General features: G+C 41.9%; 1 protein-coding gene across 2 annotated transcripts; it reads left to right on the top strand.

The window, feature by feature from the left end:
- The first annotated feature begins 185,543 nt into the window (after nucleotides 1-185,543).
- On the top strand, nucleotides 185,544-497,787 carry LOC115148587 (kin of IRRE-like protein 3). Of its 2 annotated transcripts, none has more exons than XM_029690610.1 (16): nucleotides 185,544-185,971; nucleotides 358,221-358,370; nucleotides 370,263-370,412; nucleotides 400,801-400,958; nucleotides 402,834-402,984; nucleotides 436,614-436,719; nucleotides 454,331-454,479; nucleotides 454,915-455,042; nucleotides 459,669-459,795; nucleotides 473,354-473,454; nucleotides 479,894-480,092; nucleotides 481,214-481,321; nucleotides 481,913-481,996; nucleotides 482,767-482,876; nucleotides 483,535-483,624; nucleotides 496,010-497,787. In XM_029690610.1, the coding sequence occupies exons 1-16, from the start codon at nucleotides 185,923-185,925 to the stop codon at nucleotides 496,493-496,495; spliced, it is 2,346 nt and encodes a 781-aa protein (XP_029546470.1). In that variant the 5' UTR covers nucleotides 185,544-185,922; the 3' UTR covers nucleotides 496,496-497,787. The 2 variants fall into 2 exon arrangements, with proteins under 2 accessions (XP_029546470.1, XP_029546471.1); XM_029690611.1 differs by lacking the exon at nucleotides 185,544-185,971 and adding an exon at nucleotides 351,793-351,884.
- The last annotated feature ends 78,929 nt before the right edge of the window (nucleotides 497,788-576,716 follow it).

The raw sequence follows: 576,716 nt of genomic DNA, 5'->3' as shown, positions 1-576,716 counted from the left end.
TAAATACTGTGGCGAATCAGCCAGGAGTCGAACCTAGGACCTTCTGATCCGTGTTCAGACGTGGTATCCTGTGAGGATCCGAATGGGTCAGATCAGCTTGGCAATGGATGACAGTAAGCAGACCATCTCTCACCCACAAAGGGGAGGAAGGAGCTACTGGCGGGTTGACAGCTCACACCCTGTCGTAAATTAACCAAGAAGAGAGAGAACATCCCTCTCCAAAATCCACACAGGAATGTTATTTTGTCTACACAGTCTTCCCGCCGAAACTCAAATAGTTTAAAAGCGAATAGTGGAACAATATTTCTAACATAAGAATGTGGGGAATGGTCAGAGATGATCTTTAGAAAACTAATGTCATATTGGTTTTAATTTTGTGATGTCATTAAAAGTGTTATAAAGGAAATACTGTAACTTCAAAAGTATAAACACTACATGCACGAAGTCTCCATCCTTAACGTTGTATATGAAATATGACAATTATGAAAGTATTTTTGTTAAGATAGGAATGTGATTTTAGGAGCCATAAGAGAATTTGTCTTCTATAAACTTTGCACAGTAAGTAGCCTCGCCCTGAGTGAGGTCAGAGAGCGTCTTAGCCTGACGGAACCGCCCATGTTGACCAGAGTGTATAAAAGGATTGGTCAAGAAATTAACCTCTCTCGAGTATGTGGGACGAAATCGTCCCACCTAGTCAACAGCCAGTGGAATCGAGTGGCGCGAAATACAAAAACCTTAAAAATGCTAGAACTTCAATTTCTCAAACATATGACTATTTTACACCATTTTAAAGACAAGACTCTCGTTAATCTAACCACATTGTCCGATTTCAAAAAGGCTTTACAGCGAAAGCAAAACATTAGATTATGTTAGGAGAGTACCCAGCCAGAAATAATCACATAGCCATTTTAAAAGCAAGCCTATATCTCACAAAAACCAAAACCACAGCTAAATGCAGCACTAACCTTTGATGATCTTCATCAGATGACACTCCTAGGACATTATGTTATACAATACATGCATGTTTTGTTCAATCAAGTTCATATTTATATCAAAAAACAGCTTTTTACATTAGCATGTTTTGTTCAGAACTAGCATACACACCGAAAACTTCCGGTGAATTTACTAAATTACTCTTGATAAACGTTTACAAAATACATAACAATTCTTTAAAGAATTATAGATAAAGAACTCCTTTATGCAATCACGGTGTCAGATTTGAAAATGGCTTTTCGGTGAAAGCACATTTTGCAATATTCTGAGTAGATAGCTCGGCCATCAAGGCTAGCTAAACAGACACTCGCCAACATTGAGGCTCAGTAAACTCAGAATTACTAGTAGAAAAATTGGATTACCTTTGCTGTTCTTCGTCAGAATGCACTCCCAGGACTTCTTCTTCAACCACAAATGTTGTTTTGGTTCAAAATAATCCATAGTTATGTTCAAATATCCTCCATTTTGTTCGTGCGTTCAGGTCCCTATCCGAAGGGTGACACGCGGACGCATGTCGTGACAAAAAAATTCTAAATATTCCATTACCGTACTTAGAAGCATGTCAAACACTGTTTAAAATCAATTTTTATGCTATAGCGATAATATTCCAACCGGGCGACGTTGTTTTCGTTCAAAGGCTGAAAGAAAAACATGGCTACTTCTCTGGGCCGCGCATCTCCTGTCTCTGAGCCACCAGCCTGACCACTCACAAACAGCGCTCCTGTACCTAGCCCAGAGACAGCAGAGATCTCATTCCACTTTCTGGCGCCTTCAGAGAGCCTATGGGAGCCTTAGAAATTGTCACGTTACAGCAGAGATGCTGTATTTTCGACAGAGATGCCACAGAAGCACAAGAAATGGTCAGAGAGGGCACTTCCTGTATGGAATCTTCTCAGGTTTTGGCCTGCCATATGAGTTCTGTTATACTCACAGACACCATTCAAACAGTTTTAGAAACTTTAGAGTGTTTTCTATCCAAATCTACTAATTATATGCATATTCTATCCGGCCGTGAAAATACTGCCCCCTATCCCAAACAGGTTAATCCAGCCGCTTTGTCAGATTTCAAGGCTTTACGGCGAAAGCATACCATGCAATTATCTGAGGACAGCGGCCCGCTTACAAGGCTTTACGGCGAAAGCATACCATGCAATTATCTGAGGACAGCGGCCCGCTTACAAAAGCATACAAACATTTAATAACCAAGTAAAGGAATTACAAAAGTCAGAAATAGCCAGGAGACCCATGATGCGGCACACAATTGGCCCAGCGTTGTCCAGGTTAGGGGAGGGATTGGCCGGCTGGGATGTCTTTGTCTCATCGTGCTCTAGCGACTCCTTGTGGTTGGCCGGGTGCCTGCAAGCCGACTTGGTCATCAGTTCAACAGTGTTTCCTCCGACACATTGGTGCAGCTGGCTTCTGTGTTAAGCGAGCAGTGTGTCAAGAATCAGTGCTGCTTGAATCTCGACCTTCGCCGAGTCCATAGGGGAGTTGTAGTGATGAGACAAGATCGTAACTACCAATTGGATATCACAAAAAAGGGAGTAACGCCATGGGCCAGAAAAGTTTGAATACATTGGTCATGCTGTCAATCCAACATGACTTCTGCCACTTTAAAAACAACTGGAAATTCGGAACTGGGAAATCAAAGGGGACAAAGCGCATGATAAGGTGGACAAGGGACAGCCAGCTGTTCTCAACCCCTACATTGCCCACTGAGTTTGAATGAAGACCTTTAGTGTGGTAATTACACACACACACACACACACACACACACACACACACACACACACACACACACACACACACACACACATGGGTGAGAAGAGCTGACAAATCAGAACTGAGGAGGATTGTTACGGAACCCCATGAGAAGCACCTGATGTTGCGCTGACTTATCTCTCCTAGATGCTCACCCGCCCAACTGTCCAATTGTGTGCTTCACCACCACTGAAACCCCTTACCCCCGAATAGTGTAGCCCCTGATCATAGATCTAGGATTGTACCCATTCCCAATTGTAACTCGATCTCCCTCTCTCTCTTTGTCTCCCTCTGCTCCACACCCCCCCCACATGCAACATGCAGGTATTTCAAAGATGTTACTGACTTACAGTTCATATAAGGAAATCAGTCAATTGAAATAAATTCATTCGGCTCTAATCTATGGATGATTTCACATGACTGGGAATACAAATATGCATCTCTTGGTCATAGATAACTTTTTTTAAAGGTAGGGGCAAGGATCAGAATACCATATCCTTTGCATGGAGTTGATCAGGCTATTGATTGTGGCCTATGGAATGTTGTTCCACACCACTTCAATGGCTGTGCGAAGCTGCTGGATATTGGCGGGAACTAGAACACTCTGTCGTACACGTCGATCCAGAGCATCCCAAACTTGCTCAGTGGGTGACATGTCTGGTGAGTATACAGCCCATGGAAGAACTGGGACATTTTCAGCTTCCAGGAATTGTGTACAGATCCTTGCAACATGGGGCCATGCATTATCATGCTGAAACATGAGGTTATGGCAGTAGATGAATGGCACAACAATGGGCCTCTCGATCTCATCACAGTATCTCTGTGCATTAAAATTTCCATTGATAAAATGCAATTGTGTTCATTGTCCGTAGCTAATGCCTGCCCATACCATAACCCCACCACCACCATGGGGCACTCAAAGTTGACATCACAAAGTTGACATCAGCAAACCGCTCGACCACACAACACCATACACACTGTCTGCCATCTGCCCGGTACCGGGATCTGCCCGGTACTGGGATTAATCCGCAAAGAGCACACTTCTCCAAAGTGCTAGAGGCCATCGAAGAGTGAGCATTTGCCCACTGATGTCGATTATGATGCCCGAACTGCAGTCAGGTCAAGACCTTGGTGAGGACGATGAGCACACAGATAAGCTTCCCTGAGATGGCTTCTGACAGTTTGTGCAGAAATTCTTCGGTTGTGCAAACCCACAGTTTCATCAGCTGTCCGGATGGCTGGTCTCAGACAATCCCGCAGGTGAAGAAGCCAGATGTGGAGCTCCTGGGCTGGCAAGGTTACGCATACTGCCAAATTCTCTTAAATGACGTTGGAGGCTTATGGTAGAGAAATTAACTTTCAATTCTTCAGCGACAATTCTTAGTGGACATTCCTTCAGTCAGCAATGCGAATTGCACGCTCCCTCAAAACTTGAGACATATGTTGCATTGTGTTGTGTGACAAAACTTCACATTTTAGAGTGGCCTTTCATTATCCCCAACAAAAGATGCACCTGTGTAATGATCATGCTGTTTTTTTTATTTTTATATATTTTATTTTTGCATTTTCCAATTAAGAACATTCAAAACAAAAGTGAAAATATGTTAGACAACAAAGGACAAAGTGACGGTAACAGACGAGCGTAATAAAAATTATATATACGGGCATACATAATACATAAAAAACATACATGATACATAAATCATAATAAAATAAATAAAAATAATAATAATGAGACATTGATTCATATGGTCACCTGCTGTAAGCTACATATTATACATTACGTGTGAAACATTATATAATAATTATATAGAGATTCAATCAATGTGATGTGAGGGGAGATTCTCCATATAGTCAATAAAAGGTTGCCAAATTCTGTAAAATGTCTTTAACTTATTCCTCAAGCAGTAAGTGATTTTCTCCAGTGGGATACAACTATTAACTTCCGATAGCCACATTGCAACTGGCAGGAGGGAATCCGATTTCCATTTCAAGGCAATACATTTCTTGGCAATCGCTAGCAATATTTCTGTTAGCTTTATAGTATGACTTTGCCTAAGATTGGTGCTAGTATAGTTACCCAGTAGGCAGACCTCCGGGTCTAAAGGGAATGCAACCCCGTGGATTGAGGATATGGTATCGCATACCCCCTGCCAGAAACCATGTAGTTTTGAACACTGCCAAGTGGAATGGAGGAATGTTCCTTCATCTGAGCCACATCTAAAACATAGGGAGGAGATATCAGGGTTGAACTTGTGCAGTCTAGATGGGGTGATATCGAGCTGATGGAGGAAATTAAACTGGATCAGTCTGTATCTGGAGTTCAATGTGGATGTAACACCATCCCTGCATAGGTCACTCCATAGGCCCTCATCAAGATCAATACCCAGATCTTTTTCCCATCTAAGTTGGGGTTTATCTAGCTCAGGCAGTGTTAGTACTGACATTAGAGCATCATAAACATGGGAAATGTTCTTGAGTAGTGGTTGGTCTGCATGGCAGAGTTGTTCAATAGGTGACATCTTAGGTAGGTTCCATTGTCCCTTGAGAGTCACCCTAATAAAGTCTCGTAGTTGTAGGTAGCTAAAGAAGTCCCTGTTAGACAAGTGGTATTTCTGTTTCAGCTGTTCAAAAGACATAAGAACTCCCTCCTCATAACAGTGTTCCAGAAGAGTGATCCCCTTATCAGACCATGGTCTAAAGTTACTATTCTGGAAAAACATAGGGATCAATCTATTGTTCCATAAAGGGGTTTTAGGGGAGAGAAATCCCCCTCCTCCGAACAGCTCATGCAGTTTACACCATGCCAGGACAGAATGTATGATTTAAGGGTTGTCTGTCCTGGTTTTTATAGATTTTCTGTCCCATTTGTAAAACAATTCTGCCCCCGTGTCATCATTCATCTCAAGCTTTTCAATGTTCAACCATGAGGGGGAGGGACCATTGTCAAACCTCTGAGCCAGAAACCTAGACTGTGCAGCCCAGTAGTACATTCTAAAATTGGGGAGGTTTAAGCCCCCTTGACCGTAATCCAGGGTCAGTTTGTCCAGGCTAACCCTCGGGGTTTTGCCATGCCAGATAAACCGTCTGGTCAGCTTGTCGAGAGAGGAAAAGAATGCTGCGGGCACAGGGATAGGGAGAGATTGAAACAAATAGAAATCTGGGCAGGATATTCATTTTAATCACATTGATTCTACCCAGTAGGGTGAGAGGCAAGTCCATCCACCTACACAGGTCACCCTCCACCTTTTGCAACAAGCCGGCCAGATTGAGTTTATAGAGGTTGTTCAGGTTACCATCCACCATTATGCCCAAATATGTGAAGCTCAGAGGCGACCATCGAAAAGGAAACTTGTGCTTGATGGTATGATGGTCAAAGACAGACAGCGGTAAGATTTCGCTTTTATCGAAGTTAACCTTATATCCAGAGAAAGAACTATAACACTGTAGTAGGATCTGCAAGTGAGCGAGGGAGTGTTCTGGGTTTGTTAGAAATAAGATAAGGTCGTCCGCAAAGAGTGATAGTTTATGGGTATGGGGGCCCACCTCAAAGCCATGTATGTCAGGGCACGATCTAATAGCCTCAGCCAACGATTCGATGGCGAGGGAAAAGAGGTGGGGGCTAATTGGGCAACCTTGTCTGTTCCCCCTATAGAGAGGGAAAGAGGAGGAAGTAATCCCATTGGTAGCAATCCTAGCTTTAGGAGATTTGTAGAGTGATTTTATCAAATTTACAAACACGGTACCTAAACCAAACTTTTCCAAGACGCGAAAGCGGTATGGCCATTCAACCCTATCAAAGGCCTTTTCAGCGTCGAGGAAGACTGTGACACTAGGTATTTTGTTTTTGTTAGCAAGGTGAATTATATCAAAGAACCTTCTGAGATTATTGGAGGACAGTCTATTAATTATGAAGCCAGTCTGATCTGGGTTGACCAGCAGGGGAAGACATGACTCCAGTCTCTTAGATAGCATCTTGGTGACCAGTTTACAATCTGTGTTAAGGAGAGAGATTGGTCTATAGGAGGCGCACTTCAGCGGGTTTTTCCCTTTCTTGTGGATTACAGTAATTACTGCTTGAGAGAAAGACTCTGGAAAGCAGTTGTCTTCCCCGGCTTTTTTAAGTACCTCCATGAGGTAGGGGACCAACAGCTCCCTAAATTCTTTATAGAACTCTGGAGGGAAGCCATCTTCCCCAGGAGATTTATTAGAAGGTAAGGATTTAATGGCTTCCACCAATTCAGGAACAGAGAAGTTTTCACTCAGGCGCTCTCTGTCTTCCTCTGACAGGCATGGGAGGTTGAGAGAGGAGAGAAAGGAGTCGATCTCTGATAGAGCATCGCTTGATTGGGAAGTGTAGAGGTTTTCATAGTATTTCTTAAAGTTATTATTAATTTCGGTAGGGTCGAAAGATATCTCATTAGTAAGGGTTTCTATAGCATTAATTGTCCTCTTACTTTCCTCTGCTTTCAGTTGCCATGCCAGTACTTTGTGAGCTTTCTCTCCAAGCTCGTAATAACGCTGTTTTGATTTAGTGATGGCCCTCTCATCTTGATATGTGTTCAGAATATTATATTTCAGTTTTTTATTTACCAAAAGCCTATATAGATCTTTAGTCGGGCCTCTTTGGTAGGTTTTCTCCAGCTCAGAGATTTCAGATTCAAGGACATTCAGTTCCGCACCGTGTTTTCTCTTCAACCCTTTAGTATAGGAAATGATCTGTCCCCTCAGATAGGCTTTCAATGTGTCCCAAAGAATGAAACTGTCAGGAGCGGAGGGTTTGTTTGTCAAAGTAAAAATATTGATCTGCTCTTTGATAAATGCACAAAATTCAGGTTGCTTTAGGAGTGTAGGATTTAGTCTCCATCTATATGCTCCATTTACCTTGTTAGGAATGGAGATTGATAATACCAGAGGAGAATGGTCGCTAAGCAATCTGGGGAGATACTCGATATCTAACACTCTATGAAACAGTTGGGTCGATAGTAAAAAGTTATCTATGCGTGTGTGTGTCTTGTGTGGGTGTGAATAAAAAGAGTAGTCCCTATCCTGTGGGTGCAACTGTCTCCAGATGTCTAGTAAATTAAGATCTTTCATGAATGACATGGTGAGCTTGGCGGCTTTGGTAAGAAGGGAGGGTTTATCAGAGGACCTATCAAGGACTGTATCTAAACAAAAATTTAGATCTCCTCCAACCAGTAGCCATCCTGGTGGTGCTTGAGCGATCTGAAGGAAGACATTCTGTATAAACATATGGTCATCGAAGTTAGGAGCATAAATATTCAACAGGGTCCAAGACTCTGAAAACATATGCCCCTGCACCAAAACAAACCTGCCCGAGGGATCAGAGATGGTGTTGTTGACGCAGAAGGGGATGTGTCTACTTATCAAAATTGCAGTGCCTCTTGCTTTGGAGTTAAGAGGACGCAAAAACTTGTCCTACCCATTCCCTCTTCAATTTCTTGTGTTCGCTGGCTGTAAGATGTGTTTCTTGTAGAAACACAATGTCAGCCTTTAATTTCTTAAGGTATGTATAGACTCTTTTCCTTTTAATCGGGCTGTTAAGGCCTTTTACGTTGAATGTGACATATTTTAGTGGATTAAGCATAGGTTGGGTTTGAAATATGTAACCGAATGGAAATCTCTCATACGTAAATAGTCAGGAAATGTTTCAACTTTGGTTTGAACACAGAAGTGACCTATGTGTCTCTTTAGGAAGGAAACAACAATAAACATGGAAAAAAAGGAAAAAAAATCCCACCCACCCCAATTGTCAGACTAAAACAACAATCCCAACAATCAAACATGAATACACTTGTAGAGATACGTTGCTGCTCGCTTTCCACCTTACTCTTACTAGCTAAACCTTGGCGTAAACTAAAACCTGCGAGCTCTCTAAATTGAAAACAAACGTTGTGAATAGACATTTATGGCTGAATAATTACTGCCCACGGTAAGGGCTGCTTGAGTCTCTTTTCGGGAGAGGAGAAACATAAATGGGGGGGAAGCGGTGGGCCTAAACCCACTTATTGCTTCGCCCAGTGGATATTGACTAAACCAAAATATAGTCTCCTGTAAATGTACTCACCCCAGGGAAAAACGGTTAGTTGAAAATATACAAATCAATTATAGCGACCGGATAGCGGGGTAAACGGATCCGATATCAGCAGTTCAGTCCAGATAAGAGAAAACAAACAGATTGGATCTTATCCCCCAGAGAGACCGTTTTTCAGTCGCGGTTCGGTTCTTTGAGAAAAGTGAACACTTCTCCCGGTGTGTTGAAGATATGGCATCGGCCTTTGTACTGAACTTTCATCCGCGCAGGGTGGATGAGGTAGCCGGTGATGTTCTTCTCCTTCAGTGCTTTGGCAGCAGGTCTGAACTGCTTGCGACGTCTGGCGAGATCGGCACTCATATCCGGGAAAAGGCTGACCCTCTTGCCATCGATGGTGATGTCCCCTTTGGCTCTTGCGAGTTGCAGTATCTTCTCTCTGTCTTGGAAACGGAGGAACCTGACCAGGATGGCACGTGGGGGCTCCTCTGGCCGGGGTTTCGGCGCTGATGTTCTGTGGGCGCGTTCGATTTCCAGCGGCTTGGTGAAGTTGATTATGCCTAGGACATCCGGGATCCATTGAGTGAAGAAGCGGACCGGGTCACGGCCCTCGCTGTCCTCTTTCAATCCCACCACACGGATATTACTGCGTCTGCTCTGGTTCTCCATCTGGTCTACTTTGTTTTTGAGGTAGGCATTATCCTTCTGCAGTTCTATCAGAACCTGGTCATGTCGAGCGACGGTGTCCTCAACTGTGCTAATGCGCATCTCGGCCTCAGTCGTTCTCAGAAGGAGATCATTCATGGAGGATTTCAGGTCGTCGATGGAAGAATGGAGTTCAGCCGATTTCTTGTCAATTTTCATAGAAAGACCTTTGTTACCATCCTGAATTTCCCAGAGGAGAGTAGCCAGCATGTCTTGCGAGGCTGCCGAGAGCAATAGTCTGGAACTGTCGTCTGAGATATGAGGGCTAATGCTAAACTTGCTAGCTGTGGCGTTATCGTTGTCTTGGGATTCAACAACGTTTTGGTCGTCCTTCTTGCCTCTCGGTCGGAGGTCCATGGCTCTTTGCGAAGGTAAGTATTTGACAATTTATCAGCCGAAGTTAGAATATTGTTTCAACGTTGTTATTTAGGTAATAATAGGATAAATTTGAAGAGCTCGGTTTGTCAACGTCTGTTCAGCTCCGCGGCATCACGTGTCTCCATGATCATGCTGTTTAATCAAGTTTTTGATATGCCATACCTATCAAGTAGATGGATTATCTTGGCTTAGGAGAAATGCTCACTAACAGGGATGTAAACATGTCATATTTTAGAGAAATAAGCTTTTTGTTCAAATGGAACATTTCTGGAAGCAACATTTTGCATGTTGCGTTTATATTTTTGTTCAGTATAGTTTGTAAATTAGTGTTGTATTGATGCTCTTATTTGCTTACATATGTGTTAACTGTTACTACTTCTATTGTCAATTTTGTTCTTCATTTGATGTTAATATTTGAATAAATGTATTTTATGTAGAAATTTATTGTTTTTCTTACATTTAGATTTCAGAGAGAATTTCCATGTACATTTACAGGGAAAAGTTTTAAATCAAATCAACCTTTATTTGTTACATGCGCCGAATACAACAAGTGTAACCTTTACCATGAAATGCTTACTTACAAGCCCTTAACCAACAGTGCAGTTCAAGAAGAAGAAAATATTTACCAAGTAGACTAAAATAAAAAGTAATAATAAAAGTAAAACAATAAGAATAATGAAGCTATATACAGGGGGCACTGGTACGGAGTCAGTGTGCGGGGTTACAGGCTAAATTAGGTAATCTGTACATGTAGGTGGTGGCGAAGTGATTATGCATAGGTAAAAAACAAACAGCGAGTAGCTGCAGTGTACAAAAGGGAAGGGGGTCAATATAAATTGTCCGGAGGCGATTTTATGAATTGTTCAGCAGTCTTATGGCTTGGGGGTAGAAGATGTTGACGAGCATTTCGGTCCTAGACTTGGCGCTCCGGTACTGCTTTCCGTGCGGTAGCAGAGAAAACAGTATATAACTTGGGTAACTGGAGTCTCTGACAATTTTATGGGATTTCCTCTTACACTTCCTATTATAAAGGTCCTGGACGGCAGGAAGCTTGGCCCCGGTGATGCACTGGGCTGTTCGCACTACCCTCTGTAGCGCCTTATAGTCAGATGCCGAGCTGTTGCCATACCAGGTGGAGATGCAACCGGTCAGGATGCTCTCAACGGTGCAGCTGTAGAACCTTTTGAGGATCTGGGGACCCAAGCCACATCTTTTCAGTCTCCTGAGGGGGAAAAGGTTTTGTAGTGCCCTCTTCACAACTGTCTTGGTATGTTTGGACCATGATAGTTTGTTGGTGATGTGGACACCAAGGAACTTGAAACTCTCGACCCGCTCCACTACAGCCCCTTTGATGTTAATGGGAGCCTGTTTGCCCACATTTTCCTGTAGTCCATGATCAGATCTTTTGTCTTGCTCACATTGAGGGAGAGGTTGTTGTCCTGGCACCACATTGCCAGTTCTCTGACCTCCTCCCTATAGGCCGTGTCATCGTTGTTGGTGATCAGGCCTATCAATGTTGTGTCGTCAGCAAACTTAATGATGGTGTTGGAGTCGTGTTTGGCCATGCAGTCGTGGGTGAACAGGGAATACAGGAGGGGACTAAGTACACACCCCTGAGGGGCCCCAGTGTTAAGGATTAGCATGGCAGACGTGTTGGACGTGACAGTGTGGCAGACGTGTTGCATTATGGTGTTGAACGCTGAGCTGTAGTCAATGAACAGCATTCTCACAAAGGTGTTCCTTTTGTCCAGGTGAGAAAGGGCAGTGTGGAGTGCGATTGAGATTGCATCCCTGGTGGATCTGTTGGGGCGGTATGCGAATTGGAGTGGGTCTAGGGTGTCCAGGAGGATGATGTTGACGTGAGCCATGACCAGCCTTTCAAAGCACTTCATGGCTACCGACGTGAGTGCCATGGGGCGGTAATCATTTAGGTAGGTTACCTTCGCTTCCTTGGGCACAAAGACTATGGCGGTCTGCTTGAAACATGTAGGTCAGGGAGACATTAAAAATGTCAGTGAAGACACTTGACAGTTGGTCTACGCATGCTTTGAGTAAATGTCCTGGTAATCCGTCTGGCCCAGCGGCTTTGTGAATGTTGACCTGTTTAAAGATTTTGTTCACATCGGCTACCGAGAGCGTTATCACACAGTCATCCAGATCAGCTGGTTCTCTCGTGCATGCTTCAGTGTTGCTTGCCTCAAAGCGAGCATAAAAGGCATTTATCTCGTCTGGTAGGCTTGCGTCACTGGGCAGCTCGCGTCTGGGTTTCCCTTTGTAGTCCGTAATAGTTTTCAAGCCCTGCCACATCCGACAAGCATCAGAGCCGGTGTAGTCGGATTCAATCTTAATCCTGTATTGACACTTTGCATCTTTGATGGTTCGTCTGAGGGTGTAACGGGATTTCTTACAAGCGTCCGGATTAGTCTCCCACTCTTTGAAAGCGCCAACTCTAGCCTTTACCTCGATGCGAATGTTGCCTGTAATCCATGGCTTCTGGTTGGGATATGTAGGTACAGTCACTGTGGGGACGACGTCATCGATGCACTTATTGATGAAGCCAATGATTGAGGTGGTATTCTCCTCAATGCCATTGGATGAATCCCGGAACATATTCCAATCTGTGCTAGCAAAACAGTCCTGTAGCGTAGCATCCACGTCATATGACCACTTCCGTATTGAGCGAGTCACTGGTACTCCTGCTTTAGTTTTTGCTTGTAAGCAGGAATCAGGAGGATAGAATTATGGTCAGATTTACCAAATGGAGGGCGGGGGAGAGCTTTGTATGCCTCTCTGTGTGCGGAGTAAAGGTGGTTCAGAGTTTTTTTCCCCTCTGGTTGCACATGTGACATGCTGGTTAAGATTTTGTAAAAATTGCTTTAAGTTTGCCTGCATTAAAGTCCCCTGTCACTAGTGGCGCCGCTTCTGGATGAGCATTTTCTTGTTTGCTTATGGCCTTATTGAGTTGGTTGAGTGTGGTCTTAGTGCCAGCATCGGTCTGTGGTGGTAAATAGACGGCTATGAATAATATAGATGAGAACTCTCTTGGTAGATAGTGTGGTCTACAGCTTATCATAAGGTACTCTACCTCATGCGAGCAATACAATAGTGAGGGGTGACAATAGCAATGACAATAGTGAGGGGTGTGTCATAATTGCTATGTTGATCAGAAGGAACTGAGCGAAACTGTTAAAATACAATAGCTATTAGCAATACATTAGTATAAACATACATTATTGTTTCATTTATTTTCACTTATACATTTAGATATCTCTAATTTAATTTCCACAAATTGTTACATGTAATCTTTTGGTTCAACCATACTGCATAATAAGCATCATCAAAAGGGGGAACATATTGGGTGTACGCTGATAAGTTGTAGAAAGACAACATTAATTCACAAGACCTGTTCATCGAATATATAATTGGTCATAAGAAGGGCCTGATATCTAAGTAAATATTCAGACCACATGTTTGAAATATACTGCATCTTGTTATGTTTAAAACCCACATCTGTCTTGGCCCATATAAATGTATCTCAGATCCTTTGAATGTATAACTACTAGTTGTTTTCAGACAACTAATGACAGCCATACTGCAAAGGCATACATTATCAATCTCTGACAAGCAAAGATGCACATACACAAGTCAACAGTTTTCTCAAGGCAATCATGATATGGGGCGGCAGGTAACCTAGTAATTAGCGCGTTGGGCCAGTAACCGAAGCAGACAAGGTAAAAATCTGTTGTTCTGCCCCCGAACAAGGCAGTTAACCCTATGTTCCTAGGCCATCATTGTAAATAAGAATTTGTTCTTAACTGACTTACTTGCCTAGTCAAATAAAGGTTTAAACAGTATGACTGGCACTCCCTTTCTCTCTCGGTACTGTAAGTTCATATTAATTCCAATCCATACTTCCAGCTAACACTGTGGGTGCAGTGCCTGTCCATCGGTCTCCTCCTCATGCACAATTTCTCCCTGGCGCCGAGTTTCTCCTTTGTCTCTCCTTCCCCTCTTCCAGAGGACCCTCCACTCTGCTCCCTACTGATCTCATTAGAAGGTGTCCTGCAGCCTCTGACACATATTGAGTGTGTGATGTCCACAGCTTTCTAATGCATTTCCTTCCCTCTCCTTGGGGTTCGCCAGGCAGTTCACCCTGACGGACTGAAAGATGGATGGACAGACTGACTAACTGAAATACAGACAGACTGACTAAGAGAGAAAGGATGTTCAGTATCTCCTACAAAAATGAATATTTGATTTGATTTATTTGTTTAGACAGACCGAGAGATAAAAACAAGCAAGATTCCAACCTTTCTCTCTCTTTCCATGGAAATCAGCAGTACATTCACTGAGTTTAATGTAATTTGAAGAATTACATGAAGCCTGGCGATTTTAGCATGTCAAATCTTGGTAAGGCAAAAAAAATAATGTTTTAGATTCATGCCAGCAAACCCACTACACAAAAAAAAACTAAATAAATAATACATTAATTGCACTAAAATGGTGGCAAATACATTTAATCTCAGTTTTTCACAATACCTGACATTTAATCCTTGTAAGAATTCCCTGTCTTAGGTCAGTTAGTATCACCACTTTATTTTAAGGATGTGAAATGTCAGAATAATATTAAATATAATTATTTATTTCAGCTTTAATTTCTTTCATCACATTCCCAATGGGTGAGACGTTTACATACACTCAATTAGTATTTGGTAGCATTGCCTTTAAATTGTTTAACTTGGGTCAAACATTTCAGGTAGCCTTCCACAAGCTTCCCACAATAAGTTGGGTGAATTTTGCCCATTCCTCCTGACATAGCTGGTGTAACTGAGTCAGGTTGTAGGCCTCCTTGCTCGCACACGCTTTCAGTTCTGCCCACAAATTTTCTATAGGATTGAGGTCAGGGCTTTGTGATGGCCACTCCAATACCTTGACTTTGTTGTGCTTAAGCCATTTTGCCACAACTTTGGAAGTATGCTTCGGGTCATTGTCCATTTGGACGACCCATTTGCGACCAGAAAGTTCCTGACTGATGTCTTGAGATGTTTCTTCAATATATCCACATAATTTTCCTACCTCATGATGCCATCTATTTTCTGAAGTGCACCAGTCCCTCCTGCAGCAAAGCACCCCCACAACATGATGCTGCCACCCCAGTGCTTCACGGTTGGGATGGTGTTCTTCGGCTTGCAAGCCTCCCACTTTTTCCTCCAACCATAACAATGGTCATTATGGCCAAACAGTTCTATTTTTGCTTCATCAGACCAGAGGACATTTCTCCAAAAATGACGATCTTTGTCCCCATGTGCAGTTGCAAACCGTTGTCTGGCTTTTTTATGCCGGTTTTGGAGCAGTGGCTTCTTCCTTGCTGAGTGGCCTTTCAGATTATGTCTATATAGGACTCGTTTTACTGTGGATATGGATACATTTGTACCTGTTTCCTACAGCATCTTCACAAGGTCCTTTGCTGTATTCTGGGACTGATTTGCACTTTTCGCATCAAAGTACGTTCATCTCTAGGAAACAGAACATGTCTCCTTCCTGAGCGTTATGATGGCTGCGTGGTCCCATGGTGTTTAACCTTGTGTACTATTGTTTTTACAGATGAATGTGGTACCTTCAGGCATTTGTAAATTGCTCCCAAGGTTGAACCAGACTTGTGGAGGTCTACAATTTTTTTTCTGAGGTCTTGGCTGATTTCTTTTGATTTTCCCATGATGTCAATCAAAGAGGCAAGGAGTTTGAAGGTAGGCCTTGAAATAAATCCACAGGTACACCTCCAATTGACTCAAATGATGTCAATTAGCCTATCAGAAGCTTCTAAAGCCATGACATTTTCTGGAATTTTCCAAGCTGTTTGAAGGCACAGTCAACTTGGTGTATGTAAACTTCTGACCCACTGGAATTGTGATAGAGTTAATTATAAGTAAAATAATCTGTCTGTAAACAATTGTTGGAAAAATGACTTGTGTCAGGTGTAACCGATGTGAAATGGCTAGTTAGTTAGCGGTGGTGCGCGCTAATAGCATTTCAATCAGTGACATCACTCGCTCTGAGACTTGAAGTAGGCTTTCCCCTTGCGTTGCAAGGGCCGTGGCTTTTGTGGCGCGGTAGGTAACGATGCTTCGTGGGGTGTCAGTTGTTGATGTGTGCAAGGGTCCCTGGTTCGAGCCCGGGTTGGGGCCAAGAGAGGGACGGAACCTACACTGTTACACAGGCACAAAGTAGATGTCCGAACCGACTTGCCAAAACTATAGTTTGTTAACAAGACATTTGTGGAGTGGTTAAAAAATTAGTTTTAATGACTCCAACTTAAGTGTATGTAAACATCCAACTTCAATTGTACATATAGTTGTCCCATCAGCAGAGTCCAAACAGCAGTCCCAACACTTTACCACTGCTACACCTGGCTATCAGCGGAGCCTTGTCTGGCAGCGAGACAGTTCATTCAGCCTCATTTACTGCCTTTTAAAAAGCCATAGCTGATGTGGCTGACTTGCTTAAGTAAATGTGGTTTATACTGACAATTGAGATGTACAAACTATGGCATAAGGGGAAGACGAGCAGATAAGAGACAATCCGTAATTTCAATTAAGACATTAATTAGTGAGCTAGGATGGATGTAGTCAATATGACTATTTGTTCAGCACTTTTGAAATGTACAGCGACAGAATTCAGAACATGTTCTTTCTTACAGTGTTCTCCCTGTACACCAAGTCAGAACCGTAGGATAAATAAAGGGGGCATATGTGACCGACTGGCTGAAATAGGTATTATGTAGCAACATTTTAAATTGTGTTTTTTACATTGGATGAAAGTAAAAACTCAAGAGGTACAAAATGGTATATCATACACTACAGTTGTGTCACGTCCTGACCAGCAGGTGGAGTAGGTGTATAAGTGTTGGTCAGGGCGTGGCAGAAGAAGTTGGGTTTTCTTTGTTCTGTCTAGGTTGGGTGTTTCTATGTAGAGGTAATTGGGGTGGACTTCCAATTGAAGGCAGCTGTGTGGTGTTGCCTTTGATTGGAAGTCCTATATTAGTTGGGTGTGTTTGTCTGTGTGTTTGTGGGGAAATGTGTTTTGCACTGCGTTTTTTTAAGCCTGCAAACTGTTGCTGCTGCTGTCGTGGGTTTTTGTTTTCCGGTGGATTCTTTACTCCTTTTGTTGGGGAAATAAAATATGAGTATCCACACTTCCGCTGCGCCTTGGTCCACCTTTACAGACGACAGTCGTGACAGAATTCCCCACCTTCACAGGACCAAGCAGCGGAAGAAGGCTGGCAAGGACTGGGAGACCGAGAGGCACCCCCAAGATTTTTTTAGGGGGGGGGCACAAGGGCTGTGTGACGGGGCAGGAGCTGCCCGCCAGTCAACAGTCGCCAGAGCTGCCCGCCAGTCAACAGTCGTCAGAGCTGCCCGCCAGTCAACAGTCGTCAGAGCTGCCCGCCAGTCAACAGTCGCCAGAGAGGTCAGACTGCGCTGAACTGCCGGAGTGGCCAGACTGCGCTGAACTGCCGGAGTGGCCAGACTGCCCTGAACTGCCGGAGTGGCCAGACTGCCCTGAACTGCCGGAGTGGCCAGACTGCCCTGAACTGCCGGAGTGGCCAGACTGCCCTGAATTGCCGGAGTGGCCAGACTGCCCTGAACTGCCGGAGTTGCCAGACTGCCCCGAGCTGCCAGACTGCCCCGAGCTGCCAGACTGGCCAGACTGCCCCGAGCTGCCAGACTGGCCAGACTGTCCCGAGCCGCCAGACTGCCCGGACAGTCCCGAGCCGCCGGACTGCCCCGAGCCGCCGGACTGCCCCGACTGCCTGGAACGGCCAGAACCTGAGCCTCCAACATAGGTGGGTTGGGGAGGGGGGGTGTAGCACAGTGCCGTCGTTGACGGCAGCCACCCTCCCTTCCCTCCCTGTACTTAGGGGGAAATTTTCGGGTTGTTTTGGGTGTTTTGTGTTTTTTCTTTTGAAGGTGCATTCGGGGTATGCACTTTTAGGGGGGAGTAATGTCACGTCCTGACCAGCAGGTGGAGTAGGTGTATAAGTGTTGGTCAGGGCGTGGCAGAAGAAGTTGGGTTTTCTTTGTTCTGTCTAGGTTGGGTGTTTCTATGTAGAGGTAATTGGGGTGGACTTCCAATTGAAGGCAGCTGTGTGGTGTTGCCTTTGATTGGAAGTCCTATATTAGTTGGGTGTGTTTGTCTGTGTGTTTGTGGGGAAATGTGTTTTGCACTGCGTTTTTTTAAGCCTGCAAACTGTTGCTGCTGCTGTCGTGGGTTTTTGTTTTCCGGTGGATGCTTTACTCCTTTTGTTGGGGAAATAAAATATGAGTATCCACACTTCCGCTGCGCCTTGGTCCACCTTTACAGACGACAGTCGTGACAAGTTGAGGAACAATCGGAAAGTAATTTTGCTTTGAGAGTTGATAAACTCACTTTTGAGAAAATGGCATTTGAATGTTTTGGTACTACTATTTGATAGCCTTTCTTTGTCAACACCATTTCAACATCATTCACACCCTCTTAAATCCAGACTTGGGACCACATACACATATTCAGATATAACAGACTGACCCTAGCCCCCCGACCCATCAATTATTGCAGCATAAATACTGGAGGCTGAGACAGGAGGGATTGGGAGACACTGTGGCCCCGTCCGACGATACCTCTGGACAGGACCAAACAGGAAGGATATAACCCCACCCACTTTGCCAAAGTGAAGCCCCCACACCACTAGATGGATATCTTCAAACACCAACTTACCTCCCTGAGACAAGGCCGAGTATAGCCCACGAAGATCTCCCCCACGGCACAACCCAAGGGGGGGGGGGGGGGGCGCCAACCCGGACAGGAAGATCACGGTAGTGACTCAACCCACTCAAGTGATGCACCCCTCCTAGGGATGGCGTGGAAGAGCACCAGTAAGCCAGTGACTCAGCCCCTGTAATAGGGTTTGAGGCAGAGAATCCCAGTGGAGAGAGGGGAACCGGCCAGGCAGAGACAGCAAGGGCGATTCGTTGCTCCAGTGCCTTTCCGTTCACCGAATGCACTGCATATCTTACATTTCCCATTGAATAGCTTAATGTAGCATAATTCTAGACTATAGAATCATGGTCAGTCAATTCAAATGCACGCCTGAGAGAAAAGAACACCTGAATGTTTTGAAAAGTATAGCGAGAAAGCAGGAGAGGAAAAGGGGGAGCTTTTTCTATTTAGGCTCCAAAAGACAGGAAGAGGAGGAGAGAGAGAAAGATGTAAAGGAAGTGAGTGAGGGAGATAGAGAGCGACAGGGATGAATAGTGAGCAAGCGAGAGAGAGGGAGTTTTTTTTCTATTCGAGCTCCATGGGACAGGGAGGGAAGGAGAGAGAAAGGCTTCGTTTACACAGGCAGACCAATTCTGATATTTTTTTCCACTAATTGGTCTTTTGACAAATCACATCAAATCTTTTCACATCAGATCTTTTTCAGAGCTGATCCAAAGAGAAGGAGGGAGATGGAGAGAGGCAGAGAGGAGGAGTGAGCAAGAGAGAGTGAGAGAGAGAGAGGGATATTTTTCTGTTCGGGCTCCATTCTCTCTCATTTTTAAAGGCAGTGGGCTAATTCCTTGGCTAAGCCGCACCTACCCCGAGGAACAACTGGATCATTCAATATGCATTCAACCCATTAGGAATGGAACTGCTTACGTTTGCGCCACCAGAGAGGAGATTCCATTTCTATGGAGCTGAGGAGGGAAAGGCTGAAGACTCCCAGTGAATACAATAACAACATTAATAATAAAGACAGAGAGGCCGAGGGGACTGCAAACAAAAGTCAATACAATGAATAAAAACTATAACCCTAGCTCTGTTCGAGAATGGAGCCCTCAGTGTAGTTTCCCCTTTACCCCCCAACACGCACGCACATACACAAACACACACACACACACAACCAATCTACCCCCTCCCCACCACAGAGAAAATATTTTTATTTATCCATTTTGTGGCGAGCGGCTGTTCTCTTTATTAAACTTTTATCATAAACCAGGTCAATATTGGCTGTTGTGTTGGTGGTTGGTTGGAGTGTATTCTGTTAGCATTTATTCAGATGTTATACAGATGTCAAGCCAGCCTGAAGTGGACTGAGCCTCAGATTTTTCAAATTAGATTTAAAGGAGCAACATGTAATATTTTAGCCATAAATTGTATTTCTTCATAGGTATTTGAAGGATAAAAACACCTAAAATGCATCAGTACTGCTTCCCTCTTATCGTAATCCCCAAAACATCTGTTGCAAGGATGTCTTGCTGATGTTTTTGCTATTGTTGTCAAACTAGCGAATGAGAACCATCATCATTCAGGAATATATAGTAAAATGATGGAAATTAGTGGTAAAGTTGCTAATTAGTACCGTTATGTGGTGTTTTACAAATTATGTTTTACTCATGTGGATTTAAATTCTGTTGCTATGTCAAATGTAATTGACATTTGGTGCTAGTTGCAGGTGGGAATGTTACATGCAACTGTTACATGCAACTCCTTTAAGAATTTTGTCATATGTGACCGACCGGCTCGATTCGGACTTATGTAGCAAAATTTGAAATTGTGTTTTTTACATTGGATAATGGTAGAGACTCGACATGGTATATCATACACTACAGTTGAGGAACAATGGGAAAGTAATTCTGCTTTGAAAGTTGTTAAACTTGTAACCTCACTTTTGAAAAAATGGCCTTTGAATATTTGTCTACACCCATTCAGCATTGTTCACACCCTCTTAAGCTTTAGCCCCACCCATCCCTTCAAGGGTTGATCAGAGCGTTCTGACCTAATAACAGCAGTCATGCACCCAACCTAACTGGCTAACGTTGGCTAGCTTGCTAGCTACTTCCAGGTACAAATGAGAGGACAGCTCACTCTCACCATTTTACTCGCCCTAGCAGAGCTGGTTAGGCTATTTTTATGTTATCCAGTGTTGTTGACTGCAACGGTGCTGCTGGAAACAATTTAATCACGCTTTTTTTGCCAACGTTTACTTATACCGGCCATATTCAACGGGTGTTTTTGTCAGTTATTCTCCGCTCTGGCACACTCAGACGAGCGTGCTCTGAAATCGGAGTAGATAGCCAGAGTGAATTTACCAGCTATGTCTATCAACAGCTGTCGCAGTGACATCATGAAGATTCTATTGAAATGGATACTTGCATTGTCTTTTGTCAAGACATGTAGCTAGCTAGCTAAACAATGAACCATAATCCAAACTCATGACGTTACTACCCTGCATGAATCTGCAGGTAGCTAACCAACCAGGTTCAATGTTAGCTAGCTAACATTAGGCAATAAATAGCAAAGCAAATGGCTCTGAAGTATGAATAATATTACTACACAGATCATACATGTAATGCTATCAAGCGAGCCAGCCAACTAATGTTAGCTAGCTAGCTAACATTAGAAACGTGTAATATCTGAAAATGTATCGAGCTAGACTATCTTACCCGTATACATGGATGGATGCTTCTCCCTCTGTCACGGATGCCATGGTTGCCCTTAGTTTGAAGATGTAATCTGGAGACAGGTGTTTTCTCCATCTCCTTAGCTATCATACTCTAACTCCACTGACTTCAAAATGTATGCAGTTCTTATACGAAATACATTTTTTTAAAGCCGAGTTAGCCAGGATTACCTACACATACTGACCAGCTCAAAAAGATAGAAGCGCGCTACATGGCAGGCCAATCTGAACTCATCTCTCGACATGTCCAGCCCACTCATTATCTTAGCCAATCATGGCTAGTGGGAAGGTTGCTCACTTTTTCTGTGGATAAACCAACTAGGCTCGTAATTTAACAATTTTATTCGTATTTACAGATAGCATACAAGTTTGTTTTTAAGGCACATGAAAGTTCACATGTTCCAGAAGGCATTTCTGACAAAAAACGCATTTTGATTTAAAAAGTTCAAATGCGTCTCATGTGAAGTAGTGACGCGCAACATATGCCTAGTTTCCTGAAACGAGGCATATATGTCAATCAACTGGTGGTGCTCAAAGAACTTCACAAAAAAATATGACATTAATACAGAGGCGATTGATGTTTGCTTCATTTTATCTCATTTATTTTTCTAGCATGAAATTTACACAATGCAATGAGCATGAACAGATTGATTGGGGAGAATTCTCAGGCCAGGAGAAGTATGCTAAAAGGATGTTTTCCTCAAATGGAACATAAAAGCAGAAGAACAATGCAGTAGCAATCCTGATACAAAGGCTTGTACTGTAGACTTGTGCTGCTCAGTTGTAGGGCCAAGCAACATAATCTGGCTGGCTCACCTAAAATGGGATTTACGTTGCCCAGACAATGAGAGAGAGACACACACACACCCTTTAAACCCCCTATGATCCTTTCAAAAAGACCCTAAGCATGATAGGATGCTAATTGCTTAATTAACTCGTGAATCACACCTCTGTGGAAGCACCTGCTTTCAATAAACTTTCAATCTCTCATTTAATCAAGTGTTTCTTACCAAAATTGTGAACCACTATAAAGAAATGGTGTAGAAATGTATTCTGTATTTTGAAAATACAAGTTACAGCTTTCGAAAGTATCTTGTTACAAAATACATTGGAGTGTAGTTCAGCCCAGTATAATACAAAATACTCAGAATAAATTATAATACGCATTTCAAATACATACTGCCCATGTCTGCACACACATACACACACACACACACACACACACGCACACACAGCTGAGGTATGAGATAGGCTGGGAGCAGAGCACCTGGTAGGAAGACGAGAAAGGGGATCGCTGGCGTGGGAAAACAGAGCCAATTAAAGTCAACAATAGAACAATAGAGGGGAAGGTGGGAACGGCTCCAGCCCAGCAATGAGGCTCAGCACCCACTACTAACCCCACAGGAGGCAGGGCATTGTCAAACACTTTGGCATTTACCTATACTCAGAGTTCCCGAGAGCTTCCTCAGCTATCTGGTTAGAGTAGAGCATTGGCACTGGTACAAAACCAAGATGCAGGGAGGCACAGTCCCTCCAACATCCTCGGCTGCTTGGCTCTCCCTCAATTTCCCTAATAGTCTTGAGATTCATTAGTAACTGTTTGCAATCAGGGAATGTCTGCTTGCTGGAAACGTAATTATACAAGTGTGGAAGGTTAAGTTTAGCAGCGGGGAGGAAATTAGCGCCCTATGGGTTGTAGTAGACTGCGATAGTAAGCAGAAATTGCATTGAAGCCGCCATATTTTTAGCAGCGGTGAGAATAACAACTCGGAGGCAGTGTGCACTCTACCAAAGGCGGCTCCCTAATCTGCTTATAAAACCTTGAGCCTGACCTGATACTGTTGACGCTTTGTCCCGGGAGGGGCTATCTCATGAGAAATTCCTCAAAGTGTGTCAGAGAGGGAATTAGAGGGGAGGAGATTTCGACGTTGATAAAAATTGGTATCTGGAGCTTTGAGAGCGCTCAAAAGGGGAGAAAGCAGGCCACAAACAGTAAAGCCCTATTTTCTATCTCTGTAAGCATCCAAAAAATCAGCGCCTCACGAAGCGTGCGGCGTGATGCTAGCCAGGCTACCTGTCTGAGTCATGGAATACAGGCTGTGTTTCCATTCCAGATTGCGTATCAAAATAAACAGGATTGCATGCTGTTTGCACCTGGCTGTCCCCATCAGAGGCCTGATGACTGGGGAGGATCGTGTTGAGGATGAGGATACTACTTCAGATCTCGACAATGATGAGCTGAGGGCTGGGCTGGACTCAAAGAGGAGCCTTGTCTGACACTACAGGACTGTGAGGACAAGTTCCTCCCTGCCTCAGCTTCCTGGCAAGGTTGTTTTGTGTGTGTACCCTACCCTTTTCACACTAACGCGCTGACCCGAACCATAGTGTGTTGGCCCAGATATTTTCTGTTCACATGGTCCTCAACAGCACTGTTCCAGCAACTATGGAGGACATGTAATGAGGCCAGGGCAGTACCAGTATAGCTAGTAGAACGGCTCAGCTCAGGAGTTTGGAAAGGCTATAGCGCACTAAAGTCAACAAACATCCGTCAAATAAGTTGTTGAAACTCATGCCCACCCAGTGTCAATCCAAAACCAAAGCCTGGTGGTGTTGTGAATTCAGCCCATATCCCTCTTTCCAACAACACAGTATCTTCAGCATCCGCAAGTGATGAAATAATAACACGACTGGAGCCAGAGAAATCTCCTGTCTTGACTTTATTGATGCCGGTGAAGAAACACGATCGTTTTGAAGTAAATACGAGGTGCATCCATATTTCATATGTCTACTGAGTCAGGTAAATTATGTAGATTAGGTTTTGAAAGGAAGGGAACACTTTCCTCACCTGGGTGCGTTTTGATGTAAACACTGAACAGGAGGAAATTATTTTAATGCAAGGATGAATGTTTCCATCACTGGTATTGCATTTCATTAGATTACTGATATCACTAGCCATTTTAAAGGGGAAAAGGTTGCATTAGTGTACAGATGGAGTGGTAGATGCAGAAGTTAGTATAAAATGTTATCTGTAATTCAAATGGGACCTCAGTGCCAGTGCAATTAATTGCATTTAGATTTAGGCAGGATTACAATCTCAAACAAAGACAGTTGAGTTATGGCTCAAATATGTTGTCACTTCAACTTGACCTCCGAAAAAGAAACACAGTGGAGGGAGTGAAACGTCAAAAAGGGAATAGGCCTACGTTTGGACATTTAGATTTATAGGCATCTTCACATTCAATATTTCTGTCATTAAAATATGCCTCTCGAGTGCTTAAGATTTTTTCTTTTGCAATGAATGTGTGTTCTTTTTTTCAGGAGTCATCAAGATTATGTCCTCTTTGCCAATGAATAATATCTCACTGTTACCCCAAGCCCATTTCTAATAAAATCATCAACATTCAAAAAAATCTTTGTTTTTTGTTTGATAATACAGAATACCTTGAAACAGGATACCTTGATTTCCTAATAATACTAACACCAGACCAGGTTCAAATACAATTTAAAAGTATTTAAAATAGATCCGACCCAAGTTTGCTATTTTGTGACACTTTTGGCATTAATCATTACTATATTTTCACAAAATGCATCATCTATCATTTCTTATAACCAACAACAACTTTTGAACATCAGATCGGCAGTTACTTAGCCCAGCTGCGGCTTCACTTCGACTTTGACTCATCTGCCATGGGCTCTTTTTGTAATTCCGACCCAATTTCCGAGATATCCAAGAGGAAACGGTAACGTTATAGAGGCAGGAGAAGGGGAGTCCTGGCGAGATTAAGGCAAAGGAAAAACCGGACACCTCTTCCCTCCATTCTACTGGCCAATGTACAGTCACATGGTAATAAAATGAATGATCTCCGATCGCAGATTTGCTACCAATGGGACTCTCCTAACTGCAAGATAACCCCCATGGCTATCCAACTCGATGGATTCTCCGTTCACCGAGTGGACAGGACAGTAGAGTCAGGGAAATTGAGAGGGTGCAGGGTTTGCCTCCTCATCAATAATAAATGGTGTGCTGACCCGAGCGCAGTGAAAGTCTTGACCCATTGCTCACCCATTTTGGAATATTTGATGGTCAAATGCAGACCTTTCTACCTCCCGAGGGAGTTTTCAGCTGTTGTCGTGACTGTTGTATGAGTTCTACCTCAGGAAAAAAGAATAACAAGCTGGCACTTAACGGACTATACAATACTATACACAAGCAGGAAAACTTAAATCTGGAGGCTGCCTTTCTTGTCGCTGGCAGTTTTAATTCTGTGTCATTATGACACGTGATGCCCAGCTTCCATTAACACGTCTCCTTTGCCGCTAGAGGTGATAAAGTTCTAGATCACCGTTACTCTACCCACAAGCAAGCATATAAGGCCCTCCCTCGTCCGCCATTCGGCAAATTAGATCATGACTCTGTACTCCTGCTTCCTGTTTACAAGCAGAAGCTCAAAAAGGCAGTACCCATGACTCATTCCATTGAGAAATGGCCATCTGAATCACAATCATCAAAAGCCCTGGATTAACACAGATGTTGGTGCTAAACTAAAGGACAAGGCTATCACAGACAACCCTGAGGCTACGGATGAGGACAGGAACGAGTACAAGAAGTCCCACTACGAACTGAAAAAGGAGGAATCATATTACACAGGCTCCGATGCCCGTCGCATGTGGCAAGGGTTACAGTCCATTACGGATTACAAAGGTAGACCCAGCCATGATCTGCCCAACGATGCCTCTCTTTCAGACGAACTCAATGCATTTTATGCACACTTCGACAATAACAACACTGTACCATGCGGGAGGGCCCCCACTAACCCAGAAGACTGGGGGTGATCTCGCTCTCCGATGCCGACATGAGTAAGGTCTTTAATCATGTCAACCCTTGCAAGACCGCTGGGGGCAGACGGTATTCCAAGGCGCATTTTCAGAACATGCTAATATCACCTCGAGGCATATTCAAGGCACATTTCAATCTCTCCTGGTCCCAGTCTGTAATCCCCACATTAAGATGACTACCATCATTCCTGATCCCAATAACTCTAAGGCTTCAAGCCACAATGAATACGAGAGCCACAGACGACGCCATCTCAATTGCACTCCACACTGCCCTCACTCACCTAGTGCTGTTGATTGCCTTCAGCTCCCTCAACGTCAGTAAGACCGAGGAGCTGATTGTGGACTACAGGAAACGGGGGGGGGGGGCAAGCACACCCCACCCCCATCCGTTCCAATGGAGCTGCAGTGGAGCGGGTCGGAAGCTTCAAGTTCCTCAGTGCCCAAATCACTAAGGACTTAAAGGGGACAATGATGTTGAACGCTGAGCTGTCGTCAATGAACAGCATTGTCACATAGGTTTTCCTCTTATCTAGGTGGGTGAGGGCAGTGTGAAGGGCAATTAAGATTGTGTCGTCTGTTGATCTGTTGGGGTGGGATGGAAGTTGGAGTGGGTCTAGGGTGTCTGGGATGATGGAGTTGTGTGCCATAACCAGACTTTCAAAGCACTTCATAATACAGATGTGAGTTCTACAGGGTGGTATTTATTGTGGCATGGGCACATGATGTGGCATCAGGAATGATGGTAGTCATAATGTGGGGTTTACAGAATGGTCTCTAAAACTAAAAGCATTGTATTTGGTACAAATCATTCCTTAAGCTCTAGACCTCAGCTGAATCTGGTAATGAATGGGTTGGCTGTTGAACAAGTTGAGGAGAATAAATTACTTGTAAACTGTCATGGTCAAAACATATAGATTGAATAGCTGTAAAGATGGGGAGAGATCTGTCCATAATAAAGTGATGCACTGCTTTCTTGACACCACGTTCCAAAAAGCTAGTCCTGCAGGCTCTAGTTTTGTCTTGATTATTGTCCAATCATGTGATCAAGTACTGCAAAGAAATACCTAGTATTTCTGCAGCTGGTCCAGAACAGAGCGGCGTGTCTTGTTCTTCATTTTAATCAGAGTGTTAACAAAAATATTATGCATGCCAGTCTCTCTTTGCTAAGAGTTGAGGAGAGACTGACTGCATAACTTCGTCTTTTATAAGAAACATGAATGTGTTGAAAAATCCAAATTGTTTGCATAGTAAATTTACACACTGCTTTGACACACACACAAATTCAAGAAAGAGTACAGTATTATGTAGAGCCATTATTGCATGGCACTTCCTTCCATCTCATATGACTCAAATGAACAGCAAACCTGGTAAAAAAAACAAACAGAAAGCAATACCTCACAGCACAGTGACTTTCTCCTATTTTACCTAGATATATTGATACATGTATTTGTCTGTATGTATTGATACTGTATGTAGGCTATGTGTGCCGTTTTGAAATGTATGTCGTAATGTCCTTGAGCTGTTTTTGACTATTAATGTTCAGTATTATGTAATGTTTCATGTTTTGTGTGGACCTCAGGAAGAGTAGCTGCTGCTTTCGCAACAGCTAATGGGATCCTAATAAAATATCAAAAACACCAAAATGGTCCACAAAAAGTTCTACAGCTGGACTATTGAGAGCATCTTGACTGGCTGCTTGGTTTGGCAACAAGCACCGCCCTCGATCGCATGGCGCTACAGAGGGTAGTGTGGACAGCCCAGTTCATCACTGGAGCCGAGCTCCCTGCCATCCAGGACCTCTATATCAGGCAGTTTGAAAGGAAAGCCCAGAAAAGTCGTAAAAGACTACAGCCATCCAAGCCATAGACTGTCCTCCCTGCTTCCGCAAGGTAAGCGGCAACAGTGCATCAAGTCGAACAGACACCGGCTCCTGAACACCTAACCCCAAGCCACAAGACTGCAAAATAGCTAACAGAATGGCTACACGGACTATCTGAGTTGACCCTTATTACATTTTTTGCCCTGCCTCTATGCACATTCACAGGACTCCCTCTACATACTCATGCACACTGACACTCCTACACACACATAACATGCACACACATTTACACTGACTCTACACACACACACCCACTCACATACTGTACATTCAGAATTTATACTGTTGCTACTCTGTTCATCATATATCCTGGTCACCTTACCCCTATACAGTTCCTTCAGAATGTATTCATACATCTTATTCCAGATTTAGGTGTGTAACAGCCTGAATTCAAAATGGATTAAATTTAGTTTGTTTCGCACCAATCTACAAAAAATACCCCATGACAAAGTGAAAACATGTTTTTAGAAATTATAGCACATTTTGGGAAGATGAAATACAGAATTACATTTACATAAGTATTCAATACATGTTACCATTACCTTTGGCAGAGATTACTGTAGTAAGTCTTTCTGAGTAAGTCTTTAAGAGCTTTGAACACCTGGATTGTACAATATTTGCACATTATTTATTTTTTAATTCTTCGAGCTGTGTTGATCATTGTTGACAGCCATTTTCAAGACTTGCCATAGATTTCCAAGCCGATTCAAGTCAATACTGTAACTAGGCCCCTCAGGAACATTCAATGTTATCTTGGTAAGCAACTCCAGTGTATTTTTGGGCTTGTGTTTTAGGTTATTGTACTACTGAAAGGTGAATTGGTCTCCCAGTGTCTGTTGGAAAGCAGACCGAACCAGGTTTTCCTCTAGGATTTTGCCTGTGCTTAGCTCTATTCTGTTTCTTTTTATCCTAAAATACTCCCTAGTCCTTGCTAATGACATACCCATAACACGATGAAGCCAGCACTATGCTTGAAAATATGAATCAAAATCAAATCAACTTTGTCACATACACATGGTTAGCAGATGTTGTGCAAGTGTAGCGAAATGCTTGTGCTTCTAGTTCTGACAGTGCAGTAATATCTAACAAGTAATCTAACAAATTCACAACAACTACCTTATACACACAAATGTAAAGGGATGGAATAACAATATATACATATAAATATATGGATGAGTGATGGCCGTGCGGCATAGGCAGGATACAATAGATGGTATGAAATACAGTATATACATATGAGGTGAGTAATGTAGGACATTACTAATGTAAACATTATTAAAGTGGCATTATTTAAAGTGACTACTGATACCTTTATTAAATCCATTTATTAAAGTGGCCTGTGATTTGGGTCTGTAGAGGCTGCTGCCAACATATGTTAGTGATGGCTGTTTAACACTCTGATGGCCTTGAGATAGAAGCTGTTTTTCAGTTTCTCGGTCCCAGCTTTGATGCACCTGTAAAGACCTCGCCTTCTGGATGATAGCGGGGTAAACACGCAGTGGCTCGGGTGGTTGTTGTCCTTGATGATCTTTTTGGCCTTCCTGTTACAATCTCGTGGTTGGCCTTCCCTGTAGCTCAGTTGGTAGAGCATGGTGTTTACAACACCAGGGTTGTGGGTTCGATTCCCACGGGGGGCCAGCACAGAAAAAAATAATAATAATAAGTATGAAATGTATGCATTCACTACTGTAAGTCGCTCTGGATAAGAGCGTCTGCTAAATGACTAAAATGTAAAATGTAAAAAAAAAATGTGTCCTGGAGGGCAGGTAGTTTGCCCCCGGTGATGCGTTATGCAAACCGCACTACCCTCTGGAGAGTCTTGAGGTTGATGGCGGTGCAGTTTCCGTACCAGGTAGTGATACAGCCCGACAGGATGCTCTTGATTGTGCATCTGTAAATTTCTTCAGCCTCCTGAGGTTGAAGAGGGGCTGTTGCGCCTTCTTCACCACACTGTCTATGTGGGAGGACCATTTCAGTTTGTCCGTGATGAGTATGCAGAGGAACTTAAAACTTTCCACCTTCTCCAATATTGTCCCGTCGATGTGGATAAGGGGGTGCCCCCTCTGCTGTTTCCTGAAGTACACGATCATCTCCTTTGTTTTGTTGACGTTGAGTGAGAGGTTGTTTTCCTGACACCACACTCCGAGGGCCCTCACCTCCTCCCTGTAGGCTGTCTCGTCGTTGTTGTTAATCAAGCCCACTACTTTTGTGTCGTCTGCATACTTGATGATTGAGTTGGAGGGGTGCATGGCCACACAGTCATGGGTGAACAGGGAGTACAAGAGCGGGCTGAACAGGTCCCAGTGTTGAGGATCAGCAAAGTAGAGATGTTGTTTCCTACCTTCACCACCTGGGGACGGCCTGTTAGATAGTCCAGGACCCAATTGCACAGGGCGGGGTTGAGACCCAGGGCTTTAAGCTTAATGATGAGCTTGGAGGGTACTATGGTGTTGAATGCTGAGCTGTAGTCAATGAACAGCATTCTTACATAGGTACTCCTCTTGTCCAGATGGGATAGGGCAGTGTGCAGTGTGATAGCAATTGCATCATCTTTGGACCTGTTGTGGCGGTATGCAAACTGAAGTGGGTCTAGGCTGGCAAGTAAGGTGGAGGTGATATGATCCTTCACTAGTCTCTCAAAGCACTTCATGATGACAGAAGTGAGTATTACGGGGGGATAGTCATTTAGTTCAGTTAACTTTGCCTTTTTCGGTATGGGAACAATGGTGGCCATCTTGAAGCATGTGGGGACAGCAGACTGGGAAAGGGATTGATTGAATATGTCCGTCAACACACCAACCAACTGGTCTGTGCATGCTCTGAGGATGTGGCTTGGGACACCGTCTGGGCCAGCAGCCTTGCAAGGGTTAACACGTTTAAATGTCTTACTCACTGCGGCCACAGAGAAGAAGAGGGGGTGCCGCAGTCCTTGGTAGCGAGCAGCATTGGTGGCACTGTATTATCCTCAAAGCTGGCAAAGAAGGTGTTTAGCTTGTCTGGAAGCAAGACGTCAGTGTCCGTGACATGGCTGGTTTTGTTTTTGTAGTCCGTAATTGCCTGTAGACCCTGCCACATATGTCTCGTGTCTGGGCCGTTGAATTGCAACTCCATTTTGTCCCTATACCGACATTTTGCTTGTTTGATTGCCTTGCGGAGGGAATAACTACATAGTTTATATTCTGCCATATTCCCCGACCTCTTTCCATGATTGAATGCGATGGTTCGCGCTTTCAGTATTGCGCGAATGCTGCTTTCTATCCACGGTTTCTGGTTGGGGTAGGTTTTAATAGTCACAGTGGGTACAACATCTCCAATGCACTTCCTAATAAACTCACTCACCAAGTCAGAATATAAATCTATGTTATTGTCTGAGGCTTCCCGGAACATTTCACAGTCCACGTGATCGAAACAATCTTGAAGCATGAATTCCGATTGGTCAGACCAGCGTTGAATGGTTCTAGTAACGGTGACATCCTGTTTGAGTTTCTACCTATAGGACGGTAAGAGCAAGATGGAGTCATGGTCGGATTTGCCGAAGGGAGGGAGGGGAGGGTCTTGTATGCATTGTGGAAGTTAGAGTTACAGTGGTACTCAGCGATGTGTTGGATTTGCCCCAAACATAAACACTTTGTATTCAGAACATAAAGTGAATTTCCTTGACAATTTTTTTGCAGTTTTACATTAGTGTCTTATTGCAATCAGGATGCATGTTTTGTAATATTTTTATTTTGTGCAGGCTTCTTTGTTTTCACTCTGTCATTTAGGTTAGTATTGTGGAGTAACTACAGTGTTGTTGATCCATCCTCAGTTTTCTCCTATCACAGCAATTAAACTCTGTAACTGTTTTAAAGTCTGCATTGGCCTCATTTTGAAATCCCTGAGCGGTTTCCTTCCTCTCCGGCGACTCAGTTAGAAAGGACGCCTGTATCTTTGTAGTGACTGGGTGAATTGATACACCATCCAAAGTGTAATTGTCACTGCTATCGGTGTAGCAGGAAGGGTCAGAGTCAAGGGCAGGAGACGGAGGTCCAAAAACACAGATGTTTATTAACACCGTATGGAAAAAATAGGCAGTCGTAATACTGGGTGTGCCTAAACACCCGACAGGAGCACAGCTCCAAAACAATAAAGTGAACGGGGCGCAACCCGGCAATGATAAATCGACAGCTCCACCAAAATGCTGAACTAACAAGCAGCGTAAATACAAACAGCCCTTCGTACAGCCACAAAACAATCCCGCACGAATACCTGAACAAAAAAAGCCGAAATAAATACCCCCACACTAATTACAAACATGGAACAGTTGAATCTGTGTTTGAAATTCACTGCTCGACTGAGGGACCTTACAGATAATTGTATATGTGGAGTATAAAGATGAGGTAGTCGTTAAAGAATTATGTTAAACCTCAGAAAACTGAACACATGAATGTTCTTGCAATGTTCCATAAAAAGTGTCTAGAACATGAATGTTGTATATTCTGAGAATATTGTAACCACATTCTAGATAAGCTCTGTTTGACAACACCAAAACATGGTAAAAAAGGTTCTCAGAAGGTTTTTGCTATCGTAGATAAATTGTTCCCGGAAAGCTGGATACTCAAATATTAGGGGAACATTACAGTTAACAACACAAAAGCAGTAACTCTCCCTACAATTGTTAGCTGGGGTATGGGTAGGCTTGATATTGGCAAAGACTGTTTTTCAGTAAAAAAGAAATGGGATGGAGCTAAGAAAAATCCTGGAAGAAAATCTACTTCAGTCTGCTTTACACCGGACACTGGAATTCAAATTTTAGTAGGACAATAACTTACAAAACCCAAGGGCAAATCTACACTTGAGTTGCTTACCATGAAGACAGTGAATGTTCATAAGTGGTCACATTAGAGTTTTGACTTAAAACCTGTTGGGGCTAGGGGGCAGTATTTGCACGGCCGGATAAAAAACGTACCCGATTTAAACTGGTTACTACTCTTGCCCAGAAACGAGAATATGCATATAATTAGTAGATTTGGATAGAAAACACTCTAAAGTTTCTAAAACTGTTTGAATGGTGTCTGTGAGTATAACAGAACTCATATGGCACGCCAAAACCTGAGAAGATTCCATACAGGAAGTGCCCTGTCTGAGAATTTGTTGTCCTTCAATTGCATCTCTATCGAAAATACAGCATCTCTGCTGTAACGTGACATTTTCTAAGGCTTCCATTGGCTCTCAGAATGCGTCAGAAAGTGTAATGGGGAGTCTGCAGTCTGGGCGAAGTACAGCAGCTCTGTTTGTGAGTGGTCAGCCTGGGAACAGTGAGACTGAGAAGCGCGTTCATGAGAATTCTCAATTTTTTTCTTTCAGCCTTTGAATGAATACAACGTCGCCCGGTTGGAATATTATCGCTATTTTATGAGAAAAATCGCATAAAAATGTATTTTAAACAGCGTTTGACATGCGTCGAAGTACGGTAATGGAATATTTTGAAATCTTTTGTCACAAAATGCGCTCGCGCGTCACCCTTCGGATAGTGTCCTGGACGCACTAACAAAACGGAGGTATTTGAATATAACTATGGATTATTTGGAACCAAAACAACATTTGTTGTTGAAGTAGAGGTCCTGGGAGTGCATTCTGACGAAGAACAGCAAAGGTAATCCAATTTTTCTTATAGTAAATCTGACTTTGGTGAGGGCCAAACTTGGTGGGTGTCAAATTAGCTAGCCGTGATGGCCGAGCTATCTACTCAGAATATTGCAAAATGTGCTTTCGCTGAAAAGCTATTTTAAAATCTGACACCGAGATTGCATAAAGGAGTTCTGTATCTATAATTTTTAAAATAATTGTTATGTATTTTGTGAACGTTAATCATGAGTAATTTAGTAAATTCACCGGAAGTTTGCGGTGGGTATGCCAGTTCTGAACATCCCATGCTAATGTAAAAAGCTGGTTTTGATATAAATATGAACTTGATTGAACAAAACATGCATGTATTGTATAACATAATGTCCTAGGAGTGTCATCTGATGAAGATCATCAAAGGTTAGTGCTGCATTTAGCTGTGGTTTTGGTTTTTGTGACATACATGCTTGCTTTGAAAATGGCTGTGTGATTATTTTTGGCAGGGTACTCTCCTGACATAATCTAATGTTTTGGTTAGATTAACGAGAGTGTTGTCTTTAAAATGGTGTAAAATAGTCAGATGTTTGAGAAATTTAAGTTATAGCATTTTTGAGGTATTTGTATTTCGCGCCACACGATTCCACTGGCTGTTAACTAGGACCTAGCCCAAGGAAGTTAAATCTGTTTGAAAAACTATGGCAAGACTTGAAAATTGCTGTCTAGACATAATCCCCAACACCTTGACAGAGCTTGAAGAATTTTGAAAATAATAATGGGCAAATATTGCACAATCCAGGTATGCAAAGCTTTTAGAGACTTAACCAAGAAAACTCATATCTGTAATAGCTGCCAAATGTGTTTCTAACATGTATTGACTCAGGAGGGGGAATACTTATCAAATCATATTATTATTTTACTTCAATTAATCAAAAAGAATATATAGAATTTTTCTTCTACTGACATAATTGTTTTGTGAAGATTGATTTTATTATAATTTTTGTCAACAATTTTAAATCCCCTTTGTAACACAATAAAATGTGATGATATCCACTGTAGCTGCGGGGATTGGGCTAGGAATGTAACCCCACTCAAATTCATAGACAGTGTTCTAGATGCAAGGACCGACAGTCCATGACATCCAAGAGTTTTTTTTACCATATTTTAAAGCTATTCATTGTTTACTTACGTTGTTGCTGTCTGTAAACATTGGGATAATAAAACGTTATATTTCAAGTTATTATTAGCTCATGAGGTATTTATAAGTTCTATTTTTCAAGAATATATTGGTAAAAAAATAGTATTTCCAGGGTTAAAGTTACGCTCTGGGATTTGGAAAGCTGTTTGATGGTCATTTCAATTCATGATACTTAATATCAAGAATTGAAATCACCATCAAACAGCTTTCCAAATCCAGAGTGTAACTTTAACCCTTGACATACTATTAAAATATATCCTACACTTTAATGTTAGAAATTAACTATTAGAAATTATGGAGCGTTTTTACAAGGCCATATTGACTTTGGATACATGGCCCATGGCCCTTTTGTAATGTTGTGTAATAAAGTCAAAAGACCAAAACAACCTCATGTTCATCTCTCATGAAGCTAAGCTAACCTAACCTTGGCGTAAATCATTTCTCAAAGCCACAATCGGTTTCTTAAAGTTTTAAGAGCAGGTGAAGGCAGAATATATTGTTTCAAAAGTTTTGAGCTTGAAATTAAATCAGTAAGACCCTTTGTTTCTGCTTGATATTCATGGGAACGCCTGGTCTGGCTATGTGTAAAGTGAAATCTATCAAATACGTTTAGCTTTTATTTTACTCTGCCTGGAGTGCCAGATGGGCAAAGTTTCATTGTGCCATGCAAGCTCAATCAAGCCCAACTAAGTTTTAAGTTTTAATGTCACGAGCAGAAGTACAGTGAAATGCCTTTCTTGCAAGCTCCAAACCCAACAATGCAGTAATCAATATCAGTGTAGCACTAAAAATAACAAAAGGTGAAACTAAAACACATGTGAAGAACACGAGAAAGTAAAACAACTACAGTATAAACAGAGTTAGTTCCAATATCATATTTACAATATGCAGGGGTACTTGAGTGATAGAGGCCTTCCCTGTGGCTCAGTTGGTCGAGCATGGTGTTTGCAACGCCAGCATGGTGTGTGCAACGCCAGGGTTGTGGGTTTGATTCCCACGGGAAGCCAGTACAAAAAAGAAAAAAAATGCATGAGTGTCTGCTAAATGACTAAAATGTAAATGTAATAGAGGTAGATATGAACAGTCCTTTCCGAAAGTATTCACTCCCCTTGACTCTTTCTACATTTTGCCGTTACAGCCTGAATTTATGTTACAGCCTGAAATGTCTTGAGTCAATAAGTATTCAATCCCTTTATTATGGCAAGCCTAAATAAGTTCAGGAGTAAAAATGTGCTAAACAAGTCACATAATAAGTTGAATGGACTTACTATGTGCAATAATAGTGTTTAGCCCTCTGGTCGATGTTTTCTCCGTTTTGCTCTACGACCCCCACAAACGTCTTGGGACTCGTCTTAAGTCGGTACAGCTGATATGCCAACATATGTCTGTCGCGTCAGAACAGTTTGGGCTACACACTAATTTGACCACTCTGTGGAAAGGTGAGACTCTCATGAACACGTACATGTCAATTGTTTTGCTTGTCTGGAGGTCCCTCAATACCAGTTGAAAAAAATGATTGGAAGTACAGTGTATATATAGAAACTGTTTAGTGCCAAAAATAAGGAGTTAAATGCATGTCCAAAAAAATAACACATTTTTCCAGATCATTCTTCTATCTCTCAGATATAGGATAGACATTTCTGAACAAACTTCCTTTAGGTTTTTTGGGGAGCTATATGTTGTTCTATGCATTTGCATGGGCGAATAGCAGTAAGGCCAAATACACATTTTCATCAAATCATTTTTTCATGTATTTTTTGTACATCTAGTAACAAGTAAAATACAATTTCAAAATGATCCTTTAATCTTGAGACAATTTAAACATGGATTGTGTATGTGTGCCATTCAGAGGGTGAATCAGGAAGACAAATGTACGTGCCTTTGAACGGGGTATGGTAGTAGGTGCTAGGCATGCCGGTTTGTGCCAAGAACTGCAGCGCTGCTGGGGTTCACGCTCAACAGTTTCCCGTGTGTCTCAATGGTCCACCACGCAAAAGGATATCCAGCCAACTTGAAATAACTGTGGGAAGCATTGTCAACATGGGCCAGCATCCCTGTGGAACTTTTTCGACACGTTGTAGAGTCCATGCCCCGACAAATTGAGGTTGTTCTGAGAGCAAAAGAGGGGCAACTCAATACTAGGAAGGTGTTCTGAACATTTTCTGAACATCACGAGCCAATGTAAAATGCTTTTTTTGGATATAAATATGAACTTTATCGAACAAAACATACATGTATTGCGTAACATGATGTCCTAGGAGTGTCATCTGATGAAGATCGTCAAAGGTTAGTGCTTCATTTAGCTGTGTTTTGGGTTTTTGTGACATATCTCCTTGCTTGGAAAATGGCTGTGTGGTTATTTTTGTCTATGTACTCTCCTAACATAATGTAATGTTTTGCTTTCGCTGTAAAGCCTTTTTGAAATCGGACAATGTTAAGGAGAAGTGTATCTTTAAAATGGTGTAAAATCGTCGTATGTTTGAGAAATTTAAATTATGATATTTTTGCTGTTTTGAATTTCACGTCATGCTATTTTGTCAAACGATCCTGTTAACGGGATCCTGTCTCGAAGGGGTCACTAAGAGGTTAAAAGTACACTAAAGAAAATATTTTATTGATCATAGTGTCATGACTCCTGTGAGGATCCGAAGGATCAGGTTACAGTGGGTCCGCTCTACAATGCCCTCTCTCCCCCAAAAACAGGGAGAGTGGTGAAGTTGGCCTTTTTATGACGGTGGTAAATACCTTACAGAAACGTTCTCTTCCTTGTCATCCGATATTGAGGGAGAGAACCTCTGTGGAACAAAGGGAGTCCTCCTGCCAAAACTCCAACATCAACAGATTGGGGAATGAAATATTATTTCCCTTTGTCCAAACAGTTGGAATGGTCCGTGGGAACTTAAAGAACAATTATATAAGATCAGTTGTGTTTTGGGATCCCATGAAGGGCAGTATAACAACAAAACTGTATCTCTGAATATGGATATTTCCAAGTGATCAGATTCACATCCAAATGTTGGGGAACTGATATGATTAAATATGAAACTATTTGTGAGAAGATGTAATGTGATGTTAGCTTTCTAAATGAGAGAATTGTTTTTCATGTGAAGTCTAAACCAAGTCAGTGGCCACACCCCCGTGAGCACAGACATTACGTCTGCGTCATGGAATGCCCCTTTTCCCAGAGTGCATAAAACCCACTCGTGACAAAATTTACATTAGACCAGAGAGCATGGAGCTGTAGCTCATGATGAAATTATTGGCAATTTAAATACAGACCACAGGACGTGAGGACGCAGTCCAGACTTCGCAAATTTTTAAGAAATCTACAAAGCTAAAGACTACACATTCACAGTCTGCAGCTTTATATGTAAAATAGTCTAGGAAACTCGATCGAAGACGAGAAAAGAACATTTCCCTATCGAACGACAGAATGGTTCGCTGAAAGATCCATTCTAAAGAACATTTCCCTATCCAACTACGTCTGGAGGGACTGTTCAAACAGACACAACCAGAGACTTTCTGTCGAATTACTCCCCAGACGGACCGGCGATTTCAACAGAGAGACAACAAATGCATACAATCGGAAAAATATACATTGCAATTATTTTCGAATGAGCTGCCATTCATGTGCAAAATATTAGCATTTCCACGATCATAGTCAATGGTGAATTTAGGTATAGGCGACATGGGCAGCTGCCCAGGGCGGCATCTTGCTGGGGGCAGCACGTGGCGCCCACACAAAAAACATTGGAGTTGTCACGAAATCCTTCGTGCTGTTGAAAGGAGGACCAAGGCGCAGCGGGAATATGGATGCTCATATTTTAATTTTAAAAAAAGGAGTAAAGCATCCACTGAAAAAACAATAAACACAACAGGGACAGTCTTATAGGCATACAAAAACGCAGTGCAAGAACAACCACCCACAACCCCAAAGAAAAACACACACACCTATATAGGACTTCCAATCAAAGGCAACTCAACACACCTGCCTTCAATTGGAAGTCCCAATCAACAACAAACATTCCCAACACAAACATGCCACGTCCTGACCCCAAAACTAAAACACTAGCTCCATCTGCTGGTCAGGACGTGACAGTACCCCCCCCTTCAAGGTGCAGACCCCGGAATGCACCTACCAACAGAAAAACACCAACAAAAAACCCATAAACAATAACCCCTAAACAATAAGGGAGGGTGGCTGCCGTCACCGACGGCACTGTGCTACACCCTCCCTCCCCAACCCACCTATCCTGGAGGTGGCTCAGGTGCAGGCCGTGGACCTCGCTCCACCTTCGGCGTCGCCCACTTTGATGGCGCCGATAGCTGCGCCGGGCAGACGGGCCACTTGGGCTGACCCTGGCAGACGGACCACTCGCGCTGGACCGGAGGACAGGAGGGCCCCTCGGGCTGGGCCGGGGGGCAGGAGGGCCACTCGGGCTGGGCCGGAGGGCAGGAGGGCCACTCGGGCTGGGCCGGAGGGCAGGAGGGCCACTCGGGCTGGGCCGGAGGGCAGGAGGGCCTCTCTGGCAGATCCTGACAGGCAGGGCACCCTGGCAGATCAGGGCAGGCGGGCACCTCTGGCAGAACTGGGCAGTCTGGCCACTCTGGCAGAACCGGGCAGTCTGGCCACTCTGGCAGAACCGGGCAGTCGGGCCACTCTGGCAGAACCGGGCAGTCGGGCCACTCTGGCAGAACCGGGCAGTCGGGCCACTCTGGCAGAACCGGGCAGTCGGGCCACTCTGGCAGTTCCGGGCAGTCGGGCCACTCTGGCGACTTCTGACTAGCGGGCCGCTCTGGCGGCTCCTGACTGGCGGGCGGCTCTGGCGACTCCTGACTGGCGGGCGGCTCTGGCGACTCCTGACTGGCGGGCGGCTCTGGCGACTCCTGACTGGCGGGCGGCTCTGGCGACTCCTGACTGGCGGGCGGCTCTGGCAACTCCTGACTGGCGGGCGGCTCTGGCGACTCCTGACTGGCGGGCGGCCCTGGCGACTCCTGACTGGCGGGCGGCTCTGGCGACTCCTGACTGGCGGGCGGCTCTGGCGACTCCTGACTGGCGGGCGGCTCTGGCGACTGTTGACTGGCGGGCGGCTCTGGTGACTGTTGACTGGCTGGCAGCTCTGGTGACTGTTGACTGGCGGGCAGCTCTGGTGACTGTTGACTGGCGAGGCTGGGCTGACGCACTAGCCTCCTGATGCGTGGGGCTGGTACCGGGCGGACTGGGCTGTGCGTCCGTATAGGCGAGATGGTGCGTACCTCAGCGTAACATGGCGCCCTCCAACTCATACGCACCTCCCTGTAGTCACGGGTAGCTGGCTTACGGCTCTTCCCTGGCCTGGCCAAGCGACCCGTGTGCCCCCCCCCAAAAAAATCTTGGGGCTGCCTCTCGGGTTTCCTACCCAACCGTGTTCCAGCATAACGTTCCCGATGGTTCCTCTGTCCAGCTGCCTCCACTCTCCTGAGTGCCTCCACCTGTTCCCATGGGAGGCGATCCCTTCTGGCCAGGATCTCCTCCCAGGTGTAGGCTCCCTTGCCGTCCAGGACGTCCTCCCATGTCCATTCCTCCCTTTTTCTCTCCTGTCGCTGCTCCTTCCTCTTCCGCTGCTTGGTCCTGGTTTGGTGGGTGGTTCTGTCACGAAATCCTTCGTGCTGTTGAAAGGAGGACCAAGGCGCAGCGGGAATATGGATGCTCATATTTTAATTTAAAAAAAAGGAGTAAAGCATCCACTGAAAAAACAATAAACACAACAGGGACAGTCTTACAGGCATACAAAAACGCAGTGCAAGAACAACCACCCACAACCCCAAAGAAAAACACACACACCTATATAGGACTTCCAATCAAAGGCAACTCAACCCACCTGCCTTCAATTGGAAGTCCCAATCAACAGCAAACATTCCCAACACAAACATGCCACGTCCTGACCCCAAAACTAAAACACTAGCTCCATCTGCTGGTCAGGACGTGACAGGAGTGGTGACATTTGCGCAATCGGTTTTCTATCGCTCATTTGTACGTCACATCAATGATATCATGTCACCGTGTGGGACTGTGGGTCAATTAACCTTGTCGGAGTGGGCGACAAGATTCTAGTTTGTGAGCTGGGCAGGCTACTGCCTGGGAAGGTCTCCCCCTCAGAAGTGGGTGGGGGGGTGCTGAAGCGGGGGTTTGTCCAGGGAGCCATACAAGCTAGAACTGCCACTGATCATAGTTATCAGCTGTGTGTATGATAGTGAAGTCCTTTATCTTTTCTCCCGCTCTTTCTTACATGCCCCTCCCTTTTAATTTTGTGTAACAAGCCGTCATGTCAGTTTAGTCTACCAGGGACTTTTCATTGCAGTATGTATGTGTAACCTATTCTGTTTATGTAATTCTGTGTGATTATTTAGTTAGTTAGTAAATAAATAATTAAGCCAATTTGTATATCGCTGATTCATCATTTATGCTAGGGTTCGTGCATATATCCAAGGATTTTGCGACATTCAGAATGATACTGATAGAAGGTAAATAACAATTAATTGATGACTGAAATGTAAGAGATATTTATATCTTTAAGAGTTCATTCGGAAAACGGTAACTCGTTAAATAAAATCTTTCTGTGGTGCCCCAAGATTGCTGATGAGTTAATTGTTACATGAGGAATTTAATCATCGTAATAATTAAACACAGTTAATCGATTTGATAAAACAATCGTCATCACATTAATGATAGATAAGACATGACTATAGTGATTCAGGGGTATCATTGTAACAAGTTAATATGCCACACCAACATTAGAAAACTATACAGAAAGCCCTTAAATTGCTGAAATAAGTAAATGAAATAAATTATGAGAAAATAGTCAGATTAACTGACACCTGATACAGACATGGTGGTGTTCCCAGAAGTAATATCACAGTACCGTGAAGGTTGTAATAATGACTGTATAAATGAACATGCGTGTAAAATATGTTAAAAGCACTGTGTGTGTGAGTAGCCCTTGCCCACAGACAAAGAGCTATGAATGTATCAGTGGTTCACCAATCAGGGCCTTGATTGGCTTTGTTACATGTAGTGATTTTTTGGGGGGACATATACATGTACTTGCAACGTTCCCATGGAACGTGTCTAAAACATTAATATCTTATGTAGTTTACAAAAGTTAAATTAGGAAGTCTGTTCTGAATGGCTGTCACTTTTATTTACATCTAGTCAGCATAACATATTTATATTGCTTCCTATCTCATGGGCATAGCAGGTATTCATATAGTAGTGTTTATGATGTTACCTCGTCAGCATAGCATCATGTCTCTCCCCCTCCTTTACTTTTAGCAAGTGTGAGGAATGTTATTCAGCTACACTAAGGCAATATCACCACGCTTGCTGATTAAACTGTGGGTTCACTCGTGCAATAAACCCTTGTGTCTCTCACTTGCCTTTTTACAGAAACAGCCTTCCAATGGCGGTCTTTTCCGTATTGGTAAGTTATGTGAGATGGCAATATCTGCCTTCAGGTAGAGGATACATCATTTGTTCAAGCAATCGATTTACACCCACGCCCAGGCAATCCCTCCATGATGAGGATTTCCCCAAGAAGAAATGGAAGAATCGCCATGAAGCAAGTGGGCCCCTTTTCCGACGCTCAACTTCTGGGAATTCTTGCTGAAAAGGGCATCAAAGTGGTTGCAGGCATGCCCAGCCACTGGCTACAAATATGCTTGACTCATCTCGGCAACTCCCAGATGACGACATCCCTTTCTCAGGAAGAAAAGGTTGTTTCGCCCAGAGGGAAGAAACGGCTGCATAAAGGCTTCAGAAATTGAGGGGATGATACCAAAATCTGAAGGCATGAGCAACTCCAACCAGGTTGGTCCTTCTTGCTTCGCTCCCTACACCGCCACTGCAGCCACCTCCACCTGGGACCCTCTAGCTGCGGCCGCAACCAATGACAGGTGCTGGCGGGTATCCAGATTTGAGGTCGACCGATTCATCGGAATGGCCAATTAATTAGGGCCGATTTCAAGTTTTCATAACAATCGATAATCGGAATTTTTGGCCACCATTTTGCCTATTTTTTTTTATTTAAAAAAAATATACTGCTCAAAAAAATAAAGGGAACACTTAAACAACACAATGTAACTCCAAGTCAATCACACTTCTGTGAAATCAAACTGTCCACTTAGGAAGCAACACTGATTGACAATAAATTTCACATGCTGTTGTGCAAATGGAATAGACAACAGGTGGAAATTATAGGCAATAAGCAAGACACCCCCAATAAAGGAGTGGTTCTGCAGGTGGAGACCACAGACCACTTCTCAGTTCCTATGCTTCCTGGCTGATGTTTTGGTCACTTTTGAATGCTGGTGGTGCTTTCACTCTAGTGGTAGCATGAGACGGAGTCTAGAAACCACACAAGTGGCTCAGGTAGTGCAGCTCATCCAGGATGGTACATCAATGCGAGCTGTGACAAGAAGGTTTGCTGTGTCTGTCAGCGTAGTGTCCAGAGCATGGAGGCGCTACCAGGAGACAGGCCAGTACATCAGGAGACGTGGAGGAGGCCGTAGGAGGGCAACAACCCAGCAGCAGGACCGCTACCTCCACCTTTGTGCAAGGAGGAGCAGGAGAAGCACTGCCAGAGCTCTGCAAAATGACCTCCAGCAGGCCACAAATGTGCATGTGTCTGCTCAAATGGTCAGAAACAGACTCCATGAGGGTGGTATGAGAGCCCGACGTAAACAGGTGGGGGTTGTGTTTACAGCCCAACACCGTGCAGGACGTTTGGCATTTGCCAGAGAACACCAAGATTGGCAAATTCGCCACTGGTGCCCTGTGCTCTTCACAGATGAAAGCAGGTTCACACTGAGCACGTGACAGAGTCTGGAGACGCCGTGGAGAACGTTCTGCTGCCTGCAACATCCTCCAGCATGACCGGTTTGGCGATGGGTCAGTCATGCTGTGGGTTGGCATTTCTTTGGGGGGCCGCACAGCCCTCCATGTGCTCGCCAGAGGTAGCCTGACTGCCATTAGGTACTGAGATGAGATCCTCAGACCACTTGTGAGACCATATGCTGGTGCGGTTGGCCCTGGGTTCCTCCTAATGCTAGACAATGCTAGACCTCATGTGGCTGGAGTGTGTCAGCAGTTCCTGCAAGAAGAAGGCATTGATGCTATGGACTGGCCCACACGTTCCCCAGACCTGAATCCAATTGAGCACATCTGGGATATCATGTCTCGCTCCATCCACCAACGCCACGTTGCACCACAGACTGTCCAGGAGTTGGCAGATGCTTTAGTCCAGGTCTGGGAGGAGATCCCTCAGGAGACCATCCGCCACCTCATCAGGAGCATGCCCAGGCATTGTAGGGTGGTCATACAGGCACGTGGAGGCCACACACACTACTGAGCCTCATTTTGACTTGTTTTAAGGACATTACATCAAAGTTGGATCAGCCTGTAGTGTGGTTTTCCACTTTCATTTTGAGTGTGACTCCAAATCCAGACCTCCATGGGTTGATAAATTGGATTTCCATTGATTATTTTTGTGTGATTTTGTTGTCACCACATTCAACTATGTAAAGAAAAAATTATTTAATAAGATTATTTATTTCATTCAGATCTAGGATGTATTGTTTAAGTGTTCCCTTTATTTTTTTGAGCAGTGTATATTTTTTAAATTCATGAGCAGTCAAAATCACTGCTTAAGCGGTTCTAGTGTTAAAATAAATTGCTAAGAATGTGAGATTAGGGTGACTTCCCGAGGTGGGTCTCAAACCCAGGCCACCAGCACCAATGACGACCACCCTAACCACTGTCAAATGAAGGGATATCTCTAGGGGATGTGCTTATTGGGCCAGTATATAGTATAGGCCAAAACCCTAAATCCTAACCCCCCCCTCCCTAGTTGGGTGACTACCCTAGCGGGTCTTGAACCCAGGCAACCTGCACCTAGGCACTTGTGTAGATCTGAAACAACTTGATAGGTGTAAGCAATAGGGTAAATGCCATTTGAAGTAAATCTCAGCTCTGTTAAAAGTACAATCAATAAAACATTTTTTATTGATCATAGTCATTCATAAGTATCATTAAAACAGGTTACATTTGCCCCACCAACATTAGATAACTTTACAGAAAGCTCTTAAATTTACATTTGTCACTTAGCAGACACTCTTATCCAGATCAACTTACAGTTGTGAGTGCATACATCCTCAGTCAAGTCTTTCCGGTGGCTTCTGGAGAACACCCTGTACTTCACCAAGCAGGTGAAACAGGAGGAGAAGACGGGGCAGTTCAACCCATTGGGCGACAAACATTTTTTGAACTGGATGATCCTGTCCTGGGTGATGCCATGATGACCAGAAAGGCTATAGTGGTAGAGGTCACATCTGGGAACTTGGCAAACAATTGTGCCTCACAGAGCAAGTTCAACAGGGACATCAATGTCAAACTGGACTTGTTCCAACGCATGCAACGGTTCACCAGGGAGGGTGTCTCGGAGCACCATCCACTATACAGCTCCTTCTGCAAGTTCCTGTAAACAGCCTTCACTGTGGAAGACCAGGCTGACCTAGAGAAGCTGAAAGAGGTCTACATCTGTGGGATTGTCCCTGCTAACCCCACCAAGCAAATCCAGACCTCCATGGGTTGATAAATTGGATTTCCATTTATTATTTTTGTGTGATTTTGTTGTCAGCACATTCAACTATGTAAAGAAAAAGTATTTAACAATATTATTTCTTTCATTCAGATCTAGGATGTGTTGTTTAAGTGTTCCCTTTATTTTTTTGAGCAGTGTATATATATATTTATTTTTTCATTTATTATTATTTCTTTTTTATGTATAAATATTTTTTAACTAGGCAAGTCAGTTAAGAACACATTCTTATTTTCAATGACGGCCTAGGAACGGTGGGTTAACTGCCTTGTTCAGGGGCAGAACGACAGATTTTTACCTTGTCAGCTTGGGGATGCAACCTTACGGTTAACTAGTCCAACGCTCTAACCACCTGCTTTACATTGCACACCACGAGGATTAAGTTAAAATAAGTGTTCATTCAGTATTGTTGTAATTGTCATTATTACAAAAAATAATTTAAAAAAATCGTCCGATTAATCGGCATCGGCTTTTTTGGTCATCCAATAATTGGTATCGGTATCGAAAAATCATAATCGGTCGACCATTAATCCAGACCATCCTTGGCACCATGGGTTCTATCAAGGCACGACTCCAAGTGATCGAAGGAGGCACCTCTGCTTCTGGTATCGTTTACAGCCTCGCTGCACTGACCTCAGTGGTAGTGGGGGATCGTGGAGCCAGTTCCGAGATGTCCGTCGCTGAAGTACCCAGGGAGGTAAGATAAGGGAGGTAAGGCAATAAATAGGCCATGATGGCGAAGTAATTACAATATAGTAATTAAACACTGGAATGGTAGATGTGCAGAAGATGAATGTGCAAGTTGATACTGGGGTACAAAGGAGCTAGATAAATAAATAAATACAGTATGGGGATGAGGTAGTTGGATGGGCTATTTACAGATGGGCTATGTACAGGTGCAGTGATCTGTGAGCTGCTATGACAGATGGTACTTAAAGCTAGTGAGGGAGATATGTGTCTCCAGCTTCAGTGATTTTTGCAGTTCATTCCAGTCATTGGCAGCAGAGAACTGGAAGGAAAGGCAGCCAAAGGAGGAATTGGCTTTGATCCAGGTGAAAAGGTTCAGAGCTTGCGGTGGGAGTCCGGGGATATGGAGAGAAAATAGGTCCGGTATGCTCTGGTTTGAATCACGTTGTGCAAACTGGCGAGAGTTTTCCGAGCTAAAGGTTAGCTGATGACCGCTAGCAATGGTTAGCTGACTACTAGCTAGTAGCTAGTCAGCTGGCTAGCTTCTGTTGGGGGTCCCGATTCCGAAGTAAAGAGAAATACTTAAGAAAAAAAGCAGATCCACACCACATTTGGTGAGGCGGGTTGCAGGAGAGTATTTTGAAGTTGAGGTTTAGAAAAATATAAAAAAAGATATGCGAAGAAAAAAAGATATATACATGACAAAGATGAGGACAAAGACGTCTGACTGCTACGCTTTCTTGGAATGAAAAACGTGTTTGAAACCATTCCATTCACTCCATTCTGTCCATTATTATGAGCCGTCCTCCCCTCAGCAGCCTCCACTGTCCCAATGGTGGCCCTATGTGTCTTCCTCAGCCAATGTGTCTCCCCAGCTAAGGACCACCATCCTCAAGGGAAAGACGTCAACTTCGTCAGATTCCTGCTGCACTCCCCCAAATGTAACAGCTGTCTTTAAAACCTCTGATCCCAAGCTACAGTGTAACGTTTCCATCTCAGAGTTTGTGATAGCATTTGCGGCAATGTTTTCTTGTCTATGTTTCCATCTCAGGTGAAGGATGCTAGATATTTACATATCTAAGATTTGTGACAGTATTAAAGGGGGGAGGTGGGACTCTAAGCTGACATATGGAAATGTTTTAAGAAGGTCTTTTTAGGACCCTTTTAGGTATTAAATATATTTTTAAATGATTTGATAAAATATTGAATTTGGCTTTTACTACTATATCCCATGAATAACAAATCAAATCAAATGTATTTATATAGCCCTTCGTACATCAGCTGATATCTCAAAGTGCTGTACAGAAACCCAGCCTACAACCCCAAACAGCAAGCAATGCATGTGAAAGAAGCACGGTGGCTAGGAAAAACTCCCTAGGAAAAACTCCCTAGAAAGGCCAAAACCTAGGAAGAAACCTAGAGAGGAACCAGGCTATGAGGGATGGCCAGTCCTCTTCTGGCTGTGCCGGGTGGATATTATAACAGAACATGGTCAAGATGTTAAAATGTTCATAAATGACCAGCATGGTCAAATAATAATAATCATAGTAGTTGTCGAGGGTGCAACAAGCACGTCCGGTGAACAGGTCAGGGTTCCATAGCCGCAGGCAGAACAGTTGAAACTGGAGCAGCAGCACGGACAGGTGGACTGGGGACAGCAAGGAGTCATCATGCCAGGTAGTCCTGAGGCATGGTCCTAGGGCTCAGGTCCTCCGAGAGAAAGAAAGAGAGAGAATTAGAGAGAGCATATTTAAATTCACAAAGGACACCGGATAAGATAAGAGAAATACTCCAGATGTAACAGACTGACCCTAGCCCCCCGACACATAAACTACTGCAGCATAAATACTGGAGGCTGAGACAGGAGGGATCAGAAGACACTGTGGCCCCATCCGATGATACCCCCGGACAGGGCCAAACAGGCAGGATATAACCCCACCCACTTTGCCAAAGCACAGCCCCCACACCACTAGAGGGATGTCTCCAACCACCAACTTACTAAGACAAGGCCGAGTATAGCCCACAAAGATGGCACAACATGGCACAACCCAGGGGGGGGGGGGCGCCAACCCAGACAGGAAGACCACGTCAGTGACTCAACCAACTCAAGTGATGCACTCCTCCCATGGACGGCATGGAAGAACACCAGTAAGCCAGTGACTCAGCCCCTGTAATAGGGTTAGAGGCAGAGAATCCCAGTGGAGAGAGGGGAACCGGCAAGGCAGAGACAGCAAGGGAGGTTCGTTGCTCCAGCCTTTCCGTTCACCTTCACACTCCTGGGCCAGACTATACTTAATCATAGGACCTACTGAAGAGATAAGTCTTCATTAAAGACTTAAAGGTTGAGACTGAGTCTACGTCTCTCACATAGGTAGGCAGACCATTCCATAAAAATTGAGCTCTATAGGAGAAAGCCCTACCTCCAGCCGTTTGCTTAGAAATTCTAGGGACAATTAGGAGGCCTGCGTCTTGTGACCATAGCGTATGTGTAGGTATGTACGGCAGGACCAAATCGGAAACATATGTAGGAGCAAGCCCATGTAATGCTTTGTAGGTTAGCAGTAAAACCTTGAAATCAGCCCTTGCCTTAACAGGAAGCCAGTGTAGGGAGGCTAGCACTGGAGTAATATGATAACATTTTTTGGTTCTAGTCAGGATTCTAGCAGCCGTATTTAGCACTAACTGAAGTTTGTTTACTGCTTTATAGCCGGAAAGTAGAGCATTGCAGTAGTCCAGCGTAGAAGTAACAAAAGCATGGATTAATTTTTCTGCATCATTTTTGGACAGAAAGTTTCTGATTTTTGCAATGTTACGTAGATGGAAAAAAGCTGTCCTTGAAACAGTCTTGATATGTTCGTCAAAAGAGAGATCAGGGTCCAGAGTAACGCCGAGGTCCTTCACAGTTTTATTTGAGACGACTGTACAACCATCCAGATTAATTGTCAGATTCAACAGAAGATCTCTTTGTTTCTTGGGACCTAGAACAAGCATCTCTGTTTTGTCCGAGTTTAAAAGTAGAACGTTTGCAGCCATCCACTTCTTTATGTCTGAAACACAGGCTTCTAGTGAGGGCAATTTTGGGGCTTCACCATGTTTCATTGAAATGTACAGCTGTGTGTCGTCCGCATAGCAGTGAAATTTAACATTATGTTTTCGAATTACATCCCCAAGAGGTAAAATATACAGTGAAAACAATAGTGGTCCTAAAACGGAACCTTGAGGAACACTGAAATTTACAATTGATTTGTCAGAGGACAAACCATTCACAGAGACAAACTGATATCTTTCCGACAGATAAGATCTAAACCAGGCCAGAACTTGTCCATGTAGACCTTGTAGACCATTCCTACATGGCAAAAAAAACTGGCAAAAAAAACCATAAGGAATAACGTTTTGAAGTGTCTGTCTTTCAAAACCTCAAATATATACAGTGCCTTCGGAAAGTATTCAGACCCCTTGACATTTTCCATATTTTGTTACATTACAGCCTTTTTCTAAAATGTATTAAATAAATACAAAATCTCATCAATCTACACACAATACCCCATAATGAAAGTGAAAAAGTTTTTTGTACATATTCACAAATGTATAATTTTTTAAAACAGAAATACCTTATTTACATAGGTATTCAGACCCTTTACTATGAGACTCAAAAATTTGCTCAGGTGAATCCTGTTTCCATTTATCATCCTTGAGATGTTTCTACAACTTGATGGGAGTCTGCCTGTGGTAAATTTAATTGAATGGACATGATTTGGAAATGCACATACCTGTCGATATGGTCCCACAGTTGACTGCATGTCAGAGCAAAAACCAAGCCATGAGGTTGAAGGAATTATCCGTAGAGCTCCGAGACAGGTTTGTGTTGAGGCACAGATCTGGGGAAGGGTACCAAAACATTTCTGCAGCAATGACGGTCCCCAAGAACACAGTGGCCTCCATCATTCTTTAATGAAAGAAGTTTAGAACCACCAACACTCTTCCCGGCCAAACTGAGCAACTGGGGGAGAAGGGACTTGGTCAGGTGGTGAGCAAGAACCCAATGGTCACTCTGAGAGAGATCCAGAGTTCCTCTGTGGAGATGGGAGAACCTTCCAGAATGACAACCATCTCTGCAGCACTCCACCAATCAGCCTTTACAGTAACGTGGCCAGACGGAAGCCATTCCTCAGTAAAAGGCACATGACAGCCCGCTTGGAGTTTGCCAAAAAGCACCTAATGACTCTCAAATTAATAATAATTCAAAACAAATGAATACTTATGTCCACCTACGGAAAAATAAACTACATTTATTTTCAGTACAGCAAAAAAATTAACTATTATTATGGTACACTGGCTTCTGTGGTATACTGATGTATGTTCAACAGGATTGTGGTACCTAAAGTAGAAATATGACTAGCTGGGACACAGTGTGGCTTGAGGAGATAGACGCCATGTCATGACATGACACAATCTTGCCTGTGCTCCTCTATAATACAGAGGGCATGCTTGGTGGTCAAAGTACTGCATGGCTGAAGCTGCTAAGACAGTCTGGTCTAAGTTTAGGAACTGGGAAATGACCTGTGTGTGATGGATTACACAGCTATAAGCAGATATTGGTTACTAACAAGGATAGGGAAGATTCCCTAGTGGGCTAAGCCGATATGATGGCTTGGTGGACAAAGGGAAGTGGATGTGGACTGAGAAAGAAGCGTGAAAGATTAAAGGGATCACTAAACACAGTTGATAATTATATTAATTGAAATGCTAATCCTTTGCACATGAACGCTAACTCATTCGGGAATAATTGCAATCAATATATATTGACGCCCATGTGTCGATGTGATCTTCTCTGTTGGAATTCCGTCCGTCTGCTGGAGAGTTCTGAGTCTCTCTCTCTCTTTCCGTTTCCCTGAAGATCAAAGTCGTGGTTAGAATGGGTACTTCAGAGTACCATTCAGAAATGTTCTCATAGGATAGATGTTTCAGCAGATTTCAGTATTCTCGTCCCAGGTTAACATAATTTCTAGCTGCAGACTAGTAATTAGTATCTAAGATTTACTCTTATTCTGTAGGGATCGATAGTCATGACACATGAAACCAAATGACAGAGCGGAGTGAAATTTGATCAAACTATGTCCTAGGCAGTGAAAATCATGATACATTGTGAAATAAAAAATGTTTTCTGGTTGTTTTTATCCGGAGTACTGCAAGAGACGACCCACAAGAAAATTGGAAATTCAATAAAAGTCTTCATTTGGAGCGGTTGTTGTTTTTAATTTGTCTTTATGCATTTATTTGCATAGGTCCTCTTTGCCCTTTTCTGAGTCAGAGACACAGCATACTTACAGTTGAAGAGAAGGATTGTTTAATAATATTTACCAATATCTGAAGGTGAAATATACTTTACTCTGTGCCAATTTCCAAGGCTTGGAGCTAGAATTCAAAGGGAACTCTTCATCACAACAAAGTGTCAGCCAATCTGTGGTGTGGCCCAGAGGGCAATGGCCAGTCGGGAGATTCAAACGTTTGTTTACTTTAGGGTGTCACCAGTGTAATGCATCAGAGAATAATAGGCTATTGGGGTCTCCAGTCAGTTACTTCAGCAAGGAAAGTCGGACATTGAGGTTCTCAATCGCAAAACAGACACATTGGTTGATTTGAGTCTCTTTGTTGTTATCAAACAAGGGATAAATGGCAGATTCCACTCCTAATAAATATATATATATATATATATATATACACACATTCACATAATTATTTAGACCCTTTTGTTGAAGCGCCTTTGGCAGGGATTACAGCCTCGTGTCTTCTTGGGACGTTACAAGCTTTGCACACCTGTATTTGGGGAGTTTTTTGTGTTTTTCTCTGCAGATCTTCTCAAGTCTGTCAGGTTGGATGGGGAGCGTTGCTGCAAAGGTATTTTCAGGTCTCTCGAGAAGTTCGATCTGGTTCAAGTCCGGGCTGTGGCTGGGCCACTCAAGGACATTGAGACTTGTCATGAAGCCACTCCTGCACTGTCTTGGCTGTGTGCTTAGGGTTGTTGTCCTGTTGGAAGGTGAACTTTTGCCCCAGTCTGAGGTCCTGAGCGTTGTGGAGCAGGATTTCATCAAGGATTCTCTGTACTTTGCTCCGTTCATCTTTCCCACAAACCTGACTAGTCTCCCAGTCCCTGCCGCTGAAAAACATCCCCCACAGCAAGATGCTGCCACCACAATGCTTTACCGTAGGGATGGTGCCAGGTTTCCTCCAGACGTGAGGCTTGGCATTCAGGCTAGAGTTTCATCAGACCAGAGAATCATGTTTCTCATGGTCTGAGAGTCATTAGGTGCCTTTTTGCAAACGCCAAGCCAGCTGTCATGTGCCTTTTACTGAGAAGTGGCTTCCGTCTGGCCAATCAACCATAAAGGTTTGATTGGTGGAGTGCTGCAGAGATGGCTGTTCTTCTGGAAGTTTCTCCCATCTCCTCAGAGGAACTCTGGAGCTCTGTCAGAGTGACCATTGGGCTCTTGGTCACCTCCCTGACCAAGGCCTTTCTCCCCCGATTGCTCAGTTTGGCCGGGCGGCCAGCTCTAGGAAGAGTCTTGGTGGTTGCAAACTTAATCCATTTAAAAATGATGGCGGCCACTGTGTTCTTGGGGACCTTCAATGTTTTTGGTACACTTCCCCAGATCTGTGCCTCGACACAATCCTGTTTCAGAGTTCTATGGACAATTCTTTCAACCTCATGGCTTGGTTTTTGCTCTGACATACACTACCGTTCAAAAGTTTGTGGTCACTTAGAAATGTCCTAGTTTTTGAAATAAAAGCAATTTTTTTTGTCCATTAAAATAACATCAACTTGATCAGAAATACAGTGTTGAAATTGTTAATGTTGTAAATGACTATTGTAGCTAGAAACGGCAGATTTCTTTATGGAACATCTACATGGGCATGCAGAGGCCCATTATCAGCAACCATCACTCCTGTGTTCCACGTTGTGTTAGCTAATCCAAGTTTATAATTTTAAAAGGCTAATTGATCATTAGAAAACCCTTTTGCAATTATGTTCGCACAGATGAAAACTGCGGTCCTGATTAAAGAAGCAATACATCTGGCCTTCTTTAGACAAGTTGAGTATCTGGAGCATCAGCATTTGTGGGTTCGATTACAGGCTCAAAATGGCCAGAAACAATGAATTTTCTTCTGAAACTCGTCAGTCTATTCTTGTTCTGAGAAATGAAGGCTATTCCATGCGAGAAATTGCCAAGAAACTGAAGCTCTCGTACAATGGTGTGTACTACTCCCTTCACAGAACAGAGCAAACTGGCTCTAACCAGAAAAGAAAGAGTAGTGGGAGGCCCCGGTGCACAACTGAGCAAAAGGAAAGTACATTAGAGTGTCTAGTTTGAGAAACAGACACCTCACAAGTCCTCAACTGGCAGCTTCATTAAATAGTATCCGCAAAACACCAGTCTCAACATCAACAGTGAAGAGGCAACTCTGGGATGCTGGCCTTCTAGGCAGAGTTCCTCTGTCCAGTGTCTGTGTTCTTTTGCCCATCTTAATCCTTTCTTTTTATTGGCCAGTCTGAGATTTTACTTTTTTTTGCACCTCAGCCTAGAAGGCCAGCATCCCGGAGTCGCCTCTTCACTGTTGACTTTGAGACTCGTGTTTTGCGGATACTATTTAATGACGCTGCCAGTTGAGGACTTTCCCAATTTAATCTTTCCCCCACGGGAACCACACTTGTTGGCATTCTCTCAAACAATCGCAACATTGTTTCAATAATATATAGAACTTTTCTCGCAGCTCTGGTATATGAATCTTTTATGAGGCCTTGCTCACATTTCATTCTGTGGCAGTACAATGACCAAACGATACACTGTATGTGAGGCTCTCGATCATATCTTTGATCATGACACTGGTGAGGAGGAGAGAGTCCTTGTTAAACTTTGAGACAAAGTAGTCTGTGATAAATAGCACAATATTTTCATCTGTGTATTTGTTATAGTTTAAATAATCCATACATAATTTTTTTACTCAACAACGAGTTGTATCAGCTCAGGTCAATAAGGCCTACAGGCCATAAATAGCAAATAGAAGTTCAAACCTTGTAATGTTCACAAGAACTTGAGTTGATAAAAAGATCTAACACAACATTAGGTGATAATATATGTATTATTATGGATTTATAATCAGCTATAATGGGGTGGTCATTTTGGACCGGGAACACAGAATGAATTAACATGAAACGGACACAACAGGAGGGTTAAACTTTAACCGCACTGAGTAAAGCATGGGTACAGTGACCGTAGTAGGACAACTTCAATCTTAGCAGTTGTCCTAATATGGACAGTTGGATGGTAGGCACACCTTCCACACACCTCCATTGTCTTTTCACAGATGGTAAGCATGTTTCAGTAACAAAGTTGGACTGTTCTCTGCTAGCCAAGAAATGTAGACTGTGGAAATATGCATATTTGCGGGGACACAATATAGGTTATAAATCTTAAATCCCATAATGGGAATGATGAGTTTTATCAGTTGAGGGCAATCAAATTTGAAAAATAGTTTTCTTTAAAAATTAAGGAAACCGATTGCCTAAGTTACAGTAAGTGGGCTTATCTGACTATTCTTAGTTGCCATTCTCAAGATGGGTTTGCCATTCAATGTATTAATACTGATCACATGTGCTTGTCTTATTGTCTTTTAAATACGATCTCAACAGGGAATAGGAGGGGCCCATAATTGGAGAGATTTTTAATAGTTTTGAGGCAAATTTCAAGACATAAAATGTAATGACCACATCTGAAATAATCGAGCATTCGTCAGGCTGGGGTGTGCTGAGCAGCAGCCTTAAGTACTGAGGCAGCCCCTCCAGCAGAGAGAGTTGGAACAGGATTCATTGAAAGGTGCATTGCAGAACTGCACACTACACTAACGACAATGCACATTATAATTTCCACGCTGTAGGTGGAGATCACATTCATTGTAATGACTAGGGTTTCCACAATGCCATGATGCTGCCTAGGTAGGTGAACGTGTTTTTCATCTCTATGTCCATTTTGTTTATCTGAAATGGTTCTGTTTTGTCTGTGTTGATATCCAACAGTTTGGTTTGTTTGTGCAGAGTCCAAATCTTCCTGAGATGTCAGAAACATTTCTGTCTCCCGGGAGTCGATTGAAGCACATCACACATGTCATTTTGATTTTTGAATAGCTCCTTGTGTGTTTATGCGAGAGGTTTATCATTCCCCTCAATCCCCTCTTTCCGCAGATATAAAGCTTGCCTATTCCATAGTATGTGGCTTGTGAAAGCGGGTGTTTTCTACATTTGAGCGGAACCGGAAAAGGAATTCATCACCAAATCGTCTGTAAAACGCAAAGCGTTTGATCTAGCAACTTATAGACCACATCATCAAAAGAGGAGACCCATACGAACACAACAAAATAGAGCTCTACACGGGCATGAATTTTAAGCCCAAGCCCTACCCATGCCCACGTTGTTCAGGCCCTACCTTAGCCAGGCCCGATTGCTTCTGTCAAAGTTAATGAAGCGAGTGACCGAAATCAGAAATAACTTACTTCTTAGTAAATCCATTAGATACTCCTCTCTGTCTGTCACTCACTTCCTGCACTCAGCTCACACCGCATGCACTTTGCTCATGGCGGCTCTGAGTTTGTGTATCCATAGCAATGGCTCTGCTTAGGCTGCTCTGCTCAATGAAGAGACATGAGAGAGCAGTTAGCTGCTAGCTACTTTTGATTATTCTATATTTGACGAGGTTGAAGCACTTCAGACACCATGTTATGATCTTTGTCAGATATGACTGTACTGCGCATCAGAGCACAAGCAAATGGCTCAGCTTCAAAATGTTAGTGATCAATTTAGTGATAACCAAGCCCTACCCATACCTTTGTTATTGATGAAAAAACAGGCCCTACCCAGCCTTAACCCAATGTATAATGTCAGGGCCTGTCTGGCTCGGGTGTTGTAGCAGAGCTATACGACATAAGCTTTACAGCAGTTGTTTGACTTCTGTCGCCGGCATCATAATTTCAAAGAGGTCTTCTCAGAAAACTGTCTGTCCCGTCTGACTGGTTTGAGCTACAAATGAATAATGAATGCCTATAGAAAGTCTTACACCCCCTTGAACTTTTCACATTTTGTGATGTTACAAACTGGCATTGAAATATATTGAATTGTATTTTTTGTCATTGATCTACATAAAATACTCCATAATGTCAAAGTGAAAAGACTACGAACTATGAAATAACTCAAATATAGTTGTTGCATAAGTATTCACCCCCTTTGTATAGGCAAGCCTAAATATTCAGAAGTAAAATTTGGCTTAACAAATCACATAAGTTATATGGACTCATTCTTTGTGAAATAATAGGGACTGACATTATTTTTGAATGACTATCCCTTCCTTTGTACCCCATACATACATCCTATGTAAGGTCCCTCAGTCAAGTATTCCATTTCAAGCACAGATTCAACTACAAAGACCAGTGAGCTTTTCAAAAGCCTCATATAGAAGGGCAGTGATTGGTATATAGGTAACAATAACAAATCAGACATTGAATATATCTTTAAGCATGGTCAAGTTAATAATTATGCTGTGGATGATGTATTAAACAACCCACACACATCAAAGATGCAGTCATCCTTCTGAACTGAGATGCAGGACAAGAAGGAAACTGCTTATGGATGTCACCATGAGGCCATTAGTGATTTATAACAGCTACAGAGTTATATGGCTGTGATGGGAGAAAACTGAGGATAGATAGAAAACATTGTAGTGACTCCACAATAATGACCTAAATGACAGTGAAACGAAGAATACAAATATGCAGAATAAAAATATTCCAAAACATGTCCACGTATGCAACAAGGCACTAAAGTAATAATGCAAAAAAAACATGGCAAAGGAATACACTTTTTGGACTAAATGCAAAGTCTTATGTTTGGGGCAAATCCAACACAAGATATCACTGAGTAACTGCCTCCATATTTTTCAAGCATGGTGGTGGCTGCATCATGGTATGGGTATGCTTGGAAATCGGCAAAAACTGGGGAGTTTTTCAGGATGAAAAGAAATGGGATGGAGTTAAGCACAGGCAAAATCCTAGAGGGAAACCTGCTTCAGTCTGCTTTAAACCAGACACTAGGAGAGGACTTCACCTTTCAGCAGGACAATAACCTACAACACAAAGCCAGATCTACACTGCAGATGCTTACTAAGAAGATAAGTTACAGTTTTGACTTAAAATCTATGGCTTGAAAATCTATGGCAAGACTTGAAAATTGCTGTCTAGCCATGATCCCCAACACCTTGACAGAGCTTGAAGAATTTTTATAGAATAATGGGCAAATATTGTACAATACAGGTGTGCAAAGCTCTTTGAGATTTACCCAAGAAGACTCACAGCTGTAATCGCTCCTTTACCGAAAAAAAACAGCCTTCTGACAAACAGTCTTTGGCTAATTTGCAGAAAAATTATGGTAAGCTCATATTAGTTTTGTGGCAAACTGTTGCAGTAAATGTGCGGCAACTTGTGAACTTCTGGCAAACAATTCTAGGAAACTTGTGGTGAAAATTCTGTTTGCTGCAAACTCAGTATGAATATACAAATTATATCAGGTGTTTGGTTACTGTGTGTTGAACAACATTGAAATGTATTTACATAAACCCAATCACATAACTTTAAATGAACTTACTTAAGAGAAAAAACTAAACATACTAAATGTTTAAATATACCAAACAACATGTATGCAATGTCTTTAATAGATACAAATAAATCCAATACAACTTGAAATCATAGGCATGGTAATAAAGAAAACAGCAATGACCGGATATTTTTCAAATAAATAGTTTCTTCAATATTTTTATGTAGCTACAACATTTACGCTAGAGAAATGTTAACACTATGGGGATGTGGACCTTAGGATGTTTAAAGGCACAACTACAGAATTATTTACATGAGCTAAGTGACAATTGAGCAATATATTAACCAATGGAAGTTTAAAAGACAATACAAACAATTATAATTAAAACAAAAACTAAATCAAACCCAGTTCAGAACTATTGCCTTTTTGAGTGAACTTTTGAGATGGCGGGCCTGTTGAAGTCCTTCATCGAAAGCTTGTTGAAAGCATGCACTAAAACGATTAAAAAATTACTTTACATTTTGGCATCTTAAGAGGTAGAAATTTAGTTATACCAAATATGGCAATTTATATTATTTTTCCAAAATGAATTATTGTTTCTCAAAAATGCTGGGTTAAAATTAATTTCAACAACCCAGTGCTTGGTCAATATTGGACAGCATTGGGTTAATTCAACCTGTGGTGGAAGAATCAGAATTAGTTGTGTAACATAGATAATTAAGATGTCTTATCTGCATAATATGCTTATGTGATATACTTATTATTAGAATGTATCCCTTTGGACTCTGGTGTTGGCAGTTGCACTTCTTCCCTCAGCTGGGGCTCAGTCACCTGGGGCCCAGAGAGGGGAGAGGTCAGGCTTGTCTTTCACATGTCCCTGGTGCTATGCAGAATATCAGAAAGGGAAGGGGACAGGAGGGAACATTGTCTTCATATGTGAATGTCTTTACCTATTCTTAAACCATGTGAAGGGATGGCGTGATTAATGGGGAACCAATTACTTGTCTCCACAATGTCTGTGCACCAGTCACTCCCTCCCTTAGCATTGGGGGATGTGTGTTGTAGTGTCTGGAACCATTGTATGTCATCTCTGATGTTGCACTTATCCTGGGATAGCGTATGACCTAGAGGCTCACTACCCTCAGTGAGCTTGTCCAGGAGTGGGGTCAAGAAGGGGTTTTACTTGAGATGGGAGTATCTGGAGTTGACAATTGATTTATGCCATTGGATGAGCTGGTGTTTTTGTGCTATGAAGTACCAGGAACGAGATTGGAACCTCGTTTTAGGGGCCAAACTGAATGATAATTTATAGCGAATGCTATCTGGCTATGGGATACTCCTTTCTCATTTAAAAAGTCTCACCTTGTGACCCATTCAAAACATCTGTGGTTTGTTATGTCAACAAGGGGGTGGATCTTTGCTATAAAAGATCTCAGTAGCCTTTGTGTTGCCCGCTTTCAACAAATCATCAAAGAGACGGTGATTCGTCGACAAGCCATTGCTATTGCAAAGCTCTCACTCTTAAAGATTTAGTTTAAGTATAACTCTGACTTGTGTGATAAGTTTGTCTCGCCTCATTTGATAGTAAAGAAATGAACCACCACAAACCTGACACAACTGCTGGGTAAATTAGACTATTTTGTTGGGTTAAAACAACCCAATGTGTTGGGGTGTGACATAAACCCAGCACATTGGGTTGGGGGATTGACCCAGCATCTGGGTAATTGATGTAATCCTTGAGTTAATTTCAGTGTCATCCTAATTTCAATGTTGCCTTCTCTACCATCCCATCCCCTTCCTTTTCGACACACACGATGAAGATACGATGTTGCATTTCAAATAATGTATTCTATTGCCTGCATTTCAGAACATAAATCACAGTCAGAATGTACAATAATACAGTATATACATTTTTCAAATAGCACATTGAAACAAAGCCCTATTGTCTAAATATGCACTATTTCACAAGATAAGCTTTCAGAAGATAGGACTGATTGTTAGAATTGATTTATATTATTTCATGAACCAAACAGTCCAAACATCAGACTAAAGCCTCCGCTGAACTTGATGTGCACACTCAGATTGCAATCTAAGAAAAACAAGGCATGCGTACGACACTGTCTGTCTTAAGTGGTATTAAAACAGATCTGACTATAAGACAGTGCCAGAGCTAATCAATAGATATTCACATTCACTGACACACTATGGCAATCTTAGGGGACAGCACACACACCATGCTGTTTTGCCATACAATAATGGTCTACATTTGGGTCGAGTTAAAACACTGTTACACAGAACAAGTGTAAAATATTACAATTGAAGGTCACTCTACTAAGGACATGGACTAATGACTCATTAATTAATAACTGTGTTTAATTCATCCATCACTTTTTACAATCCCTAAAATGTAACAATTGTATTTAAAATAAATTGTTGTGACAGTGTGTGGGTCTTCTTGTTCTTTATAAGTATTCTTTATTAGCCCAGCACCTACAGTTGAAGTCGGAAGTTTACATACACTTAGGTTGGAGTCATTAAAACTCGTTTTTCAACCACTCCACAAATTTCTTGCAAAAAACTATAGTTTTGGAAAGTTGGTTAGGACATCAACTTTGTGCATGGCACAAGTCATTTTTCCAACAATTGTTGACAGACAGATTATTTCACTTATAATTCGCTGTATCACAATTCCAGTGGGTCAGAAGCTTACATACACTAAGTTGACTGTGCCTTTAAACAGCTTGGAAAATTCCAGAAAATGATGTCAATGCTTTAGAAGCTTCTGATAAGCTAATTGACGGAATTTGAGTTAATTGGAGGTGTACCTGTGGATGTATTTCAAGGCCTATCTTCAAACTCCGTGCCTCTTTGCTTGACATCCTGGGAAAATCAAAATTGAAGACCTTCAAGTCAGGTTCATCCAATTTCCAAACGCCTGAAGGTACCACGTTCATCTGTACAAACAATAGTACGCAAGTATAAACACCATGGGACCATGCAGCCGTCATACCACTCAGGAAGGAGACGCTTTCTGTCTCCTAGAGATGAACGTACTTTGGTGCGAAAAGTGCAAATCAATCTCAGAACAACAGCAAAGGACCTTGTGAAGATGCTGGAGGAACCAGGTACAAAAGTATCTATGCCCACAGAAAAACTAGCACTATGTCAACATAACCTGAAAGGCCGCTCAGCAAGGAAGAAGCCACTTCTCCAAAACAGACTACGGTTTGCAACTGCACATGGCGACAAAGATCGTACTTTTTGGAGAAATGTCCTCTGGTCTGATGAAACAAAAATAGAACGCTTTGGCCATAATGACCATTGTTATGTTTGGAGGAAAAAGGGGGAGGCTTGCAAGCCGGAGAACACCATCCCAACCGTGAAGCACGGGGTTGGCAGCATCATGTTGTGGGGGTGCTTTGCTGCAGGAGGGGACTGGTGCACTTCACAAAATAGATGGCATCATCAGTGAGGAAAATTATGTGGATATATTGAAGCAACGTCTCAAGACATCAGTCAGGAAGTTAAAGCTTGGTCGCAAATGGGTCTTCCAAATGGACAATGACCCCTAGCATACATCCAAAGTTGTGGCAAAATGGCTTAAGGACAACAAAGTCAAGGTATTGGAGTGGCCATCACAAAGCCCTGACCTCATCCTAGAAAAAGTGAGTGCGAGCAAGGAGGCCTACAAACCTGACTCAGTTACACCAGGTCTGTCAGGAGGAATGGGACAAAATTCACCCAACTTATTGTGGGAAGCTTGTGGAAGGCTACCCAAAACGTTTGACCCAAGTTAAACAATTTAAAGGCAATGCTACCAAATACTAATTGAGTGTATGTAAACTTCTGACCCACTGGCAATGTGATGAAAGAAATAAAAGTTGAAATAAATCATTCTCTCTACTATTATTCTGACATTTCACATTCTTAAAATAAAGTGATCCTAACTGACCTAAGACAGGGTATTTTTACTTGGATTAAATGTCAGGAATGATGAAAAACTGAGTTTAAATGTATTGGGCTAAGGTGTATGTAAACTTCCGACTTCAACTGTAGGTTTTTAAGGATGTTCGTATGTCCACAAACCTTTCTATAGATGGTATTTCCTTATGGCACTCCAAACTGCAAGGCTCCTTCATGCACACCGAGGTAAAGTCAGTTTCAGGTTGGATTTTCAATGAATACTCGCCTGTAGTTTTCCTTACGTCCACCATTAGCAGTTAGGGACCGTCAACATAGTGACAAATATAATTTTTCAAATTTCAATAGCTCTTTAATAAGCATTACTCCTAATACTTTTAAAACTGGTTGTAGCTAACCCAATGGCATAGATACACATTGCACACACTTTTTTTGCACTATTTTAAAATATTTATTTATATTTTTGAATTTCAATAGCTCTTTGGTCATATGACCTACTGACTTAAAACAAGTTTCAGAATGTACAGTCACTGGGCCTACACATTGCACACCCTTTAGTTTGTTTATTTTCATCTCACACATTTTTACATTACTTTTTCAAACTTAAAAATGTCAATAGCTCCTTCGTCATGTGACCTACTGACTTCAAACAAGTTTCAGAATTTCCACTCAGTGAGCCTCCACATTGCACAACCTTTAGTTGGTCCATTTTCATTGGCTCATTGACTGAAAATATTTCTGCTTTTGTAGATTTCTTTCTAAAACCCAGTGTGGTGTCACTCCCTGCATATGTACGATATTCTATGGACATGAATGACACCCTCAAGACAATGCAAAATATGAATGGGGAGATGCTTATGGCTTGCTTTGATGTTGAATCCCTGTATACTAATATCACCCTTCAGGGATGCCTAGAAGCCATGGCACACTATCTTAGTCAATAACCCACTGGCACACTCCCTAGCAGTAACTGTATTGTTGAACTGGTTGAGATTGTTCTGACTAAGACATTTTTCATATTTGAAAATTACATGTTCATTCAACAGAAGGGAACTGCTATGGGTAGTAAAATGACACTGAATTATGCCAATCTGTATGTGGGGTTGTTTGATTATTATTTAAAAAAATTCCTAACAATCCATTCTTGCGCCATATCAGGCTCTGGAAACGCTTCATTGATGATGTATTCCTTCTATTCCAGGGCACAGCAGAGGAACTTTATCGATTCCAATCCTTCATCAATACAAGCAGTGAACATTTGAAATTCACCCTCACCTTTGATGCGCATGAATGTTTTCTTGACAGTTTTCTAAAAAAGAGCCTCCCCATCAGCCAATACAGTCGAATATGCAGGATTTGTAGTACACAGAGTGACTATGACAAAAAAGCTGACTATCTGGATGACTGTTTCAGGCAGCAGGGTTACCCAGAGGAATGGCTGCATGACGCAAGGGATCATTGTAAACATACAACCCAGGATGACAGTCTCACAACTAAACCACCTCACCCTCCTGACCAACGTGTTCAATGCTTCCTTCAGTACTCCCACTTGGTAAACAGTTCGACCACATCATTAAAAAACACTTGCACATCTTGAGCACTGATCCACAACTGGAAAATACGTTTAAAGAACCTCCACTGATAGTCTTCAGACTCACCCCCAACATCAGTCAAATGGTGGTGAGGTCTGATCTTCCACAAGTGCCATGTAGTACCTTCCTAGACAATGTGCCAGACTGTAATTATAGATGCATCTACCCGGCGCATCTATAATTACACAATGTTCAATCACCCTATTACGAGCAAGGGCATTAAGATTAAGAGCATCATTACAATAAATGTGATATACCTGATCAATATACCTGATCAAGTGTATTTGTCATCTATGTTATGTAGGAAAAATGAAATGAGCTCTGAAAACAAGGATAGCAGAACACAGGAGTAATATCAGGACTCTTGACCAGAGAAACCCTGTGGCTGCGCATTTCATGGAGGCCCATCACAACATTAGCTCTCTGAGATACATTGGTATTGAACATGTTTAGAATCCTAGGAGGGGGGGAAATATTGATAATCTATTATTGAGAAGATAATTGTATTGTATTGGATTCATCGTTTGTGTAGCATGTCTCTTAGAGTTCTGAACCAAGAGTTTGATATCAGACCATTTCTTACATAAATGTGTCACTTTGATTTGTCTTATGACCTCCTTGGTAATTTTATAAGTATATATTATTTTATGTAACTACTACATGTGCCCATCTCATTGATATTACATTATTAGAGATACACAATTGTTTTTGCACCCACCATGCGTCATGTCCGTAATGGTCATGTGAGGTGAAATGTGTATATTTTGGGATGTGAGCACTCAATTTGTCTGTTTGACTTGATGAAGATCCATTATGGATTGAAACATTGTCAACAAAGTTGCGAATTGCGAGCTTTAACAGTGTATCAGGCCTTCTTGTTCTTTACTATTATTCTTTGTTAGCCCAGCACCTGCACTACTGTTGAAAAGTTTGGGGTCACTTAGAAATGTCCTTGTTTTTGAAAGAAAAGCACATTTTTGGTTCATTAAAATAATACCAAATTGATCAGAAATACAGTGTAGACATTGTTAATGCTGTAAATGACTATTGTAGCTGGAAACAGCAGATTTTTTTAATGGAATATACATGGGCGTACAGAGGCCCATTATCAGCAAACATCACTCCTGTGTTCCAATGGCACTTTGTGTTAGTTAATCCAAGTTTATCATTTTAAAAGGCTAATTAATCATTAAAACCCTTTGCAATTATGTTAGCACAGCTGAAAACTGTTGTTCTGATTAAGGAAGCAATAAAATGTGCCTTCTTTAGACTAGTTGAGTATCTGGAGCATCAGCATTTGTGGGTTCGATTACATGCTCAAAATGGCCAGAAACACAGAACTTTCTTAGTCTATTCTTGTTCTGAGAAATGAAGGCTATTCCATGCGAGAAATTGCCAAGAAACTGAAGATCTCATACAACGCTGTGTACTACTCCCTTCACAGAACAGCGCAAGCTGGCCCTAACCAGAGTAGAAAGAGTGGGAGGCCCCGGTGCACAATTGAGCAAGAGGACAAGTACATTAGAGTGTCTAGTTTGAGAAACAGATGTCCTCAACTGGCAGCTTCATTAAATAGTACCCTCAAAACACCAGTCTCAACATCAACAGTGAAGTGGCGACTCCGGGATGCAAAGATAAAGCCATTTCTCAGACTGGCCAATAAAAATAAAGATTAAGATGGGCAAAATAACACAGACACTGGACAGAGGAAGATGGGAAACAAGTGTTATGGACAGACAAATCTAAGTTTGAGGTGTTCGGATCACAAAGAAGAACATTCGTGAGACGCAGAAAAAATGAAAAGATGCTTGAGGAGTGGTAGAAGCATAGTGATGGTCTGAGGGTTCTTTGGTTGTGGTAAAGTAGGACATTTGTACAGGGTAAAAGGGATCTTGAAGAAGGAAGGCTTTCACTCCATTTTGCAACGCAATGCCATACCCTTTGGACGGATGCTTAATTGGAGCCAAATTGGAGGATTCTTTGACCAAAGCAAAGTTTGAAGGACACAATTATTATTTATATTAAAAATCATTATTTATGACCTTGTCAACATCTTGACTATATTTCCTACTCATTTTGCAACTAACTTCATGTCTGTTTTCATAGAAAACAAGGACATTTCTATGTGACCCCAAACTTTTGAACGGTAGTGTATATGAAATGCCGGTACAATTTAATAAATGCCTAAAGACGATTTGTTCGTTCGACATGGTGGGATATTTTTGTGAAAAATATTGATATAATAACCATCATATCGAAGTAAACTTGGAGTCACGCGATCATGTGTTGTGTGGTCATCCCACTATGATGACTTGGGAAAGCATGCAGTTTATTGGGCTACAGATTCTACAGATAAATTATGATGAACTTCACAGGATGGTAAATGTGCAAGATGATGAGCTTGATGTTTCTTTCCAATAAATATTGAGGGTCTTACACTGGTGACATGATGATCGATGCTTGACTGCCGTTTGACAAATACAAATAATACCGCTCTTATCAATAATTATCTCATAATGTAGATAGTCTACCCCTACTGTATTTGCGAGCTGCAGATTTGAAAATGCAATGGAAACCCATTTAACTTTCATTTTTTAATTCAATACATGGGAATTTAACGGGCAACAGTTATTTTTATGTGCACTACGTCAACACGCACAGCCCTTTATTCGCTTAAAGTCGGTTTCTCATCTCCAGTGAGAAAATGTGCATGCAGATTTTAGAATATTCGCATGACAATCTGTCGCAAAATGGATGGAAACCTTAATATCTTGGAGTATGCAGTTATGTTTAACAGATTTTGGAATGCTATTCCTTTCATTCAAGGTTTACAAAATGCCATCATCTAATTTCCCCATGCCTGTCCACTATTTAAACTTACAGGCTTGCAAGTCAATAAATTACTTTCTGGTCTCATTGAAGCTGGGTCGGAATGTCTTCCTGCCTATCTTGTAGACTGGTGTTGGGAGGACCACTGGCAGAAGTCTTAGAACTATGTCAAAAGGTGTATCTGGAGATAAGAATGTTCAGTGAATAATTTGATCGTTTCATGCTAAAAATAAATGAGCATCTGAGGCACCACCAGCAGTGTCATGTCCAACTATACCTGCGCTTGGAAGAGAAGATAGTGGGCCTGCTTCTCTCTGGGCTGGCGAAGCAAAGTTGTGTGTCCTTGAAGACCACAATCTAGTTATCGGCGAGTTTCCCCGAGCAGTCCTGGTTTAAAACGTAGAAGTCCTTAGGTAATCTGTAGTAAAGCAGACAATTACTTTTTTGTAATAGTTTACTTAACTTTTAGCTTTTTTGACAAACAAAAACATACATTGACAAAAACAACAGACAATATTTACATACATACGCACAAATATTAATGACATGACACTTGCTCAGATCCACATGTTCCCACCATATTCACACCCAATGCTGTTTCTAATGCTTGTGAGACTCTGCCCCATATGACTTCAAATTGTGTTATGTTGTAGCCAGACAAACAATTACTTTTCCATTGCAGATGGACTAGTCTGGCTATTAGCTAACTCTGGAAGTCCTCCTGACTTCAGAGTCTGGAATGGCTCTTTGATGTTGTCGACACAATGCGTTGATAATGAAGGGGGCTATGTCTTTGCTGGTTGGCTCTCCTCTGTCTTTTTCACTCAAACACCCACAGCCACACACAGCCCCTTTGCGCCATCCCCTTCTATTACAATGGTTGAATTTTTAAATCAAACAATGAGAGGACTCAACCTCGAGGAACAAAACAACATTTGAGAGAACCAATTGAATTTTTTTGTGTAACTTATTTTTTAACTTATTGTGTAAACAATGTTGCTGCTTCTGTCTCTTATGACCGAAAATAGCTTCTGCACATCAGAAAAGCGATTACTCGCCATGGACTGGAAGAAACTTTTTCCTTTAACGAGTCCGGCGAGAAAGATGTCCTGTTTTTACTGGAACACGCCCAGATCCACGCCTTTTGCGTGATGAAAAGACAACGGAAAAGGGGACGGTGATCGGGGATCCTTCTGAGAATCCTGAGGCGAGCGAGTAAACTCCCAATGCCTTCCATTCTTCTTGCTAACGTGCAATCGTAAGAAAATAATATTGATGACCTAATATTAAGATTATCCTACCAACGGGACATTAAAAACAGTAACAACCTATGTTTCACTGAGACGTGGCTGAACGAAGAAAAAACAATATAGAGCTGGCGGGATTTTCCATGCACCGGCAGAACAGAGACGCTACCTCTGGTAAGACGATGGGTGAGGGTGTCTTTTTGTCAATAACAGCTGGTGCTTGATGTCTAATATTAAAGAAGTCTTGAGGTATTGCTCTCCTGAGGTAGAGTACCTTATGACACCACCTCAGTCATCGGCTTCATCAATAAGTGCATTGATGACGTCGTCCCCACAGTGACTGAACGTACATATCCCAACCAGAAGCCATGGATTACAGGCAACATCTGCATCGAGCTAAAGGGTAGAGCTGCCGCTTTCAAGGAGCGGGAGACTAATCCGGACGCTTATAAGAAATCCCGCCATGCCCTCAGACGAACCATCAAACAAGAAAGCGTCAATACAGGATTAAGATTGAATCCTACTACACCGGCTCTGATGCTCATCAGATGTGGCAGGGCTTGAAAACTATTATGGACTACAAAGGGAAACCCAGACACGAGCTGCCTAGTGACGCGAGCCTACCAGACGAGCTAAATGCCTTTTATGCTCGCTTCGAGGCAAGCAACACTGAAGCATGCACAAGAGCACCAGATGTTCTGGATGACTGTGTGATAACACTCTCGGTAGCCGATGTGAACAAAACCTTTAACTTCTTGGGGCTATGTGGGATGCTAGCGTGCCACCCGTGGCGCACCCTATCAACAGCAGGTGCATTTTAAGAGCGGCAAATTTGAAACCAAATAAATGTCAAAATTCAAATTTCTCAAACATACAACTAACTTACACCCTTGAAAGATAAACATCTCCTTAATCTAACCACGTTGTCCGATTTCAAAAAGGTTTTACGGCGAAAGCATAAAGTTAGGTTATGTTAGGAGAGTACATTGACAATAGCTGTGTGTAATGTATTGTCAATTCAAAGACAGGTGTCACCGAAACCATAAAATCAGCTAAAATTATGCACTAACCTTTTACAATCTCCATCAGATGACACTCCTAGGACATTATGTTAGACAATGCATGCATTTTTAGTTCTATCAAGTTCATATTTATATCCAGAAACAGCGTTTTACTATGGCGTTGATGTTCAGGTAATCGTTTCCCTCCAATAACCGGCAGTCAAGTCATCACAACAAAATAATTAATTAATATTAGAAAACATTGGTAAAATATTATATTGTCATTCAAAGAATTATAGATGTACATCTCTTGAACGCAATCGACTTGCCAGATTTAAAAATAACCTTACTGGGAAATCACACTTTGCAATAATCTGAGCACTGCGCCCAGAAAAATACGCTTTGCGATACAGACTAACCGCCATGTTGGAGAGATCTAAAATCGAAAATACTATGTAAATAATCCATTACCTTTTGATTGTCTTCATCAGATGTCACTTCCAGGAATCCCAGGTCCATAACGAATGTAGTTTTGTTCAAAAAAGCTCATCATTTATGTCCAAAAAGCTCCGTGTTGTTAGCACATGATCTAAGCCAGCCGGACTTCACTTCACTTCACTTCAAAAAATATATTTACGTTCGTTCAAACATGTCAAACGTTGTATCGCATAAATCATTAGTGCCTTTTTTAACCAGAACATGAATAAAATTCAAGGCGGACGATTGGGTTCTCTTTTAAAATGTATTGGAACGAGAGTACCCAACATGAACTCGCGCGCCAGGAGTCTAATGGGCCATCACCGTTCCAAGGCTCTTGTTCGGTCAGATCTCACAGTATAAGACTCAAAACACTTTGTAAAGGCTGGTGACATCTAGTGGAAGCAATAGGAAGTGCCAAAACATTCCTCAGTCCCTTTGTTTTTCAATGGCATAGGCTTAAAGTCAATTCAACACATCAGGTATCCACTTCCTGTCAGAATCTGTCTCAGGGTTTTGCCTGCCAAATGAGTTCTGTTATACTCACAGACACCATTCAAACAGTTTTAGAAACTTTAGGGTGTTTTCTATCCATATATAATAAGTATATGCATATTCTAGTTACTGGGTAGGATTAGTAACCAGATTAAATCGGGTACATTTTTTTATCCAGCCGTGAAAATACTGCCCCCTATACCATAACAGGTTAACATCTCCTGAATGCAACCGCATTGACAGATTTCAAAATAACTGTGAAAGCACATAGCATTAGAAATATTCACTTACCTTTAATAATCTTCATCAGAAGGCACTTCCAGGAATCCCAGGTCAACAACAAATGTTGTTTTGTTCGATAAAGTTCATAATTTATGTCCAAATAACTCCATGTTGTTTGCTCGTTCAGCAAGCTACTCAAAATGTAGGACGCGCGAGGAAAATGTCACGACGAAAAGTAAAAAAAAAGATCTATTTACGTTCATTCAAACATGTCAAACGTTGTATAGCATCAATCTTTAGGGCCTTTATAATGTGAAACTTCAGTGATATTCCAACCGGACTCATGCATTGTCTTGAAAAACGTTTTGGAACAGAGCTACCTCTCGTGTGAACGCGCGCCAATGAACAGACATCCTTCCCTGGATCACCAACTTCCCAGCCTTCTCATTCGGTCTCTGTTCATCATAGACGCCTCAAACAACTTTCTAAAGACTGTTGACATCTAGTGGAAGCCTTAGGAAGTGCAAAATGAATCCTTAGTCACTGTGTGTTCGATTGGCAATGACTTGAAAAACCTACAGGCACCAGATTTTTCATTTCCTGGTTGTATTTGTCTCGGGTTTTTGCCTGCCATATGAGTTCTGTTATACTCAGACACCATTCAAACAGTTTTAGAAACTTCAGAGTATTTTCTATCCAAATCTACTAATAATATGCATATTCTAGTTTCTGGGCTAGAGTAGTAACCTGTTTAAATTGGGTACGTTTTTCATCCGGCAGTGAAAATAATAGAAAGTTTATTAGGAAGTTTAATTAGTAAGATAGACACTCCCCGGACAACTTTGGTAGAGTAATTTGTGTAGATTGTTGTCAAAAAAATACAATTAAATCCATTTTAATCCCACTTTGTAACACAACTGTACATGTTTGTTTTCCTCTACGACACCCACAAGCTTCACGTAAGTCATCTGAAGGTAGCCCAGAAATCACACAAAGTGAATAAGGTGTAAAATGTGCCATAAGTAAAGTGAACAAAAATGGTTAAAAAAATATTGTGTCAAATTGTGTTTTCTTATTTCTTTTAGATATAGGACACTTCAAAACCTTATTACGTATATGATTTATTTTTTAATTGTATTTTCTGACATTCTGACAATGTGTTTCTGTGGGCTATAGCAGTAAAGCCAAATTCATTGTTTTATCAAACATTTTTTAATACCTAGAGGGGTTTTAAAAAAATCAAATAGCTAAGTCATCCATTCTATGACCATCTTAAAACAATTCCATATGTTAACTTAGTAGATAGCGCCAACTAAGGGCTTAGACCTACAGGGGTTTTAATTTGTTTGACAGTGCATGACTATAGTGATTCATTTTATTTCTAGAGGCATTCCCAAAGTATGTAGTGTAATGACTCACAAGGCATGGACGGTAGGTGGCAAAGATGAGGAATTGACATACCAGGCAGTGATGCAACCAGTCAGGATGCTCTCAATGGTGCAGCTGTAGAACTTTTTGAGGATCTGAGGACCCATGCCAAATCTTTTCAGCCTCCTGAGAGGGAATAGGCATTGCTGTGCCCTCTTCACGACTGTATTGGTGTGTTTGTACCATGATAGTTTTAGTGGTGTGGACACCAAGGAACTTGAAGCTCTCAACTTGCTCCACTTCAGCCCCTTCGATGAGAATGGGGGCGTGCTATGTCGTCCTTTTTCTGTAGTCCACAATCATCTCCTTTGTCTTGATCACATTGAGGGAGAGGTTGTTATCGGCACCACACTGCCATGTCTCTGACCTGCTCCCTATAGGCTACCTCATCGTTGTCAGTGATTAAAAACCTCTTGCGCATATCATCCCGTTAGCGGGATCATTTTCCAGCGAAAACTCCTAGCGACAATAGCATAACGAAATTCAATATTTTTTTTTTTTCAAATATAGGGCTGTCTCATATCGTTTTATAGATACACCTCTCTTGAATCGACCCTCGTTGTCCGATTTCAAAAAGGTTTTACAGGAAAAGCACAATATTAGATTATGTTAGAGGAGTACATGGTAAAAATTGCATCATATGAATTTTCCAACCAAGCACATGCATCACATATAACCAAAAAACAGCTAAATGCAGCACTAACCTTTTACAAACTTCATCAGATGACACACCTAGGACATCATGTTACACACAGCATGCAATCTTTTGTTCAATAAAGGTCATATTTCTATATAAAACAGCATTTTACATCGGCACCTGACGTTGACTAACTATTTTCCCATAAAATGCGTCCCGGGAAACAGTGCTACAATTTTATAAATTACTATTCGAAAACGATTTTTTTTTTTTATATTGTCAATCTTAGATTTATAGATGAATATCTCTTGAAAACACCTGTCATAACAGATTTTAAATTAACTTTACAGGGTAATCACACTTTGAGATCAAATGGGATGCGATACCCCAGAAAATGAGCTCGAAAGCCTAGCACGGCGCCATCTTTGAACAATTGCAAATCACATCTGATATTGTATAATATCGCCAATAATCCCTCACCTTTAGTTGTCTTCATCAGAAAGCACTTCCCGATATCCCAGGTCCATGACAAATGTATTTTCGGTCGAAAAAGTCCATGCTTTATGTTCCATTAGCTTCCTGTTGTTAGCGCGTCCTAAGGCTGTAATCAAATGTTGATCCGTGCGCGGCACCTGGCTAACGCAAAATGACTGTTTGCTATTAGTTAGGTTCGTTCAAACATGTCAAACGTTGTATAAAATAATCGTCAGGGCCTGTTTCAACAAGAGAGCCAATCAGATTCGAGTGGGACGATTTCATTGTGTTTCAAAAGGTTTCCAAAGGTGGGGGCAGACACGGCCGCCGACGTCACAATGCTGATGGCCCTACTACTGTGACCAATTGCCACATCGTCTCTTTCACTGAGTTTCGACCGCAGAACCCTCAAAACACTTTGTAAAGACTGGGGACATCTAGTGGAAGCACTGGAAAGTGCTCAATTATCATTTTTTCACGTTGTGAATTATAGGTAAGGCTGTGAAGTCGAGTCCACAATTCAGATTCCCACTTCCTGGTTCAATCGGTCTCGGGGTTTTGACTGCCATACGAGTTCTGTTATACTCACAGACACCATTCAAACAGTTTTAGAAAATTTAGGGTGTTTTCTATCCATATAAAATAAGTATATGCATGTCCTAGCTTCTGACTTTGATTAGTAGGCCGTTGAAAATGGGAACGATTTTTTTTCAAAATGCGCTGTGGCGCCCCCTATCCTAGGGTAACGTCAAGAGATTCAATAAATAGGATCTTCGTCCACAAATGTACCTGAAATTCTGTTATATGTAAATAGTTTAGAATTAGTGAATGCCATAATGCTTTCAAGCTAATTGTTCTGTCCAAATCTAGCATACACTGTATATATTAAAGTATGTGGACACCCATTCAAATAAGTGGATTTGGCTATTTCAGCCACACCCGTTGCTGACAGGTGTATAAAATTGGGCACCCAGCCATCCAATCTCCATAGACAAACATTGGGAGTAGAATGGCCTTGCTGAAGAGTTCCGTGACTTCAACGTGGCACCGTTTGGATGCCACCATTAGATGCCACGTTGGTCAAATTTATGCCCGTTTAGAGCTGCCCAGGTCAACTGTAAGTGCTGTTATTGTGAAGTGGAAACATCTAGGAGCAACAACGGCTCAGCCAAGAAGTGGTAGGCCACACAAGCTCACAGAATATGACTGCCAAGTGCTGAAGCGCGTAGCTCGTACAAATCGGCTGCAACAGTCACAACTGAGTTCCAAACAGCCTCTGGAAGCAACGTCAGCACAATAACTGTTTGTCAGGAGCTTCATGAAATGGGTTTCCATGGCCGAGCAGCTGCACACAAGCCTAAGATCACCATGAGCAATGCTAAGCATCGTCTGGAATGGTGTATAGCATGCCGCTATTAGACTCTGGAGCAGTGGAAATACGTTCTCTGGGGTGATGAATCATGCTGAATCCATTTAGCAATCTGACGGACGAATCTGGCTTTGGCGGATGCCAGGAGAACGCTACCTGCTCGAATGCATAGTGCCAACTGTATAGTTTGGTGGAGGAGGAATAATGGTCTGGGGCTGTTTTTCATGGTTCGGGCTCGGCCGCTTAGTTCCAGCGAAGGGAAATCTTAACGCTACAGCATACAATGACATTCTAGACGATTCTGTGCTTCCAACTTTGTGGCAACAGTTTGGGGAAGGTGCTTTCCTGTTTTAGCATGACAATGCCCTTGTGCACAAAGCGAGGTCCATACAGAAATGGTTTGTCGAGATCGGTGTGGAAGAACTTGACTAGCCTGCACAGTGCCCCGACCACAACCCCATTGAACACCTTTGTGATGAATTGGAACACCGACTGTGAGCCAGGCCTAATCGCCCAACATCAGTGCCCTCACTAATGCGTTTGTGGCTTAATGGAACCAAGTCCCCACATCAATGTTACAACATCTAGTGGAAATCCTTCCCAGAAGATTGGAGGCTGTTATAGCAGAAAAGGGAGGACAAACTACATATCAATGCCCATGAATTTGGAATGAGATGTTTAATGAGCAGGTGTCCACATAGTTTTGGTCATGTAGTGTAGCATCATGGGAATTTGTGAATTTGCGAGGCACGTATTGCTAGGCAACCCTCCTGGACTTGCCTGGACAGTCCTGCTCCCACTGTGGCTAAAGCCAGTGAGAGAAACTAGCTAGAAAACAGTAGCGTGTGAAACTAAATACATACTGCACCTCTAAACCACACAACTTATTTCCTGGATTCAATATAGTGTAGTTAGACAAATCAAGGAAAGTAAACTTCAAAACGTGATGTAGTTTTATTTAGATTTGTAGCGTTGTTGGTAAGTAATGCAATTTGCAAGCTCTGGTTAATTTCAAATGTCATGATATTTTGTGATATTGAATTGTGTTTGGTTCTCAACGCAACCAAATAGCAACATTTGAAGAAGATGTATTTTCTGCTTGGATAGGTTCATCTGTGCCACAGACAGATGAGCTCATTTTAACAACCAATTTTAAGTTAAATTAAACACATTCATTTTGTTTGGCATTTTATCATCTCAACCAATGCCATTTTGTAAAATGATCGAGTGGTTTTCATTATTGGAGTCCTGTATTTTAAACACACATTCAAAGATGGTTAAAAACCAGGAAGTGAACTTCATTAATCACACATTTTCAGTACTAATCGGGATATTACAGAGTGTAACATTTTGTTGGCCTCTAAAACATAATTTTGGAATGATGAAATTATTAAAATGTTTTATAATTTTAGGAACTCTTGAAAAAATCTGTTCCATCAGGTGGTTGATTTTCCCATTATAAGAATGCTATTTAGTCAATGCTAGCTATTATGGACAAAGGAAAAATATTGTTATGGTATTTTTTTGTCTGTGCAAAGAAAAAATATTCATATTCATATCTGTATTTACTATCTGCCTGTTATCTTCAATATGTTTCACAATAATATTCAGCAAATGTCTTTTTACAGGCATTATGAGCATATAAACAGTAAACACGTTGATTTACATATATTTGAATATTCATATTTTGACACACAAGTGTATCATATTTTATTAATATTTTATATCAGTCCTCATTTTACTAGGCCTGTCTTCTGTTATGAGTAATTTAGCAGACATAATGCTAATTAATGTATAATTTTATTAGATAATTTAAAAAATCTATGCAAATTCCAATATGAAATGAGTTTACCCTAATTGGGCAACTCACCCGGCTGGTTGAGATGTTTGCGGCGTGTTATATATCACATTTTAAGTAATGCAAATAAATATTACTCATTTATGGCCTATATTAAGGCTAAATACACAGTATTCTCAATAATTTTTTCAATATTTGTTTTTCTTAGTGTGCCAGTTAAGGATTAAAGAATAGGACTAAATCAAATCAAACTTTATTTAAAGTGCATTTCAACTTTGATTTGATTTAGTGCTATTCTTTAACTTAGATTTTTGTTTTAGATCGAGACATGAATCCACCATATCAATTATTAATTTGCATACAAACTGAAATTAAAGCCAGACAAAGGCACAGATGGAACTATCCAAGCAGAAAATGCATCTCCTTCAAATGTTGATATGTGGTTGTGTTGACAGTTCAAAATCACTTATGAAATAAAATCAATTTAGCCTATTAACTTGTCTACAAGTTAACAAATGATATGTTGGATTCAAAAATAAAAGTGAAAGAATGGGATTAGGCCAATGGGTCAGATGGTACTATCCAAGCAGTAGATCTGCTTGGACATCTTTTAAATGTTGATATCTGGTTGCTTTGTCAACCAAACACAATTCAATATTACTTTTGTAATACAGTAAATAGCCTAAAGTTAAGGCTATCTTACAAACTAATGTAACATTTAACCTAAAAATTAGTAACACATCCAAGGCCACATTTTGAAGTTAACTATAAATGTCTTCTTATGTAATCATATAAAGCGTGCATGTTCAAGATAGCATGCATAGATTGTTGCAGGTCTAAGGAGATCTTCACAACTGCTGTAATAATCTGTGTAACATCTCAAATGTCTTTGATCACTTGCACCATGTCTTTTTAATGTAATCTAAACTGCAATCCAGGTAATTTAATTCTGCTGTTAGATGCACAGTGACAACACATTAATCTAATGTATAAATAAACAATGAGACAATGGATTCCTATTTGAACTGTGCCATGCTTTTAAATGGTTGAAAGCATAGTGATAATACTTTGGAAATTCAACTTTTGTCTGTGTTTTGAGAGGGTGCATATACTGTACAGTCATGGCCAAACGTTTTGAGAATGACACAAATATACATTTTCTCAAAGTTTGCTGCTTCAGTGTCTTTAGATATTAGTGTCAGATACTATGTTACTATGGAATACTGAAGTATAATTACAAGCATTTCATAAGTATCAAAGGCTTTTATTGACAATTACATGAAGTTAATGCAAAGAGTCAATATTTGCAGTGTTGACCGTTCTTTTTCAAGACCTCTGCAATCCACCCTGGCATGCTGTCAATTAACTTCTGGGCCACATCCTGACTGATGGCAGCCCATTCTTGCATGATCAATGCTTGGAGTTTGTCAGAATTTGTGGGTTTTTGTTTGTCCACCCACCTCTTGAGGACTGACCACAAGTTCTGAATGGGATTAACCTGTTGGGGCTAGGGGGCAGTATTGCACGGCCGGGTAAAAAACGTACCCGATTTACACTGGTTACTACTCTTGCCCAGAAATGAGAATATGCATATAATTAGTGGATTTGGATAGAAAACACTCTAAAGTTTCTAAAACTGTTTGAATGGTGTCTGTGAGTATAACAGAACTCATATGGCAGGCCATAACCTGAGAAGATTCCATACAGGAAGTTCCCTGTCTGACAATTTGTTCTCCTTCTGTGGAATCTCTATCGAAAATACAGCATCTCTGCTGTAACGTGACATTTTCTTAGGCTTCCATTGGCTCTCAGAAGGCGCCAGAAAGTGTAATGGGGTGTCTGCAGTCTCTGGGCGAAGTTCAGGAGCTCTGTTTGTGAGTGGTCAGGCTGGGAACAGTGAGACTGGAGATGCGCGTTCATGAGAATTCTCCATTTTTTTCTTTCAGCCTTTGAATGAAATTTTTCAAGCTAGCATATAATGTCTCAAAAACCAAAACCACAAAAACCAAAAACCAAAACCACAGCTAAATGCAGCACTAACCTTTGATGATCTTCATCAGATGACACTCCTAGGACATTATGTTACACAATACATGCATGTTTTGTTCAATCAAGTTCATATTTATATCAAAAAGCAGCTTTTTACATTAGCATGTGACGTTCAGAACTAGCATACCCACCGAAACTTCCGGTGAATTTACTAAATTACTCACGATAAACGTTCACAAAAAACATAACAATTGTTTTAAGAATTATAGATACAGAACTCCTTTATGCAATCGCTATGTCAGATTTTAAAATAGCTTTTCGGTGAAAGCACATTTTGCAATATTCTGAGTAGATAGCCCGGCCATCATGGCTAGCTATTTTGACACCCACCAAGTTTGGCACTCACCAAACTCAGATTTACTATAAGAAAAATTGGATTACCTTTGCTGTTCTTCGTCAGAATGCACTCCCAGGACTTCTACTTTATACCCAATGTTGTTTTGGTTCCAAATAATCCATAGTTATATCCAAATAGCGGCGTTTTGTTCTTGCGTTCAAGACACTATCCTGAGGGTGACGCGCCGGCGCGTATCGTGACAAAACATTTCTAAATATTCCATTACCGTACTTCGAAGCATGTCAAACGCTGTTTAAAATCAATTTTTATGTGATTTTTCTCGTAAAATAGCGATAATATTCCGACCGGGAGACGTTGTTTTCGTTCAAAGACTGAAAATGTAAAATGGACTCTTCACGTGCACACGCGCACCCGTGTCATTGTTCTCAGATCGACCAATATCCAAATGCGCTACTGTTTTTCGCCCAGCGACTGCAGAGTCATCATTCCCCGTTCTGGCGCCTTCTGAGAGCCTATGGGAGCCTTAGAAAATGTCACATTACAGCAGAGATCCTCTGTTTTCGATAAAGAGGCTATAGAAGGCCAAGAAATGGTCAGAGAGGGCACTTCCTGTACAGAATCTTCTCAGGTTTTGGCCTGCCATATGAGTTCTGTTATACTCACAGACACCATTCAAACAGTTTTAGAAACTTTAGGGTATTTTCTATCCAAATCAAACAATTATATGCATATTGTAGTTTCTGGGCAGGAGTAATAACCAGATTTAATTGGGTACGTTTTTTATCCGGCCGTGAAAATACTGCCCCCTATCCTAAACATGTTAAGTGCAATCTTACTGGCAGCAATATCCTTGCCTATGAAGCCCTTTTTGTGCAAAGCAATGATGATGGCACATGTTTCCTTGCAGGTAACCATGATTGACAGAGGAAGAATAATGATTCCAATCCTCCTTTTGAAGCTTCCAGTCTGTTATTCAAACTCAGTCAGCATGACAGAGTGATCTCCAGCCTTGTCCTCGTCAACACTCACACCTGTGTTAACGCTAGAATCACTGACATGATGTCAGCTGGTCCTTTTGTAGCAGGGCTGAAATGCTCTGGAAATGTTTTTTTTGTGATTCAGTTCATTTGCATGGCAAAGAGGGACATTGCAGTTAATTGCAATTCATCTGATCACTCTTCATAACATTCTGAAGTATATGCAAATTACCATCATACAAACTGAGGCAGCAGACATTGTGAAATGTAATATTTGTTCATTCTCAAACCTTTGGGCCACGACTGTAGTCCCATTGAGCAATGTCTCAACCAAATATTACAAAATTATCCCAGTTGAAATGACTTTGTGTGCCAAGTGGGAATTTACAGTATAGGATTGGTTGGAAATAGTTACGAGATAGGAGGAGAAGAAAGTTAAGTCCCAAATGCCATATTACCTACATTGTGCACTACTTTTGACCAGAGTCTTATGGCCTTAATATAGTGAATAGGATGCCATTTGGGAAGGAGACAAAGTCAAAGGAACACAGTGAAACTATTGGAAAGCTACAGAGGGATTAATGTTGTCAACCGAGGGACCACAGTTCCATTCCCCAAACTACCTGAAGGCCTTAATTAGTTGAGGTTATTTATAACTGCTGTAATTGACTGCTGTTGTTTATCCCTGTTTCATCTATCATATTAGTGCCAGACTGGGCCCACCATGGAGATGAGACTTTTTAATACAATTTAGAAAGACGGTTAATTATCCAGGTTGGATCATTATCTGTCAATAGTTGTCCTGGCTAATTGGGAAGATAGAATAGATTAGGCTATATTACAGCAGATTTATCCTCATTTTGGCCTTCACTGGAGCATGTTGATAGTTTCACAAAAGCTTTGTAAATCATTCAAAGACTTCTGTAATGAAGAAATATTATTTAAGCCTATTAAAGAAATTAGCCTGCATGCTTACATTGCACTGAATCTCTCGTTGCCAAAGTGTGTTTTTTTTGTGAACAAAGGCCTTTCCATGTCTAGGACTCAATCCAGGGTTGATTTATTGTTTCATCTTGCGTTACTCAGATCTGGGTTGTGTTCAGTAGGGAACACGATAGCAAAATGCTTTGCAATGGAAAACTAATATCTGTGTTCTCATTGAACAAGTTAGTACCTCACGGTTTCACACCTTTAAAAAATGTTTTCTCCGGACTGAACACGACCCTGATGTCATATGGGGGAATTTGGGTTTGGTAGAGGTAGTTTTCCCACAGGATAGGATTCAAGGTTTAAGGCCTGGCCCTGCCCTACCCTGCCAGAAACCCAAAATCAGAAATAACTTACTCCATTAGTAGTCCATTAGCTTGTCCTCTCTGTCTGTCACTCGCTCCATGCTCGCAGCTTGCTCTGCATGTGCTCTGCTCATGCGGTCTCTGAGTCTGTGAGTATCCATAGTGTCGTGATGTGAATATCACAATGGGATGATTATTTTATCAAATCAATGAACTATGTTTAATTATTACAATGATTGAATGAATCATGTAACAATTAACTCATTAGCAATCTTGGGGCACCACGGAAATAGTTTGTTTAAAAACTTCTTCGGGATCAGTGTCCCCTCCACTGGACGGTTGAGCTAACATAGGTTAATGCGATTAGCATGAGGTTGTAAGTGACAAGAAAATTTCCCAGGACATGGACATATCTGATATTGGCAGAAAGCTTAAATTCTTGTTAATCTAACAGCACTGTCCACTCTATAGTAGCTATTACAGTCAAATAATACCATGCTACTGTTTGAGGAGAGTGCACAATTTTGGACATGAAAAGTTATTTATTAACAAATTAAGTACATTTGGGTAGTCTTGATACAACATTTTTAACCTGTCTGGGCTAGGGGGCAGTATTGAGAATTTTGGAAAAATATGTTCCCATTTTTAACTGCCTCCTACACCAACTCAGAAGCTAGAATATGCATATTATTGTTCAGGTTTGGATAGAAAACACTCTGAATTTTCTAAAACTGTTTGAATGGTGTCTGTGAGTATAACAGAACTCCTATGGCAGGCAAAAACCTGACAAGGTTTCAAGCAGGAAGTACCCTGTCTGACAAGGAGTCGTGCGTCTTGCATCTTTTTATTGAAAAGTAAGGATCTTAGCTGTAACGTGACAATTCCCAGGGCTCCAATAGGCTCTCAGAGCCCGCGAAATAACTGAAGGTTTACGAGGGAGCCTCAGGTTGAAACATATTATCGCCTTTTGTAAGTGGATGCTCCGAGGACCTTTGAATGATGCGCGTGCATGAGTCGCTTCTGAGGAGAAATTTTATTTGGCTGTTTAGGCTCAATGCATACTCCCGGTCGGAATATTATCACTTCTCTACGACATAAATGGCATAAAAATTGGTTTTAAACAGCGGTTGACATGCTTCGAAGTACGGTAATGGAATATTTAGACATTTTTGACACGCCAATGCGCCATGCGCGAAACCGGGAAGAAGCATTCTAGAACTCACGAACAAAACGTCGCTGTTTGGATATAACGATGGATTATTTGGGACCAAACCAACATTTGTTATTGAAGTAGAAGTCCTGGCAGTGTATTCTGATGAAGAACAAGCAAGGTAAGAACATTTTTCTTATAGGAAATGTGATTTTGGTGGAGGCTGACCTGGGTGGGTATCTAAATAGCTAGCCCTGTAATGCCGGGCTATGTACTTAGATTATTGCAAAATGTGCTTCATCCGAAAAGCTATTTTAAAATCGGACATATCGAGTGCATAGAGGAGTAATGTATCTATAATTCTTAAAATAATTGTTATGCTTTTTGTGAACGTTTATCGTGAGTAATTTAGCAAACTGTTAGTAAATTCAACGGAAGTTTGCCGGGGGTTATGCGTTTTCTGAACGTCACATGCTAATGCAAAAAGCTGTTTTTTGATATAAATATGAACTTGATTGAACAGACATGCATGTATTGTATAACACAATGTCCTAGGTGTGTCATCTGATGAAGATCATCAAAGGTTAGTGCTGCATTTAGCTGTGGTTTGGGTTTATGTGACATGATATGCTAGCTTGAAAAATGGCTGTCTGATTTTTTCTGGCTGGGCACTCTGCTGACATAATCTAATGTTTTGCTTTCGTTGTAAAGCCTTTTTGAAATCGGACAGTGGGGTTAGATTAACGAGATTCTTGTCTTTAAATAGCTGTAAAATAGTCATATGTTTGAGAAATTGAAGTAATAGTATTTCTAACGATTCAAAAATCGCGCCACTGGAATATCAGTAGCTGTTACGTAGGTGGGACGAAATCGTCCCACATACCCCAGACAGGTTAACAGAAATGGAATGGTTAATTGGATCAGTCTAAAACATTGCACATCCACTGATGCCATCTAGTGGCCAAAATCTAAATTTTCCGATTTCAAAAAGGTTTTACAACGAAAGCAAAACATTAGATTATGTCAGGAGAGTACCCTCCCAAAAATAATCACACAGCCATTTTCAATGCAATCATATATGTCACAAAAACCAAAACCACAGCTAAATGAGGCACTAACCTTTGATGATCTTCATCAGATGACACTCCTAGGACATTATGCTATACAATACATGCATGTTTTGTTCAATCAAGTTCATATTTATATCAAAAACCAGCTTTTTACATTAGCATGTTTTGTTCAGAACTAGCATACCTACCGCAAACTTCCGGTGAATTTATTAAATTACTCACGATAAACGTTCACAAGAAACATAAAAATTATTTTAAGAATTATAGATACAGCACTCCTTTACGCAATCGCGGTGTCAGATTTTAAAATAGCTTTTCGGCGAAAGCACATTTTGCAATATTCTGAGTAGATAGCCCGGCCATCACGGCTAGCTAATTTGACACCCACCAAGTTTGGCCCTCACCAAACTCAGAGTTACTATAAGAATAATTGGATTACCTTTGCTGTTCTTCATCAGAATGCACTCCCAGGACATCTACTTCAACAACAAATGTTGTTTTGGTTCGAAATAATTCCATAGTTATATCCAAATAGCTCCGTTTTGTTCGTGCGTTCAAGTCACTATCCGAAGGGTGACGCGCCGGCGCATTTCGTGACAAAAAATTTCAAAATTGTCTGGTCCTGGCCAGTATATAAGGTTAATTGTTTTGTAGTTTGGTCAGGGCGTGGCAGGGGGTATTTGTTTTATGTGGTTCAGGGTGGTGTGTTTGGTTAAAGGGTGTTTGATTTAGTATTTCCGGGGTTCTGGTTTATAGTCTATGTTTATGTATTTCTATGTCTAGTCTGGTGAGTGTGTTTCTATGTTGTGTTGATTGGGGTTGGGACTCTCAGTTGAAGGCAGGTGTTGTCTATCTGCCTTTGATTGAGAGTCCCATATATTAGGGTGTGTTTGTGGTTGTTATTTGTGGGTGATTGTTCTGTGTGTAAGCCGTATGCTTTACCATGCTGTTTGTAGTTGTTCGTTCGTTCGTTTCGTTTTGTTATTTTGTATGTTCCTTTTTGTAGTTAATAAAAATCAAGATGAGCATACACGTACCTGCTGCGTATTGGTCCTCCTTCACCGACGACAACCGTGACAAAAATATTCCATTACCGTACTTTGAAGCATGTCAAACGCTGTTTAAAATCAATTTTTATGCTATTTTTCTCGTAAAATAGCGATAATATTCCAACCAGGCGACGTTGTGTTCATTCAAACACTGAAAGAAAAAAATGGAGGTGTCTCGTGCACGCGCCCCTCAGTGTCATTGTTCTCAGAAGGACCACTCACAAAAACCCCTGTTGTTTTTCGCCCAGAGACTGGAGAGCTCTCATTCCACATTTTGGCGCCTTCCTAGAGCCAATGGAAGCCTTAGAAAATGTCACGTTACAGCAGAGATGCTGTAATTTTGATAGAGATGCCCTAGAAGGAGAACAATTGTCAGACAGTGCACTTCCCATATAAAATCTTCTCAGGTTTTGGCCTACCATATGAGTTCTGTTATACTCACAGACACCATTCAAACAGTTTGAGAAACTTTGGAGTGTTTTCTATTCAAATCTACTAATTATATGCATATTCTAGTTTCTGGTCAGGAGTAGTAGCCAGATTAAATCGGGTAAGTTTTTTATCCGGCCGTGAAAATACTGCCCCCTATCCCAAACAGGTTAACGAGAGTCTTGTCTTTAAAATGGTGTAAATAGTCATATGTTTGAGAATTGAAGTTATAGCATTTTGAGGTATTCAACTGGCTGTTGACTAGGGTGGGACAAGAAGTTAAGAGCTTTTAATGAGTTACCGTTTCCCGAATTAACGCAAGAATATATCGTTATCATTTTCATCATCCATTAACTTTTTATGGATAGGGGGCAGTATTTTCACAGTGTCTTGAATGCAAGAACAAAACGCCGCTATTTGGATATAACTATGGATTATTTGGAACCAAAACAACATTGGGTGTAAAGTAGAAGTCCTGGGAGTGCATTCTGACGAAGAACAGCAAAGGTCATCCAATTTTTCTTATAGTAAATCTGAGTTTGGTGATTGCCAAACTTGGTGGGTGTCAAAATAGCTAGCCTGTGATGGCCGGACTATCTACTCAGAATATTGCAAAATGTGCTTTCACCGAAAAGCTATTTTAAAATCGGACACCGCGATTGAATAAAGGAGTTCTGTATCTATAATTCTTAAAATAATTGTTGTGTTTTTTGTGAACGTTTATCGTGAGTAATTTAGTAAATTCACCAGAAGTTTTCGGTGGGTATGCTAGTTCTGAACAAAACATGCTAATGTAAAAAGCTGTTTTTTGATATAAATATGAACTTGATTGAACAAAACATGCATGTATTGTATAACATAATGTCCTAGGAGTGTCATCTGATGAAGATCATCAAAGGTTAGTGCTGCATTTAGCTGTGGTTTTGGTTTTTGTGACATATATGCTTGCTTTGAAAATGGCTGTGTGATTATTTCTGGCTGGGTACTCTCCTGACATAATCTAATGTTTTGCTTTCGTTGTAAAGCCTTTTTGAAATCGGACAATGTGGTTAGATAAAGGAGAGTCTTGTCTTTAAAATGGTGTAAATAGTCATATGTTTGAAAAATTGAAGTTTTTGGATTTTTGAGGAGTTTGTAATTCGCGCCACGCTCTATCATTGGATATTGGCGAGGCGTTCTGCTAGCGGAACATCTAGATGTAAGAGGTTAATCCCAGAGAAATGGCCTTAACTCAAAAAGCGTTGAGGCCTCGATGCCATCTTGTTCGGGACTAACTGCCCATCATGCCAAACCTATGCTCACCAAGTTTCGTCTTCGAAGTCTTTTCCATTTAGGAGAAATGGCCATGTCGTTATTGGTGATGTTTTGTACATTTGCAATAAGTTTCCATTCCACATCTACTGGAATTTACTGGGAGCGGAAAAAGGACCAAAATTTGAACATTTAATAAAACGGAAACTGAATGTCCGAGAGACTTCGTTCGATGACTTCCTGGAAGATCTGGCCCCGGTGCACAGCCCACCACCGATGGCGAATTTTACAAACATTCACGGACATCTAGTAAGGGACCGTACATTTGCAATATGGAGTTTCTCATCAATCATCCAGCAAATGCCAAAAAGTGCCCTTCATGTATGTCAAGGCTCAGGAGAAGACCCAGATGCAGACAGTTTTGAAGTAACAAACTTTTATTACTCAAACAGGGGGGCAGGCAAACGACAGGTCAAGGACAGGCAGAGGTCAGTAGTCCAGAGCAGAGTTTGAAAGGTACAGAACGGCAGGAAGGTTTAGGGTCAGGACAGGCAGAGGTCAGTAATCCAGGGTGGTATGGCAAGGTACAGAACGACAGGCAAGCTCAGGGTCAGGGCAGGCAGAATGGTCAAAACCGGGAAAGCTAGAAAACAGGAACTAGAGACAAACAGGAGCACGGGAAAAAAACACTGGTAGGCTTGACGAAAAAAAAAGAACTGGCAACAGACAAACAGAGAACACAGGTATAAGTACACTGGGGATAATGGGGAAGATGGGTGACACCTGGAGGGGCGTGGAGACAAGCACAAAGACAAGTGAAACAGATCAGGGTGTGACTGTACCCCCGATTAGAAGGGGAAGAGGGCTGGGCCTAGAAACAGGAGACAAATGGCTGTGAGACATACAGTGGCTTGCAAAAGTATTCAGCCCCCTTGGCATTTTTCCGATTTTATTGCCTTACAACCTGGAATTAAAATACATTTTTGGGGGGTTTGTATCATTTGACTTACACAACATGCCTACCACGTTGAAGATGCAAAATATTTATTATTGTAAAATAAACAAGAAAGACAAAAAAACTGAAAACTTGAGCATGCGTAACTATTCACCCCCCCAAAGTCAATACTTTGTAGAGCCACATTTTGCAGCAATTACAGCTGCAAGTCTCTTGGGGTATGTCTCTATAAGCTTGGCACATCTAGTCATGGGTTTTTGTCCATTCTTCAAAGCTCCTTCAAGTTGGATGGGTTCTGCTGGTGTACTGCAATCTTTAAGTCATACCGCATATTCTCAATTGGATTGAGGTCTGGGCTTTGACTAGGTCATTCCAAGACATTTAAATATTTCTCCTTAACCTGTCTGGGATAGGGGGCAGTATTTTCACGGCCGGATAAAAAACGTACCCGATTTAAACTGGTTACTACTCTTGCCCAGAAATGAGAATATGCATATTATTAGTAGATTTGGATAGAAAACACTTTGAAGTTTCTAAAACTGTTTGAATGGTGTCATAACAGATCTCATATGGCAGGATTTCAAAAAGGCTTTACAGCGAACGCAAAACATTAGATTATGTTAGGAGAGTACATTGACAAAAAATAATCACACAGCCATTTTCCAAGCAAGGACATGTCAATAAAACCCAAAACACAGCGAAATGAAGCACTAACCTTTGACAATCTTCATCAGATGACACTCCTAGGACATTATGTTCCACAATACATGTATGTTTTATTCGATAAAGTTTATATTTATATCCAAAAACAGCAATTTACATTGACGCGTGATGTTCAGAAAATATTTTGACTCCAATACTGCCGGTGAATCAGCACAACAATTTACAAAAATACTCATCATAAACGTTGATAAAATATTAAACTGTTATTCAAAGAATTATAGATGAACATCTCCTTTATGCAACCGCTGTGACAGATTTCAAAAAAGCTTCACAGGGAAAGCACACTTTGCAATAATCTGAGTACTGCGCTCAGAAAAATACACCAGGCAATACAGATACCCGCCATTTTGGAGTCATCTAAAATCATAAATAGCATTAGAAATATTCACTTACCTTTGATGATGTTCATCAGAAGGCACTTCCAGGAATCCCAGGTCCACAATAAATGTCGTTTTGTTCGATAAAGTCCATAATTTATGTCCAAATAACTCCTTGTTGTTTGCACGTTCAGTAAGCTACTCCAAATGTAGGAAGCACGCCGAAAATTCCACGACAAAAAGTTATATTTATGTTCACTGAAACATGTCAAATGTTGTAAAACATCAATCTTTAGGGCCTTTTTAACTTAGAACTTCAATAATATTCCAAACGGACGATTCCAGTGTCTTGAAAAACGTTTTGGAACACAGCTACCTCCTCACGTGAATGCATAATTGTGGCCTGTCATTCTCTCTGTCGTCAGACTCCAGGAGGTCTTGTTCGCTCTCTGTTGACTACAAAAGCCTGAAACACGTTCTAAAGACTGTTGACATTTAGTGGAAGCCTTAGGAAGTGCAAATTGAACCCTAAGTCACTGTATACTGAATAGGCCCAGTCTTGAAAAACTACAATCTACTTCCTGCTTGGATTTTTTCTCAGGTTTTTGCCTGCCATATGAGTTCTGTTATACTCACAGACACCATTCAAACAGTTTTAGAAACTTCAGAGTGTTTTCTATCCAAATCTACTAATAATATGCATATTCTAGTTTCTGAGCCAGAGTAGTAACCTGTTTAAATTGGGTACGTTTTTCATCCGGCTGTGAAAATACTGCCCCCTAGCCCAGACAGGTTAACTAATTATGTGACTTCTGAAGGTAATTGGTTGCACCAGATCTTATTTAGGGGCTTCATAGCAAAGGGGGTTAATGCATATGCACGCACCACTTTTACATTGAAATGTTTTATTTATTTTTTGAAACAAGTAATTTCTTTCATTTCCCTTCACCAATTTGGAATTGTTTTGTGTATGTCCATTACATGAAATCCAATAAAAGGTTGTAATGCAACAAAATAGGAAAAACACTAAGGGGGATGAATACTTTTTCAAGGCACTATAGGTTTAATCCTAGACACATGAAAAGTGGGATGTATACAGAGCGTACGGGGCAACAGAAGACAAACAGCAGAGGGGACAATAATCTTAGAGATGGGGAAAGGGACTATAAAGCAGGGGGAAAGTTTGTGGGCCTCGACTCGTTGGGGGAGGTCTCGAGTGGACAGTCATACCCTCTGCCTGAGACGATACCGGGGAGCTAGTGTCTGGTGGCGGTCTGCTTGTCGTCGATACCTGGAGGTGGTCTTGAGAAGAACCAACCGGGCTCTCTTCCAGGTACAGCAATAGTAGCGGACAAACATCTGGGCCGAGGGAATGCTCTGGGAAGAGTGGGGGCTGATAACCCAGGGAACACTGAAAAGGCTAGAGCCCAGTGGCAGAGCAGGGGAGGGTGTTGCGGGCGTATTCAACCCACACTAGTTGCTGGCTCCAGGTGGTGGGGTTGGCGGAGACAAGGCAGCAAAGAGTTGTCTCCAGGTGTTGATTGGCTCCCTCAGACTGGCCATTGGACTGAAGGTGGAACCTGGAGGACAGGCTGGCTGATGACCCAATAAGTGTTCAGAATGCCTTCCAGCAACTAGTGTGGGTTGAATACGCCCGCAACACCCTCCCCTGCTCTGCCACTGGGCTCTAGCCTTTTGAGTGTTCCCTGGGTTATCAGCCCCCACTCTTCCCAGAGCATTCCCTCGGCCCTGGTCAGAGACCATGTCCACCGGGAGTTCATGAATCCGGAAGACGTGCTGCACCATGAGCTGGGCTCTTTGGCAGAGGATAGCTTGGGGAGAGGAATGAAGTGGGCAGCTTTGAAAAACCGGTCCACTACTGTGAAGATGGCAGTGTTGCCATCAGATGAGGGAAGACCCATGACGGTCCGGGGATATGTGACGCCAGGGATGGTGAGGGACAGGCAGTGGTTGAAAGAGACCATCCGGACCTTGACAAAGAGTCCTGTTCTGCGCAAAGACAGTGAAGGCAGCGATGAATGCAGAGATGTCCAGGACCATGACAGGCCACCAAAAGCGTTGCCGCACAAAGGCCAGGGTCTGACGGGAGCCCGGGTGGCAGGCAAGCCTGGAGTAGTCGCCCCAATCCAGGACTGAGGAGTGGACAGCGTCAGGCACAACCATCCGGTTATCTGGGCCCCCCTGTGGTTCGGCTGGGAACACTGCGCCTCACAGACATGCTTCCCTATTCTCCAGCTGAGTGCCGTTGCGAGGTTGGAAGGATGGTTTTGGGGTCAGAGGGTGTAGCCTGCGGGGCTATAACGGCGTGACAGCGCATCCGGCTTGATATTCTTGGTTCCCGGTCAGTAGGAGAGGGAGAAGTTAATCCAGGGGAATAGTAGGGCCCACCTAGCTTGCCTGGAATTGAGACGCTTGATGGTGCGGAGATATTCCAGGTTCTTGTGATCCATCCACACAATTATGGATGTTCCGCCACCTCCAACCAGTGTCCCCACTCCTCCAACGCCATCGTCACCGTGAGGGGGTGAGCCAAGGTGCGGTAGCCTCGGATAAAGCGGCGATAAAAGTTGGCAAATCCCAGGAAACGTTGCAGCTGAACTCTGGATGTAGGCTGGGGCCAATCCACCAGCGCTTTCACCTTCCCGGGATCCATCTGTACATTTTGATGATTTTAATTAAATTTGGGGTGTTTTATTTAAGTTTTGTACATCTGTGGTGTTCCCGGTCAAAAATGACCAGTCATTAGAAATGAATGGGTGAGACAACAATGAGTGTATAAAATTGAGTTCAGGCACATGCTCATTCATCAGATGGACACACTTCCTCTCCCAGACCCCCACATGCATGTGTGTTTGAGCATACACACACACATACCTCACTCCCCTTTTTGGCTTCCATTGCAACCCCCACGGGAACCTTTCCCCAATAGAATCTTTTCCCCACGGGAACCACACCTGTTGGCATTCTCACAAACAATCGCAACATTGTTTCAATAATATATAGAAATTTTCTCGCAGCTCTGGTATATAAAGCTTTTTGAGGCCTTGCTCACAATTCATTCTGTGGCAGCACAATGACCAAACGATATACTGTATGTGAGGGTCTTGATCATATCTTTGATCATGACACTGGTGAGGAGGAGACAGTCCTTGTTAAACTTTGACACAAAGTAGCCTGTGATAAATAGCACTATATGCTTCATTTCAGATTTTGTTATAGTTTTTGTTATAGCTTTTTTTTACTCAAACGAGTTGTATGAGCTCAGGTCAATGAGAACTACAGGCCATAAATAGCAAATAGAAGTTCAAAACTTCTAATGTTCACAAGAACTTAAGTTGATAAAAAGATCAAACAGAACATTAGTGATAATATATTATTATTATGACTTTATAACCAGCTATAATGGGGCGGTCATTTTGGACCGGGAACACAGAATGAATATACATGAAACGAACACAACAGGAGGGTTAATAAGCATAATACCATTCAATGTTTTGTTTTGGTTTGCACCTAGCTAGCACAGATGTCAATGTCACAGTTAACAAAGACCACAAAGTAATCAATGATACAGAGGATTGTAAATGACATACTGCTATACGGATCATGGTTACTTTACTGTCAATATCATCACAGACAATAGCTTAATTAAATTGTCTTGTAACATATTAACCAGGCTAATGATAAGACTAACAGACTTGTCAGATCTCAAACATTACAGTGAACTTGTGGTCTTTCATTACTCTGGCAATAAAACCTTGTCAGCTCTAAATGTAATGAGTCATAACCACTGAACAATACAAATCAAGTTGAACATTGATGCATAAATCTATATCAAGGTGTGACACTAGCGGTCAGATTCCATCAATCCTTTATATTTTCACTATGGTGAAAACCAGTGGCGGTCAGTGCCGTTTAAGGATTATATATTTTTTTACAAGCATGGCCGTATTTCTATTCATATTCCATTCACCTAGCTCAATCTATGTTAGGTTACTACATGATACTCACATTTTTCCTGCAAAAATTAATTCCAGTGTGTTTATCCCCATTGCATTATTTTTGCTTCTATTTAAGAAATGTTTTTTTTACAGAATCTGCGGAATGAATACACCCGTGATCACACGCAAACACAGTTTACTTTCATTGTAGACGCATAAAAACAGCATGATCACTTTGCTCATTGCACCGTATATATAATTCCTTCTCGCAACTGTCTACACGCTCTCCTCCAATCACCTTTTCCCTTCGCTCATGGACTTCAGTGCACAACACATCAGCTGTCTGAGAACAGCTGAAAAACCTTTCCAAGCCAAACCTTCATATCATGACCTCTAACTGTACAGTCAGAAAGCAGTTTAGTAGTTACCCCAGCGGGCCCCGGTTGCAATAAATTAATAAAACCAAAAGCTTACCTTGACTTTGAACAATTCCAGTGTTGGATAGCCATAGCTAGCTAGCTAACATAGCATCCCTCTCTGTTTGAGCCGGGTGTTTATGTAGGCTAAACTAGCTCTGAAAGTGAAAGTGAAAGTTAAACAAAAATACAGCTGCATATTGCTAGCGTTCTCTCTCTCTCTCTCTCTCTCTTTCTTCTATTTAATTTTGGAATAAATGTATTTGTTCAAAACTTCAACTATTGTCTTTCTGTCTAGCTAGCTAGCTGTAGCTTATGTAGCTTATGCTTTCAGTACTAGATACATTTTCTGATCTTTTGATTGGGTGGACAACATCTCAGTTCATGCTGCAAGACCTCTGATAGGTTGGAGGACATCTTTCGGAAGTTGTCATAATTACTGTGTAAGTCTATGGAAGGGGGTGAGAACGATGGGTTTGGTTTTGAAGTCAATGTACACAGAGGAGGAAAGAAGCTAGCTGTCCTCCGGCTACACAATGGTGCTACACTACAGAATGTTGCTGAGGCTACTGTAGACCTTCATTGCGAAACAATATGTTTTAATTAATTATTTGGTGATGTGAATATATTTAGTATAGTTTTATCTAAAAAAAAGATTTTTCACTATTTTAATTTGTATAAAATTCACTGAGGAGGATGGTCCTCCCCTTCCTCCTCCGAGGAGCCGCCACTGGTTAAAACGGTATGCAATATTAAATATTTATCCATATTAAATACTACTCCAAAAATAAAGCAATCCTTAGTTTCAGAATAATTCCATCTCTAAAGTCTCCTTCCAACTTGTTTCTATTCGGTGTAAACAACATTTGATCTTATTTATTAGCCACAGAGCAACACTCAACAACAGACCCAACTTAACAACAGTACCATGAAACACCAGCCTTCTCCCCCAATGGTTAACCACTTTATTATTTCTTGTCACATCTTGTAGAAATCTGTATTTTCCGAGACCTTGTCAAAAATTTCTGTCACAAACAGTTTGCAGGACAAGATGGCTTTACAAACACATCAGTCAGTCTCTGATGATACTGTATACATGGGTCATGCCATGTTTTTTTCCTTCCCCCTTACACACAGTGTACTCCCACAGTTTTCCTAATTTGTGAACATGTCCTTATTATGTCACATTCAATTAGCAAAATGCCAAGCACCAAAAATAAGGAGCTACGACGGATAAGTGAGGGATGTCTTTAATAAGTGTCGGAGGCTGCATATGGTTCTTGACAGTGATGTGCAATGCTTCTCTTCTTTGTGTGTTCAAGGTAAAAACCGAGATAGAGAAAACAAAGGTTAGACGTTTGATAGAACAATAACTTCAATTATTATCCCTTTGCGCAGACGCTATTCTTATAGATGTGGGTGAAACGTTTCAAATATACAGCATCTGTCAATCACAAAGCAGTTGAACAAATGGTCCCCAGCTAACACATAACGTTCTGAGAACTATATATTTTTTTGGAGCTTGGAGAGAGCGTGGTTGTCCTATGGTTATGTTGCTTACAACCTTCCCACAACTTACTGGGAATGGTGCAGGATTGTTGCTTGACTTTGGAAAATTCTCAGCACATTTAAGGAACTTCGTTAAAAAAAAATATTGGTATTTTATTACTTTAACAGAATGTTTCCTAAAAGTTCCAACTTGGTTACACTGGAAACGTATTACTTCATTCCCACAATGTGAAACCAAAAACATATGTCTAAACAACTTCCAAGGAACCAAAAGTTGATTTTGGTTTCATATGGCATTGACTATACACCACTGGTTATTGTACTACGATTTATGAAGTCAAGAAGCTACTAGCTAGCAGAAACTAAGACTACTATGCCTTGCAAAAGTATTCATCCCCCTTGGCATTTTTCCTATTTTGTTGCATTACAACTTGTAATTTAAATGGATTTTTATTTGGATTTCATGTAATGGACATACATGAAGTAGTCCAAATTGGTGAAGGGAAATGAAAAAAATTACTTAATTAAAAAATGTAAAAAAAAATGTAAAACTGAAAAGTGATGCATGCATATGTATTCATCCCCTTGCTACCAAGCCCCCAAATAAGATCTGGTGCAACCAATTACATTCAGAAGTCACATAATTTGTTAAATAAAGTCCACCTGTGTGCAATCTAAGTGTCACATTATCTCAGTATACATACACCTGTTCTGAAAGGCCCAAGCAAGCGGCACCATGAAGACCAAGGAGCTCTCTAAACAGGTCAGGGACAAATTTGTGGAGAAGTACAGATCAGGATGGGGTTATAAAAAAATGTCAGAAACTTTGAACATCCCACGGAGCACCATTTAAATCCATTATAAAAAAATGAAAGAATATGGCACCACAACAAACCTGCCAAGAGAGAGCCGCCGACCGCCAAACTCATGGACCAGGCAAGGAGGGCATTAATCAGAGAGGCAACAAAGAGACCAAAGCTCCTCAGCAGAGATTGGAGTATCTGTCCATAGGACCACTTTATGCCATACACTCCAGAGAGCTGGGCTTATGGAATAGTGGCCAGAAAAAAAGCAATTACTTAAAGAAAAAAATAAGCATACATCATTTGGTGTTCACCAAAAGGCATGTGGAGGACTCCCCAAACATATGGAAGAAGGTACTCAGGTCAGATGAGACTAAAATTGAGCTTTTTGGCCATCAAGGAAAACGCTATGTCTGGCGCAAACCCAACACCTCTCATCACCCTTAGAACACCATCCTCACAGTGAAGCATGGTGGTGGCAGCATCATGCTGTGAGGATGTTTTCATTGGCAGGGACTGGGAAATTGGTCAGAATTGAAGGAATGACGGATGGTGCTAAATACAGGGAAATTCTTGAGGAAAACCTGGTTTTGGTCTTCCAGAGATTTGAGACTGGGACGGAGGTTCACCTTCCATGTCCATTACATGAAATTCAAATAAAAAATAAATTTAAATTACAGGTTGTAATGCAATAAAATAGGAAAAACACCAAGAGGGATGAATACTTTTGCAAAGCACTGTAGCTGGTTCATGGTAAGGGATACATGCAGTTCAGTTATCTACTGAGTCACCACTGGCCTGTCAGCTCCGTCTGATGTCAGTTACTATGGTGAAGGCAGGCCCCATCGCATGTTACAGTTGACAGAAGTCTTAAATGGAGGTGTCAGCAACTGTGTCTTCAGCTACTAATCTTCTCTCAACTGTTTTCCACTGAAGCACAACATTTTTACAACTCAAATTTTTCCCATCCAGTCCAACCTCCCCAGACAGAGACACACATCAAAATCTGCCAGTTCTTGTATTGTTGGCTCTGATAGGGCATTAAAACTCAAGATAATATGACAGTAAAATTGGTTATTTCAACCTTTCAGAGCTCAACACACCCTGTCTATCAATGTCTTACTCAGTATCATATGGCACAAGTACTGTAGCAGTCACTTTTCAATGTAAAAAATGTGCATGTGTAAATGACTGGCACAGCTTTAAGTTCATTTCTTGACACTCAAATATAAACACTGTGTTGTATGAACATTGTCTTGCATGCTTGTAGCTGCTAAAGGCCTAGAACAGTCTTAATATGGACACCCTAATATATCAAATTCCACTTAACTAAATAAAAAAAATAGTTTATTCATGACAAATACCACATGATAATTTTATTTAATACATCTGATCCAAATGGCATGTATTCAAGAGTTGCGACAGTTGTCCTTTGGTCGAAATAGAGATTTCCATGATCTCCATATTGCAGGGGTAGAAAGACGTTTTCAAAGTGAAATAATTTTCTGAAAGATAATGTGTATAAACATGCAGGCAAACTAGATCTCTCTAAGTCAAGGTTTGACACTATACTATTAACAGTCAAGTATTTGGTGTGCAGTGCTTCAAATTCAGATTTTGTTTTTGTTTTCTGACCTTACTCCAACCCATTAACCTTAACCAATAAAAATGTTTGCCTAAATTTAACCGAACCCCTAACCCTAAACTTAAAAAATTGGGATTATTTGCCTAAATTTAATCACAATCACATTTCTTGCCTATATTTACCTAATAAATACATTTCTGCCCTCAGAATAATATTGAATAAGGAAAACTCCAGTCTGCCCTGGATAGTGGACTTCCTGACGGGCCACCCGCAGGTGGTAAGGGTAGGTAACAACACATTTAATTTTTTATTTCATTTATTTTTTACACCTTTCTTTAACCAGGTAAGCCAGTTGAGAACAAGTTTTAATTTACAACTGCGACCTGGCCAAGATAAAGCAAAGCAGTGTGACAAAAACAACAACACAGAATTACACATAAACAAACGTACAGTTAATAACACAATAGAAAAATCTATGTACACTGTGTTCAAATGTAGAATATTACGGAGGTAAGGCAATAAATAGGCCATAGAGGCGAAATCATTACAATTTAGCAAAAGAGCAAGAAGATAAATAACAATATGGGGATGAGGTAGTTGGATGTGCTATTTACAGATTGGCTGAGTACAGGTACAGTAAGCTGCTCTGACAGCTGATGCTTAAATTTAGAGAGGGAGATATAAGTCTCAAGCTTCAGTGATTTTTGCAATTCGTTTCAGTCATTGGCAGCAGAGAACTGGAAGGAAAGACGGCCAAAGGAAGTGTTGGTTTTGGGGATGACCAGTGAAGCACGTGCTATGGGTGGGTGTTGCTATGGTGACCAGTGAGCTGAGAGAAGGTGGGGCTTTACCTAGCAAAGATTTATAGATGACCTGGAGCCAGTGGGTTTGGTGACGAATATGTAGCGAGGGCCAGCCAAGGAGAGCATACAGATCGCAGTGGTGGGTAGCATATGGGGCTTTGGTGACAAAACGGATGGCACTGTGATAGACTATATCCAGTTTTCTGAGTATAGTGTTGGAGGCTATTTTGTAAATGACATCGCCGAAGTCAAGCATCGGTAGGATGGTCAGTTTTACGAGGGTATGTTTGGCAGCATGAGTGAAGGAGCTTTGTTGTGAAATAGGAAGCCGATTCTAGATTTAATTTTGGATTGGAGATGCTTAATGTGAGTATGGAAGGAGAGTTTACAGTCTAACCAGACACCTAGGTATTTGTAGATGTCCACATATTCTAAGTCAGAACCGTCAAGAGTAGTGATGCTAGTCGGGCGGGCGGGTGCAGGCAGCAATCGGTTGAAGAGCATGTGTTTAGTTTTACTAGCATTTAAAAGCAGTTGGAGGCCACGGAAGGAGTGTTGAATGGCATTGAAGCTCATTTGGAGGTGTGTTAACCTGTCTGGGCTAGGGGGCAGTATTTTCACGGCCGGATGAAAAACGTACCCAATTTAAACAGGTTACTACTCTAGCCCAGAAACTAGAATATGCATATTATTAGTAGATTTTGATAGAAAACACTCAGAAGTTTCTAAAACTGTTTGAATGGTGTCTGTGAGTATAACAGAACTCATATGGCAGGCAAAAACCTGAGAAAATTACAACCAGGAAATGAAAAACCTGTAGGTTTTTCAAGTCATTGCCAATCGAACACACAGTGACTAAGGATTCATTTTGCACTTCCTAACGCTTCCACTAGATGTCAACAGTCTTTAGAAAGTTGTTTGAGGCGTCTATGATAAACAGAGACAGAATGAGAAGGCTGGGAAGTTGGTGACCCAGGGAAGGATGTCAGTTCATTGGCGCGCGTTCACACGAGAGGTAGCTCTGTTCCAAAAAATGTTTCAAGACAATGCATGAGTCAGGTTGGAATATTACTGAAGTTTCACGTTATAAAGGTCCTAAAGATTGATGCTATGCAACGTTTGACATGTTTGAACGAACGTATATAGGTTTTGTTTTTGACTTTTCATCGTGACATTTTCCTCGCGCGTCCTACATTTTGAGTAGCTTACTGAACGCGCAAACAACATGGAGTTATTTGGACATAAATTATGAACTTTATCGAACAAAACAACATTTGTTGTGGACCTGGGATTTCTGGAAGTGCCTTCTGATGAAGATTATTAAAGGTAAGTGAAATATTTCTAATGCTATTTATGCATTTAGATGACTCCAAAATGGTGGCTATCTGTATTGCGTAAGTATTTTTCTGAGCACAGTAATCAGATTATTGCAAAGTGTGCTTTCCCAGTTATTTTGAAATCTGTCAATGCGGTTGCATTCAGGAGATGTTAATCTATAATTCTTTGAATAACAGTTTAATATTTTATCAACGTTTATGACGAGTATTTTTGTAAATTGTAGTGCTGATTCACCGGGAGTTTTGGGGGAAATACATTTTCTGAATGTCACGCGCCAATGTCAAATGCTGTTTTTGGAAATAAATATGAACTTGATAGAACAGAAAATGCATTAGGAATATATATTGGTCTCCACTAGGCTACGACTGTCAAATCTATCCGAAATGCAGCTGTACAGTAGGTATACATCTAAGCCTATAGCCTACCGTACAGCTGCATTTTGGATAGATTTGACAGTCGTAGTCTAGTGGAGACCAATATACAGTTGAAGTCGGAAGTTCACATAGGCCTTAGCCAACTACATTTAAATTCAGTTTTTAACAATTCCTGACATTTAATCCCACTAACAATTCCCTGTCATAGGTCAGTAAGGATCACCACTTTATTTAAAGAATGTGAAATGTCAGAATAATAGTAGAGTGTGATTTATTTCAGCTTTAATTTCTTTCATCACATTCCCATTGGGTCAGAAGTTTATATACACTCAATTAGTATTTGGTAGTATTGCCTTTAAATTGTTTAACTTGGGTCAAACGTTTCAGGTAGCCTTCCACAAGCTTCCCACAATAAGTTGGGTGAATTTTGTCCCATTCCTCCTGACAGAGCTGGTGTAACTGAGTCAGATTTGTAGGCCTCCTTGCTCGCACACGCTTTTTCAGTTCTGCCCACAGCGTTTCTATAGGATTGAAGTCAGGGCTTTGTGATGGCCACTCCAATACCTTGACTTTGTTGTCCTTAAGCCATTTTACCGCAACTTTGGAAGTATGCTTGCGGTCATTGTCCATTTGGAAGACCCATTTGCGACCAAGCTTTAACTTCCTGACTGATGTATTGAGATGTTACTTCAATATATCCACATAATTTTCCTCCCTCATGATGCCATCTATTTTGTGAAGTGCACCAGTCCCCTCCTGCAGCAAAGCACCCCCACAACATGATGCTGTCACCCCCGTTCTTCACGGTTGGGATGGTATTCTTCGGCTTGCAAGCCTCCCCCTTTTTCCTCCAAAATAACGATGGTCATTATGGCCAAACAGTTCTTATTTTGTTTCATCAGACCAGAGGACATTTCTCCAAAAAGTGCGATCTTTGTCCCCATGTGCAGTTGCAAACCGCAGTCTCACTTTTTCATGGCGGTTTTGGAGCAGTGGCTTCTTCCTTGCTGAGCAGCCTTTCAGGTTATTTTGATATAGGACCTGTTTTACTGTGGATATAGATACTTTTGTATCAAACAACACAAACCAAGATTTACACACATGCAAGAGGCCGTTTATCACGTGTTGCAAAAAGTGCATTTTATATTTTTCTTATTATTCTCTGGTTTTTGTAGTTCCACCTGCAACTGAAAACAGAAGTTTACAGGACACCGGTACGTTCTGAATCGAGAACGAAGAAAAGTATTGCCAAGTAAAGGTTGGTCGAAAGTCAGGTCCAAAATTATTGTCACCCTTGATAAAGATAAGCAAAAAAGATTGTATAAAATAAATAATACAAATACTGAGCTATATTGGATGCTTTAAAAAATATCTACTTTACACTAATAAAATTGCTCAGAGAAAGAGATTTTGTTTAATACGTTTTTTTTTAAATCTCCAAAAGATAGGGGTCAAAATTATTGGCACCTCTTTTTTCAGTACTTCAGCACCCTCCCCTTGCGAGAGTAATGACCCTAAGCCTTTTTCTAAAATGTTTTCTAAGTAGGAGAACACATTGGGAGGGATCTTAGACAATTTCTCCATACATACATTTATCAACCGTTCGTAAATGTCTAATTTCTGGCGTATGTGGAGATTCTAGGATTTGTGTGCACCAAAAATGATTGGGATTTATCAAACAGTTGCACGCAATGTACATTTCATTGATAAATCAGAGCCATATTATATTTGTACAGTCGTGAACGGGCACTACAACCCCGCCTAGAAAAACCCTCTATTCATCTTTTATGGTATCAAAAACACCCTCATTTGCTGTATGATTTGGAACTAGAACTGGGCGATGATAGTTCTTAAAAGAAAATGTTGCAGTGACTTTTCCAAACTAAAATGCATGCCGCCTAGTGAGTGCCTAACACTGGCCTCGCATTCTGCAAGATTGAATGTCCTTTTGAACACTTTAAAAGTAAATGCTACAGCCCACACTTCTTTGCAATATACAAATTGTTGTTCACTATTTTCTTTAACAATACATGATTGTGTTTATATCTCTTGCCTTCTTATAGGTTCTGAAAAAAAATAGGCAAGGCTATGATGTCGCGCTCCTAATCATATCGCACAGCAATACTGTAGCCTACTCATACTGTCACATACTGTCAAGGTTACCGTCTATTTACTTTGGAGGATGCTTGGCTATTGAATGAGCCATTGCTAAATGGTAGCCTAATATTAATTGTGTAGTGGGAATAATTTAAACCAGTTATGTCAGAAAAGAAGAGAAGTCCTTCAATATGATTATGATTTCGGCCTATATAATAAAAATAAAATAAACATATTAGATGACATGCTGCTATGCGATCTCCTTATCGATGGCAAATGCATCTATTTTACCATTAGGCCTACATTTTAATGTTTTTATTAGCCTACCATTATAATAATTCCCGTGTATAAAACACCTATTTTCCCCTAAACTAACAATAAGCCTATTTGCTTGTAATACAGTTGATCAACCTTCTACAGGTTGTGCGCACGCATGGTTTGAGATTTGGGCGGAGTCTTGACATGTAGTAAGTATTTCTTAATGTGAACATAAATCTCTGCTCTCAAATTAATTTACTGAGTGCAGAAATGCAGTTCTACTCACTCAAAGTCACAGTCACAAGCTCTCATGTTTAATTTGCACCAGTCCACTGCACACTTGAACACAGCTCTTCTTTCTTGACTCAAATGTTTCGTCGCGCAATGATGTTTCATCTTGGTCGCGCACGCCCGTTTGACTTTTGAATCGGAATTGACACCATACACGATCAGCTCCTTTGTCTTGTTGAAGTCGAGGGAGAGGTTGTTGTCCTTGCACCACACTGGCAGGTCACTGACCTCCTCCATATAGGCTGTCTCAGCATCATCGGTGATCAGGCCAACCACCGTCGTGTTGTCAGCAAACTTAATGATGGTGTTGAAGTCGTACGCGGCCAAATAGTCGTGAGGGAACAGGGAGTACAGGAGGGTACTAAGCATGCATCCCTGAGGGGCCCCCGTGTGGAGGCTCAGCGTGGCGGCTGTGTTGTTGTCTACCATCACCACCTGAGGGCAGCCCATCAGGAAGTCCAAGATCCAGTTGCAAGGGAGCTGGGAGCTGTTCAGTCCCAGGGTCCTGAGCTTAGTGATGAGCTTGGTGGGCACTATGGTGTTGAACGCTGAGCTATAGTCAATGAACAGAATTCTCACATAGGTGTTCCTCTTGTCCATATGGGAGAGGGCAGTGTTGAGTGCAATAGAGATTCCTCCATCTGTGGATCTGTTGGGGCGGTATGCGAATTGGAGTGGGTCCAGAGTGTCTGGGATGATCATGTTAATGTGAGCCATGACCAGCCTTTCAAAGCATTTCATGGCTATAGATGTGAGTGCTATGGGGCGATAGTCATTTAGACAACCTTGGTGTTGTTGGGCACAGGGACTAATGTGGTCTGTTTGAAACATGTAGGTATTACAGACTGGTCAGGGAGAGGTTAAAATATAATTGAAGACACTTGCCAGCTGGTCAGCGCATGCTTTGAGTATGCGTCCTTGTAATCCGTCTGGCCCCACGGCCTTGTGAATGTTAACCTGTTTAAAGGTCTTGCTCACTACGGTTACTGTGGGGATAACGTCATTTATTGATGAAGCCGGTGACGGATGTGATAAACTCCTCAATGTTATCGGATGTATCCCGGAACATATTTCAGTCTCTGCTAGCGAAACAGTCCTGTAGCTTATCGTTCGCTTCATCGGATCACTTCATTATTGCTCACGTTACTGGTACTTCCGCTTTGAGTTTTTGCTTATAAGCAGGAATCAGTAGGATAGAGTTATGGTGACATTATATACACAAGTGTAAAGGAATGAATAAGAATATGTTCATATATTTTTATGTACATATTCTTATTCATTCCTTTACACTTGTGTGTATAAGGTAGTTGTTGTGAAATTGTTAGGTTAGATTACTTGTTAGATATTACTGCATGGTCAGAACTAGAAGCACAAGCATTTCGCTACTCGCATTAACATCTGCTAACCATGTGTATGTGACAAATACAATTAGATTTTATTTTATTTGCCAAATGGAAGGCAAGGTAGAGTAAAGTTCATGATGCCGCTGACCTGCAGTCAAAAACTAGATTTTTCTGTGTTTTATATATATTTACACACTTGGTAAAATACTTTGAAATTGTGAAAACTATGATAATGCCCTTTTAGTGTGAGCTGTTTGAAATGACCGCCTGAAATTTCAACCTGTTTTGGTGGGATGGAGTTTTGGCCTTCCATGGTAAATTAGTTAATAGACCAATAAGAAAGAAAGTTCCAAACCTCTCTACCAATAATGGTTCATTTTCCATTTTCCCCTCCCCACTCAGACAGTCCTACACTTTTAGAAAAAATGGTTATTTGGCTTTCCTCATAAGATAACTGTTTTTGGTTCCAGGTAGAACCATTTTAGGTTCCAGGTAGAGCCCTTTTGGTTCCAGGTAGAGCCCTTTGGAGAACCCAAAAAGGGTTCTCCAAAGGGTTCTTATGGGGAGAGCCGAATAACCCTTTTAGTGTAGCAATATTCTTGCTTGAGAAATTGCTCTTTGCTAAGAAGCTATTTTTGTTTATTTTTGACCATTTTATTTAAAAACAATCACAGTAAGGTACTTAGTTGTTACCCATAAATGATTTGATACTGCATTGGACCTTTAACAAGGGCCCCAGGACCAGTGGAAGGAAAATAACCCTATAACCATATTTTACAGTAGGTACTGTATGAGGTACTTTTCTGAATACGCTTCCGTTTTTTTTCCTTATTGGTGCTGCACAATATTTTTTTTGTCATGTATCTAACATCAAATAAGTATTAGACAATAATGCCCCTGTGTATTATGTATTTTTGATACATTGTATTTTTGTGCAGGCATTCTGTTTGGATGCCAGCAACCTCGGAGAAGCCACCACAGGAAGCAACAGCTGTTCGATTAAAAGTTTCCACATGAATTCCCCCTGTCTTTTTTCCCTCCTCCCACATAGGAAATTCTAATCGGAGGGTCTGAAATGTTTGTTAGATGGACAGTATGAGGCTGCAGTGCGGTGGCAGGTTCTAGATAGAGTGAGAATTTATGCAAGTCCAAGATTAGAAACTCATACCAGCTCTATCACTGTGTCCTCACAACATGGGTCACCACGATAGGAAAAGTAATCCTACAGTTAACAGATAGCCAAGGGGAGGCCGGACGGGTAAAATAAATCTATCTCCATTTCCACAACCTGTGTCTGGACATGTGGGCGACTTGGCCCGGAGACGAGCTCCTTGGTCCAGACTTTGGCAGCAGGTGAGCCATTGTTACGACAGCTAACGCTGGGCAGAAGAGAATGGGTTAGCAAGAATCAGAGGGAGCCAGCGCAACAGAACAGCTCAGTCTGCCCGTTGTGTGACTTAAAACTTGCATCATTTCATTCTGGTGTATCAGTAAACATAGCTGTCATGGCAATTTTCCTTTCCGAACAGAAAATCCAGCCCTGTGGTTAGTTTGTTACATCTAGAGAAATAGCCATCTGAAGAGGCTTGGAACTGTCTTTGGGTAGGTTTTTAATTATGCATCCAATTGGATGCCTGAATAGCTTAAATCTGTGGTGTTTTCATCATTAATAATAAAGAGGAGAAGTTGACAAAATCACAACCAAGCCAGCTCTGGGCAAGATTAGGAACTCACATTACACTTCTGAGACCCGTGTGTAAAAAATGATATTTCTAACATTTTAGGATGTTTACAATGTCCATATTAGGACAGCCTAAGTCTCAGCAAGACTTGTTTCAATCTCCTCATATAAATCATGTTAATTGTTAGAAATACCACAAATAACACAGTATACACATTCATTCTTGCTTCATACCATAACATTTTTTATTTCTTACCTACAGTACCTGGCTGGTAAACTGTTTTTTCAGGAGTCCAGGGTTTGAACTCCTTTGGATGATGCTATGCTGACTGCTATCTGTAGCCCTACTAGACCAATCGCCATTGGCTTGGCATTCGGTTCACTCCTTAGGTGGTTTATTGCTTGTAAGTGCTCCAAATTAAAATACACCAAACTGAAATATGTAACAGGCAGGGCGTAAAAGCTTAGTAACAAGTGGTCTGGTTCAGCATTTCATAGAAGGGTCCATCTGTTACACAAAATTCCCATTTGTGCTGTTTTTGAAACTAAACTGAGAGGAAAAAGGACTGCGTGCTAAAGCTATTTGATATGCCTCTGGTGGCGGGCCAAGTTAATTGATGAGGGCTGTCATCAGTGAGGGGAGACATGACTCCCTGAAAAGGAGCCTATAATACACCATAGATCAAAGCACACTTCATCCGGCCCTAGATCCAACCCTCCTAACATATTCTATCTCAGCATGACAGCCATTGTACTTGGCTTCGTGTTCACTGTGTTTTACAAGATCAAATTCCCCACGTTTTCTAATGGTTACATGAAGGTTAGTGAGATGGGTAAGCAAAGCACACAGAGGTCAAGTTTTATCCACAAACAGGGTCACATAGAGCAACCGGAAAGGGCCAGCATATGGGCAAATATTGAGCCTGAAACATGATAGCTTGTGCTTCCCATGAAAATGAATCTCCAATGGTCTCTCAAGTTTTTTTTAATGATTGTGAAGTCTTCTTTTCGCTCTGCCATTGGTCTTTGTGTGTCAACTTACATCATCAACACTGCTGTGGAATTGCTGAGGTCTACTTTCAGGCACAGCCGCCAGGGTAATTTCATAATGTATTTAGCATTGCAAAACACACACCCATGCAAAAAAAGAGAACAATAATTAATGCACACACGATTTAATGAAGCTGTTATTGTTATGAGGCGAGCTCAGCTCAGCATTCCAATCCCTCCATATATACATGAGATTATAGCCTTGGCACATATAGCCTTTTGATCATATTTCATATTATATGTTCAGTCCAAACCCAATTAGCATGTAATGCCTTGAAAGATGTACTGATCGTTCTGAAAAATTTCACAAACAGCTACACCTGTAATCATAAATTAATACACAAGCACGTAAATGATTACATTAAGAAATATAAACACATGCAAATTAATGTAGGCATGTGTGCACACAGGTGTGTATGTTTAGCAACACAAATTAATGTAATTGCCTATATAGGCACACATAATTACAGATATCCAGACAGTCCACATATGTCAACACACAAACAAACAGGTACACACAAAATAGTTAATTCATCATATGCACCATCATACAGAGGCCCATACTAACAGAGTACACTTACTTTGCTCCCCTATCGTTCTGGGCTACTGCGGTGGTGTCGGTCCCTTCTGTGTGGCTGAGATTAACTCGGTTTTGAAGAATGAGTACGGGGGTTGCACAGAGGAGAACAGAGGATCGTTTATCAGTGGTCTGAAACAACAGCTGTTGCCACGCAGCGTTGAAGAGGAGGCATTCATCTACTCCAGCTGACACACAATAACAGGGCACCTCTGCCCTGGAGAATACCACTCTGCCTACCCATCCTGACGTGAGCCCAAACCACAGCAGCGCTCTAACTCCCTGGGAGTCTAATTAGCCAGTGCTATTAGAGGGCCTATTGGGGAGACCCTCAAACAAGTGGATTAGGAACATTTCACATCGCAAAACTCTTCTTGGGCGTCTTCTTTGTTCCATCAGGAGCCCATACATATAATTTGTGCGTCGGCCAGATGTATTTGAGAGTATTAGATCAACAATGAACTCAAGAAGATTGGGCTCTGAACTAAAGAGGGTATTCACCCAACAGTTGCTTTGAACACATTTGTATTTACAGAATAGAATAGTATGCGCTGTCTAATTCATTTGATGAGATCCTATAATGTTACAGTTTCATGATAATCAAAACCTTGTGTCAAGTCACTAGTTTGTTTCTCTTCCTGGGCAGGATATAATTTGAATCACTGCAAATACAGTACCAGTCAAAGGTTTGGACACATCTACTCACTCAAAGGTTTTTCTTTATTTTTACTATTTTCTACATTGTAGAATAATAGTGAAGACATCAAAACTATGAAATAACACATGTGGAATCATGTAGTAACCAACAAAGTGTTAAACAAATCAAAACAGATCTTATATTTGAGATTCTTCAAAGTAGCCACCATTTGCCTTGCCTTGATGACAGCTTCGCATACTCTTGACATTCTCTCAACCAGCTTCATGAGGTAGTCACCTGGAATGCATTTCAATTAACAGGTGTGCCTTGTTAGAAGTTAATTTGTGGAATTTCTTTCCTTCTTAAAGTGTTTGAGCCAATCAGTTGTGTTGTGACAAGGTAGGGGTGGTTTTACAGAAGATAGCCCTATTTGGTAAAAGACCAAGTTCACATTTTTTTTAACTAGGCAGGTCAGTTAAGAACACATTCTTATTTTCAATCGGGCAGAACAACAGATTTTTACCTTGTCAACTCGGGGATTCGATCTTTTGGTTACTAATCCAACGCTCTAACCACTAGGCTACCTGCCACCACATATCTTGGCAAGAACAGCTCAAATAAGCAAAGAAAAACGACAGTCCATCATTATTTTAATCAAATCAAAAATCAAATCAAATCAAATCAAACTATCAAACGCTATGATGAAACTGGCTCTCATGAGGATCGCCACAGGAAAGGAAGACCCAGTTACCCCTGCTGCAGAGGATAAGTTCGTTTGAGTTAACTTCACCTCAGATTGCAGTCCAAATAAATGTTTCACAGAGATCAAGTAACAGACACATCTCAACATCAACTGTTCAGAGGAGACTGCGTGAATCAAGCCTTCATGGTCGAATTGCTGCAAAGAAACCACTACTAAAGGACACTAATAATAAGAAGAGACTTGCTTGGGCCAAGAAACACCAGCAATGGACATTAGACCGGTGGAAATATGTCCTTTTGGTCTGATGAGTCCAAATATGAGATTTTTGGTTCCAACCGCCGTGTCTTTGTGAGATGCAGAGTAGGTGAACGGATGACCTCCGCATGTGTGGTTTCCACCGTGAAGCATGGAGGAGGAGGTGTGATGGTGTGGGGGTGCTTTGCTGGTGACACTGTCTGTGATTTATTTCGAATTCAAGGCACACTTAACCAGCATGGCTACCACAAAATTCTGCAGCGATACACCATCCCATCTGGTTTGCGCATAGTGGGACTATAATTTGTTTTTCAACAGGACAATGACCCAAAACACACCTCCAGGCTGTGTAAGAGCTATTTCACCAAGAAGGAGAGTGATGGAGTGCTGCATCAGATGACCTGGCCTACATAATCACCCAAAATCAAACCAATTGTGATGGTTTGGGATGAGTTGGACCGCAGAGTGATGGAAAAACAGCCAACAAGCGCTCAGCATATGTGGGAACTCCTTCAAGACTGTTGGAAAAGCATTCCAGGTGCAGCTGGTTGAGAGAATGCCAAGAGTGTGCAAAGCTGTCATCAAGGCAAAGGGTGGCTACTTTGACAAATGTAAAATAGAAAATATATTTTGATATATTTAACACTTTTTTGGTTACTACATGATTCAAATGTGTTTTTTCATAGATTTGATGTCTTTACAATTATTCTACAAGGTAGAAAATAGTGAAAATTAAGAAAAACCTTTGAATGAGTAAGTGTTTCCAAACTTTTGACGTACTGTATGTCACTAGAAATTAACACCTTTTTGTATATAAATATTGGCTTCAAAAGAACAGTCATGCATTCTCATGTGTCAGTAATCTCAAATTGACATGGGGTCAATAACTGGATAGTTTTTGTAGTAGGTTGATGATGTCTATGTCCATGCATAATGTAGTGACCTTAACCCATCACCTAGCAACCTTGTCAAGAGGATCTCTTAGCGTACCGGCGGAGATGTTGGTTGAATATTTGCTGGACCCGGTTTCGAGTCTGGGCTACCCCCGAATTCGTTGCACTGGTGTCAAGTGGGATGGCGCCCGTGAGGCCATCGGAGAGGCATGTACGTGTGAGGGACATTCTCCCTAGGTAAGAGGGTAGTCTAGCAAACTCAACCCCACACCTTGCAACCTTGTCAAGAGGTTTGGATCTTTTGGCGTAACGACCCGAATTGGCTACAATACTGTATCTGTTATATAAACAGAGAGAGACACTAATAATAGTCTGGTTCACAAACACATCTTGATGCAATTCTGTTTTGAAAGTATACTCTGCACTTTTATAATTATTAAAATAATGTGTTGCCAAATACTGAACATTTAATTTATTTTCCAATAGAAAATGTCACTCAAGGTCTTGTCAAAAGTTAGATATGCCTTAGAATCTTATTAATTTTTTTTACTTAGAGTTCCTTATTGCTTGTTTCTATAAAATGAGCAGATGGCAATGATAAATTAGTTTAAGGATTTAGCGGTAAAGGCTCTTAGCCGCTGAATATACATTGAACATGGAGAAACACCAACCATGTTATTTTTAACTAATTAGTCATGTATTTTAATTATCTTCATAATGTTTGGAATTACATTAGTTCTTCTATCACTATTTGAACTATGGTGTATAATGAATGGAGTCTCTGTGACATGCAGTCTGTCTGAATCGATGTTGAAAGAAGTTTTTTCTCTATGAGAACTTCACAGAAAAAGAGAGCACAATACAGAAAGTGAAATAACTTCAGAAGTATTAGATCAACAATGAACTCAAGAAGATTGGGCTCTGAACTAAAGAGGGTATTCACCCAACAGTTGCTTAGAAAACAATTGTATTTACAGAATAGAATAAAATATTGTGCTCTATTGTCCATTTTGCTAAATAAATGTGTCTTTTGCTCGGCTACTGTGACACACACAAAATGCATGGTTACAGTTCTGTGTTCATTTTGTTTTATTTTATTTAAGAATATATGTCCTCCAGACGTTATGTTGGAAGTCATTTATTCCAGGTCTCACCACAAGGGGGAGACAGACATTTGTGAGCTCTGGTTGGTGATGTACTTTGACCTTGGCGCTACTTCCTCATTCTGAGCGAAGCTGTCCACGAACCAGTCTCATCATTTGTAATGTTTTTCAGGTCGGTATTATGTATAAATGTATGCACAATATACTACTAACAGTCAGTGGTTTTACTACTTTGGGATGGTGCTGAAATAGTTTGGTGCTGTGTGGCAAGCCATGCACCTTTGCTAGAGAAAAAAAAAGAGGAATTTACGGACTGTTTGGTTGCCGTTTTGCATGTATTTTGTAGCTCCTGTCACTTATTTCATATCTCTATGGCTCCATTTCATCATGTATAACTAGTATCTATATCTATCTAATATTTTTTTGGTACTGTTTGGATGTTAGAAATGTTTAAATTTCCAGCATTTGTTTCTGTAAATTCAGTAGCCTCATGGCGCTTCTTTTGAAGTGGAAGATGTCTGCTCATTGTTACTCAGGGAGGTTTAGTGAATGTTTCTAGCTATGTGTGCTAGTTAAATTAATAGTTTTAAGCTGTGAAAAGGCCAGTGTGCGCGTGTGTGTGTGTGTGTGTGTGTGTGTGTGTGTGTGTGTGTGTGTGTGTGTGTGTGTGTGTGTGTGTGTGTGTGTGTGAATGGTCTTCAACTGTGTAATGAATGAGTGAGTGTGTGAATGTGTTAGGATTTACTGTAGGTCCAAATGTATTTCCACATGTGTTTGTGATGAATGACGTTTATGTGAGTGATTTTATTTTTGTATGAAATTATTATTGTTGATACCAAAAGGAAAATACAAAAGAGATTTTTTGGAAATACATTTAATAAATTCTGAGCTACGCTGTCCAGTGTTAAAATTACAGGATACTTATCTGTTGACGTGGTCCTGTTACACTCCCCCCTGACACTATAGAAATCACACATACACATTTTTCGGGAGCAGCAAATGCAGGGTCAACCACAGTGCAACGCTCCAGGAGCGGTTGAGGGGTTAACACCAGTAAATCCATCTGTTTAAAAATGAATTTAGTATATGTCAATCTAGCAAACCAGGCAACTAAAATATACTTTCTAAAGAATGTTATGGTTAGTTTCTAGCTTGCTAGCTAGCTAGCTAACATTAAGTTAGCTTATTAGCCAGTTCAAATAATGACCACATCAAATAGCTGACAACGTCTTAACATTAGCTAATTTGTATTCATTATTACAGGAAAATAAACTCACAAGATCAGAATTTACAATTTAATGGCAAGCTAATTACAGAAAATAGCTTACGGTTGTGAGTGTGATAAAAAAAAACAGCAGGGCATTCTACCGGATATTTTTCAAACGTGGACACTGTCTCATTGGCCTAATGTTATATCCTAATTTGACTTTGGTGCAGGTCATGTTGTCCTTCACATTACTGTCTCTGGTAAACACACTTTATAAAATAAAATAAAAGGTTATTTGTCACATGCACAGGATACAGAAGGTGTAAACGGTACAGTGAAATGGTTACTTGCAAAGTGGAGTCTTTTGTTTAGACATGTAACTAGCTAGCTAAACAATGAAACACAATCCCAACTCATAACGTTACTAACCAGCATGAATCTGCAGGTAATTAACCAACAAGATGCAACGTTAATAACTAGCAATGCAAATGGCTCTGAGATACAAACAATATTACTACACAGATCATAAACGTAATGTTAGCTAGAGAGCCAGCCATCCAGCCAGCTAATGTTAGCAAGCTACAGTTGAAATCGTAAGTTTACATAAACTTGGGTTGGAGTCATTAAAACTCGTTTTTCAACCACTCCACAAATTTCTTGTTAACAAACTATAGTTTTGGCAAGTCGGTTAGGACATCTACTTTGTGCATGACAGAATTAATTTTTCCAACAATTGTTTACAGACAGATTATTTAACTTATAATTCAATCTATCACAATTCCAGTGGGTCAGAAGTTTACATACACTATGTTGACTGTGCCTTTAAGCTTGTAAAATTCCAGAAAATGATGTCATGGCTATAGAAGCTTCTGATAGGCTAATTAACATCATTTGAGTCAATTGGAGGTGTACCTGTGGATGTATTTCAAGGCCTACCTTCAAACTCAGTGCCTGTTTGCTTGACATTGTGGGAAAATCTAAAGAAATCAGCCAAAACCTCAGAAAAAAAATGTTGACCTCCACAAGTCTGGTTCATCCTTGGGAGCAATTTCCAAATGCCTGAAGGTACCACGTTCATCTGTACAAACAATAGTACGCAAGTATAAACACCATGGCACCATGCAGCCATGCAGCCATTGAAGATGTAATCCGGAGACAGGTGTTTAATACAACAGCCATCTGTGTGTTTTCTTTTCGACTCCCTCTGCATATTTGCAATCAAACACCAGAATGTTCTCCATCTCCTTATCTTTCATAGTCTGCTTACATCGGGCATTCCACTGATTTCAAAACTCTGTCCTCCAGAAAGTGGAGAGCAACACTTTTGCAGTTATTCGTGATATCTTTCAAAAAAGCTATAGAATGGATTAACTACACATACTGAGCAGCCCTTTGTTGTAGACAAAAGCGGGCTACATGGCAGACCAATCCGAACTCATCTCTTGGCATGTCCAGCCCATCCATTATCTTAGCCAATCATGGCTAGTGGGAAGGTTCCTAGATTTTTCTGTGGCTAAACCAACTTGGCTCGTAATTTAACAATTTTATTTCGTATTTACAGATGGCATGCAGATTTGTTATTCAGGCACATGAAAGTTCACAGTTGGCATATCTGCCAAAAAACACATTTTGATAAAACATTTATGTTCACGTTAAAATGCCTCTCCTGTGAAGTAGTGACAGGTGACATACGCCTAGTTTCCTGAAATGAGTCACAATTATTAGACAAAAGGATTCACATTTTCATATTATCTTTATGCATTGGAGGTCTCCTCTTGCTTTATCTTTACTGATATTTAGAGGGGTGGCTTGCCCCTCCACCCTTTTTTTTTTTTTTTTTTTTTAGGGTATCTTGTTGTCCAAGACTTATAATTGCATTATGAGAGTGTTATAATTTATTTATTGTATTAGTTTTTGTCAAAAACTTATAAGAGTTGCCAAGTGAAACATGGACCCATGCTGGGAGCAACACTATGGATCCAAGCTCCACTTGGGAGACAGATTGGGATAGGGATTATACTTTTTTTTTGAGTAATTGCATTTTGTAAATTGTTATTTTGTTGTTGTGAGAGGGGTATTGGAGGACAACTGGAGGTCTACTTAGAGTTAGTATGGATAAATATCTAGAAATTGTGGTAAGGACAGTGATAAGTATCTTAATTCACTAATTACCATGATGGGTTACATTTTCAGTATAGCTAGCTATAATTCCAATGGTATTGCTGATAATAAGAAAAGAACAGCAGTTTTTTTCATGGCAAGAGAATGATTCCCACATGTATTGTCTTCAGGAAACTCATTCAATATCTTCTGACGAAGTGACCTGGGAAGAGATTTTGTCAAATCTATTTCAGTCATGGAAATTCAAAAGGTGTTGTGATCCTACTCAAAACGACTTGAATCTTGAGGTACATTCAGAAGATGGATTGCATTGAACATACTACTTGATGATAAATAGTAATGGCTCATAAATCTGCATAGACCCAATCATGACGATCCAATTTTTTTGAAAATATTTACAATAATCGAATTAGTCTCCAAAATTCAAATAACTCTATTATAATGATAGGGGACTACAACACAGTATTATGTACAGTACCAGTCAAAAGTTTGGACACCTACTCATCCAATGGTTTTTCTTTATTTTTACTGTTTTCTACATTGTAGAATAATAGTGAAGACATCAAAACTATGAAATAACACCTATGGAATCATGTAATAACCAAAGAAGTGCTCAACAAATCAAAATGTATTTTATATTTGAGATTATTCAAAGTAGCCTCCCTTTGCCTTGATGACAGCTTTGCACACTTGGCATTCTCTTAACCAGCTTCATGAGGTACAGTGGTTATTCTTGTAAAAGTTGTGTCATACTGCAGAACACCTTGCAGGTTGCCACAGAATTCTATTGCAGGTTATTTAATTGTCGGACATTGTTTCCATGAATGCTAATTTGAACACCAGAGTGCATCTTTGAGAAGCATTTGATCGTCTTAAATATTGTCTGCACTAAAGAATATTAAACCATTTTTGTAAGAACTTAGTATATGTGATTCATTTTAAGAAATTTAGCTTAATTAAATTGTTTAATATTATGATGTTTCTATTCCAAGAAAAAATAAAAATGAAACCCTCAGGGTTTCCGTTAGGAAAATATGGCGCCGTACAACGTGATGGGTGGGAATAGGCTACAGTACTAAGAGCATAATATTTCCACACTAATTGTAGTCTAACCAATACCCAAACGGAGATTCAGTGAAATTAAAAATCAAATTGATATATCAAGACCAGTCCCCTTGTTTGTCTCAGAGCAGCTTGAAACGGTGCTGAAATAGTGGACAACACGCAGGTAGGCTATTGCTTCTAACTTCAATATGCTTTAAAAAAAAACTGTAATATCTTTTGTTTTACCGAGTCGTGGCAGAACGATGACATGATTAACATACAGCTGGTGGGTTTTAAGCTTTTACGGTAGGATAGAACAGTGGCCTCTGGTAAAACAAGGGGTGGCAGCCTATGCATATTTGTAAACAACAGCTAGTGCATGAAATCTAAGGAAGTCTCGAGGTTTTGCTCACCTGAGGTAGAGTATCTCACGATAAGCTGTAGACCGCACTATTTACCGAGAGAGTTTACATTAACATTTTTCATAGCTGTCTATATACCACCGCAGAGGGAAGTACAGCCACGAGCTGCCCAGTGACACAAACCTACCAGATGGGCTAAATTACCTCTATGCTCGCTTTGAGGAAAGTAACACTGAAACATGCATGAGAGCACCAGCTGTTCCGGATGACTGTGTGATCACGCTCTCCATAGCCGATGTGAGTAAGGCCTTTCAAACAGGTCAACATTCAGGACGGGCACTCCGAGCATATGCTGACCAACTGGCAAGTGTCTTCACTGACATTTTCAACCTGAGTCTGTAATAACAACATGTTTCAAGCAGACCACCATAGTCCCTGTGCCCAAGAACACTAAGGTAACCTGCCTAAATAACTACCGACCTGTAGCACTCACGTCTGTAGCCATGAAGTGCTTTGAAAGGCTGGTCATGGCTCACATCAACACCATTATCCCAGAAACCCTAGACCCACTCCAATTTGCATATCACCTCAACAAATCCACAGATGATGCAATATCTATTGCACTCCACACTGATGTTTGCCACCTGGACAAAAGGAACACCTATGTGAGAATGCTATTCATTGACTACAGCTTAGTGTTCAACACCACAGTGCCCACAAAGCTCATCACTAAGCTAAGGACCCTGGGACTAAATACTTCCCTCTGCAACTGGATCCTGGACTTCCTGATGGGCCGCCCCCGGGTGGTAAGGGCAGGGAACAACACATCCGCCACGCTCATCCTCAACACTGGGGCTCGTCAGGGGTGCGTGCTCAGACCCTTCCTGTACTCTTTCTTCACTCATAACTGCATGGCCACTCAAACACTATCATGAAGTTTTCTGAAGACACAACAGTGGTAGGCCTGATCACCGACAACAATGAGACAGCCTATAGGGAGGAGGTCAGAGACCTGGTCGTGTGGTGCCAGGACAACAACCTCTCCCTCACCGTGATCAAGACATAGGAGATGATTGTAGACTATAGGAAACGGAGGACCGAGCACGCCCCCATTCTCATCAACGGGGCTGTAGTGGAACAGGTTGAGAGCTTCAAGTTCCTTGGTGTCCACATCACCAACAAACTATCATGGTCTAAACAAACCAAGACAGTCGTGAAGAGGGCACAACACAGCCTATTCCCCCTCAGGAGACTGAAAAGATTTGGCATGGGTCCTCAGATCCTCGAAAGGTTCTACAGCTGCACCATCAATAGCATCCTGACTGGTTGCATCACTGCCTGGTAAGGCAACTGCTCGGCCTCCGACCGCAAGGCACTACAGAGGGTAGTACGTATGGTCCAGTACATCACTGGGGCCAAGCTTCCTGCCATCCAGGACCTCTATATCAGGCGGTGTCAGAGGAAAGGCCCTAAGAATTGTCAAAGATTCCAGCCACCGAAGTCATAGACTGTTCCCTCTGCAACCGCAAGTCAAGTGGTACCGGAGTGCCAAGTCGAGTTCCAAAAGGCTTCTTAACAGCTTCTACCCCCAAGACAATAGACTCCTGAACAACTAATCAAAGGGCTACCCAGACCCCTCCTTATACACTCTGTTAATAATCTATGCATAGTCACTTTAACTCTACCTGCAGTGTCCTGCAAAAGTATTCATCCCCTTTGGTGTTTTTACTGGGTTTTTTTTGCGTTACAACCTGTAATTTCAATGTATTTTTATTTGGATTTCAAGTAATCGACAAGTGAAGTGAAATTTAAAAAATGACTTGTTTCAAAAATGATTTTTATATTTTTTTAAATGGAAAAAGGGTGCGTGCATATGTATTCACCCCCTTTGCTATGAAGCCCCTAAATAAGATCTTGTGCAACTACTTACCTTTAGAAGTCATATAATTAGTTAGATTGCACACAGGTGGACTTTATTTAAGTGTCATATAATCTGTCACATGATCTCAGTATATATACACCTGTTCGAAAAGGCCCCAGAGTCTGCAACACCACTAAGCAAAGGGCACCATGAAGACCAAAGAGCTCTCCAAACAGGTCAGGGACAAAGTTGTGGAGAAGTACAGATCTCGGCTTGGGTTATAAAAAAATATACAAAATTTTGACCATCCCACGGAGCACCATTAAATCCATTATAAAAAAATTGAAAGAATATGGCACCACAACAAACCTATCTAGAAAAAAGAAACGCACACCTATAAAGGCGAGGTGCTGGCTAGCGGAGCAGAACACTAGAAAATAAAGGAAAGCCGCACACTCTAAGAGCTCAGATGCAAAAATGTAATAACCAACGTTTCGACAGCTAAGCTGTCTTCATCAGGGTATCATCACAAACACTGAGAGATGAGTCATTTATATAGTGTCAAGAGACACACAGGTGTTTGTAATCATGGCCAAGTATGGCCTAATATCATTGGCTAACTGAAATATAAAAAAAATGGTATACAAGAAACATACAAAAAGACAAACAAATGGATAACATATGATCATAGCATTTGTAGTCTAAAAAGTATCTAACAAACAATTACAATGGCAAAATCACAATAATCACAAGAATGGCTTCAGATCAAAGTCTATGTTGAGACCGAAGGGAGCAAGTGTCTTTAAATTAAAGATCCAGGCAGCCTCTCGTTTTAACAATAAATTATCAAGGTCACCCCCTCTCCTCGGGAGGGTGACATCTTTAATTTAAAGACACTTGCTCCCTTCGGTCTCAACATAGACTCTGATCTGAAGCCATTCTTGTGATTATTGTGATTTTGCCATTGTAATTGTTTGTTAGATACTTTTTAGACTACAAATGCTATGATCATATGTTATCCATTTGTTTGTCTTTTTGTATGTTTCTTGTATACCATTTTTTTAATATTTCAGTTAACCAATGATATTAGGCCATACTTGGCCATGATTACAAACACCTGTGTGTCTCTTGACACTATATAAATGACTCATCTCTCAGTGTTTGTGATGATACCCTGATGAAGACAGCTTAGCTGTCGAAACGTTGGTTATTAAATTTTTGCATCTGAGCTCTTAGAGTGTGCGGCTTTCCTTTATTTTCTAGTACCACAACAAACCTGCCAGGAGAGGGCCGCCCACCAAAACTCACGGACCAGGCAAGGAGGGCATTAATCAGAGAGGCAACAAAGAGACCAAAGATAACCCTGAAGGAGCTACAAAGCTCCACAACGGAGATTGTAGTATCTGTCCATAGGACCACTTTAAGCCTTACACTCCACAGAGCTGGGCTTTATGGAAGAGTCGCCAGAAAATATCCATTGCTTAAAACTTCTTATGGCTTGGGGGCAGTATTTCAACATCTGGATGAGAAGCGTGCCCAAAGTAAACTGCCTGTTACTCAGGCCCAGAATCTAGGATATGCATATTGGTAGATTTGGATAGAAAACACTCTAAAGTTTCCAAAACTGTTAAAATAATGTCTGTGAGTATAACAGAACTGATATGGCAGGCAAAAACCTGAGGAAAATCCATCCAGGATGTGGGATTTCTTTTTATGTGCGGATTTTCAATTGAATGCCTATACAGTATGTAATGGGTTTGGACCCAGATTGCAGTTCCTATGGCTTCCACTAGATGGCAACAGTCTTTAGACATTGTTTCAGGCTTGTTTTCTGAAAAATGAAGAAGAATGAGGCCTTACTGTCAGTAGACTGTAGAATCATGCAGTGCTGGTTTGAGCGCGTGACCGAGTGCCCTTCGTTGTTTTTCCTTTCTATTGAATAGGCCACCGTCCGGTTGAAATATTATCGATTATTTAGACAATTGACAACCTGAGGATTAATTATAAACATCGTTTGACTTGTTTCGACAAACTTTTACCGGTACTATAAGGATGTATTCGTCTGCATGTTTTGACCGCCTTTGAGCCAGTGGATTACTGAACAAAATGCGCCAACAACAGTTTTTGGGATATAAAGAGGGACTTTATCGAACAAAACAAACATTTATTGTGTAGCTGGGACTCTTGTGACTGCAACCACATGAAGATCTTCAAAGTTAAAACCTCTTACATCTAGATGTTCCGCTAGCGGAACACCGCTCCAATATCCAATGATAGGGCGTGGCGCGAATTACAAACTCCTCAAAAATCCCAAAACTTTCATTTTTCAAACATATGACTATTTTAAACCATTTTAAAGACAAGACTCTCCTTTATCTAACCACATTGTCCAATTTCAAAAAGGCTTTACAACGAAAGCAAAACATTAGATTATGTCAGGAGAGTACCCAGCCAGAAATAATCACACACCCATTTTTCATGCTAACATATAATGTCACAAAAACCAAAACCACAGCTAAATGCAGCACTAACCTTTGATGATCTTCATCAGATGACACTCCTAGGACATTATGTTATACAATACATGCATGTTTTGTTCAATCAAGTTCATATTTATATCAAAAACCAGCTTTTTACATTAGCATGTTTTGTTCAGAACTAGCATACCCACCGAAAACTTCTGGTGAATTTACTAAATTACTCATGATAAACGTTCACAAAAAACACAACAATTATTTTAAGAATTATAGATACAGAACTCCTTTATGCAAACACGGTGTCAGATTTTAAAATAGCTTTTCGGTGAAAGCACATTTTGCAATACTCTGAGTAGATAGCCCGGCCATCATGGCTAGCTATTTTGACACCCACCAAGTTTGGCACTCACCAAACTCAGATTTACTGTAAGAAAAATTGGATTACCTTTGCTGTTCTTCGTCAGAATGCACTCCCAGGACTTCTAGTTTACACCCAATGTTGTTTTGGTTCCAAATAATCCATAGTTATATCCAAATAGCGGCGTTTTGTTCTTGCGTTCAAGACACTATGCGAAGGGTGACGCGCCGGCGCGTATCGTGACAAAGAATTTCAAAATATTCCATTACCGTACTTCGAAGCATGTCAAACGCTGTTTAAAATCAATTTTTATGCGATTTTTCTCGTAAAATAGCGATAATATTCCGACCGGGAGACGTCGTTTTCGTTCAAAGACTGAAAATGTAAAATGGACTCTTCAAGTGCATGCGCACGCCCGTTTCATTGTTCTCAGATCGACCAATATCCAAGTGCGCTACTGTTTTTCAGCCAGGGACTGCAGAGTCATCATTCCCCGTTCTGGCGCCTTCTGAGAGCCTATGGGAGCCTTAGAAAATGTCACGTTACAGCAGAGATCCTCTATTTTCCATAAAGAGGCTATAGAAGGCCAAGAAATGGTCAGAGAGGGCACTTCCTGTATGCAATCTTCTCAGGTTTTGGCCTGCCATATGAGTTCTGTTATACTCACAGACACCATTCAAACAGTTTTAGAAACTTTAGGGTGTTTTCTATCCAAATCAAACAATTATATGCATATTGTAGTTTCTGGGCAGGAGTAATAACCAGATTAAATCGGGTATGTTTTTTATCCGGCCGTGGAAATACTGCCCCCTATCCTAAACAGGTTAAGTGATTAATTGTATCGCTATTTCTGACTTTAGTAATTCCTTTACTTGGTTGTAAAATGTCTGTATGCTTTTGTAAGCAGGGCGCTGTCCTCAGATAATTGCATGGTATTGGAAATTTGACAAAGTGGCTGGATTAACAAGAAGTTAATCTTTAAGCCAATGAATATGACTGGTATTTTTTAAGAATGTTTATTATGACTATTTCTGTATTTTGAATTTGACGCTCTGCATTTTCACCGGATGTTGTCGAGGTGGGTCGCTAGAGGAATGCCTGCACCAGAAAGGTTAAAGAAAAAAATAAGCAAACACTTTTGTTGTTCGCCAAAAGGCATGTGGGAGACTCCCCAAACATATGGAAGGAATTACTCTTGTCAGATGAGACTAAAATTGAGCTTTTTGGATATCAAGGAAAACGCTGTCTGGCGCAAACCCAACACCTCTCATCACCCCGAGAACACCATCCCCAGCATCATGCTGTGGGGATGTTTTTCATTGGCACGGACTAGGAAACTTGTCAGAATTGAAGGAATGCTGGATGGCACTAAATACAGGGAAATTCTTGAGGGAAACCTGTTTCAGTCTTCCAGAGATTTGAGACTGGGACAGAGGTTCACCTTCCAGCAGGACAATGACCCTAAGCATACTGCTAAAGAAACACTCTAGTGGTTTAAGGTGAAACATTTAAATGTCTTGGAATGGCCTAGTCAAAGCCTAAACCTCAATCCAACTGATAATCTGTGGTATGACTTAAAGAGTGCTGTACACCAGCAGAACCCATCCAACTTGAAGGATCTGGAGAAGTTTTGCCTTGAAGAATGGGCAAAAGTCCCAGTGGCTAGATGTGCCAAGCTTATAGAGACATACCCCAAGAGAGTTGCAGCTGTAATTGCTGCAAAAGGTGGCTCTACAAAGTATTGACTTTGGAGGATGAATAATTACACATTATCAAGTTTTCAATTTTCTTTTACTTATTTCTTGCTTGTGTTACAATAAAAAATAGATTGCATATTCAAGGGGGTAGGCATGTTGTGTAAATCAAATGATACAACCCCCCCCAAAAAAATCTACTTTAATTCCAGGTTTTAAGGCATTAAAATAGGAAAAATGCCAAGGGGTGAATACTTTCGCAAGCCACTGACACAAATATACATTTTCACAAAGTCTGCTGCCTCAGTTTGTATGATGGCAATTTGCATATACTCTTGAATGTTATGAAGAGTGATCAGATGAATAGCAATTAATTGCAAAGTCCCTCTTTGCCATGCAAATGAACTGAATCCCCAAACAACATTTCCACTGCATTTCAGCCCTGCCACAAAAGGACCAGCTGACATGTGAGTGATTCTCTCGTTAACACAGGTGTGAGTGTTGACGAGGACAAGGCTGGAGATCACTCTGTCATGCTGACTGAGTTCGAATAACAGACTGGAAGCTTCAAAAGGAGGGTGGTGCCTGGAATCATTGTTCTTCCTTTGTCAATCATGGTTACCTACAAGGAAACACGTGCCGTCATCATTGCTTTGCCAAAAAAGGGCTTCACAGGCAAGGACATTGCTGCCAGTAAGATTGCACCTAAATCAACCATTTATCAGATCATCATGAACTTCAAGGAGAGCGGTTCAATTGTTGTGAAGAAGGCTTCAGGGCGCCCAAGAAAGTCCAGCAAGCGCCAGGACCGTCTCCTAAAGTTGATTCAGCTGCGGGATTGGGGCACCACCAGTACAGAGCTTGCTCAGGAATGGCAGCAAGCAGGTGTGAGTGCATCTGCACGCACAGTGAGGCGAAGACATTTGGAGGATGGCCTGTTGTCAAGAATAGCAGCAAAGAAGCCACTTCTCTCCAGGAAAAACATCAGGGACAGACTGATATTCTGCAAAAGGTGCAGGGATTGAACTGCTGAGGACTAGGGTAAAGTCATTTTCTCTGATGAATCCCCTTTCCGATTGTTTGGGGCATCCGGAAAAAAGCTTGTCAGGAGAAGACAAGGTGAGCGCTACCATCAGTCCTGTGTTATGCCAACAGTAAAGCATCCTGAGACCATTCATGTGTGGGGTTGCTTCTCAGCCAAGGGAGTGGGCTCACTCACAATTTTGCGTAAGAACACAGCCATGAATAAAGAATGGTACCAACACATCCTCCGAGAGCAACTTCTCCCAACCATCCAGGAACAGTTTGGTGATGAACAATGCCTTTTCCAGCGTGATGGAGCACCTTGCCATAAGGCAAAAGTGATAACTAAGTGGCTCAGGGAACAAACCATAGATATTTTGGGTCCATGGCCAGGAAACTCCCCAGACCTTAATCCCATTGAGAACTTGTGGTCAATCCTCAAGAGGCGGGTCGACAAACAAAAACCCACACATTCTGACAAACTGCAAGCATTGATTATGCAAGAATGGGCTGCTATCAGTCAGGATGTGGCCCAGAAGTTAATTGACAGCATGCCAGGGCGGATTGCAGAGGTCTTTAAAAAAAGGGTCAACACTGCAAATGTTGACTCTTTGCATCACCCTCATGTTATTGTCAATAAAAGCCTTTGACACTTATGAAATGCTTGTATTTATACTTCAGTATTCCATAGTAACATCTGACAAAAATATCTAAAGACACTGAAGCAGCAAACTTTGTGAAAATTAATATTTGTGTCATTCTCAAAACTTTTGGCCACGACTGTACATATTACCTCAATTACCTCAACTAAACAGTGCCCACACACATTGACTCTGTACCAGTACCCCCTGTATATAGCCTTTTTAATTATTTTTCTGCTGCTGTTATTTGTTACTTTTATTTTCTATTTTCAATTTTTGACTTCACTTAAGCATTGTTGGTTAAAACCTCTTGAGACTCTCATCCCGTTAGCGGGATCATTTTCCAGCGAAAAACTCCTAGCGACATTAGCATAACGAAATGCAATATATATATTTTTTCAAATATAGGACTGTCTCATATCGTTTTATAGATACACCTCTCTTGAATCGACCCTCGTTGTCCGATTTCAAAAAGGTTTTACAGGAAAAGCACAATATTAGATTATGTTAGAGGAGTACATGGTAAAAGTAGCATCATATAAATTTTCCGACCAAGCACATGCATCACATATAACCAAAAAACAGCTAAATGCAGCACTAACCTTTTACAAACTTCATCAGATGACACACCTAGGACATCATGTTACACACAGCATGCAATCTTTTGTTCAATAAAGGTCATATTTCTATATAAAAACAGCATTTTACATCGGCACCTGACGTTGACTAACTATTTTCCCATAAAATGCGTCCCGGGAAACAGTGCTACAATTTTATAAATTACTATTCGAAAACGATTTTTTTTTTTTATATTGTCAATCTAAGATTTATAGATGAATATCTCTTGAAAACACCCGCCATAACAGATTTTAAATTAACTTTACAGGGTAATCACACTTTGAGATAAAAGGGGATGCGATACTCAGAAAATGAGCTCGAAAGCCTAGCACGGCGCCATCTTGGAACAATCGCAAATCACATCTGATCTTGTATAATATTGCCAATAATCCCTCACCTTTAGTTGTCTTCATCAGAAAGCACTTCCAGAAATCCCAGGTCCACGACAAATGTATTTTCGGTCGAAAAAGTCCATCCTTTATGTTCCATTAGCTTGCTGTTGTTAGCGCGTCAGAAGGCTGTAACCAAATGTTGATATGGGCGCGGGACTTGGCTAACGAAAAATGACTTTTTTCCCTCCTGTAGGTTCGTTCAAACATGTCAAACGTTGTATAACATTAATCTTCAGGGCCTGTTTCAACAAGAGAGCCAATCAGATTCGAGTGGGACGATTTCATTGTGTTTCAAAACGTTTCCAAAGGTGGGGGCAGACACGGCCGCCGACGTCACAATGCTGATGGCCCTCCTACTGTGACCAATTGACACATCGTCTCCTGCACTGAGTTTTGACAGCAGAAGCTTCAAAACACTTTGTAAAGACTGGGGACATCTAGTGGAAGCACTGGAAAGTGCTCAATTATCATTTTTTCACATTGTGAATTACAGGGAAGGCTGTGAAGTCGAGTCCACAATTCAGAATCCCACTTCCTGGTTCAATCGGTCTCGGGGTTTTGACTGCCATACGAGTTCTGTTATACTCACAGACACCATTCAAACAGTTTTAAAAACTTTAGGGTGTTATCTATCCATATAAAATAAGTATATGCATGTCCTGGCTTCTGAGTTTGATTAGTAGGCCGTTGAAAATGGGAACTAATTTTTTCCAAAATGCACTGTGGCGCCCCCAGTGGTAGGATATACGCAAGAGGTTAATTAAGGGCTTGTAAGAAAGATTTTCACTGTTGTATTCTGTTCATGTGACAAATACAATTTGATTTGATTTTACCTAAACCACTTTTAACAGCACATTACTCAACACTACTGAGTCCCATGTCGCCTACGGTAGGCCTGCAGTATATCTACAAATATTTTTTTCAACGTTGTGACTCAGCCAATAATTACATTTAGAGGATTAGAGGATTCTCAATTAACATCTAAGGGGTATTTTTTGTTAGGGCAAATCTTATCTGTGAGAATATCTAAGGGGCTTTTATGTAATCTAAATTAATTAATAATAATAATAATCGCTTTGTTTAAAAAATAACATTAATTTGGATATTATTTTGTTTTCAAATAACCGAAAGTGAGTGAGAAAAAGGCCATTCTTGAACATGTGGTGAGACATTCTTACTAATTTGTAAATAAAGCCAGTTTGTTATTTATAATTTATTTTTGTTTTTAGAGGGAGAGAAACCAAAAGACCACCATAGCCTCATGGGTCTCCCGGTTGCAGCCGCCACTGGTATCGAAGCAGCATCTGTAGCAAAGCATTTTGCACTGCGATGCAGTGTCTTAGACATCTGTGCCACTCGGGAGGCCCCATCCACCACAGTTTTTAATGTTGATCAATTGCCTTGCACAAAGTATCTATTGTCCTGCTAATAGCCTATAATGGCGATGTACAACGTGACCGGTCGGGACTAGGCTACAGTACTACAGTAAGAGTAAAATAATCCTAACATTTCCACACCCTAACAGTTATAGTCTAACCAATACCCAAACAGACTGGAAGATGGCGGACTGAATGAAGTTATGTAGAGCACCTCAAGATAAAAACATAATATTCAATATCGGTAAGTTAGACAAAAAATATTAGCACTTCACAATCTGGTGGGTGATAACCTTCAATCTGGATAATAACACAAAACAAATCTTAAGACTAGAGACATTTATCGACAAATATTATGAAAACGAGCAACACCCAAACATGACGGAGAGTAAGACAGGGGAACCGATTTGAAAACGAAAATGTGACTCTTCCACAGACGATTTAATATTTTCACCACCGGGAATGGTAAAGGTCGAAACCGATCTGTTAAAATCAATAAATGACAAACTGGGTATACTTGAATTAGTTAGTAAGGATATAAAAGAGCGACATTGGAAAAGGAAACAAACAAGCTAAGAGGGACAGTCAACAAGATTGAAACCGAAGTGAATGAAATTAAAAAGGAGAACACGGTTCTGAGAGAAGCCTGACTGGACATACAAACTAGAACCAGGAGAGAGAATCTGGTACTTACAGGTATCCAGGAGAAAGAAGGGGAAGTTCCTGAATCTGTAGTTAGAGAGTTCCTCCTTACATCGCTTCAAACGAGTAGCTCTCGTCGTTGATAAACTATATATTGATAACCAGTTGTTCAGAGACACAAAGACTACTCCATGGTTATTTAAAAAAATTACAACGTTCTCATAGATGAGGAAAATAATGAAACACAATTCTAGCCCGGTTATGGATTGTAACAATACAATAAAAAAAAAAACTTTTGTGTAAATCTTCACATATAACTAATTGGAACACACAAGCACTAATTCAACATGGTGAAGATAAAAACTAAGTAAACAGAAGGCACAGTATGTGTGGATGGTGGGTGTGTGTTTATCTTTTTATTTTATTTGTTATGTTTGGGAAAGTTGAGTGAGTGAGTAATGAAATGGTTGCATATCCCAGAACCAATGTATTGCTGTGAGCCGGGGTATGAGAGAGCTTTCAATGTTGCTCAGATGATGGATATACTTTTATAATGAATTATACGTCTTATTTATTTATTTATTGTCCTATCATGGTGGAACAGTTTTAAAATAAATTATACATTTTAGTTTATTTATTGTCCTATGATGGGGATCTACATTTTTAAAATAAATTATATCTATTTATTTATGATCCTAATTTAATGGTACGGTCAACAACCCTATACCCTGGACACCCACCTGAATGACCCAGATACTAAGGAGAAGTCCCTAACTGTTTTATGTGCCTGCTGTAAGCGGTCTCTATGCAAAATGCGGTCAGAAACCAAGAGCAGCACTGCCCCCTCAAGATTCTGAGCCCGCTTGGCAGGGTTGGTCCTGCAAAGCCAAAGCCCCCTAAAGGGAGAGCATACTACACAAATAATTATCAAAGCTGCTAATGAGAACCTTGACGACCTTGTACCTAGCCGGTGGGGATTCCGGTGGGGTGCCCCCACCCAGGCAGTGGCAGTGCTGGCAACACTAGCTGCAGTAACCCATGGAGAGGGGGTCACACTCGGACATTCAGAGAGGGGGTATATTATTGTGACCCTGGTGGCACAAAATCAAAGTCCAACTGCATGGAGATGCTTGGGAATATGGTCAATACGGGTGTCCGTATTGTGGGTGTTTCAGGGAAGAGGTGTTCATTTGACCTCCATCATCTAGGATGTGACAATGGTTAATAAAATCTCGCCATTTCTGCCCATTTTTTTTTTGCACGGTCCTGAAGGTCTTCTAATGCAGCTGCAACTGTAAATGCATTTGTAAATCAAGACCTTTCTTGAGTTGGGCTCTGGGTGGTGCAACTGTTGAGAATGTGAGCTTATGGTTGTGTGGGGGGAAGGGTTGAGTGTGTGTGGGTGTATGTGTGTATCCCACAACTGTTGCGAAGGAGTAAAAGATGTTAGGGACAATAGAGGATGATCCACAGCTATACATAATACAAATCGAGGTGAGGGCGATGGAAATGCATTTGGCAATTGATTTACTTCAATTCGGTAAATGGCACTGTGTGCTCCTTTCGAAGGATGGATCCCAGTCTGTTCAGGGCTATGGGATACGGGGGATCAGGGGTGGTCTGCCGGGCATTGGGATGACAACCCAACTAGGGATGAGGAAGGCTTTTAGCGGGTGGAATCGTAGGGACCAATTGGAGGTTTACTTAGTAGCAATGCAAATATCATGTAACAGCTATATAGACACTCAATCATCATGTTACTTTTTAATGGTACGTTTACAAACATATATTTTCATAAATAGAATTTAAAGGCGCGTCTCATGATAAGTGGAGAAATAAGTATATAATAAGCAGATAATAAGAAAAGACGATCAGTATTTACCTGGTTAAAAGAGAAGGAATATAATATCTATTGTTTACAGGAAACCCATTCAACAATTTTAGATGAAGTTTTGTGGAAAAAGAACTGGGGGGGCGAAATATATTTCTCCCATGGGCAAAGAAATTCAAAAGGGGTGATGGTTTTAATTAACAGTCATTTTGATCCAAATGTGCAAATTGTCCAAACAGATTATCAAGGTAGATGGATTATTTTAAATATGTTATTAGACAATAAACAGATATGGCTTATTAACCTATACGGTCCGAATAATGATGATCCAAGCTTCTTTGAAAATATATATAAGAATTTATCAACTCTACAAGCAACACTATTATTATGGTGGGAGATTTTAATACGGTCTTAAATAACTCTATGGACCGGAAAGGAAATCCCACTACAAACTATCACCCTCAGGCACTTAAGGAAATCATGAATGTCATGGATATATTGGAATTAGTGGATATATTAAATACCCTGACCTAGTGAGATATGCATGGCGGAGGCTTAATCAAGCTAGTCGTCTTGACTACTTTCTTATGCCATTTTCTCTGGCACCAAAAGTTTAAAAAGTGTTGATAGGGGACAGAATGCGGTCGGATCATCACATAATTGGCATATATATTACTCATACAGAATTTCCACGTGGGCGAGGATATTGGAAATTTAATCAAAGCCTACTAGATGATAAATTGTTTAGAACTAGGACAGAAGAATTTATAACTGACTTTTTCAGACATAACATAGGTACAGCAGATCCCCTTATTGAATGGGACACATTTAAGTGTGCCTTTAGAGGCCATGCAATTCAGTACTCATCTATAAAACAAAAGCAATTTAGATCAAAAGAGTCCATATTAACAAAGGAAATTGAAGGACTAACAGTACAGTTAGATATCAATAAAAACGGTACCATAGAGGCACAGAATAAGTTAGAGGAAAAACAAAAAGAAATGGAGGAACTTATTCAAGAAAGATCCAGTGTAATATATTATAAAAAATAAAGCGAACTGGATGGAATATGGGGAAAAATGCACCAAATTCTTTTTCAATCTTCAATATAGAAATGCTACCAAAAGAAATGTATTAAAACTTGTTACAAATGATGGAGTCACGCATGATTCACCAAATTATATTTTGAAAGAGGAAGTACTTTAAGAATATGTTTTCGTTTCAGGTTCCTCCATCTCCACTAACTGAAACTAATTGTATGGATTTTTTTCCTAATAATAATGTAAAATTAACATCTGTACAGTGTTACGTGTTACGTTTTTCTTGTTCCCCATTTTCCCCTGTTAGTGTGTTTGTGTCTTGGGCATTACAGGTGTACCGAGTTGCGGCTAACGATGGTGGGCATGGCTGAAGCTGATTACAGAGAGGATATCTGTTTGCCGTGTGAGAAGAGAAGAGAAGAGGAGGGGGGGGAGAGAGAGGACACTTGTTTTGTTTGATTATTTTATGATTTGTGCTAATTTCTTTGTTTGTGTTTCAGCCTGTCCTCCTGAGGTACTCCACCCTACCTAGGACCTGGAGAAGGGAAAAGGTAGCTCTGCCCATGGGTGTACATTCCCACGTAGATAACCCATTGTTTTATACACTAGGTTAGCCGGGCGGGTGTCACCCTTGTATTTTCTTGGAACCAGGTAGGACAGTGGGCTAAGGATTAGGTGTGTAGAAGAGCAGGAACCTTTTGTTTATTTTCATTACTTGGACCCCGATCCCAAACATTCCCTTCTCTTACCTTCCCTTGTGGTGGTTAGTTTTTGTTTTCTTACTGATTCTTTATGGGTGTTTTTATATTATTCGTTTCTATGTCGCCCATTCATTGTCAGTTAGACACATTAGCTCCTTGGGACCCAAAAGCATAATCAGTGCTTTAATGAAGCAGTGACGCAGGGTACCGTACTAAACCACAAATTCCATCTAAGTCCCGCGGCATCTCAAAACTTTTAGTTAAGCAACCACTGTAGTCACCTGGAATATATGTATTGTTAAAATAAAGTTATTTAAAGTTAATTTGTGGAATTTCTTTCCTTAATGCGTTTGAGCCAATCAGTTGTGTTGTGACAAGGTAGTGGTGGTATACAGAAGATAGCCCTTTTTGGTAAAAGACCAAGTCCATATTATGGCAAGAACAGCTCAAATAGCAAAGAGAAATGACAGTCCATCACTACTTTAAGACATGAAGTTCAGTCAATGTGGAAAATTTCAAGAACTTTGAAAGTTTCTTCAAGTGCAGTCGCAAAAACCTTCAAGCGCTATGATGAAACTGGCTCTCAGGAGGATCGCCACATAGATGTGTGATCGAAAAATTACACATTTACCAGATTTTTTTTTTTTATATTAATAGTTAGCAATTAATACTGAACAAATAGGAGGATGTTTCTGTCCTGTTAGTGTCTGTGTTTTTATGGTCCCCACTGGAGGTGACAAATTAGTTAGACTGCATTACACAGACAAGAATGTGTTTTACTAGAGAGCTTAGGAGTAGAACAATCTTTCATTGTCTCAAAATCATCCTTGCATCTGGGACCCTAAGCCAGGGTGGGGTTAAGACAAAAACCCACGTGCAGATAATGACAGGATGAACCCAGAGTGGCTTATGATGCTACGTGGTGTGCATGAGGGAGGTTGAGCCAACCATGACTGTTAGTGTCAGCTATATATAGTACTCTGCATTTGTGTAAATGTTAGGTTACTCGGTCCAACAGTTACGGGTGGGGGGGGGGGGTGCTCGACCAGCATCATTATTGCAATAAATAATCAAAATTAAATAAAAAGGATTGTTTGAAGAAATGACCAAATCTCACTCAGTACTGAATTTCTATGACAAAAGGAAGACCCAAAGTTACCTCTGCTGCAGAGGGTAAGTTCATTAGAGTTACCAACCTCAGAAATTGCAGCCCAAATAAATACTTCACAGAGTTCAAGTAACAGACACATCAACATACACTGTTCAGAGGAGACTGCGGCGGCAGGTAACCTAGTGGTTAGAGCATTGGAAAAGTAACCAAAAGGTTGCAAGATCGAATCCCCGAGCTGACAAGGTAAGAATCTGTTGTTCTGCCCCTGAACAAGGCAGTTAACCCACTGTTCCTAGTCTGTCATTTAAAATAATAATTTGTTGTTAACTGACTTGCCTAGTTAAATAAAGGTAAAATAATAAGAAGAGACTTACTTGGGCCAAGAAACACAAGCAATGGACATTAGACCGGTGGAAATCTTTCCTTTGGTCTGATGAGTCCAAATTTGAGATTTTTGGTTCCAACCGCCATGTGTTTGTGAGATGCAGAGTAGGTGAACGGATGATCTCCGTGTGTGTGGTTCCCACCATGAAGCATGGAGGAGGAGGTGGGATGGTGTGGGGGGTGCTTTGTTGGTGACACTGTCAGTGATTTAGAATTCAAGGCACACTTAACCAACATGGCAAAATCCCATCCTGTTTGCGCTTCGTGAGACTATCATTTGCTTTTCAACAGGACAATGACCCAACACACCTCCAGGCTGTGTAAGGGCTATTTGACCAAGAAGGAGAGTGATGGAGTGCTGATTGAGTGCTGCATCAGATGACCTGGCCTCAATTTGATTTCATAGTTTTGACGTGTCATTATTATTCTACAATGTAAAAATAAAGCAAACCCATGAATGAGTAGGTGCAAACTTTTGACTGGTACAGTACATCAACAGACCATAAAAGCGTTCATACCACCAATTATCGTACTTTGGCGCTCAAAGAGATGACAAATATGTCCCCTCAATCTGGACACAATCAGGCTACCAAAAGTGCATACAGTGGGTAACGTCATTAGCACTCCTCCCACAAGTCTCCAGAAAACTTGTGTTTTGGGACCGATAGGCACCTTTTCATTATAACGTTAGAGGAAATACGTTCCTAGCGTGTGAGGAACATGATTGCTGGCCTCATAAATGCTAGTAAGCCAGCTAATAATTTGATTTTTTTTTGTTTTGTTTAGCTAGAGTTATGCTAACTCGTTTGCAATCCCTTTGACGTTGCTTGCTACAGAGGTTAGCTGGTTAATTAGCTACAGCCATCAGCTGTTGTTGAGTTGTCATATTTTGCTTATTCCACCGTTTGTAGAATGCATACTGGCATTTGAATATAGCGGGGAATCCGGACACAATGTGGACACATTCAAATCAAGGGACAATGGCAGCTCTTTTTCACCCGTCTATACTCTCAAACAATGCAATGAATACTTTAAGCAATAATTATTCAAATGAAGTGAATTCCTTTAATGTGTGTCAGTGACACACTAAATGCTGTTCCCAGCTAGCACATAACATTCTGAGAACCATATGTTAGAACTTGGTCAGAGCGTGGTTATCCTATGGTTATTTTACATAACCTTCCCACAACTTTCTGGGAATGGTGCAGGATACCCAGCTAGCACATAATGTTGTGAGAACCATATGTTTCTTAGGTGGGAATGTCAGTACTTTAGCATAACGTTTTATACAGGTTTCCTCATGGTTCTATTTAAATTATTCTTACATTTCTCATAGAATGTTAAGAAACAATGTTCTCCTGTGGGAATTTCAGTACTTCAACAGAGTTTTCTACAGATTTCCTCATAGTTCTAAAATGTATGTTGCCACAACAGGTAAAATGTTAACTTCAGTTCGCAGAACATTTTAAAAACGTTCAGTTTTACCGGTCAGGAAACTTATGGCTTCGTTCTCAGAATCAATGGGAAACGAAAACTTGTTCCCACAACTTCCAAAGAACTAAATATGCTAGCTGGGTTACTTTTCTAAACTGTTCCCCAATGTAGACTTCTAAGTGTGCATGACGTCAGAATCTGACGAGCAGGGTGGTATTATTTCACAACTGACAGCGATAGACTGAGACGGAAGATTGACATGACCTATTCAAAGTCAGCGGAGAGAACAAACAGTGGGTATATCTCGAGCTGGAGCTATGGATTCCAATAACACAATGCCAATCCCAAGTCCCACAGCTTGGAAAGGCTATATGACTTTACAAACAAGGATATTTTCATATGGTGGTGGAGATCTATATAGATTGTTAATCCCATAACATAACATAAGAATATTTGTCAATATCTAATAAGCGATAACTAATAAAATTAGTATTCCATATCAACTCTTCCACACACTATGTGATTAAAGACATGCATTTGGATTCTCTAGTAGCCAAGGGTTATTATTGATATCCTAGACGTTGCTAAAAATTGGGTTCAGATGGTATTCGCTTTCACCTGCAGGAGTGACAGAGGGGTGATGTTTGCACTTTTGGAACTATTCCATTGGTGCCACTGCTCCAGGCAAGCGCAACCAAGCACAGCTAAAATATTTTGAAAGATGACAAATATTTTTTAAACCCAGATCTGGTGGTGATTACTATTGACTCAGGGACTGGCATGTGAAATTAAACACAGGTTGCTCTTTTATCAGTAAGTTGTCAACTGAAATGGAGATGTATTGTACATGTTGTTTGTTTATATTCTGTAGGTAATATCAATACTGTGGAGGATTCATATTCACTATACAACTAAAACTGGAAACTGGGTGTTTAGAGCCCTGAATGCTGATTGGGCTGTATCCAGGCTCTCCGCATTGCGTTGTGCATAAGAACAGCCCTTAGGCATAGTATATTGGCCATACACCACATTCACCTATTCCTTAAATGTACCATATCATCAACATTTTCCAAAACTGAGGTTTATAGTTCTTCGGTTGAAGGGTTCAGTTAACAAAGTATGCGTCCCAAATTTGATTTGAAATAGCAACAGGGCCCATAGTGGACTATTTTTGTGCAGAGTCCTATGTAGGGAACAGGGTGCCATTTGGCAGAGTCGACATATTAAATATTAACTGTCATCAATATTTACATGAGCTTAAAACCCCATGCACTGTTTAAAAGACTCGCCACAACATTTTCACAGGCTTATATATCTCCCATTCAAATACATTTTTCTTTTGTATGAACATAATGTATTCCACAATAAATCCCACAGACAACTTTGAAACCTGTTAGGAAATGTGCTAAATGGCTGAAGATATAGACTCAGGCATTTACCAACATAACAGTCTAGCCAATTTTTACTATGCGAGCAAACAATGGCGGAAAATAACAACTAATTGGATTGCATACGGATAATAAATGGAATGTTAGTGGCATTTTAGATGATGTTAAGACGCTGGAAGAAAGAAAGTCGCTAGCGCTTTCAATGGCTTCCATGGAAATAAGAGGTTCTCATCATACTTCATTTAGCAGATAATGACGTTAAACGGACCGAAATTACACTGTGGCGGCATATCCATTGAGAAAATTATTACAATTGACTTTGGAACATACAGTATATTTTTGGCGGAGAGAAAAAAAAAAGTTAAGGTGCAATTTGGCTTCCTGAGAAGTGCCCGATGCTTTCATTTGACACAGAGGAAATAATGGTTATTATGCACTGGCCTTACAGTACATGGTGAAGTAGCTCATTTAGACATTAGATATGTAATGGCCCATTTCTGTTAGCACAACTAGATCTCTAATGTGTCGGTTGTGTGCGTTTTTCCTGTAGCTTGACTATTCTACTCCCTTTAAAGAATAATTTGAGTGTAGGACACTGTTATACTTTAGGTCCATTACTGATGAAAAGTTTGCTGCCTCTATTTTACTAAGAGGACCTGTATTTTGTAGCATTTGCCATACCCTTATGTTTTGACTATAAGACAAACATTTATTGTGCTATCGCCTGTCTGTCAGACCAGATGTTGCATTCCCTCGCCTTATGCCCATGTTTACACAAAAACAATACTCTTCTATAATTCACTATCTCCCTTTGTTCCCACAAGTGCCCCAACTTTTATGACTTAGTCTCTTCCCTTCCTATAGGGAACTTATCTCAGAGCATTATCTCTCTCAGGTCCAATGGGAATAGGCCCCACGCCAGCCTCCACCCTTTCCTATCCACACCTGTTTTAAAAAGTGATTAAAAGTCCACTGTCCTTGTGTCTCTCTTCCTAATGTGCTGATGATGGGGAAAAAGGGGATTTGGGGCCATTACTTAATTAGCAGTTCATGATTTCCCCTAGGAAGGCAGCAGTGGCAGTGGCATGCCGCCCCAGAGTAGAAGTGCTCTGTATTAAAATAATGTGTCATTAAAGGCAGAGAGACACTAATTACAGGGATGGAAGTGTCTGGGGGACGACAGAACATGTCCCTGGGCCCGCGCTATAATGCCACAACACACACACATACTGGTGACACACATCGAATGTTGGATACATGGAACGTGCATGTTCACTGACTTACGAATAAAGATAAGGATGGAATCAGGCAGTGGTTTCAGAATGAATTTGATTGCAAGACAATCATGTAGTCATTATTACGTGTCAAATGCCAAATTGGATTATAAATCTTGCTGCATAGCCCATAGGTGATCACAGAACTCAATTCCAAGCATGTATTTCATAAGAAACTAATTTCAGATTTGAGCAACTATCTGAAAAGGGAATTATTGATTGATGGTAAACAATAACAGAAAAATCCTTGATTTGATTGTTATAGGAAGGTAGGAAGAATAATTCCTAGGCCTTGCGTCTTAGTCACTAACCAACTATGAGTGGTGCTTATTTCTACACTTAAAAATATAAATGCAACATGTAAAGTGTTGGTCCCATGTTTCATGAGCGGAAATAAAAGATCCCATATTGAAATGAACACGAGGGGAGACAGAGCTGGTTTCAAGCGCAGGGAGCTGCAGGTGTTTATTGCAAAGGACCACAGGAGGAGGCAGGTAGCTGGGTCCAGGGGCAGGCAGAAGGTCATATACACGGGGTCCAAAAGAGCAACAGTACAGGCAGGTAAAAGGCTAGTAACGTAGTCCGGGAGATCAGGCAATAGGTAGATAACAGGAAATTCAATAGGCTAAAGTACAGGCAGGGAATAGGCAAAAACAATCATACACAGGAAGAGTAACTCACAGGAAAAACAGCACTCCGAAAGCCATGTGTCCCAAAACAATCAATACCTCACAGTGATGGGGTGCAAAGAACTGAACTAAATAGGGTGTGATAATGACATACAGGTGTGTGAACACGTGATTAGAATTCAGGTGATTGGGATCTGGAAAGTGAGCTGCGTTCAGGGGATCTATGTGTTTGAGGGTGTAAATTGGAAGCAGACGTTACACATATGCACAAAAAGCTTATTTCTCTAAAATGCTGTGCACATATTCGTTTCCATTGCTGTTAGTGAGTATTTCCTTTGCCAAGATAATCAATCCAACTGACAGGTGTGGCATATCAAGAAGCTGATTAAACAACATGATCATTACACAGGTGCACCTTGTGTTGGGGGCAATAAAGACCACTCTAAAATGTGCAGTTTTGTCACACAACGCAATTCCACTGTCACGTCCTGGCCAGTATAAGGGTTAATTGGTATTGTAGTTTGGTCAGGACGTGGCAGAGGGTATTTGTTTTATGTGGTTCAGGGTGGTGTTTTTGTTGTAAGGGCATTTGATTTAGTATTCCGGGGTTTTTGAGCACTGTTTGAGTTTCACGTATTTCTATGTTGATCTAGTTAGTTGTATGTCTATGTTTGGTTAATTGGGGTGGACTTCCAATTGAAGGCAGCTGTGTGGTGTTGCCTTTGATTGGAAGTCCTATATTAGTTGGGTGTGTTTGTCTGTTTAATTGTGGGAGATTGTTCCGTGTTTAGCGTGTGTAAACCTAACAGGACTTTCAGTGTATCGTGAGTTCGTTTTTGTTATTTTGTATGTTCGTTTTGGAATTTATTAAAAGTTCATAATGAACTATCTCAACTCTGCTGCATATTGGTCCTCATTTTCCGATGATGATTTCGCCATATCGTCTGACGACGAAGAAATCCCTGACATCCACAGATGTCTCAAGTTTTGAGGGAGAGTGCAATTGGCATACTGACTGCAGGAATGTCCACCAAAGCTTTTGCCATATAATTGAATTTTTATATCTCTACCATAAGCCACCTCCAACGACATTCTGGAGAATTTGACAGTACGTCCAACCGGCCTCACAACCGCAGACCATGTGTAACCACGTCAGCCCAGGACCTCCACATCCAGCTTCTTCACCTGCGGGGATCATCTGAGACCAGCCACCTGGACAGCTGATGAAACTGTGGGTTTGCACAACCAAATACTTTTTGCACAAACTGTCAGAAACCATTTCAGGGAAGCTCATCTGCGTGCACGTCGTTCTCACCAGTGTCTTGTCCTGACTGCAGGTTGGCGTTGTAAACAACTTCAGTGGGCAAATGCTCACCTTCGATGGCCACTAGCATGCTGGAGAAGTGTGTTCTTCACGAATGAATCCCAGTTTCAACTGTACCGGGCAGATGATAGACAGCATGCATAGAGGCATGTGGGTTAAAGGTTTGCTGATGTCAATGTTGTGAACAGAGTGCCCCATGGTGGGGGTGTGGTTATGGTATGGGCAGGCATAAGCTACGGACAATGAACATAATTGCATTTTATAAATGGTCATTTGCATGTACAGAGATACCTTGACAGAGATCCTGGGGCCCATTGTTGTGCCATTCATCCCTCGCCATCACCTCATGTTTCAGCATGATAATGCACGTCGCCATGTCACAAGGATCTGTACACAATTTCTGGAAGCTGAAAATGTCCCAGTTCTTCCATGGCCTGCATACTCTTCAGACATAACACCCATTAAGCATGTTTGGTATGCTCTGGATTGACTTGTACGACAGCGTGTTCCAGTTCCTGCCAATATCCAGTAACTTTGCACAGCCATTGAAGAAGAGTCGGACAACATTCCACAGGCCAGAATCAATAGCCTGATCAACTCCATGCGAAGTGGCTGTGTCACGCTGCATGAAGCAAATGGTGGTCACACCAGATACTGACTGGTTTTCTGATCCACTGGTATTCTGATCCCAGTCATTTGAAATCCATAGATTAAGGCCTAATGAATGAATTTCAATTGACTGATTTCCTTATATGAACTGTAACTCAGAAGTCTTTGAAATTGTTGAATGTTGAGTTTATATTTTTGTTCAGTGAATAAAAAGTCGCTCCATTTGATTTCAACCACTTTTTGACCGTAACCCTTTTGATTTGAACAAAACTTTCATACATATTTGCCCATGGTAGAAGAGGTCAGAAAGTTATTGTTTGGACCTGAATGCCAAAACATTCAGAAGATAGAGGTGCTCAACGTTGACCAATTTTGCATACCCCACCAAACCATGAAACATCCATGTCTTCATCACTGGAAAATATTAACGGTTTAGTTTGATATCATTGAAAAGCTTACAAACAGGCTTGTCAAATTACACTGAACAAAGATATAAACACATCATGTAAAGTGTTGGTCCCATGTTTCATGAGCTTTAAAAAAAAATCCCATAAACAGGCCCGGCCCTCCCATTAGGCAAGATTAGGCAGGCGCCTATGGCGGCGCTTGAATTCGGGGTGGAATTTGGCTGTCGCCCTCTGGCGCCCATAATCGGCTACTACACCGCCGGCGGTGGCCCAGCCACCAGTCCCTAGCTGTTGCTGCAGTTCCCGCCCCCACCCCATTCCCGCTTCTCTCAAGTTAATTCCCACTATCCTTGGTAGCTATGGTGATGTGTGTGTTTTTACGGGATTACCCAATTGTGAAACGTTAATAAAAATAAATCAGCCTATTAAACTATTGTATTGCTTTTAATGTTTGTGTATGGCGAAGACTATTAGTGATTAAGGCAGTAGCCTAACCTAGCCTGTTAACTTTAGCTAGCTACTAGTGGAATAATTTCTGCTAAAGTAAGCTATTGAGATTTGTAACCAAATTTGCTACCATGTCTAAGAGACAAAAACGATCAGGAAGCGAATATAAAAAAAGTGCCACAATCTCTAAACCAAAGAGATTTGCTGCATGCAGCACTGTTCAACTAGTGTGGAGAGCAACATGCCTCTGAGGACAGGCCGTTAGTTCGCCGAGACGGAGGAGCCGTGGAGGAGTCCGAGCCATCCACTTCCACCGATGATGACAGCTCTCTGGGTGGACAAGAAACGTTGGTCGCACCAGGTCTAGCCACACCTCCAAACAATGCCAGCAGGGACCCTAGAGTTTGGGAACCGGACTCAGATTCGTCGCTCCACGTCCCCAATGACAGTGGTGCTGCTGTTACTGCAGGATATTAATCCAAGGGCCTTTTTTCGGCCATGCAGCGCACACTCGCTGAACCTGGTTCTCTTTGATGTCGCATCGTTTTGTTTGGAGGCGCCTGAGTTTTTAAAACACCATCCAAGAGATTTATAAATTTTTATCCGGATCTACACACCGCTGGGACGTGCTCAAAGAGAACGTAAAAGATGGACTCACTGTGAAATCCCTCAGCACCACGAGATGTGAGAACCCAGTGGAGACTATGAAACCTGTGCGTTACAAAATCAACCTTCAAGAAGCAGTGCATGCTTTTGCTGTCAGGAAGGCCAGGCAAGTCAACTTGTCTTTGAAAAGGTAAGCGTTGATCATAAACTCACATTCATTCTATCACTGAGTAATTTGTAAGATTACTCAATTATCTGTCACCTGTTTACTCTGTGATGTTTAGACTTAAAGAGACTACATACTAATCTCTCTGTTTCTCTCAGATTTTTTGATTTCAGGACCATGGACAGCTATGGAGAGAACATTGTTGACTGCAATGCAGCACCACAGCAGAGGAAAGGCTGGCCACGAAATGGCTGGCCACGAAATTAAGAAATGCTGAAACTGATGTTCGTCAATCAAATTCGATATGTAAATAAACTAAATTCATTAAGGCTGGGTCAATGACAGAAAACTTATTTTACACTACTCCAGCTTAGCAAGGATTTTGTGGGGAAAAACTAATTCTGATTATATTTTTATAACTTTTTTGCATATTTTGCGGTGACTGAAATCAAATGGAACAACCCTGAAGGAATAGGAGATATTTTTTTTACCTTTATTACACTAAGCAAGTCAGTTAAGAACAAATTCTTCTTTACAATGATGGCCTATCCGGGCCAAACCTGGACGACGCTGGGCCAATTGTGCGCCGCCCTATGGGACTCCCAATCACAGCAGGATGTGATACAGCCTGGATTTGAACCAGGGACTGCAGATGCAGTGCCTTAGACCGCTGCGCCATTCGGGAGTTAGGATTTATCAACAATTTTATCCAATGAGTATGGTAGACTATGAATTTCAAAACCATACACATTAAGGGATACATACACAGAGAAGCAAATCATTTAAGACCCTCCAACAAAGCCCTTCAAAATGTGAGAAATCTTTCAAGATTCAAGCGTCAACAATATACTGTTACTTCTGAAAATAGAACATCTCATAACACTATCTTAAGTCCTATATGTTACTACACAGTAATAACCGTAGTAACAACATCAAGTGTTATTGAAGTGTTATTTCTCACATGCATAAGTACAGTGAAATGCTTAACTAAGCAATTCCTATGCAACATTGTAGTTACATTGGATTTGCTACTACTATGCTGTTACTAATGAACGTCTCCAACAAATAGGCCTGCAAAGCCAATCAAATAGACCAAATGTATACTCCCTCTCTCTACCATATCTCACTATAACTCCCCCACTCAAGTTTGTAGTCAGGGATTGATATTTAAAAAATAAATATTATTATTATTTTTTAGTTGTTTTTGAGAATTTAGAATTTGCACCACTAAGGTTCTCACAGGGTCTCTCACTCCTTCCATGAGGACTGTTCTGGTCCTTATGGATGAGCTGAGGGAAGTGATAATGACATACAGTGTCTGCTGCGAACATGCAGCTGGGTGTTGGAGTGTCATCTCGGTAAACTCCCCAGGCAAAGTCGAACCTCATCCAATTAAACTGTAACATATGTCGAAGGTAAGCGCCATACCTGGTTAGCGGCACATTGTTTTGAATAAATCACTTGAAATAATCCTCTCAGGCTAAGTCTTTAACAGTCACCTGCTATTTGTTGTTTAAGCCTGGATGGGCTTGTATTTCCATGCTCTGTCTGCATGTTTTCCAGAGTAGCCTTGGAAATCCCTAAACGCCAGAACAATCCATTTCACCCTTCGACAAATTCTGTATCCGTCAATGCTCCAAAAGACGGGAAATACTGTTTTCACCAACCCAGGCATTGATCTAAAAGGAAGCAGTGGATTATAATAGTGTTCATAAAATAATGTGCATTCCACTTTGTGTATACCCTCTCAGTGATAACATTGTATTAGTTCACTCCTTACATCGAACTGTCCTCAATGTACCCATGATTTAACTGGATTTCCATGCAGATCTTTAATTGATTGATGCATCATTTGCACAAACATCAGGTGCTGGTATCACAGCAATTTTCATCAAGCTTCCAACAAAAGCTTCATATTGTTCTTCTCCTCATCCCCCCTCCCCCTCCCCACACACAAACACATACCCCCCCCCACACAAACATACACAAACTCTGTCTCCCTCTCACACACATGTAATCACATAGCACTGCCCCTCCACCTCCACACAAACTTCCCTCCCTCTAGTGTGCATGTCTTAGACAATGAGATGGGGGAATCTAACTCCCTGTTCGCATCCTCTCTCTGACCAGTGAACACATTAAGGCATTACTCCTGTGGAGTGAGCTTAATTAGCCCCAGTTGTGAGGTGATGTGGAGGTTCCTAATTGGCTTCATTTACATGGACAGCTAATCCATTGTGAGGGGTCAGGCCAGCGGGCCTCCAAGGAGACACAGGCATGAGCCTGTAGTTAGCCTGGACACACAGGTACCTTGAGGAGACGAATATGGGAAGCTTAATAACTATTCGTTATGAAACGTCTCAACCGCAAGCTTACAATGAAACATTGCTCTCAAAATAAATAAAATGATATAACTATGAAAATGTGTTAGTCTTACTTAAAAAATACTTATATTATGTTACTACACTGTATTGTGGTGAAAAAATGCCTATTTTAAGCGTTAGGCCTTTAAGGTTGCAGGTATATGTAACGGCTGTCGTAGAGAGGGGACCAAAGTGCAGTGTGTTGATTGCTCATGATGAAGATTTATTTTAACTCCGAATATTAAAGAAAAAATAACAAAGCGAAAAACGAAAGCGTATAGTTCTGTCAGGTACATCAACTAAACAGAAGACAACTACCCACAAACACAGGTGGAAAAAAAACCCTACTTAAGTATGATCTCCAATTAGAGACAATGAGGACCAGCTGCCTCTAATTGGAGATCATCCCGCAAAAAACCAACATAGAAATAGAAAAACTAGAACCTAAACATAGATATACAAAACATAGAAAAACACAAAACACCCCCTGTCACGCCCTGACCTACTCTACCATAGAAAATAACATCTTACTATAGTTAGGACGTGACAGTATAGGTGTGGTGGGAGGTGGATTTGGACCCGGTGGGAGTGACATTTTTGGAGAAAGCGGATCGCTGCTTTTTTGCTGATCCATAGTCCCATGTTTCTGGGAATCAGAAGTTCCTGTTGTGAGAGAGACAGGTTGAGGTTGCCAGGGTCAGAGTATAACAGAAAGTGTCATATGTTGAGCCAGTGAAGAGAGTAGGGGATGATGGGTCAAGGGTGAGTTGTAGGCCTAGGCCAATAAGGAGTGATACGAATTTGTGCTTCAGTAACATTGGCTTCTTAGCATTCATTGCCATGACTATCAACTGTACCGCAGAAATGGAACATGAATCACAGAAAATAGAAAATATATGTTGTGGTGGCAGCTTTAGAGAAGTACTTGGGTGTACAAGGTTTTACTACAGAAAAATTACAAGGTGCATCGGCCTGGTATTGGATCAGTCAGGTTCAAAGTATTGGAATGGGGTGGTGAGTTTTATTTTTATGAAATAGTGATATATAGGTGTAGGGTTAGTTTTTTTTTTCCTTTTTTATTTTTGTATCACAAAATGTAACATCATCGACCACACAATACCAGACAAAATGTACGAACACCATAATACCGAAGAAGAATAAGAAGTAGTAGTGGTGGGAGGCGTGTCCAACCCACAGGTGACATGTTGAATTAAGATGAGAGGGATTTCAGGCCTTTCTTTGCTTTTTTGCCATATTCTACACTGGTTTGGTGGAAAATAGACATTGAACAGTTCAGAGCTATCCATATCCATTGGACCTATTAGATTCCTGTTGGATTATTGACTTTTTACCTGGGATTGTGTTGGGATTTCCTTTGTCTCTTTTTTGTGTCTTTCTATTGGATTTGATCTGTTTCCTTGCCATTGGAGTTGGACTTCCTTTAAAGTCTCAACCAGAGGTGCGTTCAGTTTGCTTGAATGTTTGCTACGTTGCGGAATGGTTTGTACTGAATGACACGTTTCCCTTTCTTTTACGTTCTTGAAAAGACTTTGAGGTACGTTTGTTCCCATTTGGTGGGTGTGACGAGGTGTGGCTTGAAGCATTGAGTGACGTATTTAACTTGTTGTTCAATACAGCACCGTTTCCGTTCAATTGAACGTTTCAAAATGTAACAACATACTGAATGCAGCCTAGATGATATGGACTAAGGTTTTCATTTACAATGTGGTTTTGCTCTTTGAACTGTTGGCTCTAACATGACTGCTCTATTATTGTATCAAACTTTTGCTGCTTAGCCTTTTTTCCTGTCAGTACACTGTTGTTGCACTGAACAAGTTCCCCACGCTTAGATTTTTAGCCAGTTTGTTGTTTATGCAAGTTTGTTTCAAGGTTCATAAGGAAAGTGAAGGTTTTGAGTGGCGTCCTTATAAGGTTCTGTATTTATTTTCTTAGTCAACCTTATATTCTGTTTCGTTGTGTTCTTGAACGTAGCCCTGTTTCCTTGTGTTCTTGAATGTAGCCCTGTCTTTCATGTTTGTTCATTGATTTCACCTGTGTTAGTTACTCACCTGGTCTCATCAGCTCCTGATTTAGTTCAGTTCATTCTGTTTGTGCCTTTGTGAGGTATTGTTCGTTTTGACTCTACTAAGCCTTTTCCTAGATTGTTTGTGAGAAGCAGTTGTAGCCTTCAGTCCTAGTTTTGATTCACCTACCGGTTTGCCTACCTGTGTATGACCATTCATTGCCTGCCTGTGACCACGATGCCTGCCTTCTGTGAAGGCGAAATAAACACCTTCCGCGCTCTGCGCGTGAATCTGCACCTTTTTCTAGTATTCATTACAGTCCTTTTGACACAAGTATAGTATTAATTCAGTGATCATTTTGTTTCTTGTCCTTTTAACTTGAGGTTTATGTGCTACAATTTCAGACATTACATAGTCTCTGCCATCCAATGGCCTTTTACAATCAACATGCTCCAATGGGCGTGATCCACAAACACCCTACAAATTTGTTACTGAATCTACTACACTGGCTTCAGCTGTTTTCAACTATTAGCCGCCAATGGCTTTCAAAGTGCTGTATTTTTGTCTGGAGGGGGAAAAGCATTTTTTTATATCTCCTTTGTTGGCGACCAATTCCGCCTGTCTGAGGGGCAGTGAACGATGACTGCACACAGAGCATGGCTGGCATTAATCATACAGCGAGATAGGAACAGTCAGAGAGGAAGCATGCAGAAGTTTGGCACCTTACAGAGAAGACAGTTAAGCCCTCTTTATTGCTAAGACAACATTGTCTTTTCCTTGAGTACTGGGAGACAGTTTCTTCTCAAGTAGCTTCCAATGATAACATTAACAAATGTTCAATTGATCACTTTGAACAGCTTTGGGACACGTTTTGCCTTGATAGCCTGTGACCTTCGACATGACTCTAACAGTGTCATTAATAGCTGATGAAAGCACCAAACAGATACCACTTCATAATCAACAAAATGATCCCCCACCAACGTCAAACCTTCCACGGAGGTTACAGTTGCAACGTTTTGCCTCGGGCCCCCAAATTACCAAAGCTAGCGTTCTATCAAAACTAATCTTAATTGGGAGCCCTCCTATGGAATTCCCAGATTTGCTCTAATCCAAAAACGGTTGAAGTTTATTAGGAAAAAACGTGCTGCAATGTGCTGATAACATTGGAGTTTAATTGAAAGGCAATAGCAGCACTTCAAAGGAAGAAAACAACATTCACCTCCCGCCCCTTCTCGTTCCTTCAGCAAAAGGCATGCCGTCACGATGAAGAGAAAAGGGGTTTGGTGACACAGGAGGTTGGCATGCTCTACATACTATGGGTATGATGCAATGGGCATGTCATTTTTATCCTCTTTATTTTGAACAAAATCAATGGAGTTTAGACTAGAGGCAATGACTCAACAGAATTGTACCAGACCTTTCCACATGATATCATGAGAAATTCATCAGTTCAGTCCCAAAGCAATGATCTATCACCCACTGCAGGTGCTCTGCAGTCCTGTTATTTACGACTGGTATGGATCGAGTTCCAAATTGCACCCTATTCCCTATATAGTGCACAACTTTACACCTGAACCCTGTGGTCAAAGTACTGTGCAAAATAGGAAATAGAGTGCCATTTAGAACACAGTCATAGTGTTCCAAGGAAACATGTATCATATTGGATGTATGTAGAGTTATGTCTCACTTTTCTTTGGCTATATGGATGATTACATTTTGTTCCTACTTCAGCCCTGCAGCATGTTCCTGAGTATGCCCAATGATACTGAGCCCTCACTACATGATGACACAACAGTGGTAGGACTGATAACCGACAATGATGAGACAGCCTACAGGGAGGTCAGAGACCTGGCAGTGTGGAGCCAGGAATACAACCTCTCCCTCAACATGATCAAGACAAAGGAGATGATTGTGGGCTACAGGAAAAAGAGTACCGAGCACGCCCCAATTCTCATCGATGGGGCTGTAGTGGAGCAGGTTGAGAGCTTCAAGTTCCTTGGTGTTCACATCAACACCAAACTAACATGGTCCAAGCACACCAAGACAGTCGTGAAGAGGGCACAACAAAACCTATTCCACCTCAGGAGACTGAAAAGATTTGGGTCCTCAGATCCTCAGAAGGTTCTACAGCTGCACCATCGAGAGCATCCTGACGGGTTGCATCACTGGCTGGTATGGCAACTGCTCGGCCTCCAACTGCAAGGCACTACAGAGGGTAGTGCGTACTCCCCAGTACATCCCTGGTGCCAACCTCTGTGTTGAGGATCAGTGTGGCTACCTACCCTTACCACCTGGGGGTGGCCCGTCAGGAAGTCCAGGATCCAGTGGCAGAGGGAGGTGTTTTGTCCCAGGGTCCTTAGCTTATTGATGAGCTTTGATGGCGCTATGGTGTTGAATGCTGAGCTGTAGTCAATGAATAGCATTCTCACATAGGTTTTCCTTTTGTCCAGGTGGGAAAGGGCAGTGTGGAGTGCAATAGAGATCATCGTCTGTGGATCTGTTAGGGCGGTATGCAAATTGGAGTGGGTCTAGGGTTTCTGGGATAATGGTGTTGATGTGAGCGCTGACCAGCCTTTCAAAGCACTACATGGCTACAGACATGAGTGCTACGGGTCGGTAGTCATTTAGGCAGCTTACCTTTGTGTTCTTGGGCACAGGGACTACGATGGTCTGCTTAAAACATGTTGGTATTACAGACTCGGACAGGGAGAGTTTGAAAATGTCAGTGATGACACTAGCCAGTTGGTCCGCACATGCTCGCAGAACACGTCCTGGTAATCCGTCTGGCCCTGCGGCCTTGTGAATGTTGACATGTTTAAAGGTCTTACTCATATCGGCTGTGATCACACAGTCATCCTGAACAGCTGGTGCTCTCATGCATGTTTCAGTGTTATTTGCCTCGAAGCGAGCATAGAAGTAGTTTAGATCGTCTGGTAGGCTCGTGTCACTGGGCAGCTCTCGGCTGTGCTTCCCTTTGTAGTCTGTAATGGTTTGCAAGCCCTGCCACATCTGATGAGCGTCGAAGATGTTGTAGTACAATTGGATCTTGGTCCTGTATTGACACTTTGCCTGTTTGATGGTTTGTTGGAGGGCATAGCGGGATTTCTTATGATCTTCCGGGTTAGAGTCCCACTACTTGAAAGTGGCACCTCTAGCCTTTAGCTCAGTGCAGATGTTGGCTTCTGGTAGGGGTATGTACGTACAGTTACTGTGGGGAAGACGTCATCGATGCACTTATTGATGAAGCCAATGACTAATGTGGTGTACTCATCAATGACATTGGAATAATCCCAGAACATAATCCAGTCTGTGCTAGTAAAACAGTCCTGTAGTTTAGCATCTGCTTCATCTGACCACTTTTTTATTGACCCGAGTCACTGGTGCTTCCTGCTATAATTTCTGCTTGTAAGCAGGAATCAGGAGGATTGAATTATGGTCAGATTTGCCAAATGAAGGGCGAGGGAGAGCTTTGTACACGTCTCTGTGTGTGGAGTAAAGGTGGTCTAGAGTTTTTTTCCCCTCTGGTTGGACATTTAACATGCTGATAGAAATGTGGTAAAACGGATTTAAGTTTCCCTGCATTAAAGTACCACTAGGAGCTCCACCTCTGGATGAGCGTTTTCTGTTTGCTTGTGGCGGAATACAGCTCAATAGAACTCATTGTGTATTAGTTGAATGGAAATGCCGCCTAGTTCTGTGAATGTGCACGGTTTGTGCACGGTTTGTTCAGACTATCAACACTGGATACAACAGAGAAAACAGGTCAATAGTACTAACCAGAGGCAATCTGCTCCGTCAAACAAATTATTAGTAGCATCCTCTGGACACTCTTTCAACCCATTACGGATCCACATGGTACTGATGCATGCAATCTAACTCTCCTTAGTGCAACGGCTATCTCTATTCAGAGCCAATGTGAAGATGTTGTACATCTGAAAAGGATTTGAGGAAGAACTAATAGTTATGGTGTCCCTGTTAGCCTCAATCTTAGCAGGACTTGTAGACCGCATGCTGCTGTGAGGCCTGTCACACTGACACAGTAGCGCAGCCAGTCATTGACCATCTCAATCACTGAGTGATATTTATTCACATTTCCTTGAACTCTCCCCCTTCCAAATGGCCCCAGCTACTGATTTCCCACTGTGATTACCCATGGGGAAAAAGCCATCTTTGGGAAATTAGTATTTTGTGGAGGTGGCCAAGGTTCAAAGGTCACCTTTGAAGGTTGCGACAGATTGAAGTAGGGGCAGTGAGTGTGAATTTGCCGAGTCAGAGGTCTTCAATTACTATTTACACACAACTTACTCCAAACACAGCCCCTGAAGGAATACTTACCCCTTTTTATGTTTTTCGCTCAGCACTCTGCTCTGCCCATGCAGGGGAGAAATTACACACCACTCTTCTTCCTCCGCACAAACCAGCAATCTGACTCCACCAACACTCAGCTCGCCACTACAAGCAAATGAAAAAGAGCTCACTCTCTCCCCTCTCTCTAAACTCCTCGGTCGGTAGAGGCCCTCGAACATCGCTGTGGAGCTGAAGCAGATATGAAGGAGCGGCTCCAGATAATGCAGGCCCTATTCACAGCATGGTTAATCAGAGGAATGGGAGAGAAAGGATTGCGCCGTTTGTGTCTTTATGACTAATATGAAATTCAATTAAATCTAAATGCAGTAATTCATCCATTAAAAAGTGGGTATGATTAAGCCTGTTCCATGCTCAAGGCTTAGGCAGGAGCCTGACTGATGCACATGGGCTCTCTCCAAATGAGGCAAAAAGAAGCCCCCTGATGATACTGCAGTTTTTTTATCCCTTAAGTATGTCAATATTCCTCATTTGTGTCTTAGTGGGAAATGTGAATATGCAATTTTTTGATCAACTCAACTGTTATTCCAACCAATTCCATATTCACCTGGTGAGTTATGTTGATGTTCCAATGTTTAATCTTGGTCTGACTGGTACATTGGACAAAGTATTATACAGTTTACATACTGTATTAGGGCGACCTTGTACCTTTTTAAAAAGGTGAAAGCAAGTAGCAGGGATCTGATGTGATTTTCTACCATTTTAACGTTGGTTACTTTTGACTGAATATCAGTTTTTGTTGCATGTTTATCTGTTTAAAATGTAATTCCTTGGCATCATTCACCACTGGCCAAGTACATTTTCCAAAGGTTGAAAAGCACTAGAGAACAGTTCAATGTTACACCAAAAATATGATTGTAACCAGAGAAACTAGCTTGCCATTTGTCTTGACACATATTTAGACTTGATATTTTTTAAATGTATTTGGAAAAAACTTCAGTTTTAACTGCCACAACATTGACACCTAGCAAACAATATTCCACTAACCCCGCTGGACCCACTGTTCTAGTACTGCTCTATTGAGACTATTTTTGAGAAAATTCATCTTCAAAGACTATAATTAACTGACTGCCAAGTTTCCCAGGACACCACTCAAAACCGAAAATTGAAAAAAAGGGTACGATCCTTAAGAGGTTAAAAAGAGATACATAAGGTCTCCATAATAGGACTGTCATCAGATACATATGATGTGATATAGAAGCATTTCCTGCTGTAATCATGTAACGACCTTGTTTGCGTGGAGATCAAAATGTTACTTACCATCAAGGAAATAAAGTCAGAGGGATTTTGTTAATGGTACATGTAGCCGATAGAAGCTAACAGAGGACAGGGGGGAGGGTGTATTTGGATAATTTGCAATTAAAAACCTGAAAATAAAAGCCCTTCAGACAAACACCCACATACCTATCCATAAAACCCTCCAGAATGCAAATGTTTGCGTCTGTTTCCCAAAGATAAAGACCGGCTCACCGTATCCCTGAAGCTGGAAAGCCCAGTGTAATCTGGCAGTCTGCTCGTGTAACACAGGGGGAGAGAGAGAGAGAAGGAGAGGGGGATAGCGAGAGGGTGGATAGAGAAAAAGGGAGAGGGGGTTGCTGAAAGCTGTATAACAGGTGACTTGTTGAAGTCAAAATATTCTAGACACCAACCACCATCGCAAAAAAAATGTATTTTCACAATGCATTTAGTTCAAGATGTGAATAGTCCTAAATTAAAGTTGATGCACGCTAACGAAACAGTGTTCACACCAGCAAATATAAAAAAGCACACCAACAAGCTAAGATAGCATGTGTCCACAACGATACATAACCTTTAAGAGAGCAAACGGAAAGGTTGCAACCGACCAAATCAACAGAGTGAAAGCAGGGACGGCAAAAAATGCATGCCCTTTTCACATTTAATTTTTCAGTCACAATCTATAAATCTATTAATCTGCTGTTAAAATAACGTGTCCTAATGATGAAGAAGGTTGTGAAAGAATGAACAGGGCAAATAACACATCCTATTTATTATTGATTACACTGTTAAACAAGGGAACATTACAGTTCAGTGGACACTGTGCCATTTAAAAAAAAACATTTTAATGACACACCATTTAAAAAACATTTTAATGGCACACCTTTTAGAAAACACATTGATCATCTGAAGAAAAGAAAAGAAAAAAACACTGAAAAACCATGGCAAAAATGTCTTGTGCATATGAATTCACCTGTTTAAGACTCACGTTGTTGGTCTCACATTGTTTTGTGAGGCCCTCTGAATTTGCATCCATCCATGTTTCCCTTTTTTCATAAATGATGTATTGCTCCGCATTATCCCACACCATGTGCATCTACTCTTACGCGCATCCACCAATCACCCAGACACGTAGGCTTTCATCTGAAAAAAGTCTGGTAGGGAAACCTTTTGAAATATGAAATGTGCCTTGCTCTCCTCTACATACTTACATGGCTCCAATGGGTCTCCTCCTTTCTTGATACTGTACTTTTGGAATTGTCCACTGCTCGCTTTCATGGCGCAAATTAAATAATATTAACCATTTGGTCAAACCCAGCAGAAAATGTAAGGTATCTTGCTATAAGGAGTTAGAGGGGCAATCTGCAGTGGCTACATCAATATCTGGACTTAATGATATGTACCCATTGATTCTTGAAGAATATAACTTATAAAAGCCTCATGAGCTTAGTTCAACTGTCATACCCCATCAGAACCCAAAATAAAAGCTTGTTTTACTCCAATGTTTGTAAACAAAGTAAATGTAAACAAACTATATAGCCTCAAAATATGGTTAAAACTATAATTTGATATCATGGAAGGTCATACCTTGCATCCCTAGCTCAGTCTATGAATTTGAGAGTGGTTACATTTCTCCTGCCCAATTCCTCAGCTTTTTACTGAAACGGGCAGAGAAAACACTGTTATTGTTTCAACAGCTGTTTGCCGGTTCAAAGAGATGCTCCATAGATTTTGTATCAGACAGGGTGGGAGGGGCTGGAATCATGTGAATATGTCTTGGACGTGCTCTGACAATGCAACTAGTATTTGTCCAATACTGTTTATTCTGCCTATTTGCTTGATTATATAATAAAAACAATTGATAAAAAAAAGGAATATGAAACATAACTTTATGGGCAGCGGGCTCTATTCAGACCTAGAGCATTGGCTTGACTGGCCTAACCTCATAATCAAAGACAGTGCAGCTTGTTTAGAGGCATGGCCTACTTGGCATTGCACGGCATAGTGCAGATCTTCATCGAGGGACTGACATCAAATAAATGGAAACAGTTGGTAACTCTGGGCTTGTTTGCATGCTGTTGCTGTCCTACAATGGACACCGTAAACGTCTCTCTCATTGGGGATGGTTGCCTGAATATACCATTAGAGTTGTTTGAGGAGTCTACCTTGTCTTGCATGAATGTCTTCACTATTATTCTAACCACTAGGCAGGTAGCCTAGTGGTTAGAGCGTTGGGCCAGTAACCAAAAGGTTGCTAGATTGAATCCCCAAGCTGACAAGGTAAAAAATCTGTCATTCTGCCCCTGAACAAGGCAGTTAACACACTGTTCCTAGGCTGTCATTGTAAATAAGAATTTGTTCTTAACTGACTTGCCTAGTTAAATAAAAAAACAAATAAATGTGTGATTCCCACGGTGAAGCATGGATGAGGAGTTGTGATTGTGTGGAGATGCTTTGCTGGGGACACTGTCATGTGTTTATTTAGAATTCAAGGCATACCACAGCGTTCTGCAGTGATACGAGCTCCCATCTGGTTTGCGCTTAGTGGGACTATGACCCAAAACACACCTCCAAGCTGGGTAAGGGATATTTGACCAAGAAGGAGAGTGATAGAGTGCTGCATCAGATGACCTGGCCTCCACAATCACCTGACTTCAACCCAGTTGAGGTGGTTTGGGATGAGGTGGACCGCAGAGTGAAGGAAAAGCAGCAAACAAGTGCTCAGCAACTCCTTCAAGACTGTTGGAAAAGCATTCCTCATGAAGCTGGTTGAGAGAATGCGAAGACGTGCAAAGCTGTCATCAAGACAAATGGTGGTTACTTTGAAGAATGTTGTAATTTTGCTGTAATTATACTATGTATTAGGGCCAGGACGATACCAGTATCTTGATACTCGTTAGTATCATGGCAAGGAAACAAACACAAAGCAAACATTTTAAGGAAAACAGCCCTAATGTTGGAAACAAACATAATTATATTGTCATCCAGTCACATTTGTTGATTTTCCAATATATAGCACACACTATTTTACATACAGCAGGTTTTTAAATGACCAAAGAGGTACGTCTGCTTTGTGGTTTAATTATTGCCATGGAAAAAATATTGTCAAACCGGCATCGTCCCGGCCCTACTGTGTATGTGATTTACTTACGTGTGGTTAATTTAAAGTTTTAAAATTGTTAGTGTGTACACCTGGAACAGTAGTAGCCCTCCTGTGTCACTCAGTTGGTAGAGCATGGCACTTGCAATGCCAAAGTTATAGGTTTAATTCCCACAGGAACCAGTATGAAAAAGTACCAAAATGTATGTACTCACTGCTGTAAGTTGCTCTAGATAAAACCCTCTGCGTAAATGTAAAATGAACAGACACTTTTCAGTAGTAAGGAACTTAAAAGAGCACAGACGGCCTCTGATCATTAGTATGTACACTTTCAAATTGAATAGGTATGTATGGCGAATTATTGATATGTCATGACCTTTCCCCTACCAAACTCCATGTGGAGATATATACATTCTGTACATTTATATTCTGTACATTTGTCTTACTTGAAAGTAAATCCAATCAAGCACACTAATGTGTGTGTCATCCTTGTCAAAACAACAATTATAATTATATTACATCAAAAGTAACACTTCTTTGAAGGGTGCCTTAGTGTGTACCAATCACATTTCTGCCTAGAGAACATACACATCTTTGCAGCTTTTACAGTCCAACTCCATCAAGTAGACGTCACGAAACACAAATGTGACCTACATAGACAGCCACAGGATAACGAGGCTACAGTTCACATTAAAGCCTAATTTATCCCTTACCGAGAAACAAATTGCAGGGCTTGCATTGTGTGCAGCTATTTGTAGTTATTGCGTTACGTATTGCGTAGGATATAAATTGAGCTCAATTAGACAGTGAGTTTGGACTGGGGGTTCTTGATGAAAGCAATATGGAATATGTGAGATTGAGGCTGTCCAAATATGGACAATGTAAACATCAAATGGGAAAAATGGATTTAGTTCCAGATGTTAATATAAGTTATCAAGTCATAATAACAATAGAGCTGAATGAAATGGTTGGGCGTGGGAATTTAATTAATGTGAAAAGAGATTCATAGCAAATCAAACTCCTATTTAAAGATGGGAGATTATCATAATATTGGGATTTCAATACTCTGTTTGATTGTCTAAGATTAGATACACAGTATAATTCAGTTCTGCTCTACCTTGATTAATACACAATATGCAACAATCACATAAATGTTTGATAGAGTAAAAGTTAGAAGCTAGCTTTTGAAGCTGTCTCATCAATTGTTTCATAAGAAATCTGTTATTTGTGCTGTGTGTGGCTCTAATTGCAAAAGGCATTAGCTTCAATTTATAACTACACGGGGAAAAGCTGAACAAAAGCTGGGATCTGTTCAACATCGACTAACACAGGTGTGTGTGTGTGTGTGTGTGTGTGTGTGTGTGTGTGTGTGTGTGTGTGTGTGTGTGTGTGTGTGTGTGTGTGTGTGTGTGTGTGTGTGTGTGTGTGTGTGTGTGTGTGTTTTCAACCATCAATGCTGTCAGGGGATTACTGTTTTATTTACTGCTGTCCTCAAAGCTTTCTAGGGCTCACACACGCGCAAATACACACACACACACACACACACACACACACACACACACACACACACACACACACACACACACACCCTCTTTACCGCTTCGGTTTTGTTTCTTCATTTGAATTGATGCTTCAGGCTCCAAGACAAGGCTGGAAGTAACTCTCATAGCTAGACGCAGTGGGACTCATTTATTGAACTAGAAAATGCAACAATTTTTGCATGAAGTATGGAGTTCAGAAATTAATGTGCTTATTACGTCAATGAGAGCCTTCTGAAAGTTCAGGAATGCGTCTCAATGGTGTAAAAATCCTCTTATTGAACTGCCTGAGAGCTTCACTTAATAAAAAAAGAAACTGGTAAGCCAGAATTGCTGAAATAGGACAGCCATTTTACTTAGAGCATTCTCTTTTTCCCTTAGATTTGTTAGGAATGATACATTTAGAGAGGCTATATAGTAGCTTTCACATCAGTGGAATCATAATATGATAGGATGATAATGGCACCGGAGGGGATGGCTGCCATTTTACGGGCTCCTAACCAACTGTGCTATTTTGTTAGCTTTTTCGCATTGTTTGTAACTAATTTTGCACATAATGTTGTTGCTACTGTCTCTTATGACCGAAAAGAGCTTCTGGATGTCAGAACAGCAATTACTCACCTCGAACTGGACAAATATTTTTCTGAGTCCGACACGAAGAATATACTGCTTTGTCGAGACAAGACCCAAATCCCTGTCATCCGCGTGAAGAAAAGACAGAGAAAAAGGGGGAGGAGGGGGGATGCCTTGTAAGAATTAGCCGACAAGCAGGTAAACCACCACTACCCTCAAGGTTATTTGCCAATGTGCAAACATTGGAAAACAAACTGGATGATCTACGATTAAAACTATCCTACCAACAGGATATTAAATCTGTAAAATTGTATGTTTCACCGAGATATGGCTAAACGACGACACGGATAATATAGAGCTGGCTGGCTTCTCCATGCATCGGCAGGACAGAGCAGCTACGTCTGGTAATACAAGGGGCGGGGATGTGTGTCTATTTGTCAATAACTGCTGGTGTGCGATGTCTAATATTAAAGAAGTCTCGAGGTATTGCTCGCCTGAGGTAGAATACCTCATGATAAGCTGTAGACCACACTATCTACCAAGAGAGTTCTCTATTTTTCGTAGCTATCTATTTACCACCACAAACTGATGCTGGCACTAAGAGCACACTCAACAAGCTGTATAAGGCCATAAGCAAACAAGAAAATGCTCATCCAGAAGCGGCGCTCCTAGTGGCTGGGGACTTGAACGCAGGCAAACTTAAATCCGGTTTTACTTCCTTTCTACCAGCATGTCACATGTGCAACTAGAGGGGAAAAAAACTCTGGACCACCTTTACTCCACACACAGAGACACATACAAAACTCTCCCTTGACCTCCTATTGATAAATCTGGCCATAATTATATCCTCCTGATTCATGCTTACAAGCAAAAACTAAGGAAGGAAGTACCAGTGAATCGCTCAATACTGAAGTGGTCAGAAAACGTGGATGCTACCCTACAGGACTGTTTTGTTAGCAAAGGCTGGAATATGTTGCGTGATTCATCTAATGGCATTGAGTAGTATACAACCTCAGTCACCGGCTTCATCAATAAGTGCATCGACAACTTCGTCCCCACAGTGACCAGAAGCCTTGGATTACAGGCAACATCCGCACCAAATTAAAGGCTGGAGTTGCCACTTTCAAGGTGCGGGACACTAATCCGGACGCTTATAAGAAATCCCACTATGCCCTCAGACAAACCATCTAACAGGCAAAGCATCAATACAGGACTAAGATTGAATCCTACTACATTGGCTCTGACGCTCGTCGGATGTGGCAGGGCTTGAAAACTATTACGGACTGTAAAGGGATACTCAGCCACGAGCTGCCCAGTGACGCAAGCCTACTACACGAGCTAAATGCTTTTTATACCCGCTTCGAGACAAGCAACACTGAAGCATGCATGAGAGCACCAGCGGCTGTCCGCAGCCGATGTGAGAAAGACCTTTAAACAGGCCATCATTCACAAAGCCGTGGGGCCAGACGGATTACCAGGTCATGTACTAAAATCATGCACGGACCAACTGGCAAGTGTCTTCACTGACATTTTCAACCTCTCCCTGACCGAGTCTGTAATACTTACATCTTTCAAACTGACCATCCTAGTCGCTGTGCCCAAGAAAGATAAGGTAACCTGTTTAAATGATTACTGCTCCGTAGCACTCACGTTGGTAACCATGAAGTGCTTTGAAAGGCTGATCATGGCTCACATCAACACCATTATGCTGGAAACCCTAGACCTACTCCCATGCAGTCATTTAGGTAACCTGCCTAAATGACTACAGACCCGTAGCACTCACATCCATAGCCAAAAAGTGCTTTGAAAGGTTGGTAATGGCTTACATCAACACCATTATCCCAGAAACCCTAGACCCACTCCAATTTGCATACCGCCCAAACAGATCCAGAGATGAAGCAATCTCTATTGCACTCCACACTGCCCTTTCCCACCTGGACAAAAGGTGCACTTAAGTGAGAATGCTATTCATTGACTACAGCTCAGCGTTCAACACCATAGTACCCACAAAGCTCATCACTTAGCTAAGGACCCTGGAACTAAACACCTCCCTCTGCAACTGGATCGTGGACTTCCTGATGGGCTGCCCCCAGGTGGTAAGGATAGGCAACAACACATCTGCCATGCTGATCCTCAAGTGTACCCTAAGGAGTGCGAGCTTAGTCTCCTCCTGTACTCCCTGTTCACCCACGACTGCATGGCCAAGCACAACTCCATCATTAAGTTAGGTGACGACACAACAGTTTTACAACAGAACCCAAAAATTGTATCATATTACTCCAGTGCTAGCCTCCCTACACTGGCTTCCTGTTAAGGCAAGGGCTGATTTCAAGGTTTTACTGCTAACCTACAAAGCATTATATGGGCTTGCACCTACCTATCTTTCCGAATTGGTCCTGCTGTACATACCTACACGTACGCTACGGTCCCAAGACGCAGGCCTCCTAATTGTCCCTAGAATTTCTAAGCAAACAGCTGGAGGCAGGGCTTTCTCTTATAGAGCTCCATTTTTATGGAATGGTCTGCCTACCCATGTGAGAGACGCAGACTCGGTCTCAACCTTTAAGTCTTTACTGAAGACTCATCTCTTCAGTAGGTCCTATGATTGAGTGTAGTCTGGCCCAGGAGTGTGAAGGTGAACGGAAAGGCTCTGGAGCAACGAACTGCCCTTGCTCTCTCTACCTGGCCGGTTACCCTCTCTCCACTGGGATTCTCTGCCTCTAGCCCTATTACAGGGGCTGAGTCACTGGCTTATTGGTGTTCTTCCATGCCGTCCCTAGGAGGGGTGCGTCACTTGAGTGGGTTGAGTCACTAACGTGATCTTCCTGTCACTAACGTGATCTTCCTGTTCGGGTTGCCCCCCCAGGGTTGTGCCGTGGGGGAGATCTTCGTGGCTATACTCGGCCTTGTCTCAGGATGGTAAGTTGGTGGTTGAAGATATCCCTCTAGTGGTGTGGGGGCTGTGCTTTGGCAAAGCGGGTGGGGTTATATCCTTCTTGTTTGGCCCTGTCTGGGGGTATCGTCGGATGGGGCCACAGTGTCTCCTGACCCTTCCTGTCTCAGCCTCCAGTATTTATGCTGCAGTAGTTTATGTGTCGGGGGGCTAGGGTCAGTCTGTTATATCTGGAGTATTTCTCCTGTCTTATCCGGTGTCCTGTGTGAATTTAAGTATGCTCTCTCTAATTCTCTCTTTCTCTCTTTCTTTCTTTCTCTCTCTCGGAGGACCTGAGCCCTAGGACCATGCCTCAGGACTACCTGGCATGATGACTCCTTGCTGTCCCCAGTCCACCTGGCCGTGCTGCTGCTCCAGTTTCAACTGTTCTGCCTGCGGCTATGGAACCCTGATCTGTTCACCGGACGTTCTACCTGTCCCAGACCTGCTGTTTTCAACTCTCTAGAGACAGCAGGAGTGGTAGAGATACTCTCAATGATCGGCTATGAAAAGCCAACTGACATTTACTCTTGAGGTGCTGACTTGTTGCACCCTCAACAACCACTGTGATTATTATTATTTGACCATGCTGGTCATTTATGAACATTTAAACATCTTGGCCATGTTCTGTTATAATCTCCACCTGGCACAACCAGAAGAGGACTGGCCACCCCTCATAGCCTGGTTCCTCTCTAGGTTTCTTCCTAGGTTTTGGCCTTTCTAGGGAGTTTTTCCTAACCACTGTGCTTCTACACCTGCATTGCTTGCTGTTTGGGGTTTTAGGCTGGGTTTCTGTACAGCACTTTGAGATATCAGCTGATGTAAGAAGGGCTATATAAATACATTTGATTTCATTTGATTTGTAGGCCTGATCACTGACAATGATGAGACAGCCTATAGGGAGGAGGTCAGAGACCTGGCAGTGTGGTGCCAGGACAACAACGTCTCCCTCAGTGTGAGCAAGACAAAGGATCTGATCGTGGACTATAGGAAAAGGAGGGCCGAACAGGCCTCCACTGACATCGATGGGGCTGAAGTGGAGCGGGTTGTGAGTTTCAAGTTTCTTGGTGTCCACATCACCAACAAATTATCTTGGTCTAAACACACCAAGACAGTCATGAAGAGGACACAGCAATGCCTATTCCCCCTCAGGAGACTGAAGAAATTTGGCTTGGGTCCATCGAGAGCATCCTGACCGGTTACATCACCGACTGGTATGGCAACTGCATTGCCTCCTACCATAAGACTCTACAGAGGATATTGCATACGGCAAAGTACATCACTGGGGCCAAGCTTCCTGACATCCAGGACCTCTATACCACGCGGTGTCAGAGGAAGGAAGGCCCAAAGTCATAGACTGTTGTCTCTGCTACCGCACGGCAAGTGGTACCGGAGTGCCACGTCTAGGACCAAAAGGCTCCTTAACAGCTTCTACCCCAAGCCATAAGACTGCTTACCAATTAATGAAATGGCCACCACGATTATTTACATTGCACCCAACCCCCACACCCCCCCCCCTTTTTAACACTGCTGCTACTCGCAGTTTATTATCTATGCATAGTCACTTTACAAATTACCTCAACTAACCTGTACCCCCGCACATTGACTTGGTACCGGTACCCCCTGTATATTGCCTCGTTATTTTTATGTAATTTCCTTGTGTTGCTTTTAGACTTTAGTAAATTTTTTTCAACTATATTTCTTGAACTGTATTGTTGGTTAAGGGCTTGTAAGTAAGCATTTCACGGTTTTCGGTGAAATGAGAATAGGTCCTACTAAAAGGCAGGGCGCTAGATTGCAAGCTAACAGAATACAGTGCCTGCTTACAGGTGCAAGTATGACCAGCAGGCTAGTTATTTCCCTATAGCGATCCTCTGCGGAGTAGCTCTCCTACATTCAGTCAATTACAGTAATCGACACAAACATTTTATGATTTGTTCTATAGCTTAAAGAGATCAAACGTTTTTCTCTCCTTTTGTCTGGTTTCTCTACAGCTGTCTTATTGAGAGTTTAGTTTTGCCAAGGTCTGCCAATTCTTTAAATTAAATTCAAATACCTTTTATTTCCTGAGAAGGAACTTTATTTGTGGGGATGGATCGGTACAAACAAGACACATAACAACACAATACCAACAGTGTTGGGGTGCCTGCTTTGTTGTTTGAATCCCATATTGCCCCTTTAAATCTGAATCGAAGTGCCACGAATGTGTGTAGGAACGGACCAAGGCGCAGCGTGAGTATCGTTCCACATCTTTAATATATTGTGAAACTTAGCCAAACAAACAATAAACTTAAAACAAAACACACACCGTGACGATAGAGGTGCAACATGCACTAACTCAAAATAATCTCCCACAAAACCAAGTGGGAAAAACAGCTACTTAAATATGATCCCCAATTAGAAACAACAATGACCAGCTGCCTCTAATTGGGAATGATACAAAAACCACAACATGGAAAAAGTAAACTAGATAAAACCCCCCAGTCACGCCCTGACCTACTCTACCATAGAAAATAAGAGCATACTATGGTCAGGACGTGACAGTACCCCCCCCCCCCCCCCCAAAGGTGTGGACTCTGGCCGCATAACCTGAAACCAAGAGGGAGGGTTAGGGGGGCTGTCTAGTGTTGGTGGCGGCTCTGGTGCAGGACGAAGAACATTCTCATCCTGTGGATCCGCCAACATTGGAGGCGGCTCTGGTGCAGGACGCAGACCCCCCTCCGCTTGGAGCTCCCCCCACTTTAGTGGAACCGGACCGTGGATCGTCGCCAGAGGCTCCGGACCGTGGATCGTCGCCGGAGGAACTGGACCATAGATCGTTGCCGGAGGCTCTGGACTGGGAACCCCCGCTGGAGGCTCTAAACTGCCGACCGTCACTGGAGACTCTGGACTGCGGACCGTCGCTGGAGGCTCCTGACTGGGGACCGTCGCTGGAGGCTCCTGACTGGGGACCGTCGCTGGAGGCTCCTGACTGGGGACCGTCGCTGGAGGCTCCTGACTGGGGACCGTCGCTGGAGGCTTAGACTGGGGACCATCGCTGCAGGCTCCGTGCCATGGATTATCACTACAGACTCCGTGCCATGGATCATCACTGGAGGCTTCGTGCCATGGATTATCACTGGAGCCTCCGAGCCATGGATTATCACTGGAGGCTTCATGCCATGGATCATCACTACAGGCTCCGGGCCGTGGATCATCACTGGAGCTGCCACAGGGCTTACCAGGCTGGGGAGATGCACTGGAGGCCTGGTACGTGGAGCCAGAACAGGTCTCACCAGACTGGGGAGACGCACTGAAGGCCTAGTACGTGGAGCAGGCACAGGGCGTACCGGGCTGGAGAGACGCACTGGAGACTGGATGCGTGGAGCAGGCACAGGATATACTGGGCCGTGGAGGCGCACTGGAGGTCTGGAACGTAGGGCTAGCACAACCCGTCCTGGCTGGATGCTCACTTTAGCCCGGCAAGTGCAGGGCACTGGCACAGGACGCTCTGGGCTGTGAAGGCGCACTGGCGAAACAGTGCGTAGAGCTGGCGCAGGATATCCTGGACCGAGTAGGCGTACTGGAGACCAGGAGCGCTGAGCCGGCACAACCCGTCCTGGCTGAATGCTCATTTTAGCCTGGCAAATGCGGGGAGCCGGCAACGAGTGCACCGGGCTGTGAATGCGCACTGGGGATACCGTACGCATCACCGCATAACACAGTGCCTGACTGGTCACACGCTCCCCACGGTAAGCACGGGGAGTTGGCTCAGGTCTAAACCCTGACTCTGCCAATCTCCCTGTGTGCACCCCCCCAAAACATTTTTGGAGCTGCCTCTCGGGCTTCCGTCATTGCCATGACTCCTGATCTCGTCGCCGTTCCTCCCTCGCTGTTTCCACCTGTTCCCATGGGAGGCGATCCCATCCGGCCTGGATCTCCTCCCACGTCCAGGATCCTTTGCCGTCCAGGATGTCCTCCCATGTCCACTCCTGGGCATGCTGCTTGGTCCTTTGGTGGTGGGAGATTCTGTCACGAATGTGTGTAGGAACGGACCAAGGCGCAGCGTGAGTATCGTTCCACATCTTTAATATATTGTGAAACTTAGCCAAACAAACAATAAACTAAAAACAAAACACAAACCGTGACGACAGAGGTGTACATGCACTAACTCAAAATATTCTCCCACAAAACCAAGTGGGAAAAACAACTTCTTAAATATGATCTCCAATTAGAGACAACGATGACCAGCTGCTTCTAATTTTGAATCATACAAAAACCCCAACATCGAAAAAATAAACTACAACACAGCATCGAAAAAATAAACTAGATAAAACCCCCCAGTCACGCCCTGACCTACTCTACCATAGAAAATAAGTGCACACTATGGTCAGGACGTGACACAAAGCTGTCAGTCCATAAATTAATATTTGATGGACAAAATAGCAAATTCCGTTTATCTTGTTTGTTATAGAGAGCAATAGTAATGGCGTATTTTTGTAGGCACTAATTGAGGCTAACTCCACCATGGCTCGTTGGCCAAAGCCTATGGGGAAATTATATATATTTTTTAAAAGATAAATGCAGACCCCATTCTTTCAACATTTATTTCCCCCCATAGGAAGGGCCAATGAGGTAGAAAACGCTAACTAATATCTGTTTTTTAGATCTACAAGCTGCCAAGCTTTATTGCTATCTCCACAAAAGAGCCATATGCCTCCATTTATTTACCAGGTGTTTGTTCCAATTGTGGAGCCTTGACAAGCAGCGCTCGCACACAACATAAATCGCCTTCAGGCAACTTGAATCCTCCAAAGTACCAAGTTAAAAAATATAATAATAAATAAATGCCTGGATATTTGTGGTCCCTCCAAAGGTAAACAGAAAATGTTATATTTTTTAGAGAGTGGAGAATTAAAAAATGTGGTAATTGGAAAAGTACACTCAGATACTGTATGAATATAACTCAGGAGTCAGGAGTGGACCATTGACATTTCTTTGAACTCTCAGTAGGCTACACTAATATGTTGTAACTGGTGTCCTCTGCATCTCTCTACGACTACTTTCAGGGTGAGGAACCTTATAACATGAAGTTATAAAATACTGAACTGCCCCTTTAAGACTGATTGCTAACGACAGACAAGTAACTTGAACCCCAGAATATATATTCACATAAACATCCCTGGTGCCTCATTTATCAATCATGCATAGGCACAAATCTTTGCGTAAACCATGAGTGGGATCAATTCAACGCAAAGTTTGAGATTTATCAATATGAATGTTGCTTGGGAGTGTGTGTAAATTTACGCACAGCAATAACGATGCGTACGCAAAGTGCCAAGTAGTGGTATAATGGAACTGCTTGTCAAGCGTAGAATGGGCAAAATATATGTTGAAAATGTGTGAAATTGTTTGAGTAGGTCTAATTATTAAATCAGTTTTGTATTAAATCAGTTTTTTATTTAATTGTATTTCCATTGTGAATTCATGCAACATATCTTGACAGGCTATATATAACATCAGTGCATTTGTTACGATAATAATCCATATAAAGTCCAGTAATTTCTTAAATTAGAGGCACATGTGAAAGTGAAACCATTGTTGAAATACTATAAAATACTATACACCACAGTGTTGGGGCTTGTCATGGTACGTCTTTGACACATAACAAAAGAGGAAGGGAGACCCTGTTGATTTGCGATGGGGCTGGAGCTGGGCTGAGAGGGATGGATTTGAGTCCCAAATGGCACCCTATTTTCTAAATTGTGCACTACTTTTGACCAAGGACTAGGGTGCCATTTGGTATATAGCCAGGGACTCCAGCCACCTGTGAGTCTACACTTGTTATCCAACTTGTGGAATGGAGAGTTCTGGCTACAGCTAGGCCACAGATAATTTTTTTCATCGTGTGTAATCACTTGGCCTTTGCAATTAGACCCAGATTGCTTTTATTTCTAGCGGGAGATGGGGAACAAGCCCTGGCCACCTGTCAGGGGCACAGATCCTTAATCACTGGCCTTGAGTAAACCTTGCGAGTTTTAAAGATGTTTTAATGACCTGCCCTTTCCCCGCATCGCTCGCTCATCTGACTATTAGCGCCGGGGAGGACAGGGGGCTAATTGAAGTGTCACTCAGTAGAGAATTGTATTCTGTCTTCCCTCTCTCTCTTTTTCTTTTGGCGAGGAGAGAGTCATCTGTTTGAATATGAAATATTGGCCCATTTGAACACTCGGCTGAGTGAGATGACCACTGATTATATACAATGGAATCTCAATTACGATTATAGAGAAAACATATTAAGGATTGTTCTGATAAAGCTGTTGGAGTTGTCAGAGAGCGAGTGTGCGTGTGTGACAGATGAAGAGACTGCAGTTGCCATGTGTGCCAAGCAAAAACATTCAAACTGATAAATACATAAATACATTTTCAATGAAAAATGAATAGCCGTAAAATTATTGTGAACTTTGCTGAATAGGCATATATTACCCAATCAAAGAGCGGCTCAGACATTTAGTTATTGGAAAAGTCAGTTAGAAGAGGGGGATATTAGATTACTGCCAATTTTCAAGGACTGCAATTCTTGAGGAAGGCAAGGTTTTTAAATACAAGGTTCTGTACATTTTGATTCAGCCTACCATTACTCATCATGGGAGATGAACCCATGGCCATGAATCAGCTAATAATGTTTACCCACCACAGTGTATGGATAAAAACAGCCAGCAGCATACCACCCTGCATCCCACTGCTGTCTAGCCTCTGAAGCTAATCTGGTCTCCTGGATGGGAGAGGGCCAGTAGTAGGCACTCTTTTCTCTGGTAAAATTTTTTTGTTGTTATCCCAATTCCCAAGGGAACTGATTGGGGACATTGCCCTGTGTAGGATGTCGTCTTTGAGATGGGATGTTAAATGGGTGTCCTGACTCTCTGTGGTCACTAAAGATCCCATGGCACTTATCGTAAGAGTAGGGATGTTAACCTCGGTGTCCTGGCTAAATTCCCAAATCTGACTCTTATACCTCATAGCCACCTAATCATCAAATCAAATTTGATTTGTCACATGCGCCGTGGACAAAAGTAAAAAATAAAAGCAACAATAAAATAGCAATAACAAGGATGTATACAGGGGGTACCGGTACCGAGTCAATGTGCGGGCGTACAGGTTAGTCGAGGTAATTGAGATAATATGTACATGTAGGTAGGGGTAAAGTGACTATGTATGCATAGATAATAAACAGTGAGTAACAGCAGCGTAAGAAAAGGGGGGGTGGGGTGCAATTCAAATAGTCTGGGTAGCCATTTGATTAGATGTTCAGCAGTCTTATGGCTTGGGGGTACATGTTTACAATGCATTTGTCACGCCCTGACCTTAGAGCCTTTTTTATTCTCTATTTTGTTAGGTCAGGGTGTGACTTCGGTGGGAATATCTAGGTTTCTATTTCTTTGTTGGCCTAGTATGGTTCCCAATCAGAGGCAGCTGTTTATCGTTGTCTCTGATTGGGGATCATACTTAGGCAGCCCTTTTTCCCACCTGTGATTGTGGGATCCTGTTTGTGTGTAGTTGCTTTCTGCACTGCATGTAGCTTTACGTTCGTTTTTATATTTTTTTCCAGTGTAATTTTTATTAAAAGTAAAATGTACGCCTACCACGCTGCACCTTGGTCCAGTTCTACAAACGAACGTAACAGCATTGCTATCTGGACAGACCTTCAAATTAGTGGATTCAGCTATTTCAGCCACATCCGTCGCTGACAGGTGTATAAAATCGAGCAAACAGCCATGCAACCTCCATAGAGAAACATTGGCAGTAGAATGGCCCGTTCTGAAGAACTCAGTGACTTTCAATGTGGCACCTTACAAACAAGTCAGTTTGTCAAATTTCTGCCCTAAAATAACTGCCCCGGTCCACTGTAAGGGCTGTTATTGTGAACTGGAAACGTCTAGGAGAAACAACGGCTCAGCCGCGAGGTGGTAGGCCACACAAGCTCACAGCTGTTAAGATAGCCCTTTGGACCTAGACTTCGCACTCCTGTACTGCTTGCCGTGCGGTAACAAAGAGAACAGCTATGACTAGGGTGGCTGCCTGGTATGGAGGTCCTGGATGGCAGGAAGCTTGTCCCCAGTGATGTACTGGGTCATACGCACTACCCTCTGTAGCACCTTGCGGTCGGAGGCCGAGCAGTTGCAATACCAGGCGGTGATGCAACCAGTCAGGATGCTCTCAATGGTGCAGCTGTAGAACTTTTAGGATTTGAGGATCCATGCCAAATCTTTTTAGTCTCCTGAGGGGAATTAGGCATTGATGTGCCCTCTTCATGACTGTCTTGGTGATCTGGACACCAAGGAATTTGAAGCTCTCAACCTGCTCCACTACAGCACCAGTTAATGAGAATGGGGGTGTGTGAGTTCCAAATATCTCTAAATGGTCGCCCCAGCGTGAGTTTTTTGTATGCACCTGATGTTAGAATGTTCTCTCCATTCCAGAATGTGATTGTTACGCAACAGTACATTTAATCTGCTTTGCCCTCAAACCAATGCACCGGACTGTTTTTATTTTTAGGCTGTTTTCAACTTGTCAATTTCAAATTATTTTCTAACAAGTGTTTTATTCTCTAAGAACAGTTTGAATTGAGGTGTGTTCCGCCTCATTCCTTCACATAAACGTAGTCATTTTTACTTTTGCTGACCAATACATTTTTTTTACATTTCTGACCCGGACAAAATTCCCCGAACACTATCCAATTGTTTGTGCAGTTCAAGTCTGCAGACATTTGCTCATCTCCCGTCCTGCACACACACGTGTTCACATTTTCCGTCGGTTGCCTGCATCGCAGTCATAGTTGTTTTCGTTACCAATAATAACTTTGGAAAAAGTTTACTATATGTCCAATTACAAAAAATCCCTTGTTCAGTAATCATCTCACCTGTTAGTTGGCGGTGAACTATGTGGCTGTTGAGGGCTGCGTCAATCAGATGGAAAAATATCTTATTGTACTACTTGGCAGTCTATACAGTGAATCCAGACCTCTCTCGCACTGAGATAAAAGGGTAGAGCTGCCGCTTTCATGGAGCGGGACTCTAAACCGGAAACTTATAAGAAATCCCGCTATGCCCTCCGACGAACCATCAAACAGGCAAAGCTCAATACAGGACTAAGATCGACTCGTACTACACCGGCTCCGACACTCGTCGGATGTGGCAGGGATTGCAAACCATTACAGACTACAAAGGGAAGCACAGCCGAGAGCTGCCCAGTGACACGAGCTTACCAGACGAGCTAAATTACTTATATGCTCGCTTCGAGGCAAGTAACACTGAAACATGCAGGAGAGCATCAGCTGTTCTGGACGACTGTGTGATCACGCTCTCTGCAGCCAATGTGAGTAAGATCTTTAAATAGGTCAACACTCACAAGGCCGCAGGGCCAGATGGATTTGTATTTATTATGGATTCCCATTAGCTGTTGCCAAAGCAGCAGTTACTCTTCCTGGGGTCCAGCAAAATTAAGGCAGTTTATACAATTTTAAAACATTACAATACAGATTTCACAACACACTGTGTGCCCTCAGGCCCCCACTCCACCACTACCACATATCTACAGTACTAAATCCATGTGTATGTATTGTGCGTATGTTGTGTGTGTGTATGCATGTGTCTGTGCCAATGTTTGTGTTGCTTCACACTCCCCGCTGTTTTTTTTAATCTGTTTTTTAAATGTAATTTTACTGCTTAGGTCAGTTACTTGATTTGGAATAGAGTGAAATGTAGTCATGTCTCTATGTAGTACGGTGTGCCTCCCATAGTCTGTTCTGGACTTCGGGACTGTGAAGAGACATCTTGTTGCATGTCTTGTGGGGTATGTCCAAGCTGTGTGCCAGTAGTTTAGACAGACAGCTTGGTGTATTCAACATGTCAATACCTCTCATAAATAAATGTAATGATGAAGTGAATCTCTCCTCCACTTTCAGCCAGTAGAGATTGACATGCATGTTATTAATATTAGCTCTCTGTGTACATCCAAGGGCCAGCCGTGCTGCCCTGTTCTGAGCCAATTGCAAAGTCCTTTTTTGTGGCACCTGACCACACCTGACCACACTGAACAGTAGTCAAGGTGCGACAAAACTAGGGCCTGTAGGACCTGCCTTGTTGATAATGTTGTTAAGAAGGCTGAGCATCACTTTATTATAGACAGACTTCTCCCCATCTTAGCTACTACTGCATCAATATGTTTTGACCATGACAGTTTACAATCCAGGGTTACTCCAAGCAGTTTAGTCATGTTAACTTGCTCAATTTCCACATTATTTATTATAAGATTTAGTTGAGGTTTAGGGTTTAGTGAGTGTTTTGTTCCAAATACATTGCTTTTCATTTTAGAAATATTTAGGGCTAACTTATTCCTTGCCACCCACTCTGAAACTATCTGCAGCTCTTTGTTGAGTGTTGCAGTCATTTCAGTTGCTGTAGTAGCTGACTTGTATAGTACAGTGTTGAGTCATCCGTACACATAGAAACTCTGGCTTTATTCAAAGTCAGTGGCATGTCATTAGTAAAACATTGAAAAAGTAAGGGGCCTAAACAGCAACCCTGGGGAATTCCTGATTCTAACTGGATTATATTTTATAGATTCCATTTACATTTTACTATTTTATTATTTTATTTAATTAAATATTTTTATTAGATTCGTTAAAGAACACCCTCTGTGTTCTGTTTGACAAGTAACTCTTTATCCACGTTATAGCAGGGGGTGTAAAAGCCATAACACATATGTTTTTCAGCAGCAGACTATGATAAATAATGTCAAAAGCTGCACTGAAGTCTAACAAGACAGCCCCACAATCATTTTATCATCAATTTCTCTCAGCCAATCAGCAGTCATTTGTGTAAGTGCTGTGCTTGTTGAGTGTCCTTCCCTATAAGCATGCTGAAATTCTGTTGTCAATTTGTTTGTTGTTAAATAGCATTGTATTTGGTCAAACACAATTTTTTCCAGAAGTTTACTAAGGGTTGGTAACAGACTGATTGGTCGTCTATTTGAGCCAGCAAAAGGGTTTTACTATTCTTGGGTAGCGGAATGACTTTAGCTTCCCTCCAGGCCTGAGGGCACAAGGGTTAAATTGAAGATATCGTCTGCTATTTATCCTCAGTAATTTTCCATCTAAACTCAGAAAAAAGAAACGTCCGCTCACTGTCAACTGCGTTTATTTTCAGCAATCTTAACATGTGTAAATATTTGTATGAACATAACAAGATTCAACAACTGAGACAGAAAATTGAACAAGTTCCATAGACATGTGACTAACAGAAATGGAATAATGTGTCCCTGAACAAAGGGAGTTGTGGTGTCAAATTAAAAGTAACAGTCAGTATCTGGTGTGGCCACCAGCTGCATTAAGTACTGCAGTACATTTCCTCCTCATGGACAGCACCAGATTTGCCAGTTCTTGCTGTGAGATGTTACCCCAGTATTCCACCAAGGCACCTGCAAGTTCCCGGAAATTTCTGGGGGGAATGGTCCTAGCCCTCACCCTCCGATTCAACAGGTCCCAGACGTGCTCAATGGGATTGAGATCCGGGCTCTTCGCTGGCCATGGCAGAACACTGACATTCCTGTCTTGCAGGAAATCATGCACAGAACGAGCAATATGGCTGGTGACATTGTCATGCTGGAGGGTCATGTCAGGATAAGCCTGCAAGAAGGGTACCACATGAGGGAGGAGGATGTCTTCCTTGTAACGCACAGCATTGAGATTGCCTGCAATGACAACAAGCTCAGTCAGATGATGCTGTGACACACCACCCCAGACCATGACGGATCCTCCACCTCCAAATCAATCCCGCTCCAGAGTACAGGCCTCGGTGTAACGCTCATTTCTTTGACGATAAACGCGAATCCGACCATCATCCCCGGTGAGACAAAACCGCGACTCGTCAGTGAAGAGCACTTTTTGCCAGTCCTGTCTGGTCCAGCGACGGTGGGTTTGTGCCCATAGGCAACGTTGTTGCCGGTGATGTCTGGTGAGGACCTCTCTAACAACAGGCCTACAAGCCCTCAGTCCAGCCTCTCTCAGGCTATTGCGGACAGTCTGAGCACTGATGGAGGGATTGTGCATTCCTGGTGTAACTCAGGCAGTTGTTGTTGCCATCCTGTACCGGTCCCGCAGGTGTGATGTTCGGATGTACCAATCCTGTGCAGGTGTTGTTACATGTGGTCTGCCACTGCGAGGATGATTAGCTGTCCATCCTGTCTCCCTGTAGCGCTGTCTTAGTAGTCTCACAGTACGGACATTGCAATTTATTGTCCTGGCCTCATCTACAGTCCTCATGCATCCTTGCAGCATGCCTAAGACACGTTCACGCAGATGAGCAGGGACCCTGTGCATCTTTCTTTTGGTGTTTTTCAAAGTTAGTAGGAAGGCCTCTTTAGTGTCCTAAGTTTTCATTACTGTTACCTTAATTGCCTACCGTCTGTAAGCTGTTAGTGTCTTAACGACCGTTCCACAGGTGCATGTTCGTTATTTGTTTATAGTTCATTGAACAAGATTGGGAACAGTGTTAAACCCCAACAAATGAAGATCTGTGAAGTTATTTGGATTTTTACGAATTATCTTTGAAAGACAGGGTCCTGAAAAAGAGACGCCTCTTTTTTTTGCTGAGTTTAGATTGTCAGACCCTGGTGGCTTGTCATTGTTGATAGACAACAACTATTTTTTCACCTCTTCCACACTGACTTTACGGAATTCAAAAGTACAATTCTTATCTTTCATAATCTGTTCCGATATACTTGGATGTGTAGTGTCAGTGTTTGTTGCTGGCATGTCATCCCTAAGTTTTCTTATCTTGCCAATGAAAAAGTCATTAAAGTTGTTTGCAATATCAGTGGTCTTTGTGATGAATGAGCCATCTGATTCAATGAATGAAGGAGCCGTGTTGGCTTTTTTTCCCAAAACTTAATTTAAGGTGCCCCAAAGTTTTTTATTTTAATTCTTTATATAATTTGTATTTGTTTCATAGTGTAGTTTCTTTTTATTTAGTTTAGCCTCATGATTTCTTCATTTGCAGTGCGTTTGCCAATCAGTTGGGCTGCCAGATTTAATTGCGTTACCTTTTGCCTCATCCCTCTCAATCATAAAATGCTTTAATTCCTCAATTCCTCATTTTTCAATTCCTCAGTTTTTCCAGTCATTTTCTTAATGGGTGCGTGATTATTATTAACTGTAATAAATTTTTCATAAATGTGTCAAGTGTAGTGTCTGGTTGCTCCTCATTACACACCACAGACCAGCAAATATTCTTTACATCATCAACATATGATTACCAGGCCGTGTACTCCGAGCATGCGCTGACCAACTGGCAAGTGTCTTCACTGACATTTTAAACTTCTTCCTGTCTGAGTCTGTAATACCAACATGTTTCAAGCAGACCACCATAGTACCTGTGACCAAGAACACAAAGGTAACCTGTCTAAATGACTAACGAACTGTAGCACTCACGTCTGTAGCCATGAAGTGCTTTGAAAGGCTGGTCATGGCTCACATCAACACCATTATCGCAGAAACCCTAGACCCACACGCATATGCATAACGCCCCAACAGATCCACAGATGACACAATCTCAATCGCACTCCACACTGCCCTTTCTCACCTGGACAACAAAAACACCTATGTGAGAATGCTGTTCATTGACTACAGCTCAGCGTTCAACACTATAGTGCCGACAAAGCTCATCAATAAGCTAAGGACTCTGGGACTAAACACCTCCCTCTGTAACTGGATCCTGGACTTCCTGACGGGCTGCCCCCAGGTGATAAGAGTAGGCAACAACACGTCTGAAACGCTCATCCTTAACACTGGGGCCCCTCAGGAGTGTGTACTTAGTCCCCTCCTGTATTCCCTGTTCACCCACAACTGCATGGTCAAACACGACTCCAACACTATCATTAGGTTTGCTGACGACACAACAGTGGTAGGCCTGATTACCAACAACGATGAGACGGCCTATAGGGAGGAGGTCAGAGAACTGTTGGCAGGACAACAACCTCTCCCTCAATGTGAGCAAGACAAAGGAGCAGATCGTGGACTACAGGAAAAGGCGGGCCGAAAAGGCGGGCCGAACAGGCCCCCATTAACAACGATGGAGCTGTAGTGGAACGGGTCGAGAGTTTCAAGTTCCTTGGTGTCCACATCACCAACAAACTATCCTGGTCCAAACATACCAAGACAGCCGTGAAGAGGGCACGACAAAGCCTATTCCCCCTCAGGAGACTGGAAATATGGAGACTGGAAATATTTGGCATGTGTCCCCAGATGTTCAAAAGGTTCTACAGCTGCACCATCGAGACCATCCTGGCTGTTTGCATCACCACCTGGTATGGCAACTGCTCGGCATCTTACCGTAAGGCGCTACAGAGGGTATTGCGAAAGGCTCAGTACATCACTGGGGCCAAGCTTCCTGTCATCCAGGACCTATATAATAGGCGGTGTCAGAGGAAAGCCCATAAAATTGTCAGACTCCAGTCACCCATGTTATAGACTGTTTTCTCTGCTACATCATGGCAAGCAGTACCGGAGCGCCAAGTCTAGGACCAAAAGTCTCCTCAACAGCTTCTACCCCCAAGCCATTAGACTGCTGAACAATTCAGAAAAATTGCCACCTGACAATTTACATTGACCCCCCCCCCTCCCTTTTGTACACTGCTGCTACTTGCTGTTTGTTACCTATGCATAGTCACTTTGCCCCAGATACATGTACAGATTACCTCAACTAGCCTGTACCCCTGCACACTGACTCGGTACCGGTGCCCACTGTATATAGCCTCGTTATTCTTATTCTTCTTGTGTTACTTTTTATTATAACTTTTTATTTTAGCCTACTTGGTAAATATTTTCTTCTTCTTGAACTGCACTGTTGGTTCAGGGCTTGTAAGTAAGCATTTCACGGTAAAGTCTACACTTCTTGTATTCGGCGCATGTGGCAAATAAAATTAGATTTGATAGGAAGAGCAGCAAAATAGCCTCAATTAGCCTTGCTACTTTAGCTAGAGTGGCTAGCTGGCTGATTTAGCTGGCTACTGTAGCTGTCTAGATTCTTTACAACAATTTGATGCAGTCAAGTCAGGCACTACCAGATGGTATGATAGATAACCTAATGGCAGCAGCAAGTTTGTCTAACTAACACAAGTCGGTTTGGCTATCTCTCTCGCTCTCTCTCTCTCTCCCTCCCTCTACACCACACACAGACTTTCACACACACCGGCCCCTGCTCCTCTCTCGCCCTTCCCCCACCCTTCTGCTGAAACAAGCAGAATGCAGCAGCGCACCGGCTCTCCATTGAAGTTTCAAATAAATGTAATCTTCTCTTTAAAACGCATGCATTTTGACTTTCTGGATATCCCAAAAAATATAATGATATTATCTGAATAGTGAAATAATTTCAAATGACCATCCCTAGCTGAGATACAGTGCCTTCAGAAAGTATTCATACCCCTTGACTTATTCCACATTTTGATGTTACAGCCTGAATTCAAGTATATTTTTTTCTTACCCATCTACACACAATACCAAGAATGACAAAGTGAAAACATGTTTTAATGTTTTTCTCCAAATGCATTGAAAATTAAATAGAGAAATGTCTCATTTACGTACATATTAACACCCCTGAGATAATACTTTGTAGAAGCACCTTTGGCAGTGATTACAGCTTTGAGTGGTCTTGGGTATGTCTGTATCAGCTTTGCAAATCTGGATTTGGGGATTTGCTCCCATTCTACCTTGCAGATTTTCTCAAGCTCTGTTAAATTAAATATAGTTTTTTCAAAGATGGAGACCATTGCGCTCTTGGAAACTTTCAACACTCTAGAAATTGTTTTATACCCTTCGCCAGATATATGCCTCATCACAATTCTATCTCGGACATCTATGGCCAGTTCCTTGGACTTCATGGTATAAGTTCTGCTCTGGCATGCACTGTCAACTGTGGGACCTTATATAGACAGGTGTGTTTCTTTCTAAATCATGTCCAGACAATTGAATTGGCCACATGTGGACTCCAATCAAGTTGTTGTGACAGCTCAAGGATGATTAAAGGAAATTAGATGTACCTGAGCTCAATTTGGGGTGTCATAGCAAAGGGGTGTGAATACTTATGTAAATTAGACTTCTGTATTTCATTTTCACAAATGTATGTTTTCACTTTGTCATTATGGGGTGTTGTGTATTTAATCAATTTTGAATTTGGGCTGTAACACAACAATACTGTATGTGGAATAAGTCAAGGGGTATAAATACTATAATATGTTTTCTTCACACTACAGTAGGTGTTTCAACTACAGCTACAGGAAAGTCTGTAACCTTTTGTTATTTACATGTAGATATGTTGTTCTCCTTTCAGAGATTGCATAAAGAAGGGTCTATTGCTACTTTCCCTGAATTTTGTATGCATGTATACATACTCTTAGCACCTTGAGACAAAGCCCCCAGAAAAAAACATGGAATAAATTATGTACTCATTTATTTCAGAGGTAAAAGCCTACAAGCTGAACGCATAATTTAGTTGACATGACAAACATGGAAATTGGTTACCAGTTTGGCATCTCAAGCACTTTGACCCAAAGAAAAATGTTCATTCTTGTCGAATAGATCTCAGCAGAGTTGAACCATTCATCAATTGCTCAGATTTTTTAAAAACACAGTGGATGACTCTGAAGATACAAGATATACTGTACACTGGAAAGAGATGTTTGATAGTGTTCCATGCATAAACTCTGGACAACACATTACATATTCATGAAAAACAAAGTTAAATAAAATAGAATAGAGAAAACATAATTTGTGATTTCACACGTTCGTGTTTGTTGATAATGTGTTTGTGTTGTCATATAAACCTGCTTCAAGCAAATTCATAATGTTTTAGCATAAAAAGCCCCCTTAAAACAAAACAACCTTACTGTAATTATCTTAATTGTCGGGTGTAATCATAGCAATGCAGGTATATTCATGAAGGTTCAGGAAGTAACTGGGGAGTTATTCAGTTGCTTTAACTGCAAGCATATGATAGTCTCTCCTAGATTCAGAGGAGAAATTCTGACTAATAAAAGTTGTCTCCAGTATTTTTCTCCATGGAAATAGGTCCTTAAAGACAGAAGCTAGAAAGGAATAACAAAAGAATGCCCACATATTGTGTTTATACGTCCTGTTGCCATTTGTAGCCGAAGGCACCATAGAAAACTCTTACTCTGCACTGTTAAATAATGGTCACTGGAATTCACATTTATTTAAAGTTGAAATCCTCAAGAGGATTTGATGGTTTTAACTGGGTGGTTCGAACCCTAAATTCTGATTGGCTGACAGCCGTGGTATATCAGACTGTATACCATGGGTATGACAAAACGTTTATTTTTACTGCTCTAATTACGTTGGTAACCAGTTTATAATAGCAATAAAGCACCTCAGGGGTTTGTGGTATATGGCCAATATACCACGGCTTAGGGCTGTATCCAGGCACTCTGCATTGCGTTGTGCTTAAGAACAGCCCTGAGCCATGGTATATTCGCCATATACCACATCCCCTTGTGCCTTATTGCTTAATTATATTATTATTTTCAATGATGCTCTGATTTAATATCTTCAGTTTTTGTTAGAAAAGAAAGGGTCAACGCTGAAAATTAAATATTTGTATTTTCTGGTCTCTGAGGAGATAAATCTAGCTAGCTAAGTCAGCCATTGGCTAGGCTATCAGAAGCTAGATAAAGGCATCTGCCATTAAACTCCATTAGGGCAAAAATTTGGAGTGACTGTCTAATCAACCAAACACATTTTGACTCAATGAGTTGGACCGTTTTTACAAAAACGTATGGAAACTTCTGCCTTCTTGAAGGCCAGGAGGTCACCGCACAATAACAAGCAGTAGTTTTCCCACGGTCTAGCTAGCTAGCTTTTGTTGCCGGCTAGTTTGCAGCGGCTGCAGCAGGTGTTATCAAAGAGGATGTTGTTGCTAATTTGTTAGCTTCTCCCTTTTCAAAAATAACTTTAAATAAGAAGTTAAGTTTCAAATGATCATCATCTGGTGAGTGGGACTGTAATTTTTATTGCAGTGCGCTTGCTGTTAGCCATCTCTTTAAAAATAACTGATGTGTGTGAAACGTTATTGTTTCAAAGTGGAACTAACAGCATTTTAGCAACATGAAATCATATTCAAATATGTTCATATACACCCCCAGGAAGAATATGACACTATTTTAAACATTTTCTGACAAACAACCATTTAAATATGGTAATTTTCACGTTTTCATAAATTCTTAGAATGTTTGGGAATTACGTACACTAAGGCATTAGTGAAAATTCTATAGCAATATATAGTGGGAAAGCGGCCGTGATTTGGACAATTAATAGACACTGCAGTCAGTAAAACCGAATTAAAACACCTGTCCGGAGTCTACACAGACCGGTGAGCTATAGCCAATCAAAGCTACAGTAGACCATTATACAAACAAGCTATTTGCCACACGGGCATGTCATTATTTGAACTGGACTGTGTGATTACAGACAGTTGCAACAGCGTGACTTTAGATCATTAGAACGCATTCGCCAAAAGCTACAAAATACACCTGAATGGATTTCTGCATATATGTATACACCACAGGAGTCATCTTACATTTGGTAACTTTACAGTCCTATTGATCAAACAGTCATGAAAAGGTATGCTCTCTCTCCCTCAGTTATGCACATCAACAACAACAAGATCAACAACTAATGCTAGCCAGAGCAAGATAAGCTAAAATCTAACAATGGAACATTAGATAAACTCTGTCAAACCTTTTCAGCTAGTTGGCTGGCAAAAATGCACTGATAAACAAAGGGGGAATTGTAGCCTCCTCACCCTTCTACAACTTGCCTGCCAATGCATGCTTGTCCCAACCAAGCACCCAAGCTAACTGGCTAAAGTTGGCTAGCTTGCTCGCTAGCTACTTCCAGACACAAATGAGAGAACACCTCACTCTGACCATTTTACTCGCCGTAGCAGAGCTGGTTAGGCTGTTTGCATGTTATCTAGAGCATTCTTGACTAACTCTTACTTGTTTTGTCTACGTTTACTGACGCTGGTCATATTCAGCAGGTGTTGTGTGTTCGTAAATTCATCAGTTGTTCTGCACTCTGGCACACTCAGACAAGAGTGCTCTGAAATCGTAGTAGATAGCCAGAGTGAATTTGCGAACGCAAGAGATAAGCTAAATGGATAACAGCTGTTCAAGTTCTTGCTAGCTAACCAAATGACACCTGCATCTCTAGCGGTGTATAGTCACTGAAAATCGATATCAGGGGAAAAAGTCAGTCACTCACCCACTCCTCCAATAGCTAGCTATCTAGCAAATGTTAGGCTCTGGGTTTTTAAGTTGCTACATGAATAGATACACTAGCCTATTGGCCACGTTATGACTGACTTGTGATCATTGCCCTTGCTAGTTTGACTGTATTGACATTCCCAGTTGTCTGTTTTTGTCCAGAAAATTGAGTCATTGAAACTGAAAACTCAAACAATGTACCAGGCCAGCTGTGATTCACAACCTGATATCAATATTTTTTGGACTAACAAGAAATGTATTGGTGAATTATATTAATCGTGCATTGAACTGCACACATCTATTCTGCCACTTATGCCTTGGTGAATGTAATAGAACGTTGAGTTAAATAGAACCTATTTTTAAAACCTCTTTTATAAAGTTGGTTTTTGTCATGTCCTGACCAGTAATAGGGGTTATTTGTTATTGTAGTTTGGTCAGGACGCGGCAGAGGGTATTTGTTTTATGTGGTCCGGGGTGGGGGGTTGTTTAGAGGGTGTTTGATTTATTATTTCTGGGTTTTGGGTTATGTTTTTTGTATTTCTATGTTCTCTCTAGTTTAGTATTTCTATGTCTAGGTAATTGGGTGTTGGACTCTCAATTGGAGGCAGGTGTTTTCAGTTGCCTCTGATTGAGGGTCCTATATATAGGTATGTGTTTGTATTAGTGTTTTGTGGGAGATTGTTTCTGTGCGAGGTATAGCTTAGTTGCCTTACCAGCCTGTTATGCATCTTTGTGTACGTGTTTATTTTGGTTTCCCTTCTTTTCCTAAATAAAGAAGATGAGTACACATGATCCCGCTGCGTTTTGGTCCGACAATGATTTCTCTTTATCGTCTGACGAAGAAGATTGTGACAGTTTTGTAGCATGAACTGTGAATTTTATATCTTTTACTGATATTATGATTGTCTGTATGTTTCATATCTGCAAAGTAGTTAAAACGCTGTCAGTTCCGGTTACTTTGTGTGCTAAACGTGAAATGTTTTTTGCAATGTGAAGTAATGTTGTATTTTACGTTTTGGAAATGCTTCAATTATTGCATTTTTGTATTCTTATGACTGGGACCTACTGGCGTATTATGTCCGAGTTTATGGACCGCTTATCCTTTAACATCATGTTGTGTGTGACTGGTGCCTGGAGAAGTGGGTATATAAACATTTTGCCAAAAAGTTCCCAAATGACCTGCCCAGTGAAGGAAAGGCACCCTGTGTGAAACATTATATGTTTTCCTTGTTTTCCTTTCAGATTTTCAGTCTCAAAATCACACTCTTTTTTTGTAGGAAAAATACTCAAATGTGATGGTCTAAGTCCACAACAGTGCTTAAACCACATCAATCTGATTGGGTGTGCCTGTCAGGGCCTGGTTCCCCAGTTGGTAGGCCTTTTGTCCACCCAGGCCCATCCATGTCTACGCCCCTGATACAAACAGCACATGATGACAATTGCGCATCACAAATAGCCTACTGACCAACACTTCAGTCGAAAGTTATTCAAAAACTGGTTTGCACACCCATTTTTGTCTTACTTAGCATTTACTGGTAGATATCAAAACTTAAAACATCTTTCCTACCCTACCGGCTACCATCATTCTTCTGTGAGCTGCTCCATGCCAAAACCAGTTAAGAGCTGCACAGTCTTGCTGCCTGCAGATTATATTCCATTGAAACTAGGCTATGTGTGCAGCATGCATGTGAAACTATTTTACATGCTTTGCGATTGTGTAGGCTACTTCATGCATGATTTCCTATACCTCGAATATAGTACTTGGACATTTATCAATAGGGATAATAAAGTGAGTATAAGCAATAACCACTGAAAAAAAAGTGGGCATAAGGCTTATACCTGCATATAGCCTCCATTACACCACTGGCCTTTTTGTGTTATACAAAAATTGCACTCTCCTACATGAGTTGCGCTGGTATTACGGTTGCTGTTCTTTCAGAATCACGAACCTCTCACACAATGAAGGCCTATAGGTTCGCCACTACGCAAACATGTATAGATATAAAGGCTGATAAGGGACTGTATTAATGTTTCAAGAGAGGAGTCTATATATTTGGTCTGGTGAAGCGGTTTTATGCACTGACTGAATGGAAGCTGATAATTTTGAGTTGTTTTACTCCCTTGGTCTCTGCTGGTCTAAGGAAGAAATTACTAGTCCTCACTGTCCAACACTGAGACAAGCCGGAGACACTCAATATGTGGTCATGAGACCGGACTCCTGCTACAACACTGGTCCAGGTGCAAGGGCGGCCCCGTTTAAGGGGGCACAATGAATTAGGACATTAACGATTTGGGCAGGGATCTAAAGTATGGAAATAAATATCTTGGAATATTTATTTGGGGGCACTGTGCGCCTATAAAAAAATCTCCCAGATAATAATTGTTGGAATGATTAGGCTTTTCTGTACCATTGTTTCAGAGAGCCCTAGAGAAAAAAACAAGCACAGGTTTGTTAGTCATGGTTCAGATCAAATCAAATATTTTTTGTCACGTGCTTTGTAAACAACATGTGAAGACAAGAAGTGAAACACTTTCTTATGAGTTCTTTACCAACAATGCGTAATTAAAGATAAAAATAACATATACTGTGTATATTTTTTAATATTGACAAATACACAGTGAATAACAAATAACAATATCTAGAAGATATAAGATGGCTATATACGGGGGGTACCAGTACAGAGTCGATGTGCTGGGGTACGAGGTAATAGACGTAGCTATGGACATATACGTAGGGGTAAAGTGACTAGGAAACAGGATAGATAATAGACAGTAGCAGCAGCGTATGTGGTGAGTGTGAAAGTGTGTGTGTGGTGCCAGTATGCATGTGTGCGCATGTTATGTGTTTGTGTGTGTGTGGGCGTATGTAGTGTTTGTGTGTGTTGGGGTGTCAGTCTAAGTATGTGTGATTGTATGTGTAGAGTCCAGTGTGTGTGTGCATAGAGTCAGTGCAAGAAACTTTGTGCAAAAAAGGGTCAATGCAGCTAGTCCTGGTAGCCGTTTGATTAGCTATTTAGCAGTCTTGATTAGCAGTCTCATAGCTTTGGTTGTAGAAGCTGTTAAGGGTCCTGTTGGTTCCAGACGTGGTGCACTGGTACCGCATGCCGTTCAGTAGCAGAGAAAACAGTATGGCTTGAGTGGCTCGAGTCTGCCATTTTTTGCGACCTTCCTCTGACACAGCCTGGTAATGAGGTCCTGGATGGCAGGGAGCTCGGCCTCAGTGATGTACCATTACTACAGTGAAAACGTCTTGTTTCTTCCCCAAACAGTTCAAAAGATCAGATCCATTTTACCGGCACAACGTTTTGTTCATCCTATAGCGGATCGAGGGGACCGCAATTTATAAACCAAGCTGTGAGCCATTTTAACCAAGTGGAAGGTGGGAATTTACCAGTTGTGAAGTCGTAAATACCAGTTGGATGCAGCCACGGATGCAGCCAAGCTGTGAGCCATTTTAACCAAGTGGAAGGTTGGAATTTACCAGTTGTGAAGTCGTAAATACCAGTTGAATGCAGCCACGGATGCAGCCAAGCTGTGAGTCATTTTAACCAAGTGGAAGGTGGGAATTTACCAGTTGTGAAGTCGTAAATACCAGTTGGATGCAGCCACATGCTTTGAACTTGTTGAGGATTGCAGTTTGGATAATGGCCAACAAGCTACATAAACCAAAAACTAAAAGTATAGCTATCATTCTTGCAAACAAACTATAGTGATAAAAAATCATAGATTGCCTTTTGATTTTTGTTTCATTTTACTGCCAAAAATGCTGTTTTCAAGATAATTTCCTTAGTAGGTGAAATAACCATGTGGGAGAAAAAGGGACCTCAGGATGATTGATGAGTTTCCAACTATTAACTATCAGTTGGAGGGCTGTTGAAGTAGATTTTTTCCCAGTCGTTTGTGGTAAATCCCCATTTGGTTACAAACGCAGCAATAAACTACAAACTACATACGGGTCATTAACATTTGTTTACATTTTTTTCAATCACGTTACCTCGTGTAGCTAACAACCTAGTAACTTTAGCAGTAAACATTTGTCATTTTTAGAACTGTATTGTCTGCATTTTAATGTAGGCCTATAGGGAAGATAGGAGATTCATATTAAAACATATCGTTTTTTTCCCCAACTTGTTTGATAAGATTAATACAGATTTTCTCAGGAGACCGCACACAGGTTTGGGAATCGTTGTAGGCCTACTATTCTCTCTCTCTCTCTCTTTCTCTCTCTCTCTCTCTCTCGCTCTCTCTCTCTGTTTCTAATTACATAAACTATTTCAGAAAAATTGGAGATGGTGGGTGTCATGGCTTGCTGAAATGACATGGAATGACCCCAAGTTTTCTTAAGTAAGGATCATTATGAGATGATAATAATTCTTTATAAGGGGGCATGTTACTTAATCATAATATATTATACCTGTCATCTTAAAGTAAAAATACCAATAATATATAATCTAATGGCATGTAATCGGACAGATAGTATGTATGGTGGGGGCGGCAGCGTAGCCTAGTGGTTAGAGCGTTGGACTAGTAACCGAAAGATTGAATCCCCAAGCTGACAAGGTACAAATCTGTCATTCTGCCCCTGAACAAGGCAGTTAACCCACTGCTCCTAGGCCGTCATTGAAAATAAGAATTTCTTCTTAACTGACTTTCCTAGTAAAATAAAATGGTGTCCATCTTAGGTCAGTCTCAACATAAATTGTTTCAATTTCATGCTAACATTGAAGACAGGAAGACACATTTAAAAAATCATTAAGCCAGTTCAAAAGATTTTAATTGAGGTGACTGTACAGAATATGAACCTTGTATCTATAATTAATTGTAAATGTGTTCTTAAATTACAGTAATATTTAACCACTATCATGCTAATGTTTACAGTATGTTGGATTCTTGCTTGAAACCATCAACCCGTGATATAGTTAAGACAATGCAATTGATTTGGATTGAGAGATGTTGCATTTACTGGATTATTAATTTCATATATACTACATGACCAAAATACTAATATGGAGTTGGTCCCCCTTTGCTGCTCTAACAGCCTCCACTCTTCTGGGAAGGCTTTCCACTTGATGTTGGAACATTGCTGCGGGGACTTGCTTCTGTTCAGCCACAAGAACATTAGTGAGGTCGGGCACTGATGTTGAGCGATTAGGCCTGACTCGCAGTCAGCGTTCCAATTCATCCCAAAGGTGTTTGATGGGGTTGAAGTCAGGGTTCTGTGCAGGCCAGTCAAGTTCTTCCACATCGAACTTGACAAACCATTTCTGTATGGACATTACTTTGTGCATGCTGTCATGCTGAAACAGGAAAGGGCCTTCCCCAAACTGTTGCCACAAAGTTGGAAGCACAGAATTGTCTGGAATGCCATTGTATGCTGTAGCATTAAGATTTCCCTGCACTGGAACTATGGGGTCTAGCACGAACCATGAAAAAGAGACTGAGACCATTATTACTCCTCCACCAAACGTTACAGTTGGCACTCTGCATTCGGGCAGGTAGCGTTCTGGCATCCGTCAAACCCAGATTCGTCTGTCGGACTGCCAGATGGTGAAGCATGATTCATCACTCCAGATAACACGTTTCCACTGCTCCAGAGTCTAATGGCGGCGAGCTTTACACCACTTCAGCCAACACATGGTATTGTGCATGTGATCTTAGTGCTGTGTGCGGCTGCTCAGCCATAGAAACCAATTTCATGAAGCTTCCAACAAACAGTTCTTGTGATGATGTTGCTTCCAGAGGAACTTTGGAACTTGGTTATGAGTGTTGCAACCGAGGACAGACGATTTTTACACGCTACGCTCTTCAGCACTCGGAAGTCCTATTCTGTGAGCTTGTGTGGCCTACCACTTCACGGCTGAGGCGTTGTTTCTCCTAGACGTTTACACTTCACAATAACAGCCCTTATAAGTGACCGGGGCAGTTCTATTAGGGCAGAAATTTGACAAACTGACTTGTTTGTAAGGTGGCATGCTATGACGGTGCCACATTGAAAGTCACTGAGTTCTTCAGAACGGGTCATTCTACTGCCAATGTTTGTCTGTGGAGGTTGCATGGCTGTGTGCTCGATCTTATACACCTGTCAGCGACAGATGTGGCTGAAATAGCTGAATCCAATAATTTGAAGGTGTGTCCAGATACTTTTGTATATATATATATAGTTAATTTATTAACTCAGGTTAGACTTATACAAGAGCAAGTTCAACAAATAGTCCAATGATAATGGTGAATAGCAATGCATTGTAAACATGTACCCCCAAGCCATAAGACTACTGAACATCTAATCAAATGGCTACCCAGACTTTTTTAATTGTCCCCCCCCTTTTTTACACTGCTGCTACTCGCTGTTTATTATCTATGCGTACATAGTCACTATACCCCTATCTACATGTACATATTATCTCAATTACCTCGACTAACCTGTACACCCGCACATTGTCTCGGTACCTGTACACCCTGTATACATCCTCGCTATTGTTATTTTACTGCTGCTCTTTAATTATTTGTTACTTTTATTTTTATTTTTTCAGATTTTTCTTTAAACTGCATTGTTGGTTAAGGGCTTGTAAGTAAGCATTTCACTGTAAGGTCTAAAGCTGTTGTTTTCGGCGCATGTGACAAATACAATTTGATTTGATTTTGATTTGATATATTAGAGTCTGTGAATTTGTAACATTGATCAAATCAAATCACATTTTATTGGTCACATACAAATTTTGCAGATGTTATTGCGGGTGTAGCGAAATGCTTGTTTTTATAGCTCCAACAGTGCAATAGTATCAAACAATTCGCAACAATACACACAAATCTAAAAGTAAAAGAATGGAGTTAAGAAATGTATAAATATTAAGTGAGTAATGTCAAATCAAATCAAACTGTACTTGTCATATGCACCGAATACAACAAGTGTAGACCTTACCATGAAATGCTTACTTACAAGCCCTTAACCAACAGTGCAGTTTAAGAAAGAGTGTCGGAGTGGCATTGACTAAAATACAGTAGAATAGAATACAGTATATACATATGAGATGAATAAAGCAGTATGTAAACATTATTATTGTGACTAGTGTTCCATTATTAAAGTGGCCAGTGATTTCATGTCTATGTATACAGGGCAGCAGCCTCTAAGGTGCAGGGTTGAGTAACCGTGTGGTAGCCGGCTAGTGATGGCTATTTAAACAGTCTAATGGCCTTGAAATAGAAGCCTGTTTTTCAGTCTCTCGGTCCCAGCTTTGATGCACCTGTACTGACCTCACCTTCTGAACAGGCCGTGGCTCAGGTGGTTGATTACCTTTTTGGCCTTCCTGTGACATTGGGTGCTGTAGGTGTCCTGGGGGGCAGGCAGTGCTGCGTTGGGCAGATCGCACCACTCTCTGGAGAGCCCTGCGGTTCGAGGGCGGTGCAATTGCCGTACCAGGGAGTGATGCAGCCTGACCGGATGCTGTCAATTGTGCACCTGTAAAAGTTTGAGGGTCTTAGTGGCCAAGCCAAATTTCTTCAGCCTCCTGAAGTTGAAGAGGCGCTGTTGCGCCTTCTTCACCACACTTTCCGTGTGGGTCGACCATTTAAGATTGTCAGTGATGTGTACGCCGAGGAACTTAAAACTTTCCACCTTTTCCACTTCGATGTGGATATGGGGGCAGTATGGTGAAGAAGGTGGAAAGCTCAGTCTTCAACACCATATTACCCTCCAAGCTCATCATTAAGCTCGGGGCCCTGGGTCTTAACCCCACCATGTGCTACTGGGTCCTGTACTTCCTGACGGACCGCCCCCAGATGGTGAAGGTTGTGTCGTCTGCGAAGTTGATGATTGAGTTGGAGGCGTGCTTGGCCACGCAGTCATGGGTGAACAGGAAGAACAGGTGGGGATTGAGCATGTACCCTTGTGGGGTCTCTGTCTAGAGGATCAGCAAATTGGAGGTGTTGTTTCCTACCATCACCACCTGGGGGTGGCCCGTCAGGAAGTCCATGACCCAGTTGCACAGGGCGGGGTTCAGACCCAGGGCCCCGAGCTTAATGATGAGCTTGGAGGGTACTATGGTGTTGAATGCTGAGCTGTAGTCAATGAACAGCATTCTTACATAGGTATTCCTCTTGTCCAAATGGGATAGGGCAGTGTGCAGGGCGATGGCGATTGCATTGTCTGTCGATCTATTGGGGTGGTAAGCAAATTGAAGTGGGTGTAGGGTGTAAGGTAAGGTAGAGGTGATATGATCCTTAACTAGCCTCTCAAAGCACGTCATGATGATAGAAGTGAGTGCTACGAGGAGATAGTAATTTACTTCAGTTACCTTCGCTTTCTTGGGTATAGGAACAATGGTGAACATCTTGAAACAAGTGAGGACAGAAGACTGGGATAGGGAGAGATTGAATATGTCCATAAACACTCCAGCCAGCTGGTCTGCGCATGCTCTGAGGACATGGCTAGGGATGCCCTCTGGGCCGGCAGGCTTGCGAGGGTTAACACACTTAAATGTCTATTTCAAGTCGGCCACGGAGAACAAGAGCCCACAGTCTTTAGGAGCAGGCTGCGTCGGTGGCACTGTTTTATCCTCAAAGTGGGCGAAGAAGGTGTTTAGCTTGTCCGGGAGCAAGACGTCAGTGTCTGCGACGTGGCTGGTTCTCCCTTCGTAGTCCGTGATTTTCTGTAGACCCTGCCACATACGTCGCGTGTCTGAGCCATTGAATTGCGACTCCACTTTGTCTCTATACTGACGGTTTGCCTGTTTGATTGCCTTATGTAGGGAATAACTACACTTTGTTTTCAACCATATTCCCAGTCACCTTGTCATGGTTAAATGCGGTGGTTTCCGCTTTCAGTTTTACGCGAATGCTGCCATCTATCCACGGTTTTTGGTTTGGGTAGGTTTTAATAGTCAGTGGGAACAGCATCCCCTATACATTTCCTGATGTACTCAGTCACAGTGTCTGTGTATATGCATGTCGGTCAGTGCAGCACTCATGTTTGCGAGTGACAGTGTGGGTTAATATCTGGCACACTGCCTGTGTGACACACACTCTGTCTTTCCCACTGTCTCTTCTCTATCTAACCAATGCAACATCAAAATATTTATTAAAAGACACCATTGATATGCATTGATAGAGGAAATAGCTAGATATTGTGATGTTCTTGTGATGCTCTTTTCCTTCAGTCATCTCTTTACATTTGAAGGTTTGTGCTGTTACAGATAGTTATGTTGGGTAAGAAATGGCCTTAAAAAATATGACATGATACCTTGCTGCAACGCTTTGCCCAATTATGTATTTTCCCACAATAAAACCTCTAATAGATGTCAGCATTCTACTTGTTTAGATGTTTTCTCTCTCTCTCTCTGCTTGTGTGAAAACAAACAGCCCAAGTGATCAGGGAATAGCTTAGGGCTCCTATCCTTTGATATTTCAAAGCTAGCTTGTTAAAATGCAGGCACAACTAAAAGGCACTTATTTTTAGGTGAACACACACAATGCGTGTTGCTGACTCTCTCTCTCTCCCTCTGTCTGCGTTCATATCAGTCTCTTGAAGGCAGACGCACTGTGTTCAACAGTACCTTGCAGGGTTTGAGCTTTGTGAAGCTTGCTAGTGTGTTTCTGTAAACATATTCACTTCTACAACTATATTCCAAGAGAATACAATTTCCTTTGTTGAGTGTGTATTTTCTCTTTATTTCACAGTCCTCTTCTGATTTAAAAAAATCTGATCTATTTTTTTATTTAATGCTATTAGGTCACACATTATGCACAGTTTACAAAAGACAGTTTTCAGTATTTGAGTTTTTAGGAAAAAATACATATTTTACATTGTGAAGAGTCGGGAGCATTAATATAATCATTATCATTATTTTATCTTGGCAAAAGTTCTCCAGTGGTATATGTCATATATAATGCCTCTCTCTCACAACTAAATATTTTTTTGTCTTAACAATTATAATATTATTTTACAAAGACCAGATGTTAGAGTGATTTGTAAGTGGCCTTTTTATATTATAAAGTAGGTCTATAGGGAGCCGCTATACCATTATCCCATGATATTGTTCCTACCTAGCCTGCTCTTCCACAGAGTTTTTCTCTAAGAAAAGCAGCGACGGGGCTGAGACAGACAGACAGACAGACAGACAGACAGACAGACAGACAGACAGACAGACAGACTGACTGACTGACTGACTGACTGACTGACTGACTGACTGACTGACTGACTGACTGACTGACTGACTGACTGACTGACTGACTGACTGACTGACTGACTGGCAGGCAGGGAGGCATGCAAGCAGGCAGAGAGAGGGAGGAGCAAAATCTCCACTGACTGTGTCCCTTCTATACTTGCGAGCAAGAACGCAAGTGAGAAAGAGAGGAAGGGGAGAGCATGGGAGACACAATTGTAGAGCAACACACTGATGCACTGAGAGTGTGAACGGCAGAAAGAGAAAGAGAGAAAGAAAGAGAGGGACAGAGGGAGAGTGAAACTGAGTAAAGCTAGAAGGAAGCTGAGCCACCGGCAGCAGGGAAGACTGAAGATTTGATTTTCCGGGAAATAGGAGACGATATATAAAAAGAGAGCAGGAGAGAAGACGCACACACTCTCACTGAGAGAGCAGCAGCTGAAGAAGAGAGCTACAGTGCCAGCCTCTCACACACAGACAGACGCACAACTCTCTTTATATCTCTGCTGCTAACTTTGTCTCGGCATCAGCAACATCTCACAGACGGTAGGCACACAGGAGCGGACTTCTTCCCCTGTTACTTCTCTTTAATGATGATAATCCCTTGGCTGGTTCTGTTCTCTTGGATGGCTCGACTTGGTAAGTAAACAGTGCTATCTGACTCTCTCTCTCTTTATCTGTCTCTGTCTCTTTCCCTTCTGTGGCTCTGACTGATCTGTATGGAAGTGAGATGCGTTTTCTCTCTTCTCTCTGTCTATCTCTCACTCTCTCCCCCCCTCTCTCCATTCTGTGACTCTGACTGATCCGTATGGATGGGGGAAGCTCTGTAATTGATACTAGGTCTGTGACTTGGAGGGACCGCTTTACTGTAAGTTTGGCTGCAGTTTGATGTGCCTTTGCTATAGCTTCTCCACAGTAGCTCTGAGTGATACTTGAATTGTCTACTGTGGGACTGTGGCGTAATCTCAGAGAGCTATAAGTTGCTTCGGTTATTGAGATTTACATCAGTGTTTTTTAATCGATATGAATCCTTTTCTGTGTCCTTTGAAACTGTGAAATGTCCCTGACTATATGTCTGCATCTCACGTCTGGCAAGAAATGATGTTGTCTTTGCTTGTTCTGAATGAGCAGAATTGAAATCCTGCTTACGGTGTTGAATTTGTGTCTGTCTCTCATTACATTGATCTAAACATGCTGGGATCATTCATCAGTGTGTCAGAGAAACACTTGCAGAAAGCAACAAGATTAAGCATTTATTTCTCCTTGCACCTAGACAGATACCAGAATGTCGGTCCTTAGGAAAATCAAAAAAACTGTTGAAGTTTCAAGGGTAGTTTTGTAACAGACATTTATTTTAACATTGTCATTTAGTTGTTTCTCAAAGATTTAGAAAATGAATTATTAACTCCACACTCGTATATGCAATGCTGTCACACAGGTGCATGCGAAAATGGTGTGTGTGTGTGTGTATGTGTTTTGTGACTGTGTGTGTACATGTTTGTGCATGTATGCAAGTGTCTGCATGTGTGTGTGTGTGTGTGTGTGTGTGTGTGTGTTTCTACTTACACATATGTTTCACAGTAATTCCAAAGCTATGGCCTATGATTGCAAATGGGTGTTAGAAACAGAAGATTTTACAATAACTCTCTCAATTTCAATACACTCACCCTCCCCTGAAGTGACTTCCTCTTCCCTTTTCCTGATATACTCTCCAAGAGTTGTCCAATTCCTCTGTTGCACTGTCAAACTCCTATTTCACTTGCTCAGTCATATATCTCTGCTAGTCTAAATGGTAATTCCCCAAATGTTATTGCTGGTCCTAATGTTGAGGTTGGGTGTACGGAACCAGTCGTGTATGACTGTACAAATACTCCGCCTTTCGCTCTGGACATACAGAGTGCGCGGCGCACCACTAATTTGAATTTGACACCAGTAATAAAGCTTTTAATAGCGCTCTCAGCAGCACTCTTCAGAGACTGTACATCAAACCTCAAGAGGGTGTCAGCTTTATTGCTTAGTTTTATGAGTATCTGACTGTGTGCGCCAGCGTCGGAAGTCAATATAGGATTTTTACCCCATCTACTCCCCTCAGTAAATTGTAAGTTGGAGAGTTTGGGGGCATTTTCTATGGTTCCCAAATGACTGCTTCATTCTCTAAGCAATAGGCCTACCTATGGGTTAATATCTCTTCTCCTCTACAAGCATCTTTTCTCCAAACTGCAAGCTGTCAGAGCTTGGACAACTTCAAGCCCCTATAATTAACCAACATACAGTATATACTGCTAATTCATCTGGCAGTCACTGCTGGATCCTGCTTTACGATTCTAAGGCTTCTAATCAGTTTGCAGGTGAGCCAAAGCCAATCCTCAGTGCTTGCCATCGACCGCCATACATATTTTTTTCTCAGTCGTCTGGGGGATCAAGTGCTCTTCCTTGACGTCGCTTCTCTCTTGTGATACACTGATCAAGCGCTGTAATTTGCATCCATTGTTTTCAGCAGAATCAGAGTGGTTATCGAAAACAGAGGATGAGGAGGAGGGGGGTGGGGGGGAGGACAAGGCTGCCATCAGTATCAGAGTGCTACAGAATGTTTCAAAGGACCTCTCACATCGATTAAAAGCATACAATGAACACAACTGACTCTTGATTAAAGGTTAAAGTGTGTTGATTAAACAGCCATTCTATACTCCTCCACCTCCCCTTATTAATCTTCACATAAGTCCTTCATTCTTGGAGCTCCTGCCAGTAACACTATGGTGGGGGCAGTGATGAGCACTGAGCAGCACCTCTCTCTACCCCACTCCAACCCCGCCTATGTTCTCCAAACTCAACTCTCCTGTGCTTCCGCCACTCAACGATTATCACGCTGAGATCACAGTCCCCCTGTACTCCCAATGGGGAGGGGTGGTGATGCCTTTGAACATAACTCTAAAAGAGCAATGAAATGGCAACGCCATGTCTGGTGCATGCTGCATTCAGGAACTTTCTCACTACACTACGAACTAGCAGCAAATGGACTGTTTTACATGGCACACTGTCAAATGGAAAGTAATCACGATACCTTTGTCTTAGGATGATCCAGAGACATTTAAATGGTTTAGGTAAGGAAGCCACGTGGAAAGATGTTCACCTGTAGTGTTGCAAAGTTGACCATCAGAGAGCTTCAGACAATCTAAAATCATTATCTTAAAAATAGACTGGTGGTTCCAGGAGATTACCTCAGAGTCAAGCTCTGGCACAGGTGAGCATACTATGAGACAACACCCACTTACACTTCTAGCTACAGCCTTTGGCTTTGGATGAGTTTCCTAAGGGCATGAGCACAGTTTATAAACCCAGAGCCCCAACATTGCAAGACTTCCAGGAAAGCTTGCAAAGCAGACCAGACTGAGGTTTGAGAAGTCAATGAGAGAAGTGAAAAATTATTCCAATAGTTGTTCATTTTTCGCAAAATATAAAGGCACAACTTAGATTTGATCCAATGTCTTAAGTAGCTGAACATGTTATTACTGCAACCTCGTGAAAGTGACAAACTGACACATTTTCATTTTCGTCAATAATGACTATATAGACGGAGTGCCTTTGATTTGAAGGTCAGCACATGCACAGTTTGGCACAAGATGACTGTTAGATGACCCGATGACGTGTTTCTGCTAGCCAACATCACCATGCCATCGCCTGCAAGCGTGATTGGGGATTTCTATTGGAGAAGCAGTTTCTACATACTGTACAGTATTTTCATACTAAACCATCTTTGATCACAATTTCACCTCATCCTTTACACAGGAAAGTCCTATTGACATTCCCAATGGAGCGTGATTGCACTTTTTTATGCCTCATCCGTCTTAAAGGACAGGCCCCGATACGTCGTGGTGAACTCGGCTTGATCTTTCTGGTTAAAGACTTGCTTGCCACTATACCCTCTGGCAGTGTCTGTATTAACCTATGGACACTGCAGTGATTTCAGTGGCCTCGCTATTCATATTCTTGAGTGAATGTATGAAAGAAAATACACTGCTTTGAGATGTTGTGGCAACTGGCAAGATACTGCTCCACAGCCCTTTACTGCCTTCAGAATTGACAGCACGGCAGTTAATGATGTACGCGGCGCTTCAGAAATGTGCCGTGTGGAATATGTATATTTCAAAACATTGTCATGCTATTCAATGCTGCCTGTCAGTATGCTCTGTAGTTATTTTTGTTGTTACTGATTTACATATTCAGTTTCTGACTTGTTACACAGGCGATATGTGCTTGCAGAACCTTTGACATCACCCTCAATCTATGGCACCAATGCATAGAGAGATGCACAGCCAGATAGAGGCACTATTTTGTTCAGATTTTGCACTGTAAAATGCTGAGTAAATCAGTTCACCTTTCAGCACCTTGGACAGCACTCTCACATTACTTTCAATCTGTGGCACTAACGCATGGAAAGAGACAGACACATAACATGCTGACCTGACTAGATCAGTCACAAACATGCATACAAACCAGAATTTGGTGCCTATTCAATTTCAAAAAGTGAATTTAAAACGACAGTCCCTTAATTTTTGAATTGAGAATTTAAATTCGCTCCCTGAATCGGTTGCACTGAAATTGACTTGACCCCATAGCACCCTGACACACACCTGTGCATCCCATCGCTCTCTATTATATACTGTTCTTTATGACATGCATAAATGGGAACACAGTGACGGACCAGAGCATAAATAAGGAAACAGCAAATGAAAATAAGGTCATGGAAGTGTAGTACAGCACTGTTCCACACTGCTCCAAGTGCATTTCCCTCTGTTTGCTGACGGATAAATCCACTTCAACCTGATGCCTAATGCACAAGAAACAATCAACAGAAAGCCCCACTCTTGAGCTGCCCGACACAGGGTGAGTCCCAAATGCCACCCTATTCACCTTTATAATTCACTTCTTTTGACAATGGCCCATATTGCTCTGATCAAAAGTAGTGCACTATATAGGGGATAGGGTGCCATTCGGGAAGCATGCACAGAATCGTCTCACTGTAACTGACTCATCAACTCCAGGTCTCCAGAGAGAAGATAGAATCCAGAAATGCCACTAATCATTCCAACGATCAATAGGGAATCTATATCTAGCATCAGCTGATCAATCGATGGATATCCATTCGACAAAAATGGCGGTTATGGAAAGAAAGGTTATGTTAACAATTTGGTGTTTATCTTCTCTCTGAATTATTCTCCTATCGTTACAGTTACACATTTACCATTGATTGATCTCTACCTTTTATTGTAAATCAAGCAAAAGTGCTGTTGCATTCCCAGGGCTGTAGGAGTTGCCAACAACCTGCTCAGAGAGGTGCATAGAGGTGGCAGGATTGCTTTGGATGTGCATTGTATGTTCATGTGTGTATATTTGTGTACCTCAGCGTACATCTGTGCATTACATGTGACTGCACGCCGAGCAGGTACGCCGCGAATTTGATGTTGTCTCGCACAATGATTTCATCACTCATTCCTCCTCTGCCAAAGTGTTGCCGAAGTAGTTTGCGGAAACATCAACATCATTTTTCCTATACTATTGCTGCTATGAATCATGCACCTGTCACCGCAGATCTATATCTGCGCTGCACACTGTTGTTACATTGCATTTTCCGAGCAGCATTTGAAAATGCTGGAGTAAACAAGCCAGTGTAGATATCGACAGAGCTGTTATGTCCTGCACAGGCCCCGCAGAATGGAAGATGTATTTTGTGTTGCGGGACAGGAGGCACTTTGAAGAATTGAGCTGCTGATCTGATAAGGGAGGCAGTATCTGCCGGAATTTTCTGGCACTGCCCCTATTCCACCTGGACAGACTTGAGTCTATCTTTCACTCTCTCTCTTTCTCTGTATTTCTCCTCTTCTCTCACACACACTCTCTCCTTTGCAGCCTTGTGCAGGTGGAGAGACCCTCTGATTGCACAACACACGCAATTGTAGGAATGGGGGGAATCAGGTTCCACAACACCAAGTACAACCATGCACTGATTTTTTGCAATATAAAAGTAAATTAGCCTTTTAACCCGTACACATGGACTCTGGCAAGGGGAGGGATGGGGGGCTTGGAGATACCTAGTGAAGCTCCTCACCTTCAGATAATGATGTGTGTTTCCCTGCTGTTACCATGCATCCCTCACAAAGGCATTGGGGCGGCACTTCCATGAATATAGCATCTATAGCATCGCTAGGTTAGCTAGCCTCCCTTTGGGCTCTATTGTTGGATTTCTAATGGCCGGCTAGCTAACTGGATAGTGAAGTGACCAGTCTCCCTATCCTGAAGAGTCTCAGTGGAGGAGCTTTTCTTATCATTAGCGCTTGGTGTTTGTCTGTGATCTAACGCCTGTGAGGCACCAGAAACCCATCTGAGCCGTGCTCAATTACTCCAGCCTCGTTATTTTGCATGGCAAACTGGGGGCATGGGGATGGCTGGGGTGGTGGTGGTGGTGGGGTTTTGATGCCATGTTTTTGATGTGGCGCACAAGCAATCACCATGTGAGCTTATAATAATTGTTCACGGCATGTTTCTTTGAACTCCACCACTTGAACCTCAGCTGAAGCTGGAAGACTGTGTTCAGCAAAAAGCCTTTCTAATACAAGGCCTCTAATAATGACCCTTTCAGAGGAAAAGTTTGTTCCCAAAGTTTTTTCCACTGATTCTGGAAAGTCAAAGGCTTCAGAAACACTGTGGCAGATCTCCGCCAACTTTCAAGATTGATTGGTGCCAGCAGTGACTTTTGTAGATGGTACACACGAGTCATTTAATGGGATGGGTTAATATATACTGTATACTGTAAAGTATACTGTAAAGCGAGGTATAGTTTGATACCCAGTTGACTATGTTTTTGGTTGAGCTCTGTCAAAGTGAGCTTTATATCCAATTCATTTCATAACCTTGAAAGGTCAGTGGGCTGGATGCACGCCTTCCCAAATCCATTCAATGCAAAACGAAAGATTGAGTTATGTTTCATGGATAAAGGGATGCACTCATAATGGGCTGGGTGAATTAACATTGAGCAAGGGAGTTCATCTTGACATGTTTGCTTGGCGAATCCGCTACAGTCGTGGCTTTAATTCACAGATGACATCCGTCACACATCTCCCAGCCGCACCGGACTCATCCGTTTGCCACTGTTGCTTGGCTTCCGCCCAGGAGCTAAACACCCCACCATCAGCTCACCAACACTCGTGGTGAGTAGAATTCATAAACAGCAAAGCCTTTGAAGCAGAGTGTAGTTTAATGTAGCCTTACCTTATAGAAGAACTAATGTCAGATCAGATAGCTCCCAGAGGGAGCAAGGGAGTGTACACTCAATATGTCTCCCAGGCTGCCCAGGGAGAAAAGCGTGGCTGCTGGGCGGATGAGCAGGGGGCTTTTAAGGGAGGAGTAGGCTGTCTTTTCAAATGATGCTTGGTTGCGGATGGTTTAGAGGGACAGGTAAGACGGCTCAACCGAAAGTGAACAGGGATCTAAGAGTGAGACGATGGCAGCTAGGGCCAGACAGCTCTCCTCTTTATTTTCCCATTTCAGACGCAGAGCACTTTGTCAGTCTGAGGAGAAGGGGAGCAGTCAAGTGTTCATACTGGATAAGAGTGGGCAGCAGACTGATACCTTTTCACAGAGATTAAGATGATACACAGGCTTCCAGAGAAGCCTATAGCTCTGTTATATTCTTTCATTGCCATATGGCCCACTTCTAACCACTCTATCTATCCCCAAAAGCCACATTTAAAGGCCCAGTGCTGTCAATTCTGTTTTTCTTGTGCTTTATATCATATTGTACAACAGCTGATGAAACTAACACTATGAAAGTGTGAAAATATATGATTAGTGTTATTTCCTGATGGTTGCTGGTTGAAAATACAACCTAATCAGCAGGTTTGCATGGGTGGGAGTTTTGGCTTTCCATGGTGACATCACCATCCGGTAAATTGGTTAATAGATCAATAGAAAAAAGAATTCCAAACTTATTTGCAAATAACAGGTAGTTTAGTTTTCCCCTCCCCACTTAGACCACTCCCAGGCCGTCCTAGCAAAATTCTTGATTGAGAAATCATTGTTTTGCTAAAAAGCTATTAGAGTAAGATAATTAATTGTTACCCAGAAATTATTGATATAAAAACGGCTACATTAGGCTTTTAAAAGTCTAATCACAATAATGAAACATACAGCAGGGATCTGCAAATCTGTTTTTTTTTATCTCAAATATAACAATGAGTTTACAAATTATAATGGTGTTTTTGCTTGTGCTGCACGAAAACAATGAACAGCATCCCTAGTGGATATTTGTCAAAACTACACTACCGTTCAAAAGTTTGGGGTCACTTAGAAATGTCCTTGTTTTTGAAAGAAAAGCACATTTTTTGTTAATTAAAATAACATCAAATTGATCAGAAATACAGTGTAGTCATTATTAATGTTGTAAATGACTGTTGAAGCTGGAAAGGGCAGATTTTTTATGGAATATCTACATAGGCGTACAGAGGCCCATTATCAGCAACCATCGCTCCTGTGTTCCAATGGCACGTTGTGTTAGCTAATTCAAGTTTATAATTTGAAAAAGCTAATTAATCATTAGAAAACCTATTTGCTACTGTTAGCACAGCTGAAAACGGTTGTTCTGATTAAAAAAGCAATAAAACTGGCCTTTAGACAAGTTGAGTATCTGGAGCATCAGCATTTGTGGGTTCGATTACAGGCTCAAAATGGCCAGAAACAAAGGACTTTCTTCTGTAACTCATCAGTCTATTCTTGTTCTGAAAAATGAAGGCTATTCCATGCGAGAAATTGCCAAGAAACTGAAGATCTCATACTACACTGTGTACTTCTCCCTTCACAGAACAGTGCAAACTGACTCTAACCAGAATATAAAGATCAGTGGGAGGCTCCGGGGCACAACTGAGCAAGAGGACAAGTACATTAGAGTGTCTAGTTTGAGAAACAGATGTGTTACAAGTCCTCAAATCGCAGCTTCATTAAATAGTACCTAGCAAAACACCCGTCTCAAAGTCAACAGTGAAGCGGCGACTCCGGGATGCTGGCCTTCTAGGCAGAGTTGCAAAGAAAAAAACATATCTCAGACTGGCCAATAAAAATAAAATATTAAGATGGGCAAAGAACACAGACACTGGACAGAGGAACTCTGTCTAGAAGGCCAGCATCCCAGAGTCGCCTCTTCACTGTTGGCATTGAGACTGGTGTTTTGCAGGTACTATTTAATGAAGCCACCATCCTTGTGACATGGCACTGTGCATTATCATGCTAAAACATGAGGTGATGGCGGCGGATGAATGGCACAACAATGGGCCCCAGGTTCTCGTCACGGTATCTCTGCCTTCAAATTGCAATTGGTAAAATGCAATTGTGTTTGTTGTCTGAAGCTTATGCCTGCCCATACAATAACCCGACCACCACCATGGGGCACCCTGTTCACAATGTTGACATCAGCATACCACTTGCCCACAATATACCATACACGCTGTCTACAATCTGCCCGGTACAGTTGAAACCGGGATTCATCCATGAAGAGCACACTTTTCCAGCATGCTAGTGGCCATCAAAGATGAGCATTTGCCCTCTCAAGTCAGTTACGACGCTGAACTGCAGTCAGGTTAAGACCCTGGTGAGGACGACGAGCACACAGATGAGCTTCCCTGAGATGGTTTCTGACAGTTTGTGCAGACCCACATTTTCATCAGCTGTCTGGGTGGCTGGTCTTAGACGATCCCGCAGGTGAAGAAGCCGGATGTGGTGGTCCTGGGCTGGTTGGGTTACACATGGTTGTCTGCAGTTGTGAGGCCGGTTGGACGTACTGACACATTCTCTAAAACAACATTGGAGGTGACTTATGGTAGAGAAATGCCAATTACATGATTCCTCAAAACTTGTGGCATTGTATTTTGTGACAAAATGGCACATTTTAGAGTAGCCTTTTATTGCCCCTAGAACAAGGTGCACCTGTGTAATGATCATGCTGTTTAATCAGCTTTTTGATATGCCACATCTGTCAGGTGGATGGATTATTTTGGCAAAGGAGAAATGCTCACTAACAAGGATGTAAACACATTTATGCACAACATTTGAGAGAAATAAGCTTTTTGTGCAGATGGACATTTCAGGGTTCTTTTATTTCATCTCTAGAAACATGGGACCAACACTTTACATGTTGCCTGTGTATTTTTGTTCAGTGTAATGTCTGCATAAGCCTACATATTCAAGAGGACTTCTCCGTATCGAAATCCTGTAAGTTTGCCACTTCCCCACAGCTGTCCAAGACATCTCATTCACTCCCCTCAGCGTATTAACTGAGATATGCAGCAGATATGTTTAATCTATTGTGTCATTTGTAGGCATACTGCTTCATGTCTCCTTTTATAATACACATCGCTACTTCCTTTTTCTCGCTCACTCACTCTATGCTGCTGGTCAATGCATTCCCCTTCGAGGCAACTTTGAACATGCGACAGTACTCTCCCGCCCATGCACTAGTTGTTATGTTCCTCCTAGTAGGAGGGAGGTGCAGGAATCAGGAGCAGGAGAGCAAGGAAGTCCCAGTAGCACAAGCGTTTATTCAAGGAGTCCCAAACAAACAACAACATGTGGGAAAACACGCTAAAACGAAGTCGCCACACACAGGGAAGAAACGCAACACATGGAGGAGAAACTTCTACTCCTAGACGAATAAATCAAAACGGTAACATTACCGTGAGCAAAGGAAACCCTGTGGTGCATACATGCACCCCTAACAAAGTAACACTGAACAATCCCGCACATAGACTAGCAGGTAGCGGGGTGTAAATAAACCCATCGAAATCAACTAAATGAACACAGGTGTGATAAAACAGACACAAACGAAAAGGAAAAATGGATCGGTGGCAGCTAGTAGGCCGGCAACGACGACTGCCGAGCGCCACCCGAACAGGGAGAGGAGCCACCTTCGGTGGAAGTCGTGACACTAGTATCCTGGCCGTCTCAGCCAGGTTTGGACCTCTTTCTGGGCCCGTGGGGTTCCTCCACCGCCTAATGGTCCCAGCCCAAAGCAGCAGGACCGGGTAGTCTGGGAGGGAGTGAGGGAGGGAGGGTACAGAAGAAAGTGGAGGAAGTGGCGAGGAGGGGGTTCTGGCTGGCTGAGAAGTACTGTGCTGGAGTCGAAATAGAAGTAGCTGACTGCTGTGCACTAAAAGGCCTAATGGAGAGAGAGATTATTCATCACAATTTTATACCACAGCTCTGTTGAATACTCATTTCTGATTGGCATTCTAGAATGGGCATTAAAACCAGATATATGGGACATTTGGATGTCTCTGGGACAGATATATGGGACACCTAATCATGACTCAATATAAAGCACTGCACATGCAGACCGTACTTGTTACAAAGTTACAGAAAGCTTAACCAAGAACCACACAAACCGAATTTGGATCCATTGTAAATGCAGGTCCAACGAGGAAAAACTTAGCAAGCTAGCATTCATTTTGTTTTGCAAAGACATCTGATGTACTAACGTGGTGAGTGATGGGATGAACATGAATTTCCGAGGTCCTTCAATGTTGCAGTCATGTCTCAAGCGGCGCTCTGTTGTCATATCCTCCCACATGTTTCTAGTTTGACCAGCTGTTTTCAGCAACGGATATTGTTGACTTCGGTTGTCATATACATGCTTAGTTCGACACTGAAGGAGAGGACGCAGTTGCCACAAAAGATTAGAGGTATTTTCGTAAGGTAGAGCGAAAGTAATTTGAGCAAAAATGTTCGTCAACCAGCAATTCTTAACATGTGAATACGTTTTATGACTTTTGCATGCTACATTTGGATCAGTTTGGGGTCCCACGTACCGATGCACTCATTTCTTAAATATTTGAACCGATGCATATAGACCACCTAAACTGTGGACCAGGGACAGACTGGAAGCAGAAATTGGCCCAGGAATTTTTTACACACTACACCATTTTATTCACAAAGGTACCAATTATTAACCAAATTATTATTATTCTGCATATAAAAAAACAATTTAGACATGGCCACCTGGACATGGCATTTGCCCAAACTGCCAGTCTATTTCTACTGATGACTTAAGCTTGTCAGCGAAATGAAGTGTTAACAATTCTCCGGCCAGTCAAAGAATGGAATATTTTCAGAATGGTAACTTTACTTTTTTTAACAAGCGTTCCAATGCCATAGTATGCTCTGCCTGTCAAATTGAATACCAAAGGTCATTGTATCGTGGTTAATAAGTGTAGACCAGTGTCAGGGGCAGTGCCGGTCAGAAAGCAATTCAGCTAAACCCCCTCCTGATTGGCTGTTCATTGGGAGCCTCAGCGCTGGAGCGGAGTCAGCAGACATGACCTAACTCAATTCTGTAACAACAAAGAGTTTTGGACTGTGGGGGCCGAGCGACCGGTTCAGTCGGTTACCGTGGGAGTGACAGCAACTGCAAATCACACAAGTTCCATCGCCATCCACTTGGCTGGAGTATCGATTAGGTCTGTCCCTGCTAGCGACTACATTGAGGTAGAGGTCTTTACGGATTTACCTGTACCCGAATACCTGAGACCCGATCCAGAATTAAAAAAAATGCCACAGGTCTGAGTCGGATCTGATATGATTGTCACAGGTCTGTGTAATTTTAACTGGACTTGTCCGGAAGGATCCATACAGATCTGAATTTGACTGCTGCAGTAGAGAGAGAGATTGTATCATTTATGCTGCTGCTCTTTTCTTTTCATGAGAGTGACGCGTGTATCAATTGTTGTTGTTGGCCAATCATAAGACATCAAAGCGTCAATAGGTTAAAGTCATAGAGCCTCCGTGTGAGGAAAAAGTGAGGAGATATCTAATAAATGGAAGATTGAATAAAGATGACGGAATTAAAAGTTGAAGGAAAGGCTACGACGACCAAGAGCCATCAGGAAGGCTGCTACTTTATATTCTAAATGGAGTTGTTGTTTGTAACTGTGTAGGACGAGAAAGAGCATGCAGCATCAATTAGCCTAGCTAGCTAGCTAGCCAGCATCTCTCGATTTAATGCAGTCAAGACCGGTACTACGTAATAATATTGTATGATAAATAACCTAGCTATGGCAGCTTTTAGTCTAATATGGCAGCTATTAGTCTACTATAGTGCGAGTAGGCTTTGTTGGTTGCAGTCTCTCGTCTCTCACTGCCTCCCTCCCTCCCTCCCTCCCTCCCTCCCTCCCTCCCTCCCTCCTGTTCCCGTGTTACTTGCTCACACTCACAGTAGTGTACACACACAGCATGGCCCCTGCTACAGAGTCACCTCTCTCTACCTCCTCTCCCTCACGCTTGATCAAATCCAGTTAATAAAGTAGCTTAAAAATTGACTTTTCGCTGCTTCTCTCACTCGGATCAGACCGGGTCTGGTTCCGACCAGGTCTATACGAAACGGGTTTAATTGTCCTCGAATCGGATCACTATATAAAAATATATATCATTTATGCATGTTGGGTCCGGATGATATAGCCCCAGGTCCATTTTGGAACAGGTCCAAATTGTTGAATAAAGGGTAAATAATAAAGTTTAAATACATTGAGGACTGAGGTGGAAACTTCTGGGTTTTCTTTCAGAGGTCAGAAAGTAGTCTTAGTTAGTGAGGACCATGGTTGCGTCCCAATATTTCTCCTGAAATGGGCACTCTTTCACTACTTCATATTAATTTAAAAGCATTGGATTGGTGGAGTTATGGGCTAGTGGGAGTTTCCACCCTATTTTTTTAACCAGTCATTTCCTTTTCAATAAGTGAGGGAAGTGAACAAGTGTACACTTTGGGAGGATGCTAAGATAATTTGGACACAGGCCGTGTGGCGCTGAAAATAATAACAAGAAATTCAATGTTTTGTGTCAATTCCATGCTATATAAAGGAGCGTATGGTTTCAACAATTGAGTTTGAGTAATTTTTGTCATCGTTACTAAGTAATAGAAATACTAACATTGACATACTGGGCAGGTGGTTCCAATGGATGGAGATGACAAACTCTTCTGCCATACAAGATCAGTCATCAAAGCATTGTCTTCCCCATTCAATAGTTATATGACTTCAGTGCAACCATGATAATTACTATATAATCAGTGAGTGTGTTCGTGCGCATATACCAATGCTCTATTTATTCACGTTTTTAACATGAAAAGGTTCCTTTCTGCAATATTCTCTTTTTTACAGATGGTGGATCAAAGAGAGGAGAATCGCAAGCGTGTTGTAATTGGGCTGAAACAATTTTTCACTTTTTCACCTGTGGCTAATAAGGGTCAAGCCTAAAGGATGGCAAAGCATGGCTAATTCCCTGGATCAACAGACATGACACCAGAGCTAGGGCCACGAATACAACAATAAGTCCTTCAAGTTATAAAGGGGTTATAACTAGGTTATGTATAAGTCTGTCAGTTTGAATAAAATCATTATGTGTCCGACCGGCTCGATTCGGTCTTGTGTAGCAAAATTTGAAATTGTTTTTTTTACATTGGATAAAAGTAGAGACTCAGAGCTAGAAAATGTTTTATCATGCACTACAGTTTAGGAACAATGGGAAAGTAAATCTGCTTTGAAAGTTGATCAACTTGAAACCTCACTTTTGACAAAATGGCCCTTGAATGTTTTGGTACCTATTGGAGAGCTCTTCTTTGTCTACACCCATTCGTTCACACCCTCTTAAGCTTTAGCCTCACCCATCTCTTTAAGGATTGACATGTGAGGCTATGTACTAAACAACCAAAGATTTCAAGACTAAAGGCTGGTTTATTCTACATCTATCCACATGTCTATAGACAGTTGTCACAGTGACATCATGAACATTCTATTGTCATCCAACATCTAACCTGTTGTTGTCGTTATGAAAAAGAATAAACACAAGAACTACATGGTGCATGACATCAACAGCCGGGTGGTCCAAAATAGCATAACTGGTGTATTTTACCACCAATTAACCCATCCCTTTAAAATGAATTTAGTATATGTCTATATAGCAAACCAGGCAACTAAAAGCAACTTTCTGAAAAATGTTTTAGTTAGTTTCTAGCTTGTTAGCTATTTAGCTAATGTTAAGTTAGCTGGCTAGCCAGTTCAAATAATGACCATATACAGTACATTAGGAAGGTACTCAGACCCCTTGACTTTTTCTCTCAAAAAGGTATGTTACATGCTTATTCTAAAATGCATTAAAAAAATTATTCTCATCAATCTACACACAATACCCCATAATGACAAAGGAAAAACAGGTGTTTTGACATTTTGCAAATGTATTTAAAATAAAAAACAGAATTATCACATTTACATAAGTATTCAGACCCTTTACTCAGGACTTTGGTGAAGCACGTTTGGCAGTGATTACAGCCTCAAGTCTTCTTGGGTATGATGCTGTAAACTTGGCACACCTGCATTTGGGGAGTTTCTCCCATTCTTCTCTGCAGATCCTCTCAAGCTCTGCCAGGTTGGATGGGGAGTGTCGCTGCACAGCTATTTTCAGGTCTCTCCAGAGATATTCGATCGGGTTCAAGTCTGGACTCTGGCTGGGCCACTCAAGGACATTCAGAGACTTGTCCCGAAGCCACTCCTGTGTTGTCTTGGCTGTGTGCTTAGGGTCATTATCCTGTTGGAAGGTGAACCTTCGCCCCAGTCTGATGTCCTGAGCGCTCTGGAGCAGGTTTTCATCAAGGATCTTTCTGTACTTTGCTCCATTCATCTTTCCCTCTATCCTGACTAGTCTCCCAGTCCCTGCTGCTGAAAAACATCCCCGCAGCCACCACCATGCTTCAACGTAAGGATGGTGCCAGGTTTCCTCCAGACTTGACGCTTGGCATTTAGGCCAAGTAGTTCAATCTTGTTTTCATCGGACCAGAGAATCTTGTTTCTCATGGTCTGAGAGTCCTTTAGGTGTCTCTTGACAAACTCCAAGCGGGCAGTCATGTGCCTTTTACTGAGGAGTGGATTCCGTCTGGCCACTCTACCAGAAAGGCCTGATTGGTGGAGTGTTGCAGAGATGGTTGTCCTTCTGGAAAGTTCTACCAGAGGAACTCTGGAGCTCTGTCAGAGTGACCATCTGGTTCTTGGTCACCTCACTGACCAAGGCCCTTCTCCCCCGATTGTTTAGGAAAAATCTCTGCTGTTGAAAACAAAATGCTAGTCTAAAAGAAAGGGAAGATAATGTCTAGGTTCTGTTTTACAGAGGAGATCAAGTAAAAAAAATTGCTTGGTTTGGCTGATGAAACATTGGATTGCACAGTGAGATGGAAGAGTAAATAGGCATTTCAGCTTCATAGCCTTACCCGGTGGAAACTTGTGGATTAGACAGTGGCTGGATCTGACTGTGGCGGTTTTAGCCAATCAGCATCCAAGATTAGACCCACCCGTTGTATAATAGACCAATAACAAACAGAGTTCTAAGCCTCTCTGCCAATAACAGCTAGTTTTCAGTTTACCCCCTCCCCTTGAAGGCCACTCCCAGAAGTCTTAGAAAAAGTATTGGTTGATAAATAGTTTTTTGCTAAAAATCTACTTTTGCCTATGAGCTGGCAGGTAGCCTAGTGGTTAGACCATTAAGCTTGTAACCGAAAGGTTGCTAGATCGAATCCCCGAGCTGACAAGGTAAAACATCTGTCATTCTACCCCTGAACCCACTGTTCCTAGGCTGTCATTGTAAATAACAATTTGTTCTTAACTGACTTGCCAAGTTAAATAAAAAAAATATTTATATATTTTTTTTTATGGAAATCTATTACAGTAAGGTCCTACATTAGGCCTTTAATATTCATACTTGTAAGTGTGCAGTGTGAGGGATTAAGTGTCAAACGATAATGAGTACACTAAGCCGACTTCAGCCAGTTGCCTTAAGGCTCTTAAGATTCAAATAAGATTCTAATTGTACGAAATTACATTGAAATTGGCCTGTGTCTTACACTGAGACAAGGATCGCTTTGAGAAGCAATGATGTGTTGTAATGATGTATGTTGCGGTCTTCCATTGCAAGGCCATATATGCGTAACCCCATGTTTGAAGGGTAATAATAAATATGTAATAGCATGGCATTGGTGGGATACTGCAGAGCACCTACAAACCTTAACATATGGCTGTTTCCAAGGTTCATACATGTGCCATTCAGACCATCTCTGAATATCATTAAAGGGGATGATCCTATTGTGCTGTGACCTTTTATTTAAAGCTTTACATTCACAGAGTTTCATGGATCTGCTTTACATCATCTACATGCATTTTCAATTTGCAAGCAAACTTAAAAGGAGGCTGATGTGCATTCCCTACAGTGCACATTTTCTACGCCACATATACTGTACATCAGTGTTGATCAATCCATAATCAAAGCAAAATTGTGACACGTTCATAATACAACGTCACAATGAAAGTACATCAATAAATAATATATTTTGAATCCCCATACAGATGTGAAGAATAATATTGGAAATGAATCAGGACATGTCTCCTCAGAGTGTTATCCATTTCAGACAGATGCATAATTAACATGCCTTTGCCTTTCATCTCCTCCATCACAGGGGAAGTGGCACTTGCAATCGACTGTGGTTTTATCAAATACCTCCTGTCCTCAGCTCCTGGCCTAGCTCCCCTACTCCCCCTGCTATATCCATAAACAGTTGAGTCAAACAGGCAAGTTACTGTGAACAATCGGCATACCAGCTGTAATGTAGTGGGATGTTTAATACTACACCAGTAAAGGCAAATGGTATTAACAAAAGGCTACAAAGAGGTGAAACCCTTCCAAATGAATGGGAAAAATTCCCGGCTAAGTCAGGTGCTCAATCAAATGAGTGCTATGAGGAATAATAAAAAATATATGGTTCCCTATACACTGAGTATGCCAACCATTAGGAACACCTTCCTAATATTGAGTTGCACCCGCTCGCTCTCCAGCTTTTCCCCCTCAGAACAGCCTCAAGTCGTCGGGCATGGACTCTACAAGGTGTCAAAAGCGTTCCACAGGGATACTGACCCATGTTGAGTCCAATGCTTCCCACAGTTGTGACAAGTTGGCTGGATGTCCTTTGGGTGGTGGACCATTCTTGATACACACAGGATTCTGTTGATCGTGAAAAACTCAGCAGTTCTTGACACAAACCGGTGTGCCTGGCACCTACTACCATACCTCATTCAAAGGCACTTACAATTTGTGTCTTGCCCATTCAACCTCTGAATGGCACACATACACAATCCATGTCTCACTTGTCTCAAGGCTTAAAAATCCTTCTTTAACCTGTTTCCTCCCCTTCATCTACACTGATTGAAGTGGATTTAATAAGTGACATCAATAAGGGATCATATCTTTCACCTGGATTCACCTGATCAGTCTTTCATGGAAAGAGCAGGTATTGTTAATGTTTTGTATACTCAGTGTAAATCATTCTGATAAAGTATTTCAATTTGAAATAAAGAGCATGCCAAAGGCAGTCAATAATTGTAGCTTAACGACTGTCATTTCCCCCAGATTTTTGCTATACAGGTATAAACAATCTCATGGACAGACGGGCATGTTTGCCATTCTCTATGGCTTATTTTTATTTTTATTTGAGCTTAAGGCATTCGGTATTCCCAGGCGGTCTCCCCTCCCAGTACTAACCAGGCCCGACCCTGAACAAGCATGTTCGGGGTGGTATGGCCACAAGCATATTTTTTTTACCACATTGTCTCCATGAATTAGGTCCCTTGACTAATCTCTGCAACTCCTCAATGGGCTCGGGAGAGGTGAAGATATAGTCATGAATCAAAAAAAACATGACCCACCTGGTCGCCTACTTCTTATTACACTGCTAGCTTAACACGGATGTCAGCCTCACCAATGTGTCTGAAGAAACACGGTTCGAATGATGTCCGGATTCAGCTTGCAAGCGCCCAGCTCTGTAACAAGGAGTCGCTAGATCACGATGAACCAAGGAAAGCACTGGCCAAACCCTCCCCTACCCTGGACTGTGCTGGGCCAATTGTGTGCCAGGACTCCCGGTCATGGGCAGTTGTGACACAGCATCAGCAATGTGGTGCAATGCTTTTTACCACTGTGCCACCCAGTACCAATGTTCCCTCTAAGCTGCATGCAGCTCCCCTCTGACTGCTGCGCAGAAGAAATTTCAGCGCCCGCAGAGGAGCACGAGATTGAACTTCCCTCAACTTTCTAGAGTTTTCCCTGTTAGTTAACATTTCAGTTTACTGTGGGAATGGTGCTCCAATCAATGCAATATTATTCATTTTCAAAATAACATACCCGAAACAAAACGAACTATGCAAGACTTAGTTATGCAAAACTAATTGTGCAAGAGATTGTTTTGTAGGCAGAGTGCATTGGAGTAGGATTCTATTGCACTGACAGGAATGACTCAAGCACATACTCTACACAGACCGGTGCACCATAATCAATCAGAGCTGCAATAGGCCTATATGCAAATAGGCATTGCTATATATGGATCTGTGCCATTCACTTTGAACTGGACTGTGTTTACAGAATGAGTGGTTGTGAGTAGATGTGCTTGTTTTGAGATCAAAGCGAGAGCTGCATGTATCCAGCTGTGCACATTTATTCATATTCTTTGCTAGTTAGTGAGTTTAAGTTATAACTAATTTCTAGCCAACAATGGGGGAGTGGTTGCTTCCTACAAGAGCCCAAAATGTGTGCATTTCTAGCCATCTTTGAAAAGTGAGTCAGGTAAAGAGCATTTTATGTCTTTAAGGAGAAGTGTTGTATTTTGAGACTTTCTTGAATAACAGGGTAGTATAATTGTGTTTGATTCTCTGTAATAATGAAATAATAATATATTTTATTTTATAAAGTCCATCAAATAACACAACATTTTCAGTCACTGCATTGTCTGACGGACAAGTGGATTAACAGGTTAATGTCAAGCCCTACATGTAGGTCTTCATTGAACACCACATATTTTCTGCTACTGTAGGCTGAATGATAGAACACCGATTTCATGTTAAAATATTATGGGAATAATTTTTCTCCATTGTTTTTGATGGTAGGCCACTCTGGTAGGCCTACATTATGATCAAATAGCCACAGTAGCCTACTTGGCCACTGTAAAAATTGTAACTTAAAGAGGGTAAAGGCTCAGTAAACGCGCACTGGAAATTGCACCGAAAGTTTGCGCTCAGCAGACCTGACATTTGCTCAGTGCCCAAATTACAGGGAACATTGCCCAGGACCCACTTATTCTCTATGGCTTCTGTGGGCACTTGGCTTGGTCAAGTCGACCCTGGCAACTCTTCTCTTCATGCCACACAAATCCTAGTGCCAGCTGGGCATCAGGTCCTTACTTCAGGCCAGCAGGTTATGGGTGGTTGTTTGAGTGGCTACCAGAAGGCCAAACATAAAAATCTTCCATCATTCATGTGATAATGATCAACCCTCTCTAAGAAGAGCAGCATTCTTTTGTCATTATGTTGCTGAGAAAGTTATCTTCTAACAATGTCTACCAGAGTTATCTAGCTATGTTGTATGGTGACACACAGATTCTTCAAAGCGTACATACACCATAAATACAAAGGTATGTGGACACCCCTTCAAATTAGTGGATTTGGCTATTTCAGGTACACGCATTGTTGACAGGTGTATAACATCGAGCACACAGCCATGTAATCTCCATAGACAAACATTGGCAGTAGAATGGCTTACTGAAGAGCTCAGTAATTTTCAATGTGACACCGTCATAGGATGCCACCTTTCCAACAGTTCCTCAAATTTCTGCCCTGCTAGAGCTGCCCCAGTCAACTGTAAATGCTGCTATTGTGAAGTGGAAACGTCTAGGAGCAACAACGGCTCAGCCGCAAAGTGGTAGGCCACACAAGCTCACAGAACAGAACCACCGAGTACTGAAGTGCATAGCACATTAAAGTTCTGTCCTCGGTTGCAACACTCACTACCGAGTTCCAAACTGCCTCTGTAAGCAACGTCAGCACAATAACTGTTCATTGGGAGCTTCATGAAATGGGTTTCCATGGCCAAGCAGCTGCAGATAAGCCTAAGATCACCATGCACAATGCCTAGCGTTGGCTGTAGTGGTGTAAAGCTCAATGTCATTGGACCCTGGAGCAGTTGAAATGCGTTCTGTGGAGTGATGAATCACGCTTCATCATCTGGCAGTCTGACGGACGAATTTGGGTTTGGCGGATGCCAGGAGAACACAGTTCTCCCCAATCCATAGTGCCAACTGTAAAGTTTGGTGGGGGAGGAATAATGGTTTGGGGCTGTTTTTCATGGTTCGGGCTAGGCCCCTTAGTTCCAGTGAAGGGAAGTCTTAACGCTACAGCATACAATGACATTCTGTGCTTCCAACTTTGTGACAACAGTTTGGGGAACTCCCTTTCCTGCATGACAATGCCCCCTTGCACAAAGCGAGGTCCATACAGAAATTATTTGTCGAGATCAGTGTGGAAGAACTTGACTGGCCTGCACAGAGCCCTGGCCTCAACCCATCAAACACCTTTGGGATGAATTGGAACACCGACTGCGAGCCAGGCCTAATCGCCCAACATCAGTGCTCAATATAATTAATGCTCCTGTGGCTAAATGGAAGCTAGTCGCCGCAGGAATGTTCCAACATCTAGTGGAAAGCCTTCCCAGAAGAGTGGAGGCTGTTATAGCAGCAAAGGGGGGAATAAATCCATATTAATGCACATGATTTTGGAATGAGATGTTCAACAAGCAGGTTGGGCATTGCTGTATCTAGACATAATCATTTGTTAGCATTTCCTATTACATTCTATTCAAAGTGATATCTGAATCACTATCATGACAACTGCGAGAGAGCCTCATCTGCCACTTTCAATAGCAGCTTACAATCATGCTTTTTTCTCTCCACTTTCTTCCTCACTACCAACAATCTACATTATTTTCATGTCCCTTCCCTTGATAGAAAGAGAAAGAAAGTGGTTCACTAGCTACCGGAAAACCTTGATGTCTTTAGTTCTCCCTGCGTAGGGGGTATTCTGTGGGATTTCAATGGATACATTGGGTCAGTGTGTGGAGCTGCAGAGGAGAGAGGGATTGCAGCGGTGGTGGGTTGCATCAAGGATTAAGGATGCCATATACTGAGTTTTGGCAGATTGTGAGGATTTAAGGATTTGGGGGAACGGATTGCAAGCTGTGCGTAGGGATTTGGGTGGAGATTGAGACCAGATGGCTGCAATTTTGGCACAATTATCATCCTTCGCATTGACACTGATCTTCAATGCTCGCTTGGCTTTTCTGCCAAGGAAGCTGGGCTTGGGCTCATCCACGGCTTGGATTCCAGAGTAAAGTCTCTAAATGGAAGATGTTGAAGGGGGTCAGGGTAGTGTGTGTTAGTGTGTGTCCTCTGGTTTCCCGTTCAACATACAGCATATGTATAGCCTACTGTCTGAGAGTCTGGTATACAGTTGAAGTCGGAAGTTTACATACACTTAGGTTGGATCATTTAAACACATTTTCAACCACTTTCAACCACTTAACAATTTCTTGTTAAGGGCTAGGCCCTTTTTTTCTCAATTTCTTCCTGAATGACGTGCCCAAAGTAAACTGCCTGTTGCTTAGGCTCCGATGCCAGGCTATGTAAATAATTGGTACCATTGGAAAGAAAACACTTTGAAGTTTGTAGAAATGTTAAACTAATGTAGGTGAATATAACACAATAGATATGGTAGGAGAAAATCCAAAGAAAAAACAATCAGATTTTTTTTATTTGAGAGACCATCCTCTTAGAATGGCAAGTATAAGGTCATATTGAACATTAGCTCCCTGGACAAAGATCGTACTTTTTGTAGAAATGTCCTCTGGTCTGATGAAACAACTGTTTGGCCATAATGACCATCGTTATGTTTGGAGGAAAAAGGGGGAGGCTTGCAAGCCAAAGAACACCATCCCAACCGTGAAAAATGGTGTTGGCAGCATCATGTTGTGGGGGTGCTTTGCTGCAGGAGGGACTGGTGCACTTCACAAAATACATGACATCATGAGGATGGAAAATTATGTGGATATATTGAAGCAACGTCTCAAGACATCAGTCAGGAAGTTAAAGCTTGGTCGCAAATGGGTCTTCCAAATAGACAATGACCCCAAGCATACTTCCAAAGTTGTGTCAAAATGGCTTAAGGACAACAAAGTCAAGGTATTGGAGTGAAAAAGCGAGTGCGTCCAGAGGCCTACAAACCTGACTCAGTTACACCAGCTCTGTCAGGAGGAATGGGCCAAAATTCACCCAACTTATTGTGGGAAGCTTGTGGAAGGCTACCCAAAATGTTTGACCCAAGTTAAACAATTTTAAGGCAATGCTACCAAATACTAATTGAGTGTATGTAAACTTCTGACCCAATGGGAATGTGATGAAAGAAGTAAAAGCTTAAATAAATCATTCTCTCTACTATTATTCTGACATTTCAAATTCTTAAAATAAAGTGGTGATCCTAACTGACCTAAGACAGGGTATTTTTAATAGGATTAAATGTCAGGAATTGTGAAAAACTGAGTTTAAATGTATTTGGCTAAGGTGTATGTAAACTTCTGACTTGAACTGTACATGCATTTGCACACTTAGGCACATACAAACACTTGCACATACACACACACACACACACAGTCCCCTCATAAACAATACAGTCTAGACCAGGGATGGGCTACACCAGTCCTCTGGGACCAGAGTGGTGTCACACTTTTTCCCCATCCGTAACAAACACACCTGATTAAAACAAATTGCATTCTAAACTGAAGATCATGATTAGTTGATTATTAGAGTCAGGTGTGTTAGCTGGGGCTGGGGCAAAAGGGTGACACCAATCAGGCCCCCGAGGACTGGATTTGCCCATCCCTGGTCTAGACCAATAAGTTTTACATTCTTAGTAGTGTACAGGGCAGTAAGACAGTAGTAAAATTCTATTTGCTATTCAATTCAATCCATTGGATGATAAGTTTAATTAACCAATCTTTTTGCAGCGCTATCCAATGAACTACTTAATTTACTTAATCTCTCCAACTGGGAGAAAACCAGTGGAGTAACAGTATTTGTTTTCATTCCTTGTCAGCTGCCAGAGAAGTCTGTCTTTGTTTGTTCCCAATGCTACAAGTGAATTGTGATACGTTTATTCTACTTCCTTTGTACACAGTAATGAAACACTTCTGTAAATACTATGTTCATGTCTAAAAAATTGTAAATACCGTCAGATACGTGTTGCCAAGCTGAGTGGAAAAATAGAGAACTGACAAGAGCTCTAGCTTCAAATACTGTATACTGTGCTGGTACCTTAACCTCCCTGGGCCAGTGGACTCAACAGCCAGTGGAATCCCGTGGCACGTTATTTAAATACCTTAGAAATGCTATTACTTCAATTCTCAAACATATGACTATTTTACAGCATTTTAAAGACAAGACTCTCGTTAATCTAACCACACTGTCCGATTTCAAAAAGGCTTTACAACGAAAGATTATGTCAGCAGAGTACCCAGCCAGAAATAATCAGACACCCATTTTTCAAGTTAGCATATAATGTCACATAAACCCAAACCACAGCTAAATGCAGCACTAACCTTTGATGATCTTCATCAGATGACAATCCTAGGACATTATGTTATACAATACATGCATGTTTTGTTCAATCAAGTTCATATTTATATCAAAAACCAGCTTTTTACATTAGCATGTGACTAGCATGTGACTAGCATTCCCACCGAACACTTCCGGTGAATTTACTCAATTACTCACGATAAACGTTCACAAAAAACATAACAATTATTTTAAGAATTATAGATACAGAACTCCTTTATGCACTCGCTATGTCCGATTTTAAAATAGCTTTTCGGTGAAAGCACATTTTGCAATATTCTGAGTAGATAGCCCAGCCATCACAGGCTAGCTATTTTGACACCCACAAAGTGTGGTACTCACCAAATTCCAATTTACTATTAGAAAAGTTTGATTACCTTTGGTGTTCTTCGTCAGAATGCACTCCCAGGACTTCTACTTCAATAACAAATGTTGGTTTGGTCCCAAATAATCCATAGTTATATCCAAATAGCGGTGTTTTGTTCGTGCGTTCAAGACACTATCCGAAGGGTAAATAAGGGTGACGCGTCCGAAAAAAATTCTAAATATTCCATTACCGTACTTCGAAGCATGTCAACCGCTGTTTAAAATCAATTTTTATGCCATTTTTCTCGTAAAAAAGCGATAATATCCGACCCGGGAGTGGTTGTTTTCGTTCAAAGAGAGAAAGTAAACATGGTGTCAGCTCGGGCACGCGCCTCCAGTCTCATTGTCCTCAGATCGACCACTTACAAAATGCGCTAATGTTTTTCAGCCAGGGCCTGCAAAGCCACCATTCAGCTTTCTGGCGCCTTCTGAGAGCCTATGGGAGCGTTAGAAAATGTCACGTCATGCCAGAGATCCCCTGTTTTGGTTAGAGATGATCAAGAAGGCCATGAAATGGTCAGAGAGAACGCTTCCTGTTTGGAATCTTCTCAGGTTTTGGCCTGCCAAATGAGTTCTGTTATACTCACAGATACCATTCAAACAGTTTTAGAAACTTTAGGGTGTTTTCTATCCAAATCAAACATTATATGCATATTCTAGTTTCTGGGCAGGAGTAGTAACCAGATTAAATCAGGTACGTTTTTTATCCGGGTGTGCAAATACTGCCCCCTTTCCCCAACAGGTTTTTAACACTGAAGGAGGGCTTTTTACAATGATGACATTCAGTTCACTTAAGACTGAAAGCTGCTATTACCGGAGGGTATGACTAAATGTGGCGGGCTAAGACTGAGTAACTTGACACTGAAACAGACGTTATCCATTTCAGGACTTATTTTAGTAATTTCTATCATGATAGGTGGGAATACCGGCTTGAACAATGAGCATGTGAAGTTCGCTTTTCTAAAATAAAATGATTTTCTCCCTGTTTAGCTTATGAACACCTATCATGTCAATGTGGCAGAGTTAACAATGGCAAGGCTTGAGTGCAGACTGTAGTTGCAGAGAGGTTTTTGCTCCATGCCATGCCAAAGGAATGTTTACCTCTTACAGTAGATGTCATTGACATTTTCTGGCAGTTGACTGAGGAAGGTTCATTTCCCATAGATTGTGCAACACTGATTTCCACTGTTTTAATGGGAACAATGCCTTAAATACAGGGATTGAGAACAGAGGGTCGCAGGTTTGTGCCCTGGGGTTGTCTAGTGGTCTAAGCCACTACCTCTGATTGATATGTACTATGAACCACAGCGAGTATGAATTCAAATCCACTGCTCTAGAAATCCTCTCTCTTCCTTCCTCTCTAACTCCTTAAATCTATCCAATCCAATAAAAACACAAAACATATGAAAGGAATGGGATTGCCCATCACTTTAAAAATAGAAGGTCCTATGTTTGGATCTCGCTGATGCCTTTTCTCAACCAAAATGTATATGACTATGTTGTCGCAAGTAATGCCTAATCATGCGAGTATAATAAATTGCTGTAAGTGAGTCTACTGTATATGAACTGGTAGTAAAATAAATCTCCCAAAAATGTATGCTTGACTAATATGAGTTTTTATGAGGGCTCATCAGCACTTTAGCAAATACACGTCTTAGAGAACTATAAACCCAAGACAAAAAAAACTTGCAAAGATGTGAGTAGACCCCCATCTCTCTCCTGTCTGCAACTCCCATTCGTCAGTCCTCTTGTTGACAGTGTATTTTGACAATAAGATCAAAGTTCACCGGCGCTCTTGGCTGGCAGTCCCAGCAGAGCTCCAGAGGTGACACGGATGTCGCTCCCCATTGTCTGATGTTGATGGGTTGAGCGGCGGGGCGGGACCTTTTCTGGCGGCTGGGATTGTCGACAGTGGGCTGCCACACCAACCGCCATTTTTCACTTCAAAACTCGGGCTCTGTGACAGCGTCGTCGCCATGACAGCGTGTCCGGCATGCCAATGATAGGCACGGACACTGCCGATGGAGACCATGTAGCTTTGGGGATGGGGGGGGGAGAGGGGAGAGATGTCAGGGCTGCAACAAGACGCCAAGTGTTCTCCAAGCCACGGCCATTTAACAGTGGGAAGAAAAACATGATAAGATGACAATGGAGGTGTCTTAGACGTGTTGCTTTACTTCCTGACATCAAACAGGGCTGTCGACATCAGTGGGCTGCCAGGGAGGAGGGACAGCAGGCGTCCTCTGTCCCCACATCAACCACTCACCTCACTCAGCACCACCACCACACAGCAAACAACTTTAAACAAACTAACAGACAGACAGACAATTGGGTAACAAAGAACCAGCGGAGATATAGCCAAACCCTCTCTATATCCACATATTACAGGTAACCAGCCACCAACCAGTCACCAAGCCTTTGGCCATCAGATGTGACTAGCAGTTCAGTCACAACAAATGTGACTTGCAATGCAGAGCCCGTGGTCTAGGGGGAGTGGTAGTCACATATAGTACTCCCCACCAGAGACCATGCATGGTTCAATCCCTGTGTCCACCCTTCCTACTGTTCTCCCATTTGCCTGTCTCCCTCTGTTTCCAACTGTCTAAATAAAGTGTACAATTATAAAATAACAAATAAATGTGATTAGCAGTTGAGAAATACTGACAGCAAGACCTCCTCTGTCCGTGCACCGACCTCTGTCTGGCATCATATACAGTTGAACTCCATGTGGGTCTGCCTCACCCACAATCAAATGGGGAGGCTTTAATTTAGCTGGTAGCACAGCAGCAAGGGGGTCTCCTCGTCCACCATGTCATATCTTCTCTTTCTCTATTTCTGCCCCTATCTCTCCCCTCTTTCTCTCTCTATTTCTACTCATCAAACATGCCAACCGCCTTCCATCTGAGTGGGAATGGGCAGACACCGGTGGAGAGGGCTGGGCACTGTCCATTCGCCAACCTTTTACCTCCACAAGGCCTCATACTCTGAGTGACAACATCTGCTTCAGAAAAAGCAAGCCAACTGGAGATTTACTGGAGCTTGACTTGAAACTAATTGTGTTACTTGAGAAATGTCCACTTGTACAGTGACCCTATTATGACAGCTGAGACTAAAGCTGTCCTAAAATGGTCACAGGACACTTATTGAGTGTAAGGGCTCAGTTTTATCGAACCTACATTGTAGTATTGTATTATACACTGCTCAAAAAAATAAAGGGAACACTAAAATAACACATCCTAGATCTGAATGAATGAAATAATCTTATTAAATACTTTTTTCTTTACATAGTTGAATGTGCTGACAACAAAATCACACAAAAATAATCAATGGAAATCCAATTTATCAACCCATGGAGGTCTGGATTTGGAGTCACACTCAAAATTAAAGTGGAAAACCACACTAGAGGCTGATCCAACTTTGATATAATGTCCTTAAAACAAGTCAAAATGAGGCTCAGTAGTGTGTGTGGCCTCCACGTGCCTGTATGACCTCCCTACAACGCCTGGGCATGCTCCTGATGAGGTGGCGGATGGTCTCCTGAGGGATCTCCTCCCAGACCTGGACTAAAGCATCCGCCAACTGCTGGACAGTCTGTGGTGCAACGTGGCGTTGGTGGATGGAGCGAGACATGATGTCCCAGATGTGCTCAATTGGATTCAGGTCTGGGGAACGGGCGGGCCAGTCCATAGCATCAATGCCTTCCTCTTGCAGGAACTGCTGACACACTCCAGCCACATGAGGTCTAGCATTGTCTTGCATTAGGAGGAACCCAGTGCCAACCGCACCAGCATATGTTCTCACAAGGGGTCTGAGGATCTCATCTCGGTACCTAATGGCAGTCAGGCTACCTCTGGCGAGCACATGGAGGGCTGTGCGGCCCCCCAAAGAAATGCCACCCCACACCATGACTGACCCACCGCCAAACCGGTTATGCTGGAGGATGTTGCAGGCAGCAGAACGTTCTCCACACCCTCTCCAGACTCTGTCACGTCTGTCACGTGCTCAGTGTGAACCTGCTTTCATCTGTGAAGAGCACAGGGCGCCAGTGGCGAATTTGCCAATCTTGGTCTTCTCTGGCAAATGCCAAACGTCCTGCACGGTGTTGGGCTGTAAGCACAACCCCCCCCTGTGGACGTCGGGCCCTCATACCACCCTCATGGAGTCTGTTTCTGACCGTTTGAGCAGACACATGCACATTTGTGGCCTGCTGGAGGTCATTTTGCAGGGCTCTGGCAGTGCTCCACCTGCTCCTCCTTGCACAAAGGCGGAGGTAGCGGTCCTGCTGCTGGGTTGTTGCCCTCCTACGGCCTCCTCCACGTCTCCTGATGTACTGGCCTGTCTCCTGGTAGCGCCTCCATGCTCTGGACACTATGCTGACAGACACAGCAAACCTTCTTGCCACAGCTCGCATTGATGTGCCATCCTGGATGAGCTGCACTACCTGAGCCACTTGTGTGGGTTGTAGACTCCGTCTCATATTACCACTAGAGTGAAAGCACCGCCAGCATTCAAAAGTGACCAAAACATCAGCCAGGAAGCATAGGAACTGAGAAGTGGTCTGTGGTCACCACCTGCAGAACCACTCCTTTATTGGAGGTGTCTTGCTAATTGCCTATAATTTCCACCTGTTGTCTATTCCATTTGCACAACAGCATGTGAAATGTATTGTCAATCAGTTTTGCTTCCTATGTGGACAGTTTGATTTCACAGTAGTGTGATTGACTTGAAGTGACATTGTGTTGTTTAATTGTTCCCTTTATTTTTTGAGCAGTGTAGAAACATTATTATTTCCCCCTTGTCAAAATGGATTTTGGTCACGTAAAAACAACAAGGAAGACTCTCACAGGTGGATGTGTCTAGTTTAGAATATGACACGTGTGTTTGCAGGCAGCAGTTGTGTACACAAAGACACTGAATGAAAAAGTTTGATTCAATAGACCCCAACTCTGAATAATTTAAATAAGTGGTTTTTGATAGGACTGTTATAAAGTACAGACAGGCCTGTACAGGAGCAGGTTTAAGTAGCAACTCAAACAGTGGCCTCAATGTGGATGTTTTTATTTTCCATCTTCTGCCAATCCATTCCTCGGTTCAGAGGGAAATATATTTTTCTAAATAAATATAATTTTTCCACAGTTCTGAGTTCAGTTTTCAGCTAAATTACTTTTAGTTTCGAGTGGCCTTTTTTCCCAGCTGGTGTCAAGCCCGTTTGTCCCGCTGCTGTACTGAGAAGCCGTGAGCAGGGACCGGGCTGATGTAATCTGGAGGCCAGATTCTATGGGGATTTTGTCTCTGCTGGAGAGGAAGTGTGGGCGAGGGCTCTTGTACGTCTTTGCACTCGGCAAACAAAAGCACGCACACACACCCTCATACAAATGCTCACACACACGCTCATACAGTTAAAAATGTGCACACACTCACACAAGCTAACATACATGCTCACACATACAGTACTTACACACACACACACACACACACACACACAAACACACATGCACTGGGAACAGTTCACCCAATGTAATTTGATGATAGAGCCATCTTCCAGGCCTGGTGGGAAGACTGAACTGGAGGGCTGTAGGCTGCCAGGGCAAACAGGGGAGGGGAGAGAGCACTTGTACTGACAGCAAGATGTCAATGAAGTCCTCCCCCTTACCGCAGAACAATCTGTGAAAATCACTACATAGCAATATGTTACTGTATCACATAAGGGGCCGATGATAGTTGAGGAAACAGAGGTGAGCAGACTGCTATTTGTGCTTGTTCTGCTGCAGTTCTCTCCCATTTTGAGTCCACTTGAACCACTTGTGCTAAAGATTTTCCACCCATTAACTGTCTGAGGCATCGGGAGGCCTGAGTGACATGTGATACTGGGAGCCATTGTCTGTCAATGATTTTCAAAGACCCCACAAGTCAAAACAGCTTTGTCATGTCATGGCTTTTTGAGCTTTACGTGGAATGACAAGCTCCATGCTCCCAGGGGGCAGCGAGAGAAAAAGAGAAGGGGAAGGAGGGGGAGAGGAAAAGAGCGAAAAATAGAGAAAATTGTGACACCAAGCTCGTTGCCCATCCAAGGGGTTTAAGACCCTACATATGCAGTCGTTTTATCTCTGTAGTTTTTTTTTCATGTCCCGCTCTCTCACTCACACAGAGTTTCAAAGAAGACACATTCACTGGTTCCATTTCCCAGGTCGCCTTGCTTGCATGTGAATTCATCAAAGTGACAGACTTTCTTTGCCCCGAGAGACTTCCTCCCCCTGCTAGTGCTCTTTCAGTAACCCCTCTCTTCAAGTTGGTGCTCCAAATCATAAACTCGATGTGGCACCTTCGCAGTGCTGCAGTTTCATTGTTGGTTTCTCCGAAGTCCCACTAGCACAATCAAAAACACATCTGAATGTCTCTCTTCTTCACCATGTCCTCCATAATGTGAGACACACTGAGAAACACATGTAACATCTATTCCCACATCTTGCCTCTCATATTTCTACTTGAAAGTCACTTAGGCCACCCTGTTGTTGTTGCCATGCAGAAAAAAAGTATCTGTCCGTCACAACTCTGAATCTCCTTTCGTGGCCTTAGTAAAAGACCTTGACTGAAGATTTTGCTGTGACCTCCAACTCAGTACAAGCCTCTGGACACTCACACCATTAAGATGACAGTGGAGTTCTGAGGCATCTTGTGTTAACTCCCCCCTGTTCCATTCGACAGGCTAACAAGAAGATAACTTCACCGGGGACAAAGGGACACCTTGCCATAGGCCTTACTCAACCCAACCTCAGCTCTCACTGGCAACATTGACTGTAGCTTCATTCCCCCACATGAATGATACTAACCCATTATAGCAGATTCTCAGAGTTACTCTCCATAAAAGTAATTAGTGACACATGGTTTTGAGTGTACAGTGCCTTCGGAAGGTATTCAGACTCCTTTACATTTTCCACGTTTTGTTAGGTTACAGCCTTATTCTAAAATTGATTACACTGTTTTTTTCCCCCTCAATCTACACCCAATACTCCATAACAACGAAGCAAAAACAGGTTAAAACTTTTTGCTAATTTATTAAAAGAAAAAATACATTTAAATAAGTACACTTTACTCAGTACTTGAAGCACCTTTGGCATCGATTACAGCCTCAAGTCTTCTTGAGGTATGATGTTACAAGCATGGCACACCTGTATTTGGGGAGTTTCTCCCATTCTTCTCTGCAGATCCTCTCAAGCTCTATAGGTTTGGATGGGGAGTGTTGCTGCACGGCTAAGTCCGGGCTCTGGCTGGGCCACTCAAGGACTTGTCCCGAAGCCACTCCTGTATTGTCTTGGCTGTATGCTTAGGGTCGTTGTCCTGTTGGAAAGTGAACTTTCATACCAGTCTGAGGTTCTGAGAGTTCTGGAGCAGTTTTTCATCAAGGATCTCTCTGTACTTTGCTCCGTTCATCTTGACTAGTATCCCAGTCTCTATCCTGACTAGTATCCCAGTCCCTGCCGCTGAAAAACACCCCCACAGCAGTATTCTGCCACCACCATGCTTCACCGTAGGGAAGGTGCCTGGTTTCCTCCAGACGTGACACTTGGTATTCAGGCCAAAAAGTTCAATCTTGCTTTCATCAGACCAGAGCATCTTGTTTGTCATGGTCTGAGAGTTTTTAGGTGCCTTTTGGCAAACTGTCATGTGACTTTTACTGAGGAGTGGCTTCCGTCTGGCCACTCTACCATAAAGGCTTGATTGGTAGAGTGCTGTAGAGATGGTTGTCCTTCTGGAAGTTTCTCCCATCTCCACAGAGGAAGTCGGTCACTGTCAGAGTGGCCATCGGGTTCTTGGTCACCTCCCTGACCAAGAGTCTTCTACCCCGATTGCTCAGTTTGGCTGGGCATCCTGCTCTAGGAAGAGTCTTGATGGTTCCAAACTTCTTCCATTTAAGAATGATGGAGGCCACTGTATTCTTTGGGGACCGTCAATGCTGCAGAAATATTTTGGTACCCTTTGCCAGATCTGTGCCTCAACACAATCCTGTCTCGGCGCTCTATGGACAATTCCTTTGACCTCATGGCTTGATTTTTGCTCTGACATGTACTGTCAACTGTGGAACCTTATATAAACAGGTGTGTGCCTTTCCAAATCATGTCCAATCGATAGAAATTACCACAGGTGGACTCAAATCAAGTTGTAGAAACAACTCAAGGATGAGTAATTTTGTAAATTCACCGGAAGTTTTCGGTGGGTATGCTAGTTCTGAACATCACATGCTAATGTAAAAAGCTGTTTTTTGATATAAATATGAGCTTGATTGAACAAAACATACATGTATTGTATAACATAATGTCCTAGGAGTGTCATCTGATGAAGATCATCAAAGGTTAGTGCTGCATTTAGCTGTGGTTTGGGTTTATGTGACATATATGCTTGCTTGGAAAATGGCTGTGTGATTATTTGTGTCTAGGTACTCTCCTAACATAATCTAATGTTTTGCTTTCGCTGTAAAGCCTTTTTGAAATCGGACGATGTGGTTAGATTAACGAGAGTCTTATCTTTAAAATGGTGTAAAATAGTTGATTGTTTGAGAAAATTGAATTTTGGTATTTTAGTTGGTTTTGTATTTCGCGCCGTGCGATGCTATTGGCTGTTGGCTAGGGGTTCCGCAGGCAGAATGGGGTTCCGCTAGCGGAATGTCTGTCCTCAACAGGTTAAGGTTTCGAGGCAGACGTTTGGCAACTCGAACCTTCAGCTCCCTCCACAGATTTTCTATGGGATTAAGGTCTGGAGACTGGCTAGGCCACTCCAGGACCTTAATGTGCTTCTTCTTGAGCCACTCCTTTGTTGCCTTATCCGTGTGTTTTGGGTCAATGTCATGCTGGAATACCCATTTACAACCCATTTTCAATGCCTTGGCTGTGGGAAGGAGGTTCTCACCCAGGATTTGACAGTACATGGCCCCCGTCCATCGTCCCTATGATGCGGTGAAGTTGTCCTGTCCCCTTAGCAGAAAAACACCCCCAAAGCATAATGTTTCAACCTCCATGTTTGACGGTGGGGATGATGTTCTTGGGGTCATAGGCAGCATTCCTCCTCCTCCAAACACGGCGAGTTGAGTTGATGCCAAAGAGCTCCATTTTGGTCTCATCTGACCACAACACTTTCACCCAGTTTTCCTCTGAATCATTCAAACTTCAGACGGGCATGTATACGTGCTTTCTTGAGCAGGGGGACCTTGCGGGCGCTGCAGGATTTCAGTCCTTCACGGCGTAGTGTGTTACCAATTGTTTTCTTGGTGACTATGGTCTCAGCTGCCTTGAGATCATTGACAAGATCCTCCTGTGTAGTTCTGGGCTGATTCCTCACCGTTCTCTTGATCATTGCAACTCCACAAGGTGAGATCTTGCATGGAGCCCCAGGCAGAGGGAGATTGACAGTTATTTTGTGTTTCTTCCATTTGCGAATAATCGCAACAACTGTTGTCACCTTCTCACCAAGCTGCTTGGCGATGGTCTTGTAGCCCATTCCAGCCTTGTGTAGGTCTACAATCTTGTCCCTGACATCCTTGGAGAGCTCTTTGGTCTTGGCCACGGTGGAGAGTTTGGAATCTGATTGATTGATTGCTTCTGTGGACAGGTGTCTTTTATATACAGGTAACAAGGTGAGATTAGGAGCACTCCCTTTTAGAGTGTGCTCCTAATCTCAGCTCGTTACCTGTATAAAAGACACCTGGGAGCCAGAAATCTTTCTGATTGAGAGGGGGTCAAATACTTATTTCCCTCATTAAAATGCAAATCATTTTGTAACATTTTTGAAATGTGTTTTTCTGGATTTTTTTGTTGTTATTCTGTCTCTCACTGTTCAAATAAACCTACCATTAAAATTATAGACTGATCATTTCTTTGTCAGTGGGCAAATGTACAAAATCAGCAGGGTATCAAATACTTTTTTCCCTCACTGTACATTGTGTCTCCCATTGCCCCTGGTAAATTGTACATTTGCTAAAGCATTATGATGACTCAGCAACACAATGGTAGGCGTTAACTGAGCTTTGCTTGGGTCATTTATAAGCCATTATCTCAACGCAGCCTTATAATTGTATGTAATGACTTCCGCCGAAGTCGGTCCCTCTATTTGTACAGGTGGCGTTCGGCAGTCAACGTCATCGGCCTTCTAGCCATCACCAATCCACTTTTAATTTTCCATTTGTTTTGTCTTTGTCTTACACACCTGGTTTCAATCCCCCAATTACTCCAGCTTGAGCTCTACCTGGCGACCGTCCACCCGGCTCCTTCGGGACGTGAGAGCGTGTCTGCCCCCGTCCCCTGCCCCCCAGTCAAAACCCTGGAGTGGACCAATGCCGTATGGAGTGAAGGAGACCATTACGGACCATTACGCAGAGTTCACCCGCCGCTTTCGGGCAGCCTTCGACCACCTGCCAGAGGGTCGAGCGGCAGGCGAACGTCTGTTCCACCTGACGCGGAGGACGAGGAACGCGCAGGATTTTGCTTTGGACTTCCGGACCCTGGCCGCCAGCGCGGGATGGAGCAACAGGGCCCTGATTGATCACCACTGGTGCAGTCTGCTCGAGGACATCCGTCGGGAGTTGGACTGCCGAGACACTACCCTCATGTTGGACCAGCTGGTGGACCTGTCCATCCGGCTGGACAACCTGCTGGCTACCCGCGGACGTCCGGATCGGGGCCCGTAAGTTCCATCCCCCAGCACCTCTACTCCGACACCCATGGAGCTGGGAGGTGCTGCACCCAGGGCGACCGGAGGAGGGGCCATTCCCTGCACCATCTGTGGCCGCAGAGGGCACACTGCTGGTCAGTGCGGGGGGGTCCTCAGGGAGTCGAGGCAGCAGGCAGGGCACAATCGTGTCACCCCAGGTGAGTCGGCACCAGGCTCACCCAGAGCCTCCTGTTGCTCACATGTATGTACTAATTACATTTCCTGAGTTTTCCCCGCATTCCCAGCATAAGGCGCTCATAGATTCATGCGCAGCTGGGAATCTTATTGATCGTTCATTTGCTCATAGTTTAGGGATCCCCCTTGTTCCTGTAGATGTCCTTCCCCGTACATGCCCTAGATAGTCGACCATTAGGGTCAGGGCTGATTAGGGAGGCCACCGCTCCACCAAGCATGATTACGCAGGAGGGTCATGAGGAGAGAATCAGTCTCTCCCTTGTTGATTCTCCTGCATTTCCAGTGGTGCTGGGCCTACCCTGGTTGGCCTGTCATGACCCCACTATGTTGTGGCAACAGAGGGCTCCCAAGGGGTGGTCACGAGTGTCCTCAGGGAGGTGTGTGGGAGTTTCCATCGGTGCGACTACGGTGGAAAGTCCAGACCAGGTCTCCACCATGCACATCCCCTCAGAATATGCCGATTTGGCTCTCGCCTTCTGTAAGAAGAAGGCGACTCAATTACCACCCCATTGACAGGGGGAAAGTGCGATTAAATCTCCTGGTAGATGCAGCACCTCCTAGGAGCCACGTGTATCCTCTGTCACAGGAGGAAATGGCGGCCATGGAAACATATGTCTCCGAATCCCAGGGATACATTCGGCCCTCCACTTCACCTGCCTCCTCAAGTTACTTTTTTGTGAGGAAGAAGGATGGAGGTCTGCGCCCATGCATTGACTATTGGGGTATCAGATCACAGCGCGGTACAGCTACCCGCTGCCTCTCATTGCTAGTGCGATCGAGTCAATGCACGGGGCGCGCTTCTTCGCAGGATTGGATCTCAGGAGCGCATACAACCTGGTGCGTACCCGGGAGGGGGACGAGTGGAGGACGGCATCCAGTACCACCTCAGGGCACTATGAGTACCTCGTCATGTCGTGTGGGTTGATGAATGCTCCATCAGTCTTCCAGGCCTTTGTTGACGAGATTCTCTGGGACCTGCACGGGCAGGGTGTAGTGGTGTATATCGACAACACGCGCCGAGCATGTGTCCCTGGTGCGAGAGGTGCTTGGTCGACTGTTGGAGCATGACCTGTGCATCAAGGCTGAGAAATGTCTGTTCTTCCAACAGTCCGTCTCCTTCCTAGGGTACCGCATTTCCACTGGTGTGAAGGAAGAGGAAATCCGCCCACTCCCATGCTTCACAGGATGATGCAGGCCTCCAACAGATGGAGAATCCCCTGCTCGATCCAGAGCAGGGACGGAAGGTTGCAAATGTCGACTTGGAAATCGTAGGGGATGAAGTAGGAGTAGGCACAGCCCCCACAGACACAGGTACCCCCAGCGACAAAGGTGCAGGAAGATCAGGCTCCAGGGCGGCAAAACTATTTGTTGTTTGTATCTTCTCCGATGCATGGTGCGCAAACATGCTTGATAAATAAATGCTTGGTAAATAGTGCATAAACTATTGTGAAGGACTAATTGCATTAAGAAATATTTTTGGAAATATATCAATAAAAAAAATAAAATAACAATAGTTATTTGTTCAGATAGAGTCAAGGATATGTTTTGTATTATTCTACAAAGTCCCAGAAAAAAACGTAGGTGTCAGGTGCGTACTGATAGCGAAGTCAGGTGCAGGAAAGCAGAGATTGTAACGTTTGTCGTCGGGAGACGAGGAAGCGGACCAAAACGCAGCTGGGAGCGAATACATGTTTATTTAACACACTAGAATTAAACATGTACACAAACTCAAGGAAAAACTGCCAATACGTTACGTGCTCAAATAACGAGACAACAACCCACCAACATCGTGGGGGAAAAGGAACTTAAATGTGATTCCCAATCAGACTTCACAAGCGACAGCTGTCTGATTGGGAAATCACCCCCGAGCCCAACATAGAAATAAAACACAAAGAAAGGCTATAACCAAAACATAGAAAATAAAGCATAGAAATGCCACACCCTGACCAAAATAGCAGAGTTCACCTGGTCAGGGCGTGACAGTACCCCCCCTCCAACGGTGCGTACTCCCGGCGCACCAAACTAAAGTCTATTAGGGGGGGGACCCGGGTGGGCGCCTCACCCTCGGTGGAGGCTCTGGCCCCGGGCGTGTTTCTCCCCCTGCCTCCACCCTAGCCCTACCCCTCTGGCCCGGACTGGACCACTGTGGAGCGGCATGCTCAGGCTCCGGAGCGGAGCCGTCGACCGGAACATGATTGGGCACCGGTGGACCAGACACGGGCCGTGCCGGACTGTGGACACGCACCGTGGGCTTGGTGCGGGGAACAGGAACGGGCCGGACAGGACTGTGGACACGCACCGTGGGCTTGGTGCGGGGAACAGGGACGGGCCGGACAGGACTGTGGACACGCACCGTGGGCTTGGTGCGGGGAACAGGGACGGGCCGGACAGGACTGTGGACACGCACCGTGGGCTTGGTGCGGGGAACAGGGATGGGCCGGACAGGACTGGGGACACGCACCACTAACCTGGTGCGGGGAGCAGGGACGGGCCGGACAGGACTGGGGACACGCACCACTAACCTGGTGCGGGGAGCAGGGACGGGCCGGGCCGGACTGGGGACACGCACCACTAACCTGGTGCGGGGAGCAGGGACGGGCCGGACAGGACTGGGGACACGCACCACTAACCTGGTGCGGGGGGCAGGGACGGGCCGGACAGGACTGGGGACACGCACCACTGACTTGGTGCGGGGAGCAGGGACGGGCCGGACCGGACTGGGGACACGCACCACTGACTTGGTGCGGGGAGCAGGGACGGGCCAGACAGGACTGGGGACACGCACCACTAACCTGGTGCGGGGAGCAGGGACGGGCCGGACAGGACTGGGGACACGCACCACTAACCTGGTGCGGGGAGCAGGGACGGGCCAGACAGGACTGTGAACACGTACTGGTGACCTGAAGCGTGGAGCCGGTTTAGCCACTCGTCCTGGCTGGATGCCCATCCTAGCACGGCATGTGCTGGGCATGTCCACCGGACGCACTGGGCTGTGCGGGCGCACTGGCGACACAGCGCGCAACTCTGCATACCATGGCTTGGTGCGGGGAGCAGGGACGGGCCGGACAGGACTGGGGACACGCACCGTGGGCTTGGTGCGGGGAACAGGAACGGGCCAGACAGGACTGTGAACACGCACTGGTGACCTGAAGCGTGGAGCCGGTTTAGCCACTCGTCCTGGCTGGATGCCCATCCTAGCACGGCATGTGCTGGGCATGTCCACCGGACGCACCAGGCTGTGCGGGCGCACTGGCGACACAGCGCGCAACTCAGCATACCATGGCTCCTCCTCCAGATCTTCCCTCTGCAGGTCCTCAATCAAACGCCTCATCTCCTTCTCTTCCTCCGCCGTCATCCCCCACGAGAGCAGTGGTCTGGGCTCTTCCTCTGCCCTTCCGGACCACCCCATTAGCCCCCCCCAAAAAAATTCTTGGGGCTGTTTTCCGAGCCTCCTCGACCGCCGCCTGCGACTCCGTCTACCGGCTGGCTTTTCCTCCTCGACCTGGGAGTCCGTCCGCCAGGGTCCTTTCCCCGACATGATCTCCTCCCAGGTCCAGAACTCCTTTCCCTCGCGAGCCCATCTCTCGCGCTCCTTTTCCTCCCGCTGCTTGGTCCTGGTTCGGTGGGTTGTTCTGTAACGTTTGTCGTCGGGAGACGAGGAAGCGGACCAAAACGCAGCTGGGAGCGAATACATGTTTATTTAACACACTAGAATTAAACATGTACACAAATTCAAGGAAAAACTGCCAATACGTTACGTGCTCAAATAACGAGACAACAACCCACCAACATCGTGGGGGAAAAGGAACTTAAATGTGATTCCCAATCAGACTTCACAAGCGACAGCTGTCTGATTGGGAAATCACCCCCGAGCCCAACATAGAAATAAAACACAAAGAAAGGCTATAACCAAAACATAGAAAATAAAGCATAGAAATGCCACACCCTGACCAAAATAGCAGAGTTCACCTGGTCAGGGCGTGACAGAGATTTGTAAACAGGCGCACACTTTATTGAGGCAAAAGTGCAAATCGCGCAAAACAGTCACAAGAATTATGTTTACCAATAAACATCTTTGTGAAATACCATGGAAAAAACAAACCAGTCTGGCGCGTCAACAACAAACACATAACACAAACCATCTTACACAAAGACATGATGGGGAACAGAGGAATAAATACATGTAGATTGATTGGGGAATGAAAACCAGGTGTGAAGGGAACAAGACACAACAAATGGATACATGAAAAATGGAGCGGCGATGGCTAGAAAGCCGGTGACGTTGACCGCCAAACGCCGCCCGAACAAGGAGAGGGGCTGACTTCGGCGGAAGTCGTGCCTGACGAGGATTCAGGCTCCTAGCTGCCCGGATGTACTCCAGGTTGCGGTGGTCAGTCCAGATGAGGAAAGGGTGTTTAGCCCCCTCAAGCCAATGTCTCCACGCCTTCAAAGCCTTAACCACAGCTAACAGCTCCTGGTCCCCCACATCATAGTTCCGCTCCGCCGGGCTGAGCTTCTTCGAGAAGAAAGCACAGGGGTGGAGCTTCGGTGGCGTGCCCTAAGCGCTGAGAGAGCACGGCTCCGATCCCAGCCTTGGATGCGTCCACCTCCACTATGAACGCCAAAGAGGGATCCAGATGGGCCAGCACGGGAGCCGAAGTAAACAGAGCTCTTAGCTGCCCAAAAAGCCCTGTCCGCCTCAGCCGACCACTGCAACCGTACAGGACACCCCTTCAGCAGTGAGGTAATGGGAGCAGCCACCTGGCCAAAACCCCAGATAGATCTCCGGTAGTAATTGGCAAACCCTAAAAATTGCTGCACCTCCTTTACCGTGGTGGGAGTCTGCCAATTATGCATGGCTGCTATGCGGTCACTCTCCATCTCCACCCCTGATGTGGAAATGCCATACACTAGGAAGGAGACGGCCTGCTGAAAGAACAGGCATTTCTCAGCCTTGACGTACAGGTCATGCTCATACTGTCGTCCAAGTACCTTGCGCACCAAGGACACATGATCGGCGCATGTAGCGGAGTATATCAGAACGTCATCGATATACACCACTACACCCTGCCCGTGCAGGTCCCTGAAAATCTGGTCTATGAAGGATTGGAAGACTGATGGAGCATTCATCAACCCGTACGGCATGACGAGGCACTCATAATGCCCTGAGGTGGTACTAAACGCCGTCTTCCACTCGTCTCCCTCCCGGATACGCACCAGATTGTACGCACTCCTGAGATCCAGTTCAGTGAAAAAGCGTGCCCCGTGCATTGACTCAATTGCCGTGGCGATAAGAGGCAGCGGGTAACTGTACCTCACCGTGATTTGATTGAGACCTCTATAGTCAATGCACGGGTGCAGACCTCCATCCTTCTTCTTCACAAAAAAGAAACTCGAGGAGGCGGGTGAAGTGGAGGACCGAATGTACCCCTGATGCAGGGATTCGGAGACATATGTCTCCATAGCCACCGTCTCCGCTTGCGACAGGGGATACACGTGACTCATGGGAAGTGCAGCGTCTACCAGGAGATTTAATCGCACAATCGCCCCGTCGATGGGGTGGTAATTGAGTCACCTTTTTTTTACAGAAGGTGAGAGCCAAATCGGCATATTCTGGGGGAATGCGTATGGTGGAGAGCTGGTCTGGACTTTCCGCCGTGGTAGCACCAACGGAAACCCCTACACACCTCCCCAAGCACTCTCGCGACCACCCCGTGAGAGCCCTGGAAATGGTGGGGCTGCTAGGAAATGGTGGGGTTATGACGAGCCAACCAGGGAAGGCTAGTACCACGGGAAACGCAGGATAGTCAATTAGAAAGAGACTGATTCTCTCCTCATGACCCCCCTTCGTCTCCATGGCCAGGGAGATGGTGGCTTCCCTGATTAGCCCGGACCCTAATGGTCGACTATCCAGAGCGTGAACCGGGAAAGGTCTATCCACAGGAATAATTGGGATCCCAAAACTAAGAGCTAACGCTCTGTCGATAAAATTCCCAGCTGTGCCTGAATCGACGAGCGCCTTATGCTGGGAATGCAGGGAGAACTCAGGGAAACAAACAGGTACAAACAGGTGGACAACAGAGGACTCTGGATGAGAGTGGTGCAGACTCACCTGGGGTGACGCCAGAGTGCCCTGCCTGCTGCCTCGACTCCCAGAGGGACCAACCCGACACCGACCCGCAGTGTGCCCTCTCCGGCCACAGATGGTGCACGTGAAGGCCCCTCCTCCAGCCTCCCTACGCGCAGCCCCTCCCAACTCCATGGGCGCGGGAGTGCTGGGAGATGGAACCAACAGAGCCCCCTCAGGACGTCCACGGATGACCAGCAGGTTATCCAACCGGATGGACAGATCCACCAGTTGGTCAAAGGTGATGGTGGCATCCTTGCAGGCCAACTCACGTTGTACGTCCTCACGTAGGCTGCATCGATAGTGGTCGATGAGGGCCCTGTCGTTCCATCCTGCTCCGGCGGCCAAGGTCCGGAACTCCAGCATGAAATCCTGTGCTCTCCCCGTCCCCTGCCTAAACTGGAAGAATCGTTCCCCTGCCGCTCTACCTTCGGGCAGATGGTAAAGATGGCCCGGAAGCAGCGGGTGAACTCCTCGAAGTGGTCCAACGCTGCGTCTTCCTCTCCCCACACGCCGTTTGTCCACTCCAGAGCTCTCCCCGAGAGGCATGAGATGAGGGCGGATACTCTTTCCCTTCCTGAGGGAGCTGGGTGAATGGTGGCCAGGTATAGGTCCAGTTGTAAAAGGAACCCCTGGCACTGTGCGGCCGTCACATCATACTCCCTGGGAAGGGAGAGACGCATCCCATTGCAGCTGGATCCGGTTGGGACGGGTAGAGGTAACCCCGGTTGCGCTGGTCGAGGCGCTGGAGAGACTTCCTGTCTCTCCCAGCGGTCCATGGTCTGGATAACGCGATCCATCATGGCACCGAGATGATGTAGCATTGCCGCATGTTCATGGATGCGTTCCTCGACTCCTCTGACCGGGGTACCTGCTACTGCTGACTCCATGGTTGGTGTAAGATTCTGTCAGGTGTGTGCGTACTGGTAGCCAAGTCAGGTGCAGGAGAGCAGAGATTTGTGAACAGGCGCACACTTTATTGAGGCAAAAGTGCAAAATGCGCAAAACAGTCACAAGAATTATGTTTAACAATAAACATCTTCGTGAAAAACCACGGAAAAAACAAACCAGTCTGGCGCGTCAACAACAAACACGTAACACAAACAATCTTACACAAAGACATAATGGGGAACAGAGGAATAAATACATGTAGATTGATTGGGGAATGAAAACCAGGTGTGCAGGGAACAAGACAAAACAAATGGATACATGAAAAATGGAGCGGCGATGGCTAGAAAGCCGGTGACGTCGACCGCCGAATGCCACCCGAACAAGGATAGAGGAGCCGACTTCGCCGGATGTCGTGACAGTAGGCCTACAGCCTATTTTCATTTTCCTTTACAATAATAATCTATTTAATAAATTTTGTTCATAGATTTGATTAGTAATATATTTATAATAATTAATAAGTCGAGTTACAACTTATTTTGACAGGAAAGGAAGAATCGAATGAAAAAGGTAGTAATAATAATAATAATAATAATAATATAACCAGCCAGGTCCGCAGGTGAAATAATTTGCTTTAATCCTAAACAAAAGCACCAGTGCATTAACAATTGTAAAGGATTCAAAACAGTAATTTGTTGATTGTATCAGACACTATATTGTTCCCTTATACCTGTGCCCTTACACATGAATCAATTGCGTCTTATCTTTATGCTTCGGGTGCACAGTCAGCACACAGCCTAGAGGCTTTGTGTGAGTAAGCTCCACAAACAAATCGGTTGCAGTGCACACAGTTTTCATGAGCCTTGTTTCGAGTGCACCTGCCGACTTGACATTGTGTCTTATTTTTCCAGAGTTGAAGCTGTGGTGCTGGGGGAAGAGGGAGAGCAGGACCTGCTGCCTTGGCGGCTTGCTTGGTGCCTGTAGCTTCTTTCTTGGCGTTCATGTGGTTCTAACGAAGCTCACATCCAGTGGGATGCAGGGAGCTGTGGATGCAAACCCTTTAATATATTTTACATACAGTACCAGTCAAAAGGTTGGACACACCAACTCATTCATTGTATATTTTTTTAATATTTTCTACATTTTAGATAATTGTGAAGACATCAAAACTATTGCGAAGACATCAAAACTATCATCAAGTCAAATGGTGGCTACTTTGAAGAATCGAAAATCTGAAATAGATTTTGATTTGTTAAACAATTTTTTGGTTACTACATGATTCCATATGTGACTCACCACCTGGATTCGGTCTTATGTAGAATCGTTAGCATTTTTTTTTCTTGATAAAAGTAGGGACTCAGAGCTACAAAATTGTATATCATACACTGCATTTGAGGAACAATGTGAAAGTCATTCTGCTTAAAAAGTTGATCAACTTGTAAACTCACTTTTGAGAAAATTGCCTTTGAATGTTTTGCTATCTAGTGAATAGCTCCTCTTTGTCAACATCCATTCAGCATCGTTCACTCCCTCTTAAGCTTTAGCCCCACCCATCTCGTTTCTCTCTCAAAGCACATACTTGACGCTCTGGCCGATGATTTGTTTACCTCTGGATAACATGAAAACAGTCTAACCAGCTCTGCTGGCAACAATTTCATTACACTTTTTTGCAGACGTTTATTGACACCGGCCATATTCAATGGGTTTTACACGCGTCACGTAACGTTAACTAATGAGCCAGCCACCCAATGTTAGCTAGTTAAACAACAATGAACAGTGCCAACAATGCCACAGTGCTAGGAGGTAACCAACCATGTGCAATGTTAGCTAGCAAACACTAGGCTCTAACTAGAGCAGCAAACGGCTCTGGGAAATGAATAATGTCAGCTAGGGAGCCAGCCAGCTAATGTTAGCTAGCTAACAGTACATTTTAGCTTGAAATGAAACCACTTTCTGACATATTTAGAAAATGTCTAATATCTGAAAATGTAGCTAGCTAATGCTGGACTATCTTACCTGTATACATCATAGTGCATGGACGTGTCTCCCAGTCAGGAATGCCATGCCACGGTTGCCCTTAGTTTGAAGATGTAATCCGGAGACAGGTGTTTTCTCCATCTATCATACTCTAATTCCACTGATTTCAAAACGTGATCCCCCAGAAAGTGGAGAGCAACGCTTATGCAGCTCCAATACACAATATATATTTTTTAAAGCTGCGTTCGACAGGATTACCAACACAGCCTGACAAGCTTCTACGAGCTTCTTTGGCAGACCAATCCGAACTCCTCTCTGCATTATCTCAGTCAATCATGGCTAGTGGGAAGGTTGCTACTTTTTCTGTGGATTAACCAACAAGGCTCGTAATTTAACCATTTTATTTGAGTTTATAGATGGCATACACGTTTGTTAATAAGGCACATGAAAGTTTGGATGTTCTGAAGGCATTTCTGCCCAAAAACGCATGTTCAAATGGCTTTCCTGTGATGTTGTGACTTGCAACATACGCCTACTTTCCTGAATCGCGTCACATGTGTGTTATTTCATAGTTTTGATGTCTTCACCATTATTTTACAATGTAGAAATTAATAAACCTAAAGAAAAACTGGTACTGTATGTACACCGTGAGTGTTGCTTTACTACTCTCCTCCACTGATGTGGAGTACATCTCCGCTGTTATGTCGTTTTGCACAGGGGGTTCAGCTCCCACCTTTGTTTATTCACTGTTCTGAGCAGGCTAGTCTTCTTTGCAATCAACTTGTCTACCAGGGAAATTGATGTGAAGAAGTTGACCATGGTCACATGTCTGCCTTTGCCCATGTAAGGCCCCACTAGTCACAAAACCACAGTCTCGGACGGTCACTCACCTGCTGGCCTGGTTTCATCTTTCCCCAGATATTGAAAGCCATTGAGCAAGTGCTTGGTTTTGACATCAGTGGATAACCAAAACTTAACTGAAGTCACAAGCACCATCATCAGTTTCCATCATCAGTTTCTATTCCTGTCACCCATTCATCCATTGACAACAGAATAGCATATTGCAATTTTACGTTTATTATGTTACTAGTTTTTGCTTAGAACAATGCCGCCACATGAGTGGTCATGTGCTGAATGCATGGACAGCACGGATATTCTTGGAAAAAGTTACATTTTAGTGGTCTGCACCTCCTGAATTTCTTTAGTTAATTGACAAAGGTAAGTGTAAAAGAAACCACAGAATATGCTATTTCAGATACTATAGAGAAATCATGTTTTACCTGCATGTGACTCTGAAGGAGGATATGCTCCTTTCCCTGCATCTGTCAATTATAAGACAAACCCATCTCTTCATGTAAAATTTGACAACTGATAGGCCTAATACTGTCACTCATCAGATTATTGTCAATTTAATCTTGTCTATAGGCGAACTCTTATGTGTGAAATTAGTTTTGGTATAGTTTAGGTGTAGTTTCGATGGGCCGGCTGTGCAGGCTGACTGGCATTGTTTGTTTCCCACTCATCAATCAAGTTCAATCAATAAAATGTATTTATAAAGCCTTACATTTATTTATAAAGTCTTACATCAGCTGATGTCATAAAGTGTGGTACAGAAACCCAGCCTAAAACCCCAAACAGCAAGCAATGCAGGTGTAGAAGCACAGTGGCTAGGAAAAACTCCCTAGAAAGGCCAGAACCTAGGAAGAAACCTAGTGAGGAAACAGACTATGAGGGGTGGCCAGTCCTCTTCTGGCTGTGCCAGGTGGAGATTATAACAGAACATGGCAAGGTGTTAAAATGTTGATGACCAGCAGCGTCAAATAATAATAATCACAGTGGTTGTCGAGTGTGCAACAGGTCAGCACCTCAGGAGTAAATGTCAGTTGGCTTTTCATAGCCGATCATTCAGAGTACCTCTACTGCTCCTGCTGTCTCTAGAGAGTTGAAAACAGCAGGACTGGGACAGGTAGCACGTCCGGTAAACAGGTCAGGGTTCCATAGTTCCACTCATCAACTTGTATAGAGTCAAGGATATGTTTTGCATTATTCTAAAGGCCCACTGCAACACATAGCATGTTTTTATTTTCCTAATAGAGTTACAGTAAATAAAACAGTCCTGTAACAGCTTATTTTTATAAAGTGAACTTAAAAGAGAATGGTATGAACCTGCAAGGCGTGTGTTCAAATTATTAAAAGGGGTGCCAACGCCGATAAATAGGTACAACACAAACTCATCATTACACTATTGTTGTTTGAAATTGAATCAACTTCTTCACCCTCATCATTCAGTTAGGCCTGATTTTACATTTGATTGTGAAATAACTTGTGCAATTATCGCCCATTTGATCCATTTGTCATTTATTCAGTGGGCTGTCATTGTTTCCTTCGCTGGATAGAGTCAAGGATACAGTTGAAGTCGGAAGTTTACATACACTTAGGTTGGAGTTATTAAATCTCGTTTTTCAACCACTCCACAAATTTCTTGTTAACCTCCCTGGGCTAGTCAACAGCCAGTGGAATCGCGTGGCATGAAATACAAATACCTCAAAAATGCTATAACTTCAATTTCTCAAACATATGACTATTTTACACCATTTTAAAGACAAGACTCTCGTTAATCTAACCACATTGTCCGATTTCAAAAAGGCTTTACAGCGAAAGCAAAACATTAGATTATGTCAGGAGAGTACCCTGCCAAAAATAATCACACAGCCATTTTCAAAGCAAGCATATATGTCACAAAAACCAAAACCACAGCTAAATGCAGCACTAACCTTTGATGATCTTCATCAGATGACACTCCTAGGACATTATGTTATACAATACATGCATGTTTTGTTCAATCAAGTTCATACTTATATCAAAAACCAGCTTTTTACATTAGCATGTGATGTTCAGAACTAGCATACCCTCCGCAAACTTCCGGTGAATTTACTAAATTACTCATGATAAACGTTCACAAAATACATAACAATTATTTTAAGAGTTATAGATACAGAATTCCTTTGTGCAATCGCGGTGTCAGATTTTAAAATAGCTTTTCGGCGAAAGCACATTTTGCAATATTCTGAGTACATAGCTTGGCCATCACGGCTAGCTATTTTGACATCTGCCAACTTCGGGGTTACCTAAACTCAGAATTACTATTAGAAAAATTGGATTACCTTTGCTGTTCTTCGTCAGAATGCACTCCCAGGACTTCTACTTCAACAACAAATGTTGTTTTGGTTCCAAATAATCCATAGTTATGTTCAAATAGCTCCGTTTGGTTCGTGCGTTCAGGTCACTATCCGAAAGGTGACGCACGCGCACATTTCGTGAGATTTTTTTTCTCCAAAATATTCCATTACCGTACTTAGAAGCATGTCAAACGCTGTTTAAAATCAATTTTTATGCTATTTTTCTCGTAAAATAGCGATAATATTCCAACCGGGCAATGTTGTATTTATTCAAAGGCTGAAAGAAAAAAATGGAGTAGTCTCGTGAAGGCGCATCTCAGTGTGACTGTCCCCAGGCTGTCCACTTACAAATTCTGCTGCCGTTCTTTGCCCAGAGACAGCAGACACCCCATTCCACTTTCTGGATGCTTTAGAGAGCCAAATGAAGCCTTAGAAAATGTCATGTTAAAGCACAGATGCTGTATTTTCGATAGAGATGCAACAAAAGGACAACAAATTGTCAGACAGTGCACTTCCTGTATGCAATCTTCTCAGGTTTTGGCCTGCCATATGAGTTCTGTTTTACTCACAGACACCATTCAAACAGTTTTAGAAACTTTATAGTGTTTTCTATCCAAATCTAGTAATTATATGCATATTCACGTTTCTGGGCAAGAGTAGTAACCAGTTTAAATCGCAAACGTTTTTTATCCAGCCGTGCAAATACTGCCCCCTAGCCCAGACATGTTAACAAACTATTATTTTGGAAAGTCGGTTAGGACATCTACTATGTGCATGACACAAATCATTTTTCCAACAATTGTTTACATACAGATTATTTCACTTATAACTCACTCTATCACAATTCCAATGGGTCAGAAGTTTACATACACTAAGTAGACCGTGCCTTTAAACAGCTTGGAAAATTCCCGAAAATGATGTCATGGCTTTTGAAGCTTCTGATAGGCTAATTGACATAATTTGAGTCAATTGGAGGTGTATCTGTGGATGTATTTCAAGGCCTACCTTCAATCTCATTGCCTCTTTGCTTGACATCATGGGAAAATCAGTAGAAATCAGTCAAAACCTCAGAAAAAGAATTGCAGACCTACACAAGTCTGGTTCATCCTTGGGAGCAATTTCCAAATGCCTGAAGGTACCACGCTCATCTGTATAAACAATAGTACGCAAGTATAAACACTATCGGACCACGCAGCCATCATACCGCTCAGGAAGGAGACGCGTTCTGTCTCCTAGAGATGAACGTACTTTGCTGCAAAAAGTGCAAATCAATCCCAGAACAACAGCAAAGGACCTTGTGAAGATGCTGGAGGAAACAGGTACAAAGTATCTATATCCACAGTAAAACGAGTCCTAAACCGACATAACCTGAAAAGCTGCTCAGCAAGGAAGGTGCCACTGCTACAGCGTGTGCGAGCAAGGAGGCCTACAAACCTGACTCAGTTACACCAGCTCTGTCAGGAGTAATGGGACAACATTCACCCAACTTATTGTGGGAAGGTTGTGGAAGGCTACCCAAAACCTTTGACCCAAGTTAAACATTTTAAAGGCAATGCTACCAAATACTAATTGAGTGTATGTAAACTTCTGACCCACTGGGAATGTGATGAAAGAAATAAAAGTTGAAATAAATCATTCTCTCTTTTTGCTTTCACTCTAGTGGTAGCATGAGATGGAGTCTACAACCCACACAAGTGGCTCAGGTAGTGCAGCTCATCCAGGATGGCACATCAATGCGAGCTGTGGCAAGAAGGTTTGCTGTGTCTGTCAGCGTAGTGTCCAGAGCATGGAGGCGCTACCAGGAGACAGGCCAGTACATCAGGAGACGTGGAGGAGGCCGTAGGAGGGCAACAACCCAGCGCAGGACCGCTACCTCCACCTTTCTGCAAGGAGGAGCAGGAGAAGCACTGCCAGAGCCCTGCAAAATGACCTCCAGCAGGCCACAAATGTGCATGTGTCTGCTCAAACGGTCAGAAACAAACTCCATGAGGGTGGTATGAGGGCCCGACGTCCACAGGTCGGGGTTGTGCTTACAGCCCAACACCGTGCAGTATGTTTGGCATTTGCCAGAGAACACCAAGATTGGCAAATTCGCCACTGGTGCCCTGTGCTCTTCACAGATGAAAGCAGGTTCACACTGAGCATGTGACAGACGTGACAGAGTCTGGAGACGCTGTGGAGAACGTTCTGCTGCCTGCAACATCCTCCAGCATGACCGGTTTGACGGTGGGTCAGTCATGGTGTGGGGTGGCATTTCTTTGGGGGGCCGCACAGCCCTCCATGTGCTCGCCAGAGGTAGCCTGTTGCCATTAGGTACCGAGATGAGATCCTCAGACCCCTTGTGAGACCATATGCTGGTGCGGTTGGCCCTGGGTTCCTCCTAATGCAAGACAATGCTAGACCTCATGTGGCTGGAGTGTGTCATCAGTTCCTGCAAGAGGAAGGCATTTATGCTATGGACTGGCCTGCCCGTTCCCCAGACCTGAATCCAATTGAGCACATCTGGGACATCATGTCTCGCTCCATCCACCAATGCCACGTTGCACCACAGACTGTCCAGGAGTTGGCGGATACTTTAGTCCAGGTCTGGGAGGAGATCCCTCAGGAGACCCTCCGCCACCTCATCAGGAGCATGCCCAGGCGTTGTAGGGAGGTCATACAGGCATGTGGAGGCCACACACACTACTGAGCCTCATTTTGACTTGTTTTAAGGACATTACATCAAAGTTGTATCAGCCTGTAGTGTGGTTTTCCACTTTAATTTTGAGTGTGACTCCAAATCCAGACCTCCATGGGTTGATAAATTGGATTTCCATTGATTATTATTGTGTGATTTTGTTGTCAGCACATTCAACTATGTAAAGAAAAAAGTATTTAATAAGATTATTTCTTTCATTCAGAGCTAGGATGTGTTGTTTTAGTGTTCCCTTTATTTTTTGAGCAGTATATTTACAGTATTTTCCTTATGGGAATATGTTGTTTTGAGTACTTCTGCTCACTTTGTAATTCATTTCAAGAACCAAAATTATAGAGAACCAAAATAATGATTCATCTTCTCTGAAATAAATTATCCTTTAAAATGTCCTTGCCCATGCCCCGACTGCATTCACATCAGTTTAGAATGAAGTTGACAAAAACATGAACACTTGAATGAAGGTATCTGTTCAGTGACAACGAAATTACCATTTATTCAATATTACTGAAAACGTATTTCAAATGATTTTCAGTAAAATACTCTTGGCTTTTATGTCTCTCTTCTTTTCAAAAATGTAATTCGTCTTGAAGATAACTACTAGTTCTGGAGGTTAAACAATGTATATGAAGAAAACATGTCAAAATAAATGTTGTTTGATACAGCACATATTTGACATGTTAAATCTTATAATTTGCCTTGGGCATTAAAAAACGATGTATTGAACAGTTTTGAGGTGTTACATGGTTGAGAAATAGGAGATAAACTTTAATTCAGTACAATAAACCTTTCACAAGGCCATTCTAAAAAGCCTGTTTGATCATGTCATTGTTGATGTCTGGATGATTACCACTGAAAAAAACCTTGCAAGATAATCTGTCTTTCCAATAGAGGTCAAGAGTTATCCACACAGCATGTTTTGTAGTGGAAACACTCGACTGACCTGAGTGAGAAATCATTAGAAAGTAAACAACCTGGAACTAACTGGCGAGAAGCACAGACGACCATGCATAACAAAACAAACCGATACAAGATGGAGACATCAATGCCATTTACTTATAGGGTTGTCCTGGTGTTTATCTTTCAAATTAAAACTACACCAGAGACCACACCTCTGTCCCCTGTCCCTCATGTCTGTGTTATAGAGGCTGCCACCTGTGTCTGCCGCCAAAGCTGTTACTCAGGATGGGAGAGAGTCATTTCTCCTCATCGCTGTGTTTACGCAGTAAACATTGTGAATCGATGTCATCGGTTAATTAACAGCCAGCCAGTGATCGGGGGGAGTTGGTGGCGCCTTGAGCTAGCCATGATAAAGAGCAGCTTTGCCTCTAATTAGCTCATTGCAGTTTCTCTCCTTCCAACAGGATCGGAGGAAAGTTTTGTGGGTGGAGGATGGAACATTTGAAGATAGTTAACAGAGCACCAATTTCCTGTTCTTAGGCGAGACCCACATGTGCTGCATTTAATATTTGGTAATTGAGTCGTCTCTGGTAAACATCCTGTGGGGATGAATATTGGCCATTGGGGTTTCAACGAGGGAAGTACAGGAGTGTTAAGGGTGAGGGAGACAGACGAAAACCTTTAAATGCACAAGGAGTGATAGGTATATAGGTAGATGCTTCTTGCTTGTTTAGTGACTCAATACCTATCCACTTTCCCTTTACAGTGGTTAGGCATGAGCAGGGTCCCCAGTTTGTCTCTACCAAACGTATAGTTTAGATGGATATAAAGTGTATGGATTTTGGTTGATGATTGATGGATTTTTGAAAAACGGAATGCTTAATTTGAAGAGTTTGTCTGTAAAGGTGACCCATATCACCACTAAATTGTGGTTGGAAATGGGAGGTCAGTGGAGACATGCTGTCAGGTGTGTTCGTTCACATGACTAAACCTCTCCCTGATGTCTTGTGACTGTTCAAATGGAAACTCCAACGGACTCATGTTGATGGAAAAGGGTGTTTTAGAAAAGCTGCCTCTTTTTACAAACACTCAAGCTGTGCCTCTTTTTAGTTTATTTATCATAACCACTTAGGCAGCCTTTTAAAGGTGGGATTCTGACCTTTCAATAAGCGCTGAAAGGGCCTTCCTCAGAAAGACTGACCTTTTTAAGCACTCTCTTCCCAACAGGGTTGTCAATTAGCCATCACTAAAGAAGCCAGTGACAGACCATAAAACACACTCTAGGATCTGAAAGTTTCACTTACTGAAAAACAACTCGGGAAAGTCAATACAAAAAAACGTTCACAAGGCCATTCTTATAAGATTGTTTGATGTCATTGTCGGTGTCTGGATGATGACCACTGAAAAAACCTACTACCTTGCAAGATAATCTATCTTTCCAATAGAGGTCAAGCATTATCCGCAACAATTCTAATGTCTGCAAAGCCTGTTTTGTAGTAGATGCACTCAGCTGACCTGACTGAGAAATCATTAGAAAGTAAACAACATGGAACTAACTGGCAAGAAGCACGGATGACCATGAATAACAAAACATACCGATACAAGATGGAGACATCAATACCATTTAATTGGGGGTTGTCTTGGTGTTTATCTTTAAGATTAAAACAGTTCTTTCTGTCTGTCCTTCCATCCATCATCTGTCCAAACTACACCAGAGACCACACCTCTGTCCCCTGTTCCCCATGTCTGTGTTATGGAGGCTGCCACCTGTGTCTGCCCCCAAAGCTGTTACTCAGGACGGGAGATTTTCATTCCTCCTCATCGCTGTGTTTCCGCAGTAAACATTGTGAATCGATGTCATCGGTTCATTAACAACCAGCCAGTGATCGGGGGGAGATGGTGGCGCCTGGAGCAAGCAATGATAAAGTGAACCTTCGCTTTGCTTTTAATTAACTCGTTGCAATTTCTCTGCCTTCAAAAGGTACAGAGGAGAGTTTTGTGGGAGGAGGATGGAACATTTGAAGATAGTTAACAGAGCACCAATTTTCTGTTCTTAGGCAAGACCCACATGCTGCGTTTCATGTTTGGTAATTGAGCCGTCTCCGGTAAACATCCTGTGGCTATGAATATTGCCATTGGGGTTTCAACAAGGGAAATAAAGGAGAGTGAATGGTGAGGGAGACAGATGAAAACCTCTGAATATACAAGGAGTGATAGGTACAGTTGAAGTCAGAGGTTTCCATACACTTAGGTTGGAGTCATTAAAATGTGTTTTTCAACCACTCCACAAATTTCTTGTTAACAAACTATAGTTTTGGCAAGTCGGTTAGGACATCTACTTTGTGCATGACACAAGTCATTTTTTCAACAATTGTTAACAGACAGATTATTTCACTTACAATTCACTGTATCACAAATCCAGTGGGTCAGAAGTTTACAAACACTAAGTTGACTGTGCCTTTAAAACTTCTTAGGGCTAGGGGGCAGTATTGAGAATTTTGAAAAAAATATGTGCCCATTTTTAACTGCCTCCTACACCAACTCAGAAGCTAGAATATGCATATTATTGTTCGGGTTTGGATAGAAAACACTCTGAATTTTCTAAAACTGTTTGAATGGTGTCTGTAAGTATAACAGAACTCATATGGCAGTCAAAACCCTGAGACAAATTCTGACAGGAAGTGGATACCTGATGTTTTGAAATACCTTTAAGCCTATGCCATTGAAACACACAGGGGCTTATTAATCTTTGAGCACTTCCTATTGCTTCCACTAGATGTCACCAGTCTTTACAAAGTGTTTTGAGTCTTCTACTGTGAGATCTGACCGAACAAGAGCCATGGAACGGTGATGGCCGATTAGACTCTGGCGCGCGAGTTCATGTTGGGTACTCTCGTTCCAATACGTTTTAAAAGAGAACGCAATCGTCCGCCTTGAATATTATTCATGTTCTGGTTAAAAAAGGCACTAATGATTTATGCTATACAACGTTTGACATGTTTGAACGAACGTAAATATTTTTTTTCCCCTCTTTCATGAAGTGAAGTCCGGCGGGCATAGATCATGTGCTAACAACACGGAGCTTTTTGGACATAAATGATGAGCTTTTTCGAACAAAACTACATTCGTTATGGACCTGGGATTCCTGGAAGTGACATCTGATGAAGAGAATCAAAGGTAAGGGATTATTTACATAGTATTTTCGATTTTAGATCTCTCCAACGTGGCGGTTAGTCTGTATCGCAAAGCGTATTTTTCTGGGCGCAGTGCTCAGATTATTGCAAAGTGTGATTTCCCAGTAAGGTTATTTTTAAATCTGGCAAGCCGGTTGCGTTCAAGAGATGTAAATCTATAATTCTTTGAATGACAATATAATATTTTACCAATGTTTTCGAATAGTAATTATTTAATTTGTTGTGCTGACTTGACTGGCGGTTATTGAAGGGAAACGATTTCCTGAACATCAACGCCATAGTAAAACGCTGTTTTTGGATATAAATATGAACTTGATAGAACTAAAAATGCATGTATTGTCTAACATAATATCCTAGGAGTGTCATCTGATGGAGATTGTCAAAGGTTAGTGCATAATTGTAGCTGATTTTCTGGTTTTGGTGACGCCTGTCTTTGAATTGACAAAACATTACACACAGCTATTGTCAATTTACTCTCCTAACATAATCTAACTTTATGCTTTCGCCGTAAAGCCTTTTTGAAATCGGACAACGTGGTTAGATTAAGGAGATGTTTATCTTTCAAAGGGTGTAAGATAGTTGTATGTTTGAAAAATTCGAATTATGACATTTAATTGGTTTCAAATTTGCCGCTCTTGATTTTTCAACTGTTGTTGATAGGGTGCACCACGGGTGGCACGCTTGCGTCCCACATAGCCCCAAGAGGTTAAAGGTCCTTGATGATGTCACCATTGCCCTTGACTCTAAGCAATGTTGCGCTGCAACAGCTTAGAAAATTCCAGAAAATGATGCCATGGCTTTAAAAGCTTCTGATAGGCTAATTGACATCATTTGAGTCAATTGGAGGTGTACCTGTGGATGTATTTCAAGGCTTACCTTCAAACTCAGTGCCTCTTTACTTGACATCATGGGAAAATCAAAAGAAATCAGCCAAGACCTCAGTAAAAAATTGCAGACCTCCACAAGTCTGGTTCATCCTTGGGAGCAAATTCCAAACACCTGAAGGTACCACGTTCATCTGTACAAACAATAGTATGCACGTATAAACATCATGGGACCACGCAGCCGTTATTCCGCTCAGGAAGGAGACGCGTTCTGTCTCCTAGAGATTAAAAAACTTTGGTACGAAAAGTGAAAATCAATCCCAGAACAACTGCAAAGGACCCTGTGAAGATGCTGGAGGAAACAGTTACAAAAGTATCTATATCCACTGTAAAACGAGTCCTATATCAACATAACCCGAAAGGCCGCTCAGCAAGGAAGGTGCCACTGCTCCATAACCGCCATAAAAAAGCCAGACTACGGTATGCAACTGCACATGAGGACAAAGATTGTACTTTTTGGAGAAATGTCCTCTGCTCTTATGAAACAAAAATAGATCTGTTTGGCCATCATGACCATCGTTATGTTTGGAGGAAAAAGGGGGAGGCTTGCAAATTGAAGAACACCATCCCAACCGTTAAGCATGGGGGTGACAGCATCATGTTGTGGGGGTGCTTTGCTGCAGGAGGGACTGGTGCACTTCCCAAAATAGATGGCATCATAAGAATGGAAAATTATGTGGATATATTGAAGCAACATCTCAGGACATCAATCAGGAAGTTAAAGCATGTTCGCAAATGGTCTTCCATATGAACAATGACCCCAAGCATACTTCCAAAGTTCTGTCAAAATGGCTTAAGGATAACAAAGTCAAGGTATTGGAGTGGCAATCACAAAGCCCTGATCTCAATCCCATAGAGAACTTGTGAGCAGAACTTAAAAAGCGTGTGCGAGCAAGGAGGCCTACAAACCTGACTCAGTTACACCAGTTCTGTCAGGAGGATTGGGACAAAATTCACCCAACTTGTGGTAGGAAGCTTGTGGAAGGCTACCCAAAACGTTTGACCCAAGTTAAACAATTAAAAGGCAGTACACTCAATTAGTATTTGGTAGCGTGTAAACTTCTGACCCACTGGGAATATGATGAAAGGAATAAAAGCTGAAATAAATCATTCTCTCCACTATTATTCTGACATTTCACATTCTTAAAATAAAGTGGTGATCCTAACTGACCTAAGACAGGGAATTTTTACTAGGATTAAATGGCAGGAATTGTGAACCTGAGTTTAAATGTATTTGGCTAAGGTGTATGTAAACTCCCGACTTCAACTGTATTTCGGTAGATGCTTCTTTCCTGGTTAGTGACTCAGTACCCATCTACTTTCCCTTTACAGTGGTTAGGCATGAGCTGGGTCCCCAGTTCTCTACCAAACGTATAGCTTAGATGATTATAAAGTTTATGGATTTTGGTTGATGATTGATGGATTTTTAAAAACTGAACACTTAATTTGAAGAGTTAATCTGGTGACCCATATCACCACTACATTGTGGTTGGAAATGGGAGGTCAGTGGAGACATGCTGTCAGGTGTTTTTGTTCACATGACTAATCCTCACCCTGATGTCTTGTGCCTGTTCAAATGGAAACTCCAACGGACTCATGTTGATGGAAAAGGGTATTTTAGAAAAGCTGCCTCTTTTTTTTACAAACACTCAAGCTGTGCCTCTTTTTAGTTTCTTTATCACTGCTACTTAGGCCGCCATTTAAAGGTACGATTTTAACCTTTCAATAAGGGATGGAAAGGCTGTCCTCTGAAAGGCTGACCTTTTTTAGTCACTGTCTTACCAGGGGGGTTGTCAATTAGCCCTCACTAAAGCAGCCAATGACTGAGCAGAAAACACACTCTAGGATCAGAACATTTCACTTAATGATAAACAACTCAGAAAAGTAAATTGAATGGTGAAAATGTTAATGGTGGAAAACAGATATATTTATTTATTAATTGTACAGGACATTCCTTTATGGAGACCCTGAACTTATTTTTTGGGGACCCATTGTTTCATCAAAAGCCATGTCTAGGCCAGAAAAATAAATACAGTATACAGGTCCATTATAATTTGTTATTTGGAGGTTTATGTTAGAGATGCAATATTGTGGACATTTTGGGACAATACCTATATCAGATATTCTCTTTGCGAAATTGGCCAATAGCAATATATATATTTTTCATTTTAAGGCTTATTTAACCAATCTAGCTCAGTTACAAATCTAGCAAGATCAACAGGTAAATATTGTGTATGTAGAGCAGTGGCGGTCAGTGCTGTTTAAGAGGGAGGATGATTTTTTTAATGAGAATGGTCTTTTTTCTATTACAGCATGTGACTATCATATTCCATTCACCTAGTTCAACGTAACATCGATAGAGCTAGGTTACTACATGATACTGAAATGTTCCCTATACCCATCATGAGGTTGTTACAACCGAGCCTATGAATTACAGTTTACAATGTAGGTGCACACAGGTCGAGAGAAACATTTGAGATGACAGACAGTGTGTCACGTCCTGACCCTTGTAAGATGTCATTTTCTATAGTAGAGTAGGTCAGGGCATGACAGGGGGTGTTTTTGAGTTGATTTCTATGTTATCTATTTCTATGTGGTTATTCTAGGTTTCTATTTCTATGTTGGGGTTTTTGGGATGATCTCCAATTAGAGGCAGCCGGTCCTCGTTGTCTCTAATTGGAGATCATATTAAGTAGGGTTTTTTCCCACTTGTGTTTGTGGGTTGTTATCTCTAGAGCTTCAGGCGACAGTTCCCAGTCCAGAGCTTCCGGTGGCGTGTTACAGTCTGGAACCTACTGAGACGGCCTACAGTCCGGAACCTACGGAGACGGCCTACAGTCCGGAACCGACTGAGACGGCCTCCGGTCCGGAACCGACTGAGACGGCCTCCGGTCCGGAACCTACTGAGACGGCCTCCGGTCCGGAACCTACTGAGACGGCCTCCGGTCCGGAACCTACTGAGACGGCCTCCGGTCCGGAACCTACTGAGACGGCCTCCGGTCCGGAGCCTTCAGCGACGCTCCCCGGTCCGGAGCCTCCAGCGACGCTCCCCGGTCCGGAGCCTCCAGCAACGCTCACCGGTCCGGAGCCTCCAGCGACGCTCACCGGTCCGGAGCCTCCAGGGACACTCCCCGGTCCGGAGCCTCCAGGGACGCTCCCCAGTCCGGAACCTCCAGCGGCGGTCTGCAGCCCGGAACCTCCAGCAGCGGTCTGCAGCACAGAGCTTCCGGTGATGATCAAAGATCTGATTCTTCTGATGACGATCCACGGTCCGGTGTTACAGAAGCGGAGGGATCTGCGGGCTGAACGGGGGTTACGCCCTGAATCGGAGCCACCTCCACTGCTGGAGGGTCTGCGGGATAGTAAGGTTCTGGGTTTTGCACTAGAGCCGCCATAGACATTCGTCACCCTCCCAACCCTCCCTTTGTGTTTTGTGGCTTTTTTTCTTCTTTTTTTTGCATTCGGAGTCTGCACCTTTGGGGGGGGGGGTTCTGTCACGTCCTGACCCTTGTAAGATGTAATTTTCTATAGTAGAGTAGGTCAGGGCGTGACAGGGGGTGTTTTTGGGTGGTTTTCTATGTTATCTATTTCTATGTGGTTATTCTAGGTTTATATTTCTATGTTGGGGTTTTTGGGATGATCTCCAATTAGAGGCAGCCGTCCTCGTTGTGTCTAATTGGAGATCATATTTAAGTAGGGTTTTTTTTCCACTTGTGTTTGTGGGTTGTTATCTTTTGAGTAGTGTTTATTTTGTCTCTGCGTCATGGTTTGTTGTTTTTGTTATTTGTGTATTGCGACGTTTAATGGAATAAATGAACATTGTAAACTACAACCATGCTGCACTTTGGTCCGATCCTTTAGACAACTGTGACACAGTGACACATTAAATACCGCCTTGCATACTCTTGCCTGCATCTAGCTTATCTAGGGTGTAACCATTAGTCCAACAGTTGCAAACGAGAGTTTCTATTGGACAGATTCAGGTATTTTATCCCTGTTTTGTTTTCTTCCGTTTCAGAAATGTTTTTCAACAGAATCGGCAGAATGAATACACCCCTGATCATGCATAAACATGGTTCACTTTCATAGCAGCCACGTTGTATTCCCTCTCACCTTTCCCTTCATTTGTGGACTTCAATGAACAACACAGGCTGTATGTGACCAAGCGAAAAAACCTTTCCAAGCCAAACCATGTCGTAACCACATAACCGCATTGTCCCCATATTAGCTAAAGTAACGTCCTAGTCAACATAGCTAACAGATCTAATGCGTTAGTAAACCCGCTAAAATCATGCAATAACGTTACACTGTATAGTCCGTAAGCAGTTACACCAGCAGGCCCTGGTGGCAATAAATAAATAAAACCAAAAGCTTACCTTGATTTGGAATAGTTCCAGTGTTGTGTTGGATAGTCATAGCAGCTAGCATACATAGCATCCCTCTGTTTGAGCCTGGCGTTTGAGTAACTAAACTAGCCAGCTGCATTTGCTAGCTAAGTAAGTGAAACTGAAAAAAAATCTCTCTCTCTGAAGAAATACGTTTGTTGAAAAGTGTCTATGTGTCTAAGTCTATGGAAGGGGGGGAGAGGCAAGAGCATCCCAGGTTTTGTATTGATGTCAATATACCAAACGCTGTCCTCCGTCTACACCATGGTGCTACTCTACAGAGGGCTGTTTAGGCTACCGTAGACCTTCATTACGAAACAGTGTGTTTCAATCAATTATTTGGTTACATGTGAATATACACTGCTCAAAAAAGTAAAGGGAACACTTAAACAACACAATGTAACTCCAAGTCAATCACACTTCTGTGAAATCAAACTGTCCACTTAGGAAGCAACACTGATTGACAATAAACTTCACATGCTGTTGTACAAATTGAATAGACAACAGGTGGAAATTATAGGCCATTTGCAAGACACCCCCACTAAAGGAGTGGTTCTGCAGGTGGGGACCACAGACCACTTCTCAGTTCCTATGCTTCCTGGCTGATGTTTTGGTCCCTTTTGAATGCTGGCGGTGCTTTCCCTCTAGTGGTAGCATGAGATGGAGTCTACAACCCACACAAATGGCTCAGGTAGCGCAGCTCATCCAGGATGGCACATCAATGTGAGCTGTGGCAAGAAGGTTTACTGTGTCTGTCAGCGTAGTGTCCGGAGTATGGAGGCGCTACCAGGAGACAGGCCAGTACATCAGGAGACGTGGAGGAGGCCGTAGGAGGGCAACAACCCAGCAGCAGGACCGCTACCTCCGCCTTTGTGCAAGGAGGAGCAGGAGAAGCACTGCCAGAGCCCTGCAAAATGACCTCCAGCAGGCCACAAATGTGCATGTGTCTGCTCAAACGGTCAGAAACAGACTCCATGAGGGTGGTATGAGGGCCCGACGTCCACAGGTGGGGGTTGTGCTTACAGCCCAACACCGTGCAGGACGTTTGGCATTTGCCAGAGAACACCACGATTGGCAAATTCGCCACTGGCGCCCTGTGCTCTTCACAGATGAAAGCAGGTTCACACTGAGCACATGTGACAGACGTGACAGAGTCTGGAGACGCCGTGGAGAACGTTCTGCTGCCTGCAACATCCTCCAGCATGACCGGTTTGGCGGTGGGTCAGTCATGGTGTGGGGTGGCATTTCTTTGGGGGGCCGCACAGCCCTCCATGTGCTCACCAGAGGTAGCCTGACTGCCATTAGGTACCGAGATGAGATCCTCAGACCCCTTGTGAGACCATATGCTGGTGCGGTTGGCCATGGGTTCCTCCTAATGCAAGACAATGCTAGACCTCATGTGGCTGGAGTGTGTCAGCAGTTCCTGCAAGAGGAAGCCATTGATGCTATGGACTGGCCCGCCCGTTCCCCAGACCTGAATCCAATTGAGCACATCTGGGACATCATGTCTCGCTCCATCCACCAACGCCACGTTGCACCACAGACTGTCCAGGAGTTGGCAGATGCTTTAGTCCAGGTCTGGGAGGAGATCCCTCAGGAGACCATCCGCCACCTCATCAGGAGCATGCCTAGGCATTGTAGGGAGGTCATACAGGCACGTGGAGGCCACACACACTATTGAGCCTCATTTTGACTTGTTTTAAGGACATTACATCAAAGTTGGATCAGCCTGTAGTGTGGTTTTCCACTTTAATATTGTTTGTGACTCCAAATCCAGACCTCCATGGGTTGATAAATTGGATTTCCATTGATTATTATTGTGTGATTTTGTTGTCAGCACATTCAACTATGTAAAGAAAAAAGTATTTAATAAGATTATTTATTTAATTCAGATCTAGGATGTGTTGTTTAAGTGTTCCCTTTATTTTTTTGAGCAGTATATTTACGATAGTTTTATCTAAAAAGAATAACTTTTAAAAAAAATTACAATTTAAAAATAAATGAAATTCACTGAGGAGGATGGTCCTCCCCTTCCCCTTCTGATGAACCTCCACTAGTGTAGAAAAAAAGATCTCCAGTGTTTCAGTTGCATTTTAGTCACAGTCCCATTCTAACGTGTCCTGCACAGCATTAAGAAAAGGAAGACAAGTACAAGTCTTACCTATAGAATTAGGGATTAGAAGTAATTGAATAGAATCTCTTTGGTCTAACCTTTCAAGAATGAGGTCATAGTAGCTAATAGCCCCAACCGTTCAAAAGCTAGAGCCAAATTCGGACCCCTACGTTTATCACAATCGCACTGTATATAAATGTGTCATACATATATATGTAATTTATCAGACGTGTTTATCAAAAGTGACTTACAGTCATGCATGCACAATCCTAAGGTACACAGGGACCCTTCAAATAATGTTTCAATATTGACTGGGGAACAGGACATTAATGTTTACAGGAAGTTCTAGTCAACAAATGTAATGTTTAAATTGGAGAATTTGGTAGCATGTTATATTAACTCTGTGTAATAATAAAGCATTTATAATGGATTAGTAAAGAGTTTATAAATCATTTATTAATCATTATACCATTCATAAGATTTTTAATATAGGTCCTTATAAACCATTTACTAATCATTCGTTTTTGCGTGGCATCATCTAAAGTGTGGGCTATTTATACATTATAAATATTTGGAGTGACCAGTGTAATATCTCACATAAAGATGGACATGCCATTGCTAGACATTCCAGAAGTACCATATGCTCTTGAAGGTCTCAAAATTGCCCCTAGAACATATCAATGGTTAAACAAGAAGCACACAATACAGATTAGGTCGCATACACAGGTGCAGCAAAATGCTTTTGTTACTAACTCCAACAGTGCAGCAGAATGTCTCGCAAATACAATACAAATAATCACAAAATCAAAACAAGAAATCAGGAAAGGACAAAATGGGTCTAATAAACAATCAAGAGTAGGTTTATTAGAGTGAGAGTGTGTCAGAATCCAGAATATAAATAAGTGGTGTGTATAGACAGTATATGATTTGGAAAGAAAATGGTATGTACAGTAGTACATATATTAACATCCTGATAAATGAATTTGCCTGGCTCAGAGAAGCTGTCAATCTCGTCACGTTCATTTTCATGTGGCACGGTGGAGATCGCAAAACAAAAAAACTACAACATTGTTGCACAGGTCAGAGAGGCAGGCAGCAAGGTTTAGAGTAGACAAAACCCAACAGTAGCAAACTAAATGCTAGGCTAGTAGCATGGGGAAATGTAATTTTTTCCAGGAGAGATTAAGTTTATGCATTGGGCTGTGGGACAGTGGATGTGCATTGACAATTCAAATGAAACTGCTAAAAGGAAAACCCAATCCAAAATTATATTTCGTTTTTTTTCATTAGTCCACTGTTGATGTCCCAAAATGTGTCACGGTTGTCGTTAGTAAAGGAGGACCAAAATGCAGCAGGTATGTGTATGCTCATCTTGACGTTTAATAAATTCAAAATGAACACCAAAATAACAAAAGAACGAACGATCAACAAAACAGTCTGGCAAGGCACAAGGCTAAACACAGAACAATCTCCCACAAATGACAAACACACCCTAATATATGGGACTCTCAATCAAAGGCAAATAGACAACACCTGCCTTCAACTGAGAGTCCCAACCCCAATTAACCAAACATAGAAACAGACTCACTAGACTAAACATAGAATACATGAATATCAGACAGTGCCCAACAAACCCCGGAATACTTAAATCAAATGCCCTTCTAGACAAACACCATCCTGAACCACATAAAACAAATACCCTCTGCCACGTCCTGACCAAACAACAATAACAATTAACCCTTATACTGGCCAGGACGTGACAAAATGTTTTGAATGTCATCAGTCAAGTTTTCAAGACATTGAACTTTCATGAAGCAATGTGTCACCGGCCACATCATCATGATGAGGCAAAATGCTGGTGTAAGTGCCCAAAGAGCTCTATTTTCATGTCATCTGATCAAAGCACCGGTTCCAATCCAAATGCAAATGGCGTTTAGCAAATTCCAGGCATTGTTGGATGACATAAACATAGAGCTCCTTGGCCTCGCACACCAGTGGTGGGTTTGGCATCGAAATGCATGAACAGAAAATAACCCCATGCCTACTGTAAAATATGGTGGTGGATCGTTGATGTTCGGGGCTATTTTGCACCCCTGGTCCAGGGGCACTTGTCAATACCCCTAAGGTTGATGTCCGCGCCCCGGGGGAAATCTAATTAGCATAATAAAAACATCACCATAATAATCCTCAGTATGAGCTAGAGATATGTTTTTTTGTTTGTTTTTGCTTTGGATGCGTCTCACTCCACCTCATCCGCACATCCGCATCTGCGGCGAAAGGTGAAAGAGCTACAGTGGTGATTGCCAGACCATGAGACAAAATTGTCTGTAGCGTCAGAACGGTTTGGCCTACCAAACTATTATGACCCCTATATAGAAAGATGAGACTCTCACAAACACAATGATGTTCTCCGTTTTGCTCTATGACCCCCACAAGCGTCTTGATACAGCTGATCTGTCAACTTCTGTCTGTAGCGTCCGAACAGTTTGGGCTACACTAATAGAAAGGGGAGACTCCCACAAACACGTACACGTTGGTTATTTTGCTCTAGGATGCCCACATGCATCACAAGACTAGTCTGAAGGTCCCTGGGTACCAGTTGAAAAAAACGAATGGATTATGGAGGCTGTTTAGTGCCACGAATTACGTGTTAAATTCATGCACTAAAAAATAACAAATGTTTCCTGTTTTTTCTCATGTCTCTCAGATATAGGATAGACACTCCATGTAGTGAATCTGTCATTCAATGTCTTTGTATGGGCTAATAGCGGTAAGGCCAAATAAAATATTTAATCAAATACATTTTTTATATATATTTTTGTTACTTGAAGGGGTCTTAAATTCTTAATCAAATGGCAAAATGATCCTTGGACTGACCTTCTTAAAAAAAAATCCATATAGCTTAGAAGAACCTTCTTGTGAAAACGTCATTCAGACTTGACTGCTGATAGTGACCACACTGTAGTTTTGGACTGAATATTTGTTCCATGCAATGATTTCAGGACGTTTATTCGCTGAATATTCAGACAATCTTTTCTAAGTGTTAACCAAATCTGTATTTGTTTGCTCTCTGCTATAATTTTTCATATGATCATCAAATAAGGAGTCTACATTACAGCACAAAGCACATGCCTATCTTAGTTTGCTTAGCTGAAGGATGAAAGGAGTTTTGCATGCATTCATGCACAGATGAGGCATGTCTCTTCCCTGTTGATTTGGAAACTTGAAAGGGCCTTGTCTTTCTTCCCATGTCTTATTATTTGCTGATAAGTAAAAAAATAAATAAAATACAAGTTACACTGGAATGTATTCTATGCGTACAAGTTACAATGGTACACAGAACACCACAGCATCTTTGTTGTTTCTTATTCTTCTCTCCCAAAAACATGTCTGGTCTTATTGAAAGTACAGTCCTTCAAAGTCCTTTGGAGACCCCACAGAGAAGAGGAGAGCTGGAAGTGCAGTAATCACAGAAGATGGGGTGCCAGAAGACGAGAGAGACGCAGTTCTGAACGAGCACTCTGCGTTTAGGCTGTTTGTTCCCCTCACATGTCCGCACCCATTCCCTCCATCCATGCTGCTTAAGAGCTGGTGTGCCAAAACTGTCAATTTGGTCACATCACAACCTCATCCACTGTCACACTCCATCAGAGGCAGCAACCTAAGCCTCTTTTCAGTTTAAAAGTAAAGTAATTTCAGAGAGAAATGCAAAGCACAAATAGTAACTAAAGAGGCCCTCAATGCCTGTTTTGAGAATATGTGGAGTTTGCATTTGTGCGTGCGTTAGAGGCCTAGTTGAAATTCCAGCCACAATCCTGTGATCTTTTCATCAACTTTTTGGGCTGAACAGAAATCATAACCCTTTTTCAGAGAAGGCATGTAAAGTATTATGCAAAGTGTTTGATGTTTTCGGGCCCGTTTGCTAGTTTTGGCAGAGAGAGCCAGAGAGAGATATGGAGGGGGGGGGGGGGTTTAGGGAGTGTAATTTGTAAATTTTCAGTACTTGATTATCATTGCTTTAATATTCTCTAGTAAAACATCTGTGTGGGTAATTGCTTGGCTGATTTCATAGCGTCTCCCTGAGGTGCAGGGACACTCCTTGATTGTCGGAATGAGCATTATATACACCATGCATTCACAAAAGGAGTCGGTGAGGCAAGGAAAAACTTTCCATTATCACAAATTTTCCATTTTGAATGCAGATTCGGCATGCACAAGGAGGTCTCTGCTGGAAGCAGGGCGAATTATAATAAAAAAAACAAGCAATCCAGCAAACAAAATCTAATTGCAAGCAACATTTTGAGTAATTGCATACACAGAATGATGCTGCTTTAAAGAATAATGATAAATTACTTTTCAAACATATTTTCAAGCAAATCAAAGTTTATTTGTCACAGGCTTCGCAAACAACAGGTGTAGACTAACAGTGAAATGGGTCCTTCTCCAACAATACAGAGTTAAATATATATATATTTAACTCTGCATTGTTGGAGAAGGACCCCATTGTTTAATAAAACTAAATAAATAGTCACATGAGAAATAAATGCCCAGTGAATAACGACTAACTATAACGAGTAAAAATAACATGGCTATGTACAGGGAATACCAGTACCGAGTCAATGAGCAGGGGCACGAGGTAATTGAGGGAATGTAGCTATGTACATATAGACAGAGGTAAAGTGACTAGGCAACAGGATAGATGAGACAGTAGCAGCAGCGTATGTGATGTGAAAAGTGTGTGTGGCGTCAGTGCGCGTGTTATATGTGTGTGTGTGTGTGTGTGTGTGTGTGTTGGGGTGTCAGCGTAAGTATGAAGGTCGAGTCCAGTGTGTGTGCATAGAATCAGTGCAAGAGAGTTAGCGCAAAAAAGAGTCAATGCTGTTTGTCCAGGTAGGCATTTGATTAGCTATTTAGCAGTCTTGTTTAGAAGTATTATGGCTTGTGGCTAGAAGCTGTTCAGGGTCCTGTTGGTTCCAGACTTGGTACAGCTTGCTGTGCGATAGCAGAGAGAACAATCTATGGCTTGGGTAGCTGGAGTCATTGACAATTATTTCGGCCTTCCTCTGGCACCGCCTGGCATAGAGGTCCTAGATGGCAGGGAGCTCGGTCCCAGTGATGTACTGGGCCGTACTCACCACCCTCTGTAGCGCCTTGTGGTCAGGTGTCTTGCAGTTGTCAAGATGCTCTCAATGGTGCAGCTGTATAACCTTTTGAAGATCTGAGGGCCCATGCCAAATCTTTTCATCCTCATGAGGGGAAAGAGGCACTGTCGTGCCAGCTTCACAACTGTGTGGGTGTGTGTGGACCATGTCAATCCCTTAGTGATGTGAACACCAAGGAAATTGAAGCTCTCGACCTGCTCCACTATAGCCCCATCGATGTGGATGGGGGCGTGCTTACCCCTCCGTTTCCTGAAGTCCACAATCAGCTCTTATGTCTCCTTTGTCTTGCTGAAGTTGAGGGAAAGTTGTTGTCCTGGCACCACACTGCCAGGTCTCTGAACTCCTCCCTATTGGTTGCCTCATCGTCAATGGTGATCAGTCCTACCACGGTCGTGTCGACAGCAAACGTCATAATGGTGTTCGAGTCATGAGGGGGCCACGCAGTCGTGGGTGAACAGGGAGTACAGGATGGACTAGGCACACACCCCTGTGTGGCCCCTGTGTTGATGGTCAGCATGGCGGATGTGTTGTTGCCTACACTCGCCGCCTGGGGGTGGCCCATCAGGAAGTGTAGGGTCCAGTTGCCGAGTGAGGTGTTCAGTCTCAGGGTCATGAGCTTGGAGGAGACTATGGTGTTGAACGCTGAGGTGTAGTCCATGAACAGAATTTTTAGTTAGGTATTCCTTTTGTCCAGGTGGGTGAGGGCAGTGTGGAGTACAATAGAGATTGTGTCATCTGTGGATCTATTGGGGCAGTATTCGAATTGGTGTCTGGGATGAGGGTGTTGATGAGCATTAGCAAACACTTTCTGTGACAAACAGTACGTTATCATGACTGGCTTTCGCCTGTTGTATATTTATCACTACATGCTGTGTGTGTGTGTGTGTGTGTGTGTGTGTGTGTGTGTGTGTGTGTGTGTGTGTGTGTGTGTGTGTGTGTGTGTGTGTGTGTGTGTGTGTGTGTGTGTGTTTGTGTGCGCATACAATTATGTGTGTGTGGAGCAGAGGTGGCTGCATGTTGTACAGATGGCAGATCTTAATTTGTGGTTTATGTTGTTTATAACTAATAAAAATTTAAGTCAATATTAGGAATCTGTTCCTAATGTTTGGTATACTTAGTGTAAAAGTACAGATTGCATTTGGATTACTGTTACAGTGCTATTTGGCTTGATAATTGGATTGGTTCCGACATTTCTTGATTTCTTGTTGTTTTTGATTTATACATTTTTGTATTATTGTTTATGTACTTTGTTTTGCATTTTACTGCATTGTTAGAAACTAGTAACCAGGGCTGGCGTTATGGGCGGGCCTTAGGGGGCCTGGCCCGCCCCACCATACCTCCTTGCCCATCCCCCAAAAATATTGAAATATTGATCATTTATTTGAATGAGACACGCTCCAACAGATAGACGCATCAATCTCAGTGAAAGCATCCGAGCAAGTGAAGCAGCACCCCTCTGTCTCAGTATGTGTAGACCATGTACTGTATCTGATGCTATCTGGACCAAAAGAGTATGGCATGTCATATTATTTCAGGCCAGACAGCATCAGATGCATGAGCTACATAGAGAGGGGCGCTGTTTCTCTCGCTTGAATGCTTTCTCCAGTGATATAGTTTCAGGAGAGAGGAATCGAAAGGGCTCACTCTCGCCAAAATCGGTCCAGTGTAATGCCAATGCGTTTCTATGGGAATAATATGCAGACCTAAGCATGTCGCCTGCCTTCCCGCCTTTGGGACAAAGACTCCCATAGTTAGGGCGGAGACACGAGCATGTCATCATTATATACAGATCTCTGAAATTGGAAAGGAAAGTTGGCAGGTGAGCAGTGCACTGTTAGGATGCTGGATTGCCCTAAAGTAAATTGATATTTTCACAAAATTATAGAATTACTTCTGTCTAAATAAAATAATTCAAAATACTTCACCAAGGAGGGAGCATGACTTAGCCACAGAGGATCATTAGATTCACTAAAAATGTTTCTTGTTGCTGTGGATTGTTTCATACCACAAGTGTTGTTGGGAAGCCTGCAATTTGGGTAGTGCGTGTGAGAATAGGTCTAGCTGATTGAGATGCGGTTGTCAATGAAAAGTGTCTAAAATATGTGCACAAATAATGTGTCTTGAGTATAAATGTTGCAGCAAGAAGAAGGGGAGGGGGGTGTGGCAAAAGTATGGTGTGTCTCTCTCCAGAAAGAATGCATATGTAGGAAAGTGCCCATTTGACAATGACTTATTTCTGATTGTCTTAAATCACCATGTACACCACTCTTTTTTTCTTTAACTCACACAGGTCAACAAAGTCAGATTTTTTTAGTTCATCAGTATTCGAAAAATCTTTCCAACACTTGCTGCTTTGATGATCACCAAGCCTCGGTGTGAAAGAGGAAAATATCATGATCTGATGATCCAATATATCCAGTGGAAAGGTATTAAAAAACAGCTTTCTGTCTCGAGCTCACTGGCGCAGGAAACTTTGATGGCCCGGGAATAGGCTAGTTGATACAATGCTGCAAGTTTGTTAGCGACCGTTTCGGGGCAGACCCTGTGATGATTTGATACAATGTTGAACTTCAGTAGCAATAGCTCAAGTCAAGACAGATGGAAAGGGAGGCAGACAGGTGGAGAGGAAAGATGAATGTGATTCATTTTCATCAGGATATTTTCTACTGTTTAGGTCTATGTATTTTACTTAGTTGATGATGGAAGTTATAGGCCTACTACTGCTCCCGAGTAGCGCTGTGGTCTAAGACACTGCATCTCAGTGCAAGAGGCATCACTGCAGTACCTGGTTTGAATCCAGGCTGCATCACATCTGGGTGTGATTTGTAGTCACATAGGGTGGCGCACAATTGGCCCAGCGTTGTCCGGGATAGGCTGTCATTGTAAATAAGAATTTGTTCTTAACTGACCTGCCTAGTTGAATAAATAAAATAGATTTTGATCATTTTACTTCAGATTTGTATTATTAACCACCTGACAATGATTTTGAGAAACAAAAACGTTATTATTGAAATGAGACTATTCCACAAAAGTGTTCACATAACAATAATCATAACTGGCACGCAGATCGGTATAAGTGGTATGATAAATTGCAAGCTTCCTCAAATGTGAAACTCACAAGCTGCCTGTGGTCTTTACTATTACACCGATAAAAAAAATGGTGAACACGCAAGCATGAAAAAACGGGCCCGCCTATGAAACTCAAATTCCCTGTCATTTTCTTTGCTTATTTGAGCTGATATTTCCATAATGTAGACTTGGTATTTTACCAAATAGGGCTATCGTCTGTATACCACCCCTACCTTGTCACAACACAACTGATTGGCTCAAACACATTAAGAAGGATAGAAATTCCACAATTTAACTTTTAACAAGGCACGACTATTAATTTAAATGTATTCCAGGGCTATTCCATGGGAGAAATTGCCAACAAACTGAAGATTTTGTACAAAGCTGTGTACTACTCCCTTAACAGAACAGTGCAACCTGTCTCTAACCAGAATAGAAAGAGGAGTGGGAGGCCCTGGTGCACAACTGAGCAAGAGGACAAGTACAATAGTGTCTAGCCAGTTTGCTCTGTTCTGTGAAGTGATTAGTGCAGAGCATTGTATGAGATCTTCAGTTTCTTGGCAATTTCTCGCACGGAATAGCCTTCATTTCTCAGAACAAGAATAGACTGACGAGTTACAGAAGAAAGTATTTTGTTTCTGGCCATTTTGAGCCTGTAATCGAACACACAAATGCTGATTCTCCAGATACTCAACTAGTCTAAAGAAGGCCAGTTTTATTGCTTCTTTAATCAGGACAACCGTTTTCAGCTGTGCTAACATAATTGCAAAAGGGGTTTCTAATGATTAATTAGCCTTTTAAAATGATAAAGTTGGATTAGCTAACACATCATTGGAACACATCAGTGATGGTTGCTGATAATGGGCCTCTGTATGCCTATGTAGATATTCCATACAAAATCTGCCGTTTCCAACTACAATAGTCATTTACAACATTAACAATGTCTACACTGTATTTCTGATCAATTTGATGTTATTTTAATGGACAAAAAATGTGTTTTTCTTTCAAAAACAAGGACATTTCTAAGTGATCCCAAACTTTTGAACTTTTGTGTATAAAATATATTTTCATTTGTTTAACACTTTTTTGGTTACTACATGATTCCATATGTGTTATTTCATAGTTTTGATGTCTTCACTCTTATTCTGCAATGTAGAAAATAGTGAAAATAAAGAAAAACCATGGAATGAGTAGGTGTGTCCAAACTGTGACTGGTACTTTGTATATAATATGCCACAGGGACTTACAATCATGAATGCATACATTTGTCTTATGCCTGGCCCCAGAGAGAATCAAACCCACAATCCTGTCACGTCCTGGGGGTATTTGCAGGGGGTATTTGTTTTATATGGTTCGGGGTGGTTGTGTATGTAGAGGGGTGTTAGATTTATGTATTCCGGGGTTTTTGGTTATTGTTCTATGTTAGAAATAAACTATGTTCTGTCTAGTCATTTGTATTTCTATGTTTTGCTAATTGGTGTTGGGGCCTTCAGTTGGAGGCAGCTGTCTATCGTTGCCTCTGATTGAAGGTCCTATAATTAGGAGTATGTTTGTTTTGGGGTTTGTGGGAGATTGTTTCTTGTATTGCTGTGTGAGCCTACAAGACTGTTTTGTCGTCCGTTATCGGTTTTTCGTGTTTGTTTTGGATTAATAAAAATGAGCATTCACATACCCGCTGCGCTTTGGTCCATCCATTACGACGATCGTGAAAGAATCTCCCACCAACCACGGACCAAGCAGCGGAGGAAGGAGCAACAGGTGGACTATCGGGAGTCGTGGACCTGGGAGGAGATTAAAGCCGGAGTGGGCCCATGGAGGAAGGTGAAAGAGGACCGGGAATGTTACAGGGGTACACGGTTGGCGTTCAAACCTGAGAGGCAGCCACAATACTTTTTTTGGGGGGGGGGGGGGGCACACGGGTAGTATGGCTGGGCGAGGATTAAGCCCCAAGCCAAATCCCCATGCTTTTTTGAGGCAACCTATGACTGGACAGGTCCCGTGCTTCGGGGTAATGCGTACTGTGGCGAGGCCAAGTATTTTCAGGCCGGTGTGCGTGGTGCCAGCATTTGCCAGGAGGAAGCGGGCATCCAGCCAGTAAGGGTGGAGCCAGTGCTGCGCTCGAGACCGCCAGTGCGTCTTCACGGTCCAGTGTATCCTGTTCCCGCTCCTCGCACTAGCCGTGAGGTGCATGTCTCCAGTCTGGCACATCCCAAGCCAGCACCACGCACCAGGCTTCCAGTGCATCAGCCCAGTCCAGTATGTCCTGTTCCCGCTCCTCGCACTAGCCTTGAGGTGCGTGTCCTTAGGCTGGCATCTCCTAAGCCATCACCACGCACTAGGCTTCCAGTGCGTCAGCCCAGTTCCGGAACGTCCTGTTCACGCTCCTCGCACTAGCCTTGGGGTGCGTGTCCCTAGTCTGATACCTCCAGTACCAGCCCCACGCACTAGGCTTCCAGTGCATCAGCCCAGTCCAGTATGTCCTGTTCCTGCTCCCCGCACTAGCCCTGAGGTTCGTGTCCCCAGTCTGGTACCTCCACTACCAGCCCCATGCATCAGGCTTCCAGTGCGTCAGCCCAGTCCCGAGCTTCCGACGACAGTGCCTCGTCCAGAACTTCCGGCAACAGTGCCTCATCCAGAACTTCCGGCAACAGTGCCTTGTCCGGAGTGTCCGGCAACAGTGCCTCGTCCGGAGTGTCCGGCAACAGTGCCTCGTCCGGAGTGTCCGGCAACAGTGCCTCGTCCGGAGTGTCCGGCAACAGTGCCTCGTCCAGAGTGTCCGAAACCAAGAGAGACGGCCCACTGTCCGGAACCGAGAGAGACGGCCCACTGTCCGGAACCGAGAGAGACGGCCCACTGTCCGGAACCAAGAGAGACGGCCCACTGTCCGGAGCTCCCAGAGTCGTCCTACAGTCCGGAGCTCCCAGAGTACAGTCCAGGGTCCTCAGTGACAGGCTTCAGGCAGAGGTATTCAGTGGGGGTGGACTGGTCAGGTAGGGGACTAAGGCCTGAGCCTAAGCCACCTCCACTGTAGGAGGTTTGGGGAGGGATGAGTGTAGCACGGGAGCCGTCGGTGACGGCAGCCACCCTCCCTTCCCTCCCTTTAGTTTAGGGGTATTTTTGTTGTCAGGTGCATCCGGGGTCTGCACCTTTGGGGGGGGGGGGGGGGGGGGGGGGGGGTACTGTCACGTCTTGACCAGTAAAGGGGTTATTTGTTATTTGAGTTTGGTCAGGACGTGGCAGGGGGTATTTGTTTTATATGGTTTGGGGTGGTTGTGTATGTAGAGCGGTGTTAGATTTATGTATTTCAGGGTTTTTGGTTATTGTTCTATGTTAGTTTATTTCTATGTTCTGTCTAGTCGTTTGTATTTCTATGTTTTGCTAATTGGTGTTGGGGCCTTCAGTTGGAGGCAGCTGTCTATCGTTGCCTCTGATTGAAGGTCCTATAATTAGGAGTATGTTTGTTTTGGGGTTTGAGGGAGATTGTTTCTTGTATTGCTGTGTGAGCCTACAAGACTGTTTTGTCGTCCGTTTATCGTTTTTCGTGTTTGTTTTGGATTAATAAAAATTAGCATTCACATACCCGCTGCGCTTTGGTCCATCCATTATGACGATCGTGACAATTCCAGGTGTTACAAGCACCATGCTTTACCAACTGAGCCACACAGGACCATTTGTCTCAATCATACATCATATTGTAGAAAATAAAAGGATGATCATGAAGAATAAATATGGATTTATTCAAGTGGAAGTAAATAAATTATCATTTTATTTATAGTATGATTCACACATTTGATGTGAAAAGCATAGGGAAATTGCTGTATGTGGCTCTCACATATTCTATATGTGCAGGGATGTAAAATATTAAAATTGCCTTAGGCAGAAATAAACCTATACAACCTTCACTGTGATTCCTCCTGATGTTCATGTGGTTTATGGCTCCACTATAATAGTTGAACCGTGGAATGTCAAAGCTGATATACGTTATTGGGGGCGATGGGTGAGGGAGATTACTGTCCTCAATATAGATTTGGATGTTGCTCACACCTCTGGGAAGTAAGGTAAGCCCACAGGCTCAAGGTGGTAGTGTGTGCGCCTAGTGTTTGTTTGTGGTCTCTGTGTGTGCATTAACACTTGAGGGGGTTAACACTTGAGAAAGAGGAGTATAGAGGATTTGTGCTACTCGACACGTGTTACAGTGTGCTGTTGCACGGTATGGTGTCTTAATGTGGTTACTGTATTAGATGTCTTGGTCCCACTTGAAACAAAACATGACTGTAGCCTAGATGCCTTAGAAATTCATAAGAAAATGTAATGCTTTATAAAGGGTCCACATGGTGTTACATCATGCCACATTTGGCAAAGCATCGGATTTAGGCTAAGGACGTATCTAACCTATCACCCCTGCAGTACTGTGGTATGACTTCACTCTGCAGCATAATTTGACATTCAGCATAATTCCTCTTATTAATACAATCATGCATAGAGGACCTGCTACTGTATTTGTTTGATAACATGCTAAAAGGCAGCTATTATATAGATGGAACTCTAAAAGTATTCATGAGTGGTGACAGATTTCTATTTACTTTATTTACTCAAGTCAGTTATGAACAAAGTCTTATTTACAATGACAGCCTACCAGGGAAGAGTGGGTTAACTGCCTTATTCAGGGGAAGAACGACAGATTTTTATCTTGTCAGCTCAGGGATTTGATGTAGCAACCTTTCTGTTACTGGCCCAACGCTCTAACCACTAGGCTACCTGCCGCCCCAGGTAGGTAGAGACCTACCTGGGGCGATTTGCATCCGTCTCTGAGGTATAAATCAGAATCATACTCATCCTGCTTATACAATTTGCCAGATGAATTATACTAATGCCACTGCATTATTCAAATCTATATAAAAATGGAGTCACTCTCATTAACCTTCGTTACTGGAATATTTATGGCAATCTGAAGGGCTGGAGCTTTGTACTGTATTTGAATCAGGTGCATTGTAAAGTTAATGAACCTGTTCTATACCTGAGTACAGTTTCAAAGCTTAACCACTCCAGCTTAGTATGATACCCTGCATTTTCAGAATGTATATACACAATCAGAATTAATGTGCACTTCAGACCTGGGCTCAAATACTATTTTAAATAACTGTCCAGTGAAAATATCACAGTTAATGTTCTGTTAACTCATACCTAAATAATGTTGTTGACTCATCCTATACTTGTATTTGTGGTCAATGCATGAACACTTCAAAAACCTCACCTCAATCTCTTATCTCAAACAGACAGTTTCAAAAAATCTTGTTTTTTCCTCATAGAGAATGATGTCATCCTGCCATATTCGCTGAGGTGGCCTATTAGTGGTCTACTCGCATGAATGTTGTTGGGGTACATCCACACCATTTCAACACAGAATAGTTGCTTTTTAACATACTTAATTACAATTTTTTTAAGGAAAAGTATTTAAATCATATTGTAATTAATTATAGGTCACAATCTAGCAACACTGGGCAGTTACTTTAAATATTTTCAAAAAAACTTTTGGCATTTCTTGCCGTGGTCAAAGTATTTGAAAAATGTCCAATAATATTTGAACCCATGTCTTCTGCAAGTATCTTATACCCGATTTAAAGGTTTTGATTATAACAGTTTTTCTGACTGCTGTTGACTGATGATCATAATGACACTATAGTTGTTAGGTAGTGCTTTTAATGGAAGCCATGTAAAGCTGACTTGATTGAAGTCATTCTACCCTCCATCAGATGGGCTGTTTTGTGTTCCCTTCCCAGCAGCAATCTATCCACTAGCTGTCATTGTTGTCAATTGTTAGACGCTCTGTGATTCAGAGCAAATTTTTCCAATGGATAGGCTTGTCAACCACCTTTCTCTGGCTGGCAACCGTTATCTTTCCAGTATTTTTCTGTGGGGAAAATGACATACGTTGGAAGTATAGCAGGTGAAAAGAGACAAGGCAAGACAAAAATCAGTGCCTTTCAGAATGACAGGATGGCTTCAGGTAATGTCTTAGAGTTGAACCACTGTTTGAAAATGCATCTTTGTTCCTTTTAAGTCCCTATTTTCACAACCCACAGGAAGCAATTCTTCAACAGGAAAAGTGGGTTCCTGGCAAGCTATGTTTTATTTCTCTTCTCGTCTCCTTTTTCTACAGGCATCCGTAAATGTCGGCCTTGAACATCATGGTTAAAAAACAGATTTCTGTTTCCAGAAAGGTTTGGAAGCTGACAAATAAAGGTCATCATCACATGAAAATTATATAAAAAGTGAGCTTATTGGCAGACCTCGCCGGCAATGTGCTCCCCCTCGTCCCTCCTTCTTCGTCTTTTCAAATCTGATGTCTTAGCACTTCACAGAATGTGATTGCTAAGGGTCGTAGGCGGTCTGTGGATATGTCTGTAAACCGAGGACACAATTCTACTATTTTAACTGATAATTTCAGCTTTCTGCTACTCCTGTAGCCTTAGATTTCTGAAAATATCTTGGCATGTTTAACTTCATAAACTGTTTTCTACTACCATCAGAATCTATTACCATTTTTATTCCCAAACCATTTTTACTCCCCCCTGCAACTATTTGTACTTTGTAAGTGTGAAAACATAAATTGGAAACATGGGTGTCTGTTCTAATAAGACCCAAAAGTAGAACCGTGTTCACAGTGTTCATTTCCAACTGTAAGGTGTTAGATATCATGAGTGTCGAGTGCAATTACTCTTCTGTGAACTTAAGGCTAAAATCATCTGACCTTTTGGCCCGCAAGTCTGACTGGACAGTTCCTTTGAAGGAATTAAATGACCGAACATGAGATAATGTCCTTCGCTTTGGCTTCATTCACTTTAATGGGGATATCGGTTCAACCTACTTGTAAAGCCAAACTCACAACCTGCACATCTTTTCAATCAAATAACAAACTTTGTTTTCTCTCGGCAGCCATCCCCTCACCGCCAGGCTAGGTTTTGTGATGTTCCATTTAGGGCTGATTGTTGTGCTGTAATTATGTTCTCACTTGCTCATGTTATTCCAGGTGAAAGAACGGTTGTAATTTCTGCCATTTTCTTTTTTAGACCCACTTGCTTTATACATGAAAAGAGCAGACCGATAAGGTGTTCTCATACAACAACATCCCTTTGTGTGATTTCATGGATAGACGGCAATTACATCTGGTCATATAATCACCATGGGGCTTGGAGGGACTACTTGACAATTACAAAATGGGCAGTTTTAACAGAATATTCCTCTGTGGTGGAAGTTGTGCTAAGATTGCAGCTTGAATACTAATTTCGTCATTGTGAATTTACTTTAGTGTACAAAATATTCCATATTCAAAATAATAATAGTATATTATTCTCTGGTGGTTCAGAATGCCGATTCTCTGTGGTTCAGAATGCCTCCACGTTCCTTCTCTGTTTAGAGCGTTTTCTGCCAAAATCAACCAACAGATTCAACCAACCAACCAAAACCGACCAAAATCAACCAACCAACCAATATGAATCTACAATATTGCAATGTGTTTCTAATTTCCCAAAGTGTGTGCAGGAGAGTCAGATTTAGTAGTGTAACTAATTACTTTTCCCAGGGAGTAATAAGTAAAACAATGTGTAACTGTGGAAAGAAGTAATTAGTAATAGGTAATGTATTACTTTTTTTAGGTACGACCCCAACACTGTCATTAACACATGGTTTTGTTGGTGATGCACTCTTTAGAAGTTGGTTATTTATTTACCAGAGGGAAAATCTTCCTCTGCAGTGAACTGTTGTGAATGTAATTTTGTCATTGAGTTGCATCACATTTGAGTAAAAATAAATAAATTCAACATTTTTTAACAGCCTAATTCACTGATGCTTTCCTCCTCTTTCTCTCCCCCCACTCCTCCCTTTCCTCCTCCTATTGCTCTCTCTCCTATTGCTTTCCCTCAATTCAAGAGACCCCTCAGCTTTTCTCCATCAGCACATTGATGGATCTCTCTCTCTCCCTCTCTCTCACACCCTCCCTCCCTCCTCACGTCTTTAGGTAACTGAGAAGCGGCTGTGGTCTTGAGTTAGAGTAATGGTTAATGTCAGTCAAAGGGACGGAGCATATACAGTTGAAGTCGGAAGTTTACATACACTTAGGTTTTAGTCATTAAAACTTGTTTTTCAACCACTCCACAAATTTCTTGTTAACAAACTATAGTTTTGGCAAGTCGGTTAGGACATCTACAGATTATTTCACTTACAATTCACTGTATCACAATTCCAGTGGGTCAGAGGTTTACATACATTGAGTTGACTGTGCCTTTAAACAGCTTGGAAAATTCCAGAAAATTATGTCATGGCTTTAGAAGCTTCTGATTAGCTAATTGACATCATCTGAGTCAATTGGAGGTGTACCTGTGGATGTATTTCAAGGCCTACCTTCAAACTCGGTGCCTCTTTGCATGACGTAATGGGAAAATCAAAAGAAATCAGCCAAGACCTCAGAGAAGAATTGTAGACCTCTACACGTCCGGTTCATCCTTGGGAGCAATTTCCAAACCACGTTTATCTGTACAAACTGTCTCCTAGAGATGATCGTACTTTGGTGCGAAAAGTGCAAATCAATCCCAGAACAACAGCAAAGGACCTTGTGAAGATGCTGGAGGAAACAGGTACAAAAGTATCTGTATTCACAGTAAAACAAGTCCTATATCGACATAACCTGAAAGGCCGCTCAGCAAGGAAGAAGCCACAGCTCCAAAACCGCCATAAAAACCCAGACTACAGTTTGCAACTGCACATGGGGACAAAGATCGTACTTTTTGGAGAAATGTCATCTGGTGGTCTGATGAAACAAAACTAGAACTGTTTGGCCATAATGACCATCGTTATGTTTGGAGGAAAAAGGGGGAGGCTTGCAAGCCTAAGAACACCATCCCAACCGTGAAGCACGGGGGTGGCAGCATCATGTTGTGGGGGTGCTTTGCTGCAGGAGGGAATGGTGCACTTCACAAAATAGATGGCTTCATGAGGATGGAAAATGATGTGGATATATTGAAGCAACATCTCAAGACATCAGTCAGGAAGTTAAAGCTTGGTCGTAAATGGGTCTTCCAAATGGACAATGACCCCAAGCATACTTCCAAAGTTGTGGCAAAATGGCTTAAGGACAACAAAGTCAAGGTATTGGAGTGGCCATCACCCTATCAAAAAGGTGTGGGCAGAACTGAAAACCTGACTCAGTTACACCAGCTCTGTCAGGAGGAATGGGACAAAATTCACTCAACATTGTGGGAAGCTTGTGGAAGGCTACCCAAAACGTTTGACCCAAGTTAAACAATTTAAAGGCAATGCTACCAAATACTAATTGAGTGTATGTAAACTTCTGACCCACTGGGAATGTGGTGAAAGAAATAAAAGCTGAAATAAATCATTCTCTCCACTATTATTATGACATTTCACATTCTTCAAATGAAGTGGTGATCCTAACTGACCTAAGACAGGAAATTTGTACTAAGATTAAATGTCAGGAATTGTGATAAACTGAGTTTAAATGTATTTGGCAAAGGTGTCTGTAAACTTCCGACTTCAAATGTACCCTTATACTCTTATCTGCAGTCCGGAGCCTCCTCCTCGTCCCCTCTGCCCTTGTAAATATACATCTGTTGAGAGCTCCTCCATTGACTTGTGCTGAGACAGGGAGCGCCACTGTGCAGGAATAGTGACATGAATCCAGACTATGTAATAGCCATGCATTCCACACAACCACCTGCTCATCCTCAACAGCAAGGCTCTTTTGGAGTAGAGGTGCTGGATGGGATTTATAGCCACGGCAAGGTTTGGACTGTGCAACCTTGAGGGGACTGCAGCTCCCTCAGTCCCTTACACCCGGAGACATGAGTCCCCCCACTTGACAGCTGAGGGCAGATAAGACATGGCTCAACAGCTCATCCACAGACATCACCATCTTTTAGCCCCTTAGCTTCCCAGTCCCTGGAGTATTGAGAATGGGCTAACTTTCTAGGATTTTTCAGTTTGCCTGTAGTCACTGACCATAGTCTCTGTTCCAAATTGTATATGGTGAACTTATTTTGACCAGGGCTCACAAGGCTGTGGTCAAAAGTAGTGCACTATGAAGGGAATAGGGTGCCATTTGGAATGGAGCCTTAGACCCAACTTGGGGAAGCTAAAAGCTCATTTTACACAATTACAATGATTTTCATTAAGTTTTGTAAGTTATGCAAGACATAATTGTATTTACTGTAAGACATTGGGTCATTTGTTATAGCAGTGCTGGTGTCCTCCAACTTGGACTCTGTTGTAAAGCATGTATAACACTGTAATACACATGTTATAACCCTCAGATCAATTCAAATTTTATTATTTCATGAACATGTTTGCTACCTAAGTTATAATCAGACAATTACAATGATAAACATCCATAGTCAACATAATTGGCAATGGTTCTTGTCATGTCAAAGACCAATATGAGAAAAGGGAATATTGGTTCCAAAGCACCAAGCTACAGATCATTCATCCTGTGCTGTGTAGTTCTCCTAAATGCAAAAAGCAGATGTTGTTATTGAAAAATAGAAGTGAAGTGTGCTAAATGAACGGGGAGCACAAGCCAAGAGTGCTGTTATGCCTGCCCCGGCGTGCAAATTCAATTATCTTGTCTGTCCCTCTCAGGGGCGTCATGCACCCCACACATTTGAGGGGTCACAAAGGCTAGCCCCCCCCCCCCCGTCAGTAAGTAAGCATTTAACATTTTTCAAACACCTGAAACAGCTTTTTCCTGCAGTCTAGAGCCACAATCATTATGCTTAATTCTATGTAAAAAATATGTTTATTTTTCTGCATACCTCTGCATACATCTAAGCATACCTCTTGAGCGGTCTGTATCCTTCTGACTGGTGGTTATTTTTTGAAAGAAATGAAATATGTTTCTCTGTGTCTCTGCTAAAATCTGGGTAAAATATTGATAGGAATGTGAGTCTTTTTCAGTACTGTATTATTTTCTGTACTGTATTTTCTGTACTGTATTTTCTAAAGTCTACCAATCTTGCCAGCAGGAATGCCAGCTAAGCTAGTTAGAAAAGCTAGCTACTCTAACTTGATTGATTCTTGGTAGCTAGTTATGTTGGGAGATTGGGGACATATCTAGGCTAGCTAAAGCTAACTTCATACAATTTCTAGGTGGCCTGTTCCCAGCACAGTGGTAGAGTTTTAGCAGTTCGAGAACAAGATATTGTGAAGCTCTCAATTGCATACTCCTCACGTCCTCACTCCTCGTCTCCTTCTCAAAACCCATTGGATGAGAAAGCCAGAGGTCCCACCCCTATGACCTTCTCCTCCAATGGGCTTTGAGAAGGACGTGAAGAGTATGCAATTGAGATCTCCCAATGAGTCGTCTCAAGGCAATCCGTTTCCTGAGGTGAATTCTCAGTCTATCACTAGCTGCCCTTCGCCACTCTCGTTTGGATTCTTTAATAATACCTCTGTTGGTATCTATTACGTTGTCCATTCTAGTACAGCCTGAACTTATACACCATGGTCTGCAAATGCTAAGGCTAGGTGAAACTTTGCAGGGTTAGAATAGTCCCCTATAAAAATCATAATAACATTAACACAAAAGGCTAAATGTCACATTTAAATAAACTGGAATCCAATCAACTGAAATCCCCTTCTCCGTGCAGGTTACTTTCTTGAGGAAGCTGACATACATGCATCTAATGCCATTCACTTAATGCAGTTCTATGTCACCTCCCCACGCAAATCTGTTAGCATGATGCTGCTAGCAAGTGCCAAATAATGCAATGTAATGAGCGATGGCGATGGAGGGCCGTGACCCTGGGACTCCAGTCTCACCCCTATACGGTTTTGGCACACACACAAACACACCCACACACATACAGTGCACACTCACACACACACTTACAGTAGACACATATACACATACATACTGTATAGTATTACATGCTCACACACAAACACACACTCACTCAAAGCAGCTTTCTCCAGGAATATGAATTGTGTTACAACAACGGCTGCCATGACTGACAGTTGTGCTCCTTTGGGCTGCTGCTTCTTCGCTCTCTCTCCTCGTTGAAATAGAAATGAATGGGAGAGACCACTGTCACTCAGGTAGGAAGACAGTGTGGGCTATAAAAAATAACCCCCGCTCATTCAGGCTTTTGACTGCCCTGTCTCGTGTTTGTTTAGTGAGTATGAAGAATCAGATGTAGATGTCACTTACAGAATGTTCCCGATGCTTAAAGAGTGTTGAAAATAACAGGATGGCTTTACCCAGTTTGTTCCTTTTATGTTGCAACCAGGAGGCCGAGTGAGCATTGGAGACTGACAACCAACCTTGCGAACTTCCCATTGTACACACACACAAACACACACAGTATAATCTGTCTGCATTCATTAACATGTGTTCCACGGGACCTGGGAAATGTGCTTCACAATTCCCATATGGAAAGCAACATGATTTATTATGAATACCAACTTAGACAGATGTTATGTTGCTCGTTATGTTGCAAAGCGTTTTTCGAAAATACATCGCTGCCAAACTAATCTTTTCCTGTTCCAAACAAACCGATCCAGGTTCTTTGCTCTCCACCGAGTTGGATAGAGGTGGCTCTTGTTTGTTATCCAGATTGTTAGCCCTAGTAACCACCAGAGCCATGGTTTGAGTGAAGGAGTGAAGGAGTGAAGGAGCTTGGCCAACAGTGACCCGGATTTTCTATGGAGCTGGCACTGGCTTTCTTTAGAGGGGAAACAGATGGGAATTGTCAAACAATTTGTTTGGCTCATTAGCTACTCTCCGTCTTGCACCAAGCACAGCTGGGGCAGTTGGAGGGTGTGTGCTCGTGTGTGTGCTCGTGTGTGTGTTGCTGTGTGTGTGTCGTGTGTGGGTGCCGAGTGTGGGTGTGTGTGTGTGTGTTGGGGGGGATCCTTTTATACCCAAGCCACCCCCCCCCCCCCCGTAACTGAACTTTCACTACTCTGGGTGCAGGTATAGGGCACCCCTCGGCAGGAAAAACAGAACTAGACAATAATTTGTGCCAGGTGTGATGTCCCTCCTAAATGGTTTGGGCTAATGTTCCTATCCACCTAGCAAGGCCAGCAGGCCGGTGTTCTTTCATCGGTATACACTGTATGTTCTGTAACTGTTAAGAATTTTGTATTGTCAATTTGTTGTCTACTGTATTTAAATACCACTATAAACATGTACATGATACTGCAACAACATTTCTCCAAGTCAGTCAGTAAAGATGTACAGCTATTGTTTCCTCGATGTGCTGTGGCGTCAGATGCTATTGATTTATTGCTTCCCTCATCTGCAATCTTTCTGCCTCTTATTCCTCCAGTGTTATGGGGCTCATCAGCACATTCAAATTAATTATCCATATTTTTCACATAAATCTGTTGACTCAGGTAGCATACCTGATGCAGAATGTGTTGTTCTTAGCCCCCAAAGCATGTATCATTACACATGTAATAGGGAACATGTGAGTGTTTTTAGGTACACAAAGACATTCTGAATCTATACAACTGAAAATGTTGGTCTAAAGTATTGCTGTTTGCTCATGGGTTGTCAAGATATTTTGTTGGTAGTATTTATAGTTGACTCACATAAAAACATATACCTTTTTTTAAATCAACCCTTCATCGCAAGTTTCGAAGCATTATATATTCCAGCTTCCCATGCTTTTACTTCACGTGGTATCCAGGTTATTAAATTCTTTCGTCTCGCTAATGACTAACCATGATCTATTAAAATATTACGCCTGTAAAATAGCCATCTGGAAAATATTATTTATTTAGTTCATTAAGTCCTGTCCATTTGCTCTTCAGATCCACTGTAGATTACATTAATTTGGTCAACCAAAGACAGGCTCAGACGGTCTCAGTCTCGAACAAGGGCGGACAACTAAGGTAACCAGGACGTCAACCTGTTCCCTTCTTTTCCCTCTTAAAATCAAGCAGCTGATAAACAATTGAGCGGCTTAACCTGGGTCTCCTGGAGAAGCCAGACGATGCCCGGCCGCCTAGGCTCTGTGCAAATTGGCAGACGGTGTGGGCAGCATACAAATATTTACATAAATGGCAGCTGTGTTGTAATTAACTGGAGTAAGGAGTGGGGATCAGTTTTCATCCTCTTCATGGGGGATTCTGGCAAATCCCAGTGATGTAAGTTGCTAGCAACAGAGGTTGGGAGAGGAGCTGGAGGGGGGTTGGGATGAAGGCTGATGGGGCGGGGGAAGCGCAAAGGGGCACCCAGTGGGCGATGCCAACGAGGCTCTGTGGTAATCATGTGAAAATATCACCCCTCGCTTTGGCACAGACAGATAGGGCCCCAAATACGTACCGGGTTGCATTTTCATCCGGAATACTAATTCATAAAATTGGTGGTTTCAATTAAACAAGCGTACTGATTGGTATTGAACAAGCCTGCGAGGAACAATAGTATGCTGAGTAAAACCAAACAGAACAAGAACAAACTCATCTTTTACATTCAGTGATATTCCTTTTTGGTGATGGTGGGTTGACTTCCTGCTAGGCCTGTTTAATTGTGACAAAAATATTCATCAAACACCTATTTTTGCTGTGGCAACTGACTAGACTTTACAGTGCCTTCCGAACATATAAACGTATTAACACCAATTTACTTTTTCCACATTTTGTTGTGTTACAGCCTGCATTTAAAACTGATTGAAATTTGATTTTGTGACACTGCTTGAGACAAAATTCCCCATAATGTCAAAGTTACATTTTGTTTGTAGAACATGTTTTTAATTAATAAAAAATGAAAAGCTGAAATGTCTTGAGTCAATAACTATTCAACCCCTTTCTTTATGGCAAGCCTAAATAAGTTCATAATTAAAAATGTGCTTAACAAATCACATTATAAATTACATGGACTCATTCTGTGTTCAATAATAGTGGTTAACATGATTTTTGAATGACAACCTCATCTCTGAACCCCACACATATAATTATCTGTAAGATCCCTCAATCGAGTAGCGAAGTTCAAGCACAGATTCAACCACAAAGACCAGGGAGGTTTTTCAGTGCCTCACAAGGGAGGGCACAAGTTGTTAGATGTGTAAAAATAAATAAAAAACAGACGCTGAATATCCTTTTGAGAATAGTGAAGTTATTAATTATGATTTTAATGGTGTATCAATACACCCAGTCACTACAAAGATGTGACTAAAATGAAAGTGAAAATGGCCCACTGTTTTTCATCATGTTGACAATAATTAGACAATCAGACAATGATATTTTAGTCAAAATGTCTAAGAATAGACTACATCTAAAAATTATTGACAAAATGATCACTGGTGGAATTATGTTTCTCTAGACTTAAAACTTCTTTGGGATAGGTGGGACATGAGCGTCCCACCTGGCCAACAGCTGGTGGAATTGCAGAGTGCGAAATTCAAATTAAATTAATATAAATATTAAACTTTCATGAAATCATAAGTGCAATACATCAAAATACAGCTTAATTTATTGTTAATCCAGCCAAGGTGTCAGATTTCAAAAGGCTTTACGGCGAAAGCAAACCATGTGATTATCTGAGGACAGCGTCCAGCACACAAATGCATAACAAATCATTTTCAACCAGGGAGTTGCGACACGAAAGTCAGAAATAGCGATATAATATATGCCTTACCTTTTAAGATCTTCTTCTGTTGGCACTCCAAAATGTCCCAGTTACATTACAAATGGTCCTTTTGTTCCATAAATTCCTTCTTTATATCCACAAAAACTCAGTTTACCTGGGGCACTTCATTCAATAATCTACTTGGCTTACTTCCTTCAAAATGCATACAAAATGAATCCCAAACTTTACCAATAAACGTATCCAAACAAGTCAATCAACGTTTATAATCAATGCTTAGGTACCCCAATACGCAAATAAACAATACAATTTAAGATGGAGAATCGTTATTGTCTTTACCGGAGATAAACAAAAAGAACGTGCTCTCACGACCATGTACTAATGGGAGCCACTAGAAAAACTACAACTTCTCCCTCATTTTTACAAAAAACAGCCTGAAACTCTTTCTAAAGACTGTTGACATCTAGTGGAAGCCCTAGGAACTGCAATCGGGGACGATTTCACCCTATTATAAAAGTGCCAGGCATTGAAATCAGTGGTATGCTGAACTTTTTTTATGGTTTGTCCTTGGGGTTTTGCCTACCATTTCAGTTCTGTTATACTCACAGAAATTATTCAGTTTTAGAAACTTTAGAGTGTGTTCTATCCACATCTACCAATTATATGTATATCCTAGCTTCTGGGCCTGCTTTGGGCATGCTTTTCATCCGGATGTCAAAATACTGCCCCCTATCCCAAAGAAGTTAAAAGATTGGTTTCAGCTGGTGATTATAAGATTATTATAAAACATTTTAGGTTAGTTTTTTAGGTCAAGGTGTTTGGCCTTGAGCTACTCGACTTAAACACAAGCCCAAACAATGAGCTCTACTATTGTACTTTCTCCATTACAAAGACATGCGAAATCTATGAGGGGTTTGGTACGTAGGGGTAATTTGGGGTTCATTAAAAACCTATTTGCCTTGGACTCTAATGTGATGTCCAGCGGAGCTCACCGTTAAAAGAGATGGGCAGCATGTCTACTGAAAACCAGCCACTGAGGTGTCATGGGTCAGCTAAAGGTCTGGTAATGTCGTCACGCATTCATACTTCATTAAATTAACCGATCTAACAACTTTACATCAGGGCTGTCTTCGTGATACGCATTTCGTGAAGGCAGCTTATTGGAGGGTTAAGGTGATTCCTTTTTGTTTTCTTTGTATCCCTCTGTAAATGAAAACAGAAATGTGATAAAAAAAATGTATAAAGAATCTTGAGGTGAGGCAGAGAACTAGAAGTGTTTTTCTCACCGCTTCAGTAATGAACCTCCGACTCGAGAGCTGTCAAGCAGCCAATCGGCCGCCACCGCCACTGCCACATGGACTGAAAATGGAGGGCAATGTCACTTTGCTCTGGCTGACAGCAATCTGTTAATTAAGCATGCTAATGGCGGTAATTGCGACCATTCACAGAGCCAGCTTTGGAGGTAATGCAAGATTTTGCTGGCATTGCCATGCCTTAGCTGTCTCCAAGGTGAGGGGCACTTGACTGCTCGGCTAGGAGGAGGGTGATATTCTGGCTTGGGGTGGAGGATGTTTTTACTGTTCTGCATCCTGCTCCAGACTGATAACAGCTGCTCTGAGCGATAGGCTCCCTGTTGCTTTTACAAAACCTCACCTTGTGAGGAGAGGAGAGAAGTTGGGAGGCTGGGAACTGTTTGAGATGCTGTACGCGCTGACTGGTTGGCTGGCTTCCGTTGCGGCTCACTGTACAATGCAAAAACAGGTGCAACCAGACAAAAACATGACATTAATGCAACATTCGCGAATGTATTCAGGGTTTACATTCACAATCGAGTGTATGTTATTTCTGCCATCGTGTCCAGCTGGCATTGGCTGTGTGTGCTAATTTCTGTTTTGGCAATGGTGACCCACAAAGAAGGCCCTCGTATCCTGAGTCGACCCTTCAAATCCTGCAGACGTCAGAGTATTTGGGTGGGTGATGTTCAAGCACGCCAACCTCTGAAAAGGCTGCGGTCCTGTGGCACCAAGCCTCATAGTCGGTTTCAAGCATGGTTTCCTCTTGATATTTCAATTCTCCTAAGGATTATTTGCCGTGTTTTGAAGCATAACTAGCAAATTTGAATAATGAATGTACCAATAATCACAACAATATTATCGTTGAGAATTATACAAGTTAGCTCTATCTATTTTGTGTATTTTTTCAAGAGAGGGGAAATGCATTGGCGGTAATAAATCAGCCCTCTTTGCCCGCAAATGTAATAGAAATACCTCTTTAATGCCACATGCCTGGAAAACCCACAGGACCTGGTGATGGCTAGTTGAGGAGAACAAAACACAATGATATACGGAGGAGGCCCGGTCTTATCTCTGTGTAAATGTAGAAATGTTTCTGTTGCATTTTATGTGAACTTAACAAGATAATGTGCCGGATGAAACACTGTTGAGTGCCTGTGATTTCAAATCTCTAATGGACTCCGATGTTTTTTTTTTTTTTTTAAACAGGCTTTATTTTTTCTTTCCCTTCTCTCTCTTTAGTGCCCACCACATTAAAAAAAATCCATGTATCATGCTTCAGTGATGGTTCAATAGGAGTGTATAATGTGCTGTGCAAAGTAACAATGGGGAGAGTAATGGAGGAATTATTCAAGTCAGTGTCCATGAAGCAAGACTGAATGGGAGTCATGACAGGAACAGACATAGGTGGTGTAACAGTAGGATTTGCATGTATAGACTAAAATGAAGATCCTGGTGGAACAGAAATCGTTATGCAATCAAGCATGTGGCCGGCAATTTATGTTGATTAAATGTAGACAGGGTAAAAAAAGCAGTAATAGTCATGTTAAAACATAAAGCCATCTCATGACTCGATATGGCTACTTCTGGGGTCAAAGGTTCCTTATCATCTCTTTGATTCTCCTCCTTCATGCACTAATGAAAAGTGTTGTGTAGGCTAAATCAATATCCAACACGTGAGATTTCTACCATATTTGTTTCACATGTAGTTCTTTCAGATCAATGGTCGCAGAGGAAAGACAGAAAATGTGCATGAGTCTTCACCAGTTGTTCACTCTGTGTCTGTAGAATGTATTATGAATGCATTTATCATAATGTCTATCACCCCATAGTGTATCCAAAGATGTGTTATGAGCATTCACAAGATTCCTAGACCCAGGGGTCCATTTAAAAGCGTAAAAAGCCTATGGCCGGGAATCGTTCCGATCCTCACTAGATCCGCATTTTAGCATGCTTGACATTTACATTCAGGTCATTTCTAATAGAGTTGACATCTGCAGTTTACCTTAAATGCAATCTCCACGAACAGGGTAACATTTCCTTGAAAATATGTGTTGTCTACAAGTGTGAACGGATTGAACTCCGCGCTTAATAATGCATTACATAGTGGTGCTATGCATTCATAACAGCACAACACACAGGCAATTCATAGAAAGTGTTACAGACTTTCATTTTACCCTTGGAAGTATCATACTGCAGCAACATCAACACCATTTAATACTTTACAAGTTATGAAGAACAATTGAGTTTTACTTTTTGAATTCCATTATCTCATATGTTCAGTGGTCTAAATTAAGCGACTAAATATGCAAATAAGATTAACCTGGAGAGTCATTATGCAAGGAAAGGATATCACTCAACAAATACTGCAGATAGCTTTGCAAAATGAGAGAGGGAAATGATCATGAAACTTACGAAAGCAAAAGTCCCCACTTTAAATATTGTAAGAATTATTTCTGACTTTTTATAGATATTCTTTGGAACACTACTGCTCTTACAAGCTAGAAATGCCATTCAAACTTTAAAACGTGTAGACCTGTCTGGAATAGTGTGCTATAGTACAACTTTTTTGATAACGTTTGTACTTTTTAAACTATTCCAATTTAATGGGATTTCTTCAACTTATAAAGGTCGCCTTTCTAAAAGCTCCCAGAATTCCAGTAACTTAAAAAAAAAAATGGACACAAATCTGAAATATCTTTCTACCAATCAAGAGGTACAGCTGTTTAAGTAACTGTATCAACTACTTTCGTTAACTTCCCACTGTTGAATTAACTGCCATGGAAATTACAGAAATGTCAAATTATAGCACCAGGGAAGTACATTCTAAGCATGACATAACTTTTGACACAAATCAGCTACTTTGACCACTTTCCCAACAACTTATACTTATGCAACAAGGCATGAGAACCCAGGACTTATCATGTGAATAACTCCCGACTAAGGGTTGTTCTTAGGCTCAAGGTGAAGTTAAGGGCCAAGGAAACAGCCCTTAGTGTGTTATTCACGATAATTACCAGGTTTGAAAGCCTCATTGCTTTTATAAAATGGATGCCAACATATTAAAAAAAGATTGACGACATGATTACATGAGTAAATTAGTTTTATATTTAATCCTGCCATTATACAAAATAGTACTGGCAAAAGCCAGTCGTTAGTTCTGAGATTCTGATGTTTCTAGCTAAATGGGCTGGTCGTTCATTCTATCTATTCTATTTGCAATGGTTGCTATGCTAAACAAAAAAATTGGCATGTAGCTATTTAGGCTAGTTACTTCTCTTTTGCTAGCTAGCTAACTAAAGCTAACAAATCAAGCAGCTGAGATGACAGAAAAGTATGTGCATTTTCATTTATTTTATCTTTGTTTCTATTGCCATTTCTTTGGATAGATCCATTATAATGATGCTCATTATAATGATGCTCATCACGTTCATATTCATGGCATGGTGAAGATCGCAAAAAAAACCCAGCAACATTGTTCCACAGGTCGGAGAGGCAGTCATTAAGGTTTAGACAAACACCAACTGTTGCAAACCAAATGCTAGGCTAGTAGCATTGGGAACTATTGTCTAGACACATTTGCCAAGGGAGATGAAGTTGATAAACAGCCCAGCTGAGCGACAGTGGATTTGCGTTGACAATTTAAATGGAACTATTAAAAGTCATTACATGGGGATTGCGGTGATTAAATCCCTGCTATCAAACAATCATCATCCAGGATCCAAACATCCCTTTTATATATAAACATAGAGCGTAAGTACAGAACTTATAACAGAAATATCCTACTTCAATCAAACGTTACAGCTGTTTTACTCACCGCATTAAACTACATTTTCTCTCAAATTTTTAAAACAATCACATTTTTTACCACTTTCACAACAACTTAGACAAAAACTTAAAGCATATAAATTCTTAGTCTACTTCTCTGCTTTTCAAATCTAAAATCAATAACATTTTCTTTATAGGAAATGACCATCTAATATTTAACTTTAAAACATTTTTTTTATTCATCCTAGTAAAGCACCATACTGATTTTATGAGCATCTCCCACAAATACACACCTGATGCAGCTTCAATGAAACCCGCTTTCCATATTAACCAAATGGCCTATTTATTTATGTACTGTGCTCCAATAATTCACATTTTTAGTCATATACTCCACCAAACAATGTTTACACATGGCAACAAAGTGTAACTCATTTGCTAATGTGTTCAAATATACTTCCTCACTTCGCATAAGAAAAATTCAACAGTAGAATCATAGCCTCAACCTGGTTTTGACCCTGTACCTTCCATGGTAATACCACCCAGAGGGAACAGTAGAAAGGAAAAATAGAAAGCTGCCTATGTCGTCCATGTTAATATCATTAAGGGAGTAGAGCAGAGGACAAAAGGTGTTGTAGTGAGTGGGGCTTTGCGGTAATGAGCCTAGCCGGTGTTGAACGAGGGCCAGCATTGGCTCAGGCTCGGTCCTGACAGGTGTGTGTGGTGGAGCTGATGAAGCTGTCAGTTGTCAGGGGCTGGCAGTCTGTCACCTCTTCTTCCCCAGGGGGACAGCGGCTCTGACAGAAGGCTAAGGGGGACCTGAGCTTGTTATTGCTGCCTGGGCCAAGTGTTATCTATGGGCTTTGTGTAGTCATATGGTGAAATGGAAAATATGCTGTAGATGTTTATCTCTATTATAGGGTTGTGGTTTCTTAGAGCCCATTTTGTTACAGAGTTTAAGGTTGTTTAATGTTTTATTATAGACATATTGCTGGCATATTCAAATGTTTACTTCAGCACCATGTATAAGAGAAGATATTAGAGACTAACTGTCACAATATCTGGTTATTTTTTCAACTAAAATACATTTGCTGAAAATAATAGATCAATAACATGTATTGTCAAGTGCACTTTCTATTCAACTGAAAAAGATACGAGGTCTCGTTTCGTTATATGGTTACTTGCTATGTATAACCTCAAACTCCATGTATTGACTTACTGTTAGTTTAATGTCCCAACGTTATATTTTCAAAGCACAGAGCTTTTGTAATACATCTAATAGCTTTGGTTCAGTTCTGATGTCAGGTTTGCAGACAGGGGGATTTCATGGGTTTCAATCCAATTGTCATATTCCACAAATCAAATGGACTCAATTAAATGTGTTGTTCCTCTTGTGTTCAAAAGACTGTACACATCCAATCAGCACCTCCTTACCATATCTTTCTCACGCATTCCTACTACCTATTTCTCAAATCGAAGTATTTGAGCTGCATCACTGGGTGATGTGGGATGCGGAACCTGAAGTCAGTTCATCATTCAACATGGTGATTACAGCCTTTGTGCTGCGTTATCGGCAAACACGCATCACAACAACAGATTGGAACAAGATATTGCATTTTAGCCAGTACCATTGTACAATTCCTCTACTAGCTGATTCTCCTCACTGATTACAATAATCATCTCATTCAGAATCATTTGGAAACGTGTATCTTGAGTTGCACTCAGAACAGACTCAATTTGTCAGGGCATGGAGTCTACAAGGTGACCATTCTTGGTATGCATGGGAAACTGTTGAGTGTGACAAACCCAGTAGCAATGTAGTCATTGACACACTAAACTGGTGCGCCTGGCACCTACTGCCATAACCCCTTCAAAGGGACTTCAATCTTTTGTCTTGCCCATTCACCCTCTGAATGACACAAATGCACAATCCATTACTTAATAGTCTCAAGGCTTAAAAAATGCTTCTTCAACCTGTCTCCTCCCCTTCATCTACACTGACTGAAGTGGATTTAACAATTAGGGATCATACGCTATATATACAAAAGTATGTGGACACCCCTTCAAATGATTGGAATCGGCTGTTTCAGCCACACAGGTGTATTAAATCGAGCACACAGCCATGCAATCTCCATAGTAAACATTTGCAGTAGAATGGCCTTACTGAAGAGCTCAATGACTTTCAATGTGGCACCGTCATAGGATGCCACCTTTTCAACAAGTCAGTTCCGCCCAGCTGTCCCGGTCATCTGAAAGTGCTGATATTGTGAAATGGAAAAGTCTAGGAGCAACAACGGCTCAGCCACGACGTGGTAGGCCATACAAGCTCACAGAGCGGGATAATCGAGTACTGAAGCACGAAGCGCATAAAAATCGTCGGTCCTTAATTGTAACACTCACTACCAAGTTCCAAACTGCCTCTGGAAGCAACGTCAGCACAAGAACTGTTGATTGGAAGCTTCATGAAATGGGTTTCCATGGCTGAGCAGTCATACACAAGCCTAAGATCACCAATGCCAAGCGTCGGCTGGAGTGGTGTAAAGCTAGGTGCCATTGGAATCTGGAGCAGTGGAAACGTGTTCTCTGGAGTGATGAATCAAACTTCACCATCTGGCAGTCCGACGGACGAATCTGGGTTTGGCGGCTGCAAGGAGAATGCTACCTGCCCAAATGCATAGTATTACTTGTAAAGTTAGGTGCAGGAGGAATAATGGTCTGGGGCTGTTTTCATGGTTTGGCCTAGGCCCCTTAGTTCCATTGAAGGGAAATCTTAATGCTGCAACATACAATTACATTTTACATGATTCTGTGCTTCCAATATTGTGGCAACAGTTTGGGGAAGGCCCTTTCCTGTTTCAGCATGACAATGCCCCAGTGCACAAAGCGAGGTCCATACAGAAATGGTTTGTCGAGATCGGTGTGGAAGAACTTGACTGGCCTGCACTGAGCCCTGACCGCAACCCATCAAACAACTTTAAGATGAATAGGAGGCCGACTGTGAGCCAGGCCTAACCAAAGTACATCAGTGGCCGACCTCACTAATACTCTTGTAGTTCAATGGAAGCAAGTCCCCGCAGCAATGTTCCAACATCTGGTGGAAAAACTCCCCAGAAGAGTGGAGGCTGTTATAGCAGCAAAGGGGGGACTGATTCCATATTAATGCCCATGATTTTGGAATGAGATGTTCGACGAGCAGGTGTCCACTTACTTCCGGTTATGTAGAGTAGCTTACACCTGGATTCACCATGTAATGGAAAGAGCAGATGTTCTTAATGTTTTGTATACTCTGTGTGTGTGTGTGTGTGTGTGTGTGTATATATATATATATATACTCTATGTATAATCTGTGTGTATATATAGTACCAGTGAAAAGTTTCGACACACCTACTCATTCAAGGGTTTTTCTTTATTTTTACTATTTTCTACATTGTACACATATGGAATCATGTAGTAACCAAAAAAGTGTTAAACAAATGAAAACATATTTTATATTAGCCACCCGTTGTCTTGATGACATCTTTGCACACTCTTGTTATTCTCTCACCCAGCTTCACCTGGAATGCTTTTCCAACAGTCGTGAAGTTGTTTCCACATATGCTGAGCACTGCTTTTCCTTCACTCTGCTGTCCAACTCATCCCAAACCATCCCAATTGGATTGAGGTCAGGTGATTGTGGAGGCCAGGTCATCTGATGCAGCACTCCATCCCTCTCCTTCTTGGTCAAATCCCTTACACAGCCTGGAGGTGTTTTGAGTCATTGTCCAGTTGAAAAACAAATGATAGTCCCACTAAGCGCAAACCAGATGGGATGGCTTATCGCTGCAGAATGCTGTGGGAGCCATGCCAGTTAAGTGTGCTTTGAATTCTAAGTAAATCACAGACAGTGTCACCAACAAAGCATCCCGACACCTTCACACCTCCTCCATTCTTCATGGTGGGAACCACACATGTGGAGATCATCCGTTCACCTACTATACGTCTCACAATGACACAGCGGTTTGAACCAATAATCTCAAATTTGGACTCATCAGACCAAAGAACAGATTTCCTCCGGTCTAATGTCCGTTGCTCGTGTTTCTTGGCCCACGTAAGTCTTTTCTTCTTATTGGTGTCCTTTAGTAGTGGTTTCTTTGCAACAATGTGACCATGAAGGCCTGATTTACACAGTCTCCTCTGAACAGTTGATGTTGGGATGTGTCTGTTACTTGAACTCTGTGAAGGATTTATTTGGGCTGCAATCTGAGGTGAAGTTAACTCTAATGAACTTATCCACTGCAGCAGAGGCAACTCTGGGTCTTCCTTTGCTATGGCGGTCCTCATGAGAGCCAGTTTCATCATAGCGCTTGACGGTTTTTGCGAATGCACTTGAAGAAACTTTCAAAGTTCTTGAAATGTTCTGCATTGACTGACCATGTCTTAAAGTAGTGATGGACAGTCATTTCTCTTTGCTTATTTGATCAGTTCTTGCCATAATATGGACATGGTCTTTTAATAAATAGGCCTATCTTCTGTATACCACACCTACCTTGTCACAGCACAACTGATGGGTTAAAAGCATTAGAAAGGAAAGACATTCCACAAATTAACTTTCATCAAGGCGCACCCTAAAATCCTTGAATGAGTCGGTGTGTCCAAACTTTTGACTGTTACTGTACATCTCATTACAAACTACTTACATTGTATTGACAACTCATACTATATTAATTAATTACTATGTCTAAAAGTTTATGAAATGTTTGTGTGTAGAGATCGGTCAAAATACATAGAGTACCAGTCAAAAGTTTGGCCAGCTACTGATTCCAAGGTTTTTCTTAATTTGTACTATTTTCTGCATTGTAGAACAATAGTGAAGGCATCAAAACCATTAACATGTGGAATCATGTAGTAACCCAAAAAGTTTTTAACCTCTTATGGCTAGGGGGCAGTATTTTCACGGCTGGATAAAAAACGTACCCGATTTAATCTGATTATTAGTCCTGCCCAGAAACTAGAATATGCATATAATTATTAGCTTTGGATAGAAAACACTCCAAAGTTTCTAAAACTGTTTGAATGGTGTCTGTGAGTATAACAGAACTCCTATGGCAGGCAAAAACCTGAGAAGGTTCTGTTCAGGAAGTACCCTGTCTGAACATTTCTTGCCCTTGTTGATTCTCTCTATCTATTACAAGGGATCTCTGCTGTTACGTGACACTTCCCACGTCTCCAATGGGCTCTCAGAGCCCGGGAAAAACAGGAATGACGTAAAGTCCTGGCTGAAACACACGAGCGCTTCCGCTGAGTGGTCTATCGGAGGAGAAAGGCTTAGGCGCGTGACCTGCCTCGCCTCCGTCTTTCGGTTTTTCCCTCAGTTTACAGACATGCAGATTCCCGGTCGGAATATTATCTCTTTTCTACGAGATAAATTGCATAAAAATTGATTTTAACCTCTCTGGCGCATGTGGGACGAACTCGTCCCACCTACGTAACAGCCACTGAAATCCAGTGGCGAGATTTTTGAATCGTTAGAAATACTATTACTTCAATTTCTCAAAAACATATGACTATTTTACAGCTATTTAAAGACAAGAATCTCGTTAATCTAACCCCACTGTCCGATTTCAAAAAGGCTTTACAACGAAAGCAAAACATTAGATTATGTCAGCAGAGTGCCCAGCCAGAAATAATCAGACACCCATTTTTCAAGCTAGCATATCATGTCACATAAACCCAAACCTCAGCTAAATGCAGCACTAACCTTTTATGATCTTCATCAGATGACACACCTAGGACATTGTGTTATACAATACATGCATGTCTGTTCAATCAAGTTCATATTTATATCAAAAAACAGCTTTTTACATTAGCATGTGACGTTCAGAAAAAGCATAACCCCCGCAAACTTCCGGGAAATTTAATTCGGCTGTTTAGGCTCAATGCATATTCCCAGTCGGAATATTATCACTTTTCTACGAGATAAATGGCATAAAAATTGGTTTTAAACAGCGGTTGACATGCTTCGAAGTACGGTAATGGAATATTTAGAATTTTTTTGTCACGCCAATGCGCCAGGCGCGAGACCGTGATGAAGCATTCTGATAGTGTCTAGAACTCACGAACAACACGTCGCTGTTTGGATATAACGATGGATTATTTGGGACCAAACCAACATTTGTTATTGAAGTAGAAGTCCTGGCAGTGTATTCTGACGAAGAACAAGCAAGGTAAGAACATTTTTCTTATAGGAAATGTGAGTTTGGTGGAGGCTGACCTGGGTGGGTGTCTAAATAGCTAGCCCTGTGATGCCGGGCTATGTACTTAGATTATTGCAAAATGTGCTTCATCCGAAAAGCTATTTTAAAATCGGACATATCGAGTGCATAGAGGAGTAATGTATCTATAATTCTTAAAATAATTGTTATTCTTTTTGTGAACGTTTATCGTGAGTAATTTAGCAAACTGTTAGTAAATTCCCCGGAAGTTTGCGGGGGTTATGCTTTTTCTGAACGTCACATGCTAATGTAAAAAGCAGTTTTTTGATATAAATATGAACTTGATTGAACAGACATGCATGTATTGTATAACACAATGTCCTAGGTGTGTCATCTGATGAAGATCATAAAAGGTTAGTGCTGCATTTAGCTGTGGTTTGGGTTTATGTGACATGATATGCTAGCTTGAAAAATGGGTGTCTGATTATTTCTGGCTGGGCACTCTGCTGACATAATCTAATGTTTTGCTTTCGTTGTAAAGCCTTTTTGAAATCGGACAGTGTGGTTAGATTAACGAGATTCTTGTCTTTAAATAGCTGTAAAATAGTCATATGTTTGAGAAATTGAAGTAATAGTATTTCTAACGATTCAAAAATCGCGCCACTGGATTTCAGTGGCTGTTACGTAGGTGGGACGAGTTCGTCCCACATGCGCCAGAGAGGTTAAATGGTCTTCTTGCCCAAGGAATGAGTCACCCCGCATGGCTGCCAATGTGATAAGGATGCAACCAGGGCTGACGCGGATGGCGGTTACTTGTGTGCAGGACATAAAGTCTTCTTTTAAACTGTTCATCCCAGACACCATCCAGAAAATCCTTCCGGACCGTACTAATTTGAAGGGAAGGCATGTTTTTGGAGAGAGATGGAAAGAAATGGACCAAACTAATTTACATCCATTCCATTGGGGAATCCACAGAATCCCTGTGGGATGCAGAAACTGGCAGAGAACTTTTCCAAGCAACAATGTCTCTGGAAAACTTCCAAATTATTTCCATGATGATCCGGTTCGATAACCAAGACACCAAACCAGCTCGGCGGCAGAGAGACAAGCTAGCTGCAATCAGGTCAGTGTGGGACAAGTGGGTGGATCGCCTTCCCCTGTTTTACAACCCTGGGCCCAACGTTACTGTTGATGAGCAGCTTATGCCATTTATAGGCTGCTGCCCCTTCAGGCAGTACATTACATCTAAATCTGCAAAATATGGAATCAAGATATGGGTTGCCTGTGATGCCACTTTATCATATGCGTGGAACTTGCGAGTGTATACGGGGAAGCCAGATGGAGGAGTCCCTGAGAAGAACCAAGGAATGTGGGTTGTTCTGGATGTGACCCAGGACACAGGCACTCCGTGGCCACAACATTACATTCAATAACCTTTTTACTTCGCACAAGCTGGGACAGGAGCTCCTCAACAGGAACCTGACAATGGCAGGAACAGTACGAAACAAACAAGCCAGAGCTCCCACTTCAGCTGTTGAATACACGGAACAGGCCTATCAATTCCTCTAAGTTTGTGTTCATGGCCGACACGTCCCTAGTGTTCTACGTGTCAAAGAAAGTCAAAAATGTGGTACTCATGAGTACGCTGCATAGGGATGGGAGAATCTGGACGAGGCACTGTTGCCGGAATCTCTGGACGGGGACTGCGCACTGAAGGCCTGATGCGTGGGGCTGGCTTAGGATGCGCCAGACTAAGGATACGCACCACAGGGCTAGTGCGAGGAGCAGGAGCAGGATGAGCTGGACTGGGCTGACGTACTGGAGGCCTGGTGCGTGGGGCTGGTAGTGGAGGTACCAGACTGGTGACACGCACCCCAAGGCTAGTGCGAGGAGCGGGAACAGGATGTACTAGACTGGGCTGACGCACTGGAGGCCTGGTGCTTGGTGCTAGCTTTGGAGACGCCAGACTGAAGACACGCACCTCAGGGCTAGTGCGAGGAGCAGGAACAGGGCACACCGGGCCATGGGTAAGCACTGGAGGTCTGGAGCGCACCTCCTGCACAACTCGGCCTGGCTGGATGGTAGTAGTGGCCTTGCACGAGCGGAGTGCTGGCACAGGGCGAACTGGGCTGTGCAGTGGCCTGATGGTTGCCGGGCGTAGAGCAGGCGTAGGGTAGCCTGGGCCTAGGATGCGCACTGGTGGCCAAATGTGCTGCGCAGGCATCCTCCTTCCAGGCTGGATGCCCACTCTAGCATGACACTTGCGAGGAGCTGGGATCGCTCGCACCGGACTGTGCGTGCGCATGGGCGAGATCGTGCGCACTTCCGCATACTCTGGCGCTCTCCACTCCATATGCTCCCCATAATAAGCACAGGGAGTTGGCTTAGGGCTCACCCTTGGCCCAGCCAAACTACCCGTGTGCCCCCCCAAAACATTTCTTGGGGGTGCCTCTGGTACTTGCCCTCGGCACGTATAATGCCTCATAACGTCGTCGCTCCGCCTTGGCTGCCTCTATTTCCTCCGGTGGGCGACGGTATTCACCAGCCTGGTGCCATGGTCCAGCCCCGTCCAGAATTTCCTCCCATGTCGATGATTCCCCACAGTCCATATAATTCCTCTGCTGCTTGGTCCGTTGGTGGTGGGAAGTTCTGTAACCGCCGTCGTATGAAGTGGACCAAGGTGCAGCGGGTTGAGTGCTCATTTTAACTTTTATTTGAACACTGAAAAAACTAAACAAGAAAACAAACAAACGCACAGTAATGCAGGCTACACACAGCTATGCAAAAACAAATTCCCACAAAACCCATTACAAAAAACACCCCTCTATATAGGACCTTCAATCAGAGGCAACAAAGAACAGCTGCCTCCAATTGAAGGTCAAACCAATAACCCTAAACCTAGAACTAGAAAGATTAGACCCGAACATAGAAATATACTAACATAGAACATAACCAAAAAACCCCGGAACACTCTAAACAAACACCCCTCTACATAAACACATAGCCCAACAAACCCCGAAACACTCTAAACAAATACCCCCTGCCACGTCCTGACCAAACTACAATAAAAAATAACCCCTTTTACTGGTCAGGACGTGACACATACATGGTTATGGGCTTAAAATAAAGAAGTCACCTGTACCATGTCAGTTATAGATTTGAATTGTATTCAATTTTGAGTTTGCATCCCAATATTACACTTTACATACATCACAGAAGACTGAAATATAACACATCGGTTTGACATAAAAACACCAGATATCCAGCTCATTTTTTGAACTAATGTTTATTATTTATGAAATTATGACAAATATTAATAACATTCCACCCATGAGGCCACTAGGTAATTTGACTGCAGGAAAGGGCTACTCTCCTCTCGAATCTGTATGTCCCCAAAATATGCAATTTAGCCCAACTACTGTATATTTTTTACATGGTTAGCCTACCATTTTCACAAGAATGTGCTTTACTTTCCAAATAATAGGTTTCATTAAATGTACAATCTGATGTGTTTACTGCTGTTCAATGGTAATTGTATGTATTATATATACCTATTAATTCTTGAATAATATAAACTTAGACATGCCTCATGAGTTTAGTTCAACTAACATAAGTGTCACACCTGCTGTTTGTCTGAAAAACTAACTCAGGATTGTGAGTTTGCAGTCTGGTGTCTCACTGTCACGTCCTGGCCAGTATAAGGGTTAATTAGTATTGTAGTTTGGTCAGGACGTGGCAGAGGGTATTTGTTTTATGTGGTTCAGGGTGGTGTGGTTGTTTAAAGGGTGTTTGATTTAGTATTTCTGGGTTTTTGGTTGATGGTCTATGTTTATGTATTTCTATGTGGAGTCTGGTGAGTGTGTTCTATGTTTGGTTAATTGGGGTTGGGACTCTCAGTTGAAGGCAGGTGTTGTCTATCTGCCTTTGATTGAGAGTCCCATATATTAGGGTGTGTTTGTGTTTGTTATTTGTGGGTGATTGTTCTGTGTTGAGCCTTAGGCTTTGCCAGACTGTTTTGTTGTTCGTGGTTTCGTTTTTTTGTTATTTTTGTATGTTCATTTTGGAGTTTAATAAATGTTCAAAATGAACAACCGCATGCCTGCTGCGTTTTGGTCCTCCTTCACCGACGACAACCGTGACAGAATCACCCACCAACTATGGACCAAGCAGCAGATGAAGGAGCAGAGGGAATTCGAGTTGGACTGGCGGGAGAAGTGGACCTGGGAGGAAGTTCTGGACGGGGCCGGACCTTGGCACCAGGCTGGGGATTATCGCCGCCCGCAGTGGGAAATTGAGGCAGCCAAGGCAGAGAGGCGGAGGTACGAGGCCATGGACGCGCTGAGGGAGAAGCACGAGAGGCACCCCCAAGAATTTTTTTTTGGGGGGGCACACGGGTAGTTTGGCTAGGCGTAGGAAGAGCCGGAAGCCAGCTGCCCGTGGTTATATGGAGGAGCGTATGGGGTGGAGAGTGCTATGTTTCGCTGAGAAGCGCACTCTCACCCATACGCACGCACAGTCCGGTGCGAGTTATTCCAGCCCCTCGCAGGTGCCGTGCTAGAGCGGGCATCCAGCCTGGTAGGAGGATGCCTGCGCAGCACATCTGGTCGCCGTTACGCCTCAGAGGACCAGGCTACCCAACTCCCGCTCTATGCACGGCTACCATCAGGCCCCTGCACAGCCCAGTCTGCCCTGTACGAGCACCCCGCTCGTACAGGGCTACTAGTTCCATCCAGCCAAGGCGGGTTGTGCGGGAGGTAAGATCTAGACCGGCTGTGCGCCTCCATAGCCCTGGGTTTCCAGCTTCTGTCTCTCGTGCGGACCCGGAAGTGCGTCAACCTAGTCCGACTCGTCCTGTTCCCGCTCCCCGCACTAGCCTGCAAGTGCGTAAACCCAGCCTCGCCAGTCAACAGTCGTCAGAGCTGCCCGCCAGTCAACAGTCGTCGGAGCTGCCCGCCAGTCAACAGTCGTCGGAGCTGCCCGCCAGTCAACAGTCGTCGGAGCTGCCCGCCAGTCAGTCGTCGGAGCTGCCCGCCAGTCAACAGTCGTCGGAGCTGCCCGCCAGTCAACAGTCGTCGGAGCTGCCCGCCAGTCAACAGTCGTCGGAGCTGCCCGCCAGTCAACAGTCGCCGGAGTGGCCAGACTGCGCTGAACTGCCGGAGTGGCCAGACTGCGCTGAACTGCCGGAGTGGCCAGACTGCCCTGAACTGCCGGAGTGGCCAGACTGCCCTGAACTGCCGGAGTGGCCAGACTGCCCTGAACTGCCGGAGTGGCCAGACTGCCCTGAACTGCCGGAGTGGCCAGACTGCCCTGAACTGCCGGAGTGGCCAGACTGCGCTGAACTGCCGGAGTGGCCAGACTGCCCTGAACTGCCGGAGTGGCCAGACTGCCCTGAACTGCCGGAGTGGCCAGACTGCCCTGAACTGCCGGAGTGGCCAGACTGCCCAGACTGTCCCGAGCTGCCAGACTGCCCAGACTGTCCCGAGTTGCCAGACTGCCCAGACTGTCCCGAGTTGCCAGACTGCCCAGACTGTCCCGAGTTGCCAGACTGCCCAGACTGTCCCGAGTTGCCAGACTGCCCAGACTGGCCCGAGTTGCCAGACTGCCCAGACTGTCCCGAGTTGCCAGACTGCCCAGACTGTCCCGAGTTGCCAGACTGCCCAGACTGTCCCGAGTTGCCAGACTGCCCAGACTGTCCCGAGTTGCCAGACTGCCCAGACTGTCCCGAGTTGCCAGACTGCCCAGACTGTCCCGAGTTGCCAGACTGCCCAGACTGTCCCGAGTTGCCAGACTGCCCAGACTGCCCCGAGTTGCCAGACTGCCCCGAGCTGCCAGACTGGCCAGACTGCCCCGAACTGCCAGAGTGGCCCGACTGCCGGGAAAGGCCAGAACCGGAGCCACCTCCTGATATAGTTGGGTTGGGGAGGGGGGGGGTGTAGCACAGTGCCGTCGTTGACGGCAGCCACCCTCCCTTCCCTCCCTTTAGTAGAGGGGAATTTTTGTTTTGTTGTTTGGGGTTGTTGTTTTTGTTTTGTTTTTTGTTTTAAAGGTGCTTCCGGGGTTAGCACCTTTAAGGGGGGGTACTGTCACGTCCTGGCCAGTATAAGGGTTAATTAGTATTGTAGTTTGGTCAGGACATGGCAGAGGGTATTTGTTTTATGTGGTTCAGGGTGGTGTGGTTGTTTAAAGGGTGTTTGATTTAGTATTTCTGGGTTTTTGGTTGATGGTCTATGTTTATGTATTTCTATGTGGAGTCTGGTGAGTGTGTTCTATGTTTGGTTAATTGGGGTTGGGACTCTCAGTTGAAGGCAGGTGTTGTCTATCTGCCTTTGATTGAGAGTCCCATATATTAGGGTGTGTTTGTGTTTGTTATTTGTGGGTGATTGTTCTGTGTTGAGCCTTAGGCTTTGCCAGACTGTTTTGTTGTTTGTGGTTTCGTATTTTGTATGTTCATTTTGGAGTTTAATAAATTTTCAAAATGAACAACCGCATGCCTGCTGCGTTTTGGTCCTCCTTCACCGACGACAACCGTGACACTCACAGAATTTCAGGTAACACTTTATTTGGTGAGTCCCCTTACATCTGTACCCATCTGGGTTATAGATGTTCAACTAACAATAAAAATTATACTTACTATCCACTAACCATAACCATAGCCCTATCCTTAACCCCAAACCAGACCCTAACCTAATCAACAGTTGCAGTTGATAGTCGTCATAAAATAATGTCTAACTGAATTGTAATCCCTCTCTAAATGTGCACAAATGCTAATTTCCACTTCCAATCGATCAACTAAAAGGTTATAATTGTTGGGTCTGGTTTCCCAGACACAGATTAAACCTAATCCTGGATTAAAAAGCACTTTCAATGAAGATGCTAATTTGAGCATGCACTTTTGTCCAGGAATATGTTTTAATCTGGGTCCAGGAAACCACCCCCTAATATCCAGAATGTTGGTCTAATTTGCCTTCATAAAATTATTCTAATATTTGAAGCAACCTGTCCACTACTGAGTCTCGAAACAGTTTTCTTTCTCAGCAGTTTTCTTTTCTAGTTGCTAGTGTTGTAACGGTCTTGAGACGACAGACGCTGGGAGAAGGGAAGCAAGTACAGGGTGAGGATTTAATAATAAATAGACATGAAACAAAACATCAAGGCAGACACGGGGATGAAACTGAGGAAGTGACAGATATAGGGGAGGCAATCAATGATGTGATGGAGTCCAGGTGAGTCCGATGAAGCACTGGTGCGTGTAACGATGGTGGCAGGTGTGCATAATGATAATCAGCCTGGCGACCTCGAGCGCCAGAGAAGTGGAGCGGGACCAGATATGACAAGTGTATGATATTATTCCACTGATATTAAGATAAAACATTAGAGCAGAAATAGAAACTGAGAGTCATCCTGCTGTTTGTCAAGATGACTTTCCCTTAAGGCCCTGACCATGAAATATGTTAAGCTTTTACAGGTTCAGAGCCTAGTAAAAAAGTCTAAGCAGTGTCACAAGCGTAAATTTAACCCACTGAAGTGGTTGATATTATGTTCATTTTTTTGGTAAACTATGTTTTGGAGCCCCCTCTTTTCTAGCATTCATTCAAAGCAGAGGTGAAGCCACAGCAGGACCAGGTTGGGCAGAGGCCCTGCCAGTTTGAACATTGGCCCACACAACGAGGCTGCCGTAAAAAAATGATATATATATATAAAACCCTGTGTATATACACAGGTTTGGGTAGGGTACTTTTTAAATGTAATCCGTTGTAATCAGTAACGTAATTTTTGGATTACCCACACTCAGTAACGTAATCTGATTACATTCTGTTACTTTTAGATTACTTTCCCCTTAAGAGGCTTTAGAAGACAAAAATCTATTGCAGGATAAATCAATGTTAAAGTTTATGTAGCTGGCCATATATGGATGTTACATTTTACTATATGGGTTGGTTGTGTAGGCTTCTTCTAACCAATCGCTTTCTACTACATATAATAATATGAATAAATTCTATATTTTCATTAATATATATATACAATTTACAGGTCTAAAAATGACCCTTTAAATCTATCAAAAGTGTGCGAGTTAGAGCATGTGTCCATTAGGCCTATGGATTTTTTTTTTTTATCAGCATGAATTAGATTGACCAATTCAATAGGCTGGGATCCGCACTTTGCAGCTGTTGCAAGAGCGCATTATTCACTGGCTGTCCATTGGTTTCAAAAACAATGATTGATAGGCAGATTAAACTTCTCGAATTCAACCATTATTGGGTTCAAATACACATATAGACTTCTGAACTGCCATCCACAATTACCACAATCCATAAGACGCATATAGCAAAATGAGAGAGCAGCAGTGTGATTCACATCAATAAGCTATGGCGATTTCAACAATTAGTGATATCCATATCGCTGTATAACCACTGCTGTCATCCATACCTCCAAGCGTTTATTCAAGTTGGACAATCTTTGGATGCAGACAGCAGTCACACCTTTGGAAGACGTTTGGACTGTTGTTTGGACTGTAGCATACAAAAGCCTATTCCTGCTCTTTTCCTGCGATCCATCAAACACATTTGGTGTGTCATCATAGTGGTCTCTGACTTGTGGTCAGACTCATTCAGGTGGAACAAACTTAAACTTGTGCCTTTTTTTTCAATGCTGTCATCAAGAAAACAGAAGTGTCAAAGATTTATTTTCGCAAACATACTTTATGAATTTCAAAGTAATCCTCGAAGTAATCATCTAGTTTTTCAAAAGTATCTGTAATCTGATTACAATTAGCTGGTAACGTAACGGATTACAGTTACCATTTTTTGTAACCCCTTACACACATATATATATATATATATATATATCAGCTGAGGCTGCTGAGGGGTGGACACCTCACAATAATGGCTGGAACGGTGTGAATGGAATGGCATCAAACATATGGAAAACGTGTTTGTTGTATGTAATACCATTTCACTAAATCCGCTCCAGCCATTACTACAAGCCCGTCCTCCCAAATCTAGGTGCCACCAACCTCCTGTGATATATATATATCAAATGAAATAAATGAAATGTATTTGTTTTCTTGTATTGTCTCCTGACTAATCAGAAATGTTGAAAAATGCAGGAGGTTGTTCCTGGGATGTAATTGGTTGTATTGCTATCATATGGTATCACTATCAAAGTGAGCTAGTGTAATCATACCTGCTGTGATATTAGGCTATGTATGATGATTTCATGGTAGGCCAGTGTATTCATACCTACTGATTCAAGTGAGCTAGTGTATTCTTCTTATTATGTAGAATTGTTTCACGTTTTCATGCCTGAATGACTATACAGTAAAGTTTACTTATTCAAAATGAGCTATTAATTTCATACCTGCCATACAGTACAAGATATAGGCCTAAAGTGTTTGTATTTTATTGTGTGTGGCTGTTTTCATATGGCAAAAAGTGTGCGCTTTTGGGCTTAATGCAAACACCTTCAGGGCTTTCTATTCTTTCTCGCTTATTTTGTGCAATAAGCTGTTTGCGCAAATTCCAAACCAGTGCCAAGCTGGTGTCAGGCTCATGTGCTGACCATGGTCCTGAATCCACCCGTTGTGCCTGTACTGTAGATTGCTGCTTTGAGTGGGAGTTGTCGATCTGATAATATGTTGATTATTTCATGAGGTTGGAATGTCGGATAGAACACTTCATTCATTATCCGTATTTTGTGACAATATCATTTTTTGCATTTTATCACTGCACTGCTAGCTGTAGAATCTCTTTCTCTCTCTTTCTCTCCCTCTCTCTCTCTGAATATGTAGGTGATAGACATTGTGTATTTCATTATGTTTGTTTATTGTCGGATGTGTAGTTGCACACTTGCGCTACCTACTTGGCAATATTAACGAGCTTGTTTGTCAAGGGAAATGTGTGGTCTTTTTTTGGTCACATTTATCTTGTGTTATGTGTTATACTATGCAATGGGATTGCACAAATGTTCACTTAAATATGTCAGTGTATTTTTGCCGGAACTTGTTGGCCCAGTCACTTTTACCTATGCCACACAGCAATTTCTGCCTACGCCACTGGTTCAAAGAAATCGGTGAGAAATGTGTTGCCTTACCAAGGTCAACACAGTAGACAGAGCTCACAGCTTATTTCAAGAAATATGACAACTTGAAGTGCCAGTAATGAGAAGGGGTTTATTTATACATTTCCCTCTCTGGCGTTTATTATCTTGTGAAAGAACAACAAAAAGAGACCTTCTTGAGTACATCCAGGATAAATCCATGTTGACTACTACGGTATGTGGATTTATTCACATAACCAATTCATATTAATTTGTGGGTTCTTTACAAGAATGTACAAAAACAATGTTTTCACGTAGCACAGATCGATGGTATTTGTTGATTATTTCTAGTATGTTTGAGCACTCAGCCCCACAAAGCTGTGACCTTAGTCAGAGAAATGTTCCTGTGCCCTTGCTGAGCTGAAGTCTCAACAGTGGATCCAATTCGCTACTACAGCCAACTATAAAGAATCCAATCATTTTATAAGTGGGAAAGAACAGACAGTAATACTTTTGCTGACACGTAACTTAGTAAAGCAAGTCTACAAACTCAGTGGCATGGGCAGCTTTTGTTGTGGCTGCTGAGTGAGAGTCCATTGCAAGGACTGTCAGGACACCCACCAAATCCTTGAAAACCGTTCCTCTGTGCTACCGTCACTACAGCCCTTTCTACGATGCCTGGTCCAGGCCTTCTATAGGCCACCGCTGGAGATTGGCCCAGAGACTGTCAATTAGGGTTAGGAGGCCCGGAGCTTTACAGGGGGTTGGCCAAGCATGCAGCGCAGCTTAGCATGAAACCTGATGGCTAATGGAAATTGACATTCCTGCTTGGTAGTGCCTTCAGTTCTAGCCTAGCACCGGCAGCTCAGCACAGTGGAGCCCGGGGGGAAGACGGCCCATCCCTCCAGGCGTCTTTTCCAATTAGCCGGTCCATGCGACAGGCCTCTGTGTTGTTCCCCATTTAAAATGTTAATCAAATGGAACAGCAACCTGCCTGTGGTCAGCATATCCTCACAGAAAAAAAGCCTTCCACACATTCAATAAAATAAAAAAACTTTTACAGCGGCGGACAGCGCCTCCCCTCCCTCCTTCCTTCCACAATACCGCTGGTGGGAGGAGTCAAATAACAACACAGCATTATTTTGGTATCAGTGTTAAGCAGTAATATCAGACTGTAGTTTTCCCAAACAAATGTATCAGTGAAAAAAATCACAAAAGGAAGGCAGGAAAGGAAGAAAAAAATAAATGCCCAAACAAGGACAAGGCCCAACCTTATCCTTCGGCTGATCTCTGTTTTCCTATTAGTATAGACAGCAGCCCCATAGGACCCAGAATACCTGCACTCCTCTGGGTGAATCTTCAATACTTCCCTTTCCTCTGAAAACCCCAAATCTCGTTGCTTCTCCTCATGCACCACCAGTCATCCTCCCTGTCCGATGGACAAACCATTATAGCAACACTCCTCACTACCCCAGAGTTATGCTATAGCTCCCCGTCACAGAACGCAACAAAGCTGCAGAACAGAAGGGCTACTTCTAACATCTCTGTGGGATGTCTCAATGCATCAGTCAGTGTGAATAACCCACCAAGTAAACAGAACAAAGAGCACAACAGCCAATACTATTTTAAAAGGCATCCTCTCTGATGTTCTCTTCAGTCATGTCCAGTCTCTCTCACTTGACCCAGAATCACTGGAGCTCGGAGAAATAGTGGAACAACTTAACTTTCACTCCCCCTGTCTACGAACATGACATATTTAGACATTCACACTTCCAAATGTTACTTATTGAGCTCTGAGTTAGAAAATAAAAATGTCTACTGCCACCCAACCGTGCAGTCCTCATTCATGCGGCTTCATGATAGTATTTATGCTAGACAAACATACACATTCTCCTCGTTACCAATGGATCATTAAATTTATCCAAACATCATCAGAGAAAAAAGCAACAAATCTATTGAGTGTTCGGTTACAGTATTGCTCTCAGCAGTCACTCTCGCTCTGTGGCAAAATTAGCATAAAGGCATGGCTCATTTACCATGCCATTTCTGTGTATGGCTATATTAAACATGCTACGTTATGGGATAACACAGCAAACATCCCTCTAAATGGTGAAAACTCTTCACACAGTGAGGACCAATCGACAACCCGCCCACCCCCTTAATAGGTAAATATGGAATTGTTAGCATTGTCACAAAAAACATACATGTGTTATTCTTTCTTTGGATGGGGTTTCTCTGTCAATAGAGAGGTATGACTTCAAAGTATATCCACTGCATTTGATCAATAGAGGTTTTCACCTCATCAAATCACCAGTCATATGTACATGTCAGTGATGAACTGCAACCGCAAACCCAGCATGACTGGGTGAATGAACACGAACAACAAAGATGTAACGTTTTTACTCATACCTGACTTTATTGTTGATTCCTATTCTTCAACCTTTCCTAGTTCAAACCCCTTCAAATCATCCCCCAGTGCGGCACTTGAGTCAGCGATGGAGGAAATGAAATTCACAGGAGAATCCCCAGGTGAATACAGATGAACTAATGATAACTGAAGTGTGCCCATTGCCGTATAAAGTGAATAGGAAGAGGCTATACGAAAGCACTGAAGTAAATAAAGTGCAGGGTTATCTCCTCAAACTTTATTTTTTTTTTTTTTTTTTTTTTCCCCCCTCAACTCTCACCCTGTTCCTTTTTACAGTTACCCATGACCACTGCTGGGCAGCCCACTGAGATGAAAGCGTGGCTGTAGATTGCTTTCCTGTCTTTTGTTAATCCCAGTTTTGCGTCCCATATCCCCTCTACAGGACTTTGCAAATACAGCTATGCGACTGGTCATTGACTGGACTAATATCGGGGCGCTCAGGGAAAAAGCCACACTGTTCTTATTAAAGCTTTCATTATTAATTTGGTGTGATACATTTTTAAAGACCTCTTTAAGGGTAATTTTACAGTAGCTCATTTCACCCACGGTCTGTGGAGAAAGTTCAGTTTGCTTGCTGAGGAGACCGATTTGATGTCAACTAGCCAATACAGCAAAAATGCAGGTATTAGGAAACAAGTTGTTCATATTAACGTAGTAATGATGAATTTGCACTCAATGAGAAATTAACTCCCTGAAATCTATTTCTAATATTAGATCAACAATGATTGGAAACCTGTAGATGGATGTTAGTGTGAAGCAGAGGCAATTAACGTGATGAGCTAATTTCCTCTAGTTAGCTCTAGGGGATTTACACTCCATGTGGTAGCAACATGTGAGATTGGATGTAATTATGCTTGAAAAAATTATATAAGAGATGTATTGTTGTTTGTCATTATTTGGTGGGAATTTTTTAAATGTTTATCAAACACTGTCTTGATAAAGTCGACAGTAAGTTTGTAGAACTTGATCCAAGTGTAGGCCTTAACTGGGTCAATTAGTACCATAGTCAAGAGCCAAAGAATTGTATTCAAGACATATTTTGAGAAGGTTTGTTTATTTTGTCTGGAGAAAAGTGTATATTTATCAAGAACACATCAGTCAACTTTGTAGAACTTGATCTAAGTGTAGGCCTTGGGTTGACCAGTGAAATATTCAAGAGCAAAATGTATCTAAAATTGCATACTTGCGATTTGTCTTTTTCTATGTGTTGCTATGTGTTTAGCCTCTGTCATGCACACACGCAGAAACCTACACCTCTGTCTGTGTTAGTCAAGTGAGAAAGTCAAACAGTATAATGATCGTTGCGCCCCCTGTGATCGCTGCGCCCCCTGTGATCGCTGCGCTCCCTGTGTGGGCTCCAAGTGCGCACCTCTTTCCCCACTGAGCTTAATGCCATGTGGCAGTGCTGGCACCCCTCTGTCCAAACGGATCCATCATGTCTTGACACACACCGACACACACAAACACATAGCAACCAGCTAGCTCGGAGCACCAGTGTTGAGAGGACCCCTGCTCCCACCCACCCATCCACGCACACACACAAACACACACAGGCACTTGCACACACATAGACACTTGTGCACATCCTTACAAACACACAAACAGACACCTGCACACAGACAGACACTTGTTCACATGATCACATACACACACAAACAAACACAGCCACATGCACAGACTTGCTTGCACACACAAACAGTCACTTGCATACACACTTACACACACTCATACATACACTGCCTGGACACATCATATATGTGACCGACCGGCTCGATTCGTTCTTATGTAGCAAATTTTGAAATTGTGTTTTTTACATTGGATAAAAGTTGAGACTCAGAGCAAGAAAATGGTTTATCATAGCCACAGCTGAGGAACAATGGGAAAGTAATTTGATAAACTTGTAACCTCACTTTTGAGAAAATGGCCATTGAATATTTTTGGTACACCTACTGGAGAGCTCTTCTACACCAATTCAGCATTGTTAACCTCTACGGGCCACGGTGGCAGTATTGAGAATTTTGAAAAAAATACGTGCCCATTTTTAACTGCCTCCTACACCAACTCAGAAGCTAGGATATGCATATTATTAACACATTCGGATAGAAAACACTCTGAATTTTCTAAAACAGTTTGAATGGTGTCTGTAAGTATAACAAAACTCATATTGCAGGCAAAAACCTGAGAAAAATAGATTTTAAAAAAATGAGAATTTTGTGGCTGTACTATTTAGTGTCATTGTTTATTAGATACCATAGTGAGAAAGGATTCAGTTCGCAACTCCTACGGATTCCACTAGATGTCAGCGATCTTTATACAGTTGTTTGAAGCTTCCATGATTAAAACCTGTTGAGGCCAGGGGGCAGGATCTTATCCCGGTATTGGGATTCATTGTCATGTGACCATGGCGGGGAATTCAAAACTGCAAGAGTAATCATTTCAAATAATCAAATAATCAACTATTTTCCTCCATTTGAAAGATATATCTCCTAAATCTAACCACGCTGTCCGATTTTCAGAGGCTTTACGGAGAATGCATAAAGTTAGGTTATGTGAGGAGAGTACATTGACAATAGCTGCGTGTAATGTTTAGCCAATTCAAAGAAGGGCATCAACAGACAGAAAACTAGCTAGAATTATGCACTTACCTTTGACAATCTGCATCAGATGACACTCATAGGACATTATGTTAGACAATACATGCATTTTTAGTTCCATCAAGTTCATATTTATATCCAAAAACAGCATTTACAGTCACGGTGAAATTCAGAATTTTTTTCGGCTCGAATGCTCCCAGTGAATCCAGCATTACAAATCACGGAATTACTATTCGAAAACATTGGTAAATTATAATATTGTCATTCAAAGAATAATATATTATCATCTCGTAATTGCTACCGAATGGCCAGATCTCAAAATAACTTTACTGGGAAATCACATTTTGCTATAAACTGGGTACTATGCTAACAACATAAGCTAAGCTATAAGCTAAGCTAAGCTATACCGTTAGCATTAGCATCATCTAATATCGATAATAACATTCTAAATATCCCCTTACCTTTGATTATCTCCATCAGAAGGCGCTGCCAGCGATCCCAGGTCCAGAACAAATGTGGTTTCTTTTGATAAAGTTCATAATTTATGTCCAAATAGTTAGCGTTCAGTAGGCTCCCACAAAATGAGGTGGGCAGTGTAAAGTCACGCCGAAAAGCTAAAAAAAACCTAGTAAATAATCTATTTATGTTTGTTCAAACATGTCAAACGTTGTTTAGCATTAATCTTTTGGTCCATTTTTAACGTGAAACATCAGTAAACATCAGTAATATTTTCACACAACCTATCAAGTGTCTAGAATAAACGATTATGACAAAGACACTCTTCTCAGATTCATGCGCAGGCGCAAAAAAATGAAGTGATGACGTGTCAACTTGTAAGCATTCTAATTCGGTCTGTATTCATGACAGATGCTTCCAACAACTTTCTAAAGATCGTTGACATCTAGTGGAAGCCTTAGGAGTTGCGAACTGAATCCTTTCTCACTGTGGTATCTTTAAAACAATGACACTAAATAGTACAGTCACAAAATTCTCATTTTTTAAAATCTATTTTTCACAGGTTTTTGCCTGCAATATGAGTTTTGTTATACTTACAGACACCATTCAAACTGTTTTAGAAAATTCAGAGTGTTTTCTATCCGAATGTGTTAATAATATGCATATCCTAGCTTCTGAGTTGGTGTAGGAGGCAGTTAAAAATGGGCACATATTTTTTTCAAAATTCTCAATACTGCCCCCGTGGCCCGTAGAGGTTAACACCCTCTTAAGCTTTAGCCCCAACAATCTCTTTAATGATTCACATGTGAGGCCATGTGCTAAACAACCAAAGATTTCAAGACTAAAGGCTGGTTTATACTACGGATGTGTTCGTAAATGTAATCTGGAGTGCCAGGGTGTGCTCTGGGCATTCGTAAACTCAGAGCGGTGTCAGAATGTCAGTTTGTAAATTCAGAGCGTTTCGCTCTTGGAGCGTTCAGCACCCACACTGGACGCTCTGGCCAAGGAGTAGGGTTGATCCGAGCGTTCTGACCTAACAACAGCAGTCAAGCACCCAAGCTAGCTACTTCCGGACACAACTGAGAGAACAGCTCACTGACCATTTTACTCACCCTTGCAGAGCTTTGAAATGCAAACCTATTAATTAAGGGCCTCTCTACTAAGAAATCACATTTTCCATCCATCCCTAGTAGATGGAGCCCTCTCCATTTGGTTTAGCCTTGGCATCAAATAATTCAATGATTTGTATTGTATATCGCCAAGACATTGCAGGTGTCGCTTCGGGTCAAGTATCTGAATGTCCTTGAGTGGCCCAGCCAAAGCCCGGACTTGAACCCGATCGAACATCTCTGGAAAGACCTGAAAATAGCTGTGCAGTGACGCTCCCGATCCAACCTGACAGAGCTTGACAGGATCTACAAAAAAGAATGGGAGAAACTCCCCAAATACAGGTGTGCCAATCTTGTAGTGTTATACCCAAGAAGACTCAAGGCTGTAATCGATGCCAAAGTACTGAAGCCACTCCTCAAAGTACGAAGTAAAGGGTCTGAATACTTATGTAAATGTATTATTTAAGGTTTTTTAATTGAATAAATATGCAAATATTTCAAAAAAACATTTTTTTGCTTTGTCATTAAGGAGTATTGCGTGTAGATTGTTGAGGAAAAATAACAATTTAATACATTTTATAATAATGTTGTAATGTAACAAAAAATAAAAAAAGTGATGTGGTCTGAATACTTTCCGTATGCACTGTAAGCGCAAAGCTTTGTCTGTGACATGACATCTCAATTCCCCACTCTTCCTGTGGGACCTTCCACTCATGCATTTTTTACACCATCTCCAACTGTAAAAGGAGGGGAATTGAGAGGTCATGTCACAGACAAAGCTGCATACTTATATTCCTTAATTTGCAGCTATTAAAACCTTCATGGGGAAAAGATCTAGCTAATGACACATGGTCATTACGGTGTCCACTCTTCTATTTGTGCTAAACATGGTTTGATCCAGTGCAAAATCCTCCACCACACTCAATGGACTGAACTCAGACTCCCAAAGAGCTATCCTGATGTTGACCCTGTTTGCGACATGTGTCGGCAAGCTCCTGCTTCATTTATACATATGTTTTCTACATAACTATTGGCCTGCCATCTTTGCTAACATATCTAAAGTATTACACTGTCCATAACATCATTATTTGGGTTAATACCTGATACTTTGATGATGCCAAAACATAACTCTGGCATTTTTGAATTTGTTGGCAAGAAGGTTGATTTTACTTCAGTGGATATCAGCTCCTCCTCCTCATTCTGTGTGTATTAAATATGTCTTACACTTTAGTAAATTGGAGAAGATTAAACATACCCTACGGGGTTCTTCTGACAAATTCTACCAAATGTGGCAGCCTTTCTTTACCTATGTAGAGACACTGCAATTTCCCTCTACTCCACAGTAAAGTGCCTGTACTAGTTTTGTTTCGAATTTATCTAATTTTGTAAGTGTTTAATATTAGCCTGATGTAATATTATAATTGTTATGTTCATTTTGAAGACAAGCTGTGATTTTGTTATACTTTGTTGTTGTTGTTTTTAATGTATGTGTTGTTTTAAAGTATTATTTATTTTTGTACAGGCATATCAAAGCATACACCGAGTATACAAAACATTAAGGATATCTTCCTAATATTGAGTTGCATCCCCTCCAGAACAGCCTCATTTCGTCGGGCATGGAGTCTACAAGGTGTCGAAAGCGTGCCACAAAGATGACGGCCCATGTCGACTCCAACGCTTCCCACAGTTGTGTAAAGTTGGCTGGATGTCCTTTGTTTGGTGGACCATTCTTGATACACACGGGAAACTGTTTAGGGTGAAAAACCCAGCCGCGTACTAGTTATTTACACAAACCTTGTGCGCCTGGCACCTACTACCATACCCCGTCCAAAGGCACATACATTTTTGCTCATTCACCTTCTGAATGCCACACATACACAATCCATGTTTCAATTGTCTCAAGGCTTAAAAATCCTGCATTAACCTGTCTCCTCCCCTTTATATACACTGATTGAAGTGGATATAACAAGTGACATCAATAAGAGATCATAGCTTTTACATGGATTCACCTGGTCAGTCTATGTCATGAAAAGAGCAGGTGTCAATAAGGTTTTGTACCCTTAGTGTACATTCCTATCTCCTTTAAAAAACATGTTCCCTTGTTATATTTGAATGTATAAAATCACTTGTGCAATATACTGTATTTCAATTATTGTTTACACAATATTTTTTGAAAAACAATATTTCCCAACCAAGAATTTTGCTAGGACTTTCTGGCAGAGGTTTGATTGGGGAGGGGGAAACTGAAAACTAGCTGATAATGGCTGAGAGGTTTGGAGAGTATTCCATCAACGTCACACCAAACATACAGAGTTTGGTTGCCATTTTCTCAGAATATAATATACAATGTATTATATTATCCAGAATGACTTACAGGAGCAATTTGGGTTAAGTGCCTTGCTCAAGGGCAATTCAACAGATGTTTCATCTCGTCCTTTCGTTTAATGGCTCAGCGTTCTTAACCACTATGCTACCTGCCGCCCTATACTTCTGAACCCATCCTACTTGGAAATATTATTGTTGTTTTAAAAAACAGATTGGTTGTTTTTCGTTTAATTTGATTACAAACCAAACTTTAGAATGATTAATCGTCCTTCATCGTCCTTTACGGTGAGAACAACGATGGCTCCCATGCAATTTATTTCTGGGGAAGTACAAATACAATCTGTAAAATGTTTCCATGGTGTTTAAAAAACATTACATTTGGGAGCAGTGTAACAGTGAGTGGACATCCCCCCTTCTCTTTATATTGCATCTTTGTCCAGCCCTTGTGAAAAGTTTGGATGTGCGTAAAACCCTCCATTGCCTTAATAGCCTAATGTATTCCCACATGGAGCAATTATGGTGCATGTAACTGTATTTAGAGAGCCTATTTAAAAAAAAGTTGTTTGGTTTTAATTAGAATTTTATTAAAATGATTCACTTTCTTTATGCCTTATCAATTGTGAATTTTATATTGCTTATTCAGAATGTTTGTCATGACCATGGCTCAGACATAATGCAATTTACCGCAGGCCTAGCCCCTATATCAGTGTAAATGCTATGTATATATTTCCATATTGAAGCCAAGCAATTACTTAGAACAACGTAGGCTGCTAACATGTTTAACATTTTTAGCAAAGATGGGAAAGGTCTACATTTTTTTATTTTGTTTCTGTAGGCTATTTAACAAACTATAGGATATAACGGACTTCGAATTGGAGTTGATGACAATGCAGAACATAAGTCTGTGAATACACAACTTGAAGCAACCACATATAGTATTAAGCCACGAAGCATGTTCTGATTGGCCAGTGAGGGGTCAAGCTTCGACACACCTACAACCAGCCCTTTCACGCCACTGCCAGCTCTTGTGCCATTAATTCCTGCTGTGAAAATAGCAAAAACAAATCTGACACACCCCCTGACCTATAGCGCCACTCCTAGTGCTAAGATTTACCATTGCATTAGGTTTGTAAATTAGAGCCCGTAGTGTTACAATTGACCATGAGCAGTGCTGCATCTCGCCTGGTTTTCTTCCACCCTGGGCTCTTTGTGTTTCAACTTTTTAATTAATTAAGTTTTGTTTGCACCACCAAAACAACCATCTTTGGAAGTCACAGTTCAATGTATTCCATCTGATGTAGATTGTTATTATGTATGCAAGGAGCCCGTCGGGTGATTTCTGCAAATGAAAATAATGTTTTTTTTTAAAATATTGTTTTTAAGAGAATTATTTATAAATAACCATACTATAATTGCAAACTGCAAACTGCTGAAAAGAGTGTCAAAGCATTGTGAATGAATCCACACAAGAAGGAACAAGCACACATTCGAGTGAAGTCAAAATGATGAGCTTGAAGATGAAATTAAATCACAACACAATCAAAAGTCTCTCTGGCTTTGTGTTCCCCAACAAATAAAACCTAATTTCCCAGGAAGACTCTGAAAGCCCACCCCAAATTGAGCAGCTGCTTTTACAGGAAATCTCTCCTGATTTGAAGGTTTGTGAAAATCAGATACAAAAATCACAGATACAGAAATAAAGCAGATACAGTATATGCAATTTCACTGGTAAAGCATGCACCTAGTGTCTTTAAAGTCATATATTGTGACCACATGGGAAATTCAATATAGAGACGTGGCACAATGGTTTGGGCAATTTCATGTATTCTTGTAGTGTGTGTGTGTGTGTGTGTGTGTGCGTGTGTGTGTGTGTGTGTGTGTGTGCGTGCGTGTGGGTGTGCATGTGTGTGCGTGTGTTTGCGGCTGAGAAATATTTTAGGATAAATAGAAAATACAATTGAATTAGGATATAGAAGTTGACAGTGATTTTCCTTCTGAAAATAGAATGTCATGAAATGAATGCTTTTCTTTGCTTTTCTACAAACAGTCCACCTTCTAATTTAATTCAGACAGCCGTGGTGAAGGGAAATGCCTTATTGGAGAAAAATATTGATAAAGCCTACAAGTAACATGACTTGCATCCCAATCGCACCCTATTCCCAATGTATTGCATAGGGCTCTGTTCAAAATTAGTGCACTATAGGATATAGGGTACCATTTGGGACACACCCATGCTCATTTTACTGTATGTTTTTGACAGATTCAATCAAACAGAACATGAACAGCTCAGACTGCATGTCTTGTGTTTTATACACACAATGCAACAGTCTTATCAATCTTATGACAGACATCAGGAGAGATGACACCTTAAAAGACACATCTCTGACATATGAAGCAAAATATGACTCCCAACCTTAGCTTCTTGTTATTCACGTATTATTTTTCTTATATGCTTACACGGTTAACACATTATACAATAAGGTATTTTCTATAAAGAGTTCATGTAGGGTTTATGTAATTATAAGTCCTTTATAAACCATTTTTAAAGGGTACCTTATTGTAAAACCCTTTATCAAGGTTACCTTACTGTAAAGTGTTACCCACATATTTAATTTGCCTCATCTCTGTCCAAGGCATTAATGCATTACTATGTACCTAGAAAAATGGGATTATTTTCATCCCATTAGGTGTACGCTTTTAGACCAGCACTGCTGTATATTGCTGTATTATCTCACCCTCTAACCTCACCCCATTTAGGCTAGCCAGCCAGCCAAACACTGGAAATCAACCTGTCCCCTATTGGCGGAATCTGTCACATAAATGCCAAGGTTGGCCTGGCTATTACGTTGATAATTGAAGATGTGACAGTGTGAATATGCTGACTCAAAGTTCAAGTTCAAACCCAATTTCAGAAGCTGGGTTGCTCAATACTTGTAAAACCACAGGATCAATGCACTGTTATGGAGGAGCAAAGCTGTAAAGGCTGATGATCATCTTAAAGGGGAAGTTCGAAGAAAATTTTAATTCGCTATGTTGGTGGTAGAGTGGTCTTTCATCTTAAAGGGGGGAATTTTCTGTTGAAAATGAAAAATGTGCTAGTATGGTCCTTAGGTTAACTTTCTTAGATGTGTTTAGTTTGAAGCTTTGCAGGTTGACACTGTCTATTACTGAGGGTGATGATGATGATTGTAACCCCACCCAAGTGTATCACAGAGGACAGAAACATTTATTGTTTATTGGATGCATTGGGCTCAACATTTGGGTTATCTAATCTTGTTGATGAATACTGCGCGAAGCATCCCCTCTTAAGTTACGAAGTCAATTAGTAAATATCAGTAGTAGTCAATAACAATAACAGTGATAAAGTGTCTAAATCCTAATTCCTGTTTGAGGGAAACAGGAATGAGGATTTAGACACTTCATCACTGACAGATGAGACTCTCATTGACCACCAAGATTAAGTCCCTTAATCGTAGATTCTGTTATACACTTTATAACTTGACTGCTCTGTGTATAAAAACAATCGTACAACTGCCTGATATGTGTAATTTGATTGAGAGCATACAGCAATTTACATCCAAATACCGCTATGGCAAAATGTAATGTTGGGTCAAATGAAATGACCAGATCTGTATATCTTTCTTCATGTCTTTTACTGACAGTAAAAATATAGTTATTACAGCGCCTTGCAAAAGTATTCACCCCCTTGGTGTTTTTCCTAGTTTTTTGCGTACAACCTGTGATTGAAATGTATTTTTATTTGGATTTCATGTAATGGACATAAACAAAATAGTTCAAACTGGTGAAGTGAAATTAAAAAAATAACTTGTTTCAAAAAAATATATAATAATAAAAACTGAAAAGTGGTGGGTGCGTATGTATTCACCCCCTTTGCTATGAAGCCCCTAAATAAGATCTGGTGCAACCAATTACCTTCAGAAGTCACATAATTAGTTAAATAAAGTCCACCTGTGCGCAATCTAAGTGTAACACGATCTGTCACATGATCTCAGTATATATACACCTGTTCTGAAAGGCCCCAGAGTCTGCAACACCACTAAGCAATGGGCACCACCAAGCAAGCAGCACTATGAAGACCAAGGAGCTCTCCAAACAGGTCAGGGACAAAGTTGTGGAGAAGTACAGATCAGGGTTGGGTTATAAAAAAATATCAGAAACTTTGAGCATCCCACGGAGTACCACTAAATCTATCTATCTATCTATCTATCTATCTATCTATCTATCTATCTATCTATCTATCTATCTATCTATCTATCTATCTTCTGCATGTCAAAAGATGAGGAACATGCCTCAGCTAGCGCCACTACACCCATGGGACTTCCCAGAGGAGCCTTGGCAGCGAGTCCACATAGACTATGCAGGCCCACTGGAGGATCTAATGTTCTTAGTCGTAGTTCACGCACATAGCAAATGGTCTGAGGTCACAGTGAGGAAGAGCACCTCAGCGGAGAGAACCATCGAAGAGCTACGGTCAATCTTCAGTCGCTTCGGCTTGCCAACGCAACTCGTTAGTGATAATGGCCCCCAACTGGTGTCTGAAGAGTTCCGGTCATTCATGGAAGCAAATGGAATTCAACACATCAAGTCAATGCCGTATCACCCTGCAAAGAACGGCCTCACTGAAAGGTTTGTCCAAACGATGAAGCAAGCTTTAAAATCATCACAAGAGAACGGCTCCTTCAATAGGCGCCTAAACACCTTCCTGTTAACCTACAGAAACACTCCCCACGCTACAACCAAAGTGGCACCCACGTCAGCCATGATGAAAAGAAAGCTTTGCATGTGACTCGACCTCCTGAGACCTCCAAAGACTAAACAGGTTGTACAGACACAACAGCGAGCGCAGGTGGAGAGACGGAGCAAAGCAAAAGACAGAAGCTTCATAGGTGGAGAGAGTTCTTGATCGGAACTACTGCAAAGGTCCAAAGTGGATACCAGCCACAGTGGTTGCACATACAGGGCCTGTGTCCTAAACAGTTCACACACCGGAAAACATCATCTGGAGGAGACACGTGGATCAACTGTTGCCAGGAACCAACCGCAGAGATGACTCCTGTCAAGTGACAAACCAAGATCAGCTACTGGAGACCTACCGTGACTACGAGCCATCATCTGAACATCCACTGCAGCAACCTACAAATGTGGAAAGTGCTCCAGACTCACCTGAACCAGCCGGAGTGCCTACTCAGGGTACTGTTCCACCCCAGTCTGGGCATACACCATCACCATTCAGACTCAGAGACAATACGACTGTAGACTCACCTGTACGTCATCATTACCCTGCAAGAGAAAGACGACTCCCTGACAGGTTGACTATTTAGTTCAGACTAAACTTTGACATTGGGGCGGAATACACCCCAGGGTTAAGTCTGGGAACTGAGGCAGTCTACCCTCTTTCCCTAGTTTAGAAAATGTTATTCTGAATAGTTCATTTATTTACATTAAGAGAACTTATGTTAAAATCAAAAACAATAGGCAAAACAGTGAATATTTACTTTTTCCTTATGAGTCATCAAAGGGGGAGGAATGTGTTGCGTATTGATATTCTAGTTTTGTCCCTTAAGGGCACCTGTAACCTCCCCTTGCTTACCTACGTTGAAATGATTGGAATGTTCTTCCTGTGAAACGCATTATTAAACAATGCCCACATTAATTTCTACTCCCGTCTCATGTCCTGTCCTTATATTAGTTGTATAAGTAATACAGTGTTCTATACAACAGCACCTTTGGCAGCAATTACAGCCTTGAGTCTTCTTGGGTATGACGCTACAAGTTTGGCACACCGGTGTTTGGGGAGTTTCTCCAATTCTTGTCTGCAGATCCTCTCAAGCTCTGTCAGATTGGATGGGGAGCATCGCTGCAGAGCTATTTTCAGGTCTTTCTAGAGATGTTCAATTGGGTTCAAGTTCAGGCTCTTGCTGGGCCACTCGAAGACTTGTCCCGAAGCCACTCCTTTGTTTTCTTGGCTGTGTGCTTGGGGTTGTTGTCCTGTTGTAAGGTGAACCTTCACCCCAGTCTGAGCTCTGGATCAGGTTTCTATCAAGGATCTCTCTCTGTACTTTGTGTATCTTTCCCTCGATCCTGACTAGTCTCCCAGTCCCTGCCGCTGAAAAACATCCCCACAGCATGATGCTGCCACCACCATGCTTCACCATAGGGATGCTTTTAGGTTTCCTCGAGACGTGACGCTTCGCATTCAGGTCAAAGAGTTAAATCTTGGTTTCATCAAACCAGAGAATCTTGTTTCTCATGGTCTGAGAGTCCTTTAGGTGCCTTTTGGCAAACTCCAAGTGGCCTGTCGTGTGCCTTTTACTCAGGAGTCTCTTGACCAAGGCCCTTCTCCCCCGAGTGCGGCCACTCTAAGAAGAGTCTTGGTGGTTCCAAACTTATCCCTTTTAAGAATGATGAAGGCCACTGTGTTCTTGGGGACCTTCAATGCTGCAGAACATGTTTTGGTACCCTTCCCAAAATCTCTGCCTCGACACAATCCTGTATCGGAGCTCTACGAACAATTCCTTCGAGCTTGTGGCTTGGTTTTTGCTCTGACATGCACTGTCAACCATGGGACCTTGTATAGACAGGTGTGTGCCTTTCCAAATCATGTCCAATCAGTTGAATCTACCACAGGTGGACTCCAATCAAGTTGTAGAAAAATTTCAAGGATGATCAATTGAAACACGATGGACCTGAGCTCAATTTTGAGTCTCATAGCAAAGGGTCTGAATACTTATGTAAATTAGGTATTTATGTTTTTTATTTGTAATAAATTAGCAAACATTTCTTAACATGTTTTTGTTTGGTCATTATGGGCTATTGTGTGTAGATTGATGAAGATTTTTACAAATAAATTAATAAATTAGAATAAGGCTTTAACGTAACTTAATGTGCAGTCAAGGGGTCTGAATACTTTACGAATTCACTGTAAGTGTACTGGTGGCCAGCTCATGATGTCTGTGACCATGTCAGGTATTTTTCAGCCTCCTGGCCTTTATTCCCGTACCAATATTTGGCAAGGTAGCGCACTGCCTTTGGTTGGTCAGGTGTTGTGACTAGTGAACCCTTTTCATCTCTCTCAGCATCCCACTGTAACATTCGACTTAGATGCTGTTCAAGCCACTTTGTCAATAGAATGCATGGCTGAGGAAATGAGACCCTGTGGTGTGTGGGGCTAGAGTACAGGGTGTCCCATATGCAGGGTGCCGTGCATGATTATGCCAAGGGACATGTCATGGAGGACTGAGCAGCCACAGCCAGAGGCCAGGAAGAGGGTAGGAGAAAGGAGTGGCTCGGTAAACTGTCTTATCCGCCAACTTTGACTGCAGAGATGGTTGCTATTAATATGTCTCTAGTCATGGTCTCCCTGAGGCAGCTGAAAACAGTATTTCTGTTATTTTACATGTATTTGAACTCTTTGTTTACTACTCAAACACATACTTTTTGAAAAAAATATATAGGTTTGCCAAAATCCTACATTTTCCTCGTAGTGCTATTTGGCCTGAAGCGATACACTCTCACCCAGCAGAGACATTGTCAAAACAAAATCAAGAGTATTCTATTCAGTTTGTGATAAAGTAGCAAAACTGGAGAGTGGTCTGAAAGTTTTGCAGCAGCAACTATGAACCCTACTGGTTGGTTTGTATCTTTTGGCTTGACTAAAAGGTTAACCATTTTATGATTCTTTAGCTGTAAGGATCAAAGCGAGAAGAAGGTACAGGGAGTGAACATTTAATGAAACACAGGCATGAAACAGAACAGGAACAGCGTCTGGACAGGGGGAAAATAATGACCTCATGGCTGACACAAGGAACAAAGTGAGGAGCAGACAGATATAGAGGGGTAATCAACAAAGTAATGGAGTCCAGGTGAGTCCAATATTGCGCAGCTGCGCGTAATGATGTTAACAGGTGTTAGCAGACATTCATATTCAGAGCGATGTAATTTTTAAAACGTTTTCCCCTTTGGAATTGAACCCACAACCCTACCATTACAAGCACTATGCTCTACCAACTGAACCACACAGGACAAAATTTAGATTGAATACATTTTTACTGACCTCGGACCTTTAACAGCGGGCCATAAGCATAAATGTAAAAAAAAGAAATTATTTTGACAATATACACTATATGAATTTAAAAGTACTTCACCAAGATTATAACTATGTGTCAGAGTAAATGACGTTTAGAAGACACGTGATCTGCCTACACAGACGGTGGCAACACTGCTACAGTAGTTCTAGTTAGTGGGTATACAGTACATTTGAGCTGAAAATAGCAAGGCATGTAGAAATTGAGCTGGAGGTCATCGTGGCTGCGAAGTCCTTGAGCTAACTTACTGCAGCTTGTTTTACACAATTGTACAGACTGAAAAGCAATAGATGAAATAGGCCTACAGAGTCCATTAATCCTTACAAAACCATCAAAGCCAAAGCACATACCCGAGTTTAGTCATTCCTGTGACTCCATGATTTTAATTGGGCTTCTTCAAGCAGAGGAGAACTGTATACTCTAGTTTGCCCTTAGATAAAAAGTCTCCCTTTTTACCTTGGAAATGTGTTTCCCCGATAACAGAGTTTACCGAACCAAAGCTGCTATGATGACCGCCACATTAGATATCTTTATCAAATCCACAGACCTACTTAGTTCCACCCTTTCTCTTAGGGGGATGAGAGAAGGGCATCGGAGGCTAGACAGATTCCACTGTGAAAAGGCTGACAGCCTGTTGCTCTCCAGTTAATCACCCCAAATTGTGTGCCAAATTACCGATTTACACAGTCCTTAATAATGGCATCCGAAGCCTGTTCAGCCAGACCTTCCCAGTCACACTCCCTCTTTAAAAGTATCTGTCTTTCACACACAGACACACACATTCTCTCACTCACTCTCTTTCTCTCTCTCTCCGCTAAATCTCTGCAATAGATACTCATAATTAGAATTTCCCTTAATATGCCGTAGATTCAGTGATATATGGGTGGTTAATCTGTAGCATCAATCTATCAAGCCACTCAAAGACCACACCTCATTGTTGTAAAGCTTGCAAAACATAAACAGTACTGTAACGGCTGTCGGGAGAGAGAGTAGACCAAGGCGCAGCGGAGTTGTGTTCATCATGATTTTAATTGAACAACGTGAACACTATACAAAAACAAGCAAACTGACAGCCAAACAGTTCTGTCAGGTGCAAAACACTCAACAGAAACAATTACCCACAAAACCCAAAGGATAAACATGCTCCTTATGTGTGACTCCCAATCAGCAACAACGCTCTACAGCTGTGCCTGATTGGAAGCCACACGGCCAAAATCAATGAAACAAACCAACATAGAAAAATGCACATAGAACGCCCACCCAATGTAACACCCTGGCCTAACCAAAATAAAGAACAAAAACCCCTCTCTATGGCCAGGGCGTTACAAGTATGTACACTGAGTGTACAAACAACAAAACAAGACTGACGAGGTGAATCCAGGTGAAAGCCATGATCCCTTATTTAAGTCACATGTTACATTCACTTCAATCAATGTAGATGAAGGGAAGGAGAAAGGTTAAAGAAAGATTTTTAAACCTGGAGACATGGATTGTATACAGTTGAAGTTGGAAGTTTACATACACCAAATACATTTAAACTCAGTTTTTCCCAATTCCTGACATTTAATCCTAATAAAAATTCCCTGTCATAGGTCAGTTAGGATCACCATTTTATTTAAGAATGTGAAAGGTCAGAATAATAGTAGAGAGAATTATTTATTTCAGCTTTAATTTCTTTCATCACATTCCTAGTGGGTCAGAAGTTTACATACACTCAATTAGGATTTGGTAGCATTGCCTTAAAATTGTTTAACTTGGGTCAAACGTTTTGGGTAGCCTTCCACAAGCTTCCCACGATAAGTTGGGTGAATTTTGTCCCATTCCTCCTGACAGAGCTGATGTAACTGAGTCAGGTTTGTGGCACACATTGCTTATACACGCTTTTTCAGTTCTGCCCACAAACGTTTTAAGGGATTGAACTCAAGGTTTTGTGATGGCCACTCCAATAGCTTGACTTTGTTGTCCTTAAGCCATTTTGACACAACTTTGGAAGTATGCTTGTGATCATTGTTCATTTGGAAGACCCATTTGCGACCAAGCTTTAACTTCCTGACTGATGTCTTGAGATGTTGCTTCAATATATCCACATAATTTTCCTTCCTCATGATGCCATCTATTTTGTGAAGTGCACCATTCCCTCCTGCAGCAAAGCACCCCCTTAACATGATGCTACCACCCCCGTGCTTCACGGTTGGGATGGTGTTCTTCGGCTTCAAGCCTCCCCCATTTCCTCCAAACATAATGATGGTCATTATGGCAAAAAAGTTATATTTTTGTTTCATCAGATCAGAGGACAAATCTCCAAAAAGTACGATCTTTGTCCCCATATGTAGTTGCAAACTGTAGTCTGGCTTTTTAATGGCGGTTTTGGAGCAGTGGCTTCTTCCTTGCTGAGCGGCCTTTCAGGTTATTTCGATATAGGACTTGTTTTACTGTGGATATAGATACTTTTGTACCTGTTTCCTCCAGCATCTTCACAAGGTCCTTTGCTGTTGTTCTGGGATTGATTTGCACCTTTTGCACCAAAATTCATTAATCTCTAGGAGACAGAACGTGTCTCCTTCCTGAGCGGTATGACGGCTGCGTGGTCCCATGGTGTTTATACTTGCGTAGTATTGTTTGTACAGATGAACGTGGTACCTTCAGGCATTTGGAAATTACTCCCAAGGATGAACCAGACTTGTGGAGGTCTACAATTTATTTGTCTGAGGTCTTGTCTGATTTCTTTTGATTGTCCCATGATGTCAAGCAAAGAGGCACTACGTTTGAAGGTAGGCCTTGAAATACATGTAAATCAGCCTATCAGAAGCTTCTAAAGACATGACATCATTTTCTGGAATTTTCCAAGCTGTTTAAAGGCACAGTCAACTAAGTGTATGTATTCTTCTGACCCACTGAAATTGTGATGCAGTGAATTATAAGTCAAATAATCTGTCTGTAAACAATTGTTGGAAAAATTACTTGTGTCATGCACAAAGTAGATGTCCTAACCGACTTGCCAAAACTGATGTTTGTTAACAAGAGATGTGTGTAATGGTTGAAAACTAGTTTTAATGACTCCAGCCTAAGTGTATGTAAACTTCCGACTTCAACTGTACAGTATGTGTGCCACTCCGAGGTTGAATGGGAGTAGGGGCCAGGTGCAACAGTTTGAGTGTGTCAAGTACTGCAACGCTGCTGGGTTTTTTACATTCAACAGTTTCCAGTGTGTGTGTCAAGAATGATCCACCACACAAAGGACATCCAGCCTACTTGACACAGCTGTGGGAAGCATTAGAGTTAGCATGCGCCAGCATCCCTGTGGAGCGATTTCTACACCTTGTAGAGTCCATGCCCCGACAATATTGTACACTCAGTGTATATTGCTGTATATAAATCTAATATGTATCTACAAGTCATTAGCTAGCTGTCTAATTTGCCCTCAATCCCTACCACTGCATCAGTAAAGTAACAAGCTGTGTTAAGTAGGTTAGTAGTCAGGTTGTTATTGTAAAAGAGAATGTGTTTTCAATGACTTACCTGATTAAATGAGGGTTAAATAAAAATATATAAATAAAATAAGAGAGGGCACCTTTCAGTCTCCTTGGTAGAATAATTGATAACGTGTTCACTCTCCAATTATGTATTGAACGTAATCAGGTGCTGAATCCTCATTCTAAAGTACATACTGAAAATAATCTGACAGTACACGATAAATAATCTTCACAATTGTATTAATTCCACTATACAGCCCTTCATATACTGATGGTTAGATAAATGAGAGTTTGGATCCGACTTCTGACATCAGTTGATGTTGCAGTTATATGCAAAGAGAGACATTAGTCAAGTTAACATGTTTACTGAGAAGATAATAGGGTAGCAAATAAAGGTCGTACACTGGGTACTTGAACTATTTGAGAAGACACAACACATGAATAAAAGAATGATTAACATCCAATTCGGATATTTCTGTAACATACCTAATATGCTGATGGTATTAGTATCAACATGTTTACTTTAATATACTGTACTATACGGCTTCTCAAGGGGGAAGCCAATCTATAAGTAACACTGTTGTCCTGCACTTCACCTCATATAATATGTTATATACATTATGAATGATTCAAACCCCCAGACCTAGAACCACAACATATGCACTGAATGTATATACACTATGCTATGTAATTCTTCTTTTTATTTTATGTGGATGGCACATGTCCTTATTTTAGCTCTAACAGCATAAGCCCTATAAGGTTGAGCATAGGTTAGTGTGTTCACATTGACATTTTTATACATTAGTTACTTGGAAAAGTAATATATTTCATAATACTTTGCAATATTACTTTGTGTGGAAAGTAACATGTTATATTACCAGTAACAGTTCTTTCAGAGAGTATTCACACACCTTGACTTTTCCCACATTTTGTTGTGTTACAGTCTGAATTTAAAATAGATTAACACAATACCTCATAATGTCAAAGTGGAATGGTTTTAGAAATGTATACAAATAAATAAAAAATGAAAAGCTAAATGTCTTGAGTCAATAAGTATTCAACCCCTTTGTTAAGGCAAGCCTAAATAAGTTCAGGAGTAAAAATGTGCTTGACAAGTCACATAAAAAGTTACATGGACTCACTCTGTGTGCAATAATAGTGTTTGAGTTTATTTTTATTTTTACAGGGACAGTGCACGTTAATCAACGTTTCAGTTAATGTGCCGGTTTTAGCCAGCCAGCTAATTTTCAACCGCAATCCTTGGGCAGGTTAATAAAAGCTATTACAATAACAATACAGACAAACAATGAGCAGTAAGCACATGCAGAGCAACATAGGACAAACAACAGACAGAGAAATAGCACAAAAAGCAACAAAACAAAATACATAAAAGCAACAAAGTGTTTCCACACCTCACAAGCTACAGACAACGGATAACATGGGAAGCAGCAATACACAAATAAGGATTATGTTAATAAGTCTGATTAAAAAAATAATAATAATTCACCTTTATTTAACCAGGTAGGCAAGTCCTCATTTACATCTGTGACCTGGCCAAGATAAAGCAAAGCAATGCGACAAACAACACAGAGTTACACATGGGATAAACAAACGTACAGTCAATAACACAATACAAACATCTATGTACAGTGTGTGCAAATGTAGTAAGATTAGCGAGGTTAGGCAATAAATAGGCCATAATGGCAAAATAATTACAATTTGGCATTAACACTGGAGTGATAGATGTGCAGATGATGATGTGCAAGTAGAGATACTGGGGTGCAAAAGAGCAACAACAACAAAAAATAACAATATGGGGATGAGGCAGTTGGGTGGGCTATTTACAGATGGGCTGTGTACAGGTGCAGTGATCGGTAAGCTGCTTTGACAGCTGATGCTTAAAGTTAGTGAGGGAGATATAAGTCTCTAGTTTCAGTTATTTTTGCAATTCGTTCCAGTCATTGGCAGCAAAGAATTGGAAGGAAAGGCGGCCAAAGCACATGTTGGCTTTGGGGATGACAAGTGAAATATACCTGCTGGAGAGCGTGCTATGGTTGGGTGTTGCTATGGTGACCAGTGAGCTGAGATAAGGTGGGGCTTTACCTAGCAAAGACTTATAGATGACCTGGAGCCAGTGGGTTTGGCGACTAAAATGTAGTGAAGGCACACAGGTCACAGTGGTGGGATGTATATGTGGCTTTGGTGACAAAATGGATGGCACTGTGATAGACTACATCCAATTTGCTGAGTAGAGTGTTTGAGGCTATTTTGTAAATGACATCACCAAAGTCAAGGATTGGTAGGATAGTCAGTGTTATGAGGGTATGTTTGGCAGCATGAGTGAAGGAGGCTTTGTTGTGAAATAGGAAGCCAATTCTAGATTTAATTTTGGATTGGAGATGCTTAATGTGAGTCTGGAAGGAAAGTTTACAGTCTAACCAGACACCTAGGTATTTGTAGTTGTCCACATATTCTAAGGCAGATTGTCCTTTAGCAATATCTTTATGTTTTTTGTGAAGGTGCGATAGGTGGTGCAGTTGTCTGTGTCTGATGGCAGTGTGTTCCAGACATGGGAAGCTCTCACAGAGAAAGCAGTGCTTTTCCATAAGGGAAGTATACAGTCACCTCACCTCTCATGGCAGACCTTGTAGATATGCTGCCATGGGTTTGGGTTTTCTGTTTGGCAGAAGTACTAAGTGGAGGGGGAGCCAGGCTATTTAGAATCTTCAATACAAGACATGTGTCGGTGTATTGCACAAGATTTTCCCAAATCAGGAGCTCATGCTTTCTGAGAATGTCACGGTGATGATGGCTATTTAACAAGCACTTTGAGAGCCTGTTTGTAGACAGACTGAATGGGTTTTAATGTTGTACAGCAAGCTTGTGCCCAACTAGTCAAGCAGTATGTTAAGTGGGGTATTATCATAGCATTGAAGTAAAGTTTTGCTACGTCTGTAGTATATTTTTTTTATGAATGGGAAATTAGCTAGGTTGAATTTTGTTATTTGAATTACCATTTCACCTGCTTTTTAAAAGAGAGGTTGGAATCAAGTATGATGCATTTTTTACTGCTGCCGTTTAATAATTTGTTACTTTTATTTTCTATTTTCTATTTTTTACTTATCTATTTTTTTACTTAAAACTTGTTTGTATTTTTTTCTTAACTTCTTAAATCAATAACATTTGATTTAATGCCACTGGCAGGTCATTAAATAGAAAAGAGTAGAGGACCTAGAAAGATGCCCTGCAGTACACCACACTTTACATGTTTGACATTAGAGAAGCTTCCATTAAAGAAGTTATATTCTCTGAGTTACATTAGATAGATAGCTCTGAATACACAATATGGCAAGAGGTTGAAAAGCCATAACACATATGTTTTTTCAACAACAGGTTATGGTCAATAATATCAAAGGCTGCACTGAAATCTAACAGTACTGCTCCCACAATCGTCTTGTTATCAATTTCTTTCAACCAATCATCGGTCCTTTGTTTCAGTGCAGTACAAGTTGAGTGCCTTTCTCTATAATCATGCTGAACGTCTGTTGTTAATTTCTTTACAGAGAAATAGCATTTTATTTGGTCAAACACAATTCTTTCCAACAGTTTGCTAAGAGCTGGTAGCAAGCTTTAAGGTCTGCTGTTAGAACCAATAAAGGCCACTTTACCACTCTTGGGTAGCAGAATTACTTTGTCTTCCTTCCATGTATGAAGACAAAGACTTTCCTCTAGGCTCAGATTAAAAATATGACAGACAAGATTGGCTATAGAGATATCTACCATCCTCAGTAGCTTTCCATCTAAATTGGCAATGCCTGGAGGTTTGTCATTATTGATTGACAACAATCATTTTTGCACCTCTCCCACACTAACTTAACAAAATTCAAACGTGCAATGCTTTCTTTCATTATTTGTTTTTTTTATGCATGAATACAATTGCTCACATTGTTACATTGTTAGCATTGTTAGCATTTCCTGCCTCAGTTTTCCCTCTTTGCAATGGAATAATAATAAAACTAATTGGCAACAAGAAATGGTTTTGTGATTAATAAGCCATCCGCTTCAATGAAAGATGGAGTTGAATTTGTCTTCCGGCCCATAATTAAAATTACTCAAACGTTTGTATATCATTGATCTTGGCTTCGTAATACAGTCCTTTAGGTGCCTTTTGGCAAACTCCAAGCGGGCTGTCATGTGTCTTTTACTGAGTAGTGGCTTCCTACTGGCCACTCTACCATAAAGGCTTGATTGGTGGAGTGCGGCAGAGATGGTTGCCCTTCTGGAAGGTTATCCCATCTCCAAAGAGGAACTATTGAGCTCTGTCAAAGAGACCATTGAGGCCCTGGTCACCTCCCTGACCAAGGCCTTTCTCCCCCAATTTCTCAGTTTGGCCGGGCATCCAGCTCTAGGAAGAGTCTTGGTGGTTCCAAATGTCTTCCTTTTAAGACTGATGGTGGCCTCTGTGTTCTTGGGGACCTTCAATGCTGCAGAAATGTTTTGGTACCCTTTCCCAGATCTGTGCCTCGACACAATCCCATCTCAGAGTTCTACGGACAAGTCCTTCAACCTCATGGCTTGGTTTTTTCTCTGACATGGACTGTCAACTGTGGGACCTTATATAAACACGTGTGTGCTTTTCCAAATCATCTCCAATCAATTTAATTTACCACAGGTGTACTCCAATCAAGTTGTAGAATCATATCAAGGAGGATCAATGGAAACAGGATGCACCTGAGCTCAATTTCAAGTCTCATAGCAAAGGGTCTGAATACTTATGTGAATAAGGTATTTTTGTTTTTAATTTCTAAAATTTTGAAAAACGTGTTTTCACTTTGGCATTATGGGATATTGTGTGTAGATTGATGAGATTTTTTTTTTAGGTATATCAAACCTTTTTTGATATACTCAGAGGACCATTATTAGCATGTTTTAACCACTCCTACATGAATGCTAGATTATCAGGCACTCAACAAGAAGGTCTGATTTCATTCGTACTGAAACAGGATCCAATTGGTAAATATAAAGATATAGTCCATTTAAAAAATGGAGGCCTCTTACTCTTCAGTGTTGTGATGCAAAAATTAGAGCAAAATGTTCAGTGCATAGAATTAAAAAGGTATTGTCGGATATTTTTCATCCTAATCAGACAGGTTTTTTTTTACATGGACAATAAATTAGAGATAATATACTGGAAACAATAGAATACCATGACATATCGGGGAAACCAGGCCTGGTTTTCATAGCTGACTTTGAAAAGGCTTTTGAAAAAGTATGACTGGAGTTAATATATAAATTCCTGGAATATTTCAATTTTGGAGAATCTCTTATAAAATGGGTTAAATTGATGTATAGTAACCCTAGGTGTAAAATAGTAAATAATGGCTACTTCTTAGAAAGTTTTAAACTGTCAAGAGGAGTAAAACAAGGTTGTCCACTATCAGCATATCTATTTATTATTGCCATCAAAATGATAGCTGTTAAAATCAGATTAAACAATACTATTAAGGGGTAAGAAATCCAGGTCTGATAAAAACAAAGGTGTCATTGTAAGCTGATGATTCATGTTTTCTTTTAAATCTAGAATTTGGATTCCTCCACAGCCTCATAGGATCTAGATGCTTTTTCTAATCTCTCTGGATTAAAACCAAATGATTAAATGGATTAAAACCATTAATGATGCTTCACAAAAACCATTAAATGGATTAAATCCATTAAATGGATTAAATGGATTAAAACCAAAACCAATATTACGTATTGGATCATTCAAAAATACAATTTTTACATTACCATGTAGTTTACCAATTAAATGGTATGATGGGGATGTGGACATATTTGGTATACATATCCCAAAAGAAAGAAATGATCTCACTCCAATAAATGTTAATAAAAAGTTAGCAGAAATAGATAAGATCTTGCACCATGCAAAGGAAAATAGCTGTCTATTTGTGGAAAAATCCCACCCACCCATCTCTTTAGTCATATCCCAGTTTACCTATTTGCTTATGGTCTTGCCTACACCTAGCGACCTGTTTTTTAAATTATATGAGCAAAAAATATTCGATTTTACTATTAATGGCAAGCCGGACAAAATTGAATGGGCCTATCTATACAATGAATATGAATTCTGAGGGCAGAAATTATAAAAAAATGTAAGCATTAGACCTCTCACTAAAGGCGTCAGTCATACAAAAGTTATACTGAAATCCAAACTGGTTCTCTAGCAAATTAGTAAGAATGTCTCACCCAATGTTCAAGAATTGTATTTTTCCCTTTATTCAGATTACAGCCTCTCACATTTGGTTATATGAAAATGAAATAATCTCCAAAATATAGTTATTTAGAAAACAATCTGTAGAAATTTGGTTGCATTTTCAGTTTAATCCAGCAGAAAAGACAGAACAAATAATACAACAAATATTGTAGTTGAACTCAAACATGCTAATTGATAAAAAAAAGAATGTTAAAAAAATGAATAATCTTTGTAAACTATATCATAAATAGTACTGGTGGAGTTATGTCACATATGCAGCTAACAAAAATATGTGGAAATGTCTGCTCTACCCAAAATTCCATTAAACTAATTGCAACATTACCGCAAAAATGGAAGAGGCAAGTGAAAGGGGGAAAAAGTAAGGAACTTGTCTGTTGGCCCTGCATTAAAGAACAAAGTGGTTAAAGAAAATTGTGTTGAATAAAAAAATATACCAGTTTCATTTAAGGACCAATAAAATGACAACTGGCCATATAGACTGCAAAATAGTTGGGAAAAGATTTTCGATGTACTGATTCAATGGCACATGGTTTATGAGCTGATACTGAAAATGACGGCGGATTCAAAACTTTGAATTGTTTTATTTAAATTATTATACAAAATTATTGCAACCAATAGAATGTTATATTTTTGTGGGATACAACCTTCCCAGCTCTGCAGAATTTGCTGTGAAGAGACTGAATCATTAGATAATTTGTTTGGTACTGTCCATATGTAGCTTGTTTTTGGTCACAACATTTGCAACATTCACCTGGAGCTAACGCTTCAGATAGCAATACTGGGTGATTTGAAAAGTCATAGTCAATCGATCAAAAATATAATAATACTTTTGGAGAAAATGTTTATCTTTGATTTAGAATCTGTAGAAACCATAAGAATAGAAAGGGTCAAATATTTTGTGAAGCATCACAGCACAATTGAAAAATATATGGCAAAAATAAATCCAATATGGATGGGGTTAAGAGATAGATGGGAGGGGTTGAATGGAGCTGAAAGGTGGGACTAATAACAAAAAATAGCAAATGTAAATATAGTGTGTCTGTAAAATGTATAAAGGTTCATAACTTTTGTGAAACAGCACAGTTAAAAACATATGTCAAAAATAAATAAAACTGGATGGACATCAGAAATAGATGGGAGAGGTTGAGGGTAGAGGAAGGACAGGACTAAAAACAAACAAAATATAACTATTGTGAAATAGATTGTGCATAAAATGTATATAGTATGTATAAGCTGGAAGTAGAAGCCTAAGTGTTGTTGTTCATTAGGTTACTCCAATTAGGGGAGGGGTGGTAGGGTTAGTGGAAAATAATAAAGGAAGATATTTTTTTAAAAGTGAGTCCACACACCTACTCATTCCAGGGGTTTCTTTATTTTTACAATTTTCTACATTGCATGGAGAATCATGTAGTAACCAAAAAAGTGTTAAACATATCAAGATATATTTTATATTTTAGGTTATTCAAAGTGGCCACCTTTGCCTTGATGACAGATGTGTACACTCTTGTTATTCTCTCAACAGGCTTGAAGGAGTTTCCACATATGCTGAGCCCTTGTTGGCTGCTTTTCCTTCACTCTGCAGTCCAACTCATCCCATAGCATCTCAATTGGGTTGAGGTCGGGTGATTGTGGAGGCCAGGTCATCTGATGCAGCACTCCATCACTCTCCTGTGTAAGGCTATTTGGAGAAATAGCCAGTATCACATCAACAGTGAAGAGGCGACTCCGAGATGCTGGCCTTCTAGGTAGAGTTGCAAAGAAAAAGCAATATCTCTGTCCAGTGTCTGTGTTCTTTTACCCATCTTTATCTTTTCTTTTTATTGGCTACTCTGAAATATGGCTTTTTCTTTGCAACTCTGTCTAGAAGGCCAGCATCCCAGAGTCACATCTTCACTGTTAACGTTGAGACTGGTGTTTTGTGGATACTATTTAATGAAGCTGCCAGTTGGGGACTTGTGAGGCATCTGTTTCTCAAAATAGACACTCTAATGTACTTGTTGTGCACCGGGGCCTCCCACTCCTCTTTCTATTCTGGTTAGAGCCAGTTTGTGCTGTTCTGTGAAAGGAGTAGTACACAGCATTGTACCAGATCTTCAGTTTGTTGGCAATTTCTCGCATGGAATAGCCTTTATTTCTCAGAACAAGAATAGACTGACGAGTTTCAGAAGAGACTTATTTGTTTCTAGCCATTTTGGGCCTGTAATCGAACCCACAAATGCTGATGCTCCAGATACTCAACTAGTCTAAAGAAGGTCCGTTTTAATACTTCTTTAAATAGCACAACAGTTTTCAGCTGTGCTAACATAATTGCAAAAGGGTCAATTAGCCTTTTAAAACGATAACAAGGACATTTCTAAGTGACCCCAAAATGTTGAATGTTAGTGTGTATATATAAAATATATTTGAATTTGTTTAACACCTTTTTGGTTACTACAGGATTCCATACATGTTATTTCATAGTTTTGATGTCTTCACTATTATTCTACAATGTAAAAAATAGTACAAATAAAGAAAAACCCTGGAATGTCCATACTTTTGACTGGTACCGTACATACATACACGACAGGACTAATATATTGTAGAATAATAGTGAAGACATCAAAACTATGAAATAACATGTATGGAATCTTGTAGTAACCAAAAAAGTGATAAACAAATTCAAATATATTTTATATTTGAGATTCTTCAAAGTACAGGAGGGGCCCCAGTGTTGACCCTTGGGGCACGGTGACAGCTCATTGCTCACCCTGACACACTTGGTTCTGCATTCACGGTATGATTTAATCCATCTCAAGGCATCGGGGGAAAAGTTGAACTTGTACAGTTTTGTGATGAGAACCTCATGGTTAACAGTATCAAACGATTTCCTTAGGTCTAGAAATACAGCCCCAACAACGCCCCCTTTGTCTGTCTTGGTCTTCACATTTTCCAGAAGAAAGCAGTTGGCCGTTTCTGTGGAGTGTTTTGCTCTGAAGCCAAACTGCATGGAGTGTATTGTGAAGGGCCTGTTGTTGAGGCGGGCAATCAGTTGCTCTGCTACACACTTTTCAGCAACCTTCGACACCACATGTAGTATACTAACGGGCCTGTAGTTACTCACCTGATCTAAAGATGGCCGTTATTATGGCCGACTTCCAGACCCTTGGAAACACTCCCTGACCAATAGATGTGCTGGTGACCCACTGACCTTAGTTATGGGGCCAATTAGTGACTCTTTGTAGTTTTTAAGAAAGGTAGAGTCCAGCCCAAACACGTCTTTGGCTTTAGAGTTCTTTAGTGATCTAATCACCTTGTTCACCTCTGACTCAGAAACCTCACTTATGATGAAGACAGGTTGAGTGTCATTCACTGGTGCTAAGCTGAGCCCAAGAAACCAGTGTAATTGAAGGCTGTTGCTATTTTCACTGTGTCCTGTGTTAGTCTCATTCACATTGATTTCTAGTCTTTTTGCAGTGTTACTAGGGTCTTTCCCTGTTCACTTTTTTTGATTCTCCCAGATCAATTGATAATTTCCCTTCACCAATTATTTGGATAAAAAAGTTTGCCTTGAACTGTTTGATTCCTTTTATCACCTTATTTCTCAACATGATAAACCTACAGTACCTCTGTCATGCTCTAATTAAGACTTTAGGGCTGTTTTTAGAGCATGACCTCGTTCTTTCATGCTCTTTTGGCCAGTTTTGGATTAGATTTTCTTCAGGAAGCCCTTTAATGTAGTCTGGATTGTGGATAGGACAAGAGATCAGTGCAGTTAATTCCCTAGTTTTCAAAATCATTTAATTCACTCTTAGGTATTCTGAACTGATCAGGCTTTCTAACAGTAGAGAGGTTAAACCTGTTCTTGGAAAGCTTTCTGGCTATAAGTGTCAGATTATGATCATACAGCCCAGTAACCATATTGAATGATTTAGTCACTCTCTCTGGTCTATTACTGAACACCAGATCAATCTGTGTTTCAGAACAAGTCACCCTGGTTGGCCCTTTAACTAGCTGTGTAAGGTCAAATGTATTAGTGACCTGTTTGAGGGTTTTCCTAAAAGACTTGTCTTCATAATTCATGTTAAAATCTCTTTCCAAAAATCACATTCCCAAAGCATGTTACTGATCAAAAAACACACTTTTGGTGGAAGGTGATCTACAGTATATAGTACATTCCAATTAGGGTAAAATACATTTGGGAAGACAGTGTAATGTTTAGGCCAATACATTCTAGTTCATTATCACATGACCACTCAATTTGTTTACATCAGACTTGTTCTTTAATGTAAATCATCAGACCCCCTCTTCTTTCAATCCTGTCTCTTTTGAAAACATTGTAGCCAGGCACAATCAAAGCAGCAGATGGAGAGTTTTTATGGAGCCATGTCTCTAAAAAGCAGATGAAGGTTGGAGTCTGTGAGAAGATGTTGAATTTGATCCGTTTTTGGAATCTTCTGTGTTTTCTGACGGCTGGGTTTAGGCCGTTTGTTTCGTTTTGATTATGGGCAGTTCGGTGGTGCAATTAACTATCCCTCCCGCTTGCACTGGATGCAGTGAACTAATTAGAACAGCTTGCATGCCAGAAGCAGAGTTGGGGATCGAATACCACTCAGGGATTTCACCATGAGGCCAATGGTGACTTTCAAAAAGTTAGAGTTTAATGGCTGTGATAGGAGAAAACCGAGGATGGATCAACAACATTGTAGTGAAAAGAAGGAAGCCATTTTAGAATAAAAATATTCCAAAACATATATCCTGTTTGCAATAAGCCACTAAGATAAAACTGTAAATGATGTGGCAAATAAATTAACTTTGTTATGAATATAAAGCATTATGTTTGGAGCAAATCCAACCCATCAACTCTTCGTATTTTGAAGTATGGTGGTGGTTGCATTATGTTATGGGTGTGCTTGTCATCGGCAAGGAGTTTTTTGGGGGATAAAAATAAACGGAATAGAGCTAAGCAATCGCAAAATCCTAGAGGAAAGCCTGGGTCAGTCTGCTTTCCAACAGACTCTGGGAGACAGATTCACCTTTCAGCAGGACAATAATCTGAAACACAAGGCCAAATATATTTATTTTGTTTTAACCATTATTTAACTAGGCAAGTTAAACAAATTCTTATTTACAATGACGGCCTACCCCGGCCAAACCCTAACCAGGACAGCTCTGGGTGAATTGCGTGCCTCCCTATGGAACTCACAATCACAGCCGGTTGTGATACAGCCTGTGATACAGCCTGGTATCGAACCAGGGTGTCACGTTGGTATGAATGAGTCGGGAGACAGGTGCAGGAATGCGTAATAGGGGTTTCTATTACACACAAATTACGGCGTTCCGTGTAAAGCCACGGGGACGAAGACCAAACAAACACTTATACAACACACAGGGTTGAAACCCAAAACAAAAAATGTGAGGAGTATCTTGAATAAATAACACACGCACAACGATTAACCCGCGGGACGGGACCCGTAATCATCTGCGCAATCCACAAGGGCACGAAAGCCCAAAACACACAGCACACTTACTCACTCACACGCAACAACGGACATTGTAACAATAATCGACCACCAAATGGAAACCAAAGGGCACACTTATACAAGTACTAATCACTGGGAATAGGGGCCAGGTGTGCGTAATGAAAGTTCCGGAGGGATCCGTGACACAGGGTCTGTAGTAACGCTTCTAGCACTGAGATGCAGTGTCTTAGACTGCTGCGCCACTCTAACATTTACTCAGGGTTGTGAATACTTATGTAAATTACATATTTCTGTATTTCATTTTCAATACATTTGCAAACATTTCTAAAAACATGTTTTCACTTTGTCATTATGGGGTATTGTGTGTAGATGTGTGAGAAAATAAATATATTTAATCCATATTGAATTCAGGCTGTAACACAACAAAATGTGGAATAAGTCAAGGAGTATGAATTACTTTGCATTCATTTAATGAAAAAATATTTAAAAAATCTTACCATTTGTTTGACTGTTGGAGGGAGGAAGTCGAACCGCTCGCGTTCTACCAAAGATGGGCTACTTACTAACTCAGGATTGATCACTACTTTCTGCTTTTATCTGTGGCGCTGCTTTCCTGTGCTAGTCTACAAGTTCTGCGCTATCATAAGGGCTTTTTAATTAGCCATATATACTGTAAGGCAAACATCTATACACATATCCTATCTGTTCATTCAAAATCTTTTTCTCGAGCCGCCACTCTTGCTTAGGAGACCGCACGTACACAGACTCATAAAGATGTACAGTATAAAGGGCACATTTGGCACTAGACGGGAAAGCCCTCTATGGGCTTTGCTATCACAGAAGCGATCAATGGCATAGTTCAGAAGTGCGCCCTCTATACATTTCTATGGACAACAGCTGTCATGAAATTTCTCCAAACAGCCTTTCTCTGCTCGCTCGAGAACTAAATAAGGAAACAAGCCGAGATTGGATCATCGAAACACGCCCGATAGAGATATGATTCTGAAAGTAACACGCGTTGCTTGACAAAGTAACTAATGATATTACCCAATTTGAAAAAGCAGTGTGTTACTTTACTAGATTAATCATAAAAGTAATCTGATTACATTACACACAACTTTTGTAACCCATTACCCCCAACATTGGTCACAACTACAAACTTATCTTAATATTTCCAGTGTTGCATTGCACATGTTGCAAATAACCTGCCCTTTTTTTCATAAGGACATTAATTGAAGGTAAAATTGGATGAAAAGGCAGAATCATTCTCCATGTCTGAAGATACGCTCGAACCCACTGTGAGGACACACATTTTTAAATAACCAATTATCTCTGCAGTGTATTTGACACACTTTGGGAAACAACCGTAGATGTAACTGCAAAGTAAGAAACAGTTGTGTGCATCTGTTGACACGTATTCGTTCGTTAGCCTAGCTCTATTGCCAGGGGCAGAATTCTGTTTCAAGTGAAACATTATTGCAATGCCATGTAATGCCAGGAATCAAGAGGTTCCATTTGACAAAGGCTAAATGCTTTTGAAAGCATGTGTTCATTCTTAATAACAAATGCTTTCTTTCCAAGGACATGTTTTTAATGATTTAAAGATTGAAGTCTATGAGATTTCTAGTCAACAACAGTACTCTCAAATATAAAACTGTTCAGGTTAAAGGTTAGAAATGCGATATGTTCCCTGTATTGTTTTGATAGCTTTTAGAGTAAGATGCGACTAAACTACTCAACAATGATTCTCACATAGCAACATTTTCATATTAAACCCATGAAACCATCTCCAAGTGTCCCAAGATATAGCTGCATTAGCTCTTGCTCTTTAAACGTTTCATATCATTTAAATCACAGCAGAGGTTGTAAATTAAACAATGAGGGCACAACAACAACCAGCAGTGCTCTTCCTCCTACCCCCTACCTGGACCCAGAGGTTGGCGCTGGCTGTTGCTGTTCATCCTCCTACACTGTTGAATGATTGTTTACTGAAGCAAGGGCAGGCGCGCTGACAAGTACGGTTATCAGGGAACTGATGAGTTTGGTTATGACATGGCTTGTCTTACCCACCCGGCCGTTCGGTGGAGGAGGGCAAGTGTGGCTTATTTGCGTGTGTGTGTGTGTGTGTGTGTGTGTGTGTGTGTGTGTGTGTGTGTGTGTGTGTGTCAGAGATAGACATAGAGTGAGAGAAGGTTGGAGGGTAGTTTATGTTGGGGGGTGGGGGGTGGTAGAGGCAGGAAGGAGAGTGTTTACTGGTCTTGGCATTTCTATTTGAAAGAAGCCTGATCATTGCTGGTAAGGTGTGTCAGTGCAAATGGTTCCAGAATCACTGTACCTCGCGACGTTTCATGCGGTTCCTTAACCTGCCTCAGTGCACTTTAGTGACATTGGAGTGTCCCGGAGTGACACACAGGAATGGAATTTAATTCAGCCTAAACTGCCTCCCCCTGCAATATGCAGATGAATTGAGTTTTGTTTGTCAGTGTTTCTTGTGAGGTTTGTGATAAGACTTGAATACACTGAAAGTTAAAGGGATTATCAAATAATTTGTAATTGCGTAGGTCTCCAGAGATCTGAAACTACAAAGATCAACACCATCAATTGGTTGCCTCTGATCATTTCCATGTGTATCTCATTAAAGGGCAGCTCTACTATCAACAAGCAGGTGTCATAATTAGTCCTGCCGTGACTCTGGGAAGGAGACAGCGCCCTCGCACCTAGCTTGGGGATGGGAGATGACACGGGATCGTGTCCTGCCTTGCCAACCTCCCCAAACACCCGTTGTGACAACTGAACCCACAAGTAGCAACATGCTTGGATGCATCTCACCACCTAAACTGGTTTATTCAGGTGTCACCAACATGTCTTTGGGCATTGGCCCAGTTGAGGGATCCCTGGGCCAGGTGTTGTCCTGCAAGGTAGTCACAACAGGAGCTTCCTCCCAAGGCTGGGGTGCGCTGTGCGAGGGTTACTCAATTCAGGGAGTATGGACAGTGCCAGCTTTTTGTCTGTTTTGCTAATCCAGGTCACGGCAGGGCGCTCACTAATCAGCATCTCTCCCACTGGATTATGGAGGCTATCTCCCTGGCATATAGCAGCAAGGGGCGAGGGTTATCCAGTGGTGTACACACCCACTCCACCAGGGGTTTGGCGATGTCTTTGGCGTTTAAATTGTTGACCAGATGTGTTGGTCATTACTGAGACGTGGTTAAGGAAGAGTGTTTTGTTACATTCTTAAACCACCTCCTAAAGCAATAAGACTCCCTAAATATTTCTCAGATTATGACCAATCCCAAAAGGTATGACTCCAAACACCCAGAAAAGGCTACTCTCCTCTGTTATCCTCACAAATAATCCTGATCGGTATCAGTCTGGTGTTTTCTGTAATGACCTTAGTGATCACTGCTTCACAGCTTGTGTTCGTAATGGCTGCTCAGTGAAACGTCCTGTCCTGATTTGTCATAGACACTTGCTAAAAAACTTTAACAAACATGCCCCCATGAGAATGAGAATTAAAAACAAGTTCAGCCCCTGGTTAGACCGTGATCTAGCAGATTTACTCCACCTCAAGAATTGCATTTGGCGAAAAGCTTGGCACACGCATTCTCAGGCTGACTGGCTCTCATTCAGGCAAATGAGAAATAAGTGCATTCAGGCCATCCAGAAGGCCAAAGTGAATTACTTTAAGGAGCAGTACTCTCTCTGTGGGTCTAACCCCAATAAGTTCTGGAAAATGGTTGAAGACCTGGAGAATAAACCCTCCTCCTCACAGCTGCCCATGTCCCATAATGTTGATGATGTGGTTGTTACTGACAAGAAGCACATGGCTGAGCTCTTTAATCACTACCTCATTAAGTCAGGATTCCTATTTGACTCAGCCATGCCTCCTTGCCCATCCAACATTTTCTCATCTCCCACCCCTTTTAATGCGACTAGCCCTAATGCTCCTCCCTCTTTTTCCCCTGCCCCGCTACAAAGTTTTTCCCTGCAGGTGGTCACTGAGTCCAAGGTGCTAAAAGAGCTCCTTAAACTTGACCCCCAAAAACCATATGGGTCAGATGTTTTAGACCCTTTCTTCTTTAAAGTTGCTGCCCCTATCATCGCCAAGCCTATCTCTGACCTTTTTAACCTGTCTCTCCTCTCTGGGGAGGTTCCCATTTCTTGGAAGGCAGCCACGGTTCATCCATTATTTAAAGAGGGAGATCAAGCTGATCCTAACTGTTATAGGCCTATTTCTATTTTGCCCTGTTTATCAAAAGTGTTGGAAAAACTTGTCAATAATCAATTACCTGGCTTTCTTGATGTCTATAGTATTATCTCTGGTATGCAATCTGGTTTCCACTCAAGTTATGGATGTGTCACTGCAAGGTTAAAGGTCCTCAAAGATGTCACCATCACCCTTGATTCTAAGCAATGTTGTGACATTTTTATTGACTTGGCCAAGCTTTTGATATGGTAGACCATTCCAATCTTGTGGGCCGTGTCTCTGAGGGGTCTTTGGCTTGGTTTGCTAACTACCTCTCTCAAAGAGTGCCTGTCACCAAGGGAGTACCCCAAGGCTCGATCCTAGGCCCCACGCTCTTCTCAATTTACATCAACAAAATAGCTCAGGCAGTAGGAAGCTCTCTCATCCATTTATATGCAGATGATTCTGTCTTATACTCAGCTGGCCCCTCCCCAGTGTTAAATGCTCGACAACAAAACTTTCTTAGTAGTCTCCGACAAACTTTCTCTGCCCTTAACCGTGTTCTGAACACCTCCAAAACAAAGTGCATGTGGTTTGGTAATAAAGTGGGATTACTACCTTTGAGGGTTTATAGCTTGAGGTAGTCACCCAATACAAGCACTTGGGAGCTTGGCTTGACGGTACACTGACCTTCTCTCAGCACATATCAAAGCTGCATGCTAAAGTTAAATCTAGACTTGGTTTCCTCTATCGTAATCACTCCTCTTTCACCCCAGCTACCAAACTAACTCTGATTCAAATGACTATCCTACCCATGCTAGATTACGGAGACGTAATATACAGATCAGCAGGTAAGGGTGCTCTCGAGCTTTGGCCAAGTTCCCCCATATCTGAGATATCTAGTGCAGCCCTCATCCTCTGTTGTGCCAGTCACATTATGTTAAAGGTCCCCAAAGCTCACACATCCCTGGGTCGCTCATCTTTTCAGTTCGCTGCAGCTAGCGACTGGAAGGAGCTGCAACAAACACTCAAACTGGACAGTTTTATCTCAATCTCTTCATTCAAAGACTCAATCATGGACACTCTTACTGACAGTTGTAGCTGCTTTGCGTGATGAATTGTTGTTTCTACCTTCTTGCCCTTTGTGCTGTTGACTGTGCCCAATAATGTTTGTACCATGTATTGTTGTGTTGTTACAATGTTGTTGTCATGTTGTTTTGCTATCATGCTGTGTTGTCATGTGTTGCTGCCATGCTGTGTTGTTGTCTTAGGTCTCTCTTTACGTAGTGATGTCTCTCTTGTTGTGATGTGTGTTTTGTCCTATAAATACAGTTGAAGCCAGAAGTTTACATACACCTTAGCCAAATACATTTAAACTCAGTTTTTCACAATTCCTGACATTTAATCCTAGTAAAAAATCCCTGTTTTAGGTCAGTTAGGATCACCACTTTATTTTAAAAATGTGAAATGTCAGAATAATAGTAGACATAATTATTTATTTCATATTTTATTTCTTTCATCACATTCCCAGTGGGTCAGAAGTTTGCATACACTCAATTAGTATTTGGTAGCATTGCCTTTAAATTGTTTAACTTTGTTCAAACGTTTCGGGTAGCCTTCCACAAGCTTCCCACAATAAGTTGGGTGAATTTTGTCCCATTCCTCCTTACAGAGCTGGAGTAACTGAGTCAGGTTTGTAGCCCTCCTTGCTCGCACACGCTTTTTCAGTTCTGCCCACAGATTTTCTATAGGTTTGAGGTCAGGGCTTTGTGATGGCCACTCCAATACCTTGACTTTGTTGTCCTTAAGCCATTTTGACACAACTTTGGAAGTATGCTTGGGGTCATTGTCCATTTGGAAGACCCATTTGCAACCAAGCATTAACTTCCTGACTGATGTCTTGAGATGTTGCTTCAATATATCCACATAATTTTCCTTCCTCATGATGCCATCTATTTTGTGATGTGCACCAGTCCCTCCTGCAGCAAAGCACCCCCAAAACATGATGCTGCCACCCCTGTGTTTCACGGTTGGGATGGTGCTCCTCGGCTTGTAAACCTCCCCCTTTTTCCTCCAAAAGTAACGATGGTTATTATGGCCAAACAGTTCTATTTTTGTTTCATCAGACCAGAGGACATTTCTCCAAAAAGTACGATCTTTGTCCCCATGTGCAGTTGCAGACCGTAATCTGTCTTTTTAATGGCGGTTTTGGAGCAGTGGCTTCTTCCTTGCTGAGCGGCCTTACAGGTTATGTCGATATAGGACTCGTTTTACTGTGGATGTAGATACTTTCACCTGTTTCCTCCAGCATCTTCACAAGGTCCTTTGCTGTTGTTCTGGGATTGATTTGCACCTTTTGCACCAAAGTATATTAATCTCTAGGAGACAGAACGCATCTCTTTCCTGAGCAGTATGATGGCTGCGTTGTCCCATGGTGTTTATACTTGCGTACTATTGTTTGTACAGATGAACGTGTTACCTTCAGGCATTTCAAATTTGCTCCCAAGGATGAACCAGACTTGTAGAGGTCTACAATTATTTGTCTGAGGTCTTGGCTGATTTATTTTGATTTTCCCATGATGTCAAGCAAAGAGGCACAGAGTTTGAAGGTAAGCCTTGAAATACATCCAAAGGTACACCTCCAATTGACTCAAATGATGTCTACTAGACTATCAGAAGCTTCTAAAGCCATGACATCATTTTCTGGAATGTTCCAATCTGTTTAAAGGCACAGTCAACTTAGTGTATGTAAACTTCTGACCCACTGGAATTGTGATATAGTGAGTTATAAGTGAAATAATCTTTTTGTAAACATTTGTTGGAAAAATTACTTGTCATGCACAAAGTAGATGTCCTAACCGACTTGCCAAAACTATTGTTTGTTAACAAGAAATTTGTGGAGTGGTTGTAAAACGAGTTTTAATGACTCCAACCTGTATCTAAACTTCCGACTTCAACTGTATATACAAAAGTATGTGGACACCCTTATAAATTTGTGGATTCGGCTATTTCAGCCACACCTGTTGCTGACTGGTGTTTAAAATTGAACACACAATCAAGAGCATTGAACACACTATCAAGAGCAGTGTGCGGTTTCTTTCATCCTGTTTTAATTGCTTTAATTGTTGCCATGCATCTGCAACAAGACTGCTCAGATGTGCGAGTGCCTTTTGAATCTTAAAATTGAACACACAACCATGCAATCTCAATAGATTAACCATTGTTAGTAGAATGGCCTTACTGAAGAGCTCAGTGACTTTCAATGTGGCACAGTCATAGGATGCCACCTTTCCATCAAATAAGTTCATCACATTTATGCCCCGCTAGAGCTGCCCTGGTCAACAGTAAGTGCTGTAATTGTGAAGTGGAAACGTCCAGGGGCAACAACGGCTCAGCCGCAAAGTGGTAGGTCACACAAGCTCACAGAATGGGACCACCGAGTGCTGAAGCACGCAGCGTATAAAAATCCTCTGTCCTCCGTTGTAACACTCACTACCGAGTTCCAAACTGCCTCTGGAAGCAACATCAGCACAAGAACTGCTCGGCGGTGTTTCCATGGCCGAGAAGCCGCAAACAAGCCTAAGATCACCATGCGCAATGCCAAGCGGCCCCTTAGTTCCAGTGAAGGGAAATCTTAACGCTACAGCATACAATCACATTCTAGTTGATTCTGTGCTTCCAACTTTGTGACAACAGTTTGGGGAAAGCCCTTTCCTCTTTCAGCATGACAATGCCCTGTGCACAAAGCGAGGTCTGTACAGAAATGGTTTGTCGAGATGAATTGGAATGTGGACTGCAAGCCAGGCCTAATTGCCCAACATCAGTGCCCAATCTCACTAATGCTCTCGTGGCTGAATGGAAGCAAGTCCCCGTAGCAATGTTCCAACATCTAGTGGAAAGCCTTCCCAGAAGAGTAGAAGCTGTTATAGCAGCAAAGCACCAACTCTGTATTAATGCCCATGATGCTCGACGAGCAGGTGTCCACATACTTTTGGTCTTGTAGTGTATGACTATAACTCATGTTCCCTGAAATGTGGAAGTGAGGTAAAACACCTGTTTAGTTCCGCGTCGCCCGTTCCTGGGCTTGGTGAAGAGCGGTTTTAAGAAGAATGAATCCGAGCCTCACGCTTATCACCTGTGGAACATTATTTGATGTATTATGTTATTTGTTAACAGTACATAATATGTAACCTAACATAACACAAAATATATGACATAACATAACTTGCATTCAAATATCTGACATAACCCCAGAAGCCAAATGACAGCATCTTCCATGACACGAGCAGTGCAGACACAGACAGACCCTTCCCAAACCCTGTCCTTGAATGGGGGATCATTTCAGCAGTTCTGAATCATCCCTGTAATGTTACATCACAGGGTCAACTGAAGTCACACTCTAAATCCTGGTGTTGACTCTTGACCTTGGACCTAATCCCAGCCATCTTCAAGGTTTCTAAACCAACCCGCATCCTTTGTTAGTCTGTCAGTTCTGCGGTCACGGCAGCCTCAGTGTTAGTCAGAGCTGCGAGGGCAGTGACAGAAGAGATGGCGAGAGATGATATAGTGCTGCATGGAGACATCAATGTTGATAAGGTCACAGCTGTCAGCAGCAGATTAGGCCCTAATCTTACCTGATTTGACCTTTCCACCGAGCATAAACTCCATTAGCCGAGCAGGAGAGCCTTCGCCTGTGAGCAACCTGTCACCGCCGCAACGTTACCCCCTACGCCATTGATGGAAATGGGATTGCTTGTTGACACAGGGGGACCGCGAGGATGCAGGAGGGTGGTTGCGAGTATGGCTCTGGCAGGCAGAAGTAATGCAGTCACACCAGATTGTCCATAAACTGAATGTGATTCACGTGTCACAACGGCTATGGGTGATTTCCATAGCTTAAATTGACCTGATTTCAACACTGTATGTGTGCACCTGAGACTAGAGTAGCACTGAGTGGACTCGGACCACTCAGTCTCAGAGGGGAGGCTGGTGATTATGTATGTTTTTTTTTCTTCCCATGGGAAATGTTCCTATAGGTCATCTTCACCTGCATGATACGAATGCCATAGGAAGGGGAATAGGATCATTCTCAGGGGTCTCTGGTCTGTGGTTCTCAAGGGCCTCCTAGACAATGGTTTCCTGTTTATTTCCTCCATTGCTTTTGTAATCCTTCTGCTTGTTTCAGGGTGTGGTGTTGACCAGAGCAAGAGGGTCTTACATTTCCAGTCCTGATATCACATTGTATTACATAGAAACTATGCCATCTGTAAAGCATCTGTATACACCAAACTATAACTAATACAACACAATTTCATTCTAATTTCCATATTTGTTTCTGGGTTTTATCTCATTACATTTGTATTTTATTCGTAGATTTCAACAGCACAAGAACAATGTGGAAACAGTAGAAAAATAATATGTATGAAATAAGCATCTATCAACCAAAGTAATTATGTAGAAACTACAGTCTGACTTACTTTGTAATAACCTTTCTTATTACTGGCAACTAACAGTCATTACTGGAAATAGTTATTACCATGTTATTATTCCATTATTCTGAGCTATAATCTAGAAATGAAGAATGTAGCATGGGTAACTAAAAAACAAAAAATTCCCCTCTCTGTAGTCCCATGTGGTGCCCCAGCCTAATTAGGGTTGTGTGCTGTGTGTGTGTGAATGTGTGTATCACCAGTGTTGAAAAGGGAAGATTGTGCTGCTACTTTAGTTGGTGTCTGAGCCTGTGTCATTAGTGTCACAGCAGCAATGTACAGGTACAGCTGAAGTCATTAAAACTTGTTTTTCAACCACTCTACACATTTCTTGTTTGCAAACTATAGTTTTGGCAATCTACTTTGTGCATGACACAATTCATTTTTCCAACAATTGTTTACAGACAGATTACTTCACTTATAATTCACTGTATCACAATTCCAGTGGGTCAGAAGTTTACATACACTGAGTTGACTGTGCCTTTAAACAGCTTGGAAAATTCCAGAAAATGATGTCATGGCTTTAGAAGCTTCTGATAGGCTAATTGACATAATTTGAGTCAATTGGAGGTGTACCTGTGGATGTATTTCAAGGCCTACCTTCAAACTCAGTGCCTCTTTGCTTGACATCATGGGAAAATCAATAGAAATCAGCCAAGAACTCAGAAAAACAATTGTAGAGCTCCACAAATCTGGTTCATCCTTGGGAGCAATTTCCAAATGCCTGAAGGTACCACGTTCATCTGTACAAACAATAGTACGAAAGTTTAAACACCATGGGACAACACAGCCGTCATACCGCTCAGGAAGCAGACACGTTCTGTCTCCTAGAGATGAACGTACTTTGGTGTGAAATGTGCAAATCAATCCCAGAACAATAGCAAAGGACCTTGTGAAGATGCTGGAGGAAAACAGGTACAAAAGTATCTACATCCACAGTAAAACGAGTCCTATATCGACATAGCCTGAAAGGCCGCTCAGCACGGAAGAAGCCACTGCTCCAAAACCGCCATAAAAAAAGCCAGACTACGGTTCGCAACTGCACATAGGGACAAAGATCGTACTTTTTGGAGAAATATCTTCTGGTCTGATGAAACAAAATAGAACTGTTTGGCCATAATTACCATCATTATGTTTGGAGGAAAAAGGGGGAGGCTTGCAAGCCGGAGAACACCATCCCAACCGTCAAGCACGGGGGTGGCAGCATCATGTTTTGGGGGTGCTTTGCTGCAGGAGGGACTGGTGCACTTCACAAAATATATATCATCATGAGGAAGGAAAATTATGTGGATATATTGAAGCAACATCTCAAGACATCAATCAGGAAGTTAAAGCTTGGTCGCAAATGGGTCTTCCAAATGGACAATGACCCCAAGCATACTTCCAAAGTTGTGTCAAAATGGCTTAAGGACAACAAAGTCAAGGTACTGGAGTGGCCATCACAAAGCCCTGACCTCAATCCTATAGAAAATCTGTGGGCAGAACTGAAAAAGTGTTTGCGAGCAAGGAGGCCTACAAACCTGACTCAGTTACACCAGCTCTGTAAGGAGGAATGGGACAAAATTCACCCAACTTATTGTGGGAAGCTTGTGGAAGGCTACCTGGAATGTTTGACCCAAATTAAGCAAATTAAAGGCAATGCTACAAATACTAATTGAGTGTATGCAAACTTCTGACCCACTGGGAATGTGATGAAAGAAATAAAAGCTGAAATAAATAATTCTCTCTATTATTATTCTGACATTTCACATTCTTAAAATAAAGTGGTGATACTAACTGACCTAAGACAGGGAATTTTTACTTGGATTAAATGTCAGGAATTGTGAAAAACTGAGTTTAACTGTATTTGGCTAAGGTGTATGTAAACTTCCGACTTCAACTCTATGTGTTATCACCTGCTATGTATGTGTGAGACAGCTGATAGGCACTTGGCCCCACAAAGTGGTGTAGGGTGAAGTTGCCCGTAGATGCTGATGGGGGAGAGAGAGAGTGAGAGTGAGCGAGAGATGGTTACCATGTCATTTGCATCTTAAATAAGGTGATAATTATTGTGTGTTTATTTATTTGAATTAGTTTGTTTGTGCTTTACACTAATAATTATCACCAGAATTAAGTGTGTATTCACACTGAATAAAATATAAACTCAGCAAAAAAATAAACGTCCTCTCATTGTCAACTGTGTTAATTTTCAGCAAACTTAACATATGTAAATATTTGTTTGAACATAAGAAGATTCAACAACTGAGCCATAAACTGAACACGTTCCACAGACATGTGACTGACAGAAATTGAATAATGTGTCCCTGAACAAAGGGGGGTTCAAAATCAAAAGTAACAGTCAGTATCTGGTGTGACCACCAGCTGCATTAAGTATTACAGTGCATCTCCTTCTCATGGACTGTACCAGATTTGCCAGTTCTTGCTGTGAGATGTTACCCCACTCTTCCACCAAGGCACCTGCAAGTTCCCGGATATTTCTGGGGGGAATGGCCCTTTCCCTCACCCTCCGATTAAACAGATCCAAGACTTGATCAATGGAATTGAGATCCGGGCTCTTCGCTGGCCATGGCAGAACACTGAAATTCCTGTGTTGCAGGACATCACACACAGAACGAGCAGTATGGCTCGTGGCATTGTCATGCTGGAGGGTTGTGTCAGGATGGGCCTGCAGGAAGGGTACCACATGAGGGAGTAGGATGTCTTCCCTGTAACGCACAGCGGTGAGATTGCCTACAATGACAACAAGCTCAGTCCGATGATGCTGTGACACACCGCCCCAGACCATGATGGACACTCCGCCTCCAAATCGATCCCGCTCCAGAGTACAGGCCTCGGTGTAACGCTCATTCCTTCGACGATAAACGCAAATCCGACCATCACCCCTGGTGAGACAAACCTGCGACTCGTCAGTGAAGAGCGCTTTTTGACGTAAGTGACGTTGTTGCCGGTGATGTCTGATGAGGACCTGCCTTGCAACAGGCCTACAAGCCCTCAGTCCAGCCTCTCTCGGCCTATTGCGGACAGTCTGAGCACTGATGGAGGGATTGTGCGTTCCTGGTGTAACTTGGGCATTTGTTGTTGCTATCCTTTACCTGTCCCACAGGTGTGATGTTCAGATGTACCGATCCCGTGCAGGTGTTGTTACACGTGGGCTGCCACTGCGAGGACAATCAGCTGTCCATCCTGTCTCCCTGTAGCTCTGTTTTAGGCGTCTCACAGTACGGGCATTGTAATTTATTGGCCTCATCTGCAGTCCTCATATCTCCTTGCAGCATGCCTAAGGCACGTTCACGCAGATGAACAGGGACCCGGGGCATCTTTCTGTTGGTGTTTTTCAGAGTCAGTAGAAATGTCTCTTTAGTGTCCTAAGTTTTCATAACTGTGACCTTAATTGCCTACCGTCTGTAAGTTGTTAGTGTCTTAACAACCGTTCCACAGGTGCATGTTCATTCATTGTTTATGATTCATTGAACAAGCATGGGAAAGTACTTAACCTCTCTAGGGTCGGCGGGACGAAATCGTCCCACCTACATAACAGCCAGTGGAATCCTGTGGCGCGTTATTCAAATACCTTAGAAATGCTATTACTTCAATTTCTCAAACATATGACTATTTTAAACCATTTTAAAGACAAGACTCTCGTTAATCTAACCACACTGTCCGATTTCAAAAAGGCTTTACAACGAAAGCAAAACATTAGATTATGTCAGCAGAGTACCCAGCCAGAAATAATCAGACACCCATTTTTCAAGCTAGCATATAATGTCACAAAAACCCAAACCACAGCTAAATGCAGCACTAACCTTTGATGATCTTCATCAGATGACACACCTAGAACATTATGTTATACAATGCATGCATGTTTTGTTCAATCAACTTCATATTTATATCAAAAACCAGCTTTTTACATTAGCATGTGACGTTCAGAACTAGCATACCCCCCGCAAACTTCCGGTGAATTTACAAAAAATTTACTAAATTACTCACGATAAACGTTCACAAAAAGCATAACAATTATTTTAAGAATTATAGATACAGAACTCCTCTATGCACTCGATATGTCCGATTTTAAAATAGCTTTTCGGTGAAAGCACATTTTGCAATATTCTGAGTAGATAGCCCGGCATCACAGGGCTAGCTATTTAGACACCCAGCAAGTTTAGCACTCACCAAAGTCAGATTTACTATAAGAAAAATGTTATTACCTTTGGTGTTCTTCATCAGAATGCACTCCCAGGACTTCTACTTCAATAACAAATGTTGGTTTGGTCCCAAATAATCCATAGTTATATCCAAATATCCTCTGTTTTGTTCGTGCGTTCAAGACACTATCCGAATGGTAAAGAAGGAACGAGCACGATGCATTTCGTGACAAAAAATGTCTAAATATTCCATTACCGTACTTCGAAGCATGTCAACCGCTGTTTAAAACCAATTTTTATGCAATTTTTCTCGTAAAAAAGCGATAATATTCCGACCGGGAATCTGTGTTTAGGATAAAAGACGAAAGAAAATAAAAGCATGGGGTCGACTCCGGCACGCGCCTCAGCCATTGTCCTCTGATAGAGCACTTGCCAAAAGCGCTAATGTGTTTCAGCCTGGGGATGGAATTACATCATTCAGCTTTTTCCCGCCTTCTGAGAGACTATGGGAGCCGTAGGAAGTGTCACGTTACAGCAAAGATCCTCAGTCTTCAATAAACAGAGTCAAGAAGCTCAAGGAATGGTCAGACAGGCCACTTCCTGTAAGGAATCTTCTCAGGTTTTTGCCTGCCATATGAGTTCTGTTATACTCACAGACACCATTCAAACAGTTTTAGAAACTTTAGGGTGTTTTCTATCCAAAGCCAATAATTATATGCATATTCTAGTTACTGGGCAGGAGTAGTAACCAGATTAAATCGTGTACGTTTTTTATCCGGCCGTGCAAATACTGCCCCCTATCCCCAACAGGTTAACCCTTTACAATGAAGATTTTTACAAATGATCTTTGAAAGACAGGGTCCTGAAAAAGGGACGTTTATAAAGTTTATAAATGCAACATGTACTGACTGGTTTTCTGATCCACTCCCCTACCTTTATCTAAGGTGTCTGTGGCCAAAATATGCATATCTGTATTCCCAATCATGTGAAATCCAAAGTTATTGGCCTGATGAATTTATTCAAATCACTGATTCCTTATTTGAACTTTAACTCAGTAAAACCTTTGAAATTGTTGCATGTCGCGTTTATATTGAGTTGGCTCATGTTGACTCCAATGCTTCCCACAGTTGTGTCATGTCAGCTGTATGTCCTTCGGGTGGTGGACCATTCTTGAAATGGGAAGCTGGGAAACTGTTGAGCATGAAAAACCCAGCAGCGTTACAGTTCTTGACACACTCAACCCGGTGCGCCTGGCAGCTGCTACAGTACCATACCCCTTTCAAATGCACTTAAATATTTTGTCTTGCCCATTCACCCTCTGAATGGCACACATACTCAATCCATGTCGCAATTGTCTCAAGGCTTAAAAATCAAGACTTAAGTCTCCTCCCCTTCATCTACACTGATTGAAGTGGATTTAATAGGTGAAATCAATGAGAGATCATAGCTTTCACGTGGATTCACCTGGTTAATCTTTGTCATGGCAGGTGTTCCTAATGTTTTGTTCACTCAGTGTATGTGTCTGTATATTAGGTACACCAACCCTCCTATCAGCTAAAAACAAGAAAAAGGAGCTCCAGTGGTTACGCGATCACCAACACTGGACAATTGAGGAGTTGAAAAACACCGCCTGGTCCAACGAATCCCGGTTCCTGTTGTGTCATGCTGATCAGAGTCAGGATTTGGCGTAGGCAGCGCTAGTCCATGGCCACATCCTGCCTGGTGTCAACTGTACAGGCTGGTGGCAGTGATGTAATGGTGTGGGGAATGTTTTCATGGTACACGTTAGGTCCCTTAATACCAATTGAGCAACATTTGAATGCCAAACCTCATATAATCCATACCCTGACAAATTCAGGCTGTTCTGGAGGCAAAGGGGGGTCTGACCCGATACTAGATGGGTGTACCTAATAATTTGGCAACTGAGTGTTCATGCATACAGTATGTTGTATCTACCGTGTGTGTGTGTGTGTTCAGACCTACTGCACAAGCCAGTCCACAGAGAACCCTAACAATCTGAAAGCTGGAGTGTGGCCCTCGGCAGTGCCTTGGGCAGGATTACCATCAATGAGGCATGCAGAGGAAAAGAGAGAGAGAATAAAGGAAAGCAGAGGGAGAAAAGAAGGCGAACAGAGGGAGGAGACTGAAGGATAGGACAGAGGGAGGAGCCAGGGGAATAAAGCGAAGGAGGGAGGGATGGAGGAACGAGAGTTGTTTTTACCTGCAGCTCTCCGTCTCCCTCCACAGAGACTGCATCCCAAATGGCACCCTATTTCATATAGGGCACTATTTTTTACCAGAGCTCTATGTGCACTATAAAGGGAATAGGGTGCCATTGTGGACACATAACAGCACCTGCATGAGTTGCCATGGGAGAGGTGCTGAGGTCAGACAAAAGAACTAGCCAAACCCCCTGCAGCAGCATTCACGCTGAGTGCTGCCTGCCTGTCAAAGGCCTGCAAAATGAACACAAAGGCAGGCAGAATACTGAAAACCGGATAAATGAGCACACGCTGAAGTAAGACAGAAAGAATTTTGAGTAGAAAAAGTAGTTTTTCTAGCAATGACTGTGATATGTGGTTTTCTTACTACCTAAGTCATTCTGGATAAGAACGTCTACTAAATGACTAAAATGTAGAATGTAGAAAAGTGAGACCGAGTTTGGAGGGAGGAAAAGTGTTGTACAGTATATGTGGTTCCATCAGCCTGTATGTGCAATGTTTGTGTCTGTTCATTTCCATGAGCACAAACATGTGAAGTTCATAGGAGCATGTCAAATTGGGTGTCAAATGAAAGCTAAGAGTCTATTATAATAGTCTATTATAATTATACTTTTTTCAACCATTTTCCATCCTAAACATTAGGAATAAGCAAATGCTTTGATTTCTTGTCAAACAGATGGAAAACGGGTCTTAGGAAACATCGACCAGAGTAAGTCATAAAAGGTATTGGAAATACATCAAAACACAATAATGTTGAGCTAAAAACCCCTGCCAACTAATATCAACATTTTATTCTTAGTGTAGGATAATGTTTTCTGCCTTCTGTAAGTTTAAGAAACATTGGCTTGTGCCTCGAAATTCCATTACGAAAAACCCATATCTTTAAGATATTATCTAATTTCTCTCCCTCTTGAGGGGGATAATTACAGTTCACAGAAGTAACAAGTAAATGTAGCCCAATCAATTAGTTATAGTGTTTTTATTAATAGCAATTTTGTTTATGAATTATCAAGTAATTATTAAAACTCAGTAATTATAACAGAATTTCAGAAAAATCAGTAACGGAATTTCTGTAATTGAATTGGCTACAATGGGAAATCATACTAGCCACAGACCACAGTTCGGTCACCTGCTACTGTCCTCCCGTCCACTGGCATACTCTTATGTTCAGCTCATAACTGTTTTCTTTCTCTTTTTGTTGTCTGGTGGTCAAAGAAAGAGTGTGACAAGTCTGAACAACCTCTCTCTCCCTCCAATTATTTTCACCTCTACCAGCTCTTACTGACACCTATGAGCCCCCTCTCTTTCCATTTACTGTAACCAGCATCCTCACCCACAGAGCACTGAGCAACACCTGGACATCCATGGATGTTGAAAACTAGTTGAAATCTGGTCAGTCCACCCTGCCCTTGGACCATTTTTTGGTTTGGTCCGGACCAGTTTTGATTTCAAAGTCCACAGAGGTCATGTCAGGCCTTCGTTTGTCCCAAACATAGAGTACATGATGTCCATGATTGGTTCAGAAATGGTCTGGTCCGGACCAAATCTGAACCAATCACTGACGTCTGTGTTTCACAAGTTTGGACACAGTACAGTACATTACATTACAGTACAGTGAAGAAAAGTAGAGTATAGAGTACAGTCCTGTACAGTACAGTAGAGTAGAATAGAGTGCAGTAGAGTTAAGTACAGAAGACTGTAGAGCACATTAGAGTTGACTATAATGTACTGTACTGAACTATACTTTACTGTACTGTACTAAACTATATTGTACTGTACTGAACTATACTCTACTTGACAATACTGTAGTGTACTATACTGTACTATACTGAACTCTACTGTATTGAACTCTACTCTTCTGTGCTGTGCTGTACTGCACTGTACTCTTCTGAGCTCTACTGTGATGTACTTTCATGTCCAAACTTGTGAAACATAGACATCTATGATTGGTTCAGATTTGGTCCAATGGCGGAGCTCATTAAAATAATAGCCAGTGTGTAGAATAATACCCAAATATGCAAATGAGGATATTGCATATTTTTACCTTTGTGTAGCTATTTAGGATACATCACCATGAAGAGAATGGCATTCATATCCATAATTATACATTTCTGTGTAGAACAGATCAGAGACCCATGATGAAATTCCGTAACCGCAATTATGTTAACAGATGTAAACCCACTTCACTTACTGTAGTTCAATAACCAAAATAGATTTGTTTCAAACTCATGGTGTCATGTCATAGTATACACTCCATTCTTTCAGCAGACATCTTTGAATCACATACAAAACTGAGGGAGATTTTACCGAAATTCTGTTACCAAACTTTATATCGGCACAGGTCTTCCAGTGAATGTGTTTTTGGAATTGCCCGTCTACAATCTTTATGTCACAGGTCTGGGATTTTGAGGCTAAAGGCCTGACTGGAGAAATATAAGTCCTTAAAGATGAGAGGAAAAATTGAGAGTAAACATATAACAAAATGGAGGTATTGAATGTTTTCTTTGCTTCTCTGCCACCTGTGTGTTTGTGTTTGTGTGCATTCTCTTCATGGTTGGTGGAGTAAGTAAATGGATTTAGAGCCACAAGTCATTGCCGAGTGCAAAGAGGTCCTGCTAGAAAATAACTGAGTTACAAATGCCTTTATTGTCGCCAGTATTGTGCCTAACACCACTCAGCGAAGATGAAACATTCACAACTGCAGATGTGGAGCACTCTAGCTACCTCTCTTTAACGTTGCTGGACATTTATCATGTACATATCCTCCAAAACCAGATACAGTTCATTATTTCAGCTTTTATGTTGACAATGTACAAGGATGAAGCTTAAGGTCATTGTTAAGCAATATCAAGCTGACTTGGTGGGCTTCATGGTCAGAAAACATTCTGTAACTGCCTAGCGCACTTCACTTGCAAAGCCACACAAATCATGACATCCTGTGCCGTACCAAACAAAGTAAAATCACATTCAACATATATTTCAACACGCGATATCAGTCTTTAGCCCACACAGATAAGCTGTACAAGCTGTCGAAAGACCACAAAATGCATGTATTGGTCCGCCATTTCCAGACAACATCCTTGTCTTGTTTTGGTGGAGGTAATAGGATATAGTCCCGCACCACAAATATCTGTCCTTTATCAACTGTTATGTGTTCAAACTGGACACCGTTTTACGCACCGATGCCTATTTCACTTTCCAATGTCACAACATGACTTGAGGGCAAAGTGCTTCGATACAGTGCAGGTGCAAGTCATTGACGTATTAAGATTGAATGTTGTGATTTCGACGTCCACATATGAACGCCACCCGCGCTCAAAGAACACAACATGGCCTCCATCTGTAAATGAGAAGAAACTCAACATTTTATAACATCCCTTTTTGGTCGTCACCAAAGTGTCACTACCCATCACTGTAACAGATAGCGCTGACTGGGTTCATACCCATCATCAAAACAATCGCTTTCTTCTATGGTGTTATATCACCATAGCTAGAGATAATGGGTATTGGTTGAGTTTCACCATCATTCTCTGCAAAAAACGAGCAACTTATTTTTGGTGTCTTCCATCGCCGTAATGACCTATCCTGAGTCCTTTTTTCATTAAGAAATAAAAGCTTTAGAGACTTTACTTTAAGCTTTAGAGACTTTAAGCTTTATTGAAGTGTATGACCCTTTATGGTCCCACTTTAAATTTTGTTCAGCTAATAAAGGATTCATAAAGCATTCATAATGCCTTCTTAAGCACTACATAAATGTTTTACAAATAAGTTATGTCATGCTTTATAAAGGGTTCATAAATGTGACATAACTGTGTGACCTAATTACCAATGTCAAGTGTGACACAACCCACTATATTGAATATGATATAAATGTGTGCTTTATAATGGGTGACATGTTTTGCTGAAGAATGGCACACACTCTAAAGTGAAGTCATGCTAGTCACATCAAACTTGTCCTTCATTAGTTAGGGTTAGGTTTACAATCAAATTGTAAGAAGAGAAATTGTGGAAATAGGCTGGGTTTAGGCATAATTATGACTTTTTGGCTGTGTTAACTAGTGATGACCAGGGGGAATGTTTTTGCTCAGTAAGGTCACTCCCATTTAATTCTATGGTCACGCCCACTAAGGACAACTTTGAATGGTTGATATCCCATGCATATGCATGCTGTGTGCACAATAGCCTGTGGACGACGTTACACCAAGAGACACTTACCTTAATGAAAGCCCCCAACATAAGGAAATTGAAATTGTCTTTCTTCTGGAATCATGTTACATCTTCCTTAGTACACAAACACGCACACAACAATATAACAAGCCATACCGTGCTGTGCTGGGCAGGTCTTTGAAATATTCACCAACTCCCCCGCTGAAAGATCAGTCAGAAAATGTTGACCTCATTTACATTTACATTTAAGTCATTTAGCAGACGCTCTTATCCAGAGCGACTTACACATTGGTGCATTCACCTTATGATATCCAGTGGAACAACCACTTTACAATAGTGCATCTAAATCTTTTGGGGGGGGGGGTTAGAAGGATTACTTTATCCTATCCCAGGTATTCCTTAAAGAGGTGGGGTCTCATGTGTCTCCGGAAGGTGGTGATTGTAACAGGTTTTAATCAAGCCCTGGTCTCCAGCATGGGAACAGAAGAGGAATACTTAGTACGGTAGTCTCAGGTTGGACTATTCCAAATCATATTGGCTCTGACACACACACAAACACAAGATTTTCAGCCCATGTAAATACCCCTCACACCCTACAGTAACCTATGGATCATGAGAGAACCTTAATAAATCAGCAGAACATTAATAACCTATTTAGTGACACTTTATGTGGTGTCCTGTAATACCTTCGGTCATTCATAACACATCCATAAATACCTTATCACATGACGCTGTACTTTAAAGTCCGACACCTTTGGCCATTCATAACACATAGATAAATGCATTGTATCATATGACACTGTATTTACTTTAAAGTCTGACGCCTTTGGCAATTCATAACACATACATAGGGCTCCCGAGTGGCGCAGCGGTCTAAGGCACTGCATCTCAGTGCTAGAGGCATCACTACAGACCCTGGTTCAATTCCAGGCTGTGTCACAACCGGCCGTGATTGGGAGACCCATAGGGCGGCGCACAATTGGCCCAGTGTCGTCTGGGTTTGGCCGGGGTAGGCCGTCATTGTAAATAAGAATTTGTTCTTAACTGACTTGCCTAGTTAAATAAAAAATAAATAAACATAATTGCTTAATGATGTAAACACAAATGTACTAACACATAGGGAATTATCACTAACGACTAAAATAAATAAACATTAATGACATGTTAAACCATACATTTCATTTCATTTTTACATAAAAAAATGCAAATACATAAAGGTTCAGAAGTCCAGCAATACAATTCATTACATTGAACATTACAAGGGCTGTGAATAGTGTAGTTTGTCAATGAACTGGCGGACGAATGGTTCTTATCTCCCTGCCTGCTGGAGGTACTGCATGTTGGTTCCGACCTTAAAAGTCTAATAAAAAGCATGAGCTGGCGCACACCCAGAGAAACTTATTTTGTGTAGAGGTGCTGACTAACGGCGAATAAACTGTAAGCTATATAAACAAATAAAGAGAATCGCACACTCTATATAAAATGTATTGGGTAAACCACCAATGTTTCGGCATCACTGTGCCTTCTTCAGGGTAATGTCATGAATGTTTGAACCAGGTTATGTAGATAAACAGTGCAATTAGTGCAACCAATAACAAAAGTGAGCGGTGTGTCATAATTATTAGGTTGATTAGAAAAAATTGAGTGAAGATAGGATATCCAGTAGGCCTCCCTCTGTTTTAGAAGGATCTCGATGTTACCTTCTCTCCTTGGTAGAGTAACATGCTCAATGCCTGTGTATTTGAGGGAGTAGATTCACAAAGTGAGCTGCTACTGGATAGTCAGTGTTCTTACACCTAATTGAGCTGCGGTGTTCAGCTATGCGTTGTTTTAATTGTATTTTTGTTTGTTCTATGTAGGATTTCCCACATGAAAAGGTGATGAGATACATTACTCCCTTTGCCTTGCATGAGATGTTACCCCTAACAGGGATTTGTTTTTACCTTTACTGTATGTCGGTGTCTGAAGAAGCCTTAAAAGTAACAACAAAGAAAGTTAGTAACGTTCTTAGGAAATGCCATTGTCACACCATCTGGATAAGGGGACAGTACTCTAAATAGGGGGATGGGAAACTCCATTTCATTCGTACTATTATACTGAACAAAAATATAAATGTAACATGCAGCAATTTCAAAGATTTTTGAGTTACAGTTCATGTAAGGAAATCAGTCAATTGAAATTAATTCATTAAACTTTTTGTGCGTTTGGCTGACAGGTGTGGCATTTCAAGAAGCTGATTAAACAGTATGATTATTACACAGGTACACATTGTGCTGGGGAAAATAAAAGGCTACTCTAGAATGTGCAGTTTTGTCACAAACAGAGTATTCTGTCTGTAATTTGTGGGGAAAAACTCATTCTGATTAGCTTGGCCTGGCTTCCCAGTGGGTTGGCCTGGCTCCCTATGCAAGGGCAACTATACAAAAGCATTTACATATTTAGATATTTCCCTGAACTCAAAAGTCATCCCCTGATGTGGTTTAAGTATTGTTGTGAACACAGAAAAAACACAGAAAAAAATGGGGGAAATCTGAAACCTGGAAAAACTAAACCGAGAATTTTTTGGGGGAAATTTTGCGTTTTTTTTGCTTTGCACTACATTTTAGTGTTGAATTCTGGGGAAAGTTGAGGGTCAGGTCCAATATTGGCTATGCACTAAAAAGGGAAAACCGTTGGCTGATCCCAGCAATTTCTTTGAGTAATATAATATAATATATACGCTTTCATCCAAAGCGACTTACAGTAATGCGTGCATACATTTTTACATATGGCTGGTCCCGGCAATTGAACCCACTATCATGGCGTTGCAATGCTCTACCAAGATACATGACAAGGTTATAAATACTTTGTGAAGCCTGAATTTAATATGATTTATAAAGCCATTATTAAGATGTGCTTATTGGAGGTTATGTAAAACAGTTATGCCACATTCATGAACTACATTTACATTTTAGTCATTTAGCAGACGCTCTTACCCAGAGCGACTTGCAGTAGTGAATGCATACATTTCAATTCATTTCATAAATTTTTTTTTCTCGTACTGGGCCCCCGTGGGAATCGAACCCACAACCCTGGCGTTGCAAACACCATGCTCTACCAACTGAGCCACAGGGAGGCTGAACTCTTTATAGAGCATGATATACACTTATAGATTATTTTTGACACATTTATGTGGTGTTTATGGAGGCTATATTAAGGCTATGTGAAGCATCTATAAAGTGCATGTCATTTAAAGTGGGACCAACTTGGGTGTATTTTGCCTCTGAATAAGTGATTGATTATAATGATTCTGATTTATATTGACAATAATCAATGTATCATTACAGCCTAATTAATTGCTGGGATTTCATTCCATAATAATTTTTCTACATCATAACCTGTGGCCGAACACAACCAATGTTTATTTTCTTTTATAGTACAAAAAAATACAAATTCATATGTCAGATTAGTTTACAGTAAACCGTAACTGTGAAACATGTCGTGAACTTCCACTTTTTATTGCTTATTACCGTGGGTGCTTTGAGAGTGCTCAAGGTTGTTGTCTGTGGCTTTGTTATTACACAAAGTAACTAATCTTCTTGAAGCAGTGGTGCCTTGAAATTACTGTGTAGTTTTGTTCAACAGAGATAATAAGAAATCATAACAGAGAGGAACAGCGAGTTGGACACACAGGCTTCTATGCCGACACAATGGCTTGGCCTTTTGCCACATCTCAGGGGCAAGATTATCTTCTCTACCCACATTTCTTTAAATGCTCAATCCCCACACTACACACCTCCCTGCATACGATCTATCAATTACTCCCAGCTTCACTGTTGTTAAAATCTGTGTTTTTAAAGACTAATGGGAATAGGCCTCAAGCATAGGCACTACTCTACTCTCTTCTTTCCATGCTCCAAAGGTACAATAAACCTTCTTGACTTCTTTAGGATGGAAGGTTCCCCCACAATTCATGTATACTGTGTACACAAAGCAACTACAGTGTGGTTTAAAGTGAACAGTCATGCCGAAACACCCATACACCTCATGTTGTAGTAAGAGAAAGGGACAAAAACGTGATCTTCATGCGCTTTCATCTTGGGTTTAGATGAAGGAAAACTCTTATTTGATTGGCAGCATTTGGATTTATGTTTTCCATTTCAGCGATAATGGCCTAGGGCTGCGTTTGAGTGCCTTTTTGTCCGTGCAGCGGAAGGAGGATCAATCAGAGAATAAAATTTCTTCAAGATACATTTTCTTCTCTTTTACCCTCTACCCTCATTGAAGCTGGAGAAGACACAGGAGTCACAGTATGTTGCCTGAAAAACATATTGGGCAATGTTTATACACTCCCCCAAAAACATCTTGGCTGCCCTTAAGTTTTGCTCTATCTTGGCGGAATGTAATTGTCTCTTGTAGAATTTACTTAACTCCGGTGGAACTTGATGTGCACCAGATTCATTAATGTAGAAATGAACTGACAAAATTTCATTTGGTCATAGAGTTTGTCTTTTTGGGGGGCAGAGCTCATAAGAATATCTTTCAGACGCTCTTTTCCAGAGCGACTTACAGGAGCAATTAGAGATTTTTCACCTGGTCAGCTTGGGGATTTGACCCAGCAACCTTTCGATTACTGACCCAACACTCCTAACCGCTAAGCTATGTGCCGCCCTACCTGCCTCTCCTACTGCATGCTTTGCAACCGTAAATTTGTACAGTTACATTTAGGTCATTCAGTCAGTGCATTCAACTAAGGTAGATATACAACTACTGTACATGTAAAAAGTAAAAATGTTATGTAACCGTTATTGAGAATGTCGTTGTAGTTAAATTGGTCTGTTGATTCGCTGGCGGAGAAGCTCGTGGATGAGCAAGAAGCAGATGGGAGCACAAAGCTCCCTACTGAAATCTCCCCTAAACCATTGTTAATTGGAAATAAAAGAAGAGCTTTTTTTCATTTAGTAGTTAGCTAGGATGAACCCAACTCAAAGAGCTAGAACTGATACATTTGATTCATTTGGGAGGTACTTGTTCTAATTGAGTTGAAACATGATTACCTGAATACATTTTGTCAATAATTTTTGTCAATTCAATAGTGTTTCAATAACACAGTTCAATTAAGTCGATCTAAGAAGAGTCTTGGTGGTTCCAGACTTATTCTATTTAAGAATGGTGGAAGCCACTGTGTTCTTGGGGATCGTCAATACTGCAGAAATGTTTTGGTACCCTTCCCCAAATTTGTAGCTCGACACAATCCTGTATTGGTGTTCTACGGACAATTCCTTCAACCTCATGGCTTGGTTTTTGCTCTGAAATGCACTGTCTATAAAAACTGTGGGACTTTATATAGACAGGTGTGTGCCTTTCCCAATCATGTCCAATCAATTGAATTTACCACAAGTGGACTCCAATCAAGTTGTAGAAACATCTCAAGGATGATCATTGGAAACAGGATGCACCTTTGCTCAATTTCGAGTCTCACAGCAAAGGGATACTTAAGTTAATAGGGTAACTTGATGAATTGAAAGGAAGTCCAATTTTCCCCAAAATCCCAACCCCTTATCTTCCAATGTCTGTCTGCAACCAGACAAGTAACAATAACATTTTTCACAGAAGACCCATGGGAGGCAGCGTGTAATGGTTTTATGTTTGGCACACTGCGGCACATTTTCATTCTTTATCATTTGGTTTTTCTATCTTGAAAATGCTGATAAGCATTCAGGAAACACATTTGGTCAAATCCATAGAAAACATATTTCAAAGTACTGTAGACTGTAGGTGGACCGTGGCAATCCTCTGTAAAAATTCCATTATACACACCAGATTAATTCAAAGCCTGTTTGTTTTTTCTTTTTCTTTCTTTTTTCTTCCTCAGACAGAATTACATTTTCTCCTCCCGACAATAACAATACAAAGGGTACCCGGAATGACAATGAAATGTAACCCTTTTTGGCACAGCTGTTAACAATTCACATTGCACTGACAGGTATCAAACGGAGGTAATAATACTTTTCAATCTGCTACTGTGACACTAGCGCTGTAGACTAGCATACACAGTCAATGCACTGTAGTCCCCACCAAATCGACAGGGCACACAACCCCATATTTCACTCTCTCCTGTTTTAGTTTTACGTCACCAGTGGTCCTCTCCGTACAGCAGTGTGATTGGACTACGACGGTGTCACGTCCTGACCACTATTTGTTATTGTAGTTTGGTCAGGACGTGGCAGAGGGTATTTGTTGTACATATTTTTGGTTATGTGTCCGGTTATGTAAAGATGAGTGTACATTTTCCCGCTGCGTCTTGGTCTTTACCCTACGACACCCGTGACAGAATCTCCCACCAACCACGGACCAAGCAGCGGAGAAGGGAGCAGCAACAGTGCCCAGTAGAATCATGGACATGGGAGGAAATTCTGGACGGGGCTGGACCTTGGCACCAGGCTGGGGAATATCATCGCCCACCGGAGGAGATAGAGGCAGCCAAGGCGGAGAGGCGCTGGTATGAAGTTGTGTACGCGCCGATGGGGAAGCACGAGAGGCAACCCCAATACATTTTTTTGGGGGGGCACACGGGTAGTTTGGCTGGGCCAAGGGTGAGCCCTTAGCCAGCTCCCCATGCTTATTATGGGAAGCAACTGGAGTGGAGAGCGCCGGAGTATGCGGAAGTGCGCACGATCTCGCGTGCGCACGGGCTGTCCGGAACTGAGTGAGACGGCCTACAGTCCGGCACCGAGTGAGACGGCCTACAGTCCGGCACCGAGTGAGTCTGCCTACAGTCCGGAACCGAGTGAGTCGCCTACATTCCGGAACCGAGTGAGTCGGCCTACAGTCCGGAACCGAGTGAGTCGGCCTACAGACCGACTCACTCGGCAGAGGTATGCAGTGGGGTATGCAGTGGGGGTATGCAGTGGGGGTGGTTTGGTCCGGTAGGGGATTAAGGCCTGAGCCTAAGCCACCTCCACTGTAGGAGGTTTGGGGAGGGGGGGTGTAGCACAGGAGCCGTCGGTGACGGCAGCCACCCTCCCTTCCCTCCCTTCAGTTTTGGGATTTTTGGTTTGTTTTTGGGTTTTTTTTTGTTTTTTTGTGTGAGGTGCATCCAGGGTCTGCACCTTTTTGGAGGGGGGGTACTGTCATGTCCTGACCAGTAAAGGGCCTATTTGTTATTGTAGTTTGGTCAGGACATGGCAGAGGGTATTTGTTGTACATGTTTTTGGTTATGTGTTTATATAGAGGGTTATTTTGTGTAAAGTGTTTCTGGGTTTAGTGGTGTATCTATGTAGAAAGGGTATTTGATTTAAGTGGTTCGGGGTTTATTAGATATGTATTTATGTAAGATAGGGTGTTTGATTTAGGTGTTCCGGGTTGTTGGGTATGTTCTTGTATTGTATTTCTAGGGGGCTGATCTAGTGTTGTATTTCTGTGTTGGCCTGGTGTGGCTCTCAATCAGGATCAGCTGTACTTCGTTGTTGCTGATTGAGAGTCATACTTAGGTCGCCTGTTTTCACCTGTTAGTTTGTGGGAGATTGTGCTGTGTATAGCTTTGTGCCTTACCGGCCTGTTATTCGTCGTTGTGTTTTCGTATACGTGTTTGTTTTGGGTTTTCCTTCTTTGTCCGTAATAAAGAAGATGAGTGTACATTTTCCCGCTGCATCTTGGTCTTTACCCTACGACAGACGGTGATGAGACTGTATGGTTCTCAGCACACTGGCACTAAATCGCTGACACTGTTTATGGCACACATTTCAATCTTGCTGCGGAAAAACATTTCACAGCCCATTGCAACAATTAAATAAAGCTGCCCCCTCTTTTCAGTGTTCTCAACAGGTAAGGGAATATGAGGCTCTGCTCGTAGGCCTAATTGCATTTCAGTAAATCCATGGCCAACAGGAGAAATCGATCCCTGTTATACCGTGCATATTGCATAGGCAAACACAACTAGGAACGATGTGCTTGTGTTAAATGTTGCTTTAAATCTTGTATCATCTTGATTGATGTCATCAAATTTGTGAAGTATTTCCACATTAAAAGTAATATGATGTTGGGTATTTCAATAAAATAAGCATTTTCCTATCAAATACTGTATGTACAGTACTCGTCAACCATGTAGTACAAGGGCAATTCCACAGTAACAGAGTGATGCTGAGACTGATTCTTCACTGTAAAATGCATGTCAAACAAAACCAATGATTGCACAGTTAAATAAACCATATAACTCTATGCACAAGGACTACTTTTAACAAAACATTTAAAGAACAATGCAGATCAAAGTTTGCTAACAGAATGACGGCACAAACAGCACACACTGTCATTCTGTTACCAAACTTTGCATCTGCACTGTTCTTCAAGTAAATGTGTTTTTGTACACTTTTCTGTGGAAATTGTTCAAAGTAGTCCTTGTACATATCATTGTATGGTTTGTTTAACTTTGCAATCATTCAGTTTTGTTTGGCATTCATCTTAGAGGGAAAAAACAGAGTCTCAGCATCACTCTGTTACTGTGGAATTGTCCACAACATATCTCTGTGACCCTGTCAAAATGAATTATCTTCAGTAGCCATGACTCAAGATGAGATTTTCAGACAAATGTAACTATCATCAGATAGGCATGGCAGCAATGTATTGAGGTTTCCAACTGAGATTAATAATTAGTGAATTCAGCTTAAGTTTCTCTTGAGTCCTTTCTGTGGGTGTAGACTTTGGTATTGTCTTGAGTAAGACATGGCGAAAACAAAGTGATGACTCAGCGTTATATTTTGTCTTGTAACAACAAAACATTCTGGACTTCTGAGAAATTCTGTCCCCAGCTAATGCAGAATGTTTGTGGGTAGGCAAAATGTTTGCTTTTGTGCTGGAGGAGTTCATGTAATTTGGCATTCTGATTGCAAAATAAATTGAAAAGCTTAAGGCAAACAGAAAATTGATGTAAAAGAAGTATCCTTGACAAAATATATTTATTTATTTTGATTTGACTGTGAGTGTTTTCGCCCACTGAGAAGCTGGCGATGTGATGATGAGATTCATTTGTTCAATTCAGACTCCCATTAGAGCTAGCCATGCTCTGCAGAATCCCTGTTGTGAGGCACCACTAGGAGTACAGGGCTAGATTGAAGCATTACATTGCACCCTCACAGATTCTGAGAAATACAATGCAAATGTGAACAGACTTTGCCATTAAGTCCCTCTTGGAGGAGTGCACTCTTTCTGAGGTTATCTATGAGGTCTCAAACTGTCAGTTTGTATGTTAAACTGTTAAACCAGAGTCATATTTTGGAATTCTGAGATGGCATCCTTTTGACATTGGTGGGAGTACTAGGAAAAACATTTGCTGTGGAAAGTCAATATGAATATTGTTTAATGTCGCCAACAGTGACAAAGACAATATTCAACTGGGCTGTTTATCATGAGTAGAAGTAAACAGTTTGTGAAGGCAGTTGTATTTCCCTTATGCATACAGCACAGAGTAGAAATACTGGTGACACATATGTTGTCTATGAATCAGATACTCATGAGTCCCAGGTCAACAGAACATAGAATGCACCTCAAAATGGTGAATCTCAATGTATTTCCTTGATTCCTCGCATTCTCTCCCCTCACCTCTTCCTCAAATTGATGATCCGAGGTTCCTCCCCTCAGACCATCTCCTCCAATGCATTTTTGAGGAAGCAAGGAGAGATAATGAGAGCAATTACAATTTAGATTCACCGATAATGTTGTTTTTGTGGTGTTGGCCATCTCGTCATAGATCCGTCCTGAGATGCCTGGAGAGCTTCTCTCCAATGACTGGGACAGACATGAATATTGAGTACTGACACTCCTGGGGTCAAGAAGGTTGCTGTGATTAAACGTAGGAGAGGGTATAGAGGAGGCATATTTTAAGAACGGAATGGCGTAGAAAGCCAAGAGACAAGCACATAGGTCAATTGTGCTTTCACCGAGGGAATGTCCCAATATTTTCTACTTGCAAGTCCTTTTTTACTACCTGACACTGTCACCCTTTACTAAAGTGAAGACCATGTGGACAGTGACATGGCCAAGATATCAAGTCCTCTGTTACAAAAGGAAACAGTATACTACATGACCAAAACTATGTGGACACCTGCTCGTCGAACATCTCATCCAAAATCATGGGCATTAAGATAGAGTTGGTCCGCCCATTGCTGCTAAAACAGCCTCCACTCTTCTGGGAAGGCTTTCCACTAGATGTTGGAACATTGCTTCCATTCAGCCACAAGAGCATTAGGGAGGTCGGGAAGTGAAGTTGGGCGATTAGGCCTGGCTTCCAGTCAGCGTTCCAATTCATCCCAAAGGTGTTCAACGGGGTTGAGGTCTGTGCAGGCCAGTCAAGTTTTTCCACACTGATCTCGACAAACCATTTCTGAACGGACCTCATTTTGTGCACGGGGGCATTGTCATACTGAAACAGGAAAGGGCCTTCCCCAAACTGTTGCCACAAAGTTGGAAGCACAGAATCATCTAGAATATCATCATATGCTGTAGCATTAAGGGGCCTAGCCCGAACCATGAAAAACAGTCATTATTCCACCTCCACCAAACTTTACAGTTGGCACTATGCATTGGGGTATGTAGTGTTCTTCTGGCATCTGCCATACCCAGATTAATCCGTCGGACTGCCAGATGGTGAAGCGTGATTCATCACGCCAGAGAACGTGTTTCCACTGCACTAGAATCAAATAGTGGCAAGCTTTACACCACTCCATCCAACGCTTGGCATTGTGCATGGTGATCTTAGGCTTGTGTGCAGCTGCTTGGCCATGTAAACCCATTTCATGAAGCTCCCAATGAACAGTTATTGTGCTGACGTTGCTTCCAGTGACAGTTTGGAACTCGGTAGTGAGTGTTGCAACAGATGACAAATAATTTTTACGTGCTACCATTTCGTGGCTTAGCCGTTGTTGTCCTAAATATTTCCACTTCACAATAACAACACTTACAGTTGACCAGGGTAGCTCTAGCATGGCAGTAATTTGATAAACTGACTTGTTGGAAAGGTGGCATCCTATGATGATGCCACGTTGAAAATCACTGAGCTCTTCAGTAAGGCCATTCTGCTGCCAATGTTTGTCTATGGAGATTTCATGGCTGTGTGCTCGATTTTATACACCTGTCAGCAACGGGTTTGGCTTAAAATGCTGAATCCACTAATTTGAAGGGGTGTCCACATACTTTTGTATATATAGTGTAGATTGATTCAGAAATTACTGGATGTTTGACTCAATTTGGGAGTAGACAATGAGCCTCCAAACTACACTCATTCCCAATGGTGTTGTCTCCGAATCGAAATTAAACCATGCCTTTACCTAAATCTGTGAAACGCTGCTACCCTGCCTGGATGAGCTAAACAAATATTCCCCTTAAGAGCACCAAAAATGCCTCATGTTACAGAATGTTGATTCCACTAATGGACTCTGAGAAAATGTTTGATTGTCTGGGGAGCAAAGCATTATAACTTTTTAGCCCGATCAATATTCAACATGCCATCCATCTTGCAATTGTCTGGATCTGGACCAGGGGATGACTGGTAGATAAATAATCTTAAAGCAAATAATAAAATATCTTCTCTTTTGCATGTTTACGTCAAGTAGCGAACACATATTACTACAGCAAGTGCTCTTGATAACATGAACAAAAGATTTAAGATAGAAATACAGGTTACCGTAGAAGTTATATATACTATGTATAAATGAGACATCTTATGAGCTGTGACTGTCAGAATGGAAAGGGAAAGGAAAAGAGTCAAGACTTATCCTGTATAAATGTTTGGACTCCGTGTATTGGAGATATTCATATGGTAGAATCCCAAAATAGCAAGACCTCGAATTATGTGTTACTTTCTTCAGTGAGATGCTGGAATACAGGAGGCTGCCAATAGCAACTAACTTTTCCTCATAACTTCTTCTGTGTGACATTTAAAAATAATTGGTTCAAGGACATACATCTGATGGTGTATTATAAGCAATTAATGGTACCATGATTGTCCTCTAAAAATGTTTTATTTACACAAAGATTCGCTATAATGGGGGGGTCCTGTTTTCCACCAACAATGTCTGTAGTACTGTGGTCGTCCTTCAACTTCCATGGCTTTAATGAGAGGGATCAGTCGTTGGTGGGAAAAAATGTTTGTGGGAGAACAAAAACATGTTTTCGACTCTACCCTCATACAAAAAGGTATGAAAGCTGTCTGTGTCCTGCATGTACCTTGTACTGAACCCTCTGTCTGCTTATATTCACACCCTTTCAAGATGTGTTCTCTAAATGAGGTTAGCTGCTGTCAGCAATGCACCACTCCGCTGCCTTCCCAAAATTAAGCCACCCAAACTGAAGTCATTTTTTGCGATGAGGGGTGAGATGGTAATGAATGAGGTCGAAGACAGATTGAGTTGAACAGCTGCATGGGCTCATTTTGATTTAATGTTTGCTGTAATGCATTTTCTGTTAAAAAGGTAATTGAATAGAAACGCTCGCCTAATATCTGGACTCATCGGTATTGTAAGTCTTACATCAACATAAATGACTGGGAATGAAAGTGTGATTATTTCTATGTGAAGATGGGTCAGAGTATTAATGAATGTGGGATGATGTGGCCGGATGCCAGTACCATCTCCTGTGCTCTTTCTCACTACGCGAACCAATCCCCATTCATTCAACCATCCATGGATGCTATCTAACTATACACTGAATAGTCACCTGAGCTGTGTCCGTAGGACAGCCTCAATCTCAGCAAGATTTACACCTGTTTGATTAGTCTGTCCGTTCATCTCTGCTTAGCCCGTTCAATAACTTTTGGGGTTTGTAACTCCACTAACAGCTCCATAGCTTCTGTATACTTATTTTCACTGGCCTACTGTGGCAACATTACTATTAGGATTCATTGTCATACACACAAAAACATTGAACAATGCTTCATCAATTCAACATCTACCCTGGCGGTACCCCATTGGATGCACAGTAGGCTACTGTGGCTCAGTTGGTAGAGCATAGCACTTGCAATGCTGAGGTTGTGGATCCAATTCCTGCTGGGGCCACCCATACGAAAATGTACTGTATGCATGTGCTATTATACGTTTCTTTGGATAAGAGTGTCTGCTAAATGGCATATGACACTATACGTCTGTGAAGAAAATTAAATCCTATCGAAACTGTTGATCAAAAGTTGCACTGTTTTGACACAATAACCTTTTTCTCTGTTCCAGGGGCCAGTGCAGTGTTCACCCAGCAGCCCACAGACCTGGTGGTGGTGGCAGGTCAGCCGGTGACCCTGCCCTGCTCCATCCCTGGTTACCACGGCATGGTGCTCTGGCTCAGAGACGGCATGGCCCTGGGGGTCAACAGGGACCTCTCAGGTAGGAAAGCCCCTCACTTTACTTACAATGGTGATAATGTAGCATTCATGAAGCATTCATAAACCCTTTATATGCATGAGATAAAGAGTCATAATGCCTGTCATAAGCCCTACATATATTTAAATTATATTTTATAAATTCTTATGACAGTTGTTATGGAGTGGGTGTTATAATGTTTAATGCCAATGCCGCATAGCACTACATAAAATCATTTATAAAAGACCATATAAACATAGGGTAGTATAACTCTTTATATCAAACATATAAAGGCATTAGGAAGGCTTTATGAAAGCTAAGCTTCTTTTTTTGTTTTTACTTGGCTTTATCTTTCTTTCCTCCTCTCCCAACTGAACTCTTTGTCTACCTCCCTCTATCTTCCTCAAACAGGGCCACTTATCTTTTAGTTTTTCTACTACTCTCTCTTCTCCTCTCACTCCATCTCTCTTTCTTGGGCAAGGCTTTCAGTCAATCTGTTTTTTGTTTTCTCTTTCCTTACCTTACTCGTCTTCCTGTCTAGCTCTCTTTCTCTCTGTATTATAGTCTACGTCTCACCTTCTTCTTACGCTCTCTTCCTCTTTTTCCTTTCCTCCCTCGCTCGAATGATTCCCTTACTCTCTGTATTCAACATTTCTCCTTTTTTTCTCTTCCTCTCCTTCCATCCTCTCTTGGACACAGCCTTTACCCATAGCCTCCATTTCTCTCAAAGGCCCATACCATCCATCTGTCTGTCCATCTCTCTCTATTGCGTTCTTACCCTTAGCAACTGTTTCTTTGTCATAGTTTCCTATTGTTGTTGTGTCACTCATATGTCCATTGATCTGCACTTTTCCTTTCATTACTTTCATGTAATTAAAAAAAATCCCTCCATGGTCTCGTCATCAAAAAGGTAGCTGTCAGCAATGGAGTATTTAGAGTTTGATCATTAATTAAAAGAGCCACTTCACATGGCACAGGGGTCACAAACACACTGATTGTGTTATTGCTGCTTTCAAAGCTCTCACAAGTGTTTTGAATATATTTCATGGTGCGCATTAATCAGAAACCTCTTGTGAATTATTAAGCAAAGACAAATTAAGGGGTTACATGGCAACAGGGTTTTTGAATAACGTGAGAGAAACTTTGGGGATTGGGCACAATCACAAACATCAAATTGTCGTAAGTGCAAATGATATGGTAAATGGCCAATGTTGATAGAGTTTAATCTGTGGAGGATCCACACTCTAAATGTATTCACTTAGAGGAAAAAATAACAAAAACTAATTGTTTGGCTGTTAGGCCATTGTCAGTGTGTGTTGATTATTGCTTGAGTACCTTTATGTTAATACCATAATTGTTTTCTTTGTTGTTTTCAAATTATCCTACTCTGCATTAGTAATCTTACGACACTGCAGTTGTCACATGAGAGGTCTTTGAAACTTTACATTACAGCCAGAAAAACAATTTCTCAATCTCGCAGAATACAGTAAACTCAACTAACCCTACACACCAGCCCTCCAAACTGCATCTGGGTTTAAAAAAAAGTAAACATTTGAAAGTTGCAGCAATTTATCGCAACATCTGCTGCTTCGGCAGATGGTTAAATTGTGTTTTGCTCATTTCCAAAGCGGCAGAGAGAGTCTCCTTCCCCAATCTTTCCTCTGGCTGTTTTGAAGACCATTCCGTCGCTCTGATGGCTGCCTGAGGAAATCATTCCCCACAATCAGCTTTCAAAGCTGTGTGGGGAACACTGCACTTGCCCCTGGAACAGAGAAAAAGGTTATTGTGTTGTTTGGATACTGTAGGTAGAATGGCGGTTATTGTGTTGTTTGGATACTGTAGGTAGAATGCCGATTCACTAGATGAATCGGCATTAACAACCCACCTTGGAAACAATTTTACCCTATAAATGTATTTGAAGAGATGTGGTGCACGGCACACTCGACTAGATAAACTCTTTGAATAAAATGTTCAATAACATCAAAATAAAATAATAAAATAATACACCTGCGTTTACAGTATGGCAATGGATCACAGTTTGGGTACCATGCCATCTCATCAGATTTGTTTTCTTCTCCTATGACTCCTGCTATGCCAATCTGTTACATTGTCTTCCCCTGTAGACATTGTCTGCTTTTACCTCAGTCCCCTGTTCTATTTCATCATGGACAGAGTTTCCATAATTGGGCCTGGGAAGAACAATCCCATTACGTCCATACAATCCCACTCCAGGTCCTTTTAGTAGCATCCTGGGACCCATCGCCGGTGTCACTGAAGTGCAGCGTAATGACTCGGTCCCTAGGGGCATCCCGGTGCTTAACCAAACATCACTTTCAGCTCAGCGGGGGGAGAGAGAGGGGGGAGAGAGAGAGAGGGAGAGAGAAGCGCTGTCTGTGCCTGCCATTGGGAGAAATGACACTTCATTCTTTTTGGCGGATCAATGACAGCGGGGACAAGTGTGAACTGGAAAGGTTATCTCCTGGCCGTGTGAACTGTGGACAGTGTTTACTCTTAGAGACGACAGGAAAATTTGACCTCTTAGCCAATGCAACAGTTATGAAAGGGAAGACAGCAGGGCTACATACTGACAATGGATTGAGAATAATGGCAAGTAAACATAATTAGCATATTTGACTGAATAGGATATATTATGGCGATGAAGTGGTGTGTTAAATCAAAGGCCAAAGTCAATGAAGGAAAATCTGATTTTTAAATTCAAATACAGAGCGATGAAATGGTTTTCGGAAGAAAGCTGAGGGAAGGGTTTGACTGTCAATAGCATCGGCGCCGCCCTAGCCTCTTGCTTTCTTTCCGTCTGTTATTTGCACTCTTCCTTTTTCCACTCTTTTAATTGGAGCGAGGGAGTGCTCACTTTGCAAGTGTCCTTTACCTTCTCTCCTGTTTTCCCTTTGATCTGGCCCTACTCAGGTTGTGTCCCAAATGGCACCCTATTCCCTTTATAGTGCACTGCTTTTGACCAGGGCCCTACGCTCTGGTCAAAACTACTGCACTATATAGGGAATAGGGTGCCATTTGAGATGCGGAGAGACAGTGTTCATTGCCGTTTTCTCCCATTGATGTGTCAGTTAGGTGCCTCCTACATACTGAAATACATCACCGTCCGCCTGAACCCTCTCTTCTCAAAGCCCCGGCATTGATCTAAGGCCAGACTAACTAATCCTGATGGATCCATCGCCTCTACAGAGGTTATAACTAGGGCTATTTTACATTGTTTGCCATAATTGAAAGTATTTGTCTTCAGCTTCTTCAGCTATTCATTCCCATTTCGCTAGGGGACATTAATCTAACACTTGATCTCGGGTCTTAATGGTTTTCTGGGTCTACACTTTCTCTCTCCAACACCCCGAGAGGGAAAATTGGTTTCCTCAGAGATCTTTAGATGTATATTAGTATTTTATTGATGTGTATTAGCAAGAATTCTTTATTTATTTTATTTAACCTCTCTAGTACATGTGGGACGAACTCGTCCCACCTACGTAACAGCCACTGAAATCCAGTGGCGCGATTTTTGAATCGTTAGAAATGCTATAACTTCAATTTCTCAAACATATGACTATTTCACAGCTATTTAAAGACAAGAATCTCGTTAATCTAACCCCACTGTCCGATTTCAAAAAGGCTTTACAACAAAAGCAAAACATTAGATTATGTCAGCAGAGTGCCCAGCCAGAAAAAATCTGACACCCATTTTTCAAGCTAGCATATCATGTCACATAAACCCAAACCACAGCTAAATGCAGCACTAACCTTTTATAATCTTCATCAGATGACACACCTAGGACATTGTGTTATACAATACATGCATGTCTGTTCAATCAAGTTCATATTTATATCAAAAACCAGCTTTTTACATTAGCATGTGACGTTCAGAAAAAGCATAACCACCGCAAACTTCCGGTGAATTTACTAACAGTTTGCTAAATTACTCACGATAAACGTTCACAAAAAGCATAACAATTATTTTAAGAATTATAGATACATTACCCCTCTATGCACTCGATATGTCCGATTTTAAAATAGCTTTTCGGATGAAGCACATTTTGCAATAATCTAAGTACATAGCCCGGCATTACAGGGCTAGCTATTTAGATACCCACCCAGGTCAGCATCCACCAAAATCACATTTCCTATAAGAAAGATGTTCTTACCTTGCTTGTTCTTCATCAGAATACACTGCCAGGACTTCTACTTCAATAACAAATGTTGGTTTGGTCCCAAATAATCCATCGTTATATCCAAACAGCGACGTTTTGTTCGTGAGTTCTAGAATGCTTCTTCGCGGTGTCGCGCATGGCGCATTGGCGTGTCAAAAATGTCTAAATATTCCATTACCGTACTTCGAAGCATGTCAACCGCTGTTTAAAACCAATTTTTATGCCATTTATGTCATAGAGAAGTGTTAATATTCCGACCGGGAGTATGCATTGAGCCTAAACAGCCGAATAAAATTTCTCCTCAGAAGCGACTCATGCACGCGCATCATTGAAAGGTCCTCCGAGCATCCACTTACAAAAGGCGATAATATATTTCAACCTGAGGTTCCCTCGTAAACCTTCAGTTATTTCGCGGGCTCTGAGAGCCTATTGGAGCCCTGGGAATTGTCACGTTACAGCTAAGATCCTTACTTTTCAATAAAAAGAGGTAAGACGCACGACTCCTTGTCAGACAGGGTACTTCCTGCTTGAAGCCTTGTCAGGTTTTTGCCTGCCATAGGAGTTCTGTTATACTCACAGACACCATTCAAACAGTTTTAGAAAATTCAGAGTGTTTTCTATCCAAACCTGAACAATAATATGCATATTCTAGCTTCTGAGTTGGTGTAGGAGGCAGTTAAAAATGGGAACATATTTTTTCCAAAATTCTCAATACTGCCCCCTATACCAAACAGGTTAACTAGGCAAGTCAGTTAAATACAAATTCTTATTTACAATGACGGCCTTCCAAAAGGCAAAAGACCTCCTGTGGGGATGGGGGCTGGGATAAAAAATATTTTTTTAAATAAATAAAACACAAATATATAGGACAAAACACACATCACAACAAGAGAGACAACACAACACTACATAAAGAAAGACCTAAGACAACAACATAGCAAGGCAGCAACACAACATGACAACAACATGGTACCAACACAATATAATAGCAGCACAAAACATGGTGCACACATTATTGGGCACAGACAACAGCACAAAGGGCAAGAAGGTAGAGACAACAATACATCACGCAAAGCAGCCACAACTGTCAGTAAGAGTGTCCATGATTGAGTCTTTGAATGAAGAGCTTGAGATAAAACTGTCCAGTTTGAGTGTCTGTTGCAGCTCGTTCCAGTCGCATACGGGTGTTGTATGTGGAGGATGAGGGCTGCAGTAGATATCTCAGATGGGCGGAGTGAGGCCTAAGAGTGTTTTATAAATAAGCATCAACCAGTGGGTCTTGCGACGGGTATACAGAGATGACCAATTTACAGAGGAGGGTGTCCTATAAGGAACTTTGGTGTCCAATCTGATGGCCGAATGGTAAAGAACATCTAGAGCACTCTTACCTGCTGATCTATAAATTATGTCTCCGTAATATAGCATTGGTAGGATGGTCATCTGAATCAGGGTTAGTTTGGCCAGCTGGGGTGAAAGAGGAGCGATTACAATAGAGGAAATCAAGTCTAGATTTAACTTTAGCCTGCAGCTTTGGTATGTGCTGAGAGAAGGACAGTGTACTGTCTAGCAATACTCCTAAGTAATTGTATGAGGTGACTACCTCAAGCTCTAAACCCTCAGAGGTAGTAATCACACCTGTGGGGAGAGGGGCATTCTTATCAAACCACATGACCTTCATTTTGGAGGTGTTCAGAACAAGATTAAGGGTAGAGAAAGCTTGTTGGACACTAAGAAAGCTTTGTTTTAGAGCATTTAACACAAAATCCGTGGAAGGGCCAGCTGAGTATAAGACTATATTATCTGCATATAAATGGATGAGAGAGCTTCCTGCTACCTGAGCTATGTTGTTGATGTAAATTGAAAAGAGCGTGGGGCCTAGGATTGAGCCTTGAGGTACTCCCTTGGTGACAGGCAGTGGCTGAGACAGCAGATGTTCAGACTTTATACACTGCACTCTTTGGGAGAGGTAGTTAACAAACCAGGCCAAAGACCCCTCAGAGACACCAATATTCCTTAGCCGGCCCACAAGAATGGAATGGTCTACCATATCAAAAGCTTTGGCTAAGTCAATAAAAATTGCAGCGCAACATTGCTTAGAGTCAAGGGCAATGGTGACATCATCAAGGACCTTTAACCTCTTGGGGCTATGTGGGACGCAAGCATGCCACCCGTGGTGCACCCTATCAACAACAGGTGAAATATCAAGAGCGGCAAATTTGAAACCAATTAAATGTCAAAATTCAAATTTTTCAAACATACAACTATCTTACACCCTTTGAAAGATAAACATCTCCTTAATCTAACCACGTTGTCCGATTTCAAAAAGGCTTTACGGCGAAAGCATAAAGTTAGATTATGTTAGGAGAGTACATTGACAATAGCTGTGTGTAATGTTTTGTCAATTCAAAGACAGGCGTCACCAAAACCAGAAAATCAGCTAAAATTATGCACTAACCTTTGACAATCTCCATCAGATGACACTCCTAGGACATTATGTTAGACAATACATGCATTTTTAGTTCTATTAAGTTCATATTTATATCCAAAAACAGCGTTTTACTATGGCGTTGATGTTCAGGAAATCGTTTCCCTCCAATAACCGGCAGTCAAGTCAGCACAACAAATTAAATAATTACTATTCGAAAACATTGGTAAAATATTATATTGACTTTCAAAGAATTATAGATGAACACCTCATGAACGCAACCGCATTGACAGATTTAAAAATAACTTTACTGGGAAATCACACTTTGCAATAATCTGAGTACTGCGCCCAGAAAAATAGGCTTTGCGATACAGACTTGGCGCCATGTTGGAGAGATCTAAAATCAAAAATACTATGTAAATAATCCCTTACCTTTGATTATCTTCATCAGAAGGCACTTCCAGGAATCCCAGGTCCATAACAAATGTAGTTTTGTTCGAAAAAGCTCATAATTTATGTCCAAAAAGCTCCGTGTTGTTAGCGCGTCCTGTAGGCTACTCAAAAACATGAACGACGCACGCCGGACTTGTCTTCATCAAAGAGGGGAAAAAAAATATTTACGTTCGTTCAAACATGTCAAACGTTGTAAAATAAATCATTAGGGCCTTTTTCAATCAGAACTTCAATAATATTCAAGGCGGACGATTGCATTCTCTTTTAAAACGTATTGGAATGAGAGTACCCAAACATGCACTCGCGCACCAGAGTAGTATCGGCCATCCGCTTATGACCAACGTTCCAAGGCTCTTGTTCGGTCAGTTTTCACAGTAGAAGACTCAAACCACTTTGTAAAGGCTGGTGACATCTAGTGGATGGCGTAGGAAGTGCTCAATGATTAATAAGCCCCTGTGTGTTTCAATGGCATAGGCTTAAAAGTAATTCAACACATCAGGTATCCACTTCCTGTCAGAATTTGTCTCAGGGTTTTGACTGCCATATGAGTTCTGTTATACTTACAGACACCATTCAAACAGTTTTAGAAAATTCAGAGTGTTTTCTATCCAAATCTGTTAATAATATGCATATCCTAGCTTCTGAGTTGGTGTAGGAGGCAGTTAAAAATGGGCACGTATTTTTTTCAAAATTCTCAAAACTGCCCCCTAGCCCCAACAGGTTTTAACTACACTCTGCTCTCCTGCACCTGACTTCGCCTCCAGTACAAACCGGTAACACAAATTAACCTCTCTGGGCAAGCGTCCCACCCTAGTCAACAGCCAGTGGAATCGCGTGGCGCAAAATACAAATACCTCAAAAATGCTATAACTTCAATTTCTCTATTTTACACCATTTTAAAGACAAGACTCTCGTTAACTTGTTTGGGATAGGGGGCAGTATTTTCACGGCCGGATAAAAAACGTACCCGATTTAATCTGGTTATTACTCCTGCCCAGAAACTAGAATATGCATATAATTAGTAGATTTGGATAGAAAACACCCTAAAGTTTCTAAAACTGTTTGAATGGTGTCTGTGAGTATAACAGAACTCATATGGCAGGCCAAAACCTGAGAAGATTCTATATGGGAAGTGCCCTGTCTGACCATTTCTTGGCCTTCTGTAGCCTCTTTATCGAAAATACAGGATCTCTGCTGTAACGTGACATTTTCTAAGGCTTTCATTGGCTCTCAGAAGGCGCCAGAACGTTGAATGATAACTCTGCAGTCTCTGGGCGAAAAACAGTAGGGGTTTTGGAGAGTGGCACTGGTGCGCGCGTGCATTTGATGACTCCATTTTCTTCTTTCAGTGTTTGAACGGATACAACGTCTCCCGGTTGGAATATTATTGCTATTTTATGAGAAAAATCACATAAAAATTTGCTTCGAAGTACGGGAATGGAATATTTTGAATGTTTTTGACACGAAACGCGCCGGCGCATCACCCTTCAGATAGTGATTTGAACGCATGAACAAAACTGAGCTATTTGGATAGAACTATGGATTATTTGGAATCAAAACAACATTGGGTGTTGAAGTTGAAGTCCTGGGAGTGCATTCTGACGAAGAACAGCAAAGGTAATCCAATTTTTCTTATAGTAAATCAGAGTTTGATGAGTGCCAAACTTGGTGGGTGTCAAAATAGCTAGCCATAATGGCCGGGCTATCTACTCAGAATATTGCAAAATGTGCTTTCACCGAAAAGCTATTTTAAAATCGGACACCGCGATTGCATAAAGGAGTTCTGTATCTATAATTCTTAAAATAATTGTTATGTTTTTTGTCAACGTTTATTGTGAGTAATTTAGTAAATTCACCGGAGGTTTTCGGAGGGTATGCTAGTTCTGAACAAAACATGCTAATGTAAAAAGCTGGTTTTGATTTAAATATGAACTTGATTGAACAAAACATGCATGTATTGTATAACATAATGTCCTAGGAGTGTCATCTGATGAAGATCATCAAAGGTTAGTGCTGCATTTAGCTGTGGTTTTGGTTTCTGTGACATATATGCTAGCTTGCGGAACATCTGTCCCTACCAACCACATTGTTCGATTTCAAAAAGGCTTTACAGCGAAAGCAAAACATTAGATTATGTCAGGAGAGTACCCTGCCAAAAATAATCACACAGCCATTTTCAAAGGCAAGCATATATGTCACAAAAACCAAAACCACAGCTAAATGCAGCACCAACCTTTGATGATCTTCATCAGATGACACTCCTAGGACATTATGTTATACAATACATGCATGTTTTGTTCAATCAAGTTCATATTTATATCAAAAAACAGCTTTTTACATTAGCATGTGATGTTCAGAACTAGCATACTCGGCAAAAACTTCCGGTGAATTTATTAAATTATTCATGATAAACGTTCACAAAATACATAACAATTATAGATACATAACTCCTTTATGCAATTGCGGTGTCAGATTTTAAAATAGCTTTTCGGCGAAAGCACATTTTGCAATATTCTGAGTACATAGCTCAGCCATCACGTCTAGCTATTTTGACACCCACCAAACTCAGAATTACTATTAGAAAAATTGGATTACCTTTGCTGTTCTTCGTCAGAATGCACTCCCAGGACTTCTACTTCAACAACAAATGTTGTTTTGGTTCCAAATAATCCATAGTTATATTCAAATAGCTCCGTTTTGTTCGTGCGTTCAGGTCACTATGCAAAGGGTGACGCGCGAGAGCATTTCGTGACAAAAAAATTCAAAATATTCCATTACTGTACTTAGAAGCATGTCAAACGCTGTTTAAAATCAATTTTTATGCTATTTTTCTCGTAAAATAGCGGTAATATTCCAACCGGGCAACGTTGTATTCATTCAAAGGCTGAAAGAAAAAAATGGAGAATTCTCGTGAACGCGCATCTCCAATGTCACTGTCCCCAGGCTGACCACTCACAAATTCTCCTGCCGTTCTTCGCCCAGAGACAGCAGACACCCCATTCGACTTACTGGCGGCTTTAGAGAGCCAATGGGAGCCTTAGAAAGTGTCATGTTACAGCACAGATGATGTATTTTCGATAGAGATGCAACAGAAAGACAACAGATGTCAGATTTCAAAAAGGCTTTACGGCAAAAGCACATCATGCAATTATCTGAGGACAACGCCCCGCATACAAAAGCATGAAAAACATATTTCAACCAGGCAGCTGCGCCACGAAAGTCAGAAATAGCGATATAATAAATGCCTTACCTTTGATGATCTTCTTCTGTTGGCACTCCGAAAGGTCACAGATACATCACAAATGGTCCTTTTGTTCGATAATGTCCTTCTTTATATTGATAAAAACTCAGTTTAGCTGGCGCGCTTAGTAATCCACCCAGTTTCCCTCCATCAAAATGCATACAAAACGAATCCCAAACGTTACTAATAACATTTTCCAAGTCAAACAACGTTTATAATCAAACCTTAGGTACCCTAATACGTAAATAAATGATCAAATGTAAGACGTTGAATCGTTATTGTCTTTACCGGAGAAAAGTACTAAAGAACGCGCTCTCTTCCACGCGCTTGGAAACACTACAGCCAAAATGGTAGCCACCTAGAAAAACGACAATTTCTGGCTCATTTTTCCAAAAACTAGCATGAAACTCTTTCTAAAGACTGTTGACATCTAGTGGAAGCCCTAGGAACTGCAATCTGGGAGGATTTCGCCTTATAACATAAGTGACAGCCATTGAAAACAGTGGTAGGCTAAACATTTATTTTTTTGTCATGGTTTGTCCTCGGGGTTTCGCCTGCCATATCAGTTCTGTTAAACTCACAGACATAATTTTAAGTTTTAGAAACGTTAGTGTTTTCTATTCAAATCTACCAATTATATGCATATCCTAGCTTCTGGGCCTGAGTAACAGGCAGTTTACTTTGGGCACGCTTTTCATCCAGATGTGAAAATACTGCCCCCTACCCAAGAGAGGTTAACATAGGTTGGTCTGACTACTAGGACTACTATTAGGCCCTATACATAGGCGTCTATCATATTATGACAGTGGTGTGGGAGTTGGTCTCTCCTACTCAACTCACTTACTCCTCCCCATACACTACTGCTTGGTAAAATGCTTATGGATGATTCAGTCTTGCCATTGCTCTATGAGCAGTGGAATAAAGAGCAAATAGATATTACATATCTCTAATCTTTTTTTAAACGGGATTATAATAGCTATTACTGCACGCACTGGACTAGACGCAATTGCCAATGGGAGAATTGAGTCCGCTCGTCTTCTGACAGCTGCTCAATTTCTGTGTGGAAGACCAAATTAAATTTGAAGAAGAAAAAAAAGAAATTTCACCCTCCTTTCTCATTCCCTTTCTCCTCTCAGCTTCCAATGCTATTTGTAGGTGAACCGAGAAAGTAATTACTGTACGTTCATCTTTTACTGTGCTAAAGATGTCTAATCTTAAAGGAGTGGAAAGCAACAATAAAGCAGCCCACGTCACATATATAATTGTAGTTGTGTGTGTGTTCTCCATTGTAATTGTTTGGGTGTGTGTTCTCCTGAAAGGAATAACAATCTCGATCTGGAAAACAAAATGTTCTTTCATTTTGTTTCTTTAAACTAGTAGTCATGACAATCCATAGCCCTGGATAATTGGAAAAGCTTGCGTGTGAACTTACATAATGAAGATGTGGTTGTGTGTGTGTGTTTGGTTGTGTGTGTGTGTGACTGTGAGTGTGTGTGTGTACATGATAGTGTGTGTGCATGAACGTGTGTGTGCGTGCATGTGTGTGTGCAGGTGAGTATGTGTGTGGGTCTGTGTGTGCATGCAGTGATGCGGGAGTAACAATGTGTGTTCTTGTGTTCCAGGCTACCCACGCTATGACATTGTGGGAGACCACAGCAAGGGAGAATACCACCTCTTGATTCAGAGAACCGAAATGCAGGACGACGCCTTCTTTGAGTGCCAGGCCATCCAGGCAGCTATCAGAACACGCCCCGCCCGACTGACTGTGCTCGGTAAGACTCAGCTACAGTACTATTAGATTACATTCAAGATCATTGAACCATTGTGTGTATGTTTCGCAAGGTCCAGGTTAATGGGAAAGCCAACTACCGTATCTCAAGTTTATGGTACATATCGGTGAGATATCTGAGAGAGTGTTGAGTGAACTTCCTGTTCATGCCACATAACACATTAAACTTGCAAAACGGTGTCAACCTGTTTCACAGCAGGTAGGACAAATGGTATATCTGGGGAACCTGAAGAGAGTGCATTTTAGAGGGTTTAGGCTGCCTTCCAAATTGCACCTATTCCCTATATAGTACACTACTTTCAACCATAGTCCCATGGTACCTGGTCAAAAGAAGTGTACTATATAGGGAACTGGGTGCCGTTTGGAGCGCACACTTAAAGTGAGCGATAAGAAGGGACAGGGGGAAGAAAGTGAGGAGAGTTAGGAATATTGTAATATTGAAATTGCTCAGTAATCGTTTGAAAAGGGGGACGGGACAGAACATTAATTGGCTAGAGATAAATCATGGGTGCATCCTCAAATCAGGCCTTAATCAGGTGATGCCAAACTGCCCCAATCTGTTTTCTATCAACCATCATTTGGGCTGGAATCGATGGAACCCTCCGATGCAAACCCTCCTGTGCCTTGGGCTGAGGCAGGGGAGGAGCACCCTATTTAGAAATGTATCGATTCATCCTCCCTTGTTTAAAGCATGATATATTCTAGAGGTATCAGTTCATTATTCCCTCCCTCAGTGGTAACATTTTTGCCCACTAATCTAAAGCTGGTTACTTAGTGGGGAGGTCAAAGGGGGGAGAGTTAAGATGTTGGCGATTCGGCTCCATTAAAATTATTAATTATAGATAACAAGGACACCATTTGCATTTATATTTGTTTCCGGGTTGGGAGGGCGGGAGAGACAAATCATCCTCCTCCCCTGGGCCTAGCCATTAGCCTGACATTTAATCCCAGACAAATCGTCTCGCTTTGGAAAAAAGTTGCACACCAAGCTACCAGCAGCCCCGTAAGGTAATGAAGTTAATGTATGGACGCTGTCAGGGTCAATCCCGCCTGTCACTTCTCCATGCTGGAGACAGTTGGAGACTTGGCGGCAGCCAACCGCCAACGCCTGACAGCCTCGCCTTGTTGTGCTCTCATAGCCAGAGTGGATAGTTTACCATTAATCCCAACTCCAGCTTCAATGTTTTATTGGAATGTACTGTGGGATTCCTTTTTAAACCCTGTTATTTGAACATTTATAATATACGTTGCAATACCCTCCCAATACAATGTCCCAAACTGCACAAATGCTCTGTGTTCATACACAGCATTAGTAATCCTTTACACAAGTTTTATGTGCTGCATGAGACAAGGTAGTGCTGTTTCCATAATAGCCTGAACATACTTTTCACACTCATAATAAAATAACTCTATTTGCCGACCCACAATAATATCCCAACACACTGCAGCCTGCCTGGACCTGAACTACAGATAAACCAAGGGACTGTCAACAACACCGAAACCAGAGACCCTTGTGACTCCATGCATTATCGCTGGGATGAAAATGCCCTCTACTGGTGACATTTGAACATTGAACCCCATCTAAGAGTGTCCGGGTACTCCAGGTGGCCCTGTGGCGGTGGCACTTTTGCATACGAGAGAGTCCAGGGACAAGATCCAGATGAGGGGCCCTTGAGGCTAATTAGATCTGTAGAAATCCCCCCCCCCCTCAGCCGTTCAGGGGAGCCACCGCCGCCAATCACCGGGCTAAAAGGGATAGCATTGCCCTATCAGAGGTCACGGATGCCCTTGAGGCTAATTAGATCTGTAGAAATCCCCCCCAGCCGTTCAGGGGAGCCACCGCCGCCAATCACCGGGCTAAAAGGGATAGCACTGCCCTATCAGAGGTCATGTGTTCATACACAACATTGGTAATCCATTAAACAAGTGCTTTGGAGACTTAGAGAGGGCCGTGAGCTTCTTACAACTGCAGGTATTGGTGGCCATGCAGACATACATGGCCACCAATTAATTGAACAACATGGTACAAGAGACAACAAGAGTTGTCATTGTAGGCAATCTCAACGCTGTGTGTTACAGGGAAGACATCCTTCTCCCTCATGTGGTACCCTTCCTGCAGGCTCATCCTAACATGACACTGCAGCATGACAATGCCACCAGCCATACTGCTCATTCTGTGCGTGATTTCCTGCAAGACAGTTCTGTCATGGCCAGCGAAGAGCTCGGATCTCAATCCCATAGAGCACGTCTGGGACCTGTTGGATTGGAGGGTGAGGGCTAGGGCCATTCCCCCAGAAATGTCCAGAAACTTGCAGGTGCCTTGGTGGAAGAGTGGGGTAACATCTCACATCAAGATCTGGAAAATCTGGTACAGTCCATGAGGAGGAGATGCACTGCAGTACTTAATGCAGCTGATGGCCAAACCAGATACTGACTTTTGATTTTGACCCCCCTTTGTTCAGGGACACATTTTTCCATTTCTGTTAGTCACGTCTGTGGAACTTCTTCAGTTGATGTCTCAGTTGTTGAATCTTGTTATGTTCATAGAAATATTTATACATGATAAGTTTGCTTTTATGTTCACTTCGAGGCAAGCAACACTGAAGCATGCACGAGAGCAGCAGCTGTTCTGGATGACCGTGTGATGACGCTCTCTGTAGCCGACAAGCCGCGGGGCCAGACGGATTACCAGGACGTGTACTCAAAGCGTGCGCGGACCAACTGTCAAGTGTCTTTACTGACATTTTCAACCTCTCCTTGACCGAGTCTGTAATACCTACATGTTTCAAGCAGACCACCATAGTCCCTGTGCTTAAGGAAGTGAAGGTAACCTGCCTAAATGATTACCGCCCAGTAGCACTCATGTCAGTAGGGATGAAGTGCTTTGGCTCACATCAACAGCATCCTCCCGGACACCATACACCCACTCCAATTTGCATACCGCACCAACAGATCCACAGATGACGCAATCTCAATCGCACTCCACACTGCCCTTTCCCAACTGGACAAAAGGAACACCTATGTGAGAATGCTGTTCATTCGACTACAGCTCGGCATTCAGCACCATAGTGCCCACGAAGCTCATCACTAAGCTAAGGACTCTGGGACTAAACACATCCCTCTGCAATTGGATCCTGGACTTCCTGACGGGCCGCCCCCAGGTGGTAAGAGTAGGCAATAACACGTCTGCCACGCTGATCCTTAATACTGGGGCCCCTCAGGGGTGTGTACTTGGTCCCCTCCTGTACTCCCTGTTCACCCACAACTGCGTGGCCAAACACGACTCCAAAACCATCATTAGGTTTGCTGATGACACAACAGTGGTAGGCCTGATCACCAACAAAGATGAGACGACCTATAGGGAGGAGGTCAGAGAACTGGCAGTGTGGTGCCAGGACAACAACCTCTCCCTCAATGTGAGTAAGACAAAGGAGCTGATCGTGGACTACAGGAAAAGGCACGCCGAACAGGCCTCCATCAACGGGGCTGTAGCGGAGCGGGTCGAGAGTCAAGTTCCTTGGTGTCCACATCACCAGCGAACTGTCATGGTCCAAACGTACCAAGACAGTCGTGAAGAGGGCACAACAAAACCTTTTCCCCCTCAGGAGACTGAAAAGATTTAGCATGGGTCTCCAGATCCTCAAAAGGTTCTACAGCTGCACCATCAAGAGCATCCTGACCGGTTACATCACCACCTGGTATGGCAACTGCTCGGCATCTGACCATAAGACGCTACAGAGGGTAGTGTGGACGGCACAGTACATCACTGGGGCCAAGCTTCCTGCCATCCAGGACCTATATAATAGGCGGTGTAAGATGAAAGCCCATAAAATTGTCAGAGACTCCAGTCACCCAAGTTGTAAACTGTTTTCTCTGCTACAGCACGGCAAGTGGTACCGGAGCTCCAAGTCTGGGACCAAAAGGCTCCTCAACAGGTTCTACCCCCAAGCCATAAGACTGCTGAACAATTAATAAAATTGCCACTGGACTATTTACATTGACTCCCCCCGCACTCCCTTTTGTACACTGCTGCTACTCGCTGTTTAATATCTACGCATAGTTACTTCACCCCTACCAACATGTACAAATTACCTCAACTAACCTGTACCCCCGCACACTGACTCGGTACCGGTACCCCCTTTATTGTTATTCTTATTGTGTTACTTTTTATTATTATGTTTTACTTTAGTCTATTTGGTAAATCTTTTCTTAATTAACTCTTCATGACCTGCACTGTTGGTTAAGGGCTTGTAAGTAAGCGTTTCACAGTAAGGTCTACTGTTGTATTCGGCGCATGTGACAAATAGTTTGATTTGATGAAGTCAATCTCTCCTCCACTTTGGGCCAGGAGAGATTGACATGCATATTATTAATGTTTGCTCTCTGTGTACAGCCAGCCGTGCTGCCCTGTTCTGATCCAATTGCAATTTCCCTAAGTCCCTCTTAATGGCACCTGACCACATGACTGAACAGTAGTCCAGTTGCAACAAAGCTAGGGCCTCTAGGACCTGTTAAGAAGACAGAACAGTGCTTTGTTATGGACACACTTCTCCCCATTTTAGCTACAGTTGTAAATTATCAATATGTTTTGACCATGACAGTTTACAATCCAGGGTTACTCCAAGCAAGTTAGTCACCTCAACTTGCTCATTTTCCACATTATTCATTACAAGATTTAGCTGAGGTTTAGGGTTTCATGAATGATTTGTCCCAAATACAATGCTTTTAGTTTCTGAAATATTTTGGACTAATTTATTCCTTGCCACCCACTCTGAAACTAACTGCAGTTCTTTGTTAAGTGCTGCAGTCATTTCAGTCGCTGTAGTAGCTGACGTGTAAAGTGTTTAGTCATCTGCATACATAGACACACTGGCTTTACTCAAACCCAGTGGCATGTCATTAGTAAAGATTGAAAAAAGTAAGAGCCTAGACAGATTCTACCTGGATTATGTTGGTTAGGCTTCCATTAAAGAAAACCCTTTGTGTTCTGTTAGACAGGTTACTCTTTATCCACAATATAGCAGGAAGTGTGAAGCCATAACACATAGGTATTTCCAGCATCAGACTATGATCGATAATGTCAAAAGCCGCTCTGAAGTCTAACAAAAGTGTTGGTCAGTTGTTCTACAACACAACATTCTAAAACTGTCTAGTTTTGTCTCGTCTCGTCTCTCCTCAAGTCGGCTGCTAGATCTGAATATGCTTTTGAAAGCCCTTATTTTTGCAGGCGGTTTTATAATCGTGGGCAGACATCAGTCTTTCAGTACTGAATAAAAGTCACAAAATAGTTTATCTACAGCCTCTGTATTAGGGAACATATGACCTGGAGTGCCAGTGTCCGCTCAGTTAACACACTGTTCCCTGGGCACTGAAGACATGGATGTCGATTATGGCACCTCTGCACCTCTCTGATTCAGAGGGGTTGGGTTAAATGTGAAAGACACATTCCAGTTGAATGCATTCAGTTGTACAACTGACTGGGTATTTCCCTTGTATTATGAAGTCCTATAAGCCATCCCAGCTATCGACATTATATTGAGGGTTGGGGGCAAATTTCACAAGTGTTTTCTTTGACATGTCTCTTTAGTAAAATGACATGGGTCATATCTGCAAATTCTATCATTATCCAAAAACGTTTTCCAGTTATTTATTCAAATCAATGTGTGTGATTTGTCATTTGAATGAATTCATTGACATTTTCCAAAGTGGCTGTCGAATACCTCTGCAAAAAGGTTTTTGCATGCTAACTCGATCAATACCTTTTCAGAGGAAAAATGCAAAGTGAACTGTAAACTTCAATTCACAAGCATCATGTTTGAAAACAACCTGCCCCCGTGGATGAAAGTGAATTACAGGCTCAGATCAACCTTGGTGTGCCGTGAAAGATTGCTAAAAAAAACATGAAGTTAACCCTTGCTACATGTCCTGTGTGAACCTCTGGCTACCTTCGGGCTGATTAACCAGTGTTTTTCAGAGCCAAAAGGATTTTCCCTCCCCTCAGGAGTTTAGCGGTTATTAATGTCAATCTTTTGTCATGGATTAGCCTTTACTCCAGACGTATTCACCCCCTGTGCCGAGCAATAAAATATCAATCAAACTGAGGAGAAGCAGCACACACCACCTCGTCTACGAGACCGCCTCTTGCCTGCAGCCATAGAGCCATTGCACATTGACGTCCCAAACTCCCTGAACTCAACAGTGGCAGTTTTTTTGTCACTGTAACCTTGCTATGGTGATTGAAGTCTTCTCATACATAGCAAGCTGATATTGTTATCCCTCATCCCAACATCCTCCCGTTCTACCAATCTGCCTCTTATTTAATGTCAAAGTGGCCCAGGCTATATAAACAAGCGCTAGATTGGAGAGGGAAAGGTAATCTGCTGTACTTTAGTGACAAACATTGATCGCCAGTTTGCGCTGTTCTGTGAAGGGAGTAGTACACAGCGTTGTACGAGATCTTCAGTTTCTTGGCAATTTCTCCCATGGAATAGCCTTCATTTCTCAGAACAAGTATAGACTTACGAGTTTCAGAAGAAAGTACTTTGTTTCTGGCCATTTTGAGTTTGTTAATCAAACCCACAAATGCTGATGCTCCAGATACTCAACTCGTCTAAAGATGGCCAGTTTTATTGCTTCTTTAATCAGGACAACAGTTTTCAGCTGTGCTAACATAATTGCAAAAGGGTTTTCTAATGATCAATTAGCCTTTTAAAATGATAAACTTGGATTAGCTAACACAGTGTGCCATTGGAACACAGGAGTGATGGTTGCTGATAATTGACCTCTGTATGCCTATGTAGATATTCCATAAAACATCTGATGTTTCCAGCTACAATAGTCATTTACAACATTAACAATGTCTACACTGTATTTCGGATCAATTTGATGTTATTTTAATGATACATTTTTTTTGCTTTTCTTTCAAAAACAAGGAAATTTCGAAGTCACCCCAAACTTTTGAAAGGTAGTATAATATTTATATATATATTTGATGAACATTTTTATTTGACCTTATTGCTATTAGCCCATACAAACGCATTGAATAACATACATGGAACAACAGATGGTCCCTCCCAAAAAATCTAAAGGAAGTGTTTGTCATATATCTGAGAGATATAAAAAGATCAGGAAATATATATTTTCTACATGTAATGGATAGGCGGCAGTATTTTCACGGCCGGATAAAAAACGTACCCGATTTAATCTGGTTATTACTCCTGCCCAGAAACTAGAATATGCATATAATTAGTAGCTTTGGACAGAAAACACTCCAAACTCCAAAGTTTCTAAAACTGTTTGAATGGTGTCTGTGAGTATAACAGAACTCAAATGGCAGGCCAAAACCTGAGAAGATTCTGTACAGGAAGTACCCTTGGCCTTCTTGGCCTTCTTTGTCGTCTCTATCCAAAACAAAGGATCTCTGCTGTAACGTGACATTTTCTAAGGCTCCCATAGGCTCTCAGAAGGCGCCAGAACGTTGAATGATGACTTTGCAGCCCATGGCTGAAAAACAGCAGCGCATTTGGTAAGTGGTCGATCTGAGAACAATGAGATGGGTGCGCGCATGCATGTGAAGAGTCCATTTTAGATTATCAGTCTTTGAACGAAAACAACAACTCCCGGTTGGAATATTATCGCTATTTTATGAGAAAAATTGCATAAAAATTTATTTTAAACAGCGTTTGACATGCTTCGAAGTACGGTAATGGAATATTTAGAATTTTTTTGTCACGATACGCGTCCGCGCGTCACCCTTCGTTACCCTTCGGATAGTGTCTTGAACGCACGAACAAAACGCCGCTATTTGGATATAACTATGGATTATTTGGAACCAAAACACCATTTGTTGTTGAAGTAGAAGTCCTGGGAGTGCATTCTGACGAAGAACAGCAAAGGTAATCCAATTTTTCTTATAGTAAATCTGAGTTTGGTGAGTACCAAACTTGGTGGGTGTCAAAATAGCTAGCCATGATGGCCGGGCTGTCTACTTAGAATATTGCAAAATGTGCTTTCACCGAAAAGCTATTTTAAAATTGGACACCGCGATTGCATAAAGGAGTTCTGTATCTATAATTCTTTAAATAATTGTTATGTTTTTTGTGAACGTTTATCGTGAGTAATTTAGTAAATTCACCGGAAGTGTTCGGTGGGAATGCTAGTTCTGAACGTCACATGCTAATGTAAAAAGCTGGTTTTTGATATAAATATGAACTTGATTGAACAAAACATGCATGTATTGTATAACATAATGTCCTAGGAGTGTCATCTGGTGAAGATCATCAAAGGTTAGTGCTGCATTTAGCTGTGGTTTGGGTTTTTGTGACATTATATGCTAGCTTGAAAAATGGGTGTCTGATTATTTCTGGCTGGGTACTCTGCTGACATAATCTAATGTTTTGTTTTCGTTGTAAAGCCTTTTTGAAATCGGACAAGGTGGTTAGATAAAGGAAAGTCTATAAAATGGTGTAAAATAGTCATATGTTTGAAAAATTGAAGTTTTCGGGTTTTCGAGGAGTTTGTATTTCGCCCTATCATTGGATATTGGAGCGGTGTTCCGCTAGCGGAACGTCTAGATGTAAGAAGTTAACATCTCGTGAATGCAACCGCATTGCCAGATTTAAAAATAACTTTACTGGGAAATCACACTGCAATAAACGAGGTGGTATGCTCAGAAAAATAGGCTAGGCGATACATGTTAGCGCCATCTTGGAACCATCTAAAATCAAATATACTATTGTAAATATTCCCTTACCTTTGATTATCTTCATCAGAAGGCACTTCCAGGTATCCCAGGTCCACAACAAATGTAGTTTTGTTCGAAAAAGTTAATAATTTATGTCCCAATAGCTCCTTCTTGTTAGCGCGTTCCGAAGGATACTCAGAATGTACTGTAGCGCGCGGGTCTTGTCGCCGCGAAAGAGCAACAAATACATATTTACGTTTGTTCAAACATGTCAAACGTTGTATAACATAAATCTTTAGGGCCTTTTTCAACCAGAGCTTCAATAATATTCAAGGCAGACGATTGCATTGTCTTACTAAATTTTTCGGAACATAGTAGTAATGGCCCTCCCCCTGTGACCAACCTCCCAAGCCTCTCTTTCGGTCAGTTTCTACCATAGAAGACTCAAACCACTTTGTAAAGACTGTTGACATCTAGTGGAAGCCTTAGGAAGTGCTAAATAAATCCTAACTCATGGTGTGTCTCATAGGCAAAGTGTTGAAGGTGATTCCACAAATCAGATTTCCACTTCCTGCATGGAATCTTCTCAGGTTTTTGCCTGCCATATGAGTTCTGTTATACTCACAGACACCATTCAAACAGTTTTAGAAACTTCAGAGTGTTTTCTATCCAAATCTACTAATTATATGCATATTCTAGTTACTGGGCAGGAGTAGTACCAGATTAAATCGGGTATGTTTTTTTATCCGGCCGTGCAAATACTGCCCCCTATCCCCAACAGGTTTTAATAGTTAGCAAACGTTAAGAGAGAGGCAATGTTAAAAATACTTTGCTGGTCTAGGGTAACCAGCTATGGTGCTAGCTGTTAATTATTTTCCAGGCCAGGCTGTCACAGGGAACGACCAGCTGGAAATGGATGCTGGTGATATCCTGCTGGTCTTTCCCAACAATTTTGGGCTGAGGAAGACTCAGCAGCGCCTCCTTGATCAGGTAATTGAAGCAAAAATGTCTGCAATCTTTTAATTTAACTGATTGCATTGTATACCAATTTGAAGAATAACAAATCAGCAGAGGACTACATCAAGTCCAAAAAAATAAAAAGCTAAGAAAATGATACAATTATCAACAGTATTTATTTGGTCATTTGTGTCTCGTTTCAGGAAACTATCCGTATGTCGCGCGTCACTACTTCAAAAGTGCGCCATTTGAACGTAATCTTCAATTTTTTATCTAAATGCATTTTTTGGGCCAAAATGCCTTCTGGAACATGTGAACTTTCATGTGCCTTAATAAGAAACGTGTATGCCATCTGTAAATACAAATAGAATTGTTACATTCGGAGCCTAGTTGGTTTAGCCATGGAAAAAGTGAGCAACCGTCCCGCTAGCCATGGTTGGCTAAGATAATATCATAAGGTGAATGCACCAATTTGTAAGTCGCTCTGGATAAGAGCGTCTGCTAAATGAAGTAAATGTAAATGTAATAATGAGTGGGCTGGACATGCTGAGCGATGAGTTCGGATTGGTCTGCCAGGTAGCACACTTCTGTCTATAACAGTCAGTATGTGTAGGTAATCCTTTCTAATGCAGCTTTTTTGAAAGATATCATGTAGTAGAACTGCATAAGTGGTGCTCTCCACTTTCTGGAAGACCGAGTTTTTAAATCAGTAGAATTAGAGTATGATAGCTAAGGAGAAAATTATGCCGTTTGATTTCAAATAGGCAGATGGAATCGAGAGGACACACAGAAGGCTGTTGAATAAAACACCTGTCTCCAAATTACATTATCAAACTAAGGGCATCTATGGCATCCGTGACAGAGAGGGAGAAGCTTCCATCCATGTATACGGGTAAGATAGTCTAGCTAGCTACATTTACATTTACACGTTTTACATTTTGTCAGAGTTAAGTTAAAGTGTACTTTTAGCTAGCTAGCTAACATTAGCTGGCTGCCTAGCTAGCTAACGTTACGTGTATGATCTGAGCCATTTACATTGCTAATAATAGCCTAATGTTAGCTAGCTAACATTGAACCTGATTGGTTAGTTACCTGCAGATTCATGCAGGATAGTAACGTTGTGAGTTGGGATTATGGTTCATTGTTTAGCTAGCGAGCTACATGTCGAAACAAAAGACTCCACTATGCAAGTTACTATTTCAATATAATCTTTATGACGTCATTGTGACAACTGTCGATAGACGAAGCTTATTAATTTGCTCTGGCTATCAACTCTAATTTCAGAACACTCTCGTCTGAATGTGCCAGAATAACTTACCAACGCTCAACACCCGTTAAATATAGCCGGTGTCAGTAAACGTTGGAAAAAAAGCGTAATTAAATTGTAGCCAGCACCACAGTGGCAGTCACCAACGCTCTGGATAACATGAAAACAGCATAACCATCTCTGCTAGGGCGAGTAAAATGGTCAGAGTGAAGTGTTCTCTCAATTGTGCCTGGAAGTACTCCTCGGCCAGAGCGTCCAGTGTGCGCTCTGAACACTCCGAGAGCGAAACGCTTTGAATTTACGAACGGACCATCTGACAACGCTCTGAGTTTACGAACGCCCAGAGCACACTCTGGCACTCCGGATAAAATTGATGAACACACCCGTAGTATAAATCTTCATAAGGCTAGGGGGCAGTATTTTGACGTCCGGATGAAAAGTGTGCCCAAAATAAACTGCCTGCTACTCAGACCCAGAAGCTAGGACATGCATATTATTAGTAGATTTGCAAAGAAAACACTGAAGTTTCGAAAACTGTTTGAATAATGTCTATGAGTATAACATAACTGATTTGGCAGGCGAAACCCCGTGCACAATCCATCCAGGGAATTTTTTTGTTGTTGAGGTCAATCTGTTTTCCATTGGGTTTCTATGGGAAGCCCTTTTTAATAGGAATATGATTGCAGTTCCTATGGCTTCCAATAGATATCAACAGTCTTTAGAAATTGGTTGATGTTTTTCTTTTGAGAAATGACGAAGTAGTCCTGTTCTTTCCATGTGTCACTCAGAGTGACTCAAGTCTTCTGGTGCGCACGACCTGGAACACGCTTCACTTTGTTTTCGTCCTGTATTGAACACAGTATATCCCGTCTTAAATTTTATCGATTATTTATGTTTTAGGGTACCTAAGTTTGGATTAGGAAAGCTGTTTGAAATGTTTGGACCAAGTTTACAGGTAACTTATTAGATACTTTGTAGGCATGTTGGGCGAGTTGAAACCAGTGTATTTCTGAATCAAACAAATAAATTGACATTTTAGGGATATAAAGAAGGAATTTATCGAACAAAAGGACCATTTGTGATGTTTCTGGGACATTTTGGAGTGCCAACAGAAGAAGATCTTCAAAGGTAAGGCATGAATTATATTGTTATTTCTGACTTTTGTGTCGCACCTGGCTGGTTGAAATATGACTTTCATGTGTTTGTATGCGGGGTGCTGTCCTCAGATAATCGCATGGTATGCTTTCGCCGTAAAGCCTTTTTGAAGTCTGACACTGAGGCTGGATTAACAAGAAGTTAACCTCATAACTTTTTCAAACATATGGGTCGGAGGACAGGCGGGCCACTCTGGCAGCTCCGGGCAGTCGGGCCACTCTGGCAGCTCCGGGCAGTCTGGCCACTCTGGCAGCTCAGGGCAGTCGGGCCACTCTGGCAGCTCTGGGCATTCGGGCCACTCTGGCTCATCCGGGCAGACGGGCCACTCTGGCTGATCCGGGCAGTCGGGCCACTCTGGCATCTCGGGGCAGACGGGCCACTCTGGCATCTCGGGCAGACGGACGTCTTTGGCAGCTCCTGACTAGCGGGCGGCTCTGGCAGCTCCTGACTGGCGGGCAGCTCTGGCGACTCCTGACTGGCGGGCAGCTCTGGCGACTCCTGACTGGCGGGCAGCTCTGGCGACTCCTGACTGGCGGGCAGCTCTGGCGACTCCTGACTGGCGGGCAGCTCTGGCGACTCTTGACTGGCGGGCAGCTCTGGCGACTCTTGACTGGCGGGCAGCTCTGGCGACTCTTGACTGGTGGGCAGCTCTGGCGACTCTTGACTGGCGGGCAGCTTTTGGCGGCTCTTGACTGGCGGGGAGCTCTGGCGGCTCTTGACTGGCGGGGAGCTCTGGCGGCTCTTGACTGGCGGGCAGCTCTGGCGGCTCTTGACTGGCGGGCAGCTCTGGCGGCTCTTGACTGGCGGGCTGCTCTGGCGACTCTTGACTGGCGGGCAGCTCTGGCAGATCCTGGCTGGCGAGGCTGGGCTGACGCACTATACGCCTGATGCGTGGGGCTGGTACTGGACGTGCCAAACTGGAAACACGCACCTCCATGCTAGTGCGTATAGCGGGAAACACCGGACCGTAGAGGCGCACTGGCGGTCTTGAGCGCAGGGTTGGCATTACCCCTTCAGGCTCGATGCTCACTTCGCCCTGGCACTGTGCCTACAGGCCTGAAAATCCCAGGCCTCACCACAGCCCCAACCCCAAAGCATGGGACCTGTCCAGTCTGTCCCTGCCCTACAAGGGTACGGGGAGCTGGCCTGGGGTTCCAATCTCGCCCCGCCAAACAGCCCTTGTGCCCCCCCCAAAAAAATTATTGGGGATGCCTCTCGGGCTCTACCTGCCTCCCAGGCAGGTTGTCACAGTGGACCCGCAATTGCTCCCAGGTCCAGTCAATCTTTTCCTCCAATACTTCCAGCAACCAGGATGCCATCTCCTCCCGAGCGCACTGCTTTCAATAGTCTTCCTTGACTCGTCGTTCATTCTGCCAAGTCCATTCATCTACCCGATGCTCCTTCCTCTTCCGCTGCTTGGTACTTTTGTGGTGGGTAATTCTGGAAGGGCTGTCGTCATGGAGAGAAGTGGACCAAAATGCAGTGGAGTTTGCGTTCGTCATCTTTAATGCAAACGGAACACTATACACTTACAAAAACAATAAACAACCGACAGCTAAACAGTACTGACAGTATAACACACTGAACAGAAACAATTACCCACAACCACAAGGAAAAACATACACTACTCTATAGGACTCCCAATCAAAGGCAACTCAACACACCTGCCTTCAATTGGGAGTCCAACAACCAACTCACACGTAACACAAAAATCTCTGCCACGTCCTGACCAAAACTAATGCAATTGCTCCCTCTGCTGGTCAGGACGTGACAGACCCCTTGACTTTTTCCAAATTTTGTTGCATTACAGCTTTATTCTAAAATGGATTCAATTGTTTTTTTCATCAATCTACACACAATAACCCATAATGACAAAGATTTTTTTTATTGTATGTAAAAAAAATGTATAAATAAATAAAAACTGAAATATCACATTTACACAAGTATTCAGACCCTTTACTCAGTACTTTGTTGAAGCTTTGGCAGCGATTACAGCTGCGGGTCTTCTTGAGTATGACACTACAAGCTTGTCACACCTGTATTTGGGGAGTTTCTTCCATTCTTCTCTTCAGATCCCCTCAAGCTCTGTCAAGTTGGATGGGGAGCGTCGCTGCACAGCTATTTTCAGGTCTCTCTAGTCGGGTTCCCTCTGGCTGGGCCACTCAAGTACATTCAGAGACTTGTCCCGAAGCCACTCCTGCAATGTGTCGGCTGTGAGCTTAGGGTCGTTGTGCTGTTGATAGGTGAACCTTCGCCCCCAGTATGAGGTCTTGAGCCCTCTGGAGCAGGTTTTCATTAAGGATCTCTCTGTACTTTGCTCTGTTCATCTTTCCGTCGATCCTGACTAGTCTCTCAGTCCCTGCCGCTGAAAAACATCCCCACAGCATGATAATGCCACCACCATGCTTCAACATAGAGATGGTGCAGAGTTTCCTCCAGACATGACGCTTGGCATTCAGGCCAAAGAGTTCAGTCTAGGTTTCATCAGACCAGAGAAAGATCTTTTATCATGGTCTGAGAATATTTAGGTGCCCTCTGGCAAACTCCAAGTGGGCTGTCATGTGCCTTTTACTGAGGAGTGGCTTCCACCTGGCCACTCTACCATAAAGGCCTGATTGATGGAGTGCTGCAGAGATGGTTGTCCTTCTGGATGGTTCTCCCATCTCCACAGAGGGACTCTGGAGCTCTGTCAGAGTGACAATCAGGTTCTTGGTCACCTCCCTGACCAAGGCCCTTTTCCCCCGATTGCTCAGTTTTGCCAGGGGGCCAGCTCTAGGAAGTGTCTCGGTGGTTCCAAACTTCATCCGTTTAAGAATGATTGAGGCAACTGTGATCTTGAGGACCTTCAATGCTGAAGAAATGTTTTGGTACCCTTCCCCAGATCTGTGCCTCGACACAATCCTGCTTCGGAGCTCTACGGACAATCCCTTTGACCTCATGGCTTGGTTTTTGCTCTGACATGCACTGTCAACTGTGGGACCTTATATAGACAGGTGTGTGCTTTTCCAATCAATTGAATTTACCCCAGATGGACTCAAATTAAGTTGTAGGAGCATCTCAAGGATGAGGACTACCTGGCTTGATGACTCCTTGCTGTCCCCAGTTCACCTGGCCGTGCTGCTGCTCCAGTTCCAACTGTTCTGCCTGCAGCTATGGAACCCTGACCTGTTCACCGGACGTGCTACCTGTCCCAGACCTGCTGTCCCAGACCTGCTGGAACCCTGACCTATTCACCGGACGTGTCACCTGTCCCAGACCTGCTGTTTTCAACTCTCTAGAGACAGCAGGAGCGGTAGAGATACTCTCAAAGATCGGCTATGAAAAAGCCAACTGACACTTACTCTTGTGTTACTGACTTGTTGCACCCTCGACAACTACTATGATTATTATTATTTGACCATGCTGGTCATTTATGAACATTTGAACATCTAGGCCATGTGCTGTTATAATCTCCACCCGGCACAGCCAGAAGAGGACTGGCCAGCCCTCATAGCCTGGTTCCTCTCTAGGTTTCTTCCTAGGTTTTGGCCTTTCTAGGGAGTTTTTCCTAGCCATCGTGCTTCTACACCTGCATTGCTTGCTGTTTGGGGTTTTAGGCTGGGTTTCTGTACAGCACTTTGAGATATCAGCTGATGTAAGAAGGGCTATATAAATACATTTGATTTGATTTGATGATCATTGGAAACAGGATGCGCCTGAGCTCAATTTCAAGTCTCATAGCAAAGGGTCTGAATATTTACGTAAATAAGGTATTTCTGTTTCTTATTTTTTATACATTTGCAAAATAATTGAAAAATATGTTTTTGCTTTGTCATTATGGGGTATTGTGTGTTGATCAATGAGGGGAAAAGTTTTTAATCCATTTTAGAATAAGGCTGTACGTAACAAAATTAGGAAAATGTCAAGAGGTCTGAATACTTTCCTAAACGCACTGTATGAGCCTTACTCTTGAAATTATGAGATAGGAAAGTAATGGAGCAAATCTCATTTCAAGATGTAGCCTACAAAATATTTTTTTGCAGCATTTATAGCAGTGGTGGGCTGCCGCTACCGAATACACGTGGAGGAAACACTGGGTCTATTTTTAGTAACCTGTTGAAATAATCTCCAGTTAATTTTCCTTTTGTTTCATACACAGCTAAAGACTACTCCACAAAGCTGAGGTTAATTAATGTCACCCCAGACTTCAGAGTTAAATATGAAGTAAGTTTGGTACCCAGACCTTTACCTATCCCCTATCTTATTCGAGATATGGTATTGACTGCTGTATGTCAAAACCAAGTCAGCACTTTGTTCTGTTATTAAAATAATAAAATTTCATTATACATCTAACAGTTTTAAAACAATGTGAACAATACTACATGTTTTAATGCAACCACTGTATCTGTGTTGTGTCTGTTTTACAGGAGAGACAGTATTTGTGGTGGAAAAGCGCTTGTGTGCGCCCTGAAATAAGAGTAGAGGGAGTGGAAGAGTCAAGGAGAAGAGATGAGAGAGAGAGAGGGGGAAAGAGAGGAGGGGTACAGTTGAGCAGAGGAGAGGGTAAGAAGGGGGAAGAGAGTATAGGGAGGGAAAGGCAAGAGAGAGTGGAAGATGATAGAGCAATTAGAGTGAGGGGGAGAGCGAGGAAGAGAGTAGAGAGAGGGGGAAGAGAGGAAGAGAAAGTGCAGAGATGGAGGAAACAGAGAGAAAGAGGGTAAGGTCAGAGAGAGAGAAGAGACACTTGAAGTGAGCAGTGGGGGGGGCAAGGAAAAGTGGTTGGCAATATGTTGACTACACCCCCCAAAAGCATTTAAGTCCATTTCAGGGAAACAAAAAATATATATAATATAAGGCTTTCACCTGCTAAATAAATTCTGATAACGTCAATTTGAGACTTTTTTTAAAAATCTAAATAGATAGAGTATCACGGATGTTTTTTTACCTCTTCGAAGTGAATTCAATTGAGGTGTTTCTTCAGTGTCATACGATGTATTTTAATTCAGAGCACCAAACTTGGAAAATTTAAGCACGTGTGTCACGGCTTTCTGAAGGATCGGACCAAAACGCAGCGTGTTCGTAGTTCCACATCTTTTTATTAATCGTGAAAATAAATGCAATACACCAACCACTTTAAATAACAAAAACAACAAAAGCCGTAACGCAGAGCAGGCAAACACTACTCAAAAATTAACAACCCACACCCACACCCATGGAAAAACAGGCTACCTAAGTATGGCTTCCAATCAGAGACAACGATAGACAGCTGCCTCTGATTGGAAACCATACCTGGCCAACGCATAGAAAAGGAAAACATAGAAATAGAAATCTAGAAACCCCACAATGAAACAGAAACCCCAAAACACATCCAAAACACCCCCTGTCACGCCCTGACGCCTACTATGGAAAATGACCTCTTACAGGGGTCAGGACGCAACAACGTGTAAAGTACATACCCATTCTGCATCTTAAAATATCCTTGATGTTTCTCTTTAATGGATTTATTTTGCAACTAAGTGAAATTAAGGTGAAATATGCATGATTTGTGGCATTTTACCCCTTAAATACCCCGTAAACCCTGTTTAAGGGGTGTTGTAAGGTGTTTTGAAATCTTAAATAACACCTGGTTTTGCACATAATTCATTTGATAAATTAAGGACAAATTAAGGCACACATAATCCTGGACGATGATTGGTTAAAACCGCATTCCATCTGGTGTCTATTTCACAAGTTACCACTGGCTAAATCTATGACTTTGAAATGCCTATACACTCTGTTCCATCTCACTGTGCAATCCACTGTCTCATCAGCCCAGCCAGACAATCTCCACTGTAAAAAGCATCTAGACATTATCTCCCATTTCTTTTAGACTAGCAATTAGTTTTCAATAGCGGAGATTTGTATAAAACCTGAGGTCTGTCTCGCTGACATTTGCAGCATTGTTTCATTATTAAAATTCGAACTCCAGCTGTCCCATAGCAATAAACGTGTAGGGGTCGGGAGTCTGGACAAGATAGGCAGGCAGGCAGCTTTTTTCAGCCAATCGAAATAATCAGCTAGCATCATTTTTATGGACACACAAAGAAATGTCAATAGAAAACAGGTTAAACGAAACGAAATGCAGATAGTTTGCAGTCTTTCAAGCTTCAGTTTGAAGTGATTGGGCCAGTAGGATGCACCCTTTCATCTGGTCTAAAATTACCCTGAGTAGGGTGCCGTCTTTCGGATGGAACGTTAAATGGGTGTCCTGACTCTCTGTGGTCACTAAAGATCCCATGTCCATTATCATAAGAGTAGGGGTGTTAACCCCAGTGTCCAGGCAAAATGTTCAATCTGGCCCTCATACAATCACGGTCACCTAATCATCCCCAGTTTACAATTGGCTCATTCATCCCCCTGTAACTATTTCTCAGGTCGTTGCTGTAAATGAGAATGTGTTCTCAGTCAACGTACCTGGTAAAATAAACTAGGTCCTCTGAACAACAGTGTCCTGACAAGAACGCACATTTTCTGTACCAGGTGAAATCACGCATCATTAAATCATTCTTATTAATGTATCCAAATATATGTAACTTGGAAACAGCTAAACAAATGCAAATGCAGCTACTTTGCTGTTATTCACTCAATGCCGCTGTTTCGTCTCGTGTCTGACAACACCCATACCTATATCCTCCAAACAGGCTTCTCAGGTATTATCACTTAAATTGAATGCATGTCAAAGAGGAGCCAGTCTTTGTGTGGAATGAATCTGGTCACACCTCATATGAAGGGCATCATTGTCCATTGCGTGTTAATTAGCAGTGAATAATAAATGAATGACCTCAAATTCACATTATTAAGGAGTGAATAACATCTGAATATTCGAGAGGAGCAATTATTTGTGGGGAATGAATCTGGTTCTGGTCACACCTTATATGATGTGCCTTATACATTGTCTGTGACATGTTAATTAGCAGTGAATAACACCTTAATGAGGAATTATTGTGTTTTCAAGCATCCACAGATGGTGGATTGTGTAGGACTGTGTTTAACTCACTTCTCACCAGACCAATCATTCTGATTGATGTGTGGAATAACCCAAACCACCTCATCTTAACACATTGGAATGTTTGTCAGGATACTGTAACAACTATCAGAATCTAGTCAGTCTAATTAATTCTGTCGATAACCCTCCTATTTACTACAACATATTTCATGAAATTTTTTTGACGGATAAATAATTTAAACAGATTATTCACGTCTCCTCCTAATTAAAACCTGGCTAATGGCTGTTGCCGGCTTTGAAATGTCTTTAGCAGTGATAACTTGTTAATTGCTTTAGATCTGTCATGGATTCACAGAGGAGGGATGGGAGGCATGGCCACAAGTCTTTTTCTTCCTACTTCGTATTTGGCACAACAAATCCTTGCCGGCACAAGAGACTGAAAGAATGTCTTCATTCTCTTCCATTCTCCTCCTGCCTGTGCATCAGTTGACACTGTGCCCCTCCGGAGTCTCCAGCCAGAGCGGTGAAACAAATTGTACCTTATCTCGGGCTCTGGGACCCATTACATTCCCCATTTTAATTAATCACAGTTTAATTAACTTCAGTGGCATCTCCCTTATCTGGAGAGGTAACATTCACTAAGGCAAGGTGTCACGGTGTGACAGGCAAACGCTGGCAAGTCCTCCTGCTACGAATGTGATGCACACAGACACAAATGTACTGCCAATCTCCTTCAGTGCTGTTTGTTGGCGGTGGAGACTTGGTACGGACTCTTTCAATTCGAATTCAAGTGAGTGAAGGGCTGCAATGGCATGGATAAATGTGGGGAAAATTAGGGTGAAAGCCTAAAGAGGAGGTAGAAAACTTAGGCTGGTAGAAGAGAATTTGTCCCCAACCAAATCTCCAGAAGAAAACGTTTTCTCTCGCCTGCAAAATCCTGCCCTGGACACGTTTTTATCTGGATGTTGGGTTGCGCGTGCCATACCATAGAACTTAGAATGTAGAACTTTCAAGAAGGATACGCCGACAGCTCTGCATGTGTGTGCTAAGTGCATGCTAACAGCTGACGTGAAGAAGAGGATGTATTAAGTCATCCATCTTAAAGTTTGGAGGGTGAGATTGCGAGGGTGAAGGCACAAATGTGGCACTGCCAGTGAACCAACCATGAAAGTGATTAATCGGTCCTGGCCACCAATTCCTGCGAGGCGGCAATCTTAAGATCTCACAACCAGATCCAGGTACATTTGAAAATGGGTCACATTTTCCCCAAGTCATCCTTCTCCTCAGTTTATTTCCTAAATTAAATTGCTATTTCTTCCTGGCAATTTTTTTCCCCATCTACAGAACTGAATGACTTTGGTCCCTCCCAAGGGGTCAGTGAATCAAGGGGAGAGAAAGAAAATGTAATTCGGTGACAAAAAACAAGGCTCTAGTGTGGAGAGAGAGAAATAGAGAAAGAAGGGAAGAGGGGGAAGGGGAAGAGAGTGGGCTTTTTGCATCCAGCGGCAGTAATTAAAGGAGGGGGTGCTTAGTTCACCTCTATGTAGGCCAGCTCATGAGAAATCTATTGACTGGCCACGTTAAATCGTCAATTTGGAACCATTAGGCCGTGCCACATTCACAAACATGGTAGAAATGATGATGGGCTTACTGGAAAGGAGGGCCCCATCTCTCTCTCGCTCTCTCCCTGTCACTCTCCCCCTCTCTCAACCCCCCTCTCTCTTTCTCTCTCTCTCTCTTCCCTTGCTCTCTCTGGGGTCTAACTTGGCTTCGGAGACCAAACATCACTGCTGATGTTGTGAATTTGGCCGGTGTAATGAGTCACGCGGTATTAGCTCCTTTGCCGACCCATTGCAAAAATGCCAGCTGGTTACCTCATTTCTGACATCACGGACGACACAACACAAGACCTGGGAGGGCGAACTCACTGCACTGGTCAGTATTTTATGTGGAGTTCCCAAGGCCTGTTGCATAGCTGGTTCACACCTCTAAAATGTGTGTGTGGTTGGTGTCACCTGATGCTCATCCAGAATCTGAGGCTGTGTCCCAAATGGGAGCCTATTCCCTATTTAGTGAAAAACTTAATTTTTTACAAATAGAGAATAGGGTGCCATTTTGGATGTGGCCTAAGACAAGGAACCCAACAGCATTAAAAGGCAGACAGGCAGGCAGTTAAGGACAGATGGCTAATAGTAGCGGCTTGTCTTAGATAATAATGTAAATGTGCTTGTTTATGATATGTTGTGCCAGTGACAGCTGTAGTGTTTGTTGATTTAGCATCACAGACCGAGAGATATTGAAAATGGTCCCCTGTATTGCACCAGTCGGCGCAGAAAGGAGCCCCATGAATTATTCACTGCATTTGGTTTGCTTTCAGTCTCTCTTGGTCAGCGTTTCAAATGGCACCCTATTCCCTATATGGTGCGCTGCTTTTGAACAGATCCATTTGGTCCCAGGTCAAAAGTAGTGCACTAAATACGGAATAGGGTGCCACAAATGAGACTGAAAGCAAACCAAATGCAGGTTGCCAACCTGAAATAAAAACACAAAGATGATTTTTCTTCCAACATCACAGTATAACACAGAGGATCACCACTGATTTGAAACCTGAGACTCCGCCTTGTCAATAACAAACAATAACAAATATAGTCCCCCGTATACAGATGGTAAAATTAGCGTGGAAACTCAGGGAGGAAATTGACCCATTATGACTTGATTTTAGAGTACTGATAATGTATAAATATTGACTGGTACTCCACCATTACATCACCTTCATGAAATGACTTAAAAATTACTTCAAATTGCAATATGGCCATTTATTCTCACTGTATCCGTTCAAGCTGTGGGGGATTTCGGATCTTCAAGCAACGTCTTCATCTTCAGATTTGAAAATATTTGAAAATTGTATTGTGCAGATTTTGTCAAGGTAAAGGTTGTTGTAGCCTGTACTTTATTTACTCTTTCACTTTTTAAACTATTCTTGAAGTTACTTAACAGTATATACAGTGAGCTCCAAAAGTATTGGGACAGTGATTATTATAAAATAAATGTGGCTCTACTCCAGCTCTTTGGATTTGAAATTATACAATGACTATGAAGTTAAAGTGCAGACTGTCAGCATTCATTTGAGGGTATTTTCATTGATATCGGGTGAACTGTTTAGAAATTACATCACTTTTTGCACATAGTCCTCCTGAGAGAGCTTCAAGGTCCTTGGTGTCCACATCACCAACAAACTAGAATGGTCCAAGACAGTCGTGAAGAGGGCACAACAAAACCTTTTCCCCCTCAGGAAACTAAAAAGATTTGGCATGGGTCCTGAGATCCTCAAAAGGTTCTATAGCTGCAACATCGAGAGCAGACTGACTGGTTGCATCACTGCCTGGTACGGCAATTGCTCGGCCTCCGACCACAAGGCACTACAGAGGGTAGTGCGTGTGGCCCAGTATATCACTGGGGCTAAGCTGCCTGCCATCCAGGACCTCTACACCAGGCGGTGTCAGAGGAAGGCCCTAAAAATTGTCAAAGACCCCAGCCACCCCAGTCATAGACTGTTCTCTCTACTACCGCATGGCAAGCGGTACTGGAGTGCCAAGTCTAGGACAAAAAGGCTTCTCAACAGTTTTTACCCCCAAGCCATAAGACTCCTGAACAGGTAATCAAATGAAAATCCAGACTATTTGCATTGTGTGCCCCCCCCCAACCCCTCTTTTACACTGCTTCTACTCTCTGTGTATCATATATGCATAGTCACTTTAAGTGTATGTCATAGGCGTCGAAAGGGACAGACCAAAACGCAGCGGGTATAGTGCTCATCTTCAATTGGCCCGACCAACCAGTGCTCCCACATATTGGCTAACCAGGCTATCTGCATTGTGTCCCGCCACCCGCCACCCACCACCCACCAACCCCTTTTTTACGCTACTGCTACTCTCTGTCCATCATATATGCATAGTCACTTTAACTGTATGTCATAGGCGTCGAAAGAGACAGACCAAAACGCAGCGGGTATAGTGCTCATCTTCTTTTATTACTTAATAAAGTGAACACTTAAACGAAAACAATAAACCGACAATCAACAGTTCTGCAAGGTATACAGAATATGCAGAAAGCAACCACCCACAAAAACACAGGAAAAACAGGCTGCCTAAGTATGGCTTCCAATCAGAGACAACGAAAGACACCTGCCTCTGATTGGAAGCCATACCTGGCCACACATAGAAAAAGAAACATAGAAATGGAAAACTAGAACCAAAATCCCCTAGAACCAAAAACCCCAAAACACACAAAACAAACAACCCCTGCCACGCCCTGACCATACTACAATTACAAATGACCCCTTTACTGGTCAGGATGTGACAGTACCCCCCCCCCCCCCCCCCCAAGGTGCAGACTCAGACTGCACCTCCAAAACAAAAAAAATACAAAACCAACCCCAAACCTAAAGGGAGGGAAGGGAGGGTGGCCACCGTCAATGACGGTTCCTGTGCTACACCCCCTCTTCGCCAATCATCCCACTACGGAGGTGGCTCTGGGCGTAGCTCCCGTTCCGAAAACTCTGGGCTGAGAGGCATCGCTGGAGGCCCCGGGCTGAGAGGCGTCGCTGGAGGCCCGGGCTGAGAGGCATCGCTGGAGGCCCCGGGCTGAGAGCCGTCGCTGGAGGCCCCGGGCTGAGAGGCGTCGTTGGAGGCCCGGGCTGAGAGGCGTCGCTGGAGGCCCCGGGCTGAGAGGCGTCGCTGGAGGCCCCGGGCTGAGAGGCGTCGCTGGAGGCCCCGGGCTGAGAGGCGTCGCTGGAGGCCCCGGGCTGAGAGGCGTCGCTGGAGGTTCCTGACTGGGGAGCGTCGCTGGAGGCTCCGGGCTGAGGAGCGTCGCTGGAAGCTCCGGGCTGAGGAGCGTCGCTGGAGGCTCGGGGCTGGGGAGCGTCGATGGAGGCTCCGAGCTGGGGAGCGTCGCTGGAGGCTCCGGGCTGAGGAGCTTCGCTGGAGGCTCCGGGCTGGGGAGCATCGCTGGAGGCTCCGGGCTGGGGAGCGTTGCTGGAGGCTCCGGGCTGGGGAGCGTTGCTGGAGGCTCCTGGCTGAGGGGCGTTGCTGGAGGCTCCTGGCTGAGAGGCGTCACTGGAGGCCCCGGGCTGAGAAGCGTCGCTGGAGGCCCCGGGCTGAGAGGCGTCGCTGGAGGCTCCTGACTGGGGAGCGTCGCTAGAGGCTCCGGGCTGAGGAGCGTCGCTGGAGGCTCAAGGCTGGGGAGCGTTGCTGGAGGCTCCGGGCTGGGGAGCGTTGCTGGAGGCTCCTGGCTGAGGGGCGTTGCTGGAGGCTCCTGGCTGAGAGGCGTCACTGGAGGCCCCGGGCTGAGAAGCGTCGCTGGAGGCCCCGGGCTGAGAGGCGTCGCTGGAGGCCCCGGGCTGAGAGGCGTCGCTGGAGGCTCCTGACTGGGGAGCGTCGCTAGAGGCTCCGGGCTGGGGAGCGTCGCTGGAGGCTCCAGGCTGGGGAGCGTCGCTGGAGGCTCCTGGCTGAGGGGCGTCGCTGGAGGCTCCGGGCTGAGGAGCGTCTCTGGAGGATCCTGACTGGGGAGCGTCGCTAGAGGCTCCGGGCTGAGGAGCGTCGCTGGAGGCTCCGGGCTGAGGAGCATCGCTGGAGCCCTCCTGCGTGGAGCTGGGACCGGTCTCCCCGGACTGGGAAGACTTACAGGAGATTGGGTGCGAGGAGCAAGCACGAAACACACTGGGCCGTGGAGGCGCACCGGAGGTCTGGAGCTCAGGGCTGGCACACTCCGTCCTGGCTGGATGGTCCCTGTAGCCCGGCACGGACGGAGCGCTGGCATAGGGCGAGCTGGGCTGTGCTGTGCTGGGGAATGAGGGCTGCCGTGCGTAGAGCAGGTGCAGGATAAGCTGGACCGAGGAGAAGTACTGGCGGCCAGATGCGCTGAGCAGACACACTCCTTCCTGGCTGAGTGCCAACTCTAGCACGGCAACGCTGCGGAGTCCATACCGACCGCACCGGACTGTGTGTGCAGATGGGCGAGATAGTGCGCATCACCCCGTAATGCATCGCTCGCCCCTCTGCACACCTGCTCAGTCGTGCCCTCTCTGCCAGTACCTCCTTCGGAATCTTGCGTCAAGCTCGGCGCTCGACTCCTTTCTCGGCTCCGGTTTGCTCCACGGCTCCCTCCGAATAGCCCGGGAAGTTAGGTCAGTTCCCCCCTGACCTAGCAACACTCCCCTTATGCCCTCCCCCACAAAAAATTGGGGGCTGCCTCTCCACCTCCTGAATAGGAGGATACAATGCCTCGTACCTCCGTTGTTCCCTCTTTGCTTCCTCCAGCTCCACCTTCGGGCGCTGGTACTCCCCAGCCTGGCTCCATGGACCTTTGCCATCGAGGATCTCCTCCCACGTCCATGACTCCAAATACTTCTCCTGCTGCTCCTTCCTCCGCTGCTTGGTCTTCTTTGGTGGGTGGTTCTGTCATAGGCGTCGAAAGGGACAGACCAAAATGCAGCGGGTACAGTGCTCATCTTCTTTTATTACTTAATAAAGTGAACACTTAACCTCTCTGGGCCAGTGTAACCTACTCAACAGCCAGTGTAATCCCGTGGCGCGATATTCAAATACCTTAGAAATGCTATTACTTCAATTTCTCAAACATATGACTATTTTACACCATTTTAAAGACAAGACTCTCGTTAATCTAACCACACTGTCCGATTTCAAAAAGGCTTTACAACGAAAGCAAAACATTAGATTTTGTCAGCAGAGTACCCAGCCAGAAATAATCAGACACCCATTTTTCAAGCTAGCATATAATGTCACATAAACCCAAACCACAGCTAAATGCAGCACTAACCTTTGATGATCTTCATCAGATGACAATCCTAGGACATTATGTTATACAATACATGCATGTTTTGTTCAATCAAGTTCATATTTATATCAAAAACCAGCATTTTACATTAGCATGTGACTAGCATGTGACTAGCATTCCCACCGAACACTTCCGGTGAATTTACTAAATTACTCACGATAAACATTCACAAAAAACATAACAATTATTTTAAGAATTATAGATACAGAACTCCTTTATGCACTCGCTATGTCCGATTTTAAAATAGCTTTTCGGTGAAAGCACATTTTGCAATATTCTGAATAGATAGCCCGGCCATCACAGGCTAGCTATTTTGACACCCACCAAGTGTGGTACTCACCAAACTCCGATTTACTATTAGAAAAGTTCGATTACCTTTGCTGTTCTTCGTCAGAATGCACTCCCAGGACTTCTACTTCAATAACAAATGTTGGTTTGGTTCAAAATAATCCATAGTTATATCCAAATAGCGCCTTTTTGTTTGTGCGTTCAAGACACTATCCGAAGGGTAAAGAAGGGTGACGCGCCCGACGCGTTTCGTGACAAAAAAATTCAAAGTATTCCATTACCGTACTTCGAAGCATGTCAAACGCTGTTTAAAATCAATTTTTATGCTATTTTTCTCGTAAAAAAGCGATAATATTCCGACCGGGAATCTGTGTTTAGGTTAAAATACAAAAGAAAATAAAAGCATGGGGTCGACTCGTGCACGCGCCTCAGCCCATTGTCCTCTGATAGAGCACTTGCCAAAAGCGCTAATGTGTTTCTGCCTGGGGCTGGAATTACATCATTCAGCTTTTTCCCGCCTTCTGAGAGCCTATGGGAGCCGTAGGAAGTGTCACGTTACAGCAAAGATCATCAGTCTTCAATAAACAGAGTCAAGAAGCTCAAGGAATGGTCAGACAGGCCACTTCCTGTAAGGAATCTTCTCAGGTTTTTGCCTGCCATATGAGTTCTGTTATACTCACAGACACCATTCAAACAGTTTTAGAAACTTTAGGGTGTTTTCTATCCAAAGCCAATAATTATATGCATATTCTAGTTACTGGGCAGGAGTAGTAACCAGATTGAATCGGGTACGTTTTTTATCCAACCGTGCAAATACTGCCCCCTATCCCCAACAGGTTAATATTATTTTGTGCCCAATAGAAATTAATGATAAATAATGTATTGTGTCATTTGGGGTCACTTTTATTGTAAATAAGAATAGAATATGTTTCTAATTACTTCTACATTAATGTTGATGCTACCATGATTATGGATAGTCCTGAATGAATCATGAATAATGATGAGTGAGAAAGTTAGAGATGCACAAATATCATAGAAGGCACGCTAACCTCACCTTTTTTGGGGGGGTACGATATTTGTGCGTCTGTAAATGCTCAATGCTTGAAATTGTGCTATGCCACTGGGCTTCCACCACTTTAAAGTAGTTAACTGGGTGGGGATTCCTATGAGTTGGGAGCAATCAGCCAATGAAGAAGTGCAAGGTAGCTTCAATGGCACTGCCCATTCTGTCACAAACGCTATAATGGCACAGATAGAAAGATGAGTCCTATCTATATCTATGGCCTGTTGTGTCCGCCCTCTCATTGGTTATAATGGTCCCAAGTGATCTCGCCTTCTCCCGGCTGCCTTTCATCTTTGAGGACATGTATTTCCATTGTTACAGCGGTCACTTGACTATCTTGTCAATATAATGGACAATCTTTGGCTCTACCAGTCTCATTGTAACTGTGATGAACAAAGATGGCTGACAAAAGTGAAAGCAATTGCCAAGGCTCTAATCAGTCCTCCCCCAGCTGTGAGGGATGAGTAATGAGCAAAGAGGCCAAGTCATGCCCTAATGAAGTCAGCTAGCTTTCTCAAACTTCATCTCCATCACACACTCTTTCTCTAACTCTCCTGCTGCTGCCACCGTGCCGTATAAGGCATTTGTCTGCATGTAGCGAGCTATACCTCTCTCCTAATTTACCCCTGGGAGGGAAGAAAAATGGATGACGCTAATGAAGTGAAAGCAGCGAAGGCAGTAGTGGTGGTAGAAGGCCGCGGTGGTGATGTCTAAGTATTACATTGAAGTGGTGGTGATGACGATAGGGCCTATTTTGTTTCATGTAATATGTTACATATGAAGTGTATGGAAGTGCATATTGAGCATGTTAAGGAGTGACAGAGAGATCATTGACAGATGCTGCTCTCTCTCTCCCCTTCTCTCCCTTACTCTCTTTTTGCCAAGCACTCAGGATGTGCCAGCTGCATGTTGCCTTTGATTTAGGCGTGCCCCAGATCTGCTCTCTAATGAGCTGAGTGTTTAATCAATAATTCCCTGGAGTTTGAATACAAATCTAGGGTGATCAGAGCTGGATTCACACAAGAATGTAAGTGTCATTAACGAGCTGGGATTCGGCTAAACTCTCCCCAACTAGCTACCCTCTTTCCTTCTGTCTTTCTTTCTGCGTTTCTTTCATTCTTTCTTTCTTTCTTTTTGTCTTTCTCTTGCATGAAAGGAGGCAGACTCTCTGGTTTCTGCTTCCTCTTTTGCCTCTGAGTAATCGCTCACCTGTGAGAAGTGTCAGACCACACAAAGCAGTAGCAGAGGTGAGGATGATGATGTATCGCCTCTATGCAACGCAGTCTAAGCGAATTCCTACCACTGAATGTGGATTTGAAATGTAGGCTACTTGTTCATGATGTACAATATTTGGATTTGCGACTACGTTGAATTTATATACTTCAGCTCCCATGCTGCTCTGAAATTAAGTGTAATTTATTCTACAGTGCCTTCAGAAAGTATTCATACCCTTTTACTTATACCACATGTTGTTGTGTTACAGCCTGAATTCAAAATGCATTAAATATTTTTTTAAATCTTACCCATCTACACAAAATACTCCATAATGACAAAGTGAAAACACCTGGATTGTACAATATTTGCACATTTTTCTTTTTAAAATTCTTACAAGCTCTGTCAAGGTTGTTAATCTTGCCATAGATGTTCAAGTCAATTTAAGTCAACACTGTATGTAGGCCACTCAGGAACATTTAATGTCATCTTGGTAAGCAACTCTAGTGTATATTTGGCCTTGTGTTTTCGGTTATTGTCCTGCTGAAAGGTGAATTTGTCTCCCAGTGTCTGTTGGAAAGCAAACAACCAGGTTATCCTCTAGGATTTTGCCTATTCTTAGCTCTATTCCATTTATTTTTATCCCAAAAGACTTGCAGATGACAAGCATACCCCTAAAATGATGCAGCACCACCATTTTTGAAAATATGAAGAGTGGTACTCAGTGATGTGCTGTGTTGGATTTGACCCAAACATAACGCTTTGTATTCAAGACATAAAATATATTTTTTGACACATTTGTTTTCAGTTTAACTTCAGTGCCTTATTTGTATTCTGTACAGGTTTCCTTCTTTTCACTCTTATGAAAGTTAGTATGATGGAGTAACTACAATCTTGTTGGTCCATTCTCACTTTTCTCCTATCACAGCCATTTAGCTCTGTAACTGTTCTGAAGTTAAAATGTACCTCAAATTGAAATCTTTGAGCGATTTCCCTTCTCTCCTGCAACTGAGTTAGGAAGGACGCCTGTATATTTGCAGTGACTGGGTGCCTTGATACACCATCCAAATTGTAGTTAATAACTTCACCATCCTCAAAGGGATATTCAATGTCTGATTTTTTTACCTATATGTGCACTTCTTTGTGAGGCATTGGAAAACCTCCCTGGTCTTTGTGGTTGAATCTGTGTAAGAAATTCACTGCTCGACTGAGGGACCTTAGAGATAATTGTATGTGTGGGGTACAGAGATTAGGTAGTCGTTCAAAAATCATGTTAAACACTATTATTGCATGCAACTTATTATGTGACTTGTTATGCCCATTTTTACTCCTGAACTTATTTTAACTTGCCATAACAAAGGGGTTGAATACTTATTGACTCAAGACATTTCAGTGTTTCCTTTTAAATACATTTCTTAAAATTAAAAACATAATTCCACTTCGACATTATGGGGTTGTGTTGGCAACTGACACTAAATCTCAATTTAATACATTTTAAATGCAGGCTGTAACACAACAAAATGTGGAAAAAGTCAAGCGGTGTCAATACTTTCTAAAGGCACTGTACATTTTCATCCCGGACTGAAACATCAGAAGTGTTACCCTGGATTGGCATACAATGTCATAGCATTGCCTGTCAAAGGGATAGTTCATCGAAATTGCAAAACAACATATTGATTGCCTTTTTGCACTTGAATTGGTTTTGGGCCAAACATGCTGAAGATTTAGCATTTAGAGAAGGTGGCAAAACCTAAGCATGGATTGCTGTTTTACCATGTCTATAAACTGCTTACAGGGTAAAGAAACCAATATGTAATTTTGTTGTTTGGATGAACCACTATTGTAAGTCTTTAACTGCTTTACAACAGTACAAATCTAATAGACAGTAATGCAAATCAAATAAATGCATCTTTATTGTACTCCACAGTTCCCCCTGATGACCCTGTGATTGTTGGGGCGCCTGTGGTGAGCCTAAGGGCCGGCGACCCCCTCAACCTGACGTGCCATGCTGACAATGCCAAGCCTGCCGCCTCCATCATCTGGATCCGCAACGGGCAGGTCCTGAATGGCGCCATGTACTCTAAGGTAAGGATGTTGGCGTAACTTCCACTAAGGATGGGGCAGGACATGTCCCCTCCACATTCTAAAATTGCAGTTTTATAATTTCACTGTAGCTATGGATCTAGACTGGGTAGGATTTGGGCTAGTTTTGATTGATCTCTGTGCTGACCTGACTCTTTCAACAGGACATCGCTCTTTGTACATATTGAAACTAATTCAACACCTTAACCATTACACCAAGAGATTCAAACTGACTTATTAAGGTTGCTACAATGTCCCCTTCCTACGGAAACAGTGCCCATCACTTTTCTATCTGCAGTCACTCCTACCCAGACTTTGATGGCATCACAGTAACATCATCCCACTTCTGACACCAATGTAGAGAATTCAGGGGGTTGCACTGACCAGAACTCCAGTGAATGTCAACCCGACAACATAGCTGTTACGCCAAGAGATCCAAACCTCTTCGCTACATATATGTACTGTAGGTACTGTATTTATTAACTGACAAATTCAATACATACTAATAAAACTGTTATTATAACTCTATACAAGACAGGAATCTAGATATGTTGCACTCACTAAAAAGTATAAAAGGTGCATACACTGAAATTAAGTTCACATAAATAAATTGATTGTGCACCTGAAATGTGTTTTTTAGTCCTTGATAAGAGGTGTGCTCTCTCTTCCCTCACTTGGAGGAATCCTTCCCACTCTTCCTATCTTCCTCTCTTCTCCTCTCTTTTCTCATCCTTTCCTCGAAGTGTCCTGAAAAAGGCTTCGCTCTGTCAGTTTAATGGCAGCTGAGATTTTTTATTTGATTCACGGGGCAAGATGGAGCACTCACGTTTTGCTTTAAACATGACAAAAAAGAGAAAGCATTCCAACACTACATTATGGATGTGTTCATGGGCAAGTTGTTCACTTTGTCAGCCCTGAGTAGGAAACTGAGAAAGTGAGAGGCGCGTTTAATCTTGTAGTGTGATCTTGCTCGTTCTGGGGTGAGCCTAACCCACACAAACTGACTGAGGGCGCTCCCTTCACTCATTGTAAGCCCATGAATTAGACACAGGCAAGCCACTTAGACATACGTATTTCTATATCAGTGCTCTCCCTCCTGATTAATTAAATGTCTCAAAGCTTGAGAAATGTTTTTGACATTTTGAAAAAAGAGGACTATTTTGGGAAAATAATTATATTGAGAACTTGATGGTTAATAACTGACACGGAGAGTGTATAGCTACTTTCTTAGTACTTAGTATCAGCATCTGTATAGAACATTTGAAATGTGTCACATTTGATAATGATTGCATCATATTGATTACACGTGACACTGTTAGGATGTCAAGTCTTTTTGATTCATCTGAATCTGTTAACAGCTCCATTTTAGACGCATCAGGATAAATCATTTTGGAGACAGAGAACCAATATGTTTCATCTTCATCCAAGGATGAAGCTGGGTTTTGGAAAAACATACTTTGAGTCAGATCATGACTTGACTTGGCATATCAAGGCATGGAAATTGAGGCAAACGATAGAGAGACGACTGATTCCATCTGTCCAGTATGACATCAGAAATCTGAAAGAAATGTACCACTAAACTCTATAATATGTAATTACAAATATGTTACTATCACATTATTACTATGTAATTCAGGGCAAGCCATACTTGAGATTCCTGAGGTCATACAGTTCGTATATATTGCATGATGTACTGTAAATCGATTGCTACCCACCTACTGTATTACTTGCAATGGCAGTGATATGTGCTTGCCTTATTTACTTTAGTTGCTCTAGTCACTCTGGATAAAGATGCTAAATGAACACAATGTAAATGTAATTTAAATAAGACATCTTGTAATGATAATAGCGATCTCTGGTCTTGCATTGTTTCCTCAGACACTGTTACGGGATGAGCGAAGGGAGAGTACAGTCAGCTCACTCTACCTCTCTGCCTCCAACATCGAGACAGGCCAACAAATCACCTGTCGGGCCTCAAACAAGGCCGTGCCCAATGGGAAAGATGCCATTGTCACCATCGATATCCAACGTGAGTACAGCGCCCCATATCTCACATTAGCTCATACTAAACTCATCCATTGGTCTATCTATTTGAACAATCAAACACTGCCTTTATCCTATTTCTACTGCAGAATTCTACCCCTAACAATGCACATGCTAACCCAACATCTCCAATATTTATTAACATTGTCTTTTGGAGGTTCCAAGGCTGGGTTTTGACAAACACTGTCGAAATGTGAATTCTATTAATTGCAGCACTTCCCATTCAAAGAATAATTAACATATTTGATGTTGTCTGGGAGCACAATGGAAGAGATAATGTGTTTGATGTCATGGTCTCTGCCAATGAAAATCAATGTTAGTGTTTGCTCTTTGATTCTTCCTGTGTGTGCGGCCATTGTGTGCACTTCTCTTTCTTTCTTTCTTTCTTTCTTTCTTGTGCTCAACCTGCCACTAATCGTTTATACAAAAATACTATCAAAAGAGATTCCTTCAGAGTAGTGAAAAATAGGCCCCCTCTGTACAAAATGCAATTGTCAGAAGGTATTATTTGATTACTAAAACCATTTGCAGTAAGTTAGGGATTTTGAACAAAGGCCTTTTGCATCCCTCACAGCTCCTTCAAAGCTATTAAGTTTGACTAATAAAAATGAAATACTATTCAAGGATCCATTACGTTTGACAGCTCCATTCTTCCTCATCGTGCATTCTTTTTATTTTTGTGTCTCATCCAAAAGGAATCCTCTCCCCAAGCCTTGGCATGGGGAGAGACAGAAACAAGAGCGCTAACTGACTAGCTGTTGTTGTGTGTACTGCCAGAGAGGGGCCTAATCGTTTTGTCATGAAAAACAATGGCGCATTTTTCCCTCACGGCAAGTCAACTGTTGTATAAAAACAAATGTTTGATTCAGCTCTAGCTCTTTCTGTTTGGGTAACCTTGAGTTTGCCTGAAATAAAATATATACCTAGCAGGCAGCAGCAGCAACACTATAGTGATGCCGTTTGTGCTCGAATCAATTTGGGTAATAAGGCGAATCTGATACCGATCGTAAGCGGAGCTCGTTTGATAGGAATGGACTGCAACAATGCAGAGTTGAGGACAGGACTCTCCCCAATACACCAATAGTGGTGGAAGAACAAAGCCCCCCCAAGAGTATCACACTGTATTGGCATGGCAAAGCTGTAGAAATCAATTCTCCTCAGGATTGAAACGTGAGAGATGACGACCCCCCCCCCCGCCATAACAGACCGAGAAGAGCTTGAGCGATGGGTCTGCCTTTAGCACTCAGCATTAGCCTTACTGATTTCCAATTGGGCATTTGCGTGGGCCCACCTAAATGTGTCTCTTGTTTCACTTTGCATGCACATTCAGCAGCAAAGGGAGGGGTGGGGGGTAAAATAAAACACAAGGAAGCAATTTAGAAAAGTGGAAAGCCAGACATAAGCCACTAGCCACAGGCTCCCCTGTTACCGAGGGTGGGGGAATGGAAACAGGTGTTGGATGAATAAGTGATGACAGCGCGTGGCGAGGAGAAGAGGCCACGAGGCTCATAGGGGTCCTCGGGGGTGCGCTGACTGCCACAAGGGGCGCCCTACTGTCACAGTAGCCAGTTAATATTGATGAGAGGCAGCTGGTTTGGGTGACGGTGGCGGGCGGTGTGGAAAGAAGCACACACACAAACACATGCCCCATAATGCATTGGGCAGAGGGCAGACAAACACGGGGGAGGAGGGTTAGCTTGGGACACGGGGCCCGTCTAGTTGGCGACTCCAATCACGTCAGTCATTCTCTTACTGCTCGCAAGGGTGTTTTAACAGAGTATTAGCATATTTCTCCTAGCTCTCTGTCTATGTGAATGTGTTCCTGACCACCTGAATATATATGGTGATCCACTATGCAGTAGAAATGAGCACTGTAGGGTTTTCTCATGGGTTTCATGACCACATCTTTATAACAATTCAATATCGATGAGATGGTAGACCATGTATCTAGAATGCAATCATCTCAACACACACAAGTCCCATGATGCTCTTCGGCACAACACCAATACACATCTCCTCCCGACCTACTTAAATTGTCCCCATTATGAACCACAATTATGAACAAACTTACAAGCAAGTATCTTGGTGCCCATCTATCTCTCGTAGGGTAACGGTGGTCAACGTGACTCTCAATAACAATGTCTTTAGACTGTGGTGTAGGCATTTGAGTAGCCTGTGTCACAGTCTCGTCACATCCTTGAGTGGGTGTGGCTGATTCAGTGTCCTGAGAACGTGCCTGTGAGCCCCTATGTGACCACTGCTGGGTCAAGGTGTCACCCAGTAACAGTTCTGGACCAGACAGGACTGGCGGTTCTTTCGGTGTGGCTTTACTCAACAGTAACAGATCTGTGTGCCTTTTTCAGATGACATTCTATGCAGTCTTAACAGTGTAGGACACAGTCTGAGCAATGTCTGTAGCAGCAACCCACTTTGGTCCGCTGAGGTAGTTCCTGGCTCTTGGATTGAAAGGGCTGTCCTTTGCTCTCAGTTCACAACATTTGACTTGACTCTCCTATTGACGTCGCAATGTCTCTTTTGTGTTCGGAGGTTTGAGAAGGTCGAAGCTTGTGTGTAGGTCTCTCTTCATGAGTAATGAGGAATGTTCTTGTATTTGTATTTATTATGGCTCCCCAGCTACTCTTCCTGGGGTCCAGCAAAATTAAGGCAGTTTATACAATTTTAAAAACATTACAATACATTCACAGATTTCACAACACACTGTGTGCCCTCAGGCCCCTACTCCACCACTACCACATATCTACAGTACAAAATCCATGTAGGATAGAAGGACGCTGTTCAAGAGTGGTGCAGTATCCATTGACCCTGAGACGCTTTCAATGCATGTTTCATGGTCTCTACCAGGGCTTGGAACCAGTTCAGGGAACAGAACCGGAACCTGGAACGAAAGTGATCCATACTGTTCCGGAAGAGAAGTGTTATTTTAAAAACATGGGAACCAGTTAATAACCAGTTATTTTACATTCCAGGCATTTCTTTCCAGTCCCACAACAAAATGCAACAAAGCTCCTATGCAAAGCATTCACTCTGTCACTCAGAAACATATTCCAGTGTCTACCTGCAAGCTCAAAATCTTTGCCTGTGCATTTATAGGGTGCACCGAAACATAGGCTACTGACTATACTGACGTTACATTGGCACTTGATTCAGAAGATAGGGAGAGAGATTTTTAATTAGCTAGAGATGAGATGAGGGCAGTGGGAAAGTAGGTCCCTAAATGTCATGTAATCTAAGAAAGAAGGTGAGTAGTCAGCCAGTAAATTGCAATTAACTTTAGTGAACTATTAACAGAATATATTTACAAAAGAACACATATAGGAGCAGTCACATAGTACATCTGGATGCACAACTGCAATGCGTTTCGACTACTAGAGTCTTCCTCAAGCAGCGGTGAGCTAGAGAAGAATGGATTAACTTTTTCAATGCTAGTTAAGAATACTATAGGCCTAGGTATCACATTTCACGTTGGATTTATTAATTTCAAAAACGTAAGATGTGTTTTTAATTCTGGTACAGCTCTACAAACACAAGCTTGTTAGCTAGCTAGCTCAAGTACATTCAAAGTTACTCCATAGAAGCCGCTCCTCCTATGTATAATTCTGCACCTAATTCATATAATGCATGTCATAAAAAGATGCCCAGCGCTTCAAGCCTCCTCCTCAACCATCTCTCGCTTTTTCCCCACCTGCAAAAATTCAGTTGCATCTTGCTCCATAGTCTTTGTCTGTGCATCATGCATGTATACAACTTGCTCTCTCCGCACTGACTGGTGAAGTAATTTAATTAGCTAAATGTAAAAAACTTGATTTCACAGGTTAAAAAAGGAAAAAAGGCCTCCCGAGTGGTGCAACGGTCTAAGGCACTGCATCGCAGTGCTAGCTGCGCAACTACAGATCCTGGTTCAATACCAGGCTGTGTGGATCTGTTCAGAACTAAACAATTACAAAATAATTTCCAACTCTTGGTTTGTACAAACTTTTCTTCCAACCCATTGGTTGATGGAGGATACAGTGCAGACCTGATGTGCTATACACCATTCACCGGGAGGAAAGTGACCATTCCTTGGGCACTAGCTGTGGTTTGTTGAAGCACGCAAAAAATCTATAAATGACAAACTGGGCATACTTGAACTAGTCAGTAAGGATATAAAAGAGATGAAGGCCTTGAGATGAGTGACGAAAAAGCTGCGACATTGGAGAAAGACACAAACAAGCTAAAAGGGACAGTCAATAATATTGAAACCAAAGTTAATGAACTTAAAATAGAGAACATTGTTCTGAGAGAAGCCTTAATTGACATACAGACTAGATCCATGAGAGAGAATCTGGTACTTACAGGTGTCCAAGAGAAAGAAGGAAAAGTTCCTCAAGGTGTAGTTAGGGAGTTCCTCCTTACAGCGCTTCAGATCCCACGCGAAGCTATCGACAAAATCCAGCACGAACATATACACCGCTTTGGACAGAGAGGGCAGAGGTATGAATGCCCAGTAGTTGCCAAATTTGCTTTCTTTAAATAATGGTTAAAAGCCTGGGTAAAAGACTTGCTGGCACGAAAATAGGCATGAATGACCAGTTCCCAAAGGAAGTTCTGTATTCAATTTTCAAGGAAAATAGATTGAAAGGGAAACGCATAGCTCTCGTAGTCGATAAACTGTATATTGAGAACCAATTGTTCAGAGTCACAGACTACTCCATGGCTATTCTAAAAATTACAAAGTTCTTATAGAGGAGGCAAATAATGAGGAGGAGGCAAATCTATCTATCTTCAAATATAACTAATTGCAACACAAAAGCACTAATTCAACATGGTGGAGATTAAAACAGCAGACAGAAGGCACAGTATGTGGGTATGTGTGGATGTATTGAGATGGATGGGGTTGTGTGTGTTTTTTGGTGTTTGGGAAAGGGTGGCATTAAGTGAGTAAGAAAGGAAATGGCTGCATATCCCAGAACCAATGTATGTCTGTGAGCAGGGGTTGTGAGAGAGCTTTCAATTTTGTGCAGATGAGGAATATTCATTTTATAATGAATTATACATCTTGTTTATTTATTCTCCTATCATGGTGGAACTGCATTTTCCCAAAAAATATACATCTAATTTATTTACTGTCCTACTGTATCATGGGGAACAACATTTTTTAAATAAATTATAAATCTAATTTATTTATGATCCTATATTGATGGAACGGTCCACCACCCTATACCCTAGACACCCACCTGAACGGCCCAGACGCTAATGAGTAGTCCCTATCTGCTTTATGGGCCTGCTGTAAGCGGCTTGTATGCAGCCAAAATGCGGTCAGAGACCTTCTAGAGCAGCACCGCCCCCTCAAGATTCTGAACCTGCCTGGCAGGGTTGGTCCTACAAACCAGAGCCCCCTGATGGGAGGGCATAATATACAAGGAAATTCACAAAGCTGCTAATGAGAACCTTGACGACCTTGTACCTAGCCGGTGGGGATTCCGTTGGGGTGCCCCCAGGCAGTGGCAGTGCTGGCAACACTAGCTGCAGTAACCCATGGGGGAGATGGTCACACTTGGACATTCAGAGAGGGGGCATCTTATTGTGGCCCTGGTGGCACAAAATCAAAGGTTTGACTGCACAGAGATAATTGGGTCACAACGGGGGACCATGTGTGGGTGTTTCAGGGGAAGGGGGTATATCTGACCTCCATCACCTAGGATGTGACAATGGTTAACCTCTACGGGCTAGGGGGCAGTATTGAGAATTTTGGAAAAAATATGTGCCCATTTTTAACTGCCTCCTACACCAACTCAGAAGCTAGAATATGCATATTATTGTTCAGGTTTGGATAGAAAACACCCTAAAGTTTCTAAAACTGTTTGAATGGTGTCTGTGAGTATAACAGAACTCCTATGGCAGGCAAAAACCTGACAAGGTTTCATGCAGGAAGTACCCTGTCTGACAAGGTGTTGTTGTTCTTGCTTCTGTTTATTGAAGAGTCAGGATCTTAGCTGTAACGTGACAATTCCTAGGGCTCCAATAGGCTCTCAGAACCCGGGAAAAACCTGAACGAAGACGAGGCAGCCTCAGGCTGAAACACAGAATCCCCTTTTCCAAGTGGCCCATCAGAGAACAATGGAATTAGGCGCCTGCCCGATTCGACCCCGTGCAGTATTTTCCTTCGGCTGTTTAGCTAATTGCAGATTCCCGGTCGGAAAATTATAGCTTTTTTACGAGAATAATGGCATAAAAATTGATTTTAAACAGCGGTTGACATGCTTCGAAGTACGGTAATGGAATATTTAGAATTTTTTTGTCACGTTCTGCGCCATGCGCACGACCGTGATTTACCATTCTGATAGTGTCTAGAACGCACGAACAAAACGTCACTGATGGAACATAACGATGGATTATTTGGGACCAAACCTACATTTGTTATTGAAGTAGAAGTCCTGGGAGTGCATTCTGACGAACAGGAAAGGTAAGACCATTTTTCTTATAGGAAATGTGATTTTGGTGAAGGCTAAACTGGGTGGGTGTCTAAATAGCTAGCCCGTGATGACTGGGCTATGTACTTAGAATATTGCAAAATGTGCTTCATCCGAAAAGCTATTTTAAAATCGGACATATCGAGTGCATAGAGGAGTAATGTATCTATAATTCTTAAAATAATTGTTATGCTTTTTGTGAACGTTTATCGTGAGTAATTTAGTAAATTGTTAGTAAATTCCCCGGAAGTTTGCGGGGGGTATGCTTTTTCTGAACGTCACATGCTAATGTAAAAAGCTGGTTTTTGATATAAATATGAACTTGATTGAACAGACATGCATGTATTGTATAACATAATGTCCTAGGTGTGTCATCTGATGAAGATCATCAAAGGTTAGTGCTGCATTTAGCTGTGGTTTGGGTTTTTGTGACATTATATGCTAGCTTGAAAATGGGTGTCTGATTATTTCTGGCTGGGTACACTGCTGACATAATCTAATGTTTTGCTTTCGTTGTAAAGCCTTTTTGAAATCGGACAGTGTGGTTAGATTAACGAGAGTCTTGTCTTTAAATAGCTGTAAAATAGTCATATGTTTGAGAAATTGAAGTAATAGCATTTCAAACGTTTTAAAAATCGCGCCACAGGATTCAACTGGCTGTTACGTAGGTGGGACGAATTCGTCCCGCCGGTCCCATAGAGGTTAACCTGTTTGGGCTAGGGGGCAGTATTGAGAATTTTGGAAAAAATATGTGCCCATTTTTAACTGCCTCCTACACCAACTCAGAAGCTAGAATATGCATATTATTGTTCAGGTTTGGATAGAAAACACCCTAAAGTTTCTAAAACTGTTTGAATGGTGTCTGTGAGTATAACAGAACTCCTATGGCAGGCAAAAACCTGACACGGTTTCATGCAGGAAGTACCCTGTCTGACAAGGAGTCGTGCGTCTTGCATCTGTTTATTGAAAAGTAAGGATCTTAGCTGTAACGTGACAATTCCCAGGGCTCCAATAGGTTCTCAGAACCCGGGAAAAACAGGAAGGATGACGAGGCAGCCTCAGGCTGAAACAGATTATCGCCTTTGGTAAGTGGCCGATCAGAGGACCATTGAATGAGTCGCATGCACGATTCGCCCCCGTGGAGAAATTTCAGTCGGCTGTTTGGGCTCATTGCAGAATCCCGGTCGGAATATTATCGCTTTTCTACGAGATAAATGGCATAAAAATTGGTTTTAAACAGCGGTTGACATGCTTCGAAGTACGGTAATGGAATATTTAGACATTTTTTGTCACGCCATGCTCGTGACTGTGATGTAGCATTCTGATAGTGTCTAGAACTCACGAACAAAACGTCGCTGTTTGGATATAACGATGGATTATTTGGGACCAAACCTACATTTGTTATTGAAGTAGAAGTCCTGGCAGTGTATTCTGACGAAGAACAAGAAATGTAAGAACATTTTTCTTATAGGAAATGTGATTTTGGTGAAGGCTGAACTGGGTGGGTGTCTAAATAGCTAGCCCGTGATGCCGGGCTATGTACTTAGAGTATTGCAAAACGGATATATCGAGTGCATAGAGGAGTAATGTATCTATAATTCTTAAAATAATTGTTATGCTTTTTGTGAACGTTTATCGTGAGTAATTTAGCAAACTGTTAGTAAATTCCCCGGAAGTTTGCGGGGGGTATGCTTTTTCTGAACGTCACATGCTAATGTAAAAAGCTGGTTTTTGATATAAATATGAACTTGATTGAACAGACATGCATGTATTGTATAACATAATGTCCTAGGTGTGTCATCTGATGAAGATCATAAAAGGTTAGTGCTGCATTTAGCTGTGGTTTGGGTTTATGTGACATGATATGCTAGCTTGAAAAATGGGTGTCTGATTATTTCTGGCTGGGCACTCTCCTGACATAATCTAATGTTTTGCTTTCGTTGTAAAGCCTTTTTGAAATCGGACAGTGTGGTTAGATTAACGAGATTCTTGTCTTTAAATAGCTGTAAAATAGTCATATGTTTGAGAAATTGAAGTAATAGTATTTCAAACGATTAAAAAATCGCACCACTGGATTGAAGTGGCTGTTACGTAGGTGGGACGAGTTCGTCCCACATGCGCCAGAGAGGTTAATCAAATCTCCCCATTTCTGCCCATTTTTTGCTCAGTTTTGCAAGCCTTCTCATACTGCTGCAACTGTATATACATTCGTTAAAACCTCTTACATCTAGACGTTCCGCTAGCGGAACACCTGCTCCAATAGCCAATGATGGGCGTGGCGCGAATTACAAATTCCTCAAAAATACAAAAACATATGACTATTTTACACCATTTTAAAGACAAGACTCTCCTTTATCTAACCACACTGTCCGATTTCAAAAAGGCTTTACAATGAAAGCATAGTTTATAGTTTCAACTTCAATTTCAAATGATCTTCTAACAAGTTTTTATTTTCTAAGAACAGTTTGAATTGAGGTGTGTTCCGCCTCCTCATTCATTCACATAAAAATAGTCATTTTACTTTAGCGGACAATTTATTTTTGGGACATTTCTGACCCGGACAAAAGCACTTCCCAAGCACTTTCCAATTGTTTGCATGCATTCTGATAATTGTATAGATTTTAATGGGCACATATTATGCGTGTAAAACACTTTTTTGAAGGTTGTACTGATTATGATGAGCTAAGCTAATTCCAGCTGTGTATAGCCATGTTTGTTGACACAATGCATTCTGGGTTTCACGTAATCATCTGTTGGACCAAAGATGTTATAACAAAATGAGGTGAGTAAGGGTTCACAAATTTTGAGGACTTCCGGAAATGAATGGTGGGATGTGAACGATGGTGAAAAAAAAGCATGGCAGTGCACAGAAACTACCTATCGTCGGATTACTTTCAATTTCTAGAGTGTTTTACTCAATTATTTCGATCAATGGTGAGCTCACCCGTGATGTGATTAATCATAAATAGCCATTTCTATTAGCTAATTCATATCGTAGTTTGTCAGCGAGAGTTATACAAATATGACCGCTTATGTTACGTCAATCTTTCCTCAGTATGCGCCAGGACAAATGTAGCTTACATGTTTCCGGTTTGGATGATTGTGTTACGCTGTAGATACTTTTGTGAATATCTGAAAATTGCATTCAAAATTAACTGCTCACATTCTGGACATAACTTTGTAAGGACTGTGTTTGTGCAAAATGTTTCTGAAAAAAGTGTGGCCAGCTCAAATGCTGATTGTTGCATCATTCGAAACTGGCAGTTCTAAATAATCGTTCTAAATAAGTGTTCTTATCACACCGGTTTGATCGTACGCTACAGGGACCACTGTAGAATGATCACACCTGTGTGTTGGTGTAACGGTCGTCGTAGTAAGTGGACCAAGGCGCAGCGGGTTGGGTGCTCATTTTCACTTTTATTGTGAACACTTAAATAAACAAAACAATAAACGAACGAACAGTCTTGCAGGCTAAACACAGCAGTGCAAAAAACAACTTCCCACAAAACCCAAACAAAACACATCCCTCTATATAGGACCTTCAATCAGAGGCAGAGAGGAACAGCTGCCTCCAATTGAAGGCCAAATCAATAAACTAAACATAGAACTAAAAAGACTAGACTAGAACATAGAAATATACTAACATAGCCCAAAAACCCCGGAAAACACTAACAAAACACCCCTCTACATAAACACACACCCCGAACCACATAAAACAAATACCCCCCTGCCACGTCCTGACCAAACTACAATAACAAATAACCCCTTTACTGGTCAGAACGTGACAGTTGGTACATGTTAAAAAGATTTTGCCAGATATTATTCATCCTAATCAGACAGGTTTTTTACATGGAATATACATTGGAGATAATATAACACAAGTACTGGAAACAATAATAGAATAGCATGACATATCAGGGAAACTAGGCCTGGTTTTCATAGCTGACTTTTGATTAAGTATGACTGGAGTTTATATATAAATGCCTGGAATATTGCAATTTTGGAGAATCTCTTATAAAATGGGTTAAAGTTATATATAGTAACCCTAGGTGTAAAATAGTAAATAATGGCTACATCTCAGAAAGTTTTAAACTGTCAAGAGGAGTAAAACAAGGTTGTCCACTATCGGCATATCTATTTATTATTGCCATCGAAATGTTAGATGTTAAAATTAGATCCAACAATAATTTTAAGGGATTAGGAATCTATGGCTTAAAAACTAAGGTGTCATTGTACGCAGATGATTCATATTTTCTTTTAAAACCACAATTAGAATCCCTCCACAGCCTCATAGAGGATCTAGATACTTTTTCTAACCTCTCTGGATTAAAACCAAATTATGATATTATGTATTGGATTACAAAAAAATTCAACTTTCACATTACCATGTAGTTTACCAATAGAATGGTCTGACGGGGATATGGACATACTCGGTATACATATCCCGAAAGAAAAGAAATTCTTACTCCAATACATTTTTATAGAAAGTTAGCAAAAATAGATAAGATCTTGCTACCATGGAAAGGAAAAAACCTGTCTATTTGTGGATAAATCACCCTGATTAACTTTTTAGTCATATCACAGTTTACCTATTTGCTCATGGTTTTGCCTACACCTTGTGACCTGCTTTTTAAATTATATGAACAAAAAATATTAAATTTTACTTGGAATGGCAAGCCAGACAAAATTAAAAGGGCATATTTATATAATGAATATTAATTTTGAGGGCAGACATAATTAAATATTAAAGCATTAGACCTCTCCCTAAAGGCATCAGTCATACAAAGGTTATACCTAAATCCGAAATGGTTCACTAGTAAATTAGTAAGAATGTCTCACCCCATGTTAAAGAATGGCCTTTTTCCCTTTATTCAGATTACAAATGCTCACCTTTGGTTATTTGAAAACTAAATCATTTTCAAAATGGAGTAATTATTTAACTCTTCTGCTGTGTTCTGGTCGAATTTGACCTATTTACAAGTTCTCTCTGAAAAATGTAGTTAATTTAATCTGATTGTCATAAGGTTCCATGACTTTGTCCACACAGGGCATCTGAACACACATGATTTTCATTTAATTTTGGGTGTTTTATTTAACTTTTGTACACCTGTGGTGTTCCTGGTCAAAAATTACCGGTCATTAGAAATGAATGGGTGAGACTACAATTAGTGTATAAAATTGAGTTCAGGCACATGCCCATTCATCAGATGGACACACTTCCTCTTCCAGACACACACACACACACACACACCTCACTCCCCTTCTTGGCTTCCATGAAAACCCCCACGGGAACCTTTCCCCAATAGAATCTTTCCCCCACGGGAACCACACCTGATGGCATTCTCACAAACAATCGCAACACATTGTTTCAACAATATATAGAACTTTTCTTGCAGCTCTCCTATATAAAGCTTTTTTGAGGCCTTGCTCACGATTTATTCTGTGGCAGCACAATGACCAAACGATATACTGTATGTGAGGCTCTTGATTATATCTTTGATCATGACACTGGTGAGGAGAGTGTTTGACATAAATTAGTCTGTGATAAATAGCACAATATGTTTCATCTGAGTATTTGTTATAGTCAAAATAATTAAAAAAAACTCAAAAACGAGTTGTATGATCTCAGGTCAATGAGGCCTACAGGCCAAAAAATAGCAAATAGAAGTTCAAAACTTGTAATGTTCACAAGAACTTAAGTTAATAAAAATATCTAACACAACATTAGGGGATAATATATGTATTATTATGGATTTATAATCAGCTATAATGGGGCGGTCATTTTGGACCAGAAACATAGAATTAATTAACATGAAACGAACACAACAGGAGGGTTAAACAAGCCTTAGAAAGTTGGTTGAAATTTCAGTTTTATCCACCTGAAAAGACAGTGTCACGTCCTGGCCAATATAAGGGTTAATTGTTATTGTAGTTTGGTCAGGACGTGGCAGAGGGTATTCGTTTTATGTGATTCGGGGTGGTGTGTTTGTTGTAGGGGATTTGATTTGTGTATTCCGGGGTTTTTGGGCACTGTTCCTTGTTACGTATGTCTATGATTGATCTAGCTGTTGTATGTCTATGTGTGGTCAATTGGGTTTGGGACTCTCAATTGAAGGCAGGTGTTGTCCATTTGCCTTTGATTGAGAGTCCCATATATTAGGGTGTGTTTGTATGTGTCTTTGGTGGGAGATTGTTTTTGCACTGCGTTAGTATAGCCTGCAAAACTGTTGGTTTCGTGAGTATCGTTTATTGTTTGTTTTTTTTCAAGTGGATACCTTACATGTTTTATCAGTAATAAACATGAGTGTCCACAAAACCGCTGCATTTTGGTCCTCCTTTCCTCAACACGACGAAGAGCGTGACAGACAGAACAAATAATACAACAAATATTGTGGTTAATCTCAAATATACGAATTGATTAAAAAAAAAAAAAAAAAAGTTTTTTAAAATGTATTATATTTGTAAATTATATCATAAATAGGACTGGTGGAGTTATGTCACACATGCAGCTAACACAGACATATGGAAATGTCTGCTCTACCCAAAATTACAAACAACTAATTGCAGCATTACCACATAAATTTAAGAGGCACATGGAAGAGGGAAAAAGTATGGATTTTGTCTGTCGGCCCTGCATTAAAGACCAAAAATGGTTAAAGAAAATTGTGAGAAATAAAAATATATACCAGTTTAATTTAAGGACCAAAAAATTGACAGCTGTGCCATATAAATTGCAAAAGAGTTGGGAAGAGATTTTCGATGTACTGATTCCATGGCACATGGTTTATGTATTCACATACAAAATGACGCCGGATTCAAATTTTTCAATTTAAATTATTATACAAAATTCTTGCAACCAATAGAATGTTATATACATTGGGGTTACAATCTTTTCAGCTCTGCAGATTTTGCTGTGAGGAGGCAGAGTCATTTGATCATTTATTTTGGTACTGTCCATATGTAATTCATTTTTGGTCACAGGTCCAGGAATGGCTGAAGAATTGCAATATTTACCTAGAACTAATGCTGCAGATAGGAATACTGGGTGATTTGAAAGTCATAGTCAATCGATCAATAATATAATAATTATTTTAGCAAAACATTTTATCTTTAAATTACAATCTGGAGAAACTATGAGAATAGAAAGGTTCAGTACTTTTGTGAAGCATCACATCACAGTTGAAAAAATATATGGCAAATAGAAATCCAAAATGGAATAATCGACATCCACGTCTCCGGCACCCGGGGAACAGTGGGTTAACTGCCTTGCTCTGGCCCAAAGCTCTAACCATGTCCTCATACCAGCATGTAGACTCCTGATGTCCCGCTTTGTCACAGTGGAAACATGTGCCTTGATTTCCGTCTCTGATTTCGTGCACTCGTCCTGATGAACTAAACTGTCAAGCCTCTTTAGCAGCTAGCTCCATGGACACCCTGACTTCAATGGCCTTTGATTATTTTGAGTCAATAGTCTGTGTTTTGCACTGTAGCTTCACTCCGTAGCCCACATACTAGTCTGTCTCTAATGGTGTCATTTAAAATATCATTAAACTTGCCATGCACTGATAGTTTATTTAATGCACCAGTAAATATTGTCACTGATTCTCCCTTTTCCTGATTTCTCCTATGAAACCTAAACCTTTCAGCAATAACTAGTGGTTTTGATGAAACGTTTCCTTTTAAGTATTTCCACAATATCACAATACGTCTTATTATATCTAGCTGTAGCAGGCTACTTAGTAAATTAAATGTCTTTGGCCCCATTACACAAAAAATGAAGGCACAATTTTGCCCTCATCAATGTAATTTGCTAGAACAAACCATTCTGTATATGAGTAAAGTGAACAAAGTTCATGTGACTAAGGAAAATATTTCTGTGGTTAAGGACATTATTGAAGTTGTTGACATTCAGCAGCCTATTAAGAAATTAAAAATGGCAGAAATTGTTGGAAACATTGGATAGTTTTATACTTTTGTCAAACTGTCAAATATTTCCAACAATTCCAGTCATTTTTCATTTCTCAGTAGACTCCTGATGGTCACTCACTTCAATATTGTCCTCAACCACAGCAATATTTTCCTCAGTCATGTGCTCTTCTTTCACTTCACTCACTGACGTTTCATCCTCAAGTTCGCTCATTTAGCAGTTTTTATTTCCAAAGTTCGTCTTCACAGTTGAATAAATGTCCTTTCCTTTACACATTGTATATTCTTCCCTTTTTAATCACATTGTTTTCCCGCTCCAACGTCCGTCTCAAATCCTTTTCTGCCGTCCATGACTATGCAAACTCTCACTCTCTTAGCTAGCTCGACTATGTACTTGCCTCTGCTAGCAATACACTGTGCTAACATTAGCCTAGACTGTACCATGGAAAACAAGTTTTAAGTTTGTAAAAACCTACTTCTTTAAGACAGAATAGATCTTGTAGGTTCAGACTTACTCGTTGCATATCTTTTGTTATATCTCATGGGTTTCATTACCATGTCTTTATAACAATTCAATAATGATGAGACGGGAGACAGGAATCAATTCAACCATTTATCTAGAACGTGATCATCGCAATACACACAACTCCCATGATGCTTTGAGACACAAACCCAATACATTAGTGATGGACATCCAAGTCTTTTCAGTGAGCCGGATCATTTGGCTTTATTTGCCATAGAACCACAAAGAAAAACTTCAATATGAAGCCCAAAAGTTAGGCTACCATTATGTCAGATTGTGAAATGCACGTTCAAATACAATTTTGCTGTGCCAAATTATTAGATGGACAGCCAAAATATAATATATTTTGTACGCAATGAAAAATTTGCATGGACCAGATTGACACACTCTCCACTATTTATTGTATCTGCAGTGAGGATTCACCCTCTTCAGGTAATTATTTATTTGAGCTCAACATTTTTAGCAGTAGTAGCAGTATGCAAATCAGGAAGCCAAAAGAACAGCTCTTTCACCGATGTGCTTCAGTTTCTGATGTTCACCAAAAAGATCTGTTCAAACAGAGCCCTTCGTTCGCGAATGAACCAGCAATACAATACACAACAATAAGCAGGGGGAAATTGTTTTTATTTTCCAGCCCGCTGTTTACCAGGTACTTATCAATTCATAGTTGCATTGTAATTACACTTCCGCTTCTTTGGTACACAAGAAGTTACCAATTGTGTTATTTGAAGTAAGTACGAAAAAGTATCCATTGTTACCACATAGTTTTTGTAGTTAATACCATGTAACCAAGAGTAAGCAGCATCTGAACCCTCTCTCCTCTGTAGGGAGACAAACAAATGAACAGGGGGGTTTATTGCATCAAATCATCTCCTTGCCTTGCTTATTAGCGAAGTGATGTGTCTAATCGTGGGCAGCTAATGGGCTGTACCTGAGCATGCATCCTTTCAATGTCATTATTTGTTCTGGCACCCAACCTAATACAATAATGAATTAAAACATGAAATTAAAACCCTTGTAGAAACAACCTTCACTATCAAAGTGGCCTTTAATCACATTGTTTGATTTTAGTCTACAACAAATACAGTCTTATTAATACCTGCACAGTGGTATCAGTACTATTGTATACAGTGTCCATATTAGGACAGTAAGTCCTGCTGAGATTGAGGCTGTCCAATTATGGACCTTGATGAACCAGTAAAGTGCATAAACCACAGGTTTATTTTATACCTTTTTTAACTAGGCAAGTCAGTTAAGAACAAATTCTTATTTTCAATGATGGCCTAGGAACAGTGGGTTAACTGCCTTGTTCAGGGGCAGAACAACAGATTTGTACCTTGTCAGCTCGGAGATTCGAGCTTGCAACCTTTCGGTTACTAGTCCAATGCTCTAACCACTAGGCTACGCCGCTGCCCCACAGGTACAACACAGGTACACTCCCCATATCGAACACATACAGTATGTACAGTTGAAATCAGAAGTCAACATACACTTAGGTTGGAGTCATTAAAAATTGTTTTTCAACCACTCCACACATTTCTTGTTAATTAACAAACTATAGTTTTGGCAAGTTGGTTAGGACATCTTCTTTGTGCATGACACAAGTAATTTTTCCAACAATTGATTACAGACAGATTATTTAACTTATAATTCACTGCATCACAATTTAGTACACTAAGTTGACTGTGCCTTTAAACAGCTTGGAAAATTCCAGAAAATGATGTCATGGCTTTAGAAGCTTCTGATAGGCTAATTGACAATTTGAGTCAATTGGAAGTGTACCTGTGGATCTATTTCAAAGCCTACCTTCAAACTCAGTGCCTCTTTGCTTGACATCATGGGACAATCAAAATAAATCAGCCAAGAATTGTAGACCGCTGCAAGTCTGGTTCATCCTTGAGAGCAATTTCCAAACGTCTGAAGGTACCACGTTCATCTGTACAAACAATAGTTCGCAAGTATAAACACCATGGGACCACGCAGCCGTCATACCGCTCAGGAAAGAAACGCGTTCTGTCTCCTAGAGATAAACGTACTTTGGTGTGAAAAGTGCAAATCAATCCCAGACAAAAGCAAAGGACCTTGTGAAGATGCTGGAGGAAACAGGTATAAAGTATCTACAGTATATCCACAGTATAACAAGTCCTATATCAACATAATCTGAAAGGCCGCTCAGCAATGAAGAAGCCACTTCTCTAAAACCGTCATAAAAAAGCCAGACTACGGTTTGCAACTGCACATGGGGACAAAGATCGGACTTTTTGGAGAAATGTCCTCTGGTCTGATGAAACAAAGTAGAACTGTTTGGCCATAATAACCATTGTTATGTTTGGAGGAAAAAGCGGGAGGCTTGCAAGCCGGAGAACACCATCCCAACCGTCAAGCACAGGGGGTGGCAGCATCATGTTGTGGGGGTGCTTTGCTGCAGGGGGGACTGGTGCACTTCCCAAAATAAATGGCATCATGAGGGAGGAAAATGATGTGGATATATTGAAGCAACATCTCAAGACATCAGTCAGGAAGTTAAAGCTTGGTCGCAAATGGGTCTTCCAAAAAGACAATGACCCCAAGCATACTTCCAAAGGTGTGGCAAAATGGCTTAAGGACAACAAAGTCAAGGTTTTGGAGTGGCCATCACAAAGCCCTGACCTCAATCCTATAGAACATTTGTTGGCAGACCTGAAAAAGTGTGTGCGAGCAAGGAGGCCTACAAACCTGACTCATTACACCAGCTCTGTCAGGAGGATTGGGCCAAAATTCACCCAACTTATTGTGGGAAGCTTGTGGAAGGCTACTCGAAATGTTTGACCCAAGTGTAAATAAATCATTCTCTCATTTTCTCTACTATTATTCTGACATTTCACATTCTTAAAATAAAGTGGTGATCCTAACTGACCTAAAACAAGGAATTTTTACTTGGATTAAATATCAGGAATTGTGAAAAACTGAGTTTAAATGTATTTGGCTAAGGTGTATGTAAACTTCCGACTTCAACTGCATGTAAGCACTTCATGTACATTTCTGCAGTACAGTAAGCACTCTGTATGTACCCATTGCTGATACTGTACAGAAAGTATCTTAAAAAAAAACAGCTCTCTCATAAAAAAAAACCGAAGACCTTCTTTTTGAGAGGTCCTTTAATTTTTCCTTGGCGTTCTCCTGAGTGGCACCATAAGGATCTGCAAGGATCAATGCACAAGAAGGGCACGAGTCCGAGGGCCTCCAGGAGTAATTGCATGTAGTGGATATGAGCAGTGCAATAATACTGCCATTTTTCTTTTTTTGGGGGGGGACCTCTCTCTCTCACACACACACACACACACACACACACACATAATGTCTCTTCACAGCTCACAGATCTCTGCACCTGTACATAGCCCATCTTTAATTTAGCCCAAACTACTACCTCTTCCCCTACTGTATTTATTTATTTTATTTATTTTGCTCCTTTGCACCATATTATTTATATTTTAACTTTTAACTTTCTTCAAACTACAAATCTACCATTCCAGTGTTTTTCTTGCCATACTTTATTTACTTTGCCACCATGGCATTTTTTGCCTTTACCTCCCTTATCTCACATCATTTGCTCACATTGTATATAGTCTTATTTTTTTCTACTGCATCATTGATTGTATGTTGTTTTACTCCATGTGTAACTCGGTGTTTTTCTATGTTGTCGAACTGCTTTGCTTTATCTTGGCCAGGTCGCAATTGTAAATGAGAACTTGTTCTCAACTTGCCTACCTGGTTAAATAAAGGTGAAATAAAATAAATAAAATAAAATAAAACAGCAAAGACACACTCACTCTGCCAGCTAAAGTAAGAAGAGTGCTTCATCAAGCTGAAGGAAGCTGCCCAGTCTCCCACAGGAGTCTGCTAGCGATCGCTAAAATTGCCCCATACATTTACATTCACCAGAAGTATCTATCTCTCTATTAGAACCTCCCCATTAGCAACTTCACAGGTTTTTTGACAGAAGGCTCCTAAGGAAGTGAACATGATAGGTGAGCTTCATGGGGGTAAGGTGTGTGCCTGTGGGTGACTGAGCCTGTGAGCCCAATTTTGTCATAACCTTCATCATTGCATTGTCATAGATGTCATAGATTTCATGGCAAATTACTTAGTAATTGTCAAAGTCATTGGCTTTTTAAAATAAATTCAGCTTTAAAGCTGAAGCTCCCTTGCCCCCCATCCCACCAATGGAATGACTAATCTGGGATGTAATATTGTCATCTGCAACTACGCATTTATGAATCTGCATCTGGTCACATTAAAAAAGACCCCCAGGATATTATGTACAAACACATGAAGACCCCTCTCCCAGTCATTCTCATTATACAGTTCCCCACCTCTCCCTCTTTTCAAACGGTGCATTAGCCTTCATAAGGTGGGTGGAATCACTTTTATTTGTTTTGTCATTCCAGCCCATCCTTCTTTGTTTGCCATCTAATTTGCAAACCCTGCAGGTGTGTTTAAAAGATGAATCCTGCAACATAAGGCATTATGAATAGAACATCTGTCCGACGTGCAAATGTGTTTCCTGATTGAAATGCATTTGACTGTTAATGAGAAATACGGCCCACAGGTATCTGCTGTTTTGAATGTAGAACCGATATTCAAGTCAGTTGGAACCGACAGACTGGGGTAGATTGAGGCAGTCTTCAAAGGTGGATCGACTTTGAAAAGCACAGGCGTTTGATTTCCATAAGAATGACAAGCACAAAAACATTAACAGAGAATCAAGCAACAAAAGCCCTTTTCGACAACCATTTTTCTTGAACATAATTATCTTTAGAAGTGTCTTTTTATAATTGTTGTCGGTGTTGTTATTTTGCCTTCTATTGTTCCCTAACAGTAACTTGTACTCCCAAACTTTTCCATCAGCACAGATGATTACGGGTCTCGTCCCGTGTGGTATCATTGTGCACTTGAGTTATTTATTCGAGGTACTCCTCACTCTTTTGTTTGGGTTTCAACCCTGTGTGTTTTGTTTACATGTTTATTTGGTCTTTGTCCCTGTGCCTTTACATGGCACGCTGTAATTTGGGTAATAATAAAAAACCGTATTACGCATTCCTGCGCCTGTCTCCCGATCCTTATACCAATGTGACAATTACCAATAATGCACTGGCAAGATCTGTTGAATGAAAAACACACTAAGCTACATAAATAGATTTTTATAATCTCCCCTTGGCCAAAGGGTCAGGAGGTAATTTTCTATACTTTCGAAACCTTTTCCTGATAAGTCAAACACAATCAAGGCGACACAAATCAAAGTGAAAGAGTTCCATTTGCTTATATCAAAGATCAAAGGTACTTTTGAAGAAAATCACAGAGAGCGTTTTTGGAACTAGCAGCACAGAATGGGCCCCATCGCTGCACACATCTAAAGCACTTTGAGAGTTACAGAGTGAGAGAGCATTTGATGGTTCCGGGCCCCCGCTATCCATCTCTGGTGTGCTTGTGGGGCTGCTGAGGCTGCCTAGGCTAGTGCCAGGGGTAATTTGGATACAGCCTGTTGTATTTGTGCAATCCCACTCCATTTCAGTCATTTCAGCAGCAGATTATTTAACTAAGTGTGATTTGTTTTGAAAACAGCCCGAAAAAGGACCCTGACGGAGACATCGCTCCCAACGCTCCCACTGAAGGCACATTCAGTTCATTCGTCTGAACACTGTTATTTGCTTAATTTGTTTAATTTATATGTGTTAGTTACTTTCATCCGGAGCTGTCCTTAATCACGGGTATTCTTTCAAAAGTTGCATACATTTCTAATGTAGCAATTAGCAAGTGAAACAAGGCTCCAATTAATCTGAATGGAAAATATCAGCCATCACAGAGGAGAGTATTAACGAGCCCTTTCCGCTATGTTTGTTGTTTGCTTTGTTTTGCTGTTTTATCTCCAATATTTGACTGAGTGAATCTTTAATTAACCGGTTTAAGCACTGCTGTGTGAAAATGTCTTACCGGGGGTAAGCATAGCATCAAACCCAAGCCACTGCAAAAAATGTTTATATAGTTGTTAACAGGCTGCTTCTTGCAATCACACATATCTGACTCTGACAACTGGATCCATCTGCCTTCGATTGGGGTCACACGCTCACACACGTGCCTGTGCTGACAGACAGACAGACAGACAGACAGACAGACAGACAGACAGACAGACAGACAGACAGACAGACAGACAGACAGACAGACAGACAGACAGACAGACATCTGAATCCACTTACTCTATTAGGGGAATCTGGTCATTAGGTCAATCTGGTTTTACAGACACTAAACAGTCCACGACACGGTTAGCCCTTGTAGCTGCGACCGCAGATAGTCCCGGGCTTGTGGCTGATTAAATCCCTGCTGTTTTTTGCTGGTTCCATCGGGCCTGCGAGCTGTGCTGGCTGGAATTGAGTGGAGTACCAGAGGTAACCTAAGTTTCTACCATCATGCCACCCAAAGCTAAAGAAGGTGGGCGGTATGGAGAAGACAGTGTTTAGACTATCACAGAAGCGTGATCTTTTAAATATTTTAAATATCTACAAACAATTGTTACAGAAACAGGAAAATAGCTTTGTCAAATTGCTGGTGGACTCAGCTAACAAAACAATGGATTATCTGACCAGAGAGGTCCAGGACTTTAAGAACAGTTTGCAGTTCTCCCAAGTAGAGGTGCATGTCCTGTAAGAGATTTGCAGCAAGTTGACAAGAAACTGTAAGTCCACGCGAGATGTCATCAGCACTGTCTGTCAGTCATTATTACAAATGACTGGGAAACAGACTATCTAGAGGGACAATCCAGGAGGAATAACATTGTTGTGGATGGCATACCAGAGTCTCCCCATGAGACCTGGACGGAGTCTGAGGAGAAAGTGAGAAAATAAATCACTGCAAAGCTGCCGATGGATCATTGGAAGATTGGGGTGGAGCGCGCCCACAGGTCTGGGAAATCTGCAACCAGCCCAGGTGACAGACCCAGGCCAATAGCGGTCAAGTTCCTAAGGTTCAAGGAAAAGATGGCTGTTCTGGAGAGAGCCGAGAACCTGAGAGGAATCAACATCTTCCTCAACGAGGACTTCTCTGAAGCTGTGTGCCAAAGGCAGAAAGAAAGCATGGGGACATTGCTTACATCCGCTACGACAAGCTCATTGTCCACCCTCCGTCCCAAAAGCCTGGGAGGAGGGAGAAAGCCCAAGCTTCTGGGTCAATAGCTTCAGCCCAATATCACACACACACACACACACACACACACACACACACACACACACACACACACACACACACACACACACACACACACACACACAGCAACTGACACTCACAAGTGCCTAATTGACTGACTTTATTAGCCAAAGAATGTTTTTATTTTATTATGTCTTTTTCTGATAAGCTACCCAAGAAAGGGCTAAGAATAGCCCATATTAATATATGTAGCCTTAAAAATAAGGTTAAAAAAATCAAATAACTTGCTAACATCATCATATACTGGCTATCTCTGAAACGTACTTAGATAATTATTTGACGTTACAGCAGTAGCAACACAAGGATGTAACATCTACAGGAAAGACAGGAATGCCTATGGGGGAGGTGTTGCTGAATATGTTCAGACCCATTTTCCTGTAAAGCTTAGAGATGATCTCATGTCAAATGTTGTTGAAGTGTTGTGGTTGTATGTTCACCAGCCTCATCTAAAGCCTCTTCTTTTGTGCTACAAGTCAGTATTTGGATAATTATGTGTGATGTTAACAGAGAGGTCTATTTTATGGGTGACCTGAACATTGACTGGTTAGCAACTAGCGGGCCTCTCAAGAGGAAGCTTCAAACTGTGACTAATGCCTATAATATGACCCAGGTTATCACTCAATCAACTAGAGTGCATACCATTTACATTTTTAGTCATTTAGCAGACGCTGTTATCCAGAGCGACTTACAGTAGTGAATGCATACATTTCATACAATTTCATACATTTCATAAAAAAAATGTTCTGTGCATACCAATAGTGTTGGATCTGTGACATCCACTTGTATTGATCAACTTTTCACAAATGCAGCAGGGCTTTGATCCAAAGCAATATCAGTTCCCATTGGCTGTAGTGAAAATAACATTGTGGCAATAACAAGGAAAGACAAAGTGCCAAAGGTTGGGCCTAAAGTAATTTATAAGAGATCATAAAAAAAAAATGTTGGTCTGTGTATGAGGAAGTGGATCCAGATGTAGCACTGGAAGTATTTGTACAATTATTAATGCCAATTGTTGACAAGCATGCACCTGTTAAGAAACTAACTGTGAGAACTGTTAGAGCCCCCATCATTCATTGAAGTTGATGGGTCATTTATAACAAAACCTTTTGATATTGGCAATCATTTCATTTACTATTTCACTACTAAAGTGGAAAAACGTGAAATGACAACATTGAACAGTAAGACATCATATTTTTGTATAACATATATAATAATGAAAAGTAAGGATTGCTGTTTTGAATTTGGTCAAGTTAGTGTGGGAGAGGTGGAAAAACTATTGTTATCCATCAATATTGATAAGCCACCAGGTATAGACAACCTTGATGGAAAACTATTGAGAATGGTAGGAGACTGTATTGCCACCCCTTTTTGCTATATCTTCAACCAAAGCCTAAAGGAGTGTGTGTCCACAGGTGTGGAAGGAAGCTAAAGTAATTCCACTGCCTAAGAATAGTAAAGCACCATTTGCTGGCTCGAATAGCCGCCAAATCAGTTTGATGCCTGTTCTTAGTAAATTGATGGAGAGAATTGTTTGACCAAATACGGTGCTATTTTTCAGAGAACAAGTTAACTACTGACTTTCAGCATGCATATAGAAGGGCCCTACTCAACTCGTATTGCACTGACTCAGAGGTCTAATGATTGGTTAAATAAATGCATAATAAGATGATAGTTGGAGCTGTATTGTTAGATTTAAGTGCAGCCTTTGATGTTATTGATCATACATTGTAATTGAAAAGAAAAACAAACAAATAACTCACTTGCTATGGCTTTGCATCACCTAACATCGCATCGTTGGAAAGATATTTATCTAATGAAATCCAGAGTGTTCTTCAATGGAAGCTTCTCTAACGTCAGATATGTATAGTGCTGTGTCCTTCAGGGCAGTTGCGTTTGGCCGTTACTCTTCTCTATTTTTACAAATGATTTGCCACTTGTCTTACACAAAGCTAGATTGACTATGTATGCAGATGGTTCCACACTCTACATGTCAGCACACAAAGCCAATGAGCTCACTGAAATTCTAAATAAGGAGTTACTATCAGTGTCAGAAAGAGTGATTAATAATAAACTGGTGATTAATACGATTCTGGAAAACTGTCAAATCCCTGAAGGGTTCTACTTCTTCCTCTCTGCCACAACAAATTAATTCAGGCACTGACCTCATTACAGAAAAAAATGCCATCATTTATGCATTTAATCACCATTTTATTTCACTGGGCTCTCTCTTTCAAATAACTTTAAGCCTTTTCACAATGATATTGGGCAGGATGCTGTTAGTGGAAACTTGCTGAATGATCAGAGAAATGACAGCAAAAGCTTTATTGGGGCTATTTACAGAATAAGAAGTCCTGGATGCTTTGCTAGCACCAGACAACAATACATCCACATGGGACGACCAATGGATACTGCTCTGCTTAAGTGTGCATCATTGTTGGCTCAATAAGACACATTTATATGTAACATTTATCAGGAAATATTCCAAAAGTATGGACATCAGCTCTTGTGCTGCCAATCCATAAGGGCGGGGATAGTAGTGATCTTAATAATTATCACCTCATTTCAAGGCTTCATTGTCTAGCTAAGATTATTGAATCATTGGTAAATGTACAACTTTGCTCATTTTTATCTGAGAAATGTATTTTGAATGTAAACCAATCAGAGTTTAGGCCTGGGCATAGCACTATTACAGCAACCACTTTAGTTGTTAATGTTCTTGTCAATTCCTTAGACACTAAAATGAAATGTGCTGCTTTGTTTGTGGATCTGTCAAAAGCTGGTGATCATGCTATTTTATTGAAGGCCTGAGATCTGACTTGTTCATGGTTTCACGATTATCTTGACGACATAACTCAGGCCATTGTGATTGATGGGGTTAAAGGGGAATTTCACCCTGGGGGAATTTGGGCTTGTTTTCATCATGTCTGATACATTTCTAGGAGAGTGAGATGTGTTTCAGACATAATTGCCCAGGAGGAAGGCAGGTCAGGGTTTTGCGCACTGAATTATACACCCTATGACGACTTCAAGGTCATTGATGGGGGGTGAGATCTAAAAATACATGTAGTCCTGCTTTGTGGCATTTCGTGAAGGCTCTACGTTATACTGATCACACTAAGTTTTTGTGTGTTTAGATATGGTTGTCCTTGTTCGATAGAGCCATTGGACGTCTTTCAGCGATGTTTCTATCGGCGGACTCATAGCTAAATATACAAGCCGACACATTTTTACAATTGCTGAAAGACAACAAATTGTGTTGGGCGGTGCTTCGTGCCTTGGCCCCTAACAACAATCCTTTAGGCAATATTGAAAGGATTTACCAAACACAATAACTTCAAGTGATTCCTCTCATCAACACGAATTCGTCAATGGACCATCTATTAGCTACATGTTGAAATTCAATTATACATGTTTTAACCGGAATATAGCGAAGAGGATTCTAAACAAAGAGTTGCATTTAGCTAACGTTAGAAGCTCAGCTACAGCCGATACCAGTGCCAAGAGGGCAGATGACAAATACGGTGCCTAGCTAAGTAAGTAATTTTTTACTGCAAGCCACCTAGCTAGCTAGCTAACATTATTTTAACTACTGAAACCCATATTGGGTTAACATACTACTGTGTTACAGTGGGGAGAAATCAAATGATTTTTTATTTTGCTAACTAATTAGCTAAATTAGCTAGCTAAACAACTACCTGTAGCCATATCTATGACAAAAAATGAAATAGGTTTTACAATCGGAAATCTTTTGTATCTCGATTGTTAAATCTCTTCCCTTTTTAGTCAAAGATATGGCTAGTTACTAAACAGCAAGCTACGCTGTTACAACCAGCAACCTAAAGCTAGGTTTTCCAGCAAACGTTAGCACATTACATTACAGAGCAAGGGGAACAACTACTTCAAGGTCTCAGAGTGAGTGACATCACCAATTGAAATGCTGTTAGCGCGCACCCCGCTAACTAGCTAGCCATTTCACATCGGTTACATAAGCATGCCTGATAGTATCTACCTACAGTCATGTCTGTCTGCCTACCTACCTAGGCTCATTTGTACAGTCTGGTCATTGTGCAAAACTTGAGGCTTATGCCATATTTCTTTCTATTAGGCTAGATATTGTTGGAAATGTAGTCGCAGTTTGAATTTAGAAAATGCTCAATTATTAAAATATATTTTTTGCTCCATAAAATAATCCAGCAACATGTGCACCGCCATCGTGTCTCTTTAAAGTCTTCTCACTCATTGATCAAGACAGGTCTCTGTCATCATGACATGCAGCACTTTGGGGTGGACACCCACCTGTCTCGATCAATGAGAGAATACTTGAAAGAGACAAGATGTCTTTAAAAATCTTTGGGTAAATCCCATTATCTGGTGTAACAATCTGTAACTACAGTTCTCTGCGCTTGTGTGTCTCTACACCTGAAACACACTCTGACACACTAAACTATACTACACTGTTCATACAATTTTTTTGTATGTTGCTTTTACCATATAACATTGTTGTTGAATACCCAGTTCTTTTGAGTTAGCATTAAATTGTGTACACTCTTGTATTTTAGATTTGAACAAATAACCAAACATTCTTTTGATATCTGAATGTCTAGCATATGTTTGATTCTACAGAGCCCTGTACAGCTTATATATACACTGAACAAAAATATAAGCGCAACATGCAACAATCTCAAAGATTTTACTGAGTTACAGTTCATATAAGGAAACCAGTCACTTGAAATTAATTCATTAGGCCCTAATCTATGGATGTCGCATGACTGGGCAAGTGTGCAGCCATGGGTCCAGCCAATCAGAATGAGTTTTTCCCCACAAAAGGGCTTTATTACAGACAGAATCACTCCTCAGCACCCTCTCAGAGGATCCAGCAGGTGAAGAAGTGGATTTCCTGGGCTGGCGTGGTTACACGTGGTCTGTGGCTGTGAGGCCAGTTGGACGTACTGCCACATTCTCTAAAATAACGTTGGAAGTGGTTTATAGTAGAGAAATGAACATTCCATTATCTGGTAAAAGCTCTGGTGGACATGCCTGCAGTCAGGATGGCAATTTCACTCTCACAAAAAACTTGAGACATCTTTGGTATTGTATTGTGTCACAAAACTGCACATTTTAGAGTGGCCTTTTATTGTCCCCAGCAGAAGGTGTACCTGTGTAATGATCATGCTGTTTAATCAGCTACTTGATATGCCACACCTTTCAGGTGGATGGATGATCTTGGTAAAGGAGAAATGCTCACTAACAGGGATGTAAACCAATTTGTGCTCAAAATGTAAAATAAATTAGCTTGTTAAGTATAGGGAACATTTCTGGGATATTTTATTTCAGCTCATGAAACATGGTAACATGTTGCGTTTATATTTTTGTTCAGTATAAATATATTCTGTGAATCCATAAGGGCAGCCCAATTCTGATCATTTTTTCCCCACTAATTGGTCTTAATCAAATTAGATCTTTTTAAGAACTGATCTGATTGGTCAAAAGACCAATTAGTGAAAAATAAAAGATCAGAATTGGGCTGCCTGTGTAAATGCAGCCATAGTCCTTTATAAGGCACACTGGCAATGGTGGGCTGGGGAAGCTGAGACTCCTTGTGCTTATTGTGATGGCCTTGTCCTAGCTGTGTGAACGGCTAGCTGGATAAGACGCTACCAAAAGTGGTGTAGGGCTTCTTAACCACCAACTATTTGGTCCACTTGCAGAAGATTTCCTGGTGCTGCACTTCTCCTGGAAAGACAAGGTTGTGGTCTTAGCATTTTACACTTTGTGGAAGGGACGTAGGGCAACATGCCTTTGTTGGTCCCGTTCAGTTGATATCTTTACCATCTAGCATATTGTTTAGGCACAATGAGGGGACATTAGGAGCTGCTTTTTAGAGGAAAGATCAGTGAACAATGTGAATGGGCTGGGCTAAAGAAGGTGTGAAAAGTCTTAGGAAGGCAGTTCTTGCACAGTATGAGTTTGTGTATGGGAGATTGATGAGAAATTGCACCTCAATCACGCAACACATTAACTGTCTAAGCATAACCCTGCACAACCTCTCCCCGCCCATTGACTTTGACAGATAATTCTTGTCAATAGTTGCCCTTTCCACAGGAATTTGTTTTGTGTTTTGAGAATCTGCAGAGAGAATAAAGCGGTTGTGTCATTACTGTTGTAGTCTTGATTGTATACCTTTCAGTGTTCCTTGCTGGTTTCTGTCCCACAATCTGTTGTGCTCCATAACCGTAAGGTGTGTCCCCTCCCTCATGCTTGTGTATCCAAAAAGGCCCCCACTTTGGGGTATTTTTCAGCAGGGCACTGTGGAATGACTCCAGATAACTTAGTTTTAGAAAAGGTAAAGAGAAGGGAGGTAAACTAAATGGATTACATGGTCTGGAAGGTACTTTGTGGTCCTCAGGCTAAGTCTAATCACCTGTAACCCCATAACACAAATCATACAAACACTACCCAATTCATGTTTATACCATGCTTACTGTAAATTGACCTATCTTAGCTGTCAGCTTGTAAATATTTTGGCCAACTTACCTTCACCTTGTGCAGAGCTATGGGTTGGAAGTGCATGTTGGTGGACCCAGATTCTGTACCACCTAAAACAAAACACACAATTTAACCACTCCACTTATTGTGGAGTGGTTAAACACGGTGACTGAGTTCGGTGACTGAGTTCAATAGGAAGTGTATATGCGATGTTGTTCCCACTGTGACTATTTAAACCTATCCAAATCAGAAACAGTGGATAGACGTAGCATTCGCGCAAAACTTAAAGTGCGAACCATCGCATTTAACCATGGCATAAGGTTGAATACAAACAGTGTAGTTATTCCCTCCGTAAGGCAATCAAACAGGCAAAACGTAAGTACAGAGACAAAGTAGAGTTGCAATTGAATGGATCAGACATGAAACAATCGTGAATTACAAAGGGACAATCAGCCATGTCGCGGACACAGACGTCTTGCTCCCGGACAAGCTAAATACCTTCGCCAACTTTGAGGATAACACAGTACCACCAAAGCAGCCCACTCCCATCGACTGTGGCCGTGGCCGACGTGAGTGAGACATTTAACCTGTCTGGGCAAGGTGGGACGCTTGCAAATACATCATAAATGCTATAACTTCAATTTCTCAAACATATGACTATTTTACACCGTTTTATATATACACCTCTCCTGAATCGAACCACGTTGTCCGATTTCAAAAAGGCTTTACAGCAAAAGCAAAACATTAGATTATGTTAGGAGAGTAACCAGCCAGAAATAATCACACAGCCATTTTCAAAGCAACTAGATGCATCACAAATACCCAAAACACAGCTAAATGCAGCACTAACCTTTGACAATCTTCATCAGATGACACTCCTAGGACATCATGTTACACAATACATGCATTTTTTGTTTGATAAAGTTCCTATTTATATTTAAAAACAGCATTTTACATCGGCGTGTGACGTTCAGAAAATATTTTCCCTCAAATGATTCCGGTGAAACAGCGCTACAATTTAAAAAATGACTATTCGAAAACATTGTTAAAATTTAATATTGTCATTCAAAGAATTATAGATTAACATCTCGTGAATGCCACCGCTTTGCCAGATTTAAAAATAACTTTACTGGGAAATCACACTTTGCAATAAACGACGTGATATGCTCAGAAAAATAGGCTAGGCGATTCATGTTAGCTCCATCTTGGAACCATCAACCATCAAAAATACTATTGTAAATATTCCCTTACCTTTGATTATCTTCATCAGAAGGCACTTCCAGGAATCCCAGGTCCACAACAAATGTAGTTTTGTTCGAAAAAGTTAATAATTTATGTCCCAATAGTTACTTCTTGTTAACGCGTTCCGAAGGCTACTCAAAATGTACCGTAGTGCGCGGGACTTGTCGTCACGAATGTGCAACATTTTTTTTTATTTAAGTTCGTTCAAACATGTCAAACGTTGTATAACATAAATCTTTAGGGCCTTTTTCAACCAGAGCTTCAATAATATTCAAGGCGGACGATTGCATTGTCTTACTAAACGTTTCGAAAGGGGAGGGTAGCCATGGGCGGCCGCGTCATTGTAGTAAATGGCCCTCCCCCTGTGACCAAGTTCCACAGCCTCTTTTTGGGTCAGTTTGTACCATAGAAGACTCAAACCACTTTGTAAAAACTGTCGACATCTAGTGGAAGCCTTAGGAAGTGCTAAATGATTAATAAGCCCCTGTGTGTTTCAATGGCAAATGTTTGAAGTGATTTCCACACATCAGATTTCCATTTCCTGTTAGGATTTGTCTCAGGGTTTTGACTGCCATATGAGTTCTGTTATACTCACAGACACCATTCAAACAGTTTTAGAAACTTTAGGGTGTTTTCTATCCAAATCTACTAATTATATGCATATTCTAGTTACTGGGCAGGAGTAGTAACCAGATTAAATCGGGGACGTTTTTTTTTATCCGGCCGTGCAAATACTGCCCCCTAGCCCCAACAGGTTTTAAGCATGTTAAGCCTCGCAAGGCTGCCGGCCCAGATGGCATCCCTAGCCGCATCCACAGACCAGCTGGCTGGAGTGTCTACGGACATACTCAATCTCTCCCTATCCCAGTCCTCCTGACGGATCGACCCCAGGTGGTGAAGGTAGGAAACAACACCTCCACTTCGCTGATCCTCAACACTGAGAATCTACAAGGGTGCGTGCTCAGTCCCCCTCCTGTACTCCCTGTTCACCCATGACTGCGTGGCAACGCAGGCCTCCAACTCAATAACTTTTGTAGACGACACAACAGTAGTAGGCCTGATTACCAACAATGACGAGACCGCCTACAGGGAGGAGTTGAGGGCCCTGGCGGAGTGGTACCAGGAAAACAACATTTCCCTCAATGCCAACAAAATAAAGGAGCTGAATGTGGACTACAGGATACAGCAGAGGGAGCACAACCCTATCCACATTGATGGGACCTCAGTGGAGAAGTAGAAATGCTACAAGTTCCTGCGTGTACACATCACTGACAATCTGAAATGATTCAACCACACAGACAGTGTGGTGAAGAAGGCGCAACAGCACCTCTTCAACTTCAGGAGGCTGAAGAAATGTGGCTCGTCCCCTAAGAACCTCACAAACTTGTACAGTTGTGGCAATTGCACTGCCTGCAACTGCAGGGCTCTCCAGAGGGTGGTGCGGTCTGCCCATTGCATCATCGTGGGCACACTGCCTGTCCTCCAGGCCACCTACAGCACCAGGAAGGGCAAAAAGATAATCAAGGACATCAACCACCCGAGCCAAGGCCTATTCACCCCGTTTCCATCAGTACAGGTACATCAAAGCTGGGTCAGAGAGACTGAAAAATTGCTTCTATCTCAAGGCCATCAGAATGTTAAATAGCATCACTAGCCAGCTACCACCCGGTTACTCAACCCTATATACCTAGACATGGGATCACTGGTCACTTTAATAATGGAACACTATTCACTTTACTTATTTCAAATGTATAGTTGTGGCCAAAAGTTTTGAGAATGACACAAATATTAATTTTCACAATGTCTGCTGCCTCAGTTTGTATGATGGAAATTTGCATATACTCCAGAATGTTATGAAGAGTGATCAGATGAATTGCAATTAATTGCAAAGTCCCTCTTTGCATGCAAATGAACTGAACCCCCAAAAAACATTTCCACTACATTTCTGCCCTGCCACAAAAGGACCAGCTGACATCATGTCAGTGATTCTCTCGTTAACACAGGTGTGAGTGTTGACGAGGACAAGGCTGGAGATCACTCTGTCATGCTGATTGAGTTCGAATAACAGACTGGAAGCTTCAAAAGGATGTTGGTGCTTGGAATCATTGTTCTTCCTCTGTCAATCATGGTTACCTGCAACGAAACACGTCCCGTCATCATTTATTTGCACAAAAAGGGCTTCACAGGCAAGGATATTGCTGCCAGTAAGATTGCACCTAAATCAACCATTTATCGAATCATCAAGAACTTCAAGGAGAGCGCTTCAATTGTTGCGAAGAAGGCTTCACGGCACCCAAGAAAGTCCAGCAAGCGACAGGACCATCTCCTAAAGTTGATTCAGCTGCGGGATTGGGGCACCACCAGTACAGAGTTTGCTCAGGAATGGCAGCAGGCAGGTGTGAGTGCATCTGCATGCACAATGAGGCGAAGACTTTTGGAGGATGGCCTGGTGTCAGGAAGGGCAGCAAAGAAGCCACTTCTCTCCAGGAAAAACATCAGAGACAGACTGATATTCTGCAAAAGGTACAGGGATTGGACTGCTGAGGACTGGGATAAAGTCATTTTCTCTGATGAATCCCCTTTCCAATTGTTTGGGGCATCCGGAAAAAAGCTTGTCCGGAGAAGACAAGGTGAGCGCTACCATCAGTCCTGTGTCATGCCAACAGTAAAGCATCCTGAGACCATTCATGTGTGGGGTTGCTTCTCAGCCAAGGGAGTGGGTTCACTCACAATTTTGCCTAAGAACACAGCCATGAATTAAGAATGATACCAACACATCCTCCGAGAGCAACTTCTCCCAACCATCCAGGAACTGTTTGGTGACGAACAATGCCTTTTCCAGCATGATGGAGCACCTTGCCATAAGGCAAAAGTGATAACTAAGTGGCTCGGGGAACAAAACATCAATATTTTGGGTCCATGGCCAGGAAACTCCCCAGACCTGAATACTATTGAGAACTTGTGGTCAATCCTCAAGAGGTGGGTGGACAAACAAAAACCGACAAATTCTGACAAACTCCAAGCATTGATTATGCAAGAATGGGCTTCCATCAGTCAGGATGTGGCCCAGAAGCTAATTGACAGCATGCCAGGGTGGATTGCAGAGGTCTTGAAAAAGAAGGGTCAACACTGCAAATATTGAGTCTTTGCATCAACTTCCTATAATTGTCAAAAAAAAGCCTTTGACACTCATGAAAGGCTGACAAAAATATCTAAAGACACCGAAGCAGCAAACTTTGTGAAAATTAATATTTGTGTCATTCTCAAAACTTTTGGCCACGACTGTATATACAATATTCTATTTTACTGTATTTTAGTCAATGCCACTCCGACATTGCTCGTCCTAATATTTATACAGTATATTTCTTAATTCCATTCTTTTACTTTAGATTTGTTTGTGTTGTTGTGAATTGTTAGATACTACTGCACTTTTGGAGCTAGGAACTCAAGCAATTCGCTACGCCCGTAATAAAATCTGATAAATGTGTGTATGTATACAGTAAAATTTGATATTGATTTTGACTTGTCCAATACAAAACACACGTTATTTAAATTCCATTTCGAGAACATTTTGAAACATTTTTGGTAGTGTGCCGTAACGAGCACAACCCAGGCACAGACTCACTTGTACGATGTCCATAGGACAGCCTCAGTCTCGGCAGGACTTGAGGCTGTCCTAATATTAACACCATACTCTAACTCTAGACTAACCCTTTGTTCTCTCCCATGTAGACCTGCCCCTGGTCAACCTATCTGTGGAGCCCCAGCCCATACTGGAGGGCAATCTGGTAAAGTTCCACTGCTCTGCCAAAGCTAACCCACCAGTCATCCACTACAGGTGAGATAGTATACCTGCATATACAGACACACACGCACACACTCTCTCTCTCACACACACACACACACACACACACACACACACACACACACACACATCTATTTTACTCTCCGATTTAAATCTTTGGTCTGGGTGACCCAAAATCTCCACTTTTTGATGCCCTTATTGTGTTCAGTAGGCCTATATACACTCTATCTACATTCCTCTCATGTTTATGCATACAGGCTGCTTTAGGAGAGCCGTAGTCTCTCTGTCCAAGTTCTGCTGCTCTACTGGGGTATAACACAGGAAACAACCACATACAGTTGAAGTCACTGGGATGGCGTCAATCACATTGAATTTAAGGCTGGAAGATATACAGTTGAAGTCGTAAGTTTACATACACTTAGGTTGGAGTCATTAAAACTCGTTGTTCAACCACTCCACACATTTCTTGTTAACAAACTATAGTTTTGGCAAGTCTGTTAGGACATCTACTTTATGCATGACACAAGTAATCTTTCCAACAATTGTTTACAGATTATTTCACTTATAATTCACTATATCACAATTCCAGTGGGTCAGCAGTTTACATAATCTATGTTGACTGTGCCTTTAAACAGCTTGAAAAATTCCAGAAAATTATGTCATGGCTTTAGAAGCTTCTGATAGGCTAATTGACATTATTTGAGTCAATTGGAGGTGTACCTGTACCTCAGGGCCTCTTTGCTTGACATCATGGAGAAATCAAAAGAAATCAGCCAAGACCTCAGAAAACAATTGTAGACCTCCACAAGTCTGGTTCATCCTTAGGAGCAATTTCCAAACGCCTGAAGTATACGTACGTAAGTATAAACACCATGGGACACGCAGCCATCATACCGCACAGGAAGGAGACGTTCAGTCTCTTAGAGATGAGCGTACTTTAGTGCAAAAAGTGCAAATCAATCCCAGAACAAAAGCAAAGGACCCTGTGAAGATGCTGGAGGAAACAGGTACAAAAAGTATCTATATCCACAGTAATACGAGTCCTAAATCAACATAACCTGAAATGCCGCTCAGCAAGGAAGAAGCCACTGCTCCAAAACCGCCATAAAACAGCCAGACTATGGTTTGCAACTGCACATGGTGACAAAGATTGTACTTCTTGGAGAAATGTCCTCTGGTCTGATGAAACAAAAATAGAACTGTTTGGCCATAATGACCATCATTATGTTTGGCGGATGAAGGGGAAGGCTTGCAAGCTGAAGAACACCATCCCAACTGTGAAGCAGGGGGGTGGCAGCATCATGTTGTGGGGGTGCTTTGCTGCAGGAGGGACTGGTGCACTTCACAAAATAGATGGCGTCATTTGTAAGGAAAATTATGTGGATATATTGAAGCAACATCTCAAGAGTCAGGAAGTTAAAGCTTGATCGCAAATGGGTCTTCCCAATGGACCCCAAGCATACTTCCAAAGGTGTGTGAAAATGGCTAAAGGACAACAAAGTCAAGGTATTGGAGTGGCCATCACAAAGCCCTGACCTCAATCCTATAGAAAATTTGTGGGCAGAACTGGAAAAGTGTGTGCGAGCAAGGAGGCCTACAAACCTTACTCATTTACACTGGCTCTGTCAGGATGAATGGGGCAAAATTCAACCAACTTATTGTGGGAAGCTTGTGGAAGGCTACTCGAAATGTTTGACCCAAGTTAAACAATTTAAAGGCAATAATACCAAATACTAATTGAGTGTATGTAAACTTCTAACCCACTGGGAATGTGATGAAAGAAATAGAAGCTGAAATAAATGATTCTCTCTACTATTATTCTGACATTTCACATTCTTAAAATAAAGTGGTGTTTTTAATTGACCTATCTAGAAGAAAAAGAAACGCACACCTATTAAGGCGAGGTGCTGGCTTGCGGAGTAGAAAACTAGAAAATAAGGGAGAGCCGCACACTCTAGAAGCTCAGATACAAAAATGTAATATCCAACGTTTCGACAGCCAAGCTGTCTTCATCATCTGATTGACCTATGACAGGGAATTTTTACTAGGATTAAATGTCAGGAATGTGAAAAACTGACTTTAAATGTATTTGGCTAAGGTGTATGTAAACTTCCGATTTCAAATGTATGTTTCACATTGTTGTAGGTAGTCCGGGGTGGGGCAGGTGGTTAGTCGGCGTAAAAAAGTGTGCTAAATGTACCCAGATCTCACCTTAGACCTTAACTCCTTAACAGCAGCTGGCATCTCATTGATTATAGATGGGCGGGGGTCCCTGAGACGATGGCGGTTATATCTCTGCCATATGCCTGTGCGAGGGGGGGGGGGCTAACAAGCCCTGACTGAGGAAAGTGTGCACTAAGACAAGCATTCATTTTGGCTAACTCCCAGCTGACAGACACCCTAACCAAAAATAAGATGAGGTGACAAGATGAGTTGGGTCTGTCTGCAGTATGCATGTTGAAGGGGTTGTGTCATCTACCATCATTAACTTCCCATCATTCACGTCGGGAAGTTTACCTTCACCTCGTTTTGTTATAACATCTTTGGTCTGACAGACATTTACGTAACACACAGAAGGCATTGAACAATGTCAACAAACATGGTTCCACACATTACTGGCAATTAGCTTAGCATTAGCTTATCATAATCAGTACAACATTCAAAAAAATATTTTACACATAATTTCTTTCCAATACAATTTATGCAAGAATCGGAATGCAGGACTTGAAACCGTGAATAAAAGAGTAAATAAATAAATGATTAAGGCAAAAAACATTTTCTGAAGGTGATTTATTGATACAGTTGGTGTGTGCTGGCAACCAATCACATCAACCCTGATACTCGCTCGGAGCCATTCAGTTTTATTGTTTATGTATATAGCTAGTTGGCTAAGCTGTAGCCTTAACAATTTCTTTCAAAAGGAGACTACCCAGATATGCGGAAATTATGGAGGTTTTTGTTTATTCTGACAAAGAGTCTGAGTATTAAAATTAGGAATCAGATTCTGACAGTTATAGTGAGGAGTTGCCCCCCAACCTTGTGGCCATTGAGAACCCTGAATCTGAGGACCCCTTGCCCACTGACGAAGTCCCAGATCCCTCTGAAGATGCTGGTGGTGATGGAGGCAGACCAACAGTGGTGAAGTATAGAGGGTCTGTGGTAGATGGAAGGCCGCCAGCCATTTCACCCTTCCTCTGGCCCTGCTTTTGGCTTTGATGAGTCCTAGTCTGGAATGCAAAGCCCCCTTGCCATCTCCCTCTGAGTCAGAGTGCTTTAAGCTGTTTCTGACAGAGGAGCAGGTGGGAGACAGTGGAGGAGATCAATCGCTAGGCCTTGGAGCTACAGGAGAAGAGAAATCCAGGGTTGAGGGGGAAGCTTGCTAAATGGATGAAAACCACAATGAGTGAAATGTATACCTTCCTGGTAACTGTCCTTCTCATGGGAATAGTGAAGTAGAACTCTGTAAGGGAATACTGGAGCACGGATCCTATGTTTGCAACCCCCTTCTTTGCTACCCCCTTTTCCCAAGACCGCTTCCCAGTTCTGCTGCTATGCCTGAATTTCATAGAAAATGCTGCTGCCAACCTAAATGACCACTTACACAAAATAAGAAAAGTTCTCATCAGCCTGACATCAGCATTTGGATAGGACTTTGTGCCATCCAATGACCTATGCATTGACAAGTCCTCACATGCACTTGCTTAGGAGATGTTATTGCGGGTGTAGCAAAATGCTTGTGCTTCTAGTTCCGACAGTGCAGCAATATCTATCAAGTAGTTAAGGAATTAAGAATATATAAATATATGGATGAGCAATGTCAGAGTGGCATAGACTAAGATACAGTAGATAGTATAGAATACAGTATATACATTTGAGATGAGTAATGCAAGATATGTAAACATTATTAAAGTGACATTATTAAAGTGACTAGTGTTCCATTTATTAAAGTGGCCAATGATTCCATGTCTGTGTAGGTAGACAGCAGCCTCTCTGTGCTAGTGATGGCTATTTAACAGTCTGATGGCCTTGAGATAGAAGCTGTTTTTCAGTCTCTCGATCCCAGCTTTGATGCACCTGTACTGACCTTGCCTTCTGGATGATAGCAGGGTGAACAGGCAGTGGCTCGGGTGGTTTATGTCCTTGATGATATCTTTGGCCTTCTTGTGACATCGGGTGCTGTAGGTGTCCTGGATGACAGGTTGTTTGCCCCCTGTGATGCGTTGTGCAGACCGCACCACCCTCTGGAGAGCCCTGCGGTTGTGGGCGGTGCAGTTGCCGTAGACAGGGTATCCTGTTGTGCAAAGTTATTTATTTGCTATAACTGAACTTCATCAGTTGAATGGTTTGTGTCAATATGCTGTATAACCTCGTTGGGGCCACAGTATTGAGAATCAGGGAAGTGGAGATGTTGTTTCCTACCTTCACCATCTGGGGGCGGCCCGTCAGGAAGTCCAGGACCCAATTGCACAGGACGGGGTTCAGATCCAGGGCCTCAAGCTTAATGATGAGCTTGAAGGGTACTATGGTGTTGAATGCTGAGCTATAGTCCTCTTGTCCAGATGGGATAGGGCAGTGTGCAGTGTGATGGCAATTGCATCATCTGTGGACTTATTGGAGTGGTAAGCAAATTGATGTGGGTCTAGGGTAACAGGTAAGGTGGAGTTATGATCCTTGACTATTGTCTCAAAGCACTTCATGATGACAGAAGTGAGTGCTACGGGGCAATAGTCATTTAGTTCAGTTACCTTTGCATTCATTGGTACAGGAACAGTGGTGGCCATCTTGAAGCATGTAGGGACAGCAGACTGTGATTTGGAGAGATTGAATATGTCCGTAAACACACCAGCCAGCTGGTCTGTGCATGCTCTGAGGATGCGGCTAGGGATGCCATCTGGGCCGGCAGCCTTGCGAGGGTTAACACGTTTAAATGGCTTACTCACATCGGCCACGGATAAGGAGAGCCCACAGTCCTTGGTAGCTGGCCACATCGGTGGCACGGTGTTATCCTCAAAGCGGGCAAAGAATGTGTTTAGCTTGGCCAGAAGCAAGACGTCGGTGTCCGCGACGTGGCTGGTTTTCCTTTCGTAGTCCATGATTGTCAGTAGACCCTGTCACATACTTTTCGTGTCTGAGCCATTGAATTGCAACTCCACTTTGTCTCTATACTGACGTTTTGCCTGTTTGATTGCCTTGCGGAATGACTACTCTGTTTGTATTCTACCATATTCCCAGTCACCTTGCCATGGTTAAATGCGGTGGTTCACTGTCAATATTATATAATATATAAGATACCCGGAACATATCCCAGTTAAAACAATCTTGAAGTGTAGATTCCGATTGGTCAGACCAGCATTGAATAGTCCTCAGCACGGGTACTTCCTGTTTGAGTTTCTGCCTATAGGAAGGGAGGAGCAAAATGGAGTCGTGACCAGATTTGGTGAAAGGAGGGCGGGGGAGGGCCTTGAATGCATCCCAGAAGTTAGAGTAACAATGGTCGAGTGTTTTTCCAGCGAAAGTACTACAGTCGATATGCTGATAGAATTTAGGTAGCCTTTCCCTCAAATGTGCTTTGTTAAAATCCCCGGCTACAATAAATACCGCCTCAGGATATATGGTTTCCGGTTTGCATTAAGTCCAGTGATGTTCCTTGAGGGCCATCATGGTATCGGCTTGAGGGGGGATATACATGGTTGTGACAATAGCCAAAGAGAATTGTCTTGGAAAGATGTTTATTCCTGTCGGTGCGATGAACTGAGAATTCAGATGGCTGGACCGACTCTGACAGTATATCCCGAGAGAGCCATGTTTCCAGATGTCTCTCTGGAAAGAAACCCTTGCCCTGATCTCGTTAACTTTATTATCCAGGGACTAAAAATTAGCGAGTAATGTACTCGGAAGCGGTTGGTGTGCGCGCCTCCTAAATCTGCCATGATACTATGACTTGGGGGTAGGAATGGTGGGGGGTAGGAATGCAGTTTTTGATGTTCAACCACTACATTAATATTGAAATATGGGTTATGCATATTTATAATGACAGTTGTTAGTCTTTTCTTGCAGTTTTTTCCTCAAGTTTTTGTTTGGTGTTCAATAAAATAGACAACCATTACTTACATGCCTATGTCTTTTGCTGTTTTTCCCTCCAGTTATTAAACTGTAAAGGAGTGTAGGTTCAAACAGTATATTTCTGCATTCAAACGCTGGCCTCAATCTTCAGCATGAAAGATGGCAAATTGTGTTCAATATTGTTTGTGTGTGAGGTTTCTGAAAGTACTAAATATGGATAATTCGTAATTAGAATACAATATCAGAAAATAGCAATAAAAAAACATTACACAAAATAATAAATTGCATTTACAACATGACAATTATGAATGATCTACATAAGAAGCAGTAACTGAAGTGCTCCACACGGGCTCCGCAAGAGGGCAGGACAGAGCTATGCTAAACAGGCCAAATGAATACAGTGCCTTGCAAAAGAATTCATCCTCCTTGGCATTTTTCTTATTTTGTTGCATTACAACCTGTAATATAAATTGATTTTGATTTTGATTTCATATAATGGACATACACAAAATTGTCCAAATTGGTGAAGTGAAATGAAAAAAATTACTTCTTTCAAAAAAATAACAAAAAATAAAAACAAAAAAGTTGTGCATGCATATGTATTTACCCCCTTTGCTATGAAGCCCCTAAATAATATCTGGTGCCACCAATTACCTTCAGAAGTCAAATAATTAGTTAAACAAAGTCCACTTGTGTGCAATCTGTGTCACATGATCTGTCACATGATCTCAATATATATACACCTGTTCTGAAAGGCCCCAGAGTCTGCAACACCACAAAGCAAGGGGCACCACCAAGCAAGTGACACCATGAAGACCAAGTTGTGGAGAAGTATAGTTCAGGATTGGGTATAAGAAAATATCAGAAACTTTGAACATCCCACGGAGCACCATTAAATCCATTATTAAAATATGGCAAGAATATGGAACCACAACAAACCTGCCAAGAGAGGGCCACCCACCAAAACTCACTGACCAGGCAAGGAGGGCATTAATCAGAGGCAACAAAGAGACCAAAGATAACCCTAAAGGAGATGCAAAGCCTCACAGTGGAGATTGGAGTATCTGTCCATAGGACGACTTTAAGCCGTACACCTGGGCTCTGTGGGGTGGCCAGAAAAAAAGCCATTGCTTAAAAAAAAAAATAAGCAAACACGTTTGGTGTTTGCCAAAAAGCATGTGGGAGACTTCCCAAGCATATGGAACAAAGTACTCTGGTCAGATGAGACTAAAATGGAGCTTTTTGGTCATCAAGGAAAACGCTATGTCTGGCGCAAACCCAATACCTCTCATCACCCCAAGAATACCATCCCCACAGTGAAGCATGGTGGCCACAGCATCATGCTGTGGGATGTTTTTCATCTGCAGGGACTGTGAAACTGGTCAGAATTGAAGGAATGATGGATGGTGCTAAATACAGGGAAATCCTGAGGGAAACCTGTTTCAGTCTTCCAGAGATTTGAGACTGGGACGGAGGTTCACCTTCCAGCAGGACAATGACCCTAAGCATACTGCTAAATCAACACTTGAGTGGTTTAAGGGGAAACATTTTAATATCTTGGAATGGCTTAGTCAAAGCCCAGACCTCAATCCAATTGAGAATCTGTGGTATGACTTAAAGATTGCTGTACACCAGCGGAACCCCTCCAACTTGGAGCTGGAGCAGTTTTGCCTTGAAGAATGGACAAAAATCCCTGTGGCTAGATGTACCAAGCTTATAGAGACATACCCCAAGAGACTTGCAGCTGTAATTGCTGCAAAAAGTGGCTCTACAAAGTATTGAGTTTGGGGGGGTGAATAGTTACGCGTTATCAAGTTTTCATTTTTTTTGTCTTATGTCTTGTTTGTTTCACAAGAAAAAATATTTTGTATCTTGAAAGTGGCAGGCATGTTGTGTAAATCAAATGATACAAAGAATCCATTTTAATTCCAGGTTATAACACAACAAAATAGGAAAAATGCCAAGGGGGTGAATACTTTTGCAAGCCACTGTGTACACAGGCCAATGGTCATGATGAGGGCAGCTTCAAAGAAGTTAATTGTCACACTTGTCGTCGTAGAGCGAATGGGACCAAAGCGCAGCGGGTTTCGTGCTCAACATATTTATTTTTCAAATAATGCGAACACCACGGAAGAAAACAATAAACAAACTAGCGACATGAAACAGTGAAAGCAGGCTCAACAAAAGCAGTGCTCTCAAACAACTACCCACGAAAAACAAAGACAAACACACCCTACTATATAGGACTCCCAATCAAAGGCAACTCAACACACCTGCCTTCAATTGAGAGTCCAACCACAATCAACTAGACATAGAAACACAGACATAGACCAGTGACAAACCCCATAATACATACATCAACTACCCTCTGCCACGTCCTGACCAAACTACAATAACCAAATATACTCTATACTGGTCAGGACGTGACACTAATAGTTCTCTTTCGCCTGTACCATTGTTTTTACAGAACTAATAGATTACTTTATATAAGCACAATTGAGCATAACATAATTGTTATGAAATCAGTACCTTGCGTGCCCGTGGTTATTTAAGGAATGCACAAAGAATGCATTACGCTCAATACATAAACACATACATACAGTTGAAGTCGGAAGTTTATATGCACTTAGGTTGGAGTCATTAAAACCCTTTTTTACCTGTTTCCACCATCATCTTCACAAGGTCCTTTGCTGTTGTTCTGGGATTGATTTGCACTTTTCGCTCCAAAGTACGTTCATCTCTAGGAGACAGAACAGGTCTCCTTCCTGAGCGGTATGACGGCTGCATAGTCCCATGGTGTTTATACTTGCATACTATTGTTTGTACAGATGAACGTGGTACCTTCAGGCGTTCGGAAATTGCTCACAAGGATGAACCAGACTTGTGGAGGTCCCAAAAAAATTCTGAGGTCTTGGCTGATTTCTTTTGATTTTCCATACTTAGTGTATGTAAACTTCTGACCCACTGGAATTGTGATAGAGTGAATTATGAGTGAAATAATCTGTCTGTTAACAATTGTTGGAAAAATTACTTATGTCATGCACCAAGTAGATGTCCTAACAGACTTGCCAAAACTATAGTTTGTTAATAAGAAATGTGTGGAGTGGTTGAAAAACAAGTTTTAATGACTCCAACCTAAGTGTTTTTAAACTTCCAACTTCAACTGTAAGTGTATGTAAACTTCCGACTTCAACTGTATATAACTTGCACATATTGTATATTCCAGGTGTGCAAAGCTCTTATGGCGCTGTTCCACTGCATGCCTCTGCCGTGCCGTGAATATCATAGTTACTATTTCATTTTCATTTTCCCATGGCCCGCATGATTCCTGGACCCAAGCATGATATTCATCCTAAAACAATGTAAGGAAAATAACAATGAAAGCAATGCAGGCGCCATCGGAAAAAGGTTTGGCAGGTTCTATTCTGACTAGAGCAAATGTCAGCATACTTGACCTGGGGAAACACTCATTGGGCTCATCGAAGAGAGAAATTTGTCCGGCTCATCTAGCTAATCCTAATCCTACATTTGCATAACATGCCTCAAGTGTAAATTGTCTGCAACAGTGAAATGGGCGACAATTATTTGAATTAATGAGGAGACAGAACGCACCTCATTTCAAACTGTTGTTTGAAAATAACTTGAAATTGACAAGATTAAACAAGTTTATAGATAATTAGCAGGCAATTTGCCTTGGTTTGCAGGCAGCACGTGTTAACTGTCCTGTTGCGTAACAATCACATTTTGGAACAGTGAGCGCGCATTCTGACATCACACGCATAAAAAAAAAAACTCACGCTGAGGAGACCAGCATGATTTTCTTGTGTTATATAATGAATTTAGTCTATAGGCCAGAGGAAACTTTAGTCCATTATTTGGTTTGTTTTAAACAGCCATTTAAAACGTCAGCTAAAAATCACTGTGAGTGATAGGGGCAGCCGTACTGAAATACTGAACTTCCCCTTGAAGACAAGCCCACAAATATTTTTGACCAATGTCAATTTTCAAGAAAATCCTAGCCAAATTGAAAATCCGTAGCTGAAAAAATAAATAAGTGTACTGTGTTTTTGCAAAACGCTAAGGGATGGGGCTGGAGAAATGTTACTGCTTTCAAATTCACAAACAGAGCTACGGGTGCAAGGACTGACCATCCATGACATCAAAATTATAGCTTTAACCATGTTTTGAGGCTATATAGTGTTTACATTGGAGTAAATTAAGCTTATATTTTGCATTCTGACAGGGTACGATTGTTGAACTAATCTCATGATGCATTTATAAGTTATATTCTTCAAGAATCAATGCGTACATATATTTCTACATAATAAAATGTATGTCGCAACTGTAGATTGCCACTTTAAATCGACGTTTCACTAATGCTGACCTCTAATGTTACCTACAAAGGAAATGACCTAGATAACAGCATTTTCGGCAGTCAAATGCAACAACAAAACATTATTTATAAAAGCAATCTATTATTATGGTTTTTGAACACAATACAAGCGTGATAGCTGTACTTTTACTTGTAGTTTACGCAGCTTGTTGGCCATTACCCAATCAACGTTTTTTTAACGAGTTCAAAGCACGTGAATTCATCCAATTGGTATTGACGACTTATAAACGGGTAAATTCCCACCTTCCACTTGATTACGAATGCAGCATAAGTCTCCCATTGACATCAACCCTGCAAACAAAAATGAATGGTTACGATGTCCCCGAAACATAGTGCTCAGGATGCTGTTTTATGCTCCTGTCAAGGTTTTGTCTTGTTCCCGGTTTGTTCCCGGGACGTCCCCAAGAACAATTTTAGGACATTCTCTGGACATTGTGTCATGGACCATGACACAACATCTCAAGTGGTTACTAGACAAAAACCTCCAGGGGACCATGACAGAACGTTTTAAGGTCCTATAAACATCCTAGGGAACAAACCAGGAACTAAACCAAACCTCCACGGGAACATGACACCATGTCTTGACAACCTTAGGTGACCATTTTGTGACCTTCTGGGGACGTCCTAACAAAACATTTATTGTTTGGAGGACAGGACCTGTCTGAAACATCCCCTTGCAGCCATTGAATGTCCCAACTACAAAGTCCTATCAGAACCAAATAGAAACCTATTTGTAATGTTCTTTAGCGGTCATCAAAATACCTTTTTTATGACTTTATACTGCGACCAAACTGAGGCCTATACTGAAAGTCCATTTATGGTCTTGAGTATAACGTCATGTTTTAAATGTTCCTAGAACGTTTTCAGAAGGTCAGTGAGATAACGTCTCGCCCAAACCCTAAAAGGGACATTGTGTTAACGTCACCTAATGTCCTTAAGATGTCCCCTTTTTGCCGGTAATGCATGACTGAGTGAAAATTTGACTTAGTAAGTTGGGATTTGCTCCAGTGTGTATATGAACGGTACATACTTAACGGTAAGCGCTCAGGTATAGGCAGTGAGCAAATAACTGCTGTTTAGGACAGTTTAAAAGTTACAGTTATACCACTGCATTGTTGAATACTTGCCTCTGATTGGCAGAGATTATTCTAGTGTGCATTCATTTTAGGCAACCGAACAGTTGAAAAGTTATTGTACACCTCTGAAGTAGTTCCAACAATAGGCACCTTATCACTGTGCTCAGGTAGCCTAGTGTTTAGCGCATTGGGCCAGTAACTGAAAGGTTGCTGGATCAAATCCCTGATCTGACACGGTAAAAATATGACGTTCTGCTCCTGAGCAAGGCATTTAACCCATGGCTCCCCGGGCGCCGCGGATGTTGATTATGGCAGCCCCCCACACCTCTCTGATTCAGAGGGGTTGGACTAAATGCGGAACGCATATTTCATTTGAATGCATTCAGTTTTACAACTGACTAGGTATCCCCCTTTCCCAGGTATAGGCAGTAACCTAAATAAGAGCTATGAAGGACAGTTAGCACTGTGACTGTAGAGATAGAAGAACCTTTCCCAGCATCGTGAGGAAATGGACAGAGAGAGTGTGGGATTGGTCACACAGGCAGAAGTCCACAGCCCTCCCAACCCAGGAGAGAGAGGAGAGAATGGAAATCTGTAGAAGAAACAGAAGGGCCCTGACTTGATGCAAAAATCCTCTCCTCCTCCTCTCTACTCCTCTGGCTCTGTCCTTAATGGCACCCTATTTAATGCACTACTTTTGACCAGGGCCCACAAGGAAACCCATAGGGCTCTGGTCAAAAGTAGTGCACTAAAACAAGGAATAGGGTGCAATTTTGGACACATCACTACTATCTATTCTCTTTAAAGGGAAATACCTAGTCAGTTGTATAACTGAATGCATTCAACTGAAATGTGTCTTCCGCATTTAACCCAACCCCTCTGAATCGGAGAGGTGCAGGGGACTGCCTTAATCGACATATTCAGCGCCCAGGGAACAGTGGGTTAACTGACTTGCTCAGGAGCAGAACGACAAATTTTTACCTTGTCAGCTCGGGATTCAGTCCAGCAACCTTTCGGTTACTGGCCCAATGTTCTAACCACTAGGCTACATGCCGCAAAGCTGCATACAGACAGTCTCGTTTCTTGCTGCCTTCTTAATGCCCTCTTATCACGCCCTATTTGCATGGGATTAGTTTTACTGGGGGAGATAGGGTTATGTAATTATGTGCATGAGCACAAATCACCACATCCGTAATTTAAGTCCCGTCCGAATGTGCCATGACGGTCATTTCTACATAGCAGGAGAGTAATAATTCCATCCAGAAAAAAACTTCCCGTGCAAATCAAAGTTTTTTAAAAATACGTGTTTGACAGGTGTTGGTCGCGGTTTGAGCAAGAAAGCAATAACTGATTCAATAAATTGATGCGCATAGCCTATATATGAATGGCCTACATGTATCAACATTCACAGTGAATGCTTTTGTTTATACGTTTTGTGCCAATGAATTGAACATTGCCAAATGCATTAGTAAAAAAACATTGTGCCTATTTAATGCAACCCTTGCTGTTAGATCGCAAAGCGGCATTACAACTGAGCTAAACTATTGGAAATGACAAATTCACTTTCTCATCCATAGCCTAAAAACACATCTCAAATGCTGTTTAGCTCACATCTGCAGACTGGGGGGGCATTTAGGACGTCTTCTACTGCGGATCGCTAAAATATCCTAATGATTATGATCACACTTCCTCAATCCAAATATTATGTCAACACTATACCAAAGATGGTTTGGTATGGTTTAGAAACTTGGAAGCAAAGCTCGCCTAGAATAAAAACCTCCAGGCTTCCGTCATAACTGTCAATTTATTGAGAAAGAAAAGAACAAATTACAGGGGGTAGTTTGGGACAAAAACGTTGCCCGTCCAAATCGTCCTCTGGAATAACGGACATTCTGGGGTAATAATTACATACACAACCTTCTCTAGTAATACAAGTCCTGTGCGAGTAGGGCTTTAGACAATGCTTGGCTATTGATCACCAGAGAGCTACCATTTTCCTTGTGAAATGAGGAGTGTTCTTCCGATGCCTGAGAGGTCGGAGCAGGAAGCTGTCGATGCTATGAGGTTGGGCTTGGAATCTGGATGTAGGGGATAAAGAGGGATAGGAACAGGGAGGTATCTCTTATCTCAGATGCTCCAGACCTTTAACTCAGAGAAAGTATGATGGTTTGGAAGCGTGGGGAGACATAATGGTTTGGAGATGAATATCTAATACTTCAGGTTTGCGTTCAAAATGGCACCCTTTCAATATATAGTGCACTTCGTTTGACCAGAACCGTATGGGCCCTGGTCAAAAGTTGTGCGATATCTAGGGAATAGGGTGCAATTTGAGCTGTAGCCTAGGTGGTCTGTCATTCAAGCTCAATTGGGGGAAGAGAAGAACATGGAGGGAGTTGAGATCCCTTATAAAAAGATAAATAATCTCTGAAGAGGAGATGGTCCATTTTGGGAGGGATGCAGGCCATCTGGTTGAATGACAGCACAGAGGTGAGGGGGGGTGGGGGGTCTGACAGCTAACTCCATTAGCAACTTTTTGTTTCTAATAAAGCTGCAGAGAAAGAATGCGAGAGAGAGAGAGATAGGATAAAGTGGGGCAGGGAACGGGAGGGAAGCAAATGAGATGGTTTCGCTTGCAAATAAAGTACGCTTCTTATCCTCACGGGGTTTCTGGTGTTGGTGTCACTGCTGCTGTTGTTTTTGTCGCAGGGCAATTTGTGGTTCCTAATTTGTCACTTCTGAGGTGTCTGATGAAAAAAGGTTTAGCTCGGCTTGTCAGCTGTTTGATGAGAACGTGGGTGATTTGAACACAAATCGCTCTCTATGTGTATCGACATGAACTAATTTGATTGTTGTTGTTTTATGCAACAGGGTTCCTCTGGGAGGAGAGTGTGTGTGTACATGCGTGAGTGTGTCTGTGCGTGTGCGACACCCTGCATTCGAATTGTACAGCAGAAGATCATAGAAAACATGAATAGCACTTCAAAAACTCAAAAAAGCTAAATGGATTCCTTCGTGCATACAGTTATGCGGTGTTACATGTTCAAAAGCGGTGCTCATATATACGATTGTTACTGAATAATTCAGAAGTGACTGGGAAAGGATGGGCGTCAGACATGTAGCTCTGATCTGTTCTGAACCTGACATTCAGAGGCTTGAGAGAGAGCAGAGAGAACGTTCATTCAAATTGAGAAGGGACATTGAAGAAACATTGACAGCAGACAGCATTATCCTTTTGGAGTTTGTCTTTGCCATTTTCAAGCTGTGTTTTTCGAGTTCCATGGTAAGGCAGTAAAATATTTTCTGACTCAAAGGCGATTTGGTTTACTTTGATCCCCATCAATGCGGTCACGATCCCTTTCAACGCTGTGATGAAATGTCTTTCGCAAAATGGCAGACTGTCATATGGCATCTGGTGTCTAGCTTGTACGGATTGCATCGCTTCTGTGGGTTCGTCCCAAATGGCATCCGATCCCGTCTATTGTGCATTACTTTTGACCAGGGCCAATAGGGAAACCTATTGGGCTCCGGTTGTTGTGCACTATATTGGAAATAGGGTGTCATTTGGGTCGCATCCTGTGTACACCCGATCTACAGGTAACTACCTAAATAATGAAAACACTTGAGGGATACAAAGTATATTTATGGCAGGTGTTTCCACAGGTGTGGTTCCTGAGTTAATTAAGCAATTAATATCCCATCATATAAAAATGCTGGGCAGGCCATTATTTTAGCTGCCATGGCTATGGGATGACAATGTCCCCATCCACAGGGAACGAGTGGTCAATGAATGGTTTGATGAGTTTGAAAATGATGTAAACCATATTCCGTGGCCGTCAGTCACCAGATCTCAACCCAATTGAACTCTTATGGGAGATTCTGGAGCGGTGCCTGAGACAGCGCTTTTAACCACCATCAACAAAACACCAAATGATGGAATTTCTCATGGAAGAATAGTTTTGCATCCCTCCAATAGAATTCCAGACATGGTGCATTGAAGCTGTCGAATCCCCCCAGTAGAGTTCTATACCAAGGTGCATTGAAGCTGTTCTGGCTCATGGTGGCCCAACGTTCTATTAAGAGTTCATGTTGGTGTTTCCTTTAATTTGGCAGTTCCCTGTATCTTTGATTTGAATGCTAGATGAAACTTTAAACTGGACATTTCACAATTGAGAAATGTTTCTGGAAGGGAATGTCAATGCGGGCCTGGATGGTGCATCGAAAGTGAATAGTGTGTTCTACAACACTACATGCAGTCTGCTTCCCAAATGGTACCCTATTCCCTATGTAGTAACATACATTTGACCAGGGCCCATAAGGCTCTGGTCAAATGTAGTGAACTATATAGGGAATAGGGTGCCATTTGTGACATAGTCGTAGATTTACAACAATTGAACATAACACACATGAGAAAATGAAAACAGGACTTTTCGTGAATGTATGTATTTGGTTTTGACAAGAATTCAAAGATAGTATATGTCTGTGTTGTCTGTATTCACTAAAAATGTTCTGCATGTTCATAATCTCATTATCTAAATGTTGACATCTATAACCAGGCCATATTTTCTACCATAGCATTACACACAACAAACAGTGCATTGTTAAAAAACAACACATTTTTTTTTCAAATATGTTCGTCATGGATAATTATGTATGATTTGTCGCTCTTTTCACTCCGAATCCTAAAGTTATGTTTTATCCCGATGTATAGCCTAGCCTACATAATTGTTCATCTCATTTATTCAAAACTGGGTCCTGTGTAGTTTTCCCTTAAACCTTTTTCCCCCCCATCTGTCATTGTAAACAATAGTTTGTTTGTTCAGGTGCTTGATCTACCTATTACTGGCACTGCAGTGCGATATGCATGTGCCGGGCAAGGTCCTTCGCACAGCCAATTTATTTATACTTCATTATAATGACTTCGGCATCAAAGCGTGTGAACGACAGAGACAAAATGAGAAAACCTATATTCTAAAGCCCTCCTCAAGCACTCCCTTTGTTGACAACAAGCAGCACATGAATATGCTCAAACGAAGAAGAGATAAAAGCAATGCACCGAAACAAAACAAAAGCCACCTTTTCTTTTGTTGTTTCACTATGCTTGGCGAAGCGCAGAACACTGGAGTAAATTGCAACACATTTTAACTGGCTGAGTCCCAAATAGCACGCCATTCCCTATGTGCCCTGTTCAAAAGTAGTGCACTATGCAGGGAATTGTGTGCCATTTGTGACACAGATACTGGTCTTTCATGTCCACCTCCAAAGGGGCTGCTGGTTGGATTTCATAGCCCACATTGTCTGCCCTCTTCCCAGTTGTAACCACTCTGGGCTGAAGTGGCCCCTAGGTACAAATCTAGGATCAGCTTCCCCTCCCCCACCCAAATCATAGCCGTCTATGAATTTAAGAGTGCTTACATTTCTCCAGTTCCATACCTCAGCTTTTTACCGAAACAGCAGGGGGAAACCCTTTGTTATTTTTTAAACTGTGGATTTCCCCTTTAAGGGTAGGATTGGGGGAGGGAAAGCTGATCCTAGATCTGATCCTAAACTTCCTGCCAGAGTGGTCACAACAGGAAAGACAGCGAAGTTGACCATAGATGCTGAAAAGATCAGCATCTATGGGCAACTTCACCATCTTCCCCGAAGATGAGGTATGGGCTGGATTAATGTAACCACTCTTAAATTCATAGACAGAGCTATGGATGCAAGGACTGACCATCCATAATATCAACATTATAGTTTGAGCCATGTTTGGAGGCGATCCGGTGTTTGTTTACGTTTACTTTGTTTACGAACATTGTGTATTTTGGGTTCAGATGGGGTACAAAATCTCATGAGGCATTTATAAGTCATATTCTTCAAGAATCAATGGGTACATACAGTATCATTAATTTATAAATCCAAAAATGGATGTAGCAACAGCAGATTGCCCCTTTAATCATAAGTGAGGAAATGCAAAACCGACCCAAGATCAGCTTCCAGAGGCAGCTTCAGGTATAGATCTAGGATCAGCTTCCCCTCCCCTAATCCTAATTAACCATTATTGGGGAAAATGCAAAACTGACCCAAGATCAGCATCTAGGTCTAACTTCAACCTACTCTGTTATATATTCAGATGGGCCAAAGGGGGCAGCGTCATCAGACAGGTGTCAGGTGACACCTATGAGGTCATCGTGGACCACTCGTTCTTCACAGAGCCCGTCTCCTGTGAGGTCACCAATGCGCTGGGCAGCACCAACATCAGCAGGAACGTGGATGTCTACTGTGAGTAGTAATCCGCAAGCAACATGTGCAAGCACGCACACACACACTACTGTGAGTAGTCCCCAAGCAAACAGACTCAGGAACCAAAACTAGCTAGCTACAGGCACTACGAATCACATCTACCACTATATGGATAGTCCCAAATAGAAGGTTTGTAGATGTTAACTAACTGTCAACAACATTTCAACTAACTATCCACTAAACCCTCGCTCTAACCTTAATCCTTACCCTAACCCTAGACCTAACCCCAACCTTACCCTTTCCCTCATGCTAATCATACACTCAACCCTAGCCCTTACCCTAACCCCAGCAAGTTGTTGTGTATTAACAGAGTTGCAATTATTTGTTTGTTGATACTGGAGCTTAAGTATCTGTAGATCATCTATAGGGGACTATCCAAATCAAGTGTAACCATTTCTATTCCTGTGGTTCCAGATGGGCCCAGAATGGCTGCTGAGCCACAGTCCCTACAGGTGGACCAGGGATCAGATGCTATCTTCAACTGTGCCTGGACAGGAAACCCCTCCCTCACCATTGTGTGGATGAAACGTGGCTCTGGAGTGGTAGGCATTGTATTCACCATCATTCTTTTTATTATGCTTGTATTTCCAGTGGCTTATTGTGCAAGACCCATTCCCTCTTAACCCTCAAACTACAGATTCGGGTTATTTTGAGCCCAGAGGCAAATATTTTTATCATAGCACAAGACTTTGCCAATCATCTTGTTCTTAATAAATATCAATTATTGTTTGGTGTTTCTGTATCAATATGGACTTTAAAAAAAAATCTAGTCCTTCGGGACCCTTTTGACACCAGACAAAAACACTTAATTTCGTCGATTGTAATTTGATAGATCTGACCTTTTATTTGAATCTATGTTTCTCTGGAGACATAATAGCAATTTTTCCATACCACCAGAGGGTGGAGGGGAAGTTTTTTTGACCAGATAGAAAGATCTCCTGCAGAGATATAGTTCCCCATGTACTAAACTAAGATTTCACTTTTCTATACCATGTAAAGTCTGACTGTGTAAAAACCAAAATAACATTATTTTTGTGCATATAAAAATCTGTATTTTCCGAAAAGTTGTTATTCTAGGGCGAATCTAAAGTGTTTATTTGAATCCAGGTTTCTCTGGAGAGCTATACAAATAATCAGAGGGTGGAGGTGTACCTGTTGCAGTGACCTTGACCTGATAGACAGATCACCTGCAGAGATGGAGCACCTGGTGTACTCGTCTATGGTTATAACTGGCTATAACTATGACTGTGTAAAATATATAAAATACCTTAGATATATGCTTAGTTACAGTCAAAACAGCTCATGAAAGTCTGTCAGTGGTATGAATACTTGGTAGAACTGTAAGACAGAAACCAGCTACTCTCTGAATGTACACATACTGTAGTGGTGTGTATTCCCCGGAAAAAATTGTTATTCTACTGCAGATGTTATATAAATACCAGAATTCCTATAATGCCCTCCAATATTCTATATGTGCAATTTATGTTTCTTTGTTTGCTGTAACATTTGGTTTGAAGTAACATTGAGGATTTGGGCATGCTTTTTGGAGCATCCTGCCATAGATCCTACCACTCCCATTGTGTCACTAGCAGCAATGCTGGCAGTGGGGTAAATAAAGAAGTAAAGTAAATAAAGAAAATTAAGCCATATTTTTGGTAATTATCTCAGGATCAATTGGTTAATTACTTTTTGTCAGTAAAATTATGTATATTTCAAATGTTGGTGTACCGCCCATTTTTAAATTCATATTTATTTCAAAATTCTAAAAACGAAATAATACTACAATCAAATGATGGTAAATCTGCTTTTTATTATTAGTGTGAATTGTACTTTGGAAAAAGCTGCACATTATTTAAGGGGAAATTTATATTTTCGTTTGACAGAATACGCAAATGATACTTTTGCTAAAATAATGGTCTGTTTTGGTAAAAAAAATATTTCAGATAACATAATGTACATGTCTAATTACACTAAGTGTACAAAACATTAGGAAACCTGCTATTTCCATGACATACACTGACCAGGTGAATCAGGGTGAAGGCTATGATCCCTTATTGATGTCAGCTGTTAAATCCAATTCAATCAGTGTAGATGAAGGGGAGGAGACAGGTTAAAGAACAATTTTTAAGCCTTGAGACAATTGAGACATGGATTTTGATTCTGTGCCATTCAAAGGGTGAATGGGCAAGACAAAATATTGAATGAGGTATGGTGTACGGTTTGAGTGTGTCAAGAACTGCAACACTACTGGGTTTTTCACACTCAACAGTTTCCTGTGTATATCAAGAAAGGTCCAACCCCCAAAGGACATCCAACCAACTTGACACAACTGTGGGAAGCATTGTAGTCAGCATGGGCCAGCATCCCCGTGGAACGCTTTCGACACCTTGTAGAGTCCATTCCCTGACAAATGTTGGCTTTTCTGAGAGCAAAAAAGGATGCAACTCAATATTAGGAAGGTATTCCAAAGGTTTTGTAAACTTAGTGTATGTTTTGGTTAGAATTAAGTTTATATTTTGCAATGATTGTTTCTTTTTCCCAATAGTTTCTTCTTGGGGTAAAAATGACCCCAGTTCGTAATCCATGTATGTAAAATATGTTGGTAGTATAAGGATTAAGGGCAATGAAGTATTATATTCTACAATGTCTTCTGAAAGTATTCAGACGCCTTGACTTTTTCTACATTTTGTTAGGTTACAGCCTTATTCTAAAATTGATTAATTGTTTTTTTTACTCGTCAAACTACACACAATACACCATAATGACAAAGCCCCCCCAAAAAATTTGACATTTTTGCTATCATATTTACATAAGTATTCAGATCCTTTACTCAGTACTTTGTTGAAGCACATTTGACAGTGATTACAACCTAGAGTCTTCTTGGGTAGGATGCTACAAGCTTGGCACACCTGTATTTGCAGATCCTCTCAAGCTCTGTCAGGTTGGATGGATAGCGTTGCTGCATAGCTATTTTCAGGTCTCTCCAGATATATTCAAATCGGGTTCAAGTCCGGGCTCTGGCTTGGCCACTCAAGGACATTCAAAGACTTGTTCCGAAGACATTCCTGCCTTGTCTTTGCTGTGTGCTTAGGGTAATTTTCCTGTTGGAAGGTGAACCTTCACCCCAGTCTGAGGTCCTGAGCGCTCTGGAGCAAGTTTTCATCAAGGATCTCTCTGTACTTTGCTCCATTCATCTTTGCCTCGATCCTGACTAGTCTCCCAGTCCCTGCCGCTGAAAAACATCCCCATAGCATGATGCTGCCACCACCATGCTTCACCGTAGGGATGGTGCCAGGTTTCCTCCAGACATGACGTTTGGCATTTAGTTCAAAGAGTCCAAGCTTGGTTTCATCGGACCAGAGAATCTTGTTTCTCATGGTCTGAGAGTCTTTAGGTGCATTTTGGCAAACTCCAAGCTGGCTGTCATGTGCCTTTTACTGAGGAGTGGCTTCCGTCTGGCCACTCTACCATAAAGGCCTGTTTGGTGGAATGCTGCAGAAATGGTTGTCCTTCTGGAAGGTTCTCCCATCTCCAGAGAGGAACTCTGGAGCTCTGTCAGAGAGACCATTGGGTTCTTAGTCACCTCCCTGACCAAGGCCCTTCTCCCCCAATTGCTCAGCTCTAGGAAGAGTCTTGGTGGTTCCAAACTTCTTCCATTTAAGAATGATGGACGGCACTGTGTTCTTTGGGACTGTTAATGCTGCAGAAATGTTTTGGCACCCTTACCCAGATCTGTGCCTCGACACTATCATGTCTCAGAGCTCTACGGACAATTCCTTCAACCTCATGGCTTGGTTTTTGCTCTGACATGCACTGTCAACTGTGGGACCTTATATAGACAGGTGTGCACCTTTCCAAATCATGTCCAATCAATTGAATTTACCACAGGTGGACTCCAATCAAGTTGTAGAAACATATCAAGGATGATCAATGGAAACAGGATGCACCTGAGCTCAATTTTGATTCTCATTGCAAAGGGTCTAAATAATTATGTAAATGTGATATTTAAGTTTTTTACATTTGCAAAAATGTCTAAAAAACATGAGGAAGATGAGGAAAATAACTATTTAATCAAAGTAACAAAACGTGGAAAAAGTAAAGGGGTCTGAATACTTGTTTTTCTGTTCTGTTTCTATTCTATTCAATTTTGTATTCTATTCAATTATATTATATCCTGTCCTATCCTCTACTTTTTTATTCTAACATTAATTATATTCTATTTTACCGGTATTCTATTCCATTGTATTCTATTCTAGCAGTTAGTGATTTCATTAGTATATTTTTATACTGTGCCAATACCTATCATGTATATGGGCATCAAATATGCTTTTTTTCTGGATTTAACCTTGCAAAACACTTTTGATCAGAACCAGACATCTCAAGAGATGCAAAACAGAAAATACCTATGGAAAAACTGCAAAAGATCCCAGACACTCAACACATCATACTGTACATTCCCCGCACATTGGCTAACCGGGCTATTTGCATTGTGTCCCGCCACCCACCACCAGCCAACACCTCTTTTACGCTACTGCTACTCTCTGTTCATCATATATGCATAGTCACTTTAACCATATCTACATGTACATACTACCTCAATCAGCCCGACTAACCGGTGCCTGTATGTAGCCTCACTACTGTTATAGCCTCGCTACTGTATATAGCCTCGCTACTGTTATTTTTCACTGTCTTTTTACTGTTGTTTTTATTTCTTTACTTACCTATTGTTCACCTAATACCTTTTTTGCACTGTTGGTTAGAGCCTGTAAGTTAGCATTTCACTGTAAGGTCTACTACACCTGTTGTATTCGGCGCACGTGACAAATAAACTTTGATTTGACATTCATAATGGTATTGGTTGAAAATAATCTATTTTAGATGGTCCACTGCTTTCAGTCTGGCATATAGGCAATTGCACCCATGCAGTTTATGTTGATATTATTGAGTTATCATACACTTTTATACTGTTTATTAAAGCAGTGGCTCAAGTGGCTTTGCAGACTTTAAGGTGCTTGCCAACACTCTCCTTTTTGTGAGAGTTAATTGTGATTGGCTTATATGAGGATTGGACGGTACTCGGCTGCAGCCTTGGGTTCAGAGACAAGTGTTTTATCACCAGCCTGACCTTTGACCTTTAACCCAACCTGACCTTTCGTGACCATCCACAGGTGCTTAGCAATGACAACATCCTGACACTCAAGGCGGTGAGGCAGGATGATGCTGGGAAGTACGTATGCCGGGCGGTGGTCCCTCGAGTTGGAGCTGGAGAAAAGGAAGTGTCCCTCACTGTGAATGGTAAGTGCGCTTCACATCAGGATGAATGCCAAATTCATTTCCAAGCTGGATCCCACTGGGCAAAGACATCAGTTCAACGTCTAGTTCTAATTTACATTCGGTTGACTTGTCAACTAACATGAATTCAACATGAAATCAACAAAAAAATTCAACATGTCATTGGATTTAGGTTAAAAGTTGGGTGAAGAAAAACTAAATTCCCTTCAATAATTGGCCTTCTAAAAATCCAATCAGTTTTCCACATTGATTTAACCTCATCGCAAAATATTTTGGGGTTGAAATTACATGGAAACGACATTCATTCAACTAGTTTTTGCCCAGTGGAATGTGAAAGCTGTTCCAAGCTCAGGGATATGTTTCAGGCTAGCTGGACTCTGGGACAACAAAGTAAAACAGAGACATATTTACAATAGTGGTGTCAATATCAGGGGGTCATAATGTAGTTTGCTTTTAACTGGGAGAAGAAAAGCATGGATTTGATCACAGCTAGGACTCCAACTTACTAAGTAAAAATGAACTGTAACTGTTTAGATGCAATGTTATCTTCTGTCATATCAAGATAGCTGTCAATCATCATTGACACCTGATACTATCATAATATAGCTCAACCCTACTCCTATTATAGATGCACCCCCCCTACATATTTATTTGGACACTGAAGCTAAAACGTTTAATTTGATTCTATACTCCATCATTTTGTATATGAAATAAAATGTTTTATATGAGGTGAAAGTACAGAATGTCACCTTATATTTGAGGGTATTTTCATACATATCTATTTTACTGTTTAGAAATGAATGCACATTTATCTATCTTGTCCCCCCATGTGAAGGTGTCCAGTATGGACAAATTCACTTATAGTGTATTACATTTATTCAAAACTTGGTCCCATATTCCTCACACACAATGACTACATCAAGCTTCTGACTCTACAAACTTGTTGGATGAATTTACAGTTTTGGTTGTGTTTCGGATTATGTTGTGTCAAATAGAAATGAATGGTAAATAATGTATTGTGTCAATTTGGAGTCACTTTTATTGTAAATAAGAATAGAATATGTTTCTGAACACGTCTACATTAATATGGATGCTGCAATGATTACGGATAATCATGAATGATGAGTGAATAATGATGAGTGAGAAAATTACAGATGCACAAAGATCATGCCACCAAAATACTATGTCACCATTACATAGGGGAGATTAACATTATTTGGGTGGTATGATCTTTGTTCCTCTGTAACTTTCTCACTCATCAGTATTCACGATTAACTCATTATTATCGATAAACATGGTAGCATTCACATTCATCGAAAAGTGTTCAGAAACATATTTTATTTACAATAAAAGTGACTCCAAAATTACACAATACATTATACATCATTCAGTTCATATTGGGCAAATTAAATATGAAACACAACTAAAACAAACGGCAAATGCATCCAACAAGTTTGTAGAGCCATAAGCTTGATGTGGTCATTGCATGCTAGGTGTCAAAAGTAGTTCTGCAGGAGGGGTGAAGTCAGGCGCAGGAGACTTAGGTACGTGAAACACGTTTAATGAAGAATGCAAGTCCAAAGAACCGAACCGACAAGGCAGGGTAAAAATAATTCCAAAGCAAGACAAACACAGTCTAGGAATGTAGCAGGACGCAGCCCAGCAACCCTAATGCCAAAACGCGTAACGTATTCTTAAGGATAAGAAAAAATTATCCCCCAACCTACAACAACAGACACGAAACAATCCCGCACAATCCCAAACACAAAACAGACAGACTAAATACCCACTAATTACTAAACATAAAATAGGTGCTACCCTAACCAGACATTACCAAACGAAACAGAAAAGGAAATCGGTGGCAGCTAGTAGGCCGGCGACGACGACCGCCGAGCGCCGCCCGAACGGGGAGAGGCGCCACCTGTGGACGTTGTGACACTAGGAATATGGAGCTAAATACTAAACCTTTGATTACTTTACACTTTAATAATAGGTGAATTAGGTAAATAGGTGAATTTGTCCAAATACTTCTTCAAATGGGGGAACTAGATAAATAAAGTGCATTCATTTTTAAACAGTAAAACAGATATGTATGAAAATACCCTAAAATAAAAGGTGACATTCTGTACTGTCGCCTCATATGAAACATTTGATCTTAAAATCCCCAGCTACAATAAATGCGGCCTCAGGATATGTGATTTCCAGTTTGCATAAAGTCCAGTGTAGTTCTTTGAGGGCCATCGTGGTATCTGCTTGAGAGGGAATATACACGGCTGTGACTATAACCGGAGAGAATTCTCTTAGGAGGTAATACGGTTGGCATTTGATTGTGAGGTATTCCAGGTCGGGTGAACGAAAGGACTTGAGTTTCTGTATGTTATCACAATCACACCATGAGTAGGTAATCATGAAACATACACCCTCGCCTTTCTTCTTCCCGGAGAGAGAAACAGAGTATGTTACAATCCCTGATGTCTCTCTGGAAGGAGATCCTCGCCCTGGGCTCCTCTACTTCATTATCCAGAGACTGAACATTAGTGAGTAATATATTCGGAAGCAGTGGATGGTGTGCACGCCTCCTGAGTCGGACTAGAAGTCCACTCCAAATACCTCTTCTCTGCAAGTGGTGTTTTGGAGCAGCCTCTGGAATAAGCTAAATTGCCCTGGGCGGTACGAACAAAGGATCCAATTCGGGAAAGTCGTATTCCTGGTCGTAATGCTGGTGAGTTACCGCCGCTCTGATATCCAAAAGTTCCTACCGGCTGTATGTAATAACACAAAAAAAATCTGGGGATAATACTGTAAGAATGAATACACAAAAAAAACGAAATACTGCAAAGTCGCTTAGGAGCTAGAAGCAGAGCTGACATGAGACTCGCCACCTGGATTCGGTCTTATGCAGCAAAATTTGAAATTGTGTTTTTTACATTAGATAAAAGTAGAGACACAGAACTACAAAATGGTATATCATACACTGCATTTGAGGAACAATGAAAAAGTAATTCTGCTTTGAAATTTCATCAACTTTTAAACTCACTTTTGAGAAAATCGCCTTTAAATGTTTTGCTATCTAGTGAAGAGCTCTTCTTCGTCTACACCCATTCAGCATCGTTCACAATCTCACCTTAACCCCACCCATCTTGTTTCACTCTCGAAGCGCACACTTGACTCTCTGGCCAATGATTTTTTAACCTCTGAAAACAGCCAAACCAGCTCTGCTGGCTATAATTTAATTATGCTTTTTTGCAGACGTTTACTGACACTGGCGATATTCAACAGGTTTTGTACATACGTCACATAACGTTAGCTAACGAGCCAGCCAGCCAACATTAGCTAGTTAAACAACAATGAACAGTGCCAACAATGCCACATTGCTGGGAGCTAACCAACCATGTTCAATGTTATCTAACTAGAACAGCAAACGGCTCTTGGAAACGAATGATAATATCAGCTAGGGAGCCAGCCAGCTAACGTTATTTAGCTAGCTAACGATGCACTTTAGCTTGAAATTAAACCACTTTTTGTCAAAATTAGAAAATGTGTAATATCTAAAAATGTAGCTAGCTGATGCTAGACTATCTTACCTTTATACATCATTGTGCATGGACGCGTCTCCCTGTCAGGAATTCCATGCCACTGTTGCCCTTAGTTTGAAGATGTAATCCGGAGACAGGTGTTCCCTCCATCTCTTTAGGTATCATACTTTCATTCCACTGATTTCAAAGCTTGATCCTCCAGAAAGTGGAGAGCTACACTTATGCAGCTCCACTACACAATACCCTTTTAAAAAAGCAGCGTTTGACAGGATTACCAACACAGACTGATGAGCTTCTTTGGCAGACCAATTCGTACTCCTCCCTTGGCATGTCCAGCCCACTCATTATCTCAGCCAATCATAGCTAGTGCGAATGTTGCTCACTTTTTCTGTGGCTTAACCAACAAGGCTCATAATTTAACAATTGTATTCGTATTAACAGATAGCTTACACGTTTGTAATTAAGGCACATGAAAATTCACATTTCTGCCAAAATACGCATTTTGATGAACATTTTTTTTTTACATTTCAAAAGGCTCTCCTGTGAAGTCATGACTTGCGACATATGCCTGCTTTCCTGAATCGGGTCACATATTTGTTGGTGCCATCTTTCTATCTATTTGGAGAATGAAGCTAAAATTAATAAATTTGCACCTATACTCCAGCATTTTGGATTTAACCTCTAGAGGATCGGTGTCCCCCCGCGGGACGTTTTAGCTAACGTGCACTAATGTGATTAGCATAAGGTTGTAAGTAACAAGAACATTTCCCAGGACATAGACATATCTGATATGGGCAGAAAGCTTAAATTCTTGTTAATCGAATTGCACTGTCCAATTTACAGTAGCTATTACAGTGAAGTAATACCATGCAATTGTTTGAGGAGAGTGCACAGTTATGAACTTGAAAATGTATTAATAAACCAATTAGGCACATTTGGGCAGACTTGATACAACATTTTGAACAGAAATGCAATGGTTCATTAAATCAGTCTAAAACTTTACACATACACTGCTGCCATTTATTGGCCAAAATCTAAATTACAACTGAGCTGGAATAATACAGTGTGGGCTTTCTCTTGCATTTAAAAAATGATTGAAAAATATATATATATGTTTTTTTCTTTGCATTATCTTTAACCAGATCTAATGTGTTATATTCTCCTACATTCATTTCACATTTCCATAAACTTCAAAGTGTTTCCTTTTAAATGGTATCAAGAATATGCATATCCTTGCTTCAGGTCCTGAGCTACAGGCTGGTAGATTTGGGTATGTCATTTTAAATGAAAATTGGAAAAGAGTGTCTGATCCTTAAGCAAATTTTATGGAAAATGCTACCTAAGTTCTACCAACACATTGACTGTAGTACTCGTGCCAGTGGACATTGGACAACTGCCACTTAGCTTTTCAAAATGCCTACAAGGCCCTCCCCCGCCCTCCCTTCAGCAAATCCGATCACGACTCAATTTTGCTACTCCCTTCCTATAGGCAGAAACTCAATCAAAAAGTACCCGTGCTAAGGTCTATTCAACGCTGGTCTGACCAATCAAAATACAATAAAATCCAACTTTATTTGTCACATGTATGAAATGCTTACTTACAAGCCCTTAACCAACAGTGCAGTTCAAGAAGAGTTAAGAAAATATTTACAGAATAGACTAAAGTAAAACATAATAAGAAAAAGTAACACAATCAGAATAACAATGAAGGGGTTACCGGTACCGAGTCAGTGTGCGGAGGTACATGTTAGTTGAGGCAATTTGTACATGTAGGTAGGGGTCAAGTGACTATGCATAGATAATAAACAGCAAGTAGCAGCAGTGTACGGAAGGAAGGAAGGGAGGGAGGGAGGGAGTCATTGTAAATGGTCTGGTGTCAATTTTATTAATTGTTCACCAGTCTTATGGCTTGGGGGTAGAAGCTGTTGAGGAGCCTTTTGGTCCTAGACTTAGCGCTCCTGTACCGCTTGCCATGCGGTAGCAGAGAAAACAGTCTATAACTTGAGTGACTGGAGTTTCTGACAATTTTATGGGCTTTCCTCTGACACCACCTATTATATAGGTCCTGGGTGGCAGGAATCTTGGCCCCTGTGATGTAAATCAAATCAAATCAAATTGTATTGGTCACATACACATGGTTAGCAGATGTTAATGCGAGTGTAGCAAAATGCTTGTGCTTCTAGTTCCGACCGTGCAGTAATATCTAACTAGTAATCTAACAATTTCACAACAATTACCTTATACACACAAGTGTAAAGGAATGAATAAGAATATGTACATATAAATATATGGATGAGTGATGGCCGAACGGCATAGCCAAGATGAAGTAGATGGTATAGAGTACAGTACATACATATGAGATGAGTAATGTAGGGTATGTAAACATTATATAAAGTGTCATTGTTTAAAGTGACTAGTGATACACTTATTACATCCAATTTTTTATTATTAAAGTGGCTAGAGATTTGAGTCAGTATGTTGGCAGCAGCCACTCAATATTATTGATGGCTGTTTAACAGTCTGATGGACATGAGATAGAAGCCGTTTTACAGTCTCTCGGTCCCAGTTTTGATGGACCTGTACTGACCTCACCTTCTGGATGATAGCGGGGTGAACAGGCAGTGGCTCGGGTGGTTGTTGTCCTTGATGATCTTTTTGGCCTTCCTGTGACACCGGGTGGTGTAGGTGTCCTGTATGGCTGGTAGTTTTCCCCCGGTGATGTGTTGTGCAGACCTCACTACCCTCTGGAGAGCCTGGTTGTGGGTGGAGCAGTTGCTGTACCAGGTGGTGATTCAGCCCGACAGGATGCTCTCGATTGTTCATCTGTAAAAGTTTGTGAGTGTTTTTGGTGACAAGCCAAAATTCTTCAGCCTCCTGAGGTTGAAGAGGCGCTGTTGCGCCTTCTTCACCATGCTGTCTGTGTTGGTGGATCATTTCAGTTTGTCCGTGATGTGTATGCCGAGGAACTTAAAACTTTCCACCTTCTCCACTACTGTCCAGTCGATGTGGATAGGGGGCTGCTCCCTCTGCTGTTTCCTGAAGTCCACGATAATTTCCTTTGTTTTGTTGAAGTTGAGTGTGAGGTTATTTTCCTGACACCACACTCCGAGGGCCCTCACCTCCTCCGTGTAGGCCGTCTTGTCGTTGTTGGTAATCAAGCCTACCACTGTAGTGTCGTCTGCAAACTTGACGATTGAGTTAGAGGCGTGCATGGCCATGCAGTCATGGGTGAACAGGGAGTAGAGGAGAGGGCTGAGAACGCACCCTTGTGGGGCCCCAGTTTTGAGGATCAGCAGGGTGGAGATGTTGTTTCTTACCCTCACCACCTGGGGGCAGCCCGTCAGAAAGTCCAGGACCCAGTTGCACAGGGCGGGGTCGAGATCCAGGGTATCGAGCTTAATGAGTCTGGAGGGTACTCTGGTGTTAAATGCTGAGCTGTAATCGATGAACAGCATAATTACATAGGTATTCCTCTCATCCAGATGGGTTAGGGCAGTGTGCAGTGTGATTGCGTCATCTGTGGACCTATTGGGGCGGTAAGCAAATTGGAGTAGGTCTAGGGGGGTCAGGTAGGGTGGAGGTGATATGATCCTTGACTAGTCTCTCAAAGCATTTCATGATGACTGAAGTGAGTGCTAAGGGGCGATAGTCGTTTTTCTCAGTTACCTTAGCTTTCTTGGGAACAGGCACAATGGTGGCCCTCTTGAAGCATGTGGGAACAGCAGACTGGGGTAAGGATTGATTGAATATGTCCGTAAACACAGCAGCCAGCTGGTCTGTGCATGTTCTGTGGACGCGGCTAGGGATGCCGTCTGGGCCGGCAATTTTGCGAGGGTTATCACGTTTAAATATCTTACGTTGGCCACAGAGAAGGAGATTCCACAGTCGCGTCAGTGGCACAGCGGGCGAAGAAGGTGTTTAGCTTGTCCGGAAGCAAGACGTCGGTGTCCGCGATGTGGCTGGTTTACCCCCTGTAGTCCATTATTGTCTGTAGACCCTGCCACATATGTCTCGTGTCTGAGCCGTTGATTTGTGACTCCACTTTGTCTCTGTAATGACGTTTTGCCTGTTTGATTGCCTTACGGAGGGAATAACTACACTGCCTGTATTCGGCCATATTCCCAGTCACCTTACAATGGTTAAATGCGGAGGCTCGCGCTTTCAGTTTTGCGCGAATGCTACCACCTATCCACCGCGACAATGGAATCTCCTTCTCCGTGGTCGATGTAAGACATTTAAGCATGATAACCCTCGCAAAGTTGCCGGCCCAGACGGCATCCCTAGCCGCTTCCTCAGAGCATGTGCAGACCAGCTGGCTGGAGTGTTTACGGACATATTCAATCTCTCCCTATCCCAGTCTGCTGTCCCCACTTGCTTTAAGATGTCCACCTTTGTTCCTGTACTCAAGAAAGCAAAGGTAACTGAACTAATCGACTATCACCCCGTAGCACTCACTTCTGTCATCATGAAGTGCTTCGAGAGGCTAGTTAAGGATCATATCACATCTATCTTACCTGACACCCTAGACCCACTTCAATTTGCTTACAGCTCCAATAGATCCACAGACGATGCAATCGCCATCGCACTGCACACTACCCTATCCTATCTGGACAAGAGGAATACTTATGTAAGAATCCTGTTCATTGACTATAGCTCAGCAATCTTTTACTGAGGAGTGGCTTCCGTCTGGCCACTCTACCATGAAGGCCTGATTGGTGGAGTGCCGCAGAGATGGTTGTCCTTCTGGAAGGTTCTCCCATCTCTACAGAAGAACTCTAGAGCTCTATCAGAGTGACCATCGGGTGCTTTGTCACCTCCCTTACCAAGGCCCTTCTCCCCCAGTTGCTCAGTTTGGCCGGGCGCCAGCTCGAGGAAGAGGCTTGGTGGTTCCAAACTTCTTCCATTTAAGAATGATGGAGGCCACTGTGTTCTTGGGGACCTTTTTTTAATACATTTTTTATTTCACCTTTATTTATCCAGGTAGACCAGCTGAGAACTGCGACCTGGCCAAGATAAAGCAAAGCAGTGCGACACAAACAACAACAGAGTTACACATGAAATAAACAAACATACAGTCAATAACACAATAGAAAAAAAGTCTATATACAGTGTGTGCAAACGGCGTGAGAAGGTAAGGCAATAGGGACCTTCAATGCTGCAGAATTTTGTTGGTACCCTTCTCCAGATCTGTGCCTCGACACAATCATGTGTCGGAGCTCTACGAACACTTCCTTTGACCTCAAGGCTAGGTTTTTTCTCTGACATGCACTGTCAACTGTGGAACCTTATATATACAGGTGTGTGCCTTTCCACTACAGGTGGACTCTAATTTAATCCATTATAGAATAAGACTGTAATGTAACAAAATGTGGAAAAAGGCAAAAGGTCTGAATACTTTTCGAAGGCACTGTATGTGTGTTATCTGAAAGGGAAAAAACAGTCATTGTAAATTAGCATCTGATAATATAATCAGCATCACTGACAATGACTTCAGCTTGACTGGAATGAGCATGTTGCACCAGAAATAAACAACAACACAGGATACATGTCATTAAAGGTGAAAAAAGTGATTTAACACATCTTTCAATCGATTTCAAACGGACTAAACTCCCAGTCTTACCTCAGCAATGCTACAGCTGGCCAAGGCGAAATGAAAAGTTATTGCAACCTTTTTTAACTAATCAATAAATAGATATAGTAAACAAAGACTGTTGTTTAATATGCCTGAAGACCGTGCAAGTCAGGCAATCGATGGCGAACCCTATCAACTAACTCCTCCGTACAAGCATAATTTCTGAAGCCGGGATGTCATCATACAATTCATGGCACAAGAATAGCAGGGGCGTAGGTATTCACAAAATGGCTGACCTTAAATTTTACTTTTTTCCCCCTCTCCCTTGCCAAAGAGGCCCTCTTATTGTCTGCTCTCATTGCCGGTTTAACCAGTCAATGAGAAAGAGTTCTGGAGGCATGTAGACAAATTGTTTTGATGTAATACAGTTCTGCTGTAGCAATGCAATAAGAGAGAGAGGTTTGGCGTGTATGAATTTCTCCTTCCTTATGAAGGAGGCTTATTCTCTCCTTGAAGCTTGAGTCAGGAAGTCCATTATTTGACGAACTGGAAAGGTGTAGCATTTGGCCAAAAGGATTTTGATGCTAAACCCACCCATCACCATCATTTCTGAGAGGAGGCTGATTGGACAGGTTATGGTTAAGACTGATATTGTAAAGTAAAACAATGGTGAAACAGAGCATATCAGTTTAGATTCCAGGCTAGTGAATCTTCAAATTCAATCACAAACAAGTAACACCCTTTCTCCTTTTCTCTTCTTTCATTTTTGCATTTACATTTGAGTCATTTAGCAGACACTCTTATCCAAAGTGATTTACAGTTTCATCTTAAGATAGCTGGGTGAGACAATCACGTATTACAGTCACAGTAAGTAAATTTCTCCTCAATTAAGAACTTGCCAGTGCTAGTATGAAAATACAAGTGTGATAATTTTTTTCTCCTCCTCCTTTCCCCTCCCCTCCTCCATTAAATACATCCACCCTGTCTACCTCCTCCGGCAGATCAGGAGAGCTGCTCCAAGGGTGAGGCTGGGAGATAAAGTCATCTAATAATAGCACTCATTTGCACTTCTCCGTCCCTTGTCAGATCTCTCGGACTTCCCACTCCCTGTGTGAATACGTTTGGCTGTATAGAGAAGCCCATTTTGCACTGGAAAGTCCCTCTCCCTCAGAAAAAAAAAACATTTTTTTGTTCCTCCCCATATTTTTTACTACTACTAATACTACTACTGCTACTACTACTACTACTAATAATAATAATAATAAGAATAATAATAGTACATTTAATTTGTATAGCGCTTTTCATTACAGAGTTATCTCAAGGCAAAAAAAAGGTATAAATAAAAACAACATACATTTAAATCAAGGCAGATAAAATAGCAATAGTGGGCTAGGTGTTAAATACATTTTAGATTGGGACTAGGACTATGAAAAAGATAGTCTGTGGAAGAAGGTTTTAAGGCCCGTTTTAAAAGTTCTGAGTGTTGGACCAGCTCTCAGATGGTCAGGGAAAGCATTCCATAGGCAAGGGGCAAGGGAGCAGAAGGCTGTGTCCCGCATAGTTTGGAGACGTGTCTTGGGGACTTGAAGCAGTGGGGAGTAGCTGGAGAGGAGAGTGCGAGTGTGAGATAGCTCGTGATTAAGATGAGGTCGCTGATGTGGGTGGGGCTCAATCCATTCAAGTCTTTAAATACAAGCATGAGCATTTTGAAGTCAATGCTTTAGTGATGTGATCTGACTTCTTGGTCCTGGTCATCCTAGAGAAGATGAAGGCGTGGATGAGTTTCTCTGCATCTGGCTGGGAGAGTGATTGTAAGAACCGGGCAAAGTTTTTAAGGTGGAAAAATTGGGCATCGAAGGACTTCAAAGGACAGGATCAAACTCGACACCTACATTGAAAATGACAGAGGACAGGGGGATGGCCTGGCCGTTGATTGTAGGGCAGATGTTTCCAGCACTAGTGACCTATTTGGGTGTCCCAATAAGCACAGCCTCAGTCTTGCTACTGTTCAACTGGAGGAAGTTCTCTTTCATCAATGCCCTGATGTCCTCTAGGCAGCTGCTGAGTTTTGCTAGGGCAAAGATTGTTCCCAGTTTGGTATTAATGTAGACCTGGGTATCATCAGCATAGCAGTGGAAGTTGATGTTATAATCTCTGAGGATTTGTCCGAGAGGGAGTATGTAAATTAAAAACAGGCTAGGCCCCAGCGCTGACCCCTGTGGCACGCCACATGTGACGGCAGACTCCTTCGATCTGGACTCTACAATAGTAATGTATTGCTTCCTATTGGAGAGGTAGGAGGACAACCAGTTCAGAGCTATTCCAGAGACAGCAGTGTGCTCTCTGATATACCACAGGAGGATACTGTGGTCTATGGTGTCAAAAGCAGCACTGAGATCAAAGAGGAGGAGGATGCTAGGAGATCCAGAATCAACAGCCATCAATCAGTAGGTCATTGGTAACTTTAACCAGAGCTGTTTCGGGTGCTGTGCAAGGGCCAGAAGCCAGACTGGAAAACCTTGTACAACTGGTTAGATGATAGATGTGATTGAAGCTGGTTTGGAACCACTTTCCCAAGTGCTTTTGATAGGAAGGGGACGTTGGAGATGGACCTGTAGTTGGATAGGATGCCCTGGTCAAGGTTGGGTTTCTTCAGTAATGGGGTGACTGCAGCTCTTTTGAAGATCGATGGTACCTCTCCCATCAGCAGGAAATTGTTGATCAGTTTAGTGCCAAACATAAGCAGGCTAGATTAGCAGGTTTTGAGTAGGGATGTAGGTATAGGGTCAAGGGAGCAAGTGGTGGCCTTTATTTTAGAGATGATTGACTCCCCAACAGCAGATGTGACTTCTGTAAAGTTGCTGAAGGGAGGGGCAGTCTGGGTTGGGGTTTCAGGAGGTGGGGTGCAGGCCATCTTAGAGGCTATGATGTTTGTCCTGATGGTGTCAATCTTTGTCTTGACAAAATCTGAGTAGCTATTGCACTGCTCAAATGAGGCTGCAATAGAGCATGGGTTTGCAAGGTTGAAAAGGCAGTTGATGGTAGAGAACAGGGTTCTGGGGTTACCTTTGTTATTGTCAATCATGGCAGAGTAGAAAGCTGATCGTGCTGCTATTAAGCAGAACCTGGTAGTCTTTATAGGCCAATCGGTGGACAGTGAGGCCCTCCTTCCTCCAAAGTCGCTCAAACTTACGGCCATGAGTCTTCATTCTGCCCAGTGAACCAAGGAGACGACCTCTGGAATGTAAAACATTTTCAGGGGTAAGGATGTTCAGGGTATTACTCAGAGTGCTGTTATACAGATTGACCATGTCATCGAGGACCAGTTCACTGTAGTCAGATGTGTTCCTGAAAGAGGGATGGGTTAAGTTTCTTCAGGTTGCGGAATTTAATGGTCCTCTTTGGGCAGCGGAGAGGAGTTGGAACGGTCAGAGGCATTGTCACAATCTTGTGGTCAGAGAAGCGTAGCTCAATCACACCCAAGTCAGAGGCAGGGACATCGCCAGTGATAATGAGGTCCGAAGATTTGGGCTGGAACATTTACATGTTGCACAAGGTTTAGACGGGGGAAAGAGACAGTTCTGTTGTTTTAGAGTGTACAACATTCTGCAGGAATGCAGTTGCAAGAATAGCAGCCATTTTAGGAATGCAATGGTAACTGTAATTGGTAGCTGTGGTGGACAAATAAAATAGTATGTGGACTAGGCTGTCATTATATTATTATGATACTACTTCTGCTAAAAAGCATTACGAACTACAATAATCACCTGAACATTTTTTTTTTTACTTCAAAAGAAGCCAGGTATTATTTCCTCCTCCCTTTTTTTACTTCTATTGATGTCTGTTTTGCTTCTGTAAACAGTGACACAGAATTCAGGGCCCTCGGTTTTGTTGAGTGAAATGCGGCTACATTTGAGTGAAATGCGGCTGCAAAAAAGAGAATGTTTGTTATTCTCATAGTCAGCAGTTCTGGAATTAGCAAGAGCTCCTTGAGTGGGGAGTCTATCATCGTCACCATGTGTCAGTCAAAGGTCACACATTTAAATGGTTTCCTTTCACAGGCACAGGAGAAGAAATAGAACTAACGCACCTGACGGCAAACTGGAATATGACTTAATTTTCTCTAGCCCTTAATCTAACCCTTCCTCTGTCCTCTGCTGTCCACCCCCTCCCTCCAACCCTTCTACATTTCTTAGTCTATTTCTTTGTCTTTTAGCAATAAAACAACCAGTTTTTCATCATGCTGGGAATCTCACCTTTAAAAAAAACAAATTAGTATCATCATGAATAATTGCTCATCTCCATTTTACTGTAAACTCAAATCTATTATAATGCCTGTGCCCTTCGCCGTCCCCCGCCGCGGCGCCGTTAAAGTGTGCCTTCTGATAGGCCAGTGATGTATGTGAGTGTTTTATTGGAGTGATTGACCGGTTTTCCCTTGGCTGTGCTGTAGGTCCTCCCACTATCTCCAGCACCCAGACCCAGCAAGCCCTCTATGGGGAGAAGGGGCAGATCAAGTGTTTCATCCGCAGCACTCCTCCTCCCGACCGCATTGTGAGTCACTCATCCCTCCTTCTTTCTAAAAACATTTATTTAAAAGACTGAGTTTGGGCTGTCTGTGTTCCAACCTATGAGGGGCCTTATTAATTGAATCATGGTGAAGACATGACACAGCGTAGACCGTGTTCACACCTAAAATGATTTCCTGAAGTTATATACTCTTACGAAATAGTGCCTTCAGAAAGTATTCACACCCCTTGAATTTTTACACATTTTGTTGTGTCACAGTGGGATATAAAATGGATTTGTCTTTTTTTATGGAATTAATGGAAAGTAAAACACAAGCATACAGTATCTTGATTAGATAAGTATTCAACCTCCTGAGTCAATACCTTAAGATTCACCATAGAATCACCATTGGCAGAAATTACAGCTGTGAGTCTATCTGGGTAAGAGCTTTGCACACCTGGATTTTAAAATATTTGCCCGTTATTGTTTAAAAAAATCTTCAAGCTCTGTCAAGTTGGTTGTTGATCATTGCTACACAGCAATTTTCAAGTCTTGCCGTAGATTTTCAAGCCAATTTAAGTCAAAACTGTAAATTAGGCCAATCAGGAACATTCAATGTCATCTTGGAAGCAACTCCAGTGTATATTTGTACTTGTGTTTTAGGTAATTGTCCTGCTGAAGGGGAATTTGTCTCCTAGTATCTGTTGGAAAGCAGACTGAACCAACTTTTCCTCTATGATTTTGCCTGTGCTTAGCTCTATACCATAAATTTTTATCTAGGCTGTATCACATCCGGCAATGATTGGGAGTCCCATAGGGCGGCGCACAATTGGCCCAGCGTCGTCCGGGTTTGGCCGGGGTAGACCGTCATTGTAAATAAGATTTTTTTCTTAACTGAAGTTAAATAAAGGTTGAATAAAAATACAAATAAAAAATAAAATAAAAAATTATCTAGTCCTTGCAGATGACAAGCATACCTATAACATGATGCAGCCACCACCATGCCAACATGCTTGAAAATACGAAGAAGAGTGGTACTCACTGATGTGTTGTCTAAGATTTGCCCCTAACACAACCTTTTGTATTCACCACATAGTTTATTTCTTTGCCACATGTTCTGCACTATTACATTAGTGCCTTATTGCAAACAGGATGCATGTTTTTGATTTTTTTTTATTCTGAACAGGCTTCCTTCTTTCCACTCTGTAATTTACAGTATGTTAGTATTGTGGAGTAACTACAATGTTTTTGATCCATCCACAGTTAGTGCCTATCACAACCATTAAACTCTGTAAATGTTTTAAAATCACCATTGGACTCATGGTGAAATCCCTGGGCGAGTTAGGAACGGCATCTGTATATTTGTATTGACTGGGTGTATTGATAAACCATCCAAACTGTAATTAATTACTGCACCATGCTTAAAGGGATTTTCAATATCAGTTTTGTTGAGTTTTTTTTTTACCCATCTACCAATAGGTGCCTATCTTTGTGAAACATTGGAAAACCTCCCTGGTCTTTGTACTTGAATCTGTGCTTGAAATGTGTGGGGTACAGAGATGGGGTAGTCATTTAAAAATCATGTTAAACATTATTATTACACACAGAGTGAGTCCATTCAACGTATTGTGTGACCTGTGAAGAACAGTTTTACTCCTGAACTTATTTAGGCTTTCCATAACAAAAGGGTTGAATACCTCTTCACTCTAAAGATTTCAGCTTTTGATTTTGTATTAATTTATAAACATTTCTAAAAACAAAATTCCACTTTGACATAATGGGGTATTGTTTGTAGATCAGTGACACAAAATATAAATGTCCCCAATTTTAAATTCAGGCTGTAACACAACAAAATGTGGAAAACGTCAAGGGGTGTGAATACTTTCTGAAGGCACTGTAAGTTAAAAAGTAGTTTAACTTTGAAATATAAGCTACAAAGACAAAACTAATTGGCTACAGTGCATGGTGTGTAATGCATTTTGACATCAGTGTCTTCTTAAAGGGGTCGTCCAAATTACACATTGACTTATTGGCTTCCTTAGCATTCCACAGCATAGATTGTTCTCTTACCTTGTAAACTGCTTACAGAGTAAGGAAACCAATATGGCATTTTGTAATTTGGGATAACTATCCCTTTAAGGCAGTGCAAACCAAGTGAATGAGCTTGACCTAGCGAGATAGGAAAGTAAGTCATGTGAGGACAACCCTGAGGAATTTACGTAGACTAATCAAGAATATCCTAATGAATATCCTATCCTAAGGTAAACAAGAGGGCGTAGTGGTCCATAGAGAAAGAACTCATAGATATGTATGCTAGCAATGGAATACATCAAGGGAAATGAAGGCAAGTGAATTGAAAATTAGAAGTCAGTCATCCTCATTTAGATAACAGCAGAATACCAAGCCGTTCCACAGCGGAAATGGGGGGATTCATCCCAACTTTGACCTATACTAATACGTTTCCTGTTGTGAGTGAAAGTTCAATCTAAATATGCTCTCTATGCCATGTGGCTCTATGTCACCATGTGACACCAGAAGAGGTTTAATGGCCCCAATTGATGCAATCAGAGGAGTGATTGGTGTGATCCTGGCTGCGTCCCAAATGGCAATCTATTCCCTATGCAGTGCACTACTTTAGACTAGGGCCCATTGTCACAACTAAAGAAATATATAGACTTAAAAAAATGCTGGGTCAATAATGACCCAATTCTGTAACCCAGTGCTGGATCACTATAGTACATACCCAGCACTGGGTTATTTTGACCCAGCACTGTTGGGCTGGTGAATGACCCAACATGTTAAGTTACTTGATTTACCCATACATTTGCTTTCTTTGTACCAACAGTGGTATTTTTTTTACTATTTTGCTGGGTTATTGTTATTCATGTATTTTTGACCAAGCAGTGGGTTATTTCTTAATTTATTGCTGGGTTATCATTATTTCGATTTTTATTCACTGAGCATTGGGTCATTTCTTAGTTTCTTGCTGGGTAATTTTTTTAAACCTTCTCTATTACAGAATCTGCAAATTTTCTAAAAGTACAAACAATAACAATGTTAAAACATTACTTCACAATCTATAAAATTGTTGAAGTGACATATGGCCAATCATGACAAATTGTAGACAAATTGTCCCCCCAAAAATGCAGCTATTAATTTCAGCTACAAAATGAATCCATGCAAAAAATAAACAATAAATAAGGAACAAACAAATAAACAAAAACTTTGAAAGTACAATCCATAATTTGAAAATCACAGCAGCCCTACCAGTTAAAGCTGAGGAATAGGGCTGAAGAAAAGTAACCACTTTACCCTCTACTCCCCCAACCCCTACCAGCAGTGGTGTAGTAGAGGGTATATGCCGTATAAATTATTAAGGCATATGGAACAGATCAAAATGTTTAGTTTAAAATGTTGATAGGCTTTTATTTAGTCACATTCTAGGTGCAGCAATATGCACACGGCAGTAGGCCTAGGCACGAATGTTTCAAAATGCAATTTGCGTGAAAACACTTTTCTAAAATGTGCACCGCACATGCAAGCAGTTTCATGGACAGAGATGAAAATGTCCTTTAGAAATGTAAAAAGAGGGGAGATCTAAAGATGCAACAACAATTATGTGTTGCTAATATGACTAGGATAATGCGTTTGGCTGCTAGACAATGAATGAAAACCAATAGAACAGGAAAATGCACATGAAAAAGTCTTTATAAAATAATTTCCTCCACGTTTCTATCGTCAGATTTTGGCTACAGGCTACTTTGAAGCAAGGTACGATAAAACATGCCTCATAATATGATGTAAAACTTCTAGGTTTCATACAATTAAGGAACAGGAAAAATATAGTGATGCTAATGATAGGCCTAAGCGTCTTCTGCTTTCCCAAAAACCTTTTCAATTAAATGTTAACTAGCTACAAATTAGCTTATGTCTACCTGGCAGAATGATATCAGGATTATTTGCATCATACCATTTGTTTTGCAAACTCCATCTCATACACTGCAGAAACATAGCTAACGTAACAACAGTGCTAGGTGCCTGCACACTTTCATTAAAGGTTAACTACACTAACAAATCTATACTTCTTAGATTTTTCCTATTCCTCAAAAGTGGTCTCCTGATGTGGTTTAAGCATTGTTATGAACTTAGAACATCCAATTTAGTTGTTTTTCTATTAAAAGAGATAAAAAAAATGTATCATCAGAAACCTGTGAATTTCTGATTCAATCGACAGCCTCATCTATCTGTTCGAAGGGTGGGCCGTTTGGAAACATTTAGGCAAATTTTGAGTATACCCACTCATTCAGGCACCACTACCGTCCATGTAACAATATTTAACATGATTTTATGTAAAACAACAACAATGAAACAATGTATTCTAAACTACAGCTTGCCCATTCCTGATGGTGAATGCCAGGGAGTAGTTGTGATTGTCCTCAAGAGTCAGAACAAAGGGTTTGGATGTCATGTTCTTTTTGTCGCCTGGCAGAATATTCAGCCATATTGGTTCCAACCTGGGGATTAGAGAATATGACTCTAAAATGTTAAACAATAATCAAGACACACATGACACTAAGTTGGCTAGCTAGCTGACGTAAAATGATACACCACACAATAGACCTACAGAAGAAAAGCTTTCCTAGCTAGACGCAGTCTTCTGACCATATACACAGATTATCTACCTATTATTGATGCTTTATTTTAAAAATTATTTTTGTGTGTTTTTAAGCTCAAATTTGATCTGATAATTATTTTTGATAGATCTAAAAGATTATTATTTATTTTTTGCACCATATCCCTAGATCTCTGTGAATGCTTTTTGCCGTTTGGCTTTTGGTAACTTCGAATGTGGACTGTATGCATTCGAAACAACGCCGCATCAGACTTGGGCAGTGCCTATATTCAAATAGTAAGGAAATCACTACAGTCCTCACGGTGAAATCCCTGAGCGGTTTCCTTTCTCTCCGGCAAATGAGTTTGTAGTGACTGGGTGTATTGATACACCATCCAAGGTGTAATTAATAACTTCACCATGCTCAAAGCGATATTCAATGTCTGTTTTTTTTTTACCCATCTACCAATTTGTACCGATCTTTGCGAGGCATTGGAAAACCTCCCTGGTCTTTGTGGTTGAATCTATGTTTGAAATGTACTGCTTGACTGAGGGACCTTACATATAATTGCATGTGTGGGGTACAGAGATGAGGTAGTCAATCAAAAATCATGCTAAACACTAAACACAGAGTCCATGCAACTTAGGTGACTTGTTAAGCACATTTTTACTCCTGAACTTATTTAGGCTTGTCATAACAAAGGGGTTGAATACTTATTGACTCAAGACATTTCAGCTTTTCATTTTTCATTAATAAAAAAAAAAATTACAAACTTTGACAGTATTGGGTATTGTGTTCAGGCCAGTGACACAAAATCTCAATTGAATCCATTTTAAATTCAGACTGCAACACAACACAATGTGGGAAAGTATGAGGTGTGAATACGTTCGAAGGCACTGTATTTCTAAATTTTATCTTCTTAAATTCTGATTTTAAATATAATGCCAACCTTAACCCTAACCTTAACCACACTGCTAACCTTATGCCTAACCCTAGCCTTAAATATATATTTTTTTAGTATAGACAATTTTGACTTTGTGGCTATGGTAACTGGAGACAACCGTTAGAAAGCATTAGCTAAGTAGCTAAATAGCTAATGCTCGACCTAGCATGCATGGGGTTGCTAGCTAACGTAATTATGATAGCTAGGTCTATTTGATCTGATGGATAATTAGTAACCTTACTCACAGTTTTCCATCAACCACAATGCCTTAGCCATTTGTCAGTCGAAAAGTAATTCCACTCAACGTCAGCTGCACTGGTAGACTTGCTACAGTTGCAACAGTCCTAATTCACAAGCTTAAAATAAATATCTTTGATCTTCTGGATTTGGTGGGAGAATTAACCCACTCACTGGGTCATATCTCAATAACTAAACATCAATAAACCAGCATCAACAACCAAACCATGCTCTTTTTAACAACCCAACTTAGTGACTGGAATGCGGGAAATGGATCATTCAAACAACCCAGCATTTTTTTAAGTGTAGGGAATAGGGTGCCATTAGGACATAACCCGTGACTTTTTATTGCAGATAGAAGTTGACAGTCATTAAACCCAACCCAAAGGCTCATTATACTTTTTATCTTTAATAGGTTTTGTTGGTTGATTTCTGTCAGGAGCTGGTGTGTTGTGAATGTGCGTGTGTGGGTGCGTGCGTCGATGCCTGTGTGTGTGTGTGTGTGTGTGTGTGTGTGTGTGTGTGTGTGTGTGTGTGTGTGTGTGTGTGTGTGTGTGTGTGTGTGTGTGTGTGTGTGTGTGTGTGTGTGTGTGTGTGTGTGTGTGTGGGGTGCGTGTATATATGGCTGCGTTACGGTGTGCTTGAGTCCCCATCTGTAACGTATAATTCTCACAGTTTTTTTCTGCCATAGGCCTGGTCGTGGAAGGAGACAGTCTTGGAGTCAGGGACGTCTGGCCGATACACCGTGGAGACGGTGAGCACCGAGGAGGGGGTCATCTCCACCCTCACCATGAGTAACATCGTCCCTGCTGACTTCCAGACCATCTACAACTGCACTGCCTGGAACAGCTTTGGGTCCGACACAGAGATCATTACACTGAAGGAACAAGGTACACAAACTCCTTTTGTACCACTTCAATCAATTCCTCATTCAATCAATGGCAGATGTGTATAAAGATGCCAGCTTTCATGCACTTACCATAAATGCCTTGTTTGCTAAGTTTGCCATGTTATAGCTTTCTCTCTGTTGTTCTAAAGTCTAACCACACTGTGTGTTTTCTCAGAATGTTTACGCAGTGGACACGTGTGTTTTTGTATCGAACGGTGTGGTCTGTGTTGGTACATGTATGTGGGTGAGAGAGTATGTGTTTGAGACAGAGATTTGGGATCTGAGAGAAAGTGGGTAAATTAAAGAGAGAGACAGAGAGAAGCAGAGAGTTTGTGTGTTTTGTGGAAGTGCAGTTGTGCCTGGGAGAGTAAGGATATTGCCGTGATCACTTCAAGCATGAGGGCAATGACTTCGTGATAAGCCTTTTACTTGGGTAAATGTCAACAATTTCAATCTGTGAAATTCTGCAACGGCATCCAATTTGTAATCTAATTTACGACGCCTCAATTGGTTAAAGCTTCACATATGATTTATTTGAAATATGTATTCTAAATGAGATGATGTTCTCTCATTTATTTCCCCTTTTTATTAGGTCTCTTCCTTCTAAAGTACTAAACTATCTGTTTTCAAAGGGATCGTGGAAATTCCAATTCTGTAACAATTCATTTCAATGGAGGATCTTACTAGAGGCAACCTTGCTCTTAAAGTGAATTAATTAACTAGATCTTGACTAGCCACAGGCTTATACACTGATCTTTAAGACAACCAATCAACCCCTGAAGCCTATGAACTTATTCACAACATTTAGAACATCACTTGTTATAAAGTGGTAAACCTCTCAGCCATTTGAAGTAAATGTGCATAATGGGTGTCAAGTGTCAGTGCTGTAAATGGTACTGTAAAAGGTTTTCTCTTTCGACATGGAAAGAGCAGTTTCTAATGTTTTGGACACTCAGTGTATATGACATGATGTAAGACTACTGTGGTTCAAAACAATGTGTCCCTTGATTTTTTTTCTTGCATTAACTGTATGACTGAACCACCCTGTACGGTGTCCATATCAGCCTCAGTCTCATCAGGACTTGGACACCGAACCAATGTCTTTCCTCCATGTCTTCTCAGAGTCCCTCCGATTGGCTGTAATCATAGGAGTGGCTGTGGGGGCCTTCCTTGGCCTCATTGTTCTCATGGGCACATTGGGCGCCTTCTGCTGTGCCCGCTTCCAGAGGAGTAAGTGCATTTTAAAACCTTATGCTTTCTGGGACAGCCAAAGAGTTCATTAAAACACCCTTGGTTTCACAGTAAAAGGGTTCAGTAGACGCTCTTGGTTTCACAGTCAAACATTTTTTTTCTATGCATATCAATATGCTGTGTAGTGCTTAATATGATTCCCATTGGAATGTTAAGCTTCATGGTTTTAGGATATCAACTCAACTACAAGAAATCCTTTGAGATTACACATTTGATGGGACATAAAGCTGAAACTATGGTACTCCTATTTCCCTCCCTTTTTATCAAATCTATTGCAAAGTGCCCATTTACGGACCTAAAAAGCTGAGAGTTATCTGCAGCCAGACTCTAACATAATACTTCTTGCTTGAAGCCGTCTGGTGCCCTAAAGCAATATCCTTATCTGATTTAAAGCCCATCCTATACAGTGGGGTGTCAAGATACAGCACACAGATATCTGATCAATGTACACTGTTGTTGTTTACAACAGAAGACGTTCAGTGTAGAGATACAGCCCACAGATATCCGGTCAATGTTATCTGCTGTTAACCATGTTGTTGCTGTTGTTGTTGTTGTTCTTGTTTACCCCAGAAGACGTTCACCTCGTCATGTCCTCCCTACCCGTCTCCATCGCCTCTTGCCAGAGAGACCTTGCAGGCAAAATGAAAACCGAGAGTAAGTCACCTTTGTATATAGGTCCCTCCAGGATACTGCAATTCCCTGCATATTATGCGAGGGTTTGCTAATTGACCAATCACTGCATCTTTTCCTCATAAATCAGTCAAATCATTACAATATTACTGACCCATCACCGCAGTACAAATAGAAGACTCGCAATTTCAACCAATCACTGCACATTTACCGCATTATGGTTCAATCAAGCCACAAGTCAACAAACCTTTTCCCTCTACAGCACATTTTCGCAACAAATTTGACAATCATTGCATATTGCCATGCAAAATGTCAGAACTAAAATGTCCGCAAACATCACACAAACCCCAGCTTAATCCTGAAGAGGCTGGTATATATGATTGCAGATGATTTTACAATGTCAGTGGCTGTCGATAAAGCAATTATGTTTATTTCACTAGTACCATGCATACGTGCTGCATACGTAAATATCCATGTGATATTGTAATGTCCATGAACGACAGCAATCACTGCTGTCTGTTTACAGAATAAGGAGCCTGCCAACATAAGGATAGGATTGTACAGTATATGATTATCACCAATTTCATTGACACTCTAGTATACAGTCAGTGCCCTATATAAGGTCTATAACACATAAATAAGCAGCACGACACCTTTATAATCTAAACATTCATAAATGCGTCAAGCTCCCATCAAGATATCTGAGCAGCTTTTGAGGCCGCACAAATGTGGTATGATCTAGTGCCAGTTGACTTATGTCAGTGGTGCCCATCAGTTTCCCTGTCTCTCTCCAGATCTCAAAGGAGTGGTTTCGGCAAAAAACGACATCCGGGTGGAGATTGTTCACAAGGATCACAACGCAGCTCGGGAAACAGAGGAGCATACAGCCATCAAGCAGATAATGGTAAATTGAACGCGACTCTACCTCATCTCACCTCATCTCTCCTCTCTGTAATATGCGAGTCCATCGATACACACTGTTTGTAGTACATCAGAATCAATTGAAAATGTTCTAGTCGACAGTTCATTGAAGAGCATTTTCCATTCTACAGTACATCTATAGGTATAGGATCTTAATTTGAGACAGTTTCCTAAAAACAGCAGGAAAATATTCCTGCAGCAACAGGAAATGTGAGTTATTATGTGGATTATAATTAATGGATATTTGTTTTAGAAAATCTAATGGAAATTAAACTTTAGCAGCCTTTTTAACCTCAAATACACTACACTTTTTAAACGTCTCCTGCAACAGGGTGATCAAATTAAGATCATACATCTGTATCTATCTAACAGACTTTTTGCAAACACACAAACCCAAAGAGCTCAAAAAGACATGGCATTTTACTCAGGGATATAGTGTTAAAAAAGAAAAGTGGTAAACCCTGTAATCTCTCCCAGATGGACAACCATGCTTATTTCGTGTAAATATGCACTTAAATGCTATTAACTAAATAAAAAGGTGCATAAACAGTATTGCATGTGTTTACCCCCCACTACATCCCTAATACTACATGCATATCAAACGGCCTGTGAGTGACATGTCTGCTCCCTTGGTGTCTCAGATTGAGCGAGGGGAGTTCCAGGCGCAGGAGTCTGTGCTGAAGCAGCTGGAGGTCCTACAAGAGGAAGAGAAGGAGTTCCAGCACATTAAGGTGGGCACAGAAACAGGTATACAGGGGGCAGTGATACAACATTAGTAGAAATGTCCTAAAATGTACACCATATTGTAGTTCAAGGAGGAACATGTATTCTATTCAGTTAGTACTCCTATTCTGTTTGTTATTTTTCACAAAGAATGACTCTTGGTTTTTCTGCTCAGATTTAAGGAATGTTAGATATTTTCTGCATAAGCATCTCTCATCTCCCACCACTGGTGTGTTTGGCCAAAGAGCTCTATTTTCATGTCATTTGACAATGGTTCCAATCAAAGTGCCAATGCCGTTTAGCAAACTCTAGGCATGTACATTTGTTGAATGACATAAAAATAAAGCTCTTTGGCCACACACCAGTGGTGGGTTTGGCGTGGAAAGAAGGAAGCATATGCAGAAAAGTACCTCATACCTACTGTAAAATATGGTGGTGGATATTTGATGTTATTTGGGCTATTTTGCTTCCACTGGTCCTGGGGCCTTTGTTAAGGTCAACAGCATCATGAACTTTACCCAGTACCAGGATATTTTTGCCAAAAACCTGGTTGCCTCTACCAGGAAGCTTAAACTTGGCCACAAGTGGATCTTCCAGCAAGATAATAACCCCATGTACATCAAAACCCACAAATAAATGGTTAATTGACCACAAAATCAACATTTTGCAATGGCCATCTCAGTTTCCGGGCTTGAACCTGTGGTTTTGAATTGATTTAGGGCAGCCATAAGCACAGACAAAGGATATCAATGAACTGGAAATAGTATGTATGGACAAATGCTCTCAGATCCCTTCCAATGTGTTCTTCAATCTCAAAAAACATTTTAGAAAAAGGCTCAGTGTCGTTATCCTCGCAAGGGGAGGGTGCTGGAGTATTGAAAACAGGGGATCCAATAATTGTATTTGTTAAACCAAATCTCTTTCTCTGAGCAATTGTATTAGTATAAAATAATATTATTATTGTTTTTTACCATACATCACAGCTCAAATATTTATTTTATACAGTATTTTTTGCTCATCTTTATCAAGGGATCAAAAAATGTTGGACCCCACTGTATATAACCAAGTATGATATGCGGGAGGAAAGATTCATCCAAATGCATTAAGAGGTCACCATCATTATTGTGGATAAGGAGTAGGATTGTGGGGTATGTAGGCTGTTCAGTGGTCTGTAATTGACAGACTAAAATGTGTGCTCTACTGCAGTATGAAGCATTAAAGGGTTAGTTCACATAAAGCAAAGATCTACTCGTTGTTTCGACTTATGGTATTGTCAGTTCATCCAGACATTTAAGCCCTTTGGCATTGCTCAAACTGTTTGAATGAAATGATAACAGACTAGGTAATCTGGAAATAGGCACGGATATGCAAAATCATTTGGGATATTGGAAACTTCCACTTTCAAAGGCTTTATTTAAGCCTGTTCCATGACACCTTTGAACCTGGACTCTGACTCTTATCTGTGAGGCTACCCCTTCTCCATCTCCCAGGTCAGATGTGTTATCTGCTGATATATTCTCATAAACCTTCCTCTTCCTCGGCTAATTCAATTCCCACTCTTGATATGCTGCTGCTTGGTGTACCATCCCTTTTATCTTGCCATCTCTAATAGTTATTTGCAATAGCCCCCAGCCACAAGTACAGACAAAGATACAGAATCTGCTTGCTCTGACAGCAAAGTTAGTATTTTTCCGCCTTTGGAATGTCGGCAGGAAAAGTCTGTCTCCCTCCTCCAGGAATCAAACAATCAGTTAATTTCAAGAAAGGAAATGGAGTAACATAGAGAGAATAAGAGAAGGAAGGGGGAAAAATGCTTTACACACGTAGGCCGTGACTGAAAATAAACTGCCGAGGCAATTTTTACACATACAGTATGCTGCTCCTACATGTGATATCATCAAGGCCATTTAATTGGCTGATAGCAGGATTTATTTGTCTTCGTGGGAGGTGACTATTTCACACCCCAAAAGCAAGTAATCTATTTTTCACATGTTCGCATGCATCAGCCTGTTTCTTCGTTTTCCCATCATTCTTATGAATAGCAGTTCATTTGGATGTGACTGACCTTGGTCACAATAAGGCAAGCATTTGAATACATGAGAAACAATGGCTGTTGCTGTGTCACAGCTTGAGACCACCTAGGATTAGGGCATAAATACCTGTTGATGAAGCCTGACATAGAAGTCAAGTTTATACTCTGCTTATGCACTCCGAGGTGAAGTTTCCCCTAGGTACAGATCTAGGATCCCCTTACCCTTCCCCATTTCTTACCTTAACAATTAGTGTGGGAAATGTCAAACTGACCCTTTACCCTACTCTATGTTGATGCTCTTTGTGGAAGAAACAGTTAGGGGGATCAGCCTCACACAGAACACCAATAATGTAAGCGGTGCCTCAAAGTATTTATATTTCATCATGAAGTACATATATTCATAACCGAAACTACGCAGCATAACTCTTCCCGGTTCAAATGAAAGCCAATGACTGGCTCATCAAAAGAGGAATGGCAGAAATGAGATGTTTCTGTATGACTGTGCTGACGCAGATAAGGGAACAGATGATCTTCTTTCAAACTGTAATCATCAATCTTTCAGTGAGTTATCTTTTTATTTAAAATGTTTTATTTAACCTTTATTTAACTAGGCAAGTCAGTTAAGAACAAATTCTTATTCACGATGACGGCCTACCAAAAAGCAAAAGGCATCCTGCAGGGACAGGGGCTGGGATAAAAAAAAAGTAGGACAAAGCACCCCATCACGACAAGAGACACCACAACAATACATAAAAATAGACCTAAGAAAACAACACAGCATGGCAGCAACACATGACAACACAGCATGGTAGCAATACAACATGACAACAACACAGTGACAACACAACATGGCAGAAGCACAACAGAAGCACAAAACATGGTACAAACATTTGGGCACAGACACAAAGGGCACAGCACAAAAGGCAAAGAGGTAGAGACAACAATACCTTACGCGAAGCAGCCACAAGTGTCCATGATTGAGTCTTTGAATGAAGAGATGGAGATAAAACTGTCCAGTTTGAGTGTTTTTTGCAGCTCGTTCCAGTCGCTAGTTGCAGCTAAGTGAAAATTGGAATGACCCAGGGATGTGTGTGCTTTGAGGACCTTTAACAGAATGTGACTGGCAGAACGGGTGTTGTATGTGATAGCGGGGAGTGAGGCCTAAGAGGGTTTTATAAATAAGCATCAACCAGTGGGTCTTGCAATGGGTAGAAATCAGTGGAGGCTGGTGACTTGAAAAATGAAGGAGGATGGGAGACCCACGGTATTGGCGCAGAATGCACGGAGACCAAAGTGTGCTTCAAAAATCATCAAAGATTAATTATTTTAACCTAAAGCATTTAAATAAAGACATTTATAGTACAATATTATGGGGAAGGGGAATGAGAGGGCTACTTACACAGTGTGGAAAGGGATCACTGCAGTGATTGAATGAGGGTGTGTGGCATGGGTTGAGGTGTTCAGAGGACAGGATTTTACTGGGAAGACAAAAAACAATGACACAGGACACTACACAGTTAGACAACATAGCTAAGAATGAGTTAGTCTAAGCAAGGAGTAAAATCTTTGTGTAGTAACGTGATTGTGTAAGTGATTGACTCTACATACAGTAAGGAGAGAAAATTGGTAGGGGTACTCACTGTGCTTGGAAGGGAAACATTGTCCCAGTGAATGAGTGAGCACATGAGACATAGTGGCTTCAGTTAATTTATTTATTTCACCTTTATTTAACCAGGTAGGTCAGTTGAGAACAAGTTCTCATTTACAACTGCGACCTGGCCAAGATAAAGCAAAGCAGTGCGACAAACACAACACAGAGTAACACATGGGATAAACAAACGTACAGTCAATAACACAATTGAAAAATCTATGTACAGTGTGTGCAAATGTAGTAAGATTAGGGAGGTAAGGCAATAAAAGAAAGAAAGAAAGAAACGCACACCTATTTAGGCAAGGTGCTGGCAAGCAGAGTGGAACACTTAAAAAAATAAAGGAGAGCTGCACACTCTAGGAGCTCAGATACAAAAATATTTATGTCCAATGTTTCGACAGACAAGCTGTCTTCATCAGGGTATAATGACAAACACTGCGGGATGACTCATTTATATAGTGTCAAAAGACACACAGGTGTCTGTAATCATGGCCGGGTGTGGCCTGATATCATTGGTTAATTCTCATATTAAAATAACATACACAAAACATAAATGGATAGCGTACGATCATAGATACAATTTGGCTACATAAGCCTACAAACATTTACAATACCAATCACAATAATCACAAGAATGGCTTCAGATCAAAGTCTACGTTGAGACCGAAGGGAGCAAGGGTCTTTAAATTAAAGATCCAAGCAGCCAGGACCCAAAAGTAGAAGCTCGAATTGTTTGGGCACAGACCTGGATAGTATGACAGAACTCTGCAGGCTATCTCTGCAGTAGATTGCAACTACGGAAATTATGTCAGGAGTAAGTTGACAATGGTAGTGGAGTGGAGTACTCATCAGCTCTTAATCAGGGAACATGTGGGGACTTAGCTGTAAATACAAACAGCAGATACATTCCATTACAGCTGTGCCATCGTAGGTTTGGACAAAGAGTTTCTCTAAATCAAATCAAACACATTTTATTTGTCACATACACATGGTTAGCAGATGTCAATGCGAGTGTAGTGAAATGCTTGTGCTTCTAGTTCTGACCATGCAGTAATATCTAACAAGTAATCTTACAATTTCACAACAACTACCTTTTACACACAAGTGTAAAGGAATGAATAAGAATATGTACATATAAATATACGGCATAGGCAAGATGCAGTAGATGGTGTAGAGTACAGTATATACATATGAGATGAGTAATGTAGGGTATGTAAACATTATATAAAGTGGCATTGTTTAAAGTGACTAGTAATACATTTATTATATCCAATTTTGTATTATTAAAGTGGCTAGAGATTTGAGTCAGTATGTTGGCAGCAGCCACTCAATGTTAGTGATGGCTGTTTAACAGTCTGATGGCCTTGACATTGAAGCTGTTTTTCAGGCTCTCGGTCCCAGCTTTGATGGACCTGTACTGACCTCTCCTTCTGGATGATAGCGGGGTGAACAGGCAGTGGCTCGGGTGGTTGTTGTACTTGATGATCTTTTTGGCCTCCCTGTGACATCAGGTAGTGTAGGTGTCCTGGAGGGCAGGTAGTTTGCCACCGGTGATGCGTTGTGCAGACCTTACTACCCTCTGGAGAGCCTAGCAGTTGCCGTACCAGGCGGTGACACAGCCCGACAGGATGCTCTCGATTGTGCATCTGTAAAAGTTTGTGAGTGTTTTTGGTGACAAGCCAAATTTCTTCAGCCTCCTGAGGTTGAAGAACCGCTGTTGCACCTTCTTCACCACGCTGTCTGTATGGGGCGACCATTTCAGTTTGTCCGTGATGTGTACGCCAAGGAACTTTACACCTTCTCCACTACTGTCCCTTCGATGTGGATAGGAGGGTGGTCCCTCTGCTGTTTCCTGAAGTCCACGATCATCTCCTTTGTTTTGTTGACGTTGAGTGTGAGGTTATTTTCCTGACACCACGCTCTGAGGAGCCTCACCTCCTCCCTGTAGGCCGTCTTGTCGTTGTTGGTAATCAAGCCTACCACTGTAGTGTCGTCTGCAAACTTGATGATTGAGTTGGAGGCGTACATGGCCACGCAGTCATGGGTGAACAGGGAGTAGAGGAGATGGCTGAGAACGCACTCCAGTGTTGAGGATCAGTGGGGTGGAGATGTTGTTTCCTGCCCTCACCACCTGGGGGCGTCCCATCAGAAAGTCCAGGACCCAGTTGCACATAGCGGGGTCGAGACCCAAGGTCTCGAGCTTATTGACGAGTTTGGAGGGTACTCTGGTGTTAAATGCTGAGCTGTAGTCGATGAACAGCATTCTTACATAGGTATTCCTATTGTCCAGATGGGTTAGGGAAGTGTGCAGTGTGATTGCGTCATCTGTGGACCTATTGGGGCGGTAAGCAAATTGGAGTGGGTCTAGGGTGTCAGGTAGGGTGGAGGTGATGTGATCCTTGACTAGTCTCTCAAAGCACTTCATGATGATGGAAGTGAGTGCTACGGGGCGATAGTTGTTTAGCTCAGTTACCTTAGCTTTCTTGGGAACAGGAACAATGGTGGCCCTCTTGAAGCATGTGGAAACAGCAGACTGAGATAGGGATTGATTGAATATGTCCGTAAACACACCAGCCAGCTGGTCTGAGCATGCTCTGAGGATGCAGCTAGGGATGCCGTCTGGGCCGGCAGCATTGCAAGGGTTAACACGTTTAAATGTTTTACTCATGTTGTCTGAGGTGAAGGAGAGCCTGCAGGTTTTGGTAGCTGGCCGTGTCGGTGGCACTGTATTGTCCTCAAAGTGAGCAAAGAAGTTGTTTAGTTTGTCTGGGAGCAAGACATCGGGGTCCGCGACGGGGCTGGTTTTCTTTTTGTAGTCCGTGATTTACTGCAGACCCTGCCACATACCTCTCATGTCTGAGCCGTTGAATTGCGACTCTACTTTGTCTCTATACTGATGCTTAGCTTGTTTGATTGCCTTGCGGAGGGAATAGCTATACTGTTTGTATTCGGTCATATTTCCAGTCGCCTTGCCCTGATTAAAAGCAGTTGTTCGCGCTTTCAGTTTTACGCAAATGCTGCCATTAGTCCAAGGTTTCTGGTTGGGGAAGGTTTTAATAGTTGCCGTGGGTACAACATCACCGATGCACTTGCTAATAAACTCGCTCACCGAATCAGCGTATACATCAATGTTGTTGTTTGACGCTATCTGGAACATATCCCAGTCCACGTGATCGAAGCAATATTGAAGCATGGAATCAGATTGATCGGACTACCATTGAACAGACCTGAGCACGGGCGTTCCCTGTTTTAGTTTCTGTCTATAGGCTGGGAGCAACAAAATGGAGTTGTGGTCAGATTTGCCGAAAGGAGGGAGGGGCGGGGCGGGGGGGGGGGGGGCTTTGTATGCTTCACGGAAGTTAGAGTAGTAATGATCCAGAATTTTGCCAGCCCGGTTCGCCCATTCAATATGATGATAAAATTTAGGGAGCCTTGTTTTCAGATTAGCTTTGTTAAAATCCCCAGCTACAATAAATGCAGCCTCAGGATATGTGGTTTCCAGTTTACATAGAGTCCAATGAAATTCTTTCAGGGCTGTCAAGGTGTCTGCTTGGGGGGGATATACACGACTGTGATTATAATCGGAGAGAATTCTCTTGGTAGATAATGCGGTCGGCATTTGATTGTCAGGAATTCTAGGTCAGGTGAACAAAAGGACATGAGTTCCTGTATGTTGTTATGATCACACCATGACCCATTAATCATAACGCATACACCCCCGCCCTTCTTCTTACCAGAGAGATATTTGTTTCTGTCGGCGCGATGCATGAAGAAACCAGGTGGCTGTACCGACTCTGATAACGTATCCCGAGTGATCCATGTTTCCGTGAAACAGAGAATGTTACAATCTCTGATGTCTCTCTGGAAGGCAACCCTTGCTCGGATTTCGTCTACCTTGTTGTCAACAGACTGGACCTTGGCGAGTAGTATACTCGGGAGCGGTGGGCGATGTGCCTCCGTCTACGGAGCCTGACCAGAAGACCACTCCGTCTGCCCCTTCTGCGGCGCCGTTGTTTTGGGTCGCCTGCTGGGATCCGATCCATTGTCCTGGGTGGTGGTCCAAACAGAGGAGCTCTCTCTATGAATTTAAATAAGACATCTCAAAATTCATAACTTCAAACACAGAATGCGCATCTTGCCCACTTGGCACATCAACGTAGCCGAAGAAACATTCCTGAATAAAGCCTTGATCATCCACATACCTGACAATAAATGACAACTGCAAGCAGACTGGTGGTACCATAGGTCCCAGAGCGGTGGGGCAATTTTTACCCCTTGGGGCCTGGAATTTTTCCTTATAAATTAACCTAACTAAGAAAATTCTGCACCCTATTAGGTATGACAGTGATTAATCAGCTGTAACAAAGGTTTTATATGGGCTATGATGGGATGTAACGGCTGTCTAAGGAAGAAGTGGACCAAAATGCAGCGGAATTAGGGTTCGTCATATTTAATTCACGAACACTATGCATTTACAAAAAACAACAAAACTGACAGCCAACACAGTCCTGTCAGGTACAAGCACACTGACATCAACAATTACCCACAACCCCACAAGGCAAAGTAGGCAACTTAAGTGTGACTCCCAATCAACCACAACCCTCTACAGCTGTGCTTGATTGGAAGTCACACGGCCAAAATCAATGAAACAATAAAAAACACACTCCCTTCTGCCACGTCCTGACCCAACTACCCCCTCTACTGGTCAGGACGTGACAGTACCCCCCCCTCAAGGTGCAGACGCCGGGATGCACCTAAAAAAGGAAAATAAGAAAATCCCCAACAAAATTTAACATATAAACAATAAGGGAGGGAAGGGAGGGTGGCTGCCGTCACCGACGGCACTGTGCTACACCCTCCCTCCCCAACCCACCTATCCTGGAGGTGGTTCAGGTGCAGGACGTGGACCTCGCTCCACCTTTGGCGTCGCCCACTTTGTTGGCGCCGATAGCTGCGCCGGGCAGACGGGCCACTCGGGCTGACCCTGGCAGACGGACCACTCTGGCTGGGTCGGAAGACATGCGGGCCACTCGGGCTGGGCCGGAAGGCAGGAGGGCCACTCGGGCTGGGCCGGAAGGCAGGAGGGCCACTCGGGCTGGGCCGGAAGGCAGGAGGGCCACTCGGGCTGGGCCGGAAGGCAGGAGGGCCACTCGGGCTGGGCCGGAAGGCAGGAGGGCCACTCGGGCTGGGCCGGAGGGCAGGAGGGCCACTCGGGCTGGACCGGAGGGCAGGAGGACCACTCGGGTTGGACCGGAGGGCAGGAGGGCCACTCGGGCTGGGCCGGAAGGCAGGAGGGCCACTCGGGCAGATCCTGACAGGCCGGGCACCTTGGCAGATCAGGGCAGGCGGGCACCTCTGGCAGAACAGGGCAGTCTAGCCACTCTGGCAGAACAGGGCAGTCTGGCCACTCTGGCAGAACAGGGCAGTCTGGCCACTCTGGCAGAACAGGGCAGTCTGGCCACTCTGGCAGAACAGGGCAGTCTGGCCACTCCGGCAGAACAGGGCAGTCTGGCCACTCCGGCAGAACAGGGCAGTCTGGCCACTCCGGCAGAACAGGGCAGTCTGGCCACTCCGGCAGTACAGGGCAGTCTGGCCACTCCGGCAGTACAGGGCAGTCTGGCCACTCCGGCAGTACAGGGCAGTCTGGCCACTCCGGCAGTACAGGGAGTCTGGCCACTCCGGCAGTACAGGGCAGTCTGGCCTTTCCGGCAGTTCTGGGCAGTCTGGCCACTCCGGCAGCTCTGGGCAGTCTGGCAGCTCTGGGCAGTCTGGCAGCTCTGGGCAGTCTGGCAGCTCTGGCAGCTCCGGCTCAGGATTCACCAGGCTGGGGAGACATAACGGAGGCCTGGCTCTGGGCGCAGACCCTGGACTCACCAGTCTGGGAAGACCCGCTGGAGGCCTGGTTTGAGGAGGTGGCACAGGAGAGACCAGGGTGGAGAGACCCACTGGAGGACTGGACCGTGGAGGAGGCATGGGCTTGACCAGGATAGGGAGACCCACTGGAGTACTGGTCCGTGGAGGAGGCACAGGCTTGACCAGGATAGGAAGACATGCAGGAGGCTTGGTTCTGGGCGTAGGCACAGGACGTGCAGGGCTGGGAAGACATGCAGGAGGCCTGTTTCTGGGCGCAGGCACAGTCTTTACCAGACAACCAGCACGCACCTCAGGACGAATATGGAGAGCTGCCTCAGGTGACATTATTCCCACGACACGCTCATTAGGGCGAATGCCGTACTTTATGCACCACACTAACAGCTCTCTCATCTCTCTCTCTCCTAATTTCCCCATTAACCCCGTCACAGTCTCTGCCTCATATCCCTCGCTCACCTCCAATGTCATCCCGACTGGCTCTGGTTCCGACCTCAGCTCCACCGACTGTCCCATGTGCCCCCCCCAAAAAAAGTATTGGGGCTGCCTCTCGCGCTCGTTGCGCTCTCTCTCCTCGTAATAGCGCCTCTCCGCTCTTGCCGCTTCAATCTCCCACTGCGGGAGGCGATAATCCCCAGCCTGAGTCCATGGTCCCTCTCCGTCCAGGATCTGTTCCCAAGTCCATTGGTCCATCACGCTGTAGTCCTGCTGCTCCTTCCTCTTCCGCCGCTTGGTCCTGGTTTGGTGGGTAATTCTGTAACGGCTGTCTAAGGAAGAAGTGGACCAAAATGCGGCGGAATTAGGGTTCGTCATATTTAATTCACGAACACTATGCATTTACAAAAAACAACAAAACTGACAGCCAACACAGTCCTGTCAGGTACAAGCACACTGACATCAACAATTACCCACAACCCCACAAGGCAAAGTAGGCAACTTAAGTGTGACTCCCAATCAACCACAACCCTCTACAGCTGTGCTTGATTGGAAGTCACACGGCCAAAATCAATGAAACAATAAAAAACACACTCCCTTCTGCCACGTCCTGACCCAACTACCCCCTCTACTGGTCAGGACGTGACATGGGACCAGTTTTTCCTAATCAAGTTACGTGGTTTGAAAAAACTCCTGGCCCTGGGGGGATGAAAACCTTGTCAAACTGCAGCTACCTTATATTTGTCCATATAAATTATATTTAGACTAGATTAGGAGGGGGATTTCCTCTACCCAGACAACAACTGATAGACAATAGAACTCACAGGGCTGAGCTTGCTTTATGCATGTTTGCATCATGCAGGCCTATGCAATTGTAGGCCTTATAAAAACAAATCTCACATCTGCCATCACTAGTATGTCGATTGATTAATTCCAGGTAATCATTTTTGATTAAAAACATATAGGCAGCCTAGCCAGCCCAATTTTGGATATAATCTAAATTTGATCAAATTCACATTTTCTCCAGACATACAAATTGACCATCAATACATAACGTTACCAATTAGTTTACCCTGACCAAATGGACAGGGCACATAGGCTGTATGCAGCTGCTCTTATTAGTAGCCTACAGTTGATCAGACAGAAGAATTGTCTAATTTTCATCCCATACAGCATGTCAGATTTGTAATGTTTAGGTGTAGCCCAGGCTGCGGCAACATTTATGTCATGAGTTTTTGCTTGTGTCTGTCCGGAGTGATTACATGTTATCATCTTTGCTAAATAAATACCGGAGGAAAGTGCAAAGCCTACTTGAGCGCACGCGAAAAAAATGTGCTGCATCATCTTTAATCTAACATTTAATGGATGATGCGATGGAAGCTATCAAATCATTCATAATTGTTTTCGACAGTCCAGAAAAGATGTTCAGTATGTAAAGCATCGTAATGTGCAATTACAGGCGGCTTGATGTTAACCAGCTATACATTTGATACCAGTTGGTATTGAACGCTCTCACCTTTTCATCCTTCTTCATGAAACTGATCTCAGGCAGAGGTCAACCCTCGCTTGCAATTCAGCGTTTGCTATTCTACCATTTTGGCTGAGAAAACTGCACACTTGCGCTGGTAGCTAGCTAGCTACTGAAGTTAGCAAGGCAACTTTAAATAAATTGCACTAACTGGACACAAAAATAAAGTTCTACACCCAAGAAAACAAATGATAACATACCTCCTCCTACCTTCTCAATTTTAGGTAATAAGATTATCGTGTTAACGTGCAGAAAACCCAGGCTTTTGGATGGTAACAAGATCATATTGTACAGAAATTTCATCAGATAACATGAATACAAAGCCGGTGAGAGGTGGTTAGAATAGGATCGGAGGCCAAGAGTCCGTGTAAACAATAGAGTCAGAGTTGAGAGTGTGGGAACAAACATTGTCTGGGACAGACAAAATATAATATAAAATATATTTAAAAAAATGTTTCGTGTAAACGAGCAAGTTCATAGTCAACAAAGCATGCAGGAGTCATGGTGCAAATAGCATAAAATATTCTACACACAACACTGTTTGGTGTTGTTTAGTTTAGGTGACTTGCTCCAATTCCGCACAATGCTTCTCTTGATCGGACACTAGACCTGAGCACCTAGTGGCCCTCGGCAATACTGGCAAGATGCATTTCATTACTATCACCATTGTGCCTAATGAGAAAATTAGTTTAGATAGGAACGGCTATCTGTGATTCAGACCTGAGATGTTCTTTGGCTAACAATGACCAGTTCGATTGCAATCACAATAACAACTACCAAAATAGTAACTGCACTGACATGCCTTCCATTTTATTCGTCTCCTATCCTTACACTAAATTAACACCTCCCTTTGTGTCTTTGTCCCCTCTCCTCCACAAGGATCCAACCAATGGCTATTACAGTGTCAATACCTTCAAGGAGCACCATGGCACCCCGACTATGTCAATGGCCGCCAACCAGACCAGTGGCGCTGAGGTCAGGAACCCTTTGGCTTCTTCTTCATCCACCATGGGAAAGCAGCGTGTGCCTACGGGCATGTCCTTCACAAACATCTACAACACGCTAGGTGCTGGGCCCAACCGCCTGTACGACTACAGCCAGCGCTTTGTGCTTGGCATGGGCAGCAGCTCTATCGAGTTGTGCGAGCGCGAGTTCCAGCGGGGCTCACTTAGTGACTCCAACTCCTTCATCGACACGCAGTGTGACAGCAGCGTGAGCAGCTACAGCAAGCAGGACGGCTACGTGCAGTTTGACAAGGACAGCAAGGCCTCGGCCGCCTCCTCATCTTCCCACTACTCACAGTCGTCCTCACAGAACTCAGACCAGACGCGGCCGCTGCAGAAACGCATGCAGACCCATGTGTAATGGCAGAAGGAGCTATGGATGGGGGTGGGTTCGGACGGGATGGGTCGAGGATAGCACCTTTGGACACTTTAAGGAACACTGCCTGACTGGTATACAGTGCTATTTTTTGTTTGGTTTGTACTCTGGTCCACCCGAGGGAGATGATGCAGTATTCCACCTTTGGCAGATGGTGGGCAACTACGGTGTCCATATTAGGACAGCCTGATGTCCTGCTGAGACTGAGGCTGTTGTAATATGGACATTGTACGTACCACTCTCTTTACATGTTATTTGGATTAAATGGGGTTCACTCTATTCCCCTTGAAACAGGTTTTTTTAAACAAAAAATATCATAACCTTGAGAGCTACAATTGGTGGAAAAAAGATGACAATCAAAAGTCCACTTTCTAAATGAAAAATGCTCTGCTGTTGTCCCCTATTCTGTTTCAGCTAGTGGACTGCATCAAAATGCACAGCTGTAGGTATTATTCACACGTCTGTATGGATAAATTCCAGAATTGTTTAAAAGTTTATTTTCATTATGGAGGAAGAAAAACTCTTGGGCCTATGTTCAGCTGCCCGGTTGGGGTTTGAAGAACAAAGGGGTATTGTTAAAAACCACCCAAGGCATTTCTTGTAGGTGCAAAACAATATCCTTAGATGGATAATGAAACCTCTGAGGACATATGATGTGAGCGGCAGGCAATGTAATAAAGACGAACACCTTGCCAACTGGCTGACCTGCAGGTCTAATATCCCTACACCTGGACAACTTTAACACTCAACGGATTATAGATTTTGTCCCTTTTGGTTATCTAGGTAAATTCCTTTATTTTGGATTTATGGTGATTTTTTTGGCCTTTTTGATGTATGCCTTGTGAAAGTTCATTACTGAGTCACAGATCATAGATAAATGCATGGAGAAGTGGATGTGTCATACTGTTGTACTACTTCACTTGAGCTGACTTTTCAATTGCTTTGTTCACTCACAAACCGTCGGTTCCTGGAACCGTTTTTTTTTCTTCTGAAAGGACAGTGTCATATTTACACATCAGAGAAAGGGTCAAGGACCTTATCATCTGTACTTTTCCATTCAATGTGAGACACTTGCAGCCTGATTTTATATGTGTGAGCAGATAGCTGTGGAGCCAAATACAATGTCATCTCTGCTGGAGCTGTTCTAATTTTTGTGGCTTGCCATACTTAGCTGATATCGTGTTGTTTACACTGGAGCTCTGTAAATCCAGCATTTTTGTGTACTGTGATTTGACCACTAAATGACGGCGATGAAGATAAAGTAACTTTTTTCTGTCTGTTGCCTCTGTGGTTACAATGACTTGGTGCCCACTGTTTAAAGTTTTGTCTCAAATGGTACTATTCAGTTTGAAAAGTGACAATTAGGTGGTTCTGTTCAAGAGTAAATACTGAAGGTGGTTATCAAACAATATAATTAACATTTACTACAGTAGGACCTCAAACATATGAACTCGCTGAGAATGTAGGTAGTTCGGAACACAGAAATGTCTGTAACTTTGAATTTCACTTAAAAAAACACGCCAAACCTTTATAGAAAAATATTGATTGCATATTTACATGTGTTTTACTTTTACATATCCCAGTTTGATATTGTCAGTTCGGTTGAGCAATCAATCTGTAACACTGGGGTTTGTGTCTTTGAGGTCCTACTGTACTATGACTTCATTAAATAATTACTATTGATCAATATAACTCAATATGATATGAAACAACTCAATATGATGAAGGTTGCGTGGGATCTTTTGGGATTTTAAGTTGAGAGTGCCAATATGAGCATCCTCACAGTGAAGCATTGTCTCATACAACAAAAAGCCAACAAATCTTAATTCCTCTCTTAACTACGTTCAAAAGCAAATGACTAATTTGGGTAACAGTTTCCAATCATTAATAAGGCATTTGTTAATTCTCTAATTGCAAGTCATTACACCAATATAAACAATCACCAGTATTTAATTTATAAACCAAATTACTTCCCAATGTATTTTGATATTTGAATGCAGCCTCCATACATACGCTGCCTGTTTGGTAATGACCAGCACCACCATTCATAATGACTGATTATCATATGTCTTACAACAAAGAGATGGCTGTCCTAATATGGACAACATAGAGATGACTTTTTATAATAACTATAAGCAGAGAAATGAAGGGTGTCCTTGGTCTATGGTCTATTGTCATATTACAGAAAGGTATTTTAGTGGACCTTGCAGTGAGCATATTTGTATGGTGTCCATCATTAGAATTTAAACAAGTCTTGCTGAGACTGAGGCTGTCCTAAACTTGTACCAATATTGTCATAATATGGACAACCCTACATTGGTACCATTTTAGAGTTAATGTCCTTGTCAATTAATAATTTGAATCTTCATGTTTACACTGCAAAATGGACAGGTGTTTTGCTTATGGGACAATCTGCAATTGACTAAAGCATTTTGTCTGCAGATATCCATCTAAAGAACAACTATCATTTCACTTATCCATGTAAAGAACAACAGCTTTGAAGCGCTTAAACCATTGAGTAATAAAAAGCTGCAATATCCTACTTTAAACATCTAAATATAATTATTTTGGGAGGGATTGCTCTACAATCAAAGTCAGTCCCATCACTGTAGTATAGATCACATTATTTTCAGGCTTCTTTTATAACAATAATGACTTTTTGATATTCTACATCTCACAGTCGTATGACAACTCGCTGCAATCACAAAGATTATCTTTATGGTGGAGCAGTTGACGCTACAAAATGTATGGAGTGGCCAGTCTGGTCCATCTGTTAGGGCCGCTGAGACCAGGAGACATGTATGCTTGAGTCAGCAGGGGTTTGAATCTTGCCAACTGCCCTTTGACTCACTCTCCTATCTTCCCTGTCTATCCAACACTGTTGTATTGTGTGACGACCCTCCCACTCTGTCTGCCGTATTCTCTCTTGTTCTTGTTTCTTTATTAGGAGGCCGGTGGGCGGAGTTGGAAGGGTCGTCAGATAAATGGGAAACACCTGGGCTCGGGTGTTTCCCAGGATAAATGGACCTCTTCCACATTCATTGAGGAGACTCTCTCCACACAGACACCTTGTTGCTTTGGTTGTGTAGTTTTGTGGTTTTCTTGGTTATTTGCTTTGGCACCTTTCAACACTCTGCATTATTACATTCAAGTATGCAACACACTCACTTACACTACTGATTACTGATTACACATGCCATTGTTAACTTCTTAGTTGCTTTATTTAATAAATATATATTTTTGATACACCTTGTCTCCACGTTGTCTCCCTTTTGTTACGAATCCTGAGCCGGTTCGTAACAAGTGGGGGCTCATCCGGGATCTTGAACTTGTGTTTGGGAGAAAACATGGAGGTATGTTAACTTGAGGTGCTTTGTTTGCTAGTTTGAGTTTGGTGCTCAGTACTGGTTGCCTTTGTTGGTTTTGTTTGTGTGCTGTGTTGGAGAGAGTACATTGGTTAGTTTCCAGGTCCTGCCTAGCCTGGAAACGCTTGTTTTACTCGCTGTTGGAACATTGGTTTGAGGTGAGTACAATCAGCTGTGTACCTCGGTGGGAGATTTGGATAGGGTAGTGAAACTTACTACCTGGAGCTATAGTCTTTTTCCCCTGATAGGCTTAGCGACGTGTTTCATTTTTGGAATATGTTGGGCATTGTTAAAGTTTGTTATTTTTGTGTGGTGTCTGTGGACTGAGCAGTTGTCTCGGGAGCACATCCGTGGCTTGGTGGAATCTACCAGCGTGCTGGGGGGTTACTTCCTCGCCAGCGGGCTACAGTGCATAATTACCCACCGCAAATCTGCATGAAGACTAGGGTTGAGTTATTGTAAGTTTTGGGGAAGCTCCATCTCTCATCTCTTTTCTGTGGTGCCCGGTGTGATTGTATATTCTCTTGTTGTGGTCTGGTGTGCTCAGCAGAGTTGTTGGAGTGACTATGAACCGTTGAGGAGTGACTATGAACCGTTGAGGAGTGACTATGAACCGTTGAGGAGTGACTATGAACCGTTGAGGAGTGACTATGAACCGTTGAGGAGTGACTATGAACCGTTGAGGAGTGACTATGAACCGTTGAGGAGTGACTATGAACCGTTGAGGAGTGACTATGAACCGTTGGGGAGTGACTATGAACCGTTGAGGAGTGACTATGAACCGTTGGGAGATGCGGTCTCTTGTGTGACCTGTTCCTGAGTGTTATGTGACTGACCATTGTTTGGTTTTGTCGTGTTCTAACTTTCCTGTCTGTTCCCTCCTGGTCTTGTGTTCTCCTTTCCTCTTAAATGTTGCTTCCTGTGCACAAAGGTTGCTGAGGTCTGGGGAGAAGGAGGTTGGCTGGGGCAAGTGGAAGGTGAACATGTAACCTCGTAAATTTGGGACGCAGAGGCTTGTGTCAATTTGGGACGCAGAGGCTTGTGTCAATTTGGGACGCAGAGGCTTGTGTCAATTTGGGACGCAGAGGCTTGTGTCAATTTGGGGTTGTCGTGTTCTGTCGTTCCTGTCTGTTCCCTCCTGGTCTCGTTTTCTTCTTTCCTCTTAAAAGTTGCTTCCTGTACACAAAGGTTGCTGAGGTCTGGGGAGAAGGAGGTTGGCTGGGGCAAGTGGAAGGTGCACATGTAACCTCTTGTAAATTTGGGACGCAGAGGCTGGTACCTTGTTCCGGGGCCCTTGTTGGTCCCCGGTTTTATGGGGGGGGGTGTGACGACCCTCCCACTCTGTCTGCCGTATTCTCTCTTGTTCTTGTTTCTTTATTAGGAGGCCGGTGGGCGGAGTTGGAAGGGTCGTCAGATAAATGGGAAACACCTGGGCTCGGGTGTTTCCCAGGATAAATGGACCTCTTCCACATTCATTGAGGAGACTCTCTCCACACAGACACCTTGTTGCTTTGGTTGTGTAGTTTTGTGGTTTTCTTGGTTATTTGCTTTGGCACCTTTCAACACTCTGCATTATTACATTCAAGTATGCAACACACTCACTTACACTACTGATTACTGATTACACATGCCATTGTTAACTTCTTAGTTGCTTTATTTAATAAATATATATTTTTGATACACCTTGTCTCCACGTTGTCTCCCTTTTGTTACGAATCCTGAGCCGGTTCGTAACATATTGCTTCAAAAGATACAAAAGGAGTAGAACTGACCCACACATAAAACAATGGCATTGAGTCTATATACAAAGTTTCAAAAAAAGCAATGGTTGAGTTTCAAATAAAGCAATGGTCAAACATAAAGACAACTATCTTCCTTGCGGTAGTGAAATGTAAAATCATAAGAAATCCTCTAATGGATTCAGTCTTTTCCAAATGTGTGTTGATTGGAGCTGTGTTTACAAGCCAACTCAACCACATGTTAAATCCTCCTGAATTGTTGCACCTCCTCCTACAGTTCCACTGTTTACCAGGGATCCCTTGTGAGCCTGCTAAGAGCCTGCATCTTGTAGAAGATAGAACTGCTGAGGGAATCACACTGGATGAGCACATATTTGGAGATGCTCACTCAAGCCTGTTTGTTTTGAGGCTTGCAATTGATTTGGAAAAAACAACTCAAACAAATAAATATACAGCATAGTGTATGTATGCCAATGAGAGTCCAGCATATTTATGAATTCAGAAATAAATAACTTTCTATTTGCATTCCAATCCCAGAGCCTGACAGCAATTGTAGAAGTGCAAAAGTAGTAGAGTTGCTGCTGTCTTGTGGTTTATTCTCCCCTGCTCAAAGATTTACCTATTGCCTTCCTCTTCTGTATTTCTCACTGTTTTCTGAGATTAAAGCTGTTTATTTGGGTAGATTAACTAGTTTGCATTCATTTCTTGTCCATCCAGCAAAACTGATGTACAGTTGAAGTCGGAAGTTTACATACACCTAGGTAGGAGTCATTAAACAGTTTTTCAACCACTCAACACATTTCTTGTTAACGACCTATAGTTTTGGCAAGTCGGTTAGGACGTCTACTTTGTGCATGACACAAGTAATTTTTCCAACAATTGTTTACAGACAGATCATTTCACTTATAATTCACTGTATCACAATTCCAGTGGGTCAAACGTTTACATACACTAAGTTGACTGTGCCTTTAAACAGCTTGGAAAATTCCAGAAAATTATGTCATGGCTTTATAAGCTTCTGATAGGCTAATTGACATGATTTGAGTCAATAGGAGGTGTACCTGTGTATGTATTTCAAGGCCTACCTTCAAACGCAGTGCCTCTTTGGTTGACATCATGGGAAAATCAAAAGAAATCAGCCAAGACCTCAGAAAAAAAATTATGACCATCATTATGTTTGGAGGAAAAAGGGGGAGCCTTGCAAGCCGAAGAACACCATCCCAACCATGGAGCAAGGGGTTAGCAGCATCATGTTGTGGGGATGCTTTGCTGCAGGAGGGACTGGTACACTTCACAAAATAGATGGCATCATGAGGTAGGAAAATTATGTGGATATATTGAAGCAACATCTCAAGACATCAGTCAGGAAGTTAAAGCTTGGTCGCAAATGGGGCTTCCAAATCGACAATGACCCCAAGCATACTTCCAAAGTTGTGGCAAAATGGCAAAAGGACAACAAAATCAAGGAATTGGAGTGGCCATCACAAAGCCCTGACCTCAATCCCATAGAACATTTGTGGGAAGAACTGAAATAGCGTGTGCGAGCAAGGAGGCCTACAAAACCTGACTCAGTTACACCAGCTCTGTCAGGAGGAAGTGGCCAAAATTCAAGCAACAAGCTTCCCACAAACTTATTGGAGGCTTCGGGCCATGGAGGCTTCGGGCCATGGATCGTCACTGGAGGCTTCGGGCCATGGATCATCACTGGAGGCTGGGTGCGTGGAACAGGCACAACACGTCCTGGTTGGATACCCACTTTAGCTCGGTAAGTGTGGACAGCTGGCACAGGACGCACTGGGCTGTGAAGGCGCACTGGAGGCATAGTGCATAGAGCCGGCGCAGGATACCCTGGACCGTGGAGGCAGACTGGCGGTCTGGAGCGTAGAGCTGGTACAACACGTCCTGGCTGAATACCCCTTGTCGCATGGCAAGTGCGGGGAGCTGGAACAGGCCGCACTGGGTTCTGCTGGCGAACTGGGGATACCGTGCGTAGAGCTGGCGCAGGATATCCTGGGTCGAAGAGATGCACCGGAAACCAGGAGCGCTGAGCCGGCACAATCCGTCCTGGCTGAATGCCCACTCTAGCACGGCAAATTCAGGGCACAGGCACAGAGCGCACCGGGCTATGAATCTGTATCTCCAGTACGCATCACCGCATAACCCGGTGCCTGACTGGTCACACGCTCCCCACGGTAAGCACAGGGAGTTGGCTCAGGTCTAAACCCTGACTCCGCCAATCTCCCTGTGTGCCCCCCCCAAAACAATTTGGGGAGCTGCCTCTTGGGCTTCCGTTGTTGCCGTGCTAATTCCTTGTTGCGTTGCCATTCCTCTTTTGCTGCCTCTATCTCCTCCCTTGGACGGCGATACTCCCCAATCTGCGTCCAGGGCCCCTTGCCGTCCAGGATCTCCTCCCCTGTCCAACTATCCTGGCCACGCTGCTTGGTCCGTTTTTGGTGGGATCTTCTGTCACGTTCGTCTGAAGAAGGAGACCAAGGTGCAGCGTGGTAGGCGAACATTTTTCCTTTATTCAAAATGAACACCGTCAAAACAACAAAAACAATAAAGCACAAACGAAACGTGAAGCGAATGGCGTGCTCACAGGCAACTAACCAAAAAACAAGATCCCACAAAAACCCAGTGGGAAAAGGCTGCCTAAATATGATCCCCAATCAGAGACAACGAAAGACAGCTGCCTCTGATTGGGAACCATATCAGGCCAACATAGAAATATAAAAAAACCTAGATATACATAATCTAGAATGCCCACCCAAATCACACCCTGACCTAACCAAATAGAGAAATAAAAAGGCTCTCTACGGTCAGGGTGTTACACAAGGTGTCAAAATCTCAAGTAAGCTCCTTTGCCGTTGTTGAAGTGTGTGTTAAAATGGTTAGTTCAGTACTCTACAAATTAATATTAGATGGTTCCTTACCCTTAAACAGTGGAGGCTCCTCAGAGGAAGAATGGGAGGACCATCCTCCTCAGTGAATTTCATAACAATTCTAAATTGCAATACATTTTAAAATACATCATTTTTAGATAAAACTACACTAAATATATTCAAATGTCACCAAATAACTGATTAAAACACATGATTTTGCAAAGAAGGTCAACAGCAATCTGTAGGGTAGCACTATGGTGTAGCCGGAGGACAGCTAGCTTTCGCCTGGTCACATACAGCTAATGTGTCGTGCATTGAAGTCCACAAGCTAAGGGAAGAGGTGAGAGAAGTATAGTGAATAGGACAGATCTCTCCAACCCTGTTCTTGGAGAGCTACCATCCTGTAGGTTTTTTACTCCAACCCTAATCTAGCACACCTGATTCTAATAATTAGCTGGTTGATAAACTGAATCAGGTTAGTTACAACTGGGGTTGGATTGAAAACCTAAAGGAGGGTAGCTCTCCAGGAACAGGGTTGGAGATCCCTGGCATAGGACATGGCTGCCATGAAAGTGAACTGTGTATACGCGTGAACACGGGTGTATCTATTCCACAGAAAAACATTTCTTAAGTGAAAGCCTTAAAGTCTTAAAACAGGGATAAACATACCTGAATTTGTCTAAAATAAACTCATTTGCAACTGTTGGACTAATGATTCCAACCTATATCAGATAGATCCAGGTAAGAGTGTGCAAGGCGGTATTGAATGTCAAATTTGTCTCTCGACCTGTGCGCACCTACGTTGTATACTTTCATTCATAGGCTAGATTGTAGCAACCTCATGATGGGTATAGGAATGTGAGTATCATGTAGTAGCCTAAACCTATCGCTGTTACATTGAACTGGGTGAATGGAATATGAATGAGAGTCATCTGATATGCTGTAATAGAAATAAGGCCATGCTCATTAAAAAAATTACCCTTCCTCATCTTAAACAGTACTGACCGCCACTGCCCTTAAAGTAGTCTACAGGCCAGGAGAAACTCTAATCCATGGTTCAGTTTTCTTTAGACAGCTACTATAAACTTCAGCTAACTTCAGCCACTGCTAGCTAAAATCAATGGGAGTGGTAGGGGCATGTGGTTCCTGTTAAAAAGTACATCTACAAATCACATTTTAAGAAATGTCATACCAGGTATGAGAATGTGCCCAACTAATCCTTAGCTTTTTAAGTCATGACTAGTTCAAAGCTCCATTCGTCTAAAAATAACTTCTGAACACGATTGTTTAGAAAGAGAACTACTGAACTACTGACTACTGTTAATTGGGGTGGAAATTTGCAGTCATATGTGACTCGTTTCAGGAAACCAGGCATATGTCGCGTGTCCCTACTTCACAGGAGAGGCATTTGAACGTAAACTTTTTTGAAAATCAAAATCCTTTTTTTGGCAGAAATACCTTCTGAAACATGCAAACTTTCGTGTGCCTTAGAAAAGTTGTATGCCATCTGTAAATATCAATAAAAGTGTTAAATTACGAGCTTAGTTGGTTTAGCCACGGAAAAAGTTAGCAACCTACCCGTTACCCTTTATTGGCTGAGAAAATGGATGGGCTGGACATGCAGAGAGATGAGTTCAGATTGGTCAGCCATGTAGCCCTTTTATGTCTATAACATGAGCTGGTCAGTATGTGTAGGTAATCCTTTCTAACGCATTTTTTTTTAAAGACATCACATAGTAGAACTGTAAAAGTGTTGCTCTCCACTTTCTGGAGGACCGAATTTTGAAACCAGTGGAATGCCCAATGCAATTAGAGTATGACGTTTGATTGCAAACATGCAGAGGGAGTCGGAAAGAGAACACAGAGAAGGCTGTTGTATAAAACACCTGTCTCCCGATTCCATCTTAAAACTAAGGGCAACCCATAGCATCCATGACAGAGAGGGAGAAGCTTTCATCCATGTGTACAGCAAAGATAATCTAGCTAGCTACATTTTCTGATATTATACTGTACATTTCTAAGTTGTTTTCATTTCATGTTAAAGCGTACTGTTAGCTAGCTAGCTAACGTTTGCTGGCTGGCTAGCTAACGTTACGTGTATGATCAGTATAGTAATATTATTTGTATCTCAGAGCCATTTGCATTGCTAGTTATAGGCTAATGTTAGCTAACTAGCTAACATTGAACCTGGTTGGTTAGATACCTGCAGATTCATAAAGGGTAGTGACATTAAGAGTTGGGATTATGTTTCATTATTTAGCTAGCTAGCTACATGTCTAAACAAAAGACTCCACTATGCAGGTAACCATTTCACTACACCTCCTGTATCCTGGGCATGTGACAAATATACTTTCGTTTTATTTGATATAGTATGTGTTTACCAGTGACAGTAATGTGAGGAACATGACCGGCACCGAAGTAAAATTAGAATATATAACCTTAGGCCAACGAGACAGTGTCTAAGTTATAACATTCTCTGGTAGTGTAACGATCGTCCAAAGGATTAGACCAAGGTGCAGCGTGGTGAGTGTTCATCTTTATTTTAAATCGGAACACTTAAACAAAATAATAAACAAATACAAACGACTGTCACGTCTTGCAGGCTAAATACGAGCAGTACAAAATCAAGATCCCATAAACACAGGTGGAAAAAGGCTGCCTAAGTATGGCTTCCAATCAGAGACAACGAATGACACCTGCCTCTGACTGGAAACCATACCCGGCCAAAACATAGAAAATAACACATAGAATGCCCACCCTACACCCTGACCTAACCACATAGAGAAACAAACCCTCTCTCTCAGGTCAGGGTGTGACAGTACCCCCCCCCCAAAGATGCGAACTCTCGGCCGCAAACCTGAACCTATAGGGGAGGGTCCGGGGGGGCATCTATACTTGGCGGCGGCTCTGGTTCGGGACGTAACCCCCACACCGCCTGCTGATCCCCCCGCTTCTGTGTCGCCGGAGGAACCAGACCGTGGATCAGCACCGGAGGCTCTGAACTGCCGACCGCCGCTGAAGACTCGGGGCTGCAGGCCGCCGCTGAAGACTCGGGGCTGCAGGCCGCCGCTGAAGACTCGGGGCTGCAGGCCGCCGCTGAAGACTCGGGGCTGCAGGCCGCCGCTGAAGACTCTGGGCTGCAGGCTGTCGCTGAAGACTCGGGGCTGCAGACCGTCGCTGAAGATTCTGGGCTGCAGACCGTCGCTGAAGACTCTGGGCTGCAGACCGTCGCTGAAGGCTCCGGATTGAGGAGCGTCGCTGGAGGCTCCGGACTGGGGAGCGTTGCTGGAGGCTCCGGACTGGGGAGCGTCGCTGGAGGCTCCGGGCTGAGGAGCGTCGCTGGAGGCTCCGGGCTGAGGAGCGTCGCTGGAGGCTCCGGGCTGAGGAGCGTCGCTGGAGGCTCCAGACTGGGGACCTTCGCTGCAGGCTCCGTGCCATGGATTATCACTACTGGTTCCGTGCCATGGATCATCACTGGAGGCTTTGTGCCATGGATCATCACTGGAGGCTCCGGGCCATGGATTATCACTGGAGGCTTCGTGCCATGAATCATCCCTACAGGCTCCGGGCCATGTATCATCACTGGAGGCTTCGTGCCATGGATCATCCCTACAGGCTCTGGGCCATGGATCATCACTGGAGGCTTCGTGCCATGGATCATCCCTACAGGCTCCGGGCCATGGATCATCACTGGAGGCTTCGTGCCATGGATTATCACTACAGGCTCCGGGCCATGGATCATCACTGGAGGCTTCCTACGGGGAGCTGGAACCAGTCTCACCAGACTGGGGAGACGCACAGAGGACCGCATGCTCAAAGCAGGCACTGGCTGTACTGGGCTATGGCGGCGCACTGGAGGGAGAGTGCGCGAAGCAGGCACAGGGTACACTGGGCCTTGGAGGCGCACTTTAGGTCTGGCGCTTAGGGCTGGCACAACCCATCCTGGCTTGATGTTGACTATCGCCCGGCAAGGGCGGAGCGCTGGTACAGGACATACTGGCTATGGTGGCGCACTGGAGGGAGAGTTCGCAAAGCAGGCACAGAGTACACTGGGCCTTGGAGGTGCACTGGAGGTCTGGCGCTTAGGGCTGGCACAACCCATCCTGGCTCGATGTTGACTATCGCCCAGCAAGGGTGGAGCGCTGGTACAGGACGAACTGGGCTGTGCTGGTGAATGAGGGGTACCGTGCGTAGAGCAGGTGCAGGATAACCTGGGCCGTAGAGATGCACTGTAGGCCAGATACGCTGAGCCGGCGCACTTCTTCCTGGCTGCCAGCCAACTCTAGCACGGCAACGGCGAGGAGCTTGCACCGAACGCACCGAGCTGTAAGTACGCACTGGCGACACAGTGCGTATCACCGCATAACACGGTGCTTGCTCGGTCACTCGCTCCCCACGGTAAGCACGGGGAGTTGGCTCAGGACTTAATAGGGCTAGGGGGCAGTATTGAGAATTTTGAAAAAAATATGTGCCCATTTTTAACTGCCTCCTACACCAACTCAGAAGCTAGAATATGCATATTATTGTTCAGGTTTGGATAGAAAACACTCTGAATTTTCTAAAACTGTTTGAATGGTGTCTGTAAGTATAACAGAACTCATATGGCAGTCAAAACCCTGAGACAAATTCTGACAGGAAGTGGATACCTGATGTGTTGAATTACCTTTAAGCCTATACCATTGAAACACACAGGGGCTTATTAATCGTTGAGCACTTCCTATGGCTTCCACTAGATGTCACCAGTCTTTACAAAGTGTTTTGAGTCTTATACTGTGAGATCTGACCGAACAAGAGCCTTGGAACGGTGGTGGACGATTAGACTCTGGCGCGCGAGTTCATGTTGGGTACTCTCGTTCCAATACGTTTTAAAAGAGAATGCAATCGTCCGCCTTGAATATTATTCATGTTCTGGTTAAAAAAGGCACTAATGATTTATGCTATACAACGTTTGACATGTTTGAACGAACGTAAATATTTTTTTCCCCCTCGTTCACGAAGAGAAGTCCGTTGGGCATAGATCATGTGCTAACAACACAGAGCTTTTTGGACATAAATGATGAGCTTTTTCGAACAAAACTACATTCGTTATGGACCTGGGATTCCTGGAAGTGACATCTGATGAAGAGAATCAAAGGTAATGGATTATTTACATAGTATTTTCGATTTTAGATCTCTCCAACATGGCGGTTAGTCTGTATCGCAAAGCGTATTTTTCTGGGCGCAGTGCTCAGATTATTGCAAAGTGTGATTTCCCAGTAAGGTTATTTTTAAATCTGGCAATCCGGTTGCGTTCAAGAGATGTAAATCTATAATTCTTTGAATGACAATATAATATTTTACCAATGTTTTCGAATAGTAATTATTTAATTTGTTGTGCTGATTGACTGGCGGTTATTGGAGGGAAACGATTTCCTCAACATCAATGCCATAGTAAAATGCTGTTTTTGGATATAAATATGAACTTGATAGAACTAAAAATGCATGTATTGTCTAACATAATGTCCTAGGAGTGTCATCTGATGGAGATTGTCAAAGGTTAGTGCATAATTTTAGCTGGTTTTCTGCTTTTGGTGACGCCTGTCTTTGAATTGACAAAACATTACACACAGCTATTGTCAATGTACTCTCCTAACATAATCTAACTTTATGCTTTCGCCGTAAAGCCTTTTTGAAATCGGACAACATGGTTAGATTAAGGAGATGTTTATCTTTCAAAGGGTGTAAGATAGTTGTATGTTTGAGAAATTTGAATTATGACATTTAATTGTTTCAAATTTGGCGCCCTTGATATTTCACCTGTTGTTGATAGGGTGTACCAGGGGTGGAACGCTTGCGTCCCACATAGCCCCTAGAGGTTAAACACGCCTTTGCCAACCTACTCGTGTGCCCCCCCCCCCCCCCCCTAATTTTTTTTTGCTGCTGCCTCTCGGGCCTCCGATGGCCTCCCATGTCCAATCCATCGGCCCACACTGCTTGGTCCTTCGGTGGTGGGATCTTCTGTAACGATCGTCCAAAGGATTAGACCAAGGTGCAGCGTGGTGAGTGTTCATCTTTATTTTAAATCGGAACACTTAAACAAAATAACAAACAAATACAAAACGACCATCACGTCTTGCAGGCTAAATACGAGCAGTACAAAATCAAGATCCCACAAACACAGGTGGAAAAAGGCTGCCTAAGTATGGCTTCCAATCAGAGACAACGAATGACATCTGCCTCTGATTGGAAACCATACCCGGCCAAAACATAGAAAATAGAATGCCCACCCCACACCCTGACCTAACCACATAGAGAAACAAACCCTCTCTCTCAGGTCAGGGCGTGACAGGTAGAATACCCTTCTTTTATTTCGTAATACTTACAATCGTAATCCATTTTCTGTAATTGACTCGCCATTAACTTGTAAATAATGATCTTGCTGTGAGTTTATTTTCCTGTAATAATCAAGACAAATTAGCTAAAGTGAAGACGTTGTCAGCTATATGATATGGTCATTATTTGAACTGGCTAGCCAGTTAACTTAACATTAGCTAGCTAACTTAACATTAGCTAGCTAGTTAACAAGCTAGAAACTAACCAAAACATTGTTTAGAATGTTGCTTTTAGTTGCCTGGTGTTCTAGGTTGAAATATATTAAATTCATTTTTAAACGGGTGGGTTTATTGGTGTTAAAATACACTAGTTATGCTATTTTGGAACACCAGGCTAATGATGTCATGCAGCCTGTAGCTTTTATGTTTATAATGTTTCATAATGACAACGACAAGTTTGATGTCGGATGACAATAGAATGTTCAAGATGTTACTGCGACAACTGTTGATAGACTTAGTATAAACCAGCCTTTAGGCTTGAAATCTTTGGTTGTTTAATACATGGCATCACACGTGAATCCTTAATTAAGGAGATGGGTGCACGGGACTAACGCTTAAGAGGGTTTGAATGATGCTGAATGGGTGTAGACAAAGAAGAGCTCTCCAGTAGGTTTACCAAAACATTCAAATGCCATTTTCTCAAAAGTGAGATTACAAATTCATCAACTTTCAAAGCAGAATTACTTTCCCATTTTCTAGCTCTGAACCTTTACTTTTATCCAATGTAAAAAACACAATTTAAATTTTGTTACATAAGACCGAATCCAGCCGGTCGGTCACATATGGAAAGGCTTATGACTCAGGTTCCTTGCAAAGTCAATCAATCAGATAAAGTCAGAGTATTGGAAGCAGTGGAAGATAATTGAGAAAGCTACGAAGGAACAAACATGTTTGGGTCAAAACGTTTAGTCTAACTACAATTGAATACATAAATTCAATTGATGTTGTATACTTTCACACTATGATTCACTATTTTACTTACTAACTAAAGCCATTTTACAGTGTCCATATTCCTAATAGCCTCAATCTCAGTACAAGGTATGGGACATTGATTTCAAGGAATCAGACTTCCTATATTGCACATGCCAACTTTAAAAATAATATATCTGCTTGTCTCCAGTGGGTCTTGTGTCTGTGTACAGTGCACTGCAAGTGAATGACATGTGACCGACTGTGTCAATTAGGTCTTATGAAACAAAATTTGAAATTGTGTTTTAAACATTAGATAAAAGTAGAGATTGAGATCTAGAAAATTGTATATCATACACTGCAGTTGAAGAACAATGGGAGAGTAAATCTGCTTTGAGAGTTTATAAACTTGTTACCCCACTTTTGAGAAAATGGCCCTTGAAACTTTTGGTACACCTATTGGAGAGCTCTTCTTAGTCTATACCCATTCAGCATCGTTCACACCCTCTTAAGCCTTAGCCCCACCCATTTCTTTAAGGATACACATGTGAGGCAATTTTCTAAACAGAGTGATTTGTTTAGTAAACAACCAATGATTTCAAGACTAAAAGTGGTGAAAGTAGTAGCCTACAATGAGGAAAAACTCCAGGTAAAAATACACTTTATCTTGTCCTTGGCCTATATCCTAATCTGACGTTGGTGCAGGTCATGTTGTTCTTCACATTACCATCTCTGGTAAACACACACTATATCAAATGAAATAAAAAGTGGATTTATCACATGTCAGTTTACAGAAGGTGTAAATGATACAGTAAAATGGTTAATTGCATAGTAGCAATATCAAAAACAGAAAGTGTCAAGATAAAAATATGTTATAAATAGTTTATAATTATTAGATGACGCTTACCTGACAAACTTGTCTAAATTGATGGTCATGTGACGGAAATGCTATAACCAACCCCCAGCCACATCTAGCTAAGTGGATGGGTCACTATTGTCTAGACATGTCCACATGTTCATGAAATACAATAGATGGCCGTAACCACCCCCAGACACACCTGGCTAACTTGATGGGTCATATAATCATCTGGCGAAGTGTTTTGTTTAGACATGAAGTCTTTTGTTTAAACATGTAGCTAGCTAGCTAAACAATGAACTGGCATAATCCCAACTCATACTACTACCAACCAATACAAACATTGTCATAGGAAGGATGTCAGAGGACAAAAATCAGTTAACCACCTAACCGAGGAACTCAATTTAACCATGCGCAATACCCTAGATGCAGTTGCACCCCTAAAAACTAAAAACATTTGTCATAAGAAACTAGCTCCCTGGTATACAGAAAATACACGAGCTCTGAAGCAAGCTTCGAGAAAAATGGAACGGAAATGGCGCCACCCCAAACTGGAAGTCTTCCGACTAGCTTGGAAAGACAGTACCGTGCAGTATCGAAGAGCCCTCACTGCTGCTCGATCATCCTATTTTTCCAACTTATTAATTGAGGAAAATAAGAACAATCCAAAATTTATTTTTGATACTGTCACAAAGTTAACTAAAAAGCAGCATTCCCCAAAAGAGGATGGCTCTCACTTCAGCAGTAATGAATTCATGAACTTCTTTGAGGAAAAGATCATGATCATTAGAAAGCAAATTACGGACTCCTCTTTAAATCTGCGTATTCCTCCAAAGCTCCGTTGTCCTGAGTCTGCACAACCCTGCCAGGACCTAGGATCAAGGGAGACACTAAAGTGTTTTAGTACTATATCTCTTGACACAATGATGAAAATAATCATGGCCTCTAAACCTTCAAGCTGCATACTGGACCCTATTCCAACTAAACTACTGAAAGAGCTGCTTCCAGGGCTTGGCCCTCCTATGTTGAACATAATAAACGGCTCTCTATCCACCGGATGTGTACCAAACTCACTAAAAGTGGCAGTAATAAAGCTTCTCTTGAAAAAGCCAAATCTTGACCCAGAAATTATAAAAAACTATCGGCCTATATCGAATCTTCCATTCCTCTCAAAAAATTTAGAAAAAGCTGTTGCGCAGCAACTCACTGCCTTCCTGAAGACAAACAATGTATACGAAACGCATCAGTCTGGTTTTAGACCCCATCATAGCACTGAGACTGCACTTGTGAACGTCAGACCGAGGCTCTGCGTCTGTCCTCGTGCTCCTAGATCTTAGTGCTGCTTTTGATACCATCGATCACCACATTCTTTTGGAGAGATTGGAAAACCAAATTGGTCTACATGGACAAGTTCTGGCCTGGTTTAGGTCTTATCTGTCGGAAAGATATCAGTTTGTCTCTGTGAATGGTTTGTCCTCTGACAAATCAACTGTAAATTTCGGTGTTCCTCAAGGTTCCGTTTTAGGACCACTATTGTTTTCACTATATATTTTACCTCTTGGGGATGTCATTCGCAAACATAATGTTACATTTCACTGCTATGCAGATGACACACAGCTGTACATTTCAATGAAACATGGTGAAGCCCCAAAATTGCCCTCGCTAGAAGCCTATGTCTCAGACATAAGGAAGTGGATGGCTGCAAAATTTCTACTCTTAAACTCGGACAAAACAGAGATGCTTGTTGAATCTGACAATTAATCTGGATGGTTGTACAGTCGTCTCAAATAAAACTGTGAAGGACCTCGGCGTTACTCTGGACCCTGATCTCTCTTTTGATGAACATATCAAGACTGTTTCAAGGACAGCTTTTTTCCATCTACATAACATTTCAAAAATCAGGAACTTTCTGTCCAAAAATGACGCAGAAAAATTTATCCATTCCTTTGTTACTTCTAGGTTGGACTACTGCAATGCTCTACTTTCCGGCTACCCGGATAAAGCACTAAATAAACTTCAGTTAGTGCTAAATACGGCTGCTAGAATCCTGACTAGAACCAAAAAATGTGATCATATTACTCCAGTGCTAGCCTCCCTACACTGGCTTCCTGTTAAGGCAAGTGCTGATTTCAAGGTTTTACTGCTAACCTACAAAGCATTACATGGGCTTGCTCCTACCTATCTTTCCGATTTGGTCCTGCCGTACATATCTACACGTACGCTACGGTCACAAGACGCAGGCCTCCTAATTGTTCCTAGAATTTCTAAGCAAACAGCTGGAGGCAGGGCTTTCTCCTATAGAGCTCTATTTTTATGGAATAGTCTGCCTACCCATGTGAGAGACGCAGACTCAGACTCAGTCTCAACCTTTAAGTCTTTACTGAAGACACATCTCTTCAGTAGGTCCTATGATTAAGTGTAGTCTGGCCCAGGGGTGTGAAGGTGAACGGAAACGCTGGAGCAACGAACCGCCCTTGCTCTCTCTGCCTGGCCGGTTTCCCCTCTTTCCACTGGATTCTCTGCCTCTACCCCTATTACGGGGGCTGAGTCACTGGCTTACTGGTGTTCTTCCATGCCGTCCCTGGGAGGGGTGCGTCACTTGAGTGGGTTGAGTCACTGACGTGGTCTTCCTGTCTGGGTTGGCGCCCCCCCTTGGGCTGTGCCGTGGCGGAGATCTTTGTGGGCTATACTCGGCCTTGTCCCGGGATGATATGTTGGTGGTTGGAGATATCCCTCCAGTGGTGGGGAGGCTGTGCTTTGGCAAAGTGGGTGGGATTATATCCTACCTGTTTGGCCCTGTCCGGGGGTTTCATCCGATGGGGCCACAGTGTCTCCTGACCCCTCCTGTCTCAGCCTCCAGTATTTATGCTGCAGTAGTTTATGTGTCGGGGGGCTAGGGTCAGTCTGGAGTATTTCTCTTGTCTTTTCCGGTGTCCTGCGTGAATTTAAATATGCTCTCTCTAATTCTCTCTTTCTCTCTTTCTTTCTTTCTCTCTCTCGGAGGACCTGAGCCCTAGGATCATGCCTCAGGACTACCTGGCTTGATGACTCCTTGCTGTCCCCAGTTCACCTGGCCGTGCTGCTGCTCCAGTTCCAACTGTTCTGCCTGCAGCTATGGAACCCTGACCTGTTCACCGGACGTGCTACCTGTCCCAGACCTGCTGTCCCAGACCTGCTGGAACCCTGACCTATTCACTGGACGTGCTACCTGTCCCAGACCTGCTGTTTTCAACTCTCTAGAGACAGCAGGAGCGGTAGAGATACTCTCAAAGATTGGCTATGAAAAAGCCAACTGACACTTACTCTTGTGTTTCTGACTTGTTGCACCCTCGACAACTACTATGATTATTATTATTTGACCATGCTGGTCATTTATGAACATTTGAACATCTAGGCCATGTGCTGTTATAATCTCCACCCGGCACAGCCAGAAGAGGACTGGCCACCCCTCATAGCCTGGTTCCTCTATAGGTTTCTTCCTAGGTTTTTGGCCTTTCTAGGGAGTTTTTCCTAGCCACCGTGCTTCTACACCTGCATTGCTTGCTGTTTGGGGTTTTAGGCTGGGTTTCTGTACAGCACTGAGATATCAGATGATGTAAGAAGGGCTATATAAATACATTTGATTTGATTTGATTAGATTAGTATGACTCCGCAGGTAGGTAAGGCTAACCAACCAGGTTCAATGTTAGCTAGCTAACATGAGGCTATAACTATGAATGCAAATTGATTTCTGATTCAAATAATATTACTACACAGATCATACATGTAATGTTAGCTAGCGAGCCAGCAAGCTGACGTTCGCTAGCTAGCTAACAGTGCGTGTTAACTTGCAATGAAAGCGACTTTCTGACAAAATTTGAAACTTAAAATATCTAAAATTTTGCTAGACTCTTACCCGTATACATGGATGAATGCTTCACGGCAGACTGGAACCATTTAACACTGTTTTGTTTGCAGCTACATCTTGTTTGGCCAGCGTTGTGTCAAGTCACTCCGGTTCACACTGACCGTGGTGTATGTCGAAAGTAGCAAAACACTTTTTCCAACTGATCTGTCGATAGCGCCTGCTAAATTCAGGGCATCATTGTTGTTGAGAAAAGTAGCAAAACTTTTGTAGTTCTTGATGGTTTACGTTATATAGTTCAAAAATTGTGAGGTAGAAAGGACTATCAACACATACTGAGCAGCTCACGTTATAAACAGAAGCGTGGCAGACCAATCCAAACTCCTCTCCCGGCATGTCCAGCCCATCCATTATCTTAGGCAATCATGGCTCCTGTCTTTTTCCTTGGCTAAACCACCTAGGCTCGTAATTTAACAATTTGATTTGTATTTATGGATGGAATACAAGTTTGTTATTAATGCACATGAAAGTTCACATGTTCCAGAAGGCATTTCTGCCCAAAAATGCATTTTGATAAAAAAATGATGTTTACGTTCAAATACCTCTCCTGTGAAGTAGTGACGTGCGACAAACACCAAGGCTGCTGAAACGAGTCCCATATCCCTCACATTGTCCATAGCCTATGACAATGCTGTAGTAACAGGATTGAAATGACGCAGAAGAACTCAAGAGGATTACTTCTGCTCTCCCAAGAGGTCTATGTGACCCTTCAAACTCTCTTAAAACACATTCTATAAAAAAAAGCACTTTTTGATAAACATAAGCCTAGCTTCCTGGAATGGGTCAAATACAGATCATTCAGAAAGTATTCAGACCCCTTGACTTTTTCCACATTTTGTTACATTACAGACTTATTCAAAAATGTATTAAGTTATTTTTCCCTCATCAATCTATACAGAAATGTTTGCAAATGTGTTAAAAATAAAAAACAGAAATACCTTATTTACATAAGTATTCAGACCCATTGCTATGAGACTCGAAATTGAGCTCAGGTGCATCTTGTTTCCATTGATCATCCTTGAGATGTTTAAAAAAATTCAATCGATTGGACATGATTTGGAAAGGTTCACAACAGTCTATATAAGGTCCCACAGTTTACAGTGCATGTCAGAGCAAAAACCAAGCCATGAGGACGAAAGATTTGTCCGTGGTACTTCAAGACAGGCTGCCGGGCCAAGCTGAGCAATCGGGGGAGAAGTGCCTTGGTCAGGGAGGTGACCAAGAACCGGAAGGTCACTCTGACAGAGCTCCAGAGTTCCTCTGTGGAGATGGGAGAACCTTCCAGAAGGACAACCATTTTTGCAGCACTCCACCAATCAGGCCTTTATGGTAGAGTGGCCAGACAGAAGCAACTCCTCAGTAAAAGGCAAAACAGCACGCTTGGAGTTTGCCTAAAGGCATCTAAAGGACTCTCAGATGATGAGAAACAAGATTTTCTGTTCTGATGAAACCAAGCTTCAACTCTTTGGCCTGAATGCCAAGGGTCAAGTCTGGAGGAAACCTGGCACCATCCCTACGGTGAAGCATGGTGGTGGCATCATCATGCTGTGGGGATTTTTTTCTGTGGCAGCAACTGGGAGACTAGTCAGGATCAAGTGAAAGATGAACGGAGCAAAGTGCAGAGAGATCCTTGATGAAAACATACTCCAGAGTTCTCTGGACCTCAGACTGGGGCAAAGGTTCACCTTCCAACAGGACAATGACCCTAAGCACACAGCGAAGACAACGCAGGAGTGGCTTCGGGACAAGTCTCTGAATGTCCTTGAGTGGCCCAGCCAGAGCCTGGACTGAACCTGATCGAACATCTCTGGAGAGACCTGAAAATAGCTGTGCAGCGACGCTCCCCATCCAACCTGACAGACCTTGAGAGGATCTGCAGAGAACAATGGGAGAAACTCCTCAAATACAGGTGTGCCAAGCTTGTAGCTGCAGCACCTTTATAGCCCCTGACTGCATTTCCCATTAGTAAACAATGCTTTCAATAAATGTTTATTTAGTCAGAAATTGTTTTTATTTGTCTGTGAACTTGAGTCATGTGTGGGGTCGTGGAGGGGAGATGCTGCACATGCACAATAAAGTTTTAGTTTTGTTTAAGTTTTGTCTGAGTTCAATCAGTCAATCTCAATTTCTCATTGTTTGTGTGTCTTTGTGGTTTTTGTGATGTGTAAATTATTTTAACTCCTGAGTCAAAAATGACCCTAAGACAATCTTTGTACCCTGGTGCTCTACAGCTTTCATGGAAATATGAACAAAGGCGATGTTTAACTTTTTCTAATGTTGGGGTCACTCTAGGAAAAGTAATCACATTTGCTGTTAAATATCGTGGCTGGTCATTTTTGACCCTTAAGACAACACAAGGGTTTAGTTCTGCATGCATTGCATAAGCATAGTCATTAGAATTTAGCCTTCATTGTACCTGCTATCATGCCTGCGCACATCAATACAATAAAATGTTTATTCTCATATGTACAGTTTAGACAGGGTATAAACTTCACAGCGGCAATCTTATTCACTCATGATGGGGCTATGCTATTTTTATCATGTCAGGTTTGTAGCCCACAGGCCTATTCTCTCCCCTTAACATTTATGGTCGTGCCCCGCCAGCCGTGAGAACTCAACATAAGCCGATTGCTGTTGTGCTGTTCACAGCTGGAGTGCTTTCAGAAAGTATTCAAACCCCATGACTTTTTCAAAATAAATTGTGTTACAGCCTGAATTTAGAATGGATTAAATTGAGATTCTATGTCACTGGACTTCACACAATACCCAATAATGTCAAAGTGGAATTATGTTTTCCCCCCAAGCTGAAATGCCTTGAGTGAATAAGAATTCAACCTTTTTGTAACGGCCAACCTAAATAAGTTCAGGAGTAAAAATGTCACATAATAAATTGCATGGATTTTTGAACGACTACTTCATCTCTATATCCCACACATACACATCATTTGTAAGGTCCCTCAGTCGAGCAGGGTATTTCAAACACAGATTCAACCACAAAGACCAGGGAGGTTTTCCAATGCCTCACAAAGAAGGGCACCTATTGGTAGATGTGTAAAAAAAAAGCAGACATTGAACATCTCTTTGAGCATGGTGAAGTTATTAATTACACTTCGATGGTGTATCAATACATCCAGACACTACAAAGATACAGGCGTCCTTCCTAACTCAGTTGCGGAGTAGAAGGAAACCGCTCAGGGATTTCCCATGAGGCCAGTGGTGACTTTTAACCAGTTAGAGCTTAATGGCTGATAGGAGACAACTGAGGTTGGATCAACAACATTGTAGTTACTCCACAATACTAACCTAATTGACAGAGTTTAAAGAAGGAAGCCTGCACATAATCAAAATATTCCAAAACATGCATCCTGTTTGCAACAAGGCACTAAAGTAATACTGCTTAAAATGTGGCAAAGCAATTAACTCTGTCCTGAATACAAAGTGTTATGTTTGGGGCCAATACAATACAACACATTAATGAGTACCACTCTCCATATATTCAAGAATAGTGGTAGCTGATTGTAATCTTTAACGACTGAGGAGTTTTTCAGGATAAAAAAGAAACAGAATGTAGCTAAGCACAGGCAAAACCCTTGAGGAAAATCTGCTTCAGTTTGCTTTCCACCAGACACTGGGAGATGAGTATACCTTTCAGCAGGACAATAACCTAAAAGACAAGGCAAAATCTACACTGGAGTTGCTTACCTAGAAAACAGTGAATGTGGGTGGCCGGGTGACAGCTTTCACTTAAATCTACTTAAATCTACTCTATGACAATACCTGAAAAGGGTTGTCTAGCAATGATCAACAACCGATTTGACAGAACTTGAAGAATTTTGAAAAGAATAATGGGCAAATGTTGCACAATCCAGGTATGGAAAGCACTTAGAGGCTTTCCCAGAAAGGGTAAGGGCTCCCGAGTGGCGCAGCGGTCTAAGATACTGCATCTCAGTGCAAGAGACGTCACTACAGTCCATGGTTTGATTCCAGGCTTTATCACATCCGGCCGTTATTGGGAGTCCCATTGGGCGGCGCACAATTGGCCCAGCGTTGTCCGGGTTTGGCCATCATTGTAAATAAGAATTTGTTCTTAACTGACTTGCCTAGTTAAATAAAGGTTAAATATTATTGTTTATTTTTTTATAAAATACAAATAAAAAAAGACTCGCAGCAGTAATTGCTGCCAAATGTGCTTTAACAACGTATTGACTCAGGGGTGTGAATTGTTATATAAATGATATATTTTTGTATTTCATTTTCAATAAATGTGAAAAAATTACTATAAAACATTATGGGGTATTGTGCATAGATGGGTGGGGAAAAAAATATTTAGTCATTTTTTAATTCAGGCTATAACACAACAAAATGTGGAATAAGTCAAGGGGTATGAATAATTTCTCAAGGCACTGTATATGGTTGTATAGGAGTAGACTCAAACTAAGGTGAACCCGAGGGCAGCTTGTCAAACGTCCTCGCCATCACCATCACCAGCAATCATGAATTAATATCGTATAATTATCAGAGACAACATGTTTCCTAAAGTCTGTATGCATAGTCATTCATATTTGACATTAAATTGGCTTACATGCATAGTCGTAGCCTATTTCACAAGTGGTGCTTTGCAATATCACAGTAATTTATAAATAATCTTCAGTAATTAAAAATATAGAATATTTCATCGATGCTTTATGAGCTCAGTAGACCTACTACTGCATTTAACTCTCATCATTTTAGGTATTTTTATTTCATTTGTATTTAATCTCGTTATGAACAAAATGTCTTCTGCAATAACTTGATAATGTTGAGTCAGTCCTTGCAATCAGTTCCATCTCAAATAATTGTTATATTCTCTAGCCTCCCAGCAGCAAGAAAGTGTCATGGTGGCCATCGACAATAATATATCAAATAAGAACTGTCACTTTCATCTTCAGTTATGTTGCCTGTAGCCTATTAACGATAATTTTGTGGGTTTTTTGTCACCATTCCAATAAATGTGTTCATTGTTACAGGTGGAGCATCGGCTGCTAAGAACCCGGTTACACCTTGCCTGACATGATTTGGGGAAATGCTTCTCTATGCAAGCTTCAAACATCCTACCCAATTAATAACGCATGATCCCACAGCCACCAGCTTCTGTTGCAAATTAAGGATACCCAGCAGTGGGTTTCACCACGTTGGTTCCCTTATTTCTAGTGTGCAAGGTTAATCTGGTACCTGCGCATTCTTGGTTAGCACACAGTTTTCAAAACACTTTTACTATCGTTGTTGCAGCAGTGCCTGATCTCAAGGTCTCATTATGTGTTTGACAGTTGGCCCTCGAGGACAGGTTTTATTACGGATGTTTCCCCCATTTACATTTGGGAGATTTTCAGGCTCAGTAGTCTGCAGCTCATTGGTTTACATGACGGATAATTGGTAATTCTATAGTGGGCCTCAACTCATCACATTATCACATTATTTCAGGCAACCATTACAACTTGTTGCTTTGTCTCGTGCCATCTTTGCCCATATTCAATCAGCACAACTCTTCTTTATTGCAACAAGAGTTTTAATCTCAATTCTAAGATACCTGTCACGTTCTGACCAGTAAGGGGTCATTTGTTATTGTAGTTTGGTCAGGACGTGGCAGGGGGGTATTTGTTTTATGTGGTTCGGGGTGTATGTTTATGGGGTGTTTGTTTAGAGTATTCCCAGGGTTTTGGTCTATGTTCTATGTTAGTGTATTTCTATGTTCAGTCTAGTCTATCTATTTCTATGTTTAGTTAATTGGGATTGGGCCTTCAATTGGAGGCAGCTGTTCCTCGTTGCCTCTGATTGAAGGTCCTATGTATAGGGGTGTGTTTGTCATGGGAATTGTGGGAGGTTGTTATTGCATAGCTGTGGGTAGCCTGCATTAGTGCTTGTCTTGTCTTGTCTTGTCTTGTCTTGTCTTGTCTTGTCTTGTCTTGTTTTGTTTCGTCAGTGGTCTAAATAAAGTTAAAATGAGCACTCAACCCGCTGCACCTTGGTCCACTTCCTACGACGACCATTACAATACCTGCTACTTCCTATTCTACAGCATATTCTCGCATCCCTCAAGCAAGGCGGTTTCCCTCCGCATTAATGTTTTCACAAGGCTGTTTTCTTACTGCTTTTCAAATGGCACGTTCACAACTGCTATCACTTTTATTCCTTCATGTGATTTAGGTTTTTCTCATCCGGTCCTTTTACCCTAATCACTTAAGCATTGTAAATTGGGTTCCTGGGGTACTATCATAATAGCTCTCTCTTACACTCAATCCTTTCTCATGCTTTATACTAATATCTTCACATTCAAACCCCCCTCTTCTCCTCATCCTTCTCCTCTCATCCCTCCTCTTCAACCATTATCTGTTTCACTTCTCTCCTTTCTTAAGTAATATTAAATTGTTATCTTTCACCTCAACGCTATCGACTATCTGTCCCTATCACTTTGCATTACTGCATGAATGACTGGGTTCGACGCAAAGCAAACATTTCATTATGTCATACAAATCACATTACAGCATGCGTCGTTCGGTTCTACGTACAAGTATATGACAAGCATATGTAGCATTTAATCTAAACACAAGCAAATGTTTGATTCTGGCACTCAGTGCACCATGCTTTATTGAAAAATGTCACATATTACTTATCCAATTACACTCATGCTTATAGCCGGTGGTAGTCATTCATCATTACACCTTCTTATATCTTAACAATGCAAGGCACTAAGCAGGTCAGCGTTGGGTCGGGTCTTTTGGCAGGTGCCCATACCTTCCCGCCATTCGGCATGCACTATTGGGTTCAACGTTTAGCTAGCGTTTCATGTTAATCATACATAATGCATTACGACATGCGTGGTTGGGGAGACATACATGCAGACATTTCATTTTAACCCTACACATTAAATTATGTTTGAATCATGCGATCAGTGCGCCTTGCATTAATAAACATTTCATATAATACTTTCCATTAGAGCATAATTGCACTTTTGATCTATTCTTCGCATGCATCTCTTTTACATCTAATGATCAATGTTTTCAATCTTTAGCTCCAACTGTTGCTCTACTGTGTCCCTTCTCCCTGGTGAGTAACTTATGTATTTTGGGGGGTTTCGATGCCAGCTGCCCAACAAAGGGCTACCTGTCATCAGCATCTGGCTCCCAGAAGCATTCCTCCGAGACAAGGCCATAACCCAAACTATTTAATACAAATCCATATTGCATTTTGTCTCTGTTATTCATTATACGGTCATAGTGGGAATGAATACAAATGTATCAACATCAGCAAAGAGTCTCATTCTTCTCTTTACTATTAGCCATGTGTGGAATGTCATTCCCCTATTTACTTTTAGCCTGTAAGTGTGGCACTTTCTGCATGCTTGCTGTTTACCATATGGGCTAATTATTGCAATTATCACTTTCCTCTCTCTCAGCCAATGGGTATAAATCTTGGGATGTATTTGTCAAATTACCCATGCTTTCTCACTTGCTGTTTTTCAGCAACAGCTTTCAACAAACATCCACCTCCCCACCACCACCAGCTAACAGATCCACAGATGATGCAATCTCAATCACACTCCACACTGCCCTTTCACACCTTGACAAAAGGAATAACTATGCGAGAATGCTGTTCATTGACTACAGCTCAGCTTTCAACACCATAGTGCCCACAAAGCTCATCCTTAAGCTAAGGACCCTGGGACTAAACACCTCCCTCTGCAACTGGATCCTGGACTTCCTGACGGCCGCCCCCAACAACACATCTGCCATGCTGATCCTCAGCACTGGGGCCCCTCAGGGGTGTGTGCTTAGTCCCCTCCTGTACTCCCTGTTCACCCACGACTGCGTGGCCAAGCACGACTCCAACACCATCATTAAGTTTGCTGACGACACAACAGTGGTAGACCTGATCACCAACAACGTTGAGACGGCCTATAAGGAGGGGGTCAGAGACCAGGCAGTGTGATGCCAGGACAACAACCTCTCCCTCAATGTGAGCAAGACAAAGGAGCTGATCGTGGACTGTAGGAAAAGGAGGGCTGAACAGGCCCCGATTAACAGCGATGGGGCTGAAGTGGAGCGGGTCGAAGGTTTCAAGTTCCTTGGTGTCCACATCACCAACAGACTGTCATGGTCCAAACACACCAAGACAGTTATGAAAAGGGCACAACAACACCTTTTACCCCCTCAGGAGACTGAAAATATTTGGCATGGGTCCCCAGATCCTCAACAAGTTCTACAGCTGCACCATCGAGAGCATCCTGACTGGTTGCATCACCGGCTGGTATGGCAACTGCTCCGCAGCTGACCGTAAGGCATTACAAAGGGTAGTGCATACAGCCCAGTACATCACTGGGGTCAAGCTTCCTGACATCCAGGACCTATATACTAGGTGGTGTCAGAGGAAGGCCCCCAAAAATGTCAAAGACTCCAGTCACCCAAATCATGAACTGTTCTCTCTGCTACCGCAGAGCAAGAGGTACCGGAACGCCAAGTCTAGGACCAAAAGGCTCCTTAACGGCTTCTACCCCCAAGCCATAAGACTGCTGAACAATTAATCCACCCGGACTATTTACATTGACCCCCTTTATTTTTACACTGCTGCTACTCACTGTTTATTATCCATGTGTAGTCACTTAACAAATTACCTCGACTAACCTGTACCCATGCACATTAGCTCAGTACCGGTACCCCCTGTATATAGCCTCGTTATTGTTATGTCATTTCCTTGTGTTACTTTTAAATGTTATTTATTTTCACTTCAGTTTATTTAGTCAATATTTTCTTAACTCTATTTTTTTACCTGCATTGTTTTTAAAGGCTTGTAAGTAAACATTTCGGGGGGTGGGGGGGTACCCCAAACTATTGAATACAATTCCATACTGTATTCTGTCTTTGTTGTTCATTCAGTTAAGCCTGTACATAAACAGATGTTTTTCTTCCTTCTCTTTTTTAATTGGCTTACTTAGCGAATGAGTGTTTGTGACACAGGAAGAGACACCATTGGTGGAGTGTGTTTGTGTGTTTGAACAGCAACTGCCATATTATTCCTCTACCAGTCCTCTCTGGTCATGCAGGGTATAGAGGAAAGCTTTGGGGGTATTTCTTCCTTTCCAGAGCCTTTTACTGATGATGCCACAGTGTAATTGGCAACAAAGTTTCTCCCTTATTATTGCTTATTTAAAGACAGATATTGGAGAAGAAAGTGCATTTGGAAAACATACATATATCAGTAAACAGATAGTGAATATTCAATTAAGGGCCATTGATGGCAAACTCCAAGGGTTGAACACATAACATACTTCATTATGTATATAGTGTAGCTAGGTTGTGAAGAATGGGTAAAAACATGTTTCATGCTGCTTGTATGGATTGGAATAAATCACAGCATTTTCAATATAATGCACGTTTTGCGTAGGATACAGAGTGATGCTGCATCTCAATAGGGTTGCATCCTCAAATATTAGTCAAACATAGCTTATTGATTAATTATGTTTGTGTAAGTTAAGACTTTTATTTATGGTTTCCTAATGTACTGTAACCATGGAGCACAATTTGGTCATGTCAAGACAGATTAAATGGTGGTCTGTGTGGTCCAGAGTTTAGTGCTACGGACACCGGCACACATGTAGTGTTTGAATCCAACCCACTGCCCTTCTGACTCGGACACTCTTCTACCTTTGCTGTCTCCTCTTCACAAACAACATACACTGCTCAAAAAAATAAAGGGAACACTTAAACAACACAATGTAACTCCAAGTCAATCACACTTCTGTGAAATCAAACTGTCCACTTAGGAAGCAACACTGATTGACAATATATTTCACATGCTGTTGTGCAAACGGAATAGACAACAGGTGGAAATTACAGGCAATTAGCAAGACACCCCCAATAAAGGAGTGGTTCTGCAGATGGGGACCACAGACCACTTCTCAGTTCCTATGCTTCCTGGCTGATGTTTTGGTCACTTTTGAATGCTGGCGGTGCTTTCACTCTAGTGGTAGCATGAGATGGAGTCTACAACCCACACAAGTGGCTCAGGTAGTGCAGCTCATCCAGGATGGCACATCAATGCGAGCTGTGGCAAGAAGGTTTGCTGTGTCTATCAGCGTAGTGTCCAGAGCATGGAGGCGCTACCAGGAGACAGGCCAGTACATCAGGAGATGTGGAGGAGGCCGTAGGAGGGCAACAACCCAGCAGCAGGACCGCTACCTCCGCCTTTGTGCAAGGAGGAGCACTGCCAGAGCCCTGCAAAATGACCTCCAGCAGGCCACAAATGTGCATGTGTCTGCTCAAACGGTCAGAAACAGACTCCATGAGGGTGGCATGAGGGCCCGACGTCCACAGGTGGGGGTTGTGCTTACAGCCCAACACTGTGCAGGACATTTGGCATTTGCCAGAGAACACCAAGATTGGCAAATTCGCCACTGGTGCCCTGTGCTCTTCACAGATGAAAGCAGGTTCACACTGAGCACGTGACAGACGTGACAGAGTCTGGAGACACCGTGGAGAACGTTTTGCTGCCTGCAACATCCTCCAGCATGACCGGTTTGGCAGTGGGTCAGTCATGGTGTGGGGTGGCATTTCTTTGGGGGGCCGCACAGCCCTCCATGTGCTCGCCAGAGGTAGCCTGACTGCCATTAGGTACCGAGATGAGATCCTCAGACCCCTTGTGAGACCATATGCTGGTGCGGTTGGCCCTGGGTTCCTCCTAATGCAAGACAATGCTAGACCTCATGTGGCTGGAGTGTGTCAGCAGTTCCTGCAAGAGGAAGGCATTGATGCTATGGACTGATAAATTGGATATCCATTGATTATTTTTTGTGTGATTTTGTTGTCAGCACATTCAACTACTATGTAAAGAAAAAAGTATTTAATAAGATACTTTTTTTCATTCAGATCTAGGATGTGTTGTTTAAGTGTTCCCTTTATTTTTTTGAGCAGTATATATTTAACAAAAAATATTTTTAAGGTATTTACACCATATTCTTTGGACCACTGACTACTTTAAAAAGCCCGGACACTTAAGTGAATCTTTTATAGACAAATGTGACCGACCGGCTCGATTCGGTCTTATGTAGCAAAATTTGCAATTGTGTTTACATTGGATAAAAGTAGAGACTCAAAGCTAGAAAATTGTATATCATACACTACAGATGAGGAACAATGGGAAAGTAATTCTGCTTTGAAAGTTGATAAACTTGTAACCTCACTTTTGAGACAATGGGCCCTTGAATATTTTTTGGTACACCTACTGGGGAGCTCTTCTTTGTCTACACCCAACAGCTAAGAGCGTTGGGCTAGTGACGGAAAGCTTGCTGGTTCAAATCCCCAAGGTGGGAAAAATCTGCTGTTCTGCCCTTTAGCAAGGCAGTTAACTTCGTTGGGAACTGGGGACAGTATTGAGTAGCTTGGATGAATAAGGTGCCCAGAGTAAACTGCCTGCTACTCAGGCCCAGAAGCTAGAATATGCATGTAATTAGTAGATTTCGACAGAAAACACTCTAAAGTTTCAAATACTGTTAAAATAATGTATGTGAGTATAACAGAACTCATATGGCAGGCAAAAACCTGAAAAAAATCCAACCAGGAAGTGGGAAATCTGAGGTTTGTAGTTTTTCAAGTGATTGCCTATCCAATATACAGTGTCTGTGGGGTCAGATTACACTTCCTAAGGCTTCCACTAGATGTCAACAGTCTTTAGAACGTTGTTCCAGGCTTCCACTGTGAAAGAGGAGCGAATAAGAGCTGTTTGAACCAGTGGTCTGGCTGAAAGACTTTAGTTTAGTCACGTGCGAGGCCATGGGCACGAGCTCCGTTCCCTTTCATTTCTAAAGACAAAGGAATTGTCCGGTTGGACCGCGCCTTGTGCATTTGGAATAGTGGACTAAAACGTGCGAACAAAAAGGAGGTATTTGGACATAAAGATGAACTTTATCGAACAAAACAAACATTTATTGTGGAACTGGGATTTCTGGGAGTGCATGCCAATGAAGATCATCAAAGGTAAGTGAATATTTATAACACTATTTCTGACTTTTGTTGACTCCACAACATGGCGGTATCTGTATGGCTTGTTTTGGTGGCTCAGATTATTGCATGGTGTGCTTTCACCGTAAATATTTTTTGAAATCCGCCACAGCGTTTGCATTAAGGAGAAGTTTATCTATAATCCTAATCATAAGACCTGTATCTTTCATCAAAGTTTATGATGAGTATTTCTGTAATGGCTGTATGTTTTTTGTGACTAGGCACTGACCTAACATAATCGTATGGTATGCTTTTGCCGTAAAGCCTTTTTGAAATCAGACACTGTGGCTGGATTAGCAAGAAGTGTATCTGTAAAATGGTGTATAATACTTGTATGTTTGAGGAATTTTAATCATGAGATTTCTGTTGTTTTGAATTTGGCGCCCTGCAATTTCACTGGCTGTTGTCGAGGTGGGACGCTACTTATCCCAGAGAAGTTGACCCCCAACAACATCTGCTCCCCGGGTGCCGATGACATCGATTAAGGCAGCTCCCTGCACCTCTCTGATTCAGAGGGGTTAGGTTAAATGCAGAATACACATTTCGTTTGAATGCATTAAATTGTGCAACTGCCTAGGTTTTCCTTTATGCCTGTCCTCAATACATTACCACACATTTGTATGAAATACATTCCTGAATCAGAATGAACTCAAGAGTGGACTATGGAACTGAGTGTTTTGATTTGACAGCTCCATAGTACTCAGGTAGTGGTTTATATAATCTGTAACAGAGGGAAGTTACCCCTAGACGCTGACTTTGGGATTGGAGAAGCTGATCCTAGATCTATACCTAGGGGAATCTGTACCTTCCCCCCGAGCTGACTTGACAGTTCCATCATATTCAGGTAGTAGGTTGAGTAATGTTGGGTCGTGCAAACATACAGTGGCTCTCTAGACAGCAATACTTTAGATGTGTAAGTGCTTCAGTGATAAATATTATGCATACCACAGCAATGAAACGGCGAGAAACCAGCAATTAGCTATTATTACACCCACCACAGGTGTCTTTGTATTCCACTGGGCACAGACATCAATTCAACATCTATTCTACGTTAGTTCCAACGTCATTTCATTGAAATGACTTGGAAACCATGCTGATTCAACCAGTATGTGGAATGTGACATGTTACTTGAAGGAATGTAAAGTATCTAAATGGTGACAATTACCATATGTAATTAGTTGGCATTGTATAATGAATCATGAAAAGTACACAATAATTGTACATGAGTGCGCAATAACAGACTAATTAGGTTGACTTGATCGGCATCACAAGGCATCTTGAAGAATACGGAGCCCCAAAAAAGGAGAAACACATCATGCAAAATTCATGCCCATACCTACCCAAACTGATTGCATTCCACAGAATAAGTCACGACCAAATTGATTTGGGAACATTTTAACAACTTAATAACACAATGTTCCTGTCGCCTGAAATTAGAAAACAAAATTCAATCAATACAAATAAAAATATATAAATAAATGAGACCCCGCAATTTTGAGATAGTGTGACAGATCTTCCCCATAATTACACTTTCCCACCGTGCACTCTGATATCTGGCAGCCCATGGATCAACAAATGTCTTGTTTCTGTTCTACATAAATTATGGGCTACTGACAGAGAGCGCTGCAAGACGATTAATCAACAGTAAGTATTGAATTGACAGAAGCTGCTTCTCCCCCGGGATTTGTAGCACATTCCAACATGCACTGAGCAGAAAGCCATTGAGGTGGGACACGAATGCTATCCCAACAGTGATTTAATGTTAAAGTCTGCATCCCAAATGGCACCCAGGGCCGTAACTACTTACGAGGCCACCGAAGTCCGGACCTCTGTAATTTTTTATAAATTGAAAAAATAAATAGAACATTAGGAACACCTTCCTAATATTGAGTTGCATCCTGTTTTGCCCTCAGAACAGCCTCAATTCATCGTTCATGGACTCTACAAGGTGTCGAAAGCGTTCCACAGGGATTCTGGCCCAAGTTGACGCCAATGCTTCCCACAGTTGTGTCAAGTTGGCTGGATGTCCTTTGGGTGGTGGACCATTATTTTAGCTTATTCTTTTAAAGAAAAAATGTATGGGGTATATCATCTTTAATATTGCACATAGATTGTGGGTTCCTTCAATGTAATTCTCTGCATCATTTCCAATCCCCCCATATATTGTTCTTTATTATTTCGCCTAACCCTACCACCCCTGCCTTAATTGGAGTAAACTAATTGACAACAATTCTTAGGGTTCTACTTCCAGCTTACAGTATACATACACTGCATTCTGAAATTATTCAGACCCCTTGACTTTTTACACATTTTAATACGCTACAGCCTTATTCTATAATGGATTAAATAGTATTTTTTCCCCTCATCAATCTACACACCATAATGACAAAGCAAAAAAAGGTTTTTAGAAATGTTTGCAAATAAAAACAGCCCCTGCCAGTGAAAAACATTCCCACAGCATGATGCTGCCATCACTATGCTTCACCGTAGGGATGGTGCAAGGTTTTCCTCCAGACTCTACTCAGTAAAAGGCACATAACAGCCCGCTTGGAGTTTGCCAAAAGGCACCCAAAGCACTCTCAGACCATGAGAAACAAGATTCTATGGTCTGATTAAACCAAGATTGAACTCTTTGGCCTAAATGCCAAGCATCACGCCTGAAGGAAACCTGGCTCCATCCCTACGGTGAAGCATGGTGGTGGCAGCATCATGCTGTGGGGATGTTTTTCAGTGGCAGAGACTGGGAGAAGAGTCAGGATCGAGGGAAAGATGAACGGAGCATAATACAGAGAGCATTGATGAGAAGCTGCTCCAGAGCGCTCAGGACCACAGACTGGGGTGAAGGTTCACCTTCCAACAGGACAACGACCCTAAGCACACAGCCAAGACCGCAGGTAGCCTAGTGGTTAGAGTGTTGGATTAGTAACCGGAAGGTTGTAAGATTGAATCCCTGAGCTGACAAGGTAAAAATATGTTGTTCTGCCCCTGAACAAGGCAGTTAACCCACTGTTCCTAGGCTGTCATTGAAAATAAGAATTTGTTCTTAACTGACTTGCCTAGTTAAATAAAGGTAAAAAATAAAAAATCTAAAAGACAACGCAGGAGTGGCTTTGGGACAAGTCTCTGAATGTCCTTGAGTGACCCAGCCAGAGCCCGGACTTGAACCCGATCTAACATCTCTGGAGAGTTCTGAAAATAGCTGTGCAATGACGCTCCCCATCCAACCTGACAGAGCTTGAGAGGATCTGCAGAGAAGAATGGGAGAAACTCCCCTAATACAGGTGTGCCAAGCTTGTAGTGTTATACCCAAGAAGTCTTGATGCTGTAATCGCTGCCAAATGTGCTTCAACAAAGTACTGAGTAAAGGGTCTGAATTGTTATGTAAATGTGATATTACGTAGTTTATTGTTTTATACATTTGCAAAAATAATCTAAAGCTGTTTTGCTTTGTCATTATGGGGTATTGTGTGTAGATTGATGGAGAAAAAAAATGATCCGTTTTAGAATAAGTCTGTAACAGAACAAAATGTGGGAAAAGTCAAGGGGTCTGAATATTGAATGCACTTTAACATTCCATTGGTTGCAAGAAATGTGTATAATAATCTAAATTGAATAACTACGTTTTTAATCTGGCGTTGTTTTGTGTATCATTTCATAAAACACATGCCATGGAAATCGGCACTTCAAAAATCTCTTCTCAACTATTTTGCAACCTGTATGGCGCAGGTGTACATGTTTTGGTCTTGAAATGAAACTGGTATACTTTTTATTTATCACAATTTTCTTTAACCAATTTTGGTCTTTAATGTAGGGCAGACAGACAAGTTCCTTTCCTTCTCCCCCTTCCACTTGCCTCCTTCATTTTTGTGATAATGCTACAATCAGTTGGTTGTAATTTTGGATAGAGAAGACATTGTCATATATTTTTGTTAGCTGCGTGTGTGACAACTCCACCAGTCCTATTTATGATATCGTTAATAAAGATTAGACAGGTTTTTTTTTATTCTACCAAAATATATATTTTTTTTATCAATTGGTATATTTCAGTTTAACCATAATATTTGTTGTAATATTTGTTCTGTCTTTTCTGGTGGGTTAAACTGAAATTGCAACCAGTATTCTATGGCTTGTTTAAAAATAGCTACATTCTGGAGATAATTTTTTTTTTTTTAATAACCGAAAGTGAGAGACTGTAATCTGAAACGGGAAAAGGCAATTTTTCAACACTGGGTGAACCATTACTACTGATCTGCTGGAAAACCAGTTTGGATTTAAGTACACCTTTTGTATGACTGAAGCCTTTAGTGAGATTGTCAATGCTTTAATATTTTAAAATTCCAGCCCTCCGAATTCATATTCATTACTTAAATAGGCCCATTTAATTTTGTCTGGCTTGCTGTTATAAATAAAGTGGAAATGTTTTGCTCATATAACTTAAAACAAGTTGTTCGGTGTAGGCAGGGTGCATTAGCTTTCGCCCGGTTGTCAGCATGGTTGTATGCTCTGCAAAAACACATTCACTTTTTACATTTATTTAATTATCAATTTTATTACACAGTATGCCTATACATTGATAGGCTATATAATTTGTTTTAAAAGAAAATGCACTGAAACTAAAATAGCACCATAGAAAGAAGCTGGCTTGATGAAAACAATGTCCATTTCGTCTGTTCTATTTGGTCGCAATGTCATTTTTTTAAAGATAAACAGCTATTTTTTGAATGGTAACTGTGTTAAGGGTGGAGTTTCGGGCGGGGTGAGGAGTACTGGAAAGGTGTGACTTTCAGCTTACAATAGGCCATAAGTATACAACAGATCGCCGATTGTCCTCACTTTGATTATTCTGTAACAACATACTGTAGCACCATGACCAGGATCTCTAATCATTTAAGTGAGCAGATTAGGGCTTTCAGAAGGAACGGAAAATCTACTGAAGACATTTAAAAAATACTGGCAGACTATCATTTAATAATTTCTGCCCTCCGAATTCATATCTAAGTGGCATTGTTCGCGCCATTATTAGTTACAATTTAAGTTTTAGTTTGAACATGCAGACAGGCACTAAGAACAGTGTGGTGGTTAATTTCTGTATTACCAAATGAGGAGAGAGACAAACTTCACACACCAGTCAGAATTATACTTAAACTATATCTTTAATAATAAGAGCTTTGCAATAGCACTGACTTTCAATGATTCGCCATTTCTAATGAACCGTTGAGAGTCCCAACACAATGGCTACTGAGATCTTTTATAGCAAAGATCGACCCCCCTAGTCGATATAACAAACCACAGATATTAGGAACAGCTCACAAAGGAACTTTATAAATGAGAGAGGAGTATCCCATAGCCAGATAGCATTTGCTATAAATTATCGTTCAGTTTGGTACCTTAGACGAGGTTCTAATCTCGTTCCTAGTACTTCATAGCACAAAACCCCCAACTCATCCAATGGCATAAATCAATTGTCAACTCTAGATACTCCCATCTCAAATAAACCCCTTCTTGACCCCACTTCTGGACAAGCTCACTGAGGGAGTGAGCCTCTAGGTCATACACTATCCCAGGATAAGTGCAACATCAGAGAGGACATACAATGGTTCCAGACACTGCCATACACCTCCACCCAATGCCAAAGGAGGGAATGACTTGCGCACAGACATTGTGGAGACAAGTAATTGGTTCCCCATTAATCACGCCATCCCTTCACATGGTTTAAGAATAGGTAAAGACACATTCACATATGAAGACAATGTTCCATCCTGTCCTCTTCCCTTTCTGATATTCTGCATAGCACCAGGGACATGTGAAAGACAAGCCTGACCTTTCCCCTCTCTAGGCCCCAAGTGAATGAGCGCCAGGTGAGGGAAAAGTGCAACTGTCAACACTAGAGTCCAAAGGGATACATTCTACTAACAAGTATATCACATTAGCATATTGTGCAGATAAGACATCTTAATTATTTATGTTACCCAACTAATTCTGATTCATCCACCACAACAGCGGGAAAGTTTACCTAGTCAGCGCCATTATTAGTGGCATTTTTCGTTAGGGAAAATCTAATCTGTGAGAATATCTAAGGGGCTTTTATATAATTGTACATTAATTAATAATTATAATAATCGCTTTGTTGAAAAAATTACAATATTTTGGAGTTGATTTCGTTTTCAAATGTAAATAATGGCAGTTTGTTATTTAGAATGGTTTATTTCTGTTTTTAAAAGGAGAGAAACCAAAAGCCAACCATCGCCTCATGTGTCTCCCGGTCGCGACTAGCCCAGGTATCAAACCAGCATCAGTAGCAATGCAGTTTGCACTGTGATGCAGTGTCTTAGACCGCTGCGCCACTCGTGAGGTCCCATCCACAAAGTTTTTAATGCTGATCATTTGCCTTATCAAAATACAGAGAGGTGTTGGCATGGGTCTATTGTCCTGCTAATAGCCCATAATGGGCAATTATAATACATGGTGTCCAGGTCAGGATAACCAAAACAGTTATTCATTAAAGACTATCAGAAAGAATGTTGGTACTTATTTATTTTGATCCAAAGCCATGAATGAGTGAGTCACTCAGCTTTATGTAGGTGCCGAGGCTATATTACGTCGCCATCAACTTGATTATTTAGCAGACATCACTTCCTTATATTCAGTCAACACATATATCTTAAACAGCGTTTGACATGCTTCTAAATGCAGCTAAATGCAGCACTAACCTTTGATGATCTTCATCAGATGACACTCCTAGGACATTATGTTATACAATACATGCATGTTTTGTTCAATCAAGTTCATATTTATATAAAAAAACAGCTTTTTACATTAGCATGTGATGTTCAGAACTAGCATACCCACCGAACACTTCCGGTGAATTTACTAAATTTCTCATGATAAACGTTGACAAAATACATAACAATTATTTTAAGAATTATAGATACAGAACTCCTTTAAGCAAAAGCAACGTCGGGGCAACCTAAACTCAGAATTACTATTAGAAAAATGGATTGCTGTTCTTCGTCAGAATGCACTCCCAGGACTTCTACTTCAACAACAAATGTTGTTTTGGTTCCAAATAATCCATAGTTATATCCAAATACCTCCGTTTTGTTCGTGCATTCAGGTCACTATCCGAAGGGTAATGTGCGAGCGCATTTCGTGACAAAAAAAATAAAAATATTCCATTACCGTACTTAGAAGCATGTCAAACGCTGTTTAAAATCAAATTTTATGCTATTTTTCTCATAAAATAGCGATAATATTCTAACCGGAAAACGTTGTATTCATTCAAAGAGTGAAAGAAAAAAATGGCGAGGTCTCGTGAACGCGCATCTCCAGTCTCACTGTCCCCAGGCAGACCACTTACAAACTCTGCTGCTGTACTTTGCCCAGAGACAGGAGACGCGTCATTCCGCTTTCTGAAGGCTTTAGAGAGCCAATGGAAGCCTTAGAAAATGTCACGTAACAGCACAGATGCTGTAATTTCGATAGAGATGCAACAGAAGGACTACAAATTGTCAGACAGGCCACTTCCTGCCTGGAATCTTCTCAGGTTTTTGCCTGCCATATGAGTTTTGTTATACTCACAGACACCATTCAAACAATTTTAGAAACTTCAGAGTGTTTCCTAACCAAATCTACTAATTATATGCATATTCTAGTTTCTGGGCAAGAGTAGTAACCAGATTAATTTGGGTACGTTTTTTATCCAGCCGTGAAAATACTGCCCCCTATCCACAACAGGTTTTAAAGAATTATAGATACACTACTCCTTGATGCAACCGCTGTGTCAGATTTCAAAATAACTTTACGGAGAAAGCACATTGTTCAATATTCTGAGTTCAGAACTCAGCCATCAATGCAAGCTATACAGCTACCTGCAAAGTCATGGCATCAACAAAACTCTGAATTAGTGTTATAAATCATTCCTTACCTTTGCTGATCTTCGGCGGATTGCACTCGCAGGACTCCCACTTCCACAAGAAATTTTCATTTGTTAGAAATACCTCCTTTTGTTTGCGCGTTCAGATCACTACCCAAAGGCATAACACACGAGCGTAAATCCAGACACGAAAAGTCAAAATGTTCCATTACCGTTCGTAGAAACATGTCAAACGTTGTTTACAATCAATCTTTAGGGTATTTTTTACGTAAAAATGCGATAATATTCCAACCAGACAATAGCGTATTCATTCCAGAAGGAAAAGAAGGAACGGCGTGCTCGCAGGTTCGCGCATCACCAAGTCCTTAGTCCTCAGACAGGCCACTGATTGACTGAAACAAGTTTCTAAAGGCTGTTGACAGCCAATGGAAGCCTTAGGAAGTGCAACGTGACCCCACAGACACTGTAGTTTCGATAGGGATTCAAAAGAAGAACTACAATTCTCAGATTTCCCATTTCCTGGTTGGATTCTTCTCAGGTTTTTGCCTGCCATATGAGTTCTGCTATACTCACAGACATCATTCAAACAGTTTTAGAAACTTCAGAGTGTTTTCTATCCAAATCTACTAATAATATGCATATCCTACCTTCTGAGTCTGAGTAGGAGGCAGTTTAATTTGGGCACGTTTTCCATCCGAACGTGAAAATACTGCCCCCTATCCTTAACAGAAAATAGTAAAAATCAAGAAAACCCTTGAATGAGTAGGTGTGTCCGAACGTTTGACTGGTACTGTACATTAAAAGCATTTGGCATGGTCTGGTTGATTTTTATTTCTGATATTTGCCAACCGTAGTAAAGAGTACAGAAGTTGTTCATCCTAGGGCGATGTGTCCAATTTGGTTGCACAGTGGGCCCACAGCTTGAACTCCGGCAATGCTGCTTGCGGCTTTAATTATTATGTTCCTTTTTCTGCCCTTTTGGTGAAGACAATAGAATTCCTGTGACATGAAAAGGCTCAGCACTGGGCAACTAAGTAATATGGTAAAAGCCCAAGGGCCACCTCCTCTCATGCAATACCATGCCAATTGGCCACATGATGGCGCTATAACAAGTGATTGAAAACGCAAACTTTAAACGTCAGCACCCACACCCCATGTGACCCAGAGCAACGGAAGTTCGTTCATCGGTCCCTCCCCTCACAAGGAACAAATTTGCCTCAAGAACCCATAAAGTCTGTGCAGACCTCACTAAAACTCAAACCCTGGTTAAGGCCCCAATTGCACCCTATCCCCTATATAGTACATTACTTTTGACAAAGGCTCATATGTCTATGTAGGGAATAGGGTGCCATTTGCGACGCATAGTGTTAAAGTACTAAGGAGCTGGGAGGGAAATCATAAATTCATTTTTAAGACATCCCTTCTCCATCAATAAAATGTTTTTTTCATGTCATCATGATATTGACTTTATGTTTTGTAAAAGTGAATCATCAGATAAAAGTCTGATATTACCCCCAAGATGAGACAAAGAATATCAAACAGCCTTTTAGATCTTAATTCACTTGGTTTTTGAAAATATCTTATGAAAGATCATAAAAAATGGACAGAATTATCAATCAAAATACAAAGGGTTATCTTTCTCAATTGAGTTAGATCTTAAGCAACTTCCAAATAAGTTTTTTTTCATGACATTTCTGAAGTCTGGCTGGTGACTGAAATTTTACACAGAACAAGACATGTAAAATTGATATGCTTAGAGCTGAGTGACAACCAAGTGAGTTTAGACCAGTCCTCAAATGGAATAAATCATGTTTTGACAGTTAAGCATACTAGTACAGCTATGCTATGATTTTTATGCTTCAGCAGAAACAACTCACATTTGATAAATAGGCTTGGACACAGGTGCAGATTTTCCAAGAAAAGTCAAGAGGTCTAAGAGCCGTGAGTGGATTGGTTGTGGTTATGGTGAAGTAATGAGTGCTCATGTGATCTGGCCAGGTTAATAATACTCGATGACAGCATTGAAGAACATGCCTGTAAGCTTGACAGCATATATATGTATACACATGACAACATAATTAATTCAAGGGTAATTACAATGTAAGTATACAGTAATCACATTTATAACACAGCATTATTGAATACTCGTTTCTGATTGGTGTTCATTATTTCAATGATAATGCCCTCGAAGGCGGTGTTGAGGATATATTGGCACGGATGTTTTTAGGCTCGGGCCTAACAACATCCGCGCCAATAGAAAAGAACGGACAAATTCAAGGGCCGGCAAACCATGCCAATGTATCCTCCAAACACCGGCTTCGAGGGCATTATCAATTTTATACAATGGGTTACCAACATAGTCAATAATAATTATTGACATATTTTCATAAAATGTTTTCTTTTAATTAATTTATTCATACTATTTCATCCTTCCACGAGACATAGTCCTGACACAAATCTAGGGTTGTTACCCAAGCCGGCTGGTCGTTCTTTTCTATCGGTTTGGTTGCCAGAGACACGACCTAGTCGTTCGTTCTAAATGTTCCATTGCCGTACTGGCTGGCGACGTTCTTATCCCTTACTTGCTAGCCTGTTGGGGATAGGGGGCAGTATTGAGAATTTTGGAAAAAATATGTGCCCATTTTTAACTGCCTCCTACACCAACTCAGAAGCTAGAATATGCATATTATTGTTCAGGTTTGGATAGAAAACACTCTGAATTTTCTAAAACTGTTTGAATGGTGTCTGTGAGTATAACAGAACTCCTATGGCAGGCAAAAACCTGACAAGGTTTCAAGCAGGAAGTACCCTGTCTGACAAGGAGTCGTGCGTCTTGCATCTGTTTATTGAAAAGTAAGGATCTTAGCTGTAACGTGACAATTCCCAGGGCTCCGATAGGCTCTCAGAACCCGGGAAATACCTGAAGGTTGACGAGGGAGCCTCAGGCTGAAACACATTATCGGCTTTGGTAAGTGGCGGCTCAGAGGACCTTTGAATGAGGCGCGTGCACGATTCGCTCCTGAGGAGAAATTTAATTCGGCTGTTTAGGCTCAATGCATATTCCCGGTCGGAATATTATCCCTTTTCTACGAGATAAATGGCATAAAAATTGGTTTTAAACAGCGGTTGACATGCTTCGAAGTACGGTAATGGAATATTTAGACATTTTTTGTCACGCCAATGCGCCATGCGTGAGACCGTGATGAAGCATTCTGATAGTGTCTAGAACTCACGAACAAAACGTCGCTTTTTGGATATAACGATGGATTATTTGGGACCAAACCAACATTTGTTATTGAAGTAGAAGTCCTGGCAGTGTATTCTGACGAAGAACAAGCAAGGTAAGAACATTTTTCTTATAGGAAATGTGATTTTGGTGGAGGCTGACCTAGGTGGGTGTCTAAATAGCTAGCCCTGTGATGCCGGGCTATGTACTTAGATTATTGCAAAATGTGCTTCATCCGAAAAGCTATTTTAAAATGCAGTGCATAGAGGAGTAATGTATCTATAATTCTTTAAATAATTGTTATGCTTTTTGTGAACGTTTATCGTGAGTAATTTAGCAAACTGTTAGTAAATTCCCCGGAAGTTTGCGGGGGTTATGCTAGTTCTGAACGTCACATGCTAATGTAAAAAGCTTTTTTTTTTATATACATATGAACTTGATTGAACAGACATGCATGTATTGTATAACACAATGTCCTAGGTGTGTCATCTGATGAAGATCATAAAAGGTTAGTGCTGCATTTAGCTGTGGTTTGGGTTTATGTGACATGATATGCTAGCTTGAAAAATGGGTGTCTGATTATTTCTGGCTGGGCACTCTGCTGACATAATCTAATGTTTTGCTTTCGTTGTAAAGCCTTTTTGAAATCGGACAGTGGGGTTAGATTAACGAGATTCTTGTCTTTAAATAGCTGTAAAATAGTCATATGTTTGAGAAATTGAAGTAATAGTATTTCTAACGATTCAAAAATCGCGCCACTGGATTTCAGTGGCTGTTACGTAGGTGGGACGAGTTCGTCCCACATGCGCCAGAGAGGTTAACTAATCAAGTATGGCTAACTTACAGTCCCATCAAACAGGGGAGCCAGAATAACAGCAAAGTAGATGCATTTGTTAAAGCTGTTTTCTAGAGATTATATTTGGATACATTCATGTTTGCGCTCATCAGGACACTGTTGTTCAGCAGCTAGCCAACAACGCAGCTAACACAATCGCGGGAAAGACTGCAAACTAGCTGCATTTTGTTTCATTTTACATTTATTTGTATTTGTCTATAAAAATTATGCTGATTCGTGATATCGACAGGCAGAGAAAAGCTGCCTGCCTTTCTGTCTTGTTCCGACTCCTGACCCCTACACGTTAATTACTATGGGATAGCTGGAGATCGATTTCAATATTTAAACAATTTTGCAAATGTCAGAGATACAGACCACATTTATTATACAAATCTCCGCTATTGAATACCAATTCTAGTCTAAAAGAAATGGAAGATAATGTCTGCTTTTTATAGTGGAGATCAAGTTAATAAATTGTTTGGCTGTGCTGATGAGACAGTGGATTGTGCAGTGACATGGAACAGAGTAAATAGGCATTTCAATGTCATAGCTTTAGCCAGTGGTAATTTGTGGATTATAAACTGGGTGGATCAAGCCCTGAATGCTAATTGGCTGACAGCTGTGGTATATCAGACCGTTTACCACGGGTATGACAAACATTTATTTTTACTGCTCTAATTACGTTGGTAACCCGTTTATAATAGCAATAAGGGGTGTGGTATATGCCCAATATACCACGGCTAAGGGCTGTATCCAGGCACTCTGTGTTGCATCGTGCCTAAGAACATCCCTTAGCCGTGCTTCCCTGTGGCTCATTTGGTAGAGCATGGTGTGTGCAACGCCAAGGTTGTGGGATCGGTTCCCACTCGAGGCCAGTACAACAAACAAAAAAATACTCTAAAATTTAAATAAATGAAATATATGCATTCGCTACTGTGAGTCGCTCTGGAGAAGAGCGTCTGCTAAATGACTAAAATGTAATGTAAAATGTGCTATATTGGCTATATACCACACCCCCTCGTGCCTTATTGCTTAAATAGACACCAGCTGGAATTCGGTTTTAACCAATCAGCGTCCATTAGATTAGACCCACCTGTTGTATAATTCCCTAGAATGCACAGCATAGCTGATACAATGTTGCCAAATGGCAAAACCAAAAGTGCAACATTATAACAACACAATAGAGAGGAGGTGGCCTGAGCCCTATTAGATAACAACACTAGACAGTTAGGAGGTGGCCTGATTAGCTTGCAAACCTGGTTGTTAGGTTACCATGGCAACTATTGCAGGCATCCAGTAAACTTGCTAACAACTTCAGTGAATGTTGAACACATTTCTACCAGCAACTAAACACATTTCTAGTGGCAAAATGTGTTTGTATGATAAATTATAGCCGTTGTATAAGCGTGATAATCAACTTGGGGTTCTACGAGTTTTATGGAAGGTAATGCAACTCCATGGAAGGTGTGTGCCACTGCACTGTGCGTTGTGGCACACACCTTCCAGTTCATGCATTATTTTCCATAAAACGCATAGCCCATCATTGATTGTCCCTTACATGAATGAAGGATATTTTTGTGTCTGCTACTATGAAGGAAATTGGTCAGTAACTCTGACCTAACTACTTAGTAGGCTATCCATACATAAAAGTGCACAACTTTTAAACCTTCATTGCCAACCATGTTCTTTTTAAATCTCTTGAAACCAGGTGTTTGGTACCTTGCAGTTCTATTACATTGCCCTCTGTCAGTAGAGCAGAACCCAAAGCTCAGGTGATGTGTCACTGAAAGAGAAAACCCCATGTACTCTAAACTGGATAAGGAAATTGAAGGGATACAGGTTAGAGGTAGAGGACTTGATGGACCTTGACTCAAAGCCCCTGGATCAGTGGAGTCTGTAATCGAGGTTTAATTGTGCAAGGCTGGGGATTTATCGGGCTATCCGCTACACACAGGCCATGGAAGCAACAGTGGGGCCAAGACCCTAGTCAACCTAAGAAGAAGTAAGAACAGCAAATGTCATGTGCTGCCTCTTCCTGGATATCCTCCATGATTATCTCTGAGAGTGAGTTTGATTGAATAAAAGCATGTGGATGTCACATTTTAAAGAAAAGCAATTTCAAGTGGTCAAAACGGTACTTATCATATTCTACAGTGTATCATAGAATATTTGTGCATTATGTCATTTTCATAGCAATATGACACATTAACAAGCAGGTGGTGTTGAAAGAAGACATCTTATGTTGTAAATTATGTTTAATGGTGTTTGTGTGTGATTATAACAACCAGATTATGGTGCTACAATGTGTTATGTTGACCTAGTTATTAGGGTCATTCCACCGAGTCAGTGCCTTTTGAGAAGTGCAACTTTGTCCAAAAAATCTTTCGATTTCATCTCATTTTAACATTCTGTCATGAGTGCACATCTTCAACTTCATAACAAAGCACGTTTTCCCAACTCAAGAGGTTATGCAATAAAAAAACGAATCTATTAAGTGCCAAATAAAGTATCAGGGTTGACAATTTCATCTTAATTAAAACTTCTTGGGGCTATGTGGGACGTTAGCGTGCCACCCGTGGCGCACCCTATCAACAGCAGGTGCATTTCAAGAGCGGCAAATTTGAAACCAAATAAATGTCAAAATTCAAGTTTTTCAAACATACAACTATCTGGCACCCTTTGAAAGATAAACATCTCCTTAATCTAACCACGTTTTCCGATTTCAAAAAGGTTTTACGGCGAAAGCATAAAGTTAGGTTATGTTAGGAGAGTACATTGACAATAGCTGTGTGTATTGTATTGTCAATTCAAAGACAGGCGTCACCAAAACCATAAAATCAGCTAAAATTATGCACTAACCTTTTACAATCTCCATCAGATGACACTCCTAGGACATTATGTTAGACAATGCATGCATTTTTAGTTCTATCAAGTTCATATTTATATCTAAAAACAGTGTTTTACTATGGTGTTGATGTTCAGGAAATGGTTTCCCTCCAATACCGGCAGTCAAGTCATCACAACAAAATAATTAATTAATATTAGAAAACATTGGTAAAATATTATATTGTCATTCAAAGAATTATAGATTTACATCTCTTGAACGCAATGGACTTGCCAGATTTAAAATTAACCTTACTGGGAAATCACACTTTGCAATAATCTGAGCACTGCGCCCAGAAAAATACGCATTGCGATACAGACTAACCGCCATGTTGGAGAGATCTAAAATCGAAAATACTATGTAAATAATCCATTACCTTTGATTCTCTTCATGAGATGTCACTTCCAAAGAATCCCAGGTCCATAACGAATGTAGTTTTGTCCAAAAAAGCTCATCATTTATGTCCAAAAACCTCCGTGTTGTAGCACATGATCTAAGCCAGCCGGACTTCACTTCACTTCAAGAACGGAAAAAATATATTTTCGTTTGTTCAAACATGTCAAACGTTGTATCGCATAAATCATTAGGGCCTTTTTTAACCAGAACATGAATAAAATTCAAGGCGGACCATTGGGTTCTCTTTTAAAACGTTTCGGAATGAGAGTACCCACCATCAAATCGCGCGCCAGGTGTCTAATGGGCCATCGCCGTTCCAACGCTCTTCTTCAGTCAGATCTCACTGTAGAAGACTCAAAACACTTTGTAAAGGCTGGGGACATCTTGTGGAAGCAATAGGAAGTGCCAAAATATTCCTCAGCCCCTTTGTTTTTCAATGGTATAGGCTTAAAGTCAATTCAACACATCAGGTATCCACTTCCTGTCAGAATCTGTCTCAGGGTTTTGCCTGCCAAATGAGTTCTGTTATACTCACAGACACCATTCAAACAGTTTTAGAAACTTTAGGGTGTTTTCTATCCATATATAATAAGTATATGCATATTTTAGTTACTGGGTAGGATTAGTAACCAGATTAAATCGGGTACATTTTTTTATCCAGCCGTGAAAATACTGCCCCCTATACCCTAACAGGATCAGCCATAAATCATGACAGGGGGAATGAAAGCTTGTTGTGTGCAAAAGGCAGTGGCAATTGAATGTAAGTGTCACACCCCCCCCCCCCCCACAAAAAAAAAAAATATTGCTAAAACATTTCTAGCCTGTCTATCTATGGGCAAAGAGATTACGTGTTACAGTGCCTTCAGAAAGTATTCACTCCCCTTGACTTTTCCACATTGTGTTGTGTTAGAGCCTGAATTTAAAATTGATTAAATTAGGATTTTTTTGGGCCACTGGCCTACATAGCATTTTTGACAAAAAATAAATACATTAAAAGCTTAAATGTCTTGAGTCAATAAGTCAATGTACTCTGCTACAAGACCATGGTGCTTGCCTACGGAGCTGTGAGGGGAACGGCATCTCTGTACCTTCAGGCTCTGATCAGTCCCTACACCCAAAGAAGGGCACTGCGTTCATCCACCTCTGGCCTGCTCGCCTCCCTACCTCTGCGGAGCACAGTTCCCGCTCAGCCCAGTCAAAACTGTTCGCTGCTCTGCCACCCCAATGGTGGAACAAGCTCCCTCACGACGCCAGGACAGCGGAGTCAATCCCCACCTTCCGGAGACACCTGAAACCCAACCTCTTTAAGGAATAAAGTAATCCTTCTACCCCCCCAAAAAAGATATAGATGTACTATTGTAAAGTGGTTGTTGCACTGGATATCATAAGGTGAATGCACCAATTTGTAAGTCGCTCTGGATAAGAGCGTCTGCTAAATGACGTAAATGTAAATGTATTCAACCCCTTTGTTATGGCAAGCTTAAATACATTCAGGAGTACAACTTTGCTTATCAAGTCACATAATAAGTTGCATGGACGCACTCTGTGTGCAATAATAGTGTTTAACCTGATTTCTGAATGACTATGTCATCTCTGTACCCCACACATACAATTATCTATAAGATCCGTCAGTCAAGTAGTGAATTTCAAACACAGATTCAACCACAAAGACCAGGGAGTTTCCAAAGCCTCACAAAAGAAAGGCCCCTATTGGTAGATTGGTAAAAAAGAAAAAAGCAGACATTAAATATATCTTTGAGTGTGGTGAAGTTATCAATTACACTTTGGAGGGTGTATCAATACACCAGTGACCACGAAGATACAGGCGTCCTCCCTAACTCAGTTTCTACAGAGGAAGGAAACCGCTCAGTGATTTCACCATGAGGCCAATGTTGACTTTACAACAGTTACAAAGTTTAAATAGCTGTGATAGAAGAAAACTGAGGATGGATTGACAACATTGTAGTTACTTCACAATATCAACCTAAATAACAGTGAAAAGAAGGATGCCTGTACAGAATAAAAAAACCTGTATCCTGTTTGCAATAAGGCACTACAGTAAAACCGCAGAAAATGTGGCAATGAAATCAACTTTATGTCCTGAATACAAGGTGCTATGTTTGTGTAACAGTACTCTTCTTGCGTTGTGTACAATCACTCATCGACACGAACTCCAACTAGTAGCATCAGCACAAAATTGCACGTCATGGTGTGCACGGCTCACCATCCAACTCTGCACTCACGCACGCTGGTTTGGTGCTTGTTCACTGGGCAAAGTAGTTCCCAAGTAATACAGCAATTACAATATACAATATAATATTTTTAACAATGTACCTGATAAAAACAACACAAAATTGCATGTCATGCAATGCACGGCCCACCATCCAACTCTGCACCCAAGCACTGTACAAAATATACGACCCCCCCCCCACCAGACACAGTAAGTTACTAGCTATCATCAGCGTTAATTCTCTTCAACAAAATGCACAACAAATATGCACAAAATGTGTGAAGTTCTAATAACATTTACAAACAAAATTACATAAATTGTACATTCAAATCATCACTTGGGAGTAGAAAAACTACTTTTGATGTACAGTGCTTTGCAACCAACAACTTACCGCTGGTTTGGTGCTTGTTCACTGGGACGATTCTAACTGAAACATCCTCCCTTGTAAATGAGCCACGCAAACCAGCCAATAAGATGCCATGTTGAGTAGGTGAAGGCAAGACCAAACTAAAATCAAAAACCCATTGGCTTAACAATAAAGTGGCAAGGGGAATCACCAATATAACCTTGTTACATATGGGGCAAATCCAATACAACACATCACTGAATACCACTCTTCATATTTACAGGCATGGGGGGGCTGCATCATGTTATGGGTATGCTTGTCATCGGCAAGGACTAGTGAGTTTTTTAGGATAAAAAGAAATGGAATAGATCTAAGGACAGGCAAAATCCTAGAGGAAAAGCTGGTTCAGTCTGCTGTCCAACAGACACTGGGAGACAAATTCACCTTTCAGCAGGACAATAACCTAAAACACAAGGCCAAATATACATTGGAGTTGCTTACCAAGACAACGTTGAATGTTCCTGAGTGGCCTAGTTACAGTTTTAACTTAAATCAGCTTGAAAATCTATGTCAAGACATGAAAATGGCTGTCTAGCAATGATCAACAACTAGCTTGAAGAATTTTTTAAAGAATTTATTTTATTTTTATTTCACCTTCATTTAACCAGGTAGGCCAGTTGAGAACATGTTCTCATTTACAACTGCAACCTGACCAAGATAAAGCAAAGCAGTGCAACAAAAACAACAACACAGAGTTACACATAAACATACAGTCAATAACACAATAGAAAAATATATGTACAGTGTGTGCAAATGTAGAAGATTAGGGAGGTGAGGCAATAAATAGGCCATAGAGGCGAAATAATTACAATTTAGCATTAATACTGGAGTGATAGATGTGCAGATGATGATGATGTGCAAGTAGAGATACTGGGGTGCAAAAGAGCAAGAAGATAAATAACAATATGGGGATGAGGCAGTTGGGTGTGCTATTTACAGCTGATGCTTAAAGTTAGAGAGGGAGATATAAGTCTCCAGCTTCAGTGATTTTTGCAATTCATTCCAGAATAATATGCAAACATTGTACAATCCAGGTGTGCAAAACTCTTAGCGATTTACCTAGAAAGACTCACAGCTGTAATCGCCGGGTTGAATACTTATATTCATGTTTTATTTTTCATAAAGTTTTCCAAAATGTTATAATTTTTCTTCCTCTGACATTACAGAGTATTTTGTGTAGATCATTGACAAAAATTACAATTAAATCCATCTTAATCCCACTTTGTAGCACAACAAAATATGAAAAAAGTGAAGGGGTGTGAATACTTTCTGGAGGCACTGTGTGCTCGACCTGTTCAGTTTCCCACCACAAAACACCAGAAAATGGCCAAGAATAGTAAAAACCAGCTCACCTGCTTTTACACTATAATTTGACTATTAAATGCTCAATGTTTATTTTGAAAAAAAAAATATTTTCAAAAGAATCGTTTCACCATATTAAAACGAGAGTTCAGTTCACGTAACAGGGATGACCTTAGAATGAGGGACAGACGTAAATTAATCACTAATCATGTAATCTTCAGAAATGACTTTGTCAAAGCAACAAAATACCTTTACAATGATGGTGAAACTTGGAGAAATGTTTTGATTGTGGTTTGAAATCATCCTAGAAGTGACACATGGTTGATGGAGTAACATGTCAAATGCTGAACTTTGGCACTTTAGCAAGCCTCTATTCAAATAAAAATCGTATTTATTGAATTCTCCAAGTGGTCTATATTTAAGGGCACTTATTTTTTTATATAATTGGCTTTTAGAATTCAATATTGGTGCACAATGTCTACTTAAAATATCAAATGGACACAAAAGGAACTCATTTCATGGAATTACCCATTACTTTTAGATCTAAAAGACGTTGTTCACTGACCAACATTTTACGTTAGCATTTTCTAACGGGGTGGGAAGAGAAGTGGTCCATTGAAACCAATGCAAAAAAATCTAAAAAACGTCCAAAAAAACCACTGCACACCTACAGACGAGAACAATATGATTTGATTTTGGATACTCAGAAGAACATTTCTAGCACATTATCATTTTCCCTTGCTTTAAAAGACATGTATTAGCTATCCACATTAGCCGTATATACAATATAAGAACATTGGAAATGTTCAGCTGTGGTTTACTTCTATTGGCATGAGTTGCAAAGACTTTATTCACAGCTGCTGTAGAATATGTCTGTGTTTTTCCATATAAATACATGACAAATGGAAAAGAAAACACATGGCACAAAGACTTCATGTCAGTTGAGGTGAGAGTGAGAGCTACGGTATGTTCTATGTCTACGCCAACATTCCCTTTTCAGTTAGTCAACCATTCTCTCGTCAGAGTAGAGGCATTTACATAATGCAGTCATTCAGCGATCATGTTTCTGTAACTTTGTTCATTCTTGAAGAGGGGTTTCAAGGTGAACTTGTAATATTTCCCTGTGCATGTCTGTCTGCACTTAACAACGGCTGCTTTTCATCTCGATTCAGATCATTTTCTATGCTTGATCCAATGGACTTTAAATACAAATACCCTGTGAAGCTCAATGTCATCCATGACCATGGGTAATGTGCTTACACGAAGGTAGCACATGGAACTGCTCATCATTCTCTATTCAGTGCTGTGTACTCCATTTCATTTCAATGTGAGTCTGACAGAAATTCTTAAAAGAAAGTGATCTAAATAGTTTATCCAGTGGCTATAGATCCAAGTGTTGTGTAAGGAAAATGAGGTTCAACACATTGCAGAATATACCTCCTCTGCTATGTTCATATTAGTACAGCCTCAATCTCAACAGGACTTTTTTTCAATCATCCGAGTAGAAATGCTCTGCAGAAATGTTAACACTAAAACAACCATTGGCTAACATTTGATTTTGTGAGTAAAACTAAAGGTAATTTTCCATGAAGAAAAATTGTGTGACCTATTTCAGCTGGTCAAAAGTATTTTTATGATAGTCGAAGAAATGCAGAAATGTATATTTCTAGTGTTGAAAAATAGTAGAATTCTAGTCTAGAAGTGGTAGAAGTAGTGACTTTATTACAGTAATGGTGTGCTAGGCTTTTGTGGAATATTGTACAATGGGTGTGTCTAATCCTGAATGCTGATTGGTTAAAACCACATTCCAGCAGGTGTCCACAAGTTACCACTGGCTAAATCTATGACGTTAAATTGCCTATTTATTCTGTTCCATCTGACTCCGCAATCCACTGTCTCATCAGCCCAGCCAGGCAATTTATAAACTTGATTTCCACTATAAAAAGCATCTAGACATTATCTCACATTTATTTTAGACTAACATTTTGTTTTTAGAAATGGAGATTTGTGTAAACCTTGCTCTGTCTCTCCGACAGGTTCCACAATCTTTCAATTTTCACATCTCTAGCTGTCCCATAGTAATGAACATGTTGGAAGTTGGGATGAGACAGACAGGCAGGCAGCTTTTCTCAGCCAGTTGAAATCATTACTCAGCATCATTTTTATGGATATATTCAAAGAACTATCAATAGAAAACAGGAAAAATTAAACAAAGTGCAGCTATTTTGCTGCATTTCCAGCTTCAGTTTCAAGTGGTTATGTTAGTTGTGTTGTTGGCTAGCTCCTGACGAGAGAGCACATTTTCTATGCCAGGCGGAATTGTGCGTCATTACCTCATTGTTATGGATGTATCCAAATAAATGTCACTAGAAAACAGTTTAAACAAACACAAATGCAGCTACTTTGCTGTTATTCTGGCTGCACTGTTTGACATGACTAAGTTAGCCGTAGTGGGCTAGCTAGCAAGCAAGTATGGCAGTATGGCAATGGAACATTTAGAACGAACGACTGCGTTGCATCCATAGATACAGAACAAAAAGACTGAACGACTGGGTCGTGTTTCTAGCAACCGAACCGATAGAATGAACGACCAGCCTGCTTGGGTAGCAACCCAAGATTTGTGTCGGTACAATATCTTGTGGAAGGATGAAATAGTATGAATAAATTCATCAAAAGAAAGTTTTTAATGAAAATATGTCAATCATTATTTAAATATGTTGGCAACCCGTTGTATAAAAGTGATAATGCCCTCGAAGCCGGTGTTTGGAGGATATATTGGCACAGTTTGTTTTCCATCGACATCGTCTCGGGTTTAACAACATCCGTGCCAATATATCCTCCAAACACCGGCTTCGAGGGCATTATCACTTATGAAACAGCAGAGGCTTCATTTCAGCTTAAGGTAGGGTATGGCAAAGTGACAGGGGCGGAGTTGAGAGGGTGATCCCCCACCCCTTTTTATATATATTTTTTTAATAAAATTGAAGCTCATTTACTGCATATCTTCACAATTTAAAAACTCTAAAATGCATTTAGGAAAACAACAAAAACAAGCCAAATTGACTCCAGCCGTTATCACCTTGGCTGCTGTAGCTTCATTCACCTCAGTCAATAGGGGACTTAACATTCTTTATAAAATGGGTTGTTTGGATCCTGGATGCTGATGGGTTGATAGCAGGAAGTTATTCACCACAATCCCCGGGTAATGTCTGTTAAAACCTCTCTAGGGTAGGGGGCAGTATTTTCACGGCCAGATGAAAAACGTACCCAAATTAAATGGCCTACTACTCGGGCTCAGGAACTAGAATATGCATAATATTAGTAGATTTGGATAGAAAAAACTCTGAAGTTTCTACAACTGTTCGAATGATGTCTGTGAGTATAACAGAACTCATATGGCAGGCAAAAACCTGAGAAAAATCTAAACAGGAAGTGGGAATTCTGGTGCTTGTAGTCCTTTCAAGTCATTGCCTATCGAACACACAGTGACTTAGGGTTCATTTTGCACTAACTAAGGCTTCCACTAGATGTCAACAGTCTTTAGAAAGTTGTTTTAGGTGTCTATGATGAACAGAGAGCGAACAGAGGAAGTTGGAAGTTGTTGACTCAGGAAAGTACTGGCGTTCATTGGCGCGCTTTCACATGAGAGTTAGCTGTGTTCCAAAACGTTTTTCAAGACATTGCAATCGTCCGGTTGGAATATTATTGAAGATCTAAGTTAAAAAGGCCCTAAAGATTGATGCTATACAACGTTTGACATGTTTGAACGAACGTAAATATAACTTTTTTTACTTTTCGTCGTGACATTTTCCGCGCGCTTCCTACATTTGGAGTAGCTAACTGAACGTGCTAACAACAAGGAGCTATTTGGACAAATTATGGACTTTATCGAACCAAACAACATTTATTGTGGACCTGGGATTCCTGGAAGTGCCTTCTGATGAAGATAATCAAAGGTAAGTGAATATTTCTAATGCTATTTATGATTTTAGATGACTCCAAAATGGCAGGTATCTGTATTGCCTAGTGTATTTTTCTGAGCGCAGTACTCAGATTATTGCAAAGTGTGCTTTCCTCGTGAAGCTTTTTTGAAATCTGTCACAGCGTTTGCATAAAGGAGATGTTCATCTATAATTCTTTGAATAACAGTTTAATATTTTATCAACGTTTATGGTGAATATTTTTGTAAATTGTTGTGCTGATTCACCGAAGGTATTGGAGGCAAAATATTTTCTGAACATCATGCGCCAATGTAAAATGCTGTTTTTTGATATAAATATGAACTTTATCGAACAAAAAATGCATGCATTGTGTAACATGATGTCCTAGGAGTGTCATCTGATGAAGATCGTCAAAGGTTAGTGCATAATCTTAGCTGTTTTTCTGGTTTTTCTGACGCCTGTCTTTGCTAGGAAAATGGCTGTGTGCTTTCTCTTGTGTTGGAACTGTCCTAACATAATCTAACTTTATGCTTTCGCCATAAAGCCTTTTTGAAATCGGACAATGTGGTACATTAAGGAGACGTGTACCTTTAAAATGGTGTAAAATAGTCGTATGTTTGAGAACTTTGAATTATGACATTTTGTGGTTTTGAATTTGGCGCTCTGATTTTTCACTGGCTGTTGAATAGTGTGAACCGTGGATGGGACGCTACCGTCCCACCTGCCCAAGAGAGGTTAAAGGTTTCATTTGAATTATCAATTAAATACACCTGTCCCACTAGCCTGGGTACCAATCTCTTTAGCTAGTCCACTCCCTGTCCTCCATGTCATGTGCCAGACTGGACTTTCTGCCATCTTCAAATATTAACATTCTATAATTAATGAGCTCAAGGATAACAGAGGATTTGACCATGATTCAATCACCCTTACAGCTATCGGCCAATCACAACAATTATACAAATATTGGAACTGTCAAGTGTGCTCCCTCTCCGGCCTCTAGGTCACCAGGCTGCTCGTTATGGCGCACACCTGTCACCATCGTCATGCGCACCTGCACGTCATTAGACTCAGCTGGACTCCATCACTTCCCTGATTACCTTCCCTATGTATGTCACTCCTTTAGTTCCTTCCCTACGTGTCATTGTTTCTGTTTCTTGTCTGTGTGCTGTTAGTGTTTCTAGTTTATTATGTTCCATTTATTTTATTGAAACACACACTCCCTGAACTTGCTTCCTGAGTCTCAGCGCAGATCGTTACAGGAACACTGTCACTTTTTTTCTCCACAGAAGACGTTATCTGGTTGCTAAGCAAACTTTTTTATTTGTCCAGAAGAAACCATTCTGCCAAAAGTTGATAGCTCATGTCTAAATTCTCAAACTAAATACATTCCAGCCACAAAACAACTTAGTCCTCAAAATATAACAACTTGCCTAGCTAACAGCTAAATGTTTATTTTTGACTTTGCTATCAATTCTAATTCCATTGTCGAGGCTCCACATGTTGTCATGGAAAATATTAATTTTATTTCCGACAACTAATGAGCAACTCTGCCTTAATTCCAGCGCATGTTGAACGTTGAGATTTCTGAAAGGCCAGTCTCTTTGGCAATGACAAGGAGGGGCAAGGAGTGGAATGTTAGCTAAAAAAACTGGTACTCAGACTAATTTCAAAGTTCCTCTTAGCCACTTGATGCATGAATGATGGAAATGCTAATGATGTAATGTCCAGACATAGATATACTGTTTTGGATGATGTTCCAATTTAATGAATAAAATAATACAATGATGGATTAAACTTGATGATTTATCGTGGTGGTGACGGTTTGTGGTTGAGTAATTCGTGTTAAAGGCAAAAAAAACATGTGAATCTCCTGTTCACCCACGCATGACTACTACCTGGTTACATGTGACCTACCTACCATCTGACCCATAACGTCAGTGAGACTGCTCTATAGTGGTGAGAAATGACAGCTGTTAACTGAATGCAGTAATGGATAACGGATAACAGATTACAGTTTGAGGTAGCGCTTTTAAATACAAGGTTATGTTTTAATCACCTATATAAATATGTGTGCTGTTGCACTTTTGAAAACAATCAATGTTCTGTTTTGTACGTTGCATTTGTTTGTCCAAAACGAATAACCTATGTAAATAGGTTTTCTGTTGCACTTTTGAATACAATCAGTGTTCTGTTTTGGATATTACATTTGTTTGTCCAAAACGAATCACACTTTTGAATACAATTATTAAAAGTTGTTTTTATTCTAATGTCTTGCCCACTCTCTAGTTATGTGTGAAGGAAATTGTTATGTTTGTCCTTTTATGATAACCAATTTAACTGGGATCATGAAAGTGGCTGATTGATCGTGCCTGGGAGGAATCCTCACTATCAGTATAAGCAATTCGGCAGTACACCCAGCAAATTGTTTTGAGAACTGAAAGGGATGTCTCAGTTTCAAGGTCTCAGCTTGAAGAGAGGAAGCCTTGTGAGATATTTGTCGGTCACATGCATGAACCAAACGTTAATGATGAATTAATTATGAATAATGTACAGTATAAGCTAAATCATGCAAACATAACTTGTCTGTGTTAGCAGTATATAAGAGAACTAACGGGACTGCCCCGGGAGAGCTCCCGACCGACGTGAACTACGGTGCATTTAGTTTGAGGGAACCTCTCCAACTTGCTGATAATTGTCACACCCAGATCTGTTTGACCTGTCTTTGTGATTGTCTCTAGCCCCCTCCAGGTTTCACCCATCTTCCCCATTATCCCCTGTGTATTTATACCTGTGTTCTGTGTTTGTCTGTTACCAGTTTGTTTTGTTTCGTCAAGCCTACCAGCATTTTTCCCTCTGTACCCATCTCTTGATTGTTCCTGTTTCCTAGTTTTCCTGGTGTTGACCATTCTGCCGGCCCTGAGCCTGCCTGTCATCCTGTACCTTTGCCCCACCTTTCTGGATTACTGACCTTTGCCTGCCCTGCCCCTGAGCCTGCCTGGCGTCCTGTACCTTTTGGCCCACATATCTGGATTACTGACTTCTGCCTGCCCTTGACCTGCCTTTTGCCTGCCCCTGTTTGATTAATAAACTGTTGTTACTTCGACGTTGTCTGCATCTGGGTCTTACCTGAAACGTGACAGATAATAAAGAATGACTTCAGGTGTCCCTGGTGTTGTCTTTCCATGACAGATGTTTTCTACACCTTCAAGGTAACAACTGATGACAATCATGAATGACAGGACATTCATTTGCAGTAAGAAAAATAAAAGAATAATAATCTGGTGCTCCTAAATTTTGACTGGTTCCTCTTACTTTTTGAAGTTAGGAGCACCAGTGCTACCAATGAAAAAAGTTAATTTAGAGCCCTGGACATGAAACAATGTGTATTTTGAATTCCCCTCCCCCCTTTTTCTCCCCAATTTCATCATATCCAATTTTGATCTTGTCTCATCACTGCAACTCCCCAACAAGCTTGGGAGAGGTAAAGGCCGAGTCATGCGTCCTCCGAAACATAACCCGCCAAACCGCAATCCTTAACACCCATCTGCTTAATATGTCAGATGAAACACCGTTCAACTGACAACCATAGTCAGCCTGCAGGCGCCCAGCCCACCACCACAAGGAGTCGCTAGGGCGCGATCAGCCAATTAAAGCCCCCCCGGCCAAACCCTCCCCTAACCCGGACGACGCTGGGCCAATTGTGCGCCACCCTATGGGACTCCCGGACATGGCCGGTTGTGACACAGCCTGGGATTGAACCAGGGTCTGTAGTGAAGCCTTAAGCACTGCAATGCCTTAGACCGCTACGCCACTCGGGACACCCCACAATGTGTTTTTCTGATGGTGTTTTTCTGTTTTCCTTTCCTTGATATTACATAGGTGTCCCACAGGGATCAATTTTAGGTCCTGCACATCTTACTATCTACATAAAAATGTTGTTCTATCTGGAAAAAATTTGAACAGTGCAGATGACACTGTTGGGTTGTGTATGCTATTACCCCCATGGTTGAACAGGCTCTTTCGGCACTTCAATCTGTCTTCATTGCTTTGCAAAAAGCCTTTGTTGAACTGAAATTGGTGCTTAATGCAGATAAAACCAACTATGTCTTATTCTCCAAATTACGTAAAAATGTAATCTGATAATTTATCCATATGTTCAGTGCCTTCGGAAAGTGTTCAGACCCCTTGACTTTTTCCACATTTTGTTATATTGCAGCCTTATTCTAAAATTGATTAAATAAAATACTCAGCAATCTACACAAAATGCTCCATAATGACAAAGTGAAAACGGGTATTTAGAATGTTTTGCTAAATTATAAAAAATAAAACCAGAAATACATGAGCTACATAAGTATTCAGACCCTTCGATATGAGACTCAAAATTGAGCTCAGGTGCATCCTGTTTTCCTTGAGATGTTTCGACAATTTGATTGGAGTCCACATGTGATAAATTCAATTGATTGGACATGATTTGGAAAGGCACACACCTGTCTATATAAGGTCCCACAGTTGACAGTGCATGTCAGAGCAAAAACCAAGCCATGAGATCAAAGGAATTGTCCATAGAGCTCCGAGACAGGATTGTCTCAGGCACAGATCTGGGGAAGGGTACCAAACACAACTTTTTTTTACGTCAATATTCATTCAAAACAATTAGCTTGATAGCAAGAGAAAATGTCTCTCTCATAAAGTATCAAAAGATAGGTGAATAATGAAAATCAAATTTTCAGGGTATTTTCCAATTCCAATGCCAAGCCAGTTTGTCTTTTTTGTAATGAAAATGTAGCCGTTTGTGAAGTATTCAATATCAGACGTCATTATGAATCTAAGCATGGAACATAGGCCCGACGGTGAAAAATTGAATCGTTAACTGCAAGCTGCATAAGCTTTTTTGGCTGACATATTCTGTCACTTAAACGGGTTAAATCTGCAGTTACAAGGAAGAGGGAAAACAGTCGTGGCCATGGTGGAAAAACTTGAGGCCTGTACTAGGAAGCTTGAGTTGTTTGATTTGGACTTGTCATCTGAAAGGCTACTGGATTTCAACACACTGAAGAAACGACAAGCAGAGGGACCAGGCCGCAGCATTGTCACAGAAGTGATATAATATTTCATCAAGCAGCTGAGGGACAACTTCTCCTCCAGATTTGAAGACTACAGTTTGCTCAGGGACATCATTGGGTTTGTACATGATCCTCTCACAGTCCGCCTAGGTGGAAAATTCTCCTCCCTTGCTACAGTAAGAAAATGATACCCTAGCTGGATGAGGCCGCAATTCAATCTGAGCTGATTGAATTCCAGACATCGAGACAAATCATGGATGAGCTCAGGAGTGTCGAGTCCTTGTGTGCGTTTTGGGTGGCATGCTCAGAGGAATACCGCACAATAAAGAAATGTGCATTTTATGTGCTAACAATGTTGGGATCCACTTACACCTGCGAGTCTTCCTTTTCCTCTATGAAAGCAATCAATACTAAATACCAACAGAATTGTGATTTCTTATCCAGGGCTATTTATTTTTTTCACCTTAATTTAATCAGGTTGGCCAGTTAAGAACAAGTTCTCATTTACAACTGCGACCTGGCCAAGATAAAGCAAAGCAGTGCAACAAAAACAACAACACAGAGTTACATGAGATAAACAAACGTGCAGTCAATAACACAATAACACATTTAGGTCTCAAGGTGAAGGTATTTTCTGTTTGTTCAGGAGCAGGCTATCCCGAGACTTCCGATACAGACATTCAGACATCGCCTTTTTTTTCTTTAAATTATTTTTTTATGTAGGATGTTACATTTTTGGCCAGTTGCAATTGTAAGCAGGCCTAATAACAAAAATCCCACCTCTGTTAGGCCATCTTTATTTCTTGTAAATGATGCTGTTAAGCCTCATAGCCTACCTCAGCCAGTTGTTATTTTATATATGCCTAGGCTCGGAAAGAACTGACTTGGTTCTGGTTTGGGTGTCTGGTTTGGGTGTCCGGCCGCGGGTGTCGCCGTAATCAAGCGGTCAAGTATCGTTCTGGATTTAACTGTGTAAGAGGGGGTCCATGGAGTTTAATGAACATCAAGGCAGACACACGGTGAACTTAAAAAATTTTACGTTCTGATTGGCCAAAGTGGTCAAGCCTCCGACGGGCCTCTGCAGTGCACATACATAACCTATAGTTCTTCATCATTCTCGCCACCACCCGAGAATAAGACAGTGAAGAAACCACCATTTACCTTCCTCTAGGTTACTACACATATTTATTTGGTTTGTCATTCTCTCTTTGGTAATTAAATATCATTTATTGCGAATTTATCCAAATACATTATCCAGAAATAGTTTTACCAGCTCTATGTATTCTCAAATTGTTTTTCAGTCTCAGGACTTTACTATTTGACCTTTTTTGATGGATGATTTCTTTCTAGTAGTTGTATTTTTTTCCAAAATGTTGTCGCTAAAGTTTTGTCTCCTCACAGCTGGATACTGAATTTTCATATAATGTTTACAGGTAAATAGAGAGTGTATGACAATGTGTTGTGTGTGTTTTCAATGAGAACGTTCATATTGTAACATTAATAGCTATGATGATATTGATGTATGGACATCATCGAGGGAGCAAACTCAAAGGGCTTCAAGGCTCAAAATGTTCATATTTTACCTTTACGTAACTAGGCAAGTCAGTTAAGAACAAATTCTTATTTTCAATGACAGCCTAGGAACAGTGGGTTAACTGCCTGTTCAGGGGCAGAACGACAGATTTGTACCTTGTCAGCTTGGGGATTTGAACTTGCAACCTTTTGGTTACTAGTCCAAAGCTCTAATGAGCAGCATACCACCCTGCATCCCACTGCTGGCTTGCTTCTGAAGCTAAGCAGGGTTGGTCCTGGTCAGTCCCTGGATGGGAGACCAGATGCTGCTGGAAGTGGTGTTGGAGGGCCAGTAGGAGGCACTCTTTCCTCTGGTCTAAAAAATATCCCAATGCTCCAGCCCAGTGATTGGGGACACTGCCCTGTGTAGGGTGCCGTCTTTCGGATGGGATGTTAAACGGGTGTCCTGACTCTCTGAGTTCATTAAAGATTCCATTGTACTTATTGAAAGAGTAGCGGTGTTAACCCTGGTTTCCTGGCTAAATTCCCAATCTGACCACCTAATCATCCCCAGCTTACAATTGGCTCATTCATCCCTCTCCCTTTAAAATATTCCCCAGGTTCTTGCTGTAAATGAGAATGTGTTCTCAGTCAACTTACCTGGTAAAATAATGGTATAAAAAACCACTAGGCTACCCTGCTGCCCCATATGATGAACTGGGGTTGAGGGTTAGTTTTTTTGCCAAAGCATACATACAGAAAAACATTTCATTAATTAAAAATTGCCTGTGTTTTGTCAGCGTTACATTTGAAAAGCTCTAGCAATGACCTTTGAAACTCATGGAGACTTAAGGCTCTGCCTTCACCTTAATCCTTAGTATGTGCAACATTATACAATGCTAACACTTCCTTATTAAGTGCAGTCCCCTTGAGAAGTGCTTTCATTAAAGTGGGTTCATGGGACAAATGATTGTTTCACATTACTTCTTCATAAAATAAAGAGTGAAGCATTGCATACTGTGCATCTATTTGACAGCAGAAAAATCCAACTACATGTGCTTGAGGCTTAAACTACCCCCTCCTTCCCATCCTTTCTCCACCCAAGGGACTGGGGAGAATGGGATAGAGTGTCACGGCTGTGAGAGTTGGAGATGAGAGAAGGAAAGTGGCCAGATCCCTCTGCAATGCAGTAATGTGATTAAATCATACAGTGACAGGCAGAGCAACAGAGCCCTGCCAGTCTTGGCCTGTATCCCAAATGGTATCATATTACCTATATAGTGCACTACTTTTGACCACTTTAAAGCAATGGAGACAAAGATTCTCAAACTTCTAACATGGAATGCGCTGCCTTGATTGCATGTTATGTTATATTATTTATGTTATTTTATATTTTCCACATGAATTGATGCAGAGACATTGTTGGACTTTGTGAATACCAAAGAAAGGAAAGAAAAAAATCCTCAACCTACACTATCGCACATCTTACACCTAGGTCTCTGTTGATATCCCCCTACTTAACCTTATTACCATTTGGCAGATTTGTGATCAGAAATATTCGGAAAAGTACACATTTCAGTGGTGGAATGCAAGTATGACATATCCATCTTTTTCCGATGACGAAACCGTCGGTATGTTGTGACATGGTGTAGTGTAGTGTGGAAGTTATCATAAAGCTACCCTACATCAAGCTGTTCACTTTCTATGACAGTAGCAGGAGCATGTACTCCAGAGTATGTCCTAAATGGCAACCTGTTCCCTACATAGGGCACTACTTTTGACCAGATCCCTATGGGCCCTGGTCAAAAGTAGTGCACTATATACTGAATAGGGTGACATTTTGGACAGACACTTTTATCTTACAAGTGTGATGCATGAGTACATGTAGCAGCAGCAGCTTTCAAGTGCTCAAACCCATTTGGTGGATTATAAGCACGAGTCTGCCTGTAATGGCTTGATTTAACCCCTCATGCCTATAGAGGGTTGGGGTTATTTTTCCCCCCGTTTTTATATTCAACCCCTGAAGGGTTTTGCCTTTCATTGTATGACCACAATTGACCTCTTGATGCTTTTACATAACTTTTCATATTTGTTCCCGTAAGAAATAAGCTATATTAAAGGGGCAGTCTGCTGTTCAAACAATAAGAAAACGGTTTGGTAAACAGCTCAGTGGTGGGGCTCGAGAAATGTAACCAGTCTCAAATTCATAGACGGAGTTATGATTGCAACGACTGACCATCCATGATATTTTAGGCCGGGATTCAATCCGGACTGTGATGGATCCCCGTTAGAGCACACTTAACTTTTAAAAGGTACATTTAAATTGAGCCAACATCTGCAGCATTAACCTTGAATGCACTATATACAAGGGCAATCGGATTGAATCCAGGTCAAGATGAAAGTTTTAGGGCTCTATTCTATCCGATCCGCGTTAGCCAACATCCACATAGAGGTTATTTTGGCGGTGTCGGATGTGGAACTGTGTTAGAGCGGTCAAATCCACAAGCGGCTTCTGGCATTATACACAAAAGGTGCTATTAGAACCTACAAGGGTTCTTCGGCTTTCCCCATAGGAGAACGCTTTGAAGATCAGATAACCCTTTAACACAGAGGGTTCTACATGGAACCCAAAAGAGTTCTACCTGGAGCCAAAAAGGGTCCTCCTATGGAGACAGCCGAAGAACCCTTTTGGAACCCTTTTTTCTAAGAGTGTACCTATGCAGCCTTGTTTACAAGTTCAAACACTGAAATGTGTTTGAACTTGATTAGGCTAATACAAATCTTCATTATTTTGTTTAACACCTCTTTGGGCTAGGCGTGCCTCAAGCGACCCACCTCGACAACATCCGGTGAAATTGCAGTGTCAAATTCAAATTACAGAAATCGTAATATTAAACTTTCATGAAAATACAAGTGTCATACATCATTTAAAAGATAAACTTCTTGTTAATCGAGCAGCATTGTCAGATTTCAAAAAGGCTTTACGGCGAAAGCACACCATGCGATTATCTGAGGACAGCGCCCCGCATACAAAAGCATTAACCTCTCTGGGCTAGGTGGGACGCTTGCGTCCATTTTTCAAGCTAGCATATAATGTCACAAAAACTGAGAAGACAGCTAAATGCAGCACTAACCTTTGATGATCTTCATCAGATGACACACCTAGGACATTATGTTATACAATACATGCATGTTTTGTTCAATCAAGTTCATATTTATATCAAAAACCAGCTTTTAACATTAGCATGTGACGTTCAGAACTAGCATACCCCCCGCAAACTTCCGGTGAATTTACTAAATTACTCACGATAAACGTTCACAAAAAGCATAACAATTATTTTAACTTCTTTGGGCTAGGGGGCAGTATTTTCACATCCGGATAAAAAACGTACCCGATTTAATCTGGCTACGACTCCTGCCCAGTAACTAGAATATGCATATAATTATTGGCTTTGGATAGAAAACACCCTAAAGTTTCTAAAACTGTTTGAATGGTGTCTGTGAGTATAACAGAACTCCTATGGCAGGCAAAAACCTGAGAAGATTTCATGCAGGAAGTGGCCTGTCTGACAAGGTGTTGTTGTTCTTGCTTCTGTTTATTTAAGAGTCAGGATCTTAGCTGTAACGTGACACTTCCTACGGCTCCAATAGGCTCTCAGAGCCCGGGAAAAACCTGAACGATGACGAGGCAGCCTCAGGCTGAAACACATTATCGCCTTTTCCAAGTGGCCCATCAGAGGACAATGGAATTAGGCGCGTGCCCGATTCGACCCCGTGCAGTATTTTCCTTCGGCTGTTTAGCTAATTGCAGATTCCCGGTCGGAATATTATCGCTTTTTTACGAGAATAATGGCATAAAAATTGATTTTAAACAGCGGTTGACATGCTTCGAAGTACGGTAATGAAAAATATTTAGAAATCTTTTGTCACGAAATGTGCCGTGCGCACGACCGTTATTTACCATTGGGCTAGTGTCTAGAACGCACGAACAAAACGTCGCTGATGGAACATAACTATGGATTATTTGGGACCAAACCTACATTTGTTATTGAAGTAGAAGTCCTGGGAGTGCATTCTGACCTGGGGGGAATGACTCTAGCCCTCACCCGCCGATCCAACAGGTCCTAGACGTACTCAATGGGATTGAGATCCGGGCTCTTCGCTGGCCATGGCAGAACACTGACATTCCTGGCTTGCAGGAAATCCCGCACAGAACAAGCAGTATGGCTGGTGGCATTGTCATGCTAGAGGGTCATGTCAGGATGAGCCTGCAGGAAAGGTACCACATGAGGGAGGAGGATGTCTTCCCTGTAACGCACAGCATTGAGATTGCCTGCAATGACAACAAGCTCAGTCCCTCCACTTCCAAATCGATCCCGCTCCAGAGTACAGGCCTCGGTGTAACACTCATTCCTTTGACGATAAACGCGAATCCGACCATCACCTCTGGTGAGACAAAACCGTGACTCGTCAGTGAAGAGCACTTTTGCCATTCCTGTCTGGTCCAGCAACGGTGGGTTTGTGCCCATAGACGACGTTGTTGCCGGTGATGTCTGGTGAGGACCTGCCTTACAACAGGTCTACAAGCGCTGTCCAGCCTCTCTCAGCCTATTGCGGACAGTCTGAGCACTGATGGAGGGATTGTGCATTCCTGGTGTAACTCGGGCAGTTGTTGATGCCATATGGTACCTGTGCCTCATATGTGATGTTCGGATGTACCGATCCTGTGCAGGTGTTGTTACACGTAGTCTGCCACCGTGAGGATGATCAGCTGTCCATCCCGTCTCCCTGTAGTGCTGTCTTAGGCCACTCACAGTACGGATATTGCAATTTATTGCCCTGGCTACATTGCAGTCCTCTTGCCTCCTTGCAGCATGCCTAAGCCACGTTCACACAGATGAGCAGGGCCCAAGGCATCTTTCTTTTGGTGTTTTTCAGAGTCAGTAGAAAGGCCTCTTTGGTGTCCTAAGTTTTCATAACTGTGACCTTAATTCCCTACCGTCTGTACGCTGTTAGTGTCTTCACAACTGTTCCACAGGTGCATGTTGATTAATTGTTTATGGTTCATTGAACAAGCATGGGAAACAGTGTTTAACCTGTCTGGGCTAGGGGGCAGTATTGACAATTTTGGAAAAATATGTTCCCATTTTTAACTGCCTCCTACACCAACTCAGAAGCTAGAATATGCATATTATTGTTCAGGTTTGGATAGAAAACACTCTGAATTTTCTAAAACTGTTTGAATGGTGTCTGTGAGTATAACAGAACTCCTATGGCAGGCAAAAACCTGACAAGGTTTCAAGCAGGAAGTACCCTGTCTGACAAGGAGTCGTGCGTCTTGCATCTTTTTATTGAAAAGTAAGGATCTTAGCTGTAACGTGACAATTCCCAGGGCTCCAATAGGCTCTCAGAGCCCGCGAAATAACTGAAGGTTTACGAGGGAGCCTCAGGTTGAAACAGATTATCGCCTTTTGTAAGTGGATGCTCAGAGGACCTTTGAATGATGCGCGTGCATGAGTCGCTTCTGAGGAGAAATTTTATTCGGCTGTTTAGGCTCAATGCATACTCCCGGTCGGAATATTATCACTTCTCTACGACATAAATGGCATAAAAATTGGTTTTAAACAGGGGTTGACATGCTTCGAAGTACGGTAATGGAATATTTAGACATTTTTGACACTCCAATGCGCCATGCGCGAGACTGGGAAGAAGCATTCTAGAACTCACGAACAAAACGTCGCTGTTTGGATATAACGATGGATTATTTGGGACCAAACCTACATTTGTTATTGAAGTAGAAGTCCTGGCAGTGTATTCTGATGAAGAACAAGCAAGGTAAGAACATTTTTCTTATAGGAAATGTGATTTTGGTGGAGGCTGACCTGGGTGGGTATCTAAATAGCTAGCCCTGTAATGCCGGGCTATGTACTTAGATTATTGCAAAATGTGCTTCATCCGAAAAGCTATTTTAAAATCGGACATATCGAGTGCATAGAGGAGTAATGTATCTATAATTCTTAAAATAATTGTTATGCTTTTTGTGAACGTTTATCGTGAGTAATTTAGCAAACTGTTAGTAAATTCAACGGAAGTTTGCCGGGGGTTATGCGTTTTCTGAACGTCACATGCTAATGCAAAAAGCTGTTTTTTGATATAAATATGAACTTGATTGAACAGACATGCATGTATTGTATAACACAATGTCCTAGGTTTGTCATCTGATGAAGATCATCAAAGGTTAGTGCTGCATTTAGCTGTGGTTTGGGTTTATGTGACATGATATGCTAGCTTGAAAAATGGCTGTCTGATTTTTTCTGGCTGGGCACTCTGCTGACATAATCTAATGTTTTGCTTTCGTTGTAAAGCCTTTTTGAAATCGGACAGTGGGGTTAGATTAACGAGATTCTTGTCTTTAAATAGCTGTAAAATAGTCATATGTTTGAGAAATTGAAGTAATAGTATTTCTAACGATTCAAAAATCGCGCCACTGGAATTTCAGTAGCTGTTACGTAGGTGGGACGAAATCGTCCCACATACCCCAGACAGGTTAAACCCTTTACAATGAAGATCTGGGAAATTACTTGGATTTTTACTAATTATCTTTGAAAGACAGGGTCCTGAAAAGGGGACATTTCTTTTTTTGCTGAGTTTAGGTGCAAAGATGGTTTAGTATGAAGATATTCAGAAACGCTTCTAAAATTGAAATGCCCGATTATGCTTGTAGACGATGTCATGGCGATGTTGGATAGCTAAGTTCATGTGCAGAAACATGTCAACGGGTCTAACAACTCTCGCGTCGAACTGCTCATGTGCAGGCCGTCAAATCAAAGGCACTCCTTTGATATAAAGTTGTTTTGGGCAAAAATAAAAACGAGTCAGTTTGTAACTTTCACAAGGTTGGAGTAATAACATGTTCAGCTACTTAAGACATTGGATTGAATCTAGGTTGTGCCTTTATATTTTGTGGAAATGAACAGCTAAGGTAGAATTTTGCACTCTTCGATTGACTTCTCAAACCTCAAACCCCTTTCTGGTCTGCCGAGTTTGCTTCGCAAGCTTTCCCGGAACTCTTGCGATGTTGGGCCCCCTTTGTGCTAGGTGGCTGAAAACGGTTCAAAACACACAATACAATGAAAGGAATAGGACTCATTCAAAATCAAAAACTGTGGTCATGTTCCCTCTTTAAAAGGTTGGTGTGGAATATAGGAGAGCCAGGAACAAGCTGATATAGTCCAGTCCCAACTCCAGTGCTGCCATTTGGGAAACACATTAGATCAGTGTTTCCCAACTTCAGTCCTCCAGTCCAGTACGTGATTCAACTTGTCAACTAATCATCAACCCCTGAATGAGTTGAATCAAGTGAGTATTCCCTATTCCTTAGTATTCCCTATTCCCTATATAGTAAGTGCATTACTTTTGCCCAGGGCCCATAGGGCTCTTGTCAAAAGTAGGGCACTATATAGGGAATAGGGTGCCATTTGGGATGCATATATATTGTGCCCTGCATGGCAAGTCTGAATCAAGAGCCAAGTACCTAATGAGGACCAATTCCCTTCCCGTTCAGACACAGTTCTATTTACATTCTTAACAAGAATACAATTTCCATTCCAGTCCAGTTCGCATACTTATGTATCTCCTCTCCTACTACTTGTTGCTACTAGAAGGCAACCTGTCTTGGTTACCAGCAACTGGGTCGTATTCATTATGACACACCATTGCAGCCAAAACTATAATTTCTTATATGACAAGATTAGTCCACGTTTTGTTCCATTTTCTTTTGTTTGGTTTTTAGTGCAGCCAATGGCCTTATCTTCGGGAGGTTCTACAACCATAGTATGTGACAGGGACAGGAGCTGTGTCCCAAATCGTACCCTTGGCCTTTACCCTATGTAGGGCATTACTTTTGGGGGGAAAGGTTCAATAATTGGGTGCACTATATAAGGAATAGTGTGCCATTTGGAACACAGTCAGGTTATAATTGGCCAATGAGGCACCAAGTAAACAATGCACATTAACTAGATCTCTACCCCCCCCCCACCACCACCATGGCATTGATTGCATGATAATGTAAGCACTTGAACATGTTTGATTACTTAATTCACTATGTTGCACTGGTAATTGCATAACATCAACTCCTACAGGGCAATGTATATTAGAAAATGGTGAGGACCAGTGGCTCCGCTTTTAAATTATTGTAATTTTTCTATATTACAATGTATTTTAAAGTCTTTTAGATGCCTAATTCAGCAGCACCCAATTCTACTCCACAATTATGTTTCCTTATTAATTTAGATTTATAAACTAATTCAGATGCCAGTTGATCTTTCTTGTCAAATTATTGCACTTTTTCCCCAAGTGTCCATGTCAAAGAGCACATAAAGTATATCACATCTGTTTGGCAACAGAGAAGTGGTGTTTGAAATGAACAAAGATGAAAACAATATCTCTAACTGTCAAAAGGCTGGAGAAGGTTAATTGACAAAACAGTGGCCATTAACCCACAACAAGAGCTAGCAGAAAATAAGAAAATGTCCTAACGGAACACGAAGCCCTGTGCAGTGAGACAAACAAAAATATCTATTTTTTTTGTCATTTTTTAGCAGACGCTCTTATCCAGAGTGACTTACAGGATTGCATACATTTAAATCTACTAATTCCCACAGTTGTTTGCATCATTATTATCCATAGTAGATTATGCTATTAAATACATTAAATATATTATTGTTATATTATAAATATGTCAAAATGCATTTACATGGATATGAACCTGGCCGCTCCAATTCTATTCTTGGCAACGGATGCACATGGCAACCTCAAAGAATGTCAATACTATCCACAGGGTATAGAGACTATTTTCTCCCGTGAGTGCTTGGGTTACTCTTAGTTTCATCATTTTTTTCATTATGCCTGTTAGATAATTCCCCCAGAAGAAGTACAGAGAGAGAAAGAGAAAGAGAGAGAGATCTCAAAACAGAGATAGACTAGACAGGAAGAGTGCTCAGAACACACACAGGTGTATTTTTCCTTGTGGTGGGTTAAAGGAGTGAGCAACTGCCACCTGCTGGTTCGAGGCAGAAATACCAGAACAGGGCTCCTATTCATAAAAGGCGTGATATGAGCGCAGATTTAGGATCAGTTTTGCCTTATAGGTCAAACTGAATAAGGGACCATTTGATTTACCATGCTGGGAAATTGGGCACTGGGGAGGGTAGTGTGTTTTTTCACTGATTTACATTCCCCATTGTGCAGGTTTAACTATATAATATCTTCCAAATAGCCATATTTCCTCATCTGCTTGCATGCCGCTCCCCTATCAAGGTCTTTTGGTGCTTTTCTTATACTTTACGCTTTTTCACGTTTAAGGTGGCATGTAGCCTAGCGGTTAGAGTATTGGGCCGGTAACCAAAAGGTCACTGATTTGAATACCTGAGCCTACAATATCGATGTGCGCTTGAGCAAGGTACTTCACACTAATTTGTTCCTTATGGCTTTCCCAGTAAAACAACACATTTCACTGCACATATGTGAAAATAAAACATTGTTATATACATTTGAAGTCGGAAGTTTACATACACCTAGGTTGGAGTCATTGAAACTAGTTTTTCAACCACCACACATTTATTGTTAAAAAAACTATAGTTTTGGCAAGTCGGTTAGGACATCTACCTTGTGCATGACACAATTGTTACAGACAGATTATTTCACTTATAATTCACTGTATCACAATTCCAGTGGGTCAGAGGTTTACATACACTAAGTTGACTGTGCCTTTAAACAGCTTGGAATATTCCAGAAAATGATGTCATTGCTTTAGATGCTTCTGATAGGCTAATTGACATCATTTGAGTCATTTGGAGGTGTACCTGTGTATGTATTTCAAGGCCTTCCTTCAAACTCAGTGCCTCTTTGCTTGACATCATGGGAAAATAAAAATAAATCAGCCAAGACCTCAGAAATAAAAGTAGACATCCACAAGTCTGGTTCATCCTTGGGAGCAATTTCCAAACACCTGAAGGTACCACTTTCATCTGTTCAAACAATTGTACACAAGTATAAACACCATGGGACCACGCAGCCGTCATACCGGTGCGCGTTCTGTCTCCTAGAGATGAACGTACTTTGGTGTGAAAAGTGCAAATCAATCCCAGAACAACAGCAAAGGACCTTGTGAAGATGCTGGAGGAAACAGGTACAAAAGTATCTATATCCACAGAAAAACAAGTCCTATATTGACAACCTGAAAGGCCACTCAGCAAGGAAGAAGCCACGGCTCCAAAACCAGCATAAAAAAAGCCAGACTATTGTTTGCAACTGCACATGAGAACAAAGATTGTACTTTTTGGAGAAATGTCCTCTGGTCTGGTGAAACAAAAATAGAACTATTTGGCCATAATGACCATCGTTATGTTTGGAGGAAAAAGGGGGAGGCTTGCAAGCTGAAGAACACCATCCCAACCGTGAAGCGTGGGGGTGCTTTGCTGCAGGAGGGACTGGTGCAATTCACAAAATAGACGGCATCATGTGGGGGGAAAATTATGTGGATATATTGAAGCAACATCAAGACATCAGTCAGGAAGTTAAAGCTTGGTCGCAAATGGGTCTTCCAAATGGTCATTGACCCCAAGCATACTTCCAAAGTTGTGGCAAAATGGCTTAAGGACAACAAAGTCAAGGTATTGGAGTGGCCATCACAAAGCCCTGAGCTCAATCCTATGGAAAATTTGTGGGCAGAACTGAAAAAGCATGTGCGAGCAAGGAGGCCTACAAACCTGACTCAGTTACACCAGCTCTGTCTGGAGGAATGGGCCACAATTCACCCAACTTATTGTGGGAAGCTTGTGGAAGGCTACCCGAAGCGTTTTACCCAAGTTAAACAATTTGAAGGCAATGCTACCAAATACTAATTGAGTGCATGTAAACTTCTGACCCACTGGGTATGTGATGTAAGAAATAAAAGCTGAAATTAATCACTCTCGCTACTATTATTCTGACATTTCACATTCTTAAAATAAAGTGGTGATCCTAACTGACCTAAAACGGGGAATTTTTACTAGAATTAAATGTCAGGAATTGTCAAAAACAGAGTTTAAATGTATTTGTCTAAGGTGTATGTAAACTTCCGACTTCAACTGTATACTAAATAAAATGTGTAAAATTTTGATTTAGAATGGACCATCATCATGCACCTGTCTCGAAACATCTGTCTTGATGTCATCCAGTTGCGATCTTAGCATGTAAATCTTGTTGGGGCAACAAACAAAAAAAATTGGTATGCATGCCAGCAAAGCCACTACACAAACAACCCTAAACAATACATGAATTGAATATTCAACTCTTCAAAAAGCTCCATGAGGAAGAAAGGATTCACAGATAATCTGTCTTCAGGATGTTCTGGGCTGATGGCTGTTGGAAAGCGGAGGGGCAGTTGAGTGAGCTGCGGCCTTTTATGCCCCTGCCTCTGGGAGACTGTCAGCTTGAAACATGATGAGAGAGTGAGAAAGGGCCTACCTGTAAGATGTTTTGTAAATAGTGATAAACATACTTCAATTTGAAGAGGTTTTTGACCATTCATGGACCTAATCTAAAACACTCATTAAAACATAAACAATGATGGCTGGTCATGGCTCACATCAACAGCATCCTCCAGGATAGAGAAATAAAATAAATAAAAGCTGAAATAAATTATTCTCGTGACGATCGTCGTCGAAAGGAGTAGACCAAAGCGCAGCGTGGTAGGTGCTCATGATATTTCTTTATTTAACTCAGAAAACTAAAACAAAACAATAAATAATGGAAAATGAACGTCACGTTCTGCAGGCTAACTGAGCTGTACGAAAAGAAGATCCCACAACTGAAAGTGGGAAAAAGGGCTGCCTAAGTATGATTCCCAATCAGAGACAACGATAGACAGCTGCCTCTGATTGGAAACCATACTAGGCCAATAAAGAAAAAGACAACATAGAAATATAACACAGACTGCCCACCCCACATCCTGACCTAACAAAATAGAGAAATAAAACGTCTCTCTCAGGTCAGGGCGTGACATCTCTCTACTATTATTCTGACATTTTACATTCTTAAAATAAAGTGGTATTCCTAACTGACCTAAAGCAGAGAATTTTTACTTGGATTAAATGTTACGAATTGTGAAAAACTGAGTTTAATGTATTTGGCTAAAGTGTATGTAAACTTCTGACTTCAACTGTAAATCCACAAGAGAGAGGAATAGCTGATAAGCAGCGAAGTGAAGACACGCAGCTCAAAATGCTCCCATATTGATCTTGTTTAGAGACAAAATGATCCTACCTAGACTAACCTACAATACCACAATCCAATAAATAATTGCATTATTGCTATGAGTGAGTACAATTATACCCTAGGCTGTAAACTGCAGTGAAAATGTCCTTTGAATAATGGCACAGAAGCCCTGTTATTTGAATGTTTCCTTCCATTCGAATCGGTTATGGGTCACTCTCGACAGATTATAGAAAGGCACAGTAGCACGACAGTCTGGCTGTATTTTTACTTCTGATACTGATGCGTTGTCTTATAGGCCTATGCTCCCAGCAGGCCCAGTTATTCAGGAAAGCTTAACTAACACATGTTCTGCCTCCTTTCCGATCCAAGCTGCTATTCCTCGACCTAGAACCTAACACTTCAAAATATTTGTATTTAACATTTTAAAAAGTATTACCTTTTATGTGTGGCATAAACACAACTAGTCAGAATGTTTTAATTTGATTAGGCTACTTCAACAGTCACCTGTAGGCTACCTGCCCAGGTTCATCCAATCCACTCTAATATAATTTCAGTATCCAAACTGTGCAACGGCCATTCGATTAATGGAAATAAACATCTGTTACAAAACACCAAAAAGTTTAATGACAAACCAAGCCTTCAATACGGAGTAGGGAGGGATGTATTTTCTCTTTGTCGAGATTGACATACTCAATGTGATTTTGCTGTTGAAAAACACACACCATGATGATAAGCTCTCAAAGTCAGTAATTGGTGTGCATTTATGCATTGTTTGTTGGTTGTGTGTGGTGCATTGGCACAGAAACTTGTCAGTGAAAATTCATAGCATATATTTTATACAATTATAAATATGTTGAAAATCTGATTTCCCCCTAGCTGCAACCAGCTCTGATGGTAGTGTAATGAGACAGGCAGGGAAAGTGAGCTTGTCCGTGGTGTTCAGCGAACCCTCAACCTTCTGGCCTGTTAGCCCCTTGTGGCATCAACTGTGCCACCAAACCATGCTGAAGTGGTAAAGTTGATATCCACGTTTATAAACACAGGGTTGCTACAGTTTTTTTATGGTGCTAATAATTCATTTTGAGTAAATGTTATGAGGGGGGAGGGTGTGTAATTTATTTTACAGGATGATTATGTTGATGTGTGACAAGACCAGCCTTTCAAAGCACTTCATAATTATGGATGTGAGTGCTACAGGGCGATAGTCATTTAGGCAGGGCAGTTCTTGGTAAAAGGGACAATGGTGGCTTGAAACATGTTGGGATTACAGACTGGGACAAGGAGAGATTACAAATGCCAGTGAAGACACTTAGCAGCTAGTCTGCAATGCTTTGATAACATGCCCTGGTATTCCATCTGGCCTGGCGGTCTTGCGAGTGTTAACCTGTTTAAAAGTTTTACTCACATCGACCATGGAGAGCGAGATCACACAGTCATCCGGAACAACAGGGGCTTTCACACAAGACTCAGTGTTGAAGCGAGCATAAAAGGCATTTAGCTCGTTTGGGAGTTCTGCATCACTGGCCATCTCACGTCTGGGTTTCCCTTTGTAATCCATTATCGCCTGCAAGCCCTGCCACATACAATGAGCAATGGGTCCAGTGTAATAGAATTCCAACTTCCTCCTATATTGTCCCTTTGCATGTTTGATGTCTTGTCTAAGGTCGTAGTGGGCATTCTTGTATGCGTCCATGTCCCATTTCTTGTAAGCGGTAGCTCTAGCCTTCTTAAGGACCCTTTTTTCCAATTTTCGCCTAAAATGACATACCAAAATCTAACTGCCTGTAGCTCAGGACCTGAAGCAAGGATATGCATATTCTTGATACCATTTGAAAAGAAACACTTTGAAGTTTGTTGAAATGTGAAATGAATGTAGGAGAATATAACACATTAGATCTGGTAAAAGATAATACAAAGAAAAAACATGCGTTCTTTATTTTATTTTTTATCATTGAAATGCAAGAGAAAGGCAAAATGTAATATTCCAGGTTAGGCACAATTTAGATTTTGGCCAATAGATGGCAGCAGTGTATGTGCAAAGTTTTAAACTGATTCAATAAACCATTGTATTTCTGTTAAAAATGTTGTATCAAGACTGCCCAAATGTGCCTAATCAGTTTAATATATTTTCAAGTTCCTAACTGTGCACTCTCCTCAAACAATAGCATGGTATTCTTTCACTTTAATAGCTACTGTAAATTGGACAGTGCAGTTAGAATAGCAAGAAAGTGAGCGTTCTGCCCAAATCAGATATGTTTATGTCCTGGAAAATGTTCTTGTTACTGACAGGCTCATGCTAATCACATTAGCCTATGTTAGCTCAACCGTCCCATGGGGGGACACCAGTCCTGTAGAGGCCCAGTGCAGATATTGCCCGTAATCCACGGCTTTCGGTTTGGATACGTTGTATAGTCACTGTGGGGACCACGTTGTCTATGCCCTTACGGCCCAATTCAGACTTATGAAATGTACACCTTTCTCACGCATGCCTTTCCTAGGCACGTTTTGATTTAAACTCAAGACTTGTTCTTTATTATTTCAAAATTCTGTATATATATATTTTTTTCTTCTAATATTCAACACATGTCCATTTTCTCTCAAAAGGGAGGAGAGTTTTTTCAAATATACTGTCTTTATGATGCAGTGATCTTTGATATATTTAGTATTCATCTGACTCATTTGATAAAACCACATTTGAAGTTGCTATTGGCCAATCCAATCAGATAAACACACTCTTTCATGCTCATTGAAATGTGAATTAGTGTGTGATGTATTGGTGTACCTTCAGTTCTGTGTTTTGCTCTCACAAAGAATAATAGTGCATTCCTTTCTAACTTGCTTGCAGGAAGTTGTTACCTAAGGACATTTGCATGTCTAAAAAATACAATGCTACCCGCCAAAAGGACACTTGAATTGATGCTGCTAGGACCATGAACTGAATGTCCAGTCTCATGCTTTAATCAATCTGATATTTTGTTTACTAGGCCTACTTGGTACTGCTGTTTTGTTCTATACATATTCATTTGTTCCCATTAGCAGTTGTGTCAGTATTCTAAGTCAAACTGCTATTCAGTATTTTTGTTTGCGTGCATGAAGTTACTACTTTCAGCATTTAGTTTGCATTATTTTGGTAAGACAGCTGTGTGCATGGCTGCATTCACATAGGATGCGTGTAATAGGTGAATTACCCTATCTATCGTGTAGCCTATGTTCATTACCAAAACAGCCTTGCTTTGGTGTGTAGGACACAGCCTATTGTGCTGATACAGCACAGCAGAGCTAGGTTGTGGCTAAATCTTTAGCCTATCACTACAAAAGCACTCAATCAATGTCTCAGAGTCTCAACATTTGAACTTTATGTTTATATTGTGGTATAGGATTATATAAACATAATTCAATATAATTCCAATACAAAATTGTGCCCATCACCAATTTCAACTGCCCCCTAAGTCACTATCCTAGCGCTGGGTCTGAGTGACCTGATGGGGAGATGAAAATAAATGCATTGTGTACCTTTCATCACCAAAGCCATGTTAGCATGCACTGCACATGTTGCTGAACAATTGAACCATTTTGTTAGTGTCATTGATATTTGGAAATTAGCATACAATATTCAGTTCATAAGCATTGACAGTAATACCATTGAATCCTGTGGTGAAACGACTGCTGAGATGCTTTGTAAATATGGGCCCTGGTCTGCATGCAGCTGCTTTCTAGTGATCTAACTCCCTCTCCAACTGAAATGCAACAACCCCAACAAAAATTAATAAGAATGATCCTAGTCAGTCAGTAAGTTTTCTAACTAATTAAACAGTCATGTAAATGTGCACAAGCCTATTCAGACAAATTATACTAAAACAACACAGCCTATTTCAATAAAATCAAGACGGCAATTTTCTTGTCAACTTTTTCAGTCAACAATTCATCAATAAACAGGTAGAAGAACGAAGTACACTGAACAAAAATATAAACACAACATGCAACAATTTCAAAGATTTTACTGAGATACAGTTCATATAAGGAAATTAGTCAATTGAAATAAATAAATTAGGCCCTAATCTATGAACTTCAAGACAGGGAATACAGATTTTAAAAAAGGTAGGGGTGTGGATCAGAAAACGAGTCAGTATCTGGTGTGTCCACTAATTGCCTCATGCAGCGCGAAACATCTCCTTCGTATAGAGTTGATCAGGCTGTTGATTGTGGCCTGTGGAATGTTATCCCACTCCTCTTCAATGGATCTGCGAATTTTCTGGATATTGGCGGGGAACTGGAACAAACTGTTGTACACTTCGATCCAGAGCATCCCAAACATGCTCAATGGGTGACATGACTGGTGAGTATGCAGGCCATGGAATAACTGGGACATTTTCAGTTTCCAGGAATTGTGTACATATCCTTGCAACATGGGACCATGCATTATCATGCTGAAACATGAAGTGATGGCAGTGGATGAATGGCATGACAATGGGCATCAGGATCTTGTTGTGTTCGTTGTCCATAGCTTATGCCTGCTCATACCATAACCCCATCATTCACAATGCTGACATCAGCAAACCGCTCGCGCACACGACTCCACACACACTGTCTGACATGTGCCCGGTACAGCTGAAACCGGGATTCATCTGTGAAGAGCACACTTCTCCAGCATACCAGTGGCCATCGAAGATGGACATTTACCCACTGAAGTCAGTTACGATGCCGAATTTCAGTCAGGTTAAGACCCTGGTGAGGATGATGAGCACGCAGATGAGCTTCCCTTAGATGGTTGTGACAGTTTATGCAGAAATATTTTGGTTGTGCAAACCCACAGTACTGCCAAATTCTTTAAAATGACGTTGGAGGCAGCTTATGATAGAGAAATGAACATGCAATTCTCTGGCAACAGCTCAGGTGGACATTCCTGTAGTCAGCATGCCAATTGCACACTCCCTCAAAACGTGAGATAACTGTGGCATTGTGTTGTGTGACAAAACTGCACATATTAGAGTGAGTGGCCTTTTATTGTCCCCAGCACAAGGTGCACCTGTGTAATGATCATGCTATTTAAACAGCTTCTTGATATGTCACACCTGTCAGGTCGATGGATTATCTTATACATGCTTACTAACAGTGATGTAAACAAATGTGTGCGCAACATTTGAGAGAAATAAGCTTTATGTGTGTATGGAAAGTTTCTGCAACCTATTATTTCAGCTCATGAAACATGGGACCAACACGTTACATGTTATGTTTATATTTTTATTCAGTGTAGTTGGACAAATAGTGTTCACTACTCAATAACTAGTCTTTAAAATACAGCTAGCAAATACTGTATATACTGTAGTAGTTATTTTCTTGAAACATAGCATAGTGGTGAACTCAGAAACTGATGGTGGGAGTTAGGCAACATTAGCTAGGTTTCCCCCAGCAGTTTCAATCTAGCTAGCTAATGGCATTTATGAACTTCATCAAATCAGAAGGATATTTGTTTTCATCACCTTGCAACTAAATAATATACTTTTTACTCCATACACCCAAAAGTACTAGATACATTTTGACAGGAAAATGGCCAAATTTTCACACTTATTTTTATTTATTTTACTAGGCAGAAGAAATTATTATTTTCAATGACGGCCTAGGAACAGTGGGTTAACTGCCTTGTTCAGGGGCAGAATGACAGATTTGCACCTTGTCAGCTCGGGGATTTGAACTTGCAAACTTTTAATTGCTAGTCCAACGCTCTAACCACTAGGCTACCCTGCCTAGAGAATATCCCTGGTCATCCCTACTGCCTCTGACTGACATACTGTGCCCCTGGCTTGGAGTGTGCCCCTGGCTATCCGTTGTGGCAGACCAGGGGGTTGGGTCAAAACGTTTACACAGATCAGACACTGACAGAGTAGGATTAGCTCAGTTTCAAATGTGTTTATTAAAATAAAAGTCCAAAAGAAAATAGGTCTCCCCCAAGAGACCCTCTACGGGATATCATCTTCTGGGCTCCGGGTCTTGCTGTATCTTGTGGGGATCAAAAACTGAACTGCCTCCTGTTACCTCTGGTACCGTCCCCAACTATACAGGAGACCTTTCCTCCCCCAGTCTCTCCCTTGTGTGCTGCCCTTCTGGCAGCTTTATGGGACTTGTACAGCTTGTGAGCAATCAGCCCTTGATTACTCAGCAATCCCCAATCAGACCCAAATAGTCCTGGCCAGAGAGCCCATCGAGACCTGGCACGTCCAGCAGATG

This window comes from Salmo trutta, chromosome 15, assembly GCF_901001165.1.
Source record: "Salmo trutta chromosome 15, fSalTru1.1, whole genome shotgun sequence".
NCBI lineage: Eukaryota > Metazoa > Chordata > Actinopteri > Salmoniformes > Salmonidae > Salmo > Salmo trutta.
The sequence above is the reverse complement of the archived record's forward strand: the minus strand, read 5'-3'. Positions and strand labels throughout refer to the sequence as shown.

Bases quoted from the DNA above. Each gene is read 5' to 3' on its own strand.
- LOC115148587 (XM_029690610.1), top strand. From the start codon at position 185,923: ATGATGATAATCCCTTGGCTGGTTCTGTTCTCTTGGATGGCTCGACTT. The intron at 185,972-358,220 runs GTAAGTAAACAG...TCTCTGTTCCAG, and splicing joins CTCTTGGATGGCTCGACTTG to GGGCCAGTGCAGTGTTCACC. The intron at 481,322-481,912 runs GTAAGTGCATTT...TGTTTACCCCAG, and splicing joins CTGTGCCCGCTTCCAGAGGA to AAGACGTTCACCTCGTCATG.